Here is a 576,716-nt window from a genome sequence, read left to right as displayed (position 1 = left end):
TACAACTGTCAAAAAAGCTACTGTCCTGGGTAGGACGATGGCAAAAGGAATTTTCCAGAAAAGGACATCCAAGGTAAAAAATACACAGATGAGATAAACAATTATATTTATCTTTCTCCTGAAAATGACTTATTTTTAATGCTGCTCATCCAATATTCGGGTATCCGAACTACCCAGATAATCCAAACTTTTTCCACTATCCAAACTTTGAATTGGATTCCAGATATCTTTCTAAATCTGAATAGCACTATCCAAGCAAAGTCGGATTTTCCATGTGAAATCCGAAATCCGGGTGGATAGTTTTTCAGGATATCCGAGCAGAGGCCTTCAAAGGCAAAAATCCCTTTCGGTGGCATTCAGTCCTAGGGAGAGAGAGAAAGAGAGATTTAACCTTCAAAAACGTTTTGGAAGCATTTTAAAGGCCACTTCCAGTTTTCTATCCGGATATCCGAATCCGACCGGATATTGGGTTTGGATATCCGATTCTACTCGGATACCCAAAAGTTCGGATTCGGATATCCAATTCGGATCCGGATATCTGGGTATCCGGATCCAAATTCAATTTGGATTTTGAAAAGGGGTATTCGAGCAGCACTACTTATTTTTTTAAGATTTTTTTAAATCTACTTTTTAAGCTTTTACTGTTTTGTTGTCTCTGCTCAATGACACATCCATTGAAGTACGCCAGAGCTAAAATCTATGAACTATTGACAGTCATTTTATCTCTTACCTTCTCTCAGAAGCCATTTACTGTCAGGAAAGTGTTTTACAGCTGTAATTCATTATTCGTGAGGGTTATGATGTAGTCCAACCCTATCCCTACCAGGACAGAAATTGTCACTTGCATACCTGATGTTTAACTCTTTCAGACAGAGAAAGAAAAAAATGGAACACAGCCTAGTTATTTGCATGCTTGGCACTGTGCACATACACATGTTTATCTCATCATGTCACAAGTCACCTCAGATGTCCTTTAACCGTTGCATTGCCATTGCCCACAATCGTCGTACTAAAACTTCTCTCATCATTGCAGCCACACTTTAAACCTTGCCAAGGTTCATTCATTTTGCAATTTCTTCTCCATAAAAATAGCAGACTATATGCTGGAAGAAAGCTATTCTTTCTGACTCCCCAGGATTCACTATTCAATTTACACAGTAAAACCCTTTGTCACATCGATTCAAACTTGGCATCAACAATAGAAATTTATACAAGACGTGCTATAATTCCGCCTATAAATTTTACTCTATCCAGAGAAGAAAGAAATGAGAGAGTACATGAATTGTCTGGCATCAGAATTATATTAAAAGTGCATTTACTTTTTTATGAGATGCTTATTACAGCCATAGTAAAAGTCATTTTTTTTCTTCCTTATTGCTATACTGTGGATTTTCACAAAACACAGCTTACAGTGCTCATGCAGCTCCGATTATATGCAGCATTCTATCGGATCGAGGGGCGAAGCACTCTGTAAGAGGAAATACATACTACAATTGCAGAATCAATGAAAAAGTCTCGACTTGGTTTTATGATAAATAAGATTTTACAAAAAACTTTGTAAAGATAACCTAAGACATTTCACAATTTCTTTTTAGAGCTTTTGTTGAACACATGAAATAGAATGTAAGATATTTTCTAAGCAGTGGTGTAACTAAGGAATAGGGCACAGGTTGCAACCATGTTGAACGGAGAAAGGGGGACGGCGGGGAATATGGAACATCAGTAGTTTGGATGTGCATCACCTTCCCAATTTGGGTGTAAGTCCTGAACTTTATTTGTGAAAACAAAAAAATTCAACAACGGGATCCTGAGGACTCAACGGTGTATGCAAAAATGACAAACTTTATTGGCCAATATATGAATGCGGGACCAACTATACAATACAAACAATGTAGCTAAAAAGCAACAGCGCTGTTGTCATTAAAACCTGGCTGTCAAACATACCACATTGACACACACCACCAATCACACATCCCAAGGTTGGGGTACCCCACTAACAGCACGAACCAGTCCACCTGTGGAGAAAGGATGCAACAATAGAATGGGGGGCACGGAAACAAATTTCTGCATGTCCAGGATCATCTGAATAGACGTATATTAAGTCTCATTCAAGCAAAATCCGGCATGCCTTTAAATCTTAATATCTCCTTGCTCAATGCTCTATACTCACGACCTCCGATAATGTCCATCGATGGCCAACAAGGAGGAGCTTGACCTGGCTATGTTGCTCCAGCCGCACAGGCAGGTTGTATGCGTTGTAATCCAATGGGAGCCCCCTTGGTGTGAACCGGCATGTTGTCCAGAGACGCGCTGGCAGCCACACACATGCACTGCTGGACAGCTGGTATCTCGCGTGTGCGTGGTTTGGATCTACCGCAACTCATCCGGTCAGTCCCTGCCGAACAACAGGCTCACCAAACAGAGTCCATCAACAAGCGCTGCCTTCTTGTGCAAGGCCAACTCCGGATAGCCGAGACACTTTGGCGCTTGACGCCAGACTTCACATGCTTCCACGTGGTCTCCAGCGCGTCACCGCCGGGTGGATGGGTGGTCAGTGGGCTGGATGGCAGCAGGCTGCAACCACACTGGGGTCTCCACAGCTGGATTTATGGTACGGCCACAAAGGCCCTGGTCTTGGGCAACTGCAACCCAAGATACATTTAAACATGAAAGAGGGGTTTGTACATATGAAAGAGGAGGCTGAAAATGGAGAGCAACACATGAAAAGGGAAAACTGATGTCCAAGGAAGCGGTTTGTGAAAGAGTACATGGATGATACACATGAAAGGCCATGCACAACATACTCAGCCTAGGCAGGGGAGGACTGTCCAGGGGGGAAGGGGGGAGATTTCCCCCCAGGCTGCCTCTCATTTAATAATTTAGGGCTGGTGCATGGCCTGCTGCATTCAGGTTATTGCATAAGGCAATATGAACCACTAGGTTGGCTGAGGGAAATAAAAGCCCAATTAGCAATTAGAGGGTGGGAAAGTAAATATGCACAGTATGATGCAGAGCAGAGGCTTGCCTGGAGGGTCCATGGGAAAAAACTCTGCTCTCTTACCATCAAGGCTCCCAACTTTCCCTTTTTTGAAGGGACAGTCCCTCTTTGGATATACAGTAAGTGTGTGTGGGTGGACCATTTGGGCTGAGGCTGCCATGAACATGGGCCTCTAGTTTGTGTTTTCCCCCAGGTCAAAAGGTCCCAGTCCTCCCCTGAGCCTAGGGATTAAAAAAGTTTAAATCCGGCTTTGAGGGTCCCTGGACCAGAGGGTCCTTCTTCGACCACTGCATTAGCTCTTCATTGATGCTGTGCTAGTGATGATTAGAGATGGTCCGAACATCAAATTTTGGGTTCGCGAACATGTGAACTGCCATAGACTTAGGCAGGTGAATTTTAAAACCTACAAAGACTGTTTCTGGCCAAAAAAGTGATGGAAAAGTTATTTCAAGGCTCTACACCAGGACTGTGGCATGCCGGAGGAGGATCCATACCAAATTCCCACCGAAAATTACAGAGTTGACGCAGTCTTGTTTTAATCGCTAAAGGGCAGAAATCACATTACATTCCTGCAAATAATGCACTGGAGTGGTACTCTGTGCCTGCAACTTAATGTGGCAACAAATAGCAGTAGTGTGCACAGCTCTGGGTGTCAGTGGGCCAGTGAATACTGGTAATCCTTAATAAACTGTCCCCCTCCCCTACTAAGGGCCTATTTCCATTGGGAGGCACAACTGTTTCCGATTTGGCTGCAGCTCCCATTCTGCTGCATAGCCACAGTCCAAACCGATAAGCCTTGAAATGCACAGGTAAGGCATTCAGCTGCGTGCTGCAGAAATCTGCAGCATGTCGTCCAGATACGCCCTAAAGTGCGATATGGACGTCAAATTACTATGTAGATAGGCAGCTTGTCCCCATGCAGCTCGCAAGCAGGGAAACGTTGCGTATCTTGAAGTAGTGGAAATGGGCCCTTACTCTTGTCTGACACTGTCAAAATGATTTGGTACTCCATATCAATTGTTTTGTATGGACATCTTAAGGGGGCCCTTTGTAAACTTTGCACTGGGGCACAGAGCTCTTTAGCTAAAACACTGCTTAATTATTTTAACCTCAACTAGAAGGAGTGCTAATTAGAGATAAACAGATAAGTTGCTGCTACTGCACAGGCATGGCTTAATTCATATGGGTGCAGCATGGCCTTGCCCATTCATGGCTAGGTGTATGTGCGCAATCTTCAGGAGGATCCAGAGGCGTTCCTCTTCTTAGATAAGTATCTAATTTTTTGCCCTATAAATTCCTAGTTTTGGAAACAGGTGGTTCTGCAACAGAAGTCATGCTGGACCAAGGTGCAATGGAAAGAGAGTGAGCATAGATTCTGTGGAGGAGACCACAGCTGGGGTTATCAGGAAGGGGGGAATCTGGGCAACAGCAGCTAATAGACGATTTAGGCTCCCCATAAGCGCTATTGAAAATATCCTTAATACCGCGCCCAAAGCAGAAATGTGGGTGCCCGATAAATATTGTTTTCAACATTAGAACATTAACGTTTTTGAAATATGTTATCATTTTGAAACTTGCAACGTTATAGTTTTTGTCATATTATTTTTTTTGTATATACAAATTTTACATTGTCACACATGTTTTCATTCCTACATTTGTAAAGGTGTTTGTGCAGGGGGTGGTTAGGGTTAGGCACCAACTGGGGGTTCTTAGGGTTTGGCATCACTAGGGGGTCTCAGGGTTTGGCATCACTAGGGGGTCTTAGGGTTAGGCACTACATGGGGGTAGGTCTTAGGGTTGGGCACCATCCCCTGGGGGGGTGGTCTTAGGTGTAGGCACCATCAGGGGGGTCTTAAGATTAGGCACCACTGGGGGGTCTTAGGGGTTGGCACTACTGGAGGGTCTCAGGGTTAGGCACTACAAGGGGGGTGGTTCTTAGGGTTCAGCCCCACCAGGGGAGGATCTTAGGGTTAAGCACCACCTTGGGGGTCTTAGGGTTAGGCACCACTAGGTAAGGGTTCTCTATGAGAGTAGGGTTAGGTTAAAGTGAACCAGAGACGAAGCACCCTCATGTATTTTACCATAAATATCAGTGGGAACATTAAAGTAAACACCTACCCTGCTCTCTGTTTTATCCTTCACTGCTTAGCCTGCTAGTTATCAGCCCTGATAAAATCCCCGACTGAGCATTCAGTCTGGTTTTGCACAGGAATCATTATAGCCGAGTCATTATAGCAGAGCCAGAAGGGGGTAGGCTTGTGCTTGAAAAGACATCAGAGAAGACAGACTCAGCTATAATGATTCCTGAGCAAAGCCAGACTGAATGCTCAGTCGGGGATTTTATCAGGGCTGATAACAAGCAGGTTGAGCAGTGAAGAATGAAACAGAAAGCAGGGTAGGTGTTTTCTCTAATGTTCCCACTGATATATATGGTAAAATAAATGAGGGTGCTTTGTCTCTGGTTCACTCTAAGCTGTACACACACTCAGTGACAAGCAGCAAATGTACTTGTGTCATCGCCAAACACACAGCTAATATGTTCAATTTAGCCCATAAAAAAAAAATAGATTTTGCCTTCAAGCAACTCCTGCAGAATTTCTTGCGGCATGTCAGCGTGAATCTGTTCACAGCATGCACCCGTGCCTATAGGAAGCCAGGAAGCTGTATTTCAGAGCCCTTCTATTTATATACTCCGTATGTGTGTTATGTGTCTATTGTAAATGTTGATGCAACTTTATAGAAGTTCATGAGGTTACCATGGTTATGGGACTCATGGGAAAATATATATTCATTGCTTTCTATTTGCTCTGCTTTTTACATTCTAGTTTATCAGCCCTGAGAATACAAAAAATCAATGAATAAAGGCTAAATAAAATTAGACATATTGTGCCCCGAATGTAAAGACTTTCCTGCATGAAACTGGAAAGCAGAACTTTGCGGTAACACGACAGATCAAAGATTTTCAAAGAAAAAAAATGGTAAAGTCTTTTTCTTTGCATTTATTTATATAGTAATGATCAATGGCAAATACATCTTTCTTTCTTTTTTTTTAAATCAACACCTTGGTTTGTTTCAGAGGGTGCCAAAGAGAGAGGTGTTAGCTAAACATATCCCAGCTCAACCGATGACCTGGTAACCTTGGAGACATCAAAATGATCTTAGGCTTCAGCAACACATGCCCTGTTCTGTTCATTGTTTATTATCTATTCCTCTTCAATGAAAAAGAGGAATTAAGTCAACTGATTGCCTTATCTTTACCGAAAATTTAGTAATGAGGTGCTGGAGTTCTGATTAAGGACAGCTTGTTTCTGTGGTTTTCTGTCCTATGTGCACCTGGAACTGGAGCTAAAGATCAGAAGAAGTAGAAGGTTAACATAATTTCCTGATGCCTCCATTACCATCTGTTGTCCCACCATTTGAAGCCCTATTTAAACTCAACTTACAATATCAAGAAACAATGAGCTGTTCTTAAGATATCTCAACAAACTATGATTAAAGAGGAGCTGTTAGGTATAGGGTCTCAGAGAAAATAAACACATATATCAGTAGCTAAAGATTGGCTGTACTTACATTACATATGCATTTCACTGTCCACGTTTGGATTTCACAGAATTTGTATATAGTATATGCAGAGATAGATGCTCCTGACAGCTCATGGCAGGCTCCATGTTTGTGAAGCCAAATGTGTCGTCATGTCCTGCCTGCTTCTGATCACAGATAAGCTCGTTCTTGAACAACACGGTGTGCAGTGAATATTAATGAGCCATGTGGCTAGGAACAATAGCTGAGTCCTGCAGTGTACTCTGCCCCGAGATTTATCAGTGCTTCGCGCTGGACTGATTAGAAGCTCCTGTACCGTCTCATTAGCAGCCGAGGGGAGGGCCCCAGAATGCTTTGCAGTTTAGCTGCGGCTTGCGTCTTTATGGGTCTATAACAGACTTTAAGATAAGCACACATCAAAGGTAACTGAAATGTTTATCTTCACTAATGGCTTTTGAGCTTCCTTCTAAACTGTTTAACACAGGAGAATAGAGGTTTAAATTAGCTTCTGCAGCCTGACAGTTACTCTTTAAGGACCCAGGTCTGTGGGTCTTTAAAGTAAGTGGTAGCTAGAGATTTTGCTTGTTGGACTGGTGCAGATTATTCTTCTATTTGTGACCATGATTTTATAAGTCGCCCACATGGCACTTTGCCGACCGGTCACTTTGGTGCAGGGTGAGCCAAATGACAGCAGAACTCACCCTGCTGCCGGTGAGATTCTGGGCAGCAATACTTACTATTCCTCTCTGAGTCGTAGCAACTCTGAGGGAGAAGTAGTTCAGGGCCAGGCAATCGTTGCCTCCCCAAGTGACCTGTGCACGGACTATAGCTGTTCCAAACTCAGGTGCTGCGTGGCACATGTTATACACCAAGAAGCCCTGCCTCGGTGTACGTCTGTTTATTAAGCACAGTCCATTGTTCTCAAGCGGGGTTTGAGCTGTGTCATTGCATTCCACCCTATCTTATATGCACCTGGAACGTAAGCTAAAGATCATAAGTGAAAGGTAACATAGTTAACCTGTATCTCAATTGTCATCTGTTGTCTCACCATTTGAAACTCAAATAAAAAACTAAACTTACAATATAAAGAAGCAATGAGTTGTTCTCGAGGTATCTCAAAGCACAGAAAATCCAAGCATCATTTCAGGTGTAGTAAGTTAGGTAAATTAACTTTCAGGACAATATAAATGGCTACTCAAATCAGAGGTCACCTGACAAGCAACCAGTCACAAGGCCAGTGTGGAATACAAGCCTGTGCCCACTCGGGTCTGGGACAGCTCTACAAGGTGAAGGTAAGAAATGAGGGTAAAAAACAATCTTCCACTAACTGGTGAGAAGCTGAATAAATCTAGTGGAAGGAACCAATAATATTTGTAAAACACTTTCAAAAAGTTTAAGGAGGAAAATGGTGGCTCTATCTCTAATTGGGCAAACCAGTAGTAATACAATAGGTCAGAATATATGAGAACTCAAGTATGAGCATTGATTGTTATTTACAGTAGCATCTCTCTGCGGCACTCCATTCTAGACCTGAAGACGCAGGCTATATAACCAGCAAAACGCACTGTTTCTGAGTTCCAATAAAAATTCCATCTATCAACAGTGGTCTGTCCAGTTAGAGGTAAGTACACCACTATCCTCTTTGAAAAAGTTTTGTTCAATGATTTAATATCATTTTTGGTGCCTCTTGCTAGACATAATACATCGTGAAATGTACATTATTAGTCTCTATAGCTTTCTTTCTTTGTAGCACAAGAGTCCCCCCCCCCCCCCCCGCTAGTAACCACCCCCAAATTTGTGTGGATTTGTTATGGGCACTCCAGTACTCCAGTTTCCTCCCACATCTCAAAAACATACAGATAAATGAATTGGTTCTCTCAGAAAAATTGACCTTATACCTCAATAGGGACAAAAGACTATGACTATGACAGGGATTAGATTATGAGCTCTGTGTAGATAATATCCAGGCCAAGATTAAAACCTGGGATTGTACCGTAGTACTGCAAAGCAAGCAAGATAACGACTAGTGTTGGTGTGCAATATTTTTTTTTTCATTTTCAAGAGAATGGATTGTTTTCACTTACTTGTGCTTCATGGCGCATTTCACATGACTCAGGTACTTCCTCCTTTCGGCCTTGCAAGGAGGAAGTGTATGGACTCTATGGAGTCATGTAAAATGTGCCAAGAAGTAAAAGGAAGTAAACTCCAACTCCCCCTGACCCTGTCCATAGGTTCGGTGCTGAATGGTGCTGAAGTGCGGTGTTCAGGGGCATAACTACAAATCAAGGGGCCCTTAATGTTCACAACCCTTCCTTTGACTCTTCTTGGTGACCCTCCCTTTTGACTCTTCTGGGGTCCATAATACAAGGGTCATAAAACAAGTGTGGCCATCAGGATCTTCACACCTATAACATGTAGCCACAAAAACACCTGATCTGGAGTATCAGAGAAAGGGAAGGTTAGTAGTTTTGGGCCCCCCACACCTCTGGGCCTCCCTGCAGTCGCAGGGGCTGCTCCCCCCCCCCGGCCCCTAGTTACACCCCCGGTGGTGTTAAGGTGAATTTGGAACGATTTTCAGAATTTGAACACCAGGACCTTGATTTACTAAAGGGTCGCCAGTGAAAAGGCACTTAGGACGCGAAAACGGCCGCTCCACACGCTAATATGCACGCAAGTGTTCCGGCACGCAAAGTTTACCGCTGCACGGTGCTCTCGAAACGTCACACGGTGCGCGCGAAAGGTTGCACCGTCCGCGTGCAAACTAGCCTGAACAGCTTTTTTGCATGTGAACGGTGCAACCTTTCTTGCGCACCATGCGACGTTTCGGGCGCACCGGATAGTGCGCGATCAGTAACAGCTTTGCCCGTGCAAACTACTTAGCACCCTAGTTTGCACGTCTAAAGCCTTAAAGGGGAACTGAAGTAAGAGGTATACGGCGGCTGCCATATTTATTTCCTTTTAATCAATACCAGTTGCCTGGCAGCCCTGCTGGTCTATTTCTCTGCAGTAATATCTGAATAACACCAGAAACAAGCATGCAGCTAGTCTTGTCAGATCTGACTTTAAAGTCTGAAACACCTGATCTGCTGCATGCTTGTTCAGGGGCTATGACTAATAGTATTAGAGGCAGAGGATCAGCAGGGCTGCCAGGCAACTGGTATTGCTTAAAAGGAAATAAACATGGTAGCTTCCATATACTCTCTTCAGTTCCCCTTTAAGACGTGCTAACTGAGTTAGCATTGGTTAGTGAATCGAGGCCCAACACTACTAACTACTATGTAATGACGAAAAACACAATCCATTCTCTTAAAGTGCATTAAAAAATGTGTCTTTTTGCTTTGATACAAAAAAAAAGTATTTTTTCCAGTACATCTATTAAGCATATTGTCTGTGTTTTGTAGGCTTCAATGAGAACAAAGATCACACAGAACTTTTAATTAAATAACTAAATATAGTATTCAGTAAATGCTTTGAAACTTCATCCAGTTTTTAAAATGAGATGCAGGCCTGTGGACGACACACCACTGCCAATCCACCGTGGTGGGCATCCATCCTGATAGCCAGCCATGCTGCAGACAACCTCTCGACTTTCGGCTCTGGTCGTACATATTTTTCAGGCTCAGATGTCTTTACAGAGGTTCATCTTCTACACATTCAAGAGAGATGTGCCAGATGTTAGCACATGGTGGGGACTCCAGAATCAGGATTAATTCAGGTCTGAGTAAACATTTGGACAGGAGACCCTCATTAATCTATTCACAAAGCAGTCATTTCCAAAAGCTGTGCTGGCCGTAGCCAGGCTACTGTGAACAATGTGTGTTCATGCAGTGCATGTGAAAGAGATTTGTTGAGAAGGATAAGAAGGATGGATTTGGGTTAGGCTATAGGAGATACACAAAGCATAAACCCATCTGCTTAAGCTATGGATAGACAGTCAAGAAGTCTTTTTGAAAATGAACAAACTAGAAAGGTGTTGAGAGAAGAAAGCCAGGCCTCACGATGAACATGACATTGGGCCTGGGTCTCCAGGGATTTCCAAACATCTCAAGCTGATATAGAGACGTGATCCATGAGATGCTAATTTTTCAATGTTGTTGCAAATAGGCTACAACTTGAAACTGGCCCAATCAAAATCAGTAGCTGCTGATCAGTGTTTTCGCGAAAGTCATTTTCGATTTTGAGAAGATTTTCACAAAAATAGCTTGTATTTTCCCATTCTCTGATCTGGATTTAATAACATCTGTGATTCATCCAATCTCTAGTAAAAAGTAATGACTAATGAGGGGGAAAAAATCCTTATATACTAATTTTCAGTGATTCTGGGAGGGTATACGATTTAAGCTGTAAAAAATAAGCTGCTGGTTGCATAACCAACTGTGCTTAAAAGATCAGCAGCTGATGACTTTGATAGGTAGTAGAATTTTTTGCTCATCCCTCTCTATGTAACTTTGACTAATAAACTATACTATGAAGTCTATTTATAAAACTGGTAATTTTTGGTACTCCCCATTTTGAAATCTGATTGTGAATTTTAAACAACTATTCTTATAAAAATACCATCATATTTATTATAGTGACGGTCGGAGCTTTGATTGAAGTACCGTAATTGACCAAAACTGATGATCCACAACTCCATTCATTTGAAAGGCATAAGAGCTATTTCACACTATGGGCAATGCTCAGTTATGACGCACAGTACCTAAAGCATTTCCACGAGCTGCAGTGTAATGTGCCCAGGAACACGTTATATCCCACGATGCACCACGCAATTACCAGTTCTGCGGATTACTGATTCTGATTTCGAGTCTTTTCATGGGTTTTTTTTTTTGTGGATTCTCAGATTGGCCAAATACTTTCAAGTTGACTTGCTTTCTCTAATTGGTTCAATGCTTCCGAGTTCTGTGATTGGGCTAAAATGAGCAAGATATTTCATAGTTACATAGTTACATAGTTATTTTGGTTGAAAAAAGACATACGTCCATCGAGTTCAACCAGTATCCGCGAGTTCTGATCGGAAATGTCGATTTCCAATCGGAAATATGGAAACGTCTGTCCCACAGAATCCGAATAAGCTTTCGTATATCACAGCAAAATGGCAATGACAGATAGCTGGCAAACTCTTATAAAGGTATGGATTTTTTAACGTGACATACATATATATATATATATATATATATATATATATATATATATTTATAATGCTATTTTTCTAGCAAACTGCCAAAGAACAGTGGGTTTGCACCACTCACCTGTGCAGTTTAATGCTATGCATAGACGAGTCGACCCGGCGGCTCGATTAGCTGCCAGATCGACTCCCGCCGTGCCCCCGCTCATCCCCGCGGGCGGCCGGATCGATTCCCGCTCATCCCCCCGGGCGCTTCCTTATCTTTTGCTCAATTCCCCACTATTGTCCGCCCGCGGGGATCGAGCGGGGAATCTATCCGGCGGGTCATCGGACCTGTCGGATATTATCAATCGAGCCATCAGCGGCTTGATTGATAAGGAAGAATCCTACCATGTATGCCCAGCATAACATTTAGCATGTGAGGTATAATGCTATGCATAGACGAGTCGACCCGGTGGCTCGATTAGCCGCCGGATCGACTCCCGTCATGTCCTCATGCGTCCCCGCGGGCTGCCGGATCAATTCCCGCTCATCCCCGTGGGCGCTCCTTATCTTCCGCTCGATTCCCTGCTATTGTTCGCCCGCGGGGATCGAGCGGGGAATCTATCCGGCGGGTCATCGGACTAGTGTTGGGCGAACATCTAGATGTTCGGGTTCGGGCCGAACAGGCCGAACATGGCCGCGATGTTCGGGTGTTCGACCCGAACTCCGAACATAATGGAAGTCAATGGGGACCCGAACTTTTGTGCTTTGTAAAGCCTCCTTACATGCTACATACCCCAAATTTACAGGGTATGTGCACCTTGGGAGTGGGTACAAGAGGGAAAAAAATTTAGCAAAAAGAGCTTATAGTTTTTGAGAAAATTGATTGTAAAGTTTCAAAGGAAAAATTGTCTTTTAAATGCTGAAAATGTCATGTTTCTTTGCACAGGTAACATGGTTTTTACCGCCAGGCAGTCATAAATGTAATAAAGAGAAGAGGTTCCATAAACAGGGACCGGTAACGCTAACCCAGCAGCAGCAGCAGCACACGTGATGGAACAGGAGGAGGCGCAGGAGGAGAAGGCCACGCTTTTTGAGACACAACAACCCAGGCCTTGCATGAGGACAAGAAGCGTGCGGATAGCATGCTTTTTACCGCCATGCAGTCATAAATGTAATAAAGATAAGAGGTTCAATAAACAGGGACCGGTAACGCTAACCCAGCAGCAGCAGCAGCACACGTGATGGAACAGGAGGAGGCGCAGGAGGAGAAGGCCACGCTTTTTGAGACACAACAACCCAGGCCTTGCATGAGGACAAGAAGCGTGCGGATATAGCAGCAATGCTTTTTGCCGCCATGCAGTCATAAATGTAATAAAGAGAAGAGGCTCAATAAACAGGGACCGGTAACGCTAACCCAGCAGCAGCAGCAGCACAGAGCACACGTGACGGAACAGGAGGAGGCGCAGGAGGAGAAGGCCACGCTTTGAGACACAACAACCCAGGCCTTGCATGAGGACAAGAAGCGTGCAGATAGCATGCTTTTTACCGCCATGCAGTCATAAATGTAATAAAGATAAGAGGTTCAATAAACAGGGACCGGTAACGCTAACCCAGCAGCAGCAGCAGCAGCACAGAGCACACATGATGGAACAGGAGGAGGCGCAGGAGGAGAAGGCTACGCTTTGAGACACAACAACCCAGGCCTTGCATGAGGACAAGAAGCGTGCGGATATAGCAATGCTTTTTGCCGCCATGCAGTCATAAATGTAATACAGATGAGAGGTTCAATAAACAGGGACCGGTAACGCTAACCCAGCAGCAGCAGCAGCACAGAGCACACGTGATGGAACAGGAGGAGGCGCAGGAGGAGAAGGCCACGCTTTTTGAGACGCAACCCAGGCCTTGCATGAGGACAAAAAGCGTGCGGATATAGCAATGCTTTTTGCCGCCATGCAGTCATAAATGTAATACAGATGAGAGGTTCAATAAACAGGGACCGGTAACGCTAACCCAGCAGCAGCAGCAGCACAGAGCACACGTGATGGAACAGGAGGAGGCGCAGGAGGAGAAGGCCACGCTTTTTGAGACGCAACCCAGGCCTTGCATGAGGACAAAAAGCGTGCGGATATAGCAATGCTTTTTGCCGCCATGCAGTCATAAATGTAATACAGATGAGAGGTTCCATAAACAGGGACCGGAAACGCTAACCCAGCAGCAGCAGCACACGTGATGGAACAGGAGCAGGCGCAGGAGGAGAAGGCCATGCTTTTTGAGACACAACAACCCAGGCCTTGCATGAGGACAAAAAGCGTGCGGATATAGCAGCAATGCTTTTTGCCGCCATGCAGTCATAAATGTAATACAGATGAGAGGTTCAATGAACAGGGACCGGAAACGCTAAACCATCCCAGATGTTCATTGGTCATGTTACTTGGTTGGGGTCCTGGAGTGTTGCGTAGTCATTTCCAATCCAGGATTGATTCATTTTAATTTGAGTCAGACGGTCTGCATTTTCTGTGGAGAGGCGGATACGTGAACCTTGCAGGCAACGGCATTCTTCAAGCTTCGGGTTATTTTGCTGACCACGTGCTCATGCAACTCAGGCACTGCAGAGCGCGCAAAGTGGTAGCGGCTGGGAACCACGTAACGTGGGATGGCCACTGACATCATGCCCTTGAAGCTGTTTGTCTCCACCACTCGATATGGCAGCATTTCGCAGGCCAGAAGCTTGGCTATGCTGGCTCTTACTGCCACGGCCCGGGGGTCATTTGCTGGCAATTTCCTCTTGCGCTCAAACATCTCCGAGACAGACAACTGAACCGTAGGGCTGCACAACGAAGGGCTGTTGGTTGTTGTGTTTGATGAACACTGGGAGACCTCAAGAGCACTACTCCGGAAAGTGACAGTGTCAGCGTCATCTGATTTTTTGGAATGTTTTGAACCACGCAATGGCTGGGCTACTGCTGCTGCTGAGGCGGGTCTGGTGGTGAGTCTGGTGAACCCAAGGGAGGCAGTGTTGCTGGTGGTACCCTGTCCTGCCGCGTTTGCCCACAGAGTGGGATGTTTGGATAGCATGTGGCGGCTCATGCTGGTGGTGGAGAGGTTGTTAATACTTTTCCCCCTGCTCAGGCGGGTCTTGCACACCTTGCAAATCGCCATGGTAACATCCTCAGTGCAGTCTTCAAAGAAAGCCCAGAATTTGGAGCACCTGCCTTGCTGGCGATTTCTGTTTGCGCCTCTTTTGCCTCTCACTTGAACTTCCACGCTTGTGGTGCCTGAAATTGCGCGCCGCCTACCTTGTGGCACAAGGCGAACTCGTGCAGCAGTGGGTTCTTCAACAGACTCATCTGTGCTGCTGCTACGACGGCGATGTTCTCGTTCACAAACAAAATCTGGGTCTATGTCCACATTGTCCATACCCTCCTCTTCCATCTCCTCAAACTCGTCATATGTCATTGTGGGGGGCCGCCGCCGTGGAGTACAGCTCCCCAGCACAACCGTCAGGGGAAACACCTCTTCCCTTGCCCCTCCCTCTTTCACCGGATTTCTTCCTCATTTCACTTATCCTTACAGTACACGCTGACTGGCAGCAGTACAGTGGCAGTACAGAAATGCTATACAGTGGTGGGTGAGCGGTGTACCACTATTGCCAGCAGCGACACAGAGCACAATGCTATACAGTGGCGGGTGAGCGGTGTACTACTGTTCCCAGCAGACAAAGAGTGGCAGTAAACACAATGCTATATAGTGTGGCTGAGCCGTGTACACAGAGTGGCAGTAAACACAATGCTATATAGTCTGCTATATAGTCACCCCGAACGGGGTGATGTTCTGCAGCACCCGAACAGTGGCGAACACTGTTCGCCCAACACTACTGGGAACGCAGATTTTAGTACCTAAACACACGATACAACATGTTTTCCGGGGTCGGACTCTGAGGCACATACAGATGGTCCCGATCATCATCCTCATCATACAACTCTTCTCCTGAGTCTGACCCACCCACCACCTCTGCCACCCCAACATCCCCAGACACAGTCACAGACCCCTCATCGTCCTCAACATTAACTTGGGATGCTGGCCTGAGCCCGACCTCCTCCTCCACATCAGGCCCCATCATCCCCTCAATGGCAGCCCTCATTAATCGCTCTGGCGCCGGACCGATGGACACAACGTTCTCCTCCGGGGAGGGCTGCTGCTGACCACTGGCTGCTGGGGTGGATGTTATAGCTTGCGTGGGGCGTTGGCTGTTGCTGTTGTTGGGAGTGCTGCTCACAGCGGAGGTCTCTGAGGAACTCATGGTGAGCTCATATAGTGGTTGACGGTGAGTGGAGTATTACTGATCCCAGCAATATACACACTGACTGGCAGAGTACGCAATGCTATATAGTCTGGCTGAGCCGTGTACACAGAGTGGCAGTGAACAATGCTATATAGTCTGGCTGAGCGGTGTACACAGAGTGGCAGTACACACAATGCTATATAGTCTGGCTGAGCCATGTACACAGAGTGGCAGTAAACAATGGTATATAGTCTGGCTGAGCGGTGTACACAGAGTGTCAGTAAACAATGGTATATAGTCTGGCTGAGCGGTGTACACAGAGTGTCAGTAAACAATGGTATATAGTCTGGCTGAGCGGTGTACACAGAGTGTCAGTAAACAATGGTATATAGTCTGGCTGAGCGGTGTACACCGAGTGTCAGTAAACAATGGTATATAGTCTGGCTGAGCGGTGTACACAGAGTGTCAGTAAACAATGGTATATAGTCTGGCTGAGCGGTGTACACAGAGTGTCAGTAAACAATGGTATATAGTCTGGCTGAGCGGTGTACACAGAGTGTCAGTAAACAATGGTATATAGTCTGGCTGAGCGGTGTACACAGAGTGTCAGTAAACAATGGTATATAGTCTGGCTGAGCGGTGTACACAGAGTGTCAGTAAACAATGGTATATAGTCTGGCTGAGCGGTGTACACCGAGTGTCAGTAAACAATGGTATATAGTCTGGCTGAGCGGTGTACACAGAGTGTCAGTAAACAATGGTATATAGTCTGGCTGAGCGGTGTACACAGAGTGTCAGTAAACAATGGTATATAGTCTGGCTGAGCGGTGTACACAGAGTGTCAGTAAACAATGGTATATAGTCTGGCTGAGCGGTGTACACAGAGTGTCAGTAAACAATGGTATATAGTCTGGCTGAGCGGTGTACACAGAGTGTCAGTAAACAATGGTATATAGTCTGGCTGAGCGGTGTACACAGAGTGGCAGTACACACAATGCTATATAGTCTGGCTGAGCGGTGTACACAGAGTGGCAGTACACACAATGCTATAGAGTCTGGCTGAGCGGTGTACACAGAGTGGCAGTACACACAATGCTATGTAGTCTGGCTGAGCGGTGTACACAGAGTGGCAGTAAACACAATGCTATATATAGCGTGGCTGAGCGAGGTGCACAGTGGCAGTACACACAATGCTATATAGTCAGGCTGAGCCGTGTACACAGAGTGGCAGTACACACAATGCTATATAGTGTGGCTGAGCGAGCGGTGTACTACTATTCCCAGCAGACACAGAACAGTAAACACAATGCTATATAGTGTGGGTGAGCGAGCGGTGTACCACTATTCCCAGCAGACACAGAACAGTAAACAGAATGCTATATAGTGTGGCTGAACGAGCGGTGTACCACTATTCCCAGCAGACACAGAACAGTAAACAGAATGCTATATAGTGTGGCTGAGCGAGCGGTGTACCACTATTCCCAGCAGACACAGAACAGTGAACAGAATGCTATATAGTGTGGCTGAGCGAGCGGTGTACTACTATTCCCAGCAGACACAGAACAGTAAACAGAATGCTATATAGTGTGGCTGAGCGAGGTACACAGAGTGGCAGTAAACAGAATGCTATATAGTGTGGCTGAGCGAGCGGTGTACTACTGTTCCCAGCAGCGACACACAATGACTGGGGGGGACCCTGGCTAGCGTGGCTGGAGAGCGAACTACCCTGCCTGCCTACCCAAAGCTAAACCCACAGAGAAATGGCGGAGATATGACGTGGTTCGGGTATTTATTTACCCGAACCACGTGACCGTTCGGCCAATCAGAGCGCGTTCGGGCCCGAACCACGTGACCCGTTCGGCCAATCACAGCGCTAGCCGAACGTTCGGGGAACGTTCGGCCATGCGCTCTTAGTTCGGCCATGTGGCCGAACGGTTTGGCCGAGCACCGTCAGGTGTTCGGCCGAACTCGAACATCACCCGAACAGGGTGATGTTCTGCAGAACCCGAACAGTGGCGAACACTGTTCGCCCATCACTACATCGGACCTGTCAGATATTATCAATCAAGCCATCAGTGGCTCGATTGATAAGGAAGAATCCTACCATGTATGCCCAGCATTAGATAAAAAAAAAATTAACAAAGGAAGTGAGATAAAAGATAGATTCAGTTCAAACTTGGGCTATAAATTGACAGTGTAATTACATACATTCTATAAATGGGGCTTCCAGATCATCATTACTGACCGGAATCTCCATTTGCTCTGCAGCATCAGATGAAGCAGTACATATGTGCAAAACATGTGAGGTTTGGGGCTGGGGGCTCTAGTCACCCAGGATTAAGTGCAGCCACTAGACACCAGGGTAAGCTCCATTTATATTGTATGTTGATGCATGTTAGAAGATATGTATCTTTACCCTGGTGTGTCTGACTCATACAGCTGTGCAGGGATTGTGTTCTATCTATTTATGAAGTATCCAACATGATTGTGTTTTGTAGAGGGATTATACTTATTGTACAATCGTCTTTGGATTTACTTTGTATGGTTTATTTTGGGCTAGCTTTGTGTACTGTGTATCTAATCTTTTAAACATGTATTTAGATAGGCACCTATGCACTTAAGTGGTTGGTAAATTATTTCTCCAGCATGATATCACTGTATTATCACGATTATTTTTCCATGTTTATATAATGCTGACATCTTCTGCAGCACTTTTACTCAGTGTATATAGTCATGTCACTAACTGTCCCTCAGAGGAGCTTACAATCGAATTCCTACCATAGCCAGTTATTGTCTTGTGTTCCTATTACAGTCTAAAGGTACGTAGACACCATTTACTGATGTTGCCCATCGGGGATTGGGACCCGATCCCCTGGATGACATCTCTGGGCTGGGCTGTACAGATGCGGTGTCAGCTGTGTGGCTAACAATGTGTTCTGTTGTTATGCAGGGGCGGAGTGATGACAGAGCTGTGCGTTCGTGATGTAACGAGTTGGGTGAGGGAGGGGTGTGCACCAAGTCATCCTCCAGGCGGATCACTTGCCGAATGTCCGTCACTGATCAAGGGCCTCTGTATAAATGCCTGTCTATTAACTGAGGCAGTCGTTATCGGCCGCCTCTCCCGAATTTAGTCATGCGTGTGTATGAGGCTTAAAGCCAATTTCTGGGGGGAATCAGTATGTTTTTGGGATGTGGGTGGAGTGCCCAAAGGAAACCCTTGCAATCATGGGGAGAGTGTACAAATATGGTATTAGGATATGACTGACTGTACATTTTTTATCTACTTTTTGTATAGAGCAGAGTCCTGAGTATCCGGCACAGGCGAGGATCGTCCGATTCCAGAGTCCAGATACATGTGCTTGCCAATTGCTAGAGCAACCGACCTAAGATGCACAAAACCTCCCCCACAAATATTTAGGGCTTTGTCACATCTACCAACGCGTGTAGGAGCCGTAATCCTGCACGTTTCGAATAGCCTGCGGCATGTTGTCGGAATTCTGTGGTGCAACGCAATCAGCGGTGGTAGTAATTAATTAACCCAAGGGGAAAAAATGCCGGCTCCCGACGAATAAAAGCTCACGTGTGTATCGTACCGCAACGCATCGAAACGCAACGTCGGGTGTAAAAGGTAAAATGAAAGTCTATGGACTTTCATTTTACCTTGGTTAACGCAAAGTTTCGACTTTGCGTTACACCACACAAAACAGGCTCTGGTGTGAAAGAGCCCTTACAGAGCTTCCAGTGATGTCTAGCTGCCTTTCTGAATCATCTAGCGGGCTCCTAGCAGCTTTTCGGCTTCCCCAGTGCACAGAGGCCGGAGTGTCAGTGTGTGACCCAAAACAGGTCACATGACAGGCCAACTTACAAGCACAGACTCTAGGAGCCCGCTAAGTGATTCAGAAGGGCTGCAAGACATCATTGGAGGCTCCGTTAGTATTAACCTCCCTGGCGTTATGATTATTTGTGGCACACGGCCGCGGGAGGGGTTTTTTTGCCTAATTTTTTTTTTTTTACATGTAGCTAGCCTAGCGCTAGCTACATGCTTCCCCCCTCCCTGCGGCATCCGCCCAGCCCCTCCGATCACCGCCGCCGCATAATCCCAACAGGAAATCCCTATGGATTTCCCCCGTCGCTATGGCGACGATCGCGAAGACGTCATCGACGTCAGGGAGAGTCCCGATCCTCCCCATAGCGCAGCCTGGCCGTGATTGGCCAGGCTGCGCAAGGGGTCTGCGGGGGGGGCCTCTTTCGCAGCGGGCAGCGGCGGATCGGCGGCGAGTGGCGGCAATCGGAACAAACACGCAGCTAGCAAAGTGCTAGCTGCGTGTTTGAAAAAAAATTGATGCAAATCAGCCCACCAGGGCCTGAGCAATCCTCCGCGGCGGCATAGCCCGAGCTCAGCTCGGGATTACCGCCAGGGAGGTTAAAAAAGCCTCGAAACCAGCCAAAAGCAAAGTCCCCGTTATCACTCAGGCATGCCGGTTACTTGAGACTTCCGGTTGCCTAAGTTCTGGATAATGGGGACTTTGCTGCGTTTCACTCTTTACATATGAAAAAAACTATAATTCCACACATTATAACAGCTATGAAGGTGCATTTCCTCTACTCACATGTAACTGTGTTTTAAATGTTTTTAATTTGAAGGAGGGGTGTACATCCTTTAATAAAACATAGTTATTATCTGTACATTTTATTGCCCAACTACGGACTGGATCTGTCCTCTTCTATTCTTTCTTTGGTTGTTATTTTTCTATTTACATCTGATTGAAATATTTACAAGTTAGTTACCTCCATTTATCTAGTAAACCACCATCTTAGTTGTAGGTTTTGGGTTTTTAACCCATTGCTTCCCCTACAGCACAGATGTCGAACTCCAGTCCTCAAGGGTTACAGTGTTTAGGATGGAGCGAGAAATGGAGAAATGTTTTCTGCTTGATGAACCACGCCTTCCCTGATTCTGTCCCATCAATTAATTTGAGTGGTACCTGAGTGCGGACAGGTTCATGATCCACATCTGCCTTTTTGATTGGTCGTCTCGCAGGCAGTGCAACATTGTGAGCATTAATCTGATTTGATTGCCCTTACTGTGCCTGACATACTTCACCATAAGAGGCTCTCTGTGTTTATCTTTTGAGTGTCACTGAAGTATCTTCATCTGTATAAATGAGTCCTACCTCACTGCATTACACATATGATGGGGACTAATGGTCATCATTCCAGAAATCTCAGAATGTTACATAAGGTGAAAAAATGGTGATTTGTAAGGTTCTATTGTTATAAGTGCAGTATATATATATATACTTTTTTGTTATGTTTACACAATTACTGTCTAAACAGCTCCCTGCAGTCACATGGACATGCAGGGAGGTATTAGCCTGCCAGCTGAAGCCACGCCTCTCTGTTGGCTTATCATGGCACCAGGGCCATTTCTAGACTATTTGCCATCTGAAGCAATACAATGTGAAGACGCAACACCCCAGAATCTGATATCCAGAATGCCAGGTATGTGCTGCACCGAATCTGCATCACTCACCCGGTCTCAGAAGATTAGCGATAAGATCATCAGTCCTGCTTCCTCTCTGACTACAGCGGCGCCTCATGCGACCCGGCAGCGCGTAACAGGTCACATGAGGCACTGCTGTAGCCCTGGATACATGCAGATGGAGGTCCCATCACTGGGACGCTGAGAGCAGGTCAGTGAATCAGAGCCATGCATCTAGGGCAGGGGAAACCGTGAGTGCAAGGAGCGGGACATTTGGGGAGGGGGCCGCCTCTTGCCACCCTCTTATTGTTGCCGCCCTGAAACAGTGCTTAACGTTGCTTCATGGAAGAAACGCCCCCTGATGGTATCACTCTGACTGGAAGTGGGAGGGGCAGCTGGAGATTGCTAAGGAGGAGCTATAATTTGTTGCAACAAATATATTCCTTTTGTTACATTTCAGAAACTGCTACATTTTTACATAACCTTCTTTTCGATTAAATGTGCATAGAAAATCTAAGCCTAAACTTGTGCTTTACAATATAAAAAATATGTAAATGAAATCCTATGGTAATCCAATGTGATAACTAGCTAGTAGAAATATTTACATAGTTCCAAAGATTTCCCCCGAGTAATAAATATTTGCTATGAACCTGTGGAGTCAAATGAAAAGGAAAGGCAGGGAGATCATTTGGAGTTATGCGAGGAAAGATCAAAGACTATCTTCACGTTATTTTGCTTGCAATAAACTATTCGGAAGGCATCTGTATGCCTCGTGATATCGCCCGTAACATGAGATTAAACGGCTGCGCTAAGCACATCCCTTCATTGAGAAATCAATCCGGGACATTCCCCAGGTAATTGCCTTCCCATTCATACACAAAGCCACCGCATTTCTCTTTTCTTAAGCTATTTAAGAAATATAAAATAGCCAACATCATTCTGCAAGAGGGCTGATTGCTTTCCGGTGACGGTAACTAGGTGGTGATAGGTTGCACTAATCATTTTTTAAAGAAGTTGAGGATGTTCGAGAAAGACTGTGCATAAAATGAAACAGCAGGACTGAAGTTCTGCTCCAGGCACTATGGCCTAGTGCACACCAAGCGTTTTTGGTAGCGTTTTCAAAAACGCTGCCGTTTGTGAAAATGCTTGGCTAATGTATCTCAATGGGATGGTGCACACCAGCGGTTTGAGGTTTTTAGCAAACAGCAAACGTGGCTCCTGCAGCATTTTTGCGGTTTGCAGATGCGTTTCTGCCTCAATGTAAAGTATAGGAAAAAATGCTAGATCAGAGAGGTTTTCCAGGCGTTTTTGTTACATTAGCTGTTTAGTAACAGCTTTACTGTAACAATATTTGAAATCTTCTACACAAAAACGCTCCAAAAAATGCTAGGCATGTTTAGAAGACTTCTCTGAAGCCCAGGTCAGGTTTTCTAAACATGCCTAGCGTTTTTGGGAGCGTTTTTGTGTAGCAGATTTCATATATTGTTACAGTAAAGCTGTTACTGAACAGCTACTGTAACAAAAACACCAGGAAAACTGCTCTGATCTAGCGTTTTTCAGATCGGTTTTCCACTTTCCTATACTTTAACGTTGAGGCAGAAACACATCTGCAAACCACAAAAATGCTGCAGGAGCCAAGTTTGTGGTTTGCTAAAAACCTGAAACCACTGGTGTGCACCATCCCATTGAGATACATTAGCCAAGCGTTTTCACAAGCGGCATCGTTTTTGAAAACGCTACCAAAAACGCTTGATGGGCACTGGGCCTAAACATGCCTAGAATCGCTCTGAAATCTGCTTCAAAAACCACTAGCGTTTTGTGTATCTGCTAGAGGTTTTTGTTGTGCACTGGGCCTCAATCAAGATTTAACAAAATTTATTTTTTTACTTTTGTATACAGTGAAAATGGGTTAGGTGACACATTGGGCGATTTTTTTGTGTGCCTTCTGCATCTTCACTAGGAAGATTTCTGATCACTTCCTGTCTCTGGGACTGCTGCTGATACTCATGGCTTTAATATGGAGCAGAGTGGTCTCAAGCAGGACGCATTGCGTAATTGCTATTACATTACGTGCAGCATACTACATTTGTAAATCATAATTATGCCTGTAACTATGCAATTATGCATAATTCGTGTTCTATGCGTAAAAATATTTGCATCAATTTGCCAGTTACTGCACATGCGCAGCTATTAATCAAGTATTCAACGCGAAAAATCTGTTCGTATGCGAAAAAAATTACGCTCACCAGCTAGTATACTACGCATGCGGGGCTGTTATTTAAATATTTAATTTTAAAAAATCAGTTTGTATGTGTAAAACCGGCCACCTCTGAAATTACGTGTACATTACGTTAACATGAGTAATTTTTTATGCGTAATCCGCAAATTTCACATTATGTTTATGATGTGTAATCGCAAATTACAATGCGTAATTATGCATAGCCTAGGTGTCATTTTTTCCCACCATGACTACAGCTTAGAAGCCCTTGCAGCCGCAGAAGGGATTAGAGCTAGAAGGGGGCCCCAACTGATTACTACTTTGCTTCTCTAAAGGGGTCCATCTGTCAGATCAGATGATTTTGTGGCTACATTTGTTATAGGTGTGAAGATTACGATACCCACACTTGTTTTATTACCCTTGCAAGGTGAGCCCCCCCCCGGCTGTGAGGGTTACCAGGGGTAGGCAAGGTAAAGGGTGTGAGTGTTGGGAGCCCCATCAACGTTTTGCTGGGGGGAGGGGACATAATTTATAGTTACTCCCCTAAAGGGAAAAAATGATGGCAATGGAAACATTTACAGGTTTTAAAACCCTTGTAATTGTAACAAAGAAGAAAAAAAACTCAGTACTGACTAGAGTTGACTAGTTCAGTACTGACCCATATTTCTTATCACACGTCTCACTTGGGTTTGTCTTCCCCACCAGTCTGTATTTACCCCTTACCCCCAGCTGCTAAGACTACATAGCCTCTATTTCTTGTAAACCCCCACTGTCAGGTATAGCGCAATTATCTCAGCGGCAGAAAGCAGCGCGGCCGCCGCTTCTACAGCTGACGTCATGGCGGCGGCTGTCGCGTCTCCTCAGGCGTCTTGTGTAGTTCCCGGCAGGACAGATCTCTCAATGGCACATCAGCTTAGGTCAGCACGCTCGCGCGCGGAGCGGCAGGACCTTTATGGGCTTAGGAGACGGGTCAGCTGACATCGGACCGCTGTTCTCACTGCCGATTGGTCAAGCGGTTCTGGGCGGGAGCTTTGGAATTGCCTGTCTGTATTTAAGGATGGGGATGTCAGTGGCTCGTTGTCTGTTGTTGCTGAAACCTCGCAGTGAAAGCTCTCAGACCTTAGTCAGATCCGTGTGTGCTTTGATCCTGCAGGACCCCTGGGATTTCACACTAGATTAGGATTATATTATTGTATTGATTATTTGTTGTGACTCTTTGCCTGTCTCTGACCCTCCGTTTGTCTATCGATTCTGTACTTCTGCCAATCTGATCCGTTGCCGACTTCTGCCTGAATACTCACTCTGTTTTTGCCTAACGATTCTGTACTTCTGCCAATCTGATCTGTTGCCGACTTCTGCCTGAATACTCACTCTGATTCTGCCTAACGATTCTGTACTTCTGTTAATCTGATCTGCTTCCGACCTTGCTTGTACGACCACTCTCCTATTAGTAAGGTCCTAGGGCCATCACTATTGTGTGTTCCTGAATATTACTGTGCACCCAATCACGAGTGTTTTACAACTGAATAAAGTACTGACTATTGTGCTGATAGAGCTACTACTGATCAATTTATGCATCACTTATCGTTACACCCACATATAGAGCATCAAACCACATGTTCAAATAAATGCAAATTGAATCACTTGTTGGAGCTCCAATACAATGTACGTTTCCTAGGTTTGGTAGATAAGGTCTGATCTTTTTATTATTATTATTATTATTATTATTATTATTATTATTATTACTATTACTACTACTACTTTAGCCTTCCCAATTTGAATGCATATAATATTGAATTTGAATGAATTAAGAATGCACATTATGCAGTGCATTGCATACATGTTTTGTAATAATTCAAATTATTTCCACAAATTTAAAACTGATTATCAATGAAATATTACAATTGTTATCATAATCACATGCTTCTCCATGAGTTCTACTAGACATTGAAGATCACTAGTCATGGGTAAATATCCACATGATGTGATCACATATGATCATGTTGGGAGACGTTTGTCCAAAGCATTTAGTTAGCTCAAGGCAGTAGCATTGGATTGGTGGCCCTTTTGAGGAACAGGCAGTAATAGGAATTGTTCAGTTCTTGCCACTTTACTAGCAGGCTTTCTTTTAAGAGACCCTGACCAGGAAGACTTATGTTCTCCCATGATCTGCAGCTCAGGAGAACCATAGTAAATCAGGGCCTTGGTGTTTAATCCAGCAGCCAAACGTCTTCCCCGAATCATTTTCTCGTGCAGGTTATAAAATAAAAGATCTATCCAGCTGCTAGCTGAAACCAACATGATTCTTCCAGCAGTTATCATCAACCCCACTGTTCATTTCACATGGTATTTTGACAGCACTTGCACTCGAGTTGTATTTATTTTGCTGCGTAAATATTTACACTGGTCCCCTCTACATCTTTGACGAACACGTTTGTTCATTTAGATCTTTAGATCTTTTCAGTTTCCTTCCAGGTATTAGTCTTTCAGATGTTACAGCTCCAACTAACAGCTTTCATGGGGGGAAAGAGTGTAGAACTTAAAACAATCTGTTTAGCATACAAAATCATTAGGAATTCCTAGAGAAAGAGAAGACAGGAGATGTGGAAGAAGGCAGCGCACATCAATGGGCTGTCAATCTCTCTCGAAGAATGGTTCTAATCCTTGACTCCAGAGAGGCAATGAATCCTTTCTCTTTTACTCCAGATACAGGAGCAGAGGATCCATTTGCCTTTCATGTCTGAAATGAACAGTTAACTGGCGAGAGATGAAAGTGAAATGGAACTCCCTACCTCTCCATAGATAGAAGCTTGGGGTCATCAATGACCTTACACCAGCAAGGCTCACCTTGCACATTAGTGTCAGCGCCGGGTCAGGAATAAACTAGACCTTATCCTTCACTGTTAAATTGTCCCTGAGCAAGCATGGATAAGTGGACACCTTCAGCGGAGATAAAAGACGAAAAAAAAGTCACTTAATAAATCTGTCTGTCTCGTGGGAAATAAGAGGAAATAATGATATGTAAAGAAAAAAAAGATAAAATATGCATGGAGGAGTATTTGACCTGAGGAGTATGGTAAATTATTACAGTAAAAGAAACTATAATCAGAGTAATAAAAATCAATTCAGAGGTAGAATTAGTTCATAGCGAGAAGTTTAAAAACTCATTTGCAAAAAAATCAGAAGAATTTTAATTTGTAACAGCTCTTCTTATGCACCAGCTAAGAAGAGCTTTGACACGGTTTCGAGACTATTCAAAATGCTATTAAAGTTAAAAAGCAAAAAGGATTAGCACTTGGCTAGTAAGGATTATTTCAGAGCCAGACCATTTTCTCCTAACCTACATAGTGGTGATGAGGCCATATCCTCATGTCTCTAAAAGCTGGTACAGAGGTAAAGAGGGTAGCAGGAAAAAAGGGCGCCAGCGGCTAGTGGACGAAAAGGGCACCGCCATAGAATCTAATGCAATTATCGTTAAAGGGAGCCAGAGACGAATGGCCAGCTAAAATAGAAAAAGATTTTATACATACCTAGGGCTTCTTCCAGCCCCATAAGCCTGGATCGCTCCCACGCCGCCATCCTCCGCTTCCTGGATCCGCCGATACCGGGCCCGTCACTTCTGGCGGACGCGGCCAATTGTCCGCATCACAGGGGTTCCCTCCATACCCGTACGCATGCGGCTGCGCAGTAGGCAGCCACATACGTAACTGTATGGAGGGAGCACCCTGTGATGCGGAGAATTGGCCGCGTCCACCGGCCGACTGGCGGTAATGACGGGACCCGGTATCGGCGGATCCAGGCAGCGGAGGACGGCGGCGTGGGAGTGATCCATGCGTATGGGGCTGGAGGAAGCCCCAGGTATGTATAATTCATCCTCTCTGGTTCCCTTTAATACGGGAAAAAAAAGCTGAAAAAAGGAAAAAGGGCGCCTGATAAATATTGTTAAAAACATTAGAACATTAAAGTTTTTGAAGTATGTTATAGTTTTAGAAGCTTGCAATGTTATAGTTTTTGTTATATTATTTTGTTTGTATGTACAGACTTTACGTTATCAAAGATATTATCGTTTCTATGTGTAAAAGGCTGTTTCTGCAGGGGGGTTTGCTAGGGTTTGGCACCACCAGGGGGAGTGATTAGGGTTAGGCACCACCCGGGGGGCAGTTAGGGTTAGATACCACCAGGGAGGTTAGGGTTAGGCACCACCGAGGGGTGGCTAGGTTTAGGCACCATGGGGAGTGATTAGGGTTAGGTGCCACCAGAGGAGTGGTTAGTTTTAGGCACCCCCAGGGGAGGGTTCTGTGTGAGAGTAGGGTTGGGTTAAGCTGTAGTGTTGAATTACGTTATGATTTGTATTGGTAATATCTTTTCGTTTTTATCTCCCGTTTGTCTGTTTTTGAAATGGTATTTATTGTTAACCAAGTTCAACAACAATGTTTATCGTTATTAAGATTTCATTTTTGTTATAAAGCCAGGCCCTTTTTTCCTGGACTGGCGCCCTTTTTTCAAGCCCACACAGATCAGGTGTTTCTGAAACTACTGTCCGATCTGGCAAGATTAGCTGCATGCTTGTTTCTAGTGTTATTCAGGCACTACTACAGCCAAATAGATCACCAGGGCTGCAAGGTAACTGGTATTGCTTAAAAGGAAATAAATATGGCATCCTCCATATACTTCTCACTTAAGTTGTCCTTTTAAAATGTAAGCTCCCAGATGTGCATGTCACTGTTAACCACACTACCATTCACCCTACCTCTCAAGCCCGCTGTCTGGGTGTCACCTGGACTCCACACTCTCCTTCACTCCCCACATCCAACACCTCACAAAGTCCTGCAACTTTCACCTTCGTAACATCTGTAAAATTAACCCTTTCCTGGCCACCACCAAACTCCTCATCCATGCCCTCATAATTTCCCGCCTTAACTACTGCAATGCCCTGCTGTCTGGTCTACCTATGACACGAACAGCCCCACTGCAGTCCGTCATGAATGTGGCAGCCATAATTATCCACTGCTCCCATCGCTCCACCACGGCGTATCCCCTCCTAGAATCCCTCCACTGGCTTCCTATCCAGTCCAGAATCAAATTCAAGATACTGTGTCTGACCTACAAATCTGTCCACAAAACCTGTCCAACCTACATTTCCGATCTAACTGAGGTACTCACCTAGCTGCTCACTCCGCTCTTCCAATGAACTTCGCCTAACCGCCCCCCGCATCACCCAGTCCCATGCACGCCTCCAGGACTTCTCAAGAGCTGCTCCAACACTATGGAACTCCCTACCTCCATCCATTAGGGCAGCCCCCTCCTTCAACATCTTCAAGAAAGCCCTCAAAGAAAGCCCTCAAAACTCACCTTTTCACTCTGGCCTACTACCCCTCACAAGTGCTCTAAACCCACAGCTGAACTCTGGTCCCCTACCTTTCGTGTCCCTACCTCTTCCTCTAGATTGTAAGCCTGTGGGCAGGGTCCTCCTCCTTTTGTGTCCTACCTGATCATGCACCTCCATCACTGTGAACCCATGCTATGCATCTGAGTGAACCTAACTTGCCTAATCTCCATGCTCCCCTCCAGCGTTTTGATATGCGTTGCACTGCAGTGAGTGTGCGTTTTTAATCCGTTTTCAATGCGTTACAGCACATAGAAAAACGCAGGTAATTTTTTTTTCTTTAAGGGCTCTTTCACATTAGGGCAGATTTTCTGCGTTTCAACGCAACGGGTAAAGTTTGCGTTACCCAAGGTGAAATGAAAGTCCATAGACTTTCATTTTAGCTTTCACATATAACGCAGCCTTTTTGTGCGTTGCGTTACACTGCACCCAGGCGCAGTTTTTCGGCCAACGCAAGCTTTATGCGTTACAATGTTAGTCAATGTAAAACGCACACTGTGCACGTTTTTAATCCGTTAACGCAGGCAATCAGTCCCAGAATGCAACAGAGGAACAATGTAGAAAGTTGAAAACTAAAAGAAAAAAAAATTACCTGCGTTTTCCTATGTGCTGTAACGCATTGAAAACGGATTAAAAACGCACACTCACTGCAGTGCAACGCATATCAAAACGCAGTAAAAGGCATACAACAAAACGTATGCTTTGAGCGTTCTCCAACGCAAGCTCTGATGTGAAAGAGCCCTTAGTTTTCAACTTTCTACATTGTTCCTCTGTTGCATTCTGGGACTGATTGCCTGCGTTAACGGATTAAAAACGCACATAGTGTGCGTTTTACATTGACTAACATTGTAACGCATAAAGCTAGCGTTGGCCAAAAAACTGCGCCTGGGTGCAGTGTAACGCAACGCACAAAAAGGCTGTGTTATATGTGAAAGCTAAAATGAAAGTCTATGGACTTTCATTTCACCTTAGATAACGCAAACTTTACCCGTTGCGTTGAAACGCAGAAAATCTGCCCTAATGTGAAAGAGCCCTAAGCATTACCTTGTACTCATACTGTGCTGCATGATCTGGTCTTTATTGCATTCCTGTATTGTCATATTGCTGTCTTTCACCCCTAAATATTGTCTGTAACCTAAACTAATGTCCAGCGCTGCGTAATATGTTGGCGCTTTATAAGTACAATAAATAATAAATAAGCTCATTTCATTCATATGTTGCAACGGACAAATTGGGCTTTCCCATTTTTCTTTTGAATCCTGTTTGATCACTTTGATGAAATCAAAGTTAGATTTTCTTTCAATGCTAAAGTGAAAGTAACAGTGCAGGGGAGCGTTTCCTTCCTACAGGTGATGAAGTTGTTGGCTGATGGAAATGACACTGAAACCCGTCCCCATTTGTTAATGACAAGTTCTATCCTTCCCTGGGCAATATGTTTCCCTGAACAAAGCCTGAGACAAGCATCCGCGGTGATCTCTGTATCATTACTAATGCTCCTAGCGAGCCTCCACATTAGGCAGATTGTTTCCTGTTTGCTCCAAAAACACTCTATAAATTATTTAGTTTGCAAAAATGCCACTCTGAGCCGGTTCAGCTAATTGAATGGAATAATTTATGGTAAAAGCCACCAAAAAAAGGACCAATGCAGATGGCACTGGGAAACAGCGGCATTTCAGGGAGGACAATCTGATTGCTGTCCCTCATTATAATAACATTGAAGAGGGAAGGCAGGAGCGTTGCTTGAAAAGAATCAATATTTGATGAACGCGAAGGCGAGGAATTTTAACTGGAGGTGGAACAAAGGTGGAAACACTGCTAAATAATTAATTGCACTTCAAACGCAGAGCAAAAAGTGTTTTGTGTATGTCTAATTGCTGCTGTCATTTGTTCAGTTACCTGACTAAAATATTGGGGTTTTTTTGTGGGTTTTTTTTAAAGAAAAAGGAAAGTGTGTCCTTTTTCCTATGTTTCTATTTTCGTTGGTGATTCATTACTAGTATGTTGTTAGTATCCATGGGCGTCCGCAGAAAATTTTCCAGGAGAGGGCAAAAAGGCAAGGAAGAAGTGGTGCGAAGATTTTGAAGAATTTGTGCAAAAATATGAGGGCCGAAAAATGGGTGTGGTCATGGACCAGAATGTGGGTGTGGTCACGGGTGGAGACAAATTTACATGAACTTAGCAATGGTGGGACATTAGATTAGGACAGTGGTGGCGAACGTTTTAGAGGCCGAGTGCCCAAACTGCAACCCAAAAGTCACTTATCTATCGCAAAGTGGCAACAGCAATTTAAAGAGACTCTGTAACAAATTGTTTATCTTTATTTCTTCTATGCTATAAGTTCCTATGCCTTTTCTAATGTGGTCTGGCTTACTGCAGCTTTTCCTAATTGCACAGTAGCTGTGTTATCTCTGTTATATGATCTAATCTTCTCTCTATAGTCGGCACAGTCAGGCTGAGGCAGTCAGACTGGAATGTGCAGGGCTGCTTGTGATTAGCTAGAAGCTGTACACACCCCCTGCAGGCTCTGTGTGACTAACACACTCTGCTTAGCTGAGCCTATTAGAAGCTGGTTAGTTTGTTTGTAAACACTGCCTAAAACTGGCAATTACAAGCCAGGTTTGCAGCAGAGAATGGCAGAAACAGCACAGAGGGGACCAGGAGCACATAATGAATAGAATGGTATGCTTTTTATTGTAAGAATTTCAGAGTACAGATTCTCTTTAAACTAAATACAAACATTTTAACTCATACATGAACATTATGGAAAATCCAAGTTGAAAATAAACTGTGAAGATAAACAATTTTATCCATCCTACCCCCAGGTTAGGTAGCGACAGGGACTGCAGTTTAGGTAGTGACAGGGACCACCAGTTTAGGTAGTGACAGGAGCCCCCAGGTTAGGTAGCGACACTGAGTTAGATAAGACTCTGCTATGTGTACACTCTGCATTTGTAGGGTAAAGGAGGAAGGGAATAATGGGGTGCCCAGCAATGCTTTTGGGGACATATGCTGGACACCTAATCATATTGTGTGATGGGGGGGGGGGGATCTGGCAGCTAGCTTGGGAGTCCAGGATGGTGAATTTGCTGTGGGGAAGGGGGGAAGGCTGTGCTAGTGGGGCCCCCAAGTTACTTCTTCCCCGGGGCCTCATTGTATCTAGAACCGGCCCAGATTTGAAGAATGTGTATTAACCACTGTAACATTTTTTTCAACTTAAAGGAATACTATCGATACCCAAGTGTTCTAAAATGACAATGTACAAATAATGTCTAAGTAGCTGTGTAAACATTTTCCTACTTTTCATGTTAAATATCAGAGGCAAAAGCTGTAATTTATTGAGGGTAGGATTTTGCTATATTGGGACAAATCAATTGCAGAAGGGGTGTCTGCTTCAATGCACAGCCAGAGTTGCATATCAGACTACAGAAAGCAAATATCAAACATGCCAAACTCTAAAAGCAAAAACAATATGAAAAAGCTGTGACAATTAGTTACATTTCCTGTGCTCTTTTCAGACACTTCAGTCAGAAACAGAGCTCTCAACAGCTGCAGCTCCTGTGTCCTGTCTCTCTCTGTCACACACAGAGCTACACATAGAGTTAACTGATCAAGTGTGAGGGGAATTTCCCCTCTCCTCATGACTCAGTCAGCCGTCAGTTTTGGCGTCAGTAAACTTTGAATGTATTTTGCTAACAGTAAACAAAGAAGTTGCTACTAAAATGTATACACCAGTACTTAGCATCACTTCCCAAACAGTTCCTGTGTCAAATGAAAAAAATATGTGAATCAATAGTATTCCTTTAAATTTTCCAATGAAAACATTAAAGTTCTATGGCATTTTAATGCAAAAACAATTACTTTAAAGGGTATGTAACGTGAAGTGATGTTCCAATTTTTTGTTTAATTTTGTTGTTAATTTGAGTGACCTGAAAGTAGATTTATGTTAGTTTTGGGTTTTTTTTTTTTATGTAATCAGGAAACTATTAGGCTTCACACATGAAAATGTGCTGATGATAAATCCAACCTCTTTCTTAACCCCTATCCAGTGGCGTACCTCGGTGCTGATTACAAAATATTTGTTTTGAAGGGGGGGATTGAGGGGGTGACATGCAGGGGCGTAACTAGGAGCCACCAAGCCCCCCTGCAGAGATTCTGATGCCCAAGAACCAACCCCCCCCACCCCACCCCCGGTGCAGCTCAGGGCCATTTTGGGGGGCTGGAGGGGTCGCAACATGAGGACATGAGGGGGAAGGCGCCATGGCCACACATCGGCGGGGAGGGGGGAGGGCCTCAGGCTCTCTCCTCTGCACTTCCCTCCAGCTTCAATAAGTGTGTGTGCAGGCAGCGGCAGATATATATACCTTCCTGCGTTCCGCCATGGATGTTCATCGCTCTGGTGTCTGGCGCTACTTCCTGTTTATCCACTTATTGTGCAGGGGCTGCAGCCCCTTTTGTTACGCCCCTGGTAGCATGCCCCATGTGACATCCCTGGTCGGGACAGCGTCAGATTATAGTGTAACTCTTACTGATAATTAATTACAGCTATAAAACACTAAAGCCACTAAATGGCTTCTTAGAGCAGGAAAGAGATACAAAGGATTAATAGTTCATAGTCTAAAGCTCTGGCATACTGCAATGAAGGTGTCATTGAGCAGAGACAATGAAACCATAAAAAGGTGAAAACTAGATTTAAATATAAAATAAAACTGTGAGATATCTAAAAAAGTCATTTTCAGGAGAAGGAGGATAGATACAATTGTTTATCTCATCACTTTATTTTCACCTGGGATGTCCTTTAAGGACAGATGGAATGGTTTAGGTGATGCTCTTTATAGCGTGACAATGGAAGGAACACTTGTAGCAGTAACATCAGCAGCAGCAGCCATTGAAGAATTACTGTGTGACTGGATTCTCTTCATACAGCAGGTTGCTCTTATCATTTTGCTTCTTGGACCGGTTAATGGAATAAGGCTGTGTACATACATAGAATATCTTGTCAATAACATATGATTTGTAGGTTGGCGTCGTTTAGGCTTCACAATAATGGAAAAGGTAAAATTGTTCTGTTGTAATTTAAGATGCACTTTCAGGAAGAGGCTCATCATTTATTTCAGACCAGGCTGACCACTTGATCCTCTTGAGAGCCATTTACAATCTTAGTGATGCTGATGTATATGAAGCCATCACATTTTGCACTTCGACTTGACAATAGCATGAGTGATTTCCTTATTCTTTAACTGCACGTTGATTGATGGCTTTTGGAACTGATGCTACTGACTTCATCCCCAAAGACAGATTCCTTTGTGTAACCTCATCTCTATTTGAATAGTCACTTAAGGTACTGAGGTATCTTGTCATCTCGAAGAGCTTTAGTTTGGATTTTGGCATAACATTACAACAGAATTGACCCTTTTGGATGCCTAAAGTATATCCAAAGTCTTGAGACATAATTGAGTAGATAAAGAAATGTTAATTTTCAAGTTTTACCTAACGTATATACTGGCATATAAGCCTACCCGCGTATAAGCCGAGGTACGCACTTTTCCCTCAGAAACCAAGAAAAAGTGATTGACTCATGTATAAGCCTCCTCCCCGGTATAGCCCCCTTCACAGTGGCCAGATGTGCCCCCAGTACAAGTCATGCCCTCTCTCCATAGCCAGTTGTGCTCCAAGGATCAAACAGCTGTGTTGAAAGACACCTTAGATGGCATCATAGATATGAGACACAGAGATTGACACACAGGAAGAATCCCTGATCATTGCACTGCTGAGCTGTTGCTTGCATGCTTCACTCTACAAGTCAGGGGACACAGGTAGTCTTGAGCAATGCACTCTACACACCATGTTGCAGGGGATGGGCGACACAAACACAGCAGGAAGCCAGCTGGAAGAGATCACTAGTGTAAAATCATTATGCTCCCCTGCCAGTAACATAACCTGCTCCACCATCTGTTCTGCTCCAATAGTTCACATATAAGCCAAGGGGGTAACTTTTCAGCACATTTTCTGTCCTGAAAAATTAGGCTTATATGCAAGTATGTAAGGTATTACTACTTCGACTGCATCTTAGACGTGAAAAACCTAGAGGATGAAGCAGGTAAATTGGGCGCATAGACCCAACAAATTAGGTGCTGCCGTAGACCACAATTTTATTGGCAGCTGAGCAATTTAAAGTAAACCTGTAATGAAAAAAAAACAGCCCCTGGGGAATATTTACCTCAGAAGGGGGATGTCTCTGGATCATAATAAGGCTTTACACGTCCTCCTCTGTCCCAGCACTGTTACAGTGCTGGAAGCCCAAGAATGGCGGAGAGGTAAATATTTACGTACTGCCATCCAGCGCAGGTGCAAGTTGCCAGCGCAGTAGAGCAGACTCAACCAGGCTCGTTTTTTTCTGCCTGAGCCCAAGCTGGATCGCGCTAGGTAAATATTGCCGCTCCTGCGCAGTGCTTGTTGGCGCTTGTCAGGGGAGCCAGAGCTGGATCCCCGAGGCTACAGAGGATGGGGGAAGCCTCATTAGGGTCCTGAGGATTCTCCCTCCTGAGGTCAGTACCCCACAGGCCAGGGGCACTTTTTGTTGTTACAGGTGTATGTTAAACAGGAACTGTAGTAAAAATAACATCATAAATAAAATTGTTTATTTTCTACAATGTTCATTTATAGATTATGTAGTAGTCGGTGTTTGCCCATTGTAAACTCTTTTACCTTTCTCTGATTTACATTCTGAAACGTATTACTGGTGGTGACATCTTTAGTTCTTCCAGGTGATCTGTACGGAATGTTCGTTACTGAGAGATCTAAGCACAGAGGGAGGTATTGCTTGCTTGGTAGTGGGAAAAAGCCATTAGTTCCCACAACGCAATGAGGTTCACAGACAGGAAACTGTCAGGATCATAGTCATGGCATCACACTATGGGAGGGGTTTCACCACAATATCAATCATACAGGTCCCTACCGATGATCTATTCGAGAAAATGTAAAGATTTCTCATGGGGAATGGGGGTATCGGCAACTGATTGGAATGAAGTTCAATCCTTGGTTAAAGTTTCTCTTTAAGAGCTGGGTTTTGGCTATTGTATAGTTGAATTCTAGGGGTTGGCAGAGGCAGCTACTGGGGTCAGAATGCGATGAGTGGAGTTTGGCTATCTTGTACCCAAACTCTGAATAGCGGTGGCAGGGTTAGCAAGCCACGCCCGAGGATTTGCTATCATCATGTCACAAACTCCAGATTATGGCAGTAATATTGATGGGAGTGAGTCAGTGAGGATTGGCTTTTAACTATCTGCAATACTTAACTGGATGATCCAGCGCCTTAGTCACCAAGTACCTCTTTTCCATGTACACCTCTGTGGACCACTCTGAATCTAGGCATACATGGGTTAATAACGATCTCATCCTGCAAGCATTTTATCAGTGCCCAATCAGAAATTCATGGATCGAATTAAAAAAAAACCCGATTTGCCATTTTGCTACAGTGTGTCACGGGCAGAAGTAGCTGTATGGCCTGGTGCACACCAAAAACCGCTAGCAGATCCGCAAAATGCTAGCAGATTTTGAAACGCTTTTTCTTATTTTTCTGCAGCGTTTCAGCTAGCGTTTTGCGGTTTTGTGTAGCGTTTTTGGTGTAGTAGATTTCATGTATTGTTACAGTAAAGCTGTTACTGAACAGCTACTGTAACAAAAAACGCCTGGCAAACCGCTCTGAAGTGCCGTTTTTCAGAGCGGTTTGCGTTTTTCCTATACTTAACATTGAGGCAGAAACGCATCCGCAATCCAAAATCTGCTGCAGCCCGGGAGTATGCGTTTCTGAAAAACGCCACCCGCTCTGGTGTGCACCACCCCATTGAAATGCATTACCCTAGCAGATCCGCACCCGCAAGCAGATCGCAAACCGCAGCGGAAACGCTCCGGTGTGCACTAGGCCTATGTGGCCACAAGTTCATAAGCCATGTACTAGAACTTTTTCTGGTGACAACTAACGGTAAAGAGTGGTGATCAGTTACTCAGTGCAAGAAAACACAGTTTCTGATCACCAGGTTAGCGCACTTTTGGCATGCTGTTTGTAGCTTACCTTATCCATTTACTACCAGGGAACAAAATCAACTGTCCATGAAGAGACAAATAACTTCCCTCCCCATTTAAGGGAGTAACCAAGCAGCTCGGGGGGGACCCAAAACCACAAGGAAAGTATAGGGGACTAAAAGAGACCAAAAAGTACTCCTACTAAAAAGTAATACTTAATGTGATTTGCCTTCTCAAAACATAAGGTATTTGTGATAATTCAGCTTTAAAGGAGTTATCAGGCAAAAAAAAAAAATGAGTTTTACTTACCTGGGGCTTCTACCAGCCCCATGCAGCCAACCTGTGCCCTCGTAGTCACTCGCTGCTGCTCTGGTCTCCCTCCGTCAGTTAGTTTAGTTTTTGCCGACATCAGGGTCGGCAGGCCGCATTGCGTACATTTTTATGCATTCCCGCTGGTGCAGGAACATTAACACATACATTTTTACACGTTAGTGGTTTAATGCGTAAAAATTTAACATCTGTGGTTACCCACAATGCAGATCTCTTTATGCCCTTGAAGCCAGACTTACATCCAGAACCACTGGTGTATAGCAAGCATGTGGTTACCCACATGCAGAAAACTTGTTTCCCATTTAAAGGATACTCGAAGTAACATGTGACATGATGAGATAGACATGTATATGTACAGTGCCTAGCACACAAATAACTATGCTGTGTCCCTTTTTTTCTTTTTCTGTCTGAAAGAGTTAAATATCAGGTATGTAAGTGGCTGACTCAGTCCTGACTCAGACAGGAAGTAACTACAGTGTGACCCTCACTGATTCCAATTTGAAATTCCAACTATAAAACACTTTCCTAGCAGAAAATGGCTTCTGATAGCAAGAAAGAGATAAAAAGGGAAATTTCTTATTAGTGAGGGTCACACTGTAGTCACTTCCTGTCTGAGTCAGGACTGAGTCAGCCACTTACATACCTGATTTCTAACTCTTTCAGGCAGAGTAAGAAAAAAAGGAACACAGCATAGTTATTTGTGTGCTAGGCACTGTACATACCCATGTCTACCTCATCATGTCACACGTCACTTCAAGTATCCTTTAAAGCAGAGGTCTCAAACTCGCGGCCCGCGGGCCATTTGCAGCCCTCGATACAATATTTTGTGGCCCTCGCCGGCAAAAGCTTCCTCATAGTTCATTTCAGTGCTCCCAAGTAATCCGCCGCATCCCCGCCGCTAAACGAGGGCTGCAGAGCCCCCAAATCACCCGGGGGGCAATCCGCTGGTATTTCCTGGAAGGGGCAGAGCTTTCAACTTCAGCTCTGCCCCTCCTGGCATCAATCGCCGCATGGATCGCTGCCTCTTCCCGCCCCTCTCTGTGAAGGAAGAGTGAGAGGGGCGGGCAGAGGCGGCGATGTGCCGCGATTGTGAAATTCCTTATGCGGCCCAGCCTCATCCTCACTTTGCCTCCTGCGGGTTTGAGACCCCTGCTTTAAAGGGACTCAGAGCTGACATTATTAAAGAGATTTTATACATACCTGGGGCTTCCTCCAGCCCCATCTGTCTGGATCGATCCTGCACCGCTGTCCTCCGCTGCCCGCAGCTACGAGAACCGGGTCCCGTCACTGACGTCATCTGAGCCAGCCTACACAGGAGAAGTGCGCCCTCTACGTATCTCTCCAGTGGCTGCTGGAGAGATTTGCAAACAACACATTTCTCTTATGCTAAACTGGCTCCGACTGACGGAAGTGCAGGGACCCGGTTCTCATAGCTGCGGGCAGCGGAGGACAGCGGCATGGGATCGATCCAGGTGGCTGGAGGAAGCCCCAGGTATGTATAAGATCTTTTTAATTTTCAGCTCTGGTACACTTTAAGTGACACAAACAGATTCCTTTTAGCTACTGTTAAGCCGTGATGGCTCCTATGATATGAAGCAAGAAAGGCGCTTGAGATTCAGCCCCCCAAAAATATAGCTATAAAAGTTAAAGAATTTCAAACTGCAGAAAACAGCATTTCTCTCAAACTTCAAATGTGTTTTAAATCTTTGGATCTGGGTTTGCTCAAAGGAGAAAAACTCTTTGAATTTGCCTGATCCAAGAGATTTTGATACTTTTGTATACCTGACATGACAATCCCCTTATCTGGTTTGAAAACTTTCTTTGTAATCCCCAGCTTGTGCTACTTTAATGTCTTTACTTTGTAATGTCTGTTGTTGGAAATACTGAAGAATGTGGTAGACTGAGAGCAAAAATAATACCAGCCAAGGGCTATTTACAAGTGATGGGCTATATGGGACCGAATACAGCTTCATCTCACTAATACAAAATGAGACATAAAAATGATAAGTATGTGATTCCAGGCGACGTAAAGCTGACCTGAACTCTTACACAGACCACAATGAAAAGTCTTTAGTCCACATATAGTTACTGAAGAAATTCACTGCTCTGTGTTCTTTGTTTGTTTAGCCAGGTGAAAGTGCTTAATTCGTTCTTATGAGTAGCTGTGAGCAGCATTGTGGCATAGCACTGAGCGCTGGTTACCTGGTTCAAATCCCAGCCAGGTCACCGTCTGCATGGAGTTTGTATGTTCTCCCTGTGTCTGCATGGGTTTCCTCCGGGCACTCTGATTTCCTCCTACATCCCAAAAACATACAGAGAAGTTAATTTGCTTCCTACTAAAATTAGCCCAAGGCTATGATAGACATATGACTATGGAGGGGTTTGGTTGTGAGCTCCTCTGTTCTGTTCAACTGAGGTGAAAATATACTGATGAGAGAAACAATTGTATCTCTCCTCCTTCTCCTAAATATGACTTTTTAAGATATCCCACAGTTTTATTTTATATTTTAATCTAGTTTTTAAGTTTTTACAGTTTCATTGTCTCTGCTCATTGAAGCATGCTAGAGCTCAAATCTATGAATTATTGACCTTTTTATCTCTTTTCTGCTCTCAGAAGCCATTTACTGACAGGAACGTGTTTTATGGCTGTGAATGAAGGTTATGCTATAGTCTGACCCGGTCCTGACCCAGACAGAAACACTTGCATGTCACCTCGGTTGTCCTTTAAGTGACACGACTATACACTTTGTGCAGTGCGGCTGAAAATGGGTAAACTATGATAATAATAATAATAGACTGCAGGAGCTCTGCTACCTCCTCATGCAGTTACACGGAGGCCTAAAGTGTACCTGAGATGAGTAAAGTAAAGAATCAATACTTATCTGGGGCTTCCTCATAGGGGCACGAGTGCAGCTCAACCGTTCATGCGCAGAGCGGCCTGACTGGTGCAACTGAAGCACTGCTATTACCAGGAGCTATTCCTGAGGAATGGAGCCACCAGGGAGGGCGGCGAGGTAGGCAACAGAGTTCATGGGGTTGGAAGAAGCTCAAGGTGAGTATCGATTCTTTACTTTACTTTACTCATCTCATGTTCACTTTAACCATTTCAGTGCCTCCTGGAAAGTGAATCCAAGCTAAAACTACAGGTTTTGTTAGGATTTCCATAAACTGTAATGAAGAAATTTTTACCTAGAGATTATCATGCTGTGGCTAATCTTTTACGAGCAGAGAGGAAGTTCAAATGTGGAGTCACTCCTCAAACAAATCCTGAACTTAAAATAAACATATGAAATAATTAATTGAATGTGTAGTACCTAATGGTGAATTCAACATTAGCAACATATTTTTATTTTCAGTGTAACGGCTCAATGTATTTACTTCATTCAGCTGCAAATTAGACAGACGTAATGGCTCTGAACTTTTAATCTATAAAATGTTATCAGCACTGTTTCCTCAGCTAGATAAAAGTGTTTTGGCTTCTAATTGGTTTTCAGGACAATGGTATGTATTCAGGGCCGTTTTTAGGTATAGGTAAGCTAGGCAGATGCATGGGGTTGACATCTACAGAGGCACTACATGGCTATTTTGAACACACTGTATTTTGTGAAATTCTTATACACAGCTGCCAGTACCATTAAGAAAGGGATGAAATGTAGTTTTAACATCTAAATGAGCACTGCTGATTAGCATAACAAAGGAGGCCTGAATAGCATAAGAATGATATGGCAAGTGTTGTTATTGTGCTAATTCAGCTGTAATTGTCTTAAGGGGCCCATACACCTAACGATTTTCCCGCCGATATACAGCAGATTCAATCACTGTGATCGAATCTGCTGTGAAATCGTTGCGCAAACGCTGACAGAACGATCGATTTCCGTCCAAAATCAATCGTTCCTGTTGATTCCCATCGATCTGTCTGTGCGGAAGATTTTGCTCGATCGCCGGCGTGTTGGGAGTGCGTCAATAGCGGTGTTCAAATGCCCGATGACCGACGCTAGTTGCAATACATTACCTGTTCCGCCAGCGCGTGTCCCCACTCTCTCCGCTGTCTTCTTCTCCGCGCTGGGCTCCGAGTCCGAATGGCTTCACTGAACTTCCTGTCCCGGCAGGAAGTTTAAACAGTAGAGCGCCCTCTACTGTTCCCCGGACAGGAAGTTCAGTGAAGCCAGCAGGACTCGGAGCCCAGCGTGGAGAAGAAGACAGCGGAGACAGGGGGACTCGCGCCGGCGGAGCAGGTAAAGTATAGCTGGCGGGGGGGGGTTGCAGCTGCAGCTTCACAGATGGTGAATCGATTTCATGCTGAAATCGATTCACAATCTGTTTGCAGTAAAGGCAGTCATACGATCCCTCTCTGATCAGATTCGATCAGAGAGGGATCTATCTGTTGGTCGATCTGATTGCAAATCGGCCAGTGTATGGCTACCTGTAGATTTGATCTGTATTGATTGTTGCAGTTCTTCTAAATTTCCAAGACAGTGTTAAGGGGGCCATAAACTAGCCGACCAACCAACCAATCGACCATCCAGTTCGATTACTGTAATCGAATTGGATTAAAATTTGTGCTGCCAAGTGCATGCCCGACCGACAAAGCGACCAATTTCAGGACAGAAATTGGTCGCACAGTCAATCACGCATGCTGGAAAATTTTGGGCCGAAGTTGGTTGGTCAGGTGCGCGGCGATACGGCAGCCGAATTGTGATTAGCGACGAGACAACGAAACCCCCGCCACTGCAATGTATAAATGTATGTAGTGTAGTGCATTTATACATTACCTGTCCGATGTCAGCCTCCACTCGGTTTCCGTCCATCTCGCCGGGTAAGCCGCATACACGCCGGCGGCGCTATGTCTGACGTCACTAAGGTGCATAGCGTCTGACGTCAGCATGTATGCGGCTTACCCGGCGAGATGGATGGACACAGTGCAGAAGCTGCTACAGGACAGGTAATGTATAAATGCACACTACACACATATATACATTTTGGGGGCATCGGCAGGGCGGACGCGTCGGCTCAGCCGAATCCCTGATGAATTTCATGCTGAAATTGGACGGGAATCGGCCTGTAGTGTATGGGCAGATTCGATGCTTTAGTGAATCGAGCCCCAGGTGTTTTTGAGGAGCAAAGCAATGAATGTCTTATACCGTTTGCTGAACTGACACCCGGTGATTGTCCTATCATAAAAAAAAGCTTTCTTTGGACTGACATTTCTTTGAAGTGGGATTGTCTGCCACAAAATCAAATTCCAATTAATGGGGCACTATGGCGAAAAATTGTAAAATTTAAAATATGTGCAAACATAGACAAATAAGAAGTACGTTTTTTACAGAGTAAAATGAGCCATAAATTACGTTTCTCCTATGTTGCTGCCTGCCACTTACAGTAGGTAGTAGAAATCTGACAGAAGCGACAGGTTTTGGACAAGTCCATCTCTTCATATGGTATTCTTTTCTCCAATTGTTAGTATAATAAAAAGAAGATAAACTGTACAAAACGGGAGAAGGGATTTCTTCTAAAGTAGGCCATTCCCAGGCTACCAGTGTCTACCAGTTTGACATTTCCAGCCCAGAGCTAACTTGTGATGGTAGCTCCCTCCCTTTCTTCACTTTGAGGTTGAAGTGCTATTGAACACATTTATTAAACCTACAAAGAAAATGCCTGTAGGACATTCTGATGGAAACTTGGTGGTAGAGTTATTATTTTCATAGCAAATGCGACAAGTATTGACATGACATTCAATATCCTTGATAGGTCATTTCCTGGTGTGGAGAACGCTACATAGACCTTTCATGTTTCCATCTTATCTCCATATGACTTCCCCCCACCCGGTCTCATTTAATGAAACGTTCCACCAAGACGCTAGACCTGTGGAAGGCCTCATTTGCATAGCGTGCCATCACCCTTGCGTGTCACATCAAAAGGGTTCCTCACTCTATCAAAGATGGGTATCTACAGAATGGAATTAAGTGGTGGAATGAGCAGATCGCTGAAACCTTTGAATTGTCAATACAAAAGGTTGTTCAGAATGCGTGAAAATGATTAATTCTACATCGCTTTTTGGATTCACGCTATACGGGAAATTCTCAGTAATCCATTTTAAATTATTGCAGTTAATGCTGTATTTTGACTGCCAAGGGATTTTTTTTGCCTATTTCACAGTTACAAAAATAATTGAAAAAAAAAAAAGAAAAAGAAAAGAAAGAAAAGCAATCACTTCAAGTTCATTTATATGCTGCATAATGGGAGACAACTTTGCATAAAGACGTTGATGTCAGCGAAACATTTGGATTCTGTGCTTGGCTGGTGATTGCTCTAAGAGTAAAGATAGCATGATCAAGTGAGCGTGCATGCTGATCTACAGAGGAGGAGATCTGTCACCAGGGCCCATGCAATTAACTTTTTCTCCTGAGTTTTCTCCTAGGAGATATTTTTAAACTTGTCAGTAAAATGCATTTGAGCCACCGGAAAGCAAGGAAGCACTCAAAATAATTTTGATAGTACTTTTTCAGTTACTTTTTCGGTTGAAAAGTACTGTAAAATTATTTTAAATAGAAGATGAAAAACAATCTCCTAGGAGAAACCTCAGGAGAAAAAGAGAATTGCATATGGCCCTATATGTCTAGAAATTCTCACATGCCAGAGAGTAGCCAGTGGAAGAGATACGTGTATAAAGCCACAGTGTGGGCAGGTAGCAGCTGTCGGCAGAGCTGGATCATCCTCAAGGTCAGTGGCGTAGCTAAAGAGCTGTGGGCCCCGATGCAAGTTTTACATTGCGGCCCCCAAGCACTCTATAAATAACAATTGATACGGCGCACCAAAACCTGCCAATGGCAATTACAGTGTCAGAGGTGCAAGGGGGGATGGGGAACAGCTTGTTAATGATTACCACTATTCAAAGTATCTACAGAAGTGATTATTATGAGCACAGGCCCAATAGAAAGCTAATACTGTGTTTGAGGGGTGGCCCAAGGCCCCCGAAGTGGTCGAAACCTCTGCACCCCCTATTGCTATGCCCCTGCTCAAGGTAACCTAAGCAGATTACTAGGGCCAAAAGCCTGATAGCAGCCTAGAGACCTGTCTGTCTACCACTTACTCTTCTCTCATTCCCCCAAACCTCCTCTATTGAGCTAAATACGCGGGGCGTAACAATAGACCCTGCAAGGAATGCAGCCGCAGGGGGGGCCCAGAAGCCACAGGGGGCCCCGTCCTGAGAGATTGACAGCTAATGGCAAGGAAAGGAAAAACTTTCTGCGCTATGCAGAATTGTTCTAATGACTGCATGTGCTCAGCCATTGATAACGATTAATGGAAAGTTTTGTAGATAAAGACATGTAGACAATTCATATTCAGTGTGTGGGGGGGGGGGGGCATCCAAAGTTATGCAGGGGGGCCCAGTGATTTCTAGTTACGCCCCTGTAAGTACGGTCGAATTATACCTCTGGCTGTTAGCAGGCATGGCCCACCCATGACGCCAAGTGAGGCATCTTCCTCGGGCGGCGGAAGTCTGGGGCGGCACCAGGCAGAAACAGGAAGTGTGCCTGGCCTACCACCTCCCGTCTTATTGCCACCTGCCTGGCTGTGGGGGGCTGTCATGAGCAGGACGGGGTAGCAGCGCAGGAAGTAGGAGCAGCGGGCGGTCCCCGCCCCTTTTACGCTCCCTGTCCCCAGTTATTACACCAGTGTCAGCAACGGGTAATGAATGACTCAACTTTTCCTTCCGTGTTCCAGAGGTCAGAGCACTGCGTGTCACAGGTCTTCTCCTTCCTCAATGCTGCCCACTGTACTTCCGCAAGTGCAGTGGGCTGCATTGAAGAATTTGAAGAAATTGTGGGACGCAGCGCTCTGATGCCTGGAGCGCAGTAGGAAGAGGTGAGTCATTCATTCCCTGCCCACTGCCGCTGACACTGCTGTAAAATCTGGAGGGCGAGCGTGGAAGGGGGGACCCAGGTGAGAGAGAGGTGCTCTGCCCTCTTCCCCACCGCTGTGTGCCCACTGCTCCTGTCCAGTGATGTCTAACCTCCTGTCATTTCTCAGCTCTCCCCCTAGGCTTGTCCTCCTGCATCATGTGGTTACAAGCGATGTGGGATGGAGATGGTGGGCATCTCCTTCCTGTGGAGAAATCCATGTTTGTGTCAGCATTTGTGGGCTTGCAACCCCATAAACCCTAGTTTTTGGGTTCACCAGTTTGCCTGCATAAAAGCAGTTGGCCCCATCAGTTTGACCTGGTGAACTGCACCAAGTTCACCCAACACTAACCAGCACATACAGACCTGTCCCTTGGCAACAGCTGAGATGCCTGTACTGTTGCTGTGGGGAGGGGAGAAGGAATATTGGCACAGCTCACAATAGAGTGTCTTTCAGTGGGAGGGGTATGGAGAAGAGCAATACGCTTGCTTGTCTGTGACTTAAAGTTCCATCATGCTGGATCTTTAACCAGGAACTGTAGCAAAAATAACATAATGAATGATTTGATTAAAGTGTACCAGAGACATTTTAAAATAAAAGTTTTTCACATACCTGGATCTTCCTTCAGCCCCATGCAAACGGATCGCTCCCACGCCGCCGTCCTTAGCCTTCTCCAGCCCCGGTACCAGGTCCCGTGACTTCCTCCAGTTGCAGCCAGTCTGTGCAAGAGATGTGCACCTCCTACATATCTCTCCGGCAGCCGCTGGGGAGATACGTAGAGGGCGCACTTCTCTTGCACAGACTGGTCGCGACTGGAGGAAGTTTCGGGACCCGGTACCGGCGATACAGAAGGCTGAGGATGGTGGCACGGGAGTGATCCGTGTACATGGGGCCGGAGGAAGCCCCAGGTATGGCTTCTTTTAAATACGTTATTTAATCTGTGTTTGCCAATTGTAAAATATTTCCTCGCCCTAATTTGCAGTCTGAAATGTATCACAGGTGGCAACATCTTTACTGCTGGCAGGTGTACCTCTATGCAATGTTTGTTTTTGAGATTTCCGTATCCAGTGTAAATAATGCCTGTCTTTCAGAACGCTCTGGCAGGAGAATTCCGTGTAGCTAAACAGCCTACGCTGGGCATTACTGGGAGGGTGGGGCCACATCCCAATATACAGCAATACATAGAGGACCCACTCTATAGGCACCCACTCTATAGGCACCAGAGCTGCAGCCACTAGGATGCGCTCTATAGGCACCAGAGGTGCAGCCACTAGGACGCGCTCTATAGGCACCAGAGCTGCAGCCACTAGGACCCACTCTATAGGCACCAGAGCTGCAGGCACTAGGACGTGCTCTGTAGGCACCAGAGCTGCAGGCACTAGGACCCACTCTATAGGCACCAGAGCTACAGGCACTAGGACGCGCTCTATAGGCACCAGAGCTGCAGCCACTAGGACGCGCTCTATAGGCACCAGAGGTGCAGCCACTAGGACGCGCTCTATAGGCACCAGAGCTGCAGCCACTAGGACGCACTCTATAGGCACCAGAGCTGCAGCCACTAGGACCCACTCTATAGGCACCAGAGCTGCAGGCACTAGGACGCGCTCTATAGGCACCAGAGCTGCAGCCACTAGGACCCACTCTATAGGCACCAGAGGTGCCGCCACTAGGAGGCGCTCTATAGGCACCAGAGCTGCAGCCACTAGGACCCACTCTATAGGCACCAGAGCTGCAGCCACTAGGACGTGCTCTATAGGCACCAAAGCTGCAGGCACTAGGACGCGCTCTATAGGCACCAGAGGTGCAGCCACTAGGAGGCGCTCTATAGGCACCAGAGCTGCAGCCACTAGGACCCGCTCTATAGGCACCAGAGGTGCAGCCACTAGGACGCGCTCTATAGGCACCAGAGCTGTGGCCACTAGGACCCACTCTACAGGCACCAGAGGTGCAGCCACTAGTACACGCTCTATAGGCACCAGAGCTGTGGCCACTAGGACCCACTCTATAGGCACCAGAGCTGCAGCCACTAGGACCCACTCTATAGGCACCAGAGCTACAGGCACTAGGACGCGCTCTATAGGCGCCAGAGCTGCAGCCACTAGGACGCACTCTATAGGCACCAGAGCTGCAGCCACTAGGACCCACTCTATAGGCACCAGAGCTGCAGGCACTAGGACGCGCTCTATAGGCACCAGAGCTGCAGGCCCTAGGACACGCTCTATAGGCACCAGAGCTGTAGCCACTAGGACGCGCTCTATAGGCACCAGAGCTGCAGCCACTAGGACCCACTCTATAGGCACCAGAGGTGCCGCCACTAGGAGGCACTCTATATGCACCAGAGCTGCAGCCACTAGGACCCACTCTATAGGCACCAGAGCTGCAGCCACAAGGACGTGCTCTATAGGCACCAGAGCTGCAGGCACTAGGACGCGCTCTATAGGCACCAGAGGTGCAGACACTAGGAGGCGCTCTATAGGCACCAGAGCTGCAGCCACTAGGACCCGCTCTATAGGCACCAGAGGTGCAGCCACTAGGACGCGCTCTATAGGCACCAGAGCTGTGGCCACTAGGACCCACTCTATAGGCACCAGAGCTGCAGCCACTAGGACCCACTCTATAGGCACCAGAGCTGCAGGCACTAGGACGTGCTCTGTAGGCACCAGAGCTGCAGGCACTAGGACCCACTCTATAGGCACCAGAGCTACAGGCACTAGGACACGCTCTATAGGCACCAGAGGTGCAGCCACTAGGAGGCGCTCTATAGGCACCAGAGCTGCAGCCACTAGGACCCGCTCTATAGGCACCAGAGGTGCAGCCACTTGGACGCGCTCTATAGGCACCAGAGCTGTGGCCACTAGGACCCACTCTATAGGCACCAGAGCTGCAGCCACTAGGACCCACTCTATAGGCACCAGAGCTGCAGGCACTAGGACGTGCTCTGTAGGCACCAGAGCTGCAGGCACTAGGACCCACTCTATAGGCACCAGAGCTACAGGCACTAGGACGCGCTCTATAGGCACCAGAGCTGCAGCCACTAGGACGCGCTCTATAGGCACCAGAGGTGCAGCCACTAGGACACGCTCTATAGGCACCAGAGCTGAAGCCACTAGGATGCACTCTATAGGCACCAGAGCTGCAGCCACTAGGACCCACTCTATAGGCACCAGAGCTGCAGGCACTAGGACGCGCTCTATAGGCACCAGAGCTGCAGCCACTAGGACCCACTCTATAGGCACCAGAGCTACAGGCACTAGGACATGCTCTATAGGCACCAGAGCTGCAGCCACTAGGACTCACTCTATAGGCACCAGAGCTGCAGCCACTAGGACCCACTCTATAGGCACCAGAGGTGCCGCCACTAGAAGGCGCTCTATAGGCACCAGAGCTGCAGCCACTAGGACCCACTCTATAGGCACCAGAGCTGCAGCGACTAGGACGTGCTCTATAGGCACCAGAACTGCAGGCACTAGGATGCGCTCTATAAGCACCAGAGGTGCAGCCACTAGGAGGCGCTCTATAGGCACCAGAGCTGCAGGCACTAGGACGCGCTCTATAGGCACCAGAGCTGCAGGCACTAGGACGTGCTCTGTAGGCACCAGAGCTGCGGCCACTAGGACCCACTCTATAGGCACCAGAGCTGCAGGCACTCTGACGTGCTCTGTAGGCACCAGAGCTGCAGGCACTAGGACGTGCTCTATAGGCACCAGAGTTGCAGCCGCTAGGACAAGCTCTATAGGCACTGGAGCTGCAGTCACTAGGATGTGCTCTATAGGCACCAGAGCTTTAGCCACTAGGACATGGTTTATAGGCACCAGAGCTGCAGCCACTAAGACCCACTCTATAGGCACCAGAGCTGCAGGCACTAGGACATGCTCTATAGGCACCAGAGCTGCAGGCACTAGGACGTGCTCTATAGGCACCAGAGCTGCAGGCACTAGGACGTGCTCTATAGGCACCAGAGCTGCAGGCACTAGGACGTGCTCTATTGGCACCAGAGCTGCAGGCACTAGGACGTGCTCTATAGGCACCAGAGCTGCAGGCATTAGGACGTGCTCTATAGGCACCAGAGTTGCAGCCACTATGACAAGCTCTATAGTCACCAGAGCTGCAGCCACTAGGATGCGCTGTATAGTCACCAGAGTTGCAGCCACTAGGAAGCGCTCTATAGGCACCAGACCTGCAGCCACTAGGATGTACTCTATAGGCACCAGAGCTGCAGCCACTAGGACGCACTCTTTAGGCACCAGAGCTGCAGCCACTAGGACCCACTCTATAGGCACCAGAGCTGCAGCCACTAGGACGTGCTCTCTAGGCACCAGAGCTGCAGCCACTAGGACGCGCTCTATAGGCACCAGAGCTGCAGCCACTAGGACGTGCTTTCTAGGCACCAGAGCTGCAGCCACTAGGACGTGCTCTATAGGCACCAGAGCTGTGGCCACTAGGACCCACTCTACAGGCACCAGAGGTGCAGCCACTAGTACACGCTCTATAGGCACCAGAGCTGTGGCCACTAGGACCCACTCTATAGGCACCAGAGCTGCAGCCACTAGGACCCACTCTATAGGCACCAGAGCTGCAGGCACTAGGACGTGCTTTCTAGGCACCAGAGCTGCAGCCACTAGGACGTGCTCTCTAGGCACCAGAGCTGCAGCCACTAGGACACGCTCTATAGGCACCAGAGCTGCAGCCACTAGGAAGCAATCTATAGGCACCAGAGCTGCAGCCACTAGGACACGCTCTATAGGCACCAGAGCTGCAGCCACTAGGAAGCGATCTATAGGCACCAGAGCTGCAGCCACTAGGATGTACTCTATAGGCACCAGAGCTGCTGCCACAAGGATGCGCTCTATAGGCACCAGAGCTGCAGCCACTAGGACGCGCTCTATAGGCACCAGAGCTGCAGCCACTAGGACGCGCTCTATAGGCACCAGAGCTGCAGCCACTAGGACCCACTCTCTAGGCACCAGACCTGCAGCCACTAGGACGTGCTCTATAGGCACCAGAGCTGCAGCCACTAGGAAGCGCTCTATAGGCACCAGAGCTGCAGCCACTAGGACGCGCTCTCTAGGCACCAGAGCTGCAGCCACTAGGACACGCTCTATAGGCACCAGAGCTGCAGCCACTAGGAAGCGCTCTATAGGCACCAGAGCTGCAGCCACTAGGATGTACTCTATAGGCACCAGGGCTGCTGCCACAAGGATGCGCTCTATAGGTACCAGAGCTGCAGCCACTAGGACGCACTCTATAGGCACCAGAGCTGCAGCCACTAGGAAGCGCTCTATAGGCACCAGAGCTGCAGGCACTAGGACGTGCTCTCTAGGCACCAGAGCTGCAGCCACTAGGACGTGCTCTATAGGCACCAGAGCTGCAGCCACTAGGACGCGCTCTATAGGTACCAGAGTGCAGCCACTAGGAAGCGCTCTATAGGCACCAGAGCTGCAGCCACTAGGACCCACTCTATAGGCACCAGAGATGCAGCCACTAGGACACACTCTATAGGCAGGGAGTCTTGCCCAAGGTCTTCTAGTGAATAGGCGCTGGCTTACTGAACAGGCAGAGCCAAGATGTGAACCCAAGTCGTCTTTGCCAGAGGCAGAGCCCTTAACTATCCCGCCACATTGTCTGCATCTGTATGCCCAGTGCATGTTATTTAGACATAATGTGCCGGACACACAGAAGATGCAGGCTGGCAGTTTGGCTGAAGCCGGAGATTGGAAAGGAGCAGCCGTCGGGACAGGTGAGTTGTCACAAGGTAGCTACGGAACATATGGAGACGGGGAACACAGGAGCAGTGAGTTAGCAGGAGATCACTAAGGGGGTCCAGCGCCGTGGGGGACCCTGGAGTGGTCGGGGCCCTGAGGCAATTGCCCCCATTGGAAGCACCGGCCCTGGCAACAGCCTACTTGGCCTAGGGGCACAAAAAGTATAAATCCAGCCTTGAATCCCAGTGTACTTTTTCAACACTTTAAAAGTTTGCTTTCGTGCAATTCATAAATTGAAGTTATAAAGCCATACTCTGTAAATCTAGAACTGCAAAAAGCTTATGAAAAAAAAAGAATACATTTTAACATGGTAACAGAAATAAGTGACCTTTGTATGTAATCTTGCATAGTTTGTGATGCGTGACCTTCAACTCTGCAATATACGACCTTCAACTTAGACAACCTGCGGCCGCATTTCCAGCCCTCCGGTCTCCAGCCCTATTCGACTTTGTGTCATATCTGGAACCACAACCTAGCGTGTTTCCGAGATATTGGTGTTCACATAGGTCAAAAGTCCCCTGATTGTATTTACAGATGTAATCCCATGCTTTTTATTTCTCTAGGAACACAAAATGAGAAAAAGAATGAGACGAAGTCGTTCAGTTTATTTTTTATTTTTTTTTACAAAACCATTTTTAGACCTGTGTAACCAGGAGTCTACAAAATGACTTGTCACCCAATCTCTCATTTAATCTTTTAACCTTTAACCACTACGGCAGCCTTGAGGACAAACTGTGTTTTTTTGTTTGTTTTTATTTTCCTTATGATGAAAAGTTTAGTTTTATATGACAAAATGTGTTTCTAAGAATGATACTAGGTGCACACATAGCAGAAACGCTAGCGTTGTGGAAAACGCAGCGTTTTTGCCACTAATGGAAGTCTATGGGCCACAGGAAAAACCGCATATAAAAACCGCATATGCGTTTTATGTGTGCGTTTTTAAAAACATTGGTTTTGTTGCATAATGTGGAAAACGCATAAAAAATGCACATAATGAAAGTCAATGGGAACGCAATGGTATGCGTTTTTCATGCATTTTCCGTGCGTTTTTATATGCAGTTTTTTTTTCCCCAAAAATGTTTGGGGATGTATTTCCGCTTCCTGTTGTCTTCCATTAATGCAAATATAAAAACACATACAAAACGCATATGAGTTTTGCATATGCGAACCGCAAAAGCATTAAAACTTTGAAAAATGCATCTACGGCAAAAAAAAATGCAAACGTACCAAAAACACGGTAGAAACACAGTAAAAATGCACAAAAAATGTACACAAAATAAAATGAAAATATGACATAAATCACAGCCTTTCATGTTATGTTATGTTATGTGTGTACCCAGCCTTGATTAAGTAACATAAAAGTCAATGGAAATCACCTGCAAGCCACAGCAGCTAATGTGAGGAAAGGAGCTAAAATGCTCCCTATTCTCCTCCATCACCTATCCATTGCCAGCTAAATAACCCCCCCCCCCCTCCTCCCCAAGCAGCCTCTTCCGGGTCGGGCCAGGTCCAGCATTTGTGTGCAGGCGCTGGCCCGTCTCTGCCCATCCTCCATCCTACAGGACAGCTCCCCTTATATGACTGCTCCCCCCATTTCTCCTACTCTTTTAAGCCCTTGTATCCTTTAAAAGCTAGCCCATGAGGGAAAAAAATAATACTTACCTGCGTAGTGGGATGCTCCAGAGGCCTCTCAGATCCTACTGGCTGCAGCGTCTGGTAAAATGGGTGCCACATAGACCGAAATGTAAATTGCGGCAATAGTGGCACCCAATAACTATCCTTTCTAGACATCGCGAATATCAGCGCAGGGGGGTTTAGCAGCCAGGGCAGCACAGATATCGACAGATATTGCGGGATGGGGTTGGTTAGGGTAAAGCATAGATAGAGGGGTTCAAGTAAGAAAAGGCTTAGTGAGCGTAAAATATCAGTAAAAATTACAGATATTCTACTATCGTGTTACCCATTGCCCAATAGTAGAATATCGGTAATTTTACCAATATTCTACTAGCAGCTATGCCTGGTGCCCATATTACCTTTTTACATGTAACCTCCTGGAGTAGGGATGCTCGTTCGGATCGCGTGAAATTGAAATTTCCACTTTTCCAATCACAAATTGGATTTCTGCTGAAAAACCGCATTATCGAAACGTTAGCCCAATCATAGAACTTGGAATCATTGGACCAATCAGAGAATGAAGAGTCAACTCAGAAGTATTTGGCTAATAGGGAGATGCAAGAAATTACTAAAAATAAGACTCCGGAAATCTGCCGAGGCATTGGTGGAAATTGGAATATCCACAGAATCGGGGACTATCACTTCCGACCATCCCTATACTGGAGCCCACTACTGTTGCCTTGCCTGGACTCTCTTCTTCACTGCCTCGCTCTCGTCCAAATACAAACTACTTCATATTGGACCAGTGGCATAGCTAAGGAGCTGGTGCAAGTTTTACATATTAATCCCAGTCACCCAGGCCAGTGACCAACTGTGCAAAGTTTGAGAACCCTGCCATAAACAGTTTAGGAATGGCCGCAGTTTACATTTTCCCAGTGAAATTTGTATTTGTCTCCACCCACTGATGACCCGGCATTACCGGGGTATGTATTTGGCTGGTGTTGGCTCCGCCCACTTTTTCTAACCCTAACACACAATTACTCAATGACCAAGTTTGTGAGCTGTGCGATCTTTGGCATCAATCATTTGCATTGAAATGAAATAAATCTGATTGGCTGTGGCTCCATGCCTTTTTCTAAATTTGAACCCCAGTCACCCAATGACCAACTGTACCAGGTTTGAGGCTTGTGCCCAGGGCCGGTTCAAGTAACAATTGGGCCCTAGGGCAAAATTAGCCTTGGGGCCCCCCAACAGCCACCCCCTGACCAAAAAGCATCATTAGAGGCCCTTTGTTGCAGCTAAATTTCCCTCCTGGGCCCCTGAGCTGGCTGCAGTGCTGACCCTCCTCCTATCACCTTCCAACTTAACAGACTCTGCAGAGTCCCTGGGGAGCAACAGTTAAGATGGGGGAGGGACAACTTTGGGGCCCCTACAGGCTCTGGGGTCCTGGGGCAATTGTCAATTTTTTCCTATGGTAGCTCCGGCCCTGCTTGTGCTATTAACAGTGCAAAAATGGCAGCAATTAAACATTCCCCTTGAAAATCAATAGGTGAATTTTGATTGGCTTTTGTAGGCTCCACCCACTTTTCTGAATATTAATCCCAGTCACCCAATGACCAACGGTGCAAAGTTTGAGAACCCTACCATTAACAGTGTAAGGCATCTTGCACACTATGGGCTTGATTCACTAAACCGTGATAACTCATATCACGGGCGATTTCGCGCACATTTTCACGTTTGCGCGCGATCACAAATTATCGCGCAGAATCGTGAATTTTCACGCAAAAAATCACACTTACCCGTGATAATTTGCAATCGCATACAAATGCGAAAATGTGCGCGAAAACGGCCGTGATATCAGTTATCACGGTGTAGTGAATCAAGCCCTACCTGTGATTCCGATTTCGATTTGTAATCGATTTTCACATGCAATTCCAATTTTCGATTTTTAATCATTGCGACGCCCTTTTTGTCCACTAGCCATGTTCGCCCTTTTTTACTGGCCCAGTAATCAGGTGTTGCTGCTCACAGTGAAGACTTGCTGCAGGTTTCTATTAAGAGTTATAACACAGAGTTACTGCTGCTTGGCCAGCAGGTGTATTTCCTCAGCTTTCCCACCTCTCAGTCCGACACTGGATCTAGACAAGTGTCCCGATAAGAACCCTACATACATTTAGCAATTTGCACATTGCAGGGGGTAGCCACATTTTTTACCGGGTCAAATGGAGAGAAAAGCCTGTTTGTCAGCTTGGCCTTCTCATCGTCACACTTTTGTGATCTTTGTGGTCTCTGAAACGGCTCGTGGGCAGCTGTTTTGGAGATGTGCACAGTAGTCTTCATATCACCCTGCACCACGGTAAGGCGACAGGGTCATATGCGTAGGCCCTGGCTAGTGATGTATTCCCTGCTGGGCAGGAAGTACGTCACTGAGATTCCTGTCGGTCTCCGCATGTGTGCAGCATCGCACTGCGTTCCCATTGCGCACGCTGCCTGTATCGACCATTGACTTGCACTGCATAATCCAAGGGGTAGGCACAGATCATGCATCGGGACTGCAGCGATTTTGCTACTTCTGGCAAACCGCATCGCATTGTGTGCAAGTCTCCATAGACTTGCATGGCTCTAGCAGTGGCGAAGTGTACCGTGGCACAACTCAAATGCGCAAGGGGCCTCAAGGGAACACTGTCAAAGTCATAAAAAGGATCCCTCATCCTACTGTGGCTAGCACAGTGGGATTTTTTGGCATGGGAGGGCTTTCTCTGAGTTCCCAAGGGGCCCGGGTTTCCTGGACTCCAAGTTTTCCAAACATGTGGTCCCTCATTCCTGGACCCCAGCATAACTAGACTTAATAGGGCCCACCTGCAAAAATTATAGCATAGGGCCCCCTTGGTCCCAGATCCCCATGCGGGTCATGTGATCGGGAGCTAGCAAATGGCAGCTGAGAGTTTTCCACTGTGAAGCAGGTCTGAAAGCAGGAAAAACTGATGCTCCCGCTACTTGTTACTCTGCATGGCAGGAGGAGGTAGCAGGATGTTTTTTGTGAGTGAACGGGGAGGTTGGGGAGAGGGAGGAGAAGGGGCCTCCAAAGCCTCAGGGCCCCTCTGCGATGGCAGGAGTCACAGGGGTTATTGTTGCACCCATTCCCGGAGCTGAAGTCTCTGCTACTTTTGGAAGTTTACTAATACAGAACATTGGCTTGTGTACAGTACTATTTAGCCTATATTTTTTAGACACCTGTGTAGCAGGGGCGTAGCAATAGAGGGTGCAGAGGTAGAAACCGCATCGGGGCCCTTGGGCGAAGGGCCCTTCCTCAACTATAGTATTAGCTCTCTATTGGTCCTGTGCTCATAATAATAACGTCTATAGATACTTTGAATAGTAGTAATTATTAACTAGCTGTTCCCCATCCCCTTCTTGCACCTCTGACACTGTAGTTGCCATTGGCGGTTTTGGTGCACAGTATCAATTGTTATGTATAGAGTGTTTGGGGGTCTCATTGTAAAACTTGCATCAGGGCCCACAGCTCCTTAGCTACGCCACTGCTGTGTAGCACAACTTTTGTCTCACGTTAATGGCAATCATACAGTAAAGTATAAATCACAGCACACAAGGTACACTATATATAAAATACATCATTTCTCATGGTGGAATATAATGTCAGAGCACAGTTCTGAAACCACAGCTGTGTTCAGAACACCGTAACCTCGGAGTAAGTGACATGCAAACATAAAGAACTGATTGACAACTGCATTATTTTAAATATGGCTTTCTGCAGCTCTTGGAAGACATTTTGATTATGACATTGTGCTATTGGCAAACTGACTTGTCAGTCACACGGGCAGAGGAACAAAGCATGAAATAAACACGCTGGCAGAGGAAATGCACTATACTCCAATTCCTGGTTAACCATTCAGAGGCTGGCTCTGTCGCAAGATGAAACAGAGACTATTTACATACATAGATTACATTCTCTATGTTGTTTTTCTCTCTAGCACAGACCCTCTTGTATTCACTGCTTGGATTTCTACTCTCTTAGACTGCCATAGTTTTGCTACATCCAATGCCACAGATTAATAGAGACTCAGCGTCCAAGTCTTTCTGTAAAATTAGTTTAGGGGGTATATGCATTACACTGCGTCAGGGCCTGGAGGTGCCATAGGTGCCTAAAATATTGGCATTAGGGTGTCCGCGGTGCCTGATATATAGTGGGCATATTGGCTAATTTAAAAGAATTTTAAAAGAAAAACAGTAAGCTTTCAGCTGGTGAGCCTTCTTCAGACTCTTTTCCTGTTGACTGACAATGTAAGAACATAAAATCAGAAGGAGGTGGAGAGATTTTTTTTGCAAATATAAATATCATCCAGATACAATAAAACCCAACATTTCTTATTTGCTGTAAAAAAAAACATATTTACAGCATATTATATACAACCAGCATTTTTTTTTACTAGACCAGCATTCAAAGGGTACACACAGGGCTGGAAAGTTCAGTGCAGAGAAATGTGGGCGCATCTGAAGTGTAGATTATGTTATCTTGTGTTTACTTAATTGTATCAAGTGAGGAATGTGACACATTCCCTGACTGTGGAGAAGCTCCTGGACACAGACAGAGACTCAAAGCCTTTCCGAATTCAATACATAATGAATAAAGCCAGTTTTTAATAAAATGCGAAGTCAGCTCACAAAGCAAAAAACTGTACTTTTGGGAACGTATAATGTCTAAATGAATAATAATACTTGTGCACAAATGCAAATATGATAACCGTATGGCAAATAAAAAGTAGGAAAACATGTTTTTATTGAATATTATGTCAAGGTTTGATACCGCTTAAATTTCAAGGGATCTTGCAAGGATTGTGAGGTATTTATGGCAAATAGATAAGAATCTTGGTTTACGTAACACCTTCATAAACTTTTTTCAGACCCTATCCTTTTCACTATATGCTGCTGGAGCCTGGAAACAGTTAACTGTATGTTACTGTTCTGCGTGGTACTCTCAGGGGGGAGGGCAGTGCCCCAGCATGCCCCAGTTTAGCGCCGCCCATGCTATCATGTGTACAAAGCTTTTTTCTTCCTTCCCAAAGCCCCATACAAATAGTAGATTAGTCCTGGCAAAGATAAAGTTTTTTATTTTTATTTATTTTTATGAAAACTGACCTTATTTGCCCTTATCACCTTTCTGCTGTCTGAATGTTATTTTGGAGTAATTGCTGCATTGTGCTGCATGATGATGTCCACATACAGTACAGCTGTGCCCCTTATTATCACAAGCCAAGAGATGTATTATTGAAACATTCACATTACAACCTGTTCAGTTACGTTCACAAACTGTTTCCTGAGTTAATGGAAAACTAATTATATGGAATGACACTGCAGAGCTGTTACCGTCAAAGGAAATTAAGAAGAAAAAAGAAAAAAAAAAAGGTTTAGATTCTCACAAAAATATATATATCTTGGGCCCAATCTTTCTGTAGTTTTAAATAAAGTCTCTAGTGTTTAAACTGCCTCATTTAAAATCCATTGTGCTGTGTGCGGAGTAATGTAATGCAGCGCTGGATGCCGGAGAAAATGAGGGGATGTTACAGGAAGCACTTACCGTTAAATGGATTCAAAGGCACAAGACTCGCTTTAAAGGGAAAATCAACATTTCATTGTATATTGAGTATATTAGACGGCTGCACCCAACTGAAAAATGTCTGCAAGCATTTTTTATTTTGTTTTTTTTGTTTATGTCTTTTATTTATTTTTATTTTTTACTCGGTTGGTCTAACATTAGCTAAAAAATAAAAAAGAAATAAAATCTGATAATAAAGGCAAAGGGCCAAGGGCAGAAATGCTTAAGAGTGCCCTCTATCACACCTTGAGGCTGGGTGCACATATAGTAGAAATGCTAGCGTTGCATAAAACGCTGCATTTTTGCAGATTATATAATAGAAGTCTATGGGCCGCAGGAAAAACCGCAAATAAAACGCATATGCGTTTTCAAACCTGCATTTTTAATAACGCTGGTTTTGCTGCATAACGCTACCAAAACGCATATAATGAAAGTCAATGGGAACGCAATGGTATGCCTTTTTCATGCGTTTTCCATGTGTTTTTATATGCCTATTTTTTTTTTTCAAAAAATAATATTTTGCTGTATTTATGCTCCCTGTTGTTCTCCTAGTGATTTGCCTAAATGGAAATGTAAAAACGCATGGAAAACGTATTAAAACGCTTGAAAAATGCATCGTAAACACACAAAAAACACAGTAAAAACGCACAAAAAACACACACAACATTGAAGGGGAACTGAAGATATATATGGAGGCTGCCATGTTTATTTCCTTTTAAGCAATACCAGTTTCCTGGCAGCCCTCCTGATCCTCTGCCTCTAATACTATTATCCATAGCCCCTGAACAAGCATGCAGCAGATCAGGTGTTTCAGACTTTAAAGTCAGATCTGACAAGACTAGCTGCATGCTTGTTTCTGGTGTTATTCAGATACTACTGCAGAGAAATAGACCAGCGGGGCTGCCAGGCAACAGGTATTGATTAAAAGGAAATAAATATGGCAGCCTCCGTATAACTCTTACTTTAGTTACCCTTTAACATAAACTTGACATAAAACGCAACTTTTCACACTATGTCATATGTGAACCCAGCCTAACTGTTTGCTCAGGCCTCAGGGGACACATAACTCCCTTTAACTGGAAGGAGAAAGTCTTCAGAGGCGGACAGAGGCCCGTGCAGCCAACCAGGGGCCCCATGTCCTCTAGGACCCATGCAGCAGCACCACAGTCAGGGCTGGATCATCCTCTAGGTTATTTTATGTGTTTTTCTGTGTTTTACACCGCCTTCCCATGTGGCTATCTCTTCCTCAACAACCCCCTACCTATCGACATTATTTGGATCCGCACATGATCTGTTATGGCCACGCCCACTCGCATGGGGCTCCATACATTTATTCTGCACAGGGGCTCACTGTTGTTTTTGTCTGCCACTGGAAGTATCATTCATAGTTTTAAGGGATACCTGAGGCAGATTATATATATCTAATGGGACACAATGGGATGTTATCTGCTTAAAGAGGAACTCTAGTGAAAATAATGTAATAAAAAAGTGCTTCATTTTTACAATAATGATGTATAAATGATTTAGTCAGTGTTTGCCCATTGTAAAATCTTTCCTCTCCCTGATTCACATTCTGACATTGACATTTATCACATTTTGTCTGCTGGTGGGTGATGTCAGTGGAAGGAGATGCTGCTTGCTTTTTTGGCAGTTGGAAACAGCTGTAAACAGATGTTATTTCCCACTATGCAACAAGGCTCCCACAGTGTGATGTCAGAACCATAGTCCTGACATCACACTGTGGCAGGGGTTTCACCACAATTTCAGCCATACAGAGCCCCCTGATGATCCGTTTGTGAAAAGGAAAAGATTCCTCATAAGAAAGGGGTTATCAGCTACTGAATGGGATGAAGTTCAACTCTTTGTTACGGTTTCTCTTTAATGACATGCCTCTGTGTCCTTCTGGCGCCGCTGTCTATACCCCCTAGCCTCTGCTATATCTCATCCCCCAAATCTACCAGCATGCAGCTTGTCAATAGCATAATGAGTGAAGGGGCATCCTAGCTAAGCTCACTCCGCTGCCTGCCTGAGTTTCCTATCAGGAGTCTCCTATCAGGACTGTGCCGTGCCTCGGGAAGTACTTCTTGGCCACAGAGAGCAGCGGAAAGCGGTGCCAAATCATCTCGGGGAGTCGGGAGCCGGTCCTGTGCAGCTAGTAAGTTTTATTTTACCATTCTGCTAGCCTCGGGTTCTCTGTAATGAAACACAACCGTCTTGCTGTTCCGGGCTGAAATAGTGCTTAATGCGTTTGGGTTCCCAATGTCACATTGCCGAATGCAAACACCAACACTACTCTAAAACCCACCCAATCATTTGCTCAGACTGTTAGCCCTTTGCAGCCCAGGGACCCTGAGCGGTGATCTAAAATGGCCAAATGAACTTACCTTGGGGCTTCCTCCAGCCCCTGCTAGACTGTGAGGTCCCTCCAGGATGCCTCCGTTCTCCCCCAAGCAGCTCCGTTAGAGTGGCGACTTCAGTCGAACTCAAGCAGCAGCTCCGCATACCCATCTCACTCGCGCACCCATTGGCGTGAGCATTCTGTGCTAGGTTCCTGAAAGAATGAACCCGTACGTGCACAGAACGCTCACACCGACGGGCGTGCGAGCAAGACGGGTACGTGGAGCAGCCATGTATACGCAGTTGCAAACGACTTGGCTGAAGTCGCCACTCTAACGCATGATGGAAGAACGGTGGGAGCTCGGTGGACACCGAGGGACCTCACCGACTATGAGGGGCTGGAGGAACCCCCAACTTCATTTGGCCATTTTAGTGTACTGCTCGGGGTCTCTTTCAGGGGGCTGAAAAAAGCCGCAGGTAAGTATAAATGCTAAGCTAGATTTCGTCAGGTTTCCTTTAAGGCATCCTGTGTTGTTCTCTTACATAACAGGTACACTTTAAGAAGGCGATGTCCTACACTGCTTTGTACACATCAAGACCATAAACTGTTGACTGATTAGTTGGCAGAGGCATAAATTACATCTATTAACCCTTTCTCCCATTAGAGGCAAGCAGGCTGTTTCTGTTGCTGAGAATGAGAACCTTATTAACAAAAACGAATGTCTAAAATATGCAAATTTAATCTCACTTCTCAAATGAAGCAGCTCAAGTTTTTGAGTGACTTTTTTGTAAGTTGTTTTCCAATGACAGATTACCAAACTCAGTACTAATGCAGACTGAATACATTTACATGGTAATGTGTTATATTCCAATAAATACACTGATTATTGCTGATGTTTACACCACCAATACATTCAGTAGGCTTGTGTAGAGAATAATAAATTATCCTTATATCAGTACCTGTTACCTGCACCTTAATGACAAGGGGTGGCATTCACGCAAGGATGTTACGTTTTACATTGTTCTGACAGCACGTGTAAAACCTCATACGCACGCCTGACTTAAGTCGGCTCAGGCGGCTGATAACGACCGTCTCAGCCAATAATCAGGCATGTGTATGACAGCCCCTCCCCGACCCTTAACCGTGGGCGATCGCCAGAAGGACCTACTCACCCCCAGTCAGGGCTGGATTTGTACTTTTTACCACCCAAGGCCACTGTCATCAGCTGCCCCTCTTCAGTATAGGTAGCGAGATGACCCTTCCCCCCTTGCCTCCAGTATAGATAGCCGGATGCCCCTCCTCCCTTCCCTCTAGTATAGGTAGCCTGACGACTCCTACCCCACCAGTATAGGTAGCCTGATGACACCCCCCAGTATAGGTAGCCTGATGACTCCCCCCCCCCAGTATAGGTAGCCTGATGACTCCCCCCCCCCCCCCAGTATAGGTAGCCTGATGACTCCCCCCCCCCCAGTATAGGTAGCCAGATTACCCCTCCCTTCTTTCCCTCTAGTATAGGTAGCCAGATGACTCCCTTAATCCTTCCTTTTCCCACCCCCACCCCTCTTTCAGTATAGGTAGCCAGCTCACCTTCACACAGCAGCAGCCATCAGTGTCACTCATTTCTCCGCTCGTCTCCAGTGCAGAAGCTTCCTCTTCCTTTCCGTCTTCAATGCCGCCCAAGTCCATAGCCGCCGGCCACAATGTAAACATGCACAAAGAGCAAGGTGGCTGCTGCACAGGTGGCTAGTAGGAGAGTACCGCAGTCAAGCACTAGCCTGATCTCCCTACATTGCAGCATTTGCAAGCTTGCAAATGCTGCACCAGTTTAGCCTGCTGCTTTGGTGCCCTTGCTCCTGTGGCCATGGCCTAGTTGGCTTTGGCCTAAATCCATCCCTGCCCCCAGTGACACCGATCCCCCGCAGACCCCATTGTCCACACCCCTCCTCCACTTACCACGTGGGTATGGGTATGCACCCAATGCATGCGTTGCTCCTTTTTTTTTAAACAGGAACAACAGGAACAACATCAGTCATATGAAAAAGTTTGGGAATCCCTCTTAAAGAGAACCCTCCTCTTCTGGCACTCGGGCGGCCATACCTGCACAGTAATCTGGCTTACTGGGCCCTGCCATATTTGCACATGCACAGTATGACCACACTCACGCGTGAAGAGAAACGCTAGAAATTGGATCGCTAGTGGCCTCCTTTACATCACTACACCACAACCATGGCCGGATATCAGGCAAGGCCCCATAGGCCATGGCCTAGGGCACCAGGAAAGCAAGGGGCGTCTGTGGGCAGCAATTTTTTTGTCAGTAATCTTTGGAGGGTCTGCACTTGGCGACAGGGGACTGCAAGGGAAGCTTCAATTCAGATCCAGAGGAATCCCTTTCCTTACTTAAAGTGGTATGAAACTCAGCATTTCTTCTTTACTCTAAAAGATTCTCTACAGCAAAAAAAACTACTACCAGAAAAAAACAGCATTCAGACAGTTAAACAAAGCACTTTCTTCGTTAGTGACAAGCTTAGCGCCATTGCCGACATGGGGAAGTGGTTACAATAGTAGTTGATAAAAAAAGAACAACATAATATACCGTATTTTTCAGACCATAAGACGCACCTAGGTTTTGAGGACAAAAATCAGGGAAAAAAAGATAAATAAACCTGGTGCATCTATGGTGCAGGGGCGTCTTATGGAACTTTTACCCCCCAAATTGTCAAAAGCTACACTGTACTAACCCCTGCTGCACCCTATCACTACACTACACACTAGACCAGTGGTCCTCAAACTAAGGCCTGGCCCGCAGGACGAATGCGGCCCGCTGAGGCTTTTGCGCTGGCCCCCCAAACACAAAATCTATAAATTATAGATGTGGCCCACTGTACCTTTTAAATACCGGTTGCCCACATATAGAATAGCAGTTCTGGCACACCACCCATCCACATACTATAGAAGCCAGCGAGCAGTCATTCGCTGGCTTCCAATCCAATTCTGCCTCAGGTGAAAATAAATGCTGTCCAAATGGTCACCTGTGTATGCTTCACTGTCTGGTGCACAAAGATGCTTTTCGGCACGAATGACTGAATGGCTGCTGTTGACTGTTCTCCTCCAGGCATGACTGGGGGGAAGCAATACCTAGATTCAATGTTTTTCAGCATCATTTTATAAATGCCCCCCCCCCCCCCCCCCCTGGCAGTCTGAAATAAGTTGACCCGGCCCTTGACCGAAAAAGTTTGGGGATCTCTGCACTAGACTATACACTACACTATACACTACACTACACTGCACTGCACTACACTACACTCTAGAGTACACTAACCCCCTCCTGCCCTTACAACTAAGCTACACTACAGTAACGGCACCTATCAGTTCTGCTCTCACCTGATTCTGCCTCCATGCTCTTCCCACCTCACTCTGGCTTGTTTATGTATCCCTCTTCTCCACCGGCATCTTCTTAAGCGCCTCTCTTCGTCTCCGGCATGAGTGACGTCTTCTGACATAGATGTACACAACGGCCGGTACAGCTCTGGGTCCCCCACCTGCGTGGCCTCCCTCTTCTTCCGCATTGGTCCGGGCAGCTGCACACCAGTTGTCCTTTCAGTTATAGCTGCCAGCAACTGATATAACTGATATATTTCAGTTCTGACAAAATCTTGTCAGAACTGGAAGGGATCACTGTAAGAAGAAAATGGTGAGCTTCTGAGAGGAACTGACGGTGAGGTTAGTATGTAATATTAATTTGCAGGTACGTCATGTGTTTATTTTAAATAATTTTACTAGGTTCACGTTTACCTTTAAACACTTTCTTTCTTACCTTTCCATCATTAATTTCAAGATCTGGGTGGCCGGAGAAATTAGACTAACACTCACTAAATTAGTCATCCACCAGCACCAAATGATATAAAATATAAAAGCTAATGCCCTGGGCCATTAACTTTATTCCCTTTACAAAAAAAAACATAGCAGTGGCGGTGTCCTAGTACCATGTACTGTTTAATTACAGCTCATAAATGTTCTGTAGTATAATGCGGACCCTGGATCTCTGGCTCAGCTGTCACTGAAGTGAGGAGCATTCTGTTAATTGGTAATGTCACCGCAAGACTTTTATGCTGAGCTCAAGGACAGAGTTGCGAGCAAAGCTACTGTGCAAGGCAAGGATAGGTCACCAAGACACAGCCAACAGAGCCAGCCACCGCTATTGTTCAATTACTGGAGGAAAAGAAGCAAGGACGATTAAAGTGGCACTCTACTGCTATCAAACTGGCTTATGGAAATCAAACAGTCTATTATTGTATGTAATTGTTAGTATTATTATTGATTTATGAAGCACCAACATATTCTGTGGAGATGAAGCAGGTTGTATCCCATGAAACATGTTGCACTTTTTGGGAGTTATTTGATTAAAGAATTTCATTATAGCGAATCAGTGTTGCCAACTCATCCCTTTAAAAGGGTTCTGGGGAGTGCTGAAATAAACAAAAACTGACAGTTACCTGGGATCAGCCCCCTATAGCTGTCATGTCCTGCACCATCCTCCTCCGATCACACGTTCCCAGCCGCCGGCACTGGTCAATTATTCGTCTAACACAGGGGTGCCCACACTTTTTCGGCTCGCGAGCTACTTTAAAATTCGCCGAGGCCAGGAGATCTACCAACATTTCAAATACTGAGCTTAGCATTAATAATGCTGGTATATTACTATACAAGTCTTGTATAGTCATATAACAACATTATAAATGCTAAGTTTAGCATGGGCCGACCACAAAATGCAATCTCATTGGCAGAAGATTTCCCCACACAGGCAATCTCATTGGCGGAGGATTTCCCCACACAGGCAATCTCATTGGTGGAGGATTTCCCCACACAGGCAATCTCATTGGCGGAGGATTTCCCCACACAGGCAATCTCATTGGCGGAGGATTTCCCCACACAGGCAATCTCATTGGCGGAGGATTTCCCCACACAGGCAATCTCATTGGCGGAGGATTTCCCCACACAGGCAATCTCATTGGCGGAGGATTTCCCCACACAGGCAATCTCATTGGCAGATGATTTTCCCACACAGGCAATCTCATTGGCAGAGGATTTCCCCACACAGGCAATCTCATTGGCGGAGGATTTCCCCACACAGGCAATCTCATTGGCAGATGATTTTCCCACACAGGCAATCTCATTGGCAGATGATTTTCCCACACAGGCAATCTCATTGTCAGATGATTTCCCCACACAGGCAATCCCATTGGCAGATGATTTCCCCACAAATGCAATCTCATTGGCAGATGATTTCCCCACAAATGCAATCTCATTGGCAGATGATTTCCCCACAAATGCAATCTCATTGGCAGATTTCCCAACAAGTGCAATCTCATTGGCAGATTTCCCCACAAGTGCAATCTCATTGGCAGATTTCCCCACAAATACAATCTCATTGGCAGATTTCCCCACAAATGTACCCCCACACAGTGACATTAACCGCCCTCCCCACCCCAGCATATTTGGCAGCTATCCTTCCCTCAACTAGGGGTGCCCACATTAAGCTCAGTTAAACCCCCTGCCACCCCCAGCCCTCCCTCCCCTCCCCCCGCATGGCTTCTATGAATAATAACTAAATCCCCTTCCCCCTGCAGCCCCACAGTAAACTAATTGGCCCCGACCTGCAGCGTGACCCGACCCGACCCACCAGCACCATAATTCTCTTCCCCACCTTGGCAGCAATGCAATTCCTCCGCTCTCCAGTCTCCAGTCCAGTCCTTCCAAAGATGAATGCGGTGGTAGAAGCCCGCGGGACAAGGGGGAGCCGTGGCCACAACGCTTGACCATCACAGAGGAGGGAGAGAAGACGCTCACAATTGGCTCCTCTCCCCCTCCAGCCACGCCTCTCCCATCAGCGCTGCTCAATTGGCTCCTCTTCCCCTCCAGCCACGCCTCTCCCATCAGCGCTGCTCAATTGGCTCCTCTCCCCCTCCAGCCACGCCTCTCCCATCAGCGCTGCTCAATTGGCTCCTCTCCCCCTCCAGCCACGCCTCTCTGTTTAGCCGCGCCTCTCCCATCAGCGCTGCTTCGCTCGGAAGCAGATTCTGACAGCCGCAGCACGACACAGAGAACACGCGCGGCTATATTTAACAAGACGCGGCCAAGAGGCCGCGATCTACCAAATAGGCGGTCGCGATCTACCGGTAGATCGCGATCGACCTATTGAGCACCCCTGGTCTAACAAGACGAATAGTGCGTGCTCCCGCTCGCGTCTCCGGGAGCTTACTGCAAAGGCGCAGCACGAGGTTTTCTTGTACTGCGCCTGTGCAGTAAGCTCCTGAAGATGCAAGCAGGAGCAAGCACCCGCACGGCGCGCAGCTGCAGACGCGTTAGATGCGTAATTAGACCGGGACCGGTAGCAGGGAACGAGTGATCGGAGGAGGACGGCGCGGAAAATGACAGCTAAAGGGGGCTGATAGAAGCCCTAGGTAAGTGTCAGTTTTTGTTTTTTTCAGCACTCCACAGAACCCCTTTAAGTACTAAAACATATGAATTATACAGGTCTTGTGGCTAGGTAGATACAGTTTATATACTGATTATGTATAAGAAGACCCTGAACCTGCATATCTTAGATGTGTCAGTATTTAAAGGGATGATTTGGCAACCCTGCAGTGAACTTGGACTGTTCAAGTCTGTTTTGAGGAGGTAAGTCCACCACTACCCTCCATTTTAACTGTTTTAAATTGTTTTATCCTCATCTGGTACCTCTGTTTATGCAATTATCCTAATGTACAAACTGACCAGAAATCAGGAATAGCCGTCTGTTCTCTTCTCTCTAAACTGGGGAATTGAATTGGTGGATGTTCAATAGAAATCATTGCTGCTTTCTTGTCTCCCGAGCTCAGTAGTGTGTCTGGACAGATATGTTCCTCACTATTTACAACATTGATATTAAATAGCTGACCTTTCTCCTGTTCTTGACCCGCCTGTCTGCCTGCCATTAACCGTGGTAGTCTGCTGACCCAGCACCCTTTACAAGTGTTGGCCATCTGGACAGGTTTCTAGACCTGCTCTGGCTTTCTTCCTGTTTGTCTATTGTCTTGACCCCACAAGAACTCTGCTTTAAATCAGGCTTTCACTTGGCTTTCACTTGTGATTAGAGTTACAGATTACCCAGCAAGCTCATGGTGAACCAGAACTCCTAGGAGTGTGTAAGGGGCTACAAAGGACCAAAAAGCCTTCTAACTAAAATGTTATGCAAAACTAAAGTGTGCCTTCTTAAAACAGAAGATATTTGTGATTATTCAGATTGGAGTGAGCATATGATGTCTCCCACAATGCATCACTGCTGAATATGTAAATTATCCTTTGTTATCCCGGTAAGCTAAACACACCTACAGAACCTGGAATGCATTGATGTGTCAGCTTTTTAATTGTACAGAGCCACAATAATCAAACATGCATACAAACTGTTTCAGACTGTTTGGTCTTCAGCAGTGCATGGCATTGATTAATGTGACTCTATGTTGTAGGACTTGAAACACCCAGAATTATAGATTGTCCAGCAAGCTCATGGTGAACCAGAACTTCAAGGAGTGAGTAACTATGTTTCAGTCAGTAAATGAAATCTGAAATCTAAGTAAGCAACTGAAATGGTTGCTCTGAACAAGTGCTCTACTTTTGCTTCAGTTTTTCTGCAACCTGACTTGATAAACCCACTATTTTTTTTTCAAGTAATTTTGTACCCTTTGGTGAAAAACTGCTAGACAGCAGGCCGCTCCTCTCCCCTCCCCCTTCTTTATAACCTGCCCCCCAACAATACACTTTCTACTTCTCTCCTAGGTTCTCCAAGTGCACAGTAAATATGGGCCTTAAGGTGGCCATTAATGAGTCAATCTTTTTCGTCCAATATTACCATTTCTATGTAATACAAGGAACTGCCTAAAGTATACATTCAATATATTCACTCAATTTATGCTTCTACTACATAGATTTGGTAAGATTGGATGAAAAAGCTTGGGCCATTAGTGGCCACCATCCAATTCTAGCGAAAAATCATTTGATCGATCAGAAATTCTGATTGGATTGGTTGTAAATAATGTCTGTTGATGGGCACAGTCAATTACGGATGATTATAAAAACAGTCTTCTGATTGGATTTTTGTCGAACCAAAATTTGGATTTACTTGTTGGTTGTGATAGATAGGAAGCAAAGACTGATTCGCTGATGGTGTAGTGAACAATTTCACTTCCGATTAGAATTATCTGATCACGAAAATGATTTTTCACTAGAAATTGGATCACTAGTGGCCTCCTTTACATCACTATACCACAACCATGGCCGGATTTCAGGTAAGGCCACATAGGCCATGGCCTAGGGCACCAGGAAAGCAAGGGGAGTCTGGGGCAGCATGGAGGCAGTAGCAGTTAGCCTGCCAAACATTTGTCTTGCTACAAAGAGTTTGCACATAACATTGCGTGGCTTCAAACAACTGGATCTGGCACTCAGGGGATGAAGGGGCAGTGAATGGGCACTTACAGTGATCTCTGAGCCGCCTGTCAATCACTAACTGACCTCAGAGGAGCCTACAATCGAATCCCTGCCATGTTGGGAGGAGGAGTGTTAGGATGCTGCTGGTCATGGGGCAGCTGCTGATAGTTGACCTTGGGCGGTAAAAAGTACAAATCCGGCCCTCACCACAACCCCAGATGATCTGTGCATAGATCCAGTCCTGGGACCATGAGAGGAACGGGAAGGCTCTTTAGGACCCAAAGCCTTCCCTATCCTTAGGTAAGTGTCTGTTTTTGTTGTTGTTGTTGTTTTGTTTGTTTTACAATTTACAATAGCTTTATTTACAACGGGTCTGATCCAAATAACTTTTTATTCTAAGTTTTCTGCTAGGAGATAATTTTTCATCTTCTGTTTAAAAAAACTTTTGCACTCTGAAGTTGAAACAGTACCAAAAAGTAGGTTAAAAGTACTGTCAAAATTATTCTCAGTATTTTCTTGCTGGCTGGTGGCTTAAAAAGCATTTTATTTATAATGTAAATATATCACCTAGGAGAAAACATGAATTGGATCGGGCCTAATGCCTCTTTTATTAAAAAAACAACCCTGCATAGGTCATCATATACATTTTTAAATTTCCCAAATCCAATACAAACCCCACTTGTCATACAACTAATCAAGCAGACTTGCTTTTCAAAGTTTAATCTCTGTCTAGAGACTTTCTGCTTTTAGTTAATCCCTCTCAAATATCCTCCAAGTTTTTACGATTTCAACAAGAAAAAAATCGTTATACCCTTTATGATTTTGCGCATGGTTTAACATTGGATGTCTCACGGCAAAGCTCTTTGTTATGTTGTTGCTCTTTTACGGTGCTGGTAAGGCTTCATGTGATTACAGACCATAAAGAAATTATTGATAACAAGGGGGGGAAGCTCCGTATAGATTCGGTTCATCGAGTTGTTTTTGTTTAAAGCTCGGTGATACGTTAGATCCGTCTTTGCCGCGCGATGAGTCACCAGCAGGAATCAATACGTATAATATTCGGGGCTGCTTTTAAACAGACTAATGCGATCAAGTATTAGTTCAGCAGTTTGAAAGTCACATCGGTAATAAGAGGATATTCCGAGAAGGATGAACGCGAGTTCAAATTTTTTTTCTTGATGTACGGAGGGATTTAAAATACGATAAACCTCCATTTCAAGCTTTTCGGAATGGAGGCTATGAATAGGTCCTGGCGCCGATGGATGTTCAACTAATGGCGCATAACAAAATAAAAAGGTTCCTTGAAAGCCAGGTAGGCAAATGGCCAAATACCAGCTGCCATTAGAGGGAGGGTGCTTAGCTATTAGGGAATGTGCTGTCTTATGTATATTACGAAACAATAAGGCATGTTGATAAGTATGTATTAAAGCACCACTGAGCCAATAAACTCAAAGTTACCTTAATGAGCTATTACAGGCATCAAATCAAAAAAGGTCAGTGAACTGTTGAAATGGAAGAGGACTCAAAGTGTTTATTGTTCTATACCTATCCTGTGTGGGCTCTATACCCCGAGGCAGGACTTTTTGGCGCACCTCGCATGCCACTTAGTGCCTAAACTGAACGTTTCTTTAAACACAATGCTATAGTGCGAAGCCTGCGTAGCCATAATTTCGGGGTAACAGTGATTGCTGGAACCCGAATTACTTACCTTCCGAGTTGCTACAATAGTAATTAACACCGACCGGAAATTCAGCAGGAGCAGAGTGAGCCATCATATAGCTCATCCTGCGCTGAAGTGACTGGGCTGCAAACTGACATGTACATTCTATACCCATCTTGTGTGGCCTACACGTACCTACTGTACAAACTGACATGTACATTCTATACCCATCTTGTGTGGCCTACACGTACCTACTGTACAAACTGACATGTACATTCTAGACCCATTTTGTGTGGCCAACACGTACCTACTGTACAAACTGACATGTACATTCTAGACCCATTTTGTGTGGCCTACACGTACCTACTGTGCAAACTGACATGTACGTTCTATACTCATCTTGTGTGGCCCACATGTACTGACTTTGCAAACTGACCTGTACGTTCTATACTAATCTTGTGTGGCCCTCACTTACCTACTGTGCAAACTGACATGTACGTTCTATACTCATCTTGTGTGGCCCTCACTTACCTACTGTGCAAACTGACATGTACGTTCTATACCCATCTTGTGTGGCTCTCACGTACCTACTGTGCAAACTGACATGTACATTCTAGACCCATCTTGTGTGGCCTACACTTACCTACTGTGCAAACTGACATGTATGTTCTATACCCATCTTGTGTGGCCCTCATGTACCTACTGTGCAAACTGACATGTATGTTCTATACCCATCTTGTGTGGCCCTCACGTACCTACTGTGCAAACTGACATGTACATTCAAAACCCATCTTGTGTGGCCCTCACGTACCCACTGTGCAAACTGACATGTACATTCTAGACCCATCTTGTGTGGCCCTCACGTACCTACTGTGCAAACTGACATGTATGTTCTATACCCATCTTGTGTGGCCCACTGATACCTACTGAGCAAACTGACATGTACATTCTATACCCATCTTGTGTGGCCTACTCGTACCTACTGAGCAAACTGACATGTACATTCTATACCCATCTTGTGTGGCCTACTCATACCTACTGAACAAACTGACATGTACGGTCTATACCCATCTTGTGTGGCCCACACATACCTACTGTATACACTGACATGTACGTTTTATACCCATCTTGTGTTACCCTCACATAACTACTGTATAAACTGACATGTACATTCTATACCCATCTTGTGTTACCCTCACATACCTAATAAGCAAACTAACATGTACATTCTGTACCCATCTTGTGTGGCCTACACTTACCTACTGTGCAAAATGACATGTACGTTCTATACCCATCCTGTGTGGCCCACACTTACCTACTGTGCAAAATGACATGCACGTTCTATACCCATCTTGTGTGGCCCACTCGTACCTACTGTGCAAACTGACATGTACGTTCTATACTCATCTCGTGTGGTCCACATGTACCTACTGTGCAAATTGACATGTACATTCTATACCCATCTTGTGTGGCCCTCACATACCTACTAAGCAAACTGATATATACATTCTATACCCATCTTGTGTGGCCTACACTTACCTACTGTGCAAACTGACATGAACGTTCTAGACCCATCTTGTGCTGCCCTCACGTACCTACTGTGCAAACTCACATGTACATTCTACACCCATCATGTGTGGCCCACATGTACCTACTGTGCAAACTGACCTGTATGTTCTACAAACATGCCCCCCATCCCATTTTATTTAATTTTATTAGAGCTGGAGCAAATAATCTTTTTTTTTTTTGTTTGTTTTTTGTTTTTTAATTTTCAATAAATATCTGATTGGATGCGTTAAAAATGAAGAGGATGGAAGAATGTTGAATTTTTTTAATCATTCTTTTAAAATTTTCTGAAAGATCGATGTGTATAGTATATTGGTTTGATTAATCAAATTATTCAATCAAGCAGAAAAATCTGATTTCTCTGGTCAAAGCCCGCCCAAAAAATTGAATCGTATGGCCTCCTTAATGGTCGCATACTACCAACACTGGGGGTGTGGGCTCTCTGGCTATCTATACTGGCAGAGTATCTTATACTGGGGTGCTACATCTGGCTATCTAATACTGGGGGCTCTTGTGGCTACCTATACTGGGGGGGCTGCAACCGACTACCTAATATTGGGGCCCCCCTGTGGCTATTTATGCTGGGGGGATGTATCTGGCTAACGAATACTGGGGGCTCTTGTGGGTACCTATACTGGGGGGGGGGGAAGGCTGCAACCGACTACCTAATATTGGGGCCCCCCTGTGGCTATTTATGCTGGGGGGATGTATCTGGCTAACGAATACTGGGGGCTCTTGTGGCTACCTATACTGGGGGGGGGAAGGCTGCAACCGACTACCTAATATTGGGGCCCCCCTGTGGCTATTTATGCTGGGGGGATGTATCTGGCTAACGAATACTGGGGGCTCTTGTGGCTACCTATTCTGGGGGGGGGGGGCTGCAACCGACTACCTAATATTGGGGCCCCCTGTGGCTATTTATGCTGGGGGGATTTATCTGGCTAACGAATACTGGGTGCTCTTGTGGCTACCTATACTGGGGGATGCATCCAACTACCTAATATTGGGGCCCCCCTGTGGCTATTTATGCTGGGGGGATGTATCTGGCTAACGAATACTGGGGGCTCTTGTGGCTACCTATTCTGGGGGGGGGGGGGCTGCAACCGACTACCTAATATTGGGGCCCCCCTGTGGCTATTTATGCTGGGGGGATTTATCTGGCTAACGAATACTGGGTGCTCTTGTGGCTACCTATACTGGGGGGGGGGGGGGCTGCAACCGACTACCTAATATTGGGGCCCCCTGTGGCTATTTATGCTGGGGGGATTTATCTGGCTAACGAATACTGGGTGCTCTTGTGGCTACCTATACTGGGGGATGCATCCAACTACCTAATATTGGGGCTAACAATCACTGGGGGTAACCTCTTGCTAGCTATAATTGGGGGCTACCTAATACTGGCGGCACCTATGGTTACCGAATCGCAATAGTGTTCCTGAGTCTATGGGGGGAGGGCACCATTTATACACCCTCGTCCTGGGAGCTTTACAGCCTAGAAACTGGCCTGCCCCAGAATCAGGAGTCTCATTAAAATGTTTCCATAGTGTTCCCTGATTTGTAGTTACCCCCTCTGAATGCTCTCCCTTTCATTTATCATTAAAACAAAATTGCATGCAAACTTCACAGCAACTCGATGTAGATACTAGGGGATGGTCGGAAATGCAGATTTCTGATTCCATGGAAAATCTGATTTCCGCCAATGCCGATTGCTGATTCCACAGATTTCCAATTTATGTTTTCCAATTTCTGAGGAGTCTTTCTTTGTCATTTTTTTACATTTTCTGATTGGCCAATACTTCTAAGTTGACTCTGCATTCTCTGATTGGTCCAATGCTTTCAAGTTCTGTTATTGGGCTAAAATTTTCGAGTTTCGTTAATGTGTTATTTTCACAGAAATCCAATTTCTGTTTTCCGAGTTCCGCTCAGAAATGGCGATTAGGGATGCTCATTCATATTTCGCAGAATTAAAATTTCGGATCGGAAAATGGAACTCGGAAATCGGATTTCGAAATTCGGTAATTTTAGCCCAATCACAGAACTCAAAGGCAATGGACCAACCAGAGACTGCAGAAACAACTTGGAAGTGTTTAGCCAATCAGAGAAAGCAAAAAATGACCAAAAAACCTAATCGGAAATCCGAACTCGAAAATCGGTTTTCTGCATTACCACAACTCGGTAATTTTAGCCCAATCACAGAACTCAGAAGTATTGGACCAATCAGAGAAGGAAGAGTCAACTCGAAAGTATTTGACCAATCAGAAAATGCAAAAAAATGACCCCCCAAAACATTACTCGGAAATCAGAAACCAAACGGAAATCTGTGGAATCAGTAATCGGCATTGGCGGAAATTGGAATATTTGTGAAATCGGAAATCAACATTTCTGACCATCCCTAATACTGCTTTGTGATGAAAAAAGTGCGCAGTGAAAAAAGGGCCCGACTTGATAACGAAAATGTCGCCGGATGTTAACAAAATATAATAACGATAAACATCGTTGTCAAGCTTGGTTAATGATAAATATCATAGCAATAAAAGACGGGAAATAATAACGAAGCGATATTAACGTTAAAAATCGTTACGTAACTCAACAATACAGCTTAACCCAACCCTACTCTCAGTCTCTCACACAGAACGCTCCCCTGGTGGTGCCTAAAACTAACCAATCCCCTGGTGGCGCCTAACCCCAACCACCCCACTGCTGGTGCCTAACCCCCCCCCCCCTGGTGTTGCCTAAAACTAACCGCCGCCTGGGTGAGGCCTAACCCTAACCACTCCCCTTGGTGGCGCCTAACCCCAACCACCCCACTGCTCTTGCCTAACCCTAACCACCCCCCTGGTGTTGCCTAAAACTAACCGCCGCCTGGGTGGTGCCTAACCCTAACCACTTTCCCTGGTGTTGTCTAACCCTAACCACTCCCTCTGCAGAAACACCCTTTTACACATAGAAACGATAATATCTTTGATAACGTAAAATCTGTACATATAAACAAAATAATATGACAAAAACTATAACATTGCAAGCTTCTAAAACGATAACTGCTTCAAAAACTGTACTGTTCTAATGTTGTTAACGATATTTTTCGTGGCACCCTTTTTTCTGCTTTTTTCGCCGTATTAACTATAATTGCATTAAAGTCTATGGCGGCACCCTTTTCGTCCACCCTCGTCCTGCCTGCGCCCCTTTTTCCTGCTACCGAAATTTCATTTTCGTAGAATCTGAATGAGCACCCCTAGTAGATGCGACAAGCTGCACTAACATCACCCTTGAAATACTGTTGTCTATTCTCCATTTCTCAGCTTCCCCATAAAGCAGGTGCGGCCTCTACAAGTGGCGGAGCTATCAATGTATTGAAAATCTATTCAGTGCGCATCACTCTGAGATACCGAGTCAATGTTCGCATTTCAATGTAATTCTGAACAAAAGAGAGAGGGGGGAGAAGAAAAAAAAAACTCCAACTGAATTTTTTGCCCATGGAAATAACTCAGGAGACCACTTAAATGTGAACACTTGCTCTAAACAAAGCACAAAGAAAATTAGATATTCCGGTGAATGGTAAGTTCCCCTGGAGAAAAACTGACACGCACGGTTTAAAAATCCCTCTAATCAGCGCAGGAATGGAGAGGCGCTATATAATTATTCCCATTAATTTCCCTATCTGTGAAAGTGATTCTGATCTCTTAAATCCGCATCATTTTCACACACCGAATCTCTGCCAAGGGTTTAGCATTCTTATCATGCGTTGTGTGTTTACTGCATGTTGTCAGGTTGTGGGGAGGTTAAGACGGGTTTATTTTTTATTTTTTATTTTTTTCTACCATCATACAGTCACATACAATAACCATAATAGATACAGCAGCAATAATAATGCAACAAAAATGTGCATTATAATAATACAAAATAAGTACACCTTGCTGACAGTACAAATAATACTATAAGAAAAACGTATGTAAAACAATAACAATAATATGAGGTTCATACTGAAATGATTTAGACAGAACCTGGTATTCTTAATCTCTAAGTGGCAGGTGAATAAGTTTGGTCTTATTAAAATCACCTCCTATTAGAGGACATTAAAATAGGTCACTGCTGCAATCTCCTTTCTACAAAATCCTAGATAACACTGTTAATTCATCTCTGAAGTGATAGAAAAGGATACAACGTTGAAAAGGAATAACAGCAACCCCTCCCCACTGGGAATTCAAAGGTAGGACTTAGAGTAAACATGTGTAAAATAAACATTGCAGGAGAAGAGAGAGGCAGCAGTGAGTAAAGTATAAAGTCAGTTCATTTGTGCTCATCATGTATCGAGAACATTTTCATGAACAGGAGAGACAGACATATAAAATGTGTGGGTGCAATGCACAATAGAATTGTTTCCATTAAAGGAAAAATGTAAAAAAAAAAAAAAAAAAGCCTCTGGATCCTAATAAGGCTTCCCCATCATCTTCACCCTCTGGGATCCAGTGCTGGCATCCCCCAAACATCGGCAATGTAAATATTTTACCTTCCCGTCTCCAGTTCAGGTGCAGTAGAGGCTTTCGGATCGGCTCTGGCGGAAATAGCTGAACCTGTTTGGACCGCTCCACTGCACAGGAACAGCGCCCGTCTAAGTGCACTGCCCATTGACTTCAAGGCATTTGGTGAAAAATCAGGATACATACACCGCTTGTTAAAAAAAAAGGGGGCACCAACTGTATTTAACAAAACAAATAGGTAAGAGCCTCCCATCGGTTGATAACTGCATGGCTAATGACTTAAAGGGACAGTGCAGAAACTATGGAAAGATGCATATCATTTTAAAACTCTCTTTCTCCTCTTTCCAATGATATATAAACCGCCGCCCTACGCCTTTTAGTTTTCGCTATTTTCGCGATTGAATTTGCCGCGGCCGCGATTTCAATCGCGAAAATAGAGAAAACTAAAAGGCGCAGGGTGACGATTTAGGTGTCGCCAGAAAGAGGGGAAAGAGAGCTTTAAAATGATATCCATCTTTCCATAGTTACTTGTATTACACAGGACGACACTTTCCCCAGTGTCAGCAGCTCCATTCAGCAGAAAAAGTCGGCCTGTGTAATACAATGTAACTATGGAAAGATGGATATCATTTTAAAGCTCTCTTTCTCCTCTTTCTGGCGACACCTAAATCGTCGCCCTATGCCTTTTAGTTTTCTCTATTTTTGCGATTGAAAACTAAAAGGCGTAGGGCGGCGGTTTATATATCATTGGAAAGAGGAGAAAGAGAGCTTTAAAATGATATGCATCTTTTCATAGTTTCTGCACTGCTCGGAATCCCTTTAAATGTCCAAATAATTAGGTCAGCTGACTACCAGAATATACTAAATTAAAAAGTTATTCAGTGGATGTCTTCTTCCCTGATGGGAGGGGCATATTCCAAGATGACAATGCCAGGATTTATCGAATTCCCTGAAAGAGGAGGAGCATGATGACATCATTTGCACACATGGATTGCCCACCACAGAGTCCAGACCTTAAGCCCAATGAAATCTTTGTGATGTTCTAAAGAAAGATTTACAGTATACAGCAGTCTGACTTTCCCATTATCTCTCATCTTGTCAAAAAATGAATGCAACAGCTCTGGATGGAAATAAATGTTGTGACTTTGCAGAAGCTCAGTAAAAAACTGTAAAAAACAGGACACCGAGAGCCAAATATAGTGTAGTAAATCTTAACAAATGATAAATGTTTAGAGTATATGCAGTATATTCACAAAGCAGGCTCACCACAAAGGTAACCGCTGTAACAGCAGGTGGGCTGTCCCCACTCAGGATTAAGAAGTCGCTCTCTGTAGATCAGAAGAAAGGGGTAACACCCCTCCACCAAGGGGGGTATATTGTATGAAGGAAACAGAGGCACCAAAAGAATAAAATGCACTAAAAATGTTTAAAAACATAAATAAAGAGGAGGTAGTAGTGGACAGAGGCGCTTACTGTTACACTGATCTGCAGCTGATGTATACTCTGTTTTTTACTACCTGATGAAGCGGGGTTATGCCTGTGAAACGCGTTGCACAATTTCTTGGAGTGTATAAATAAAACTTTTCACTGTTGAAATCAACAGTTTGTTTGTCTGCTTGAGGAGGTAAGTCCACCACTACTTCCTCTTTATTAATATTTTAAAACATTTTAATGGATTTTATTCTTTTGGAGCCTCTGTTCCCTTCATACAATATCAATAAAAAACTGTCCATGCCAAAATCAAAGCTAAAGGCCACCGAAATATCAGAAAGTGTGACTTTTTCTGGACAGACAGTTATTGTTTCCTCATATTCTCAGCTGTGTTAAAATCTGTTTTGGCATGCCCATAGACTTTAAATGCATTTGGAAAAACTGAGTTGTTTGCAGTCCACATGTTTTTGTAAAATTTGTTATCTGTACAAAAATGTGTTTTCTCGTGCTCACCAATGTTTGCAAATATTCTGATCTGTGCACAAATATGACATTTTTGGTTATGTTTGCTCATTAGTGCTCACTAGTGTTGGGCGAACATCTAGATGTTCGGGTTCGGGCCGAACAGGCCGAACATGGCCGCGATGTTCGGGTGTTCGACCCGAACTCCGAACATAATGGAAGTCAATGGGGACCCGAACTTTTGTGGTTTGTAAAGCCTCCTTACATGCTACATACCCCAAATTTGCAGGGTATGTGCACCTTGGGAGTGGGTACAAGAGGAAAAAAAAATTAGCAAAAAGAGCTTATAGTTTTTGAGAAAATCGATTTTAAAGTTTCAAAGGGAAAACTGTCTTTTAAATGCGGGAAATGTCTGTTTTCTTTGCACAGGTAACATGTTTTTTGTCGGCATGCAGTCATAAATGTAATACATATAAGAGGTTCCAGGAAAAGGGACCGGTAACGCTAACCCAGCAGCAGCACACGTGATGGAACAGGAGGAGGGTGGCGCAGGAGGAGAAGAAGGCCACGCTTTGTGAGACACAACAACCCCGGCCTTGCATGAGGGCAAGAAGCGTGCGGATAGCAGGCTTTGTACCGCCATGCAGTCATAAATGTAATAAAGATAAGTGGTTCAATAAACAGGGACCACGCGGCAACGCTAACCCAGCAGCAGCAGACGTGATGGAACAGGAGCAGGCGCAGGAGGAGAAGGCCACGCTTTGTGAGACACAACAACCCAGGCCTTGCATGAGGGCAAGAAGCGTGCGGATAGCAGGCTTTGTACCGCCATGCAGTCATAAATGTAATAAAGATAAGTGGTTCAATAAACAGGGACCACGCGGCAACGCTAACCCAGCAGCAGCAGACGTGATGGAACAGGAGCAGGCGCAGGAGGAGAAGGCCACGCTTTGTGAGACACAACAACCCAGGCCTTGCATGAGGGCAAGAAGCGTGCGGATAGCAGGCTTTGTACGGCCATGCAGTCATAAATGTAATAAAGATAAGTGGTTCAATAAACAGGGACCACGCGGCAACGCTAACCCAGCAGCAGCAGACGTGATGGAACAGGAGGAGGCGCAGGAGGAGAAGGCCACGCTTTGTGAGACACAACAACCCAGGCCTTGCATGAGGGCAAGAAGCGTGCGGATAGCATGCTTTGTACCGCCATGCAGTCATAAATGTAATAAAGATAAGTGGTTCAATAAACAGGGACCACGCGGCAACGCTAACCCAGCAGCAGCAGACGTGATGGAACAGGAGCAGGCGCAGGAGGAGAAGGCCACGCTTTGTGAGACACAACAACCCAGGCCTTGCATGTGGACAAAAAGCGTGCGGATATAGCAGCAATGCTTTTTGCCGCCATGCAGTCATAAATGTAATACAGATGAGAGGTTCAATAAACAGGGCCCGGAAACGCAACACCATCCCAGATGTTCATTGGTCATGTTACTTGGTTGGGGTCCTGGAGTGTTGCGTAGTCATTTCCAATCCAGGATTGATTCATTTTAATTTGAGTCAGACGGTCTGCATTGTCTGTAGAGAGGCGGATACGCCGATCTGTGACGATGCCTCCGGCAGCACTGAAACAGCGTTCCGACATAACGCTGGCTGCCGGGCAAGCCAGCACCTCTATTGCGTACATTGCCAGTTCGTGCCAGGTGTCTAGCTTCGATACCCAATAGTTGAAGGGTGCAGATGGATGGTTCGACACAGCTACGCCATCTGACATGTAGTCCTTGACCATCTTCTCCAGGCGATCGGTGTTGGAGGTGGATCTGCACGCTTGCTGTTCAGTGGGCTGCGGCTGCATGGGTGTCAGAAAATTTTCCCACTCCAAGGACACTGCCGATACCATTCCCTTTTGGGTACTAGCTGCGGCTTGCGTTGTTTGCTGCCCTCCTGGTCGTCCTGGGTTTGCGGAAGTCAGTCTGTCTGCGTACAACTGGCTAGAGGAGGGGGAGGATGTCAATCTCCTCTCTAAAGTCTCCACAAGGGCCTGCTGGTATTCTTCCATTTTGACCTGTCTGACTCTTTCTTCAAGCAGTTTTGGAACATTGTGTTTGTACCGTGGATCCAGAAGGGTATAAACCCAGTAATTGGTGTTGTCCAGAATGCGCACAATGCGTGGGTCACGTTCAATGCAGTCTAGCATGAATTGAGCCATGTGTGCCAGAGTCCTACCAGAATCCTCATCATCCTCTTGTGAGCGTTGTGATAGTTGTTGTGATGCATCATAGTCGTCACCTTCCTCCTGGTCTGCTTCTGCTGACCATTCGCGTTGAATTGTTGAAGTCCAACGTGCACCGCTCTGGCCCTCGTCAGTGGTGGCATGAAATTCCTGCTCCAACTCCAGCTGTTCCTCCTCCTCTTCTTCGTCATAGCTGCTGGGGCCAGCGTTCCCTGAGGCGGATGGCCTGATGTTGGTACCATCACGCTGATCGTTTTCTCCTTCAGATTCCCCCAGTTGCATCATGACAGCTGTTTCCTTGATTTTTAACATCGACCTCTTCAGTAAACACAGCAGTGGTATGGTAATGCTGACTGAAGAGTTGTCACTGCTCACAAGCAACGTGGATTGCTCAAAATTTTGGAGGACTTGGCAGAGGTCCAACATGTTGGCCCAATCGGATCCACAGAAGCTTGGCAGCTGGCCGGATGCGCCTCGGTACTGCGCCGTCATGTACTGGACCACTGCACTCTTCTGCTCGCAAAAGCGGGCTAGCATGTGCAGCGTAGAATTCCAGCGCGTAGGGACATCACACAGCAAGCGATGGTGGGGGAGATTGAAGCGCTCCTGCATCTTGGCGAGTGCCCCCGAAGCAGTACTGGAATTTCTACAATGTTTGGACACTCGACGCACCTTCAACAGCAGATCGGGCACGCCTGGGTATGTCCTCAGGAACCGCTGAACTACTAGGTTCATCACGTGCGCCAGGCAAGGGATGTGTGTCAGCTTAGCCAACCTTAAAGCGCGAATGAGATTACTCCCATTATCACACACAACCATGCCCGGTTTCAGGTCCAGCGGTGCCAGCCACAAATCCGTCTGTTCCTTTATTCCCCTCCAAATTTCCTCCCCTGTGTGCTGCTTATCCCCAAGGCAGATTAGCTTCAGCAACGCTTGCTGACGCATGCCAACAGCTGTGCTGCACTGCTTCCACGATCCTACTGCTGCTGGGTTAGCGTTTCCGGATGAGGTACAGCTTTGAGATGCGTTGGAGGAGAAGGAGTCAGAGAGGTAGGTGCTGCTGTTATCCAGTGGGAGGGACGGCGGTGCAGCTGTTTGTGGCGTGGGCAACACCCGTGCCGTAGCAGGTGAGGAATCGCTGCCAGGCTCCACAAGGTTCACCCAGTGCGCGGTAAGGGAGATGTATCGACCCTGGCCGAACGCACTCGTCCAGGTGTCAGTGGTGAGGTGAACCTTGCAGGCAACGGCATTCTTCAAGCTTCGGGTTATTTTGCTGACCACGTGCTCATGCAACTCAGGCACTGCAGAGCGTGCAAAGTGGTAGCGGCTGGGAACCACGTAACGTGGGATGGCCACTGACATCATGCCCTTGAAGCTGTTTGTCTCCACCAATCGATATGGCAGCATTTCGCAGGCCAGAAGCTTGGCTATGCTGGCTGTTACTGCCACGGCCCGGGGGTCATTTGCTGGCAATTTCCTCTTGCGCTCAAACATCTCCGACACAGACAACTGAACCGTAGCGCTGCACACGGAAGGGCTGTTGGTTGTTGTGTTTGATGAACACTGGGAGACCTCAAGAGCACTACTCCGGAAAGTGACAGTGTCAGCGTCGTCTGATGTTTGTGAATGTTGTGAACCACGCAATGGCTGGGCTACTGCTGCTGCTGAGGCGGGTCTGGTGAACCCAAGGGAGGCAGTGTTGTTTCTGGTACCCTGTCCTGACGCGTTTGCCCAAAGAGTGGGATGTTTGGATAGCATGTGACGGCTCATGCTGGTGGTGGAGAGGTTGTTAATATTTTTCCCCCTGCTCAGGCGGGTCTTGCACACCTTGCAAATCGCCATGGTAACATCCTCAGTGCAGTCTTCAAAGAAAGCCCAGACTTTGGAGCACCTGCCTCCTTGCTGGCGATTTCTGTTTGCTCCTCTTTTGCCTCTCACTTGAACTTCCACGCTTGTGGTGCCTGAAATTGCGCGCCGCCTACCTTGTGGCACAAGGCGAACTCGTGCAGCAGTGTGTTCTTCAACAGACTCATCTGTGCTGCTGCTACGACGGCGATGTTCTCGTTCACAAACAAAATCTGGGTCTCTGTCCACATTGTCCATACCCTCCTCTTCCATCTCCTCAAACTCGTCATATGTCATTGTGGGCCACCGCCGTGGAGTAGAGCTCCCCACAACAACCTCTGCGCAGCACACTCCAACGTCGTCTTCCAGATCTTGTCGGCCGACCTCCTGCAATTGCAACCCCTCCTGCCCAAATTGCTCTGGGATTTGGGTTTCCGAGTCCTCTTCGGACTCGCCTCGTATTTCAGTGCGCGGTACATTTCCCACAGTTAACGGTTGTGAATCCAGGCACAACATTTCTGGCTGTTCCTCCATTGACCTTTGAAAGGTGGAAGTTTGTTGGGCTGGGAATAGCTCCTGCGAATACCCCATTGTGTCCTGAGGTAATTCATCGGACTGGTTATCTGGCAGTTGTGTGCGTGGTGTCGCTGCCGGTTGTGTCAGCTTTGTGCCCACTGGCTCCTTGTAACTGGCTGAGGACTCGGACCTCGTGCGTGATGTGCTGGTGCTGCTTAACCCACTGCTGGACGCTTGAGAGGTCATCCAAGTAATTATCTGGTCCTGTTCTTTTGGATTTGTGAGGGTTGTTGTCCTGGACAACATGGGTGGTATTGAGTGGGTTTTCTTGGGTGCTCCCCTGTGGCCTGTACGTGAACCGTCAGGGGAAACACCTCTTCCCTTGCCCCTCCCTCTTTCACCGGATTTCTTCCTCATTTCACTTATCCTTACAGTACACGCTGACTGGCAGCAGTACAGTGGCAGTACAGAAATGCTATACAGTACCACTATTCCCAGCAGCGACACAGAGCACAATGCTATACAGTGACGGGTGAGCGGTGTACCACTATTCCCAGCAGACACAGAACAGTGAACAGAATGCTATATAGTGTGGCTGAGCGAGCGGTGTACCACTATTCCCAGCAGACACAGAACAGTGAACAGAATGCTATATAGTGTGGCTGAACGAGCGGTGTACTACTGTTCCCAGCAGACACAGAACAGTACACAGAATGCTATATAGTGTGGCTGAACGAGCGGTGTACTACTGTTCCCAGCAGACACAGAACAGTACACAGAATGCTATATAGTGTGGCTGAACGAGCGGTGTACTACTGTTCCCAGCAGACACAGAACAGTGAACAGAATGCTATATAGTGTGGCTGAGCGAGCGGTGTACCACTATTCCCAGCAGACACAGAACAGTGAACAGAATGCTATATAGTGTGGCTGAGCGAGCGGTGTACCACTATTCCCAGCAGACACAGAACAGTAAACAGAATGCTATATAGTGTGGCTGAGCGAGCGGTGTACCACTATTCCCAGCAGACACAGAACAGTGAACAGAATGCTATATAGTGTGGCTGAGCGAGCGGTGTACCACTATTCCCAGCAGACACAGAACAGTGAACAGAATGCTATATAGTGTGGCTGAGCGAGCGGTGTACCACTATTCCCAGCAGACACAGAACAGTGAACAGAATGCTATATAGTGTGGCTGAGCGAGCGGTGTACCACTATTCCCAGCAGACACAGAACAGTGAACAGAATGCTATATAGTGTGGCTGAGCGAGCGGTGTACTACTGTTCCCAGCAGACACAGAACAGTACACAGAATGCTATATAGTGTGGCTGAACGAGCGGTGTACTACTGTTCCCAGCAGACACAGAACAGTACACAGAATGCTATATAGTGTGGCTGAACGAGCGGTGTACCACTATTCCAAGCAGACACAGAACAGTGAACAGAATGCTATATAGTGTGGCTGAGCGAGCGGTGTACCACTATTCCCAGCAGACACAGAGTGGCAGTAAACAGAATGCTATATAGTGTGGCTGAGCGAGGTACACAGAGTGGCAGTAAACAGAATGCTATATAGTGTGGCTGTGCAAGCGGTGTACTACTATTCCCAGCAGACACAGAGTGGCAGTAAACAGAATGCTATATAGTGTGGCTGAGCGAGGTACACAGAGTGGCAGTAAACAGAATGCTGAGCGAGCGGTGTACTACTATTCCCAGCAGCGACACACAATGACTGGGGGGGACCCTGGCTAGCGTGGCTGGAGCGCGAACTACCCTGCCTGCCTACCCAAAGCTAAACCCACAGACAAATGGCGGAGATATGACGTGGTTCGGGTATTTATTTACCCGAACCACGTGACAGTTCGGCCAATCAGAGCGCGTTCGGGTCCGAACCACGTGACCCGTTCGGCCAATCACAGCGCTAGCCGAACGTTCGGGGAACGTTCGGCCATGCGCTCTTAGTTCGGCCATATGGCCGAACGGTTTGGCCGAGCACCGTCAGGTGTTCGGCCGAACTCGAACATCACCCGAACAGGGTGATGTTCTGCAGAACCCGAACAGTGGCGAACACTGTTCGCCCAACACTAGTGCTCACTAATGGACAGAGATAAGATGGGCTGTATGGTTCCTGTGCAAGGAAATAAATAATAGGTATTTAGTGGGTGACTGTGGTAATGGTTCCTTAATCATGTGCAACACTTTTTATCTGGGTTTATAGCTGTTGCCGCTTCGTCAGAGCCTCTGAGAAAGCGGCAAGGGCCGCGATACTAGTAAGGAGGATGGGCAGCATGCGGTAAAATATTGATTTTGGGGGACGTGTTTGAGTAATGAGAGGGGATAGAAGGGCATGGCCAGAAAAAAAATGCTGCCTATTCATTTTAATCCACTAATATGCTACCATAAACCCTTGTGGGAGGAGTCTCATCTTGGATGGCCAGGGAGGCTGGCCTTGCCTGGCAGCCAGGACAAAAAAAAGAGCACCTATCAATCATATGACCATGGATTCTGCACTCAAGGTTAAGTATTTTGCTGTCTTACTTTTAGTATGCTCTGCCTTCTTTAAATGCTGGGGCTGGATATCTGCTAAGCATTGAATTCATTTTATTAATCTCCATTGTCCCCCCAAGTATAACATTTTACCTTCTTTGCATCTAGATATATTATCTTTGTTTTAATTGCCTAACCCAGAAGTACAAGCCTAATTAACTTGGAAAGTTCCCACAGCTAAATAAGTAAACGTGAAAGCAGTATTCATTGAAATGTAATACCGGTAACTTTTTTTTTTTTTTTTTTTTTGCCTAAATAAGGATCCATATCAGTCTTCATAGCAATTGCCTGACCACCGGGGCCTTGTATGGTTTATCCGATGGAATCAGCAATTTTTAGCCAATTATCTGAAGACTTAAGGTCAGGAGTAGCTGTATTTGCTCTCCCACCCACTTGTTTCCAACTCTATTCCTAATTAATTGTGTGCTGCTTGTGTAGCCGCTAATATGCTTGGAATTAATAGGGCTCTTTCAATGCAAATTGAACAGTAATTACAACATGTTACTTAAGCTAATGTATACATTTATTTTAAGTGCTATGTGCAGGTTTAGTCCGGAGGAAATAAAGTATTTCTAGAAAACCTATTTTTAGGGTTTTTGTGATGTTGATGATGTATAGGAAAGAGCCATAGCAACCAGGGCATGATGCCACAAATAACTACTGTGGATGGACAACAGTATTAAATGAGAAGTTGAGAATCTCTCCATTGTCTGCTTTCCGAATTCACTCACTTTTTTTTCCGCAGTTGTTGGAGCAGAATAGAGCAAAGGTCAAGTTAGAGGACAACTGAAGCATGAGGGATATGGAGACTGCCATATTTATTTCCTTTTAAAGAATACCAGTTGCCAGGCTGTCCTGCTGATCCTCTGCCTCTAATACTTTTAGCCATAGACCCTGAACAAGCATGCAGCAGATCAGGTGTTTCTGACGTTATTGTCAGATCTTACAAGATTAGCTGCATGCTTGTGTCTGGTGTTATTCAGACATTACTGCAGCCAAATAGACCAGCAGGGCTGCCAGGCAACTGGTATTATTTAAAAGGAAATAAATTTGGCAGCCTCATATTCTTCCCACTTCAGTTGTCCTTGAACCACCTTATGACCGCCTAACGCCCATTGGCGGCTACACGGTGGCTCCTCCAGGACCGCCTTGTGCAGAAAGACCGATGCACGCGCATCCCTTCTTGAGTCTGCCGCTAGCAGACTGTTAGACGGCGAAACCGCCGTCTATTTACATTGTACAGAGCTGCAGTCTATGGCAGTGCTGTACTCGGGACAGCTCTGTCACTTGGCTGTCCTCTGAAGGTGAAAAACAAAGGATTGCTCTCATAAGCTGATGCCTATGAGAGACGATCCTGCTGATTGGCTGTCGGTTGGAGGGTAAAAATAAAAAAAAATTAAAAAAAGAAAGAAAGACATTTATTAAAGAAAAACAAAGCCCAGCAGCAGCGATCAGATCCCACCAACAAAAAGCTCTGTTCAGTTGGTGGGCAGAAAAGAGGAGGGTAGAAACCATTTGTGTGATAAGTTGTATGGCTCTGCAGCGAGCTATTAAAGCTGCAGAGCACTGAATTGTACAAAATAGCCTGGTCACTAGGTGGGTGTAAGCCTGTGGTCCTTAAGAGGTTAGGAGTATTGGAGTAAAAAAAAATGAGATGATGAAAAAAAAAGAGAGATTAACCAAAATAATGTTATTATTATTATTATTTAGTATTTATATAGCGCCGACATATTACGCAGCGCTGTACAGTGTATATATATATATCTTGTCACTAACTGTCCCTCAAAGGAGCTCACAATCTAATCCCTACCATTGCCATATGTCTATATTATGTAGTGTAAGTACTGTAGTCTAGGGCCAATTTTAGGGGGAGCCAATTAACTTATCCGTATGTTTTTGGACTGTGGGAGGAAACCGGAGTGCCCGGAGGAAACCCACACAGACACGGAGAGAACATACAAACTCTTTGCAGATAGTGCCCTGGCTGGAATTCAAACAGGGACCCAGCGCTGCAAGGCGAGAGAGCTAACCACTACGCCACCGTGCTGCCCGGTGTTCATATCTGGCAACTACTTTTAAAGGTTATACTCAGGGCCGGGCCGAGGCATAGGCTGGAGAGGCTCCAGCCTCAGGGCGCAGTGTAGGAGGGGGCGCACAATTCATTCAGCTATCATTCTTAATTGTGTTTGAAGCAGAAAGAAATAAGAAAAGGGGATACATAGCAGTGACTGCAAGTCAGATAACTAGAGATTAAGGTGTTGGGTAGGTTGTGGGCCCTGTGGCACCTCTTAGTCTAATAGCAATCAGTGTGTGACGGCTGGGGCGGCAGGGATGGAGGGGCGCACTTTGGTGTCTCAGCTTTGGGTGCTGGAGGACCTTGTCCCGCCTCTGGTTATACTCCTTCCCCTCCTACCCGTGGATAAATAGAGTAGAGCTAGGACAAATCCCAAATTTCCTTAAATCTGCCTACTGAGTGTACTTTAATGGCTGCCTCGCAGGTGACTTGAGTCTGAGAAAAGTGCTACTGCTATACAAATAATATCATAATTAATATCATAAGCCATGTACATACGCTAAGTGGAACTCAGCCGAGGCTGCTGTTCAGAGGCCATCTTGGCTTAGATACCAGCATGTGTACAGGCAGAGTTGGGACAAGGTCCTCCAAGGTCCAAGGCTGAGACATCAAAGTGCGCCCCTCCATCCCTCCCACCCCAGCTGTCAAACACTCATTAAATACAACAATATGCTGCGCCACCTGTATAATGATTGCACAAACCCAATGTCCACAATCGATTGTTAGCAATGTCCTGTTCTAGTGTGCTATGGTCGGTCCATTTGAATCTGTACAACACCACATCAATAATCCATTGCGCTCTCCCAGGACCCTGTAAAGATAGCTTCACATAGCGTAATACTGTTTCATCTCTCAGAGGGCCAACTTCACCAACACTTCCGTGCAGGTGACAAACGGTGCAATACTGTGTTCCCACCCCCTCATCAAACAAGAGGCTCACCAGATCCAAACCACCTGATGGCAATCGCGCTCAAATCGTGTGTCTCACCCCGCTCATCAGTAATCCACACTCAGCATCAACTTGTAAAATTAGGCCTTTTTAATAAAACAAATTAAAAAACTTAATTGCACAGTATATCCATACAATTCTAATATCTCAACTGCGCTTTTCGCGCACTCCAGCAACTTACAAGCTTAAAAGATGGATGATGTGCTACAGTGGTGGATCTCCCAGGCTTAGTGTCCAACACTCCCTATAGTATTCGCGGCGTCCCGCTCTCCCGGCCGTGTGCACCCACCTAGGTCCTTCCGCGTTCCACCTCAACTCTGTGACGTGCGTCAGGCGTACTGGCGGAGTTGAGATATCAGAATTGTATGGATATACTGCACAATTACGTTTTTTAATTTGTCAAACACTCATTTCTATTCGAGTAAGAGGCGCCCCGGGGCCCCCAACGTCCCCAACACCTTAATCTCTAGTTATCTTGCTTGCAGTCACTGCCATGTATCCCCTTTTCTTATTTCTTCAAACACAATAGGGGAAAGATAGCTGAGTGAGTTGTGCTCCCCTCCTACACTACGCCCTGACACTGGAGCCTCTCTCGCCTCTCCCTCGGTCCGGCCCTGTGCACAGGACAGTGTCCTAGGAGAATGCTTGAAGATCCGGTACACCGGATATTCACTTGCCTCCTGATATGCCCCACCCCTTTTTAGGTGCTGTTGTAATAATATAACCAATGTAATAGATTGACATCAGCTGTCAGTGGATTTAACACTTGAGGATGCTTGGTATATATGTAGCTGTTAACTGCGTAATCCCAGCGTATGTGTAACTGACATAATAAAGCATTCACAAGTAGAAAATGTGTTAAAAGTATTAAGATTCACAAGCACTGTAAAACTAAACACAGTGATGTCTAACAGGGTCTCTTCTGCGACCCAGAGAGAAGTATTTCGGGACCTCCATAATTAGCCAGGCAGGGATGGAATGTCTCTGATTCATTAGGTCAGCTTTAATGGATTCCTTATTAAAAGTTGTTCGTAGCAGTTAAGCTGACAGTCTGAACTTTAATAGCAGCTTACAAGGCCATCCATTACTGGGCCTTCTCTATCCAGAATGCCTGTATTTCCTGAAAAAAAAAAGATTTCTGAAATGAAAATTCTGCAGCCCAGGGCAACCCTGATTGACCGGAGACACTGACAATGGTGCTTACCGGCTTAATGGACGCCACATATATATTGCTTGAAAGGTCACCTGTGATTAGAGATGGTCAAAGTGCCATTAACAGATTCTGTGCTATTGTTCAGCCTTGCCTTCAGAATGCAATTGGGCAGCTTGTATGAGCTCTGTGCACACACACATCCGTACATAGGTCTCTAGAAAAACCTGCGCTGCAATTTAGCCTTTGTTATTGTGGGTAATACAGCAATACAAAGATATAATAGGGCAAGAGGGCTCTGGCCATGTGAGCTTACAGTCTAAGGAAAATTGTATAACTACTACTGAGGTCTAAAAGTGGATCCGAGATGAACTTTACTCATTGCATAATTGTGTTCCTTTCCTATTGTTTATAGGGCATTCCTCAAGCCAAATACTTTTTTTGTTTTTGTGTAAGGGCTCGTTTCCACTAGTGCGGTGTGCGTCTCATAGACGCACGCCGGCACTGAGCGGGTGTGGGCGAGATCGCAGGCAAATCCCATGAGCTGTGCCATGCACCGCTATGGGAATCGCAGCCTCCGCCGCAAATTCTGTAGGGGGTTCCGGCCGAATCGCTACTGCAAGCGATTCGGCCGGCGGCGCTGATATCCCCTATGGCAGAGTTTCCCCGTACGATTTGCCTGCGGGGAAACTCTGCGGCCCTTAGTACTCTAATTCCCTATAAACTAAACAAGCCACACCCACAGGTTTTCAGAGAGCCAAGGCACCTTCAGACAGTAGCAAGGGCTTATGGGAGCTCAGTCTGGGCAGGAGGTATTACTAGCCAGAGATTTCACAGGCAGAGGGGAGGGGGGATTAGGTTTTTTTTGCTCAAGACGCAGATAAGCCTGCTTCTGTGTAATGTTTACAAACAACAGGGCTGCTGTCATTGTATCACAGGAATAATCAATCATATTCTATTAAAGCTGTTTGCAGCTAGATTTGCTGTGTAAACTATCTAAACTTTAGGTAACATATATAGACAAGTTGCTTGTTATAGTTAGTTTTTCATCTCAGATCCGCTTTAAAGGGAACCTTAATTGTGGGGGGGAAAAAGTTCACTTACCTGGGGCTTTCCCAAGCCTCCTGCAGCCATCCTGTGCCCGGGCCGATCCTTTGGTGCCCTCCAGTCTCCCTCCGCGGCTAAGTTTCGTTTTCGGCTGACTGTCAGTCGTCCTCCGGCAAAGCGTCCTCTTCTTCCGCATTCCCCGTTGTAAAGAGCTGTAAAGTGCGTCCGCATGACACGTCTTGCTACACCATGGGTGGGTATAAATCAGCCAGTTGTGTATCTACTGATGTGCTAATAAAGAAAGTTTTATACCCACCCATGGTGTAGCGGGACATCCTTGTTTTGCCTGTATTTTTATCATAATTGGGGGAAAATTTAACATAGGTGTGTGGTACATTGGTCAGATTTTTGAAATGTTACAATCAGTAAGAAAAGTTGATTGCAATTCTTAAATTGAACAGATATTTAAAAAATTGTATGGTGTGTGGTCACTTTTAAAGGGAATCTTAAAGTGAACCAGAGACGAAGCACCCTCATGTATTTTAACAAATATATCAGTGGGAACATTAGAGAAAACACCCACCCTGCTCTCCGTTTCATCCTCACTGTTAAAAGTGTCTGTTACCAGCTGTGATAAGAATCCCCGACTGAGCATTCAGTCTGGCTTTGCCGGGAATGATTATAGCTGAGTCATTATAGCAGAGCCACAAGGGGGCAGGCTTGGGCATGAAAAGTGTGAGAAAACGCGGAAAAGCCGCCGCGAGTACTCAGAGTAAGGCGGCTGATTCCGCATTCAACTTGGCAGCTTGCGCGCATGGGCCTGCATCCACTAGCCTGACGGAGCACGGAGAAACCGCCGCATGCCCAGTGAACAAGGCAGCGGATTCCGCGTCCGACGCGGTGGTTTGCACGCATGGGCCTACCACTAGCAGTATGGCTGAACGCGGGGAAACCGCCACATGCTCTGACAGCGGTGCGGCTGGCCCCGCGTTCAAACCAGCAGATACATTACAACACATGTCTGGTGTGGCTGGGACTGATAGTCCACACAGGTTCAGAAGGACGCGCGCGCGCGCTGAGAGGCAGAGCCTTTATGACAGTCAGAAGGGTGTCAGCTGATCTAGCCGATCAGCTGACAATTCTATCAGGTTTCCTTGGTCCAGCACTTAGGGGAGGCGCTTTAGCTTTACCATCTAGTTATACTCAGACCAGTTCCAGGGTGTTGATGATCAAGGAGCTCACACCCAAGACTAGGCATTGTTGATTATTTGTTATGACCTTCTGCTTTCCTGACTACTCTTCTGATCTCTGATTAGGTACTTCGCTATATCTGATACTCTGTTGCCAAACTCTGCTTGTCTTAGGATTCCGCATCTGTCTCCTGTCTCTGTCCCTGATCTGTCTGTCTGTTGCCGACCCGGCTTGCCCGACCTCGAGAGCTATCTCCTCAGTCAAGAGATAGCTCACAGAACTGTGGGTGACATCCTTCCTTGGTGGCACTCACACTCTGCCCTTCCTACTCCTAGCCTGACCCCTCCCTCGGGAGAGTCTCATGCTTGCGGAAGGAACGTGTTATTGTGCAGTACTCCTTACTGCTGTGCACCTGCTTCTCAGGTGCAGTCCTCAAAGTATTACTGTTGCACTAAACACTCTTATTACCCAGGTGTCCAGAGGTTAGAGATATATCTGATTATCGGTGATACTGCAGATCATCAATAATCGGGTATATATCTGTATTCTCTGTGATACTGCAGATCACCGGTAATCAGACCCTCTCTGTGTTACACCGATCGTTACAAAAAGACACCAGAGAAGACAGACTCAGCTATAATCATTTCATAGCAAAGCCAGACTGAATGCTTAGTCAGGGATTCTTATCAGAGGTGATAACAGTCAGATTAAACAGAGAACAATGAAACAAAGAGCAGATTAGGTGTTTACTGTCATGTTCTCACTGATTTATAAGGTAAAATACATGAGGGTGCTTCGTCTCTGGTTCTCTTTAAGTCAGGTTGAAAAAATGCAGTTTTTACCTGGGGCTTCTATCAGCCCTCTGCAGTCAGCCTGTGCCAACACCGTAGGATGCTACGGATCCCCGCCGCGGCTCAGTTTTGCATTCAGCAATGACAGACCACTGCAGCTGTGCGGCCCTGGAGGCACGCATCCTCGTTCACACTCCCTTGCGCTGGGAGTGCAAATGAGGTAGCGCGTGTCCAGGGCCATGCAGGTGCAGTTGCCCACCTGTTACTAATCCCTGAAAGCGAAACTGAGCAGTGGGGGACCGGAGGATCCTAGAGTACCGGCGCGGGCACAGGCCGACTGCAGGGAGCCGGTAGAAGCCCCAGATAAGTAAAGCTGCATTATTCTGCCTGACTTACGTACCCCTTTAAAACATACTTGTGTCAAGGCAAAGCTACCTATGGTAAGCACAGAGGTATGTTCATGCTGGATCCACATGCCTCTGCGTTGTCCTTTCCTCCTTTCAGTCCTCTTGGTCGTTGTAATTACTACTTGAAGATTTTTTGACTTTTGGCTTAAAGTTTACCTGAGAGAAATGGGAGGAAATGATTTTTTTCTTACCTGGGGCTTTGTCCAGCGCCCTGTAGTCCATTGGTTCCCACTCCATCCTCTTGGTCCCATCGGCTGTGCCACTGTCAGCCCCATAAAGTCTGCAACTCAGCTGGGGGACTGTGCATGTAGTCGCTCCCATGGTCGGGAGCATGTGCAGTTCATTAACCACATAACGACCGCCCCCAGCCGATGGGCGGCGGCAAAGTCTGGGCCCAAACGACCGCAATACGCCCATCGGCGGGGGCGGCTGCGGGAGTGGCTATGCGGCGATCGCGTCATTCGTGACGCGATCAGCCGCCGGGGACTGGCTCCGCCCCCCGTTCGCCGTAACCCGCCGGCCGTTCGGAAGCGCCGGCGGGTTACTGGCATCCGGATCGCCGCTGCAACAGTGTATAATAGGCTTTGTAATGTATACAAAGCCTATTATACTGGCTGCCTCCTGCCCTGGTGGTCCCAGTGTCCGAGGGACCACCAGGGCAGGCTGCAGCCACCCTAGTCTGCACCCAAGCACACTGATTTCCCCCCCCCCTGCCCCCTGATCGCCCACAGCACCCCTCAGACCCCCCCCTGCCCACCCCCCAGACCACTGTTTGCACCCAGTCACCCTCCTAATCACCCATCAATCACTCCCTGTCACTATCTGTCAACGCTATTTTTTTTTTAAGTCCCTAATCTGCCCCCTACTCCCTCCTGATCACCCCCCCACCCCTCAGATTCTCCCCAGACCCCCCCCAGACCCCCCCCCCCCCCCCCCCCGTGTACTGTATGCATCTATCCCCCCTGATCACCTGTCAATCACCTGTCAATCACCTGTCAATCACCTGTCAATCACCCGTCAATCACCCCCTGTCACTGCCACCCATCAATCAGCCCCTGATCTGCCCCTTGCGGGCAATCTGATCACCCCCCCACACCAATAGATCGCCCGCAGATCCGACATCAGATCACCTCCCAAATCCATTGTTTACATCTATTCTCTCCTCTAAACACCCACTAATTACCCATCAATCACCCCCTATCACCACCTGTCACTGTTACCCATCAGATTAGACCCTAATCTGCCCCTTGCGGGCACCCAATCACCTGCCCACACGCTCAGATTGCCCTCAGACCCCCCCCTTATCAATTCGCCCGTGCAATATTTACATCTGTTCTCCCCTGTAATAACCCACTGATTACCTGTCAATCACCCATCAATCACCCCCTGTCACTGCCACCCATCAATCACCCCCTGTCACTGCCACCCATCAATCAGCCCCTAACCTGCCCCTTGCGGGCAATCTGATCACCCACCCACACCAATAGATCGCCCGCAGATCCGACATCAGATCACCTCCCAAATCCATTGTTTACATCTATTCTCTCCTCTAAACACCCACTAATTACCCATCAATCACCCCCTATCACCACCTGTCACTGTTACCCATCAGATTAGACCCTAATCTGCCCCTTGCGGGCACCCAATCACCTGCCCACACGCTCAGATTGCCCTCAGACCCCCCCCTTATCAATTCGCCCGTGCAATATTTACATCTGTTCTCCCCTGTAATAACCCACTGATTACCTGTCAATCACCCATCAATCACCCCCTGTCACTGCCACCCATCAATCACCCCCTGTCACTGCCACCCATCAATCAGCCCCTAACCTGCCCCTTGCGGGCAATCTGATCACCCACCCACACCAATAGATCGCCCGCAGATCCGACATCAGATCACCTCCCAAATCCATTGTTTACATCTATTCTCTCCTCTAAACACCCACTAATTACCCATCAATCACCCCCTATCACCACCTGTCACTGTTACCCATCAGATTAGACCCTAATCTGCCCCTTGCGGGCACCCAATCACCTGCCCACACGCTCAGATTGCCCTCAGACCCCCCCCTTATCAATTCGCCCGTGCAATATTTACATCTGTTCTCCCCTGTAATAACCCACTGATTACCTGTCAATCACCCATCAATCACCCCCTGTCACTGCCACCCATCAATCACCCCCTGTCACTGCCACCCATCAATCAGCCCCTAACCTGCCCCTTGCGGGCAATCTGATCACCCACCCACACCAATAGATCGCCCGCAGATCCGACATCAGATCACCTCCCAAATCCATTGTTTACATCTATTCTCTCCTCTAAACACCCACTAATTACCCATCAATCACCCCCTATCACCACCTGTCACTGTTACCCATCAGATTAGACCCTAATCTGCCCCTTGCGGGCACCCAATCACCCGCCCACACCTCAGAACGCCCTCAGACCCCAGCCCTGATCACCTCGCCAGTGCATTGCTTGCATCTATTTCCCCCCTCTAATCACACCTTGAGACACCCATCAATCACCTCCTGTCACCCCCTAGCACACCTACCCATCAGATCAGGCCCTAATTTGCCCCGTGTGGGCTCCTGATCACTCGGCCAAACCCTCAGATCCCCCTCAGACCCCCTTCCGATCACCTCCCCAGTGCATTGATTGCATCTATTTTCCCCTCTAACCGCCCCCTGAGACACCCATCAATCACCTCCTGTCACCCCCCTAGCACTCCTATCCATCAGATCAGGCCCAATACATCCTGTCATCTAAGAGGCCACCCTGCTTATGACCGATTCCACAAAATTTGCCCCCTCATAGACCACCTGTCATCAAAATTTGCAGATGCTTATACCCCTGAACAGTCATTTTGAGAAATTTGGTTTCCAGACTACTCACAGTTTTGGGCCCGTAAAATGCCAGGGCAGTATAGGAACCCCACAAGTGACCCCATTTTAGAAAGAAGACACCCCAAGGTATTCTGTTAGGTGTATGATGAGTTCATAGAATATTTTATTTTTTGTCAAAAGTTAGCGGAAATTGGATTGTTATTGTTTTTTTCACAAAGTGTCATTTTTCACTAACTTGTGAGAAAAAATAAAATCTTCTATGAACTCACCATACCCCTAACGGAATACCTTGGGGTGTCTTCTTTCTAAAATGGGGTCACTTGTGGGGTTCCTATACTGCCCTGGCATTTTAGGGGCCCTAAACCGTGAGGAGTAGTCTAGAAAACAAATGCCTCAAAATGACCTGTGAATAGGACGTTGGGCCCCTTAGCGCACCTAGGCTGCAAAAAAGTGTCACACATGTGGTATCGCCATACTCAGGAGAAGTAGTATAATGTGTTTTGTGGTGTATTTTTACACATACCCATGCTGGGTGGGAGAAATCTCTCTGTAAATGGACAATTGTGTGTAAAAAAAATCAAAAATGTGTCATTTACAGAGATATTTCTCCCACCCAGCATGGTTATATGTAAAAATACACCACAAAACACATTATACTACTTCTTCTGAGTACGGCGATACCACATGTGTGACACTTTTTTGCAGCCTAACTGTGCTAAGGGGCCCAAAGTCCAATGAGTACCTTTAGGATTTCACAGGTCATTTTGAGACATTTGGGTTCAAGACTACTCCTCACGGTTTAGGGCCCCTAAAATGCCAGGGCAGTATAGGAACCCCACAAGTGACCCCATTTTAGAAAGAAGACACCCCAAGGTATTCTTTTAGGTGTATGATGAGTTCATAGAAGATTTTATTTTTTGTCACAAGTTAGCGGAAATTGATATGTATTGTTTTTTTTTTCACAAAGTGTCATTTTCCGCTAACTTGTGACAAAAAAAAAATCTTCTATGAACTCACCATACTCCTAACAGAATACCTTGGGGTGTCTTCTTTCTAAAATGGGGTCACTTGTGGGGTTCCTATACTGCCCTGGCATTTTAGGGGCCCTAAACCGTGAGGAGTAGTCTAGAATCCAAATGCCTCAAAATGACCTGTGAATAGGACGTTAGGCCCCTTAGCGCACCTAGGTTGCAAAAAAGTGTCACACATGTGGTATCGCCGTACTCAGAAGAAGTAGTATAATGTGTTTTGGGGTGTATTTTTATACATACCCATGCTGGGTGGGAGAAATCTCTCTGTAAATGGACAATTGTGTGTAAAAAAAATCAAATAATTGTCATTTACAGAGATATTTCTCCCACCCAGCATGGGTATGTGTAAAAATACACCCCAAAACACATTATACTACTTCTCCTGAGTACGGCGGTACCACATGTGTGGCACTTTTTTGCACCCTAAGTGCGCTAAGGGGCCCAAAGTCCAATGAGTACCTTTAGGATTTCACAGGTCATTTTGCCACATTTGGTTTCAAGACTACTCCTCACGGTTTAGGGCCCCTAAAATGCCAGGGCAGTATAGGAACCCCACAAATGACTCCATTTTAGAAAGAAGACACCCCAAGGTATTCCGTTAGGAGAATGGCGAGTTCATAGAAGATTTTATTTTTTGTCACAAGTTAGCGGAAAATGACACTTTGTGAAAAAAAACAATTACAATCAATTTCCGCTAACTTGTGACAAAAAAAAAAAATCTTCTATGAACTCACCATACATCTAACGGAATACCTTGGGGTGTCTTCTTTCTAAAATGGGGTAATTTGTGGGGTTCCTATACTGTCCTGGCATTTTAGGGGCCCTAAACCGTGAGGAGTAGTCTTGAAACGAAATTTCTCAAAATGACCTGTGAAATCCTAAAGGTACTCATTGGACTTTGGGCCCCTTAGCGCAGTTAGGGTGCAAAAAAGTGCCACACATGTGGTATCGCCGTACTCAGGAGAAGTAGTATAATGTGTTTTGGGGTGTATTTTTCCACATACCCATGCTGAGTGGGAGAAATATCTCTATAAATAGACAATTGTGTGTAAAAAAAATAAAAAAATTGTCATTTACGGAGATATTTCTCCCACCCAGCATGTGTATGTGTAAAAATACACCCCAAAACACATTATACTACTTTTCCTGAGTACGGCAATACCACATGTGTGGCACTTTTTTGCGGCCTAACTGCGCTAAGGGGCCCAAAGTCCAATGAGCATCTTTAGGCTTTACAGGGGTGCTTACAATTAGGCACCCCCCAAATGCCAGGACAGTAAACACACCCCACAAATGACCCCATTCTGGAAAGTAGACACTTCAAGGTATTCAGAGAGGAGCATAGTGAGTCCGTGGCAGATTTCATTTTTTTTTGTCGCAAGTTAGAAGAAATGGAAACTTTTTTTTTTTTTTTTTTTTGTCACAAACTGTCATTTTCCGCTAACTTGTGACAAAAAATAAAATCTTCTATGAACTCACCATGCCTCTCACTGAATACTTTGGGATGTCTTCTTTCCAAAATGGGGTCATTTGGGGGGTATTTGTACTATCCTGGAATTTTAGCCCCTCATGAAACATGACAGGTGCGCAGAAAAGTCAGAGATGCTTGAAAATGGGAAAATTCACTTTTGGCACCATAGTTTGTAAACGCTATAACTTTTACCCAATCCAATAAATATACACTGAATGTTTTTTTTTTTATCAAAGACATGTAGCAGAATAACTTTCGCGCTCAAATGTATAGGAAATTTTACTTTATTTGAAAAATGTCAGCACAGAAAGTTAAAAAAGTCATTTTTTTGACAAAATTCATGTCTTTTTTGATGAATATAATAAAAAGTAAAACTCGCAGCAGCAATCAAATAGCATCAAAAGAAAGCTGTATTAGTGACAAGAAAAGGAGGTAAAATTCATTTAGGTGGTAGGTTTTATGACCGAGCAATAAACCGTGAAAGCTGCAGTGGTCTGAATGGAGAAAAAGGCTCTGGTCCTTAAGGGGCGAAAAGACTGTGGTCCCGAAGTGGTTAAGACTGTCTGTAACTTCACTTGCGCATAACGCTCAAGACAACAAGAGCATGATAGAAGAATGGTGCATGCACAATGGCCTGCAAACCAAATAGATTTCACAGTGGTACATCCGAGGGGACCGAAAGGACAACAAGGGAGTAGACAGACTACAGGGGGCTAAACACCTGACTGTTGTTGTGGCTAGAAGGTATTATGTCTGTATAACTGTGGCTGGCTGTCTACTGAACAGGATAACAGTGATGAGAGCTAATACTGTAGTTGAGGGAGGGCCCTTCGTTGGTGGCCCGATGCGGTCGCTACCTCTGCACCCCCTATTGCTACGTCCCTGCACATTGGTCTTGATTCACTAAACCGTGATGTCATATCACGTCTGTTTTCACGCGCATTTTCGTGTTTGCACGCGATCACTAATTTTTGTGCACAATTGCGTGTTTTTACACGCAAATGCGTTTTTCCACGTGGAAACGTGCAATTGCGCGCGTAAATTCGCGATCACGCGCAAACTCAAAAATGCACGTGAAAACGCCCGTGATATGCCTTATCACGTTTAGTGAATCAAGCCCATTGTGGCAAAGCATGTAGAAGCATCTGGAACTGGTACTATATGAAAACGCTCTGCTGTTTCAAGCTTACAACAGGAGGCAATCAATTTATTCTACATAAATTCCCTAGAGTGGAATACATTCAGAAGCACGTGATTGACTAATCAGGAGATTGATTTCTGAGCCTCAGATTGGTCGGTCCGCACCCTGTGCATCTCTGAAGGCCTGGCCCCAGTCATGTGATCCTGTGTCACTTTGGCTTCCTGGTTTTACCTACACAGGAAGCAGAAGTGAAACATGAACAGATGATCGTGACCAGCCAATCAGAGGCTCATTAATAAATCACTCAATGAAATCAGTCACATGCTTCTCAATGATTTCATATCCCTATGAAAGTTGGACTAACTAGGTGTACTATAAACCACGGACTGTATGCCTGTGTCACACAGGCAAAAAAGGCGCTATACAAATGTTCGGATTATTATTATTATTATTATTATTATTAAAACGGAATTAATTGCATGACCACACACCCTGCCCCAAAGTGATGCATTATGAATGGAGATGGCAGAAATGGTAGTTCACCATGGCATGGGTTCAGCATGGCGAACTTCTATCCCAGTGATGGCTAACCTTGGCACTCCAGCTATGGTGGAACTACAAGTCCCATGAGGCATTGCAATACTCTGACAGCTCTAAGCATAACTCTGGGAGGCAGAGGCAAGATGGGATTTGTAGTTTTGTCACAGCTGGGGTGCCAAGGTTAGCCATCAATGTTCTATCCCACAATGCTTAGCATGGCTTCTGACGTGAGATCAACTGGCCATTAGCATCAATGAACCAGCTCGCCCCAAAGTGACCCAAGGTTTCTGAATGAGGCCACCACAGCGAACTCCATCTATACTGGCCAGCTAATTTCAGGTCAGTCATGGCCCTTTAATACTTACTGTGTTGAAGTGTGTCACGGTACTCTCACCTGCCAGTCCCCCACCGCAGCTCGTCGCAGTGGCCGTTAGTTTGTATCAGAGTGGCCACACTATGGTGCGACACGCTGCAACGGACGTGCTTCAGATGACGCAGAGTCAGAATTGGCGCTACCACTCGAAACACAATTGCATCAGAGTCAATGCATCTGCAACCATCTATTTAGATTATCGTGGTAGCAGTGTGGCGCCTCTCATGACAGGCTCTGTCTTAATGATAGAGGAATGGGTTGTTTCCGGGTTAAATACTTAGTTGAACTTCCAGGCAGGTGATTGCTTTGCCCCCCTTGGAATTGCAGCCGTGGTTTTTTATTAAATCTCTGTTGAGTCTCTGGCTGTTTTCTACCATCCTACAAGTTCCTAAACCTATTCTAATGTGCTCTGGCTTACTGCAGCACTTTCTACTATCACCGTCTCTGTAATAAATCAACTTATCTTTCCCCTTTCGGATTTGTCGCCCTCTGTCTGGAAGGCTGCCAACTCTTCAGTGTTGTTGATCTGTTATGCATGCCCCCTCTATGCACACTCCCGTGTGTGTTATTTACATTAGGCAGCCTCTCTGCTCTCTTATCTTTTACAAGCTGGATAAATCATCCTATGTTAGGCTGTAAAAGGAGCTGGCTGCCTGGGATGTCACATGCTGAGGAATTACAGACACCGGGCAGAGCTGTCTGCAGAAAGAAACAATCAGCATGTCACTCTTCAGGGGATGAGAGCTGCAGGGGGTAAACACACAAATGATCTCTTGAGATTCAAAAGGAAGGCTGTATACAGCCTGCTTGTGTATGGATGTATTTTCTGTGTGGACATACTGTACATCAACCTACTTCCGGCTTTGGTGGCCATTTTGTTTGTTTATAAACAAACTTTTTAAAACTGTTTGTGACCACTTTTAATGCGGCGGGGAGCGGCGAAATTGTGGCAGAGGGGAATAGGAGATGTCCCCTAACGCACTGGTATGTTTACTTTTGTGCGATTTTAACAATACAGATTCTCTTTAAGCTATACCCTGCAAATCCTCTTAATTTTTTCAGCCATAGACCCTGAACAAGCGTGCAGCTGATCAGGTGTTTCTAACATTATTGTCAGATCTGACAAGATTAGCTGCATGTTTGTTCTGGTGTGATTCAGACACTACTGCAGCCAAATCGATCAGCAGGGCTGCCAGGCAAATTATATTGTTTAAGAGGAAATGGCAGCCTCCATATTCTTCTTACTTTAGTTGTCCTTCAAAACTGGAGCAAAACAAAAAAAAAAACATAAGATATAATGAATTGTATGTGTTAGTATGGATAATAAATAGAACATTAGTAGCAAAGAAAATTATCCTATTTTTATTTGCAGTTATACAGATATTTTTATAACATTGCATCAAACTGTCACAATTGTAGTTTTGAAACCACACTCTGTCTTTTAAGCTATAAAACAAAGCAGAAATAATGACCCTTTGAACGTCCCTGCAGTGAAACCTTATCTCAAGCTGTCTCTCGCTGTTTCTTGGCTGTTTAAGTGCTTCAGAAAACAGGACTGTAGTTGACCCAGTGGGTTGATTAGCTTTGAGACGCTCTTTTGCATGTACAACAACTTAAGTTTTTTAACTTTTCCTGTACTGGAAAACAATACAAGAGTGTAAGGCTTGGTGGTGTATTCTCCACAGTCAGCATGCAACGCATGAGCTGACGTGGAGGAGGTACACACACTAGCACAAGGAAACAGGCTATCCCTAGTATAGTGGAGGGGAGGACTGACTCCAATAGGAGATTGTGGCGCACAGAGCCGGTGCAGATCCGACAGCCACAAACAATACTTTCGCTATAACGTCTCAGCGCAAAGTAGCGCTGAGCGCATAAACCAGAACTGAGGAGATCAGGACAGGTAAACAGAATGAACGCTTGCTAGCTAGCCGCTACTTAGGGCCTGTTCATACTTGCTGCGTTTGTAGAACGCGTATAAATTCAAAGAAACGCAAGTTGAAAAACGCATGCGTTTTTCTTGCGTTTGAATGCGTTTTCTATTGCATTTTGTACACACACGTGACCCAGGGGAAAAAAAAGAATTATGGGAACCGCAGAGGAAAACGGACGCTAAAAACGCAATAGTACGCGTTTTTGATACGCGTCCATAGACTTTCATTGCGTCCGTTTCTATGCGTATCGCACAGAACTGCGTGCAGCAATGCGGATGAGAAACGTATGCGTCTCATACGCATACATGTGAACTAGCCCATTCAAAAGCATTAGGAGCCGTTTCTATGCGTTTTTGGTACCAGTACGCGTTCCCTGAAAACGGCTAGGAACGCATATAGTGTGAACAGGCCCTAGTGCCAGCAAGCGTCCACAACAAGACAGACTGGAATGAGGCAGCCAATGCGTTGCAGCGATGGCGTGCCTCACAAAGACAGGACAGGATAGTCAGGAAATAGCAGGATCGAGATAGATGAACGTAACACAGACAAAAATACAATAAGTATGTTTTCCTAGCGTATTACAATTACAGCTATCAGTGAAACTATTTGTAACGTCTGACTAACATATGTATATATCGGCAATGAACCGATATATGACATAAGCAGGAACTCTGACTAGGACAGGAGTAATACAAGGAACAGGACTCAGAAGGATTCGCTATCTCTTCGCAGAGATTAACGCAATCCACAAACGGTAACAGAACAGGATTCAGAAGGATTCGTTATCTCTTTGCAGAGATGAACGCAATCCACAAACGGTAACAGAACAGGATTCAGAAGGATTCGTTATCTCTTCGCAGAGATGAACGCAATCCACAAACAGTAACAGAACAGGAGCAGGGTAACTAACTCAGCACGGGTGATCACGATACGCGCAACCTACCAAAACGTGCTGGAAAGCTGACTAACTGCACACAGGATATAAACAGTTCGTGTACGTATACATCAGCGACACTGATGTATCAACGTAACACGAATACAAGGAAAATAATAAACGTGCTGGTATGCATATATATTGGCAATGAACCAATATATGATGCAAAGACCAGCAAAGTATCTTTAGAACAAGAAACACGATCGGGGGCTGAAGCAACAGCAAGACAGGCTTAAACTGAAGCTATGAAAACCCGAGGAGTCCTGCAGGAAGCAGATCTTTATACTGAGGTCATCCAATGGGAGCAGACATGCAGATTCCCACACAGGTGAATGATAATCAGTCACAAGCTGACAGCAGGGAAAGGCAGACAAAGCTATGCAGCTTGCATGGAAAGAGATCAGAACTGCCTGAGCTGCAGCACTACTACTTCCAGCAATACCTGCTGCAGCAGCGATCATGACAAAGAGACTTTTCTTTGCCACTAATGTTCTATTGGTAGCAGGAAAAAAGGGCATCAGCGGCTAGTGGAAGAAAAGGGCACCACCCCAGACTCTAATGGAATTATTGCTAATCAAATGAAAAAAAGCAGAAAAAAAGGTGCCTGATAAATATTGTTAACAACATTAGAACATTACAATTTTTAAAGTATGTTATCGTTTTAGAAGCTTGCAACGTTATAGTTTTTGTCATATTATTTCGTTTGTATCTACAGATTTTGCGTTACCAACGATATTATCATTTCTATGTGTAAAAGGGTGTTTACACCTCTTACACATAAACCGGGGGTGGTGGTTAGGGTTAGGCACCACCAGGGAGGGAGGGGGTCAGGATTAGGAACCACCCAGGGGGTTAGAGTTAGCCACCACTGGGGGGTGGTTATGGTTAGGCTCCACCCGGCGGTAGTTAGGGTTAGGCACCACCGGGGGGATGATTAGGGTTAGGCACCACCAGGGGGTGGTTAGTTTTAGGCACCACCAGGGGAGAGTTCTGTGTGAGAGTAGGGTTGGGTTAAGCTGTATTTTTGAATAACGTAATGATTTTTAACGTTAATATCTTTTCGTTATTATCTCCCGTCGGTTTTTAAAACAATATTTATCGTTAACCAAGTTCCATAATGATTTTTATTGGCATTAAGATTTCGTTATCTACCAGCACCATTTAGTTATTCACCCGGGCCCTTTTTTCCTGGCGCCCATTTTTCATGCACACGTTCTATTTTTTAGCCGTGCTACACATACAATTCATTATATCATAAGAATATTTTCCCTTCAGGTTTACTTTAAAGTTGGAGACTGAGCTCTATGTAGGAACTGACAAAACCACTGTGTGGGTGTTTAAGTGATGAACGTGAGGTCATTGTCATGTCCGTCAGCATGTTGCATGAAAAGCAACAAAGCAAAAGCAGTTGACACTTTTTTTTTCTTCCGTGGAAATAGATACAGTATTTTTGGAAAAAAAAGTCAGTCCCCGAGCCTGGCAGTGAAAAGCAGCCTGGGTAAGTCTAATTAGAGGATATTCCTCCATCAGCAACTTTGTGGAAAGAGTTACTGAAGACATTTCTTGGCCAGATCCTCTTGTGACGTACTGTCACATAACAAGCTACATTTCACAGGCAGAAACACATTTCCACTGGTGGAACTAATTATGGTTGTATAAAACAGACTCCAGGAATGGTTACATAACATGCTCCTCGCAGATCTATATTTATTCCCACTTTGAATTTGTTTCGCTGTCGTCGTGTTTCAGGGATTTCCTTCTAGCTCACATGTGTCGAACTCCAGGCCTGGAGGGCCAGATCCATGCCAGTGTTTAGGGTGGACTGAGAAAGAGAGAGAGGAAAGTGTTCTACCTGATGGACCACACCTTTGCTGATTCAGACCCATCAATTCATTTGAGCTGTATTAAAAATGTGTGAGGTTCTTGGCCTTCGTAGGACCGGTTTGACATACCTGCTCCAGCTAAACCTTTATTCCTGAAATTTGAATTGTTGTTAAAGTGGACCTGAACTCTTGCACAGGACACAAGAAAAACAGAGAGAAATGCACCCTTAGTGTTTTTGGAGAGAAGAGCCTGTCTATTTCCCCTCATCCTCTAGTAACCACAAGTGTAATTTGATCTCTCAGCTGTGTCAGCACAGAAATTTGACAGTCTCAGCAGACACAGCAAATATGTAAACAGATGTTAACCAAATGTCTGCCTCCATGAAAGCAAGAAGTAGACTCACAGCAGATTTATTGCAGGGGTTCTGTAAGCTGTAACAAATAAATGTTTTTCTGTAAAGGTTATTATGCTGTTGCTTATCTTTTAGAGCAGAGAGGAAGTTCCGCGTTCAGATCAGTTTTAAAAGAAAGATGCTGGAACTGGGGCTGGATTGGGGACTGCAGTGTCTAATGAAGTTAGGTTTGGTATAATGTGGCCAGTGGTAAAGACCTACAGTGATCTAGAGCCAAGCTTTTCAACCTTATCACTACTTTTATCAAGCACTACTAGTGTGTCTGCGCAGTAGATCGGACCCAATCAGGCTTGGCTGTCTCTGCCGGAGCCCGAGCAGAGAGTGGCTACTGCGCCTGCACTAACAACAATATGGATATCTTTGGGGGGTCCCAGCACTGGACTCCTTTACTAAGGAGGAAGGGGGAAGCCTCTTTAGGATCCAAAGGCTTCCCCCTCCTGAGGTAAGTACCTCCCAGGGGCACTTTTTTTTTACAGGTACACTTTAACCATTTCATTCCGTGGGGATTTTTCACCTTATGCATCAGAGCAATTTTCACCTCCCATTCATTCGCTAATAACTTAATCACTACTTATCACAATTTATTGATCTATATCTTGATTTTTCTGCCACTAATTAGGCTTTCTTTGGGTGGTACATTTTGCTAAGAATTATTTTTTTATAAATGCATTTTAACAGGAATATTAAGAAAAAATTGAAAAAAATCTTTTATTTCTCAGTTTTCGGCCATTATAGCTTTAAAATAATACATGCTACCATAATTAAAACCTATGTATTTTATTTGCCTGTTTGTCTCGGTTATTACACCATTTAAATTGTGTCCCTATCACAATGTATGGTGCCAATATTTTATTTGGAAATAAAGGTGCATTTTTTTCAGTTCTGCGTCCATCACTATTTACAAGCTTATAATTTAAAAATTGTTAGTAGTATACCCCCTTCACATGCATATTTAAAAAGTTCAAACCCTTAGGTAACTATTTATGATTTTTTTTATTGTAATTTTTTTTCATAAAAAAATTTATTTGGGTAATGTTTTGGTGTTGGGAAATAAACAGTTAATTTTTAATGCTATAATATATGTAAAATGATATGTAAAATGTTTGTAGATGTAGTTTTACTATTTGGCCACAAGATGATTTTTTATTTTGTCCTTGTGCTTCTCGCTAACCGGAAGCACAAGGAGGACGGGGAAACTTTTTTTTTGCAGAAAGACTGAAGCCTCTAGTAAGAGAGCTTTGGTTTTTCTGCTGGGGATATGGATAGGTGATCAGGAACCATGTTCCTGTTCATTGATCCCAGGGCTACCGGGGGACAGCACGGGGGCACGGAGCGCACCCGCGATCGCGCACGGGAGCACGCCGAGCAAGGCACCGCAGCAGAGCAGCCGCCTAGACGTGAGGAAGGATCACGTCTGGGCGGCTGAAATGGTTAATAAGGAGGTGAGGGAGTCATATGGGAGGGGAATAACAGGAGGCATTGGTAGGGAAAATAATTAAAATTAGATTGTTAGCCTACAGATTGCCATTATTAGCAATCTGTAGGTAGATTGCCAATATAGGTAGCCATTTCAGTTCCTCCCTCCTCTGCTTCAATATAGGTAGCCAAGCCCCACACCACCGTTAGAAAGCTGGGCAGTGATTCAACACAAAGTTTGGTCCCCCTTGCTCATTCCTCACTGTGCAGAATGTATACTTCAAATACAGGAAGCGAGCAGTGATGTCACTTCCTGTATTTGAAGTATACCCACTGTCACAGTGCACCATTCGCCTGGCTGTCTCCTCACTGCTGATCTGAGGTCTGAAGTATGCCACAGGGCAGCACATCGATGAGCAAGCAAGGGGTAGCCGAACTTTGTGGAGGCAGGACGTGACCAGGACAAGCGGAAGATGGGCAAATATGTGGCAGGCAAACCCAGAGTGTACCACTTGACCAATAGCAAAGTACAACCAGTTGTACGCATACCACAGGTTGAATCTGCCCTGATCTAGAGTACATTTGCATACCATGCGTCTCAGGAGAGGTGTGCCTCGCTGTTCTACACATCCTTCAAGTCAGGACCTAAACCACAACAATAACAACAACAACAACAACAATAACTGTATAATGCTGGATCCACACGGTGCGTTCGTGCACTCAATTTCCCGCTCGATTCCCGTCGAATCGTTTATTTCCAACATGTCCGATTTGGATTTCGATGGATCGTTAGGTCGATTTGGCATACTTTGCATGCGCATCGACCTAATGATCCATCGAAATCCAAATCGGACATGTTGGAAATAAACAACGACGGGAATCGACGGGAATCGAGCTGGAAATCGATGTGGATGTGGATCCAGCATAAGCCAGATAAGTTTTGTAAGTTGTAGGTCAGAGCTCCATGTTATGCAAATGTTAGTTAAAAACTGAGAGCGCTCCAGACTTAGGATGGTCATCAAAGTGAGCAGTACATAGTATTTCAGTGATGGCAATGTCGTTATTGACGGAGTTCAGTTTCAGATTGTCAGCAATCAAGATGCAGATTTTCTTGGCTATATAATGTATGGATCCCACAACTCCATTCATGCATACCTACCTCCACCTAGTCTAATACTAAGGTCAGCCTTGGTTCTGTACTCAATCCTACCTAATCCCCCCCTCCTTACCCCAGAGCCTACAGGTACATACACACATGCAATAATGATCATTTTATCCGATAATTGTTTTGTGTGTACAGAAGTCACAAATCATTCCTGTTTGGGCATTAGGGGTTGTTAAAGAGGAACTTCAGCCTAAACAAACATACTGTCATTAAGTTACATTAGTTATGTTAATTAAAATAGATAGGTAATATAATCTCTTACCCACCCTGTTTAAAAAGAACAGGCAAATGTTTGTGATTTCATGAGGGCAGCCATCTTTTTGGTTGAAAGGAGGTTACAGGGAGCATGAGACACAGTTCCAACTGTCCTGTGTCCTGATCACCTTTCCCAGTTGCTAGACAATGAGAACAACATCAGAAATCCCATTATGCTTTGCACAGCATCAGGGGAAAAAAAGCCCGGGCAGTTTTCTTTCATGGGGCGGAGCTTAGCTAAAAATACAGCTAAAAATGAGACTTCGGTAAGAAAAACAAAGTTCTGATGCTGTGAAACTGTTAAAGAAACACCAAGCCTTTCCAGTGCTGCTGAGTAGATTTTTAGTCTGAAGGTTCACTTTAAGGATCCGCCTTGCTGAATCCTTAATGACCCTGAAGCCCGAGCAGGACTAATCACAATGTTACTTCTGCTCCCCCCACCCACGGGAATCTGCTCTGTTGTTCACCAATCGTCGTCCCTCAGCCCCACCCCCTCCATAACAACAGAACGCATCCCTAGTCTTAAAGGCTATGATGTGTCGGTAAAGCATTGGCCCCAAATTGTTGCCCAAAGTATCATTTCCCGATTCCTGTGAGCAATAGCTATCACATGTGTGTATTTAGCTTAACACTGGCCTAATGATAATGCTAAACATATCTGTATGGAGAAATGTTAGGTCATTTTGATATGAGAACTTCCTAGTTTAGGACTACAACTAAAGAATTCTTGGCAGCTACACTCCCCACTATCCCTGTGGCTACTATACTACAACAAATATTAATATTATTTCAGCAGTGGCTGGATGGTGTAATGGGTAAGGGCTCTGCCTCTGATGTAGGAGACCAGGGTTCGAATCTCGGCTCTGCCTGTTCAGTAAGCCAGCACCTATTCAGTAGGAGACCTTAGGCAAGTCTCCCTAACATTGCTACTGCCTATAGAGCGCGTCCTAGTGGCTGCAGCTCTGGCGCTTTGAGTCCGCCAGGAGAAAAGCGTAATATAAATGTTATTTGTCTTGAAACAACAGAATCTTTCTGGTTAATAAGCAGTTTATTACACTCACAGACTTTCCCCATCTTTCCCCATCCCCAAGCTCTATATTTATAATAATCACATGCTAAAAACCACCAAAACCAGCTGTCCAAAGGACAGTCAATGGAGGATAGGTAGCAGAAAAGATTTGGTTTGTTACTGATAACCACTAGGGATGATCAATGAAAATGCTTCCCGAAATTATGCACATTTTTATGCAAATGTATGCAGTTTGAAAATGGCCCAATCGATTGGTCCATTTTCAAGCTGCATATATTTGCATAAAAAGTTGCATAAATTTGCATCAACACGGAAGAATTTGCATATCTCTGATCATCCCTGATAACCACTATTCAAAGCACATGTAGAAATGATCATTACTACTACAGAACCAATAAAATCCAATGCAGCAACTGTATGAGGGTCCCATGTGAGTGCCTCATGTCCCAGGGTCCTGGTGCCATCACAACCACTGAAGCAGTACATTTGGGCATATGCGGCAAGTAAACTAATTGGGCATTGCAATAAGCACCAATACATTTTATTGGTATTTGGGCGCCGGAGCGGAAATTCGGGGGTCCGTTATAAATCATACACCGCAGGCACCCAAAGCCAATATTTGTATAGGCGCCTATGTTTTTTTTTCTCTTTAGGTTAGGTGTCAGGTAGGTATATGGGGTTGGGGTGTTAAGGGTTAGGCGTCAGAGAGGTAGTTTTTGTGGGAGGGTTGGGTTAAGGGTTAGGCATTAGAGAGGTAGTTTGTGTGTGTGGGGGGTTGGTTGAAGGTTAGGCGTCAAGGAGGTAGTCTGTGTGGGAAGGGGGGTTAAGGGTTAGATGTCATGGAGGTCAGGGTAGTTTGTGTGAGGGGGGGTTAAGGGTTAGGCATCAGGGAAGTAGTTTTTAGGGGGTGGAGGTTAAGGGTTAGGCATCAGGGAGGTAGGTTTTTTTGGGGGGGATGGTGTTAAGGGGTAGGCGTCAGGGAGGTCGTTTTTTGAAGCAGAGTTTAAGGGTTAGGCGTCAGGGAGGTACTTTGTGTGATGGGGTTAAGGGTTAGGCATTAGGGAGGTAGGGTTTTTTTTTGGGGGGGGGGGTAACGGTTAGACATCAGGGAGGTAATTTTTGCGGGGGGTTGTTAAGGGCTAGGCATCAGGTAGGTAGTTTGTGCAGCTAGGGGGGTTTTAAGGGTTAGGTGTTCTGTATGAGAGTGGGGTTAGGTTTAGCTATAATAAATTATCGGTATTTAATACCGTTATTTTACACTTTGTAGTAAAATACTGGCATTAAATACCGATATTTTACTATCGGCATTATTGGGTGCCCAAATTTCTGCATGCCTTTATTTGATGGATGCCACAACCCCTGCATCCACCATTGCTACACACACTGCAAACTATTTAACTGACAATCTCAGTTTTGAAGCGGACTGATCCCTTAAAAGCAGTCAGCAATATTTTTTCCTCTGCCAAGTTTTACATAAATAGAGAAATAGACGACATAAAAGATACTTAATATATGTATAATATAACCTTGAACACTGTCACTGTTATTCAAGGTTTACAGGCTAGAAAATGAATCATCTGATAAAGATGGCAGTACGATCATGTCTCTGGCCTGATTTATTGCAGGGGGCTGGATAATATAGAGCTGGTGTGAAGGACTGCTTTGCATTTATGAATTGTAGAGCGGGTGACAATGTACTCACACTCTTCCATGAAGAACTAGAGACGTGGCAAAAGTTTTCCATGAATCAGGGTGTAATTGGGGTCATCATTAGTAATTCAATCTATGGAGGCATTGAGATGACACCTGCTAGAGAAGTATTTAAAGCTGAACTCCTGGAAGATTGAAATATTAGGCCATAAATCAACCCTCGTTTAGTCACAATCTGTATTTAAAATTTCAAGATGCTGCCAATACCGTACGAAGCTGTTAAAGTTAACCTAACATGATGCAGCTTGTCTGCTAGAGCAGAGTTCCCCAACCCTGTCCTCAAGGCCCACCAACAGTACATGTTTTGTAGAAAACCACACACATGCACAGGTGGGGTAATTAGTGTCTCAGCAGAGCTCATTAACTAGCTCTGTGGCTTTCCACAAAACATGCACTGTCGGTGGGCCTTGAGGACAGGGTTGGGGAACTCTGTGCTAGAGGACCCTTCTTGTAGGTGGAAGTTGGGCTGATGTGGTGACACTCGCTGCTAGGTTCCACATGGCCATAAGGGGTGTGTGGGGGTCATATCTGAAGAGCTTGAAGTGTTAGGGCCCTTTCAGACTATCTGTGTTGCTAAAAGGGAACCTGAAATGGCCATCAGGGGTGTATTTATACTTACCTGGGGCTTCCTCCAGCCCCATGAGGTTCGTCGGCTCCCTTGCCGTCCTCTCTGGCCACTTGGTATACTTGCTATCCCCCCCAATAATCTGTCTGGCGCATCCATGCGCACCCTGTGTCGCGCTCTTGCAGCCAGAGAATGTTCCCAAGCATGGGAGCGTGGCAGGGACACGCGTGCAGTTGGGCTGCGCATGCACAAAAGGGGGGGGGGGGGTTAGCAAGTGAAATGAGCGGCCCAAGATTATGGTGAGGGAGCCCATGAACTTTATGGGGCTGGAGAAAGCCCCAGATAAATATAAAAACACCCCTGATGGCCATCTCAGGTACACTTTAAAGGACAACTGACGTGAGAGGGATGTTCCTATCAAACTATGCACATTGCTTGCCTGTCTGCACTGCTAATCCTCTGCTTCCAATACGTTTAGCGACCAGAAGAACAGAATAGAGGTGTGTCAGGGTCATATCTGAAGAGCTTGAAGTGTTAGGGCCCTTTCAGAATATGGGCTTGATTCACAAAAGCGTGATAACTCAGTTATCACATGTAAAGGCTTTGCACGTGCAACGTTTCATTATCACGTGCTAAGTATCATTATCACGTGCTAAGTATCATTATCACGTGAAGTCACTGCAGATCACGCGAACAGAATGTAGATCATGAATTATTACTGTATACGTTACATAAAGCAGCACGCGTTAAACTTTGCGTGCGCCATATTACATTAACTCACATGTTAAGGTAAGCACATGTATACATTAATAATTCATGATCTACATTCTGTTCACGTGATCTGCAGTGACTTCACGTGATCATAATACTTAGCACGTGATAATGATACTTACCACGTGATAATGATACTTAGCACATGATATCACGTGCAAAGTGGCTTATCACTGTTGTGCTAAGTGTTAGCACGCTTTTGTGAATCGAGCCCTATCTGTCTTGCTTGAAGGGAACCTAGCTTCCCGTGATTTTAATTCCTGTTTTATGCATCCCAGAATTGATTTGCTTTAGCTGCTGCTGCTTGGTATTGAATATAAAAATGTCAAACAACCCAGTTGAAATTCTCTTTTTCTTTTTCCCACCACGTTTCAAAATTAAAAAATCTAATACTGGTAGAAATTAACTTCATGAGAAAACTCTTGAGTTTACAGTAAACAGATTATTTAGATTTCCCTCATGCAAAACTTGCCACTCAAAGCCTTTCCATATTTCTTGAAAAATATTTACCATCTTTATTGGGGAGCCACTTTCTTTAGATGGCCTCCATATCTTCTTTCTATTTACTGATTCAAATGCTTTTTCAATGTCTGTAAAATATATAATCCATTCTGTCATTTACTGCTCTCTTACAGCACCATCTGAAGTTTTCTAAATCCTACTTGTTCTTTCTGAATTTTCTTTTGACAGAGTCCTTAATATAATTTAGGATGACCATGGAGAAGCTCTTACTAGGCTCAGACAGAACCCTTCTCTAACTGTTACAACCCATCATATTTCCTTCTATTTATGTATTTTAACAATCGCATCCATCTGAAAATGGCGCCTGTGAAGAATGGCGCACAGTGTTGCCGCTAATCCGTTTGCCGCTTATCGCTATTTAACGTTAAAGCCTTATTGTTATTTAGCGTTAACACACAGAACCCTCTCTGTACCTATCCCTAACCCCTAAACCCCCCCGGTGGTGCCTAACCCTAAGACCCCCCCTGGTGGTGCCTAACCCTAAGACCCCCCCCTGGTGATGCCTAACCCTAACCACCCCCCTGGTGGTGCCTAACCCTAACCACCCCCCTGGTAGTGCCTAACCACCCCCCTGGTGGTGCCTAACCCTAAGAACCACCCCCAGTGGTGCCTAACCCTAACCACCCCCCTGGTGGTGCCTAACCCTAACCCCCCCCCTGGTGGTGCCTAACCCTAACCACCCCCCTGGTGGTGCCTAGCCCTAAGAACCACCCCCAGTGGTGCCTAACCCTAACCACCCCCCTGGTGGTGCCTAACCACCCCCCTGGTGGTGCCTAACCCTAAGAACCACCCCCAGTGGTGCCTAACCCTAACCACCCCCCTGGTGGTGCCTAACCCTAACTAGTGTTGGGCGAACATCTAGATGTTCGGGTTCGGGCCGAACAGGCCGAACATGGCCGCGATGTTCGGGTGTTCGACCCGAACTCCGAACATAATGGAAGTCAATGGGGACCCGAACTTTTGTGCTTTGTAAAGCCTCCTTATATGCTACATACCCCAAATTTACAGGGTATGTGCACCTTGGGAGTGGGTACAAGAGGAAAAAAAAATTTAGCAAAAAGAGCTTATAGTTTTTGAGAAAATCGATTTTAAAGTTTCAAAGGGAAAACTGTCTTTTAAATGCGGGAAATGTCTGTTTTCTTTGCACAGGTAACATGCTTTTTGTCGGCATGCAGTCATAAATGTAATACATATAAGAGGTTCCAGGAAAAGGGACCGGTAATGCTAACCCAGCAGCAGCACACGTGATGGAACAGGAGGAGGGTGGCGCAGGAGGAGAAGGCCACGCTTTGAGACACAACAACCCAGGCCTTGCATGAGGACAAGAAGCGTGCGGATAGCATGCTTTGTACCACCATGCAGTCATAAATGTAATAAAGATAAGTGGTTCAATAAACAGGGACCACGCGGCAACGCTAACCCAGCAGCAGCACACGTGATGGAACAGGAGGAGGCGCAGGAGGAGAAGGCCACGCTTTGTGAGACACAACAACCCAGGCCTTGCATGAGGACAAAAAGCGTGCGGATAGCATGCTTTGTACCGCCATGTAGTCATAAATGTAATAAAGATAAGAGGTTCAATAAACAGGGACCACGCGGCAACGCTAACCCAGCAGCAGCAGCAGCAGCAGCACACGTGATGGAACAGGAGGAGGCGCAGGAGGAGAAGGCCACGCTTTGTGAGACACAACAACCCAGGCCTTGCATGAGGACAAAAAGCGTGCGGATAGCATGCTTTGTACCGCCATGTAGTCATAAATGTAATAAAGATAAGAGGTTCAATAAACAGGGACCACGCGGCAACGCTAACCCAGCAGCAGCAGCAGCAGCAGCACACGTGATGGAACAGGAGGAGGCGCAGGAGGAGAAGGCCACGCTTTGTGAGACACAACAACCCAGGCCTTGCATGAGGACAAAAAGCGTGCGGATAGCATGCTTTGTACCGCCATGTAGTCATAAATGTAATAAAGATAAGAGGTTCAATAAACAGGGACCACGCGGCAACGGTAACCCAGCAGCAGCAGCAGCAGCACACGTGATGGAACAGGAGGAGGCGCAGGAGGAGAAGGCCACGCTTTGTGAGACACAACAACCCAGGCCTTGCCTGAGGACAAAAAGCGTGCGGATAGCATGCTTTGTACCGCCATGTAGTCATAAATGTAATAAAGATAAGAGGTTCAATAAACAGGGACCACGCGGCAACGGTAACCCAGCAGCAGCAGCAGCACACGTGATGGAACAGGAGGAGGCGCAGGAGGAGAAGGCCACGCTTTGTGAGACACAACAACCCAGGCCTTGCATGAGGACAAAAAGCGTGCGGATATAGCAGCAATGCTTTTTGCCGCCATGCAGTCATAAATGTAATACAGATGAGAGGTTCAATAAACAGGGACCGGAAACGCTAAACCATCCCAGATGTTCATCGGTCATGTTACTTGGTTGGGGTCCAGGAGTGTTGCGTAGTCGTTTCCAATCCAGGATTGATTCATTTTAATTTGAGTCAGACGGTCTGCATTTTCTGTGGAGAGGCGGATACGCCGATCTGTGATGATGCCTCCGGCAGCACTGAAACAGCGTTCCGACATAACGCTGGCTGCCGGGCAAGCCAGCACCTCTATTGCGTACATTGCCAGTTCGTGCCAGGTGTCTAGCTTCATGCCCGGTTTCAGGTCCAGCGGTGCCAGCCACAAATCCGTCTGTTCCTTTATTCCCCTCCAAATTTCCTCCCCTGTGTGCTGCTTATCCCCAAGGCAGATCAGCTTCAGCAACGCTTGCTGACGCATGCCAACAGCTGTGCTGCACTGCTTCCACGATCCTACTGCTGCTGGTGCTGGGTTAGCATTTCCGGATGAGGTACAGCTTTGAGATGCGTTGGAGGAGAAGGAGTCAGAGAGGTAGGTGCTGCTGTTGTTATCCAGCTGTTTGCGGCGTGGGCAACACCCGCGCCGTAGCAGGTGAGGAATCGCTGCCAGGCTCCACAAGGTTCACCCAGTGCGCGGTAAGGGAGATGTATCGACCCTGGCCGAACGCACTCGTCCAGGTGTCAGTGGTGAGGTGAACCTTGCAGGCAACGGCATTCTTCAAGCTTCGGGTTATTTAGCTGACCACGTGCTCATGCAACTCAGGCACTGCAGAGCGCGCAAAGTGGTAGCGGCTGGGAACCACGTAACGTGGGATGGCCACTGACATCATGCCCTTGAAGCTGTTTGTCTCCACCACTCGATATGGCAGCATTTCGCAGGCCAGAAGCTTGGCTATGCTGGCTGGCTGTTACTGCCACGGCCCGGGGGTCATTTGCTGGCAATTTCCTCTTGTGCTCAAACATCTCAGAAACAGACAACTCAACCGTAGCGCTGCACACCGAAGGGCTGTTGGTTGTTGTGTTTGATGAACACTGGGAGACCTCAAGAGCACTAGTCCGGAAAGTGACAGTGTCAGCATCGTCTGATGTTTGTGAATGTTGTGAACCACGCAATGGCTGGGCTACTGCTGCTGCTGAGGCGGGTCTGGTGGTGAGTCTGGTGAACCCAAGGGAGGCAGTGTTGCTGGTGGTACCCTGTCCTGCCGCGTTTGCCCACAGAGTGGGATGTTTGGATAGAATGTGGCGGCTCATGCTGGTGGTGGAGAGGTTGTTAATACTTTTCCCCCTGCTCAGGCGGGTCTTGCACACCTTGCAAATCGCCATGGTAACATCCTCAGTGCAGTCTTCAAAGAAAGCCCAGACTTTAACTGGCTGAGGACTCGGACCTCGTGCGTGATGTGCTGGTGCTGCTTAACCCACTGCTGGACGCTTGAGAGGTCATCCAAGTAATTATCTGGTCCTGTTCTTTTGGATCTGTGAGGGTTGTTGTCCTGGACAACATGGGCAGTATTGAGTGGGTTTTCTTGGGTGCTCCCCTGTGGCCTGTACGTGAACCGTCAGGGGAAACACCTCTTCCCTTGCCCCTCCCTCTTTCACCGGATTTCTTCCTCATTTCACTTATCCTTAAAGTACACGCTGACTGGCAGCAGTACAGTGGCAGTACAGAAATGCTATACAGTGGTGGGTGAGCGGTGTACCACTATTGTCAGCAGTGACACAGAGCACAATGCTATACAGTGGCGGGTGAGCGGTGTACTACTGTTCCCAGCAGACACAGAGTGGAAGTAAACACAATGCTATATAGTGTGGCTGAGCCGTGTACACAGAGTGGCATTAAACACAATGCTATATAGTCTGCTATATAGTCACCCCGAACAGGGTGATGTTCTGCAGAACCCGAACAGTGGCAAACACTGTTCGCCCAACACTACTGGGAGGGAACGCAGATTTTAGTACCTAAACACACGATACAACATGTTTTCCGGGGTCGGACTCTGAGGCACATACAGATGGTCCCGATCATCATCCTCATCATACAACTCTTCTCCTGAGTCTGACCCACCCACCACCTCTGCCACCCCAACATCCCCAGACACAGACCCCTCATCGTCCTCAACATTAACTTGGGATGCTGGCCTGAGCCAGACCTCCTCCTCCACATCAGGCCCCATCATCTCCTCAATGGCAGCCCTCATTAATCGCTCTGGCGACGGACTGATGGACACAACGTTCTCCTCCGGGGAGGGCTGCTGCTGACCACTGGCTGCTGGGGTGGATGTTATAGCTTGCGTGGGGCGTTGGCTGTTGCTGTTGTTGGGAGTGCTGCTCACAGCGGAGGTCTCTGGGGAACTCATGTTGAGCTCATATAGTGGTTGACGGTGAGTGGAGTATTACTGATCCCAGCAATATACACACTGACTGGCAGAGTACGCAATGCTATATAGTGTGGCTGAGCGGTGTACACAGAGTGGCAGTAAACACAATGCTATATAGTCTGGCTGAGCGAGCGGTGTACTACTGTTCCCAGCAGAATCAGAGTGGCAGTAAACAATGGTATATAGTCTGGCTGAGCGGTGTACATAGAGTGTCAGTAAACAATGGTATATAGTCTGGCTGAGCGAGCGGTGTACTACTGTTCCCAGCAGAATCAGAGTGGCAGTAAACAATGGTATATAGTCTGGCTGAGCGGTGTACACAGAGTGTCAGTAAACAATGGTATATAGTGTGGCTGAGTGGTGTACACAGAGTGTCAGTAAACAATGGTATATAGTCTGGCTGAGCGGTGTACACAGAGTGTCAGTAAACAATGGTATATAGTCTGGCTGAGCGAGCGGTGTACTACTGTTCCCAGCAGAATCAGAGTGGCAGTAAACAATGGTATATAGTCTGGCTGAGCGGTGTACACAGAGTGTCAGTAAACAATGGTATATAGTGTGGCTGAGTGGTGTACACAGAGTGTCAGTAAACAATGGTATATAGTCTGGCTGAGCGGTGTACACAGAGTGGCAGTAAACACAATGCTATATACTCTGGCTGAGCGAGCGGTGTACTACTGTTCCCAGCAGACACAGAACAGTAAACAGAATGCTATATAGTGTGGCTGAGCGAGCGGTGTACCACTATTCCCAGCAGACACAGAACAGTGAACAGAATGCTATATAGTGTGGCTGAGCGAGCGGTGTACCACTATTCCCAGCAGACACAGAACAGTGAACAGAATGCTATATAGTGTGGCTGAGCGAGCGGTGTACTACTGTTCCCAGCAGACACAGAACAGTACACAGAATGCTATATAGTGTGGCTGAACGAGCGGTGTACTACTGTTCCCAGCAGACACAGAACAGTACACAGAATGCTATATAGTGTGGCTGAACGAGCGGTGTACCACTATTCCAAGCAGACACAGAACAGTGAACAGAATGCTATATAGTGTGGCTGAGCGAGCGGTGTACCACTATTCCCAGCAGACACAGAGTGGCAGTAAACAGAATGCTATATAGTGTGGCTGAGCGAGGTACACAGAGTGGCAGTAAACAGAATGCTGAGCGAGCGGTGTACTACTATTCCCAGCAGCGACACACAATGACTGGGGGGGACCCTGGCTAGCGTGGCTGGAGCGCGAACTACCCTGCCTGCCTACCCAAAGCTAAACCCACAGACAAATGGCGGAGATATGACGTGGTTCGGGTATTTATTTACCCGAACCACGTGACAGTTCGGCCAATCAGAGCGCGTTCGGGTCCGAACCACGTGACCCGTTCGGCCAATCACAGCGCTAGCCGAACGTTCGGGGAACGTTCGGCCATGCGCTCTTAGTTCGGCCATATGGCCGAACGGTTTGGCCGAGCACCGTCAGGTGTTCGGCCGAACTCGAACATCACCCGAACAGGGTGATGTTCTGCAGAACCCGAACAGTGGCGAACACTGTTCGCCCAACACTAACCCTAACCACCCCCCTGGTGGTGCCTAGCCTTAAGAACCACCCCCAGTGGTGCCTAACCCTAAGACCCCCCTGGTGGTGCCTAGCCCTAACCTTGACAGTGTTACATTAAAACCATTCATCGTTTTGCAGTTAAATAACGTCTGCAGTTTGGCTTAAGTAGGGCGCTATTGATAAATAACGTTAGTGTGTGCCACTATTGATAAATAACGTTAGTGTGTGCCACTATTGATAAATAACGTTAGTGTGTGCCACTATTGATAATTAACGTTACTGTGTGCCGTTTTTTTTCTTTTTTCCCTGTGCGCCATTATTATGCAGTACTAACGATAAATAGCGATAAGCGTATCTTTTTAATGCGGCGCCATTTCTATGCATAGGCGCTGTGCGCCATTATTCACTGATCCCTTAACAATCACCCTTTTTTTCCCCCTTCAGCCAGCAACTTGTCTTCAAGACAGATATTTTCAACCTCATAGCTATTAGTTTTTCATATTAATTTTTGGGTTTATTTGGACTTTATCTGCTTTTAGCTCATCTTTATGATAGCAGTATGCTACGTGTGGAAGAACAAAATCTTCTAAATATTGGTTTAAAGGGAGCCTGAAGTGAAAAGAATATAAAAGCTGACATATTTATTTTTAACAAAGAAAAATACCATTTGCCTTGCTTTCCTACTGATCCCCTGCCTCTTATACTTTTAGCCAGAATACCAAACCAAGTATGCAGTTTAAATGCTTGGGATGAAAATCTGGCACAATTAGCTGCATATTTTTTTTCAGGTGTGTGATTCAGACACTTCTTATGCCACAGTGATCAGCAGGATTGCCAGACAACTGGTATTGTTTAACAGCAAATAAATATGCCAGCCTCCATATACCACTTGCTTCAGGCTCCCTTTAAGGCATACCTATGAAATAGCCGCCGGGAGATTTGGGCTCAGGGTAAGGCCGATATACGGCTAACCCTGCTCCTGCACAAGTTCCGATGATGCTAATTCCTATTCCCCTTCTAGGTCGCAGTGGACGGTGGGGAATGATCTAGCTTCCTGTTATTGATGGTGCCAAATTACTCACTGAGCACTACTATAGCCATAATTCCTATTACGGCCTATGGTGGCACCGGCTGCGCCCAAATCTGCACTGTGCTTACACATGCACAGTTACTGATGCCTGTAAAGATTGGAACTTGATCCTTACAGCTATAGTTTGGAACTGAGTTCTGTAAAGTTGTGACAATAGCCTATAGGCTAGCAATATCTTCTCTTGCTATGGAAGGGGGAGGAGGGATGACTGCATGGCACACTATGGTGCAGCTTCAAGTGGAAGGGGTTATCAGGAAAACAATGGATTTGGCCTGCACTCAGCCAAGACAATCCAGCACTCTGGATGTCTCGGCGATGCATTGCCAATTCTTTTCAGAGGGGGCCCTAACTAGTGCCCTTGGCCCTGAACCCTCTGACATGTGTATGAGACTTTAGAGCAAGTAGTTGAACAGTTTGTTCCAAAACTGTATTTATAGAAAACATGGAACTGTTTGCATCATCTTTCAAGATTTACTATAACTTAAAGAGCAACTCCAGTGAAAATAATGTAATAAAAAAGGGCTTAATTTTTACAATAATTATGTATAAATGATTTAGTGAGTGTTTGCCCAGTGTAAAATCGTTCATCTCCCTGATTTACATTATGACATTTATGACATGGTGACATTTTTACTGCTGGCAAGTGATGTCACTGGAAGGAGATGCTGCTTGCTTTTTTCTGTAATTTCCCACAATGCAACAAGGCTCCCACAGTGTGATGTCAGTCGCTCAGTGCTGTGAGGCACAGACATCATATGTGGGAGGAGTTATACCACAAAATCAGCCATACAGAGCTCCCTGATGATCCGTTTGAGAAAAGGAATGGATTTCTCATGGGAAAGGGGGTATCAGCTACTGATTGGGATGAAGTTCAACTCTTTACAGTTACAGTTTCTCTTTAAGGTCACAATGCAATTTTTCCTGCAACAGGCAACTTTTTTTCATTTGAGAATGATTGTTTTCACGATATTGTGTAACACTGTTTAACTGAAATTAGTTGAATGATGTTTAGTAAGGTGCGCGGATCACAATCGTTATGATCACTGAACAATGATTTTTCAGATCCCCATAGACCAGTGGTCTGCAAACTCATTTGTCAAAAAAGCCAAAGATCAGCAACACAACGATTAAGATTTCTTTTGAGAGACAAATTTCTTTTCAAGAACCATGCTTTTAGGAGTCGATTTAAACTAGCTACTAACATTAAATAAAACCAGATATCACAGTAATAATCGTATATCATGACCAAAAACAATAGTTCACATTAAAATAGAAATATGACAATACTAACATTTAATGTGAAGAATGACCTTGCATTTCCTTGAAATTTTGATAATGATTAGCGCGTACGTTAAAAAAGGGCGTCGGGAAAAAAGGGCGGTGGTTTAAACGATAAGCATGAATATCGTTTAAAAAAATATTGTGCTATATTTCATTAAAAAATAATGTTTTATAAAGTTTTAAATTATTAAATAATGTGTATGAAATCGGCAATTGTGAAAACGTTAATCTTCCCTGTTTCAAAAGTTAAACGTATAATAACGTTTTGTAAAATATTAGTAAGTATTACTAAAATTTTACTAAAACTATACCTAACCCTACTCTCACACAGAACCCTCCCTGTACGTACCCCTAACCCCTAGACCCTCTTGGTGGTGCCTAAACCTAAGACCCTCGTGGTGGTGCCTAAACCTAAGACCCCCCTGGTGGTGCCTAAACCTAAAACCCCCCTGGTGGTGCCTAAACCTAAGACCCCCCCTGCTGGTGCCTAAACCTAAGACCCCCCTGCTGGTGCCTAAACCTAAGACCCCCCTGGTGGTGCCTAAACCTAAGACCTCACTGGTGGTGCCTAAACCTAAGACCCCCCTGGTGGTGCCTAAACCTAAGACCCCCCTGCTGGTGCCTAAACCTAAGACCCCCCTGCTGGTGCCTAAACCTAAGACCCCCCTGGTGGTGCCTAAACCTAAGACCTCACTGGTGGTGCCTAAACCTAAGACCCCCCTGGTGGTGCCTAAACCTAAGACCCCCCTGGTGGTGCCTAAACCTAAGACCCCCCTTTGTGATCGCTTTATTGTGTGGAGAATAATGTTTTAAAAACAGTAAAGGATAAAATATATTACAATTTACGTTATGTACTGATCGCTTTATTTTGTGAATAATCATGTTTTACAAACAGTAAGGGATAAAATTTTAATATGTTAACGACAATGATCGTGGGGAAATGTGGAAAACATAAATGAGCAAAAATGTAATGATAAAACGTTATTTTACGCGGGCGCCCTTTTTTCCCGGTGGGCGCCCGTCAAAGGATAATTAATATGGCAGTCTTTTGTAGTGCCCTTTTTGTCCACTTGCCTCATGCGCCTGAAATTACTGTTTCCATGATTAGCCCCCAAAGGTATTGACACAACCTTGCATTAATAATGGTGGGTGACACTGGGGTGACTCACAGGGTGACACTGGGCCGATTCACAGGGTGACACTAGGCCCACTCATGGGGTAACATTGGGCCAACTCACAGGGTGATATTGGGCTGTTTTTAAACCTTTTAGCAGTGTACTAGTTAGGGAACATGAGGCCCCCTAGTAGTGCTCGGCCCGCCCACTTACATCCAACACATTAAGAGCTATAATAACAGGCAGCAGCAGCCCTGGTAGCATACTGTTACACAGGGGCATTGCTGGGATCCTAAGGGTGGCCATACATGGTACAATTTTTCATTTTTTTTCGATTTTAAAATTTAGTTCGATTATTCCGAAAGATCGAATATAAAGATTTTTCCAGTATGTCCGATCTGATTTTTCTCGAAAAAACGGGATAATCGTTCAAATTTCATGATCGAAAAAAAAATATTTTCAACTTTCATTCGATTCGATCATTTAGATCGAATAAACGGGATAATTGAACATTTTAATTGTACCATGTATGGCCACCATAAGAGATCCGGGGCACTTTTGGGCACTCCAGCTGGAAAATAGGTGTAGCCACACACCAGAATGTGGGTGTGGTCATGGGTGGAGCCAAATGTACATGATCTTAACAGCAGTCTGAGTAGGCCTGCCCAGCATATCACATAAATAGACAGTGTTACTTAAACATAACTAGCCAGAGCTACATGGGTTCTGTGCTGGCTGATCTGGCTTTCTGTTGGGTGGACTGGCCTGCTGCGAGGTTGTATGGCAGTCACCCCATAGTATTCTCTGACCTTCCAGTGGACCCTCTCCCATGCTCCCACTGACCTCCCATTAAGGCACAACAACTCCCAGTATTCCCCCGTAGTAGAATCACAGCTCCCAGCATGCCCCCATAAAGGCATCACAGCACCCAGCATGTGACCACAGCACCCAGTATGCCCACATAGAGGCACCACAGCACCCAGCATACCCCAGATTGATGCACCACAGCTCCCAACATGCCTGCCATTGAGGCACCACAGCTGACTCTGCCTGGGGACATCTGGAGCACTCCAGCATAGATTTAGGGCACGTGCCACTGATCTTTTGGGCTAGCAATGCCCCTGCTCTTACATTTCGCTGCTGGAGGTTCTGCTGGTGGTGACCAGAACTGGTCTAGTGGAAACTATGAACAAAGCTGCGCACTGCAAAGTCCGTGCAGTGCAGTACAGCCTGGGTCGCATTTAGGCGGTTACACACTCATGACGTCACACCTACAGTCACATGGCGCCATTGGGGAGAATAACAGAGGGGAGGAGATAGAAGGTTTTGCAGGGCTGGGCTGCACCAACTGGCAACTACATGAAGGGGGGGTGCAGAACATAACGGCAGGTTATCCCCAGCTGCTCTCAGAGCTGCACTAAAATGGCTACAGTGCCACATATGGCTCTAGAGCCACAGATTCAGAGCCCTGCCATAGACTCCCACAGTAGCTTGATTGCGGAATCAATTGTTTCCGTGATTGATCGTTTTTCGCCTCAAATTACACTTGAAGATCTGGCCAGATGGAACTGGTAAGGATCGTTTGTCGGCAGAGATCCCTTGATCTATTTGGCCATGTGTACTTAGCTTCACTCTTCTTCAGTGATGAGCGACAATTCTCTTTGCATTGATTTTCATGAAAATAATGTTTGTGAAGCAAAAATGCCATCGAAAATAGTTTTGTAATACATTTGTGATTGTTCGCATTTTTGGGAATGGTTTATACTAAAATAAAAGATTTTTTTGCGATTAGCAGTAAAAAAAATAATGACTTTTGACATTTTGGGGAATTTTCACCATATTGTGAAAATTTTCTTGAAATTGAAAATGCCATTTTCGATGCAAAAATGAATTTGGCAAAAAAGTGTGAGCAGCACTGCTCTTCTTTTAACGTCTATGAATTTACCACTTACCGATCGATGGTTTACACAACTTTCCTTTATGGAGGAGTAAGTGATCCTGCTTGTTTCTTTCTTCACATTATTCACTTGTGTGTAGCATTTTTAGGTACTCCTGTCCCTGAACTTGAACTGCCTAAAATATTAATAAAAACTGGAAAATAGAGGGTGTCCTTTCTGCTTTGAAAGTCAGCCTTCTGCCTTTCCTCGGTATTATCCACCACAATTTCTGCTGTGTAAGCAAGCAAGGCATAAGATGAAGCGTGTGTCAGGGTCACACAAATATCTCATGTTCCACAATGAGACCGTGAAATGGCCAGGCAGCACATCATGCCCATGCGTGTATAACTATATTTCATTCCTATTTTCCCAGTCCAAATATTTGTCCGACCGGCTGAGGTTCCCCAGATATCTCTCCCGACCAGATGAGTTCCTGATCCTTCCAGGTATCGCGGGTTAATGTCATGTAAATATTATACACTGATTTACGCCATGCTGAAGTGACCATGTATGGAGCGGGGTGATTTAGAGTCCAGTCAGATATAAACACTGCGTAAGGCATTGTCAGTAATACCCAAATATTTAAAACCATTAAATATGTGGGCCAGTGAAGGCTTAAAAAAAGAAGAGAATAAAACTTGCAATGACCGGGATTAGCCGACTTTGCTTATGTTTTGCAGAATTTGCCATATGAAATGTGTCCTTTTAGGAGAATCCGCTTGTGACTGGCATCATGCGAGAGAATAAAAAAGTTGCCACTGTTGCTAAGATACAGTCCTCACGTTTAATATTGCAATGTTTCTGTTGCAGATGATTTAATATACTGTAGATGTTTTTAAGAATAAATAGACACATAAGAACAAGATTCGACCTTCATGCAGGATCTTTTGTGGTAAATAAAAAAACATTTTTTTTTGTATAATACTGCACCTGTGTGGCTTGTTGTGTGGATGGAATAAAATAAACTTTAGTTACTTAAAGGACCACTATCACAAAACAGTTTAAAATTTAAAAGACACGAAAACACATAAACAAAAAGAACATTTCTCCCAGAGTAAAATGAGTTATAAATGATTTTTCTCCTATGTTGCTGTCACAGTAGGTAGTGGAAATCTGACAGAACTGACAGGTTTTGGACTAGCCCATTTCCTCATGGGGATTCTCAAGGTTTTCTTTATTGTTAAAAGCACTTAGTGAACAGTAGTTGCTCATTCCAACTGCCAGAATAATGTGCAAGCAGGTAGGGGCTGCCTGCATATTTATATAGATCCTTTTCAGGGAGTGCTTTTGTAATGAATAAAAGAAATACTGAGAATCCCCATGAAGAGATGGACTAGTCAAAAACCTGTCAGTTCTGTCAGATTTCTACTACCGTATTTTTCGGAATATAAGATGCTCTGCAATATAAGAGGGATCTAGGTTTACAGGGCAAAATCAGGGAACAAAATATATATATATATATATATATATATATATATATATATATATATATATATATATATATATACTAAACCATGTGCGTCCATGTTCTAGAAGCATCTTGTACATGTTCTCCCCCATTGTCCTCCTATGTTCACTATGTGTCCCCTCCTGTCTTCCTGTGTTTGTCCATGTGTCCCCTCCTGCCCCGTGTGGTCCTCCTGACCCCATGTGTCCCCTCCTGTCTTCCTGTGTTTGTGTCTGTGTCCCCTCCTGCCTCCCTTGTGTGTATCCGTGTCCCCTTCAGCCCCCCTTGTGGTCCTCCTGTCCCTTCCTTGCAGGAGAGATAAACAGACAAACCGAGAGCCCGGTATGGTGTAGTATGTATTGGAATGGGGAGGAACAAAATGACAAGTAAGTATTATACTCACAAACACGGGTTACCATTCAGGCAACCACTGTATAGGCAGGTGAGGAGATTAGACCTGTCCCCACTCAGGATTAAGATGTCGCTCTCTGCGAAAGAAGAAGAGGGTGTATCACCCTTCCACCAAGGGTGGAGAACTGGATAAATCGATGTACAGAGGCGCCAATAGGAGAAAACACGCTAAAAAGTTTAAAACATTCAGGTGGTGGTGGTGGACCAGCCAACCTAAAACAGACTCGATGCTGTCACTTGAGGTCAAAAACAATTTATTCACTTACTCCAAGACAAACTGCGACGCATTTCACGGGCAAAATCTCCTGTTGTTTAATGCCTGAAGAAGCGGGATTTTGCCAGTGAAACGCATCACAGTTTGTCTTGGAGTATGTGAATAAATTGTTTTTGACCTCAAGTGACAGCATCGAGTCTGTTTTAGGTTGGCTGGTCCACCACCACCACCTGAATGTTTTAAACATGTTAGCGTGTTTTATCCTATTGGCGCCTCTGTACATCGATTTATCCTGTCTCTTCCTGTCCTCCTCTCTGTGTCCGCTCCATTCCTCCTCCCCCCACATGTCTCCGCGCCCCCGAGTAACAATAAGGGCAGAGTGTCACAGAACAGCCGTGAGAGACGCCCAGTCGGCCAAAACACAATTGCGGTCGGTTTGCGACACAAATCGTTAAACCGAGATGTGATGTGTAATCTCCCTCTGACTAGGAACAGTTGGGAGGTTTGGTCTTAGCTGAGAGAATCCCTGTAACAGCCCTGGGGGGAGGTGTTAATTAGCTTGGACAATGCTTGTGTCCAAGAAGAATGTTTACTTTTAATTACCTCAGGGAGATGTCCATAGTCACCAAATGGTGAGCCTATTTAAAGAACTGCTTCCCTCACAGTTGGGGACCAGACTGGCTGGCACAGGTAAGGGCAGATTGGAATGCATGTGGTGGATGATTTCTTGTCTGGTATACGGAGACCGTATATCGCACAACTATAAAATTCATATAGTCGTATTCGTTAAAATCTGCCCAACTAGCTGGTATAAAATTCATCGCAATAGCCCGTGCAGTTGTTGAGGTATGACCCTTCTCAGGATCTGGAACCGCTGCCCTAGCCACGTATGATATCATATTAATCTGTATTTTCCGACAAGTATGAATCTGCTATCCACCTAAATATGACATGTATCGTTTATGAGTTACGGCATTTTATAAGTTTAAGCCTAAATCTCTTCCCAAGGACTTGAACTGTGGTTGGTTGGTAATTCAGAGGGGGTAGGCACGGCCACACCCCCGAGCCAGCTTCATCAAAAGCACATTGCCAGCAGGCGGACCTCAGTCCTCCAAATTCCATCTTATGAAAGCCTGTCTGCTGCTAGCCAGAGGACACGTGGTTAGCAGCCATCTTGTTTGGACTTTGCTCTGGAACAGAAGAACTTTGCTACTAACTGAACTGAATTGAAACTGAACTTTTCAAGTTTTCCCACAAAAGGACATCTTTCCACGAACCTAAGTATTTTTTCCTTTTCTTTTCATACTGTGCTACTAATGTCTCAATAATTGTTGATTTTAATGATTGTCTGTATATATTAATTATTTATATTGCTTTTCAATAAACCAACGCTAACGTCAGTTTGTTTATTCTGCTACCATATTATTCAGCCATACACAGAAACTGAACCCGAGTCTCTGAAGAGACGCTACTATTGTATTGTTGCTAGCTAGACAGAATAGAGTGTGTTTAACCGTTTTTATTTGTCAGTGAGTTCCTCTGTCTCAGGAAACAGAGGTGGTGGCAGTTATACCCTGAAATAGTGTGTAATTTGTAATTACTGTAACTCACAGGCTCCCATCTAGTCGGTCTGCTGTCAAGTTCCAGCGGTTTCTGCGCACCGATCGCGACCACAGCTTGCATGGTCTGTGTGCTGAAACCGATTGGAAGGCAATTTGTGTTCCAGCCACTAGGGGTCCTGTGACACAGAGCATCTCACCTTCCTATTGATTCAAGCAATGTGTGGTCCTCTCCGACTCCTGCATGTCAGCACTACCCCTGTAAAAGAATAATTAGCAGGCAGAGCGGCTCACCTTCCTCCAGCGGCTGAGATCTGCAGACATCTCATACTGCGCGGCTTCCCCTAGTGACGGCTCCTCTTAATGACTCATCAACAGGAGCCGTCACAAAGGAAAACCGCGCAGTACGCAAAATGTCTGCAGATCTCAGCCGCTGGAGGAAGGTGAGCCGCTCTGCTGCTAACTATTCTTTTACAGGGGTAGCCCTGACATGGTGGAGGCAGAGAGGACCACACAGCGCTGGAATCAATAGGAAGGTGAGTTGCTCTGCAGTTATTGTTACTCAGGGGAGCAGAGACAGGCGGGGATCACGCGGACCACACAGGGGGACAAGGCAGGGAGTTCCCGAAGTAGCGGCGTCTCGTATCGGCAGCCGTTTTTTAATTTGGGGGTTCCTTGTCTTTGGAATATAAGACGCAGGGACTTTTTTCCCCCATTTTTTGGGGGGAGAAAAAGTACATCTTATATTCCAAAAATACGGTAACTAATGTAAGTGACAGCAGCATAGGAAAAAACTAATTTATAGCCAATGTTACTCTGGAAGAAACATTCTTCTTATTTGTGTGTGTGTATAAGGTTTTTACATTTTAAATTTTTTCGCAATAGTGGTCCTTATACAAAGGACGATTCTAAAAGTTATGTACTAACCGTCCCTCATACTTAATAATAGCGGTTAATTTTGGCACTTGCTGTTGCTATTGTTTGAATACAGGTAATGAATTATTATCGTCTTCCATGAACCATACTTCACACTAACCTCCCTACCTATGCCTACACATTTAGAGCAAAACCTGAAGTAAAAATAAACTTATGAGATGAATTGTACGTGTATAACATGAAAAAAATATAACCTTAGTAACAAAGAAAAGAGTCTCATATTGTTTTCCAGTACAGGAATAACTTCAGTTATTATCTACGCAAAAGAGCTTCTCTGAGCTCTTTAAAGAGGAGCTGTCAGCCATACTATCTCAGAAAAAACCCACATATAAGTAGATAAAAACTTGCTCTACTTACATAACACATGTATTACACTGTCCACGTTTTGATTTTAGTGACTTTTCTACAGTAAACAAAAGAGAAAATCCTTCTTAGCATTTCCAATTTTAACTGTGGCTATTTTGAAGCCAATCCTGATGTAATTTCCTTCCTTTCTCTCCTCTGCCTGATTGTGTATGTATGCATTGCCCGCCCTCCACTATAGAAAGTGCATTGTCTTGGCCAATCAGAGAGAAACAGAGGTGTGGGAAGGGAAAACAGGAGGGAAAGAGGATTCAGCCAATCAGGCTGCATTAGTTAAGTCTGAGGGGAAAGTAGAGAAGCAAAAAAGAACAACCCAGCACGCCCTGCAACTTCCTTTGTGTGTACCAAATTTTGTGTGTACTAAATAAGTGTCAAGTAAACTGGGGAAGGATCATTTATCAACAAGAAAAGTAATAGTGATTTTAACTTTTGGATTGCCTGGTTAGCATCCTTATTACTTGTTTACCAGATAAAAATAAAGAATAGATTTTCGATTATATGCTAGACAGTTACTCTTTAACCACTTGGGTCAAAGGCAGTGCTGTTTTCTGAAGCACTTAAGAAACAATGAGAGACAGCCTGAGAGATAGTTTTGCTGCAAGGAAGTTCAAAGGGTCATTATTTCTGCTTTGTTTTATAGCTTAGAATACAGAGTGTGTTTTGTAACCTGCAAATATGACAGAATGATGCAATGTTATAAAAACAAAAGGCTATATAACTGAAAATAAAAATAGGAGATTATTTTCTTTGCTACTAATGTTCTATTCATTATCCATACTATACATACAATTCATTATATACGTTTTTTTTTATTATTATTATTACGGTTTGCTTTAAGCATCAGTTCACTAACACTATCATTTCTATAATTTAACATACATTCTAGTTATCCTTGGCTAGGCAAGATGGCTGTCAAGAGGGCTTTGTGTGATGGAGGCCAACGCTTCTCAGTAATTCTGGACTCTGTTGTGTATTCTTCTTCTTGCTCATATTTTTTCTTACCACACACATGCTACAAATCTGCCACAGGCAGTACACACTCTATATCATCCCTCCTCACACACAAAAACCCACTGAGTCAGCAACAAGCGGCAAGAATCACACAGGCCAAGCTATCAAAGCAGAGCTTCTGCAATGCACCAGATGCCGCCTGCAGAGCCAGAATCTGTTTATATGACCCAGAGGCAATAAATTTGATTGGTCTGCAGAGGGGCATAAATTTGTTCAATATTTATTCTTGTTGAAATAACTTTAACCAATGGCTTTTTGTAATTGGTTTCTTTCTTTCATCCAGGTCTTTTGTTGCTATTAAAAGCACCAGAGACTGAAATATTTAATCAATTGAATTTAATAATCTCGGGGAAAATAAGAACCATATTTATGTATACGACTTGGCAATAATTGCAAGTGCTGTGCAGTGATTACCGGCAAATAACTGAAAATTGAATAATCACAACATTAAAGTTTATGAGTATATATATTTTACAGAGCGGTTACTGCTGCCGAAACCGCTAACAAATGCAAGAAAAAGTCCCTTTGAAATTAATTTATTTTTGCTCTTTAATGAATTTAGTTGTCTGGTCTGGGCCGGCTGCCTCCCCCCCTCCTTGTGGTTTATTCCAGAAGGGAGAAAGATTTATAGACACTTCCTTAAAATGTTTAATACTAAAAATGTATCCTCAGTTCTTAAAACATTTTGGGTATCAGTTAAGTTTTGAGTTAAAAGAAGCACAATAAGCTTTATTGTTAATGTTTTTTATTGTGGTTTTGTTTCCCTTAAAGTGATCCTGAACCTGTGATCTTGAATAAATATTACATACTTACCTCACCAAAAGTTCTTCTCAGAAGCTCACTTTTTTCTTCTAACAATGATTCCTTCTACCATGATGTCACATGATGGGCGGGGCGAGCGGTGAGTACAAAGCTATAGGCTGGTGGAACACTGGTTGGGTGGCGGTTGGGGGCTGCCGTACACACGCCAGATTGCCTTAAAGTGAACCTCCGGACTAAAAATGTACTCAGCCGCACTGAAAAGGCTTGGTGTTTCTTTAAGGCTACTTGCACACCAAGACGTTGCGTTAGGTGCTACGTTAAGGTCGCATAACGTGCACCTAACGCAAGGCCTGGTGCTCTTCGATTTGGACGTCAGAGTGAGCCGCGTTGTGCAGCTCACTCTGGCGTACGTCATGCGTACTCTTGGATGCATGCGGCATCACGTGGTCCCGCCGGCCAATCGCCGCACAGAGCGGCCGCACCAGGAAGTAAACACTGCACGTCACAAACGTGCAGTGAATATTAATTAGCCATGTGCCTGGCCGCTCTCCGCTTCTCCCCAACATGACTGAGCATGTGCAAACAGTCTGACGCGGCTTAAGCCGCTGTAATGCTATAGTATGCTGCACTTTCGGAAGAACGTGCAGCGTTACATGTAACGCAACGTGGGCAGTGTGAACAGCCCACTTGTGTTACATTGCTGTGCGTTGGGGGAGCGTTACAGGCTGCACTAACGTGCGCCTGTACCGTCCCTGTGTGTAAGCAGCCTAACAGTTTCACAGCATCAGAACTTTGTTTTTCTTACCAAAGCATCATTTTTAGCTGCATTTTTAGCTAAGCTCCACCCATCAAAGAAAAACTGCCGGGCAGTTTTTCCCTGATGCTGTGCAAAGCATGATGGGATTTCCTATGTTGTTATTCACAATGCCTAGCAACTGGGAAGGGTGATCAGCACACAGGACAGTTGGGAACTGTGTCTCATGCTCCCTGTCACCTCCTTTCAAACAAAAAGATGGCTGCCATCATGAAATCAAACCTTAGCCTGTTCTTTTAAAACAGGGTGGGTAAGAGATTATATTACCTATCTATTTTAATTAACATAACTAATGTAACTTAATGACAGTATGTTTGTTTAGGCTGGAGTTCCTCTTTAAGTGGTCGTTATCTAGTGTGTGTACAGGGCTTTACATAAAAATTAAGTAAGGTAAGATAACGTAAGAGATTGGCTTTGGTGAGTCAGCCCCTTTGTGTATGCACATTGCTTAGAGACATCCTATCTTTCTCCAGGAATAATAAGCTGCAAGATTTTGTTAGCTCTATTTCAACATCTGGACTAATTTACTGATTGGCCATATCACAGAGGCTCATACACACTACCAACAAAGTGTGCAACCAACTCCTCAACATGACCAAGCAATTGCACGACTTGTATTTTCCACACACCAACCAACTGGACAACCAAATCATTTGCATGTAAGCAGAATGACAGACTGCACGATATGGCCGCATTCAAAACAAGTACAAGTCATTCAAATGACTTGTATACACAAGGCCAACTGCACAATATCAGCCTAATGGTGGTCATACATGGTACAATTTTTTCATCCAATCTTACCATTTCTATGTAGTATAAGGGTAAATTAAGTGAATATACTAAAAGGATAATTTAGGCAGTTCCCTTATATTACATAGAAATGGTAAGATTGGATGAAAAAATTGTACCATGTATGGCCAGCAGTCCATAACAGTCGTGTGAGTTGATCCACCCCTGGATCGGGTAAACCACCTGTTGTCAGTTGCTCGTCTAGTCGTTTGCCAGGTGTTCACATGCCCAACTATCGTCCAACAGACCAAGTTTGAACGTTAGTTGGATGCATACTTCTGCCTTACACGGGTGGCCCTATTTTAGCTAGCCCTCTCTCTCAAATTTGAAAGGCTCTATCATGCTGCCCAAGTACAGATAGCCAATGCAGTACCAACTCCATTGTATTGTTATTGTTTTATTACTGTAAATATTATTTATTTAGCACCAACATCCTCCATAGTGCAACAGAAACAGGAAACACTAGTGGGGCAAATAGAATACATGTAAATGTTTTTGTACTTGTGCTGCACACAGTGGCGTAGCTAAGGAGCTGTGGGCCCCGATGCAAGTTTTACAATGGGGCCCCCAAAGCACTTTTTACATCACAATTGATACGGCGCACCAAAACCTGCCAATGGCAACTACAGAGTCAGAGGTGCAAGCTGGGGATGGGGAACAGTTTGTTAATGATTATCACTATCGAAAGTATCTTTAGAAGTGATTATTCTGAGCACAGGATCAATAGAGAGTTAGTACTGTAGTTGAGGGAGAGCCATTCGGGGCCCCTCTGGCCCAAGGGCCCGGATGAGGTCGCTACCTCTGCCCCCCTACTGGCTGCTACGCCCCTGGCTGCACATTTACTATACTGTAGGTTGCTTCAACATACTGTACTTTATCAATGCCCCATAAGAACAGAGAGATCAGACTGAACTGGTTTTACCTCACCTCTCCCACCCTGAAATGCTAGGAGGGGGGAGGTAGCCAAGGACACACCCAGTCAGCTGATTCAAAGGAGTTTTGCCAACAAGCTCAAAGGCCAATAGAATATAATTTTAGGATCTGGAAAAAGGTACTTGGGCTTGATTTATTGCTAGAAATGTTTGAGGGGGTTATATATGCATTCATTATCCATAAGCTTGAAAAATGTCCATGTATCTTTAAAAAAAGAAGAATTGTTATTTCAGAAAGCAATGGGGAAGAATAACACAGATTGAGGAGCTCTATGTATTCAGTGGCTGTCAGTTCCCGGTGTCAGGATGAAATGGGTTTGACGTGTTATTACAGCTGAAATGCTGAACATAGAATGATAATGCCAGACCTGAATCTCTACAGTATATCACCATTTCAGTAACAGCTCAAAGGCTCATTGCCCCATTTGCATACATAAATATATACTGTATACGTGTGTGTCTATGTATATATATATATGTATATATATATATATATATATACATATATATATAGAGAGAGAGAGAGAGAATTTTTTAACTATATTTTTTATTTGAGCTTATAAAATTGACAACGCGTTTCGCAATCATGCTTGCTGCAAAGCCACAGCAGTTAAGGCACCTGTTTTTTCAATGACCTGATGAAGCGGACAAGCACCCACGAAACGCTTTGTCAATATTATGTGTCAAATAAAAAATACTTTTTTTCAATAAACTGGTCCAAATTCTTCAATAGAGATAAGATTACCTCTCTGTTTATAAGAGCAACTGCTTATTAGCCTATCTTTTATGCACTGGATGCCTCCACCCCTGTTTTAAGTTTCTTGTCATATCTCTTTAAAGGTCATAGTTTTTTTTAGTTTGTCCTAAAGAAAATTTGGAGTACAACCAACCAGTTCCTGTTACAGATCTGGAAAACCAAGTGGGGACGGTTAATTTCCCACCTGCTCTGACAGTGGTTGCACCCACCTTTTTGAGTATATACATCCTTAGCATTTTGTTTTTCTGAATCTTACACGATTTTGCACTATTAGGCTCCTGGTCTCCGTTTGTCTTTTTGATGACCCTGGTGTTGTTCCAATCACAGGAACCATCGACATAAGCTATCCAGCTGATTTTACGTGTTTTCCCTCTACCATTACAATTATACACTGGCCAAGAAAGGACCAGTCTATAATTGTAATGGTAGATTTATTGTAGATGTGAATGACAGAATAATAACAAAGAACCATGAAAAACCCAGTGCCCCAAAGTCAGGTCTCAATGTGCATTGTAATGAGTGAAAAAAGTATTTTACCTCGTATCAAAAGATGACTTAGAATTTGTTGGCAAAACCAGTGTTGGCAATCACACAGGTCAGAAGTTTCTTGTGGTTGGCCACCAGGATTGCACACATCTCATGAGGAATTTTGGCCCACTGTTCTCTGCAGATCCTCTCCAACTCAGTAAGGTTTCGAGGCTGATGTTTGGCATCTTGAACCTTCAGCTTCCTCCACAGATGACAAGGTGTGGAGACTTGGTTGCTAGGCCACTCCAGCCTTCAAGTGCTTCTTCTTCAGTTACTTCTTTGTTGCCTTGGCAGTGTGTTTTGGGTCATTGTCATGCCAGAATACTCATCTACAACCCATACTCATCAAAAACCCAGGGTTTTTGAGTGTTCTTTTGTTGCTATTCTGTCTTTCATAGCTAAAATAAACCAACCATTATATATATTACCATTAAAAAAAAATATATATATATATATATATATATATATATATATATATATATATATATATATATATATATATATATATTATTGTGCAAAAGTCCATTCATTTCAGTAATTCAATGTAACCACTTTAGGAACGCTCCAGGCCAAGTGCTCGGAGCAGCCTCCGTAGAAGCGCATCTGCGCGAAACGGCCGTAAGGCTCTCATCCCCCAGCACCCACCGCACAGCTTTACCAGCAAACCGGTATGTTACGTCTCAATATGCATACAATTGAATCCACGATGTTGCACCATGTGTTATGAATAAACAAGCAGTTTACAGCAGTGCCGGCATTTCTCATCCTTTTCTCTGCCTGCATAGGTTAGATAGGTATATGCCTTCAGTATAGGTTAGATAGGCATATGCCCCCAGAATAGGTTAGATAGGTATATGCCCCTTGTATAGATTAGGTAGGTATATGCCTTCAGTATAGGCTAGATAGATAAGCGCCCCCAGTATAGGTTAGATTGGAGGGTGTGCGCAGCGGCAGGGGGTGCGGGCAGAGAGAAGGTTCCACTTACCTGCCTTGGTCGATCCTGCACACAGCTTCTATCTTCAGCCTCTCCCAGCATGCGTTGCATCGGTAAGAGCTTCCCCTGTGATGACATGCAGTCACGTCATCACAGGGGGCGCTGTTACCATAGCGACAAAAGGGGACCTCTCTGGTCCTGAAACGATTGTAAGCATACGGTCAGATTATTGTACGTGTGTGATGGGACAATAAAGGTTTCACTGTTCCTGCATAAGTCTGTGTGCGGATCCATAGTTCTCTTCTGTGGGTTACCATAGCGACAGACGCCGAGACAGGAAGTAGATAGAAGCTGTGCAGGATCCAGGCAGGTAAGTGGAAACTTCTCTCTCCCCGCACCCCCTCCCTCTGCCGCTGCGTAAACCCTCCTGCCGCTCTGCCTGGACCCGCATGCAGCAGAGCAAGCCCCCCCCCCCCCCCCCCGCAGTGTGAGGCTCCAAGCGGGGGCGTGTCTCGCCTGTATTCTGGCGGCACCCCTGCACACAGCTCTGGGTGTCAGAGGGTTGTGGAGTGTCACATGCAAAAAAAACACAGGAGACTGATGAGCTAGCCCTCAATAGAGCTGTTTGAAGTGATTTCACAGCAAGTGAGGAACAAGTGAGGAACAAGAACACAGGCCTAGCTAATGCTTTCCCTACCTATCTGCAGCAAGTCTGTCCCTGCTCTCACTAACAGTCAGCAGCCAGCTAAGAGTTGATCCAATATGACCACCGCAACTGCTTTTTGATAGGGGGTTGGGATGTCCAGGAAGGGGTGCTAGCTGATTGGCTGCCATGTGTCTACTGACTGTGAGGTAAGGGGTCAAGGTTTAGCTCAATGATGATGTGTAGAGGGCAAATCGAACACTCCAAATATTCGCTGTTCGCCATGAATGCGAACAGCCAATGTTCGCAGAATACTGCTCGGTACACTGTTTTTGAGCTAGTCTGAAAACAGAGTTCGGAGATGTGTAGCTGAAAAAGTCTCTGACACATCTGTTTAGACACCTCTTATAACCAAACCCTTATTTAGGCCTGCAACCCAGCTGGATAGCCAACTTCCCAGGAGCACAACGGAAAGGACCAGGGAGGACGGCGAGAGAGCTGACAGAGTACAGTGGGCTTGAGGTAAGAATAAATCCTTTTGCTTTTTTTCATCTTAGGTGTACTCTATAACAAAAAAGAAACCCCTAGGGAATACTTACCTCAGCAATGGGAAGCCTCTGGATCCTAATGAGGCTTCCCCCATCATCTTCGCCCTCCGGTATCCAGCATTGGCAGCCCCCGAACACTGGTGAGGTAAATATTTACCTACTGCGATCCTGCACAGGTGCAGTAGCGGCCTCTCCGTTCACGCTCATGCAGAAATAGCTGAGCCTGATCGGGTCTGCTCTACATGCACAGGAGCAGGTGACTCACTCTTGCGCAGTTGAGTGGACCCAATCAGACTGTCACTTGGTCATTTCTGCCTGAACCCAATCGATTAAGTCAATATTATTGTACATGAAAGCATGAAGGTTCTGAACGTGATTTCGCCAAATTTATTAAAAGCTGTTTTGACCACTTAGAATTCTTTTTACACATTTCCCCTCCTTCTGAATTTCTAGCATCTGCACTATGCTAATCCATGATGGCTGCTGCTCTTGTTTGATTGGTTGTATTTTTTGTTGTACTATCATCTCGACATATGGCTTGATGGTGTATATTCAGTGCACACTACTATGTGGCATTATTGCTTATTGAGAGAGTTTATGTCGTTCTGAAATACAGTTATTACAAGCGTTCTCGCGCAGAATTGCTTTTGTGGCGCCCAGGTCTTCTACTTCTTTATTACAACTATCTAAAGTAGAATCTAAAATGAAGCCGGGGACAAAGCAGAATATTTTTTTCCCCTTCTGCGCTCTGCAGCGAAGATGAAATTCCTTTATATTGCTATACTTTAGATATGTGTATAATCTGGTTATCTGGGGGAAGGAGAGCTCCTCCGGAGTGCTCCCGCTTGTTTGTTTGGCCCTGAACCCGCCGTTCCATCACTGTTTTAATAAGAGAAACTCTATAGGCTGCTCCATTACTCATTAGATGGGCAAATATCTGGGCAAATGGGATTTGTAATCTTAGATTACATTTGGCTGTTCCCGTTATCATAAATCACTTTGAAGAATATGAAATGAATTAGTGTAAGGGATCTCTGTATATGTCCGTTCTGAGTTCACTGTACTCCATCTTACGGAAGAGAGGGGGTCTGCAAGAGATGAATCCTTGATATATATATAGTCCCTGGTATCCGGCATGATGTTGGAAAAGAAGCACAAACCTTCCCCGTGCAACAATAAATACTTACCGAGCCTCCAGCAACATCTTCTAACCTTCCTGTAGCCATAGTTCCCAACTGTCCCTCTTTTGGCGGGACAGTCTCTCTTTGGGAGCTCTGTCCCACTGTCCATCTTTCCTCCTCATTTGTCCCTCTTTCTATGTAAATATATATATATATTTGTACTAAAAATGTGTTTGACTCTAAACTTTATTCCCATCCTTTAAATTGATATATTACTCATTTTAAAATGTTACTATGAAGGATAATGACCCAGGATAGAAAGGACCAGTGTGGTTTGAATTATAAAGCAACCTATTTTTCTTATGAAATCTTCATCGTATGCGTGACTAGGGGTGTGATGGGGGCATGATCAGGGGTGTGGCAGTGGCGTGGCTTAAGTGCCCCTCTTTCTCATCTCAAAAAGTTGGGAGGTATGCTGTAGCTTCTGGCGTCTTTCTGGCATCTTAAGTTGGTACTTAACCTTGAGACCCTCTTGACGGTGCCTAAGCCTGAGACCCCCTAATATTAAGCCTAAGAGCCCCCCCATTGGTGCCTAATCCTAAAACCACACCCCTCCCTCCTGTGAAGCCTAACCCTAAGGACCCCTTGATGGTGCCTAACACTAAGACCCCCCCCCCCCCTGGGTGGTGCCTAATCTTTCTCCCCCCAATTCCTAACACTAAGGATCTCCCCCTCACTGATGCCTAACACGTAAGAAGCCCCACCCCCCTTTTCCTGACGATGGCTTATCTTATCTGCCAGCATCCTAGTGAAAATGGCACCTGATAAAATGGTGGCTACAAGTAGCTCTTTTCACCAGGACAGGTCTCATGCCCTTCTTTCGCATAGAAGGGGTGAAGTGGCAGCACAAAACAGATGGACTGCAGCAGGATAATTCTGTCATTGATGACTATCCTTCCTCTGGTTATGAAGGTGCAAACTTCCTCCAGTCATACAGGGGTTAAGCGAGAGATGCTGGTTACAGTGCCTCCTATATTAGTATTCTACTAGCTATGCCTCATTCTTGCTCCTCCGAACAACTCGTGTCCTCAAAGTACTCACTTGTGTGTCATGAGTGCATGGCAGAACGTCTCTGGCACCTAGGTGCGGAATGAGTATATCTTCCAGTTATTACATTGTCTCGGGATAATAATAACCTACTGGTAGTCCAGTAGATTACCTGGGTCACATGACAGCCCCGTCTCCTGCTCAGGGTCATGTTATTAAGCTGGATTGTCTGACGGTGCACTTTAGGCAGTGGTTATGTGCTAAAATGTGACACGTTACATTCACCCTTCCCATATATCTGGTGGTGACACGTTATTGTCCGTAACAGAATTACAATGTGTCATAAAGCTGTGAGTGAACATTTGTCCGTATTAGCCCCGGGGGGTGAAGAAGAACATAAGTGTTCTAAGACTTTTAGTGCCGTAATTAATTATGGAATTCCCTGGAGGCTGCTAATGCTTCCTCCAAAATTTTTGTGTTGTTGGTAGGCCTCTAAATGAAACCCTTTTCTTTACCCTATAGGAAAACTTGCCTTTCCTTTACCCTATAGGAAAAAAGACTCAAAAAAATCAACTGGAGCCCAAATAGCGTAGTATGTTGTGATAGGAGCAAGGAAATGTAAAAGGCAGAATGGTTACTCACAAAAGACCAATGAAGAAGGGTGGAGGTGCCGAAAAATAAATATGCCTCAGAGTACACGTTATGAAGCATCCCAGAAAAAATGAGTGTTTAGATCAGGTAAGGTTTATTTAACTACTTCACCACTGAGGGGTTTTACCCCCTGAGCACCAGAGCAATTTTCACCTTTCAGCGCTCCTTCCATTCATTCGTCTATAACTTTATTATTACTTATCGCAATGAAATGAACTATATCTTGTTTTTTTCGCCACCAATTAGGCTTTCTTTAGGTGGGACATTATGCCAAGAATTATTTTTTTCTAAATGTGTTTTAATGGGAAAATAGGAAAAATGTGGGGAAAAAAATAATTATTTTGCAGTTTTCGGCCATTATAGTTTTTAAATAATGCATGCTACTGTAATTAAAACCCATGAAACGTATTTGCCCTTTTGTCCCGGTTATAAAACCATTTAAATTATGTCCCTATCACAATGTTTGGCGCCAATATTTTATTTGGAAATAAAGGTGCATTTTTTTCAGTTTTGCGTCCATCCCTAATTACAAGCCCATAGTTTATAAAGTAACAGTGTTATACCCTCTTGACATAAATATTTAAAAAGTTCAGTCCCTAAGGTAACTATTTATGTATTTTTTTTAATTGTAAATTTTTTAATTTTTTTTTAATTACAAAAAAAAAAAAAAAATGGGGAGTGTGGGAGGTAATGAGTTAATTTTATGTGTAAAAGTCATTTATTTGTATGTGAAAAATGTGTAGGGTGTAGTTTACTATTTGGCCACAAGATGGCCACAGTAACTTTTTGTTTTAATGCGACCTCCAAGCTTCCTTCCGGAAGCTTGGAGGAAGAATAAGGAGGCTGGACACGTGAGTTTTTTCTCACAATGATCGCGCTGCCCATAGGAGAGCAGCTGATCATTGCGGGGCTTAGATCAACGAACGGGAATGGATTTTCCCGTTCATTGATCTCTGGGCGAGCGGGCGGCGGCGTGTTTACTAGCGGCGGGCGGCGTGTTTACGAGCGGGAGCGCGGGCAGCGTCGGGAACGCGGAAAGTACGTGTTTCTCCGTCCCTGGCTTTTAAAGGATGGAAAAAGGGGCGGAGAAATACGTACGCGCGGGGGTAAAGTGGTTAAGCACAATTTAAAAACACAGTGTGTGTCTTGGGTCTGTGCCCGCTTCCTCAGGTCAATAAAGTGCCTTAGAGAATTCAGTATTCAGCATGGGTGCCGCTGATGCTATCGGCTAATTGCAGCTCTGGCACATGTGTTGGCCTGAGGAAGTGGGCATTGGACCATGAAACGCATTGCCTGTGCTAAATAAATCTTTTCTTTCACAAGCTTGTCGTTATTGAGGTAAACCACCTCATTCTTTATTGTTTTAGTGGTTTTAACCTAGTTTTATCAATACCTGGGCACCTCTTTATCCCTTTCTGCTTTCCTTTATGCAGCTTTGAATTAGAAGGCACCAACATACACAGTGCTGTGCAATAAACAGGAACAACAAATTACAGAAGTATACAGACTAAAACTGCGTACAAATACACAACGGTTCTCGGCAGAGGAGGCTGAGAATCTATTGTGTGTACAGCAGCCCCTGTCTCCCTTGATGCACTGGTTGTCCATCTGCTAAGACAGATCAACTTGCCTGAAGGCATTCTTCTTACTCTCTCCCCACCCGCTCCGGCATGCACCACTCCATCAGTCCCCCTCCATAGCAACAGAATGTGTTGCTAGCTTACTGGCTAGTGACACATCTTTACAGAACTGTCACCTTAAGGATCAAGTTTCTGTATGTTTAAGAACGTGCTAAGCACAGAGAAAGGTACTGCTTGCTTGGCAGTTGGAAACAGACGTTATTTCCCACAATGCAACAAAGTTCACAGACAGGAAACTGTCAGGACCATGATCATGACATCACACTTTGGGGGGCTTTCACTACAATATCAACCATACAGATGTCCCATATGATCTATTTGAGAAAAGGTAAAGATTTTGTGTGGAAGAGGGAATATCGGCTTCTGATAGGGATGAAGTTTAATCCTGGGTTAAAGTTCCTCCTTAAAGAGTAACTGTCAGGCTGCAGAAGCTAATTTAAACCTCTATTCTCCTGTGTTAAACAGTTTAGAAGGAAGCCAAAAAGGCATTAGTGAAGATAAAAATCTCTCTTACCTTTGATGTGTGCTTATCATAAAAGCTGTTAGACCCAAGAGGACGCAAGCCGCATACTATACTGCAAAGCATTCTGGGGCCCTCCCCTCGGCTGCTAATGAGACGTTACAGCAGCTTGTAATCAGTCCAGCGCGTAGCACTGATAAATCTCCGGGCAGAGTACACTGCAGGAGTCAGCTATTGTTCCTAGCCACATGGCTCATTAATATTCACTGCACACTGTGTTATTCAGTACGAGCTTTTCTGTGATCAGGAAGCAGGCAGGACATGACGACACAATTGGCTTCATAGAAGACAGAAAAACATGGAACCTGCCATGAGCTGTCAGGAGCATCAATCTCTGCATATACTATATAAAAATTATGTGAAGTACAAACGTGGACAGTGAAATGTATATGTAATATAAGTACAGCCTATATTTAGCTACTGATATATGTGTTTATTTTCTCTGAGACCTTATACCTAACAGCTCCTCTTTAAAGGGACACTTAAGTCAAACAAAAAAAATGAGTTTTACTCACCTGGGGCTTCCAATAGCCCCCTGCAGCTGTCCGGTGCCCTCGCCGTCTCTCTCCGATCCTCCTGGCCCCGCCGGCAGCCACTTCCTGTTTCGGTGACAGGAGCTGACAGGCTGGAGACGCGAGTGATTCTTCGCGTTCCCAGACACATTAGCACCCTCTATGCTGCTATATGGTATATGATATATGCTATAGCAGCATAGATGGCGCTATTGTGGCCAGGAACGCGAAGAATCACTCGCGTCTCCAGCCTGTCAGCTCCTGTCACCGAAACAGGAAGTGGCTGCCGGCGGGGTCAGGAGGATCGAAGGGAGACGGCGAGGGCACCGGACAGCTGCAGGGGGCTATTGGAAGCCCCAGGCAGAGCAGGGACAAGGTCCTCCAGCACCCAAGGCTGAGACACCAAAGTGCGCCCCTCCATCCCTCCCACCCAGCCAGCACACACTGATTGCTATTCGACTAAGAGGGCCACAGGGCCCACAACCTCCCCAACACCTTAATATCTAGTTATCTGGCTTGCAGTCACTGCCATGTATCCCCTTTTCTTATTTCTTTCTGCTTCATACACAATTAGGAATTACAGCTGAATGAATTGTGCGCCCCCTCCTACTCTGCGCCCTGAGGCTGGAGCCTCTCCAGCCTATGCCTTGTCCCGGCCCTGGCCCCAGGTGAGTAAAACTCATTTTTTTTTACTTAAGTGTCCCTTTAAGGCTGGGAACACACTTTGCAGAAACACTAGCATTGCAGAAAACGCATCGTTTTTGCCTGCAATGGTAGTCAATGGGCCACATCAAAAAACACATATAAAAAACGCATATGCGTTTTGTATGCGTTTTTGTTGTATATTTTTCAAAAATGCACATAATAAAAGTCAGTGGTAACGCAATGTAATGCATTTTGTATGCGTGATTCGTGTGTTTTTATATGCACCTTTTTTATGTTTTCTGATGTATTTCCGCTTCCTGTTGTCTTCTTAGTCATTTTTATAAAACACAATAGAAAAATGCATGGAAAACATATGTATGTATGTATGTATTTTGTATATGCGAACCGCAAATGCATTAAAATGCACTCAAAACCAAGAAAACCGCATATGCGGGAAAAAACGCAAATGCACAAAAAACGCACTACAAACGGAAAAACGCATCACGCACTGACAAGTGTGCATCCAGCCTAATACAGATATCTTCATTCAGTTTTGCATTGCTGGAGGTTCCTGTGGTGTTATACCCGCCTCACACACCAAAGATAACATTGGCAAACACAGTGACATACATACACATTTTATTTTTACCACTTGCAGCCAGAACTTTTGAGCAAAAAAAAAATTAAACACGAGTCGACAAACTAGGTTTGCTGCTCTGAGGTTAGATCATGCAGACAGTTGAGTGACGGACACAAAGTTGATCAAGCTCTGTTTCACCTTTCCCTGTCAAGTGAATGAAATAACGCTTTATCTCCTTGTGTAAGTTAATGTTTAATAAAAAAAAACAAAAAATAGAAACATTGTTTAAATAAAAAAAAAAGTATGCTTCAATTATGACTGACTATTATATTTACATTCTGGATTACTGAGAAAAATGTGCTATTATTAACTTTTTGAAAATGCTACTAGCCCAGTTATTTTGCTAATCCTCTGATTCTAATCCCTTAAGTGTTACTTACCTAGAATAAGTATAAAAATTGGTTTAGAAATGTAAAATAAATCCAAAATGAGTGTAGGTTGCTTGGCTTGTCAGGGGAGAAGCACAAGGGGTACAGCAAAATAACAAGTGAAAGGGTCTATGGACAGATTACACAGCTGTCTCTGGCCCCTATTCATTTCTGTTTTTCTCCTGAGTTTTCTACTTGATGGTATTTACACTTTATCAATAAAATGCCTAGATTAGCCGCATGCTTGTTTCAGGTGTGTGATTTAGACCCTACTGACCAGAAAGATCAGCAGCTGCCGGGTAGAGTTGGGCCGAACGTTTCGCCTGCGAACGGTTCCATGCGAACTTCCGTGGTTCGCGTTCGCGTCCCGCAGGCGAACTTTTGCGGAAGTTCGGTTCGCCCCATAATGCACCATGAGGGTCAACTTTGACCCTCTACATCACAGTCAGCAGGCCCAGTGTAGCCAATTAGGCTACACTAGCCCCTGGAGCCACTCCCCCCCCCTACTAAAAGGCAGGCAGCGGCGACCATTACGGTCACTCGTGTGCCTGCATTAGTGAGAGTAGGGCGAGCTGCTGCACACTCTCTCTCATAGGGAAAGATTAGTTAGGCTTAGCTTGTCCCTGGCTGCATACCTGTTCTGTGAACCCACCACTGCATACCTGTACTGTGAACCCACCACTGCATACCTGTTCTGTGAACGCACCACTGCATACCTGTTCTGTGAACCCACCACTGCATACCTGTACTGTGAACCCACCACTGCATACCTGTTCTGTGAACCCACCACTGCATACCTGTTCTGTGAACCCACCACTGCATACCTGTTCTGTGAACCCACCACTGCATACCTGTTCTGTGAACCCACCACTGCATACCTGTTCTGTGAACCCACCACTGCATACCTGTTCTGTGAACCCACCACTGCATACCTGTTCAGTGAACCCACCACTGCATACCTGTTCAGTGAACCCACCACTGCATACCTGTTCTGTGAACCCACCACTGCATACCTGTTCTGTGAACCCACCACTGCATACCTGTACTGTGAACCCACCACTGCATACCTGTTCAGTGAACCTGCCACTGCATACCTGTACTGTTCAGTGAACCCGCCACTGCATACCTGTTCTGTTCAGTGAACCCGCCACTGTATACCTGTTCTGTTCAGTGAACCCGCCACTGCATACCTGTTCTGTTCAGTGAACCCGCCACTGTATACCTGTTCTGTTCAGTGAACCCGCCACTGCATACCTGTTCTGTTCAGTGAACCCGCCACTGTATACCTGTTCTGTTCAGTGAACCCGCCACTGCATACCTGTTCTGTTCAGTGAACCCGCCACTGTATACCTGTTCTGTTCAGTGTACCCGCCACTGCATACCTGTTCTGTTCAGTGAACCCGCCACTGTATACCTGTTCTGTTCAGTGAACCCGCCACTGTATACCTGTTCTGTTCAGTGAACAGTTTGGTGTGTCAGTGTGAAGCAGTACCTTAATTACACTACCTGATTGATGTATACACATGCAAGATGTTTTAAAGCACTTTAGGCCTGTCATTTAGCATTCAATATGATTTCTGCCCTTAAAACGCTGCTTTGCGTCAAATCCAGATTTTTCCCGGGGACTTTTGGCGTGTATCCCACTCCGCCATGCCCCCCTCCAGGTGTTAGACCCCTTGAAACATCTTTTCCATCACTTTTGTGGCCAGCATACATTTTTTTTTTTTCAAAGTTCGCATCCCCATTGAAGTCTATTGCGGTTCGCGAACTTTAAAGCGAACCGAACCTTCCGCGAAAGTTCGCGAACCCGGTTCGCGAACCTAAAATCGGAAGTTCGGCCCAACTCTACTGCCGGGCAGTAAATATAGCAGCTTCCTTAGGTATCTCACCTCGGGTTCCTTTTAAGCAGACAGCAAGAATAAAAATATTCAGAATAATTTTGATAGTACTGTTTTATATACTATTTCAATTGCAGAATGTTTAAAAGTTATTTTAAAGAGAAGTTGAAAAATTATCTCCATTGGAGAAAAAGTAAATTGAATTAGGCTAGGTCCACACTAGGCACGGTTGCAGGACGGACGCTGCAGTCCAGGATCAGGTGAAGTACCCCCAGACCGCAAACTGATCCGTTTTCATAAAAAGTGCATCAGTTTTGCATCAGTTTCCGTTCAGTTTTTTACCCCAAAAAACAGACAGAAAATGTCTCTATCATTAGGAAGGTAGTGGGAGGATTTTTTGGGCCAATAATAAAGTTCAGGCTATCTGTTTTTCATCAGTTTTTGGTGCTATTTTGCCTGTGGAGATGGAGTTGCGTTTTCCCATTGCTTTTCACTACCCATCCGTGTATCCGTGGTCCGTAAAAATGCAACAATTCCGGACCTTTCCTATCAGGTTTTGAAAACGGGTCCCTGCAAACGCAAACGCAAACGGATCCGTTTTTGTATTGGGTGAGGAAGGCTGCTATTTTTAACATCAGTATCTAGGACTCCGTTTTTCATCAGGGCTGAAAAACGCAGCCACGGATACGTTTCCGGACCTAGTGTGGACTAGCCCTAAGCCTTCTGTGTACTAAGATGTTGCCATTTTAAAATGACCGAGTGAGGAGAACATGTCAGAAGGAAGAGGCGGGGAAACAAAACACTTAAAAAACAATAAAAAGCAAAATTACAGAGAAGGCAGAGATAGGGATGATCAATGATACACAAATATTTCAGAGTGTATGCAAATGAATGCAAATAATTGTTATTCAAATACTGTTTAGGCAGTTTAAACATGGATATGCATTTTCAAATTGCATATATTTGCATAATAATTTGCATACATTTGCATACACTCAGACATATTTGCATAGCATTGATCATCCCTTCGCAGAGACGACACCGATTATGGAAAAAAGTAAAAGCTTATTTTCACAATGGCAACGAGTTTCATGAGCATGTTCTGCTCAAAAAGAGGATGGACCCGGACAATCCAGGAAACACAGAAGGGAAAAACAGGAGCCAGTAGTACAATATGTCCAAGCATCGGGTAATGATCTGTGTAAGGAGATTTTCTCACACTTTTCAGGTTGCAAGCAGATAACAACCGCCAATCTGGATTACAGTGAAATTCCCACCACCGCTTGGGTATGAGAAGGTCCTCACAGGTCTTACTCCAGGTCCCCCTGAGAAGAGACCGAGCTGAGAAAAACAACGAACTCTAATAAAGTTGTAAATTATTATGGGAAGAGGGAGGATGTGCACAACAGGCAGTGGTGAGACTCACCTCTCCTGAAGAAAGAAGCCAGTGGTGACTTGATTAAAACAAGACAAATTATTTATACCAAAAAACAAGGGTACAACAACATGTTTCGCGATCTTTACCCACTTCTTCAGGTCAATGATACCTGAAAGTAAGTACCCAATGGTTGAGTAGAAAATTATACGAGCGCCTCCAAGAGGTTGCCTCCATCCTCTTCCCATGTTCGACTGACTGTCTCAGGCTGAATTTCAGTGCCAGCTATTTTAAATAGTAGAAAAGGTGGTCACTGTGGGGATACCATGGTCACCTATATGTCAAGGAGAGACCAGGATGGTGCAGTGCAAATGGTGCAACATTGTGGGTATTAGTTAGATGTTATATTGTAGTATAAGAGTATTTATACTCACAAAGGTGAGTTGCAGTCCCTGCAACTACCGTATATAGCCTACGGGGAAAGAACCATCCCCACTCTGTATTCCAGGTCCTACTGGTACTGGATGGTCGCACTCCTAGTTGGTCCTTCTTGGTTGTAGATAACACCACACCCAGAACGTGAACACCTCCAACGGAAATGTAATGTATAGTACTGGGGGGTGGAGGCCCCAAAAAATAGGTAATGCAATGAAACAAACAATAATAAGGGGGAGGGAGGTGTCTTTACCACTCCAGATGTAAGAACCCAAACCACAGGGTAAAAGTAAAAAGATTAAATAATTTATTCAGCACAATTAAAATGACAAAGCATTTCACGGGTTTCAGCCAGCTTCTTCTGGTCAATATAAGTGCCTTTAAAATATGGCCGCAAGCATGGATGACAGAAATAATTAATTGGTCCCTCTTTCAGGCATGATGTGCAGATGTATGTAAATATATGAGTTTATATTTACTGTAAAATGTATTGCTAATGTAAAATTGTAATGGAATTTTTAATGTATTGTAAAATTGTATTCCCCTCCTTTTAATTAATACCTTTCTTAATTTCAAATATTAATATGAATTAATACTACTGTAAATGATAATAAAAAGGACTATTGTGGTTACAATTAAAAAACTATGTCTTTTGCTTTTAATTTCTTTGTTGTATGTGTGTCTAGGGTTGTTTCTTAAAGGGATACTGTAGGGGGTCGGGGGAAAATGAGCTGAACTTACCCGGGGCTTCTAATGGTCCCCCGCAGACATCCTGTGTTGGAGCAGCCACTCACCGATGCTCCGGCCCCGCCTCCAGTTCACTTCTGGAATTTCTGACTTTAAAGTCAGAAAACCACTGCGCCTGCGTTGCCGTGTCCTCGCTCCCGCCGATGTCACCAGGAGTGTATAGCAGAAGCCCAGTATGGTCTGTGTCTGCGCAGTATGCTCCTGGTGCCATCAGCGGGATCGAGGACACTGCAACGCAGGCGGAGTGGTTTTCTGACTTTAAAGTCAGAAATTCCAGAAGTGAACCGGAGGCGGGGCTGGAGCATCGGGGAGTGGCTGCGCCAACAAAGGATGTCTGCGGAGGACCATTAGAAGCCCTGGGTAAGTTCAGCTCATTTTCCCCCGACCCCCCTACAGTATCCCTTTAAGGCAAGCACAGAGTTATGCTAATGTTGGATCCGCTGTATAGTGTCTGTTCCTCTCCTTGTTCCCTGCAATCCCAGTAATAACTCCTTTAAAAATTTGACATCAAATTCGAAGTCAAACTTTTAGATAGGAAAAGGCAGGTAGGCTTGCAGGGATGTTCCTACCTAGCATCCTCCCAATGCCCCAGCTTACCCTGCTCCATTCACTCGCTTACAACAAGAAAACATCAAATCTTCCTCTTCCTGTCTGAAAATGTAATTTTAGCCAAAAGTCTAATTTTTGAAAGAGTGATTACAGGGACCGGGCCGGGAACAGACAAAGCACAGAGGTATGCGGATCGCATTTAGCATGAACATACAGTACCTCTGTGCTGATCTTAGCTAGCTTTGCCTCAGCTCTTTCTCATCTCAAAAAGTTGGGACGTATTCACACAGCCTACATACAGTACATCAAGGTTTTTCTGTAAATAATCTAAACAGTGAAAGCTCCACAACAGGTCAACTATAGCAACCAAAAAACTAATAGCTAATAGCTAATTTTTCTGAAGACTAATTCTCCACTTTCCAATCAATATCCTGATTGAGAAATATAGACCAATGTGCCACACAACCCTACAGATGGCAATCAGATTGCTGGCAGAAATCAGGTTGTAAACTATTGAAACCCCCACTATGCTGTGGTCTTGTACCAATGTAGAAGACAAAGATCCATTGCTGATCTCACCGGCGGTAGCTAAAACCCCAGTTTCTTGAAATCAGTGAAACACTGTTGATTATTGTTACAGGGAACAGATTACAGGGAAATTTGATCCAATTGACTGAATCTCCCTCTTACTAATCAGAAGCATCACAGCATCTGTGTTCAGGTTAATGCCAAACATAGATAAACAGTGAAAGATCAGATGGGTTTGGCACGGGGGGACTGGGCACTGACACTTGGGTACACCAAGGTCTTTGACAACTCAACTTAAGGTGAACCTCCAGACTAATAATCTACTCAGCAGCACTGAAAAGGCTTGGTGTTTCTTTAAAGTGACTCTGTAACAAAAATTACAACGTTTTTTCTACCATCCTACAAGTTCCTAAACCTATTCTAATGTGATCTGGCTTGCTGCAGCTCTTTCTACTATAACCATCTCTGTAATAAATCAATGTATCTTTCCCCTGTCAGACTTGTCGGCCTGTGTCTGGAAGGCTGCCAAGTTCTTCAGTGTTGAACTGTTCCTCTATGCACACTCCAGTGTGTGTTTTATTTACATAAGCCAGCAGCTTCTCTGCTATCTTATCAGTGATAGAAGAGAGCTGGATAAAAATCCTCCTCTGGAGGCTGTGAAAGGAGCTGGTCTGTCACATACTAAGGAATTAAAGACATAGGCAGGAAGCCTGTAATGTTCAGGCGTACGTTAAAAAGGGGCGCTGGGAAAAAAGGGCGCCGGGTTTTTAACGATAAGCATGGATAACGTTTAAAAATGTATTGTACTGTATTTCGTTTAAAATTATTTTTTTTTAAAGTTATAAATCATTAAATAATGTGCATTAAATCGGCAATTGTAAAAACATTAATCTTTCGTTTAAATACTGAAACGTATAATAACGTTAAAAAAAAGTATTACTAAGTAACCCTCCCTGTACCTACCCCTAACCCCTAGACCCCCCTGTTGATGCCTAAACCTAAGACCCCCCCTGTTGGTGCCTAAGTAACCCTCCCTGTACCTACCCCTAACCCCTAGACCCCCCTGTTAGTGCCTAAACCTAAGACCCCCCGGTTGGTGCCTAAACCTAAGACCCCCCTGTTGGTGCCTAAACCTAAGACCCCCCTGTTGGTGCCTAAACCTAAGACCCCCCTGTTGGTGCCTAAACCTAAGACCCCCCTGTTGGTGCCTAAACCTAAGACCCCCCTTTTGGTGCCTAAACCTAAGACCCCCTGTTGGTGCCTAAACCTAAGACCCCCCCTGTTGGTGCCTAAACCTAAGACCCCCCTGTTGGTGCCTAAACCTAAGACCCCCCTGTTGGTTTTTTCGTTTAAAAATAATGTAAAAAAAAATGTACTGTTTTTCGTTTAAAAATAATGTTTGAAAAAATATTGTACTGTTTTTCGTTTAAAAATAAAATTTTAAAATGTATAAATCATTCAATAATGTGTAATCATGAGAAGCAGTAATAAAACATTAAGTCTCCGGGCGCCGCTTTTAAAACGTTATTTTTCACCGGCGCCCTTTTTTCCTATCGGGCGCCCATTAAACGATATTTATTATAGGAGTGAATGGCGGCGCCCGATTTGTCCACTAGCCTCAGGCGCCCGAATTTACTGTTTCCAATGTTCAGTGCATGAGAGAAGCTGGGGACAGAAGGTAAACACACACAAGTGATCTCTTGAGATTCAGAAGTAAGGCTGTATACAGCCTGCTTGTGTATGGATGTATTTTCTATGTGTGGACATGCTGTACATCAACCTACTTCCTGTTTTGGTGGCCATTTTGTTTGTTTATAAACAAACTTTTTAAAACAGTTTTTGACTACTTTTAATGCGGCGGGGAGCGGTGAAATTGTGACAGAGGGTAATAGGAGATGTCCCCTAACGCACTGGTATGTTTACTTTTGTGCGATTTTAACAATACAGATTCTCTTTAAGTTTCATAGCATCAGAACTTTATTTTTCTTACCCAAGCCTCATTTTTAGCTGCACAGAAGCTAAGCTCCACCCCATCAAATAAAACTGCCAGGGCATTTTTCCCCTGATGCTGTGCAAAGCATGATGGGGTTTCTGATGTCGTTCTCGTTGCCTAGTGCGCACAGCTGGGAGGGGTGATCAGGACACAGAACAGTTGGAACTGTGTCTCATGCTCCCTCTCACCTGCTTTTAACCAAAAAGATGGCTGCCTCCATGAAATCACAAACATTTTCCTGTTCTTTTAAAACAGGGTGGATAAGAGATTATTGTTATAATTTTATGTAAAAGGCTTGTCCGCAGAGTATGCCTTTAAAATAAATAGAGTTTCTTGTGATGCAGGCAGAAACATCTCAGTGTCTGCATGAAGCAGATGATACACACAGATACTGAGAACATGTTCCTGAAAGAAGGCCACAGGCCTACACTGACCTCAACATGTACACCACAAGAACAATCAACATAGGCCATGTTTACCAAAATACCACATTCCAATAAGTAAGGGAAAAGTGACATTGAATATTAATCGAGTAGGTGGGTATTATGACACCACGAGGGGGCTAAGCCAATAGTCGGGTCTGGGGGATGGCGAAGATGAGGTCACATTTAACACTTTCCTAGTCGGTATTAAAGACCCGGGACGGGCAGACAGGGCTCACTCTGATTCCTGCTCTGCTTCCTACTTTCCCGCTATGCTGACTGGGACCTCTAAGTATTTCCATTCTATATGTAATCTGATATGATTTATGCTGTACATAGGTAGTCTAGTGTAACGTAGGTTAGAAAGAAGGTAACTGACTAACATTCAGGAGGAAGGTTAGTCAAGAGCTGTAACGCCAAGAACTTAAATAATGAAGACTTTGCTTTGCTAGGATGATACCATATCTGTATATCTGTTTCCTGAATAAACTCCTTAAATATTGAAGAAGCCTGAGAAAAGTCTATCTCCTGCTTGCTGTGTTGAGAGTCAAGTTATCTCACAGTCCGTGAGACGCAACTATAAGAAGTTGCTGGTGTCGAAGCAAATAGGTGATTTATAACAATTATATTACCTATCTATTTTAATTAACATAACTAATGTAACTTAATGACAGTATGTTTGTTTAGGCTGATGTTTAGGTGCCAGGACTAAGGTTTTTATTAGGAAGGGAAAATTAAATTAGACATCAACCTTCACACCTAACCTTAAGATCAATTTTGACTGGCCAATGACTGGCCAATTTTACCACCTACATGTTAGTTCAAGGGCCAATAGACTATGAACAATTTGTGTAGGTAACCTCCCATACTACATGGAGGTGGTAAAATTAGACAGTCATTGGCCAATCAAAATTGAAGGTGTGTACCAGACTTTAGGCTTGACATAAGCCTGTGGCAAAATGTGCAACAAATACCTCTGTCTTAAGCCTTATACACACCTCCAATTTTGATTGGACAATCATTGACCAATGAGTAGTATATATGTTTGCCTACACAATCTGCTCATAGCATTCAAAATCTGTTGTCCCTCATGCTACATGGAGGCAGAGGCGTAGCTAAGCTTTTCAGCGCCCGGGGACAAAGTTGCACCCCCCTCTGAACAAATTGGGCATGGCCACGCATCAGCATATGGGTGTGGTCATGGGTGGAGCCAAATGTACAAATGCTGTTTAGATAGCTAGATGTGCCCCCCCCCCCTTCCCCCCGCTCAGATTGCCAAATGTGCCCCCCTTTAGCCAGATGTGCCTCCCTTCCCCTCGTTTATATAGCCAAATGTACCCCCTATAGTTAGTTAGATAAGCCTCCCATTGCTCTGCTGCTGTTAACACTTCTGCACTCCTCTATAGAGGGAGGTAGATAAACAGGGGCACTTTGGGCAGCCAGCAAGCTGCCTCTCACTCACTGGGGTTGCGGTGGCCATGCTCTGCGCCCCCTTACAGTGCTGTGCCCGGGGACATGTGTCCCCCCTTGCCCACCCATAGCTACGCCTCTGCATGAAGATGGTAACATTGGCCAATTAAAATTGAAAGTGTGTGTGCTTTAGTTACAGTTTAAGTCAGGTACTCTTTGGTGTGAGTGAGCTGCAGATCTCCATTATGTACAGTGATACTTGACTAAAGCCACTATACTTTTCTTTTAAACTTTTCAGCTAAAGGCAAACTATTCTACCTAGAACTAAGAATTAAAAAAAAAAAAAGTCTTATATCGCTATGAAAAAGTGCTGCCTTTCTTCTTTATATGTGCAACACGTGTTCCATAGCCGTACCATTAGCGGGAATTACATTTGCAAACAACTTCCGCACCTGAACAATGATGAGCAAGACTCAGTCTTCCATTTAAGAATAAAATGTACTGGTGTGGACACAGAACTGCAGGACCTATTTAAATGTTAATGAGAGAGGCTTCTAGAGTGATAGGATTGCTAATGAAAGAGTCCCAAGAAAACCAGATATTCTCTATTCAAGACATTCGTGGCGCAGCAAAGGCAAGACGGCAGCATATGACCGCTTAGTCCGCTTCAATCTGTTTATTGCTCAGCGGACTCACAATGGGCTGCTCTGCATTCAGACCACAGCATGGCCCGGGGATGATTGTAGTATCTATCAGCTAACATTGTTTTTTATTGTAAATAATTTAAGAAAGTTGTCACGGCTGAGTTCATCGGGAGGGACATTCTTTTTACGTAAGAGGCATCCTGGGAGCTGTGCGGGGTTACCCACAATGCAAAGTGTGGAGCGCTTTATTGGTGTGCTAATAATCTACTTGCACATCTGGTTATGTGAAATAACTATGTGTTTATTTGTTTGTTTGCCCGGCAGAGTTGCTGTCTAAGCTTTTTTTTTTTTCTTTAACCTGCAGGATGGACTTCTCTTTGTTTAATACAAGGAACTGAAGAGTTTGCAGGTATGAAAGCATCCTCCTTACTCTCAGAGAACGCAAAGAAAGACACCTTCAACCCAGGGCCGATTCTAGACTTTTTGCCACCTGAAGCAATACATTGTGAGGACCCCACCTGATGTGTGTGTGCAAAGCCAGACCTGAGAAGAGAGACACATTGGGCTGTGCATTGCATACGCTGGCACTATGCTTACCTCCCTCTACTCCCACCAAGACAGCATCCCCTCCCTGCTGGCCTGCAGCATCTGATCACAATAAAACAGAAAAAGCTTGGGCTCCAGGTGTCAGCAAGGAATACAACATTTATTAAATATAAACCTGACATAAATTATCTCCAAGAACAATACTTATCAACTTATTGTTATTAACAAAACAGAAGGTTAAAAACAAGAGCACAGCAGATGGCTTCATACGTCAGCTGTTTGAAAAAATATATGCTTCAATTGCAATACGTTTATGGTGAAACCAAAATCACACATCCATCACTTGCCCGCTCATTCACCTCCAAGTGCACCGTGCCCAGTAACATGTCCAAAAGTTGGGGGGCCCCCTTTATCTTTCAGCAACAGGGACTTTACTCCAATCCCAGCAATGACTTGGATTTTGTGTTCGTGACAGTCACATCCCGTTTTTATTCCCCTACTGCACACTAGATTCAAGCTGTAACATGGGGAGATCTCACCAACATGGCCGCTTGTGTTACTCCATTTAGACCAGAAACGCCGCCTCACGTGGACCCAGCCGATCCTGAAGGTCCCGTCGCCCCTGCTCAATCGCAGCAGAGGGTCCACTTGTGATGATTCACCAGCGAAGAAAAGGTGCACACCGGGCTCAGAGCGGTGGCGAGCACACGCTGCTGTGAAGCGATCAGCTGACCGAAGCTCCGCCCACCGATGCGTTTCGAACCACCCAGGTTCTTTCTCAAGGTGTAGCATCTGATCCCCAGGATGCCGGGTAGGTGCTGCACCGGCACCACATCACTCATTCACTCTTAGCAGATTACTGATGGGATCACCAGCCACACATGAAGTCCTGCGTCCTCTCTGACTACAGCGGCGCCTCATGTGACCTGGCAGCATGTAACAGATCACATGTGGCACCATTGTAGCCATAGATACAGGACACTGGACGGGCAGATGGGGATACCATAACTGGAATGCTGAGAGAAGGTGAGTGAAGCGCATCTAGGGAGGGGGAGATGGTGAGTGCGAGGAGGGGGACATTTGGGGAGGGGAGCTGCCTCTACACCCCCCCCCCCCCATGTAATTTATGTTTCTAGTATTAGCCCCATACCTCAGTATTAGGTCCCCTCTCCCTTCCCAGTATAATAACCAATTCAGTTCTCATACAGTATTATAATATAATAGTCAGATATGTCTATATACAGTATTAGGCAGACATCAGCTGATGTTGAGGCTCAATTAAGTTGAAGTTCATTAGTTTATGTTTTATTTTGTTTATATGTATAGATAACCCACAATATATATAATAGATGGTTATCTCTCACAGTGTTATAATATGATTGTATCCCTCATTGTAGATGTTTATGTGGATTAGCATAAGCTCCAGCAGCATACAGTGAACAGGATAGGGCCTGTAAAAATCTCTCCTGTCAGCCTGTCTATATAGGTGTTTAAGAGACACTGAAGCAAAAAAAAATATGATATAATGATTGGTATGTGTAGTACAGCTAAGAAATAAAACATTAACAGCAGAGATATGAGTCTAATGCTGTTTCCAGTACAGGAAGAGTTAAGAAACTTCAGTTGTTATCTATGCAAAAAAAGCCATTGAGCTCCAACACTTTCAAAGTCGCTGGGAGTTTTGTCTTCTAAAGCTTATTATCTCAACTGTCAGTTATTGTATCTTCTTTTTCTCTGCAGAGAAGGGGTTCAAAAGTTCACTGCTGCTCTGTAAAATAATTTAGAATGCTGAGTAGTGTGTAAACTGCATATATTAGAGAATGATGTAATATTATTAAAAAGAACTTTATAACTGAAAATAAAAATATGATAATATTTTCTTTGCTTCTAATGTTCTAGTAATTATCTGTACTACACAACTAAATTCATTATATCGTTTGTTTGTTTTTTCGCTTCAGTATCTCTTTAAGTAAACCAAGGGTCTTATCTATTTGCCATAAATACCTCACAATCCTTGCAGGATCCCTTGTAATTAATGTATCTGGATGACACTTAAGCCTGGTACACACCATACAATTTCCCCTCAGATAGATGGATCTATAGATAATTTCCGACAGATCTGATCGGATTTCCGTTCTGATCACTTCTACGCAAATCGATCAGAAAAAAACGGAAATCAGATCGGACCTGTCGAATAGAATCTGAAGAATGCGTACTAGCTAAAAGCTTATTGTTTTTCTTTTTAAATTAGCCAATGCTAGTGTCAGGGACTTATCTTTTCGCTCCCACGATGAGGGCTCCCACGGTGACACTCAAGCAGATCCATCCTCTTCCGCATCTGCACACGCAGCCCCTAGCGACGCTGGCGTCCTTCCCGACAGGGCTGTGCGCACCGCTCCTGGCACTCTGCGTTCCAGCGCTGGTAGGGGACGGACGTTCTGGAGCAGATGTCCATCCTATTCACTTAGGAGACCTAAGACTTAGTGTCAGCTGACAGTTTTAGTCAGCTGACACATAGGTAGGCTGTGTCATTTTGGGTCAGCTTACACTCAGGCAGGACTGTGTGTGATTGGTTGCTGCATTGTATGGCAGGCCACTGATTGAATGCTGTCTGTATTTAAAGCCTGCTCTGACAGTTTGATGTTGCCCATGATAGCTTTGGATGTGTGCTTTTGCTGGGTGTGATTACTTGTATTGGATTATTCGTGTACCGACCTTCTGCCTGGAACCTGTTTACTCTCTGTCCGCTGCCTGTACCGACACTTTGCCTTGAATCTGACTACTTTCTGTCTGCTGCTTGTACCGACCCTCTACCTGGAATCTGACCACTCTCTGTCTGCCGCCTGAACCAACCCTCTGCCTGCAATCTGACCACCCTCTGTCTGCTGCCTGCATCGACCTTGGATTTCCTGACCCTGATATTGCCTGCTCCTAGTGTACCTCGATACTTCTGATATAACGTGTATGACCTCTGCTTGTTACTGGACTTTCGCTATCTCCTGTTAGGTTGTGGTGAGTTACATAGTTCATTCTACGTTCAGCTCCTATACCTTGCACCTACAAGGCCTGGGTGTAACTGAAGTCAGGCAGGTGTTCACCTCCCGTTCAAGTGGGGACGCGCCACATAGGGTGAAGCAGGTGGTGGTAGATTGAGGCATAGGAGCTGAGCTGTGAGCTGATAACTTGCCAAGCCTGACAACTAGAGCTTGTATTTCCAGCAATGCATAACTACTGACATAAGGAATTACGGCACACACACAGTGTCTCTTTCTCCTGCCTCTTTTCCCTCCCTTTACTTGTAGAATCGCGAGACACAGGTTGTGGGCTGGAATAACTTGTCTGTGAACTGTCCACACAGGAGCAGTTTGCTAGCAAGTAAGGATTAAAGCATGCCAGCAAACTAGCCAAGTACATCTGTAGGTATATTTTTTTTTTCAATAATAGCACCACCATTTGGACAATCTACTCTGCTCAAAAGCCTCTGATTTCTGTTTGTGATGTTTACATTACTGTTTGTGATGTGTACATTACAATTATATCACTTGAGTTAAGCAAAAACTAAAGCTCACCATACAAACAATGATTTTGATCACCCAAATGGGCCTCACCAGCCAGCCATCATGCCCCCTTTGTGCCCCCCAAAAATGTGAAAGTGGAGCTGCCACTGCCTGACCCATAGTGTACTATGCCTTGTAATATTATGTCTGATGCACTAAAGTACACCATGTCTTACCATGGAAACATGCACATTACCACGGTAACACCCATGGCGCTAATGGGTTAACGGGCAGTGCTGCACCAGCAGTAGTAACAGTCAAATTGCCATATGCTCCCCGCGCAAAGCAACTTTACGCAGTTTATTGCCTCCGGCCCAATATTAGCTATCCGGGTAAAGTGACACGGAAGCGAAAGAAAAAACCTCATGATATAATGAATTGTTTGTGTAGTACAGATGATTAATAGAACATCACTAGCAAAGAAAAGTCTCATATTTTTATTTTCAGTTATTTAGCTTTTTTTTTTTAACATTGCATTATTCTGTCATATTTGCAATTACAAACTACACTCTTACACAAGTACTTTACTTCCAGGTGGCGGCTTAGCTTCCGGTTGGAGGAAGCTAGCGGAGGCGGGGAGCGGCGGGGGGAGCCAGTAATGGAGCAGCAGTAATTGACAAGCGCAGGTAAATAGCAGGATAGCGACAAGCAGATTGTCGCTACCCTGGCGGTATTTTTCAGGTGACACAGCAGAGTCCAGGGAGGGGGGACTGGGGCCGGTGCAAAAGGACACAGAGGCATGTCATTGTCCACAGTGGCAGAACATGCCTCTGTGTACTACTAAGATTTAAAGAGAGCCTGAAGCGAGAATAAAACTCGCTTTTTACCTTATATTCAGCAGGGGCATGTTTGCCCCAGCTAAAACGCTGCTATCCCGCGGCAAAACGGGGGGGTCTTTACCCCCCAAATCCCCTCCGTGCTGTGCGCCTCCTCTCCGCCCCTCTCAGTCTTCCTTCACTGAGAGGGGCGGGGAGAGGTGGAGATCCGCTGCTGATAGATGCGCTGAGAGGCAGGGCTGCGGCCATTAGCTCTGCCTCCAGGAGCAGCAAAATCTACGACCAAGTTGGTAGTGGATTTTGCAGAGGGGATTTGGGGGGTAAAGACCGCGGGATAGCAGCGTTTTAGCTGGGGCAAACATGCCCCTGCTGAATATAAGGTAAAAAGCGAGTTTTATTCTCGCTTCAGAGTCTCTTTAATAAATCCGCCTCGGGTTTTCTTTAAACTAACTTTTCAGGATTTTACAATTGAAAAGTTCCCAAAAGCTGGTGAAAAAGTACTATCAAAATTATTTTGAGTATTTTCTTGCTTGTCAAGCTTAAAAAGCACTTTACAACAATCTGTGAAAACATCACCTAGGAGAAAACTCGGGAGAAAATGGGTGCCTCTGTATTTTAGACTATGAAACAGAGCAGAGCTAATGACTCTTTGAACTTCCTGGCAGTAAAACCTTATCTTAAGCTGTTTTTCACAGTTTCTTTCGTTTTTCAGAAAATAGAACTGTCTCTGACCCAAGTTGAGTCAGAGAGCTCAGAGAAGCTCTTTTGCATAGATAACAACTGAAGTTTTTTAATTATTTCTGTACTGGAAACAATATGAGACTCTTTCCTTAGTTACTAATGTTCTATTTCTTAGCTGTACTACACATACATTTCATTATCTCATAAGTTTATTTTCAATTCAGATTCCCTTTAAGGGACATTGCAATTTGTTGCTATGACTGAGCTGACTTTTTCATACTATTCCCTATGTCCTTTATATGTTTTAAATCATTTATGAAGTATCAGCCAAGCAATATGGCTGACTGTTCTTCCCATAATTCTTTGCTCATAGTGTGACAGGTTTCACAATGCATCCAATAAGGTGTGGATAGTTTCATGTGAACTTGCTCTGTCACACCAGGATACCAGTGAATGCGACAGGGATACTGATGGGAGTGACAGGTCCGACTATATATTGCAAAATCATAACACATGTATAATTTCATACATGAACAGCTCTGTCACTTACATTGTGTCCCAGGGGGGCGGCATCACTTATTTTCAGCATAGCTGGACTCAGAAGATGCAATGGAGTGTCACCCTCTAATGTCGACTATCTAGTTTGATGTTGTTTTTTGGTCAAAAGACTTTGAGTTTTGCTTATTCCCTAGGATGACAGTGATAAATGTGGCTAAATGACAGAGCATTCAAAAGCAGAAGCTTACCATTGCCGCCTGGTTGGACTTCAGCCTTGGAAGAACACATCCGTTCTCTGCAGTTGTGCATTCGGTCATGAGTGAGTCTAGTTTCTTCTGAACCTCCTGATCACAACCATCCAAAAGGGTCTGGATTACGGTGGCAACACACAATACAATAAACAGTTTGGTTTTTGTTTTTTAAAGGAGCACCATGGCGAAAAATTGTAATATTTTAAATATGTGCAAACATATACAAATAAGAAGTACATTTTTTTCCAGAGTAAAATGAGCCATAAATTACTTTTCTCCTATGTTGCTGTCACTTACAGTAGATAGTAGAGGTGACAGGTTTTGGACTAGTTCATGTCTTTATAGGGGATTCTCAGGGATTTATTTATTTTCAAAAGCTCTAAGTGAATGGCAGTTGCTCTGTCCAACTGCCAAAAAACTGTGTAGGGAGCAGGGAAGCTGGCCAGCATCATTGTTTAAATCCTTTTTTAGGAAATATCTATATAAAGAATAAAAGCCTTGCTGAGAATCCCCTATGAAGAGATGGGCTAGCCCAAAACCTGTCGCTCCTGTCAGATTTCTACTACCTACTGTAAGGCCCGGTGCACACCAAAACCCGCTAGCAGATCCGCAAAATGCTAGCAGATTTTTAAACGCTTTTTTTTATTTTTATGAGGCGTTTTGCTAGCATTTTGCGGATTGCTGCTGCGAATTTCAGCGCAGTACGTTTCATATATTTTTACAGTAAAGCTGTTACTGAACAGCTTCTGTAACAAAACCGCCTGGCAAACCGCTCTGATTTGCCGTTTTTCAGAGCGGTTTGCGTTTTCCTATACTTAACCAGTTAAGGACCGCCCCCAGCCGATGGGCGGTGGCAAAGTCCGGGCCCAAACGACCGCAATACGCCCATCTGCGGGGGCGGCTGCGGGAGTGGCTATGCGGCGATCGCATCATTCGTGACGCGATCAGCCGCCGGGGACTGGCTCCGCCCCCCGTTCGCTGTAACCCGCCGGCCGTTCGGAAGCACCGGCGGGTTACTAGCACCCGGATCGCCGCTGAAACAACGTATAATAGGCTTTGTAATGTATACAAAGCCTATTATACTGGCTGCCTCCTGCCCTGGTGGTCCCAGTGTCCGAGGGACCACCAGGGCAGGCTGCAGCCACCCTAGTCTGCACCCAAGCACACTGATTTCCCCCCCCCCTGCCCCCTGATCGCCCACAGCACCCCTCAGACCCCCCCCCCCTGCCCACCCCCCAGACCACTGTTTGCACCCAATCACCCCCCTAATCACCCATCAATCACTCCCTGTCACTATCTGTCAACGCTATTTTTTTTTTTAGTCCCTAATCTGCCCCCTACTCCCTCCTGATCACCCCCCACCCCTCAGATTCTCCCCAGACCCCCCCCCCGTGTACTGTATGCATCTATCCCCCCTGATCACCTGTCAATCACCTGTCAATCACCTGTCAATCACCCGTCAATCACCCGTCAATCACCCCCTGTCACTGTTACCCATCAATCAGCCCCTAACCTGCCCCTTGCGGGCAATCTGATCACCCACCCACACCAATAGATCGCCCGCAGATCCGACATCAGATCACCTCCCAAGTGCAGTGTTTACATTTCTTCTCTCCTCTAAACACCCACTAATTACCCATCAATCACCCATCAATCACCCCCTATCACCACCTGTCACTGTTACCCATCAGATTAGACCCTAATCTGCCCCTTGCGGGCACCCAATCACCCGCCCACACGCTCAGATTGCCCTCAGACCCCCCCTTATCAATTCGCCAGTGCAATATTTACATCTGTTATTCCCTGTAATAACTCACTGATCACCTGTCAATCACCCATCAATCATCCCCTGTCACTGCCACCCATCAATCACCCCCTGTCACTGCCACCCATCAATCAGCCCCTAACCTGCCCCTTGCGGGCAATCTGATCACCCACCCACACCAATAGATCGCCCGCAGGTCCGACATCAGATCACCTCCCAAGTGCAGTGTTTACATCTCTTCTCTCCTCTAAACACCCACTAATTACCCATCAATCACCCATCAATCACCCCCTATCACCACCTGTCACTGTTACCCATCAGATTAGACCCTAATCTGCCCCTTGCGGGCACCCAATCACCCGCCCACACGCTCAGATTGCCCTCAGACCCCCCCTTATCAATTCGCCAGTGCAATATTTACATCTGTTATTCCCTGTAATAACCCACTGATCACCTGTCAATCACCCATCAATCACCCCCTGTCACTGCCACCCATCAATCACCCCCTGTCACTGCCACCCATCAATCAGCCCCTAACCTGCCCCTTGCGGGCAATCTGATCACCCACCCACACCAATAGATCGCCCGCAGGTCCGACATCAGATCACCTCCCAAGTGCAGTGTTTACATCTCTTCCTCCTCTAAACACCCACTAATTACCCATCAATCACCCCCTATCACCACCTGTCACTGTTACCCATCAGATTAGACCCTAATCTGCCCCTAGGGCACCCAATCACCCGCCCACACCTCAGAACGCCCTCAGACCCCAGCCCTGATCACCTCGCCAGTGCATTGCTTGCATCTATTTCCCCCCTCTAATCACACCTTGAGACACCCATCAATCACCTCCTGTCACCCCCTAGCACACCTACCTATCAGATCAGGCCCTAATTTGCCCCGTGTGGGCTCCTGATCACTCGGCCAAACCCTCAGATCCCCCTCAGACCCCCTTCCGATCACCTCCCCAGTGCATTGATTGCATCTATTTTCCCCTCTAACCGCCCCCTGAGACACCCATCAATCACCTCCTGTCACCCCCCTAGCACTCCTATCCATCAGATCAGGCCCAATACATCCTGTCATCTAAGAGGACACCCTGCTTATGACCGGTTCCACAAAATGTGCCCCCTCATAGACCACCTGTCATCAAAATTTGCAGATGCTTATACCCCTGAACAGTCATTTTGAGAAGTTTGGTTTCCAGACTACTCACAGTTTTGGGCCCGTAAAATGCCAGGGCAGTATAGGAACCCCACAAGTGACCCCATTTTAGAAAGAAGACACCCCAAGGTATTCTGTTAGGTGTATGATGAGTTCATAGAAGATTTTATTTTTTGTCAAAAGTTAGCGGAAATTGGATTTTTATTGTTTTTTTCACAAAGTGTCATTTTTCACTAACTTGTGACAAAAAAATAAAATCTTCTATGAACTCACCATACCCTTAACGGAATACCTTGGGGTGTCTTCTTTCTAAAATGGGGTCACTTGTGGGGTTCCTATACTGCCCTGGCATTTTAGGGGCCCTAAACCGTGAGGAGTAGTCTAGAAAACAAATGCCTCAAAATGACCTGTGAATAGGACGTTGGGCCCCTTAGCGCACCTAGGCTGCAAAAAAGTGTCACACATGGGGTATCGCCATACTCAGGAGAAGTAGTATAATGTGTTTTGGGGTGTATTTTTATACATACCCATGCTGGGTGGGAGAAATCTCTCTGTAAATGGACAATTGTGTGTAATAAAAATCAAATAATTGTCATTTACAGAGATATTTCTCCCACCCAGCATCTGTATGTGTAAAAATACACCCCAAAACACATTATACTACTTCTCCTGAGTACGACAATACCACATGTGTGGCACTTTTTTGCACCCTAACTACGCTAAGGGGCCCAAAGTCCAATAAGTTCCTTTAGGATTTCACAGGTCATTTTGCAACATTTGGTTTCAAGACTACTCCTCACGGTTTAGGGCCCCTAAAATGCCAGGGCAGTATAGGAACCCCACAAATGACCCCATTTTAGAAAGAAGACACCCCAAGGTATTCCGTTAGGAGTACGGTGAGTTCATAGAAGATTTTATTTTTTGTCACAAGTTGGCGGAAAATGACACTTTGTGAAAAAAAACAATTAAAATCAATTTCCGCTAACTTGTGACAAAAAAATAAAATCTTCTATGAACTCACCATACTCCTTACGGAATACCTTGGGGTGTCTTCTTTCTAAAATGGGGTAATTTGTGGGGTTCCTATACTGTCCTGGCATTTTAGGGGCCCTAAACCGTGAGGAGTAGTCTTGAAACCAAATTTCTCAAAATGACCTGTGAAATCCTAAAGGTACTCATTGGACTTTGGGCCCCTTAGCGCAGTTAGGGTGCAAAAAAGTGCCACACATGTGGTATCGCCGTACTCAGGAGAAGTAGTATAATGTGTTTTGGGGTGTATTTTTCCACATACCCATGCTGAGTGGGAGAAATATCTCTATAAATAGACAATTGTGTGTAAAAAAATAAAAAAAAATTGTCATTTACGGAGATATTTCTCCCACCCAGCATGGGTATGTGTAAAAATACACCCCAAAACACATTATACTACTTCTCCTGAGTACGGCAATACCACATGTGTGGCACTTTTTTGCAGCCTAACTGCGCTAAGGGGCCCAAAGTCCAATGAGCATCTTTAGGCTTTACAGGGGTGCTTACAATTAGGCACCCCCAAAATGCCAGGACAGTGAACACACCCCACAAATTACCCCATTTTGGAAAGTAGACACTTCAAGGTATTCAGAGAGGAGCATAGTGAGTCCGTGGCAGATTTCATTTTTTTTTGTCGCAAGTTAGAAGAAATGGAAACTTTTTTTTTTTTGTCACAAAGTGTCATTTTCCGCTAACTTGTGACAAAAAATAAAATCTTCAATGAACTCACCATGCCTCTCACTGAATACTTTGGGATGTCTTCTTTCCAAAATGGGGTCATTTTGGGGGTATTTGTACTATCCTGGAATTTTAGCCCCTCATGAAACCTGACAGGTGCGCAGAAAAGTCAGAGATGCTTGAAAATGGGAAAATTCACTCTTGGCACCATAGTTTGTAAACGCTATAAATTTTACCCAATCCAATAAATATACACTGAATGTTTTTTTTTTTTATCAAAGATATGTAGCAGAATAACTTTCGCGCTCAAATGTATAGGAAATTTTACTTTATTTGAAAAATGTCAGCACAGAAAGTTAAAACAGTCATTTTTTTGACAAAATTCATGTCTTTTTTTATGAATATAATAAAAACTAAAACTCGCAGCTGCAATCAAATAGCACGAAAAGAAAGCTGTATTAGTGACAAGAAAAGGAGGTAAAATTCATTTAGGTGGTAGGTTGTATGAGGGAGCAATAAACCGTGAAAGCTGCAGTGGTCTGAATGGAGAAAAAGGCTCTGGTCCTTAAGGGGCAAAAAGACTGTGGTCCTCAAGTGGTTAACATTGAGGCAGAAACGTCTCCGCAATCCAAAAAATGCCTCACCCCGGGAGTATGCGTTTCAGCAAAACGCCTCCCGCTCTGGTGTGAACCAGCCCATTGAGATACATTGACCAAGCGTATTCTCAGCTGCAAGCGGCTGCAAAAACGCCAAAAAACCCGCTCGGTGCACACCAGCCCTAAGTGACAGCAACATAGGAGAAAATGTATGGCTCATTTTACTCTGGAAAAAAACGTACTTCTTATTTGTTTATGTTTGCACATATTTAAAATTTTAAAGTGTTTCACCATAGTGCCCCTTTAATACACTTACATTTTTATTAATACAAAAAAAAAAAATCAAGAATAACATATATCCAAAATATCCAAAACCTAATCAAACCGAAAAACAAAAACAAAACAAAAACAAAATAAACAAAATAATCAAGAACTACCTTCATCAGAGACCATTAACTCTTTATATTCGTCTGAATTCATGAACTCAAACCATCGCAACCATTTTGTGCAAAAATTCTCCAACCTAACTGCAAAGCAATCTGTTCTTCCGCATCTTTAATCATATTTACCCTATTTAATCCAATCAGAAAGTGATGGAGGATCTGGGCGCTTCCAACAAGCAGATATTATACTTTAAGCAGAAATAAGCAACTGAGGCAAAACAGAATTTTTATATCTAGAAATGGACACAGTACAACAATGCAACAGTACCCCTAAAGGAACATTCTTAATCTGATGCAGACTAATTTTATTAATATAGAATTAAACATTATCCCAAAATCAGGGGTGCTCGGAAACCACTTTTCAAAATCCGAATTGATCGGGATCCGGATCGGATATCCGAATCCGAAAGTTCAGATATCCGCGTTCTTGTGGATATCCGAGCGCATTATCCGGGCTATCCGGGCGAATTTGGATATATCCGGAGAGAAAAACTGGAAGTGTCCTTTCAATTGTTTAAAAACGTTTTTTGGGGGGGTAAATGAGGCATGTAGCATCATTATTTTTTAAAGGGGAACACTAATTGATGATGTGGGGACATAAAATCCCTCCCCCCCCCCAAATGCCTGTCAATTAACATCAGGACTAGGTTCCAGACAGCGGTCTTGCAGCCCACATTGTGTCCAAAGTCCAACCGCACATCTGGGACATGACAGTTTTCAGCCAAGACACCTCCAAAAAATTAAGCAGCAATTGTGTTTGGGTTAAATATAGGTGGCACCCTGGCCTGGCGGTGGGAGCTGCACAGGCAGCTGGAGCAGGGTAATGCAGCAGCAGCTGGTGTAACATGTGCCGGACGTGACACGTGGCAATTGGCAGTTAGCATGTGCCACGTGGCACTTGGCACATGACATATACGGTATATATATATATATATATATATATATATATATATATATATATATATATATATACCATATTTCTCAGAATGTAAGATGCACTTTTTCTCCCCAAATACAGGAGGTCCCTGACTTACGAACGCCCACTGATACAAACCACTGACCCAGACTGTCGGCAGGGCCGGCACTACAATGCAGGCAAGGGGGGCAATTGCCCCCAGGCCCTAGAGTCCATAGGGCACCCAGGCAAGTTAATTTGGTCAGCCGCAGGTATGCAGCAAGCATGTGTTGTGTGGGTAAGGGAGGTTAGGCAGCGACAGGCAGGGAAAGGAGGGAGGAGTACTGCACCACTGGAGGAGTCAGAGAAGAGACGCTGTGACTGTCTGAAGTGGAGAAGACTTTCTGGTCACCATGACACTGACAGGTGAGTAGTACCCTTGGTCCTTCTGTTGCGAAGCCCACCATACTACTGCATATGGGAGGAGGCCACATATTCATGGGGGACACATCTAGCTATCTATATTGGGGAAGGGGGGCTACGCTAACTAATCATACCCCCCCCCCCCCTGCGCAATGTAATTACAAGCAGCTTGTCTCTCCTGATCGGAAGGGGTCAGCAGCGATCAGCTGCATCTCCTCTCCCTCACTCTTCCCCTAGTGCTGGCTTGTGCTGATCGTGTCATTACACGCGTCCAGAAAATAGTTTGTTTGTTTTTTAACTGACAAGGTCTTTTTGAGAAATTATTTTTTTTTTTTGCCTTGTTCCCACTATTCCCCTCAACATGCATAGCAATTTGATGATAGCCTGTACGGGGGCTTTGCTATTAACCGCTAATTTCGGCATAAAATTATTTGAAATTGCAAAATTATCTTTCCTGATTAAGCGTACAAATAAAATTAATTTTGATTTTACCCAAAATTTACCATTACAATTTTACATCGTAATTGTGAATTCCAGTGCAAAATTATGGATTCTGCAGAATTTGTGCTCATCCCTAGTCAGCCTGGCTATACCAGTCTGCTAAAATTCTCTGTTTTTGCGGGGGACACATGTACAGCTACAATGCCAATAGGTTAGGATACATTATTATTATTTTTAGATTGTATTTATGTAGCCTTGTCACTAACTGTCCCTGAGAAGGGCTCACAATATAATCCCTACCACAATCTAATCCCTGCCATAGTCATATGTTCATCATAATTTAGAGCCAATTTAGGGAGAAGACAATTAACCTAACTGTATGTTTTGGCGATGTGGGAGGAAACCACAGTGCAAGGAGGAAACCCACGCAGACACATGGACAAAATACAAACACCGTGCAGATAGTGCCTTGGCTGCAATTCAAACCAGGCACCCAGCACTGCAAGGTGAGAGTGCTAAACAATACGCTACCGTGCTGTAATTTAACTGCATTTTGAAACAATGTTTTTCTATCGTAAAAAAATTCTCAAAAGCTGCAAGGCTTTTTTTCACGTTTTTACTTATTCCCACCATTCTTACTACCTAGCAAATGTAATGATAATTGCAAGTATAGGCGCTTTATCACTGACCACAGTAATTGACACCATTGACTTCAATGCAATATGTGCGAAAACAGATTTCTTAAAAATTGCAGAACAATTGGATGTTCAAGGTAATGTTTAATCTGTGATTATGTCTGAAATCAGTGACTACAGTAGTGCCCTGCGGCCCTGCCCTCTCTGGCTCTCCACAACTGGAAGTGGCAGCAGCCAGCAGTCATGTGAATTTACTATGGAGATGCTGAAAAGGATATTTCAGAGCATATTTTCCTATGATTAACTAGAGGACTTCCCGTGTTGAAGTAAAATTCTGTTTCAACCCAGTAGCAGCTTCAACAGAGTTATTTCATTTGAGATAAGTGCATTGCTTTTGGCCTTAGTCGGCAGAACTTGTTGTGCTGTAAATTCTTGAAATGCTTTGATCTCTCTCTACCAGCAGAAAATATAGAACCTGAAAGCCGTGTTTCACACTGCCCCCTAGTGACAAGTGGCAATAAATACACACTACAGCAGTACTAATTAGAAACAAGAAAATGTAACGAAGAAGAAATAAAACAATGTGCTAAAAAAATGGCCTGAAGCTCTTCTTGCAGGCCTCTATATAAATTGGCTGCTAAATGGTTAATGAATATGGAATTTGCCTATTCACAGTAAAAAATAAATATATGGGTGGATAAAAACAACGTAAACAGAAACCTTGTAATCTAGTCTGTTTGCAGTAAGCGTCGATCTAACACCTGTTGCACAAATTGGAATCTTCAAAGGAAGCTGTGTGACATATTTTACTTTCTTTCTGTAAGATGCGACCCATCTCCTCTGCAGCTCTGCAAATAAAAATAAACTTCTATATATAATACTGTAATGATGTCACTCAGATTATTGCTCTGTGAGATGCCTAGGCAGCTAACAAAGGTAGTGACTCACTCTGTGCCCTGGAGATATGGATGTATTTTATACCGTAGATGCCTGAGGAGGAAAAATATACCTTCACTGAGGCTCAGGGTTAAAATGATAGACATAGTACAGGAAAACATAAGGAATGTGCCTTTTATACCGAGTGCTGCCTTCATTACAAAGAAAAAGATCCTAGAACCTATATATAGCTATACAAGTCATTTTTAATCATTATGACGCTGCTGTTTTATGCTGCTTCTCACCTGCTGGCAGAGCTACTCACAAGAAAATATCAGGACTCTTCACCCCAGGAGGCCTATATGAATAGTAGTGGGGGTTAAAAGGGGCAGGTAAGCTGGGGCATAGCAATAGGTGATGCATGGTTTGGGACTGTGCCAGGAATATTGACATACCTCCCAACTTGGTAAGATAAGAAAGAGTGATAGCTTTAAGGCACGCCCATGCCACACCTCTAATCACACCCCTGCTGCCACACCTCTAATCACACCCCTGCTGCCACACCTCTAATCACACCCTCACCTCTCCTCTAGTTCCACCCCTGCCTCACCTCTAATCACACCTGAACCTCATCTTGAGTCACTTCCCTGCCCAATTCGAATCCCACCCCTACCCCACCTCTAGCCATTCCCTTGCCACACATTTAATAACACCCCCACCATTGCCACCACACCTCTAGTCACACCTCTGCCCCACCTCTAATCTCGCCCTCACCACACCTCTAGCCACACCCTTGCCCTGAAAGTTGTCCCTTACACTCTCACTTACAGTTTTTCTTTACCATTGCTGTGCTTCTTCCAGTATACTGCTATCATAAAACTTCCTTCATCATAGTACCTTCGTATTATGCCCCTTGTTATGGTGCCCCTTTCATTATAGTGCCCCCTGTTAGTTATGAGAAAAAGTTACATACTTTCCTCAGTAGAGAGAAGAATCTGCATCCTCCAGAGTTGTCCTACGTCCGACTCAAGACCACCGCTGGACGCAAAAACCCTCTGGAAGTTCACGGCTGTACTCCTGTCTATGACTGAGCGTGGCTGCTCTGCGAAGAAAGGAGCCTAGCCCCAAGTGGCACAGGCATGAGCTGTCCTGTCCAGTGTGGCCGAGGTCATTCACGGACAGGAGCGGGGCCACACTCCACAATGTTACTTGAATTTCAGCACTGTATCGGTGGAGGCTAGGGGCGGAAGAGGAAGTCTCTGGATTACCAGAGACTTACCTCTACAGAGGTAAGTACCCATTTGGGCCATTTTTTTTACCTTCAGGTACAATGCGGCATGGTTGTGGCACCAAAGCAGACTTCAGGGAGCAGAACTAGCGGTTATTTTAGCACCATCCAATTTTCAATATGCTTTATGGAAACACAACCAACAATACAAAAAGATGACTATAGAGGATAGACCAGACCAGTGGCCAAGTTTTGTACTCTTCCTTAGAGCTCACGAGTGTCTGTTCCCATGTTTGGTTACTTCTACACTACGTTGCTGAGGGTGCCAGTCCTGAATGCCAGTACAACTATATCCCGCTTTAGGTAACTTTATGTAAACATAGCTGGGATTTCAGAAGCTGTTTCTTGACGTGCCGGGAATAATAAAGTGGAAATGCCTTCCGTGGAGCAGCAGCCTGACTGTCTGCAGGAAGGATCTGGTGTGCAGAACGCATTCTCGCCATCTGTAAGGAGATCAATCATGCGGTAATCACACTATCAAAACAAATATGTTATCAGAAAAATCAAGATTCTCAGAGACCTTTCACGGCCTCCTAAAATCAGAAGCTACAGCTGAGATATTATCTGACTCCTGAGCAGCGGCCCCTCCCTAAAAAAAGGGGGCAAGTGACAAGCCTGGCCGCCAACTCCCCACTTCACAACTCATAAACAGACTATTTCAGAAGATGATAAAAAGTTGGCCATTCAGCGTGTCACTCTGCAATGCTGGGAATGACAAGCGGGGCAGCTGTGGCCTGTAGGATTCAGGAAGCTATTTATACCTTCAGTGAGGGATTTTCAATTCTACCTCAGAATCTCAAGTTGTTTTCAGTCAGTTTAAAGAAGTGAAAGTATCCTGCTGAAATGTCATAACAATAATATATATATTAAAGGATACCTTTGCGCTCTTGCAAATTTAAAAATGGGGGGAAAAGGCATGTGCAGGATGCTCTTCTCATGCCCACAGCCTCTGTTCTCCTCTGTTTAAACCTTCACATTTATTCATGAAAGATAGTAAATGGTCCCATGGTTCAATTAATCATAAGAGCATGAAAAACAGTCTCCAGTACATCTAACCACATCTAATAATTCCTTTGTTTGAGGATATATATATATATATATATATATATATATATATATATATATATATATATATATATATATATATATATATATATCAAAGTACAATATTGGAAAGGCAGAATATTCAGCCACTGCACCACCCAGAGTATTCCATAGACAATGAATACAAAACATGAGCTGTGCCTAGAATCCAAACAGGCTCTACGCATTTCGTGACTCAAGGTTCACTTCTTCAGGAGTTGGGGATTGGGATTAACCTTCTTGCCGGTTATCCTGAGCTCAGCTCGGGGTAACCTGCGCAGAAGGATTTCTCCGGCCCCGCTGGGCCGATTTTCAATTTTTTTTTTTACTGCACGCAGCTAGCACTTTGCTAGCTGCGTGCATATTCCGATCGCCACCGCTCCCTGACGTTTCTCCGCTACCTGCCGCGCCGCACCGCCCCCCCCCCCCCCCTCCAGACTCCTTGCGCAGCCTGGCCAATCAGTGTCAGGCAGCGCTGAGGGGTGGATCGGGATTCCCTCTGATGCCCCGACATCCATGACGTCGGTGACGTCATCCCGCCGCGTTGCCATGGCGACGGGGGAAGCCCAGCAGGAAATCCCGTTCAAAATGGGATTTCCTGCTTGCAAAGATCGCCGGCGGCAATCGAAGTGGGTAGGGGGATGCCGCTTGTCAGCGGCTATCATGTACATGATTTAGAAAAAAAAAAAAAATTTTAAAAGTGCTGCGCCGCCCCCTTGCCATCAGAATTGGAACGACAAAGGGGTTAAAGATTGATATAAGGTAAAGTTCACAAATTTGAATTGCAATCTGTTTGCAATTCAAAACAAGGTAAACTCTTGTTTGAGGGAAACAGATAATCACTGAGACGCCATATAAGACCCACATGACACTGTGTCTGTGTTGGTGTTTCAAGAATTGTATTTGTATTGTGTGTGATTTTGCATCACATAAAAGGAACTGTAAGTTTTTTGAATTTACATAATGTGATTCAAAGTTTGGTTTTATGGAACAGACTGTTATTATTCCAACCAAACCCCATTTGTAATACATAAACATTCATTATATGTCCAAACTGGGCATTAGGCTGTTGAGTAGTAACTAGTGGGGAGAGCTCCTTATATACGGTACATTGTAAGACAAATCAACTATTCTTGGTTATATTTGCAAGCTGTACTATTCACTGTGTTTCTAGTAAGTTTCAGCAAGTTGTAATGGAACCACATGTTCCCCAATTCAGTGCTTTTTTCAGTGTCACAGCTGCGAACTGCTAAATTACAGGCTGTCTGGTACAGCTGTAAAACGACATGGAGTCACACAATCTCCATTAACATCTGATCATGAAGAATCCCTCCTTAGGTGAAGGTTCATGTGTCCTTTACTAGGTCTGTTATACCCCTCTGAAAAAGAAAGTCATCCAGAACTACAAGATTACTCAGGGGAGGGTGGTGGCATATCGCTCATTACCTCTCTGACCACATTCACTAGATGTTCCTCTTGAAGATGGTTATTTTGGACTTGGGCATCATAAGTCCTGAGTAGCATGATGGCAGTTGGCAGAACACCCACTGCTTCTGTGGGCATCAGTTGCCAATGAGATCATAAAATGCACAACTGAGTGCACAACAACTAATTTCAAAGTGTAGTAAATGCCACCCCAGAAGAATCACATACCCTCAGAGCCATGGCAAGGACCCCCACCACCAGAGCCGGGACAAGGTCCTCCAGCACCCAAGGCTGAGACACCAAAGTGCGCCCCTCTATCCCTCCCACCCCAGCTGTCACACACTGATTGCTATTAGACTAAGAGGGCCACAGGGCCCACAACCTCCCCAACACCTTAATATCTAGTTATCTGGCTTGCAGACACTGTTATGTATCCCATTTTCTTATTTCTTTCTGCTTCATACACAATTAGGAATGACAGCTGAATGAATTGTGCGCCCCCTCCTACACTGCACCCTGAGGCTGGAGCCTCTCCAGCCTATGCCTCGGCCCGGCCCTGCCCACCACCCAAGGCCGAGACACCAAAGTGTACCCCTCCACCCCTCCCACCCCAGCCTTCACACATTGCTATTGGACTAAGATGCTGGGAGTGTTCTGCACAGGGGCAGAACACTCCCAGCCGCGGGAACAAGATGGGGAGCACACTTGGCTGCACTGCACCTGCGCCGACTGGCCACAGAGAACGGGGCTGTTACCTGGGGGGTCTAGGAGGCTTTGGACTGCGGTGAAGGAGCGGTCTGCGCTGAGGGGCCTGGAGGAAGCCCCAGGTATGTATAAAACTTTTCTTCCCCCTCCTCTCAGGTTCACTTTAAACCTAGTTTTGGGCCCAGAAATGTCTGGAAGCAGCCCACTGTTACGAGCCGTAAACAAAAATGCTAGTAATAATAATAAGATGGACTTCTCTATTTTCCAGAGAAGCCAGTCTCAGCCGAGGCTCATAACAAGCCTATTCAGTCATCCTTGTAAACAAAGCTCAATTAGTATTTCATGGAGCCATTTATAGATGACATCAAAACGGGTTAAATCAGGCGGCTGACTATAAAAATTCCATCCGTTCTGGCGGCGTAACAAATTTAGAGCAAATGCACTGCAAATGACAGGTAGACTAATTTCAATCATCGCCGTTCTTCCTGTGTGAGTGTCAGTGAGTGATTGGAGCTACAATTTCCTTCTATGTGTGACGATTGCTTTTTTGGTGAAGATTTACATTACCATTCCAGGCCCTGAGGGAAGAGGGTTCTGAAAATTGGTTTCGAAATGTTCCTTTCATTAAATTTTTTTCTCTTCCCTGAAATAAAAGACCAATTGTGCGCCACTGAACATCTGACTGACAAACTTGCGGAGGGGAGGGGATAAAAAAACACCACAGCAGATAAGGTTTTCTTTCTCTGAGAGAAAAGAAAAACATGTTGTGTTTTATATTGACCGGCTAAATTACCTCAGCGCTGAAAAATCTTTGTCAGTGTAAAGGAAGATAGAGGAGATGAGAAATAGATTTTGCGGGAAAGATTAATTTGGTGCTGAAAAGAATGATGTGGCACCTGAAGAAAGATGGAGGAAGGCGAGCCAGGCTTTAAGAAAATGCTAATGGCCCCGTGTTTAAAATTGTGCTGAATCTGCTGTCAGGGTAGATTTACATGGCTTGACGAGGCAACTTCATTTTTCGTTTGAACTTTAAATTTACGCAGCTTGAAAAAGAAAATTCATGAGCGTAAACGTGAGTTATGGCGAAAAGGAGGTAAATGACATCAATATATAGCGGTTGTTTTCTAGATAAGGCGAGGCAGATTATTTTTACAGTCTGTTGGACAGTTAGTAAATATATTAAAATGGAACTCTAGTCAAAACTAATTTTCTTGTCTGCTGATTTTTTGGGTGCTGTGTTTTTAGGTGTCAGAGCAGGATCATCTACAAGCAGGGGTGCTGCTAAGTTTTTTGTGGCCCCAAGCAGCACACTATTTTTGGCTCTCCCCCCAAGTTAGAGGCCCCTTCTCATAGGTAGCCAAAGGTGCCCCCCCCCCCCCCCCAAAAAAAGTAGCCCTCCCGCATAGGTAGGTAGCCACAGCTGCACCCGTCTTTCCCCCCAGTATGGGTAACCAAATTCAGTATAGGTAGCCAAGGTGTCTCAGAGTATAGATAGCCACCTCAGTACAGGTAGCCAAAGGTTTCTCCCCCCCTCCTTATGGGGCATTGGTGTCAGTGGCGGTATGTAGCGTTCTGCTGCCTCCCCATCCCCAGCACTCATAGACCTGCGGTGACGCAAAGGGAGTAGAGCAGCACACAGTAACAGTACGGCAAACTTTTGCCTTAGTAGTGTACTCAGTGGTCACTGCGCCCCTCTGTTTATGTTGCCGCTGCTCTGAGGTCTGTGAGGGATGGGGCGGCAGTGGGAAATCATATTGGTTGTACAGTGGCACTTAGGGTGAAAATATTTGGTCTAAAAAACATCTGCACTATTATATTCTGTTTATTTCGAGGTGTGGTTCACAACAAAGACTACAGACTGAAATCAGCAAGTGTCTTGGGATTGTGGAATTGAGCGCTACTGCAAGGGTATTTGAATCGACTTGTGGACAAGGTGGTCTAGACTAGAGCAGAGCGCTCCACCGGAAGTGGTTTGAATTTTATCTATTTAATTAATACTACAGGAGTACGTTCCCTATCGCTAACTTCACACCATGCCATTCATATTATGTGACCTAAGAGACAATTATTATTATTATTATTAATGTTATTATTGATTAATAAATTGCCAGCATATTCCATAAGTGGTGCCACGTTATGTCAGACCAGCTGGAACAGAAACATGCGCAATGCTTTGACCCCACTATGGTGGTCAACTGGTGGTGCAAAAGCTTGGTATGTTCTCCGATGCATGCAGGTTAGGAATATCCGTTAAAATGTTTTAATAGATATTACCTTATCTAGTGCAAATGGATTGTGTGAATGGGCCCATAGAAAAATGTAGCGAGGCAGACTTGATCGCTAGTGAATGTAATGGGGCCTCTTAGTGGTAACCGTCTCCAGTGGCACCCTGCCTCCCAAGATTATGCAGATACCAGCCTCAATGCAATATATGTATTCCCCACAGCCCAGCGTGATCTAATGGGGTAGAGTAAGCAATAGAAAATATAGAACTAATTAAACACCTGTTAACTCAGCAATATTATAACCGTAAAAGTGAAAGGAATTTGCTTCACACATTCAAAGTGCATAAGATGTGTATATCCAAAGTAGCAACCTCCTGCACCCCTCCAGTGTCACTTTAAAGAAGTGTACACTAGACTGGCGCAGAATGCCCCACTGTAGCAAAGAGGCAAACTTAAGAAAATGCAATCACCACAAGGTAGTAACCTCCTGTGCCCCTCCACTGTCACTTTAAAGAAATGCACACTACAATGGCACAGGACGCACAACCATAGCAAGGAGGAAAACTTAAGAAAATGCAATCAGCAGCACAACCTTATTTAACCCCTAACTGGCCAGTGGGCTATAATGCAGTTCTGCACTCGGGGTACCCCATTAAAGAACGTTATGTGCACAGTTGGGCACCTTGTGAGGAAAGCTGCAGCAGCAAGTAGACTCCTGATGCACTCAGCAACAACAGCATAGATGCCAGTGATGTGAGAGGGGACAGGTTAACCAGGCTACAGTTCTAAATGGCAGGCTAGGGCAAAACAGTCCTGACATACACTGTCCACAGTTCGATGTAAGAGGAGCAGTATGACTCCAAAAACCTCTCAGCCAGGTTAATGCCCATCTATCACTGCAAAGATAGTTCCTACCATGAGGTGCAGGGACCAATCCCTTATAACAGTCAGCAGGTGCAGAACTAGCAGGCCAGAAGTTCTGAGAAGAGCTACAGAGATTCACAATCTTTGTAATCTATCTGAAATGGTTCCTTCTGAAGTCCACTCGGCTTGTACAATCCAGACTCCACCAACCTCACAGGTTCACACAGTTCTGGCAGCTGTATCCTTTCACTAAGTTTCAGCACCAGCAGCAGCATTCAGCTCAGGGTGCAGAAATCTGTGTCATGGGATCCCTTCTTCACACTCAGCAATCAAATGTGTGCCAGTCTGATGGATTTAGGCCTGAAAAAACGTCAATAACTCCAGAACTCTCTGAGAGGCTTCAGACACACACACCAGTCACTCCTTAGCTCCTAGAAGCCTCTGCTCTCTCCAGCCTCTCTTCAAGAATTCTCTGCAGTCTTAAAGCAGTATAAAACCCTTACATAATATTCAATAAAAACATGTTTTCCTACTTTTTCTATGCCATACGTTTATCATATTTGCTTTTGTGCATAAGTATAAGTATTAATTTAGAAATTATACGTTCCCAAAGTACAATTTTTTTCTCTGAGAGCTGACTTTGCATTTTATGTATAACTGCTTTATTCATGTTCTAACAAGCAGAAATGCTTTCTAAATTGTCTGACTTTGTTCAGGAGATCCAGCAGTGTCAGAGAAGTGTTTATTTACATTCCTCACTTACTACAATTAAACACAAGATAACATTATCTACAACTTCAGATGCGTCCACATTTCTCTGCACTGAACCTTCAAGGCCTGTGTGTAACCTTTTGAATGCTGTTCTAGTAAAAAAAAAAGGCTGGTTGTATATAATATGCTGTAAATAATCTATTAGAGCAAAGAAGAAATGCTGGGTTTCATTCCGCTTTAAAGGAACGTTGCCCTCCAAAGGCAGCAGTATATAATAACAGCACATTATATGGTGTTACAAAAACACGGGTTCATTGTAGGCATCCATGAGTTCACTAAATGCTCGAAAACGGTCTGGCAACAGACCTAGGATGACCTGACTCTGGAAAGGCTGTTTCAGATCGATGGCTGGAGCAGGCCTGTTTAGTCAGTGCTAAATGCTTTTCAGTTACCACACAGAAGAGCGTTTGGTTGGTTCCTGTCATTCCATCATCACAATTTAAGCTCTTGGGGAGACACAGAACCACAAACGCAGCCAACGCTGGGCACTACACATAACGTCCAAGACAACAGGATCTACCGCAACATTTACACAAACTACGCCAAATTCTGTCACTGTCATTTAAAAACCGCTTAGGTTTGTTTGAATGGAATGGCGGTAAATCACTATTAAATCATGCTCCGCAAACTAAGAAAAAATTATGAGTGTGCTCAGACCAGCCCCATTCTAGAGGCTGGCCAGGCAGGCAAACACCCTGAGGGCCCTTTTACACTTAATCAGTTTCTCTCAGTTAAAACGGAAAGAAAACTCATTTTCAAAGTAATGCCCATGTTTTCCTATGGCATCTTTCACACTTAATGCGTTTTAACTGAAATCTTCTTCCCAATACACTGCTATGGAAAAAAACATGTACCAACACGCACACTAACGCATACCAACTGATTAAGTGTAAACTGGGCCTAAGCACTGTGAGGGAATGTGGGATGCAGAGGGGGGGAGCATGGAGGGAGGCACCAGGGAGAGGGAGGGAGAAGTCTGGCTCCCCTCCATGTGGCTGAGTCTCAGTGTGGCTGCAGCTCCCCCCTCCATCACCTATGGGGGGGCACCTATAGCTAGCTAACCTATACTAGCTGCACCTATACCCAGCTAACCTATACTGAAGGCACCTATACCTAGCTACCTATACTGAAGGCACCTATACCTAGCTACCTATACTGAAGGCACCTATTTTGAAGGCACTTATATCTAGCTAGCCTATACTGACTGCACCTATACCTAGCTACCTATACTGAAAGTACCTAGCTAACTTATACTGGTGGCACCTATACCTAGCTACCTATACTGAAGTAGCTCATTATAGGTATACTGAGCTACCTATACTGAAGGCACCTATACCTAGCTACCTATCTTGAAGGCACTTATATCTAGCTAACCTATACTGACTGCACCTATACCTTGCTACCTATATTGAAGGCACCTATACCTCGATACCTATCCTGAAGGCACTTATATCTAGCTAACCTATACTGGCTGCACCTCTACCTAGCTACCTATACTGAAGGCACCTAGCTAACTTATACTGGCGGCATCTATACCTAGCTAACATATACTGAAGGCACTTATACCTAGCTAACCTATACTGGATGCACCTATACCTAGCTACCTATACTGAAGGAACCTATACCTAGCTAACCTATACTGGCGGAACCTATACCTAGCTAACCAATACTGGCAGTACCTATACCTAGCTAACCTATACTGGTTGCACCTATATAGCTAGCTATCTATACTGGGGCACCTACAGCTTGCTACCTATACTGGGGACACCTTTGCCTAACTACCTATACTGGGCGCACCCATACCTGACTACCTATACTGGGGGTGTAGTATGGGTTCGCGAGTCCACGGGCACGGGAGGAGAAGGGGCACATTTTTTATACCCTTGCCCTGAGTGTAATTTAGCCTAGAAACTGCCCTGGCTCAGACCAGGTGTCACCTGACTTATATACTGGTTTCCTCATGTCTATTGACTAATTCAAATGGCATAGCATTTGCAAAATGCATCTGCTTGCCAGAATATGGAGGATCTAAAACAACCTCACTACTGTTACTTGCAGAAGTTGGCCCACGCAAAATACTTTGCACCTCAACAGGGGCACGACATGTAGTCCTCCAGTGTGAATCAGCACTTTGGAAGAGTCATTGCTCAATATACATAATATTAATATTAACAAATGCTAATATTTTCAATGGTAAATTGTTTTTTTTAAAAAACGTGTTAAAAAATTTGTTGTTAAGGAATGCAATTCGATTTTCATGTGCTCTCTTGGAACATGTATGTACGGTATACGTATGTATTCACAACAGCTTGTGTATAAGCTGCCAGCAATAAATGCTGAGACAGAATGGTGGAAGTGGACAAGCTGGCTGAATAGACTTGGAAATTATATGCAGACTCCATGGAAATCTCTCCAACAAGGATGACATTATGTGCTGAGCGAGCCTCTAACACAACATGACTAGCGCAGTAAATCTGTGTGCATGCGATTGCTTGCCCAGGCTCTCAACACAGGAAACTGGAAATAAAATGCACAGTTTAGAGCTGAAGTGCATCGTCAATGTACTTCCAGTCTTTTTATAGCCTAGCCTTAGACACATTAGGGTACTATCACAGTTTTATTATGCTAACTACCTCGGAACATGTGGTCTCCAGTCTAGACATTATTTCTGTGGAGATGGGGATCTCTGACAGGAAGAATGCAGGTGGGTCAGCAATAGTCCACTCACCACTGTGGCGCATCATCGATTCCAAGAGCTGATAAAAGAGGTTTCTGAGGAAGTTCATGTCAGGACGCAGAGCTTTTGTATGAGAAGTTTATTAGTAAAAAGGTTGAATTTGGGTTAGTCTAGGGTTATTAGGTAGAGTTAGCAAAATGATTACTTAAAGTGAACCTGAACCGAGTAAAAACATTTAAAATAAACTCTGGCGGTAGCTATACCTGGCTACCTACACTGGAGGCACTGGCTACCTATACTGGGGGCACCTATACCTGGCTACCTACACTGGAGGCACTGGCTACCTATACTGGGGACACCTATACCTGGCTACCTACACTGGAGGCACTGGCTACCTATACTGGGGCACCTATACCTGGCTACTACACTGGAGGCACTGGCTACCTATACTAGGGACACCTATACCCTATATCTGGCTACCTACACTGGAGGCACTGGCTACCTATACTGGGGCACCTATACCTGGCTACTTACACTGGAAGCAACTATACCTGGCTACCTAAACTGGAGGCAGCTATACCTGGCTACCTACACTGGAGGCAGCTATACCTGGCTACCTATACTGGGGGCACCTATACCAGGCTACCTATACTGGGAGCACCTATACATGGTTATGTATACTGGGTGTACCTATACCTAGCTACCTATACTGGGGCACCTAACCCTGGCTACCTATACTGGGAGCAACTAAACCAGGCTACCTATACTGGGGGCACCTATACCTGGCTACCTATACTGGAAGCACCTTAAGCTGGCTACTTATACTGGGGGCACCTATACCAGGCTACCTATATTGGGGGCACCTATACCAGGCTACCTATACTGGGGTTACCAATACCAGGCTACTTATACTGGGGACACCTCTACTAGTTTAACTATATGGGAGCACCAATACCAGGCCACAGAGCCGGGACAAGGTCCTCCAGCACCCAAGGCTGAGACACCAAAGTGCGCCCCTCCTTCCCTGCCACCCCAGCCATTACACACTGATTGCTATTAGACTAAGAGGCGCCACAGGGCCCACAACCTCCCCAACACCTTAATATGTAGTTATCTGGCTTGCAGTCACTGCCATGTATCCCCTTTTCTTATTTCTTTCTGCTTCAAACACAATTAGGAATGACAGCTGAATGAATTGTGCACCCCCTCTTACACTGCGCCCTGAGGCTGGAGCCTCTCCAGCCTATGCCTCGGCCCGGCCCTGCCAGGCTACCTATACTGGGGGCACCTACACCTGGCTACCTATATTGGGGGCATCTATACTTAGCTGCCTATACTGGGTCATATGAATAGCACCGCCCCCTTCAAACCCCTGCTGGACAGGAAGTACGTCACCTGGATTCTTGGTGCTTACCTGTCGTATTCACATCGTTTTGCATAACCCATTAACCTTCATTACTTCCATTGTGGTTGTGTGACAGTGGAAGTCCGACGGTAATGCGCTGTTGACTTTGCGGTGGGTCGGTGGCCGATCAGGAACTTCCAGCGCAACACAATGCGGTAAGTGTGCTAGGCCCCATTGCCTTGCATTGTCTTTGCATTACCCTATGGCAAAACACAACATACACTTGCTAGGCAAATGTAAAAGTGGCCTGAAGATGTACTTCCAATAAAAATGTATATGCATAAGAGAGCACAAGGGGTATGTCAGAAAACCTTACCTATGCCAGGAAGTACTTGATAAACACAGGCCTTAATGAAGTATAACATACAAAAAGAAGAAACCTGCTCTACACTGTGGTATTGTACAGACAGAGAAATCAGCAGCACAAGATGCAAGGGATTCTGGGAAACCACCAGTCAGCATTATCTGTGTCTTATCCCTCTCCCCCTGTATTGATGACCACTTCAATGCAAACAATCAGGGGTCCAGATCAATTCCTTCGCAAAGAAGCCGCACCTGAAGGAAGCATCGGACTAAATTGCCCTTGTCTGGGTAGCGAGCTGGAAAAATCCCTTGTGGTGAATTAACATTTTCGGTCCATTTCAGAGCAATTCTACAACACATTTCTGCTTATTGCTTGACTGCCTCTTTTAAATGTCCCACGGCATTAGAATATATCAAAATGATTCCCAATAACAGCAATGACTACATGTTTATCACATGCGTAACTGAAAGCTCCTGGTTGGTTTTAACTGTCTGTTACTTTGCGGTTCATTTTCCCAGAAGCCTTTGTTAAAGGACCACTATCTTGAAAATCATTAAATTTAAAACACATGTAGAGATATACAAATAAGAGGTACATTTCTTCCAAGGTAAAATGAGCCCTAAATTACTTTTCTCTTGTGACTTACATTAGGTAGTGGCAGGGGCGTGGCTTAAAGTGTTTCTTAAAGGACCACTATCACAAAAAATGGTAAAATGTTAAACACAAGTAAACACATACAAATAAGAAGTACGTTGCTTCCAGAATAAAATGAGCCATAAATTACCTTTTTCCTATGTTGCTGTCACTTACAGTAGGTAGTAGAAATTTCACAGAACCGACAAGTTGTGGACTAGTCATATCTCTTCGTGGGGGGTTCTCAGCATGGCCTTTATTGTTTATAAAGACACTCTCTGAAAATGATTTATACAAAGATGCTGGCCAGCCTCCCTGCTCACTGCACACTCTTTTGGCAATTAGACAGAGCAACTGCCATTCACTAAGTGCTTTTAAAATAAAGAAAACCCCGAGAACCCCCATGAGAAAATGGGCTAGTTCAAAACCTGTCACCCAATCAGGACAGCTCCATCCCTGGAAGCATTTAAGTCTAAACTGAAAACCTACCTCTTCAGTCTGGCATTCATGAACATCTGACTATCTCCTCTGTAACACAACCCAGCGTGCAACCCTGTATTGATCTGAGACACAACTATGCGCTTTGAGTCCTATGGGAGAAAAGCGCTTTACAAATGTTATTGTATTGTATTGGTTCTGTCAGATTTATACTCCCTACTGCAGGTGACAGCAACATGGGAGATAGGTAATTTATGGCTCATTTTACTCTGGAAGAAACATAATTCTTATCTGTATGTGTTTATATGTATTTCAATTTTTACAATTTTCGTGATAGTGGTCCTTTAAAGGAACACTATCGATTAACATGTTTTTTTTTAGCCTGGGATTGAGAGAGTTCCTGAAGTGCTGGTAAATAATGATGTATACATTTCACTTGCTTATCTCTTTTGTTTACTGTATCAAATTCCTTTCACCCTTAACTGATGGCAAGTCTGCTCAAATCTGATTGCAGAGAGAACTATGAGGGGAGGGGGATTCCCTTACAGTGCATCTGTTAACCCTGTGTGTGAGAGAAAGCTCTCAGCAGCTTCAGCTGCCTGTGTCAAGTGTATGACCAAACTGTCTGCAGAGAGCAACCAACCTGCAACCTGATTACCATCTGACTTTAGTCTGTTGGATGATAATCATGCGGTTTTATCAATCCGACTCTATGTTGGTCTGATATCATGCAGTTGGTATGCAGTTGGTGCGTGTTTTTAAGTTGTTTGAAAGACTTGTACTTGTTTTGAATGTGTAGTCCGTCAGTCCTCTTGCTTGCGCAGTATGTTAATTGAGTTGGTTAGTTAGCCATCTAGGCGTGTGTATGTAGGTCATGTGGTTCGTCAGGTTGTGTGGTTTGTCATGTTGGTCATGTGGTTGTGCGCATGTTGGACGTGTGTATGAGCCTTACCTGACCTGGGGCTTCTTGCAGCCCCGCAGTCATCCTGTGCCCATGCCGTCCTTCCGCGACCCTCCTAAAAGCAGCAGCGATCCCCTGAAATCTGGCCCGTCATGGCCAGTCTGAGGCTACTGCACATGCGTGGCCCAGAGCCGTGAACACCCTAATCACGCTGCCATTGCCAGGAGCATTCTGTGCATGCACAGTGGTGTTTTTCCCTGCGTACTGCGCAGAATGCTGCTTTGCACGGGGACGCGAGGAGGAGGCGCATGGCCAGCCAGCTTTTAGGGGGTCACCAAGGCTGGCTGGAGGGTCTTGGAAGGACGGCGCGGGCACAGAACGACTGCAGGGGAATGTAAGAAGCCCAGTCGCGTTCCTACCATAGGGCGACAAGGGGCGCCCCGCTGGGGGTGTCACCAAGGCCTACTACAGAGGCCTGTGTACTGCAGGAGGGGGAGGCAACACAGAAAGAAGGGGTGGCGGGGAAAGCGGCAGGTAGGGGGCCAGACCCCCCACCTCCCTCAACTGGGTCCCCTCCTTCTGGCGCTTCACCCCTCCTAATTAGTAGCGGCGGACAGAAGCGTGCGGAGAGGACTTACTCACCTACTTCCTGCGTTCCAGGCAATGGCGCACAGCGTCATCGTCACGTGACACTGGTCTCCGCCTTCTCCACCGCTCACTGTGCTACCTGATTAGCGGAAGCACAGTGAGCGACAGAGAAGTCGGAGACCAGTGTCACGTGAGGATAACGCTGTGTGCCATCGCCTGAAGCGCAGGAAGCAGGTGAGTAAATCCTCTCCGCCCGCTCCTGCCCGCTCTTAGCTGCTACTAATTAGGAGGGGGGAAGCGCCAGAAGGAGGGGACCCAGGTGAGGGAGGTGGGGGGTCTGGCCTAGTGTTGAGCCGAAATTTTCGAAATTTCGCGTTACTATAATTACGCATGCGAAATTTGCTATTATGATGCGAAATTATGGTAGCGTAATTGCCATTAAAATCGTAATTGAAAATACCGTAAGCGTAGTTGCTCACAAATTTTCGCCAAAGGCATTTTTGTCTGCATGGCGAATTTTGATGCGAAATATCACTACATGGCGAATTTTATATGCGAAATAGCATTCCGTAACGCGAAAACGACGCGAAAATTAACACTTACAGTAATATGAACTATCGCGAAATTACGTTATGTAACTACGCTTACAAACGGTTGCATGCAAGGCAAACGTAATTTCGCGATACCCACTGTAATGCGATAATTACGCGAAAATTACGCTTACGCGGAATTTCGCGAAATCCTTCTTCATAACGATTATGTACTTACGGCCATAATCGTAATTACACGAACTACGCGAAATTTCGCGAAATCGTAATTAAGTCATTACGCTCATCTCTAGTCTGGCCCCCTCCCTGCCACCCCTCCTTCCAAGCTTCCCCCAGACCTGGGGCAACTATACTATGCTACTGGGGCAACTATATTACCTACACTGTGGGCCTATACTGGGGGCAACTATACTAGCTTCATTGGGGCAACTATATTATTGGTTGTGATTGCGCTCTCAGCATAAAATTTCATTCATCCACCTCTCCCCCCTTCATGGACTCACTCACCAGATATTGCGGTCTTTTGAAAAAGACCAGACTGCGCCTCCGGGGTGTATGGCCCCCCGTCGCCTCACGAGCTCGCTTGTTCCCCTCCTTGGTAGATGCAAACCTAATCCGTGTCTGGTTAGGTCCTTAAGGTGTAGAACATGCAGGAAGAAAAAAAATAGGAAGACCAGCCTCCTATAGTGTAAATCCGATTTATTTAAAAATATAAAGTTCATAAAAAATGAGCCAGCATTGTCAGGTACACTTCAGGCTTTAAGTGGAGTCAGTTACAAGCGGCCGCCAATGACCCACATCACCCCTCAGTGCCCACCGTAAGCTGCTCAATCCGCCGAGATGCCAGTCCAGTTGCTAGCGCTCGCTCTGCTCTGCGTGTTGCATCACTGACGTGTGCGCCCTCATTTTAAAGCCTGTAGGGCCGCCAGCCAGGAAGTGACTCCTCCTTTACAATATTTCATATGAAATTGTGCAATTAAAACATTCCTCTCATATTCCCAATCTCTGTGGAAACTAAAATTAAAATTGGTTGCGTATATACATATGTGAAAAATTAACCATCAACCTAATAATTACTAATCCTGCCTAGCCACAACCAACATCGCCCTCTATTGGTGTGCAAAGCAATACAACTATATTACCTACACAGGGGGCAACTATATTACCTATACTGGGGCAACTATACTAACTATTCTGGGGGCAACTATACTAGCTATACTGGGGGCAACTATACTAGCTATACTGGGGGGCAACTATACTAGCTATACTGGGGCAACTATACTAGCTACACTGGGGGAAACTATATTACCTACACTGGGGGCAACTATATTACCTATACCTACACTGGGGGCAACTATACTAGCTATTCTGGGGGCAACTATACTAGCTATACTGGGGCAACTATACTAGCTATTCTGGGGGAAACTATACTAGCTACACTGGGGGCAACTATACTGTATTACCTACACTGAGGGCAACTATAATAGTTATATTGGGAGCAACTATACTAGCTATACTGGGGCAGTGGCAGTGTCAGGGGGGTGCTTTGGGTGTTGAAGCACCCCCCAGCGTGAACTGACTTTCAGCGTCTAATAGACGCTGTGTCAGTTCACTGACAGCGTGTCAGTTCATTGACAGCAGCAGCCCGCAGCTCCGACAGCGGCAGAGCAGGGCTACAGTAAAATGGCGTCCAAAGCCCTGCTCTGGAGACTTTGAGTCTGCAGTGCAGGGCTTCGGGCGCCATTTTCCCGTAGCCCTGCTCTCAGCGCGGGAGTTTCAGTTGCTGGCTGGCTACAGAGGATCGTGGGAGCTGCGCGCCGGACGGCGGCAGGGACAGGAGGTCTGCTGCTACTTCAGGTGAGTAAAAACATTTTTTAATTTATATTAGCAGGTGTATCGACTGTTCTGGCCAGGTCTGCTACATGATTGAAGTGTTTTCTGGCCAGGTCGGCCACATGATTGCATGTATTTTCTGGTCAAATCTTCCACATGATTGCATGTATTTTCTGGTCAGGTCTGCCACATGATTGCACGTATTTTCTGGCAAATCTTCCACATGATTGCACGTATTTTCTGGTCAAATCTTCCACATGATTGCATGTATTTTCTGGTCAAACCTTCCACATGATTGCATGTATTTTCTGGTCAAATCTTCCACATGATTGCATGTATTTTCTGGTCAAATCTTCCACATGATTGCATGTATTTTCTGATCAAATCTGCCGATATGATTGCATGTATTTTCTGCCCAGGTCTGCTACATGATTGCATGTATTTTCTGGTCAAATCTGCCGGCATGATTGCATGTATTTTCTGGCCAGGTCTGCTACATGATTGAAGTGTTTTCTGGCCAGGTCTGCCACATGATTGCATGTATTTTCTGGTCAAATCTTCCACATGATTGCATGTATTTTCTGGGCAAAGCTGCCGACATGATTGCACATATTTTCTGGGCAAAGCTGCCGACATGATTGCACATATTTTCTGGGCAAATCTACCGACATGATTGCACGTATTTTCTGGGCAAATCCGCCGACATGATCTGCCGACATGTATTTTTCTGGGCAAATCTGCCGACATGATTGCATGTATTTTCTGGGCAACGTGTTTTTTGGTCAAATTTGTCACATGATTGAATGTGTTTTTTGGTCAAATCTGCCACATGATTGCACGTGTTTTCTGGTCAAATCTGCCGACATGATTGAACGTAATTTCTGGGCAAATATGCTCACATTATGTGTATTTTCTTGAGAAAACCTGAACAATTATTTGAATTTTCTGGGGAAAGGCTCACCAAAACTTGGGCCCACTGTCCCGAGGTGAAAATAATATTGAGGCTGCCATATTTATCTCCTTTTAAGCAATACCAGTTTCCTGGCTGCCGTGCTGATCCTCTGCCTCTAATTCTTTCAACCATAGACCCTGAACAAGCATGCAGCGGGTCAGGGGTTTCTGACAATATTGTCAGAACTGACAAGATTAGCTGCATGCTTATTTCTGGTGTAATTCAGTTCTACTGCAGCCACATAGATCAGCAGGGCTGCCTATTGTTTAAAAGGAAATAAATATGGCAGCCTCCGTTCACTTTAAATTAGTTAGCTCCGCCCTCATCCGGTCATGGCCATGCCCATTTTTCGCCGCGGCGCGACGCAGGTCATAACCACACACATTTTTTGTTAGCTACCTAGACTGAGGCCAACTTTAGGGGGGGGGGAGCCTACACCTGGCAGTACCCGCCGTGTCGCATTTAGCATGCCACAGTCGCTTTTTTTTATGGGGGGGTGTCTTTTAATACCTAGCACCGGGTGTCAAATGCCTTAGGTACGCCACTGAAGAAGCCCCAGGTAAGTTAAACTAATTTTTCTTTTTAACTTTACATTTCCTTCCCTCTTTCTCATCTCAAACAGTTGGGAGGTATGAGGATGCCATCTTTATTGCCATTTAAACATATTGTATTTGTCGCCTGGATACCACATTGATGCTTTCCAACAAGTACTTTCTTAGTGCACTTGACAAAGGCCGTGAGACCGAAACATTGCACCTGTCACTTTAGTATTTATATACATTAAAGGACAACTGAAGTGAAAGGTATGTGGAGGCTGTCATGTTTATTTCCTTTTAAGCAATACCAGTTGCCTGGCTATCCTGCTGATCCTCTGCCACTAATACTTTTAGCGATAGACCCTGAAGAAGCATGCAGCAGATCAGATGTTTCTGACATTTTTGTTATTATCTGACAAGATTAGTGTATACTTGTTTCTGGTGTGATTCAGATCCTACTGCAGCGAAATGGATCAGCAGGGCTGCCAGGCAACTGGTATTGTTTAAAAGGAAATAAATATGGCATCCCTCTCGTTACAGTTGTCCTTTAAAGCCTGTGTCATTTAAATCTAGGTAGAGTCCTCGATCTTTCAACTGGTGCACGGACTTGCCCTTTAAGGTCCTGGATCTATTCTGAGCAACTCCCTGGTGCATTGAATTGTGGGGGTTGTAGTGTCTGTTGCACATTTACCTTTATATTCCAGATTCACATCAGGTTGCCTTTAAAATGGCAGGACAAATCATACTGCTCAGATACTGCCCTCATTATTAAACATTACCTTTTTTATTTTCATTAGTAGAGTAGAGAAATCTTGATAAGATATTGTGTGAGAGTAAAATTATCTGTGCTATGTAAAATCGATATTTTTTTTAAAAAAAGCACACAATTTGCTGTAGAAATATTGCTAGTTTGATGTAGTCATAATAGGTTTTTTTAATACTTGGGAGATAATTTATTAAAAAAAATGTATATTGTATTTCTTTTCTTCTTGTTGTTTTTTTCAATGGTTTTCTTTAAACTTTTCTTTAAAACCGTATTTTTACAAGTGAGATAAAGCTCTGTTTTTTCGTGAAAGTTTCTCAGATTCAGGGGGAAAACTGCAAAATATAAAAGGGTCGCTAGTTAAATGCGTTAGGCACTGAAATGTAAAACTTGCTCTAGTCATGAAAGCAGACCTACTTACAGAAATTAAACTTTGCATGAACCATTCAGGCACGTTTTGCATTTGTTATTGCACAGCAACGAAAAAAAAAATCTCATTCATATAACCCTGCAACAGAGTGAGCCAAAAGGGTCATATGCATAGGCCTGACACCCGCTAAGTAACGTACCCCCTGCTGGACAAGAAATACATCACTGGGATTTTTGAAATCTTAATTTTATGTATACCAGTGACGTGATTAGGCGTGGGGCAGGGATGTGGCTTAAGTGTTTCACTTTCTTATCTTAAAAAGTTGGGAAGTAAAGGCGGTAAAGTCTGTCAGCTATCCATTGGAAAGAGGCCTTAGTCAAAATGTGTTCATGTGAGCCGGCCAAAAGAAAGACCATTACAGTTCTTGACCCATCCATCTTGAGTCTGCCTGCGTCATCTCCATCAAAATGAAGAGTGGTGGACATAGTGCAAAGTGACCCTTAGCGTCCTCTTTTAGTCTGCATGGTGGCAATAACAGCTGTACAATTTCTATATGAAACATCTAGTGTCCCTCTGCACTGTGACACATGTATCATGTCCCCTAGAAGAGATCCAAGGAAATACCTCTGTGGCCGTCGTCAGCCAGTAGCAGTTAGTAGGACCATGCAGCATTAGGCTACCTTCGGACTTGTCCAGTTTCACAACACTGCAGAACGTACACCCTTCATTGCCTGCTCTGTAAGGCAGTGAATACATCCACTGGCCGGGTGCTTGTTAGCCCTCAGCATGGGCGGCGGACAGGCAGCTCCCCCATGGAGTTGCATCTGAGCACAGTGGTTGCCATCCTCAGACGCAACATGAGGCTTTTTTCGTTGCATGGTTACACTTGACACGCATGGGGCTTGATTCACAAAGCGGTGCTAACCTACTTAGCACGTCTAAAGTCTTTAGACGTGCTAACCAGGGTGCTAAGAGGGTAGCACCAGATTTCTCAATCAGATTGCGCACAAAGTTTTGTGTGCAAAGTCCTATGCGCGCGCAAAGTCCTATGCGCGTGCTAAGTCCCATAGGCTTTAATGGGCACTTCGCGCGGAGCGCCCTGCGCTCTGTGCAGTGCGCGCGTAAAGTTTTACGCGCATAAAGTTTTACGCGCGAAAAGCTCGTTTAGACGTGCTAAGGGGGTTTTCACAGGCGTGCTAACAGTTAGCACCGCTTTGTGAATCAAGCCCCTGATGTTAAAACTGCAGCTATTTAGATGCATTTAAATTGTGCCCAAATGACAATCGTGTGTGGCAAACATGTTATTAAACTACTTCAACAAAGGAGGTAGGATTTTGGGAAAGATTCTGGGTTAGTGATCAATTGGAGCAAATCTCTGCTATTGCCACTGGATCCCTATCCTCAAATGTCACCACCTTCCCACCCATTCCAGGTAGCGTCCACTATTCGATACCTCGGTGTTGATGTCTCTCCTAAAGTGCCAGACTTTTATGATTTAAATATTGACCCTATTCTGATACATACTCGGGAAAAATTGCAGGCTTGGGCAACACTTCCTCTTTCTTTAATAGGTCGCAGTAACCTCATCAAGAAGATGTGCATACTTCCTAATTTTTTATATATCTTTCGCAATACCCCTGTTCTTATTTCTGCCCGTACCTTCTCAGAGCTAGATAAAATTATTGGATCATTTATTTGGAACTCCTCAACTCCTCGCATTGCGTTGAGCAGCTTACATCTGCCTGTGGATAGGGGTGGGATTGCACTTCCCAAGCTTAAATTTTACTACTGGTCAGCTGCTCTAACAACGGTTTATTGGTGGATCGCACAATCAGATTACAACCCAGCCACAGTATTGGAAGCATCAATATTGGGATCATTTACGGCTCTCTCTAGCCTACCCTTTCGAGGGGCCAAAGCTCTACCTTCATTAACTATCCCTATGAAAACAACTGCAAAAATGTGGGCAATAGCAGGAACATAAATGGTACAAAAGGGGCAGTGGTCACCACACACACCTTTGTGGAATAATGTTAGACTTCAAGAATTGATTTCCATCCCTGACCCGAGTGTTTGGGCTATCAAGGGCATTCTTAAAATCCAAGGTATAGTTGAAGGTAACTGTCTTCGACAATTTGGGGATCTTAAACAACTGTACGATCTTCCAAATTCTATGTTCTCTAGATTTCTTCATTTAAGCCATGCTTTCAATGCCCAGTTTAGGGAAGCTGGCCTTCTAGTGCAATTCCACCCCTTAGAAGACCTCCTTTCACATTTAGGACTCACAGGAGTTACTTCCCAAGTATATGCACTTCTTATTGATAAAGAGGCTAGCCTAACTGACAAGCTGATGAACACTTGGCGAAAAGATATCCCTGATAACCTCCCTACCAAACTTGCTTGCGGATTTCGAACGGTTTAGTAAACTGTCCTTTTTTAAAATAAATTTGGACAAATGCGAGGCATATAATGTGAACTTGCCTGATGAACAAGTTAACACTATCCAGCAAAACTTCCCCTTTAAATGGAACCCTTCCTCCATTCGATACCTGGGGACTAATATCTCAAGATCTTTGAAAGAGACCTTTGAATTAAATTTCCCCCAAATCCTAGCGACAATAACAGCTGACTTACGAAAGTGGGACATGCCCCAACTTTCCTGGTTAGAAAGAATCGCCGTAGTGAAGATGAATGCGATGCCCAGGATCTTGTATCTATTCCAGACGCTCCCTATTGAGATTCCTCTCTCTTTCTTGAATAAGGTCCAAATGATCTTCAATAAATATATCTGGAGAGGAAAACCTCCATGCCTCAAACGAGAGATTTTATACTGCCCCAAACAAGAAGGGGGTCTTGCTCTGCCTAATGTTAGAAGATACTACTATGCTTCTGTGCTTACTAGAATAGTAGATTGGAACAGACATGTCACATATAAACAATGGGTTACACTAGAACAGGATCTCTCGTATTACTCCCTCACAGACCTTACTTGGATCTCACAGAAACCAGAGGTTAGACTACAACTTCCTCCACTATGTCATACGACCCTTCACGTCTTTCAGAGAGCAAATTCTTCTCTTTCACTAGCTCCTGTCCCATCTCCTTTACTCCCGCTCTCAAATAATCCCTTTATAGGTGTAGATGGATTGGACCGTACTAGACACAGATTTATAGACCCTAGGAAGCTGAGATTTGTAGACTTATGCATGGGAGGACACTGGGTGACATTGAGGGACATTAAACAAAAACCATCATGTGCAAACTGTGATGAAACGCGGAAAAGCCGCTGTCTCTCAAGGCGAGGCGGCTGTTTCCGCGTCCAGCATGGCGTCACAACGCGGAAAAAACGCCGCATGCCGCTTAGGCAGAGCGGCGGAATCCGCATTGGAGGCGGCTCCCGCACTCAGTTCACTGGATACATTGCAAGACAGTACTGGTGTGGCTGGGACTGATAGTCCACCAAGATTCAGACTTACACGCGCGCGAGCACAGAGGCAGAGTTTAAATAGCTGTTAGAAGGGAGTCGGCTGACCAGCTGGGTCAGCTGACAAATTCCACTGCTCCCATTGGACCAGCAATTAGGGAGGTCCTGGAAAGGTCCTAGAGTATATATATTGCTGGTTGTTCACTTGCTCTTTGTCTGGCGTGCGATCACACATGTGGGAGCACCCAGATCCGTAGTCAGATCCGCAAGTGTGCCGGGACCAGCTGGAGCTGTAATCCTACACTTAGCTAGATTCTGTTGATAGCTAAAGTACTAGTTTGATTGTGATTATCTGTTATGACTTTTGCCTGCCTCGACTACCCTTCTGAACTCTGATCTTGTACCTCGTTATTTCTGATACTCTGTTGCCGAACCCCGGCTCGCTCCTAGACTCTGTTTCTGCCTCCTGATTTTGTACCCCGATATTTCTGATACCCCGTTGCCGAACCCTGCCTGTACTTTGACCCTGCCTTTGTCTGCTGATCTTGTACTTTATCTGTCTGTGTGTTTACGACCTGGCTTGTCCGACCTCGAGAACCGACCTTACCGTTAGAGGCGGTTCCTCGCTCTGTTAGCGATCCTTCCTCCTGAGGGTCACTTTCAGATATACCTTCCTACTGTCAGTCTGACTCCTCCCGTCTTGGAGAGCTCAGGTCTGCGGAAGGAATCTGTGCAGTACTCCTTGCTGCATTGAGGCCTTGTCCTCTAAGTGTTACAGTTACACCAAACACTACACTCTACTCAGGTGAACAGAGGTTAGTTTGTATATCGGATTATCGGTGAGACTGCAGATCACTTATAATCTGGTATATATATCTGTATTTCCGGTGATACTGCAGATCACCGGTAATCAGATACTCTCTGCGCCCACCGATCGTTACAGAACGCCAGACCAAATACAAAATGGACGCAAACACTGATTGTCTGGGTGTACTTGCCACTTCGGTGGACAACATCAATCAAGTACTGGGCGCCCACATGACTCTTATTGATGCCCTATCAGGGTCTGTACAAATCCTCCAGACATCAGTGGATCATGTGCGATCCTCTCCTAGCTCTGACATACGTATGCCTGTACCTGAAAGCTTTTCCGGCCACAGATCTGACTTCCGGAATTTTAGGAGTAGAGTATTGTCCTATTTTGAGTTGAGACCCCAATCTTCGGGTACTGAGACCCAGAGGGTCACGTTTATAAAGACTTTGTTGTCCGCCGACTCCCAGTCTTGGGCATATAGCCTGCCCGCCGGAGACAAAGCTCTTACCTCTGTAGAGGATTTCTTTAAAGCTATGGCAGTAATTTACGACGATTCGGACCTTGCTTCGACTTCTGAGCGGAAGCTCAAGCTTTTGCGTCAAGGCGAAGGTCCGGTCGAAGATTACGCGGCCGAGTTTAGGAGGTGGTCAGTTACGGCCAGGTGGGACACTTATGCCCTATTAGATCGTTTCTTGTCAGGGCTGTCCGATGAGGTCTCTGATTTGATGTTAAGCCAGCCCGAGCCCAGAACAGTCGATGAGGCCATCTCAGCGGCCATCCGAATCGACCGCAGGCTGCGCTACCAAAAACAGACCAGGGGTAGTTCCCGTGTCAGAGGGGTATCTTACACTACGGTCCCAGTGACTCCACCTCCTACTATTGCACCTTCTCCCGTCTTGCCTCCATCCGAGCCAATACAGATTGCTCGGTCAAAATTGACCCAGGTAGAGCGAAGACGGAGAATGACCGAACAGCTGTGTCTGTACTGTGCTGAAGGGGGGCATATAGTACAAAACTGCCCTAACAAGCCGGGAAGATGCTACCGTTTAGGAGTGGTAGGGGGTAGCACCCTAGGTGCCCGGCTCATACCCTTAAATGAAAAACGTTTTCTCCTTCCCTGTATGATTACATGGGGGGACAAATCTGAAGCCACAGAAGCCTTTGTTGATTCAGGCTCCGCGGCTAACTTTATGAGTTCAGAGTTTGCAGAAAAGTTGGGCATTCCGCTCACCTCAGTAAAACCACCTATCCAGGTTACTGCTGTGGACGACTCCCCGCTGCAAAGGGACCGTCCGCTGTCTCAGACACCAGAGGTGGAAGTCACTATTGGGGTTCTGCATAATGAAAGTCTAAGTTTCTTTGTATTACACATGACCACCTCCACAATTGTTTTAGGAATGCCCTGGCTGCAGCTCCATTCGCCACAGATTAATTGGGCTACAGGACAATTAACTAGTTGGTCAGACTTCTGTTCCCAACAGTGTCTAGGGAAGGTGACTTTAGGTCAGACCAAGTTGCATGTGGAGGGGGTTCCCGAGCAATACTCCGAGTTCTCGGATGTATTCTGTCCCAAGGCTGCTGACAAGTTACCTCCTCATCGCCCTTTCGATTGCCCCATCGATCTCCGTGCCGGTTGTATGCCCCCTAGGGGTCACTTGTATAATTTGTCTGGACCAGAGAAAATAGCGATGCAGGAGTACATTCGTGACAATTTAGCCAAAGGGTTCATTCGCCCCTCCCGGTCGCCTGCAGGGGCCGGTTTCTTTTTTGTTAAGAAAAAAGACGGAGGGCTGCGACCATGCATCGACTACCGTGGCCTGAATAAAATCACGGTGAAGAATCGTTATCCATTACCATTGATAGACGATTTATTTACGCAAGTCACGAACGCTAAGATCTTTTCAAAATTAGATCTGAGGGGTGCATACAACCTGGTCCGCATTAGAAAGGGTGATGAATGGAAGACGGCCTTCAACACTCCCGACGGGCATTACGAGTACTTAGTGATGCCCTTCGGGTTGTGCAATGCGCCGGCCGTCTTTCAAGAATTAATCAACGAGGTATTCAGGGAGGTGTTGGGTAGATTTGTACTAGTATACCTTGACGATATACTAATCTATTCCAACAACCTCCCCGAGCACAGGGTCCACGTTAAATTCGTGTTGGACAAATTGAGGCAAAATATGCTGTATGCCAAGGTGGAGAAATGTATTTTCGAGGTGACCACTGTCACATTTTTAGGGTATGTGATCTCCACCTCAGGCCTGTCAATGGATCCTGCCAAGGTCACAGCTGTCCTGGAATGGCCACAGCCAGTGGGGTTAAAGCCCCTGCAAAGATTTTTAGGTTTTGCGAATTACTATAGGAGGTTCATAAAGGGATACTCCACGATAATTGCCCCTCTTACCAGTCTCACAAAAAAGGGGGCAGATACCAACCACTGGTCTCCTGAGGCTGTGGCAGCTTTTTCTCACTTGAAAAAATTGTTTTGCTCTGCACCTATATTGAGACACGTAGACACCTCTTACCCATTCATTGTGGAGGTTGATGCCTCAGAAGTTGGAGTAGGGGCTGTGCTGTCTCAACGCTCTGGGCTGCAGGGGAGGTTGCACCCGTGTGCCTATTTCTCTCGGAGGTTTTCACCGGCAGAGAAAAACTACGACATAGGCAACCGGGAACTTCTGGCCATTAAATTGGCATTTGAAGAATGGCGCCACTGGTTAGAAGGGGCAGAACACACGATCACGGTGTATACTGATCACAAGAATCTGGAATACATCGAGGGGGCTAAGAGACTAAGTCCCCGACAGGCCCGTTGGTCGTTATTCTTTACGAGGTTCAGATTTATTATCACATACACTCCAGGCAGCAAAAACATCAAGGCAGATGCCCTGTCCAGATGTTTCGAATTAGAGACAGCACAGCCCCCCGCTCCTGAGTCCATCATCCCGCAGAGGCTGGTGTTAGCAGCCACAGAGACCTGGGAGGATTGGACAAAGGTTTTGGGTCCCTTTCAGCAGGATGTCCCTGAGGGGAAACCGGAGGGGGTCTTGTTTATCCCACAGTTTTTTCGTCTACAGGTCTTACAAATGTTTCACGCCCATAAGAGTGCTGGTCACCCTGGTGCTGCCAGAACGCAGGATCTGATTGCCAGGTGTGCTTGGTGGCCTTCTTTGGCAACAGACTGCAAGGAATATGTCAGGGAATGTGCGGTATGTGCCAAAAGTAAACCCTCCCGGCAGGCACCTGTCGGTACCTTACAGCCTTTGCCCGCCCCGAGTGAACCATGGACCCACTTGTCCATGGATTTTGTGGGTGAGCTCCCCAGGTCTGAAGGCATGTCGGTCATTTGGGTGGTAGTCGACCGCTTCAGCAAAATGGCCCATTTCGTGCCTTTGAAAGGACTCCCCTCGGCCCAAGAATTGGCTGACCTATTCATTGTCCACATTTTCCGGCTGCACGGCATTCCGGAGAACATTGTGTCCGATCGGGGAGTCCAATTTATCTCTAAATTCTGGAGGGCATTCTGCCACCAAATGGGCATGAAGCTGTCTTTCTCGTCAGGCTACCACCCACAGACGAATGGACAGACTGAACAAATTAATCAGTCTTTAGAACAGTTTTTAAGATGTTACGTTGCGGAGGCACAGAATGACTGGGTGAAGTTTCTGGCTTTTGCAGAATTTGCGCAGAATAATTTAAAGAGTTCTTCTTCTGGTTTTTCCCCATTCCAGATTGTGACAGGGAGGTCGCCCAAGTTCTCCCCTTTGCCAGTTGCCTCTTCTCCATTCCCAGCGCTGGAGGATTGGCAGAGGTCACTCAGGGACAATTGGGGAATTGTTAGAGATAATTTGCAGAAAGCGTTTCAAAGTCAAAAGGGTCAAGCGGACAAGAGACGTTCCATGGAATGGAAGTTTCAGCCAGGGGATTTAGTCTGGGTGTCCACACGTCACTTGACCCTGAAGCAGCCTTCTGCCAAACTGGGCCCCAGGTTTGTGGGTCCGTTTTCTGTGACCAAAAAGATCAACAACGTCACTTATACCGTTGATCTCCCCGCCAGCATGCGTGGGGTGAGATCATTTCACGTATCCCTGCTCAAACCAGCAGTCCATGTGGGCCCTACTCCTCCTCCTCCTGTCCTGGTGGATAGTCATCCTGAGTTCGAAGTAGAGAAAATTTTGGACTCTCGCATTGTCCAGAACTCGGTACAGTATCTGGTACACTGGAAGGGATATGGCATTGAGGAGAGACAGTGGGTACCGGGGACTCGCATGCATGCGGATGAGTTGAGGAAAGAGTTTCATGCCTTACACCCCGAGAAGCCTGGTAGGAGTTGTCCGGAGTCCACTCCTCGGGAGGGGGGTACTGTGATGAAACGCGGAAAAGCCGCTGTCTCTCAAGGCGAGGCGGCTGTTTCCGCGTCCAGCATGGCGTCACAACGCGGAAAAAACGCCGCATGCCGCTTAGGCAGAGCGGCGGAATCCGCATTGGAGGCGGCTCCCGCACTCAGTTCACTGGATACATTGCAAGACAGTACTGGTGTGGCTGGGACTGATAGTCCACCAAGATTCAGACTTACACGCGCGCGAGCACAGAGGCAGAGTTTAAATAGCTGTTAGAAGGGAGTCGGCTGACCAGCTGGGTCAGCTGACAAATTCCACTGCTCCCATTGGACCAGCAATTAGGGAGGTCCTGGAAAGGTCCTAGAGTATATATATTGCTGGTTGTTCACTTGCTCTTTGTCTGGCGTGCGATCACACATGTGGGAGCACCCAGATCCGTAGTCAGATCCGCAAGTGTGCCGGGACCAGCTGGAGCTGTAATCCTACACTTAGCTAGATTCTGTTGATAGCTAAAGTACTAGTTTGATTGTGATTATCTGTTATGACTTTTGCCTGCCTCGACTACCCTTCTGAACTCTGATCTTGTACCTCGTTATTTCTGATACTCTGTTGCCGAACCCCGGCTCGCTCCTAGACTCTGTTTCTGCCTCCTGATTTTGTACCCCGATATTTCTGATACCCCGTTGCCGAACCCTGCCTGTACTTTGACCCTGCCTTTGTCTGCTGATCTTGTACTTTATCTGTCTGTGTGTTTACGACCTGGCTTGTCCGACCTCGAGAACCGACCTTACCGTTAGAGGCGGTTCCTCGCTCTGTTAGCGATCCTTCCTCCTGAGGGTCACTTTCAGATATACCTTCCTACTGTCAGTCTGACTCCTCCCGTCTTGGAGAGCTCAGGTCTGCGGAAGGAATCTGTGCAGTACTCCTTGCTGCATTGAGGCCTTGTCCTCTAAGTGTTACAGTTACACCAAACACTACACTCTACTCAGGTGAACAGAGGTTAGTTTGTATATCGGATTATCGGTGAGACTGCAGATCACTTATAATCTGGTATATATATCTGTATTTCCGGTGATACTGCAGATCACCGGTAATCAGATACTCTCTGCGCCCACCGATCGTTACACAAACACTAAATGGTGGGAATACCTACAATATAGACATTATCTGGCAACACGAGGCTTCTCTCCACAGATGCTTAGGCAAAGAACAGACTTCGAAAATCTATGTATATCACTAGGACCGACTAAAAAATCTATCTCAACAATCTATGAGATTTTGGCCTTATTGGCAATCCCGTCTCTCCCGTTCTTTCATATGTGGGAAGCTGAGCTCGGTAGAGCCTTCTCATCTCCTCAGAAAATGAGAATTTGCACCTTTGCACATAAGTCCTCAAGAGCAGCCAGAATGCAGGAAATTAATTATAAAATACTCACTCAATGGTATTACACACCCAATAAGCTGCATAAAATCTTCCCTGATATAGAGGATAAATGCTGGAGATGTGGAGAGAGGCCAGGCACCTTATTTCACATCCTATGGTCATGCGATAGATTGGCAGATTTTTGGAAGAGGATTGAGAGATTAGTTAAAGCTGTGACAGACAGAAATTCCCCATTTGTCCCGGAGTTCTACCTACTCCATTTAAATGATTGGTCAATGAAACAATACAAGAGATCAGTAGTACGCCATATACTTAATGCCGCTAAGAGAATTCTGATCAGACATTGGAAACAGGCTGATCCCCCAGAAGCTGAGGAGCTGGTGAAGGAAATAGACGAAATTCAATTCATGGAAGATCTTTCCCATACTGCATTAAACTGCACAGAGGCATATAGCAAAACCTGGTCCTTTTGGACATATTTCAGGCACTCTGAGGATTTTGAGGGGGTTCTACATGGCTCTGAATAAAAAATTTGGCACATCACGGTTTTCAGATGAGGAAAGACATTGGAGTTGAAAGGGTCTATACTTACCTTTTTGTATTTTCACACTTTAAAATACATTAGTAAATCGATCATACTGCTAATTTTGTCACACCTGGAGGAAAGGGGGGTGGGTTGTGGGTAAGGGAGTTAATAGGAAAATAATTGACATATGTCTGCTTACAATACTGTTAGTACATATTTTAGTTCTGTTGAACAATGTTAGTTGCTGGTTAGGCAATATTCAGATATGACTTAATGTATAGTCTGTATAGGATGACCAGTTTCAAATACCATCATTCAGTGTAGTCCTATTTTTGACACCTATGGTATATATAATGATGATTTATTGGGATGTATGCTTATAAGGGTCATATACTTATAACGTCTACATTATGTCATACTTATACTTCATTTATAAATATATGCTGTATGTGAATGATATGTTGGAATTTGCCAATAAAAAGATTTTGAAAAAAAAAAGAAAAGATATCCCTGATCTGACTCAAAAGGAATGGGGGGAAGCCATTGCCAATATGGTATCCACACCCATAGCTGCTAAACATAAATTGATTTCACTTAAATTCTTATATAGGACATATATTACCCCTTATAAACTCTTCAAAATGGGAAGGGGAGATACTGGGAAATGCTGGAGATGTGGAGAGGACAAGGCTGATTTTCTTCACATATTCTGGACATGTGCTAGAATACAGGATTTCTAAGCAAATGTACATAATATGCTTTCCTCCTTATTTCATAACTTAATACCCTACACTATTAAAGAGACTCTGAGGTCTCTAAAAAAACATATTTTTTTTCATTAATCTCTTTAATACATTAGTCCTAACTAAACCGCCGCATCCACCGCTCTAAACTATCTTAATTCCCCCAAACTCCCCCCTCCCTCTCTCCTGCAAAATCAACGACTTTCTTGGTCGTGGATTTTGCTGCCGCTGTACTCTTCCGTGTGAGGCAGGGCTATGAGCTGCAGGCCTGCCTCACCCGCGTCTGTCAGCAGCTGATCTCCGCCTCTCCCCCGCCCCTCTCAGTGAAGGAAGACTGAGAGGGGCGGGGGAGAGGCGGCGATGCGCCGCTGACAGACGCGTGTGAGGCAGGGCTGCAGCTCATAGCTCTGCCTCACACGGTAGAGCTCCCCGCAGTGTGACCAGGGGAGTTTGGGGGATTAAGATAGTTTAGAGCCACAGGAATGCGGCGGTTTAGTTAGGACTAATGTATTAAAGAGATTAATGAAAAAAAATACTTTTTTTAGAGACTTCAGAGTCTCTTTAAGGCATGTCTGCTGGGAATTTTTGGGGATAATGCACTCTCAGACAAAAAAAAAATTCCTAGCCCGCCTACCACTTATGTATGCTAAAAGAGCAATTGCTTTACAATAGAAAAAGTCATCTCCACCATCTTTGGCACATCTCAAAAGGGAAATTAATCTTGACATTCCTATATACAAATCTGTGTATGAAAATAGAGGATCCCTTAAAATTTTTTACCAAATCTGGAAATGTTGGTTGTCGCTCTGTAACATGGATATATAAATGTTTACCTACTTAGCTTATTTATCAGCATGTTCAATACTTGATGTTTTATGTATATATAACTACGCTGTGGGGGGTGGGGTCGGATGGGAGGTGAGGGAAGAAGGGAACCTGATTTGTTTGTATGTTTTTCTATGTTTAAAACCAATAAAATGTTTTACACAAAAAACAAACAAGCTAGAGAACAGAAGTGCCAGTAGGATATAATTATCTAAAATTCTTAAAACCCGGAGTGGCAGTAGTGGACTTACCTACTCTGAAGGACATCCAATAAACGTAGTGACGTTTAAACAGAAAACATTTATTTATATACTCCACAAAAGTTTACAATGCGTTTTGCAGGTGTGACCCCACTTAATCAGGCTAATAATACTTACTTAACCATTAGCTCCTTACCAATACATACTACACCATTTTGGGCTCACAATGTCCCTTGTGTTTCTGTTCTTGCTTACTCAACAAACGAGCAGGGCTGGATTTCTGAGACGGTCACAAAGGCCCGGGCCTTGGACGGCCTTTGTGACCATCTCAGAAATCCAGCCCTGCTCGTTTGTTGAGCAGTCCAGTATCCCGTTTGACGTGAAAGATGGACAGATGGACATGAAAGGGGGGATAGGGGGAGGGTTGCTGCATATGGAGGAGGAGGCTGCACACTAGGAACAACACATGGAAGAGGGGTACTGCTGCCAAAAATAGTTGTACATGAGGAAGAGGGGCTGCTGTTCATGGACTTTTAATATGGATGAGGGTGCTGCACCTCGAATGGGAAACACTGCTGTACATGTAAGTACTAAACAAGAAAATTGGCCTAGGGACGCTAAAAGTATAAATTCGGCCTTGCAAATGAGCAGTTCAGATGTCCATGGAGAAGAAGCCCAGCTGTAATGAGCTTGCATTTGTTAAGGATCAATCACACTTTAAAATCAGGTGAAGACCACATTAACCAGCATAACCTAATGGCTTATTTTACAAGCCCTTAACAAATGAAAGCTGTAATTACGACACACTTTTCAAATCTGCTTAGAGAAAAGCAAATAACGAAACAGGAATTAGGAAGTAAAATCTGATTGCATTTTTCTTATTAGTATTAACATCAATTTGTGCATCCTTTTGCATCTCGTTTATCAAGCAGCTTTGGGTAATTTATGCAAATGTACAGGTTACGTTATTTTGGCAGAGCAAAGAGCAGCGATAAAGAGCGGATTACATTTCGCAGTAGCGACCAAGGAGATTTTTCTGATCATTAATTTACACGGCATATGGAAATATGGTAGAGGACAACTAATTGGATAGTACAGGTAACTGTAATTGGGTAACATTGGTCTGTGATATAAATTATTATATTAACCACTTCACCACTGAGGGGTTTTTCCCTTTGAGGACCAGAGAAATGTACACATTTTAGTGCTCCTCCCATTTATTCACCAAAAACTTTATCACTACTTATCACACCTAAATGATCTATACATTGGTTATTTTTCACCATAATTTATTTTATTTATTTTTTGGTGATACTTTTTGCTGAGAATTATTTTATTTTATATGCATTTTAACAGAAATAATGAGAACAAAATCATTATTTCTCAGTTTTCAGCCATTATAGTTTTAAAATGAATTGTGTAACTGCAGATAAATCCCTCCCATTTTATTTTCTCATTTGACCCAGTCATTACAACATTTCAATGATGTCCCTAGTACAATGTATGGCGACAATATTCAGGGAACCAATAAGAATCCTCCCTGGGAGGGACAATTCACATTGGTCTCTTACAAACCAATTGTACCATGATGCTTCTTATAGGGCTCTGGCATCGGTATATTAGTGGTTCTGGTGTGCATGGACCCGAATATATGGTGGCAGAAGCACAGAGGACTTGAATGGACAGCCACAGGTGAGTGTTTTCCAAAATGTACATGGGGAGCTCACTATGAAAGTGGGACCGGTCCCCAGAGCTTTTGTAAGTAGTTTCTGTTGCATGCTAGTCTGAATCATTAAAAAAAAGAAAGAAAGAAAAGTACTAATACTGTAGCTCCCTCCGTGTCCTTCCGGTTGCTTGAGACTGCCGGTTGAAAGAGTCCCTGATAACCCAGACTCTACTGTATTAAAAATGTAAAATATAGTATCATCAGATACACAAGTTTGTTATTTTTTCCTGTATATGGAGAAATCTGGGATATCTTGTAGAAAAGAGGGGCTGCTACATAAGGGGCTAGGGGGGGGGGGGGACAAGTAGTACAAGATAATTTTCCAGTGGATCATAAATTAAAATTCTGGCCTTGCCCCATTAGTGGTAAAACTGGCTTTACAGTCTCAGGAGGCTACTATTCAGATTCCTGTTGCCCATGGGTACTGGGACTTGATCACTTGGGTGACAGTTTGGGGCCCAATGCTGTACAGACGCTATGGTAGCAGGAGGAGGGAGGACATGCAGGCAGGGGGAGTGGTTTCCAATGGGCAAGGTCAGTAAAGAACAATGCGCTTATGAGGCAGACGTTGCTAAAGATTGTGCATGCTGGATTTTTAGGCGATACTTGGGCGCTCTCATACACACGCTAGATTCTTGCTCAGATTAGATGAAACTCATGTGTGTATGGATATTTACTGTGGATCAAAACAACTGGAGCTAATCAGTGAAGATAGAAGTAATAGGCAAGTGTCTTTTTTGCAACCTATGTAACTCTGTACAATAGACAAAAATTCTCTATATTGTAACACCAGTTGGTCCCAACAAAATGTGGTACTTACTTATTATCCTGTCTGGAAAGTTCGGTAGCTTTTTGTTAAAGTTCTGTTTGATCCCCTAGCCAGATCTAACCATTTGTGGAAAACTGAAAGTCCCAGGCTTACCTTTGTACTGGGTCCCAAGTCAATGCGATGCCCCATTCCCAAGTTAGGGGGGTTTGGGGGACGGGTGTCCCCTGAACTTTTCTGCAGAGAGCACAGTGGAATTGAGTCTCTTGCCCATGCCAGTAAGACAGAGAGGAGATGAGGGTGCATAGCTGCGCTACTCCTTCATCTGTAATGAGAGACCCAGGGCACTTGACACAAGTTTTGAAGATACAGATTTATGCTGCGAAGGAAGAAGAAGATCTACCGGTTGTGCTGTTTATCATCATGTCGGTTTTGACCCGTACTTCTGTAATTGCACTTTCTGCAGCCAAGTTCAGGGGACACCCCTTCTTCAAAACCCCATAACTTGGGAACTGAACATCATACTGACACAGAACCCAGTGCAACAGAAACCCGGAACTTTCTGCTTTCCAAAAATGTTCAGATCTTCCTGGGAGAGCAAACAGAACTTTAACAAAAAGCTGCCAAACTTTCCAGATGGGCTAATAGGTAAGTACCCAAAATTTGATATGTGAAGAACAACAAATGGAGGCAGCCAGAGGAGATACAGAATAATTAAAATCTCAAAATCACTACACAGCAACGACAACAACGCGTTTCACAACCTAAAGCTGATTCTTCTGGGTCTAATAAGTGCCAAGTTGCCAACTGCAACATAATAACAAGCTCTGAGCACCTACACTTACCTTCCTTTTTAGAGGTTTTTACTTATTTTTTATCTCCTTTGGATGCCTCCATCTGTTGTTCTTCATATGTTTAGTCACCCCTGTTGAAGGGTTAGAATTGTATGCTATACTCATAAAGTTAGTTTTTTGGAGCCATGACCAGAATTTCAATACCAAGGCTGGGTGGGAACCGTACATCCCCACATGCAATAATGGTGGTTCCTGGTTTAAAATATACCAGAAGAGAAAAAAACACCCCAATTTGTGTACTTATCTTGGGAGCATGAAGCCTCTGGATCCCCCAGAGGCTTGCACTCCTCCTCTAGCCCGTCAACAAGGGCTTGTCAACGGAGCTTGCCCGCACTGCGCAGGTGCAGGCGGCTCAAACCTACACACTAGAATAGAGCCAAGCAGGCTCTGCCTTTTCTGCCAGACCTTAGCAGCTGCTCTGTGCTACTGCACAGGCAAAAGGGTTCTGCGCATGCACAGTGCGATCCCAGCGCTGGAATGGAGGGACAAGGGGGGCATAGTTCATTGGCTTCCCTCTCCCGAGTTAAGTATCTGCATTTTTGCCTTTACTTATACCCAGGCTAACTTTAAAGAGGAACCGTAACCAAGGATTGAACTTCATCCCAATTAGTAGCTGATACATCTTTTCCTATGAGAAAGCTTTACTTTTTCTTGAATAGATCATCAGGGAGGTCTGTACGGCTGATATTGCAGTGAAACCTCTCCCACAGTGTGATGTTAGAACCTAGGTCTTGACAATTTCCTGTCTGTGAGTCTTGTTGCATTGTGGGAAATAACAGCTGTTTCCAACTGCCAAGCAACCAGCATCTCCCTCTGTGCATATATGGTACATACTGTATCTATTAAAAAAAATTGTTTTAGCCTATAGCATTGTTAGGGGTTGTGGCAGTTGGTGCTGTCTGTATTTTTTCATGTTTGCCATAGTAAAGATGATTATATCCAAGCTAATTGTGGATCAAACAATATGAACAAATCACATGGCGAATATCATTGCTTGATCTGAGATCTCTCTTATATTTTTTAACATCTCACTTTGCAGTGTATTGATTTATCTTGTCCCCCTTTTCCCTAAAGTTCCTCTTGAAGCAAACCAGACTTGTGAGTATACGTGTACTAGACTGTGCAATAGTCCGAATACATACTAACACACTATACCGGTGCTCCCAGTGTTCTCTTTTTGTCTACCTTGTCTAAAATGTGATATGTTTTACGTGAGACTAGAAACAAGCATATTACATGGTTACTTCAGAATTTTTCCCGGTTGGCACCAAAGGTATGAGGTGACGGTGAAAGCGTTTGGAAGCAGGAGCCGTTCTATGTAGCTGTGTAAGCCTTTGTCATCTGGAATCGGAGAACGGAAGCCTTTTGTATTTGCTCCGGGCAGACTAGCGGCAACGAGCAATATTCTTAAGCCAAAACTCCATCCGTCCCTTCTAAAAGCCTTTTCCAAGTCACTGAAGTGGGACATGCTGACAGCAGCTTCGTAGCCAGCATCCAGCACCTAGCAGATGGCATCCGCTGGAATTCCACCGTGCTGGTCAATGAAATTTTACGGCGGGCCCACCAATATGAATAACGGTCCTCAGAACCACTAATTAAAATGCCTCTTTTTATTATCCAGGACCATCTGTTAAACCGTTGCATTTGTGGATTCTGAAAACCTCCGTCATTCTGTCGATAGAACTGTGGACATCTGAGCTCCCTTCCTTGCATCTGTAAAGGAAAGTTAGATTTGTGGAAATATTTATCTTTTCTACCGGTGGTGAGGTCGCCGGTAGCCCAAACATAAAATGTTTCATGGCGAGCTGTTCTACGCCAACAGGCTGATTGTGTAGGTAGACATCATACAGATCAACACAAGAACCTGGCAAACAGAATTCTACTCTCAATCACGATGATAAAAAAACAACAAATTCTGATTGGTTAATAAATGAATTACTGCCTTCTGCCCGATATTATATTACTCTGCTACGCAGCCGTAAAATGTTATTTGTGTCTGCCGCTTGGTCCAAGTTGTGAATAGTCAATTTATATAATATTCATAAAGGCAGTACAAAAAGAAGTGTAGTACTGGAACCCAGTTATGAAAGCAAGCCAGCCAATTCTGTAAATCTCTGTCACATGATATGTGGTTTTTCTGCATCAGTATTTCTATTTCTAATACTTGGAATTAAAAGACAACTGAAGTGAGAGGGATATGGACGCTGCCATGTTTTTTTTTCCTTTTAAGCAATACCAGTTGCCTGGCTGTCTTGCTGATCCCCTGCCTCTAATACTTTTAGCTATAGACCCTGAACAGAGAAGGGACAGAGCAAGGGTAAGAACCGTGGAGTCAGACTGCGTTCTGATACAATGATATCTCGTCAACAATGAGGGCCATCATACGCTCACTACATTCTCACCCGAGGCAGTATTTAGTGGCTGCCTAGGCCTGAGTTTAGCATATAACTTTCTCTCCTTTATTTGCTCACTAATAACTTAGTTTCAGTGAGGTGTAAATATGCATTCAGTCAGAATCAGTGCAGTCGTACAGTGTTTCTTGTAGTGTTTGATAATCATTTTTGCTGTGTTTAATGTATTAGAACAACAGTTTAATTTTCAGTGTAATCCCACTTTCAATAATCATTACGCCTGCCGCCCTTACTTTAATACTCTTATGTTAAACCTACACTTTACCTTAAAAAGTGTTGCCAGCCTCCTAGAAAATCTATCAACAATTTCTCAACTTTCCTTTAGTAAGATTCACTTTCATATCCCAGCGCCACAGAATATGTTGGTGCTTTCTAAATCAATAATAATATTTATAAATACATTCGGTTGTGAATAGGCAAAAAATTTGAACTCACAACAGCCTTCTTGGAGAAGTTATTGTTTTTTGTGCAAGGTGGAGGGGCAGTTAGGGTTAGGTGTTGGAAAGGGGATCTATGCAGGGAGAGTGGTTAGGGTTAGGTTTTAGGGTTAGGCACGGGGGGGTCTTAGGGTTAGGCACCACGAGGGGGGATCTTAGGGCTAGGCACCACCAGGGGGGATCTTAGGGTTAGGCACCACCAGGGTGGGTCTTATGGCCCATACTCACGGGCAACTTTTTGGCCTGTCGCCAGCACACGTGAGCGTGTGCGCGACAGGCCGGCGACAGCTCGTCGCCAGGCCCCTCCGCATACACACGGCGGAGGGACCTGGCAACTGATGCGGCGGAAGCTGTCGCTGTTGCTCCTTCCCCCGCCGGAAGCCCAATGTATTACTTATCTTGTTGCTGTCGCCAGTCCGCGTACTCACGCGGACTAGTGACAGTTGCGGCGGAGTTGCGGCGGCGACTGTCGCCAGGCGATTGAGCGGTTCAATCGTCCGGCGACATCAGCAACGAGCGACAGTTCGGGGTGCGTGCCCGTGCAACGCCGCATACTCACGGGCGACCTGTCGCTGCAACACGCGCGCGCCGCGTGTTGCGGCGACATTTGTAGCCCGTGAGTATGGGCCATTAGTGTTAGGCCCCACCAGGAGGTCTTAGGGTTAGGCACCACTGGGGGTGTGTCTTAGGGTTAGGCACCACCAGGGGGGATCTTAGTGGGGGGGGGGGGTCTTAGGATTAAGCACCACCAGGGGGTGTCTTGGGGTTAAGCACCACCAGAGGGGGTTTTAGGGTTAGGCACATGCACTGTGTTGAGATGCAGGAGGAGGACAAAGGGATGATGAGTGATGCGTCTTAGGGTTAGACATCAATAGTGAAGGGTTCTGTGTGAGAGTAGGGTTAAGTTTAGCTATAGTAAAATATCTGGAACAATTACCGATATTTTACTAACAAAAATGAACACTTTAAATAGTAGAGTATTGGTAAATGTACCAATATTCTACTATTGGCCCTGTTCCTGCACCCGATTTTCCATGGCGCCCCAAAATTCACATATGCCTATAAGCCTTACATGTTAGGGTGGAGGGAGGAAGGGGAAAAAGAAGAAAAACTGTGAAACTGTCACACTTTAAATAAGAGTTTGATGCATAGCGAAGTTTGTTTCAGCGCAATCCTGCCATTCAGTAATAAAATAACCTAAATTAGCTCACTATTCTTTTGCCGCTAAAGTTAAAACTGAATTCACACTGCAAGCAGAATACACGGGATTGTTAGTATAATACCCTTTCTCTGTTGCTCCCTTTGCAGCGAACGCGTTAAGACAACAATGCACAGCCTAAATACAGCGGATACAATTCCTCTTGGCTTAATTCCACACCCTAACGAGACACAATAATGCCAGTCAATTAAAATGGCTGCTTGCCAGGCGAAATGCAAATAGCGTCGACCTAGAACATTCAGGATAAACCACCAAAAGAAAGGAAAAGCCAAAACCTATTACGCCTTCACTCGCACAGCACTGAGGACAAACTTCACCTTTTGACCACACGTTAATTTGGTAAAACACTCAAGATTGGCCAGGCAGGAAGCAACACACAGCGAGCTCCTTCTTTCTATTACCGAATGTAAATATGTGTTCAGGAAGGATCTCGTTCTTAATCCCTGCCTCGGCTTGTTTGTTTTATCCGAAATGTTTTTACGTTTTTCAAAAGCTGGGCTGGAGCTGGACGGACAGCGTTTCCAGCCTCCTCTGAGAATGGACTTGTCAAGCCGCTGAGATGGTGACATTTACACTGTCAGAGGAAAGTGACGGAGGCACTAAAGCCGAAAAAAAGGAGGAAGGGGGGGGGGGGTGGGAACAAAACGCAAGATAAGTGGTGGTAGACTGAAGGTTACTTTAGAAGCCGTTTGTAAAAGCAAATAACCATTTTAGCTATTTGGTTGGTGGCAATGGGACAGGCCAACAATAGGGATGCAATAATGCAGCTATTATGAGACTCTCTCAAATAGTTTTTGCACAAAAAAAATTTCAAAAAGCATTGGGATTTTTTCAAAGCGCAGAAAGCCACGTGCTAAACTGTGGACCTGAACTCTTGCACAGGACATAAAAAACACAGAGAGAAATGCACCCTGTGTGTTTTTAGAGAGACCTTTGATCTCTGAGCTGTGTCAGCTCAGGAATCTCGTCTGCCACAGAGCAGCTCATTTGTAAACACAGGATGTTAACCCTATGTCTGCTTCGATGAAAGCAGGAAGTAGACACACTGCAGATTTATTGAAGGATTTGTATCAGCTGTAACAAAGACATTTTTCAGGTCCGCTTTAAATTAGAATACAATAACATTATTTATTTGTATTTATTAATTTTATTTTTGCATGGAGTGTTTCCAAAATTATATGCACATCCACTCCTTGTTCCTCAATGTCCAAATACTTGTTTTATTGCACCAAACCCGGATTCATAAAGGCAAATTATGTTGCTTTTTAGTAGGAGGGTTTTTCCCCTATACTATATTATATTAGTCCCCTATACTTTCCTAGTGGTTTTTGGGTCAGTAAGAGGTGGTGCAGAGTGGTGAGTACACACCAGTAAGCGGTGCAGAGTGGTGAGTACACACCAAGAGGCGGTGAAGAGTGGTGAGGACACACCAAGAGGCGGTGCAGAGTGGTGAGGACACACCAAAAGGCGGTGCAGAGTGGTGAGGACACACCAAGAGGCAGTGCAGAGTGGTGAGGACACACCAAGAGGCGGCGCAGAGTGGTGAGTAGTGAGTACACACCAAGAGGCGGTGCAGAGTGGTGATACACACCAAGAGGCGGTGCAGAGTGGTGAGTGCAGACCAAGAGGCGGTGCAGAGTGGTGAGTTCAAACCAAGAGGCTGTGCAGAGTGGTGAGGACACACCAAGAGGCGGCGCAGAGTGGTGAGTAGTGAGTACACACCAAGAGGCGGTGCAGAGTGGTGAGTGCAGACCAAGAGGCGGTGCAGAGTGGTGAGTACACACTAAGAGGCGGTGCAGAGTGGTGAGGACACACCAAGAGGCGGTGCAGAGTGGTGAGTGCAGACCAAGAGGCGGTGCAGAGTGGTGAGTTCAAACCAAGAGGCTGTGCAGAGTGGTGAGGACACACCAAGAGGCGGCGCAGAGTGGTGAGTAGTGAGTACACACCAAGAGGCGGTGCAGAGTGGTGAGTGCAGACCAAGAGGCGGTGCACAGTGGTGAGTACATACTGTACCACGAGGCGGCGCAGAGTGGTGAGTAGTGAGTACACACCAAGAGGCGGTGCAGAGTGGTGAGTGCAGACCAAGAGGCGGTGCAGAGTGGTGAGTACACACTAAGAGGCAGTGCAGAGTGGTGAGGACACACCAAGAGGCGGTGCAGAGTGGTGAGTACACACCAGTAAGCAGTGCAGAGTGTTGAGCAGTGGTGCTCAAATACCCCTTTTTAAAATTCGAGTTTGGTCGAATTCGAATAGTAAATTATTCGAGGTCAGTCGAATATTCGAGTCGAATAATTTTTACTATTCGATTCGACCTCGGACTTCGAGCTCACTAATCGAGTCGGTATTCGAGCTCATTATTCGAGCTGACTATTCGAATTGGCCTTAAATAGCTTCCAACACTTGTTTTGAGGGTGAATGATGCAAGAAACATCTTTTTTTCCAAGTAACAACAGTAAGTGATTATGTGGGGATGTTCCTTTAAAAAAAAAAAGGTGAAAAGAGAAGTTGTGTCCAGAATTTTGTTCAGTACTGTATATACTTCTTCTTCTTCTTCTTCTTCTTCTTTATCTTCTATCTTCTTCTTCTTCTATATCTTCTTCTTCTATATCTTCTTCTTCTATATCTTCTTCTATATCTTCTTCTTCTTCTATATTGTCTTCTTCTTCTTCTTCATCTTCTTCTTCTTCATCTTCTTCATCTTCTTCATCATCATCTTCTTCATCTTCTTCATCATCATCTTCTTCTTCTTCTTCTTCATCTTCTTCTTCTTCATCTTCTTCATCTTCTTCATCTTCTTCTTCTTCATCTTCTTCTTCTTCTTCTTCTTCATCTTCTTCTTCTTCATCTTCTTCTGCATCTTCTTCATCTTCTTCATCTTCTTCTTCTTCATCTTCTTCATCTTCTTCTTCATCTTCTTCTTCTTCTTCATCTTCTTCTTCTTCTCCTTCTTCTTCTTCTTCTTCATCTTCTTCTTCTTCATCTTCTTCATCTTCTTCTTCATTTTCTTCTTCTTCATCTTCTTCTCCTTCTTCTTCTTCTTCTTCTTCATCTTCTTCTTCTTCATCTTCTTCTTCTTCATCTTCTTCATCTTCTTCTATATCGTCTTCTTCTTCACTTATTTCTCTTTTCAATTTTTTTTTTTACAGAAATGCAGCTATTTTTGAGCGTAACAAATAGCTAGTGGCGCACGCATGTTGGAAGCGCCATTGTATGTGCTCCCTGGCAGTGGAAACACACAGACAGCAGGAGGTAAATTCAGCAGCAGGAGGAGGATGAGTGTGTGGCAGCAGGCAGTCAATGAGGCAGGCAGCGTGACATAATAGCCCTGGTACCTAGCGGTGATACCAGGGCTGTAAATAAACACAACAGGAGGTCCCAGACAGCGGTCGTTTAGCCCACATCGTGTCCAATACACAACTGGGACAACACAGTTTTCAACCCGGGCACCTCAGAAAAATTAAACCTTTTTTTTTTTTAATGTTTTTTTGGTTTTGTTTGTACAACCAATTACACAGATATATAGCTATTGTTTGACGTAATAGCTGGTGGCAGAGTGGCAGCAGAATGTAATTCTGTGTACCCTGGCAGTGGGAAACACAGACCGACAGCAGCAGCAGCAGGAGGAATGGAGGAGTAGTGTGAGTGTGGCAGCAGGCAGGCAGCGTGACATAATAGCCCTGGTACCTAGCGGTGATACCAGGGCTGTAAATAAACACAACAGGAGGTCCCAGACAGCGGTCGTGCAGCCCACATCATGTCCAATACACAACTGGGACAACACAGTTTTCAACCCGGGCACCTCAGAAAAATGAAACCATTTTTTTTTTTTAATGGTTTTTTGGTTTTGTTTGTACAACCAATTACACAGATATATAGCTATTGTTTGACGTAATAGCTGGTGGCAGAGTGGCAGCAGAATGTAATTCTGTGTACCCTGGCAGTGGGAAACACAGACCGACAGCAGCAGGAGGAATCGAGGAGTAATGTGAGCAGCTATTGTTTGACGTAATAGCTGGTGGCAGTGTGGCAGCAGAAGGTAATTCTGTGTACCCTGGCAGTGGGAAACACAGACAGACAGCAGCAGCAGGAGGAATGGAGGAGTAGTGTGAGTGTGGCAGCAGGCAGGCAGCGTGACATAATAGCCCTGGTACCTAGCGGTGATACCAGGGCTGTAAATAAACACAACAGGAGGTCCCAGACAGCGGTCGTGCAGCCCACATCGTGTCCAATACACAACTGGGACAACACAGTTTTCAACCCGGGCACCTCAGAAAAATTAAACCATTTTTTTTTTTTTTTAATGGTTTTTTGGTTTTGTTTGTACAACCAATTACACTGATATATAGCTATTGTTTGACGTAATAGCTGGTGGCAGAGTGGCAGCAGAATGTAATTCTGTGTACCCTGGCAGTGGGAAACACAGACCGACAGCAGCAGCAGCAGGAGGAATGGAGGAGTAATGTGAGCAGCTATTGTTTGACGTAATAGCTGGTGGCAGTGTGGCAGCAGAAGGTAATTCTGTGTACCCTGGCAGTGGGAAACACAGACAGACAGCAGCAGCAGGAGGAATGGAGGCGTAGTGTGAGTGTGGCAGCAGGCAGGCAGCGTGACATAATAGCCCTGGTACCTAGCGGTGATACCAGGGCTGTAAATAAACACAACAGGAGGTCCCAGACAGCGGTCGTGCAGCCCACATCGTGTCCAATACACAACTGGGACAACACAGTTTTCAACCCGGGCACCTCAGAAAAATTAAACCTTTTTTTTTTTTTTTTATGGTTTGTTGGTTTTGTTTCTACAACCAATTACACAGATATATAGCTATTGTTTGACGTAATAGCTGGTGGCAGAGTGGCAGCAGAATGTAATTCTGTGTACCCTGGCAGTGGGAAACACAGACAGACAGCAGAAGGGCAGTACACAGCAGCCCACTGTAGGTGTAAAATGTGTGGCTGCAGGCGACGTAATAGTCAAACTGAACCAGGCTGGCTTAGTGAGCAGGAGCCAGGAGGTGGTAAAGGGTGGTAAGGCACATTAACGATGGTTCTTAGCCAGTTCATGTCCCCCTCTCGCCGACAACAGGGGCCAGGAACTCGCCTTCCACCCACGCCTGGTTCATCTTGAGAAACGTCAGTCTGTCCACAGACTTGTGAGACAGACGTGAGCGTTTCTCGGTGACCACGCCACCAGCTGCACTGAAGCAGCGCTCGGACAGCACGCTGGAAGGGGGGCAGGACAGCACTTCCAGGGCGTACTGCGCCAGCTCGCTCCAGATCTCCAGGCGCTTGACCCAATACTCCATGGGATCAACAGGGGCATCGCTGTCAAGCCCGCTGTAGGACCCCATGTAGTCAGCCACCATGCGGGTCAGGCGCTGGCTGTGACCGGAGGAGGATGCTGCTGCATCATGCACCTCCTCTCTAGTCACTGCTGCCGGAGCCTCTACAGTCCTGTAGAGCTCGTGGCTGAGAGACAGCAGGTCTGTGGGGCGCTTGCTGCTGGATGCAGGCACCTGCTGCTGCCTCTGTGCTGGCTGCTGGACAGTGGGGGTGGAAGGCTGGGGGAAGGCTTCCTCCAAGCGCTCAACAAGGGCCTGCTGCAAGCTCCTTATTTGTTGCGCTGGGTCTCCTCCTGCAGGCGGCAGGAACTGGCTCAACTTCCCCTTGAGGCGTGGGTCCAACATCATGCTGATCCAGATGTCCTCCCTCTGCTTCATCTGGATCACCCTGGGGTCCTTGCACAGGCACGCCAGCATGTGCGCTGCCATTGGGAAGAGGCGGGCCACGTGTGCTGGCACATCGACGGCAGTGCTGTCCTCCTCATCCTCCTCCTCTGCCGCCTCATCCTCTCTCCACCCCCGCACCAACTCAGCTGCGCTGTGCTGATCCCCCTCATCAGCAGCAAGGTCAGGGACCTCCACCAAGTCCTCCTCCTCCTCCCCCTCAGAGGTGGACTGTGCAGCTGCTTGCCGCTCCTGCTGGTCCAAGGCTGCCGCTCCCTGTTCCAGCAAAGCATCGAGGGCCCTGTTCAGCAGACAAACCAGGGGCACCCACTCGCAGACCATAGCATAGTCCCTGCTCACCATGTTAGTGGCCTGCAGAAAGGGAGCCAGCACTAAGCACACCTGCTGCATGTGCCTCCAGTCATCATCGGGGACGATGGACGGGATGTTGCTGGTCTTGTCCCTTCTCCGAGCGGCGGAAACAGTGGCCAGGGCAAGGTACTGGTTGACAGCGTGCTTCTGTTCAACCAGACGCTCCAACATCGCCAGGGTGGAGTTCCAGCGAGTCGGAACGTCAAGGATCAGCCGATGGCGTGGCAGCTCCAGCTCCTTTTGCACGTCTTCCAGGCTGCAGCCGAGCGCCGGAAGTGACGCACAACGTTCCTTGCCGTTTCCAGCAGTTCGCCCATCCCCTGGTAGGTGCGCAAGAACTTTTGCACCACCAGGTTCAGCACGTGGGCAAGACAGGGGATGTGGGTCAGGTTTCCCCTGTCTATTGCGGCAACCAGATTGGCCCCATTGTCGGCCACCACCTCTCCGACTCTGAGGCCTCTGGGGGTCAGCCAAATCCTCTCCTGCTCCTGGAGTTTGGCCAACACATGGGTTGCCGTCAGCTTGGTCTTCCCAAGGCTGACCAAGTGCAGCAGCGCTTGGCAGTGGCGGGCCTTCACGCTGCTGCTGAGGCAGGGGGTTTGGCCAGGTGTGCCGGAGGATGGCAGAGGATCGGAGGAACCTGCTGCAGTTCCCCTGACCTTGCGGGGGGGCACCACCCACTGTGTTGCTGCTGCTGTGCCCGCTGCTGCTCTCCCATCCTCACCCCCTTCCACCAAGCTGACCCAGTGGACAGTGAAAGACAGGTAGCGGCCTGTCCCGAAGCGGCTGCTCCAGGAGTCCATGGTGACGTGGACCCTTTCACCAACCGCGTGCTCCAGCCCTCGCTCCACATTGGCCATCACAAAGCGGTGCAGTGCAGGAATGGCCTTGCGGGCAAAGAAGTGTCTGCTGGGGAGCTGCCAGTCTGGGGCTGCGCAAGCAAGCAGCGCACGCATGTCGCTCCCCTCCTGCACAAGCGTGTACGGCAGGAGTTGGGAGCACATGGCCCGTGCCAGCAAGCCGTTCAGCTGCCGCACGCGACGGCTGCTGGGAGGCAGAGCCCTAACCACCCCCTGGAAGGACTCGCTCAAAAGGCTCTGGCGTGGCCTTTTGCTGGCACGGGAATCAGCAGACACAGCAGAGGAGGCCACTGAGGACTGGCTGCCAGAACAGGCCTCAGTGTCGGCGGCAGGAGTTGCAGAGGGGGGAGGAGCAGTGCGTTTCCGCACTCCTGCTGGTGCTGCTGGAGGAGCAGGAGGGCGGGTGGCTGCTGTTGCTGCTGCTGCTGAAGGCTGTGCAGTGATGGGTGTGGTGCCACTGCCAGCACCAGATGCCTTCAGCCTCTGTAGCTCCTCATGCTGGTGGAAATGTTTCGCAGCAAGGTGGTTGATGAGCGAGCTGGTGCTGAACTTTAAGGGGTCTGCACCTCTGCTCAACTTCCGCTGACAGTGGTTGCAAGTGGCGTACTTGCTGTACACTGTGGGCATGGTGAAAAAACGCCAGATTGGTGACAAAAATGACCCCCTACGGCATGGAACCGCTGCTGCCTGTCTCCCTGTGGTGGTTGGGGGGGGGGGGGCTTGGGTGCGGCTGGTGGTGGTACTGGCAGATGCTGCTGCTGCTGCTGCTGAGCCTGAGACACCAGCAGGCTGTGGGACCTGCCTACTGCTGCCAATGCTTGCAATGATGCGCCTCCTTGCAAGGCCCACAAGCGCATCCTCCTCCTTCTCCTCAGAGCTGCTGAGGACGACATCCCCTGGAGGTGGTGGCACCCAGTCTCTGTCTGTCACCGTGTCATCATCAGCCTCCCCCTCCTGAAACATGTCCTGCTGGGATGATGACCCCCCAAACTCCTCTCCTGATGCATGGATGGGCTGCTTGACTGTCGCCACAGTCTTGCTGTCCAATCCCTCATCCCCCAAAGTGCCCATCAGCATCTCCTCCTCCAAATCGCCAACAACAGCAGACAATTGACGCATCATGCCTGGGCTCAAAAGAGTGCTGAGTGACAAGTCGGCGACTGACGGTGAACTGGCCTCCTCCCCAGGCCCTGCTGGGCGGCTGCTGCGAACAGGGGTGGTGGTGGTGGTGGTGAGGGTGGAGGCCTCGGATGCAGAGCTGATGGCGGGCTGCTCATACTCCGTCATCAGTTGCACCACAGTGTCTGCATCCTTTTCCTCAATGGGACGTTTCCGACCCGGCTGGAGGAAAATCGGAGCAGGTGCTACACGCTGCTGCTGCTGCTGTGTCTCTGCAGCGTGAGTTGCAGATGCTCCTGCTGGGCGGCGCCCAAGGCGTCCACGGCCAGTGGCTATGGGAGGAATGTTAGCCACTGACGCTGCTGCTGCTGCTGCGGAACTGTGCATGGTGGCGCGGCCGCGCCCGCGGCTTGCCACAATGCTGCTCCCTCTCCTCCTGATTCCCTTGCTGCCCTTCCCCTTGCCCAAACCGCGCTGGCTGCCACTTCCAGACATCTTCGATGTTTTGGGCGTAAACACAAACGTTTTTGAAAAGGGCGGGTGAAAAGTGGGGTACTTTAATGGAGTGGGTTGGTGGGTGAGGTGACTGAGTGAGTGTCCCGACTCCCTAGTACAGTAAGTAAGTAGTAACAGTCAGGAAGTACAACTAGCAGTTACAATAATCAGTAGTAATCACAAGGAAATAGAGTGTGTGTACAGTACACAGACAGTGAGTACACAGACAGTGAGTGCACACACACACGCAGGAGCTAGTAGCCTATGAACAGTGACAGTGAGTGTCCTAGTACAGTTACAGTATATAACTATTCAGAAGGAAATAGAGTGTGTGTACACAGACAGTGAGTGCAAGCACACGCAGGAGCTAGCCTATGAACAGTGACAGTCAGTGAGTGTCCTAGTACAGTTACAGTATATAACTATTCAGAAGGAAATAGAGTGTGTGTACAGGACACAGACAGTGAGTGCACACACACACGCAGGAGCTAGTAGCCTATGAACAGTGACAGTGAGTGTCCTAGTACAGTTACAGTATATAACTATTCAGAAGGAAATAGAGTGTGTGTACACAGACAGTGAGTGCAAGCACACGCAGGAGCTAGCCTATGAACAGTGACAGTCAGTGAGTGTCCTAGTACAGTTACAGTATATAACTATTCAGAAGGAAATAGAGTGTGTGTACAGTACACAGACAGTGAGTGCACACACACACGCAGGAGCTAGTAGCCTATGAACAGTGACAGTGAGTGTCCTAGTACAGTTACAGTATATAACTATTCAGAAGGAAATAGAGTGTGTGTACACAGACAGTGAGTGCAAGCACACGCAGGAGCTAGCCTATGAACAGTGACAGTCAGTGAGTGTCCTAGTACAGTTACAGTATATAACTATTCAGAAGGAAATAGAGTGTGTGTACACAGACAGTGAGTGCAAGCACACGCAGGAGCTAGCCTGTGAACAGTGACAGTCAGTGAGTGTCCTAGTACAGTTACAGTATATAACTACAATACAAAATACAATCACTAAGTAGTAAAGGACAGCAGAAATACTGTCTAATACTATCTAATACTGTCTAATACTGTCTAAATACTAATGAGAAATAAACTAACAGAGGACAGGAGGACAGCTGCCCACACAGGCAAGGCCCTGAGGCCTAAAGCTGTAAGCCTGCAGCAGCTGTCTGAGTCTCTCTCTATGTAGCACAAAAGCTACTAACTAAAATACAATGTCTATCTAACTAACAACAATATAGGTGTGTATAGGAGGTGTATGTGAGCAAAAACGCTAGGTAAATGACCACAATAGAGCTCTTGCTAAGCCAAAGCACAAAGGAGCAACTCTCTCTCTATACAAGTCTCAGGCAAGGACGGAGAAACGGAACATGGCGGCCGCTATTTATAGGGTAGGGGCTGGCCAGGGTTCCCCTCTGTGATTGGCTGCCGTCAGAGGGCCTGGGAGCCCTCTGATTGGCTCTAAGGACATCAATCTGGGCTATGACGCTATTCGAGCTCGGTATTCGAGCTCAAATAGCGCCGTTTGCTCGAATACCTCGAATAGTGAATGGGCTATTCGCGTTTACTCGAATAGCCCATTCGAATAGCTGCAGCTATTCGGAGCTCGAATACCGAGCTCGAATAGCTGGAAAAGAGCTCGAATATTCGAGCTACTCGAATATTCGAGCTCTGCTGAGCACCACTGGTGTTGAGTACATACCAAGAGGCGGTGCAGAGTGGTGAGTACACACCAAGAGGCGGTGCAGAGTGGTGAGTGCAGACCAAGAGGCGGTGCAGAATGGTGAGGACACACCAAGAGGCGGTGAAGAGTGGTGAGTACACACCAAGAGGCGGTGCAGAGTGGTGAATACACACCAAGAGGTAGTGCAGAGTGGTGAGTACACACCAAGAGGCGGTGCAGAGTGGTGAGTACACACCAAGTGGCGGTGCAGAGTGGTTAATACACACCAAGAGGCGGTGCAAAGTGGTGAGGACACACCAAGAGGCGGTGCAGAGTGGTGAGTACACACCAGTAAGCAGTGCAGAGTGTTGAGTACATACCAAGAGGCGGTGCAGAGTGTTGAGTACATACCAAGAGGCGGTGCAGAGTGGTGAGTACACACCAAGAGGCGGTGCAGAGTGGTGAGTGCAGACCAAGAGGCGGTGCAGAGTGGTGAGGACACACCAAGAGGCGGTGAAGAGTGGTGAGTACACACCAAGAGGCGGTGCAGAGTGGTGAGTACACACCAAGAGGCGGTGCAGAGTAGTGAATACACACCAAGAGGCGGTGCAGAGTGGTGAGTACACACCAAGAGGTGGTGTAGAGTGGTGAGTACACACCAAGAGGCGGTGCAGAGTGGTGAGTACACACCAAGAGGCGGTGCAGAGTGGTGAGTACACACCAAGAGGCGGTGCAGAGTGGTGAGTACACACCAAGAGGCGGTGCAGAGTGGTGAGTGCACACCAAGAGGCGGTGCAAAGTGGTGAGTACATACCAAGAGGCGGTGCAGAGTAGTGAGGACACACCAAGAGGCGGTGCAGAGTGGTGAGGACACACCAAGAGTCACTGCAGAGTGGTGAGTCCACACCAAGAGGTAGTGCAGAGTGGCGAGTTCACACCAAGAGGTGGTGCCGAGTGGTGAGTACACACCAGTAAGCAGTGCAGAGTGTTGAGTACAGACCAAGAGGCGGTGCAGAGTGGTGAGTACACACCAAGAGGTGGTGCAGAGTGGTGAGTACACACCAAGAGGCGGTGCAGAGTGGTGAGTACACACCAAGAAGCGATGCAGAGTGGTGAGTACACACCAAGAGGCAGTGCAGAGTGGTGAGTACACACCAAGAGGCGGTGCAGAGTGGTGAATACACACCAAGAGGCGGTGCAGAGTGGTGAGGACACACCAAGAGGCGGTGCAGAGTGGTGAGGACACACCAAGAGGTAGTGCAGAGTGGTGAGTTCACACCAAGAGGCAGTGCAGAGTGGTGAGTCTACACCAAGAGGTAGTGCAGAGTGGTGAGCACATACCAAGAGGCGGTGCTGAGTGGTGAGTAAACACCAAGAGGTAGTGCAGAGGGGTGAGTACACACCAAGAGGCGGTGCAGAGTGGTGAGTATACACCAAGAGGCAGGGGCACCACCAGCATACAGACGGGGCACGCCCCCCCCCCCCCCCCCCCGCTCACACTGCGGGGGGCCTCGCTCTGCTGCTGGCAGCGGGCGTGCAGGTGGGGGCGCCAGGCGGAGCGGCAGGAGGCTGTGCGCAGCGGCAAGGGAGCAGGAAGAGAGAAGTTTCCACTTACCTATTTAACCTTTACTGGGGACAACTATATGGGCTTCCTATACTGGGGGGGATCTATAGCTGGCTACCTATACTACAGGAACCTATACCTGTCTCCACGTTGGGGGCGCATTTTATGCCCTTGCCCTGGGTGCAATTTAGCCTAGAAACTGCTAGTATTTGGCTTCACCCACATCATGTTTGGCCACGCCCATTTTTCGCTGCAGCACCACATCTTTTTAATCGAGCCCTAAGAACGCTGCTTCTTACTCATTTGGAAGAGAAAATTATGAATACCTTCTATTTCAAGAAGAGAAAATTGTAACTTACAAGCTAATGTCTTGTTAAAGAGAACCCGAGGTGGGATTTAATTATGTTACTGGGGCACAGAGGCTGGTTGTGCACACTAACACCAGCCTCTGTTGCCCCATGGTGTGCCTCCAAGACCCCCCTGTGCGCCGCTATACCCCCGCAGTGCTGGCGGCACACAGCGTGTCGCCAGCACAATGTTTACCTAAGCGCTGTCTGTCAGCGCCGCTCCCCCGCCTCCTCCGCATCGGCGCTACCCGCCCGTGTCCCTTCCCTCCCGCTGATAGCTCCGATGCGGAGGAGGCGGGGGAGCGGTGCTGACTGACAGCGCATAGGTAAACATTGTGCTGGCGACGAGCTGCGTGTCGCCAGCACTGCGGGGGGTATAGCGGCGCGCAGGAGGGACATGGAGGCACACCATGGGGCAACGGAGGCTGGTCTTAGTGTGCACAACCAGCCTCTGTGCCCCAGTAACATAATTAAATCCCACCTCGGGTTCTCTTTAAGCTTCTGAGACTCACACAGTATATGTGGCTAAGGAAGCTCTTTAGGGCCTCAATGGATGAGTGCGGTGGGTGCCTTACAAGAGACACAAGTTGCTCTAATACACCCGCCTGGCTGAGCTTGTTGAGCATTCCAACATGTAATCTACAGATACCAGAGTTAAAAGGGCAGCTGTCTCCGCTCACTTAAACCACCAAACTTGCTTATATTATTCATGGTGTCACAGACAGCCAGTGCAAGCCAAGAATATGCACACACACAGTCTGCGCCCCCACGTTACAGCTTGCAGTACGTAAATCATGCAGTCAGGTCACCTACCATACAAAGCTTACATTGAGGACTACAGTTTCTTCATAAAAGCAAATGGAAATGTCAATGAAAACCAGAAGAACAAATATTTAAAAGCTGGTGCTTAATACAAAAACCCTATAGAAGCAGTGCGGAAGGAGAATGTCATCTGTACGGCGTTTGTGTTGGCCGGTGGGCCCTCTGTACAGCAAAATGTGCTGAAGGTCTCAGATCGCTGAACAAACACTCGGCACGCACGGCTTTTCTGCAGGACGGAAATTGGCTTTTACAGGAAAACGTCGGGTTTAAAGGCCCGCTTCCCTCCAAATGTGTATCTGTCATCTTTCAGTGAATGCTGGAGAGGTAAATATTCATGCAAAGCCTTGTCAAAAAGTGCCGAATGAGTTCATTTCATGATATAAAGCATAATAATTAGGAGCTGCCCACTGACCGCACCTCAGTGGGCAGCTCCGGTTCACACGTTCTTTAATAAGGGCGCGTTGTTTAGTGAACTGACATTCTCAATCAGGGCCAGATTTGTATCACCAAGCCCCTTCACACCCCCCCCCCCCCCCGAGCTTACCTGTGATTCACCTGCTATCCTCCTGACACCCCTCTTTGCCCCTGAAGTTCAGTGGTGTTGCAGGTGTACAGCTGGCTCACCTAGGCTTTCCGTTTGCTGCCATTGCTGCCACCGTCCGCCTGCCCGCTCGCATTCATTTAACTGTTTTGCAATTGCATTGCCTCCTCCTCCTTTAACTGTCATCCCTCTCGCTTGCTGCATAATCACACCTCAGATCAGCACTGACTCACAATGTTAGTGTAGATGTGCTGTGCAACAGGAAGTAACCAGCTATGAAACTTCCAGTATTTGGCACTCCATTCTCAGCACAGAACCCAACCAAGCGCTGATCTGAGGTGTGATTATGCAGCGAGTGAGGGGGGTTTACATTACAGGAGGAGGAGGCAACACCATTGCACATCAGTTAGGTGGATGCAAGCGGGACTGCGGACAGTGGCAGCGGCAAACAGACAGCACAGGTGAGCCAGCCATACACCTGAAAAATTGCCTCAGCCATGCCATCACCCTAGACACCGGCCTAGGTGGCCTTCCCACAAATCCGGCCCTGTTTACAATGATGATTGATGTTTTGTGATAAGTTTTCACTTGCCTTATTATCACTAGCATGATGTTAGTTAATTGTGACCATTAGCTTGAAATTTTATTGACAATAGTATTCAATACATAACAGCTGCTGATTGATTTTGGGGATCTTGCTATATCGATCAGTGAGCTGCCATTGTGTTATATTGTGTAATGAAGCCTGATGACAAATATGCATAAGCTACTGTATAAATGGAGAGAGGTTTTTCTAAATAAACCAGAGAAACATACATGCAAAAACGGTGCCGAGAAATTTGGGCACAGGGTGAAGCCTGCTTTTGCAAATTACCCGCTAATTACTATTTACCCTCCAGGCCGCCATGGACTCAGGGGGAAAGACATAATTCGGCTGCCAGCTATTGCTGACAATGGCCGAATGAAGCGGTTTTTAATGTAATTTGGGCTCCGTCTTTTGACAGCACCCAAATTACTGTCTGATATAGCCATAATTCACATTCTGCCTATTGTGGAACATTGTGTGCCCAAATTTCCAGATGACATTTTGTTCAGTTTGAACCAGAGAACCCCAACCAGCAGTATGGGAGGATGTGAGTGAAGTAGATAGTTGAAAGACTAGAAGGAGATGGGCAGTTCTTGATCTTTTGCTGCCTGAAACAAACTTTAACATGAACCCCCTTAATATCTGCCTCACCCAAAATTATAAACTATCAATAGCTTAAAGAGTTATTGAAGTCTTCAATACTGATCATACTGAGAAGAATTAATGTTAAAAATAGAGAAATCTGCAACAGGTAGAAAAGCCTTAGTAGGTTGTGCCAAAACACCAAATCAAACATAGAAACAATAGTTAGGAAAGGCGGGCTGGATTTCACTGAAGAGCCAAGAGTCACAGAAGACCTGGGGCCATATGCAATTCACTTTTTCACCTGAGTTATCTCCTAGGAGATAATTTTCCTACTTTTCTTTTAAGTATATTTTTAGCATTTTACGATTGAAAAACTACCCAAAAGTTGGTGAAAAGGACCTGTCAAAATTATTTTGAGTATTTTCTTGCTTGCTGGTGGTTTAAAAGGCATTTTATAACAAGGTATACAAATATCACCTAGGAGAAAACTTTGGAGAAAAAGTGCAAAAAAAATTGCATATGGGACCTGATGCCTAATGCCTGCAATTTCCCGTCCGAATGATGGGTCGAAATTATAATTTTGGACATGTCCCATCTGCTTCCGATGGATAATGGGATCACTACTGCACAAAATTGATCCTGATAGGAAATTATCGATTCGATCTGATGGGACATTGCATGGTGTTTACCTAGCATAAGGCTACTTTACCAGTGGGGCGTTGTGGTGCAATGCGTGGGACAATATGGTACAAAGTAGAGGGTGAACAGTCACCTTGGAACAAAAAAACACAGAGCCAACGGGAGCCCAAGTGGTGCAGTACGTCACAAATGCGAGAAGAATCAAAAAAATATAAACAGAGGGTAGTCACAATGGGAGGTTGCAAAGGGCCAACCAACCACTGCAGGCAGGTGGGGATCAATAAACCCAAATCCACTCGGGAGTCCAAGCTAGCCGGAGATGGACACACTTTTCGAGAAAAAGGCCTGTAAAAGAAATCCAAGGGTATCCCCTACCCTGAGCTGGGGGGGGGGGGGGGAAGCGGGAGGGAGAGGTATACAATGCACAACAGGATGAAAAGGTGCCCAGAGAATGATAAAATGAATTAAAAACACTAAAATAAATAAAGTTTGAGGTGGCTTACCTCAATGGAGACTAATTCATATAAAATGAACTTTAATAGCACTGGTGACGCGTTTCGTGCGACCCTTACTCAGGCCAAATCAAGTGCCTCACTGTTTTAAGAGCCAAGGTTTGAGCACCTTTCTCGCTCAAACCTTGGTCTGAGGAAGTGGGCAGGGACCCACGAAATGCGTTGCCAGTGCTATTAAAGTTCATTTTATATGCATTTGTCTCAATTGAGGTAAGCCACCTCAAACTTTATTTGTTTTATTGTTTTTAATTGATTTTATCATTCTCTGGGTGCCTTTTCATCCTGTTGCGCATTTTAATGGTATGTTCACATCAGCATGTTAGCAGTGATGTGTGACAGTACTATTGGCATAAGTCGGTGCATGCAAGAAATAAAGAGACAATATGCAATCTTGTTGCTCTCCTTTAGTAATTGGGAACCAGTCAGTTATTCCATACTCAGTTGTAACTGTTGATTCTTGGGTTCCATAAAAATTCCTCAGCAGGCAACTGACATGGGCTGGTATCCCCATTTCCATGAGAATCTGCGACAGGTTGTCATCATCAACACAGTAAAAAGCTTTTGAATAGTTAATAACGTTCATAATCTACTCCCAACCATAGTCTTTAAGCTAATCTTTAAAAATAAAAGATTCCCTTATGAGGTCCTAACCTCAGGAGGGGGAAGCCTCTGGATCTTAAAGAGGCTTACCCTGTCATCCTCTGACCTCTCGATCCTGTGCTGGGACCCCCGAAAAGCGACCTCCTTGTGCTTGTGCGCTAGCTCCGCCCCACTTGTCCTTTGGCAGAAATAGCTAGAGATGGCTCAAACCTCCAATTTTTGGTTCGCAAACCTCGAACGAAAACTTCCTCAAAAGTTTGGTTCGTGCGAACTTTCGCAGACCGCAATAGACTTCAAAGGGGAGGCGAACTTTGAAAACTAGAAACATTTATGCTAGCCAGAAAAGTGATGAAAAAGATGTTTCAAGGGGTCTAACATCTGAGTTTTTGCATGGATGAGTGGGATAGACGCCAAAAGTCCCGGGGAAAAATATGGATTTGATGCAAAGCAGAGTTTTAAGGGCAGAAATTACATTGAATGCTAAATTGCAGGCCTAAAGTGCTTTAAAACATCTTGCATGTGTATACATCAAACAGGGAATGTAATTAGAGTACTGCTTCACACTGACACACCAAGCTCACTGTGTAACGCACCGCAAACAGCTGTTTGTGTAGTGACGGCCGTGCTGGACTGGTGCGCACCATGGCGAGATTGCTCTTCCTCAGTGATATCAGGTACTGCCTGACTGCCTTATCATCTTTCGATGGTTCTTTCTCTACCATTGTTAAAGCTTACATCTATTTTTTTTTTATTACGGTACTTTTTCTGCTTGCTGTTCAGTACCTTCAACGAGAATCTATTATGGAGGGCAAGTCTGCCATTGTGACCACGGGTAATGGCCGGGGAATCAGGGTTCGATTCCGGTCCGGAGTGGGAGAAACTGCTACCACCACACATCCAAGGAAGGACTCATTTGCTGTATAAGTAATGCACCCGCCCTGACCGTGCTTTGCAGACCAGGCATCTGTGGTCAGATGGACCCTTGACCCAGCGCAAGACAAACCAAATCGAAAGCATTTGCCAAGAATGTGTTATGGAGGGCAAGTCTGCAATTCAATCAACTGTGTGAAACGTTCAATGGTACTTTCTCAGTACCATGGTGACCACAGGTAATGGTCTTGGTCTTTCCACGGCTCAATTGTTGGTGGCAGAGAGTACAGATGGCATTGCTCTCATCTGAGGCAGACACACCCAAAACATTTCCACACCGCTGAGCCCTGGGGGGGTGGCACTTTGGTGGTGGCGGCCAACTGAGTGTTAAGTGCGGTGCCAGAATAAGAGCAGGAGGAATAAGATATGTCACGCTTCCGTGCGGAAGCTGAGGAAGATACATTCTGACAATCTTGGGGGTTGATGGCACGCGCCTTCTGAACACTGTACTTTGGTCCAGGGCCGCACCAAATCACGACAGCACGACCTCGAACATACCTGCCGGGTGGCCTGCCTCTGGCGCTGGCTCTGCCTGTTTTGCCCATATTGGGGGGGATGAAGTGAAAGGTATGCACTGACTTGACTAATACAATGTGCAGTCACACAGGTGCAGTAAACAGGTATGCAGTGACTGGTATCAATACAATGTGCAGCTGTCACACACACACACAGGTACCGTGAACACAGTGACTGGTGGTATTAAATATCACACTGCGTGCGCTCATGTAGGTAGGAGGGTGCACTGAACAACAGGTATATGCAGTACTGCTGAATATTACAAATGTGCACCTGTCACACACACACAGGTACCGTGAACAGGTGCAATGACTGGTGGTATTAACAATGCGTGCGCTCACGTAGGTAGGTGCACTGAACAGTGAACAGGTGCAGTGATTGGGATTACAAATGAGCAGCTGCTTGTCATACACACAGGTAGTCACTCACTGAATGTGCTGGGCCTGGCAGTGGCACAGTAGGAATTACCACCAAGGGGCCAAAGGCCAGCTGACTGACTGACAGGGCTTTATATAATGCAAGTGGGACACAAAAAAAAAAATAGATCACAAGAACAAGATTAGCTCTCAAAAGAGCTGTTGAGGGGTGCTTTTTTAGCAATAAGAATCAGCAAGGAGCAAGCTAACAAGCCTACAAGAGCCTAACTAAGCTTTCCCTATGTGAGTCTGCAGCAGCTCTCCCTTCTCTAATTACTGCAGGCACATGAGTGAGTAAAATGCCTGACTCTGCCTGCCTTTTATAATGGGGGGATGGGGCTCCAGGAGGGAGTGTAGCCTGATTGGCTACAATATGCCTGCTGACTGTGATGTACAGGGTCAAAGTTGACCATAATGATGTAGTATAGGAGGTGGGTCGAACGGCCATAAAGTTTGCGTTCGTTCTTGAACGCGAACCACCGAAGTTCGCGCGAATAAGTTCGCGGTCGAACCGTTCAGACCATCCCTAGAAATAGCTGAGCCTTATCGGGTCTGTGCTACTAGCGCCTGTGTAGTGGCATAGACTCAATCCAGCCAAGAAAGACGGAGCTACTGCTCCTGCGCAAGCTGCCGACATGCGTCAACAAGCTCTTTTTCAGGGGTCCCAGCACTCGGCGAGTACCCCATAGGGGCACTTTTTTCTTACAGGCACACTTGAAGATACACGCACACACAAAGACTGTCGCCTACAGGGATTAGGACTTGTTCACCTGACCGACACTTTGGGACCAAGTTCTGCACAGACATGTCACTAGCCGAGAGGCTAGTGATGCCTATGTTGCTAGGAAGGTGGCAGGAGGGACAACAAGCCTCACACAATAGAACATCTTACGGGGATATTTATAGGGGTCGTCCCCCAACTCCCTGGCATCCTCAATACATTAGATAGGGAGTTATTCTTCTATTGTCATCTTCCTCATCAATTGTTAATAAGACATGTATACAATCATGCTTCACAGTATTATCAAGGTAAATATAGAAGAAAACGTAAAGTACTGAGGTCTGCAGAGGATGCCAGAGTGGTGGGCAAGGACCCATACAATGGTCCCAATGTGCCAATAAACCTATCGGCGGTCTCAGCTGAGGTTGAGTCTGACATATTGGGTGTGGTGGAGGCTATCCTATCACCGAGAATTCGTTATAAATATCTGATGGTGGATGTACCCTTCTGACCAAGACAGAACTTTGTTATTTTTTACATCCTAAGGCAAGAGTGCTAGCCACTTAACCACTGTGCTACTCCTCCTGAATTACTTCATGATCCTCTCAGCAGAGGTGTCAGAAGAATATTCCACGTATTCATACTTTTTTTGTAGTCTTTATTACTTACCTGATTGTTTCCAAAGCTGCCCAAACCATACGATTAAATTTTAATGCCTCAAAGAATTTATTATGAAAACAAACCTAGGCGTAATGATTTTACCTTCTGCATTGTTCCGCCATGGCAATACACAAGCAAAAGGCTAAACGAAGGGGAAAAAAACGTCCAACTCATTACAAGTGCCGTGAAGAGAATTAATGGACCAATGTTACAAAACAGTTGTATATTAGCGAGTCGCTTCTGCTAGTTGTCTTAAGAAAACAATGGCCGACACAGCTAAGCAGCCTTGTGCATTGTATTGATTTCCTGTGGAATAAGGAGGGGGAAAAAAAACAATCTACACTTTTTTTTCCCTCTCTCTCTCTCCAAATATAATGAAATATATGAAAGAGAATGAAAACCGTTGCAGTCTCCAGCCGTTCTTTTGTGTAGCCAGTGCCTGAGATGAAAGGATTAACAGTGGTAACCAATTACCTCATGAAATCCACATTAACATGAATTGTGAATGTAGCAGCATGAAGTGGAGTAGGCCGAGCTGCTCCTCTGAGATATCTGAATAGCTGAGGTACCCAGAGAAATAACCTCCAGACATGCATGTGTCAGGCACCCACCCGGCTATGTATCAAACAGTTGCATAGCAATGGGGGATGCTGAGGTAGCGACAACACCAGGGTTCTTGGACTACAGGGGCCCATAAGGGATCCTCCTTCGACTGTTGTATTAGCCCTTCATTGGTGTTATCCTGGTTATGATCACCTCTATATATGTCTGAAATAGTGCTATTCATTAATAAACTGTTATCCTTCCCTGCATACATCGTCCTGACACTGCAGCTGTTCTTGGCAGATCCATATTAATTGCTTGAGGAGGGCCCAAGAAATCGCTCTATGGCCCCTAGTTCCTCAGCTATACCACTGATATCAAACGCAATGTATACTACTATATAATATATGTTCTTTCTAATTCACAAAATCAATTATAACACCACTTTCATTGTTAAAAATGCACTCTGGTATACTTTTTGTCCAAAAATACTTTTATAATTTAATGTAGCTAAAAATTACCTTTCAGTTTCATTCTGGAGACTCCCTTAAAGAAAACCTGAACTGAAAATTAAAAGTCAAAATAAGCATACACAAGTCATACTTACCTTCCATGTAGTCTACTCCTCAGTGTCTTTCTCCTGTCCCGCGTCCTGTTTGTTCACTGTGATCAAGGGAATTTTCCGTCCTCCATTTTGAAAAAGGCCATTACCCCATAACAGCTTTCTGGTCAGCACACAGTTAAACTGTAACATCTCCCACATGAGCCATAGGGAAACATGGACATTACCTGGTACATCAGTTTTCCTCTCAGCTATAACTGACAGCAACTGATATTTTACTGACAGCAACTGATATGTTTCAGATCTGACAAAATATTGTCAGAACTGGACGGGATTATTGTCAGAAGAAAATAGTGAGCTTCTGAGAGGAACTGATGGCAAGGTAACTATGTAATGTTCATTTCAAGTTACCTCATGTGTTTATTTTAAATATTTCTGCTCAGTACAGGTTCTCTTTAAGGATTCCAAGGATGTTTCCTCGCAACCAGGCCCGGATTTTCTCACAGGAGCCTATAGGCACAGATGTTCTGGTACCCTAGACTTCGACCTCCATGAACCTGCAAACACCTGCCGAAGCACATTGCAAGTGTGCTAGCTGATCCAGCTGTCACTTCTCCCTTACTTCCCTTGCCTGTCAGGTAGCTACAGGTGCCCCTTAGTATTAGGTAAATAGAAGTACCGTCCCTCAATATGAAGTAGGTAGAGGCGCCCCCAAGTATTAGGTAGCTAGAGGTGCCCCAGACTAAAAACAGATCTCGTCAGTGGAATGCAGAAAGCAGGATGAGTAACCTCCCAATTACACTCTCAACAGGAGAGGTAAGGAGGCACTAGGGGAGGGGAGCGAGCCACCTTTCCATCATCAGGTGCCTGTAGGCATGTGCCTACAGTGCCTTATGGTAAATCCGGCCCTGCTCGCAACTATGGTAACTGTCCACTGTTTGCCAAACAGAATAATTCCATTTTATCATTCTTTGTGTAATTGGTGCAACAAATTATTCATAAATATTTTGTATCCCCAGTCTCTTGATAATTCACATAATTTGTGAAACTAGTTAAACAAAGAACCTTAGGTATTTATCATCAAGGCACTTTATTTGCAATGAGATCATCAGAGAACATAAAATAACTCAAATACAGCATTTAGATGTAAAATATACACTTACCTAAAGGATTATTAGGAACACCATACAATACGGTTTTGACCCCCATTCGCCTTCAGAACTGCCTTAATTCTACGTGACATTGATTCAACAAAGCATCTAAAGCATTATTTAGAAATGTTGGCCCATATTGGTAGGATAGCATCTTGCCGTTGATGGAGATTTGTAGGATGCACATCCAGGGCACGAAGCTCCCGTTCCATCATATCCCAAAGATGCTCTATTGGGTTGAGATCTGGTGACTAAGGGGTCCATTTTAGTACAGTGAACTCATTGTCATGTTCATGTTCAAACGAATTTGAAATTATTCGAGCTTTGTGACATGGTGCATTATCCTGCTGGAAGTAGCCATCAGAGGATGGGTACATGGTGGTCATGCGGGATGGACATGGTCAGAAACAATGCTCAGGTAGCCCATGGCATTTAAATGATGCCCAATTGGCACTAACAGGCCTAAAATGTGCCAAAAAACATCCCCCAAACCATTACACCACCACCAGCCTGCACAGTGGTAACAAGGCATGATGGATCCATGTTCTCCTTCTGTTTACGCCAAATTCTGACTATAGATACAATTGTTTATCTCATCAGTTTATTTTCACTTGAAGTATGCTTTAATTGAAAAAAAAAAATAGCCGTCAATAAAAACCAACAGTTTGTAATAATTAAAAAACAAAACAAAAACCTGCCAGTAAAGTGACCACAAATCAGCATACATTTCCCGCTGACAAACAGTTTATTTGTGAACAGATAAAACAGTCACGTCCCCGGGCTCTGTGACTGTAACCTTTCCTGAATAACTGGCGCTCCCCGCCTCCGTTCTGCCGCACACTGTGCCATCTGGAGAAGCCCCCAGGCAGGTTCCGTGGCATGATTACCAGCTGGGCAGGCATTTGCCAGGAAGCATGGGGTGAATGAGCCCACAGCCTGCGCTCTTCTATACCATTACATTCAAATTCAAGAATCCTGTAACCTTTCCAAGGCACGAAAAAAAAAAAGTTCTCACTTGTGAATTGCCAGTTCTGCTCATCATTCTGCTGTACGAGTTCCTAAAGATGGGCATTCCCATAAAGGCGCCACGCATGGGAAACATATATGTTTATCATTCTACAGAGCACTGGCAGGTCGTTGCCACTATGAGCTCCCGAAAGGTGCTAGTTTCAATATATTTTTAATAAAAAGGAGATTTATGCTGTCTTTTACTTCATTTCTAAAAAATAACTTTTTAACTAAGTAACATATTCTGTATAAGTACTATAGCATTATTTGGTGTATTTAACAGGTTAAAACTGAAGCCGAAACATTTTTTACAGGCCCCAGATTAGGGGCGTTGCTAGCCCCAGCTATCAGTGGCAAGTGCCCCGGATCTATTCTGGGGTGCCCCAAATTTCCCCCAGGCAGAGTTAGCTGTGGTGCCTCAATGGCAGGCATGCTTGGAGCTGTGGTGCACCAATTGAAGGTATGCAGGGTGCTATGGTGCCTCTTTGTAGGCATACTGGGTACTGTGTTGCCATGCTGGGCGCTGTGATGCCTTTATGGGGGCATGCTGGGAGTTGTGGTGCCTCAATGGGAGGCCCGTAGGAGCATGGGAGGGGTTCCACTAGAAGGTTAGGGAATGCTATGGGTTAACTGCCAGATAATCTGGCAGCAGGCCAGCCTGCCCAGCAGAAAGCCAGACCAGCCAGCACAGAAGCAAGGTAACTCTGCCTGTGTTATGTTTAAGTGACACTGTCTATCTATGGGATATGCTGCATTTTTAGAGGGTTTTTTCTTTTATATTAATGGAGAGGGGGCTTCATCCAACATTTTGCTGGGCAGGCCTACTTAGACAGCTGTAAAGTTCATGTAAATTTGGCTTCACCCATGACCACACCCACATTCTGTTACATGACCACACCCATTGTCCAGCAGGAGTGCCCAGAAGTGTCCCAGTTCTCTTAAGATCCTAGCAATGACACTGCCCCAGCTCATAGATAGGTTTTTATAAACACTTAGTAGGAGATCAGGTAATTTAAGGCATCCCATAGACTGCAATGTTAATTAGTGGCTATAGTGTGTCAAGTGGGTAATTTGGCTACCGCGATCTGTTTAAACAGGCACCAACATAGACCACAGTGGCTATGGTGCGCCAGGTTCTTCAGTTGGGAAGCAAGCAGCTTGGAGATGGAAATCAAGAGGCTAGATGACAGGAAGAGAGCAGCTAGGCAATTAGAAGTGAGCAGTTAGACAAGGGGAAGTGAGTAGGAGGGTTAGTGTTAGGGGTCCGGCGATAGGTTAGGAGTAGGATAAAGGTTATAGTTACGGAGACAAGGTTAGTGTTAGGCATAGGTAGAGGGGTTAAAGTGAGCTGTAGGTAGTTGGGAAGCTGTAATGTGAATCGTAGATATAAATGGGGTGGTTGTGTGAGGCAGGACTGTGGAGTCGAGGAGTCAGAGCAATTTTGGGTACCTGGAGTTGGAGTTGGATGATTTTTGAACTGAATCCATACCCTTTGTAAAAATTAGACTAAGGAATTCGAGGAGTCGGAGCAATTTTGATACCTGGAGTCTGTGGTTTCATAAACTGAGGAGTCGGAGTTGAGTGAGTGAGAAGCCGTTATGAACATTTTATCCGTTTTTAGATCCGTTGTTATGTCGCTACCCACTCAGTACCTGTCGCCACCGTCCCTCTGCCACTGCTGCCGCTGTCCATTTGGGTCTGTGACAGAAAAGGGTTCCGATGAAATGGTTTTCGCCCACCACTGATGATCACCTGGCTTTTTTTAGTAAGATTTGGTGGGGGCTAGCATTCCCTCTTGGCCCTAGGTTTGCCTTGTGGATGATCCTGCTCTGGTCCCTGCATTCTCATTCTATTGCAAAACAATTGTAGCTTGATGCTTCTGATTGGGCTCTGGGATAGGTATATCGCCATATCTGGTGTGCAGGAACCTGAATGGACGGCAGCGGCGAAGGACCCGAATGGATGGTAGCAGGTAAGTATTTTGATAGATGTATGTGCCAAGAAGCCTAGTGACAATGGACACCATCCGCTCTCATAGGCTACCATTGATTCATTGATTCTGTCAGCCTCAGTTGCCACCCACTTCATCCGGTTGATCTGGAAAAGTCTTACTGGACCCAAACTTCATACCAGTCAATGGAATGGACTGGACTGCTTTGCATGGGATACATTCAGATCTGTTCCATTCAGTTCCCATAATTAGAACATTTTTAATTCCAGCATGCACCCATCCTTATTGTGTAGGGGGGCAGGGGGCATGGCTATGCTTGTTTCTTGGGACAATGAATACTTGAGTTTATAGATTTTGCATTTTAAACGAGCTTGTATATACTTGTGGTTGACATTATTTTGAGTATACTGTACTGTATAGGGTACGTTGGGAGGATTGCTGGACATAGAGGGAAAAGCATTTTATATTGGGGCGGGGCATGGCTGGGGGAATGTAAAAATCATTGTCAGCTTTTGTTAACATCCGTGGTGCACTGCAGTAAGCTGAAACGACCTATGCCAAAAATAACGGTGCCAAGCTGACAGTGCCAAAATCAGTGGCTTAAATACGAATCATATCCCCCAGCAAAATTTTAATGGGGCCCCTTAAGGAGACTCTGTATTGAAAAAAAAATGCCCCTGCGGGTACTACCCTCGGGAGGGGTATCCTATCGAGGCTTCCCCATCTTCCTCCATCCAACGGTTGAACTCGATGGACGTATGTCTTTTTTCAACCCAAGTAACTATGTAACTATGTAACGGTGGTCTCGCTGCAGCCCACGGAATGCACAGCCGACAATTTGTCAGGCTGTGCAATATTTACCTTTCCCTGTTCCAGTGGGGGCGCTGTTGCAGCTCTCCGCTCGGAATTAGGAGCAATAGCCAATCTACCGGAGACTTGCGTCTGCGCAGTAGAGCGGACCCAACTGGGATCGGCTATTTCCACCTATTTCCCAGCCGAGTGCCGCTACGGCACCTGCACTGAAGCCAGGAAGGTAAATATTTACATCCCAGAATGGGGAGCTCTATCGCTGCCACATGGGATGGAGAAGGACGGGGGAAGCCTCGACAGGATCCAGAGGCTTTCCCCTCCCAAAGTGAGTACTCCTCAGGGGCATTTTTTTCCAATACAGATCCTCTTTAATGTTCACCACACCCCTTCCCTTGCCTACCCTTGGTAACCCTCACATTCTGGGAGTTCATTTTGCAAGGGTCATAAAACAAGTGTGGACACCATGATCACCCATAACATGTAGCCACAAAAAAACCCTTTATCGGAGGAAGTGACGTAGTAGTTGGGGGCACCCTTACTCAGTGGCGTAGCTAAGGAGCTATGGACCCCTGTGCAAGGTTTACATGGGGCTCCCCAAGCACTACATACATAACAATTGATACGGCGCACCAAAACCTGCCAAGGATTTCCAGTGTCAGAGGTGCAAGAAGGGGATGGGAAGCAGCTTGTTGATGATTAATACTATTTAAAGCATCTATAGAAGTGATTATTAACAGCACAGGACCAATAGAATGCTAATATTGTGCTTGAGGGAGGGCCCCTCTGACCAGTGGCATAACAATAGGCCCTGCAGCCCATGCTACCGTGGGGGGGCCCGCTCGGGGCCATTTTGTGGGGGCTGGAGGGGTGGCAGCATGAGGGGAAAGCCTTGCCCGCAGTCGGCGGGGAGAGGGGAAGTTCTCCCCCTCTCCCTCACCTCGGGCTCTCCCCTCTGTGCTCCCCTCCAGCTAGATACAGTGTGGGCAGTGGGCAGCGGTGGGCAGATACATACCTTCTTCCGTGCGAGACTCCTCGCTCTAGCGGCTGACGTCACTTCCGGAAGTGACGTCACTTCTGGAAGTGACATCAGCCGCTAGAGCGAGGAGGGGAACTCACGGAAGAAGGTATGTATCTGCCCGCCGCTGCCCACACTGTAACTAGCTGGAGGGGAGAGCCCCGAGGTGAGGGAGAGGGGGGAAACTTCCCCTCTCCCCGCCGACTGTGGCCAAGGCTTTTCCCTAATGCTGCCACCCCTCCAGTCCCCACAAAACAGCCACGAGCGGGCCCCAGGGAGGGGGGGGGGGCCCGCTCTGAAATTCTGCAGGGGGGCCCGGTTGGGCCTAGTTACGCCCCTGGCTCTGACCCAAGGGCCCCGATGTGGTCGCTACCCCTGCAACCCCTATTGCTACGCCACTGCCCTTACTTACTGCTATAGGCCCCCCCTGTGGTTGCAGGCTCTGTTCCCTTCTAGTTATGCACCTGTCCAAAATCACACATGTATCTCTTTGCTCAAAACAGCTTCTACTTCTGCTTACTCCATTTAAAGTAGAAAAAAATATAGATTTTGGTGGAATGGCACTTTAGAACTTATAAAACATGTTGAATTGTATACATGGATGTGTTTTGCAGTTCTACCCCTCATTGGTTATGTAATTCATCATACACAGTCTACCCTAATGCCGCAGTCCTGATTTCAGCACATTGAAAATGGTAGTTAAACCCCGTAACAGCATTCCCTTATGCCACAGAAGCAAGGTAATTAAACTTCGCTAAAACCGGTCTACCAAATGTCAGGCCAATATATTTAATTACCACGAGCGTAGAAATTTAATGCTCTGCTCTCCTTGCAGGTACACGCTTTACTATCTTACCTATTACCGCCACATAATTGATCCGCCAAATAGCAATGAAAGGACTGTAATTAAGATTGCTCAGATCTGTTCAATAAAATCCCTCTTTTTATACAAACGTAAATGCACAGTCACAGTAATGTATAAGATGTGCATCCCTAAATAGTCCTTGAAAGAAATGTGCATGTGTGCGCGGGTGTATATACATACCGTGTGTATATATATATGTTTATATATATTGTAAGCATTTTTGTGGACCGCTTGCAAGTTGGGCTTGCAAGCTGTCCGCAAGCACATGTACAGTATAAAAAAAGCACTTTTTTTTTACACTTAGAATATTTTTATATTGGAACCAGTACAGATGTTTGTATTGCAACCAAAACAAAACAAAAATTGAATTTGCCGCTCGATTTGATGAGGCTACTACAACTAAGAGATTGAAAACCTTGTAAAAAGATATGATAAATAAAGCGGACTATAACCCTGCATTTCAACTTTGCTCTAAAACATTATTTACAGCATATTATATGCAAAAAGCATTTTTTTTTTACTAGACCAGCATTGGAAGGGTTAAACACAGAGGTTTAAAGTTCCGTGGAGAGATATGCAGAAGTTCAGATTGTTACATTCTATTTAGTTATATGTATCTATTGAGAAATGTTACACACTCTTTGGCTGTCCTCCAAGCTCCTTCTCAGTCAGAGAGATGAGTCACATTCAACACTTAGATACATTTATGTAAACAAAATGTATCTATGTCAGCTTCGGATGCGTCTGCAGAAATCTCCAGGAACTTTAAAGCACTGTGTAACCCTTCCAATGCTGGTCTGGTAAAAAAAAATGCTGGGTTGCATATAATATACTGTAAATAATGTTTTAGAGCAAAGTTGAAATGCAGGGTTATATTCAGCGGAGGTGTGGACCAATAATCAGAAGATACAGTGGCCCTTATGCTATTCACTTTTTAAACCTGAGTTTTCTCCTAGGAGCTAATTTTTCCTTTTTTAAATTAAAATAACTTCCCAGCACTTTGCAACTAAAAAAGTACCAACAAGTAAAGGAAAAAGGACTATCACAATTATTTTGAGCATTTTCTTGCTTTCTGATGGCTTTAAATGCATTTTATTGACACATTTAAAAATATCACCTAGGAGAAAACTTAGGAGAAAAAGTTAATTGCATATGGCCCATGTGTCTAACATAAAATACGGTAAAAGTTCCCTTAATTGGATTGATTACCGTAATTGAAAACACTTGTTTTACAGATGAGATAGAGAGATAGATAGATAGATAGATAGATAGATAGATAGATGCTGGATATATCTCCACAAGACATATGAAGATTTTGTGTAGTATATGGGTATGTGCCAATTCAGTCTTAAAGAGGACCTCCAGTGAAAATAACGTAATGAAAAATGCACTCATATTTTACAATAATTATGTATAAATAATTTAATCAGTGTTGCTCATTGTAAAATCTTTCCTCTCCCTGATTTACATTCTGACATTTATCACATGGTGACATTTTTACTGCCGGCAGGTGATGCCTGTGGAAGGAGATGGTGCTGCTTGCTTTTTTGGCAGTTGGAAACAGCTGTTATTTCCCACAATGCAACAAAGCTCCCACAGTGTAATGTCAGTACCATGGTCCTGACATCACACTGTGGGAGGGGTTTCACCACAATATCAGCCATACAGAGCCCCCTGATGATCCGTTTGAGAAAAGGTAAAGATTTCTCATGGGAAAGGGAGTATCAGCTACTGATTGGGATGAAGGTCAATCTCTCTAAGCTAAGGACACACATGTAGCAATTGTCACTTGTTGGCGATTGGAAAACAATCCCTCAGGAAACAATTCAGAGCCCGGTGTTGTATAGATACATCGCTAGTCTTCAGGCTCTGTTGCTGCGGAGGTGGGCAGAGGGACAACGATCAGCACACAGCTGGGTGGATTCCTGCGGGTGGGGTGACGGTGCTTCAATGACTCCCAAAGCTCAAGCAGGACTGATCAGTGGGTGCTGTACAGACAGAACAGGACATTACGCGTTGACGAGTTCTAAAATTTGGCAACAAGACCTTTGCCTAATTCAGTTGTAGTTAGCACCCAGCTGGGAATAAAAAAGCTCACTTGGCCAATTTAATCCCCAAGCGAGTTCTTTTCACCCTATGCAGTTAGCGATGCTTCCCATCAAATATGAAGAGGAATGGGCAAGAACTTGGAGCAGGTGAAACCTCACTATCACCCGCTGACTTCTTTTGGCATCTGAAAGCCTTCTCTACTAATGAGACCCCAGATACCTGTCTTTTAAATACACTAAATGGTTTAAAGAGGCGCCCTGGTGGTATATAAAAGCGTTTAAAAGCAGTTTAAAACCGAGAAAGGTTGGAGGTTGCTTACCTCAAGGACGACAAATCTTTTTAGGGACAAAAGATTTTATTGGTAGCACAGGCAACGCGTTTCACGGGTCTGAGCCCGCTTCCTCAGGCCAATAGCAGTGCCAGGCCAATTGAAATAGCAAGCTAAGGGAGCCTCGCGAGTGACCTCCCCGAGTGGAGTCGGGTTAATTGTCTCCACCTGCTTCCTGTGGTCGGTTGCCCCCTTGCAACCCACTCTTGTGAGTAGATTCTTATCTTCTACATTGACAATTTTGACTAAACATATTACACTATTGGGCTCCCGTGTTTTTTGTTTCCTGTGCCCTTTCCCCAGAAGGTGTCCTGATGCCAATCATCCACTACTGTCTTTTAAATAGGTAAAGGTAGCCATTTTTGACCCTCTACCTGTTTAGTGTAAAAAAAAAAAACGTAGATAAAACGAAAAAACTTTTTCATTCTTTTTCATCTGTGACGTCTTTCATCTCTTACATCTTTCTTCTGTCTTCCTTCTCCTTTAATCTTGCTTGGCGTGTCACTCCCCAGACACCGGTCCCCAATGGACTACTGCTGCTGCTTGTTGCTACCCGATGCTCCTTTGCCGGTGCCCCCCGTCCCAGTGATCCTCATCCTTGCAACTTGGTCGAGCACCCTCTGCACTGTCATAACCACCCACCACTGTAAGTCCCAACTTTTTGAGATAAGAAAGAGGGACACTTACGTCACACCCCTGTCACACCTCTAACCACGCCCCCAGCACACCCTAGTCATGTATGCCATAAAGATTACATAACAAAATATTTTGTTTAATAATTCAAACCACACTGGCCCTTTGTATCCTGGTTCATTTTCCTACATATTGCCTGCACTGCGTAATATGTTGGCGCTTTATAAATACAATAAATAAATAAATATTGACATTTGAAAATAAGAAATAAATCAATTTAAAGTATGTGAATAAAGTTTAGAGGCAAACAAACACATTTTTCAGTAGAAGAATACATGAGTCCTGAAAGAGGGACACATGAAGAGGACAGGGTTCCCAAAGAGGGACTGTCCCTCCAAAAGAGTGACAGTTTGGAGCTATGCTCATTACACCACCACTACCCGCGGGGACAACCCTCACACTGCCGATCCTCGCAGGGACCCGCCACAATACTACGAAGGAAAGCCCAAGCAAAAGCATTGACCTCCCGCTGGGTTTCCCTATTGGTTCACAGTTTGAACCAATGAGAATCCTCCTTGAGGACAAGAGGGTCAAGCATGATATATATCTAGAGGGTAAAGGACAGGTATCTGTCTTCTTAATAATAGATAGTCACCTCCATAAGCCCCCCCCCCCCCCCATTCCTATCTCCACACTTGTGGGAAGAGTTACCCCTACATGTGTGGGGGCAGTATTTACCTCTACCTCTAACGAATAGAGGTGGGGATGAGCCCCTTGTACATGATATGGAAAATACTTTGTAGGAGAGGGGAAGACGTTGCTCTTGCAGACAGGGCCGGTTCTAGCTAGAATGGGACCCCGGGGCAAATGTAATCTGGGGGGGCCCTGGCCAAGGGTTGTGGTAGAAGGCGCCAGAATAATAACTTTTTAAGTTAATCAATTTCGAAAGGCAAAGCACTGTGAGTGGCTTGTCACTCATCTTCATTTTCCCTCCCTTAGGCCCCGTTCACATTACAAACGCAGATGGCCATGCGTGCGGAACGCAACGCATGCGAACGCACGCCATTCGCGTTTGTGTGCATTGCGTGGCTGATCCCATCACTGAAAAGTGAATGGGACAGCCACGTGTTTTTGCAAAAAATGCGTGCAGCATGCGTTCTCGGACCGCACAGGTCCGGAACGCATGCAGGGTGAACATCAGACAGTGCACTCTATGCACTGTCTGATGTCGTGCGTGCCGGTCTCCCGCACGCGTTTCCAAAAGGCGTCTGGAAACGCATGCAGTGTGAATGGGGCCTTAACAACAGCATCAGCGCCGGTTTACTGCAGCCTTCTCTGCAAGTAGCCCCCTGCACCCCTCTCCCTCCGCAGCGTTATAGTCAGTGGTGGGGACAGGCAACCCCCCTTGTAGATTCTGCTCTCCACTTCCTGCTTCTCTCATCGGGCACTAGAGCCCCAACAAAAGAAACAGGAAGTGGAGAGCAGAATCTACAAGGGAGACAGACGGAGCTGCAGCTCCTGGATTTCAGATGAGGGGGGTTGCCTGTCCCCACCACTGACTATAACGCTGCGGAGGGAGAGGGGCGTGCACGGGGGGAGGGGGGGAAGGGTCACCTCGCCTTAGACACAAAAATGTTATGATTCAGTGGGGTGGAGGGGACATTTGGGGGCCTCTATGGATGCTGGGGCCCTGGAGCAATTGCCCCCTTTGCCCCTATGATAGTGCCGGCCCTGCTTGCAGAGCCCCCCGCCCATATCGTGCTATAGCTTAGTATGGGTGAGAGGGGTAAATATAAAATGTTTGAAATAAATAAGACAAAGTAGCAACCATCATTATAGGTACAGTACATATGTAAAACATGCGATACGTACAATATCCCCCTGGGTAATTTCGTTGTGCAGGCTGTTGCTTTACGGAAGAGTAATGTCGAAAACAGGAGGCATAAAGTTGCAAAGGTGCTTTTAACTCATTTTTTTCTTTTCTGGAAATTCTGGTAGATATGCTCGGAGAACAGCAGGACCTTGATTGTTCCAAGTTCAGAATACTCACGCTTGAAGCAGAGAAATGTAATAGACAGAAGTGTTTGTTTCACAACAATATAAGCCACAACAACTTAAAGCAGAAATGAATTCATGAAACCAAAAAAATCAAAGCACAAGATGTCTGTGGAGGACGAGACTAGCATTTCTTTCCTTAAAGTGGACCTGAACTTAGAACTTCCTCTCTGCTCTAAAAGATATGCAACAGCATAATAACCTTTAACCTCCTGAACGGTATGCTGCTCAAGAGGTTTTGCTAACTTCAGGAGTCCCCCAGGATAAATCTATTTAGTGGTTGAATTAAATGTTAGCTAGCACTAGGCTAGCTAGTATAGGTGCCCCACACCCGCCCAATCACCCTGATCCAACCGCTATATACATTACCCAGCCTCTATCCAGCATTCACCGCAGCCTCCCCGCACAACTGACAAAAAGACAAATAACGTTTATATCACGCTTTTCTCCTGGCGGACTCGAAGCGCCAGAGCTGCAGCCACTAGGACACACTCTATAGGCAGTAGCAGTGTAAGGAAGACTTGCCTAAGGTCTCCTACTGAATAGGTGCTGGTTTACTGAACAGGCAGAGCCAAGATTTGAACCCTGGTCTCATGTATCAGAGGCAGAGCCCTAAACCATTACACCATCCAGCTACTGCTCCAGTCTGCTCTATGGGGAGGATCATACATGACGCCATGACGTCAGCGCCATGACATCATGTGCAGCAGTCCCGATCCTCCCCATAGAGAAGACCGGAGCTGTGCAGGAGGCTGTGCCGATTGCTGCATAGAGGCTTGGTATGTACATAGCGGCTGGATCTGGGGGGAATAGGGGCGATCAGTGGGCGGGAGGCTCCTATACTAGCTAGCCTAGTGCTAGCTAACATTTAATTCAGCCACTTATTTTAGTAGATTAATGCTGGGGGACTCCTGAGGCTAGCAAAACCTCTTGAGCGACATGCCCGACACAGTATCGGACATACCGCTCAGGAGGTTAAAGACAAACATGTCTTTGCTACAGCTGATACAAATTCTGCAATAAATCTGCAGTGTGTCTATTTCCTGCTTTCATGGCAGCAGACATATTGTTAACATCCTGTGTTTACAGATTAGCTCTCTGCTGTGGCAGGCAGCTGAGGGATCAAATTATAACTTGTGATAAGTCACAGATGAGTGGGAATTAGGCTGGCCTAAACTCTCTAAATACATACAGGGTGCATTTCTATAGTTTCCTTCTATCCTTTTCAAGAGTTCAGGTCCACTTTTAAGTGACCTTGTGGATTTGACTGTGAGCCCATTATTTCCTCCATCAGGATAATTTCATCAATTTAAACTGCCCTCTGAGCTAAACGGGGAAAATAGGGAGATTTTTTCCACACTAAATTCCTCGAACTGGCTCCCTATCCACTCCAGGATCACCTTCAAAATTCTGTTCCTAGCCTACAAATCTGTAGACAAGACCTGCCCAACCTACATCTCTAAACTCATCCACAGACATACACCCAACCTCCCCCGCCGGTCCTCCAATGACCTGCGCTTGACCACCCTGCACATCTCCCACGCGGAACGGCAGGACTTCTCAGGAGCTGCCCCCACTCTCTGGAACCCCCTTCCATCACCCATCAGGCTTGTCCCATCCTTCAACACCTTCAAATAATACCTCAAAACCCACCTCTTGAAGATCGCCTACCCACCGGCATCAAGGCCATAACTCGCTCTGCTGAGCACCTATTGGTACAAGTGTGTATCTACCATCCTACCCTCTCCACTTAAATTGTAAACTTCTGGCAGGGTTCTCCCCCCTAGTGTATCCAACTTGATCACGCGCCGCCTTTACTAGGTAACCTTCCTGTGGATTGACTTGAACTTGATCTATGTGATCTCTAAGACTTAAGGTGCGTACACACTGCTGACTTATATCGCCTGGGCACCATAGCTGGGCCAGCCTGTACAGAGGTTTGTCAGCTGTGTAGCTGACAACCCGTTCTGTTGCTATGTGTGTGTGTGGGGGGGGGGGGGGGGCAGAGCGACTATGCTGTTCAGGAAATGCTGTTGAAAACAAAGAAGACCCTGAGAATCCCTTATGAAGAGATGGACTGGCCCAAAACATGTCGGTTTTGTCAGATTTTAACTGCCTACTTTTTCACGATAGTGGTCCTTCAAGGAGGAACTATAGTGAAAATAACATAATGAATAAAATCATGTATTGTTTACAATATAAATGTACAGATTCTTTACTTGTGTTTGCCCATTGTAAAATCTTTCCTCTCTCTGATTTACATTCTGAAATTGATCGCTGGTGGTGGCATCTTTCATTCTTCCAGGTGATCTGTATGGATTGTTCGTTACTGAGAGTTCTATGCACAGAGGGAGATATTGCATGCTTGGCCATTGGAAAAAGCCACTCTTTCCCACAATGCAACAAGGTTCGCAGACAGCAAACTGTCAGGACCATGGTTATGACATCACACTGTGGGAGGGGTTTCACCACAATATCAGCCATACAGACTCCCCTGATGATCTATTCGAGAAAAGGTAAAGATTTCTCCTGGGAAAGGGGGTATCAGCTACTGATTGGAATGAAGTTCAATCGTTGGTTAAAGTTCCTCTTTAATTTGTTTTGTGTGGAGTTACGGTTTAAATGTTGCCTGTCCTAGTGTTGGAAGACAGCCTCTGCTTCATGAATATAAGTAGAATAGAAATTTTCTCAGCCTGTATAACCCGATATATGTGTAGATATAGATTACATAGAACTGCAATGCAGCAGGACATTTATGAAAATTCAACAGGAATAAAATAGCTCGAAAATTAGATTTGAACCGATTAAATACATTGCAGCTTTCTCTGTAATAAAATTATGATCTCATTCTCCCTGCACTATTAAATTTGTTTTGCAACTAAGAAGCTGTATTATATTATACATAGTAATGTATGATGTAGGGGGCTATGTGTATAGCGTCTGCATTTAATGCTTATTTCATCCTCTATGCACAGTATTCAGATTCCTTTGGGGATGCCAGTATCCACCACCATCAATAATGTGTCTTCAAAGGGTAACATAATTTTTCATGTTTTATTCATTGTGTTTGCTCAAAGATTAAACCAATGTGCAATATTACATATGAATGCTTAATTATTACAACTTGCAACCAGCAGGTGGAAAGTTCCATTCAAGAGCTGCTTGAGAAGTTGAGAACTGATTTCACAAATGCTTCGGACTGCTAACTTTCTCAAGAGAATCATGATTTTCTTTGTCTTTCCCAACAGAGTAAACCAGAGGCACTAGTCAGGTTTATCAAGCTAAGTGCAGAGTGGCTTTAGACATGCAGGTGGTACTAGGCTTTCCTAAAAAGTCCAGCATGCTTTTGTCCTGGCCATGTCCTAGCCACACCAGACCAAATTATTTTCAGCTTTTACAATACATACCAAACTAAATCCACAGCCTAAAAAATAATCTTAAAAGGCTAATGAGGAAAAAATGTGTGTGATGTGCAGTTGCCGGTTACACAAAGGACACAATTCAAAAGCCTGAAGGCAGTGGGGTAGCTGTTGTGGCCAGAACCAGAAGTCTGGCCACTTCAGGTACTGGCCGGTCAAAACTATAAGTGGCCATCTCACTGCGGCCAATGCCCGAATCCTGGCGGCTCCTTCTTCTCTCCCAGCTCTGGCTTTCACCCTGCCCCCCTCCTATTGAGTTCTCGGCAGCCGGGACACACGCGTCCCCGTCCCCCTACTCCAGAGTCGTTTGGCGCGCCAGGGAAGAAGAGTGGGAATGCTGCAGACATTGCTTCTGCCAGCAACTGCTCTGTAGGAACGAATGGCACAAATCCCTACTTTCCTGCCTTGACGAACCACCCTGGGTGCATGAGTGTGTCCCCGGCTGCCGAGAACTCAATAGGAGGGGGGCGGGGGGAGGAGCCAGAGCCATGGGAGAAAGAACAGAACCGCCAGGATTCAATCCATTTCGCGCATTGGCCACAGTGAGACGGCCACTTCTAGTTTTGACCGGCCAGAACCCGAAGTGGCCAGACTTCGGGTTCTGACTATAACATAGCTAAGGAACTTTGGGCCCCCCTTAAGCACTCTATACATAACAGTTGATATGGTGCACCAAAATCTGCCAAGGACAGCCACAGTGTCAGAGGTGCAAGAAGGGAATGGGGAACAGTTTGTTAATGATTATCACTATTCATAACATCTATAGAGGAGATATATACCAGCACAGGACCAATAAAGACACTCAAATTGAGAGAGGGCCTTTCGGGGCCCCTCTGGTCCAAGGGCCCCAGTGTGGTCGTAAGCTCTGCATCCTCTATTGCTACACCACTTCCTGAGGATCACCTACAAAGCACTTTACAACCTAGCTCCTTCTTATCTACATTAGCTTATTTTCAGATAACATCCTACATGCAATCTCCGCCCTACTAACAATGTTCTCCTGTCTTCCTCTTTGGACACCTCTTCTCACTCCCACTTACAAGACTTCTCTTGATCCTCTCCCCTCCTCTGGAAGACCCCACCTCAACTTATCCGTCACTCGCCCACACTTACCCTTTTTAGGCGCAACCTGAAAACACACCTCTTCAGGGAAGCATACAACCCTATCCGACTCTCTAAGGACACCCTGGCAACTGACCACGATTTTACCATCCCATACACAGCTTCCCTTCACCTGTTGTCCTATCCCTTAACCCTTTAGACTTTAAGACCAATTGGCCAGGGCTTTCTTTCCCTTTTGTCTCTTAATGCTGTGCAATGTGGATGCATATCTTCCACCTTTATGGAAGAATCAGTTATTGATGTGTTTACTGCATAAACTGTAATCCACAATGGTCTTGTACTGTTAACTGTCACTGTATTGTTTATATTGTATTGTTATACCTTGTAGTCTGTTGTACAGCCCCATGGAAGATGCTGGCACTATATACTGTAGTAAGAGGGCTTTTTGGTCCTTCTCAGCCCCTTACACACTCCTAGGAGTTCTGGTTCACCACGAGCTTACTGGGTAATCTGTAACTCTGGGTATTTCAAGTCCTACCCCATACAGCCATACTAATCCATGCCGTGCACTTATGAGGATCAACCAATCCGAAACAGTCTGTATGTATGTTGGATTATTGTGACTCTGTACAATTAACAAGCTGGCACATCATTGCATTCCAGCAGTTCTGAAGGCATGTTTAGCTATCAGGGACAACAAAGCGATGATTTGCATATTCAGCAGTGATGCATTGTGGGGCACCTCTTATGCACACTCCAACCTGAATAATTGCAATTACCTTCTGTTTTCAGAAGGCAAACTACTGTTACAATTGTTTTCGCTTTATAAGAGGCACCAAAAAAAACGCCCCTTTTCTATGCATTTGCGATCGTGAACACAAAACCGTGTATGTATATGCACATTTTTTGCATTCAATCCAAAAATAGGGATTGTCAGCCACAAAATCAAATTCCATTTAGCCACTGCTCTGTGTTTATTATGAATTCTGTAGCCTTATGGTGGCCATACATGGTACAATAAAAGCGTTTGATTATCCCGTTTATTCGATCTAAATGATCGAATCGAATGAAAGTTGAAAATATTTATTTTTTTTTATCAAGAAATTCGAATGATTATCCCGTTTTTTCGAGAAAAATCAGATCGGACATGCTGGAAAAATCTTTATATTTGATCTAACGGAATAATCGAACTAAATCATCTAATCGAAAAAAAAAAAAAATTGTACCATGTATGGCCACCTTTACCCTGCACTGCAAGCACTCCAATCTCATCAGAAATATTTCTGCTGTAATAAATCTTATCTGTCAGCCTGGCTCTACTTTGTACATTGCAGACGAGAAGGAAGCTTGTCATCACCCCTCCTGATTGGCTGAGGGCGGTTCAGTGTGAAGCTAGTGCTGAAATCTGCTCTTGCTGTGCGCACATGTTTACAAAGCAAGCAGCTACGGCAGTGCAGATTTTAGGAGGAAAAAAAAAGAGAACTGGGGGAAATTACATCAGAATTAGCTTCAGTCAGAGGGAATCAAAAAGGCAAATCTTTTTATTTACTATATAAAAATCACTGAGATCAGAACGTGGACAGTAATATACATCTGTTATGTAAGTATAACTAGTAGTTATCTACTTATATGTGTGTTTTTTTCTCCTGGCATAGTATGGTTGTCCCTGCTGCTTTAACATTTAGTGGTGCACATGCAGTAATAAAGTAAAAAAATATTTCCATCTACTGGATAAAATAGTGGGAGGAAACTTCACCGTTCGCACTTACCCCCGGCTGGTACACAAAAACTGCAGTGATTGTGTCATCAGCAACGCCACAGCCGTAATTCTTTCCAAAAGTCACATGATGATCACGGAAGCCCAGCCTGTGGCAACCCCCCCCCCACACACACACACACACACACCACACACACACACACACACACGCACACACACACACACACACACACACACACACACACACACACACCATACACACCACACACACACACACATCACACACATCACACCACACACACAACACACCACACACACAACACAACACACACACACACATCACACCACACACACACACACACACACACACACACCACACACACCACACACACCTACACACACACACACACACACACACACACACACACACCACACACACCTACACACACCTACACACGCACGCACGCACGCACACACACACACACACACACACACACACACACACACACACACACACACACACACACACACACCTACACACACCTACACACACCTACACACACACACACACACACCCACACACACACACACACACACACACACACACACACACACCTTCCATCATCACTACCTCCCTGCTGGTTCACTCCTGCCCACCTGGAGAAGTCACTGATATTATGAATAAACATGTTTACCTGTAGGGTCATTGTGGGTTAGTTAGTAGTGCTAAGTGCAGTGTAGTGCTGAAATCACCTGTCAGTAGTGTTTCTGTCTCCTGAAATCTGATAATTTATTTTACCGCTTGTCTGTTATATGCCTCAGGCCTCAAGCCAAATCTCTGACAGCCTTTGTATGCTTGTGCATCTCATCACAGAATGAATATGCTGCCACATAATCAGGTTCAGGCCTAAATCTTAAAAACGCTACTTGCTTGAATGTCATGCTGATCTTTTAAAGTGAAAAAAAAATATGATATAATGAATTGGTTGTGTAGTACGGATAATTACTAGAAGATTAGTAGCAAAGAAAATATTCTCATATTTTTATTTTCAGTTCTTTAGTGTTTTTTTTTTTTTTTTATAACATTGCATCATTCTCTAATGTTTGCAGTTTACACACTACTCAGCATTCTAAATGATTTAACAGAGCAAGCTAGTGAACTATTGACCTGTCCTCTGGAAAGAAAAAGAAGAAAAAGTCTGACACTGACAGTTGAGATAATAAGCTTTAGAAGACAGAGCTATCCACGACTTTGAAAGTGGCGGAGCTCAATGGATTTTTTTCATAGATAACAACTGGAGTTTCTTAAGACAGCATCTCCTCCCTGCTGGCCCGCAGCATCTGATGCTCAGGATGCCGGGTATGTGCTGAACCGACACCTCATCACTCACCTGCTCTCAGCAGATTACTGATGGGTTCACCAGCCACAAGTCCTGCTTCCTCTCTGACTACAGTGGGGCCTTATGTGACCTGGCAGCACATTACAGTTCACAGGAGACACCGCTGAAGCCATGGATACAGGACACTGGACAGGCGCATGGAGATCCTATCGCTAGAATGTTGACAGCAGGTGAGTGAATGCATCTACGCAGGGGGAGACGGGGAGTGCTAGGAGGGGGACATTTGTGGAGTGGAGCCGCCTCTTGCCGCCCCCTAATTGTTGCTGCCCTAAAGCATATGATTCACATTGCATCACGGTTCCCCCCTGCAATGCGTTACCGCAAACATGTGCATTAGCAGTTACAATGAAGCATACTTTTAATTGACTGTATGCTTTACTGTATGCGACGCAATGCGCGGATAACGTGGGGCTGCACTTTTCTGATCTGTTGCGTTCTTGTTGCCTGCATGAATGTAACGGCCACTGTGAATCTAGCCTTATGTCCGCTCTAAAATGCGTTTTTCATATAAACTAGCGTAAACATTTCAGTTATTTGAGCACACAGACACACACACACACACACACACACACACACACACACACACACACACACACACACACACACACACACACACACACACACACACACACACACACACACACACACACACACACACACACACACACACACACACACACACACACACACACACACACACACACACACACACACACACACACACACACTCTTCTGCTTCAATATGCATTTATTGCGTCTGATTAGTTTCAGGTACATCCAATTAGTAACAGATGTCTCCAAATAGCAGATCACAAGCGATTAAAAGAGATGTTAAAAGAACAATATATTGCCATTTCAATTACAAAGAGCGTTTCATTGGTCCACACTCCTAAAAATAAGGTATTGGTGCTGGAATAAGTGTCATGGGTATTGGCCAGAGAGCATACCCCCCCCTCCTCCCGATAATGGAACGGCCGGATGCAGAGAGGGAGGGGGCCGAGAACGACGCAGAGAATTTCATTCTGCCAACTCGGCAGAAATCCCGAGATTTAAAACCAGCTTTGGGAGGCAGACTTTCAACTTCAGAGAGTAAATATAACATCCAACAGACTATAAGAAAAACCAATTAAAGGGATTCATGTATGTACCGGGACATTTAAAGATCGCTCGCAGCCACAGTTAGAAAGACTCGCTCTTCTTTTATGACGGTCGGAAAAATGCTGGGCTAAGGAAATGCGGTTTTTCAATGGTAATCTGTCAATCATTTAAGAACCTCGGAGGATGTGTGCTTAGCATGGACATACGTTTTGAAACGGCTGCCCATAATGTATATGGAGCACATGGGAGCGCTTGGTATTCAGGGGGAAATCTCACTGGAAATAAAAACAACAAAGGCAGCTGATCAAAACAATTCATCTCTGTGCGAATAGACAATATATATACAGAGAAGGCGTAATGAACCGCAGAGGGATTTCATTTAAAGGGGAACTCTAAGATGTACAAAATACAAGAATCCCCCTAATGATAGGTTATTTCACTGGTAATTTCAATATCTATTTTCCCTTTTTGATTTATGATTCTCCTACCTGCTCACTCTCTCTTTCAGACTCATCCAAATAGTATGTGTCAGACAGCTGACCACAATGGGAAATGCGGAGATGTTAAAACTTTTAGGCTGCTTTCACAGTGGGACGTTACAGGCGCACGTTAGAGCAGCCTGTAACGCAGCCCAACTCACAGCAATGAAATATCAATGGGCTGTTCACAGTGCCCACGTTGCGTTGGAGTATAACGCAGCACGGTAAATGAAAGGGCAGCATGCTGTGCGTTATACTCATATGTGGCTGCGTTCGGATGTTTGCACATGCTCAGTACCAGGGCCAGGCCGAGGCGAGAGAGGCTCCAGCCTCAGGGCGTAGTGCAAGAGGGGGCGCACAACTCAATCAGCTATCATTCTCTTATTGTGTTTGAAGCAGATAGAAATAAGGAAATGGGATACATGGCAGTGACTTCAAGCCAACCAACTAGAGATGAAGGTGTTGTTGGGGGCCCTGGGGCGCCTCTTATGCTGGGTACACACAATGCGATTTTCTGCTCGATCAGCGGGATCGATTGATTATTTCCGACATGTTCGATCGGATTTCGATAGTCGTCGATTTTGCATGTTAAGTATGCAAAATCGACGGCTGTTTCGATCGAAACCCAACGGAACATGTCGGAAATAATTGATCGATCCCGCTGATCGAGTGGGAAATCGCATTGTGTGTACCCAGCAAAAGTCTAATAGCAATCAGTGTGTGACGGCTGGGGTGGGAGGGAGGGACGCACTTTGTTATCTCAGCCTTAGGTGCTGGAGGACCTTGTCCTGCTCAGTACTGTTGTTTTTTTTTTATTATTATTTTGCCGCATGCGCCGTTTTCGTCGGATAGTATGCGTCAAAAAGTACGCATCACGGACGCAAGAAGAGACGCATAACGCAATGCCACCTACCCCTACCCTATGGCATATGAGTTGACTGGGCAATGTGCACTCCTATCTATGCAGTTTACACTGAAAATAGTCTATGGGCATGGGAAAAGTAATAGTTAACACATCAATTACTGTTTTGGCCCCCTATACTCCTGGGCCCCTTAGCAGATACTATGGTTAGCAGATACTATGGTTGTGAGGGCTATTGCTACGCCCCTGCTGCCATAGCAACTATCCACCCCTCTTCCCCTCCCTATTATGACCACACACACAAACCACGTAAAATACTTTACAACATCTATGTTCTTGCAGTACTTCAATTATTTCCAAAGAGCTAGGACCCACTAGGCACGCCTTGGCCTTGCTTGCAATTGCCATCAATCAGTAAAATGCTTTTGCCAGTGGATCCCAATGGGGGTGGTTCCAACACAGCTTGCAGTAGTTCGGCAGCGATCCTGGAGCGATTGCATCAGTGGCTACAGTAGCTGAGTCGCCATCACTCCCGGAAATCGTAGTCTTTAATGCAATTCCCTTTTGATATTATATATACTATCTCTAATTCGTGTTATTGCAATTGCCATTCTAATGTAAACTACTGTTTGTTTACGGTGGGTTGTAAAGCCAGTAGAAAAAATCTGAAAAAACATCTCCCAGAATGCTGAAGCCTACTAGTACACATTTTCAGTTTTAATTGACCAATGATTGGCCAATGGTACCACCTCTATGTAGTATAAGGGTTGACAGATTTTGAATGCTATGAGAATATTGTGTAGGTAAAGTCTTATACTACATGAAGGTGGTAAAATTGGACAGTGACTGACCATTCAAAGTTGAAGTTGTAATACCAGGCTTAAAGAGAATCTGTATTGTTAAAATCGCACAAAAGTAAACATACCAGTGTGTTAGGGGACATCTCCTATTACCCTCTGTCACAATTTCGCCGCTTCCTGCCGCATTAAAAGTAGTCAAAAACAGTTTTAAAAAGTTTGTTTATAAACAAACAAAATGGCCACCAAAACAGGAAGTAGATTGATGTACAATATGTCCACACAGAGAAAATATATCCATACACAAGCAGGCTGTATACAGCTTTCCTTTTGAATCTCAAAAGATCATTTGTGTGTTTACCTTCTGTCCCCTTCTTCTCTCATGCACTGAACATTACAGGCTTCCTGCAGACAGCTCTGCCTGTGCCTGTGTTTGTAATTCCTCAGTATGTGTCAGCCAGCTACTTTCACAGCCTAACAGAGGAGGATTTTTATCCAGCTCTCTTCTATCACTGATAAGATAGCAGAGAAGCTGCTGGCTTATGTAAATAAAACACACACTGGAGTGTGCATAGAGGAACAGACCAGCACAGAAGAGTTGGCAGCCTTCCAGACACAGGCCGACAAGTCTGACAGGGGAAAGATACATTGATTTATTACAGAGACCGTGATAGTACAAAGTGCTGCAGTGAGCCAGAACAGATTAGAATAGGTTTAGGAACTTGTAGGATGGTAGAAAAAACGTTGTAATTTTTGTTACAGAGTCACTTTAAAGTGGAGCTGAACTCTTGCACAGGACAGAAGTAAAACATAGAGAAATGCATCCTGGATCTATTTAGAGAGTTGAGTCTGTCTAATTCCCCCTCATCTGTGACTAATCACAACTGTAATTGGGTCACTCAGCTGTGTCAGCTGCCTGCCACGGCAGAGGGTTAATTGGTAAACACTGGATGTTAACAATATGTCTGCTTCCTTGAAAGCAGGAAGTAGACACACTGCAGATTTACTGCATGATTTGTAGCAGCTGTAACAAAGATATGTTTTTCTTTACAGGGAATCTGAAGCGAAAATTAACTTAAGATATAATGATTTGTATGCGTAGTGCATCTAAGAAATAAAACATTTGCAGCAGAGATATCTAGAGTCTAATATTGTTTCCAGGACACGAAGAGTTAAGAAACTCCAGTTGTTATCTATGCTTCACTGTGCTCTCTGACTTGAAGAGCTTCACTGAACTCTCTGACTTTCAAAGCTGCAGAGAGCTCTGTCTTCTGAAGCTTATTATCTCTACCGTCTGTCACTGTATTTTTTTTCTGTAGAGGAAAGTTCAAAAGGTCATTAGCCTGCTTTGTAAAATCATTTAGGATGCTGAGTGAAGTGTGTAAACTGCAAATATTAGAGAATGACGCAATGTTATTAAAAAAAAACTACATAACTGAAAATAAAAATATGAGACTAATTTCTTTGCTACAAATGTTCTATTAAATATTTGTACTACACAACCAATTAATTATATCTTTTTTTTTTCTTCGCTTCAGTGTCACATCAAAGGTTATGATGCTGTTGCTTATCTTTTAGAGCAGAAAGGAAGTTCTTTACAGTGGACCTGAAGATACCTTAAAAAAATAAATGGTTTTACTTACCTGGGCCTTCTGCCAGCCCCCTGCAGCCGTCCTGTGCTCACGCATTCCTGGAATCATCCTCTGTTCCCCGGCGCGGCTCACTTTCTCTTTCGCAAATGTAAAAGTCGAAGTCCAGGCTGCGCACGTCCTCATTCGCACTCCCATTGCTGGGAGCGTTCTGGGCAGACGCAGTATGATAAAATCTCTACCGGCGACGGGAGCGCGAACGAGGACAGGTGCGGCCAGGGCCGTGCAGGCGCAGAGGACAGATAAAGAGAAAGTGAGCCATGGGACGGCCGCAGGGGCCTGGCAGAAGCCCCAGGTAAGTGAAACTTTTTTTAAGGTATCTACAGGTCCGCTTTCAAGTGACACGGAAGCGAAAAATTATGATATAATGAATTTGTTGTGCAGTACAGATAATTACTGGAACATTAGTAGCAAAGAAAATAGTCTCATATTTTTATTTTCAGTTATATAGTTTCTTTTTATAACATTGCATCAATATTTGCAGTTTACACACTACTCAGCATCCTAAATTATTTCACAGAGCAGGCTAGTGAACTTTTGAACTGTCCTCTGCAGAAAAAAAAAATACAGTGACAGACACTTGAGATAATAAGCTTCAGAAGACACACCTCTCTGCGACTTTGAAAGTCGGATAGATCAGTGGCTCTTTTGCATAGATAACAACTGGAGTTTCTTAACTCTACCTGTACTGGAAACAATATTAGACTCTAGATATCTCTGCTGCTAATGTTTTATTTCTTAGCTGTACTACACATGCACATCATTATATCATAAGTTTATTTTCACTTCAGATTCCCTTTAAGCCTCAGTGGGAGGGCATGGCTGCATACCAATATACAGCAATTTATAGCTATAGTAAGTGTTTCTGATGCTGAAACCAGGATAATCAACGTACTGTATAAGTGGGTATCCGCTTGTATAATATACTCCATTCTACTATATGTTGTTACGGTTCCTCTTTAACCACTTTACCCCCGCGCGTACGTATTTCTCCGCCCCTTTTTCCATCCTTTAAAAACCAGGGACGGAGAAACACGTACTTTCCGCGTTCCCAACGCTGCCCGCGCTCCCGCTCGTAAACACGCCGCCCGCCGCTAGTAAAACCGCCGCCGCCCGCTCGCCCAGAGATCAATGAACGGGAAAATCCATTCCCGTTCGTTGATCTAAGCCCCGCAATGATCAGCTGCTCTCCTATGGGCAGCGCGATCATTGTGAGAAAAAACTCACGTGTCCAGCCTCCTTATTCTTCCTCCAAGCTTCCGGAAGGAAGCTTGGAGGTCGCATTAAAACAAAAAGTTACTGTGGCCATCTTGTGGCCAAATAGTAAACTACACCCTACACATTTTTCACATACAAATAAATGACTTTTACACATAAAATTAACTCATTACCTCCCACTCTCCCCATTTTTTTTTTTTTTTTGTAATTAAAAAAAAATTAAAAAATTTACAATTAAAAAAAATACATAAATAGTTACCTTAGGGACTGAACTTTTTAAATATTTATGTCAAGAGGGTATAACACTGTTACTTTATAAACTATGGGCTTGTAATTAGGGATGGACGCAAAACTGAAAAAAATGCACCTTTATTTCCAAATAAAATATTGGCGCCAAACATTGTGATAGGGACATAATTTAAATGGTTTTATAACCGGGACAAAAGGGCAAATACGTTTCATGGGTTTTAATTACAGTAGCATGCATTATTTAAAAACTATAATGGCCGAAAACTGAAAAATAATTATTTTTTTCCCCACATTTTTCCTATTTTCCCATTAAAACACATTTAGAAAAAAATAATTCTTGGCATAATGTCCCACCTAAAGAAAGCCTAATTGGTGGCGAAAAAAACAAGATATAGTTCATTTCATTGCGATAAGTAATAATAAAGTTATAGACGAATGAATGGAAGGAGCGCTGAAAGGTGAAAATTGCTCTGGTGCTCAGGGGGTAAAACCCCTCAGTGGCGAAGTGGTTAAATATCCCCACATGGGCATGACCAGGAAATCCATTCTGATGACAGTTGTGCATTCTGTATCCAGTGTCTATTGGTATAGCAGAGCTACAGGCTGTACAGCAGAGCTGCACTTAATCCACAGCGAGCAGTGACCTGTAAAATGACACGTAACTTTACCGCTATGTCCTCACCTCTGCCCTTAGCATGATACACGGCTGCAAGCTGTTGGAAATCATGGCGCTGTATCAGAGATGTACTAGCAGCTGCGGCGGTGCCAGGAGAAGATAGCCGAGCCCAAGCTGGTCGTTTGTCATCGAGAGAAAAACAATATGCTTTGCCCATTTTTCTTGTAATGCAGCAACAAAACTGAGTAGATGCCCAATATGTGGCAGAGAGGTGCCTGACAAGGGCGATCCGTTATCCGAGCAGGAAGAGCCGGCTAGCGGACAATTTTGCATAGTTGATTTAGCAAATGTCAGGAGTTAGCGCTAGTGCTGTCATGGGCATAGATTACTTTTCCCTTCTTTGTATGTAAAAATATATGCAGTTTCACTCCCTGTCCACCAGTCCTTTATCAATCCTTTCTCTCCCTGCCGAGTAACTACTTCCCCTTCCAGCAGACTATCATCCATCTCTTTAATACAGAATACAGTAGCGCTTCGGTTATCCGGCTGCGACTGGGATTGGCGGTTGTCGGATAAGTGTGTAGTTTCTGGTCGCTTGAAAATTAATGTTAAAAAATAGGCACCATGGAAAGAAGGTGGTCGCCACAGACGGCAATGATAAAAGTCGCGATTGATGCTGAGGTATTCCTTGCAGCATGAGCTGGTGCATTGTCATGCATGATGATCATTTTGTCATGGAAAGCACAGGTCTTATTTTTCTACCATGGAAGAAGGTCGTTTTCACACTTTCAGGGACCCCAAAGGGGCCGACCAGCTCTCTCTCCATCATTCCATCCCAAAACATGACTCTGCCACCTTCTTGCTGAGGTTGTAGCCTTGTTGGAACATGATCAGCATCCACCACTCCATCTGGACCATGAAGAGTTGCACAGTACTTATCAGTAAACATGACTGATTGAAAATTAGTCTTCATGTAGTTGTGGAAAAATCAAAATGAGGATCGCACACCACCATGGAGGTGCTGGACCATTGTGAACTTCAAGTAAAAAATCGTGAAGGTCCGCACACTCAATCGATCCAAGATCAAGGTTTATTCAACCAATCGTGACACATATCCACTCCATAAATCCAACGACTCGTTTCGGGGCCCCGTGGGGTCCCCTTTGTCAAGGTAAAGCAATACAGAATGGTAACCATTTATGGAGATTTATGGAGTGGATATGTGTCACGATTGGTTGAATAAACCTTGATCTTGGATCGATTGAGTGTGCGGACCTTCACGATTTTTTTCATGTAGTTGTGGGCCCACTGCAGCCATGTCTGATTGTGAGCATTGGCAGTGGCGTAGCTTAGGAGCTATGGGCCCCGGTCAACCACAGAGTCAGAGTTGCAAGAAGGGGATGGGGAACAGTTTGTTAATGATCACTACTATTCAAAGCATCTATAAAAGTGAATATTATCAGCAAAGGACCAATAAAGAGGTGGTTTAGGGTGGGCTCCATGGGGCCCCTCTAGCCCAAGGGCCCCGATGCGGTCGCTACCTCTGCACCCCTTATTGCTACGCCACTGCACATTGGTTAGGGGTGGGTGGATAGAATGTTCATACATAACTGCAATCCTCTGAAGCAGAGGTATCAAACTTAATCACACAAGGGTCCAAAATCTAAAACAGTCTAAGTCGCAGGCTAAATTGTTTATGAACATTTATTGAGCACTCAGTCACAAAGGGGAGATACTCTAGTGACCATGGGGGAGCAGGGATCCCCGCTCCTCCCCCTTCTGCAGAGTAGCACACTCCTCTAATCATCCTGACACCCACATGCTCTGTGCTGCATACCACTGGCTCATGAAGCATGTCATCTGATCAGGAGAAGTAGGTATGGAAGCACACAGCATGCTACTTCAAGTAGGTGCTGGATCCCAGGAGGGGCCCCCATGATAAGTTATTTGCGGGCACCCTGGCTCAAACTGACAATGTTTCAACCAATGCTCCTCTGGACACTGGACAGAAAAGCAGTACGCAGTATTTCTTTTGCTGCTTACAGTGATGCACATTGGAAACTCTCAAGGATCGCATAAAATGGCAAGGAGGGTCGGATTCGGCCCGCGGGCCTTGAGTTTGAAACCTGTGCTCTAAAGGATCCTGCACCTCAATGTTCGCGGGACTCCTACCAGAAGCTTCAAATACCTGTTTGCTTCTTTGTAACCCACATGTGCTCTGAGGCTAGGTTCACAGTGGGACGTTGCGTTTAGGGGACGTTATAGGGCACATAACGTGCCAATAACGCAACGCCTGGGGCTCTCTGATGTGGACGTCAGAGTGAGCCGCGTTGTGCAGCTCACTCTGGCGTCCTTGATGCCGTGATGCGTACTCTTGGACGCATGCGGCATCACATGGTCCTGCCCAACCAATCGCCGCACAGAGCAGTGCTCCGGGAAGTAAACACTGCACGTCACACTGTGCAGTGAATATTAATTAGCCATGTGCCCGGCCGCTCTCCCCTCCTCCCCAACATGACTGAGCATGTGCAAACAGTCTAACGCGGCTTAGCCGCCTATAACGCACAGCATGCAGTACTTTCTCTTGACGTGGAGCGTACACTGTGAACAGCCCATTGATTTTTAATTACTGTGTGGTGGGGCTGCGTTACAGGCTGCTCTAACGTGCGCCTGTAACGTCTTACTGTGAACCTAGCCTGAGTCAGCCAGTACGATGATCACCCTTAAGTTTTCATGGTTTATCTAAGGTTTTCATACCTTGTCCAAGGCATTCAACTACTTCACGCTTTTCGGCAACAGAGATCCTTTTTCTTTCTCATATTGCTTGAAAATGGTTGTCTGCTTAATAATGTGGAACACCTTTTTGGGTTTTTTTGTAGTTTTTCCTTTGAGCTCACCAGGCAAACTAATTATCACAGGTGTCTGAGATTGATTAGTGATCAAAAGAGCCCAGAGACACAATACTGTCCAGGAATTTAATTGAAAACAAAATATTTAAAGGCAAAAAATAATAAAAAACAGATACTTACCTAAGGAGAGGGAAGGCTCAGGATCCTATAGAGCCTTCCTACTCCTCTCCTCATCCCGTCTGTTCTTTGCTGGCTTCCCGTTGTCATCCATAAGAGACTGCTCTCTTCCGCTGCGAATGGGCTTCTGAACTCTGGCTCCCAAAGATGGGCCGCACCATACTGCGCACACGCAAGTACCTCTCTTGCGCACTTGCACATGCGCAGTATGGAGCCGACCCGTCTGTGGCAGCACTCGGGCTCCCGCAGACTTCCGAATCCTCCCGTGGTGGTAAATTTGAACGGAGGAGCCTGCAGGGGAACGAGAGGATGAGGAGAGGAATGGGAAGGCTCTATTGGACCCAGAGCCTTCCCTCTCCTTTTGTAAGTATCTGGAGGTTTTTTTGCCTTCAGATTCACGTTAATCTTTATGACACTTACATACAATCTGCATTATAATCTGTAACGCGGTGTATAAAGATAAAAAACTCATTTTAATAATAACTTTCTTAAAATTCTTAGAACTCAGTTTTGGTTATGCATTTATTGACTATACATGACGATCCTTGAGTCTGCAATGTTTCTATGTTATCACTCAATCAGCTGGGTATCTAAACAGAACAGATGGAGAAGTGGTGAGGCAGAATGCCAGTGTTAGAATGGTGAACTGTTGTAAATGTTTATCAAAAATTGTGGCAGTGGCAAACAACACAGGCAGAGCATACACTCCCAAATAAACAAAAAAAGCATTTATTATTTTCCAAAACACGTATCAAAATTTATTATGCCAAAAATTATATTGAATCATAAAAAGTAAAAAATACACATGGGATGGCCACCCCGTCATGCTACAGCCGCCCAGAGCACCATTTACACCAAACACCCACACGCCGGCATCTAACCATCAACCTAGAAATTGCTGAAAAATGTCCACAGATTGTTGATCAGTGCGTGCACATTGGCTTGACTAGAAAGGAAATGCCATATATCATGTAGCCAAGGGGTTGGTCCCCTGAATGGATATAGCAAAGACAGAATTGCAGAAGCAGTCCAGCATTACAGCCAACAGCTTGGATGTTAAACGTTCAAGGTGCCAAGCAGCAGATAACTCAGACTTTATATGACAGCAAAGCAAAGCAAGCATAGGTATCACAGTTTTTAGCCGCCACACTTGTGCCTCAGCAGAGCTCACCTACACGGTCACTTGAACTCCATAAGGCAGATATAAGGAGCAGACTCTTGCATCAAAACATTTATGTATACACTGCGTAGGTAAGTTCGTCTCACCATGCTCCCAGGTAATGGTATGAGCTGTGTAGCGATTAGAGTTGGGCCGAACCTCCGATTTTAGGTTCGCGAACCGGGTTCGCGAACTTTCGCGGAAGGTTCGGTTCGCGTTAAAGTTCGCGAACCGCAATAGACTTCAATGGGGATGCGAACTTTGAAAAAAAAAAAAAATTATGCTGGCCACAAAAGTGATGGAAAAGATGTTTCAAGGGGTCTAACACCTGGAGGGGGGCATGGCGGAGTGGGATACACGCCAAAAGTCACCGGGAAAAATCTGGATTTGACGCAAAGCAGCGTTTTAAGGGCAGAAATCACATTGAATGCTAAATGACAGGCCTAAAGTGCTTTAAAACATCTTGCATGTGTATACATCAATCAGGGAGTGTAATTAAGGTACTGCTTCACACTGACACACCAAACTCCACTGAACAGAACAGGTATGCAGTGGCGGGTTCACTGAACAGAACAGGTATGCAGTGGCGGGTCCACTGAACAGGTATACAGTGGCGGGTCCACTGAACAGAACAGGTATGCAGTGGCGGGTTCACTAAACAGGTATACAGTGGCGGGTCCACTGAACAGAACAGGTATGCAGTGGTGGGTTCACAGAACAGGTATGCAGTGGCAGGATCAATGAACAGGTATGCAGTGGCAGGATCACTGAACAGGTATGCAGTGGCAGGATCAATGAACAGGTATGCAGTGGCAGGATCAATGAACAGGTATGCAGTGGCAGGATCAATGAACAGGTATGCAGTGGCAGGATCAATGAACAGGTATGCAGTGGCAGGATCAATGAACAGGTATGCAGTGGCAGGATCACTGAACAGGTATGCAGTGGCAGGATCAATGAACAGGTATGCAGTGGCAGGATCGATGAACAGGTATGCAGTGGCAGGATCAATGAACAGGTATGCAGTGGCAGGATCAATGAACAGGTATGCAGCCAGGGACAAGCTAAGGCTAACTAATCTTTCCCTATGAGAGACTGCAGTAGCTCGCCCTACTCTAACTAATGCAGGCACACGAGTGGCCACGGCCGCCGCTGCCTGCCTATATAAGGGGGGGTGGGGCTCCAGGGGCTAGTGTAGCCTAATTGGCTACACTGGGCCTGCTGACTGTGATGTAGAGGGTCAAAGTTGACCCTCAGTGCATTATGGGGCGAACCGCAATGGGGCGAACTTTTCCGCAATAAAGTTCGCGTGCGGTACCCGCACGCGAACCACCTAGGTTCGCGCGAACCAGGTTCGCCGGCGAACCGTTCGGCCCAACTCTAGTAGCGATCTGTGCTTACTGGTACTCATGACAATGTGTGGATCCACCTATGGCTTGTCAGGCAATATAGGGCATCAGTGAACGTAGGTCCCAGTGCTCATGCTGTCCCCATCTGGATAGAAGGTGTTGTGGCTTAGAGGAGGCTGATGATAGGAGCCAATCTAAGGTGCCTGGACGGAGAGAGCGGGACGGCGTGGCGTCCCATGCAGGCGGGTAGTTTCCCCGACGTTTCGCCGGCTTCCGGCTTTCTCAAGGGGCGTGTTGTAAATGTTTATGCAGTTATTGCTGTTCTAAGACACCAGGTACAATTTATTTTTGAAAGCAGAACCATAGTTGTAACATAACAATGGTATAAACCAACTGCTTATTTTCTATATAGTTATCCTACCTGCCTATATCGCATTGTAATGTCATATGAGATCATCACCATACCTCCTCCCCCCCCCCCCACCCCCATGTCACAGTGTCTGTACATCAAAGGAAAATCTGCACAGCGAGGAGAACTAAGTATATTGCAGTTTCAGTTCAACCACATGGTCCAGGGGAAAGTGAAAGTACGGTACCTTCTTGTAAACCATTTGTCTTGGGGGTGTAATGTGATGTGATCTGAAATTTGACTTAGCAGTTTACCTTGCTATACACAGAGTATTTCTCTCCCATGTTGAACAGGAACTTTGCACAGAAGTAATTAGATTCGGAAGGCTAATGATTAATACTTGCCAGCTTGACTTATTAATCAGCTGCCAGGTAATTCATCAATAGTTTTTGAATCTCATTAGCTTTGTGCACAGTTTCAACTCTACCCACGGAAATTCAACTTTCACTACAGGAAAAAACATACCTAAACTGTAATTTAAAGCTCACCCATAACTGGGGGTAATAAGACAACTGTCAGCACTGCCTGCTGGTATCTCGTCTGAGAAGTGGCCATAAAACCAAATTATGAATTTCTGCACAAGACCTTGGCTTATGTTTATATGGACCCTGTCTCTGTGTATTTGTCCTGTTGTCTGGTGTACCCGAGGCGACGTGACATGATGAGATAAACGTGTGTATGTTCAGTGCAAAACATATTAATAACCAGGCTGTTTTACTTGTTTCCTTTTCCTGCCTGAAAGAGTTAATGTTTAGGCATGGAAGTGACAACTTCTGTCTAGTTGGGAATATAGTAAACATCACTGATAAGCAAATTACCGCCATACAAGTTTTCCTGGTAGAATACAACCAGTGGCGTAGCTTAGTAGCTCTGGGCCCCGATGCAAGTTTTACAATGGGGCCTACCAAGCACTCTATACATAACCATTGATACGGCGCACCAAAATCTACCAATGGCAGCTACAGTGTCAGAGATGCAAGGATGGGATGGGGAGCAGTTTGTTAATGATTACCACTATGCCAAGTATCTATAGGAGTCATTATTATGAGCACAGGGCCAATAGAGAGCTAATACTGTAGTTGAGGGAGGCCCTGTGGGGCCCCTCTGGCCCAAGGGCCCTGATGCGGTCACCACCTCTGCACCCCCTATTGCTAAGCCCCTGAATACAACTTCTGAGAGCAGAGGGAGATAGGAAAAGGTCAATAGTTCAATTTTTTTCATTTAGGGACACTTAAAGCGGAATATAACCCTGCATTTCAACTTTACTCTAAAACATTATTTACAGTATATTATATACAACCAGCATTTTTTTTTACTAGACCAGCATTGGAAGGGTTACACAGAGCTTTAAAGTTTCTGGAGAGATATGCAGACGCATCCGAAGCTTACATAGATACATTTTGTTTACATAAATGTATCTAAGTGTGGCATGTGACTCACTGTCTCTGACTGAGAAGGAGCTGGAGGACAGCCAAAGAGTGTGTAACATTGATCACTTGTTACATTCTATTTAGTAAAATGTATCTATCTGAACTTCTGCATCTATCTCTCCACGGAACTTTAAACCTCTGTGTTTAACCCTTCCAATGCTGGTCTAGTAAAAAAAAAAATGCTGGTTGCATATAATATGCCGTAAATAATGTTTTAGAGCAAAGTTGAAATGCAGGGTTATATTCCGCTTTAATAGGCAGCCATTGAGCAGAGACAACAAAACATGAATCTACTTTCATTATGCCTCCATGTCAGCACAGTCAGGGGCGTAGCAATAGGGGGTGCAGAGGTAGCAACCGCATCGGGGCCCTTGGGCCAGAGGGGCCCCGAAGGGCCCTCCCTCAACTACAGTATTAGCTCTCTATTGGTCCTGTGCTCATAATAATCACTTCTATAGATACTTTGAATATTGGTAATCATTAACAAACTGTTCCCCATCCCCTTCTTACACCTCTGACACTGTAGTTGCCATTGGAAGGTTTTGGTGCACCGTATTAATTGCTATGTATAGAATGCTTGGAGGGCCCCATTGTAAAACTTGCATCGGGGCCCAGAGCTCCTTAGCTACGCCACTGAGCACAGTGGGTAGTAGTCCCACCCGCACTACCCCATACGACAACTGAACATTTAAATTAAAGGCTTACCTCAAGAACCGCATCTATTTTTCTTGTCCTCACCTCATAGGGAGGAATGGACAAGTTAGAGAAAAAAAACACCATTGTCTAATCGGTAAGGGCACATTCCGCGAGGAGTCTTGCTTCAAGTTGGGCAGCCTATTCCAAGGTTTCTGCCGCCAAGATTTGCCAGGCAGCAAACTGGACTTCAATTAATACATTTATCTCCCATTATCGGGTAGATGTCTCTGCCTCCACTTCTGTGGCATTCAGGTGAGCAGTTATCTCTTTGAGTGCCTCATTAAATTTGTCATAAATAAAATTGTTTTCAGTTCATATTTCTAGTTAGATCTTCTGTCCTGACACGGAGGCATAAGGAAAGCGGACAATTGTATACTTACCTACCGGTAAGTTTCCTTTCCTGATGTATCCATGTCAGGATAATGAAAGGATCCCACCCAATAATCTGTGAGTTCAGTCTTAATACAGATGGGCTCCTGACGTAAGCCTTTAATTTAAACATTCACCTGTCCTATGGGATAGTGGGGGCGGGACTACTACCTACTGTGCTGACATGGCTGCATCAGGAATGGAAAATTACCGGTAGGTAAGTATACCATTTTCCGTTTTGTAAATTTTTAAATATAAAAAAAAAAAACCATGGAATATCTAAAAAAAAGGTCATTTTTAGGAGTAGGAGGATACATACAAATATTTATCTAATCAGTTTATTTTCACCTCAGATTCCATTTATGTTTTATCGGGTGTAATCCCCATGGTTGTAAATGTCGAAGAAAAAAAATGATATCAAGCATATATTAATAAATGTATTTTTTATTCACAGATAAAGTTTAAGTAAGGTATCATACATTTATACAAAGGTTTTGTAAACCCCATATAAAAAACAAGATGATGCGAAAATATGACTCCATATGAAATGTAATAATACATACACACGTAAACCTTTTGCAAGTGTTTGGCAAATGGCGATCATACAGCAATCGGTGCTTAGCCATCCCGTACAAAACAGAAAAAATGCACGCGTCACATGCAGCATGTATAGGTCTAACCTGAGCTTTTTGCCTTCCATAGAAAAAACTGTAAAAAAACGTAATAAAAAATGCATAAACAGCTTCATTAGAAAAAAAGAAATAAAGTCCACATGCTATTTTTTTTTTTTTTCGGAGCAAACGGAGGTAAAAATATTTGGAGTACACTTCCATTTTCAATTCACTTTTCATTTTCATAAACCAGGAGGGTGCTTTAGTTAATTACTGACCGATAGAAAACAGGACTCCAGAAAAGGTTTGGATAGGTTTTAATACGGGTTTGTAAAAACTTTTTTTTTTTGTTAATTTTCTTTTTTATTATTATTTTGTTTTTCATCCAGGTAAATTATAATGCCATGTTGTGTTTGTTTGTTTTGTACTTCTCTGAAATCAGAAGGCAAATTCAGGTGTGGAAACATAATTTTTCAGTAATTATTGCTCCTGCTACAATGTTTTCTGTTTTGTCGTTTTACAAAGAAACTATACATATGCTGTACATATAGAAATGTTCATACATTTAATGGTTTGCTTAGGTTTGCTGGCTTAAAATTTAGCACCAAATAAAATAAGAAAAATTTGTATGAAAACAAGGCACTTTTTTATTTTAAATATAAAATACATGATGGTAATTTTTAACAATATCTCTAATCCTCTTGATGTCCAAGGGTACCGTTTTGCATTGCATTGGACTGACAAACTCTCCCTAATAGAGTCTTTTGAAAGGTTTCCCACCAAACTACAAAGCACCCAACAACCTCATGAAAATTAACCCTCCCAGTGGGGTAATCACTGCCTCCGGTTAACCTGGTGTTAAAAGTGCAGCCATACTACCTCCTCCCATCATTACCTTCACCCACGTCTTAGTCACATACTACTAGTGCCAACGTTGTCTACTTTCTAGCAAGCACTAATGGTTTCAGATATATCATCCCAAAGACATGCTCAAGATTTTTGTAAAGAAGATCTCAGAGCAAAGAACTTATATTCAGCTGTGGCAAGTATTCATGTACATAAAGCAAAGCATACTGTACATGTGCTAGTTTTAGCATCCCACCAGCTAAAGAATCAGTGTTACCCCAATCCCCTTATTTTCAGCTTAGCTCTTCTGAATGTGCAAAGTGAAAGTCAGATCAAAACATTCAGGTCAAACTGTTTTTCTCCATGGATAATGTGCAATTAATTTTTTTTCTTGAGTTTTCTCCTAAGTGATATTGTCACACCCTGTCAATAAAATACATTTTAAGCCACCAGCATTGAAGAAAATACTGAAAATAATTTCAATAGTACTTTTATACATACTTTTTGGTATTTCTTTCCATTTTTAAGTGCTGAAAAAGTTATATTAAAGAGAAGATGAAAAAAGAGAAAACTCAGGAGAAAAAAAAAGCTAATTGACAGTGAACCTGCATACTAATTATGTTGGCAGAGGTAAATTGACTCCACCTGTATTTGCATGTCTGTGTCCCTCCCACTTTACCCAGCACAGCTGCGCACAACATGGCCAGCCCTCCTGAGTAGAATGTTTGGGTCAACAACCTGACTTATTCAGAAGCTACAGGCTTAAACAAGGGAAGCAAGGAGATACGTTTAACTGTTTACTGTTAACATGTTTATGCATACTTTGCTGTACATACAATAACCCTTTCTGTTGTATGAATTGCTTTTTACCCAGCAATATATATGCAAGAAATGAAAAATAAAAAACAACAAAAACTTAGCAAAGCAGTGTTGTTGTTGTTTTTAAACTGTGCTTTAAGTGAAAATACATTTCTTGTAACACAAACTGTCTGAATATGCTTTAAAGCTCCCACCTTTTACAATAAGCCAATAGCTGTTATTACCTCCAGTGCGAATATGGGTGCAGGACAGGTAATCTCTGATTTGTTAAAAAAAAAAGGTCCTATAAATCAGAAGATGCTATAGAGCAGCCCATGAGAAGAGTTAATCTTGTGTAGTGGAACTCATGGACAGGCATGTGATCCCTTTCATCTGGTGCTACATTTGTAAGGTTGAGATTTGCTAGAATCTCTTCGGGCTGTGGTTTACACAGGAAATGGAAGTGAAGCGTGATCATAACCAGCCAATCAGAGCCTTACAAATCTATCAGCTGATCACATGCTTCTCTGCGATTTCTGCTAAAAAAAATAAATCAACTTTTTACAAGAAGGAAGGTTTTACAGGTAAACTGAGGTGAGAAGAATGTGGAGGCTGTCATCATTACTCCATTCTAAAAAATGCATACCTCCTGACTGGTTGTGCTGATATTCTGCCTCCAGCAGTGTCAAGGTCCCCATTAACAGTACAATTTTTTCACGAACGCTCTTAATTTCGAAAAAATAATTCAGATTGAAAGAAAAGATCGAGGCAAAAAGAAAATGCTTGCCTAAGGAGAGGAAAGCATCTGGATACTATAGGGGCTTCCCAGGTCCTCTTCGCTTATGATGCCACTTGCCGGAACCCTCGCTCCTCTCCTAGCATGAGCGCGGCCATGCTGCACACAGGCGAGTACGGCCACGCCTGCTAACAGTGCCACTTGAGCATCAATGACTCTGGCTTACTGCGCAGGCGTGGCCATACTCGCGCAGGTGCACTATGGCTATGCTTGTGCTTATAGAGGAGCGCGACCTCGATCAGATTTCCAAGAAGTAGTTGACAACGGGGGCCCGGAGGATGCTGTTGAAAGCCTCTATAAGATCCAGAGGCTTCCCTCTTCTTAGGCATGTATGAGCTTTCATACCCGAGGTTAACCTTTAATCGAGCCACACCACTAAAGGATCCAACTTGCGATCCTAGCTCCACCAGTTATGGTCATATCTATGAAAAATCCACCAAACGGATTGATAATTTCTTTAAGAAACAATAAATAATGTGATCGCTGAGGAGCAATTGGGTCCATAAACTGTCTTCATGCAATACAATGTTATATAAAATATGATTGTTCACTAAAAATTGTACCGTTAATGAGCACCTTTAGGTTGGTGCACCGCAAAAACCAGCCACTGTGCAGCAGCAGGGTCATATGCATAGCACCGCCCCCTTCTCAGGGACATACCCCCTGCTGGTCAGGAAGTAGGTTGCTGGGATTCCGTCAGTCGGCATCGCACCGCGCTCAAATCGTTTACACTTACTACATCACCCATTGACTTGCATTGCGGTTGGCACGCATCATGTGGCAATGTACTAAAGACCTGGTGTTGGGAATGAGGCAGTTTGGATACCTACGGCGCACCATGTCGTGGTAAGTGTGCAAATCTCCATAGACTTTCATTGCCCTTGTGGCAAGGGTGTGGAGGGGAAGCCTGACACTGGGCGACACAGCAGGTACGTGTAAACGGGGCCTAGAGCAGATTTCCCCAACCCTTTCTTCAAGGCCCACCAACAGTGCACGTATTGTGGAAATCCAGAGGCAGTTAATCGGCTCTGTTGAGACACTAATTACCTCACCTGTGAATGTTTGTGGTTTTCTGCAAAACATGTATTGTTGGTGGGCTTTGAGGACAGAGTTGGGGACTCTGGCCTAGAGTCACAAACCTGCAGCCACTGAAGTCAGAATGGTGTTAAAATACCTGATCCGCATCCTCATTCTTTGTCTGTGCCTCAGAAGGTAGTGAAAGCAACAGATCAGCATAACCACAAGATAAGTCGTATTTTTAATAGGAAGTCAGCAATGACACCTTCCATATTCCTTGTGCTCCAAGGATTTGGGTCTGTGATTTAGGTCCGCCATACATGGGTAAAGTTTATTGCACAACAGAAATGGTTTTGCCGCTGCTGTGCATTCACCTTCCCATTTAATGGCGTGTGAAGGATGATATCGGGAGACTTTAAAAGACTGACTAGTGTTCTGCATAGCTGGATTTTACTGTATCATTTTCTCTAAGGGATATTCATACCATTGTCAAGTTCATTATTGAATTGTAAAAAAAAACCTACTTGAGCATCGATATAAAGCACCTGCAGATGATTAAGTATATCTCAAGTACACTTTGTTGGTCATTCTTAGAAATGTGGTGATTCAGCAGCTCCAGGTGTCTTATGCCGTTGCTCAAATAGTCTTTTCATGGCGTGACTCAGGTTGCACAGAAGATCCCTAATAATGGGGGGATGTTATCTACTGTTTTGGGATACAATTTTAGCAAAATGTATAGACTTGCCCTCTTCTCTGGTGTCCTTTTGTGACAGGCTAAACCGGGGACAGAGACTATGTTGTTGTTTATGCAAAAGACTGTGGCAAGGCTTAATGGGTCTGGAAGGGTAGGCTGTGGGTGTTTAGGTGGGCCCCATGTTTCTTAAAGCCACCCCTGTTGTGCTATAGAATTCTGTAATAAGCTTGCATCTGGTGTTGGCATAGGTACTCAGTGGTCAGAAACTTACATTGGCAATCAGCATTTGAAGGTGAAAACCGTCTCCAACTCTAGTGGGGAGTTGAGCCAAGCTTCCAAAGACCTTCCAGTTGGCAACAAAGCTACGGGTCCTGTCTTGCTCCATCACAGAAGCCTAGGATTCAGTTTGGATCCAAAACCAAGTAGACAAAGTGGACTAAACCATGTTTAGAGGCACCTTATTCACTGATAAACATTACAATCCATCATCGGTTTCAATCCAACAACATTCTTTACAGCTTTACATTTTCACATTCGGGTGTACATTTGTGTAATTTCATTGCACGATGCAGGATCATCCCCAAAGTCATCATTCTCAAGTCCATTCATTTATCTTCTTCTGTGTCCATCTCCTTCAGACTTCCACTTCTTTTCCTCCGTCTTGCTGATCTGAGATCATCCCGATATCGAAACAGGTGACCATCATGACATGGGATTTGCATAAATTAACACAGAGCTCCAGGTCTTCTGTGACTTGTTCCAGTGCCTCTAGGTACTCCTGAGACTCTCGGTCCAGATCTGGGTCCACCTCAACTGGTAGGCAAAAGAACATTGCAGAGTAAGTTATTTCATGTAGATGGATGAAATATATTCAAAAGTATAATTTTTGAGGGTTTCTTTCAATTTGATTGTAATTTTATGTGAATTTAACAACAGTAAAGCATTGTACACACATCCAATTTTGATTAGCCAATGACTGGCCAATTTTATCACCACCACGTAGTATGAGGGCCAACAGATTGTCAATAATATGAACAGTTCTCATATTACATGGAAGTGGCACAATTGGCCAATCAAAATTGGATGAGTGTAACAAGCTTAAAGTGGACCTGAATCAAAAAAATGAATACCAAATATATACAACATGTGATAAATAGCAGGGCGCTAATGAAAATAAAGGAATACAAGTAGTATTTTACTTTTTGAATGTCGTCATTTGTATGTCTGCTGTCTGGTGGAGTGTACCTCCATATGGTGGTGGCATTTGTCAGTTGACAGACATCTCTTTCCTCCTGACCCTCCATCCTGGATATGCTTATTAGGTGACAGAGTGTACAGCTACATAAATGTGTGTCTCCCTGTGACACTGTGTGACTCTGTTATTATTAAATAAAAAAGGTAATAGAACTTAAAGAGGAACTCCAGTGAAAATAATGTAATAAAAAGTGCATCATTTTTACAATAATTATGTAAACATGATTTAGTCATTGTTTGCCCATTGTAAAATCTTTCCTCTCCCTGATTTACATTGTGACATTTATCACATGGTGATATATTTACTGCTGGCGGGTGATGTCAGTGGAAGGAGATGTTGCTTGCTTATTTGGCAGTTGGAAACATCTGTAAACAGCTGTTATTTCCCACAATGCAACAAGGCTCCCACAGTGTGATGTCAGAACCATGGTCCTGACATCACACTGTGGGAGGGGTTTCACCACAATATCAGCCATACAGAGCCCCCCTGATGATCCGTTTGTGAAAAGGAAAAGATTTTTCATGGGAAAGGGGATATCAGCTACTGATTGGGATGAAGTTCAATTCTTGGTTACAATTTCTCTTTAACTACACCCATAATTATAAATACCAATATGAGAGTGAATGTTAAAGGTACTTTCACTTTAAGGTTATATTAAGAGCCACCTTAAAGGTGCATAGATGCATCCAATTTTGATTGGCCAATTTCACCACCTCCATGTAGTATGAGATCTTGCCTACACCATCTGTTCACAATATTCAAATTCTGTTGGACAGGAAGCCTCCATGTTCCTATCACTTCTGGTCTGGTAGACATCTATCTACGATTATTTGTATGAAAAGCTGAGTAATTGCCAAGCCCTCTTCAAGCTACACAAATCCAATCCCAAATCCCAAGCTACTCACACTCTCCTCTCCACTTGTTTGGATCCATCATCAGGCGAGTCTTGGTCTCCTCCAGCTCTTCTTTTAGCAGCTCGTGTTTTGCCTTTAGATCTCTGATTCGCTGCTGCCGTCTTTCAGCGACTTTCAGTTTAGTGTTGAAGTACATCAGGCCCTTAAAAAACAATTGAATATTTAATTTTAGATGGCTTTCCCACATGAGGCCAATACAAAAAGACACTGAAGCAAATTATAAAAGTTATAACAAATAAATTACCCCCCCCCCAAAAAAAACTGCAATATGTTGTGTTTTGGGGGAGTGGCTTACAGTGGGCTGAATAGTCTCCAGGTACAAATGTTGATGTTAATGTTTAAAGCGGACCCAAAGAAAACATTTTTTTAATACAAAATATTTTGTTGCACCACTCTGACACATACAAAGATAAATAAACACTCCTTCAAACCTATAAGAATTTCAGTGCATGCTTTTCACCCTTCTCTTTTCAGAACTAGGGTTACACAGGAGGCAGCCATTACTAATTCCTCCTTTGCCAGACACCTGCTATCCCGCCAGTTTGACGGATTCTGTCCCGTCAATATGAAAGGAAGGGAGGGGTTCCTCCATTAAATGTAAAATATTTTATATTTGTCATCATGCAGCTGAAAAAAGGCTGCTATTTATTATTATAATTTAGAAAATAAATTTTATTTCTGAAATCTTATATTTTTAATTTGGGTCCACTTTAATGTTGATGTTGAGAGATTTCAGAGGCAGATGCAGAGGGGAGGAGGGAGGAGGAGAGGGGAGTGAAGTTTTCACAGGCGAAAGGGCTGGAGATACAGATCAGCTTGCCTGTGTGTAATATGACAAACAGGACATGGCCGCTCTCATTGAATCACAGGAATAAATAATCATAAACTGTTGAAGCTGTTTGCAGCTAGATTTGCTTTAGATAAGATTAGATTAGATTTAGATAAGTTACTTGCTATAGTTAGTTTTTCATCTCGGATCCGCGTTAAGATCTAGAGTTCTGCACTGTCCCTTCCTGCACTCCACAAACCAACACTCTTGACTTAAGTCAGCTGAGGTGGCCGATAACTAGACTTAATAAACTGAAAATGTCTCCATGCACATGGGTGCCTGTTCTCACAAATTTTTCGTCCTCTTAAAAGTGTAACCACAAAATAGGAGTGCTCTCTCCTTAGTTTTTAGTTAAATATTGAAGTTGTTTTCTTTATTTCCCTTTAAAAAAATGGAGGCTCCAATGATGATCACATTCTAAGCTACGCATCCGGAGCAAGAATGCAGCCAGTAGAGTCAAAGCAAAGTCAGATTAATATACTATCACGTGGGCACTATTTTTGACTAAAAGATCAACAAAGTTGCTCCTTTTATTGCCTGAAGAAGTGGGTTGATACCTGTGAAACGCGTTGCCTGTTTTGGAGCTTTTTGATTAAAGTCCGATTTATGCTGAATCTCGACTGTTTTGAGTCTATATTTGGGCGGGTAAGTCTACCACTACCTCCCTTTTTAAACTGTTTTCAGCCTATTTTATTCTATTTTGGCACCTCTGTTTCTAGATATCTAATTACCAGTAGTCTACACTTAGGCCCCTTTTACACTTAATAAGTTGGTATCTGTTATAACTGAAAGAAAACGGATTTTCAAAGTAATGCCCATGTTTTTTTTATGGCACAGTTCACACTTAACGCGTTTTAACTGAAATCTTCCCAATGCACTGCTATGGAAAAACCGCATAGCAACGCACACTAACTCATACCAACTGATTAAGAGTAAACGGGGCCTTAGTGTTACCCCTTTCATTGTTTTTCAATATCTACCGAGAGTGACATCTTAACCTCTTGAGGACTGCAGTGTTAAACCGCCCTAGTGACCAGGCCATTTTATGTAAAATGGGCCACTGCAGCTTTAAGGCCAAGCTGCAGGGCCGCACAACACAGCACACAAGTGATTCCACCCCCCTTTTCTCCCTTTCTTCCCACCAACAGAGCTCTCTGTTGGTGGGGTCTGATTGCAGTGCTGTACATGTAAATAGACGACGATCACGCAGTCTCCCGAGCGGCAGCAGCCTGCGCGCGATCTCCTGCAAACTGCTGCCCCAGGACTTTACGCCGATCGTCGTTAGGCGGTCCTGGGGTTGCCGCCGCGGCCACGCCCATCGGCGTGACGCGGTCAGCAAGCAGTTAACCTGAGTGAGGTTGAGTCTAATCTCCCCACCTGTCTAGACAGTAGTTACCTTGATGGTAACCCACTTTTTGAGAGTATTACTTTACTACATGTCACATTGGAGATTGTCATACTCAACATCCTCCACTATCAGGAGCTCTCGATTATCTCCCTTTGTGTCTTACAAGATCTTCGTACTTGTTCTGGATGCATTATAGAAGATATATTAGGCACAGAATCAGCCAGACATTGAAGTGAAAAAAATTATGATATAATGATTTATATGTGTAGTACAGCTCAGAAATAAAAAATTAGGAGCAGAGACATAAGTCTAATATTGTCTCCAGTACAGGAAGATTTAAGAAACTCCAGTTGTTATCTATGCAAAAAAGCAATTGAGCTCCATGACTTTCAGAGAACTCCGTTTTCTGACACTTGTTATCTCAACTGTCAGTCATTGTATTGTTTTTTGTTCTGCACAGGACAGGTCAATAGTTCCCTGGGCTGCTCTGTAAAATAATTTAGAATGCTGAGTAGTGTGTAAACTGCAAATATTAGAGAATATAACTATAAATAAAAATATGAGAATATTTTCTTTGCTACTATTGTTCTAGTAATTATCCATACTATACAACCAATTCATTACATCATCATTATTTTTTTTTCGCTTCAGTGTCTCTTTAAAGGGAATGAAGTTGACAGACTCCATATTCCCTGTGATTAAATATGTCCTTGAATGACTGATCCTGACAAGGGGAGTGGTGACTGACACAGCGCAGGTCTGATGTGAATCAAATGCATTGCTGTGCACAGTGTTGTAATGACAGAAACCTGCTGCTCCTCCATCAATGCGATTGGGATTATCCGCTGCTCCTCTCTGCAGCCCTGAATGATTTCGCCCTTGAAATTGATTAAGCACGGCTGATCTGTTTCAAAGGAATCCATAGATTTCAGGCAGATTATCGTCATTTTAATTGAATCTGCCCGGAAGTCAATCAGAACCGAGGCGAAGTGTGTGGCCGCCTCAAGTTTAATAAATCAGAAATTGATTTTTGAATTCTGTTAATGTCAGTCAAAAATTAATGACCGAATTCTTCATCTATTCCGATCTACTAATTAGCTGCAAAGGCAAATAAAAAAACTCACTAATTAAGAGCAAATAATGTCATTCAGAAATGAGGCTGTATAATTACAACTAAATGAAACGAGAATGGCTTAAATTGATTTGCTGTGAATTGCACTGCCCAGCTTGAACATCCACTTTAAAGCATGTACTTTACAAAAATTAAAGTGATATGAAACTTAGCATTTCCTTTTTTCTGTAAAAGATTATTTACAGCATAAAATGTAATGCAAAAAAAAAAAAAAAAAAAAAAAAAGTAGCAGGACAGCATTCAAACAGGTAAACACAATACTTTGTTCTTCAGTGGAAAGCTGCTGGCCACATCCAAAGACATGATGGCATTATATTTTGTTTACATTCCTTTGTCAGATACATTTAGGCCCGGTTCACATCTGCGTTTTGGGCCAAACCAGATCCGGTGAGCGGATCCGGTGTCCGCTTCACCGGATCCGGATGGCCCAGTCCGTGGCTGTTCACATAGTGAAAACAGACCCGTTTTCACTCAGCAAATACATACCTTATCTTGTGCAGCAGCCGGCGGCCACAGTAGTGGCACATGACGCGGAAGAAGACGGAAGCCTCTACCGCCGGCTGCTGCACAAGATTAGGTATGTATAAACCTTCCCTAGCCCACCCGCCTGGCTGCTGCACCCTCCCCTCACCCTCCCGTTGCTCAGGATCACGTCGGCCCATACCCCCATCCCCATGGAAAGGTCAGTTTCTTCACTAGTGTGAAGAAACGTTCCGTTTCCTATTGCCCGCAATGCTGCAGTATTTTTTTCCGGATCCGTTTCGCTAGGCAGAACGGTCCGGAAAACTAGGGCCTGCGGTATTTTTTGGATCTGGGGGCCGTAGCGTACGGTACGTACTCATACCAACGGACACATGTGAATGGATCCATAGGTTAACATTGGATCCATTCACATCCGTTCCATTTGTACAGTATACGTTCCGCTTACGTTCTGGAAAAAAACGCTGATGTGAACCAGGCCTTAGTAAACATTAGCAGCATGCTGAAACTGAGCTCTCGGTTTCCAGTACGTGTGCAGCTGAGAAGTGGTCACTAGATAGATGTTAATATTTAAATACAGCAGCTATGCAATAAAATGCAATGGCTGCTTTCATAGCAGATAAACTTTACTTTGGGAATTTGTAATTTGTAGACAGGCAATATTACTTGTGCACAAAAGCAAATATGATTACTGCATGGGTAATAAAAATTAGGAATACACTTTTTTATTGAATGTTATGTCAGAGTTTTACCCCACTGTAAAGGGGGGTCTCTGGGAATGTGTAAGATTACTTTACCCCATTCTCTGTGTCTTGGCTCAGAATCGCCAGCTGTGTTGATATGTACCTGAGCAGGATTAGATTAAAATGTGTTTGTACTGTACCAATTCGACTTACAACTTGCCTGTTGCCTCTTTTTCTTTCCACTGTGTTAATAAAACCAGGGATAGCAATGAACTGTGATTTTTCCCAATAACTAATTAGAGGTAAGAAAACGTTTGCGTGTGTGAAACAAACAGAAGACATTCAGCTGGTCTTGATTACTCTGTATGGGAGCTAAATAACCATGAAAAGCAATGGAATTAAAGTGTACCCAAGGCGACATGTGACATGATGAGATAAACAGGTGTATGAAGAGGGCAAAACATATTTTGCAGAGACAACAAAACAATCAATCTACTTTGTGAATGTTTAAATATAAAATAAAACCAATGGATATCTAAAGTCATTTTTAGGAGGCGGAGAATAAATACAATTGTTTATCTCATCAGTTTATGGTCACCTCGGGTTCACTTTAAGGTGAAATATCTCTAAAATGCATAAAAGCCCAAAACAGAACTGAATACAGTACTCCTCCAATAGCTTGAATTGTGCAACTTTGATTCTTACCTTTTCCATATCTTGGAATGGCTGAAATAAAACAAAAAGACACATTAGTCCAAAATAAACTGCAGCATATACAAGAAAGAAAAACTATTATAGCAGCAACCCCCCCCCCCCCCCAAACAACGATACAAAAGATAGTTATCTCAACACAAGGGGAATGGCTAGCAAAATATGCAACACAATAAGAAACAATTTGTAGCGCTATTCTAGTTCAAAGGGCCCAGCAGGAAATCTCAGATCAATGGCCATTCCCTGCTAGAGTTGTCCAATTTGTAAGAAATAAGGGACCCTGCAGGAAACACTTAGGGCTCGTTTCCATATAGCGCACTTTCATGCGTGCTTATGGAATCGCGGTCGCAAGGACAGCAGACTGAACTGTCTGCAGTTTCCATTCATGCACGGCGATTGAGCGCATGATTTGCTGCATTTCGGCGTGATTCAGCCTGCGATCCCATTGTACGGTAATTGCAAGTACCGCTTGAACCCAACCATCGGGAGTAAAGCGCCCTAAGTCTAAAATTGAACAACAGGAGTCTTGCCCACGGCCTTTGGGCATGCTGCTTGCTTCAGTTTCCGCCTCCGCTCGTGCAACTTTACTAAATCTATTTGGTTACTGGCGTGGATATTTGTTCCCGCTGGGGCCCTATTTCTTGAAAATTAGTGGTAGTAACCAAATTGCCATGAGCAGGGAGCGGCTGTTAGTCCATCAGGTTTCCCGCTGGGACCCCTCAACAAGACTAGAGCTCAATCGGTTGGGTGCGATGTTGCCCAGTTTCTTTCATCTCTGGTCTTTTGTCAGCTAGCAATAGTATCACAGCAGTGAAAATCCACCTGTGTCCACTTCCAAGATGGCCATCAGACCCGACCCTCTACGTTCTTAGGCCTTAATAAGAGGCGAAGCAACATTAATAGTGCAGTTTCACCTAACAACAGGGCTGTCTCACCTAGCTTTGTCCCCTAGCAACAGTGTCACTGTAGTGAAGATCTACCTGTGACCTCTTCCAAGAATGTCATCAGACCCCACCCTCTACATCCTTAGGACCTGATAAGAGGCGGAGCAACATTAATAGTGCCGTTTCACCTAACAGCAGGGCTGTCTCATCTAGCTTTGGCCCCTAGCAACAGTGTCACTGTAGTGAAGATCTACCTGTGACCTCTTACAAGAATGCCATCAGATCTGACCCTCTAAGTTCTTAGGCCTTGATAAGATGTGGAACAGCATTAAAAGGGCTGTTTCACTTAGCAACAGGGCTGTTTCACCTAGCTTTATCACCTAGCAACAGTGTCACTGCAGTGAAGATCTACCAGCGAACTCTTCCAAGATGGCCATCAGACAGCAACCTTCTAAGTTCTTAGGCCCTGATAAGAGGCGGGGCAGCATTAACAGGGCTGTTTCATCTAGCAACAGGGCTGTTTCACCTAGCTTGGTCACCTAGCAACAGAGTAACAGCAGTGAAAATCTACCGGTGGCCTCTTCCAAGATGGCCATCAGACCTGACCTAAGTTCTTAGGCCCTGATAAGAGGCGGGGCAGCATTAACAGGGCTGTTTCACACTTGGTAGAGCTGTGACCGAAAGGATCAGGATGGATGAACATCACTGGAAGAGGATATCCTGCAGAATTACGTACAGGGCAAAGTGATGGTAGCCCTGGAAACCAAAACGGTGAGAAATAGGAATAGATTGGGCCTTTCTAGCTAGTAGAGCATTGCCTTTTCTGCTCATATGAATTTAGAGGCTTTTCTGATACTAGGTCAGTGTCAGATGTTGGATTCTCTGGTGAATCAACACGGCTAAAACATCCCTACTGAGGAATCACCGGACTACAGCCACATCGTAAATTATAATAATAAATTACAGCTCTGCTCCATTTCCAGCAATCAGAGTCATTAGTTGTTCCCTTTCTGGCTGTTAAGTGTCCTCAGCATTTCTGCTGCAGATAGAGAGACAAATTGTTCTGCTCTGTAGTGATAGAAATCAATGCTATTAGCTATGATGTAGCTGCATGCTGGCAAAATCCCTTGCTAATAATGTCTGACTGCCTAGCAAAGGAATCACCACTGTATGACATCTGTCAGAGAGGCTCATGCAACATATTAAGAGGAACTTAAACCAAGAATTGAACTTCATCCCAGTCAGTAGCTGATACCCACGAGAAATCTTTACCTTTTCTCAAATATATCATCAGAGGAGTCTGTATGATTGATATTGTGGTGAAACCCCTCCCACAGTGTGATGTCATGATCGTGGTCCTGACAGTTTGCTGTCTGTGAACCTCATTGCATTGTGGGAAAGAATGGCTTTTTCCAACTGCCAAGCAAGTTGTATCTCCCTCTGTGCATAGAACTCTCAGTATTGAACATTCCATACAGATCACCTGGCAATACTAAAGATGTGGCCGTCTGTGATTACAGAACGTAAATCAAGGAGAGGAAATATTTTACAATGGGCAAACACTGACTAAATAATCTTTAAATGAATATTGTAAACAACTAGCGATTTTATTTATTATATTATTTTCGCTACAGTTCCTCTTTAACCTCCCTGCCGGTTATCCCGAGCTCAGCTGCTGGGCCGATTTGCATAATTTATTTTTTTTGTTACACGCAGCTAGCACTTTGCTAGCTGCGTGTAACTTACGATCGCCGCCGCTCCGTGCCGATTCGCCGCAACCCGCCGCATCAGAGGGTGCCCCCCCCGAGACCCGTGCGCTGCCTGGCCAATCAGTGCCAGGCAGCGTCGAGGGGTGGTTCGGGACTCCCTCTGACGTCACGACGTCGATGACGTCGGTGACGTCATCGCGCCCGTCGCCATGGCGAAGCCCTCCTGGAAATCCCGTTCAGAACGGGATTTCCGGATGGGTATATGCGCCGGCGGCGATCGGCGCATTTGGGGGGACGCCGCAGGGAGGGGGGAAGCATGTAGCTAGCGCTAGGCTAGCTACATGCTAAAAAAAAAAAATAATGCCAAAAAACACCCTCCCTGCCGTGCGCAGCAATTTTTTATAACGGCAGGGAGGTTAAAGAAGAGGTCAAGTGCCCTGAAAAATCAGTGACATTAAAGCGGAATATAACCCTGCATTTCAACTTTGCTCTAAAACATTATTTACAGCATATTATATGCAACCAGCATTTTTTACTAGACCAGCATTGGAAGGGTTACACACAGAGCTTTAAAGTTCAGTGGAGAGAACTGCTCCCTGCAGCCAAGTTTAGATAGATACATTTATGTAAACACAATGTAACAAGTGAGGAATGTTACACACTCTTTGGCTGTCCTCCAGCTCCTGCACAGTCAGAGAGAGTGAGTCACATTCCACAGTTGTTAAATTTTGTTTTGCTTAAATATCTAAACTTTGGCTGCTGGGGAGCAGTTCTCTCCAGGAACTTTAAAGCTCTGTGTGTAACCCTTCCAATGCTGGTCTAGTAAAAAAAAAAAATGCTGGTTGGATATAATATGCTGTAAATAATGTTTTAGAGCAAAGTTGAAATGCAGGGTTATATTCCGCTTTAAGGGAAAATGTAAAAGACAAAACCCCGGTTTCATCTGAAATGTCTGATTTAAGTCTTGCTTAGAGTTCTCCTTTAATGGTTGGGGAACAAAATGAAAATCGCTGGACTGTGATCTCATTACAACAAAATCAATCTAACAATATCTGATTTAATAGCACATTAACTGAAAAACCTGATCTGATCTGCATAAAGAGTTAATGATCCCAGTGCAGGAGAGTAATAAACGGGCGCGAAGCCGCCGTTCATTGATATTCCCGGCTCACATCACCCGTCACTTGCCACACAATTAATGGCACGGAGCAATTATTTTAATCTCCCTTGCTAAGTACACCCCAACATATGAATTACAAAGCCAGCAACTGTGAAACTCTCATTGCAGCTGGCTCCTGAAATCATCCCGGAAATTCCTGATCGCCGGTTAGAAGCCGATCCCCCATGTTTGATTTTATAAATACCATTTGTCGCGGTTTTTAACAATGCCTCTTTCCTAGTCTCAGAGCCATTCAAGGCAAACTCCATTTACAGCACCACTTCAGCTACCCAACTTCTAACGTCCGGCTATCCATGAGATTGCGCCACTTTGACCATCCTCCGCTTAGCTAATGTAGGAATGTAGACTATTTCAGTTGTGCAGTTATGGCAGAATTCTAAATCGGTAAAATTGTGCCTGCTGGGGCCATAGTATAGCTCAGCATGGCCGCATAGTCATTCCGGGAAGGGGAGAGTTGAAATCTGCACAATAAATGGTGTCCAAAGAGCTCTGAACCTGAACTCTACTTAAGCACGAGACGCACAGAGCAGACTGGAGTATAAAAGGTTACAGAGAAAAAAATAATTTCATTGGACACCAACTTTGGCAGGCGGTGCAATAAACCGTATTATAGCACTGCGCTATAAGGCGCTGAGGCAGTGATTTGGGTTGTTCTGCAAATAGTAACTTATCCGCTTCTTATCCAGATTTCACTAGCTGATCAGCTACCAGATCAGTTTGTTTAGGTTCCGGTGAATGGGTAACTGGAAGAGGAGGTTAGTGTTAGGCATTAGGAGGGGCCGGTGTAAGGTATTAGGAGAGGGCTAGTGTTAAGTATTAGGATAGGGGTTGGTGTTAAGCATTAGAAGGGGGGGTAGTGTAATGCATTAGCAGAGGAATTAGTGTAAGGAATGGGGGGGGGGGGGGGTTGGTGTGAGGCATTAGTAGAGGAATTAGAAGGTATGGGGGGGGGGGGGGGGCTTTGGTGTGAGGCATTAGTAGAGAAATTAGTGTAAGGAATTGGGGGGGGGGGATTGGTGTTAGTTATTAGTAGGGGGTTGATGTTAGGCATTAGTAGAGGAATCAGTGTAAGGTAATAGGAGGGGGTTTAGTGTTATGCATAAGTACGGGGTTGGTGTTGTGCATTAGTAGAGGAATTAGTGTAAGGTATGGGGGGGGGGGGGGCTTTGGTGTGAGGCATTAGTAGAGAAATTAGTGTAAGGAATTGGGGGGGGGGGGGGGGGATTGGTGTTAGTTATTAGTAGAGGGATGTTGTTAGGCATTAGTAGAGGAATCAGTGTAAGGTATTAGGAGGAGGGGTTAGGGTTAGGCATAAGTACGGGGTTGGTGTTGTGCATTAGTAGAGGAATTAGTGTAAGGTATTAGGAGGAGGGGTTAGTGTTAGGCATTAGTAGGGGGCTTAGTATAAGGTATTGCTGCACAGGATCAGCATCAGCCACCCACCCATCTATATAGAGCCCCAAGTACATAACATTAAACAAGGTTGCCTGCACTGGGCCTAGACTGGGAGGAGTATTGGCATGGCTGTTATGGTGATCGCTTGGCTTCAGTAGTGTCTCTCACACTGCAACCAGTCTTGTAGCCAGTGGAGTCAATGCAACAGATCTACATACTTACTCCAGGTCACTGATTTGTAAAGTATTTCAGACAGAGGATCAACACAACAGACGGCCAATAAACCAATGACCTCTTCGATTCCCCCCCCCCCCCCCCACTAGCATGCTGGGACACAGACAGGATGTACTCAATATCCTGATAATCCTGACAGCATGGAGTGATCACTGACCTCTGCCTCCTCGTGTCGGTGTCGCTGTAATCGCTCCACATCATCAATCTCGTAGACCTTTATTTCAAATGGTTCTTTTAAAGTGCCAGGTAAGGGAGGAAGATCAACCCACTGACCAGTGACATTGTTCTTTCTACCTGTCGTGGTGACCTCTGGGAGCGTAGGTGGTATTCTTCGCCGCTGGAGTCCTTTAAAGGAAATGGATATTATTAATATGTTTAAAGCTAAAGTGCAAGCAAAAACAAAAATCACTGATTCTAGTTACAGTGGACCAGCAGTCCAGCAAGCTAAATTGCAAAAACAGTACAACTGCTTTAGCAACATTTAACTTAGAGAGGTGCTCCGAGCTTTGAGGCTTTCTAACTGCGGCACTTTTATTAGCCTGATGAAGTGGGCTTCCTCCCACAAAATGTGTTGCTAGTGTTAACCTAATTTTATCATTCCTGGGCACCTCTTCCCCTTTGTTGTAACAACTTAACTAATCCATCTGGTTTCCCACCAACTCCATGAATTCTAGGAGGATTCCATTATTTCCTTCCACTTCCAGGTCATTCAAAGACAGGCATCTAAAAGCTTGCTTATGAAACCAGTAACGCAAGACGCTTTTTATCTACTTACAAAACTTGCCAGTCAGACCAGCAGAGGTGGCTCATCACAAACATCCATTAGTAATATTTCATGTGTTCCTAAAATGCATTTTTTTAGTGCTGAACAATAATTGTAACAAATATATTAAAATGCGCTATGCATTAATTTTTAAGTGATTATGCAGGAGAACAGAGGCGCCAAAAGGATAAAAGGAAGCTAAATGAGCTTAAAAACAAAATTCTTGGTAAATAAAGGAGGTAGTGGTGGACTTACCTCCTCCAAGTAGACACACAACGACTGTAGTAAAGACAGTCAATATATTTTATTTATGAACTCCAAATATGCAACGCGTTTTGCAGGTTTGATCCCGCTTCATCAGGCAATAAGAACGGAGCAATAGCATATGTGGTCAGTAGAAGAGCCAGGTACCTCTACTGACCACATATGCTATTGCTCCGTTGTTCTTGCCTGATGAAGCGGGATCAAACCTGCGAAACACGTTGCATATTTGGAGTTCATAAATAAAATATATTGACTGTCTTTACTACAGTCGTTGTGTGTCTACTTGGAGGAGGTAAGTCCACCACTACCTCCTCTATTTACCAAGAATTTGGTTTTTAAGCTCATTTAGCTTCCTTTTATTCTTTTGGCGCCTCTGTTCTGATGCATAATATTGAGTCCACCCTGGGTGGAGGGTTGAACCCCCTTTTTTCTCATCTACAGAGAGCGACTTCTTATTCCTGAGTGGGGTCAGGAAAATCTCCCCACCTGCCTTTACAGTGGTTGCCTAATGGTAACCCTGGTTTGTGAGTATTAATATTTACTCTATCTAGTAACCATTCACCAGTACATGTTACACTATTGGGGCTCTTGGTTTTCCTTGTTTTTATCATTTATAAGTGATGTTCAGGTTGTTTTATAATTATATTAATAATAAAGAACAGGGCTGCATAAGGTGCTATTGCTGCCTTTAAAATAAATGCAACTTTAAAGTGAGATACAATTCTGACATAACATTCAATAAAAATAAGTTTTTCTACTTTTTATTACCCATACAGTTAGTTACCATATTTGCATTTGCGCACAAGTAATATTGTCTGTTTGCAAATTACAAGTTCCCATTTAATCCGCTCTAAAAGCGGCCATTGCATTTTACTGCATTGCTTCTGTATTCATATATTATAATCTATCTAGTGATCACTTCTCAGCTATCTGCTTCTACAACAGAGAGCGCTCATTTTCAGCACAGCTAGGAATGTATACTATTTGTAGCAGAAAAAAGAATGCAAACAAAGAGATAAAGTTATCACCTCTTTGGATGCTTTCCATTGAAGAATAATGAGCTGTGTTTAACTGTTTTAACGGTTTGAATGCTGTTCTGCTACATTTTTTTTTTATCTGTGGTAGTAGATTTTATGCTGTTAATAGTGGCCTTTCCAGAATCCCTGCCCTACATGCTTGATTCTAGCCTGAGGTGGCGTCAGCTGAATGTCACCTAGCATGTGTACATAGCTTTAGGATCTCCCCCTGGTTGTAAATTGTCCCTCTGCCCTTTTTATCATCCCTGTGCAGACTGCTATCAGGACATCAGCAAAGACAGAGTACGGGATAGCTTTGAGTCATTCATGTATGGTAAATATTAAAAATGCCATCGTTATATTTTTAAAACCGGGCTTAAATCTATAACATAAGTATATTGCATTATTGATCTGCACACTATCGTTTTAATCCAGACCATTATCTCTATCATTATCGGGATCTGGTATGCAATTTTCACTCCTTGTAAATCTGCTTTCAAATATCCGATAATGCAGGAAAATCAGAAAAACAGCAAGTGACAAGGTCAAGTACATGAGTATGCTCCATACATGTCTGGGAATACTTTAAGCTTATATTTAAATGTCCAATATCACCAAAAGTTATAAAGTTCAAAATACAAATGTACATGAGATACATTTGTCACAGAGTAAAATGCACTATACTTTACTTTTTCTATATTCCTGTCACCTACAGTAGGTAGTAGAAATTTGACAAAACAGGCAAGTTTTGGACTAGTCCATCTCCTCAAGGGGGATTCTCAAGGATTTCTTGATTTTCAAAAGTACTTGCTGAAAGGCAGTTGCTCAGTCCAACTGTCAGCATGGTGTGCAAATGAGTTCTGAGACCAGCTAACATCTTTGCATAGATCATTTCCAGGAAGTGCTTTTGTTAAGAATAAAGGAAATACTGAGAATACCCTATGAGAAGATGGACTAGTCCAACACCATGTGAGATTTGGCAGATTTTTACTGCATACTATGAGTGGCAGTGACATAGGAGAAAAGTAATTGATAGTGCTTCTTAATCTGAGGGAAAAATTACTTCTTATAGGTATGTGTTTACATGTATTTAAAATGTTTCTGTTTTTGATATTATGGTCCATTAATCATTTATAATATTATGTATCTCAAAACAGAGTGGGCATATATATCCATCAACTGATTTCTATCAACCGATTTTCCAGAAGAACACATTATACTTACACCATGCTACAGGAAAAATACAAAATAATCATACTATCTAAAGACACAGGCCTCAGCTGAGGAGGTATGTATACAATTTGTTCAGTTACCTCTTTTCTTTGGGGATTTTAAGCTCCTCATACGTCCAGATGATGACATTCCACTCTCACTCATTGAGTCGTGGGCTGATGATGCACTTCCTGTGGCCTCACTATCCCGGATCATACTCTCGTAGCCACTGCTTCCACTGTGGTAAAAGAGGGCTGTCCTGCCCATTGCTGGGGGCAATTCACCACTCAGAACACTGCTATTGTCACTGCCATGGCCACTGCTGTACCTCTGCGGCCTCCTTGGTGCAGTGATCTTGCTATAAGGTGAGGGAAGAACAGGTGTTTGTGATTTCTCATCACTGAGGTTAACACCGCTATCATTTCCACTGTCAGAGTCAGCTGACCCCCGAAATGGCCCTATCTTCCCAGAACTGCCAGAAGCCAACTCGTTAACCCGGTTGTTGGCAGCCCTCAAGGCTTGTTTAGTCCCCATAATGGTTCCCCTGGCTGGCTTGCTGTTGATGCACTGCACAGATCGAGAACCTGCTTTCCCACTAGGAGGAATGCCAGTACTTTTTATGTTAGTCTGATTCAAGGATTTCACTGAAGAACTAAGCGATTTTGAGCCGTTGGTTGAAAGGCTGCGATTTTTGCTCAAGTTTGTTGTAGCTTTTTGGGTGAGAGAGCTTTTAGCCTGGTTGTTTTTGGTGGTGGAATTGCAGGAAGGTGGTGAGGTAACTATATTAGAGGCAGAGGGAACGCCAAGCCTTGGCACAGTTCGGTTTGTTTTGTTAATACTGCCTCCACCACTGTTATCACGAATCCCACTACTCCTTGAGCTCATGGATGCTACACTATCACATCTTTCTAGAGACATGTGGCTTCCATATCGCTGGACATACTCCGATTTATTGGATTTGCTCTTTAAGCTAGATACAGCTTTAGGTAACGAATGGTCATTCCTACTAGTTTTGTTGGCTTGTGTTTCACAATCCTCTTCTGAATTCAAGGCAGACCGGCTGCATTCTTCTAATCTACCAAGGCTATTTGAATGCAAAGGGTTATTTTTATTGTCTAGACTTGACTTCCGTACAGGGGGTGCTGGAGGTCCAATTCCACCAGGTCTTGGCAGCATACTAGCTTTTTGAGGCAAATTCTTCTTAGTCCCTGATGACTTTAAACTACCATCACAAAAAACGGAGTCAGACCCTACTTTGTTTCCATGTTCAGTTTGAGAGCTGTAGGTTGTTGTAACGCCTAAAGTTGTGGCACCTCTCTTAAGCTGGGGTACTTTAGTAAGAGGCTCAACCTTTTTAATGGATGGTTTAGGATCCACTTCGCAGCCATCTACTACTCGCTGTGAACATGCCAGCATTGTTTGCGACTTCAGAGCCTTAGGTGTACTAGCTTGTGCAAGTTTTGAAGTCAGTATAAATTGATTGTCTGCACCAGGAATGGAAGATTTAGAAGAAAGTGGCTGACTTTCAGTCCTTCCCTCTGAGGGATTATCCATCCGTGTTGTCCACGGGTCTTCAAACATGCTTTCCTTGCCATTCAAAGCACTAGGGTGTGTTGCGGATGAGGTAGATTTATTTTTCCGAGGAAGACTAGAGTGGATCGTGTCAAACGACAGTGTACCCCGGGGAGCTCTAGTCTGACAATTTGCTTGGTAAGCGGTTGGCATAGCTTTGGTTAGCTCAGAGGTTTTAAGGCTCTTCTCGTTGCTAATAAAAAACAGACCAGAACCAATACTATCATTGTCCATTTCAGAAAAGCAAAACCCGCTATCATTAAGGGAATTTTTTAGATTCTGGCCTGTCTGAATATTTGTGTCTTCTGAATCCAGGTTCAAACAATCTACAATCTCACTGCTTTTACGAGTTAAGTTAGGAACTAAAGTGTCATAGCTCTGTGCTCCATCGCTTTTAATTGTACAAATACTGACTTCGCTCAGCCACGAGCTAATGGATGAACGCCGGCTGCTGACGGCACATTGATCCTCTGCTAAGGGCACCACAATATCAATGTTGACACCAGCAGTGGTGATCTGCGATGTGTAGGCATCAAACTCATCATTAATACTGCTGATAATACTAACGGGCCTAGAGCCAGAAGCAAGGGCTTGCAACGAACAGTCACTGTTAAAGCTAATGATACTGGAAGGTCTACCATTGTCAAGAATATTACCAATGGACAACTCTTCTACAACGGTAAAAACAAGTTCATCTTCTCCATTGAGCTCAACAGGCTTCTGTACAGTCACTGTGGTTTTTAAGATATCACGATCAAAGCCCTTGCCTTTCACTGCTGAGCAAATTCTACGTACCTCAACTGGACCAGGCTGTTTGGGAGTGCTACTGTTAACTGGAAATGTGCTGCCTAATAAATTGTGCTTATCCTGGCCTCTTAATTTGCTCATGCCAACAGGAGGCGTTCTGACACTACTGCTCATAACAGGGCTCTCTTGGGAGTTCATTTGAGGAGGTGGAGGTGCAGGACTGGGTAGAGGTCTCCTCATAAGGAGGATTTTTTCTCTCACGGATGGATCAGCAGATGATTTTGGTTGTTCCTTACTTTTGCCAGCACTTGACAATGGATACTTCTGCCTTTCTGTGATTGTCAGCTGATCTCCATTTGAAACACAGTCCAAACGTGTACTTTCAGCTTTGGCATGTTGTGGAGACTGTTCAAACTTGAGATGAGGTGCACTTGTTTCCAGCCCTGAACAATTTTGCGTAAAAATACATGATGAAACATTACTGGCTTGTACTTTCTTGGGAGAATGTGAGGGCTTCTCCTGTACTGGCATAGGTTGTACATTTTCCATGGCTTTTGTAGGAAGAGTTACTGAGGCAGGTTCTTCAATAAAAAAACGTGCAGGATTCTCACTACCATCAATACACTCAAGTCTCTCTTGAAGCTCTGCAAATGTGTTGCATTTTAAGTGATCGTTATCGACAGTCCGGAGGCTTGCTAAGTTGTCTTTGCTTCTTCTCTTGAGCAGCGAAGGTATGATGGGAACAAACTCAGGAGGACCTTCATTGTCCGTTAATTCCTGATCAGACAAAACTGCTCCATTGGGACCAACGTAAATAACGGTGTCACATGACTGTTCACTGCTGGAGGAATAGTCCGGATCACTATGGATTCCTAGCCCAGGGAAGTCTGGATCAAGCACTACCGTCCTTGGATGGAAGGGCCTTAAGTGTGGGGGCCTTCGGGAACGGCCTTCTTCACAAGAGCTTTCTCCTCCAGAAGAACTTGAAGCATACTTGAACATGGAAAAGAAAGACAACACAGTTAGCATCGAACAATTAGACATTTTTCTCTAATACACTCTGCTTAAGCGTAGACTTAACTTCTTTAAAAAATCATTGCTGACTATCAGTAAATGATAAAAGTAGAGACTATGAGGTTTATTTTCAAAGGCTGGAGAGCAGTGGAGAACAGGAGGACACAAGAAAATACAAGTGAAACAAACCTCAAAACCTGGAGTGGAGTGTTGGAAAACTTTTAGGAAGCAAAAGTATATAACCCACACCAGGGTCATATCAGAATATGGCAAGGATAGCTGAAAGGTTAGTGAATTGAGAGTTTATGCTATAGCACTTGCATGCACACACCTTCAGAACTTTTAAAAAATAAACTGCATTAATAAAAAAAAAACATTCTTACTGCATTTTCTTATGTAACTGCAGCGGCACAAATAGTCATGGGCTAACCTTTCAGCCAACCTAGTATATTCTGATATGACCCAGGTAAGGGTTGCAAATATTCAACCCCTAATCGCAGTTTAGGTTTGTTCCATCACACACGTTCTTTTTTGGTTTCCACTCTTCTCCAAATCCTTTGTGTCAAGATTAATTTTAAGGCCATTTCAATTAACTTACATGCACGGGTAATGTTTATTGGATGTTTGAAATATTTATAATCAAATGTACAATCCTGGGGTAAAAGCCTTTTTTACTCAGACTTGTATCGCTCTCATTCATTTACGTGGCCTGAAGCTTCATGCCCACGTCACGATATTTCAATTTTTCTTGCAACTTGTGAGTTCTTTGCGCAACGAGTGATCGCTCCTGTGATATTGTAACCTGGATACATGTGCGCGATTAAGTGAACATCATTTTGCGATGTGTGGCCGATCGGTCAAATACTGCTCTGTGCTGCCGCAGGAGGCTTCGGAAGTCTTCTGGAGCCTAAGTGCTCTTGAAGACGGGTGGCTCCATACTGCGCCAGTGCTACTGCGCTTTATCGCGCACTCACGCATGCACAGTATGGAGCCACCTGTCTTCGGGAGCACTCGGGCTCTCGAAGACTTCCGAAGCCTCCCGTGGCAGATTCTAACAGTGGTGACAACGCTAGGTGAGAGGGGACCGTGAGAAGAACGGGAAGGCTTTATAGGACCCCGAGCCTTCCCTCTCCTAAGGTATGTATCTGGTTTTTTTTTTCAATTGACATTAGCTTTAAGATCCCAGATGAATCCTGTGCAAAGTGCCGCAATCGTTTGAACTCTTGTTCGCATCATCATGTGACATAGCGTGTTCCCACAGGTAGGTAGATGGATCGGGGAATGCTCCATTGTTAGATCGCATCGCTAAGGGTTCTCCTATCCATCTTCCAGTGGGTACGGGCCTTAAGACTAATGAGTGAGTGATAAGCTGTGTGGAAATTGCTTACTGGGCAGTAGGCCTATAATGCTCCCAGCCAGCTGGCTGGCTCCATCTGCCACAAGAAAAGGGTATATATCAGCCATATAGACCTGCTTTTCTGTGATAAACTCCTGGGGGCAAACACCAGCAGCAATTTTGCTACCAGGCTTTATTTCTGATTGAAGTCCCTCAAATCAGTCGAGAAACATTAATTTTTCTTGAGGAGCATTTGCAGAGAAGAATGTGATGGGCATGATCAGGCAGGTGACTGACTTGTAGCTCTCTGAATGGCTGTTTGCAATCATGTGATCATGACCGATTTCAGTTCGTTATAGACTACACAAGAAGCAGAAGGTATACATGATCCCAGTCAGCCATTCTGTGCCTCACAAATGCGTCACCTAATCAAACCAGTCCTACCCCTTTCCCTTATTCTTCTCTAGTATAATTCATGTAGAATGCATTCATCATATCCTCACAGCACTAAAACAAGACCTTGTAGCTCATACAACACGGGACAGTTAAACCACAAGGTGGCGCTGAAAATAATGTAAGGCCTTAATTTTTAATATTTTATGAATATTGTCAGATTAATAAATACAATAGAATTGTAATTTAGCAAAACAATGTTTTGAGCAATAAATAAAATTGTACTTTTATAGATAAATAAAACAATCTGGCAACAAACATAGTAAACACATAAAAAAAATCATTATGTTCCCTCTAAAAAATAAAATGCACAATGATGTTATGTATTATTCATACAGGGCCACGGTGTAGAAATTAACAGGGTTTTTTTATTCCCCTACACGCGGTACAAAGAGAGAACAAACTAACCTTGGATTTTTTCTTTCTCATTCGATGAATCCTTGAAGCGAGCTGAACAGTGGCGAGGGATTCTGGGTAATTTGCTGGAGAATCCGAGATGTGTGCAATCATGGTTGTTCGGCAGTTAATATTCCCCAGAGATTCCCTCAGGAGCATAGTTAATTTGCTGTCCCTATTTAACAAGGGAGAATGTGAATTAAAATTCTGCACTGGGCATTTGTTCCCGAGGAAAAAGACATTCCCTTTTTTTTGTTATTCCAATGCTGTAAGGGCATGCCAACAAGCAAGTAAAAGGATTACATTAAAAAAATACCAGCTGTTTGTAGAGCTATAAATGACAGCTTGCTGTAATTTAACCTGGCCAGACTGCCATAAACTTGAAGACAACTTGCTTAATTCCCTCCCTCGGCTACTAAGGGATTAATTATTTCCATTTTTGACACCAGATTTTGCAAACAATTCAAGGAATGAAGCAGTTAGTTACAGCTAATCATAATATTGATGGAAAGAAGATCCGCTTGGTCTTCTTTTCAACATCATCAGTATGTTTTCCTAACTGGAGCTTCTGCTGTGCCGTAAAGAACTGAAGTTAAAAACTAGATCTTGATTTTATATTTTAGAATATTGATATAATTGTCCTGAAGGCGTCTCTCCAGGTCAGAGATAAGCAAGGCATCCACAAATCTGGCCAGAATTTATTTAAAATAAAAAATAATAGTAATGTTCCCATAGTAAGCATGCAGACCCAACCCTTGAAGATGATGTGATGAATAGTGGAAAAGTGATCTCCGGCCTGGAGACTATATTAACTAAGCCGAGATGTTTCTTTCATGCTGTTCACTTAGAAGTTTTAATGTAATTTTTTTTAAACTAGGAATTTTAAAACTAAAGATTTTAAGGTAACCTTTATAAACTATTAATTTTATAGCTATCATTAAAAATATTGAATTGATCATTTCTATTGTTTTACAATAATTGAATGAAACTAATGATCAAGATTTTCCACCTCTATGATTTCATTAAAACAATTGCAATCGTCCAATGCTTTTCAGTTCAACTTTGCATTGAGGCAATCTTTTTACTGAATTGTAGGTGCTAAATGGTCATTATTGAAACATGTGTGGCCCTATAGTCCATGCCTCCACAGGTACACTAGATGTACATTTAATGTCTAGCTTGCCCATTTTAGCAGAACTAATGAACTTGACGGTCTTACCTATACGGGATGTGCTTGGCTCCATTCACCAGAGCCATTATGACGCTACCCAGTGCATTAAGTGATAAACAGAGTCCACCTCCACCATCACGACTTTTGCTCAACACTTTTTCACAGCTCCCAAGGTCAATAAGGTGCAAACGGCTTCGTCCCCCAGACACTGCCATAGAAAAGAGAAATCAAGTTGTAACAGTATTGTATCACAGTATTCCACAACACTGATATTTCAGAGGCTGCATGTAAATGCTCTACCAGCATTCAGCTGTTGTTGCCTGATCATAAGCGGCCAAGAGAAATTCTAAAGGCCCTTACCCACAACCTGATTTTTCCAACGGCCATCAATTTTTTTGAGCAAGGAGCGATCGTTTCCGTGTTCTCATGATGTGGTTACAGGCACACGATCACATAAATGACGTTTAGCAACACGCATTGATTGATTACAATTGTCGACTCCACGCAAAGCACCACGTTCGCTTGACTTCCCGTTTGCGCCCGTTGTTTGATGTCGCGTGTACCCACCGGCTGGAAGATGGTTTGTGGAACGCTTGACATCAGAGAGACGTCATTGGGGGTTCATCTTCCTCCGTTGGGTGGTGAGTATTTAACTTAAAACCTGCTATGCTTGACCATCTTTGGGAGTAAATAGCACATACTCAATGAAATTGTTTTCCTTCGTTTTCTCGTAGAAGATAGTGGCCAATGTATCTAAACCGGAACCACTGTACTTTTTTTTTCTAGTAGATTAAAAGGAACCTAAAAGCCATATACTGAAAAAACACAGCAAAATACAGCACTGATTCTCAAAAACATGGCATTACAGGTTATTAGTGCCACATTTCCAAAAAGCAAGGCCCACAATGTATCGCTTTCGGATGGAGTGCTATCAGCCAAAAATTTTAGATGCATGCGTAGCTCACAAGCATGTAAACAAAATATTTTGTCACCCACTATCTTGAAATAATGCATTATGGGTGTTGCTTTTTGGAGACATGGAAGTTTACTTTAGGCCACTAGAAAGATACATGGTGGTTCTGAATCTACATAACTGAAATGGGTGCTCCATAATCTGCATCACAATTTAAAAAAAAAAAAAAGTCTAACATGTAACCTATTGAAATATATACTCGGCTATAAGTCGCAAAATTTAGGACTGACCCAAAGTACAAAAGTGGGGGGGTCGACTTATAGTCGCATAGTCCTAAATTTTGCGACTTACAGACTGTGTGTGTGGGGTGGGGGGTTTGGATGTGGGGTGTGTGTGTGTGTGTGTGTGTGGAGGGGATATTCACCATCCATCGCTGGGCGCAGTGTCCTCTCTCTTCCTCTCTTCTACCTCACTCGCGTCTACCCCCTCCAGAGATGGTCCGGCTCCCGATGTCACATGACGTCGGGAGCGGAAGTTACAGCGCGAGTGGAGGAGAAGCGAGGAGAAGAGAGCAGACTGCGCCCAGCGGTGGATGTGGTAACGGACAGCTGCAGCGGCAGGGAGAGCAGGCAGTATGGAGGCAAACATCGCACCTTCCACAGCCTCTATCTTCCATCTACCACGCATCCCCTTGTGTTGATACCAGCGTCTCTCCTGTGATGATGTCATCACAGGAGACGCTGGTATCAGCGCATGGGATGCCTGGGAGAGGAAGTAGATGGAAGATAGGTGAGATGTTTGCCTCCATGCCCGCTCTTCCCACCGCTGCAGCCAATACATGGGGGCAACTGTACTGGATACCTTCCTATACTGGGGGCAACTATACCTGGCTGCCTAACAATGCTGGGGCATCTATACTGGCTACTTACGTATGCTAGGGGCAACTATACTGGCTACTTTCCTATACTGGGGGCAACTATACCTGGCTGCCTATCAATGCCTATCAATGCTGGGGCATCTATACTGGCTACCTACCTATGCTAGGGGCAACTATACTAGCTACCTACCTATGCTAGGGGCAACTATACTGGCTACCTTCCTATACTGGGGGGCAACTATACCTTGCTGCCTATCAATGCTGGGGCAGCTATACTGGCTACCTACCTATGCTAGGGGCAACTATACTGGCTACCTACCTATGCTAGGGGCAACTATACTGGCTACCTTCCTATACTGGGGACAACTATACCTGGCTGCCTACCTATGCTGGGGGCAACTATACTGGCTACCTACCTATACTGGGGGCAACTATACCTTGCTACATACACTGGATGCACCTACCTGCCTAGTCTATACTGGGGGTAACAATACTGGCTACCTATACTGGAGGCACATAACTGGCTGGCTTACATATAATTACATATAGACTTATACTTGAATAAGTGAAAAAATCCACGTTGTGAGGGTCAAATTTGGGGGGTCGACTTATACACGGGGTCGACTTGTATCCGAGTATATACGGTAAGCTATTTCTGTATGGCCAGCTTTAGACATATGGAAATAAATATCTGCAAATACCCACAGTTTTAAAAATTCAGAGCTGTATTTAAAGGACCACTATCCCGAAAATTTGTAAAATTTTAAATACAAGTTAACACCAGAGTAAAATTAGCAAAAATAAATTACTGTTCTCCTATGTTGCTGTCACTCACATTATTTAATAGAAATCAGACAGAACTGACAGGTTTTGGACTAGTCCAACGCTTCATGGTGGGGTTCTCAGCATTTCTATTATTCCTTATAAAGACACTCCTTAAAAAGGATTTATACAAAGATGCTGGCCAGGCTCCCTGCTTGCTACACACTATTTTACAAGTTGGAAGGAGCAACTGCCATTCACTAAGTGCTTCTTAAAATAAAGAAAACACCAAGAACCCCCATTGAGAGATGGGCTAGTCCAGAGCCTGTCAGGTATGTGAGATTTTTTGTACCTGTAAGCAGGGGTGCTCGGATACCCCTTTTTAAAATACGAATTGGTTCTGATTTTGGTTACCCAGATATCCGGATCCAAATCGGATATCCGAATCCGAACTTTTTGGTATCCGAGTAAACTCGGATATCCGAACCCAATAACCGTCTGGATTCAGATATCCGAATAGAAAACCAGAAGTGACCTTAAAATGACTTAAAATGCTTCCAAAAGTCTCTTCAAATGGCAAAAACCCCTTTCGGAGGTCTCTTTCTCTCTCTCTCTCTCTCTCTCTCCCTGTAAGTGACAGCAACAGAGGAGAAAAGTGATTTGTGTCTTATTACTCTGGAAGAAACATACTTCTTACTTGTATGTGTTTACATGTCTTTTACATTTTATGATTTTCACAGGCAGGTTTTGGCAGTTGTTCTACTCTGTTTTCATTGAGTTGTCTGGAATCGCTATTTAGATATATGCTGTCTTTCTTCCCTCCATGTTATTAAACTTCTTATGTTTGCAGCGACTGTGTTCCTAACACTCTATAGTAACAAACGTTTTCTATTCTTGATATCTCAAGAGGAAAATGAAGCGGTTGACCTCTCAGTACTTCACAACCTTTGCATTGCCCAGCCCAGCCATTATTTCATCCTACAGCCACTTCCTTCCATTTTGTATTCCCGCAGCACAAATCACCCTCCAGGAGACGACAATTCCACATTCAACAGTAGGAAACCCCATTGTTTCCCATGAACCTGCTAACAGCATCAGTCTGGAAGGTGCACCTGTAATACAACCGATGTGTTTCTGCTCACAGGAGAGATGACATTTGTGCCAGATTCAAAGATGCAGAGCTTTATTTAAATAACATTTCATCTCACACAAAAACAGGAAGGGGGAACGGTATGCAGCACTCCCAGACAAGTTTCTACTGCAGTGTGTGGCAATGGAATTTAATGTACTGTTCACTGATAGAACAAGGATAGTAAGTTTTATTTATCATATAGCAAGACTTGCAAGAAATCCATCTGTGGGCACACCTGCCCTGTACATGCGTAATGTTAATTTATTAATATTTAAATTTATGAGGCTGAAGCCTATGAATGAAAGTGAGGAAAGTGAAAACATTCAACTAACTGTAACGCTATGGTAACCAGTCCAAAGTCCTTTGCGTTTTCGGTCACTCTCTCCCTAAACTTGCCTGAGCCAACTATGGCCAACACTCTGCAGAGTGGTGCACAGGAAGTGAAGGTAGGTACAGGAAGTTGCTCAATAAGGTGGAGGAGGCAAATGCAGGGGTCGGAATCTCTGTGCTTCATTACATCTTGAATTTGTTTTTTGAATAGTGGGTTTCTTCATTTGGAAACCAGAATTATGACGTACACCACAGTTCAGCACCAAAGCTAATGGAGAGGGTTTTGAGTTGCAGTCCACATCATACTCAACTTGACTACGATTCAAATGAAGCGCAGAGTCATGTAAAGAGCAACATGGACCACGACACCATGACCCTCTCCACTAGCTTTGGTGCTGAACTGCAGTGTACGGCATAATCCAGGTTTCTGAATGAAGAAACCCGGATTCAAACACCAATGCTATTTACATCAGTCAGACATTTAAATCATAAATTACTCCCTCTACCAGCCACAAAAAAAAAGAAAACGTATAGCACGAACTCCTACTTCATCCCTTATGAAATTAGTACATCTCTAACTAATGAAAGTAATCATGAAGCAGATTCTGAAAAGGAAGTGTTAAATAAAAGCACACATCCTGTCTCTTACCCTGAAAATGTATTCTGTCATATCCAGCCATATGAAAACTACAGTTAAAATCGATTACTGGAGTAGCCAAGTTACAGCTCAACTTGCTCACTCCCATGTGACCACTCCTTTCTGATGACTTATGCTGTAAGAGTGTAGAATAGAGAAAGGACATCATAAGTCATCAGAAGGAAAAGGGTGAGGAGTGATCACTTGGAAGTCAGCAAGCAAGCTTGAGTGAGCTACAAGATTTTCCGTTTGGTTAGACGAGACAAAAAAAGCCCATTTACAAGCAATTTAATTTACGTCTAACACATACTTCCTCCTTTGCCACTCTTCTCCATCCGATATTGGTATATATGCAAAGTAAAAAGCATATGAGAATTCCTTCTATCTTCTTCATCACAGTCCGGCGTACTGGTACTCCTCGCCGCAAGGGCCGCATCCAGAAAATGAGCGGCTTTTTCTGCCGTGGGGGCTCTCAGCTCGCTCTGGTTTTGAAGCTGGAAACATGAAAAAAACAGAAAACACTTAATTAGGATAAGGGTGTTCTTTCTTCCTCAACTGGCCAAGTCTCTCGGGCAATCAAAAAAACAAATATGTATGCCCAGGGACTAGAACTCTGGCTTGTAGCCAAGCAACAGCTTCATGAAGTCCATAATGGCCAACAAAAAAAAAAAGAAAAAAAGGAAAAAAATACACACAAAAGAGATCTGAAAAGAAGAAACTATATAAATAATCTACGGGATGCTATTATACCTGAGTTCCGCATATAGGATCTTCTCGGAGATAAACTCCCGGAGATTGACCGTCTTGAAGGCTACCAGTGGCTACTTCAGCTAATAAGTCTTTAAGGTTCTCATCTTTACCATGGATTTCCACGGCAGATACCCGGATGGAGAAGCGAGTGCCAGTCTTTTCTCTGCGCTCGTTGATTAGCTTGAAAAGCCAAGAGATTGCACAAGGGATAATCCCAAGGCTCTGCGTGGAGGCATCTTTGCCAATCATGGTGTAGGTCTTACCTAGAAGAGAAGACTGTGCTGGATTCTGATTGTTTTCAGGACAATGGATTCATTTGTACAGATTATCAGACATTCAATTCCGTTCAAATCTCCAGGTGCAACACTGCAAATATGACAGCTGATCCCAAGTTTTACAGGAAAATTCTACTGAGTGCTGTCCATCTTAGAAGGTCACATAGCACATAGCCATTAAAGTATTATTGTACAGTCTACTTAAAGGACTGCTATACCAAAAAGGCGGGGGAGGAGGGGGGGGCATTGACATTCTCCTACCTTATAGGATATCACAAAATGGTTTTATTTCTTATAATTACTGTATAGCTAGTTTCATAGTCACAATCACAGAGGATGCTTTCCTTTGTAAAATACTTGCCTTTATTCTAAAAAAATCTCTCAGTTTTTATATGTAAAAACTCAAGGCTATGGAAATAACTTAGGTTGACTCATTATACAATTTTTTGTTGCCGTTTTTACATTTGAAAACAACAGAGCATTTGTTAAGATCTGTAATCAAAAGGACATTAATTAATAAATATGAATTAGTTAATACATTCTTTTGTTCTTAGACATCTTTACAAATGCTCTTTAAGGTCAGTAGCATGGCAAAATGCGTACTACTGCACTTTCTATTGAAGTCAATGGCCTGCTTGTAAGGTCAGTAGCATGGTGAAACACGTACTGCCGTGCTGGCTATTGAAGTCAATGGCCCAATTGTAAGGTCAGTGGCATGGAGAAACACGTACTGCCGCACTGGCTATTGAAGTCAATGGCCCAATTGTAAGGTCAGTGGCATGGAGAAAAGCATACTGCCGCGCTGGCTATTGAAGTCAATGGCTCACTCAGGGATTTAAATATTCTGAATTTATCTGCATTCCGTTCATGCACCTTCTCCATTTTTACAAATGACACTCGCACTTCCCAATTACAATGTACTTTGCCGGAATCCCAAAAATTGCTAATGAGTGTGGTACACATGAGCGCCAGAACCGGAAAATGCCTGAAAACATACAAATCAGAAATCAGCATTCTGCGGCAGAAATCGGTATTTTGATATCGGAGTGGGGAAATTGGCATACTGCAGAATTGGGGGGGGGGGGGGGGGAGGGGGGGAATGAGGCCAATCACAAGACTCGGCCAATCAGAGAATCAGTAATATACCGTGGAAGTCGGAATACCACAAAAATTTTAGGCCAATCTCAAGACTCGGAAGTATTGGGCCAAACAGAGAATTCTGTAGTATTAATTGCATACATCCGCAAAATATTGTGGATTCCACAAAATATATATATATATTTTTTTAAATTACCTAACTTAACAAAAATTGCAAAAAAAAAAGAAAAAAAAAACCCAGAGAAAGTCGGAAATTCAGATTTCCGTGGAATTCTGCAGACATCAGAAAGACACTTGTCGCAATGCAGAATTCTGTCGGAAACGGAAATCAGAATTTCCAACCATCCCAACTGGTAATAATCGTCAAGTGTGTGACTGCCTTTAGTGTGTTTTTATAACAGATCAGTGAAGCTCCCTTTAACCTATTAGCCGCTTCAGTAGAGTTATCTCGTTTGAGATAAGTGCACTGCTTTTGACCTCGGTCGTCAGAACTCGTTGTGCTGGAGATTTTTGGAATCCTTTGATCTCCCTCTAATAGCAGAACATATAGAAACTGAAAGTCCTCTGTTATTGTCTGACACTGCCCCCTAGTGACAAGTGGCCATAAATACACATTACAGCAGTACTAATTAGAAGCAAGAAAAAGTAACAAATAAAGAAAAAATGTGCTAAAACAAATTGGCCTAGAGCACTTGCAAGCTTCTAAATAAATTGGCTGCTATAGACAGCAAATACATCAGCATCTCCTAGTAAGAACAGAAGATAGGCTTTTCTTAGGAGACCGGAGCTATTCTCTGAAAGCCAGCCTGCTTCCCAGAAATCTGGCATCCTAATCTTTCCAATAACAATTTTTGCATAAAATCATGTTAGGAGGAAGTCAGAACATCCATCCATCATAATCACCATATCGGCTTCTTTGCTTTGTTTCTTTACCAATAAACAGCTAAGATATATCCATATAAAAATCAGGCACCTAACATAAAATGCTGTAATGATAAGACTCACAAGGTTAGGCTGGTGTATTTCAGAACTTTCCTGGAGGAATTAATCCAGGCAAGTTTTGCAACTAATTAAAAGCTATCATCTATTTGCATTCTGTGTGTTTGCTGAACCATTAAGTGACAGCATGTAATTAACAGACTGACATAGTAATTAACTGTAACAAATCTGGGAGCTTACCAAGCTTGATATGACCAAAGCAAAATATGCATCCATCTGCACCGTTTACGACAGACTGGAGGACGTCCGCCACAGTCCCAGAGCAAACTTCTGCCTGAAAACACAGGACAAGGCAAACGGTCACCGCTGGTTATCTCAATGCATGTTGCAGGAACAAAGCTTTAAATCTACAGTTTTATTACATAACAAGTACTCCCGGTTACTGGTTCAGGGTTGAGGAGATATAAGAGGCCTGATTTACTGTGGAGACCCTAAGTGACTCAAAGAGCCCACAATTTAATTGTCTCCACTAACAGAAACGGTAAGGAATCAGTGGTGTAACTACATTCATGGGGCTCCACAAGCAAAATGCTAATGCCCCCCCCCCCCCCCCCACACACACACACACGTTCACTCCCTTTCCCTCACCTCCCCTTGGTGCCCTTCACGGCCTTGGGGCCTATCTCACAACTATGATAAAATTAGTGTGGCCATCGTGATCTTCACACCTATAACAAGCGTAACCACCTGCGGTCTCCCCTCTAGTTATGCCCCTGTAAGTAAGCATTTAGGCAATGTGACTATCCTGTGACCACACCTCCCCAGTCCATTTACAGTTTCCTTTTTGGGTAAACCAGGTTTTGTTTCAGCGCAGTTCGATTGGACGTCAGGTATTGGCTTTGCATTTGTTGTTGGTTAGCTATGCCCCCCCTCCCACCACACACACACACACCATTTTTAGCATTTCTCCCTATCATTAATTTTTTTTTACTCTAACCGATACTCTTAATTAAGTCCTCACCCCCACCCTGACATCTAAGCTTAACTACTTCCTGATGCCTAACCTTAACCTTCTCACCTTAACTTCGATGTTTACTGATGACTTAACGTAGCCTTCAGTAGAAAAAGTAAAGGCCACTGCACCAATGGTGAAAAAATGATGTGCTGATATCACCTCTGGAGCCACAAGTGTCATGCAAAATACTCCATACGATACGCACCATCAAAAATAGTATCTTTATTTATAGCTTTAAAGGCAATTAAAATCCATATATGGGTTCGTACAAAATGGATGACGCACAGGCGTTTCGGGCCATCATAGGTCCTTTCTCAAATCATGACCAGCCCATTATGGGTTCGTACAAAATGGGTTCGTACAAAATGGATGACGCACAGGCGTTTCGGGCCATCATAGGTCCTTTCTCAAATCATGACCAGCCCATTATGGGCTGGTCATGATTTGAGAAAGGACCTATGATGGCCCGAAACGCCTGTGCGTCATCCATTTTGTACGAACCCATATATGGATTTTAATTGCCTTTAAAGCTATAAATAAAGATACTATTTTTGATGGTGCGGATCGTATGGAGTATTTAACGTAGCCTTCAAACACAAACAACTAAAGCTAACCTCCGTCTTCTCTATCCCCTGACACTCTTTTTGTACTCCTATCTGCATTGACACTTGCCTTTCATCATCCATTTTGGTTTAAACTCATTTCCAGTCCATTGTTCATTCACCAAAATCAGTTTTTTAGTGCTGGGTGCCTCAACTTTCATCCTCTGGCCAAGCACTGGCCCCCAACCCTCCTGCACAAAGACACACTGCTTTGCACAACATGAACCTGTCAATGAAGATGAGGAGGCACAATCAAGCAGAGAAGATAATTTATAGCAGGTACTGTAACCAGGTCCAGTTTTATCAATAGGCACTGCAACATAAAACGCTGTATTTTTCTAACCCCTGTTTTCACCACAGCAATGTAAATGGTCTTTTTTCTTGGTGGCCCTTGAGATAAATTATGTAGGCTTCTGAAATGACATTTGTATGCTCCACTGCTTCATCTTTAATAAAGGCACCAAAACTGCCCTGAAACCCTCGAATTTTAATCCACTGACTTGTCCAGTAAAGAACAAATCATTTTATTTGTAGCTTTCGATCTTCTGACAGTGGTTTACATAGTGCTGTAAACAGCTTTGGTGCACACTAGATCAGATCTTGAAGAATACATTAAAAATGGTATAAAGGATGTTATAATGTGTGCTCTAGGCATAGTGATAGGAGGGATAATCGAAAAAAAATTCAACCGTTGACTTGCTAGTTAGTTACGGCTGAAACGATAGTGTAGATGCTGCTATGCACAGGATGTATATATGCAGTGAATGCTGGGCTTCTTGGATAAAGCCTGAGATGATGTCACCCACCTGAGAAGCATCTTGAGGGAACACAGAATCAAAGGCAAACATCTTTGGGACAGCGACCATGGCTCTTCTGTGGCCAGACATGGTGGGGCCACACGTTGATGGGTCATAAAGGGTGATCTGTTTTTTTCGAGGGTCCACTTTTAAAAAAGACATGGATTCCGATGTGTCATGAATCCCTTGAGATGGAGAGATCCTCAGCATTACCTTCACCTGAAATGAATATCAAGCTTTAATAACTGATACATTACAAACTAAAACAATTAAAATCAAGTTTCACAAATGTACCCAGTGAAAAGAAAAGAGATCCTTAAACTATTTCCAGCTCGGGTCTATCTCCAGAGTTCCAAACAAGAGCATGACGTTACTGCAATTTTGCCAAGTGGGACAATGAACAATTCCCCGAGCATCATCGTGGATCATTTGTTTGTCGTTCACTTAAGACATTCAAACAAGATCAGATCGATGAGTCATTAATCGTTCCTTCCTAGCATTTTTTTCTCCCTGTGTACCAGGATATAGTCAAATGTCCACTATAGTCTAAAGCCAATTTCTGAATGGAAGCCAACTTATCTGTATGTTTTTGGGATGTGGAAGGAAACCAAAGTGCCTGGAGGAAGCCCACACCAACATCTTGCAGATAATGTCCTGGTCCAGATTGCAACCAGAGTCTATGCAACTTGTGGCACGCGGAATGGATGTGCCCCCCTCAACACACACACGCACTTGCCCAGATTTTATTTGTCATGCCCCTACCCTACCCCTGAAGCCAGGACATTGATGCTCTGCCCCCTCCAGTCAAAACATACGGTGCTAGACACGCCCCAAGCCCATGAAGTTGGACAGCACTGCACTATACCACCATGCTGCTCAATCAGCTATATTATATGAAGCCACGCCCCACAGCACAAGGTGTGGTTGGTACCTAGTGGTGTGCATTGTTAGGCCCTACTTCCTCTGTGAATAGCCACTCCCTCAGAACCAGCTGGCACGAAGTACAAGAGTTTGAGTACAATTGCAAGATCAAATGAAAACAAATGCAGCTGTAACAGGTTACTGGCCATCAGTCTGACCGCTATATTAGCTATGGCGTCTCATTTATAGTAACTAGAGTTACACTTTAAAAATACGGTAAGCTGCTTTTTCATTGGTGGCTGTAGCTCAATGTCCTTTGCAAGAAGTTATTAAAAGAAGAAGAGGAACATTCAGGTCATCTTCATAAGAAATTCCACCACTTAAATCAGCCAGAGCTATAAAAATAGATTTTAATATATACTGCAGTTAACAACCCCCATTTTCATTTTACCATATTCGTCATTACAGAAACTGGAATCTATTAGGTCAAACCTCTTTAGCATCTCATCTCCTCTGAGTAGCCTGAGGCTGAAGTGCTGAATTCTATAGGTTATAAAAAAAAAGACAACCTGAATAGATTTTATAAGGTGGGAGGGAGGGGTTCCTGACTCTGCATGCTGCATGTGGCCTGGAGATTGAACGAACCAAAACTCTCCAGCGTATATTAAGAACACTGCTCCAGCCGAAGAAGGATCCTTATCTGATTTGCATCTGCTGGGGAATCATTTTCTACAGCACTCATGACTAAGTAGCCAATTACATACACGCTTCTATCGGCACATTGCTAAAGACGGCTATAAGAACTGAATTACATGAAAAAAATACATAGATATACACTTCTAAACACTTTATTTAAAGTGAACCTCCGGACTAAAAATCTACTTAGCAGAACTGAAAAGGCTTGGTGTTTCTTTAACAGTTTCACAGCATCAGAACTTTGTTTTTCTTACCAAAGCATCATTTTTAGCTGCATTTTTAGCTAAGCTCCACGGGGTGGGTAAGAGATTATATTACCCATCTATTAAATTTAACATAACTAATGTAACTTAATGACAGTATTTTTGTTTAGGCTGAAGTACCTCTTTAAGTACAATGAGACATTGCATTTGAGGAAAAAAAGGTTTCTGAGGCATTTTTTAAAAGGGAACCTAAAGTGAGAGGGATAGGGAGGCTGACATATTTATTTTTATTTTTTTTAAAGATGCTTTATTTTTAAACAAGAATTTTCAATAAAACAGACAATAAAGTAGAAAGTACCAAAGCAAATTTTGTCTAGTAATCACATAAAGCCACAATAAAAGAGCAGCGATCCAGTGCTGCCATGGCATAAGAAAAAACAGCAATGCAGTGAGGAGCTCTGTACACTAGAGGTGAAAGAAGAGCAAAATTGCCACAAACACCTATTGGCACATAATGAAAAGTCACATGGCTGCCCCCATGTGATCTCCTGAGAGTCTCAAATCACCCATCTTATCGTGTATCAAAGGGATGGAATTTATTTAGTTTTAAACAATGAAGATTGCCTGACTGTCCTGCTGATCCTGGGATGCACCAGCTAGGAGACGTTCACAGTGCGGTGGGTGCGGTATAACGGTGTGTGGAATGTTACCACACTGCAGCTATCTGATTCTAGGAGACACCTTTGGCTATCCAATCGGGGGAGGAGGGGGGGACATGTCTGACAACCTAATACTGGGGGGGCAATTCTAGACCCCTAATACTGGGGAGGACCCCTCTGACTACTAATTACTGAGGGGGATACCTCTGGCTACCTATTACTGGGGGGCGGGGAGTGACTCTATTAGCTAAACATCCTGAAAGCAAACCTGGAGTGTTTTTAAAATAAACAAAAACAGATACTTACCTAAAGAGGGGGAAGACTCTGGGTCCTATTGAGCCTTCCTGTTCCTCTCACGGTCTCCTTGTTCCAGTGCTGTCTAACCCATTCAAATCTCCAGCTGCAGAAGGCTCCGGAAGTCTTCGTAGGCCTGAGTGCTCCCAGAAACGGGTGGCTCTGTACTGCGCATGCGTGAGAGAGCGCACTTGCGCATGTGCACTACGTCTTCAGGAGCATTCAAGCTCCCAAAGTCTTCTAAAGCGGCAGTCTGCTAACAGGGGTAACAGCACTGGAACGAGGAGACCAGGAGAGGAACGGGAGGGCTCTATAAGACCCAGAACCTTCCTCCTCCTAAGGTACCGTGAGTAAGTTTTTAAAAAAAAAAACGCTTCAGGTTCACTTTAAAACTGCATATATTTAGCCACATCCACCTTCCACCGCGACTCGTTTAGCACTTGATTCATTCTGTTCTTCCCAGTGTGTCCCTCTTTCTCATTTTCAAATGTTGGGAGGTATGCTATAACTAACTATAAATAGACTGTATAGCGTAATCTTTAGGCCGCCCTGTACCGTCTGCAGCACCGGTTTGGCTGGATCCATGGGTAGAGCAGGGGCGCTCTGTCTGCATCCTCCTTGCCTGGGGGCATCACCTCTGGCTACACAGCAAATGAGAGAGGAAAAAGGAAGTGCTGGAGAGATAGGACAAAGCAAACAAAGAATAACTAGGCAGTGATTATCTATAATGGTTATTGCCTGGGTGTGAATGCTTTATTGTGTCTGTTTTAATTGCACCGCTGTTTAACTCCTGCAGGGCCGACGGGACCTCCTTGCGTAAAAATATCTAGAATATAGATCTGGAGTATGTTCATGTAGGATATTGCTGCATGGCTTCTACATCAATCAAAAAGAAAAGCTCTGCCTTGTCGCCGGGGAAGGAGGGAGATGGGGAGGGGGGACTCTAATTAACAACGTACATATACAAAATATTATATATGCTAATTTTTCTTGGCTACTATACACCAGAGACCGTATTCTCATATCTCTTGCATTTTATGACTTGGATGCGCAGACACCAAATCCATCTCGTCCTCAAGTATCTTCTGTAGACATATAATTACATAGTTTTTACATGGTGACTAGTGAGCCCCCCTTCCACTCCCTCCCTGACACCCAATCTTACAGCCCAGCTGCCACCTGATAATAAAGGCAAGATTAACCTTCGAAACTGCTCAGGCATTTCCTAAAGAAGAGTACTAAAGGCCCATACCTACTAAACGATTTTTACGCAAACAATATTGCATAAGTAGACCAGGGTTAAAATCTCAGTTCTGCCTGTTCAGTAAGCCAGCACCGATTCAGTAGGAGACCTTGGGCAAGACTCCCTAACACTGCTACTGCCTATAGAGCGCGTCCTAGTGGCTGCAGCTCTAGCATTTGAGTCCGTCAGGAGAAAAGCGCAATATAAATGTTCTGTGTCTGTCTGTCTGCTTAACAAACGATTTTCTGCAATATCGCACAAATGTTTGTGAAATGATGTTCAAAGATGGTCAATTGCGTGTGATAATAGTTTGCTTTGAACGACTGCCATGACGGATCCCATTGTGGACGGTTGTTCCATTCGCCATTGATCCCCACGTTAATTACCGTGATCGTTCAATACAACATGTTTGCACCCGTCGTTTGTTCCTATGTTTGCAATTGCGGAAGATGGCTCGGGGAACGATCGTTCGTCAGATTGTTCGTCATACCCCCTGATCCATCTTTCGTGGTCCTGTGGTGAGTATGTGACTTAAAAGGGCGCTATGGCGAAAATGTTTAAAATTTAAAATATGTGCAAACATTGACAAATAAGAAGTACGTTCTTTCCAGAGTAAAATGAGCCATAAATTACTTTTCTCCTATGTTGCTGGCACTTACAGTAGGTAGTAGAAATCTGACAGAGGCGACAGGTTTTGGACTAGTCCATCTCTCAATAGGGGATTCTCAGCAAGGCCTTTATTCTTTATAAAGAAATTCCCTAAAAAGCATTTAAACAATGATGTTGGTCAGCTTACCTGCTCGCTACACAGTTTTTTGGCTGTTGGACAGAGCAACTGCCATTCACTAAGTGCTTTTGAAAATAAATAAATCCCTGATAATCCCCTATGAAGAGATGGACTAGCCCAAAACCTGTCACTTCTGTCAGATTTCTACTACCTACTGTAAGTGACAGCAACATAGGAGAAAAGTAATTTATGGCTCATTTTACTCTGGAAAGAATGTACTTCTTATTTGTCTCTGTTTGCACAAATTTTAAATTTTATAATTTTTCGCCATAGTGCCCCTTTAATAGAGAGCAGATAGACTGGTGGAATCGATTATTTCTGACAGGCTCGATCTGATTTCTGGCCCTGATTGATTTTGTATTGAAGTGATTGGAAAATCAATCAGAAAAACGATTGAAAATCCGATTGTACCTGTCAGAAATAATCTATTTGACCCATCTATCTGATGGGAAATGACATGGTGTGTACCAGGCACAAAGGTAGACTTCACCAAAGGAACCCATTAACGATCCAATATTCTGACTGATCAATTGTCCGATCCGATTGCTGCGATTGATTGGAAATAATCGTTCAGGACCAACAACAGAGGGGAAAATGAAAAGCAGTTTGATCAGACTAAAAGAATCGTTCCTAGATTCAGATCAATGAAATGCTTCATAGAACGATTGTTCATCATTTATCAGCACCATTAACTGTGCCCGATCCGATTGATTGTACGTACGTTGATCTTTTGGGATCATTAAAGGGAGCCAGTCCAATCACAAAACATGACCAAACTATAAATATTATTGAAGCCATGCCAGGGCCAGATGTCTGTAAGGGCCACAGAGGCCATAGTGTAGGGCGATTGCTGTACTTAGGGGAGTGGCCACACATAGAAGAAGGAACAGAGCAAGGGACAACTGAAAGGATAAATGTGGAAAATGTCACATACCAAATCATTACCAGACTATAAATACTATAAATACTGCTGAAGTTACAGATCTGATGTCAGGGCCAGATGTCTGTGAAGGCCACATAGGCCGTAGTCTAGCTATTTAAGGACCACACTAATTGAAATCTACGTTCTGTTTTGATGCTGCTCTGGCTGCCAGGGCGTAAATTTCAATACAGCGCCGCAGCGGGCATTTGCCGTTCTCGCCGCTCCTGACGATCTCGTCACTGTCTCCCATTGCAGCTCACTCGCCCTGTCAGTCTCTATGACTGCAGAGCCCTGTGAGACGGTCAGGAGCCAATTTCATTTCACATGACTCTGCTGTCATAGAGGCAGTTAAGTGGATGTCCTGAGGATCCTGGCGTGCGGCGTGGATGGCGGTTGCAGTGGGTATGTGCGGCGTTTCGTCGGTATTCCGTCGTTATTGTACGAGCAGTCTCTGGTTCTTAAGGGAGCAGAGACCGCTGGTACTTAAGTGGCTAGGGTGGATGCTGCACTTGGTAAAGGCCACACATGGTAAAAGAGACAGTTGTAAGGATGTGGAAAATGTCACATTACAAATCATTACCAGACTACTAATGCTTCTAAGTTTGAAGATCCCACACTAGGGCTGGATTTCCATACAGGCCACATAGGCCGTAAACTAGGGTGGCCGCTGCACATAGGGGTGAAGCTGCATGCACACGGTGTCACAGAGTGTATGTCCAGATTTAGGAAGACATTTGTGTCTGAAGTTACACTTTAAGAATAATACTTTAAAGAAGATGTTCACTTTACTCCGGATAGCTCAGCACAGTGTCTCACACGCTAAAATTATTCTGAGAACAATGCCGCGTTTCATCTGTTAAAGTCTGATTAACACATGGTACAACCGGAGCTTCGGGGAAGCAGCCTAGAGCTATTTAACTGGTTTTAGAAACAGTCGTCAAACAGAACGAAGGAAGCAGCTTGTTCTATAAAGTTCTATATTTATACAGCCTCAAAGACAAGCCAGATCCTATAAAATGAGAAGAAAAATTGCAGAGACCTCCCTGTAGCAGTCTATGGCCTCTATTCACAAAGGCGTGCTAACTTAGTTAGCATGCCTAAAGGCTTTGGACGTGCAAACTAGGGTGCTAAGTAGTTTGCACGTCTAAAGCTGTTACTGATCACGCACAAAGTTTAACGCTGCGCGATGCATGCAAAACGTTGCACCGGGTGCACTGAAATCGTCGCACCTGGGGCGCCCAAACCGTCGCATTGGGTGCGCACGAAACAGTGCACCGATGCGACGTTTCGGAAGCACCCCATGCGACTATTTCAGCACATCCGGTGCAACGTTTCGCGCTCACTGAACAGCGCTAAACTTTGCGCGCGAGCGCATATTAACGTGCGCATATTAACGTGCGCTAACTACCTTTAGGCGTGATAAGGGGCTTTTCACAGGCGAGCTAACACTTAGCACCCTTTTGTGAATCAAGCCCTATGGGCCATATGCAATTAATTTTTTCACCTGAGTTTTCTCCTAGGTGATATTTTTAAACTTGTCAATAAAATGCCTTTTAAGCCCCCAGAAGGCAAGAACATGCTCAAAATAATTTTCATAGTACTTTTTAAGCAACTTTTTGGTACTTTTTTAGTTGAAAAGTACTGGAAAGTTATTTAAAATCAAAGTTGAAAAATTATCTCCTAGGAGAAAACTCAAGTGAAAAAGAGAATTGCATATGGGCCTATGTCTCATGGTCCGTGACTCAAGCAAGCAAGACCTCGCTTGGATGGGCATTTTTTACTTTGGAAATGACATACAGCATTTGTATACAGTTTTTCAAGCTATCAGTTGACACTTTATATGTAGCATTTATCCTCCAACACCTCCAGTTCATACAGGAACACTGGTATTAATGGCGATTGCACAAGAGAGTATTTTAGGGCGTAAGTGTGACTCTGGGAAACCATCAGTGTAATTGAGTCATAGTGGCAGCGCCAACTACAGCCCAACCAGTTCAGATTGAATTTGAGAACTTAACTGTAAGCCTTGTACACTGGCTAGATGGTTCTCGGGCCAAGGTGGCTGGTTGGGGCTGCCTCTGCCAAAAATCTATTGTGTGTATAGCAGCCCCTGCTCCCCCTCCATGCCTCTGCGAGCAATCAGCCACATAGTTCTCACTCACTCCACATCATACTCTCTTACTCCATTGTGCACAGTGTTGTCAGCCAATGTACATAGCAACAGAACAAATCGAAAGCCTGCAGGCTAGTAACACACCTGTACAGATTCGGCCTCGAGCGAGGGATCCCGTCCCAATCACTAACAGGCCATAGTTGGTGTACATATGTATAAAGCTTTCAGTTCTAGTGAGGCCTTCTATTGCTTTAAAATGATATGACATCAAGTTTGCATTAACTGGAGATGCACAATGTTTTGTGCATTGCACATGTGTACTTTTTGCAATAAATGTATTAAAACGACTTTCTTGTACGTCTTTTATAATGCCATTTCCTTTTAAGAGGACAGTATGATTTTACTACAGAGTCTTCTCCCCCTATTTCATCATCACCCATCTATCAGGACCTGACCCAGCCCACCTCTGTTTGCGGCCAGCACTGCAGCTCAGCAGAACCTCATAATGAGATCTGCTGTAGCTACAGTACTGTTTATAAAGAGTTGTTCTGTAAGGTGAGAAGGCGGGGTGAAAAGGCGGATCCTAGCCAGGGAACACCCACTCTCTCATATTTGAGAACGGATCCTGCATCGCATCATTTAATTTTCCAAAAGAGACTTCTTTAGAATGAGCCACATAAAAAACTGTTCTTGCCAATTCAGGACCAGTGACTTAAAGTATTAGAGGCAGTGCATCACCAAAGAAGTCATGTAACTGGCATTTTTTTTTATTAGAGAATAATAGTTTCCTTTCACTTCAGGTTCCCTTTAAATGTGCTCTAATATTTGGACCTGTTGAAAATGAACATACAGAATTTTTATTGAACATAACCAGTGAGTATATCCTTATCATAAAACGCCCAGATTATAAGGCCAAAGCCAGAAGAGATGATATTGCTCCAGCTTATTTCAGGGTCACTTTAATGGATGCTGTACATAAGCACTGTAATAGCACCCATACATCTTTTGACAGAGGCTGCGCTCGCTGCATCCTGAGCAGCAACTGTTAATAGGGTTCATTCAACCCCATTATGTAATGTTACAATGGAATACACCTGTGTTTCTGAATGCTGCATGCAGTGGCTGATTAGAGCATGCCCTATTCTGTAGCTTGGCATCTTGCTTGGAAACACGGGCATACACCTTTATAGCTTGTCCTAATAGAGTTCAATGAACCCTATTAACAGCTTCTGCTCAGGCTATGGCAATTCCGGCAGCCTCTGTCAGAAGGTACACGGGCAGTGCTCTGACGCTCCTGTGTACAGCTTCCTCTCAGCCAAACTCCAGGAAATCATTTTACCTCGTTTCTGATCATGTGGAAAGGGATTGGAACTTTTTTGAGTTTATGCTGTTGTCTGTATGCCCTGCTGAAGGGGTTTTCTCTACGCTTACGACCTCTCCTTTTCTTTTAACCACTTCAGGACCAAATTAATTTTCACATATCAGCACTGCTCCCGTTCATTCCCCAATAACTTTATTACTACTAATCACACCTAAATGATCTATATTGTTTTTTTTTCAGTGTGTGTGATAATTTGGTTTAGTAATTACCTTATTTTCAATGCATTTTAAAGGGAAACGTAAAGAAAAAAAAACTGAGAAACACACTATTTCTCCATTTACATCCATTATAGCATTACAATAAACAGTGCTAACTATAAGTTAAACCCACTAATTTTATTTGCTTATTCATCCTGGTTATAACAACATTTAGACTATGTTCCTAGCACAATGTATGGTGACAATATTGCATTTGTAAATAATGGTGTCTTTTTTCTGTATTTCGTTTTTGTTTTCTCATTGTACACTATTGATGATTATGAGACCTTATTTGCAAAAATAATAGTAATATACCCTCATGGCATACATATTTAAAAACGACATGTAACTGTAGAAAAAGAAAGATAAATTCCGGGCACCTTCCGTCCAGTGTTATTTATTGTAGCAAGTAGTGACAGACATCCATGTGGATACCACAAACAATGACTACCTCATCCTGGTGATGTTCAAAGGTGATGGTCCGGTGGAGGTGGGGAAGCCAGGGCACAGGGTGGGACAGGCGACGACCGTTTCGCGTCTATACAGACGCTTGGTCACGCTGCGTACCACTTTTGGTACGGCCGTTTCGCGTCTATACAGACGCTTGGTCACGCTGCGTACCACTTTTGGTACGCAGCGTGACCAAGCGTCTGTATAGACGCGAAACGGCCGTCGCCTGTCCCACCCTGTGCCCTGGCTTCCCCACCTCCACCGGACCATCACCTTTGAACATTACCAGGATGAGGTAGTCATTGTTTGTGGTATCCACATGGATGTCTGTCACTACTTGTTACAATAAATAACACTGGACGGAAGGTGCCCGGAATTTATCTTTCTTTTTCTACAGTTACATGTCGTATTGGTGCTTTTTTCTTTTCAACACCGTAGAGCACACGTCCCAGCAATTGACAGAGGCGACCACAGATGGTATGGTGAGATTTTAGTGCTTTTTTATTCACTCACACAACCCTGCTCATGTAATAGGGAGTGCCACTCCTGGGTCCTCTTTTGCTCTCTTTACACGAACATTGCTTTCTTGTTTCTTAGAGTAGAGCACCCCTATAATGCTCTCGCAGGCTGAGACAGCGGCGGAAGAAATCAATGAGCTATCTACAAGCGATAATGAGATCGATTCAATCGATATTGATCAATTATTATGTGTGAGTGATAAAGTTGCGGTAGGAAGAGAAGACTTGACCAACTTCTTTTCAAATGCTGCAGCCTCCACAAAAGCCAATAAAGAGGTGGGAGCCAGGGTTAAAGAAAAAATAAAAGTGGTACGCAGCGTGACCAAGCGTCTGTATAGACGCGAAACGGCCGTCGCCTGTCCCACCCTGTGCCCTGGCTTCCCCACCTCCACCGGACCATCACCTTTGAACATCACCAGGATGAGGTAGTCATTGTTTGTGGTATCCACATGGATGTCTGTCACTACAATAAATAACACTGGACGGAAGGTGCCCGGAATTTATCTTTCTTTTTCTACAGTTACATGTCGTATTGGTGCTTTTTTCTTTTCAACACCGTAGAGCACACGTCCCAGCAATTGACAGAGGCGACCACAGATGGTATGGTGAGATTTTAGTGCTTTTTTTATTCACTCACACAACCCTGCTCATGTAATAGGGAGTGCCACTCCTGGGTCCTCTTTTGCTCTCTTTACACATACATATTTAAAAAGCCAAGTTTCAAAGGTAACATATATATTGTTTCTTTCATATTCTGTCACTTTGTTTTAATTTTACTTTATTTTGGTGCAGCATATGCAAAAATTTAATTGCCTTTGATTCAGTTTGCAACTAAAAACAATACACAAGAAATGGGCCTCAACCCTAAAACTTTCTCAACTCTATTCTACTACTTATCACGGTTAAAATGTTACTACATATGTCTCTTGTAGTTTTGCTAAAACTTTTCCACATTTGATTATAATTTAGAAAATGACTTTTGTTTTATGTTGGATTGAGTTTGTCCTTACCTATTTTTTAGGTGATGCGTGTCCAAGCTTTAAAACACAACAAAATGTATTCTACAAGTCGTCTCGGTTACAAATGATACCATATGTGCCTCATTTAGTAACAAACTGATGGTGTACTTTCCACAAATACACACATAAACATTCAGCTGTCATTAAGTGGTAAAAGATATAACTAGTGGTCTCAGTAAAAGGAACTGAAGAATGGCAATACAAACTTCATGGGGGTGCTAACTCTTCCTTACAATACACAAATGCTTTAATTTGTGGTTGTGCCTGTTTTGGTTTTATTTTTTTGGCAGATATGTGCACTTCTGTGAGGACAGGAATTGAAGGACATTCTCTAAGCAAGGGCACAGACTGCTCTAGGCCGCCTGTGGTTACAGGGGTGCTCCACAGCTCCCATCCTTCCCTTTTTCAGAGGGATAGTCCATTTTTGAGAACTAAATCCCTCTCCCCCTCATTATGTCCCTCTTTAAGGACTCATGTACCAGAATCTAGGGGCGTAACTACATGGGAGCAGCCCTTGCAACTGCATGGGGTACTATAGCTGTAAGGGGTTCCAAACTACTACTTTACTCCCTCCGATAAAGGGGTCCATCCCTCAGATCAGGTGCTTTTGTGGCTACACTTATTATGAATGGGATAACTATGATATCCACACTTCTTTTATGACCCTTGCAAGATGGGCACCCAGGCTTTGAGGGTCAACAGGAGTAGGCAAGGGAAAATTTGGGATACCCCATCAAAGTTTTGCCGTGGGGCATTATAATTTGTAGTTACGCCATTGCACAGGCCTATGTAAATATATGTATTTTTCTATTGAAAAATGTGTTTTATCTACTCTAAATGTTATTTCTATCACCTAAATTGATATTGTTCTTGTTTTTAAATGTCAAAATGAAAGAGAACTAATAATAATAGACATGGCCGGTTATAGTAACAATAGGGCCCCCGGGCAAAATTAACCCCGGGGCCACCCAATATACCCCTCCCCCCAATCAAAGATCGGCAGTAGGGACCATTTGTTGCAGCCAAATTTTCACCCGAGGACCCTAAGGCAGGGGCTGACACCACCTGGCTCACCTGAAGACTCTGCAGGGGCACCGGGGAACAACAGTTAAGTTGGGGGGAGACACCTTAGGGGCCCCTACAGGCTCTGGGGCCCAAAGGCAATTGCCCCCTTTGCCTCTATGGTAGTGCTGGCCACGATAATAGAGAGGACCGGCGTGGTCTGAATTAAAAAACTGTGTATTTTGCTTCTCAGTTCTTTCTGGTATCAGTGACTAGCGGTATGGCAGGGGTGTGATAAAGGGTGTGGCAGGGGTGTGGCATGGGGTGTGTCTTAAAGTCTCCCTATTTCTTATCTCAAAAAGTTGAGAGGTCCTATAGATACACACATGAAGCTAAAGATGGAGGCTTCTGTAGCACTCTAATGTGCGTGTATTTTTCCTAAAACAGTTTCAGTAAGGCAAAACATAGCTGTAAACTGCCATATACCACAGCAACAAGTCAGCGCCCCCTTGTCATTCCCTCCACAGAACTGATTGCACTGAAATCTGATTGGTTGCCCTGGATGGTGTAGTTCATCGTTATAATGTTTTTCAGCATAGCTCGTCCTTATTTGGAAAAATAAACAACACCAACCCCTTGTTGCTTCCTAAGAAAATGGGCAGCTTCCTCACCGCACTGTGCAACAGCCATTTGTGAACACAATAATAGCAATAAAAACACACTCAGAGGGGAAAAAAATAGATCAGTGCTTATTTCTGCGTCTAGAAGAATAACGATTTAGACGGCGCGTCTAATAAGGCTTTTTTTCCCCCTCCATCAGCGGCACATTATAAAAGCTTTCATAAAAAGTCGCATTAGTTGTTCGGGGAGCGACGCCACAGCCGAACAGACTGCCTAATAGAGTACAATGCTCTCTTCCCGGTCGCCGCGGTGATATGAATTGGAGAAGGCAGTCCTAGCAACTAAGTGAGCCTTAAAATAAATGAAATTGCTGCTTCAAAACTCTCTGTGCATTGTGGGTGACAGATTCAAGGCTGAGCGTCTGTGAAAGCTGCGTGAAGCTCTTCTGGGTCACCCCTTTTTCCGCTACTCAAAATGCTTTTTTTTTTTTAACCTTGAAATATTCCAGTTCGAAATCATTCGCAGTCAGCGTTGAAAATGGCTAATTAAAACCAATCTTCTCCGGGCTTTGTGCGCCGGAGAGGGCTGTCGGTTTCATTCAGTATGTGTTCACTAAGTGTGCGTTTGAAGCAAAACTATCACTCGAAATGAATGTGAAAAAGTACCCATTTCCGTTGTGAAATAAAAAAATGCCCATTTATTTTAAGGCCATTTATTGTTATTGACAGAAACAGATACAGGCAGTCTCAAGGTTACATTGGGATAGAGGGTGTAGGTTTACTCTTAAAGGGCCACGACAGCAAAAAAAAGTAAGCAGTTAAAATCTGACAGAATGTACAGGTTTTGGACTAGTCCATCTCCTCATGGGGGATTCTCAGGGTTTTCTTTTGTTTTCAATAGCATTTCCTGAACGGCAGTTGCTAAGTCAAACTGACAAAAGAGTGTGCAAGTGTGTAGGGAGGCTGACTGGTATCTAACGATTTTGGAAGTAAAACTGCCATTCAGAAAATGCTTCTGAAATCAAAGAAAAGCCTCCCTCATGAGGAGATGAACTAGTCCAAAACCCTGTCGGTACTGTCAGATTTTAACTGCTTACTTTTTTCGCTGGAGTGGTCCTTTAAGTTGGATTTGTATGTAAGTTGGAAAGGGTGCATTCACCTATCACTGTGCCCCTAATTAATTACATACAACCCAGTCTGTGCTTCTTGTTCCCTTTTTGTGTCTATTGTGCTTCCCTTTTGTGGATCGGACGTAATTTGTCAAAAGCAAGGCCACCTTGTGATTTATTAGAAATTGCAATCATGAAGATTGGGTGCCGCCATAGGCACCCCCGTGCCCTGCTATGCACCCAAATTTTCCTTAGTAAATCATATTAGTATAAGCAGCTAACGTCAGCAACACCTGACATTTTTGTGTTTTTTTTGTGGTGGGATTGCTGTGTGGGAGAGGATGGTTAAAGTTGGGCTAGGTTGGGGTGGATTTTAAGGTTAGGCATTGTGGGGAGGTGGGCCCTGGCTTATCAATAGGGGATGCGACCCCTGTCCCCCCCCCCCCTCCCTCACCTCGGGGCTCTAACCTCTGTGCTCCCCTTCAGCTTAATAAGTGTGCGGGCAGCGGCTGATACATACCTTCCTTCCCTCTTCCGTGTTATACAGGAAGTCGCGTCAGAGACTAGAGTGAGGAACGCACGCTGGACCGCACGGAAGAGGGAAGGAAGGTATGTATCAGCCGCTGCCCGCACACTTATTAAGCTGGAGGGGAGCGCAGAGGCGAGAGCCCCGAGGTGAGGCAGGGGGGGACCTTCCCCCCCTCCCTGCCGACTGTGGGCATGGCTTTCCCCTCATGCAGTGACCCCTCCAGCCCCCCAAAACGGCCCTGAGCGGGCCCGGGGGGCCCGCTCAGAATTTTTGCAGGGGGGGCCCGCTGGGGCCTAGTTAGGCCCCTGAAGGTGGGTGAATGTTTTTTAAAGTTAAGCACCTGAGTAGGTGAGGTTGGTTAGGGTTAGGCATGGAGTCGGGGGGAAGAGTAGGGATAGGCATTGAAGGGGAGAGGGGTGGTTAGGATTAGGTAATGGGGGAGGGGGGAATGGTTATGGTTAGGCATCAGGGGGAGGGGTGGTTAGGGTTAGACATCGGTAGAGGGAGAGTTCTATGTGAGAATAGCATTAGGTTTAGCTATACTTAAATATGGGTATCCTTTACTGATATTTTACTATTGGAATGTGCACTGCAAAATCGTAGAATATTGATACATTTACCGACATTCTACTACCAGAGGATATTTGAGACGCCCAAATTTCCGGTCACCCTTTTTAGCATGTTCGCTTTGCAGCCAGAGAAGAATTACCCAAACTGACAGTCAGGGCCGGCGCTTCCATTAAGGCAAGGGGGGCAATTGACCCAGAGCCCCGAGCACTGCTGGGGCCTCAGCTTCCTCCTGCCTCAACATTAGTGTGGTCACACTGCCGCCCCCTTCACCCACGCGGGCAGAACCCCGACCTCCCTGCTAATTGATCTGCGCTAACAAATATACCCTCTAGCGGGGCCCCAGCACGAGAGCAGCATTTGTACTTTGCCTGTCTCGGCTGCTGTGCTGGAGCCGCTTGCCCGTCTTCATCCTACTTCCTGTGTGACCCAGCGATGTTACACATGTTATTATGCGCCAAGTCACACAGGAAGTAGAATGAAGACAGGCAAGTGGCTCCAGCACAGCAGCCGAGACAGGTAAAGTACACATGCTGCTCTCGTGCTGGGGCCCCGCTAGAGGGTATATTTGTTACCGCAGATCAATTAGCAGGGAGGTTGGGGTTCTGCCCGCAAAGGGAGGCGGGAGGGGGCGCAGGGGTCTTATCATCTGGCCAGTGGCTGTAATTTTTCTGGTAGAGGGGGGGACCCAGGATTACCTTTACCCCGGGGTCCCATCGGGGGTTAAACCGGCCCTGCTGACAGCAAACTCACATTGCACTTCTTTGCAGCCATGGCAACAGCGCTCAGTTAAAAACAAACATTTTGTATAAACGCGCGCCATATTGTGGTGTTTTAATGTTTTGGCTGATCCGTATATGGCATACAGTAACACTAAGCACATCAGGAGTCATTGTCGCAAATACTGCAAGGCACTCCAACCGTCCAGACAGTCTATTTTTTCTGAAGATATTATGAACATAATTGCACCATTCTAAGTGGAATAATGCTAACGCCCGACAGATAAATGGTCCCATCTCCTCGCCTTTCTTTGCTCTCACGCCTATTATTAGATTACCGCCACACAGACAAGGAGAAAAGGGATTCTGTATTGATCCCGACCTTTACTCATCACCGTTTCCATCAGCTGGCCAGCCGGTCGCCTCCAATCCCACCGAACGTTCGCAGCATCACCAAACACACGCCATTCTCTGCCCATCTCGGTAATATTGGCTTTTCAGATGTCTGCAGGAAGCACAGACTCGCCAGGTAATGTAACTCTGAAATGGCACCCACAATGCTCCAAGGTCACTTGCATTAGGCTAACAAGAGCTTTCAAGGGAAGAAAAATCGGAAGCTTTCACGGCTGCTTTTAACTGCGTGACCGCCTGGGCCTGCCGGACCATTATTTTCCCCCAGGTATAAAGGATTTAAAGTGGCCCTACGACTAAGACAAACATTTGGTGTCTTGGCTCTGTATTCACTGTACTGATGTTTGCAACTCAGTTACATCTAAAAAAAAAAAAAAACATTCTCAAAAGTGTCAAAAAAAAACCAAATGTTATTCATATCCATGTTTTATGTCAGCTGTGTCACGGCTGCTCTCTGTGTCAGTCACAGAGTTGGTCTTATTTCCCTCATGAAGGACAGAGCCAAATGGTCCAATAGCCACTCTTCTTCAGCATCTCCCACCAGGGATGATGGACTTTACAAATACGTCTCCAAGGTGACACCCTACAGGTGTGACTGAGCGAGCAACAGCTGACTGAACCACTGGGAAAGACAGGCGATTGGATTTCCACACAAACACAGGGATATCATACAAACTCAATGCAGGTAGCGTATTGGCCAAGATATGAACCAGAGACCAGTTTTTGTTTTTGATTCCGGGTGCCTTTTCAAGCCATATTAAATACAGTTAAAATTAAGTTCTGCCTTTATAAAGTTTATTGTAATACTCAGCTGAGCAGCATTCAGACTGTGATGGTGAACTACCATTGTCCATTTACTATTGTAGCTGGATTACAGGAGGTGGAAGCAGAGTGATATAGGGTTTTTTTCTTCGGTGATTCTTGTAAGGCCCAAGAATACCTAGGTGAGAAGTAGGGAGAGATCAGGAGCCCAATGGTGCAGTATCGTCAGGTATAGGGAGGATAAACTTATATAGATTTATACTCACAAAGGTGGGTTGCAGTTCCTGCAACCACCATATAGACCTGCAGGGTATTAACCATCCCTGCTCGGTACTCCAGGTCCTGCTGGATGCTGGATGGTCGCTCTCCTGTAGTACGATAGACTTTCCAGTAAAAAACTGCAAAGCTATTACCTCCAAAGGAGGTCTGACAGGTAGTGGGTAGCATGGAGGAGACCAATGTGTGTTCTATTTTAGTATTTTATAATACAAATAAAAAAATATATAATAAAAAGAGAGGTAATTGTTTACCTTACCAGAAGATATAGACACCAGTTCAACTGGAAAAAAGTTTTCATTCAAAAAGCAATCTGACAACGCATTTCACGGGCCATGGCCCGCTTCCTCAGGTCAATGCAAAATGCCTTGATAGCATAGGGGATAGAGTGTAGATTAGATTAGAGACGCCTACACTCTATCTCCTATGCTATCAAGGCATTTTGTATTGACCGGTGGAAGCAGGCCATGATCCGTGAAACACGTTGTCAGATTGCTTTTTGAATAAAAACTTTTTTCCAGTTGGACTGGTGTCTATATCTTCTGGAGAGGTAAGCAATTACTTCTCTTTTTATTATATAATTTTTTATTTGTATTGTAAAATACTAAAATAGAACACACATTGGTTGCCTCCATCCTACCCATTACGAAGCAGAATGATGACTCATGTGCTACAGCTCTTCACCGTCCAATCAGCAGACAGAGATTTGTGCCCAGGCTGTGCTGAGTAACTGCAGAGAATGCAAAAAGAGGCCACTGAGTTAAAAACATGATCTCTGCTGTGCGGCTCGGCTATCTAAATCACAGAACTGGCTGAACAGCATTAAGACTCCCTATGGCCAGCTAAGACAGCGTCTTATACTGTATCTCAGCCGTGTACTTAGCTGTATGCCTGGATCCCAGCTTTAGTGCAGCCTCTGATTCACCGCACTGTAAAAAGCCGTCTTACACTCGTATATCCCATTCCCCCAATGAGCATCCTTCATTACTTTGCTGCAGCTTCAATCTAATTAGGGAATGTCTGATGCTCGCTGCCAATATGTCACTTTCCATGTAATTTAAACTGACAGATCTGCATAACCCTTACAAAATTGGTTTACGAAAGATATTGCGAGCAAACTGTTTATTTGCTTGCGTGACCCCCGCAGCTGGCAGTCACGCCAGCCAAGCCACAGGCTGTTTTTATTGCACTTGCTCCTTCGGAGAGAGAGAGAGAGAGCTGGGCACCTCCGGATTCCGCCACGTAACTCAATAACACTTCCGCAGCGCTGGGAATAGGAGTCTCACAAACACCCGAGACCCGGTTTCATATTTACTACATGGAATAACAGTTGGCCCGTGCTAAGCAGAGACGGACGTGAATCTTTGCTCCCCGCAGAGGGCAATGCCAATCTGTTACTATGATAGCGGAATATTTTATACAACGCACGTTCCACATTAAAGTCTAGCTGAACGCACCGGTGATCTGCGCCGCTTCCGTTACACACCTCTAGTTTTATTTTTTATTGTTTTTCTCTCTCTCTCTCTCTCTCTCTCTCGTCTTGCAGAATGCTGATTCTGCTGAACATAAGGAAGGCAAATGGCAGCCAATTAGAATGAAGAATAATGTAAGTTTGGTATCAAAGGAGGAAAAAAAAAAGTCGCTTAGACGGGATTATTAGGAATGTCAAGCATGGTTCGGTTGTAGCTTCAATTTTGTAATCTTCTTAGAAACACTGTTAGTAACTTATATGAAAACACATCTCAGAATGATTTGTTCTTTGAAGTGTGACTTACAGAGGGATTCTAGACAAATGGTAAAAAAACAGTAATCATATGTGAACTTAAAGGGAACATGAAACAAGAAGTATATGGAGGCTGCCATATTTATTTCCTTTCAGCCTTCAGTCGTTTTCACTTTATGCATCTGAGCAATTATCACCTCCCATTCATTAGCCTATAACTTTATCACTACTTATCACAATGAACTGATCTATATCTTGTTTTTTCCACCATAAATTAGGCTTTCTTTGGGTGGTACATTTTGCTAAGAGCCACTTTACTGTAAATGCATTTTAACAGAAGGAATAAGAAAAAACTGAAAAAATGCATTATTTCTCAGTTTTCGGCCATTATAGTTTTCAAATAATACATGCCTCCATAATTAAAACCCACGTATTGTATTTGCCTAATAGTCCTGGGTATTGCACCATTTAAATTATGTCCCTATCACAATGTATGGCGACAATATTTTATTTGGAAATAAAAGTGCATTTTTTTTCCGTTTTGCATTCATCACTATTTACAAGCCTATAATAAAAAAATTGAAATAATTCATCTTTACATTGATATTTAAAAAGTTTAGACCCTTATGTAAATATTTATGTTTTTTTTTTTAATTGTAATGGTTTTTTTTTTATTTTTGTTTTTTAATTAAACATTTTATTTGGGTATTTTTGGGAGGGTGGGATGTAAATAGTAATTTTTTTATGTAAATATGTGATTATTTTTTATTTTTTTTACATGTAGATGTAGTTTTACGTTTTGGCCACAAGATGGCAACCTTGAGTTTGTTTACATGACGTCACTCTAAGCGTAACATGTACGCTTAGAGGGACGTAGGGGGACGTAAGAGGCAGAAAAAGCAAGGCTTCCGAGAGAAGCAGTCGCTTTTTCTGCCGGGGAGAGGAATCAATCATCGGGCACCATGTCCCGATTGATTGATTCCTGGGCTAACGATCTGCGGCCTGGAGCGCACGTGCACGCGCGCGATTGGCGGCGGGAGCGCGCGGGCGTGCACATGGCCTACTGGACATAGCTTCTACATCCAGAAGGCTTAAATGGTTAAAGGAAAACCGAGGAAACGTGACGTAATTAGATAGACATGTGTATGTACAGTGCCAAGCACACAAATGACTGTGCTGTGTTTCTTTTTTTTTTCTTTCTGTGCTTGAAAGAGTTAAATATCAGGTATGCAAGTGACAGTTTCTGTCCGGGTCAGACTTGGTCGGACTATAGCGTAACCCTCACTGATAAGGAATAACAGTCATAAAACACTTTCCTGTCTGTAAATGGCTTCTGAGAGCAGGAAAGAGATAAAAAGGGTCAATAGTTCATAGATTTGAGCTCTGGCACACTTCAATGCATGTGTCATTGAGCAGAGACAATGAAACAATAAAAATGTAAAAACTAGATTTAAATATAAAATTAAACTGCGGCATATTTCTAAAAAAAAGTCATTTTAGGAGAAGGAGGATAGATACAATTGTTGATCTCATCTGTTTATTTTCACCTCAGATGTCCTTTAAACAATACCAGTTCCCTGGCAGTCCTGCTGATCAGATGATCTGAGCACACAAAAAAAGATTTGCTGTTGTCCCCTTCCAGCTCCTTCCTGGCTGCCTTATGTGGGTGACGGAAGGGTGGGATGGAGGCCCCCAAAACATATGGATGTTAAAAGGTTGAGGCCAGTTTCAGACTATAAACCGGCGTCAGCAATGCAGTACGCACCACAACGCACTGTCAAAAACAGGCCTTCAGCACTATTGCATTTGTGGCCACTTCCTGCTTTTGCTATGCGGCAGTGCACGGAAGCGTATTGTTAAAATACGCTTCCGCACATGCGGGCCCCGTGTCATTGCTCACTGTTTGTTTAGAAATCCACGCGTCGCCATAGACTATCATGACTTCCGGGCTGACACAACTCGCTGCAGAATCTGCGCGGTAACGTAGTTCTAGCCCTTCGTTATAGATGCGTCGAAAACGTCACTTCCCTCGCATCATGTCGCAACATGGCAGTATGAAAGTCTCCATAGACTTTCATTGCACGGCGGTTGGGTGTAGTAAAAATACCGCAGCGCCTCAGTGTGAAAGGGCCCTGAAACATAGCGTGTAAACAAGAGGTAATCGCTTACATCTCCAGACGATACAGACACCCTTTCAATTGGAAAAATATTTATTCAAAAAATTGGCAATGGGTTTTGCGGCCATGGTCTGCTTCCTCAGGTCAATACAAAAATGCCTTAGCAGCATAAGGAGTAGAGTGTAGGCGCCTCTATATGTGGGTGATGATGGGATATGAGGAGGGGTGTTTTGACATCTGCCTCTCCAATAAGATTGCATTTTCATCTCCTCAGAAATGGTCCCAGAGGAGAAAGCTAGATGTGATATGCAAAAATGTTTTGCATCACTAATTAATGCAAATTTAACACCATTTGCGGTTTCAAAAATTGAATTAGGCAGGGGCGTTTCTAGGGTCCTTGGAGATCGGGGGCACCTGTGGGCACCAGGTGGGGAGGTATATGCGCGCGCCGCATAGAAAAATGGGTGGGCCATGGACGAGAATGTAGGTGTGGTAACGGGTGGAGACAAATTTACATGAACCTAGCAATGGTGGGACATTAGATTAGGACAGTGGTGGCGAACCTTTTGGAGGCCGAGTGCCCAAACTGCAAACCAAAAGTCACTTATCTATCGCAAGGTGGCAACAGCAATTTAAACTAAATACTGTACAAACGTTTTAACTCATACATGAACATTATGGAAAATCCAAGTTGAAAATAAACTGTGAAGATAAACAATTTCATCCATCCTACTCCTGAAAAATGTATTCAATTTTTTAGAACCTCCCAGTTTTATTTTCTGTTTTAAAAAGCTAAAAAAGTAGGTTTAATGCTATTGTCTCATATGATAAGGATTCAGCTTTTCCCATAGTCTCGCAGTTAGCAATCATGTGACCCCCAACAAGACAAATTCAGCAATCATGAGGCCCCCGACAAGACAAATTCAGCAATCGTGAGGCCCCCGAGATGACAAATTCAGCAATCGTGAGGCTCCCGCTATGACAAATTCAGCAATCGTGAGGCCCCCGACATGACAAATTCAGCAATCGTAACGCCCCCGACATGACAAATTCAGCAATCTAGACGCCCCCGACATGACAAATTCAGCAATCGTGACGCCCCCAACAAATCATGAGGCCCCCAACAAGACAAATTCAGCAATCATGAGGCCTCCAACAAATCATGGCAGCGGCGGCCAGGGAGGCAGCGGCGGCCAGGAGGGGACAGCGGGCAGTGCCGGGCACCCCTGGGGAGGAGATCCGTGGCACCCCAGGACAGATTGGGGGCACGTGCCCCCCCAAAATAGGGCTAGCGACGCCCTGGAATTAGGGCTTTAGTAGGAAAAGCTGAACTAAACAGAACCCAACACTGCAGCGCTGCTGAGGCTGCCATAAAAAAAAAAAACTTGTTTGCATCCTCTTTGCTAACATTTACTTCAAGGTTCTCTCCATTTATAGAATTCCAAGCGAATGACAAGCACTTAATACATCTGCCTTTAAGTGTTACCTATATAAAGCTGACTACAGATTACACCATTAGGTGGGAGGGGAAGAAAAAAAAAAGAAAGGGAAAAGAAAAACTTTATATATAAATGTGACGCATACATTCCTTCGCCTGCTGCAAAGCAGTCAGGAAATGGCAAATTAAGATGCCGTTCGCCCATTCTCTGTGAAAAGATGTCTTTTTAATGCCAGTGGATGATAAATTACCTTAAGTAGCACATTAATGTCAGAGATTGAGTATAATCCAACTGCTTGCCAGTGTCATCGTAAAATGGCTTTCAGACATCATTTGTACTATTCCAACATTAAATTTAATAACTTCCAGAGAGACTGCGGCAAGAAGGGGGGGAGGGGGGTGCAGAGGAAAAAAGAGGCGCTCTACATTGGCTCATTGCTTTTAAAGCGTGAGTTTATCTAACTGGATGGAACTGTCTGACGTTTCCGACACATTAATATACAGAGTGGATCATTTCACCTATTATGTTTATCAATGGTAGGAGGATTGTGCGGGGTATGCAAAGATAGGGTGAGAGCTAAGGAGGAGATCATAAGCAGGGGGGTATAAATCTATATATGGATGCTTAGGTCAACAGTTTATGTAGGTAGGTATTATTGCTGCTTTCAGACAACATGAAAAGGCGATAAAGCAAATAGGATCTATTAGGGAATTGGGGAGAGGTTTATAGCTTACAAGTAGCATCTGAGACACAGAATTGCAAGTGGTGGCGCCATTCAAAGGGACTTGAAGGGATCCAAGCAGCTTTTATTTTCTGCAGTTTCTCCTGGTTTCTAATAGCTGTAGAAGCTGCCCTTTCCCCCCTCCCATTCTAGCTGCCCATTATTTATGCAGGGGAAGGTGTGAATGTAATCAAGTGTGACTCTCTAAGCTGTTTGAAATACAGTGTACTATCTCCCCAACCCGCCCTGCTTATAAAAGCTTTTGCTTGCTCATTGCTACTGCTAATTACAGCAAGCCTTATCGGTCTGATCTTTCTGAGGATGGCAGGCAACAGAAGTAGAGCACTACAAACCTCTAACAAACATTTAAATGTAAAAAAAGAAGAGGTAGAATGGATTTTTTTAGTAATGAGCCACATTGTTAGTATGCATTTTAATGTGCTACTGAGATGCCCTGGGTGCTAAAAATGGTGCTCGGTTCACTTTAAAGGATTCCTGAACTGACCGAAGCCAGTAACTTGGGCTTCAAAGTCACTGCCATAGTCGCTCATGATAATAGCCACGATTAGTGGCTATAACTGGAAATATGAGCAGCAGGCGCCAAGGCCGACCACTATACAAACTGCAGCTACAAATATTAAAGTACTCTTTTGGAGTGAGTTTAAATTGACTTTCAGACTATAGTTTATGTACTTCTATGTTAGCTGTGTTAACAGTGACCATCAGGCAAAGAGCTACTTCTATTGACTTTAGGCATAGCACAATTATATATATAGTTGTACAATAGAGTCTCGGTTATCCAGCACCAATGGGGATAGGCTGATTCTAGATAATAAGTGTGCTTTCTGGTTGCTTGAGACTCAATGTTAAAAATATCCCTAGCTAATATGGCACTATAACCCACTCTATATACATGCCATGAACTCTGTATTCAAGGTTAAATTACAGTAACTAAAAGTATATGAGCCTTGGTGGAGCCAAAAGCAGAGCCCAAAAAAAGCCTAAGAAGTTGGCCTTCACCACTGCGAGTACGGCCGGCGATTTGTGCTGGTTGGTTGAGAATGCTGGTAAGTTGAGTTCTGGATAACCGGGACTCTACGGGACTCTACGCCCGGCGGATCGCTCAAGACCAGTCTTATCACCCAAACGACAGTCTGTACACACGCCCGATTTAGCGTGCGGACGACTGAACGACGGGACGTTCAAACGACCCGTCGTTCGCAAAAGTCCGACGTGTGTATGGGCCTTAAGCCTCTTTCCTTCCCGTTTTCCCCTCCCACACCTCTGTTCCTCTCTGATTGGCCAATACTTCTCAATGCACTTTCTACTGCAGACCTGGGTAGGAGTGTCTGATGATTGGGAGGTGGTCGGGCAATGATACACAGAGTAAGGGAGGAAATGATGTCAGAATTGGCTTCAAGATAGACACAGACAAAATAGAAAATCCTAAGAAGGATTTTTTTTTTTACTATAGACAAATCACTAAAATCAAAATGTGGACAGTATAATACATATGTTATGTTAGTGGAGAAAGTATTTACCGGTATCTACTTATAAATGTTGTTGTTTTTTTTCTGAGATAGTATGGCTGACAGCTCCTCTTTAAAGGATACCACAACTGAAATGTGACATGATGAGATAGACATGTGTATGCACAGTGCCTAGCACACAGATAACTATGCTGTGTTCTTTTTTTTCTTTCTCTGCCTGAAAGAGTTAAATATCAGGTATGTAAGTGGCTGACTCAGTCCTGACTCAGACAGGAAGTGACTACAGTGTGACCCTCACTGATAACAAATTCCCCTTTTTTACCTCTTTCTTGCTGTCAGAAGCCATTTTCTGCTAGGAAAGTGTTTTATAGTTGGAATTTCTTATCAGTGAGGGTCACACTGTAGTCACTTCCTGTCTGAGTCAGGACTGAGTCAGCCACTTACATACCTGATTTTTATCTCTTTCAGGCAGAGAAAGAAAAAAAGGAACACAGCATAGTTATGTGTGTGCTAGGCACTGTACATACACATGTCTATCTCATTATGTCACATTTCAGTTGGGGTATCCTTTAACATGAGCTATCCAAATAGAATTAATTTTTTTTTTAGCTGAGAACAAACTTTTTTTTTCTTTTTTGGGGAGAAAAGAGGGGTGGTTGCTAATTGTTCTTGCAGCAGTCAGCAGCCTGCCAAACTATCAAACAATCATCTCTATAGGCACATTGAGGTATGGTGGCGTGCTGAGATGTTTGTAATGAACACACGATGATCTCATCTACAGGCACAACAGATATCCAGGACTTATACAAGGAAAAGACCAATCAGACGAACTGTAACCCCTGTTTAATTAACCTACTCAAGAAGGTATTTTACTGCAGTCCCTCCTTACTGCTGGCCAGTAGCATTAGCATAAGTGCTTGCATGAACCATTTCTGTATGAAACACAACACTGTAACTAATAACATTTATTCATGTGCAAAAGACAAAAAGGAAACCAAGAGCCCGCAATAGTGTAGTATGCTAGAGAATAGGAGATAAATTATTTAGGCAAATAAATGAATACAAACAAGGGACACCACTGAGGCAACCACTGTTAAGGCAGGTGGGGAGATTAGACCTGGCCCCACATTTGAGTATAAGAAGTCACTCTCTGTAGACAGGAAGGAAAAAGGGGTAACACCCCTCCATGAAGGGTGGACTTCACAATAAACTGACTGTTTGAACAGAAGCGTCAACACAAGAATAACTTTAGCTAAAAACATTTAAAGAGAGTCTGAAGCGAGAATAAATCTCGCTTCAGACCTCATAGATAAACCGCCGCTATCCCGCGGCTTTACGAGGGTCCCTGTCCCCCCAAATCCCCTCCGTAATGCGGGGGAGCGCTTCCTGGTTGGGGCAGGGCTAACCGCCGCAGCCCTGCCCCACTCGCGTCTGTCAGCGCGTATCTCCGCCTCTCCCCCGCCCCTCTCTGTCTTCCTTCACTGAGAGGGGCGGGGGAGAGGCGGCGATGCGCGGCTGATAGACGCGAATGGAGGCATGGCTGCAGCCGTTAGCCCTGCCTCCAGGAGCGACCTAGCCTGGGGGGTTTGGGGGTGAAGGGACCCCCGTTTAGCGGCGCGTATGCGGCGGTTTAGCAGGGGCACACGTGCCCCTGCTAACTATGAGCTCTGAAGCCAGATTTATTCTCGCTTCAGAGTCTCTATAAAAAGGGAGTTAGTGGTGGACTTACCTCCCCTATCAGTAGACATGAAACTCTTGATTTTGGTCAACAATTCTCTTTATTTGAACACTCCACAATACAATGCGTTTGTAGGTGTAATCCTGCTTCATCTGGCAAATATCGGAGTAACTAAAGTATGTCCTAGTAACAGCCAAGCGCCTCTGTAACAGGCAAGGGGCAGTAGTAAGTAATAAAGAGAATTGTGGACCAAAATCAACAGGTTGGTTTCTACTGATTTGGGAGGCAAGTCCACCACTACCGCCTTTTTAAAAGGAAACCTGAGATGAACGCTTTGGCACAAAATAAACAGTTACCCCGATAGATTTTACAAAATAAATACTATACCTGGTATTTTCGCTGCTCTGGAGTGCCTTTTTTGTGTTTTTTTTTTTTTACTAAAAAATGTAAAACATAGTTCTTCAAAAAAACATAGTTCTTCAGGAAAGCATATTATTTAGTGGGCAGTGTGCACAATGAAATCACTATTTCTAAAAACCTCTTATGACTAACAAAAATAGATAAAAAAAAACTTTTTCAATATACCCTTACATTAGCAGCTCCTCCAATCTCATTACAACTCTCTGTGATGCTGTGAATGTACAGAACAGGAAAGCACAGCCAGCAGGGGGCAGGCTTGGGCTTGAAAAGACATCAGAGAAGACAAACTCAGCTATAATGATTCCTGAGCAAAGCCAGACTGAATGCTCAGTAGGGGATTTTATCAGGGCTGTTAACAAGCAGGCTGAGCAGTGAAGAATGAAACAGAGAACAGGGTAGGTGTTTTCTCTAATGTCCCCACTGATATTTATGGTGAAATACATGAGGGTGCTTCGTCTCTGGTTTAGTTTAAACATTTTTTAGCTAATTTTATTCTTGTATTGGCGCCTCTGTTCAAACAATCTGTTTACTTGACATGTATTCATGGTTATCTTCACTTAATTTACATTTAACTTGTTGAAAAAAAAAAAGAAAAAATCATGCAACCTCAGATACCGCCCACTGTTATTTTTTTAGTACCAAAAACTCACCTTTCCCATGCCAGGGTTGTCCTTCATTTTTGTCACAGCCCTCATCAAACATGGTGGAGCCGGCGGCGGGCAAAGCTGAAGAATGCCGCAGAAGTTGGTGAGGAAGGAGGAGTACTCTCTGGAGTGCGGGAGAGGGGGATGGTACTTCTTGCGCTTGGAGGACAGGTTGAGCTTTTGCGCCGCTCTGCAAACAAAGTAACAAGAGAGAAAGTCTTAGCACAAACCACCAGGCAATTTGGGCCATCAAAACAGATGTTCATTGTCATCTCTTGCCTGTTTAACAAATCAAGCCACTGCATCCTAATCACATTTCATAAGAACCCATCGCCAGGAGACCCATAGATGGAGATTCGGTGCCGAGCTGCCGGCAGCAAGTTACCAACTTAATCTGTCCCCCAGCAGAATTTCAATTATTGCATAACTTTTTATCCAACAGCTTGACAGCTGAGTCCAAGTCTTCTGAAATCTCATTGACATCGTAAAAAAGGGCTAAATGGTCCCCAAGCCACTGCCAGCGCCAGATGGGTTCCGCCGAGCCGGCAGTTAAGACGATATTGCGTGCTACTCGAACATCTTATCAGCGCCATAAAACGACATTCCCATACATATTACCGAGGCGCCGCCGCGCCGGAGCAAATGAAGTCTTCGGCACTTGTATTTTTCATTTGTTAAACCAATTTGTGGCGTCAGAGAAAAGCTTTTATATTATTACCCGGCGCTGAAATGCCAGCGCTTCGGGTAAAGACCTTATCAGTAATATATAAACGCTACATATGTATAATCCACAGGGATCTGCTAAAACACTCTGATGCGTCTCTGAACATTCACACCAATTACTGGAGATGTGCTCTTTTTTTCCTTTGGCACCATTGAGAAAATACATACCAACAGTTGCAGCACCGCGGCTTCATGGTATAAGGAAAACAAAAAATAACACATGCTTACGCGTTAATTAAATAAGGGATTTGTTTACATTAGAATTGCAGTTACCCTTTTCGGCTTTATTCAGATGGACGGTTCTAGCTACCATGGGGCCCAGGGGGAAAAGTAACTTGGGAGCCCCCCATCACCCCCCCTCCCCCTCCCAGTATAGTAGGAGGTGCCCCTAAAGTCCCCCTCCCCCCCAGCATTACAGAGGCAGGGGTGACAGGCAGACTCTCTCCTCCTCTGAGTTCCAGGCCCTGGAAGTCCTGTCTGTCTTCTCTGTAGTGTTCTGTCTGCACTTCAGAGCGCCAACACTACAGAGAAGACAAACAGACCTGCAATGCCTGGAATGTGGAGGAGGCAAGTGGGTGCCTGTCACTAGCAGACACTTGGGGGCCCCTATGGATGCTGGGTACCTGGGGCAATTGCCCCCTTTGCCCTATATGGTAGCGAACCTCTGGTGTAAAAATAAAATAAACACTATCAGCACAGGCAGATGTTATATCAGAGTAGCAGGAAGTGATAACTAAAAACTGACTACTTGTGCCATAAAATGCAGGTTTTGTTGGTTAGCCACGCCTCTTTCTGAAATACTGCCATGGCAGTTTTCTACCTTTGTGAATACTGCTATGAGATTGTGTCATCTATGGGTGGGAGGAGCCTCATGGTGTAGCTTGAGGCACGCTCTGCTTCTACCTGTGCCACTGAGCCAGCCTATCACAGAGAGGAGAGGTGGAGAAAAGTAGTGCAGTGCCAGCCACACTAGGAGGCCTTCCAGAACTGCCACAATGCTTCCCTGCTTCTTAATGAAGTAGTCTGCATTGGGTAAAAATAAAGTGGGAACAGTCATAGTAACTGTCACTCTGTCTCTTTTTCACTTTAGAATTTACAGCAGAAGTCCACTTTCATTAGTATCATAGACAAGAAGAAAGATGGACAACATTTCCCAAACTTTTGTTCATACATACAATAGCTAGGTCTATTGTAACGATTGGGGAATTATTTCCCTGGTCAGCGCTGACTGCGGAAATCCTCCACAGGCGTTTAAAATAGCAGAACCCAGCTTTGGTGCAGAGCACCTGTAGAGAGAAAGTGAGCACAGAGACAGAATGCATGTGTGTCCACCAATCTAGTCGCCACCTGGCGACGGTGAACACACAACAGCGGAAACCAAGTATGAAAGCAATCGCAAGAATGGCGATTGCCAACAGTGACACAAGACCGAGCAAGACAGAGCACGAGAGTAGTAAGAAAGGCTCAGCAAATAACAATAACAGAACGTCAAGGAAAATAACAAACGCTAGCTAAACGCGAACTCCGCATTCATTTGCAACAGCGAAAGCGTTAAAGACATTAGGCGCCCAGTGATAAGCGTGCCACCCTAACTAACCAAAGCAACACAAACACGAATAGAGAACGCGTACGCTTGCTAAACGGTTACCTCACCGAGCCGACAGCAAGCGTTCGTACCAGACAAGACAAAGAGAAGGAGTAGCCAGCAGCAACCGCAGCTCTGGCCTATACTCCCAGACAGAGCACAGAAGGAACCACCGCTACTACCGCTAGAGCGGATGCGATCCAGACAGACAAACAGATGAATCAACCAGTAGCTCTGGCTAGCACCCCTAAGACGGGGTACAGGCAGAACGATTTCCTGTTGACCGCTGCTGGCGACAAGACAATCGCAACAGATAGACAGTACAAGGCAAAACAGATAATACAACCTGACTGCACTAGAAGGGATGCCTATTGCAGTCCCAAGGAATTACTGTAAGATAATCTTAGTAAAACAATAGCAAAGGCTGATACTCCAGGTGAGTTAGCAGGAAAAAACCATCATGACCAGCAAGGGATTCTGGGAGGAAATGGTATTTATACTGCAAGCCATCAAAGGAAGCAGCTAAGCAATTTGCATGACAAGTAGATGCAAATTCCTCCCCAGAACAGCAACTCTGCAGCTTGCAGAGTGGAGACAGGTCTCTTTTCCAGGGACTTGCAGCACTCAGATTTACAAAAGGGTCAAACAGCTGTCTGCCTGTGCAGACAGCAGAGCAGATCATTACAACTATACAGGAAAACATGATCTGACATGGCAGAAGGGTTATTATTTAAAGTTGGTGATGTACCACAATCAGAAACAAAAACCTGAAAAATGCACTAGGAATAGAAGTATGCACATGTACTGTATGCCCTTTTCCCCTAGTCCTCTCAATGGAGCTGATCGCAGCCTCAGATCCAGCCTGGGGATCGCAGCCGCACTAAGCTTAGAGATGACAAACTGCAATCCCTTAGCTTAATAAATCAGGCTGTCAACTGTGCTATAATCAAAGTGTTCAATATGCACCAGAAACTAAATAAAACAACAATATATAGTACAGTCCCTGTATAGTAAACTTCAAGCGATCTGGCCAAGTAATTTACTATGTCAGAAGTTTACCATATGAGATTTGGTCATACATTGTACAGCAAAGTCCCTGAATTAAGGCAACTGGAAGTCTCAACTAACCGGCATGCGTGAGTGGATAACAGGGACTGTGCTTTGGGGGTTGGGGGGTGTTTGAGGGTGCAGGGCATAAAATATTTACCAAGCCTCTAGGAGGCGTCTTCTAACCTTCCCATAACTCCCAGCGGTTTTCCGTCATCCATGCATGGCTTATGGCATGCCACGTGACCCGACGTGGGTAAGGTGACAGGCCAGGAGCCGTACACGGACGGATGCCAAACAGCCAATGGGAACTACAGGATGGGTAGAAGACGTTGGGAGGCTCGGTAAGTATTTTATGCTGCATAGGGTGGGGGGGTTGTGCTTTTTAAGCCAGTTGCTCAAACAACCGGAAAGCACCTGTCTCTGGCATCAGGCGGTCCCCGCCATTGTCGGATACCGGAGACTTTGTTGTTTATCCATACAGGTGCATGGTCGGGACCTGAGGACTGAGTTTTCTATAGCCAGACGTTTGCTATATCCAGGGCTGGTCCTAGACTTTCTGCTGCCTGAGGCAAACTTGTGAGGATGACACCCCTCCCCCCCCCCCCCCCCCGCACCCGACAATTTACTCTGATTCATTTAATTCAAATGAAACACTGCTGCTCTCCAGAACCCCCCCCCCCCTCCCCCACTCACTGTCAGACTCCTCAGACAGCACAACAAGCTGCTTTTCCCCAATGATGACCTCTTCACCTGGCTCACAATACAAAAATGCTGCCCCTGTAATCTCTGCGTCTGATGCAAGTGTTTCACCTTGCTTCATGAGAGAACCGGCCCTGGCTATATCAGAGTTTAGTATAACGAAATTCTACTGTAATAAAAAAAAGTAACATTTTCTGAGATATTTTTAAGTTAATAACTGACTGAACTGATGTACTCTCATGATTGTGCTGCTAAATATTTTATATTTAATGATCCAATTAGTGGTTTCTGCCTACCGTTCCATCTGATCAATGATTGGTTGTCTACCCTGAGCTATAGAATCTATATATATTTATCCCGATGCCTATATGTACACCAGCCACAAAATCAATTACTATGGCTTGTGTGTCATCCCTGCACATAATGTGAAGACTCCGCTCTTCTCTGTCCTTGGAAAGATGTCAGGAAATAGAACATCCTCCTCCATAGACAATCAGGGAAACAGAGAGCAGAGGGGACTGATGAGATAATTACATCTCTAAGAGAAACAGACTAGAAATTCCCCAGCGGAAACTTGCAAAAGGGGGGGAAGAAAAAATGCAATTCGATAATCTCAATGTTCCGGTAGACAGAACTCATCATTAATGAGAATATCGCATTGGCTGGTATGTGCAAGTTTTATTTCCATATTCTTATTAAACGATGGAAACAACTTTATAGGGATTCATCTTGTGCTATTACACTGGCATTGCAGTTAACCCTACATTATGTTAACAAATGGTCAATAGTAAAGTCAGGGAAACCATTATGGTGGTCAAGGCCGGATTCACCATAAGGCACTGGAGGCACGGGCCTATAGGCACTTGATGATGAAAAGGTGGCTCACTACCCTCCCCAAGTGACTCACTCCCTCTTTTCCTATGCAGAGTCCTGATGAGAGGGTAAATGAGAGATTACTCACCCTGTTCTCTGTATTCCACTAGCGAGATCTCCCTTCATTCAGGAACACCTCTAGCTACTGAGGTTCCTCTAGCTACCCAATACTTAGGGGCACCTCTAGCTACCTAATTTTGAGGCAACGTCTAACTAATACTAAAGGGCACCTGTAGCCACCTATAATGGGCAAGGGAAATAAGGGAGAAGTGACAGCTGGGCCAGCCAGCACTCTTGCGGTTCAGTTTGGCAGGTGTTTGTAGGTTCATGGAGGGCGAAATGTATCGTGCCATGACTTCAGTGCCTATAGGCTCCTGTAAGGGAAATCTTTTAGAAAAAGAAGTCAGATACTCCTTTGGAGGCTACAGGCCTAACCCATGCCTAGCCCTGACCTCTTTCCCAATGTTAACCCTTTTGTGACACCCATCTCTAGCCCCCACTGCATGATTGACATCTTCCTGGTGCCTAACCTAAACCTTCTAATATTAATATCTAAACCTAAGCTCCCTCTACTTTATCACTGACAATAACTCTCTTAAATGTTGCCGATACATAAACAATAATAACTTTTGTTATGTTTACCCCAGCACCAAATCCAAGCACCAGGTTCCAAAATCTTCAAACCTGTGCTTTTCCATTATAACTGCCAAATGCTGGCACCGAAAGGCATACCCTATAGCCAAACTAACACAGATCACTATGGTGCCAGAGAAATGAACAATGCAATTATTTCATTACCCTATACTGGAGTATCAGCAGTCCTCGGAGGTCAGGAAGTTTAGGGCAGGTTAGCGGAGATAGCGCAGCCTACAACTGCAAGCTGACAGTAGAGCTCAGTATGCCATGGATTCCCTCCAAACAACCTCTGTTATTCTGTTGTCAGACATCTGACATGTAGGCATTCCAACCAATTAGCCATACTTTTGCCAGACTTCTGACATGCAGCTATTCCATCCAACCAGCCTCTGCCTTTCTGTTGCCACACTTCAGAGATGTAGGCATTCCATCCAATCAACTTCTTCCTTTATATTGCCAGACTTCTGACATGCATGCATTCCATCCAATCAGCCTCTGACATTCTGATGCCAGACTTCTGACATGCAGACTTTAACCCAATCAGCTTCCGCCTTTCTGATGCCAGACTTCTGACATGTAGACATTCCATCCAATCAGCCTCTGCCATTCTCTTGCCAGACTTCTGACATGCAGGCATTCCATCCAATCAACCTCTGCCATTCTATTGCCAGATTGACCCAGATATGAAAACGTGGCATGGAAGATGAGCCAAAAATTATATCAAGAGAGAGAAGGGGAATTGAGAAAACAGATATGGACACCACATACTGCTTGTCTCAAGAGTGGACAATAGAGACTGGGAAGAGTGTTGAAACCCATTTGATTGATAACCCACTCCAAGACAATTGCTTGTATCACCCATACATGAGCTCAACAGACAATCAGCAGAATGCACCCAGGTCGAGCAATTGTCACCACGTATTTGAGTACCTTTAAAGAGGAATCGCAGTGAAAATAACATAATAAATAAAATTGCTTATTTTTTTTACAATATTAATTTAGAGATTATTTAGTCAGAATTTTCCCATTGTAAAAAATATTTCCTCTCCGTGATTTACATTCTGAAATTTATCACAGATGGCGACATCTTTAGTTCTGCCAGGTGATCTGTACGGAGTATTCGTTACTGAGAACTCTATGCAGAGGGAGATAGTGCTTGCTTGGCAGTAGTTTCCCACAATGCAACGTATGTTCACAGACAGCAAGCTGTCAGGACCATGGTCATGAGTCATGACATCACACTGTGGGAGGGGATTCTCCAACAATATCAGCCATACAGACTCCCCTGATGATCTATTTGATAAAAGTTAAAGATTTCTCATGGGAAAGGGGGTAACAGCTACTGATTGGAATGAAGTTCAATCCTTGGTTAAAGTTCCTCGTTAACATCAGACTAAAACATCCACTTTGTCTGGAAACCTAACAGCTTGCCGATGTAACAAATATGGCAGCCACCATGTAGATCACATGCGTAGTATGAGAATACCAGAGTGTAGCAATATTTACAATACAATAATGATCAGTATCTCCAAATACAGTCAGCAATATCGGTAGTAAGGAGCAATTTAGCTGTATGAAAATGATAATGTTTATATAGTATATGCACACATAATACAGGAAAAGCCTAACATAGTTAGACAGTTTCCCATTAGGAGGGACGGAGTGGATATTAGCGCATCCTATCTGGATCATCTACTCTCAGCCAGACAAAATTAGTCGAGATATTAAGCACATAACAAGCTTTCTAATGCATTAGTAGGAAGCAACATTAAATCGACACTTTATGGTGCTCTAAAAATCCTCAGGCTAGTTAAAATAGAGTAAAAAATAAACATTTTACACTCAGCAGAACGCTAAATTTAACAGCAAATTAAAGGGACTACCCAACTGCAATGCCTGAAGACTCGTCGATTATTCCTTCCTAAACATTCCCAGCTCTCTGCATGTGTGTGAGCGCCCCAAAGAGCGACACAATCTGGAGGGAAATCTATTGAAATTTTTGGCCAGCAAGATGCCTCTCTTCTGTAGGACGTTTGCTGAAGGCTCACTTTGGGTATAGCAGCTGCCAGCGTACCGCGGTGCAGTCTGCTTCTAGCAAAAACTGACCAATAGAGGTGCTGTATAAACCAGTTGGGTTATTGACTCTGGCAAGGACCTGAAGAAGTGGTGAATTCAATTAAAAGCATTGCCGGAGTGCTTAAGTAATATCATTCAGACCTCTGAGGATGCAAGTGCACGAAACCGGTCAGGCTGGAGACAGGCAGCAACTTTTGTTGGATCTTAAAGAGACTCTGTAACAAATTTTTTAGCCTTAGTTCTTCTATCCTATAAGTTCCTATGCCTGTTCTAATGTGCTCTGGCTTACTGCAGCCTTTCCTAATTGCACTGTCTCTGTAATAAATCTTATCTCCTTTCCTCTGTCGTGTTTGTCGGGCTAAGGCTTGAATGTGTGGAATGTGCAGGGCTGCTTGTGATTGGATAGAAGCGATACACACCCTCTGCAGGCCCCCTGCACACTCTGTACGACTCACACACTCTATTTATGTGAGCCTATCACAAGCTGGTTAGTTTGTTTGTAAACACTGCCTAAAACTGTTAATTACAAGCCAGGATTGCAGCAGAGAGTGGCAGAAACAGCACAGAGGGGCACAGGAGAAAATAAGGAATAGAATGGTATGCTTTTTAGTGTAAGAATATTAGAGTACAGATTCTCTTTAAAGAAAATCTGTATTAAGAAAAAACACCCCTGGGGGGTACTCACCTCGGTAGGGGAAAGCCTTTGGATCCTATTGAGGCTTCCCCCGTCCTCCTCTGTGTCACGGTGGCGGCGATAATAATTGCAGTATTTGTATCGCGCCTTTCTCCTGTCGGACTCAAAGTGCTTGCGAGGCAGCCACTAGAGCGCACTCAGTAGGCAGTAGCAGTGTTAGGGATACTTGCCCAAGAAACTCCTTACTGAATAGGTGCTGGCTTACTGAACAGGCAGAGCCGAGATTTGAACCCAGGTCTCCTGTGTCAGAGGCAGAGCCCTTAACCATTACAACTATCCAGCCACTAAAGCACCCCGAACGGCAGGGATGTAAAATATTTACCTTCCGGGCTCCAGCAGGAGGCGCAGTAGTGGCTCTCGGCTCCACAATAGGCGGAAATAGCTGATCCAAGTCGGGTGCGCTCTACTGCGCAGACGCAACTGGGATCGGCTATTTCCATCTATTTCCGAGCGGAGGGCCGCAACAGCGACACTCGCTGGAGCCAGGGAAGGTAAATATTGAACAACCTGACAAATTGTGGGCTGTGGCTTCAGAGGGGCAGACAGAGCCCACCGTGGGACGGAGGAGGATGGGGAAGCCTCGATAGGATCCTGATGTGAGTACCCCCAGGGTATTTTTTTTTTTAATACAGAGTCTCTTTAAAGTGAACCCGAAGTGAAAATAAACTGATGAGATAAACAATTATATTTATCCTCCTACTCTGGGATACTTTTTAAGTATCCCAGGGTTTACTTTTACTGTATATTTAAACATTCACAAAGTAGGTAGTTTTGCTGTCTCGAATCAGTGGCAGCCAATTAAGTGTCCCAGAGTTAGAAAAAGGGCAATAGTTCATGTATTTTATCTCACCCTGTCCTCAGAACTTGTAGTCTACCAGGAAAACTTTTATGGCTGTAATCTGCTGATCAGTGATGTGTACTATATTCCCGACAAGGTGCCAACAAGACAGAAGCTGTCACATCCATGCCTAGAAAGGAACTCTTGCAGCCTGGTTATTAATATGTTGTGTACTGTACATACACAAGTTAATCTCATCATGTCACATATCGCCTCGTGTACACTTTAACACTGGGTGTATTTTAACCGTGGGGTACCCTATGATAAGGGACAATGTGTGTAAGTTTTATTTTTCTGATGTGCATGATATTTGGTGTTACAGTGTTTTTATCCTCTGGAGATGTGCTTATCCTTTGAGAAATTGTTCTTTATATTTTCAAATTGATGTGGTCATTTAGAGATAATCACTTTCCTCCCTCTAAACCATCTTTATTCATTTTATATCTTGAGGCACCTCCGACGTTTTATACAGTATTATCTCGGTATAGTAACCTCTGATATAGTAAGCATTCGAGTATAGTAAAATAAGTGTCCAAGTCCCGGTCAAGCAACATATAAGTACAGTACAGGTAGTCCCTGGTTAACAAACGAGATAGGGACTGTAGGTTCGTTCTTAACCTGAATCCATTCTTAAGTCGGAACATTGTGTCATCTTTGTCCCCTGTACCTCCTCTGTGCCCCCCTGTGCCTCCAGTGTCCCCCTCTGTGTCACCTCTGCCCTCTATACCTGCTTATACAAGTTTAAAAGCCATTTTTTCTTTGAATTTTTAAAAATCGATTTTCTCAAAAACTACAAGTCCAATTTGAAAAAAAAAATTTGGTTTGTTCCCATGGAAACACAGAATCCATGCCGTTCGTATCGGCGGGTCGTTCCTAAGTCTACCTGTATATGGGAGTTATGCCTGGTATAGTAAACCCTGATATAATATAACTTTCTGTTGTAATAAACCTGTTGTTTTTTTTGGCCCTTTGGTATTCTGTATCCAGCTATAGTGGAAAATGGGTGGGCGCATACGTCAGTCAGAGACCTATGAGCCATGGTTAGTGGGAGGGCTGGCAGCCACTTGTAGCCTGCTTGTTATCTTCACTATATTCTGGGCCTGCATTGATTAACTCAAATAAACCAGCCGGTGAGACCTAAGCTTCCTGTGTAAGCTGCTACAGAGGTAATTGCCTATCATCTATGACTTGATTGTGCATGGATGCAACACTACAGTATCACCCAGGCTGCACAGACATGTGAACAGAGGAGCACACTATCAGTATTGTACCTGCATGAACAGCTGAGACATAAGGCCCGTACACACGCCTTACTGCAGGCAATGACGGGTCCGTCGTCACCTCCCGCTGGGCGGGCATTCGAGCGACAGTCCGGTGTGTGTACAGTCTGTCGGCAGACTGATGAGGCTGTTTCTGAGCGATCCGCCCGGTGGATCGCTCAGAAACAGCCTTATCAGTCCGCCGACAGACTGTACACACGCCCGACTGTCTGCTGAAAACCCGCCCAGCGGGAGGTGATGACGGACCCGTCGTTGCCTGCAGTCAGGCGTGTGTACGGCCTTTAGGTTTCTGTTGTGTGATTATTGCATGCAAAGCCCTGCATACTGAGCACAGTACATTTTGATCTAGATTTGACAATGTCTGTGCTCGCTTGCTGAAGCATTGAAAAGAAAAATTACTCCAAATTATTGACTAAATTAAGATCCGATACTATGGTATACTTTATGTGCTTGAGTATGACCATTTTTTATATAGTACACTTCTAATATAGTAAACCACTTTTCCTGGTCCCTTGGAGTTTACTGTAAGGGGATTCTACTGTTTATCAACATACGTCATCCTCTAATCATCAAACAAAAGTAATGATGCTAAATAGACATTGCTAGACCACTGGACATAGTAAGACAATGGCTAGACAGGAATGCATGAATATCAATTAGAAGGAGCGCAACCACCTCTGAAGGGTGTAACCTTTAGCTAGTGTATATCCTGATTTAGACAATTCTAGCACATTTCCTCCATTTCCATGATTTTACCCTTTCACTGAACATAAAGCAGTGATTGTGTTCGACACTTAAGGGATTAGGTCTGCAAATTTCCTGCCTCCTCAACCGATCTGCTGCCTGGACAGAGAAAGAGATAACTTCTGCCCCATTCTCCGCCATATTAGATCAGGCTGCATTGTGCTTCCTTTGTTGGTATTCAACAGACAGATTAACTCTAATCCAGTCGAATTTGTGGTTCTCTGAACCTGAAATGACCAAACACAGGCTCCTCCGTGCTTCCTTTGTCCTCCCTTCTTCCTAAACGTCAGCTCGAAAAATAGGCTTCATTACCCTCCGAACAATTGAGTTTTGCCCAGTTTGTTCAACCGAAAAGCCAAAGTGAGGGATGACGAAGTTCGGAACACCACTCCGCACCATAGTTCTTTGTAACGAGCACTTGTCTTTTTGCTAATCTGCTCTAAAACACAAGGCTCCTGGGCACGGGCTCAAGGAACGCCAGCTTTATATAGAAATCAAGGAGATTAGTTACCAGGGAACTTTCATCTTCATCCAGCTATATTTCCAGAATCTCTCTTAGCTTTGACAAAAACGTAAGGAAAATCTACAACAAAATTCGCATGTATGAAAAAAAAGGCGCCTGAAAAAAGGGTGCAGGGAAGGGAGTTGTCGCTGGTACAATGTTGCTAAAATTTGCAATATTCTACTACTGTTTTCTGTTTAGTAATAGTAAAATATCAGTAATATTTACAGATATTTTACTATGGCTAATCTTACCCTACTCACACTGAACCCTCCCTGTTCCAGTGCCTAACCCTAAGACCCCCTTCCTTCTGACGGCTAACCCTAAGACCCCCCTGGTGGTGCCTAACCTAAAGACCCCTCCTGGTGGTGCCTAATCATAAGACTCCCACTAGTGGTGCCTAACCCTAAGACCTCCCCCCCCCCATGGTGCCTAAACCTAACCCCCCCTGGTGGTGCCTTACCCTAAGACTCCCCGGTACTGCCTAACCCTAAGGCCCCCCTGGTGGTGCCTAACCCTAATACCCTCCTGGTGGTGCCTAACCCTAAACCCCCCCTGGTGGTCCCTAAATCTAACCCCTTCCCTGGTGGCACCTAATCCTATTCCACACCCTAAACCGTAACCCCCCCCCCCCCCCCCTCTGCCGCAGAGCCACGTTATGCGGCAAAGAAGGTACATTTCGGTGCCATGGGGCTTGTGTAAATGCAAATTGTGGCACTGCATAATCAGGCACTTCCTTAAAGTGGACCCAAACTAAAAATACAAGATTTCAGAAATAAAATCTGTTTTCTAAATTATAATAATAAATAACAGCGTTTTTCAGCTGCATGATGACAAATATAAAATATTTTCCATTTATTGGAGAAACCCCTCCCTTCCTTTCATATTGGCAGCAAATAATCCGGCAAACTGGTGGAGTAGATGGTGTCCAGCAAAGGAGGAATTGCTAATGGCTGCCACCTGTATAACCCTAGTTATGCAAAGAGAAGGGTGAAAAGCATGCACTGAAATGCTCATAGGCTTGAAGGAGTGTTTATTTATCTTTGTATGTGTCAGAGTGGTGTAACTAAATATTTTGAATTAAAAAAAATGATTGGTTTGGGTCCGCTTTAAGCTAAATTTTACCTTCTTTTCCGCATATCGTAGCCATTATAAAAGCTGTGATTTACGGCAAAGGAGGTAAATTTCGGCACTCGGAGGCGCCCGATAGTGGCCAGCGCCATGGGCCCAAATTTCTGTTGCTTGCCGCAAAATGTGGCTTTTACAATAGGCACTTATGACGGCACCATTTTTTCCAACAGCGCTCCTGCACCCTTTTTTTTCGTGCTTTGCCAAAATGTATATGGTATTGTAGTAAAACACATTATATAGTAATCAACACAAAATAAGAGTAGCAAGAAAAGTGTTCATAAAAATTACCAGCAAACGTGTCCTCGCTGGGGTTCAGCCAGGATTGGCATAGACCTGTAGGAGAGAAATCTCTAGTGGGGCCCAGGCAGTGAGCTGTCAATCAGTTGGCTGAACCCTTTTGGATGGTGGAGCTAGCAACATGAGACTTTTTAGTCGCTTAATTGTGCTACTAAAACTGCTTGCGATTAATCATGGATGACCTGTGATTGGTCGCTAAGTGCCGGAGCAATGGGCTCCCTACAGTGTACATGGCACGGCAGTCTATAGTGGTGACCATTCAGGCACAACTGCAGCATTGTACGATCATGCTCCAGCAATAATTGCTACAAGCTCCTGAGCAGCTCAGAAGACTGGAAACCCATTATTGATCAATCAAGGGCCTCCGGTAATTAATCTCAAGTCATTCCAGTAGCAGAGTGAAGAAAATGAACGAATGTCTCTGTCACTGGGCATGAGAGCTGGTTGCCTTTGTTGGATATAAGAGCCAGCACAGCTTCTGGTGTACTCTACATACTGGCCATGACTTTTCTAACACTGAGCTAAGCCACATTCTTTCCCGCCAAAAATTGTTCCTTCAAAAGCCAAGCAGTCCACTACCGGACTTTGGTGCCCGGCGGACACTCTCCCATTCAGAGATCCATAACTTTGTTTAGATGAAGCAAGGAGTGGGGCTCACACGAAAACTAGGGCATTCCAAGCCTACTCGTTCAGGGTGATTCAAGTAAGCCAGATGCTGAAGTCTGACAGCATTATTAGTTTGTCACATTAATATTAAAAAAAAATTTCATCAAAAGCGCGGCCTGGGTCAAAATAGTCATCAGGCTGAATGAGGCTCCCACCACCTACTGTCTACAGCATGCCGGTACGTCTTATTCATGTTAGATAATCCTTGAAGGATCTATTATGCTGGATACACACGTTGCGTTTCCGCGTTCGATGCGGCAGTCGATACGCGTCGATTCGATTATTTCCGAACATTTCCGAACGAATTTCGATGATTTTTAGGTCGAATGCCATGTAAAGTATGGCAAATCGACCTAACGATCCATCGAACCTTCAATCGGACATGTCGGAAATAATCGAATCGACGCGTATCGACGGCCGCATCGAACGCGGAAACGCAACGTGTGTATCCAGCATTAGAAAGGAGTGTATGTAACAGACCCTGGATCACCTTTCCTCGTTTTTATTTGTGTAGCTCACAGTTGTCCCTCTTTTTGAAGTAAATCTCCCTGTCCTTATTACACCCTCGATTGTCTTCTTTCTGGCCAATAGAAAAGACCTGTATAAATAAATGTACAGCAAAGTCCCCAGTTTCCAGCACCAGTGGGGATTGCCTGGTGCTGGATACAGGTGCTTGCCGGGTGCTTGAGTAACCGGCCTAAAAAGTACAAACCTCCCCTTCCTGTGTAGCATTAAATACTTCCCGAGTGTCCAGTGCAGTCTTCTAACCATTCTATAGCTCCTAGGGCTTTCCGGCATCCTCTGTGGGATTCCTGGTGTGTCACTTAACTCGCGTCGGGTCATGTGACACGCCAGGAGCTGTGCACAGAAGCTGTTAAGCTGTTAAGCTACATGTTAGAAGACAGTGCTGGAAACTCGGTAAGTATTTAATACCCAGCAAAACCCCATAAGTCCCAGTTCTCCAGTCAGGCATGCCGGTTAGTAGAGACTTTTGTTGCCTGAGTTCTGGATAATGGGAACTTTGCTGTATTTATCTTACAAACTCATGACTATGCAGATAAGATGTCTTGACTTTGGTCTCACTCTGCTTAAAGGGAAGGTCCAGGCAAAAAAATAAACAAAAATCAACTTACTTTGGACTTCCTCCAGCCCCTCTGAGTCGATGACTCAGCGCTGCAAGGCGAGAGTGCAAACCACTACGCCATGGTGCTGCCCAAATTCTACATTTTGTAAACCTTTAAAAGGATAATGCAAGGAACATGAAGTGAAAGGGATATTAAGGCTACCAAATTTATTTATAGGATACATCCAGGCTAAAAAATAAACAAATATCCACTTACCTCAGGCTTCCTCCAGCCCCTTGCAGCCGTCCTGTGCCTTCGCTGCAGCTCTGGTGGCTCCCGGTCTCCGGTGCAGATGCCAACCTCGGCATGTTGGCATCTGCCTGCGTTCCAATGTGCGGCTCATGAAGTCGCTCTGACATCATCCGGATTGTACTTCGCAGATGCAGAACTACTGTGCCTGCGCAGTACAGTACAGATGACGTCAGCGCGACTACATGAGACGCACAGTGGAGCGCAATTAGGCTTCTGAGACCAGAGGGGAGCTCGAGCCACTGGCGGGGAGCAGAGCTGCGGCAAGGGCTCAGGACGGCTGCCAGGGGCTGGAGGAAGCCTGAGGTAAGTAGATTTTTGTTTATTTTTTAGCCTGGATGTATCCTTAAAATAAATATGGTAGCCTCAATATCCCTTTCAGGTTCCCTTTAATTCCTTGCATTATCCTTTTGAAGGTTTACAAAAATGTAGAATTTGGACAGCACCATGGCGTAGTGGTTTTCACTCTCGACTTGCAGCGCTGAGTCCTCGATTCAAATCTCAGCCAGGACACTATCTGCACAGAGTTTGGATGTTCTCCCCGTGTCTGTGTGGGTTTCCTGCAGGCACCCCAGTTTCCTCCCACATTCCAAAAATATACACAAAAGTTGATTGGCTACCATGTAAAATTGGCCATAGGCTAGGATGGACATATGACTGGTAGGGATTAGATTGCGAGCTCCTCTGAGGGACAGTTCGTGAGAAGACTATATACTCTGTACAGCACTGCTGAATATGTCGCTCTATATAAATACAAAATAATAATAATAATTTCATTTGGCTACTGGACCTTCATGTGGCCAGCAAGATGCCTCATAATGCACAGTGGACCATCTTTCCCATAATGCCTTGCAGCGTGTCTGGCCTGCATACCTTTTTATCTTGATTGCATGGGAAGTTTGTCCCATATGGGAAGACAAAACACACACAAAGAATGACGTATGTGAAGCATTTGATACCCGTGTTTATATTCCCTCTCAGTAAGAGGCCACTCGTATAACATCAACACGCTGGCTGAGTAATGGACGGGGCCACCGCACAAATATGTGAGAATTTTGAGAAAAGAGCCGAGCCCACATTTACACAGCCACACAGCAGAATTCCTTTCCAACTTTAAAGTTAAACTTGGCGTGGCCCTTTGAAGCGAAAGGTCATTAGACCACCCCGCTAATGGGGATTTGTTGAAAGAGATTGTAAACACTCCCATCCATACAGTCAAGACACCCAATTTTAGTAAATACATATATTTTTAATGACAAAAGAACACTAATAATCTGGAAACAGTGTGGGCAGTCCTTTTGCAGATGCAGACTGGGGTGTCTTGTTGTGAGCAGACATTAAAGAGGAATTGTAACTAAGGATTGAACTTTATCCCAATCAGTAGCCGATACCCCCGGCCCTTTCCCATAAGGATTCTTTACTTTTTCTCAAATAAATAATAGTCTGTATGGCTGATATTGTGGTGAAACCCCTCCCAGAGTGTGATGTCAGGACCTAGGTCCTGAGAGATTCCTTTCTGTGAACAGTGTTGCATTGTGGGAAATAACGTCTGTTTCCAACTGCCAATCGACCAGTATCTCCCTCAGTGCATATGTATATCTATAAAAGCACAACCCATTGTTAGCGAGTGTGGTTATATAATGGCAGTTGGTGCAGTCTGTTTTTTTCCATGTCTGCCAGTAGTAAAGATGATGATGTGTAGGCTCACTCGATCAAACAACATGAGCAAATTACAGGGCGAATATCAATATTTCTTTCTTCTATTTTTTACTTTCTCACTTTGTAATGTATAGATTGATTTTTTCCCCCCTTTTTCACTACAGTTCCACTTTAAAAGCTTGACAACTGAAACGTTCGTTAGTGACTGGTTTGCCAAATGCAAACTGCAGGTCTCAGTAGTGCAACTACATCTTACAGGGCCCTCAAGAGAAACAAAATCTGTCCCTCTTCCGAAATTCAAATACACACCCCTTACCCCCATGCCCTTCCTCTACCTATGAGATAGGCTAAAAGGTTGTTTTGTTTTATAACTATACACATGCACAAAGGTAGAGACTGGTTCCTTGGCAGATGGAAACTGCTGTTATTTCCCACAATGCAACGAGGCTCACAGACAGGAAACTGTCAGTACCAAAAACCTGACATCACACTGTGGGAGGGGTCTTCACCTCAATTATCAGCCATACAGATGTCCCTAATGATCTATTCGAGAAAAGTTAAAGAGTTCAAGTGGGAAAGGAGAAATCAGGATGTATTAGCTACTGATTGGACTGAAGTTCAATCATCAGTTACATTTCGTCTTTAAGTTTGCCAAGAGGGAGGCAGGACATCTCAGCGTGCATTGTGGCACTGTCCATTCTACTGCCTAGCACCCCCTGTTGGCTACGTCTGGTAAATGTAAGAAAATACCACTACTTTTAGACGACCATACTAAATAAATTAGATAAAAATAAATTATAGGCTCCCTTAATGAACTTTATACCAGCATGAATTGTCCACTTGAAATAAAAGGAATTCACATTTGTAGCCACAATCAGCAATTATCAATTTGCAGAGTGATAATTATTACAGGTCAGCTCTAGAGAAGTCATGCACGCAACTGTGTAACCGCTTATTATAAACGATAATTGAATTAAGTTCATTATTTCTCTGACGTCCAGTGAAATATCCGAATGAGAAGCTCTAATGACTTTGGACGGGTATCTTTCTCTTCAATATATACATATTAAGTCAGGCATACTTTCTTCTGTGTCTCCTTATCTTTTTAAATATATTGAAAATGCATTTTAAATAGGAAAGTCGCTTTATTAGATGTTGGTAATGGAATCAAATGAATAAGGATTTAGCTAAAATTGAAATGATTGGGGGAAGAGAGAGGAATATTATTGGTGCCTTGCAGGCAGAGCCGGTACTAGACTTTTTGCCACCCTAAGTATGATGAGGTTCATGAAAATTTACTGTAATTCAATAAAAATGATAGCCAAACGTTTCCAAAATGCTAGCTAAGCAAATACCACAAAAAACACTGGTGCTTTTCAAGTAGTCTATCAGCTGAGTTGGCAAACTGTAGTCAAGTGTAAATAAGTTCAAATAGCAGTCGCTCAGCCTTCTCTGAAAAGAAAGGGGTCATTCAGACACCTGCAACATTGAGGTGGTCACTAAACTAGCCGTAAATCTTCGAATATACTGTCAACCCCACAATTTGACCCTCTTAAAGAAAACCTGTAACGAGAAAAAATTTCCCTGGGGGGTACTCACCTCGGGTGGGGGAAGCCTCCAGCTCCTATCGAGGCTTCCCCCATCCTCCTGTGTCCCACGGCGGTCTCGCCGTGCACCTCCGAACAGCGGGGATGTAAATATTTACCTTCACGGCTCCATCCCAGGCGCAGTATCGGCTCTCCGCTCGGAGATAGGTGGAAATAGCCGATCGCTGTCGGACCTCTCTACTGCGCAGGCAGTAGCAGAGCAGGCCCGACAGATATCGGCTATTTCCATGCTGAGACCCGCAACAGCGCCACCCGCTGGAGCCAGGGAAGGTACATAAATTTAGCTTGTCAGGCTTGTCGAGCCAGGATCGCCGGAGACTTCGGGGGAGCCAGCGCTGGACTGCCTGCAGCTACAGCGGAGGGGGAAGCTTCATTGGGACCCTAAGGCTTCCCCCTCCCAAGGTAAGTACCTCCCAGGGGACGTTTTTTTCAGTACAGGGTCTCTTTAAGCAATTTTTTTTTTACTATTCACTGAAGTATAGGTCTACCCAGCAAAATGTATGGCTACACTTAGTGACCAAGAGGAATTAACTGCTGCACTTGGGGGTTAATGACTGCATTGCATAAATGATTGCAGCCATTGGAGTCGATGAACGTGAACAGCGCGAGTTGTGTGCATGCTACACACGATAGTGCATTGTAGCATGTGCTGGCAAATTATGTGCGTTCCTTTTAATTAACAGCCACTCCACTGATCCCACCCTGAGCCCCATCAGGTCCAGTGGATTTATAAGACGTGATCCCCGCACTTTGATTGGCTCAATAGGCTGCCTGTCAAGTGACAGACAGCCTAATGGGCCAATCAAAGTGTAGGGATCACGTCCTATGAAGCCACTGGACCCTACAGGGCGGGATCAGTGGAGCAGCCGTTATGTGAATGGGGCGCACGTAAGTTAGCAGCGCACGCTACACAGCACTACCGCATTTAGCATGCGCACAACTCGCGCTGCTCACATTAAACTGCACGGCCCTTTCATGTTAATCGTTGTGGCCATACAGGGCTGGCACTTCCATTAAGGCAAAGGGGGCAATTGCCCGCGGGTCACAGAGTCCATAGGGGCATCCCTTTAAAAATTAAATGTACGGTGCTGTGGCCGCTGGGTACCGAGGCTTGTGGCAGGGAGGCATATATTTTACCTGATTCCACGCCGGCCCTGTTGCCATGGTCTCCTCTGCCTCACCTTCCTCCTTTCTACTTGGTGGTGAAACGCATGCCCTGCATGAATGGGGGGAAGGGGGTCAGCTAAAGCTTATAGTCGAGTACACCTAGTCCATGTAATATGCCAGCGGTCACTCAGTCACCTCTCTCACTGCACACAGTAGGCTGGATATAACAATAAAAATATAGCCAAATAATCAATATTGCAAAAACTTCCCCCCCCCCCCCCCTCTCGTACAGCAAAGATAGTCAAACCTGTTCTAGGTGGGACCAAAAACCTTGTTTGACTTTCAAGGCACAAATCTTTAACCTGAGATATTTCTGCTAGAAGAATATGCTGCTGTTCAGATGGCTACGCCGAGAAAAATACATCCAGATAGTAAATAATATTCACAGTGCTACTGCGATAACAGCGATAAAGATGTGGGCTGGTTGAGAGATATCCAAGGGGCGGTAAAACACATTCCTACTTTTAAAATTGGAAAGCAATAAAACCAAACTACATATCTGAGAGCATTTCTGAAGGCTTGGAGGAAGCCGAAGGCTTTTATAATGCTGTTAACAATGTCCATTCACTTTTATGACTCTTCGGAGTATGTGCACAGCCACGTTCCGCAAAAGCAATTAATTTATCCTAAATACCCGTCTGCTCTGTAAAAACAACAGTCAGCTTTCCCAGAAAAAGGGGGCAAGGCTGATCTGAAATATGTGCTAGAACAATGCAACTTCAGATGGCACTATTAACATCATATCAATCCCTGACATGCACTGAGGAGGGCCAAAAGTCTGAAAGTTGGGTTGATGTGGCTCTGTAAAATGTAAAGCTATAGGCTTGCTAGACACCAGCAGTTCTGTGTGCAAGCCTGGCTTCAGGGGCATAAAGAGATCATTTGCATATTCAGTTGTGGTGCTTTATGGGTAAACAAAGATGTTCACTTGAAGCTAAATTATCGCAAATTCCTTCTGTTTTAAGAAGGAAAACCACACAAAGCATTTCTTTTTAGTAGGAGGGCTTTTTGGTCCCTTTTAGTCCCCTGCACTTTCCTTGTGGTTTTGGTCCTCCCAGGCCAGCTTGGTTACTCAACTCATTTTCCCCCGACTCCCCTACAGAAGTCCTTTAAAAGAACATGCTAAAAGCTGTGGTACACTAGAGCGCTTTTAGCCACTCTGAAAACGCAAGCACTAAAATAAAATCGATTAAAAAAGTCGCAAAAATGCTACGCAATTAGGATCCCTTTGGTGGTAATGATGAACAATAGCTGTAATGTATACAAGTCATTTCCGTCCAACATAAAAGACCAAAGACAAGCAGTGCACTGCAACCTGAGAAGCAACAATGAGCGCCATTCAAAGCTGGCCTCCCTCATAGAACTGCATCTGATACTTCCACAGGGCACAGACTGGATATGGTTTCAGCAAGTGCAGTCAAGTGGGGTCAGAGGCGTCTGCAGTCTTCTCTGCATCAGATCCAGTCAGTGTAACAAATTCAGTAGCCCCTCCCCTCACGTAGTGTGCACTAAAAGAAGATGGTTATTTGGGATTTATGAGCGACTTGATGAGAGATCATAAACTTATGCGATTCCCTCATCCCAATTAATGGCTCTGCAGAAGGCCCAGTTTCCCTACGGCTTGATGACGGGCAGACTTATTTTATTTAACTCTTTCCCCTTTAATAAAAGCTGTCTTTTAAAGCACCCGCGAGAGTTCCCTTGTTGCAGCTCCGGTGTCAGGGCAAGGCATAAAACAAGCGTACGGCTTTATCTGTCCCCTGACACACAGCAGCATAGAGTCACACAGGACAGTCTTTAAAGGGAAGCTGCTTAAAGAGGAACTTTAACGAATGTAAATTTAAGAGGAACTCCAATGAAAATAATGTCATAAAAAAAGTGCTTAATTTTTACAATAATTCTGTATAAATGATTTAGTCAGTGTTTGCCTGTTGTCACTTTGAGTCCGCCAGGAGAAGAGCGCAATATAAATGTTATTTGTCTTGTAAAATCTTTCCTCTCCCTGATTTACATTCTGACATTTATCACATGGTGACATTTTTTACTGCTGGCAGGTGATGTCAGTGGAGGTAGCTGCTGCTCGCTTTTCTGGCAGTTGGAAAAAGCTGTAAACAGTTATTTCCCACAATGCAACAAGGTTCACAGACAGGAAACTGCCAGGACCATGGTCCTCACAGTTTCCTGTGCGAGGGGTTTCACCACAATATCAGCCATACAGAGCCCCCTGATGATCTTTTTGTGAAAAGGAATAGATTTCTTATGTAAAAGGGGGTATCAGGTACTGATTGGGATGAAGTTCAATTCTTGGTTACGGTTTCTCGTTAAGGGTTAACATTGCTTATATTTTACAACCTTCATTTATTTAAAAATTATTCAGAGTGCTCCCCTCTTTGGTTTACCGCAGCCACATGCTGAACTTGTTTTAATGTGATTCTTCAAGCAACAAGTTGAGTACAGCATAGTCTTATACCTCTGTGTCATGCCTGGAAGCTATGCCTGCCACCAAGAAATCATCAGGTTCTGTCACCATACAGAACCATTAATGGCCTGTGTGTCAGCACACCTGTAGCAACTGCTATCTGAGTTCTAAAGTCCTCTGGCTTGACTTGGCACACTAACCAGCAAAGTGGATTATGGAAATGAAGATGCAATCCTCTGGACCTCATTAAACAATCCAGAGTAGGCTGAACCCAGCCCAGCAGCCCCTCCCCCTACACTCTCTCCTTCTGTGACAGATTGCCTGTAGACGAGAAGGAGAAATCTCCACTTTCTCTTCTCAGCACGATCTGCTTTGTTGTTAAATTGATGCTAATGTAAGGGCAACACCCGCCACCATGCAAGCAATGCAAGGCATTAGCAGCAAACCTTTAATTCTGGGTTGCAATCCCCATGCCCATTCCCTCTTCTATGTCCACCTTTAAATGATCTCGTTTGTATCTGCCAATGGGGGGGGGGGGACCGGCAATCCAGGAGTTGCTGAACTCTGGCCAGCAGCTTCTCCTCAATCAGGCCCCCTTTTCCTCCTTCCTTGTCTGACTTCCTATGGAAGCTGAGAAGAGGAAGACACAAAGAAACAAGCCTCCCGCAGGCAGCATTGTTCACTTTTACCAGTGGGTGCAATGCATTATGGGACACTGGGGTGATCTTACAGTTAGTGGGGGCAACTTGATAGCTATTTCAGCTGTCATCTGGATCCTTGCAGAATAGGGCCGGAAAACAAAAGTCTATTTCCATCGGATGTAAGGCCTTAAATTCAATTTTCCCCTCATTAAGCATCACTCAATATCCTGTATAAAAAGAGCAAGCTAAAAACTGCCTTAAGAGCAATTTTTGCAATGTTTTTCCCTCCTGTTAGCTTTCCTGAATACAATACCTTTTCCCGCTAGCTAGAAATGCCAGAACCATGTTGATACCTTTTCTTCAGAGTATACACAAGTGGATGAAATGTTGCTTAGATTTCAAGTCTGCAGAAGGACTCCAAAATTTCCGCTAAGAACTTGATCGACCGGTGGGGAAAGGAGTTCCCTTACCCGCTGCATCAGCACATCACTGACCAAATACCTGTATTATTGGCTAAAACGGAGCCAGTGGAGATTAATATGGTCTGTTCAGAAGATACGACTCCATAGAATATACAGGCTATTCTGCAAATGGTAAGAGCCCATTCCCACTGCAGTCTTTAGTTTTATGGGCTTGATTCACTAAACCGTGATAACTCAAATATCCCACCTTATCAAAGTTCACACCTTATGAAAAGATATCACATCTTATCAAAGAAATCACACCTTATCAAAGTTAGCACGCCTTATCAGAGTAGCATAGTGAGCACTATGAACTCATGCCTGCTAATTGGCAATGGCACTCGTCCTGTCCGGAGCCCCTGCGGGTTCGTAGCTCTCGATATGCTACTCTGATAAGGCGTGTTAACTTTGATAAGGTGTGATATCTTTTCATAAGGTGTGAGATTTGTCTTATCACGGTTTAGTAAATCAAGCCCTATGTGTGAAAAAATTCACATGCAAATTTTTACACGGAGAGAAAGAAAAATGTGCACATTTTCGTATGCAACAACTTCCTTCTCCTCTGCTTTCCTTTTTTGCATTTCATATGCGGAGCCATTGAGAATTCAGATGCAAACTTGTGAAAACTGCAGAAGGTCGTTCTATTTTTGTTTTGTTTTGTTTTGTATCGGAATTGACTCAAAAAACGGTCCCATGGAAACTGCATTGGTGTCAGTTCCTATGCGAATTTTCACTATGCGAATGTGCATGTGGTTTATTTCAGAGGAAACGGGCCCTAAATCAGCCATTGGTGAAGGACAACTGTAACGAAAGGAATATGGAGGCTGCCATATTTATTTCCTTATAAGCAATACCAGTTGCCTGCCTATCTTGCTGATCCTCTGCCTCTAATACTTTCAGCCATAGTCCCACAACAAGCATGCAGCAGATCAGGTGTTTCTGATATTGTCAGATCTGACAAGATTAGCTGCATGCTTGTTTCTGGTGTTATTCAGACACTGCTGCAGCCAAACAGACTAGTAGGGTTGCCAGGCAACTAGTATTGTTTAAAAGAAAATAAATATGGCAGCCTCCATATCCCTCTCGCTTCAATGGTCCTTTCTTTACAAGACGTTGTTTATGCCCAGGATATTGATTATGAGGAAGGGTATACAAAGTTTAGCAAAAGATTATTTTGTTCTTATCGTGGTGGATCACGTTTGAGAGTTTAGAGTGCATGCACACATGCAATTTTATTTGGGCAATCACTGACCAATTGACCAATTTTACCACCTCCATGTAGTTTAACCACTTTGTCCTCCTTGACGTATAAAAACGTCAAGGAGGACAGGCGCGCTCCCGCGGCCGATCGCGCGCGTGCACGCGCACTCCCGGCCGCGGAGTCGGTAGCCACGGAATCAATGTATCGGGCTGGGGAGCCCGATCATTGATTCCTCTCCCCCGCTGAAAAAGCGACAGAAGCTTCGCTCTTTCTGAAGCTGTGTCCCTCTAAGCGTACATTGTACGCTTAGAGTGACGTCATGTAAAAAAAATCGAGATTGCCATCTTGTGGCCAAAATGTAAAACTACATGTAAATGCCCAAAAACATTACAATACACCAATATTTCCCCAAATAAAACACTTTTAAAACCCACCCTCCCAAAAATGCCCACATAAAATGTTTAATAAAAAAAAACAAAAAAAACATTACTATAAAAAAAAAAAACACATAAATATTTACCTAAGGGTCTAAACTTTTTAAATATCTATGTAAAGATGAAATATTTCTCTCTATTTTTTTTATAAGCTTGTAAATAGTGATGTATGCAAAACGGAAAAAATGCTCTTTTATTTCCAAATAAAATATTGTCGCGATACATTGTGATAGGGACATAATTTAAATGGTGAAATAACCGTGACAAATGGGCAATAACAATACGTGGGTTTTAATTATGGAGGCATGTATTATTTTAAAACTATAATGGCCGAAAACTGACAAATAATGATTTTTTTCATTTTTTTTCTTATTCTTCCTGTTAAAATGCATTTACAGTAAAGTGGCTCTTAGCAAAATGTACCCCCCAAAGAAAGCCTAATTGGTGGCGGAAAAAACAAGATATAGATCAGTTCATTGTGATAAGTAGTGATAAAGTTATAGGCTAATGAATGGGAGGTGAACATTGCTCGGATGCATAAGCTGAAAACGACTGAGATGTTAAGTGGATAAGGACCAACAAATTTTGAATACTATGATCAGATTGCGTAGGTAAGCTCTTATACTACATGGTAGTGGTAAAACTGGCCAATCGATGGGGAAAAAGAATTGTGATGTGTGTGCCAGCTTTTGCAATGGCAGCTACTGCTGCTTGAATTGCATCCACCTGCCATTCAAACTTTAGGGGAGGAGGCACAGACTAAACTCTCTTATTAGATTTCAGCATATATTAATGACAGTCTGTGGTACAGGACGTGGTTACGGCTACAGGAAGTGGTCAGGGTCTGGACTCCTAGTACTCTAGCTATCTGGAGTGGGGCTTTAAATTGAAAGTCTATGGCTTCCCTTGTTGGGCAGAAACAAAAAGTGTCTCTTTCCAATCAGCTGTTCTGCCAAGTGAGGTTTGCCAGCAGCGACTGGTGGCTCCCAGGAGCATGACATCGCCGTTCAATACAGCCGGATCACCAGACAATCATCTCCTGTCTCCGGGTACCTCGAGCTTTATTTTGCTGGGATTATTTTTATTCATGGCGGAGTCTGTATGAGTAGAAAGGAGGTAATTAATCACTGTGAGCATACAGGCCTTGTCCCTCCCATTAATCATCCTGTGTTGGGTGATGGCACCCGGTGATTGTTTGTTTATGCGGCTAGTCAGGCATTCCCAGGGACCTCAGAAGCCTCCTAGCAGCAGCTTTACGCTCTCTTCAAACCCTCGGTTTGTTCTCCTTGTCACGGCAGGAAAAAAAAACGCTCGCTTGACGTCTTTATCATGGCCGCATAATTACCCAGAGAGGGAGATTTGAACTCGGTGACATATTGCCACTGAGTGAGATGCGCTATATTAAGACATACGGAACGCTATGGAAAAAAAAAACATATAAAACAAAGTTACTTCACATTTCCAGAAGTTGCCCACACATCAAATCAATCAGTGTTCCGCGCCCGTGAGGCCTGACAGGTACCGCCTGGCTCAGCATTTCCAATGTAGCGGATCATTCAGCCATGTAACAGCCTCTGTACTGAAAATCACAACACGCTTCTTGTGCTGCAAAACCCGCTTTCTTCCCGCACAGAATAGAAGAAAGATGTTACCTAATGAGGAGAATGCCAACTTGTTCTGGATGTACTAGCCTACTTTTACACTTTTCCTTGCTTTAAATATATCCCTGACACAAATGCATTTTTCTTTTTTTTTTTGCTTTTGCCAATTCACGTGGGGCCTAGCTAGAAAGAATAGGGCCAGGAGCAAGAGAAAAAAAGGAGAGCGGAGGCCCACCTCATGATAGGGTAGACGACTCCAGCACTCACAGGGTTAAGGTGAATGGGTGGAGCTGGGTTCCTGGGCTTTGGTTGAGGACGGGTGGGGGCGGAGGATAGTTTATTTAAGGAAGAGGCGGGGCTAGTGGCCTGCAGAGACCCAGAGGAGAAAGCTCCCTCCCCCACTCTTCCTTGTTTTGTTGTTTTTCTATAGGTTGTAATTTTTTCTTGTCATTGCAGCCGGAGGGGTAGGGGCTCCGGAGGTTGGTATTATTTGTGGGGGATTTGCCGCAGGCCAAATTCCAACGTGTGACGAATCATCGGGAGTGGCGATTTGGTGGTCATGCAGTTGTCCCCGAGCTGGCGAACGCGGGTGGGGGCCGGTTATAAGGCTGCATGCCAGGTATATGGTCTTTTTGGTGTTCAGGCGGTACCTCTGGACCCCTTGCCTCAGCTCTCTGAGATTTTTGTACGGTTGATGTGTTCTGTAATAAAATGTGTTCTTTGGTTTTAAATAAAATGGGCTGCTTTGGCCTACATAATTAATCCAACGCCAAGTAGTCCATGTGATCTTCTGGTTATGTTAAGGTTAATTGGTGGGTATAGGGTTTTATGAGGAATGGGGAATAGGCTCTACCACTATCAACATTGGCATTGTAACATTTTGTTTTTCACTTTACAGATCCAGATTGCATAGCTCCTAATTGTACCTCTTTTGAAGGGACAGTCCCTCTTTGGGAACCCAGCCCCCCCCCCCCCCCCCTGTCCCTCTTTCTTCCTCATTTGTCCCTCTTTCAGGAGTCATGCACAGATGTATGAAAATAGGTGTATTTTTGTACTGAAAAAAATGTTTTTTGCATACTCTAAATGTTATTTATATCCTTTAAATTGATATATTTCTTATTTTCAAATGTTACTATGAAGAAGGAAAATGAACCAGGATAGACAGGACCAGTGTGGTTTCAATTATACAACTTATTTTTCCAATACAATCTTTATGGTTTGCATGACGTGTGTCGGGGGTGTGATTAGGGGTGTGGCAAAGGTGTGGCCTAAGTATCCCTCTTTCTTCTCTCAAAATGTTTGGAGGTGTGAGATTGTCACTTTTAAAGCAACCCTAAAGCGAAAATAAACTTATGATATAATGAATTGTATGTGTAGTACAGCTAAGAAATAGAACGTTAGTAGTCTCATACTGTTTTCCAGTCCAGGAAATGTTAAAAAAAAAACTTTAAATGTTATCTATGCAAAAGAGCTTCTCTGAGCCCTTACACTGGGTCGAATACAGTCCTTTTTTCTGAAGCACTTAAACAGCAAAGAAACTGTAAGTGACAGCTTGCGATAAGGTTTTACTACAGGAAAGTTCAAAGGGTCATCATTTCTGCCCCTAAAAGTGGCATACCATGACCTTACATACTTTCATTTCAAATGTGGCAAACAAAAAATGGCTGGGAAGGAGGGGGTAGGTGCTAGGTGTCTTTGCATGGAACCCCAGTGATCTACTCTCGGGAAACCTTGTCACTCTAGTTTGTTAAAGTGGAACTAGACTTTGACACTGGACAGGAGGAAAATATAGAGAAATGCACCCTGCACGTATTTAGAGAGTTTAGCCTAATTCCCCCTCATCTGTGACTAATCAAAACTGTAATTTGATCTCTCAGCTGTGTCAGCGCAGGAAGGCTTGGCAGAGCAGCCTATTTGAACACACAGGATATTAGCCTTATGTTCGCTTCCATGAAAGCAGGAAGTAGCCACACTGCAGATTTATTGCAGGATTTCTATCAGCTGTAACAAAGAAATGTTTTTTTCTTTAAAGGTTATTATGCTGTTGATTATTTTTTAGAGCAGAAAGGAAGTTCTGAGTTCAAGTCGCTTTAAAGAGGAACTGTAACGACAAAACGGCCCCTGGGGGGTACTCACCTCGGGTGGGGGAAGCCTCCGGATCCTAATGAGGCTTCCCACGCCGTCCTCCATCCATCAGGGGTCTCGCTGCAGCCCTCTGTGCAGCGGTGACGTAATATTTACCTTCCTGGCTCCTGCGCAGGCGCTCTGACGGCTGTCGGCGCCGAAGTAGGCGGAAATACCCGATCGCCGTCGGGTCTGCTCTACTGCGCAGGCGCAAGTTTCCGGCACCTGCGCAGTAGAGCGGACCCGACGAAGATCGGGTATTTCCGTCTATTTCCGTGCCGAAAGTCGCCACAGCGCCCCCGCTGGAGCCAGCAAAGGTAAATATTGAACTGACAGTCGGCACAGTCGCCGGCTGTTCGGAGGGCTGCAGCGAGACCCCCGTGGGACAGAGGACGGCGTGGGAAGCCTCATTAGGATCCGGAGGCTTCCCCCACCCGAGGTGAGTACCCCCCAGGGGATCTTTTTAATGTTACAGAGTCTCTTTAAGGACTACCACTATGTAATGCACATAAATAATTGTTAAAGGATACCCGAAGTGACATGTGACATGATGAGATAGACATGTGTATGTACAGTGCCTAGCACACAAATAACTATTCTGTGTTCCTTTTTTTCTTTCTCTGTCTGAAAGAGTTAAATATCAGGTATGTAAGTGGCTGACTCAGTCCTGACTCAGACAGGAAGTGACTACATTGTGACCCTCACTGATAAGAAATTCCAACTATAAAACACTTTCCTAGCAGAAAATGGCTTCTGAGAGCAAGAAAGAGATAAAAAGGGGAATGTCTTATCAGTGAGGGTCACACTGTAGTCACTTCCTGTCTGAGTCAGGACTGAGTCAGCCACTTACATACCTGATATTTAACTCTTTCAGGCAGAGAAAGAAAAAAAGGAACACAGCCTAGGTATTTGTGTGCTAGGAACTGTACATACACATGTCTATCTCATCATGTCACATGTCACTTCGGGTATCCTTTAATTTCCAGCATAGCACCAATAAAAAGCTAATAAGATGGATGACGGAGGGCCTCTAGTGGGTCCCTCTGGTTCAGGGGTCCCAGTGTGGTCGCAACCTCTGCATCCCCATAGCTACGCCACTGTGTGCAATGTGTATATAACAGGAGTTGCGCTATGTGTGCAAAGCATCTTACATCGCTTGCCTAAACACTGGAAAAACTGCAATGCGTTGGGTGCACACAGAAATTTTACTGTAATTTAGTGAATCAGGGCCTATGTGGGAATATTTAAAATATACATTATACTCATAAGTTATATGAAAGAAACAGTTGTTCCTCCACGTGTCTGTTATCAGTTGTACTTGGTTTTACTAGCTGTTATAAAAAATGAATTTATTTGGGGGACAACAGGAGAGTGTTACGAACATTCTACTCCTCCCTTTACCATGGCCAGCGGAACTACAAGCAATATAGGATTGTCAGCCAGGTATTAACTATTAACAGTCACCCTAGGGATCATGGGAGGTGTAGTCCAGTGTCCAATTTGGCACAGCAGTCAGCATCAATCCCTCCATTGTCCAGCTGTTCGTATAGCAAATGCACTGGAATGGGAATGGTCGCCACCACGCTTCCGTTAGCCCTTTATTCAAATGTGAGATATAAATATCACCAGGATGACAACATTGAATGGCTGTTAATTCAGCAGCATAATGACACAAAATGAGAGTGACTGTGAGTTACACAGCTTGAAGAAAAGGTGTAACCTAAAACAGCAGGCTGCTGCTGAGTTTGCAGTTGCCTTTATTTTAAACTATTATGCTGCTGAATTAAAGCGGATCTAATCTCAGAACTTCCTCATTGCTCTAAAAGATAAGCAATAGCATAATAACCTTTAAAGGAAAAAAATGTCTTTGTTACAGCTTACAGAACTCCTACAATATATCTGCAGTGTCCACTTCTTGGTTTCATGGGAGCACAGAAAGAGTTCACTTCCCGCGTTTACATATTAGTACGTAACTCAGCATAGCCATGGCACAGATCAGGCAGAGCTGACATCTCAAATTACACTTGCAATTACTTGCTGAGAAAGGAGAATCAGACAGGCTGTATAAACACACACAGGATGGACCCCCCCCCCCCCCCAGTGCTACATGGGGGAGGGTGGGAGGCCACTATACCACCAGAGAAGCAATACGAATTGTTAAAAGTAGAGGCTGGGTTTCTATCCTAGGTTTATTCTTGAGTCAAACAATTCTTCTTGTTTATTCGAGTATATGCGGTAAGAGTGTATCTCAGTCTCAATCCCTCGACACACCTTTATCAGCGAGGTTTATGGACTCGCCGCCCGAAGCTAGATCCAGTAGTTATTTTCTATTGAGTGACGATGGTGGCTGCTGAGTAAGTAAATAATGAAATGCAAGCGCATCTCCCAGCAAAGGAGCGCAACAAAACCTTCCTAAGAAACACGATTAAAAAAAATAAACACTTCTGTTCCATCAGATCAAATGCCATCTGCTTGGTACAGAACTCAGCCTCCAACAGCCGTCTAGCAAGTGAAGAGAGTGAGCTTCTCAGTCACATATGGTTTGTGCGGTTTATGCTTCCTACCAATTACTCCAGCAGTAAATCTGAGAATTTGGAGTGAGCCTCCCCCCAATCTGGCCGCTTCCGTGACTTTAACCTTATGCAGCAGAAGGCGTATTAGCAGAGAGAAAGAGTAAAAAAATAATTACGCATCAGTGCTCCCCGCGGCACTCCGGCGCTCAGAGGCAGCAGAGTTTCCATTTGGTTTTACAAATGCGGTCTTATTTTACTTCTGGACGGCGTTACAAAGAAGCTGCCAAAATATCAGACAACTTAATTAAAACCGCAAGGGTGAGTTTTGAGAGGCGAACACTGAATTGTTTTGCTAATATTTCTTCATCTTAAGGGCCTACGGCAGAGCGCACAACAAAAAAGGACATCCTCAGGCCCGTACCCACTATGCGATTTTTGCGGCAATTTTTCAGATGACCATCACAACGGATCAGATCTTTAAGATCCTCGATGACTCTCGCGCTAAGTGCTGAGATCATCTGAGCGCTTTATTCGTGCCCATTGTGTGCAGGTAGTTGAGCCAGGGAACCTCAATTGTTGGGAGGCGTCACCATTAGTTTCCCGATCCATCGTCAGGTGATTACTGAGCTTTATGCATACAGCGTAAAAGGAAGTGGCTGACAAATAACTGGACAGATTTAGCCAGATAAAGAAACAAAGCAGGTAGCCATGACGACACCTGCTTCCCTGAACAACTTCACATATGGAGGGGGTACATGGCTAAATAGGGGGCACGGAGTTTCTTGGCATCGCAAACTTATACAGGGAGTGACTGGCCCTCCTGGGGGGACACAAGGTAATATTTTGGGGCCATGCATATACTTGGATGTAATACTGCCCAAATCTGTTGTTATATGACCCGTAGCAAATGAGCTACCTGGCCATGGGGGCCACCATGGTTTGGAAACCCCGTCAACATTTTTCTGGGAGACTCCTTGACTCTGATCTTCATGCAAGCTCAGGGTCTATGGCTAGAGGTTTTAAAGGCAGAAGATCAGCAGGATATCCAGACAGTTTGCATTGTTTAACCAGCTGAGCGGTCTGGACGAGCTCAGCTCGTCCAACACCGCCAGCGGCTGCCGCTCAGGCCCTGCTGGGCCGATTTTAATGAAATAAAAAGCAGCACACGCAGCCGGCACTTTGCCAGCCGCGTGTGCTGCCTGATCGCCGCCGCTCTGCGGCGATTCGCCGCGAGCAGCGGCGAAAGAGGGTCCCCCCAGCCGCCGGAGCCCAGCGTAGCCGGAACAAAAAGTTCCGGCCAGCGCTAAGGGCTGGATCGGAGGCGGCTGACGTCAGGACGTCGGCTGACGTCGATGACGTCACTCCGCTCGTCGCTATGGCAACGATATAAGCAAAACAAGGAAGGCCGCTCATTGCGGCCTTCCTTGTTTATTCTGGGCGCCGGAGGCGATCGGAAGATCGCCTCCGGAGCGCCCTCTAGTGGGCTTTCATGCAGCCAACTTTCAGTTGGCTGCATGAAATAGTTTTTTTTTTATTTAAAAAAAACCCTCCCGCAGCCACCCTGGCGATTTAATCAGAACGCCAGGGTGGTTAAAATGAAATAAATATGGCAGCCTCCATACCACTCTCACTTCAGGTGATCTTTAAAGCAGATAATTCCCTTTAAATGTACACCTAAAGCACTCCTTAAAGTGGACCCAAATTAAAAATACAAGATTTCAGAAATAAAATCTGTTTTCTAAATTATAACAATAAATAGCAGCCTTTTTTCAGCTGCATGATGATAAATATAAAATATTTTACATTTATTGGAGGAACCCCTCCCTTCCTTTTCATATTGCCGGGACAGAATCCGGCAAACTGGTGAATAGAAGGTTTCCGGCAAAGGAGGAATTGCTAATGGCTGCCACCTGTAAAACCCTAGTTATGAAAAGAGAAGGGTGAAAAGCAGGCACTGAAATGCTCATAGGCTTGAAGGAGTGTTTATCTTTCTTTGTATGTGTCAGAGTGGTGCAACTAAATATTTTGAATTAAAAAAATGTTTGGTTTGGGCCCGCTTTAATCTCAGAAAAAGCCTTTTTTGGCAAGTTTTATGCACGAGCCTCCTTTTCCTATAAAGAAATACAGACTGTAGAGGGAAACACTGTAGAAAGTCTTTGTCCCGTAGTTTCCCACCGGACAGAAGAGCTTCCCCATTTTTTTCCAGACAACCTGTCCCCTCCCAGCTGACAGCGAAGCATTTAATTGGCCGCCATCTATCTTCCAACATCTGGTTTCAATGCCACAGTTCCAGCATTCGGCTCTTGCACAATCTTTATTATTCATGATTCATTCTATATCCCGGTAGTTCTCCAGTGATTCACGTGTAGGGTTTCTTTTTTCTGCTGTGAACATCTGGAGTCTTTGAGGATTCGTGAGGCGGCTGTCAGGTTACAGGAATTTTAGTCCGCCGCAAAGGTTACGTCCCCATTCCTCCTCGCCAGGTGCGTCATCTTAAGAAGCGCGGCGAACGCTTGCTATTCATTTGGGTAACCTCTTCCTTTGTCAGATGGACTTTGGTCTAATTATTTTAAGTGCTTTACAGTGGCAATAAAGTTCTTCCCTATTAATTGCAGCAGCGCAGGCTGGTCTGGGTCGGAGCAGATGAGAGCACACTGCAATAAAACCGCCTTTCCTGCCTCTAACCATCATCTTCTTGTTCTCTAATCTGTTTAGAGCAGCTGCGAAAAAATCGCTAAGGGACTACAATTCCCAGCATGCCTTGTTATTTATATAGGGCCAGAATTTTTTGCAGCCCTGTACAGAGTATATAGTCTTGTCTTTTCACTTTATGGTCCCTTAGAGGGGCTCACAATCTAATCCCTACCTTAGTCCTGGGTAGGGGGGGGGGGGGAGGGAGTTCTCAGCCTGCTTCCCCAGGTAAACACAAGAGCACCTAAGTATGGTCAAAAGCATGGACGCCAGAAACCAAAAAGGACCAACCAGGAATGCAACCATCCAGTTCCAGCAGGACCTGGAATACCGAGCTGGGACGGTGGTTTACCTGTTGGTGATATACACGGTAGTTGCAGGGACTGCAGCCCACCTTTGTGAGTATGAATACTCATACTACAATTTAACATCTAATACCCCACAATGCTGCACCGTTCGACTCCTGGTCTCTCCTTGTCGTACAATCTCTACCTTAGTTATATGTACATCATTATCTAGTTCCAATTTTAGTGGGAAGCCAATTACCTTATCTGTATATTTGGGATGTGGGAGGAAACCCACACAGACAAGGGGAGTACATACAAACTCCTTGCAGATGTTGACCTGGCTGGGATTTGAACGCTTCAAGGCGAGAGCGCTAACCACTACGCCACCGCACCACATGAGAACATACAAACTCTGTGCAGATAGGGCCCTGGTGGACAGAGACAGGCAGAGAGTGGACAGAGAAGGGAGGAGGGACGAGCAGAGAGCAGAAATGTTTGTTTGTAGACAATACCCACATGCTGCAATCATATGCTTTACATATATTTCACCTATATGTTCATCTGTATACTTTGAATTCAAACGTTGCACAGTGAAAGAAAGCATTCCCAGAAGTGAAGTGCAGCTGTTTAGAGCAGTGCAGGAGGATCATATTGCACAGCAATCACAGTGCCTGCCCTTCTAGCCCAGCACGCTGTCTACAAAGTTACTAAGCTGTGCTTCTGAGCCAAGTTTCCCATTTGTTCACTGTGCAGCACTACGGAACAGACAGCCTAAAATGAGCAGCACATTGCAGCCAGTACGTGTGCTCTACACATATCTGGCAGTGGCACCCATGTCCCCTCTCTCATCTACCTGTCCCTGCAAGGCTGGCTCCCCTCCAACTGAGCGATCCATCTCTGCTCTGCTTCCAGGACCCCCCTGCCCGCTGAGAAGGGGGCGTGTCGCTCCTGGCCCCGCCCCCTTTGTGATCCAAATCACTCATTTTGATGATTCGGATCACAAAAGAGATTCATGATCCGGACAACACTACTGGCTTCAGGGGCATAAAGAGATAATTTGCATATTCAGTGGTGGTGTATTGTGGGTAAACAGATGTTCACTTTAAGAGAATCTGTATTGTTCAAATCGCACAAAAGTAAACATACCAGTGTGTTAGGGGACATCTCCTATTACCCTCTGTCACAATTTCGCCGCTCCCCGCCGCATTAAAAGTAGTCAAAAACAGTTTTAAAAAGTTTGTTTATAAACAAACAAAATGGCCACCAAAACAGGAAGTAGATTGATGTACAATATGTCCACACATAGAAAATACATCCATACACAAGCAGGCTGTATACAGCTTTCCTTTTGAATCTCAAAAGATCATTTGTGTGTTTACCTTCTGTCCCCTTCTTCTCTCATGCACTGAACATTACAGGCTTCCTGCAGACAGCTCTGCCTGTGCCTGTGTTTGTAATTCCTCAGTATGTGTCAGCCAGCTACTTTCACAGCCTAACAGGGGAGGATTTTTATCCAGCACTCTTCTATCACTGATAAGATAGCAGAGAAGCTGCTGGCTTATGTAAATAAAACACACACTGGAGTGTGCATAGAGGAACAGACCAGCACGGAAGAGTTGGCAGCCTTCCAGACACAGGCCGACAAGTCTGACAGGGGAAAGATACATTGATTTATTACAGAGACCGTGATAGTACAAAGTGCTGCAGTGAGCCAGAACAGATTAGAATAGGTTTAGGAACTTGTAGGATGGTAGAAAAAACGTTGTAATTTTTGTTACAGAGTCACTTTAAAGCTGAATTATCGCATGTACCTTCTGTTTTAAGAAGGCAAACTACACCGAGGAATGTTTGAACCTGTGGCCGGTGTGCTCCACTGGATGGAAAGGCGGTGTGCTGTCTTTCTTTTGCTGCTCACAATGATGGTCACTGTTACAGAGTATCCAGCAAGCTCATGGTGAACCAGAACTCCCAGGAGTGTGTAAGGGGCTACAAAGGACCAAAAAGCCTTCTGTTTTAAGAAGGCAAACTTTTGGACATTTGAAGCTCTTGAGGGTCGCATGAAATGGCAAGGGGGGCCACATTCGGCCCGCGGGCCTTGCGTTTGACACCTATGTTATAAAGGGTCGCTGTCGGTTCTGATCCAGCTGTGTTAAATCTTCCATGTTGGATGCAATGGCGATGGTGATATTTTTTTTCTCCCCTTGCTAGTTCTTCCACAAGAAAAGTAACAAGAGAAAACTAAAACATAATGCCCTAAGCAGTGGAGCTGCCTCATAATTTGTACTTGTCTGACTAGCTTATAATGCACAATTTAAGCGTATTTGCAAGTTTACGGTTTTGCGGGCCTGAAAATTACAAATGCTTCCTTTACCGTCTGTTGCCATGGAAACCCCCAAGGTCATCAGACAAAAGTCTAAAAAGACTCGTATTGGTGAGAGAGACAATGGCTGGCCGTAATTCCTCTTAACAAATAAAAGAAAACCTTTGGAAATGAGTGTCTAAAAGGACCTCGATTCAATTAATTATAAGAACGGAAATTGGATATGAACAGGGTCGTGTGACACGGCGGAGCTCAGCGACAGGAACACGCATTGTCTGGAGAGAGAGTGCAGCACATCCATTTAAAGCACCACTCCGGCACCTGTGTTTCCTGTGCAGCATTCACCCACTGCCTGCTTTGTGCAGCATTCACCCACCGAGCATGCTGTATGCAGCATTCACCCACCGAGCCTGCTGTGTGCCGCATTCACCCACCGAGTCTGCTTCCTGCAGCATTCACCCACCGAGCCTGCTTTCTGCAGCATTCACCCACCGAGCCTGCTTTCTGCAGCATTCACCCACCGAGCCTGCTTTCTGCAGCATTCGCCCACCGAGCCTGCTTTCTGCAGCATTCACCCACCGAGCCTGCTGTGTGCAGCATTCACCCACCGAGCCTGCTTTCTGCAGCATTCACCCACCGAGCCTGCTCTGTGCAGCATTTACCCACTAAGCCTGCTTTCTGCAGCATTCACCCACTGAGCCTGTTTTGTGCAGCATTCACCCACCGATCCTGCTCTGTGCAGCATTCACCCAGCGAGCATGCTCTGTGCAGCATTCATCCACCTAGCCTGATTTGTGTAGCATTCACCCACCGATTCTGCTTTGAGCAGCATTCACCCACTGAGCCTGATTTGTGTAGCATTCCCCCACCGAGCCAGATTTGTGCAGCATTTACCCACGAGCCTGCTCTGTGCAGCATTCACCCACCGAGCCTGCTCTGTGCAGCATTCACCCACCGAGTCTGCTGTGTGCAGCATTCACCCACCGAGTCTGCTGTGTGCAGCATTCACCCACCAAGCCTACTTTGTGCAGCATTCACCCACCAAGCCTGCTGTGTGAAGCATTCACCCACTGAGCCTGCTGTGTGCAGCATTCACCCACCAAGTCTGCTTTCTGCAGCATTCACCCACCGAGCCTGCTTTGCGCAGCATTCACTCACTGAGCCTGCTTTGTGCAGCATTCACCTACCGAGCCTGGTTTCTGCAACATTCACCCACCGAGCCTGATTTCTGCAGCATTCACCCACCGAGGCTGCTGGAGAATTCAACTGCTGGGCCTGCTTTCTGCAGCATTCACCCACCGAGCCTGCTTTCTGCAGCATTCACCCACCGAGCCTGCTTTCTGCAGCATTCACCCACCAAGCCTGCTTTGTACAGCATTCACCCACCGAGCCTGCTGTGTGCAACATTCACCTGCTGGGCCTGCTTTATGCAACATTCACCCGCCGAGCCTGCTTTGTGCAGCATTCACCCACCGAGCCTGCTGTGTCCAGCAGCTAGTATTTAAAGGGAAGGTTCAGGGAGGGAGGTAAAAAAATAAAAATCGATATCCGCTTACCTGGGGCTTCCTCCAGCCCGTGGCAGGCAGGAGGTGCCCTCGCCGCCGCTCCGCAGGCTCCCGGTGGTCTCCGGTGGCCGACCAGACCTGGCCAGGCCGGCTGCCAGGTCGGGCTCTTCTGCGCTCCAAGGCCTGGCACTTCTACGTCCCACGCGGGCGCGCTGACGTCATCGGACGTCCGAGGGGCTCTACTGCGCAGGCGCAGAACTACTTTGTAAGTATTTAGATCTACGCCTATTTTTCGTCTTGGAATTTTTATTCTTGTAGACCTTGTTTTACAAGCATCAAAAGAATGCCCCAAAAGTTTTCAGGTTCTCATAAATGCACAATATCCAGCGAAATTTGCTTAACCAAGTTAGGCCTGTAATGAAGGGATCCAGCCACAATTTATTGGAACTAATTGAAGCCAGCCATGCACCGAACAAAACGCATTAGTCACTTGGAGGCTTTACTAATACCGCTGCATATATCTGTGTGTTTCATTACAGGCGTATTGGCTCAATACCTTAATCATATGCTCAGTCACAACACGATCAGTATAGGGAAAAAAATATCAAGCTGTTTCTCCGGGCCTGGAGCAGATAAGGTGCCTGTTTCATGAATAACCTTAATTACCGAATCTATTTTATGGCCTGATATAATGACCAAAAAATGCCTAGTGGTGAAACCATCCGGAGGCCGTGATAGGAGAGGGACCCATAGATTATGGAGAACATTATAGTTCATTAGTCAATAATGAGATGCTTTAATCCACAGCCCGTTAGAGAGTAAATGTAAGGCTGTCATATTCATATTGAGATGTATGCCTCAATTGTGGAGGATGAGCTGCAGCCTGCAGCATACCAAACCTTCGGGGGGGGGGGGGGGGGGGGTGAAGTTTAAGGTAATCCGTCAGGGGAAAGAGAAAAAAATAAACAGTTGATGAGTAGCGTGAGGAGAACATTAACCAGCTACGTTAGGCATTTTTATGAACAACATTGTATTAGTCCCTGGTTTGACCTTTCTTAGCAGGGCGCTACACAGGAAGTCGAGAGGAAATATGGCCGAACTCACGTCAACCCGTCTTACAGCCAGTATTTTTGAAAGGAAACCCAAAGTAAAGGGACTATGCAAGGTGTCAAAAATGCTGCTTTCCTGCATGTTGTGATGATCACTTATGTGGAAGAAACGAGCAATCTCCTTCAGATTTTAAAGGGAACCTGGAGTGAGAGGGCTATGGAAGTTGTCATATTTATTTCCTTTTAAACAACACTAGTTGCCTGGCACTCTTGATGACCTCTTTGGGTGCAGTAAAGTCTGAATCACACAACTGAAACAAGCATGCAGCTCATCTTCTCAGATTTTTGTTAGAAGCATCTTATCTGCATGCTTGTTAAGGGTCTATGGCTAAAAGTATTAGTGGCAGAGGATCAACAAGACAGTCAAACAAGTGGTGATGTTTAAAATGTAAATAAATATGTCAGCCTCCATATTCCTCTCACTTCAGGTTCCCTTTAAGAAAGCAAAATGTTACTCTGCCTCAATACATTCTGGACCAAGAAGCCAAAGTCCATACTAGTATCCAAGGAAGGATACAGTTAATGTGACTTGACATAGGGGAACCTGCGTGGCTCTGAAACGATCGTCGGTTTTATGATCGATTGTGTGTATATGGTGATGGAGCAATAAAAATGTCCTATTAAAGTTGTGTGCGGACCTTTCTTAGATACTTGGCTCTGGTCATTGTGGTTCGGCCAAAAGATCTGCACAACAATATGGCAACCTGCGTATTTCTTTGACTTCAAGTTCCTTTCAAAGCTAATCTCCAGGCAGACAGCTAAACCCACAAATGAGATAGAGAGTATCTCCAAACACAATAGCAATTCTGCCCTGTTCCATCTCCAGGGTGCACTGTTACAAGGAGATGGAGGGCATTACAAGGAGATGGAACGCAAGAACAGGAAGGAGGAAGAAGTAAGTAGTACATGCGCAGGACCCCGGCGAAGTGAGTATATGTTTACCCTGCCTTTGTTCGTGCGCCCACCGCTGTTCATGCGCCGCATCCCCAGCGCTGCATCGCCCCGCCACCCTGCCCCCATGGAAACTAGTCATTTAGGATTGTGCATGGTAGGATTACTATGCACAATCAAACCGCGGTATACTGCGGCAACCCTACTTGCAAGAGCTCAAGTCCAATTTATTTTAAAACAATGTTTATTTATTTGTTACATTTTCTTGCTTTTAATAAGTACTACTGTAATGTTTATTTCATGGCCCCTTGTCACTAGGGGGCAGTGTGAAAGAATAACAGAGGACTTCTGCTTTCAGTTTCTATATTTTCTGCTAGAAAGAGGGATCAAAGCATTCTAAGAATTTACAGCACTAGTTCTGCCGACTGAGGTCAAAAACAGTGCACTTATCTCAAACACGATAGCTCTATTGAAGCAGCTAATGGGTTCATATCTGTAGACATCAGACATCAGTCCATATAAAATGCATTAAGATCATTCTTAAAGGATGAAATCCATTATACCTGATGAAGAATGAAGCAGCAGCCGATGTCCCAGAATTCATTGCAGTTGGATGCATCCATTGCTGAGGCCTTCCTGCTATGGTCTGCTCGTTGATGTTAGGCCCTGAAGTAGACTCCGCACTGTTACACTCCCTTCCCCCTTCTCCATGGATAGAGTCCGTCTAAAACAAACAAAAAAGAAGAAAAATATACAGATGAAACAAGTGGAAGCCATCTGTCTGCCTGCATTTCCTAGCAGAGGCTTCTAAAGTCCTGTTGAGGGCATGGACAATTGGACATATAATGAGGAAGGACAGGCAGACTTTGTTGGGCCCTATCACAGGCACAGCCAGAAACTGCAGACGACAAGCACAGAGGCGCAAGCACCTTTTATTACGGCCGCTGTGTGGTGACACATTGTGACAAGCAAGGAGAACAACGGGAAGCGATTTTGTGGCTCATGTAATTCTTAATCTGGTCCAGTTGAGAACGTCAGAAATGTTCCTCCCGAACACAGAAACATATATGGAGCTGATTTCTCCTGCTCGGCTATACATGCCTCTGCAATGAGATGCTTTTCACTTCAGTCTATTTTAAACCTTTTCTTCTCAAAGAAGGAAATAAACTGCAGCACAATGCCAGGCCTTTTATCTCAGCGACTAATATAAATACATCCAGCTCTTCAAACACAAAGTGTCACCTCCGACGGGCTTAGTACGTTTTTCCTTCAATATACTCTCATGTGTTTCCAGATGAATGGATGGTCTAATCTAAATGGCCCAATGTCAACATGTGTAATGGATATATAAAACAGACGCAGATATTTGAAATGTCTCGGTCAGTTTCATGAGTGGGTGAATTCCTCCTTATTAATTCTTACCACCAGTGGCGGTGCAATGGGGATGTAGAGGTTGTGGCCGCACCGGGGCCCAGGGACCAAAGGGGTCTACAAGGGACCCTCTTTTATCCCTCTTATGAGCTTTGCATTAGTGCTATGCTGGTTATGAAAACTTCTATACGTGCATTCAACTGTAGTCATCCTTTTTTTTTCTCTGACCTGGGAGTCAAACTCATGACCTCATGCTTCACAGTCAGGGGCAGTACCTCTGGATCTTCTCATAATACTTAACCAACTGTTTTCTTACTCTCATTACACCTCTCTGACACTGCAGCGGTCCTTAGTAAGTTTTGAGGCTCCATATCAATGGGGCCCCAAGCTCCTTAGTTATGCCACTGCTTACCGCCACCCAATAGAGAATCCATTTCTAGTGAGGTATAAAGATCTGTTTTAGTTAAGTCTCCTTTCACACTGGGTCTATTGCATGCCATCATAAAGGACATTGAAATTGCATCACAATACGATGCAATTATATTTATATGGTGCCTTATATGATATGTATATGGATCATATCGCAATGCAATGTGTATAGTGTGAAAGTAACCTTAAAGATTACTTATTTTTATTGGGAAGTCCTCTTCAGCAATAAGACCATAGCTGAAATGCCACATCCTGAAGCAGAACGAGGTATTTATGCCCCCCAAAATCCCTGGGGCAAAATTCCACCACTTTCCAGGTCGTGGATTTCGCTGCCTGGGGGAGGCAGAGATTTGCTCTGTTGTTCTGCCTCTGCTCGCGTCAATCTCTGCCGATCTCTGCCTCCTCTCAGAAGACTGAGAGGGGCGAGAGGAGGCGGAGATCGACAGAGATTGACGTGAGCAGAGGCAGAGCTACTGCACAAAGCTCTGCCTCTACCCAGAAGGAGCCCTGAATTTTTCCCAGTGATTTCGGGGGTATTAATTGATCATTCTGCCGCGGGAATGCGGCGTTTCAGCTATGGTCTTATTGCTGAAGAGGACTGCCCAGTAAAAAGAGGGTTGTTTTTAGGCTTCAGACTCTCTTTCAGGAAACATGACCTGAAGCAAAGGTACCAAGGTATGTTCATGCTGGATCCACATATGGTTGTGTTTTCCTCTCCTTGTTACCCCTGGTCTCCATGATCACTCGTTGGCAAATTTGACTTTTGGCTACAGTTTAATAGTCAGACAGGAAAAGGTGTGCTTTCTGGGATGTTACTTCCTATACTATGGCATACAGGGGGCTGGAGGAAGACCCAGGTAAGTATAAATGCTTGTGCTTCAATCATCTCAGGTTTCCTTTAAATTAAAACAAAAAAAAAATTCAAATAGCCGTTATTTTAACTCTAGCCAAGGGGTAACGTTAAAATAACAAATACTCATATGTGAGGTGGCTGTGAAGGAGTTTGGAGCATGGAACCATTTGAAAAGAAAGTCGTTAAAGGGAATCTGAAGTGAAAATAAACTTATGATATAATGATTTGCATGTGTAGTACAGCTAAGAAATAAAACAATAGCAGCAGAGATATGAGTCTAATACAGTTTCCAGGACAGGAAGAGTTAAAAAACTCCAGTTATCTATGCAAAAGAGCTTATCTGAGCTCCACCACTTTCAAAGTTTCCTCTGAAGCTTATTATCTCAAGTGTCTGTCACTGTATTTTGTTTTTTTTTCTGCAGAGGAAAGTTCAAAAGGTCATTAGCCTGCTCTGTGAAATCATTTAGAATGCTGAGTGTAGGGTATGCACTGCAAATATTAGAGCATGATGCAATGTTATAAAAAAAAAAACCTATATAACTGAAAATAAAAATATGAGACTATTTTCGTTGCTACTAACGCTCTATTGATTATCCGTACTACACAACCAATTCATTATATCATCATTTTTTTTCACTTCATTGTCACTTTAAGAGACCATGAAGCTAAGAAACTGGCTGCATTGACTAATTCCTTTTCAGGAGTGATCTTTCTGTAGCTATACTTTCCCCAATATCCAGTTTGAAAAATGGCCATGACATGGGGGTTTAACAGCATGTCTTAATGAAAGCTACAACCAAACACAATGGTCTCCTTCATTTGTATCGCGCCCATCCCCTCACATTAACCTTGTCTACTCCCCTCACAAAAATACACACAGGGTTCCACCCAAACACAGGAGAGAACCTAGTGACAAACTAATGAGCGCAAGCATTCGGCTGTAATTTGTGGGGGCATAAAAGATGGATGAAAGAAGAGGCAGCCAGGTTAAGAAACGCACTTCAATAATGCACTTAAAGAAAATCCATACATTCCATTGTGTTTTCAAATGACTTCATTAGTGATGCATGGCTAAGTTAGTGAAGAGGAGTCTTCCACTGTCGTTTAGGAAGTGTTTCTGGGCAATGGTTAACTTGTGAAGATGAACAACTAAAGATAAACCTGACTGGAAACAGTCCTTTCTCTTTCAGAGCATCACTTTGGGAAACAAATATGGCCGCTGTCAGGTCACTTGGTTGCATACGAGAAAAGCACTGGTTCGATTGGGAGCTGGTTGATCCCAAGCTTTAAAACATTAACAATGGCCATAATTCACTAAGATCATACTAAATTACCTTCTGCATAAATTAGTAAAAAATAAAACAGACAGCTCCGAATGCTTCACTTTACCTTGCACTCCACTTATCGACAGCTCAGACCAGGTGATAGTTCCTCACACATTTTACAGTTGTTATCACTTGCATTCCTCTCTGTGAATGAACATCCTGTCTGTAACTTTGGAATTCTGTTGATATTTTAAGGATTGAAACCTTACCTTTAGAAAATCACTCCTTAAATTAAGGATAGAATCCTTATTTTAAGGTCTGCCTGAGGTAAATTGCTTAGTGAATACTAAGGGCTCTATTCATAAAAAACTTGTGGCGTAAATACTCGTAGAGGTAAAATACCGCAGCGGTATTTTACACTTCTGGGTGGTCATTCAAAAAAATCTTGCCAGCTGCGATACAAGAGCGGAGATCTCCCGCTGAAAGCTGGCGGTAAGCTGTCGGAAGGCATGCGGAAACACTTCAGCCGGCAAAGTCCCTCCGTGCACTGCTCTCTCTGGGAGGTCTGTCCCTTTCACTTGTATGTAATCTGCAAAATCAGAGGAAGCGGTATTTCCCGTCCACATACCGCTTCCTCTAAACTTTATGAATGGCCATTTTGTTACTTTTTTCTAGATAAATCTAGAAAAACACTGGAGAAGGCGGAAATTTCTCGCTCTGCTGGGGGATTTTAGATTTTCATGCGGGAACAGCTTTTATGAATGCCCACTTTGCTAAATGGACAGGAAAATCCGCTGTTTTGAGCGGAAAACTTGCGGTAACCTTTTATGAATAGAGCCCTTCATGCTTTATCACCATGGTGATAAAAGTGAAAACAGCTTAGAATCGTTATTAAAGACAGGAGAAGAGCTTAGTGAATTGTGGCCAATATTCTATTATCGGCTGTGAAATGAAATCCAGTGGATGGCAAGATGCGGCAAAAACTCAGACAAGAACACTGTTTCAAAGCCGATAATAGAATATTGGCCACAATTCACTAAGCTCTTCTCCTGTCTTTAACCTCCTGGGCGATAATCCCGAGCTGAGCTCGGGGTATGTTGCGCAGGAGGAGTTCTCAGGCCCTGGTGGGCCGATTTGCATAATTTTTTTTTTTTGTTACTCGCAGCTAGCACTTTGCTAGCTGCGTGTAACTTCTGATCGCCGCTGCTCGCTGCCGCTCTGCCGCTACCCGCCGTGCCGCGCAGCCCCCCCCCCTCCCCGACCCCTTGCGCAGCCTGGCCAATCAGTGCCAGGCAGCACTGAGGGGTGGATCGGGACTCCCTCTGACGTCACGACGTCCATGACGTCAGTGACGTCATCCCGCCCCGTCGCCATGGCGACCAGGGAAGCCCAGCAGGAAATCCCATTCTGAACGGGATTTCCTGCTTAGTCTGATCGCCAAAGGCGATTGGAGTGGGTGGGGGGATGCCGCTGCGCAGCGGCTATCATGTAGTGAGCCCAGGGCTCGCTACATGATTTAAAAAATTAAAAATTAAAAGTGCTGCAGCCCCTCCTGGGCGATGTAATTGTATCGCCCAGAGGGTTAATAACAATTCTGAGCTGTTTTCACTTGTATCACCATGGTGATAGAGCATGTAGTATTCACTAAGCAATTTACCTCAGGCAAACCTTAAAATAAGGATACCCCTGACCTCCCCTCGACGTGTATTCCTTCCGGACACTGAATCCTGGCCAGCCTCCTAACTCTATTAAATCTAACCTCCTCCAACCAAACCGATAACACGGACACTCGTAAAATAGTTCATAACAAACCTGGAACATTTGGGCATCAGTTATTTATCGCCAGCGCTATAACCAATTGCTACAAATCAGGTTGATCAAGACTGCCAAAGAATGCTTTGCAAGCGATTGTACATCTATTACCCACAAAAACATGTAAACCCTAGGTAGACCAGCAAATAACATTTATATCGCGCTTTTCTCCTGGCGGACTCAAAGCGCCAGAGCTGCAGCCACAAGGACGCGCTCTATAGGCAGTAGCAGTGTTAAGCTACATACACACGGCGGACCTTTGTGGCTAGTCGCTAGCGCATAGGGGATGCGCATGCAACAGCCCTGCCCGTGCGACAGCTGTCTACACTCTACACATCTCTGCCCAAAGAGACACAGCGGAAGCTATCGCCGAAGGTACCTCCCACCGCCAGAAGCTCCATACATTGTGTATGGAGTTGCTGTCGCTAGTCTGCATACACACGGCGGACTAGCGACAGTTGCGGCGACAGCTGTTGCCGGCGATTGAACAAGTCAATGCTCGGAGTAGCGACGGTTCGAGGCGCGCGCGTCATACACACGGGTGACCTGTCGCCACAACATGCGGGTGCCACGTGGTTGCGGCGACAGCCGTACCCCGTGTGTGTGAGCCATTAGGGAGACTTGCCTAAGGTGTCCTACTAAATAGGTGCTGGCTTACTGAACAGGCAGAGCCGAGATTCGAACCCTGGTCTCCTGTGTCAGAGGCAGAGCCCTTAACCAGTACTCTACCCAGCCACGGTAGGCCATCAATTCAATATTGCTGTAACAATCCTAAATAATAATACAGTAAATTCTTTTTTTTTTTTCCACTTTTTATAGTGCTTCTCTTCTGTTGGACTCAAAGCGATTGAGATGCAGCCACTAAGGCACACTCAGTACAGAAAGTAATAGTAGTGCTAGGGAGCCTTGCCCGAGAACTCCTTACTGAATAGGTGCTGGCTTACTGAAATAGAAAGAGCCACGTGGTCTAATTGAATAATTTTCTGCGACTCCCAGTATTTCACAACTATGCTTTGAACAGCCCTCCCTGTACCAGATGAACTTCATACTGTGTGATTATGATCCTGAACATCAGCCATTATTTGTAGCTTCTCTTCTTTTGAATTTTCTTCTTCACCCATGACCTGACCAGTTTTACCCAACTCTACCGCCCTTTCCCCACTTGTTCCTTAACCCCCTCCCCACACAACACAAGTCCCCATATTAACAGGGAACCTACTATCCCTCCCCTCCAAAAAAATTAAAAAAGCAGGTGTTCCATAACTTTTTATAGTATATAGACTTAGAGCTCGTATCCTAATGAGTGAAGGAGATGCCCTGTGGGTAGTGGCCAGTGAATGATCCTGGGGCCCTCAGCAGCATCCTCCACCCTGTGTAGTGGCCAGTGAATTAAGTACATTAGTCCCAATCACCCCAGGCAGAGTTAGTGCAGTGTGCTAATACTGTCTGCTGGCCAGGTGGGTAGAGGTGGAGAGTGGTGGGGAGAGGTGGTGTCTCTCAGGGCTATCGTTATGCCCCTGACTACAGAAGTCACTAAGTAACAACAACAAATCTTCTGGAACTTAAAACGGTGTCTTCTTGAACCCACTTTTTTTGGATATGCATGACCTGGCTGAATGGGAACTGTCACAGAAATATCTCAATTCTCTAAATCCTCTAATCCTCTAGATTGTAAGCCTTTGGGCAGGGTCCTCCTCCTTTTGTGTCCTACCTGATCTGGCACCTCCATTACTGTGAACCCATGCTATGCATCTGAGTGAACATAACTTGCCTATTCTCCATGCTTCATCCAGTGACTGACTAAGCATTACCTTGTACTAATACTGTGCTGTGTGATCTGGTTTTCTTGTATTCCTGTATTGGCATATTGCTGTATGTCACCCCTAAATATTGTCTGTAACCTAAATTAATGTTCAGCGTTGCGTAATATGTTGGCGCTTTATAAATACAATAAATAAAATAAATAAATAATAATAAAATAATTCTCAGACCCTTTGTTTGCACATCTGTAAAACTGCCCAGGGTTTGGTGTCTACATTGCCTGCCCAGCCTCCCTCCAGACAGCTGCTTCCTCTGTCAGTCCCACCTATGGTGACCTCTGCCATCTCCATGCACACATTTTCTGCTGACGGATAAAATAGCTTATGAAATAAGTAGACATTCCCTTTAAGGAAGACATCAGTTACGCCAGGGAAACCAACTCCCGGATGGACGATATCCAGTTTATCAATGAAATACAGCTGAGCGTCATAACGCTATCTGGACACCAGCAGAACATATGGACGCCTTATTACATAGCACACAAACCAAGAATTTCCTTCCCATCAAACACATTCCGGCTGCTTGGCGGTGGTCTTCTATACATCATCATCATGGATGGACTGATTGCGAAACAATGCCGGACTACAGCTGGGGAACAGAGATGTAACGCAGCCCGAAACCCCTACAGCACTGCTGGAAGAGCTTAAAGGAAACCTGTGTTTATATGTGTTTAATAAGCAGAATGCCTGTAAGGATATAACAGGCCATAATAGGGATTTGCCTGCTATCTGCTTTCTTATTTGTGGCCTGTGGATTTTCAAATTCATGTTTTTAATCTCTCAGTGGTTAACATGAATCCAGGAAGCCTGAGCCTGCCTTACTCAGCATATGTGAGCATGACTTTAAGTAACCCCTTTACAGTACTGATTTGTGACTGCAACAAGAAATGTGACAAGTTGCTATGGATGACAAGCACAGGTACTGGGGGGTAATACTAGGCACCACAACCTCTGCAATCAGTAAGGGGGTCCGGGGGCTGTGAGGACCCACTCCTCCTACTTCTCCCCACCTGCATGCAGAGTGGAGCAGTGGGTGTTGTAATAACTTACCTGATTCAGCGCTGCAGATCTCTTCCATGCAGCACAGCTGTCCACTCTCTGCTGCCATTCCCCCGGTTTCCTATCACATGACCGATAAGAGTCATGTCATCAGGATCCAGGGCATGGCAGCAGGGATTGTGTGGCTGTGATGCATGGAGGAGACCTGCAGCAGTAGAAGCAGGTAAATATTACTCCACTCCCTGTGCTACTCTGCAATGTCAGGGAAAAGTGTGTGCCTAGGGGGATCAGGTATGGTGGGGAAGAGTTTGGATCCCAGTGGGCCCCATGACAGCTTTACAGGAAGGCCCCCAGGGTTGTTGTTACATCCCACACATAAGACCTTAGGTTATAGTTTTATCAGTCTCACGAGAGCTATACTAGATGGTACTTATGAATCATATCACCAATATTGCATGACTAGAGGTGATGACAACTGGCCAATGAGAACGGCTTAATAAAAGAGGAAGGGGTGGGTGCAATTTATGACACAGGCAGAATTTATACTTGAATAAAGGGCAAATATGATCAAAGAAAAACTGCACTGAAGTCAGACATGGAGCATTTACAGCAGAAAACAAGCTCTGTAACGTTTACAGCTGAAAACAAGCTCTGTAACGTTTTCACATTACTTCAATGGATTTGTACAAAGGATCACTTTAAAGGAAAAAACCTGTTCACACTTAGGGGGGACATTGCTTTAAATGTGAATAGGCTGAATACAATCCATGGCACCCCTTGCAGCCACACAGATTACACATATCAAAGGTTGGTCTTGTGTGTGACATCACATACAGCACATCAGTTCCATGACATCAGCAAACAGATTTCAGAGAGCACTGAAGGAAACCTGTAGTGCAGATAACAGATGACAGGTATGTAAGTAGCGGCCGAACCACCCTGTCTAATGGCCACACACACACACACACACACCTACCAAACTGGCTCACTGGAGTGCACTAGTGAGGTTAAACAGCTTTGTAAACAGATACATCAATCAATGCCATGGAGAGAGATTGAACACAGCATGAACACTGGTCGACAGCAGTTTCGCACCCACACATCCCGGATGCTTCGTCAGGACCCTCCTGATGAAGCACCCGCGTGTGAGTGCGAAACAGCTGTCGACAGCTGTTCATGCTGTGTTCCCTCCTCACTCCATGGTGAACTCTACTATTAATTGATGCAATTTTAATAATTTTTTTATTAAATTTGAATTTTTTTACTGGATCTGCGCTGCCGCTATATCTTTTTACAAAAATGTGAACTGACCAGTGTTCTATGCATTTCCTTTCACATTACTAAGGGAAACCTTATTTGCGAACAATAGATATGGGAGTTAAAGAGAACCCGAGGTGGGTTTGAAGAATATTATCTGCATACAGAGGCTGGATCTGCCTATACAGCCCAGCCTCTGTTGCTATCCCAAACCCCCCTAAGGTCCCCCTGCACTCTGCAATCCCTCATAAATCACAGCCACGCTGCTGACAAACAGCTTGTCAGAGCTGGCTGTGTTTATCTCTATAGTGTCAGTCTGCTGCTCTCCCCGCCTCCTGCAGAACTCCAGTCCCCGCCTGCATCCCTTCCCTCCCTGCTGATTGGAGGAAAGGGACAGGGGCAGGGATCGGAGCTCTGCAGGAGGCGGGGGAGCAGCTGAGACTGACACTACAGATGTAAACACAGCCTCACAGCATGGCTGTGATTTATGAGGGATTGCAGAGTGCAGGGGGACCTTAGTGGGGTTTGGGATAGCAACAGAGGCTGGGCTGTATAGGCAGATCCAGCCTCTGTATGCAGATAACATTCTTTAAACACACCTCGGGTTCTCTTTAAGTACACATATCTGACATCTTGGGGAATGATTCCATACAGACACATCTCTAGCCTTGAGGCTAGCAATGTGTTCTGTTGCTATGGATGCGGGCAGAGGGACAACGATCGGCGGACGACGGAAAAGCTTCTATTGGTCATGGGGAGAGGGGTTGTAGCATTATCAGTAATGCTCAGGCATTGGGGGTCATTAAGGATTCAAAAGGACAAATCCTTAACGACGCCCAATGCCAGAGCATAATCAATCGTTGGGGGCTGTACACACAACGATCATCGGCTGAAACAGTTGTTTTTGGCTGTCGGTTATAAAAGTTGTGTACATACCTTATTGCTGTCACACAGTCATGTGGGGGTGGCAGGATAGCTAGGCAAATTACATTGTTTATAAGTAAAATAAATATGGCAGTCGATATATATCCCTCCCAGTTCAGCGGTACTTTAAACAACAGGTTGATCAGCATGGCGGATATTTCCATAGATATGATAGCAACCGGTTATGATATTGGGAATAGTTTGGATTGTTTGATGGTCACGCGCATGACCTATAGCTTTCAAGTTTGGACACCTTACAATCTGTGTTTTTTTGGAGAAAGATGAAGAGATTTATATGAAGAAACTGCATAAATATTTCTTAATTGTCACTTGTTGTTTTACTGACCTGGTAAAGCGAGCAGAGACCCGTGAAAGGTCTTGTATTTTTATGTAATCATGCTTGAGTAAATCCTATCCCAAAAAAAACAAAACCTTTTTTGTCATTTTGTCATTTGGAGAGTTAAGATACCTCTTTTTATTTTTTTATATATATATTTTGCACACTTAATTTGAATTTTTGGGAACCTCCATCTTTCCCCTGTCTAACATGAAGAACATTCCCATATTTCCTTTTTGTATAAAATGGACAACTAGTTTGGTTTCTCTTTAAGAAGCTGGTATAGAGGGTGATCTAAGAGCACTCTGAAGGGAAAAAACACAGAAACAATGGGAGCCCTGATTGTGCAGTATTTACAGAGAGTAGTGATTGGTAAAAAAAACTCACTGTGGTACTCACAAACGGAGGTTTCAGATGGGCAACCAACCACTGCAGGCAGGTGGAAATGAACAAACCTAACTCCACACTGGTATCGAGGCCGGCTGGATGCGTTTGCATTTTTAGGAAATATAATAGACAGAGGCACCTTAGACACTGGCACTCTATTTGGCCTGAGGAAGTGGCCATAGGCCCACGAAACTCGTCACCAGTGCATATTGAAATTCATCAATTACATGAACTTGTCTTCATTGAGGTAAGCTACCTCAAATTTTTCTATTTATTTTTTTTTTTTTTTTACGTAATATCATGATACTCTGGGCACCTCTTTTCCCCTTTGTGTCTTTAAAGAGGAACTTCAGCCTAAACAAACATACTGACATTAAGATACATTCGTTATGTTAATTAAAACAGATAGGTAATATAATCTCTTATCCACCCTGTTTTAAGAGAACAAGCAAATGTTTGTGATATCATGCTGGCAGCCATCTTTTTAATTGAAAGGAGGTGACAGGCAGCATAATACAAGGTTCCAACTGTACTGTGTCCTGATCACCCCTCCTAGCTGTGCGCGCTAGGCAACAAGAACAACATCATCAGAAATACTACCATGCTTCGCACAGCATCAGGGGAAAAATGCCCGGGCAGATTTCTTTGATGGGGCGGGGCTTAGCTTCTGTGCAGCTAAAAATGAGGCTTGGTGAAGAAAAACAAAGTTCTGATGCTGTGAAACCGTTAAAGAAACACCAAGCCTTTTCAGTTCTACTGAGTAGATTTTTAGTCTGGAGGTTCACTTTAAGAAGATGGACGTCATAGAGCTCCCGTCAGAGTGCAGCCTAGTCCAAAGTCAAGACACACACGAGGGAGAAGATGTGCGTCTGCTGGGTAGAAGATTCTCCCTTTGCTGACGGGCCGACTAAAGGAATGTTCAATGAACAGGCGATCGGATAATTGATTTTTATCTTTTTCTTCTCTTCCTTCTGTTTCTCTATAAAAGTGATTTCTGTTATCTGACTGAATTGCTTAAAATAACAGTTTGCATAGCTCCCATCCTGCGCTCTTGATTTAAATTTTAAAGCCAAGTCATAAATTATTTATGTGCTATTATGTTCGGCTGTGGTTGGCTCTCAAGGAAAAGAGGGGAAAAAATGATTCTTGCAGGAAAAAAATAAATAAAGACACACCGAGGCTTTTAATCTTCACTAATGGATGGGAGTTAATTACTTCAGGTTCCTGCGAGTGGCTTCAGCAGCATCTCTGGCTTCTGAGCCACAAAGAAAATAAAATATCAAAAACGCTTCTGCTGATTGAGTTTCATTAATTATTTAAAGTCCCACCCCAACGGGAGTCTGTGAGGAAGGGCAAATATTCAACGTGGTGAATTGTAGTCACAGGAAGTCAACGCAGGATAGAAGCTCAGCCGTTAAAGTGAACCCGAGGTGAGAGGGATATGGAGGCTGCCATATTTATTTCCTTTTAACCTTTTCGGGACTATGTGAATGAGATCCTACGCCGCACTTGTGGCTGTTCTAGCCTGATGCGGCGTAGGATCTACGCCGGCCCGCAATTTCCGCTCCCGACGCGATCGTGCGCACCCGGAGGGGGAGATTAAGCTGTCATATGACAGCCGACATCTCCCCCGAGTGATCAGCAGCCATCGCGTATGGCTGCTGATCACACGATCACTACGATCGCCATCGGATCGTAGTGATCTGTTTGACAGCTGCGGCGGCAGGGGGGGAAAGAAGAGGATCCACTCACCTCCCTGCCGTTCCAGCGACGATCGGCGCCCCCCTCCGCTCTGGCCGGCATCTCCGCTTCATCTGACGTTAGCGCCGGGTCCCGGCTTGATGATGTCATCAAGCCGCGACCCGGAACTGCTCGTCAGACAGAACGGAGATGCCGGCCAGAGAAGAGGGTCCCGTGCGGCTCATCGCTGGAGCCTGGAAGGTAAGTGAAGGCTGCGGGCAGAAGGGGGAGGCACAGGCCACCATGGGGGACACCACTCTAGCCAGCCACACACGGGATCCGGCCGCCTGACCCCCCCAAACGCGCGCACCCCCTTCCCGCGCAAAATGCCTGGTCCTTAAGGGGGGGTAGGTGGCCGGTCCCGAAAAGGTTAAACAATACCAGTTGCCTGGCAGCCCTGCTGATCTATTTGGCTGCAGTAGTGTCTGAATAACATCAGAAACAAGCATGTGGCTAATCTTGTCAGTTCTGATAATATTGTCAGAAACACCTGACCTGCATATGCTTGTTCAGGGTCTATGGCTGAAAATGGTAGAGGCAGAGGATCGGCAGAACGGCCATGCAACTGGTATTGCTTAAAAGTAAATAAATATGGCTGCTTTCATATCACTCTCACCTCGGGTTCACCTTTAGAGCAGGGGTCGCTGAAAGCCTCCTTAGATACAAAAATGGCCTGTGGGAAGTACAGTTACCAGCACTAGTCTAGTTGAGGAGGCCCACAGCCGCTTCCTGCTGGTGGCCATTATGTCACAACCACTAATTTGTAAGAAATAGGGGACCCGGTTGAAAAACACTTTCCATGCCACATACTGAATAGGATTAGTGAAGTTGCGAGAGTGGAGGTCGCAGCCGAAGCAAGCACTGTGCCCAAAGCCCAGAGGCTGAAGGCCACGGACGAGGGTGCTAGTGTGCAATTGTAGCGTTAGTGTTTCCCACTGGGTCCCCTATTTCTTAGACATGACCAAATTGCAGTGAGCAGGGACTAGCTGTGGATTTATGAGGTTTCATGCTGGGTTCCCTCAACTAGACTAGCACCCAGCTAGCTGTTTGTCCTCCAATGTGCATCACAAAAGTAACGTGGACTGCTAGTTACACGGGTGGTTGCCACTCACCGCCTAATCTCATGACTGCATTCGAGAACAGTCATGCCATCGACTATCATCCTAAAGAAGCTAGGAAACAGTCAGGAGGTAGGGCTTCTGACAGTCAGGGTGGCGCTTTCAACATCACAGTCAAGAGGGGTAATATCACCGTGGTAATATCACACCTAGGGGTTTATTCACAAAGCCGTGCTAATGCATAGCACGACCGTGCTATAGCATGCAACGTGACACGTGCAAAGATTGTGCAGTAATGCACGAACTTTGACGAGTTAGCTTGTGCACGTAAATCTTTACGCGTGCAAACCTTTGCGTGCGTCACATTGCATGCTAAATGCATAGCACGACCGTACTATGCATTTAGCACACAATGTGACGCGCGCAAAGGTTTATACGCATAAAGATTTACGTGCGCGAGCTAACTCGTCAAAGTTTGTGCATTACCGCACGGAATCTTTACGCGGTCAAACCTTTGCGTGTGTCACGTTGCATGCTAAATGCATTAGCGCGGCTTTGTGAATCAACCCCCTAGTTTTAAAAATTGCGCTTTTAAGAACAAAAACAAAAATTAAGTGGGGAGAGAATTATAAGCCATGTATGGGAGGAAGGAGGACTTAGAAAAATGTATTTATGAAATTATACTTAAACAAATACTGTACTTACCTAAGGAGAGGGAAGCCTGGATCTTAATGAGGCGTCCCACGGTGTCCTCTGCCCCTGGACCCTCCAGCTGTTCGGGGCTGCACTCCTCTTCTGGCATTAGTGCAGCTGTGCTGCAGCTGCACGGCAACACCGGCGCAGTAGCATGGTTCCAGCTTCAGGCATGAGCATACTCGCTCAGACTCCAGCTTACTGCTCAGGCATGAGCATACTCGCTCAGACTCCAGCTTACTGCTCAGGCATGGGCATACTCGCGCAGACTCTTACTGTACAGGTACGGCTGTACTCACACAGACGCAGTACCGCCAAATTCGTACTTGAAGAGGAGAGCTACCCTGATCAGATTGCCAACAAGCCCTTGTCACTAATCTTTGGACGGTCCGCGAGCAGCATTTGGGGACCAGAGGACAGTGTAGGAAACCTCATATCCAGAGTCTTTCCTCTTCTTAGGTTAGTATCTGATTTAGTACCTGACCCACAGCTTGGGTACACTTTAAAGTTATTTTATTAAGGTGTGAAAGTATCTCCTTGGAGAAAAGTTAATTGAATATGGCCCCCCTGCGTCTAAACTTCAGCTTTAATGCAGTGCTTGGTAAACATACCGGTTCAGAGTTATGAGACTATTGAAGAGACTGAAAGCAGCAGAAACAAAATAAGTAGATCAATTCTATGGAATTCCCAGAGATGTGAAATGTGATGAAAGAAGCTAAGGATTAGGCACAGATTATTCAAGAAATAAAAATACAGGCGAGTGCCTGAGGGCAACCAGCAATTAGAGGTGATGGAACAGCAGAAAACGTGATGTTAGAAGCTGGTCAAGTTTCCAGCCTTGGCACCAGCTCAGATCCCCGATATCCAAGGTCACACACATGACGGGATTTCTGGACATCTCTGAAGGCCGCGGAGAATTTGTGCCTAAAGTGGGACTTATAGGTAAATCCAGCTTTGCCAGAGGTGTGAAACTTTGTCTGCAGCAGACAATGGCCAGAGCTTATACTTGTCAAAAGGAATTAAGGCTCTGCTATTACAACTCCCTTTTAACAGGAGGGTGATATATGAAGTGCTAAACCTCAGGCCATGGCAAAAGACTATTTTCTCTCTGTCAAATACCAGTATAGCTCCTTCTCTTGTGACGTTTAAGACAAGACTAATGCTTTTAAAATGTAGAAATACAATAGAAGAGACTTTCCACCTTTAGTGGACTTAGAGGCCCATTTCCAGGCAGAGATCTAAAACCACCTTAGTGATTAAAGTGCTCAGATGCTACCTTTTTGTGGTCAAAGAAGGTTTTTCTCAGCTAAAAATCACATCTTAAAAATGTGATCGCAAAACCAGTATCAGCTGACTTGAGGGAGTTTGTATCAGGTTTGGTGGGCGGGGCCGTGGCATGGATTGAGTTATCCTGCTGTTTAGACTGCAAAGGGGGCAGGACGCAGACTGATCTCTCTGAAGGTTTACAGCTGTAGTTTCTTCTGCAGGAAGTGGTTGTCAACTAGGCTTCTAAAGTTTCTCCTGCAGGAAGTGGTTGTCGGCTAGGCTTCTTCTGAGTTCTGACCAATGTCCCTGGGAGTCCTTCACTCCTTTGTTATAAGGTCTAATAAATTGGTGCTTTAAAGAGCTGTGGGCAGATGGCGCCACCAAATCTCAAACAATGTTCAAAAACAGCTGGCACGCCTTATAGTTCTCAAAGGATATTACTGCCCACTGTATTTAGACATGAAAGGGGTTCCTGGCTGGGCACTTTAAACATAATTTATCCACCAGAATATCCATAGCAGTCAAATGGCTATTGGAAGAAATCGACTGTAATTCAATCATAGCAAAAATTAACTACATATGTCTAAACGAATATTTGACTAGTTATCTTCTTGATGACATTGACTCCTTCAAGGAAATGTGGTATGGCTGCCGGTTAAACTCCCCCTGGGTACCCACCTTTGGTCTCAATTTCCTAGAAAGATTAGACACTAGACATTCAGCTCTCCAGTTTTTGTATGGTAATTTATTCTTCTCTTTTGAGAGTGATTACCTATGATGACCTCCTATCCTCTAAAACCTGTGTTCATTGGTCCTTTTTACTAAATGGTACAATAAGGGCTGTGGAGTCGGTACAAAAATCATCCGACTCCAACTCCGACTCCTCAGTTTATGAAACAACCGACTCCGACTCCAACTCCGACTCCAAGTACTCAAAATGGCTCCGACTCCGACTACTTTGTCTAATTCTTTCCAGAATCGTGGATTTGGTACAAAAATCATCAGACTCCAACTCCTCTGTTTATGAAACAACTGACTCTGACTCCAAATCCGACTCCAGGTACCCAAAATTGCTAGACTCCTCGACTCCAACTCCAATTCCGACTCCACAGCCCTGGGAACAACACAACTTGTACTCTTTTTCACTTTTTTTCTAATTATCAAGACAATTCTGTTTATGGTCTGTTGTAACTTTTATGATGTATTTCATTGATATGGAAAGTTTTCCTTTGATTGTTCTAATAAAATCTTTGAAAGCAAAAAAAATAAATAAATAAATAAATAATTTATGTGACATCAGCTAATCAAAGAGATGCTAAACAACTATAAACAATCCCTGACGGTGAGGGTCTGCATAGTACTAGAGGTGGAGCTTTAAAGGAGAGAGAGACAAAATAGGGCCCAAGGCAAGGTGTTAGCTTTGGCTCCCCATGATAGATTTTCTGGTAAGGTGAGGTGGGAGATGAGTCAAGGAACGTGGCAGCTAGGCCCCCTGGCACAAACTAGGCCCTAGGCTCCTGTGTTGGTTGCCTTGTGGATGATCCTCCTATCCCTCCATCCTCCACATAAGGATACATGGGCCAGATGAAATAAACTGCATAAAGTTGCCATGCGCATGCCAATTTTACCTTTACTACCACCTGTGAAACACTGCCCGTTTAAGCCAATGGCGTTAACGCGCATGATGCTATGGTAACGAGCAGTCTGACTTTACGCAGTTTATTGCATATGGCCCCATATAGCTTATCTACAGATCTAACAATGTTTTTAAGTCATTCCAAATTGCCATGACAAATAACTCAAGCTAGGAATGCACACAATGGATTCTGATTGGCCAAAAAGACGGTTTGTGGTCGTTTTGGTGATCTCCCAACACATGTTTAGGTCTTTCCTGATGTCAGTGGCTTCCTCTTGACATTTACCCAGTGGGTGACATTTACCCAGTATGCACATGTAGCTTTCAGCTGGGTACACAACATGCAATTTTAACTTCATAATCTATTTCTGATCAAGAAAATTACCAGTTTGGACAAAAAAAAAAAAATTAAAATATATACAGCCTACTAACTGCCAGTGACCGATCCCAGCTTAAAATCGATCTCTTTCTTGATTGAACATACTGAAAAATATAGATCAAAATACTGGCTATCATTCCATGTGTGTGTCCATTTAATTCATTTTCGATCGATATCCATTCAGAAATATGATCAGAAACATGAATGTAATTTGAAAATAATTGCATATGTGTGCATGCTAGCTTTCTTCGATATCCAATAGATATCAGATCTGAATATCGATCTGATCACTCGCTCAAATTGGATATGGAGTGAAAATTGCATGGTGTGTCCACACCATTAGACCCTTATCTTCTCTAGTTTCATAGTACCAATCCACTGCTTTCATTGATTGCCTGTTTGATAATCAATAACATGTTAACATTATGTAAGTATTTATCATTCACAGCTGATAATGCTCGGATTATTAGTTAATGTTTGGATTATTATTTGTAATGGCTGGATAGTGTACTGGTTAAGGGCACCGCCTTTGACATGGGAGACCAGAGTTCAAATCCTGGATAGGGTCAGTAACTATTTGGTAAGAAATTCAAGGCAAGACTCCCTAACACCAGGGCCAGAGCTACCATAGGAAAAAATGGTCAATTGCCCCAGGGCCCTAGAGCCTGTAGGGGCCCCCAAAGTGCCCCCCCCCCCCCATCTTAACTGTTGCTCCCCAGGGACTCTGCAGAGTCTGTTAAGTTGGGAGGTGATTAGGGGAGGGTCAGGGGCCCAGGAGGGAGATTTGGCTGCAACAAAGGGCCTCTAATGATGCTTTTTGGTAGGGGGTGTCTGTTGCGGGGCCCCCAGGCTAATCTTTCCCTAGGGCCCAATTGTTACTTGAACCAGCCCTGCCTAAGGCTAGGGCCACACTAGCTCCGGGTGCGGGACGCATCCGCGGTCCGGGCTCCGATTTTCAAAACCCGGAACGCAAACGGATCCGTGCTGCCTTTTTTGCAGCACACGTTTTGGATCCGCTTGCGTGTTTTTTGTTTTTTTTTGCTAGAGGGGGTAGCAGCCAGGACGGGGGGCTGCGGGCAAAGCGGCGGCCAGGGGGGGTCACATCCCCCCCCCCCTTGCTCACCTGGGTGCCCCCCGTCCCCGCTCCCCCTCCAGCTCGCATATAATGTAATAATTTGTACCTAAGGAAGTTCGGCGAGCCGGGCACTTCCGCCCACACCGCTCGCCGTCACTTCCTGCAATGTCGCCCTCTGTATTTCAGTGGGCGGCATCGCAGGAAGTGACGGCGAGCGGTGTGGGCGGAAGTGCCCGGATCGCCGAACTTTCTTAGGTACAAATTATTACATTATATGCGAGCTGGAGGGGGCGCGGGGACGGGGGGCACCCAGGTGAGCAAGGGGGGGGATGTGACCCCCCCTGGCCGCCGCTTTGCCCGCAGCCCCCTGTCCTGGCTGCTACCCCCTCCAGCATGGCGGCCCCCTCCTTCACCATGGGACACTGGAAACTGATCCGTTTCCAGTGTCCCAAAATGTCAGTGAAGAGGGAGGCCCGTTTCCCCATTGATTTTCACTACCCATACGTGTATACGGGTCCGTGAAAAATGCTGCAAGTCCGGACTCAGCGTTCCGGGTTTAAAAACGTATTCCGCGGATCGCACGCGGATACGTTTTTAACTTGAGTGTGTACTGTTCCTATTTTTAACATTGGTATCCGTGGCTACGTTTTTCGTCCGGGACAAAAAACGTAGCTACGGATACGTTTTTAAATCAAGTGTGAACTAGCCCTAACACTGTAGGGTGGCCTCTTGAGCGCGTCCCAGTGGCTGCAGCTCTTGAGCGATTTGAGTTCGACAGGAGAAAAGCGCTATACAAATGTTTGGATCATTATTATTAAAGTGTAAAGAGAGATATTTAGACAAGAGAAAACACTCACTGGTGAATCCGAAGAAGCATTGCTCAGACTCTGCTCCAATAGACGGGTACAGAAACAGGAACCGGAGACAGATGGAACTTACGGAAGGAGGGAGGAGACCAGGGGCGTAACTAAAAATCATGGGGTCCCCCATTGTTCACACCTTTTCCCCTGGTGGCCCTCAAAGCTTGGGAGCCCTTCTTGCAAGGGTCATAAAACAAGTGTGGACATCATAATCGTCACACCGACAACAAATATAACCACAAAAACACCTGATCTAAAGAATGAACCCCTTTATCAGAGGACGTGAACCAGTAGTTGCCCCCCCCCCCCTTACAGCTCAGGACCCCCCCCCCCCCCCATGCTGGTCCCCTGTAGTTATGCCCCTGGGGGAGACTCATATGACATCTTGACCATTTACGCACAGTTTTTCAATAGATATGATCGTTATTGAAACAGTCTTTTCATGTAACGATTGTCTCATACTGTCAGTAATAACATCTCTGTTTGAGCAATACAGAATTTTACATATAAGTAAGAAAACAGCCCTTGTGAGGCACACAGATGCTGTATGAAAATTACCATAAAGCTATCAGGTCTCACATATGATTTAACATAATCAATAGGCAAGTGATCAATAAAGCTTTTCCACTCCAGTCAAGAATGTAAATAGCAGCCCACCGACGGCAGATCTAATCCTGGCTGACTTCACACATCGATTCTCAATAACGTGGCTGAACCTCACCCTAAATCCTCCCGCATTCACTTACATGGCTAATAATCTGACTATTGTTTATTGTGGCAACCCACTAATTACAGATTCATTGTAAGAGCCGCAGTGAGATGAAATCAATTCTCTACATAAATGGGAGAAGGCTGGAGTTATGCACATCTCCATTCTGTGTCAATACATCCTCCCCACGTGGGCCGTAAATTCTTTTTTAAAAAGCAGATTTCCTTTTATCGGCCAGAGTCACACTGCATATGTTACAGGTGGCAAAACATGATGGAAGCAAATGTGGGCATTGGGGCAGCGCCATACAGTGCCATTCTTAAGTATAGGCATTCCTGGCCATTGCCTTGAGTGCCATTAGTCCTAGGAGGGCACCATGCCCCTTATTAAGCCCCACCCTGAACGAAGCGGGGCTTAAAGGGATCCTAAAGCCAAGTAAAGAAAAAGAGTTTTGCTTACCAAGTGTTTCTACAAGCCCCCCGCAGCCGTCCTGTGCCCGTGCCGGTCCTCAACAATCTTTCATTCCCCGGCGCAGCTTAGTTTTGTTTTTGCCGACTGGCCACACGCATCCTTGTTCGTGTTCCCGTCAACAAGAACATCCTGGGCAGGCGCAGTGCAAGCCTCATACTGCGCCTGCACAGGATGCTATTGTGGATTGGAATGCAAACAAGGATGCACGTGACAGCAACCCCACTCTCCTGGGGCATGGGGCTGGGGGGGGAGAAGGGGCCCCCGCCTGCTCTGGGACCCTGGGGCTATTGCCCCCCTTTGCCTCTATGGAAGTGCCGGTTCTGCTCCCACCCCCTTCATGCCAGGAAAATGACGGAAGATGCAGAAATATGCTCTATCCGGCCAGCAAACTCAGACCCAGGCTTCGGAATATTCATGTATAAATACTGCTACACATATATTTATAAGCTGCTCCTCGCTTAAGAATCAAAGTGCACAATCACAGCCGTATAATACTCCCGTTATCCAAATATCCTTCTACAGAGTGCCGCATCAGTGACAGTAATATCCATATTGTTCCTCCACGGTCCCATTCAAGAGAATATTAGCATTGTTATTATTGCTGTGTCGTTAACGCACCAACCCGACAATGCAAACTCCGCTCCCAAAACGATTCTTTATTTTCACGCTGATGTTTTTTGTTATGTTCCGTGATGTTTACATGAGGTCATTTTCCAGAATATACGGCGGATTAACCCGGGAGAAGCTCCCCATTATTTTTCATTACGCTCAATTTTATTCCCAGTTTCCCCTTTGGTAGAGAATACATTTACGCGTTTGTACGCCAAAGACGGCAGTTCTGGGTGGCACCTGGTTTGAATTATGTCTTTTGTATTACAATAACGCTTATTTGTTCATTCATCTATTTTTGTCATGTGAATTGTTTAAAGGGTACTTGGGGGGGGGGGGGGGGGGGAGGGGTGTTTTGTAACCCTAAAATAAAAGACACAGAGACAATGGGAGCCCAGATAGCGCAGTAAGTACGTTTGTAATAAAATGGATGTGAGATAGGCCCGGTTCACATTAGCGTTCGCTATCCGGATTTTCCAGATCTGATCCGGACCGCATACTGTACAAACGGAACGTACGTTCCGCATAGCAATGTAAAGTCTATGCGGACGTTTACACGCGTCCGTTCCGTACAGTACGGAGCCGGATCGGATCCGGACTCTTTTCCAACATGCACTATTTTTTGGGTCCGGATCTCCGGCCCACGCACCCGGACCGGAGCCGGACCTGAGGCTGACAGCACCATCAGGAACACAGAAACCAATGGGGAACGGAAGGCACAGAACACACTGCCTACAAAAACCTGACGTTCTACCCCACTTCCTATGCGTATGCAAGCGGCCATTTCGGATGGGGACACATGGGCCAAGCATGTCTGGAGTGGAGCAGCAGTGACAGACGTGCTGGAGCTGTTTTGCAGAATGTCGGAGGTGGAGGTGAGGCCTACAGCGGAGGAACCTGATTCTACACGTGCACCAGGTGCACCTTCTGCTGACCCCAACATTTTTTTTTTCAAATTTCGCTATTTTTTGCCCACGGATCCGGATGGCAGCCTGATGCATGCCTGATACAAACGGACCGGATCCGGATTGGAACCGTACGGTTCTGATCAGGATCAGGTCAGGATCCGATCAGGATCCGGTCGTTTTTTTGCCAAAACGCAAGTGTGAACGGGGCTACTCACAAAGGTGGGGCAACCAACCACTTCTTGCAGGAGAAGACAATAAACCCGACTGGCAGATTCCACTCGGGGTGTCCAGGCCAAACTGGATGCGGTTGCTCTCCTTGGTAAAAGGAATTGGTTGTCACAGTGGTGTGAGCCACATGACACCAAATGGGTCCCCTCCAAACTCTAAGGGATCGGGGGCTAATAGCACAATAGAGGTAAAAAGGTGCCCAGATTTGGATAACACTAGGTTAAAATCCATAAAACCGAAAAAAGTGAGGTGGCTTACCTCAATAATGACAGTCTCATAAGACAACAAAATTTATTTCACACAGGCGAATAAGAAGAGGCATTCAATACTATCCGGCTAAAGTTATTCGGCACTTGTATTGCCCTGAGGAAGCGGGCTCAGACACGTGAAACGCGTTGCCTGTGCGAAATAAACCTTGTCTTATGAGGCTGTCCTTATTGAGGTAAGCTACCTCACTTTTCTTTGTTTTTATTGATTTTAATCAGTTTTATCCAAATCTGGATGCCTCTTTACCGCTATTGTGTTTAAAGAGTAACTCTGGTCTCATAAAAGGGCCCAAAATGATTCCAGTGCGTTGAGGTTGAAGTCAAGCTAGCAAATCTAACTGTTTTCATTCAACCCTTCAATTATTTTCTGAAAACTGGGATGGAGGCGCCCCAAAGATTGTGTAAAATAATTAAAACAGTTTAAAAGACAAACTTACCCCAAAACGAGGACTGACATAAAATACAAATGCACTGAACAACGCGTTTCATGAGAATCCACCCTCTTCCTCGAGTCAATGAAACAGTATTTCGAAGGTAAGAGTGAATTGGCTCGGAGCAACACGGTTTTATTGACCTAAGGAAGCAGGTGAATTAAACTGTTTTTTATCATTTCAAGCATTCTTTGAGGCACCTCCCTCCCAGTATTACACCTCCGAACTCCCATGGAGGTCGGATTTTAGCTTGGGCAATTTTGCTTTTTGCATTCTCCCATCTACTATCCCTTTTTTTGTGGGAGTGTGACATAACCACACCAAAGTAAGTCAACCATCTCCGACCGGTGACACCAATTTCAGGTGAAAATCCATGGTTGCCGTTCTGTAACTCGGTTTTATGAGGACCCTATTTGTTTTCTTTTTGTATTACTTTAGATACTACACCATAAAGGGCTCTCAATTCTCTCCTGTTTGTTTATTATCTCCTGCTGGAAAAACAACAGGAACACCAGACGCCCATCATTTTATGAAATCCTCTGTAACCTAAATAGTGTTTCCATAGATTCTACATAATAATAATGTTAACATTTAATGTTTTTGTTTATGTAGCTGATATACCTGGCACACGTTAGTCTGGGGAGATTGATTATATAATAAGCAAACGCCATGAACCAAACTAAAGTGCCAGTTGTGAGATAATCAGACCTGGTGCTTGAATGGGTGTTGGGGAGAGGAAACAGCAGGTGAGTTAGTGTCAGTCAGGATTAACAATAACAATTAGGTAAGAAGGGGAGGATGTAGGCATTAAGATAGGGTAAAGTTTAAGGTAAAGTTTGGGGTTGAGGTGTCAAGGAGAGGTTAACGTATGGTAGAAATTTAGGATTAGGAGTCGGGCAGAGTCATAAAGAGTGAGATTAGGATTATGTGTCAGAAAAGGGTTACCACTAAAGGGAGAGGTTAGGGTTAAGTGATGGGAGGTCCATACCAATAACTGGAATCATAATGGCCAAAAAAAAACGAGAAAAGAAAGCAAAACCTGACCCAACCGCAGCAAATCCATTTTTTTTTTATTTTCCTTATCAACTGAATACACTGATTACAAACAGCTGGCCTCATGTCACGTGGCCAGATTTTTTGGTTTAAATAGAAACAGGTACTACTGCTTTATTAAAGATAACAAATAGGTGTCCTCTTTGGGTGTCAGGGGGCAACTGGACAAACAATTTTGGAAATTTGGAAATTTATAAACTTAAAATGGGAACTCCATGAAGCTTCATTGGATGGCAGGGAATGCCCTTTTATAACATCCTCCTTCCTGCATGAATAAATAGTTTTACAAAGCAGCATGTTGCGGTACGCTGCGCTGGAAGTACCCTATCTAACGTGCTTCAGTACATGCGGCGACCTGCGGCAGACCGGAATTCATGTGAATCTATGGTAATGCGCGTACTTCTAAAAATCCCGCCGCTGTTATTAGTGCTGCGCATGCGCGGAAGTGTATTTTAGAGATACGCTTCCACGTACGTCTCCGATTGCCAAACAGGAAGTGAGCATCACTTCCTGTTTGGCCGAATGCCAGAAGGGGATTACCACTTACTAATGCGGTAATCCCTGAAGGCCTGTTTTTGGCGGTGCGGCAGCTGCACCGCACCACCAATCTGCTGTGTGCAGCCGGCCTGAACTTTGACAGATAAACCATGCTCAGTTTTCCAGATAAACCTCAGATAGGATATCTAAAAAAATATTTACCAAAAATTGTCTTTTTGTTTGTTTGTTTTTTTTCTACGAAGGTGTTGTTGTTTACAACAAGGTCAGAGCAAGCACAGCAGTAATGTCTGAACTGGAGGTCAGCAATAGCCAATTACAATGCCAGATGCTGAGGGTTTCTGCTTTCAGTCTTATAGCTCTCTGCCAGAGTACGGAAAGGAAAAAGTCAATGCAGTCATTGTATGTCAAAGACAATGTTATTAAATGTAATTCCAGGCCTCTGCCTTCCTGTATCCAATTCTTACTTCGCAATTTTCAATTTTACAAACTTCCTCCGCTCATCCAATTAAGATGTGAAATCTCCGCCGTGGTTTGTTCCAGTGCTGCTAAATGATTCATGGCTGCGTTAAGCACGGTATGTCAATTTTTATGAATATTTTTCTTCTGTCTTTTTAGGAAGAGAATCCGTTTTTATTTTTTTGCAAACTCTTATGTACAGCTACATTTGATTGCAGGTAATTATCATCCCAGGCCATTGCTTTAAAAATGAAGCTTTCTTTCACATAATAAAGTATGACTCAGATTCTGAATTATGACAACAACAAAACATTTGTAAACCACTTTTCTCCCATAGGGCCTGATTCACAAAGCGGTGCTAACAGTTAGCACATTGGTGAAAAGCCCTTTATCATGCCTAAACTTAGTTTAGGCATGATAAGTTTAGGTGTGATAAGTTTAGGTGTGATAAGTTTAGGCATGATAAGTTTAGGCATGATAAGTTTAAGCACCAACTGCGTTAGCACCGCAGTGCACAGCTGATCAAAAGTTTTGCGCTAGCAAAGTCTGGTGCACTTCGCATAGAGTTTAATGGCGCTGCTTTGCGTGCGGGACTTTGCACGCTATCTACACTTATCTAATCTTAGCATGCCTAAACTTATCACACCTAAACTTATCACACCTAAACTTATTACGCCTAAACTGGCTTTTCACCAGCGTGGTGCAATGGTTATCACGCCTAAAGTCTAACTGGGTTAGCACCGCTTTGTGAATCGAGCCCATAGGACCCAAAGTGCAAACGCTTGTCTCAGATCAGTACATAGTGATGTGTACAGGGGAAAAAGTTATAAGATCATAAATGCCAGAGTAAAGAAGCTTTTCAGTTTTGATATAAAGGTCTCCGAGGTTGGAACTGTCCTTATTGGGTGTGGTAAGGCATTCCAAAGGGTAGGGACAGCATGACTGCGGTGAGTGGCAATTAGTAAAACTATATATTTTCCCATGGTGCTAAAATGCAAAGGTTATTTCACAGACAGGGACGCCAACTACATCACAACACACACACATGAATTGTGAATACTCACATGGCATGAGGAAGGAAGGAAGCTATTGACCCGTGATATGCTCCACATTCCCTCTAGGTACTGCTGGGCCTGTATGGTCACTGAACTCAGAGCCCCACCAAGGCCACCGGGGCCCACCGTCACTTGCACACTGGAGCTGGGGAAACTTCCCTGCCCTTGGGGCCATCCAAGTCCTTTCTTTTTCTCTGTCCCCGAGAAAACATTCGATTTTCCAGACTGTCTACCCACCTGTCCTGCAATCATCAGGAACTCCTTCTGCGAGGACACAGTCACCATATTCTGGGGCGAGAGCCTAGGGAGCACAGTGGCCACCGGCACTGAACTTTGGGGCCGATCGAGAAGATCTGGTGGGCAACCGGCCTGATGGATGGTTTGGATCATCTGGACGGCTTCTTGCTTGAGCTGATTCAGGTGAGTAGCACAGATATCACACCGACTCTCCCCTTCATTCCTGCTTTTCTGCAGATAGTCAGGCACTTGGAGCTTGTCGAAAATTAAAGCTGAAAACTGGGCATTCTGAAAGCGGGAGATAAACATTTATTAGCTTCAAGAAACAGAAAAGGAGAAAAGTACAACAGTAGTTCTGTCGGGCAAATACAGTGCTTCAGGTTTGGGATTGTCAGCCACAAAATCAAATTCCATTTACCCACTGTTCTGTATTTATTATGCAGCTTGGAACCTCACCCTGCAGTGCAAGCACTCCAATCTATTCAGAAATGTTTCTGCTGTAATAAATCTTATCTTAGTCTGGCTGTATTTTTGCCATTGCCAACAAGAAGGAAGCTGGTCATTACCCCTCCCCCATTCCTGCTCCTCACTGATTGGCAGTTCAGGGCTGTGGGATTGGCTTAGAGCACAAAAAAAAGTAAGGGAGGAAATAACATTAGGACTGGCTTCAGTTAAAGGGAATCAAGATTGCAAATGGCAGGAACAGAATTGTCTTTACTTACTATATAAAATCCACTGAAATCAAAATGTGGACAGTACAATACATGTTATGTAATTAGAACAAGCAGTTATCTACTTATAATAATATTTTTTTTCCCTGGAATAGTATGAGACAGATTAGTTAATTGGCTTCCCCCTAAAAAATTTTTTCCCTATAGTACGATAATACAATACATACATAGACATATGACTATGGTGGGGATTAGATTGTGAGCACCTCTGAGAGACAGTTAAGTGACAAGACAATATACTCTGTACAGTGCTGCAGAAGATGTTGGCTCTATATAAAAACTGAATAATAATAATCATTCATATATTTAAAAGCACACATTTTTATTAGATAAAATAAAATAGGCGCAGTATAACTAGGTTCAATCAGTCAAAGTTGCTTTTAGTTTCGCTTTTTCAAACATTATTATTTATTAGTTACATAGCTTGTGTACTGGGCAACGCAAGGGATGCATGTATATAGCGAGTTACGCAAGTTTGTAGTTTGAAAATATATAATATATATTAACCTCTATGATTCCTAGCTGGAGATTATTGGGTCTGTATGTGAACCTACAAAACTGGCCTAGATTTATATATAAAAAAAATAATCTTTTGTTCAGCAGTAGGGACTCGCAACTAAATTTTTCGAATTCTGCGATATACCATTTTCCGTATTTCCAATCGGAAATCAGCTTTCGGAAAAGGGAGAGCAGAAATCAAAATTGCTGAGGAAATCCGTATCTCCAAGAGAGGTATTCCAGGTTCCAAGAACCTGAATTTTTAAGCCAATCACAAGACTCCAAATACTTAAATCCAATCAGAGAATTTGGAAGTGTACCCAGTGTTGGCATTCGGAACTGCGGATATAGCGGAATTACTCAGAATTTTGGAAATCAACAAAACCAGAACAGTGGAATTGGAGTAATTTTTTGGTAACTGGAGTCAGTGGTTTCATAAACTGAGGAGTCGGATGATTTTTGTTCCAATTCCACAGCCCAGGTAAGTATTAGACTAAGGAGTCAGAGAAATGTTGGGTACCTGGAGTCGGAATCGGTGATTTCATAAACTGAGGAATTGGATAATTTTTGTACCGACTTCATAGCCCTGAACAAAACAAGTATTTTTTCTTGAATTAAAAAACTTTACTAACAACAATAACAAAAATGTCCACAGAATTTGGAAGTTCCTATTTTTGCAGAATCTGTTGGAACTCGGAACGTTACATGTTGGAATGCAGACTTCTGTCGGATTAGAGAAGTGGCAATTCAGACCATCCCTACTTGCAACCCATGCCAGAGTCACGACAGTACAAGATAAGGGTTGCTGTTGCAGTTGTTGAATGTTGGTCTTGTGGATGCAGTGATGATCTCCAGCTCAGACATTATTAAGTAAGTCACGCCTTAAGGTTGATCCAAAGACCTGAATTGAGCAGTTGTGCAAATGTTGCGGTCAGACTTGGATCCACCTGTTACTCCATCTGTTCTGACAGGCACACAATCACCCTTGTTGTAATACAGACAACCTTTGACACCTATGAGGCAGATAACCTGCTGGTCACCTAATCCTCCACTGTGAGGGGGAAGAAGAGGTGTTTTAGGAGCAGCTTGGGTGACAAAGGTTACACTTAAAGGCAACAACTTCAACCTCTGGTCAGTCTCTTGATTTAAAGCCACTGTCCAGAAAGCGGAACACAGTATAAAGACTAAGAAAAAGGCTTGTAAGGACTGGACTGCCCAATGACCTCACAATGACTTGCAATCTACCGGCTGACAGCAAACACAAACTACATGTTATTTACAAGGAATCTGTGTGGACAGCAAGAAGCAAGTGGCCATACTTTTTTAACCGTTTGAATGCCAGCTCCAGGGCTGAGCTATATCTCTGTTTAACAAATCACAGCATCGAGCCTTCTTAGTTTTTTCTGGCAGCTGTACATTCTATGCTGTATACTTCGTGTTTTTTCCAATCAAGTGACAAGCATCGATTCGGAAGTCTGGGCAATGCACACATAGAGCGCATGGCTGCCGGGAAGGATGGAGACCTGATGCAGTGCTGGAGCAGATAAGTATAATGCTTACTGCAAATCTGCATCATGTGGTGGGAGTGCCCAGAGATCGAAGGAGGGGCAGAAAGTGGAGGGGACTGAGGAGGAAAATGTTTTCCTGAACACACTTTTGTGAAGTAGGGGCAGTTTTATAACTTAGGGCGTGGTTGGGTGAGTACTATGGAGGGAGCACTATGCCATTCCACCAGGTAAAGTCCAAAACATTTCTCTATTTTCTTTTCTTCACACAAGGCTTTTGTAGCTTCTGAACTGGTTTAAAAACAGTTTTAAAAATGAGGTCATATGTCCAGTCGCACCTCTGCTGAAGGAGTTAACAGAAGGCTCTGTGGGTATGGCAGCTGCTGCTGCTTAGCTGTGCATTATTTATCCTTTGAGACTGTATGGGGGGGGGGGGGGCACAGACAAAGCTGTCTGATAATATCATCATCTACAGCTATGGTAGTCTACACCAGTGTTTCTCAACATTATTACTGCATGTATCCCTTTATGAAAGACAGGGTTTGCTGGGCTGTGGAGTGCAAAAATCATCCGGCTCCAACTCCGACTCCTCAGTTTATGAAATCACCGACTTACTCCAGGTACCCAAAATTGCTCCGACTCCTTGACTCCAATTTCTTAAGGTGGCCATACACTCGTTAGATTAGCAGCAGATAGATCACCCGATAGATTTCTGATCTATCTGATGTGTTTAGGAACATTTTTTACTAGGAACAGATTTCCAATAGGTATGAAATCTATTGAAAATCGATCTAATGGCATTTATTTTTTTGCCATCAGATTTCCATTAGGTCCAATATAAAATGATAAGCAATCTCAACAGATCGACCTAGATTTTCCAGCATGTCAGATTGATTGAAATCGATCAAAATCTATCGAAATCGGCCGCAAATCGATCGATCTGTCAATCGATTTGCGATTGATCAGCCACTAATCGGCTCAGTGTATGGGCCCCTTAAGCCTAATTCTTACCAGTGCTGTGGAGTTGGAACAAAAATCATCTGACTCCAACTCCTCAGTTTATTGAAACCACCACTCCGACTTCAGGTACCCGAAATTGCTCTGACTCTTCGACTCTGACTCCACAGCCCTGTCTGAGTACCCCATATTGTGAATAACAACATCCCAGAGCTTTGGGAGGCCACAACTACTAATCTCTCCTTCCTCTGATACTGGAGGCTATACTTCAGATCAGGTGTTTTTGTGGCTACACTTGTAATGGGATTGAGGATCATGATGGCCATACTTTTTTTATTACACTTGTGAGATGGAGCCCAAGGTTGTGAAGGGCATCAAGGGGAGGAAAGGGAAGGGATGTGAATATTAAGGGGGGCATCAAAGTTTTGCTGGGGGGGACTATCGAAACCTTTGTGGGGCTGTAACACTTTTCATTGTTGGACTGTACAATACCAGCTTATCATGCATGTACTATTGTTGCCAACCTCGGAAAAAAAAATGTACTCACAAAGCTCAAAAAATTTACTGAAAGAACATTTTATTTACTGACATCTAATATTACTGAAATTAAATTACAGATGTGCCCCATGTGCAATACACCCGCAATGAGGCGCAAATGAGGATGAGGAGTGCAGAGACAGCGGGGGACCTTGGACAGGTAAAGTATTAATGCATGAGCACTGATGGGGGGTGGGTGGTACATCTACATTTGAGTGGACACGACTGGGGGTTTTCATTGCGTTCTACGTAGTCTATTATCGCACGCTGTTATCGCAGCGCACCCGATTAGCATGTCGGCTCAAGATTTTCAAGCATGTCTAATCGATACTTACGACCAAATTTGGCCCGAAATTGCTCAAAGTGTCGATTGTGCATGCTCATGGCGGCACCAATTTTCATCAGATGATTATCGAATCTGATGGTTGATCGGATTCGATAATGATGTATGGCCACCTTTAGCTAGCTACATTCCAGATCGTAATCGACTAGGGAAGAGAGAGGTTATTTTACTGACACCACAAAGTTATCACGGACTTTACTGACAGCCCAGAGTTGTTTACTTTTTTACTGACAGCCAGTAAATTTACTGATGGTTAGCAACACTGACTATTACGGAGCTGATGTTCATTATTACATTGCGGTATAACTCATGAATAATGTGAGATCTGACCTAGATAACGCTTTCCAAGCGCAGCTTCTCATCCATATGTAACATAGCTCAGAAGTGGCATCCATAGCCATATACAGTATATATTTATTTTATTTATATAGCGCCAACATATTACGCAGCGCTGTACAGAGTATATACTGTAGTCTTGTCACTATTGTCCTCAGAGGGGCTCACAATCTAATCCCTACCATAGTCACATGTCTACGTATGTATCGTAGTCTTGGGCCAATTTAGGGGGAAGCCAATTAACTTATCTGTATGTTTTTGGGATGAGGAAAGAATACGGAGTGCCCTGAGGAAACCCACACAGACAAGGGGAGAACATACAAACTCCTTGCAGATGTTGTTCTGGCTGGGATTTGTACCGGGGATCCAGCGCTGCAAGGTGGGAGCGCTAACCACTACGCCACCGTGCTGCCTTGATATATCTATCTGGGCCCTCCGCTCCCCTTACAGGACACAATATAGCTTCGGACTCCGATACTTACAGGTCACACATACCAGGAAAACAATTTAAAACCATTCCTCTATACATTAATAGCCTGGACCTTTACAGGCGGAGATCTATGTGTGGCATTAACATGCGAATATCCCAGCTTGGCTCCTTTGATCTCCTGGCCGGGTGCAGTCAGTGTTTTACAGTCATCCTAAAATACTCCAGCACCGAGAGTCGGATCGTGTGCGCAAGAATTTTGATTGGCTGGTTTGCGAAAAAGGTATTTAAATCAGCAAAGCATCTTTTCTAAGAATGTTTTTTCTCCTTCTGTAGTAGCATTCCAGGGCTGATGGAGCAGCTGTGTGTGTATTAGGCACCCTGTGCCTCAGCACCTGGCCGGCAACCGGGTGTGAAGGTTAAACTAAAACTCTCAGAGGGTCGTCCCACTGCAAGCCACTTGCCAGGCTTTAAAAGGCCGACCTTCTCCGATAAAAACAGTTTTATGATCGTGCAGAAGAGTTTTTCCTCCACGCGGACCCCTCCTAGGGGGAACAAAGATTACCGGAGAGGAAATATTTTTGCCACGAGGAAGGATGTAAAGCATAAAGGCAAGGCTGCCTTCACACATTATAAATCCCCCCCAAATCCTGGAGGGGAGCGTATAATATTCACTCAGTGCATAGAGAGCTCTCTAGCTGCTTGTACTGGGCATCTGCAGAACTGAGAATGAAGGCTGGAGGAGTAGAGGGATTATGCACTACACAGATGTGCGTCCGCACACAAGACCAGAGTTATACTTTTTATGGCGTACGAGAGAGAACGGCGCCGGAGACTTGGGCGCAGGACACAGCCAGTATATGGCTGATCCTGCTGCCGCACAAGTCCGGGCCGTGTTAATTACTATTCCCCCTCCAGGCCGACATGGATAGTGAGGAATGAAATAATTCGGCTTCCAGCAATTGCTGGAAGCCGAATTATTGTTTTAAAAGCAACTTCAGATCCGTCTTCTGACGGCGCTGAAGTTACTCCCTGTGCCTGCGATAGCCGTAGTTCCTATTACGGCCTATGGTGGCGCCGGCTGCGCCCAAGTCTCCTGCGCTGCTGCGCCCAAGTGTCCAGCGCTGGATTTACCGTGTTCGTTTTTATGTCCCTAAGGCAAGTATGTTGTGGCTCCCGTTCCAAGTGCAGCAGCACCCTCCCGTTCCATGTGCAGCCCCCTCTTCCTTGTGTATCATCCATGTGCTGCAGCCCCTTTCTTTCATGCACAGCTCCCTTGGACATCTGCTTCGCTCTTTCATGCGTTTCTCCCCATTTGCAGCCTCCTTTTACATATGCAGCAACTCCTATTACATTTCCAGGTGCCCCTTGGGTTGCTGCCACCCAGGGCCTTTGCGGCCTTTACAGACAACCGTCCCTGTCCGCACAACACAGTACTGCACGTCAGCAGTTTTTTTTTTTTACTGTATGTAAGTCAGGTACAAAATGTGTACTTGTATCATTGTGAGACGGATTCCTGAGCCCTGCAATTGTGTTTTACATAGCTCTGATTACGAGCGATTTTTGTGTTCATTCGAAATTTGAAGATTGTGGCAAAATACATGGAAATTAGAAGTGCAAGTGATTTGTGAAAAAAAGCAGAAGGTCGACCCATTTTTAAATGTAAAATATGAACTCCCGAGCGGACCATTCCCTGCAATGACCACTGCAACAGTATGCGTTTTGCCACCTATGGCAAAGCGGCCATCCCTTATTACCTATACAGTCTCTTCATAGTGTTCAAAGTCTGTTATCCCTAATATTATACAGAAGTGATAGTATTGAGCAAAATTGGATATGTGTATGCCAAGCAGATGTGTGCTCCATGCCATAAGCCTGGTACATACCTTCAATTCTGATTGGCCGTTCCTTGACCGTTTTTACCACTTCCATGTAGTATGTGAGCTTATCCACACAATCTGTTCATAGTATTCAAAATCTGATGACCCTCATACTACATAGAGGAGGTAAAATTGGCCAGTCAAAATTGAAGGTGTGTTCCAGGCTTCAGGCCTTGCACACTCAAGCAAGATCACAAGAAACCTTTAATGCAATTACTTATTACGATTGGGAGTTTTCATTTCTGCCTAAATTCCCAATGGGGAGATTTCCCCTCTCATCCTGTCACAAGAACATCTATGGCAATTTGTGACCTTAATATGAAATTTGAAACAACATGAAGAGAACATACGCCAACTCCATGCAGATAGTGCACTCCGGGCCCAGATCTGAAGCAAGTACCCCAGTGCTGCAAGATGATAGTGCATTTCCACTACACCATGGTGCCACCATTACCATATTAATAAACACAGACGCCTTGCAAAATAAAGCATTTCTGTTTATCAGGGTGCCGGCGGAAACAATGGCTTGAAGGTCTGACCATTGCTGAAATCTATGACCATCTAGTCTGTACATTGTGACATGCGTTGCTGTCTGGTACGCAGGCTCCTCCACCAGTAACAGATATAAACTACAGAGGGCCATAAGATCAGCGGAGAGAGTCATCAGTAAATCCCTCCCTCCACTTGACTTCCTCTTAACCTCCAGACTGCACTCCAGAGTTTTGAGGATCACCAACGATCCCCCTCACCTAGGCCACAGCTACTTCCGTAGATTCCCACCAGACCACACGTTTTGGGCCACCTCCACCAAGACCTCATGGCACAGGAACTCTTTTTTTTTCCCCATCTGCTGTCAACCTCTTGAATTCTCTGCACGCCAATCCCCCCCTCCCCCCTCCCTTGAGCCGTAGCCATAAAATGTCAGCTATTATTGATTGACTGATGGACATTCTAGCTCATTCATGTCAAATTCCGGGCCATGCAAATTCTGGCCCTCAGAGCCATTATATTTGGCTTTCAAGTGGTGTCCCTACTTTGCATTATGTTTGGCCCACTCTAGATCACCAGGGAAGCTATATTGAAGGTGAAGCCCTAGATCACCATGGAAGCCATATGGGGAAGGGAAGGGGAAAGCACTAAGCACTAAGCCACTAGACAGCGGTGAAATGTATTTGGGAGGGAGGACCACTAGGCACCAGGGAACTGAATAGGGGAAGGAAGAGGACTACTAGACACTGGGGAACTATATAGGGGTTGGAGTGAGGCCATTAGAAACCAGGGAATTTTATAAGGGAGAAAGGTGGCCAGTAGACATTGAGATTGGCCCGCGACTTGGTCGAATTGTTCAATTCAGCCCACTTTATATTTGAGTTTGACACCCTTGATTGAGTGGAACTCTGCTGTTTATGCACCCTATTGTTGTTTGCTGCTTTTCACTACACCTTATTGTTGATTGCTGGGATTTTTTTTGTTGGGGGGGGGGGGGGTGTGCTGCTTTGTACTGTACTTTTATTATATTGTTTGCTGTTTTTACTGCATCTTTATTATTGATTTCTCATCGATTATGCTGGGTACACATTATACAATGCCAGATCAACTATTTCCAACAGGTCCGATCTGATTTCCGATCGAGTTTCACTTCTATGGAAAATTGATTGGATTAGAAAATCGGTCGGAAATCAGATGGAACCTGTTGGCAATAGTTGATCTGGCAAGTGAATCTGCCAGAAAATTGTATTGTGTGTACCTAGCATTACTCTACTCTGATCTGAGCCACACGTGCTAAAACCAATTCCGGGCTCGGCCCTGTCATGCTTGGCCAATAAAACAAATCTTATTTTAATTCAGATTTTTCAGTGATGGCTTTGCTGTGTAGAATGAAGTTTACCTTTCCCAGTAGTCTATAGTCTATTGCCTTTTCTTGATGGGCAGTGAAAAGACTTGGCTGAACAAGAGGAGCCACTAAAAAGATAGCCATAGGCTAATGAACACCAAGGGGGGGGGGGGGGGGGGCTGGGAGGTTGAGGGCAGCAGGATGTTGACAGATAGGAACAAGGCTGCCCTGTGTTTGGATAAGGCCTGTGGCCTTTGTTTACAAGGACTTACAAGTGACCATTACATTTATAGGAAGAGTCTATCAGAGGAATGTCTGAAATGACAAGTAGCTAATAAATATGTCACAGTTGTAGGTTCTCTGGTCTTCCTTTTACTCTCTCTACTTAGTAAAGGTCCTGTTCAAAGAGTCCAGCTAAAAATAAGGGTGTTTGTGCAGCCACCATAAAGTCACAGGGCAAATGTTGTTTTTCCAAGCTGATGTAGGCTTGCTTTTCATCTGAGATCAAAGTCGGCCTGGATCCAACAGCGACTGCCAACAAAACACATTCAAAATGGAATTGTACTTTTGTTTGAAAAAAAATGCTGCGCTACAAACATGCTAGACATTCCGTAATTGCTAAAAAGTATCTATTTGTGTTATTTTGCACGCGGTTATGGGTGTCTAAGCTAGGTTTACACTTGTCTTTGTGTTATTATTAATACTTCTATAGCACTGACATCTTCCATAACGCTGTACAAAGTATGTAGTCTTGTCACTGACTGTTCCTCAGAGGGGCTCACAATCTAATCCTTACTACAGTCATATGTCCATCATACTCTAGTGTAGTCTACTCTAGTCTTTAGATTGTAAGCCTTTGGCAGAGTCTCTCGCTACCCCCCAATACTCCCCTAGTCACGCATACTATAAAGCAGGGGCATAGCAAAAGGAGTTGCAGAGGTTGCGACCGCATAGAGGCCCTTGGGCCAAAGGGCCCCCGAAGGGCCCTCCCTCAACTACACTATTAGCTCTCTATTGGGCCTGTGCTCATAATAATCACTTCTATAGATGCTTTGAATATTGGTAATCATTAACAAGCTGTTCCCCATCCCCTTCTTGCACCTCAGACACTGTAGTTGCCATTGGCAGGTTTTAATGCGCCGTATCAATTGTTATGTATAGAGTGCTTGGGGGGCCCCATTGTAAAACTTGCATCGGGGCCCACGGCTCCTTAGTTACGCCACTGCTATAAATATTTCATAAGAAAAATATGTTGTTTTATAATTCAAACCACACTGGTCCTTTCTATCCTGGTTCATTTCCTTCATATTCACATTTTAAAATTAGTAATATATCAATTTAAAAGATGGGAATAAAGTTTAGAGTCAATCAACATTTTTTAGTAGAGAAATATATATTTACATAGAAAGAGGGACAAAGCCCTTAAAGAGGGACAAATGAGGAGAAAAGAGGGACAGAGGGACGGGGCTCCCAAAGAGAGACTGTCCCTCCAAAAAAGGGACAGTTGGGAGCTATGATATAGTTATACCACTGCTGATCACTTTCACACATAAATAGAAATGTAGTAACATAAGGTCTCCAATAAAAAGTATTGTTGTCCTAGTCATGTGTGATGGCGTGTCATGTGACTTGGGCCTGGGCTGCTCAGCAACATGCATACCTTCTGCCTCATAGATTCTGCATGCAGACCATTCATAACACAGATGTCATGTTATGCAGATGCAACTTATCAATCACCACTAGGTACAGGACCAATTAACATATCAATGATCCCAACGTTCATTCCTGCCTGCTAAGTAACTCAACCCTGCTTCATGTTAGCATTGTTTTACGAGCCGTGGTAAGCCAATGTGTCTCCCCTGGTGTAAAGCTAGACAAAACAAAAAACTGCCCTGTGGAGAACGAATGACAGGAAGTCATAGAAGAAGCCCTGTTACCAGTGCCACACACGGCAAACGCATTATCCCCCCCCCCTCCCAGACCTCACCGCGGGAGAGCTGGGCTACCAACAGCCACAAAAGGTTAGGAAATCCGCTAACGGAAGTGGAGTAAAATTTATACGGCATTCTTGTAAAAAATATACATTACACACACATAAAACTTGTGAAGCAACCACCTTGTAGCCATAGCTAAAAACCAGGGATGAGCCAGATCAGGTTCACGAAAAAAGCGAAACTGTCTCCGAGTGTTCTGTGGCGCAGAGTGGTGAACTTACCTAGGCCCTGGATACCTGAAGGAATTATTGCAACTGCGTCACATGACCCACAAACTCAGATCAAAAGGATCCAATAACTTAACCACCCCCAGAGTCCAACTAAAAACCTTTTGAGCTGAGCCAGAGCTTTCTGTCATGCTGCCCCTACCCTGCAGAATCCTTACCAAACCTAATAAAGTCAGCTCCAACCCTGGACACGTTTAAATAAAAACTTATAGGTCACCTGCTGAGTCTGGCATTTATGATCACATAACTTTTTCCCCTGTGCATATCACTATGTACTGATCTAAGACAAGCTTATGTGCTTTGGATACTAAGCACTTTACAAATGTTTTGTTGTTGTTGTACCCATGTTGCCACCATTCGCCGCTGCAATGCATGCTGCAGTCTGTCTTCCTGACTTTTGGCTGTGAAGGCGGAAGTGTTGAGAAGATGGGCAGCAGCACAAATCGCAGCAGCAAGTGTTGGGAACATGGATAAGTTAAGGTGCCCATACACTCGTCAGATTGGCAGCAGATAGATAAGAAATGCATCTGATGATCTATCTGATGCGTTTTTAAAACATTTTTTACCAGGATAGAATTCCAATAGATTTCAGTTTGAAATCTATTGAAATTCGATCTGATGGCATTTTTTGCCATCAGATTTCCATTAAGGCCAATGCAAACTGATAAGCAATCTCTTCAGATCGACCTAAATTTTCCACCCTGCCAGTTCGATGGAAATCCATCGAAATCCATTGAAATCGGCCATCGATCGGTCGATTGGCCAACCGATTTGCAATCGATCGGGATCGATCAGTAGACCAGAAAATCGGCTGAGTGTATGGGCCCCTTTAACCATCTCTGCCATGGCACATGCCCCTCATACACACTGGGACAGTTTTACTTTTCGTGAAACTCTCCTCGTTCATCCCTACTACAAACATAACTTGTAAGGGTCTCCATTTTGAAGGTCTAGTACCTATTTTACAACCTAATCCCTCTTTCTGCCTTAGTTGTACCTCTTTTAGGTCCCATGTAAAGATGGTGGAACTACAGCCAAATATTTACCCCTTCTCCAATTCTGAGAATTACCTGTAAAAAAAATGCCTCAAAGGGTTAATAGATTTGCTTTCATTTTCTCCTGGGAATCTTGTTAAGGTGGCCATACACTTATAGATTTACAGCAGATTCAAAAATCAGATAGATATCTGTCAGTGCCCGTCAAGTCTAATCTGACAGGAATCTATCTGATGTGTGCTACACACTAGGAACAGATTTCCAATAGATTTTTGAATGAAATCTATTGGAAATCTATTGAGAAATCGATCGAAATGCATTATTGGACCATTATGCTGGGAATACATGGCTCGATTTTGAGCCATTACGATGGCTCGATAGATAATTTCGGACATGTCCAATTTCCCACCCAATTGTTTCGCCGCTTGATTCCGGATTTAAGTTAATGGAAAAAGATAAGAAAAATGAGCGGAAGATAAGAGAATTGACTGCAAAATCGAGCGGCAAAACAATCAAGCGGGAGAATCGAGCGGCAAAATCGAGCCGTATATTCCCAGCATTAGATCCAATGCAACTCTATGGACCATCGATCTGCTGCCAGCAGCAGATCGACCTAGATCTTCCATCCTGTCAGATAGATCAAATCGATCGAAATTGGCCGCAAATCGATCGATCGGCCAATTGATCGACAATCGATTTCCAATCAATCGAAGGCTGAAATCGACCAGTGTATGGGCCCCTTTAGTGTGTTGCAAACAGGTGCAACACACTAAAGGTAGGTTTATCTCTGACTGCAAGCTGAATGCTTGTTTATGCAGCACATTTTATCAAGTACATGAAGATTAAAGCCTAATACTATATGGAATCTGCATGGACCCATTGTGCATAGTTATATCCAGCCTATGCATAAAGCATCACTGAAACCTATGAACACCAAGCATGTTTCCACTACAAATTCAGGTAGAGGTACAGAACATCAAATGTATCAAAGTTGCTGCCCAAGTACAGTTTTTTATATAAATCTAAAAGAACAGGATTTTTGATCAATTATTAATAATATTATTTTGTAAAAATACCTCCAAAAAAACGAACAAACCTTAGCTCATCCTAGGTGACTCACAGCTGCTTGCTCCCTCATAATCAGTCTGAACCACTCCCACTGTAGTCACATGGTCATCTGTTTGCTGAAGCCACGCCCCCTGCATATGATGACCTATTAATAGTTTCAGTCTGTTTGAGTATTCATTTAAAATGGTGTTCTTTTAATTAAATGCATTTAAAATATGCAAAACTGTGCCGGGCTCCAAACAATGCCTTGTCCTTGGTGATAGTATCAGTTGCTGTTGTTAATGTTTATTGCTGACCCCTTTTACACCTTACTAGCCCAGGTCAAACGGCAGTGAAAACAGATGTTTCTGCAATGACATGCTCTTTTGCAGGAAAATACCTTTTATTGGCTATCTGGCTTAAATACAATTGCAAGCTTTCAAGACAGATCAGGTCTCCGACAGAAATACCCACACAAGACACCTGAGCTGTTTAGGGTGCTTGCAGTCGTAATCTATTCAGGTAGCCAATAAAAGTTGTCACTCAACAATTTCCTGCTACTAAAAATGGCTAGAACAGGATACAACTCTAAAACCAAGACGTCTACAGTAGACTGTTTAGAGATGGTATTCATGGTTTTATATAACAACAACAAAATAACATTTGTAAAGCGCTTTTGTCCTGTAGGACTCAAAGCACATAAGTATGGCTCAGACCAGTAACTGGTTGATTGGTAAATTGTGGTACAGAGGAAGAATTCTATAAGTCTGCAAATGACACCCTAAACAAGTGGCTTTTCAGTCTGGATTTTAATAACTCCAGGATTGGGGCTGTCTTTACTGGGTGTGGTAGGGAATTCCAAAGGCTAGGGGCAGCATGGCAGAAAGCTTTGGATCCAAAGAATTTGAGGTGCACTCTTGGAGTGATCAAGTCTATGGAACCTGCTGATCTGAGGTTGTGAGAGAGGTGTGGTGCAGTTTAGCAAGTCCTTCATATATCCAGGGCCACATTGTGGAGGGCTTTGAATGTCATCAGTCATATAAGCACAGACTATGATAGTATGAGGTCTGTACAGGCACCCCCTGTCTTCTACATGCATCATATCTTCTGTGAATAACAAGTGACTAGGTTGCCTGTTTTCAGCTGCTTTGTTCTTATTTGCAGATTTTCAGCCAATTACTTTGCTACCAACTGTCCTCCCACTGCAGCACATGTAGCTTGGCCAAGGAAAGTGTGCATGACTTTCGCAGGCTGATGAGTAGACGGTCACCGGGGACAAGCGCACGCATTTCGCGTGATTCCCAATCCCCATTTTGGCATCGGAATTTAGCAATTTCGAGTTGAAATCCGGAATGCACGTCATTTCCAAAATGAATTCCCTTTGAATGTTCCCATTTTTTGCTTAGGCCTTCCTTCCACGAGCATCTGACAGGCAGTGAATTCACCACCAGTCAGCTGCTCCTGTCCACCGGCTGGCGGTTGCAAGGGCTCGGCACGGGCGGCAGACAGGTACCCCCATGGAGTTGCATTTGAGTGCAGTGAAAGGCATGCAGGGAGGCGGCATGATGCATATGACCCCTTCGGCGCAATCGACTGCATCACACCGCAAACACACTGGCCAGGTATAAAGGTGGCCTTATGGTTACTGAAAAAAAATATTCTCACTAAATTACAACATCGTATTTTCACTATGCAAACTCGGAATCCGAGAGTTTTATGAGACATGATTTTGATCCGACACAGAATCAATGATTAGTTTCAGAGCATGGAGGCACAACATCACCCAGCTCGATTTGCCAAGGAGATCCGCATAGGATCTTGCCTGCAGTGTGTGGGCCACTAGTCAATTGACATTCAATCCCCACTGTTGTTGATCGCCCAATAAATGTGTTTGTTTAATAGCTTAGTCAAAATCAAGTAATGTATGAGCACCTTAAAGCAGGATACCAGAGCCGAAAAAATTGGAAAAAAACGGAGGGAGCAGGTATGTATGGGAAGCTGCTCTGATGCTCACCACTCCCCCCGTTTAACTCTGTCCCTCCTCCTTTGTTACCTAAATGCCCCCCTGCAGCCTGTTGCGGGTCAGTGAGTGGCGCTGACTTGGCTGCACGAATCCTAGTTTGCGCAACTGTGGCCGGGAGCGCTCTGTGCATGCGCAGGTACACTCCTGGCCATGTGATCTAGGACACATACAGCTGGGCCAGTGCACAACTTGAAACCTAGAAGAGGCTGCAAGGGGGCATTTAGGTAAAAAAGGAGGGGGGCTGAGGGAGCGGCGGGAGTGGTGAGCATCAGGACAGCTTCATATACATGCCTGCTCCCAACATTTTTCCAATTGTTTTCAGCTCTGATAGTCTTAGTATATGGCCACTTTTCCCCACTTCTCTTCTGTACAGTCTCTGCAGTTGTGTGGGTTTAGCTGTCAGCACATTTCTGTAGGAATGAGGACATGCTGCTGCTTCTAAATCCATTTTACTGCCTCTCAGAAGTGGGAGACTGCTAATAGCATGGTGCAGACACCCTGCTGTGACCGCATGACTCTATCAGCTCCTGTTCTCAGTCACGCCAATGCAATCTGAAACACAGCCAAGATCTGATGACGCTACATGAATCCAGTGCAGCCTGCTTACACCATACAACCTGCGATCTGCTGCAGATTGCACTGACGTAATTGTATCGTCCCCTGCCGGTCACCCATCTACATCCAAAAGCTCCATCCATAGCCAACGACAGAAGAGCTGTGTCTGCATCACAGAACAGACCAAGGGACAGAATTGGTACTTAAAACTGACCTGAACTCAGAACTTCCTCTCTGCTCTAAAAGATACGCAACAGCATAATAATATTTAAAGAAAAACATTTCTTTGTTACAGCTGATACAAATCCTGCAATAAATCTGCAGTGTGTCTACTCCCTGCTTTCAGAACAGCAGTCAGCTGACACAGGTGAGAGATCAAACTGCAACTTATGATTAGACACGGATGAGGGGGAATTAGACAGGATAAACACTCTAAACACATACAGGGTGCATTTCTCTATGTTTTCGTTCTGTCCTGTGCAAGAGTTCAGGTCCATTTTAAAGGGGACATGACGTGAGAGTTATATAGAGGCTGCTATATTTATTTTCTTTTAAATAATACCAATAATGCTGATCATTCCAGAATCATCAGTAGTGTTAATCACACAGATAAAACAAGCATGCAGCTAAGCTAGTCAGATTTTTCTGTCAGAAATATCTGGTCTATGACTAAAAGTATTAGAGGCAGAGGATCAGCAGGACAGCCAGACAACTGGTATAGTTTAAAAGGAAATAAATATGGCAGCCTCATATCCCTGTCAGTTCAGGTGCCCCATAACCCTTCACAAATCACATCCAATCAGACGGAAAGAAAATTTCTTCCCAAACTGGCTCTCTTGTAAGTCTGATCATTTATACCGACATCTAGACATTCCCAATGCTTACTTATGGCTTGCATGCAAATGTAATGCAAATTGTATGCGGTTTGCAACCGGGCCAATCAAAACAAACAGGAAGTGCATTTCGTTGATTAATTTCAAAGCTGCATTCTGACCCATTTGCATTTCTACCAGCCTCCTCACTTTAAAGGCTCGTACACATATGCAACTTTTCCGCACAACCAACCCAATGATATGAACGACCGCATGACCAAGCAATTGCACGACTTGTATTTTCCATCCACCAACCAAACGACTAACTCGTTTGCATACTGTGCACACAAGCAGAACGACGGACTGCACAATATGGCCGCATTCAAAACAAGTACAAGTTGTTCGGATGACTTTTACACACGTGGCCAACTGCATGATATCAGCCCAACAGTCATTTTGGGTGGTAGTCTACTTTAGGGGACCCAGCAGAAAACCTCATAGGGAACAGTTCTCCAATCACAGCACCCTCTACAGCACAAAGCCTTGTGATTGGCCGAATAGTGTGGGCGTAGTTTACTACAATGTATTGGGAACTTGGAAGTTCAGGAGGGTGCTGTCCACCCTATCACGTTAGCTGAATTTCCCTATGAGGTTTCCTGCTGGGTCCTCTAAAGTAGTGCCCAATTGTGCGAGTCAATCCGCCTGTTGGATCAAGCAAACCGCCTTTTCACAGTCGTTCGTCTAGTCGTTTGTTACACGTTCACACGCCCAACTGTCATCCAACAGGCCACGTTTGGACAATACTTGGGCGTAAAATTTGTACACGTGTGTAGGAGCCTTTAGTGTCAAGAAAACGTTCTTACCTTAGGTAAACTTTGAGGAGTGAAACCATTGTGTTTACAGATGTGATGAAGGAAAGTTCTCCTCCTATGAGTTAATCCTTTAAGAAATGAGTAAGTGTGAATAAAAAGCATCCTACAGCCCTCAACCTTTGTTTTGATGCTGAAAATTACTCGCCTAGCATAATTATCTAATTTATAAGGCAGAAAGGAAGAGTCTCTCCTTCCTTATTTCTTTGAATTACAGATTACCCAGCAAGCTCCTGGTGAACCAGAACTCCTAGGAGGGTGTAAGGGGCAGGGCCCATTCACATTATAAGTCGCAAAACAGTGGCGCTTAGCACTACCTCTTGCGCCGGTGATTTTACCGTGATTAGCACAGTAAAATCACTGCTCACACTTCCGCGATTCAGAGCGATCACGGTCAGCGCTTTATAAGCACTGTACCGCGATTGCTCCAGAATGAAAAATGCTTCATGTAATGCATTTTGTGGTTGGCGCTAATCGCAAAACGCCCAGGATCGCCAATCGCAGCAGTGAGATCCTGCCATAGGGTCAAATAGCACTAGTGCTTTAGAAAGTGCTAGCACTCTGGCGATTAACGGGAATCACCCGCTAATCGCTGTAGTGTGAACAGGCCATAAAGGGCTACATCTTGCTAGAATTTCTGGTTCACCATAAGCTTGCTGGGTAGTCTGTAACTCTGGGTGCTTCAAGTCCTACCCTATATAGGGCCATATTAATCCCTGCCATGCACTGATGAGGATCAACCAATCCGAAACAGTCTGTATGCATGTTGGATTATTGTGGCTCTGTAATATTAACAAGCTGACACATCATTGTATTCCAGCGGATCTGGAGGTGTGGTTATCAATCCCTGCCATGCACTGAGGAGGATCAAAAGTCCAAAACAGGCTGTCTGCATGTGGGGTTGGTGTGGCTGTGCAAAATGTAAAGCTCTAGGCTGGCTATACACCAGCGGTCCTGGATGCTAGCCTGGCTACAGGGGCATGAAAAGATAATTTGCATATTCAGTAGTGGTGCATTGTGGGTAACCACAGATATTCACTTAAATCTGAATTATTGCAAGTACCTTCAGTTTTAAGAAGGCAAATCATACTAAGCATTGCTATTTAGTAGGAGGGCTTTTTGGCCTCTTTTAGTCCCCTACACTTTACTAGTGGTTTTGGGTTTTGGGTTTTGGGTTTTGGGTTTTGGGTCCCCCCCCCCCCCCCAATCTGCTTGGTTACTTGGTTACCTTACAGGGACAACAAAGGATGATTTGCAAATACAGCAGTGATGCATCGTGGGAAACATGATATGCTCACTCCCACCTGAATAATTGCAAATACCTTCTGTTTTAAGAAGGCAAACTTTATTTTACTTTTTTCCTTCTGACTGGGAGAACACACAGCTATAGAGAGACAACAATCCCCTGTTGATGACAACATAAGGCGTAAGTGAAACAAATTTCCACTTTGTCAATCTCTCCTATGAGACTGGCTCCAAATCTGACAGGATTTAATACCATCAGCAATGTTACAGTTACTGGTGCATAAAGAACAAGAAATTGCCCTGCTCGCTATGTAAAAGAAATTAAGCAACCAACATTCCTTGAATAAACACCTCCTAATCAGACAACTGAAGGAAAACTGTTTTTGTTAAAAAAAAAAAACTGTCACAACGATAAAAAGAGTCAAACTTTCTTCACTAAAGGATTGTTTAAGAAGAAGCTGGCTGGGATCTCTTACCTAGAAAGCAGGCGTCTGAGGTGTTGGGGAAACTGGAAACTCCTCTGATTAGACATCTAAGAACATCTGCTTTGTTCAGAAGAAGCTCTGAAATGAGGCATACCTTTGTAACCTTATCCTCCAGGACAAACTCTGTCCACTGGGTGTGAAGGTATAATGAAAGCTAAATGTCTAGCCATCACACTCTCTAATTATCTACTCCAACCACGCCTATCCTGTAATTCTGGACTTCCGAATGACACTTTTTAATTAAAATTAAGATAAAAAGAAGAAAAAAACTGCCAGGGATTGGATACGCAAGTAAGGGTTAAACTGCAGAGGGCTTATTTTCAAAAAGAAAAAAAACTTATTCCCTGGAGCAGTGTTGGACAGAAGCCAATCAAAATTTACATTCCAACAATTTAACCATGGAGAGAGATTTCTAGGTCAGTTCATTTTGGCACAGGGTGAGTGTGACATGGGCACTTGGCCATCAGATAGCCATCACCGTTTTAAGTAGTTGTGGTAGACTTTTGCAGAGGAGATCAATTGTTATATTGCACAGCACACTTTTTGGGTTTAGGGAGTTGGGCCTGGAATACACATCCAATTTTGATTGGCCAATTTTTACCATTTCCATTTAGTATCAAAGCTTACCTAAACAATATTTTCATAGTATTCAAAATCTGTTGGCTTTGGTTTAGTTCAATAAACTGTCCACATTGGTGGTTGAATAGTATAATGGTTAAGGGCTCTGCCTCTGACACAGGAGACCTTGGTTTGAATCTGGGCTCTTCCTGTTCAGTAAGCCAACACTTATTCCGCAAGGAGTCCTTGGGCTAGACTACTTAACACTTTTATTGCCTATAGAGCCTGCCCTTGTGGCTACAGCTCAAACGGTTTGAGTCCGCCAGGAGAAAAGCACAATATAAATCTTGTCTTGATACATCAATCAAAAGTTCATACATCTGTTACAAATGGGATTGATGCTATAAGAAATATTGACTAGTGTATGGCCTTCGTAAGGCCCCTTTCATGAAGAGGCTGAAAGCCGATCTGTCGTACACTGTACACTCATCCCTCCTTCTTTCCCTTTTATTGCAGCAGAACGTTGCGGGCTTCTACAGCACTTGCTCCGAGTGATTGAGTCCCAATCCCTATGGGTGACCTTCTTTAGGAAATGATTGTGATGAACCAATCAAAGATGTATAACTTGAGCACATGATCAAAGGGAACATGCGCTCCACCATAAATTCTCAACAACATTCATTGTAGCAGAAACCAATCATCAGACTTCAGCTCATGTCTCTAGAAAGTGACGCACACACACCACTAATTAACTGTTTCAAAGAAAAACATGTTCAAGAGGAACTTTAGCGAAAAGGGGAAAAAAATAACTCAATACATTGCAAAGTGAGAAGTTAAAAAATAGAGCAAAGATCAAGAAATGATTGACATTCGCCATGTAATTTATTCAAATTTTTTTGATCCACAATCAGCCTGCATGTCATCTTGTTTACTACTGGCAGTCATGAAACAACAGACAGCATCAACTTCCATTATCTATAACCCCACCCCCTAACAATGCAATAGGCTAAAAGGTTTTTTTTTTTTTTAAATATGCATATTCACAGAGGTTATTTCCCACAATGCAATGCAAACCTAGGTCCTGACATCACAATGTGGGAGGGGTTGCACCACAACATCAGCAATATAGACGTCCATGATGATCAATTTGAAGAAAGGTAAAGATTTCTTGTGGGAAAAGGAGTATCAGCTAATGATAGAGATGAAATTCAATCCTTTGTAACAGTTCCTCTTTAACACCCCCCCCCCCCTTCCTTTTTTTATTCTGGGACTAAAACAACTTTCAAAGGCCTTTTTTATGGAGGTAATAAGCCCGTGTTTTGCGAGTTCACCCCTCAGTGCTGGTTTTGGGAGGATGATGGAGAGAAGTGGTGTTTGGAGACCAGACAGTGGGAGTTGAGATGTTCGGGGATTAAGAGTAGATAGACTCTCTGCATTATGTCACACTGAGCTGCCAGGAGCCCTGTGATGTCTCTGCTCCCTGCTATTTCTAGCCAGATAGAAGTGCTTCTTCTGACTGGGACTGCAGATAAAGTAAGTGAATGATCTAATCTCGCCTAGCCATTCCAAACCAAACCGCAGAAACAAAAGAACCCTGTGTCGCTCTATATGAAAGAGGCAGAACGTAGCATAAACAACTCATTGAAGCCCAAATCCAGCCAAAACATGTATTTCCGATACAGGCGTTAATGCGGTAGGGAAAGGATTTTTAGGGAGCGATGGGATGGGCGTCTCACTCTGCAATTCAGCCATCCAGCAAACGTTGAACCACTGAATACATATGGATAACCATAGATTAACCAAATAGCTCATGGTAACCCATAGTGATGGTCATGTCTAGAAGAACTCATGGAGAAGCATGTGATTTGTTTGATCAGCTGATCAGTGGTGCTCATCACGAGCTCGTGATCACGAGTAACTCGTGATCATGAGCCGTTTTTTTCGAGCACGAGGTCGTAATCGGCATTAGTGTTCAGCTCGTTACCAGACTCGTGATCACGAGTTACTCGTGATCACTAGTCGGTATTCGTGATGAAAAACCCGCCGAATTTAGCGGGTAATAGCAAAGCCCCCTTACATGCCAGAAACACCAAATCTGCCAGAAATGTTAAGAAGAACGGTGGGAACCAGAGGAAAACAATTTTTTTTTCAAAAAGGACCTTATAGTTTTTGAGAAAATTGATTTTAAAATTTCAAAAGAAAAAAGTATACTTTTAAATGCAGTAAATACAGTTAATGTACTCATCTACCGCATTTAACTGTATACTTTTTTCCTTTGAAATTTTAAAATCAATTTTTAAAAAACTATGTGTTTCTAGCATGTAAGGGGGCTAAGCTATTAACGCTATAAAGTCAGCGGGCTTTTGATCACGAATCACGACTCGTGATTACACGCGGTTATTAGAGGTTATTCGACTCAAACAGATATCCGTTTCTACTCGTGATCGTGATCACAAGTCAATTTGTAAGTGTGATTTGTGATCACCCGAATACGTGATTGGGTGTATCCGAGCACCTCTGCAGCTGATAAATTTGTCAAGATTTCTTTGCAAAATTTGGAAACTATAAGTTAGTTCTTCAAGCATGTTTCAGAACTGGATCAGAACCATACAAAGTATTGTCCCACACAGATGCTTTATATATGATGTAGGGTATACTGCAGTCTGACCTCATGTTCAGTCTTCCTATTTTATTGAAGTGTAATGCTGGGCATACACAGAGTTTCTTTTCCTTATCAATCGAGCCGCTGATGGCTCGATTGATAATATCTGACAAGTCCGATGACCTGCCGGATAGATTCCCCGCTCGATCCCCGCCGGCAGACAATAGCGGGGAATTGAGCGGCTGATAAGGAGAGCCAGGAGCGCCAGCGGGGACGAGCAGGAATCGATCCTCGCGTACGAGCGGGGATGCACCGGCATCGAGCTAGCGGCTCGATCCGGCGCATAATTGCATCCCTGTATGCCCAGCATTAAGGATCTCATCAGAGCTTAGATCTATTCACTCTAAAGGCTCTTTACAATAGGTAGACACACACACACACCCTACACAATCATATATAAAGCCTCTGGGTGTGACAATACTTTGTATGGTTATGATCCATTTCTGAAACATGCCTGAAGAAGTAACTTAAAGTTTTCAAAATTTGCAAAGAAATCTTGTACAGTTAGTCATTAAAGGTATCACCTATACAACTTTTGTTTTTATGTCTTCGGATTCTCTCCATGAGTAATACTGGACCAAAAGCAATTTGTTGTGATCACATCCTGCTTTTTAGCACATGACTATGACCAGTAAATCAGAAAGTTACATATCTATCACCTGCCCACTGGTCACATGCTTCTCCATGAGTTCTCCTGGACATGACCATCACTAGTAACCAAGAACCACTAGGAAAGTATAAGGGGCTAAAAGAGAAAGAAAGGTGCTCTTCCTAACAAGCAACACTGAATGTAACTTTGCCTTCTTAAATTATGTGGTCAGTGGTTGCCTTGCGGTCAGGAAATGTACAGTAAAGTAGCGCATGATGTGGCTGATGGGCAATGAGGGAAATTGATATGACAATGTATAATCACCAAACCACCACTAGCTCCAGCCACCTGCCAAATACCAACCAACGCTTGAGCGCTTTCAGCAGTGTTTTGGAACTGCCAGTGGTTCCAAAAGTGCTAGGTTAATAAAAGTCAATGGACATGATCCCATATCAGCAATCTGAAATCACAATTGTGGTGTCTGCAGCATTTCTGCTTCAATATAAAGTACAGGATAGAAGCAAAATAACTTTTATATTGCTGTACAAAGCGATTTTGTAGCACTTTTACTACCCAAAATCACTTGTGGTACCCATAAAGCTTTTGACTAAGAAAATCACAATCGCTCTAGAAAATCGTTAGCACTAAATAAAAATAAAAAAAGCTTTAAAATTGCCAGATTTCACTCTGGAAAATGCTGTAAAAAAAAAAAAAAAAAAAAAAATCACACAGCCATCTGTCTGAACGTCCTTATTCCATTCCGTGTGGAGAAAATTGAGCAGTGATTGACTAATAAATAAACTTTTCATTATAGTAACCTCAGATTGTGTATTTTATGATCATATGCACAGCTTGACATATACAGTACATTGTCCAACTTTAGCTTAGGACTACATTAAAGTGGACCTAAACTCTTGCACAGGACACGAGGAAAACCAAGAGAAATGCACCCTGTATGTATTTAAAGAGTATAACCTGTCTAATTCCCCCTCATCTGTAAGGGCTGGAACCCACAGGAGCGCTTTTGGCAGCGTTTTGGCAGCACTGCGATACGCTAGCAGTTTGCCAAAACGCTGGTGCTAATGTTAATGGATGGGGCAACTTCCACAGGAGCGTTTGCGTTGCCCAGAAACGCAAACGCAGGACCTGCAGCATTTTGGGAGCGTTAGCGCTTCAATGTAAAGTATTGAACCGCTAGCAGAAACGCTCAGCAAAACCTAAACTGAGCGGTTTTGCTAGCGTTTTGCGGTTCAGCACACTGTAACAAAATGAAAAATAATTCACAGGACCAATCAGGATAAAAACGCAAAACGCAAAACGCTACGCACCCGCTGGGCAAAAAAATACAATGTTGCAAAACACAACCAAAAACGCGCATAAATCCGCTTGCAAACCGCTCAGACAAAACGCTAGCTGTTGCGTTTTGCGTTTGCTGATTTCAGTGGGTTCCAGGCCTGAGAAAGTACTAGTGTAATTTGATCCTTTAGCTGTGTCAACACAGAAAACTGGCAGTCTTTGGCAGTCACAGCTAATATGTAAACACAGGATCTTAACCCTTTGTCTGCTTCCATGAAAGTAGACACACTGCATTATTTATTGCAGGAGTTCTGTAAGCTGTAACAAAGACATGTATATCTTTAAAGGTTATGTTGCTATTGCTTATCTCTTAGCGCAGAGAGGAAGTTCTGAGTTCAGGTCCGCTTTAAACAGCAAGTAATAGAAGTTGAATATAAAGCATTGTATGAAGTGCTTGTCTGATGCGCTTGTTGTACGTGGTGACGGAACATTTTCCAGCGATTTGTAATGGAAAGGTTCAGAAGCCCTTGTGTTTCAGCCACAATCAGTCTACAGCCAGCAAATGCCTGGAGGACAATGTGGTCATGACTTTGCCTATACAAACAGGCCATTGACCTCAACCCCCCCTGGAGCTCATAACATTTTTGTTCCCCTTTACAGCCATGGAAGTGCCTGTAGCACTTGAGCAGTTGTGGGGCCATAAAAGTGGACAGTTGATTTTTACACTCAGCCACCAATAAAGGCTTTGTAACAAGTCTGACAAGTTACTGCTAGCCGTGTCCCATAAAACCAGCCTCTATTCAATGGAGACCCTCATGCCTGGCTCCTATTCTTGAGCACGCCGCGTTTAATGCGGATGTCGGGGCCGATGTGGTGAAGATGAATCTTGTCAGTGGAATGCATAATGTAGCAGACGCAGGAAACAGCAGCCATTCATTTTATTTACACTTCACACTTTGTCAGCACTATCCCCCCCCCCCCCCCCCAGCTCCATCCATTCTGCTTACAACTTCCTTCCCTCCTTATCTCCATCTATAGCCCCCCTGTGGTGTGCAGGGCACCAGGCCCTCTGCTAATATTCTCCATTTAGAATGGGCTTCATGCCCCTATGTAGATCACAGGCAACTGGCCAAAGCCATCAGAGGAGAAATTATACAAGAAGCTACACTGCGCACATCCAGAAGATCAGAATATTGCTTTTTTGATGTACAGTAAGCAGTTTATTATTACTTTTTTAGTGTTTACCATATACAATATAGTGCTGACATCCTTCATAATAGAGGTAGATTTACTAAAGATAATGCACTTAAGCAGCACAGGTTAAACCAGCGAGTGCACACTACCTGCGGTCCTGTCAGCGTAGTGCGTGCTCTTAAAGTGACTCCGAGCTCAGACTAAAAATAAAATTTGAACTTACCCGGGGCTTTCTCCATCCCAGCCCTGGTCAGGACGTCCCACGCCGGCCTCCTGGCTCTTCTCCCGGCGGCTGTCCGCATAGCGCGTACAGGCCGGTCCCCCGGGCGACACTGGCTGGTGTCGGGCCTTCTCCTTCCTTATACGTCATGAATGACGTCACACGCCGGCCGCCGCACGTCATGACGGCGGCCGGCGTGACAGCACGGCGCATACGCGGTTTAATCGCACATGCGCCGTGCTGTCAGCCGGCCGCCGTCATGACGCGCGCGGCCGGCGTGTGACGTCATTCGTGACGTATAAGGAAGGAGAAGGCCCGACACTCGCCAGTGTCGCCCGGGGGACCGGCCTGTACGCGCTATGCGGACAGCCGCCGGGAGAAGAGCCAGGAGGCCGGCGTGGGACGTCCCGACCAGGGCTGGGATGGAGAAAGCCCCGGGTAAGTTCAAATTTTATTTTTAGTCTGAGCTCGGAGTCCCTTTAAAGCGGTATAAAACCCTGACATAATATTCAATAAAAACATGTTTTCCTACTTTTTATATGCCATACGGTTATCATATTTGCTTTTGTGCACAAGTATTATTATTCATTTAGAAATTACAAGTTCCCAAAGTACACTTTTTTTCTCTGAGAGCTGACTTTGCATTTTATTTATAACTGCTTTATTCATGTTCTAACGTAAGCAGAAATGCTTTCTGATTGTCTGACTTTGTTCAGCAGAGCCTGCAGTGTCAGATAAGTGTTTCTTTACATTCTTCACTTGATACAATTAAATACAAGATAACATTATCTAAAGTTCAGATGCATCCAGCTTTGCTGGCAGGAAACTTCTAAGTCCTGTGTGTAACCCTTTGAATGTTGTTCTAGTAAAAAAAAATGCTGGTTGTATATAATATGCTGTAAATCTATTACAGCAAAGAAGAAATGCTGTGTTTCATTCCGCTTTAAGTTATGTGCGAACCTTTGAAGTACCGCTGGATGTGATAGTAGCACGACCGCGATCACTAGTGCGGCCACTACTACTTTAATTAATGTATTTGTAAAACAAAAGTTTTTGCGATAATTCAGGTTGGAGTGAGCTCCGAGATGTCTCCCAGTGCATCACTGCTGAATATAGTGTATAGTCAGATCAATAACTGTTAGATCAAAGGAGGGGTCCACACACAGACTTAATCAGGAACAGTGTACTGCTTATTGTCCCATCACACACATATCACACATGTATAAGCATAATTTCAGAGCCAAAATCGGTCCCTTTTATCAAAGCTAGGACAGACATGTCACTAACTGTCTCTCAGAGGGGCTCACAATCGAAATTCTACCATAGTCATAGTCTAGTGTCCTTACCATAGTCATATGTTCATTGTAACTTAACAATTAACATATCTGCATGTAAAACTGGGTTGTTGATTTTTAAAGGCATACTTAAAAAGAGTCTGAAGCCTCCCAAAAACACTGTTTCTACTTCACAGTCCTTTTTAGCATTAATGCCCTACCTGAAACGCTGCATACCTGCGGCTGAACTCTCAATTAATCCTCCCAAAATCCCTGGGGGAAGATTTGGGGCTCCTTCCAGGTAGAGGCAGAGCTTTGCGCAGTAGCTCTGCCTCTACTCACATCAATCTGCGCTGATCGCCGCCTCTCCCAGCCCCTTTCAGTCTTCTTTCACTGAGAGGCGGGGAGAGGTGACGATCAGCGTAGATTGATTGGACTGGAGGCAGAGCTACAGCCTAAAGCTATGCCTCCCCCGAGCAGCAAAATCCACAACTTGGAAAGTTGTGCCCGGGATTTTGGGGGTTTTAATTGAGTGGTCAGCTGCGGGGATGAGGCGTTTCAGCTAGTGCATTATTTCTAAAAAGGACTGTGAAGTAAAAACAGGGTTTTTGGGAGGCTTAAGAGTCTCTTTAAGCGCAGGCGCAGGACGCTATTGCGGACGGGAACACAAAGAAGGCTACGTGTGGACAGGCCTGTCAGCGAAAACAAAACTAACTGGTGGTGGGGAACTGGAGGATCTGTGGGTGACTGTGAGGGCATGGGACGGCTGCAGAGGGCTAGTAGAAGCCCCAGGTAAATAAAACTGATTTTTTTATACTGGCTCAAGTATCCTTTTAAGGGGCAACCGGTATAAATTTGTAAAGAATTTGTATTAAATAAAAAAGAGGCATCATACCTCTTGAGATGCATTACATCAATATGGTGGAAAATATTTTTATAAAAAACAATTATACTGTTGGCGCCGCGTTTCATGGGTCTCTGCCTGCTTCCTCAGGTCAATAATCACAGATAAAAACTTTGTCTTACAATCTGGAGTGTGGGTGCCTTTATAGTGGCTTCCAGTTCTCCCCACCTATATAAATAAAGATCCAAGTCCGTCTTTGCGGATACATATGTTTGGGGCTCCTTCCACAGAGGGAGATACTGGTTGCTTGGCAGTTGAAATCAGCCATTATTTCCCACAATGCAACAAGGATCACAGACAGGAAACGGTCAGGACCTAGGTACTGACATCACCATAATATCAACCATACAGAGCCCCGATGATCTATTCGAGAAAAGGTAAAGATTTCTCAATGGAAAACGGGTATCAGCTACTGATTGTGATGAAGGTCAATCCTTGGTTACAGTTCCTCTTTAAGAAGGTTAAAATACTCACCCTACTCATTGACTAAACTCTTGTTTCCTGCTTATTCCTTTAGATTGAAAGCTTGTAAAGATACGGCTCTCCCTTCCTCTTGTTTCTTGTAATATGTTGTACATTATGTTAGTCACAATGTATTAGTCACTGTGACACTTACGGTCTACCAAATCTGTATTCTGTGCCAATGTTTGTATTTTTATGTGCCTATGTTCGCTTCTTACTATGTACAGTGCCTTGGAAGATAATGGGATTATATAAAATAATAATAATACCCTAAAATATTATGTTGACTGAATTACCCATTTTCCTAAATGCTGGAGATTTTTCTCATTTAAACTGCAGAATACCCAGACAGCACATGGTGATCCAGAACCATTAGGAAATTATAGGTGGCAAAAAGTAACTGAAAAGCCCTCCTACACTGAGCAAAGTCAACAAGTCCATGTGGAAACTTTTGTAAAAGTTTAAAAGAGGAGAGAATTATTTTTCTTTGGCTATGAGAACCTTTATAGACAGTTCCTCCATTGGTTGGATCTTGTGTGCAATTCTCACCATCATCTCAGAGCTTTGGCCACCTGAAGGACAGGAGGTGCAAACTGTCTAAAGCCTTTTATTGCACAGATTAAGGACACCTAAATCAATGATTACAAAGTAATTGTCTTGCTTCATTTAACTTTTTGAGTCTTCTGAAAGAGGGGGAAGGGGTGACCTACTGCAGTGGCTGGATAGCGTACTGGTGGTCAAGGGCTCTGCCTCAGACACAGGAGACCTAGGTTCAAATCTCGGTTTTACCTGTCCAGTAAGCTAGCATCTATTCAATGATGAGGCCTTGGGCAAAACTCTCTAACACTGCTACCACCAGTGACGTAACTACAAATCCTGCCCCCCCTCCCCAAGGGAAACTTTAATGGGGCCCCTTCCCTTGCCTCCCCTTGTTGCCCTTCACGGCCTTAGGGCCCATCTCACAAGGGTCATCAAACAAGTGTGGCCATCATGATCTTCACACCCAAAACAAATGTAGCCACAAAAACACCTGATCTGAAGGATGGTCTCCTGTATTAGAGGAAGGGAAGATTAGTAGTTGGGTGCCCCCCACAGTGATTCGCCCCTTGCAATAACTGGGGCTGCTTCCCTCTAGTTACACCCCTGACTACTGCCTACACAGTGGGCCTTAGTGTTTGCAGCTCTGGCACTTTGAGTCCTCCAGGAGAAAAGCACGATATAAGTGTTTGGTGTCTTTCCTTGTCTACACATCCCCACCAGGGACATAGCAATAGCCATAGCAGCTGCTATGAGGCCCTGGAGCATAGAGGGCCCAGGTGGTACTTAATATATTCACTATAAACTTTCTTGTGTTCCTCCACCCTCTGACTTTGTCTCATTGCCCATGGACTATATGCAGTGTTGATCGGATGAAAATGTAAATTGCCCAGTTAACTCATATCCATAGTGTAGGAGCAAGTCGCATTGCTTAAAGAGAACCCGAGGTGTGTTTGAAGAATGTTATCTGCATACAGAGGCTGGATCTACCTATACAGCCCAGCCTCTGTTGCTATCCCAAACCCCCCTAAGGTCCCCCTGCACTCTGCAATCCCTCCATAAATCACAGCCACGCTGCTGACAAGCAGCTTGTCAGAGCTGGCTGTGTTTATCTCTATAGTGTCAGTCTGCTGCTCTCTCCGCCTCCTGCAGAACTCCAGTCCCCGCCTGCATCCCTTCCCTCCCTGCTGATTGGAGGGAAGGGATGGGGGCAGGGACCGGAGCTCTGCAGGAGGCGGGGGAGCAGCTGAGACTGACACTACAGATGTAAACACAGCCTCACAGCACGGCTGTTATTTATGAGGGATTGCAGAGTGCAGGGGGACCTTAGTGGGGTTTGGGATTGCAACAGAGGCTGGGCTGTATAGGCAGATCCAGCCTCTGTATGCAGATAGCATTCTTCAAACACACCTCGGGTTCTCTTTAAGAGTGCCTACATCTGAGGGCTCCATGAAAGTTTTGCTATGGGACCCCATGAACTCCAGCTACGCCACTGGTCCCCACCTCCTCCACCACTGATGCGGCCTTCTTGGTCTGCTTCTTGCTTTTGCAGCTTTCCTGACAACAGGAAAATAGCAAGAACAATTCACTCTCACCGAAACTTTGTAAGCTTCTAGCTGCACCAATTCACAGTACCCAGACTTCAAACTGTTCTACTGATTGCAATGGTGATGATGATCATTAGGGGGTTATATACCAATTATCTCTTATCTATGGCTGGCTTTATGGATGCCACAAAGCACTAAACATTCTGCCTGCTCTGAACCTGTGTCTTAACACGCTTTTATCACCTTTTTAAGATGCTGGAGGGATCCACCTGTTTCTAAACAAATGGTCGTTTGAGAGACATAAAGCAGTCTTAATCTTTTTGGCGGGTACAGTGCCATCCATTGTGCTGCTAAAAGCTCCATCCATGAGGCCGTTAGCTCTCCAGGTAGCCCATCTCCCCAAACTATATTCTACATCCCAATTAGTATGACACAGCTTCTGTTTAATTGCCAATGCTGAAATGCAAGGCTTGGAGAATGTGTTCTGAGCCTGTCTTTCACCTCCAGAGGAGTCAGAACTGTAACATCTGTTTCTCAGGCTTCCCACCAAACTGGCTTTCTCTGGGAAGGTGTCATTTCAGCTCCTATCCTCTAATTACCAGGAAAGAGTGTCTAGGAAAAGAAAATCTAAGGGGGGGGGGGGGGTCCTCACTACTCCCAACTCTACAGCCCCCAGGTTCAAGGTATTTACAGTGCATTTAATGCCTCCTTCCCTTTTCACACCCTCTTATTCCCTGAGGGTGTCTGGTTTCCCAGAGTGAATATATTTGCTCAGTCTTGAAAGGACAGAGGGTCTCTTGCTAAAGGGGGTCGGAGCTCAAGTGCAGACAGCTGTCTCTAGATGTAAAAGGCGGAACATTTGCAAGGTGGGGGTAATGGTGACACAAGATGTGTTTGTCATTAATAACAACAGAATACCAAAGCAGCTCGGGGTGACCCAAAACTACTAGGAAAGTATAGGGAACTAAAAAAAAGAGACCGAAAAAAAAAGCCCTCCTACTAAAAAGCCAAGACTTTAGTTTGCCTTTTTAAACAGAAATTATTTTCGATAATTCAGCTTTAAAGTGAACCTCCGGACTAAAAATCGACTCAGCAGCACTGAAAAGGCTTTATGTTTCTTTAACAGTTTCACAGCATCAAAACTTTGTTTCTCTTATACAAGCCTCATTTTTAGCTGCACAGAAGAAAACTGCCCGGGCTTTTTTCCCCTGATGCTGTGCCAAGCATGATGGGATTTCTGATGTTGTTGTTCTTGTTCTGTTGTTTTGGTGCAATTTTTTTTTTTACATTTTGAATTTGACATTTGAAGCCTAGGGTGTGCAGCTGGGAGGGGTGATCAGCACACAGGACAGTTGGAACTGTGTTTCCTGCTCCTTGTCACCTCCTTTCAACCAAAAAGATGGCTGCCCCCATGACAAAGATGGCAGCCCCCATGAATCACAAACATTTGCCTGTTCTTTTAAAACACGGTGAGTAAGATTATATTACCTATGTATTCTAATTAATAAAACTAATGTAACTTGATGACAGTATGTTTGTTTAGGCTGAAGTTCCCCTTTAAGTAAACGACTGTGGTCTCCCATAATGCATCACTCTTCTGGGTCAAAAAGAGATCATTTTCATATTCAGTAGTGATGTATTGTGGGAGACCACAGTCATTAACTTAGCGCTGATTTATCGCAAATACCTTCTGTTTTAAGAAGTCAAACTACACTCATTAATAACTAAATCTACAACGATAGGTAACATACAATGCATAAAAGTTAACAGATCAATAGATTTGTACTCTTAAAGAGGAATTATGGTGAGAATAACATAATTAATAAAATTGCTTATTGTTTACAATATTATTTTATAGATTTAGTCAGTGTTTGCCCATTGTAAAATCTTTCCTCTACCTGATATACATTCTGAAATTTATCACAGGTGGTGACGTCTTTAGCTCTGCCAGGTGATCTGTACGGAATGTTCGTTACTGAGAGTTCTACTGCGCAGAGGGAGATACTGCTGGCTTGGCAGTTGGAAAAAGCCATTATTTTCCACAATGCAATGAGGTTCACAAACAAGAAAGTCTCAGGACCATGGTCATGACATCACATTGTGGGAAGGGTTTCACAACAATATCAGCCATACAGATCCCCCCCTGATGATCTATTCCAGAAAAGGTTAAGATTTCTTGTGGGAAATGGTGTTCTATTGATCATTCCATCTATCCTAATTTTGGAATGATTTGTTAAGTCTGATCAGATTGGTTATCATTTTTCCCTCCGTTGGTGGGCCAGAATGATCATTTCCTATCAATCACTACGATCTGCTGGTCGATTGTTCAGGAAATTGGATTGTTGGTAACTTTTTTTCCCTTACAGGTTCACATTAAAGCAAACCTGTAGTGAAAAGAAGGCTAAGAAATAGAACATTAGTAGCAAAGAAAAGAGTCTCATGTTGTTTTCCAGTACAGGAAGGGTTAAAAAAACGTCAGTTGTTATCTATGCAAAAGAGCTTCTCTGAGCTCTTCAACTTACTGAGTTGAATACAAACCTGTTTTCTGAAGCACTTAAAGAGAGTCTGAAGTGAGTTGAAAAATGGCTTTTTACCTTATATTCAGCAGGGGCATGTTTGCCCCAGCTAAAACGCTGCTATTCCGCGACAGAACAAAGAGTCTTTACCCCCCAAATACCCTCTGTGGTGTCCGGGGATCGCTTCCTATTGAGGCAGGGCTAATGGCCGCAGCCCTGCCTATCAGCGCATCTATCAGCGCTGATCGCCGCCTCTCCCCCGCCCCTCTGTCTTCCTTCACTGAGAGGGGCGGGGAGAGGCGGAGATCCGCCGCTAATAGTCGCGCATGGAGGCAGTGCTACAGCCGAAAGCTCTGCCTCCATGAGCAGCAAAATTCACGCCCAAGTTGGTCGTGGATTTTGCAGGGGGGATTTGGGGGGTAAAGACTGCCGCGGGATAGCGGCGTTTTAGCTGGGGCAAACATGCCCCTACTGAATATAAGCTAAAAAGCCACTTTTCAACTCACTTCAGAGTCTCTTTAAACAGCCAAGAAACAGTGAGAGACAGCTTGAGATAAGGTTTTACAGCAGGAAAGTTCAAAGGGTCACTATTTCTGCTCTGTTTTATACCTTAACAGACAGAGTGTGCTTTTCAAACTGCAACTGTGACAGAATGATGCAATATTATAAAAAAGCTATATAACTGCGAATTAATGTTCTACTCTACTACACATACAATTCATTATATCATAAATTGTTTTGTTTTTTGCTTCAGGGTTGCTTCTAGAGTAACTGGCTCAGGCTGGACAGGAACTGTCGCCTGTTCTACATCAAGGCAATGACCACCTAATCTCTGTGTGTACGTTTCCTCCTTTGCTATTCAGTGAGTTTTTACAAAAACTGAATCATCATCATCGTTACTCTGAGAATTTCAGTCAAAGCAAACAACCTCCCGCTGCGTCTGTCTATCTGTATGTACTCCACGGGCAGGCCGCTTCCAAACCGATAACATCACTCATTTTCAAGCAGATTTATTTACACACGTGCTCACAGCAACACGACCTCCAACAACAGTTTGGCGTGGTCCCTAATGGGTTATTCTATTTCAAATGAGCAACGATCTGGGTGTAGCTGGTGACCTACTGTTTTTCCTGAGTGAACAACAGATCCAGGAAGGAGAAGTATGGCCTAAACAGATACTGTGGCTGCCAAAACACAAATTAAACAGAGGCTGGATAGGAAACTGGGGTTAAGCACTGAGGGATATACTGAACTTCAACCTGTCCAGAGGACTTCCTCCAGGCCGGGATTTTCCTTTACCTCATGAATGGAAAAAAGTGTGTGGCGTTGATTAAAATAGGCACACTCTCTCTCCACATACAAACAAGCTTCGGAGCGTGGCTGCTATCCTGTGCCGAGGCCAAACCTGCACGCCTGAGGGCAAGGCTGAGATTTACATTTAAGCCAACTTTCTTGCGCCTCCCATTCCATGTGCAGCCCCCCTCCTAATCCTTGTGCAGCACCATCTTCCATGTCTAACCTCCAAGTACAGCAGCCCCCTTCAGTTACATACAGATCCCTTGGGCAGCATCTCTCTATTTCCATGTGTTAACTTGCACCTTGTTTTCAACCTCTATATTCCATTTGCAGCCTCTTTTTGCATATGCAGCAATTCCACTTCCATGTCCAGCCGCCCCATAGCCACCTGTTGCCAAAGGCCCAGGCCCTTGCGGCCTTTCCAGAACTCCAGCCCTGCATGCAGGATACAGGGCAGAGGGAGACCCCAATCCCATTCAGAAAAAAATGTAGCAGAAGCATCGCTAAAGATATGAACATCTCTAAAGATAAGGCAGAGACGTAAATCTGAATACGACTGTCAAATCTCCATCCTTGCTTATGATGCAGTCCCGGTATCTAAGCTATGGCTATTGACATGAACCGAACAAGAGTCAGCAGTGGCTGGATGGTGTAATGGTTAAAGAGACACTGAAGCGAAAAAAAAAATATGATATAGTGAATTGGTTGTGTACTATGAATAATTACTAGAAGATTAGCAGCAAAGAAAATATTCTCATACTTTTACTTTCAGGTATATAGTGTTTTTTCTAACATTGCATCATTCTATAATATGTGCAGATTACACAACACTCAGCATTCAAAATGAGTCTTTCAGAGCAGTCTGTGAAGTAATGACCTCTCCTCTAGCAGAGGAAAAGTAAATAGTCCAGGAACAGTTGAGATAATAAAAGTCAGATAACAGCCCTCTCCACGACTAACTTAGTCGGAGAGCTTAATGGCTTGTTTGCATAGAGATAACAACTGGAGTTTCTCAACTCTTCCTGTACTGGAAACAATTACACTGATGTATCTGATCTTAATGTTCTATTTCTTAGCTGTGCTACACATACAAATCATAATATCATCATTTTTTTTTCGCTTCAGTGTCTCTTTAAGGGCTCTGCCTCTGACATAGGAGACCTGGGTTCAAATCTCGGCTCTGTCTGTTCAGTAAGCCAGCACCTATTCAGTAGGAGACCTTAGGCAAGTCTCCCTAACACTGCTACTGCCTATAGAGCGCGTCCTAGTGGCTGCAGCTCTGGCGCTTTGAGTCCGCCAGGAGAAAAGCGCGATATAAATGTTATTTGTCTTGTGTCTTTAAAGAGAAACCATGACCAAGAATTGAACTTCATCCCAATCAGTAGCTGATACCCCCTTTTACATGAGAAATCTATTCCTTTTCACAAACGGAACATCAGGGGGCTCAGTATGGCTGATATTGTGGTGAAACCCCTCCCATAGGCAAACACAGGGGGGGATTACAGCTGCCCAGAATCCCCCCTCAGATGAGGGCCAGTGCAGTGTTTGGGGACAGGCACAAGTTGAGACACCAGAATATCTGCAGGTATCCTGCAGCTCACAGCACTGCCCCCTTTATTTCCCTGCTACAGTTGACTTTGGATGTAGCAGCAGCGTGTGTACAGAGCATGGAGCAGCTCTGGAGAACTTAACAGAGTCAGGTATGAGCACAGCCCTGTGCCCTGCTGGGTGAATACTTCACTTTCCCCTTCATTACCAATGTCAGCTGTCCTCATTATTATCTGCATCCAAACTGCTTCTGATCGATCCCATTGTCGATCGGGAGCAAAACAGACATTTAGGAAATAATTGTCAGATCCTGTTAGTCAGAGGGGAAATTGCATTATGTGTACCCAGCATGATGTCCTACCATATTATTATACTGTATAGTGCGTGGCTGAGGGAAACCTTTCAGGAGCCCCCCCCCCCTTGAAAATCCTGGGTTTGCCCCTGCCTCCCACAAGAAACTCTGAGGACCATGGTACTCCTGGCAGTTTCCTGTCTGTGAACCTTGTTGCATTGTGGGAAATAGCTGTTTACAGCTGTTTCCAACTGCCAAAACAGCAAGCAGCAGCTACATGACCTTCCAGCAGTAAAAATGTCACCGTGGGTTAAATGTCAGAATGTAAATCAGGGATTTAAAAGATTTTACAATGGGCAAACACTGACTAAATCATTTATACATAATTATTGTAAAAATGAAGCACTTTTTTATTACATTATTTTCACTGGAGTTCCTCTTTAACAATAGTCCAATGGTGGCCATACACAATTCAATATTTACAGCAGATCCAATCACATTCCTCTGCCAGAGAACTGTGACCCCACATATACACACCCCTGTGTGTTCCTGCCAGCATCAATCAGGCAAAGAATAGCAAATCAGAACAATATTTGCTTGAAATCTGGTGAAGATTGACTAGGGTAAAGTGACAAGACAATACAAATAACCCTTATATTGCACTTTTCTTGAAAGCAAAGCTCTCTATAGGCAGTAGCAGTGTTAGGGAAACTAGCCCGAGGGCTCCTTGCTGGCTTAAAGGGAACCTTAACTGTAAAAAAAGGAGTTTTTCTTACCTGGGGCATCTACCAGCCTCCTGCAGCCATCTTGTGCCCTCGCAGTCACTCATGGCTCCTCTGGTCCCGCGCTGCCAGCTAGTTTCGTTTTTGCCGACTGGGAGTCGGCCGGCGCCATGCTATTGCAGACATCAAGTACATTTTACGTGTTACGGTTGTAATACGTAAAATTTTACGCATTATACCCGTAACGCGTAAAAATGTACTTGTTGATGTCTGCAATTGTTTCCTACACCAGCAGGAATGCGTAAAAATGTACGCATGGCGGCCGGCCGACTCCCAGTCGGCAAAAACGAAACTAGCTGGCAGCAGGGGCCCAGAGGATCCATGAGTGACTGTGAGGGCACAGGATGGCTGCAGGGGGCTGGTTGATGCCCCAGGTAAGTAAAACTCCTTTATTTTTTTACAGTTAAGGTTCCCTTTAATGAACATGAAGAGCAGAGATTTGAACCCAGGTCTGCTGTGTCAAAAGTCAGAACCCTTGAAGGGAATCCTTAAAAGTTTCTAATAGCTATAGAAGCTACCATCATTCATCCAGGGGAAGGTGTTAAGATAGCATCTGTGACTTCTGTAAACCCTTTGAAGCACAGTGTCCAATATCTCCCCAACACAACACAACCCCAAGCTTTTGTTTACTCTCTGCTAATATGTGCAATAAAATAGCTGGACAGGCCATGGAAGTAGGAGGAAGTAGGATAATAAAGGCATCTGCTAAACTTTTAATAATGAGCAACATTGTTGGCTTGTATGTTTAACCTGGGTGCTAAAAATGGTGCTTAGTTCAATTTAGCTAGTATGGAATCTTGCATGGCTAGTCTACTTTTGGTTAATTATATGTCAGAAAGTGACAGGTTTACTTCAAGAAAACAGAACAGTTTCAGGGCAGTTTTCTTTGTTTACTTCTATATAAAGTAATCTGAATAATTTAACTTTGTTAGAATTTCACAGGAAACTCAGGCGTGCTCAGTTTTCCAATAGGAAAGCCAAACGCTGCCTCCATGCTCGAAGGCACACTAAAGTAAAAGGAATGGAAGTCTGTTTAATGTACTTGGCTCGGACACAGCAGAGAGGATTGTGTCAGTCCTGCGTGAGTCACTGAGCAGAATATATAACTGATGTGGAAGGAGAAAGATGGTAAACTGAGGATTGCTGCTGACTGATGCTCCAGAGCTCCATCTGCTGGTAGTGGGTTGTACAAGCAAAATATTCAAAAGTGACATTTCATGATGAATAGATTAAAAATAAAAAATGTTCTAATTTATAATACTGAATCTAAAAAATAAATACAGTATATGTTCTCATATTATAGGACAGGGAGGAGTAGGATAGTCTAGAGAAAGTCTGGAGTTTTGTCGATTGACAGCAGTATGCTACACGCTCACTTTTTTCAGGTTTGCAAGGGAGACGTGGGTGATCCAAAAATGTATGCAGCGGCAGAGATCTGGGGGGGTCTACTCTCTACTTCCGTGCTCTAGAGCTAGGAGGTGCCTAGAGCAAGGAGGGAGTAAGTAGAAGGATTTACAGAGGGGAGTTGTGGAGGCATTATGTACCTAACAATGCAGAGTGGACTACTGAGTGCACCCCTAGTGGCTGGAGTTCGCAAGTGCTTTGAGTCCGACAGGAGAGGCGCTATACAAAGGTTGCTATTATTAAAGGAATACTGTAGGGGGGTCGGGGGAAAATGAGTTGAACTTACCCGGGGCTTCTAATGGTCCCCCGCAGACATTCTGTGCCCGCGCAGCCACTCACCGATGCTCAGGCCCCGCAGGCAGGCTCAGTATGGTCTGTGCCTGCGCAGTACGCTCCTGGTGTCATCAGCGGGAGCAAGGACACGGCAACGCAGGCGCAGTGGTTTTCAGACTTTAAAGTCTGAAATTCCAGAAGTGAAGCGGAGGCGGGGCCGGAGCATCGGTAAGTGGCTGCGCGGGTGCAGGATGTCTGCGGGGGTCAATTAGTAGTAAGTTCAACTATTATTCCCCTGACCCCCCTACTGTATTCTTTAATTATATACTGGTACAGGTTATCTGAAGACACATCTGTTCATCTTCAGAGAGTCAAGCTATTGCCAAGAAAGTTTGACCACAAAGTTTTACCAAATCAAAAATAATTTTTCTGGGAAAAGATGAGAAAGGAATTACTAAGAACCACACTGACATTATCTAAAGGTGCGTACACACCCTTGATGGATGTCAACCATCAGGGATCGGGACCTAGTCACCTTGGGTGACCTCGCTGGGCTGGGCTGCACAGACGTGTCTCAGCTGTGCAGCTGATGACATGCTGAGTTGCTATGCGGGGGGGGGGGGGGCCTACTACAGCGCGGCGCGCGCATGACCTCACACAATGGGCGGGGGAGCAACATGAACAATCCAAGCGGCCATCGCTGGAGGTGAGTTGATCCGCCAGGCAGATCGCTTGCAGGATGGGAATTGGGGACCACTGTTCACACGTCTGATTATCAACTGAGTAGTAGGCAGTTCTTATCGGCCACCTCAGCCGACTTTAGTGAGGGCTGTGTACAAGCCTTTATGCTCAGAATAATCAATGAGATGCAAATATTTCCGAGTCCGTGCATATTTATGTCGATTTTTATGCAGCTTGAAAATGGACCAATCAATTTAAACCTGAGAGAGACTTGATTGGTCTATTTTCAAACTGCAAATATTTGCATAAAAATGTACATAAATCTGCATCTCATTGATCATTTCTACTCTAAACCTATACTCAGATACTCAGCTTGGTTTATAGGATAATTACAGTCCAGGATGCGTATGACACAGGAACACCGCTAGCGTGTGAACCAGAGTCTGGAACATAAATTCGTCTTGTTGTGATGCGATAGCCCCCTTTGAACATAGATTTCATGAGCTGTATAGAGTTCCGCTGGGACACTTTCCCAAGTTTTTATCTCCAGGTCCACTGCGCAGACCACACTGGAATTTTTACTGCAAAGAAGCCAGGAGATAATGTCTTCTCCAGTGATTGGATCCAGACATGTGATCTGGATCTGTGAACTGGACACTCACCAAGAACATGTGACCCACTTAGAAAGCTGGGCCGCATTTAGCCAAATATTTGTGAGCCGGGAGGTCTCTGTTGGGCAGCATCAGCAGTTTTAATGCAATGGCAGGATAAATGGAATCATCTGTCTGGCAGCCATGGGCAATAAAAACGTCTTTCCTGTAGACACATAAGGCCTAGTTAACTTTTCAATGACTCGTTTTACATTTTCATAAATTGATCGAAGAAGTCCAGTCAGTTAAATGGAAAAGAAAACTCAAAGCCAAATTAAACCCTATAGCAGACAAGGCAAATTCTAACAGCAATCAGGATAAGTGAGGCTAAACAATTTTTATCGTACATTAACATAGTGCAATCTTCTGCAGCGCTTTACAAATGACATAGTCAAGTCACGAAACGCACAGTTTATCCTGTATCCTCTGATGCATACTCACAGCAGCTCACAATCAAATAATTGCCGCAATCTTCGTTCACAGACTACATGGTTCTCTGCTGAGGCGTCCATATTGGTCCGCCTCTGTGAAGAATCTACTGTGTGTACAGCGCATACACAAGAAGTTAACTTTAATAGGAGGAGGAGAAAATATAAAACTTAACTTTTAATAAATACAGGATAAAAATTAGGTTTACATTTTTGTACAACAGGAGGAAATTGGCAGCGCTTCCAAATGCAGGCTGCATCCGAATTGACCAGCTGCAGAGCAGAGCCCACACAAGTGCAGATTACACAACTTGCATTCAAAACAGATGCAGCAAATGGAAGACGTTAGCTACAGAAACAGTTTACGCGCAGATTGTTCAGTACTAGACTCTTCCACAACATTGAAGTGCCCTCACAGAAGAGACCTAACCACTAGCTGACAATTAAAAAATAGTTTAAACCTGTGGCTGCTAGCCACAAATGGTCTACACATTTTCTAAAGAACAGCAAAAAATTGTCAGCACTCCTAACCAGACTGCAACTGAAATGAAACCAACAGAGACGTGAACCGCTCCCCAGGGACTTAATTTACACAACTTGAATACAAATCAGATGCAAACTATGCACTAAACCCTAATCTAGATAAATTGAATGCAAACTGATACACATGGATGCAGCTAGCCACAAGTAGGCTGCACCTCTAAAACCAATTTGTGAATAAGTCAGCAATGGGTTGGGGTGTGGTTCCTATTAGAATTAAGCAGCAGCTGCTTAAGCCGACAAGCTGTCATTTTGTGATTTGAAATGTTGAATGCTATGTAGATTATTTGCACCTTAGCACTAGGCACTCTGGCACTGAGCACTTTTCTTTACCCCTGACGAAACCCCCTTTGAGGGGATGAAACATGTAGGGGTTTTTCATGTAGGGTGGTGTGTTGTCATTTACATAGCAGTGTGAGTTGCGGATGACCCCACTCATTAATTTCATTTGGGTATTCTAATAGGAATCACAACCACACCCATTGCTGACTTATTCACAAATTGATTTTAGAGGCGCAACCTAATTTTTATCCTGTATATATTAAGTTACTTTTTTTTAGTTTCTCCTCCTCTTATTGAGGTTATTTTCTTGTGTATTCATAGACATCAGGTGTGTGTATAGTGTGTACAGCGGCAGATGCATTCGCCAGAAATCAAGCCTGTCTGATCATCTCTGCTGAGTGCAGGCCAAAGATATTGTTCTTCTCCTTACTTCTCTCATTCTGTTGTGCGCCAAGCCGTCTCTCTGCAGGCGACACTCCTCTTACATGTGTACGAGGCTTAAAGGAAAGATGCAGGCTAATTTTATTTTTTTTTTATGTACTTACTCAAGGCTTCCTCCAGCCACTGGCAGCCGTCCTGTTCCTTCGCCACAGCTCCACATCCAGCCAATGGCCTGGGGTCTCTTCCATTGCGGATGCCGACGGCCATCTACTGCGCCTGCATGAGAGCCGCTTGCGGTCACGCTGACGTGGTCTGGAGTGTTCTGCGTAGGTGCAGTAGTTCTGCGCCTGTGCAGTACACTCCAGACCACGTCAGCGCGACCCCAAGCTGTGCTACCCAGGCACAGTAGATGCCGACCTGTCGAGGTCGGCATCTGCACCGGAGGAGACCCTGGGCCACCGGTTGGATGCAGAACTGCGGTGAGGGCACAGGACGGCTGGCAACTTTTTCATGCTCTGTAAATTGCTTCAGGAAATATATAAATGTACATACATTTGTTGTTTTATCCTATACATCACAACAGTTTGAGGTAGCAAAGATGGATACCTTGAAGCCACGCCCCTGCCACACACTAGCCACCCCCACTACGCTCCAAGTTAGGCATACCAAAAATAATTCATGAGCAAAAGATGGAATTTTATCATTCAAATTGCACTGGTCCTTTTATCACGACTGCTTTTCCTTCATATTAGCATTTGAAAATAAGAAATAAATCAATTTAACAGACACAGACAGACACAGAACACATATATATCGCTTTTCTCCTGGCGGACTCAAAGCGCCAAAGCTGCAGCCACTAGGACGCGCTCTATAGGCAGTAGCAGTGTTAGGGAAGAAAGAGGGATGAATAAAGGAAGAAAGAGGGACAGAGGGATTGGGTTGCAAAAGAGGGGCTGTTCCTTCAAAACAGGGACAGTTGGGTCGCTGAATGTATAATAATAAGGCCAATGAACGGTTTTCTTCACTCCTCTAATCAGGTCTGTTTACTTCTGCTTCTTTGTAGATCTGCCGAGTGTCACCAGAAAAACACTAGATACCCTGGGACAGCTGGAAGCCTCACATTTGATGATTAATTGCATTCAGTTGTGTTTTCAATGCCCAACATGTAGGAAATCTAATGTTTCCACAAGTGCGCTCTTTTCCTGGATAGACAAAAGCAGTGGGAGCTACAAGCTTTCATGTTTCTTATACAGAACTTAAGAGGAATGTACTATGGAAGAAACTGACAATGGCTACAAACAACAAACTACAAAACTTTAAAGTGACCCTGTCAGCACTTTAATTTGGTCAAACTGGTAACAGGACTCTTAAAGTGGCATTATACCGAAATATCATCTAAGTGTAACGATCGGTGTAACACAGAGAGGGTCTGATTACCGGTGATCTGCAGTATCACCGAGAATGCAGATATATACCCGATTATTGATGATCTGCAGTATCACCGATAATTAGATATATCTCTAACCTCTGGACACCTGAGTGAAGAGAGTGTTTAGATGCAACAGTAATGCTTTGAGAACCGCACCTGAAGATCAGGTGCTAGAGCAATAAGGAGTACTGCTCCGGAGCAGGTTCCTTCCGTCAGTCTGAACTCTACGCAGGGAGGAGTCAGGCTGAGAGTGAGAAGGACAGAACGTGAGTGACACCAATGAGGGAGTGTCACTGACAGATCTGTGAACTATCTCTTAACAGGAGAGATCGTTCTCAAGGTCGGGCAGGCCAGGTCGTTAACACACGGACAGATAAAGTACAGAGACAGGAGACAGATGCAGAATCCAATGGCTAGCAGAGTTTGGCAACAGAGTATCAGAATGACAAAGGTACAAAATCAGAGATCAGAAGAATGGTCAGGAAAGCAGAAGGTCATAACAAATAATCAACAATTCCTAGACTAAGGTGTGAGTTCCTTGATCATCAACACCTAGGAAACTGGTCTAGATAATAACACAGATAATAACAGAATTCCTAGACTAAGGTGTGAGTTCCTTGATCGTCAACACCTAGGAAACTGGTCTAATATAACACAGATACTGACAAGGTCTGAGTGCTACCACGTAGTGATCGCAACGCCAGACACCAGAGGAATGACCAGCACCCAGTATATATACACCAGCGCTCCCCTGCGCCTCCCCTAAGTGCTGGACCAATGAAAACTGAAAGAATTGTCAGCTGACCGGCCTGGTCAGCTGACACCCTTCTGGCTGTCATAAATGCTCTGCCTCTCCGTGCGCGCGCGCATCCTTCTGAACCTGTGTGAACTATCAGTCCCAGCCACACCAGACATGTGTAGTAATGCCTCTGCTGTTTTGGATGCGGAATCCGCCGCAACGCTGTCCGAGCGTGCGGAGTTTTCTCCCTGTTCAGCAGTACTAACAGAAGTAAGCCTATGCGTGCAAACCGCCGCGTCGGGCGCGGAATCCGCCGCCCTGTTCTCTGGGCATGTGGCGGTTTCTCCGCGCTCCGTCAGGCTAGTGAATGCAGGTCTCTGCGCGCAAGCTGCAGCGGAATCAGCCGCCTTACTCTGAGTACTTGCGGCGACTTTTCCGCGTTTTCTCACACTAAGGTCTAAAGCAGGGGTGTAAGACTAAATCACTTAAGGGGCCAAAATATAAAACATAGTGTAAGTCAAGGGCCAAATAGTTAATTAAGATTTAACATTTATCTCAAACTAAGTGGCGTAACTAACAGAGGACTCCTCTGATCGTCCTGACAGCCACATGCTCTATGCTGCATACCTCTGGCTCTGAATGCATGTCACATGATCATAAACTGGGGTTGTGCAAGCACAGGCTGCTGGGAGGATCATAAGAGGCTGAAGCATCGCTGGAGCAGGTAAATGCTCCACTGTGCTACTCTGCAATGTGGGGGGGAGGGTGTTGTGGAATGGAAGTTGTGTAGGTGTGTGGTTTTACCAGCCACACAGGGGAGGGGGGGGTTGGATCCCAGGAGGGGGCTCCATGCTAATTTCACTGGGGGAGGGGGGGTCCCATGGGTTGTTGTTGCTGCACCCAGGCTTAAATTGACAATGTTTTAACCAGAAACCCTGTCACCAGTGTGATCCTCTGGATCTCTGGATGGAAAGGCAACTTTCGCTCCTTTATTTTCTCACTAATTACTTAATTAGAAGTCAATCTGATAGTTTGTCCTGTAGCTGGTAATGACATCAGTTATTCCGTTCACATGCCGGAATGCAGGCAACGACGGGTCCGTCGTCACCTCCCGCTGGGTGGGCGTTCCAGCGACATTCCGGCGTGTGTACAGTCTGTCTGCAGACTGATACGGCTGTTTCTGATCGCTCAGAGACAGCCGTATCAGTCCGCCGACAGACTGTACACACGCCGGACTGTCTGCTGAAAACCCGCCCAGCGGGAGGTGACGACAGACCCGTCGTTGCCTGCAGTCCGGCGTGTGTACGGACCTTTCGTTTCAGTGAGTTGTAAATATGCATTCAAAAGACATCAGAGTAGTCTTATGGTGTTTCATATTCATTTTTATTGTGTTTATTGCATTAAAGCATAAAGTAAAGGTAGCCATACACTGGTCGCTTTGCCATCAGATTCGACCAACAGATTGATCCCTCTCTGATCGAATTTGATCAGAGAGGGATCGTATGGCTGCCTTTACTGCAAACAGATTGTGAATCGATTTCAGCCTGAAACCGATTCACCATCTGCTGAGCTGCCACTGTCCCGAAGCTGCCCCCCCACCCCACCCCCAATACATTACCTGAAACCTGGTCCCAGGCATCTTCTCCGCATCACAGCATCCGCGTATAAGTTTCTGTCACTCCAGTGACAGCGGAAGTTCAAATAGAGTGCCCTCTATTTGTACTTCCGCTGTCACTGCAGTGACACAGGAAGTTATACACAGATGCCGGATGTCGTGATGCGGAAGGTGATGCGGAGACAATGACAGCCGGGAGCCGGGAGGTGATGCGGAGAAGATGCCACCCAGGAGTCGGGAGGTGATGTGGAGAAGATGCCGGGAGCCAGCTTCAGGTAAAGTATACCTGCGTCGATCATACGCCGCTAGCGATGCGCTCCCTACCCGCGGGCAATCGACGGTAATTTCCCGCACGGAGCAATCGACGGGACCGATCTATTTCTGGACGAAATCGATCGAAATTTAGCGTTTAGCGTAAACGATTTGACAGCAGATTCAATCCCAGTGATCGAATCTGCTGTCGATCGGCGGGTAATCGGCCTAGTGTATGGCCAGCTTAAGCTTTGACCCTGTTGGCAGGAACTCACACAGATTATGGCTCATTTGGGACATGAGGGGGGGTTCCAAAGTCCAGCTCACTGTGCTACAGCTGCTCAGCACTGATTTAGGCTTCTCCTAGAGCATACATGTAAAACACTGGCGCAGAGCCACCAAATTTGGCCCGCAAGTTGTTTACCCAACCTGCATTATTAAACCATTTGGATTGAGGGAGGGAAAAGCACTAGACACCAGGGAACAGTGTAGGGGAGGGGGGGGGCACTTAGACACCAGGGAACTGTATATGGGAAGGAGGGAGGACCACTAGACACCAGGGAACTGTATAGGGAGAGGCTTTAGACACAAGGGAACTGCAGAGGGGAGGGAAGGGTGGCACCAGACACCAGGGAACTATATAGGTAAGGGTGGCACTAGACACCTTGAAACTATGTATATAAAGGAGGGAAATGGCGATAAGTCATTGAGATTGACTGGGTACTGTATAGGGGAAGGAGGGAGGACCACTAGACACCAGGGAACTGTATAGGGGAGGGAGGGGGCACTAGACACCAGGGAACTTTATAAAGGAAGGGGGTTAAAACAAGTCATTGAGATTGACTTGCGACTTGGTCCCAGTGTTCAGTTTTGGCCCACAGATACTATTTTCCCAAAAAAACAGGCTTAATTTCCTAAAAAAACTCACATCTCCTACACAAAGCTTATTTAAAACTGGTATTCGGAGTTCTCCTTTAGCTCTCCAGGACCTGCCAAAAGCTAACATACTCGTTTTAGCTAAACTGACCCTTTAAACTCTTCAGCAATGTTGAGAACAATCACAAAGTGTGAAACAATAGGCACACTTCTGGGCCGCGATAATCTCTGGACAGACAAGAAGCGAGTCAATTGTGAGAAACAGGACACAATGCTCGGGGCACCCAGACTGATATAAACTGTGGCCTACACACAGCAATTCCTATCATTTCACCTAGCTCCACTGCTGCTGCTCCATGCAAAAACCGGGCTCTCATAAAGATCTCCTCACAATGATTAGCTGTGGGAAAGCAAGAATACCTCAGGCAGGAAGGAACTCCCTGAAAAGCCGCCTCACAATAGTAAACACAATACAGCATGGGAACCTCGGGCCTCGCCATCACAATAGAGCCAGGGTATTGCACCGCAGCCACTTGGCCTGTCGACAATATTAAAATGAGCTTCTGGGAAGTATTTCCCACCGAGTCCTCACAGGCAAGTGAATGAAGCAGAAGAGTGAGGGAAACGCAACAAAACACCAAAAATAAGTAACTTTCACTTTTTTTTTTCAGTCACCTGTGTTAGTCTGCAAACAAATGGTTTCTATAGCTACCTACAGAACTGCGACAAGCACTGTAAAACCACCCATAGGCCACTTGCAGCATCCTAGAAAGAAGGTCTGTACTCACCTAAAAGATACCAGAGCTGAAAGGAGTAGGAAAAATAGGGGGAGCAGCATGTAAGGGAAGCTGTCTCCATTCTCCTCTGTCCCACTCCTTTTCTACCTAAATACCTAATCCCCCGACCGCAGACTCTTCAGGGTGCGGATGTCCTACACTGTGCTCAAGCGCAGAGCGCTCCCGATGTAGGACACATGCAGCCGGGCCAGCACCTGCGCACTAATGCCCAACCAGGCCCACCCGGATGAGGCTACCAGGTCTATTTAGGTAGCAAAAGAAGGGGGACGGAGGAGGAGCAGTGGGCATCAGGACAGCTTCCTGTACATGTCTCCCCCCTCGTTTTTCCTATTCACTTCAGCTCTGGTATCCTTTAAGGGGAACCTGAGGTGAGTGGGATATGGAGGCTGCCATATTTATTTCCTTGTGAACAATACCAGTTGCCTGGCAGTCCTGTTGATCTTCTGGCATACGTAGTCTGAGTCAAGACCCTGGAGCAAGCATATGACTAATCCAATAGAATCTGAGTAAGCTGCTTCAGAGCACCTGATCTGCATATGCTTATTCGGGGTCTATGGCTAAAAGTATTAGAAGATGTGCAAGGTTTTACACAGTATTCCAGTGGTTTGTGCGTGTGTGTGGGGGGGGGGGGGGGGGAGCATTGCAGGGAGAGTCATGGTTAAGCCAGTGAAGAGGTGTCTTGGTTGCCGTTCATTGCATACAGGCTGCTTCTGAGAAATACTTGAAAATAATATGCAGCCAGAGAGTCCTATCTCTCCAGTGGAGGCATAATCAGTCATGCATCATAATTGTATTAGTGCAATATGGGGCTGATTTAATATATTGGTTATAAGTAAATTTGTCCTGTGACTGAAAGTTGGCTTTTACCGCATCAGTGATGAGTCTGCAAAATGATACAAGAAGCGCAAGTCCAGGGTTTGAAAGATGTTATGGAACAGAATCTCCCCATTCATTTCATGCTAGGGGAACAGCCTTGCACACTATCGGCTCACACCGGCCTTCTGTTCCTACTAAAGTTTGCCAAATTCCTTTCAGAGCATGAAGAAATGAGCAAGAAACAGCCCGAGTTACCCTGAGCTCACGCCACTGGGGAGCAGATCAGCTCGCCACGCTGCTGCCAGTAAGGCTGTTTGCATTTACTGGAATGATGACCGCGATGTATGCAGTCATATTAGAATGTGTTCAACAGGTCACAAAGAGACGGCAAAAAGCAGACTAGACTCTTTACTTATTCACAGGCGAACTGTCTGCACGTCTACTGCGATCAACGAGACGCGTTCCATGCCCTGTACGGCTAAAACAAGCAACACAAAATAATGCTTCCAAGTGGACCTGTCACCTAGACACAACAGCAGCATTCAAAGTATTTTATAGAGTATATAAGCAGCTTAAGGGGAACTTCTACTATTGTGGTGGAGAAAGAAGCAATCCTCTCCACACCAGCTCAGAACATTTTAAGGATTTTAGCAAACATTATTGCCGACTCTTACATTGTTCCTACGTGCATTAAATAGAAGAAGCTATACAAGTATTTATTGTTTTCTTTTCGTAATAAAGAATGTTGTATAGGTATCTCATCATGCTGTAATAAGCCACAACCCACAGACCCCTGCACTGCCCACCCTGAAGCCACACCCCTTTACAGCAATATAGCGGGGAGAGAGGTTACTGGCCACACCTCCCTCTCAATCTCAAGATGTCAAACATCTACCCAGAGGACCCAGGAAAACATCGCTAAAACTACCCCTACCTACTCCTAACACTCCCCCACCTGCTTCTTACACTAACCCTCCCCTACCTACTCCTAACACTAACCCTTCCCCTACCTACGTCTAACACTAACCCTCTCCCACCTACTCCTAACACTAACCCTCCCCTACCTACGTCTAAACACTAACCCTCCCCCACCTACTCCTAATACTTACCCTTACCATACTTACCCCTAACACTATGCCTCCCCTTACCTACTCCCAACACTAAACCTCCCCCTCTACCTACTCCGAACACTAAACCTCCCCCTACCTACTCCTAACATTAACCTTGCCACCTCTGCTCACAACACTAACCTTTCCCCTACTTACTCTTAACACTAATCCTCCCCCGCCTACTCCTAACACTTACCCTCCCCCTACCTAGGCCTAACACAAACCCTTCCCCTAACTACTCGTATAACATTAACCCCCCACCTACTCCTAACACTAATCCTCCTCCTACCTACACGTAACACTAACCATCATCCTACCTACACCTAACACTAACCCTTCCCCACCTACTCCTAACACTAACCATCACCCTACCTACACCTAATGCTAACCATCCCCCTGCCTACTCCTAACACCAACCCTCCCCCCACCTACTCCTAACACTAACCCTCCCCCTTCCTAGTCCTAACCCGCGATCATTCCCTCCTCCCAACGGCTATAAGCCTGGCATTTATACTACACAATGGGCACCGCTATAGCCGCAATTAACAATCCCAGTCTATTTCTGCAACAAAATTACCATTGCATAAACTATGCATTGCATAAACTACCAGCCTCTATGTACAAAAACAATATGGCTGCCCCATCATAAAAAGTTCATAAATGTAAGCAGTTCATTTAGCTTTCTCCAGACCTTGTCATACTTTGTTTTATGGATGAATATGTGAAGTTTAGCTGTTTAGCTGGGTCTTGTTAACAAATCTGATTTTAAGGCTTGTTTAATGCTGCATAAATCCACTTTAATGTAACAAGAGCGAAGGCAGATTGTTTTTGTCCCTTTAAATATTCCTGACCCCGGGGATGAGCGATTGGAAACTTTCTGGCACGCCTCCGAACAGAGCCGGCGAGATCTCCGAATCACCCTGAATCACCCTGCTCTGCAATGTGACATAAGGCAGAGGAATAAAAACAGGAACATGTTTAAACAATTATAAAGAGTGATGAAATCCGTAGCGCACTGTGTCAGGAAGGGCGCATTACAGAAACGCAGAGAAAAGGCCCATTCCATCTCTCTACAGACCTCTGCCAATTCTCTGCCATGCGAACATCTTGCAAAATTTAAAATGGACCTGAACTCTTGCACAGGACAACAGAGAGAAATCCCTAATTCCCCCTCAGTCACAACTGTAATTTGATCCCTCACCTGTGTCAGCCCAGGAATCTCGGCAGAGCAGCTAATTTGTACGAAACAAGAACTGTGCATGTGCAGAAAGCTCACGGCGACGGGCCTTTGAGTGAGACAGGCGAACATGAACAGTTGTGCACGACTCCTGGTGATTTGCGTGGCTAATGGAGCTGCCAGCAGAACAGAGGAAGTCCAGAAAACACCGACGACCTCATGGACTATGGGGGGCTGGGGGAAGCCGAAGGTAAGTTCTTATTTCATTTTTAAAGGGACCCTGAGCGGTTTATAAAATCAGAATTTTCACTTACCTGGGGCTTCCTCCAGCCCACCATAGCCCGCGAGGTCCCTCGGCGTCCTCCTGGCTGCTTCCCTGGTCCCGGCTCCGGTTACACGATGACTTCGGTCTGAAGTCGTCAGGTCTGCTTCTCTCTGCGGGCGATCGCGTCATCACGCCGGCCAGCGTGAGAGTCCTGTGCATGCGCAGTTCTCTAAGATTGAACCGCACATGAGCAGGACTCTCACGCCGGCTGGCGAGATGACGCGTAGCGGGCCGGCATGAGGACACGTTCGTCCGCAGCGGGAAGCAGAACTGACGACTTCAGGCCGAAGTCATCGTGTAACCGGAGCCAGGACCAGGGAAGGAGCCAGGGGGACACCGGGGACCTTGCGGCCTACTGTGAGGCAAGTGTAAGTTCTGGTTTTTTTTTCACCTGTTTAGGGTCCCTTTAAGCTGTGTTCAGAGTCCCTTTAAGGGACAGACCTGCTTAATACCAAGGAGGTTAAATGACAAGTTACTGAAAAAAACTGCTTCACAGATTAAACTGCTCCTCCAAACTGCTGTAGGCCAGATATCGTTATTTGTTGACAGACCCTTTAAGCCTTTATGTCTTAGTGAAAAACAAAACACTCACACTCGCACAGACAAAAAGAAATACTATAAAACAAATAAACTGCCATCTGTCTACGAAATATTAAATATTGCTTTAAAAGTTCAAATGTAATTAATACTCCGTATAATATAGATGTCAGAAGAGGAGTCGGAAATCCCAGAGCTCTATAAAACATTTTTGGTAAAATTACAGGGTAATTAAAAAATATAAATCTCTCCAACTAAAATAAATATGAAGCGTCTCTTTGCCGCCATCTCTGAGCGGTGGATTATTCCACTCCTGAAATATTACCAGTATCAAAAAATGAATAAAATATGGAAGATTCAACATTTTACAACTAATTGCTAAGAGACTAATAATATTTTCATGCTTGCCTTCAGCATGCTGCAAATGACTTTAATTGCAGATTTGCATGTCAATTCTGTGGTGGTTTGTTAAGAGAGAGTCAGTGGAAAGAAATATATATATATTTCTAAATATTGTATTAGAGCTAGACAGATGTTGCCTTGAAAGATGGAACTCTATCCTATCAGCAGGGCTGGATTTACCATAAGGCACTATAGGCACGTGCCTACAGGGGCCTGATGATGGAGAGGCAGCTCACTCTCCTCCCCTAGTGCCTCCCTCCCTCCTTCCCTATGCAGAGCCCTGAGTAGAGTGTAAATAAGAGGTTACTCACCTGGCTCTTGGCATTCCACTGACCAGATCTTCCTTCAGCCGGGGGCACCACAAGCTTCTTAATATTGAGGGTACTTCTGGCTACCTAATACTAAGGGGCACCTGCAGCTAACTATGACAGGCAAGGGAAGTATGGGAGAAGTGATGGCTTGGACAGCCAGCACATTTCCAGTGCAGTTTGGCGGGGTTTGTAGGTTCATGGAGGGCGATGTCTAGGGTGCCATGACATCTTTGCCTATAGGCGCCTGAGATGTAAATCTGGGCATGCCAATCAGTAAAATACAAAACTGTCCAGCCAATCCTGATTCACACAGTTCAGCACCACAGAATGGTCAGCATATGCAGCACCGTGCCCTCAATATTCAGCAATCTGCAGCTGAGTAACACAGCCAGGACAAAGCCCCGCCATCAGCCTGATAGCTGGACAATGCAAGTCAGCAGTTGGCTGGTGCGCATCTTCAGGCGTTTTTCCGTGATCTCCCAGTGTCACAGGATAACAAACTTGTACTAAATGCAGCAAAAACTGGAACTGACCATGGAGTTCAGAAGGAATCCACCAGCACTCAGCCTGGTCTCCATTGATGGCACTAAGGTCTGCAGGGTATTCAGCGCTCGGTTCCTAGGTAATACCATCACACTTGATTTGAGATAGGGTGTGAACACAGCAATAACCCAAAAGAAGGCCCGGCAGAGACTGTTCTTCCTGAGGCAACTGGGGAAGTTTAGAATGCCGTGAGAACTACTGACCAGTTTCTACACTGCCAATAAAAAATAATGTCAGAAACACCTGATATGCTGCATACTTGTTCAGGGTCAATGGCTAAAAGTATTAGATGCAGAGGATCAGCAGGACTGCCAGGTAACTGGCATTGCTTAAAGGTGACATGTGACATGATGAGATAGACATGCACACAAATAACTAGGCTGTGTTCCTTTTTTTCCTTCTCTGTCTGAAAAAGTTAAACATCAGGTATGGAAGTGACAGTCTCTGTCCGGGTCAGGACCAAGTCATACTGGGTCAGACTATAACATAGCCCTCACTGATAAGTAATTACAGCCATAAAACACTTTCCAGTCAGTAAATGGCTTCGGAGAGCAGGGAAGAGATAAAAAGGGTCAATAATTCATAGATTCGAGCTCTGACATACTTCCATAGCAGAGACAATGAAACAGTAAAAACTTAAAAAAACAGATTTTAATATAAAATAAAACTGTGAGATATCAAAAAAAAAGTCCTTTTTAGGAAAAGGAAAATAGATTCAATGGCTTTTCTCATCAGTTTATTTTCACCTTGGATGTCCTTTAAAAAGAAATAAATATGGCAACCTCCACATACCTCTCTCTTTCGTTGACCTTAAAAGTATATTGACAACAATAAACAAAACAAAAACAAAAACAAAACAAACAAAAAAAACTTCAGAACAGCCTTGCAAAGTTTTCACTTAATTTATGTTAATATTAAGTTGAATAATAGCCTTCTCCCCTTCCTTGAAATATCATTTCATGACAATTAGTGGCGAAAGCATTCCAACAGAGGTGCCCTGTGTAATATTTATCCCCGGTGGTCATCGCCCTTTATAGCCCGGACACAATGTGGCGTTCTGTGTCCGTAACCCTACCCCCCGAACGAACCTGTCAGAGGGTTAGCGCACAATGACATGACACTGGTACCCGCACAAAGACAGATGTAACGGAGAAGGGGCTCATTAGGCAATCATCAAGCCCTCTCTCCAGGCTTATCAATGAGGTTTCTCTTTGGGAGACAAATAATTGGGACCACACAGGCGTGTCCTTATAGAACAGGTGCTGTCACCTGTGCACCTGGGCTTCAGCCAGGTCTTAGGGTTACAAGCGGTATATGTTCCCAGGGCCAGGAGCCGTGCCACCCACCATGACATAGGTCAATTACCGCCACTGACACAGGAAGAATCAGTCCATTGTGACTACGGATGCACCTCCCATAGTCTACTCTAAAAGCTCATCAACCTGAGACCAAGGCAAGCTTTAGAGCAGACCTGAACTCAGAACTTCCTCTCTGCTCTAAAAGATTAGCAAAAGCATAATAACCTTTAGAGAAAAACATTTCTTTGTTACAGCTGATACAAAGCCTGTAATAAATCTGCAGTGTGTCTACTTCCTGCTGTCATGGAAGCAGGCATAGCGTTAACAACTTGAGTATACAAATTAGCTGCTCTGCTGAAGCAGCCAGCTGACACAGCTGAGAGATAAAATTACAACTTGTGATGAGGGGAAATTAGACAGGCTAAACGCTAAATACATGCAGGGTGCATTTCTCTCTGTTTTCCTTCTGTCCTGTGCAAGAGTTCAGGTCCACTTTAACCACTTCACCACTGAGGGGTTTTACCCCCTGACCACCAGAGCAATTTTCACCTTTCAGCGCTCCTTCCATTCATTCGTCTATAACTTTATCATTACTTATCGCAATGAAATGAACTATATCTTGTTTTTTCCGCCACCAATTAGGCTTTCTTTAGGTGGGACATTATGCCAAGAATTATTTTTTTCTAAATGTGTTTTAATGGGAAAATAGGAAAAATGTGGGGAAAAAAAAAATTATTTTTCAGTTTTCGGCCATTATAGTTTTTAAATAATGCATGCTACTGTAATTAAAACCCATGAAATTTATGTGCCCTTTTGTCCCGGTTATAAAACCGTTTAAATTATGTCCCTATCACAATGTTTGGCGCCAATATTTCATTTGGAAATAAAGGTGCATTTTTTTCAGTTTTGCGTCCATCCCTAATTACAAGCCCATAGTTTATAAAGTAACAGTGTTATACCCTCTTGACTTAAATATTTAAAAAGTTCAGTCCCTAAGGTAACTAATTATGTATTTTTTTTAATTGTAAATTTTTGAATTTTTTTTTAATTACAAAAAAAAAAAAAAATGGGGAGTGTGGGAGGTAATGAGTTAATTTTTTGTGTAAAAGTCATTTATTTGTATGTGAAAAATGTGTAGGGTGTAGTTTACTATTTGGCCACAAGATGGCCACAGTAACTTTTTGCTTTATTGCGACCTCCAAGCCTCCTTCCGGAAGCTTGGAGGAAGAATAAGGAGGCTGGACACGTGAGTTTCTTCTCACAATGATCGCGCTGCCCATAGGAGAGCAGCGGGTCATTGTGGGGCTTAGATCAACGAACGGGAATGGATTTTCCCGTTCATTGATCTCCGGGCGAGCGGGCGGCGGCGGTTTTACTAGCGGCGGGCGGCGTGTTTACGAGCGGGAGCGCGGACAGCGTCGGGAACGCGGAAAGTACGTGTTTCTCCGTCCCTGGTTTTTAAAGGATGGAAAAAGGGGCGGAGAAATACGTACGCGCGGGGGTAAAGTGGTTAAGATACCCATTAATCATACAAACATGATTGTACAATCTTATGAAATCTATTCGGTATAAGGATAAACTGAGTGAGTACACTTTAAGCAGATACTTCAAACAACCATGTTAATAGCCCTGATTTGTGTGGATGGCCTGACAGCCATTTCGTGGGTATCACCCGCTTCGTCAGAGGCTACAGATCTGTGGCCTCCGAGGAAGCGGGTGACACCTAAGAAACGTCGGTCAGGCCATCCACACTGCTATATCTCTATGTTGTTGGAGAAGAAAAAGACTTGTTTAGCTTTTGAAGGTGGTTTGGTGGCCGGATCTACATGCTACCTGTCATATGGCATCACATGATCAGCATCAAAGCACGGCAGGTATGTCTGAGCAATAAAGTTTGTTAAAACACTTGCAATTTAAATAAAACTAATCTTCTGAGTATTTTTTTGAAATAAAAGTGGAGTTATCATTTAAAGCGGACCTGAATTTAGAACGTCCTCTCTGCTCTAAAAGATATGCAACAGCATAATAACCTTTAAAGAAAAAATGTATTTGTTACTGTAACAAATCTTACAATAAATCTGCAGTGTGTCTACTTCCTGCTTTCATGGCAGCAGACATATTGTTAAAGGGGCACTACAGCGAAAAATTATAACATTTAAAATATGTGCAAACATTTACAAATAAGAAGTACACTTTTTCCAGAGTAAAATGAGCCATACATTACTTTTCTCCTATGTTGCTGTCACTTACAGTAGGCAGTAGAAATCTGACAGACGTGACAGGTTTTGGACTAGTCCATCTCTTCATAGGGGTTTCTCAGCAAGGCTTTTATTCTTTATAAAGATATTCCCTAAAAAGGATTTAAAGGGGAACTGAAGAGAGAGGTATATGGAGGCTGTCATGTTTATTTCCTTTTAGACAATACCAGTTGCCTGGCAGCCCTGCTGATCCTCTGCCTCTAATACTATTAGCCATAGCCCCTGAACAAGCATGCAGCAGATCAGGGGTTTCAGTGGTTCAGACTTATAAGTCTGATCTGACAAGACTAGCTGCATGCTTGTTTCTGGTTTTAATCAGATACTACTGCAGAGATATAGACCAGCAGGGCTGCCAGACAACTGGTATTGATTAAAAGGAAATAAACATGACAGCCTCCATATACCTCTCTCTTCAGTTCCCCTTTAAACAATGATGCTGGCCAGCCTCCCTACTCCCTACACAGTTTTTTGGCAGTTTGAAAGAGAAGCTGCTATTCACCAAGTGCTTTTGAAAATAAATACAGTATATCCCTGAGAATCCCCTATAAAGAGATGGACTAGTCCAAAACCTGTCACTTCTGTCAGATTTCTACTACCTACTGTAATGACAGCAACATAGGAGAAATGTAATTTATGGTTCATTTTACTCTGGAAAAAAGTGTACTTCTTATTTGTATATGTTTGCACATATTTTAAATTTTATAATTTTTCGCTGTAGTGCCCCTTTAACATCCTGTGTTATCATATTCACTTATCTACCGTGGCAGTCAGGTGACACAGGGGAGAGGTCAACTTCCAGCAAATGAGGGGGAATTAGACAGGCTAAACTCTTTAAATACATACAGGGTACATTTCTCTGTGCTTTCCTTATGTCCTGTGCAAGAGTTCAGGTCCACTTTAACCATGGAACATTAGATATCAAACAATATTTTATTTGTTGAGCAGGAAATATTTGAATTGAAATGAAGGTCATGGAAGGTGGCTTCCTCCATAGACTGTGGTTTCTCCCATGCCATTGTAGCAGGAAAAATGACATTGTTTCTTCAGACAATGTTGCTTATAACACAGAAATATGCCGAAACAATATAATCCCCAACAACTGCCGAGATCCCTCATAAGAAAAGGAGATGTCCTGATTTATAACAGGAAACTGGAAGGTGTCATTAAGTAGTTTGCGACAGAACTGTTATGGTTTGTATAAATCATAACAAGATGGAGATACAGATAAAGGCAGAGAATTCAAGTTTAGGGAAGCACAAACACTATTTTGATAAGTATGCTCATTAAAATGGTATAAAAATCAGCATTTCCTCTTTGTTCTAAAAGATTATTTACAGCATGAAATCTACTACCACCAAAAAATTGCAGCAGAACAGCATTCAAACAGTTAAACACAGCACTTTGTTCTTCAAGGAAAGCTCCTTGCTTTAGTGAGCAACTTCTGGTTGCATCCGAAAAGGTGATAACATTATCTTTTGTATACATTCCTTTGTCAGATACCTATAATAAACATTAGCAAAGCGCTGAAACTGAGCTGTACGGAGCTGAGGAGCAGGAATAGCTGAGACATGATCACTCGATAGATTTTATATAAATACAGCAGCTGTGCAATAAAATGCAATGGCAGCTTTCAGAGCAGATAAACTGTACTTCGGAAATTTGTAAACAGCCAATATTACCTGGTAACTGTGTGAGTAATAAAAAGTAGCAAAACACATTTTTATTGAATGTTATGTCAGAGTTTTATCCTGCTTTAGGGCCTGTTCAGACTATGCGCGTTCCTGGACGTTTTCAGGGAACGTGTCTGGGTACCAAAAACGCATAGGAATGGCTCCTAATGCTTTTGAATGGGCTAGTTCACATGTATGCGTATGAGACGCATACGTTTCTCATCCGCATTGCTGCATGCAGTTCTGTGCGATACGCATAGAAACGGACGCAATGAAAGTCAATGGACGCGTATCAAAAATTACGTTTTTAGCGTCCGTTTTCCTCTGCGGTTCCCATAATTTTTTTTTTTCCCCTGGGTCACGTGTGTGTGCAAAACGCAATAGAATACGCATTAGAACGCAAGAAAAACGCATGCGTTTTTCACCTTGCGTTTCTTTGATTTTAAACGCATTCTTCATACGCAGATAGTCTGAACAGGCCCTTAATATAATGGAAAACATGCACAGATTGGTCAGCTCCTGTGGTAGGCAAAGTATTTGGAAGCTGCCATCTTTATTTCTTTCAGGCTGGGTTCACATGTGACATAGTGTGAAAAAGTAGCGTTTTATGCAGGAGCGTTGTTTGCAATTTTATTTTGCATCTGCAAATCGCAGGTGCGATTTGACTGCGTTTGTTTGCATTTGTGTTTCGCTGTTGCAAATCGCAGATACGTTTGTGTGCGTTTTCTTGTGTTTTTATTTGGGAAGGGGGGGTGTATTACCTTTTTGGCACTTGCGCAAAGTATAAAAGAGTGCTCTTGCAGCATTTCTCTTGTGGGTTTTTGATGAAGAGGTTCAAAGTGAGGTGCTGTGCGTTTTTGGTGCGTTTGCGGTCCGCTAATTGAAAACGCATTTGTGTTTTGTATGCGTTTTATGCAAAATAACCAGGAAGTGAAGATGAAGCGGAAATACATCATAAAAATTTAAATACCCCCCAAAATACCCAGAAAAAACGCTTGTAAACACATTAAACCGCTATGCATATTTCATTATGTGTGTTTTGGCAGCCATCCTGCATAATATGCAACAAAACCAGCGTTCGCGATACACACACTGTAAATCGCAGATCTCCGCATCTTTTTCTGCGTCCCATTGACTAACATTGCTGCATAAAACGCAGCGTTTTACGCAACGCTAGCGTTTCTGCTGTGTGTGCACCCAGCCTTAACAAAAAATGCCACTGTAATGTGTGCCTTTTATACTTTCTGGATCACAGAACCAGCCAGAATGACTATGCACCATTCTAACCTCACTTAACCTCACTACGTGCGTTTTGAAGTGTACCCATCCCAAGGGAAAACGAAGGGTGAAAAGCAGATAGATACTCACCAAAGACGATAGGAGCCTCTGAATCCTGCAGAGGCTTCCAAACTTCCTGCTGTCCCCCACTGTTGCCGCATGTGCAGACGCCTGAAAGAAGGCCGACAAGAGCTTGTTGGATTGCTGATCGTGACCGCGCACCTCTTTGCACACTGCGCCTGCATGTACAGCCGCTCCGGAGCAGTAAACCAGAGCCTAAGTTGTCTTGCAGATAACCTGCCTCTGGAGCAGCCCGAGATTACACAGCTAAATGTGTAATATTGGTGCAGGCCACTGAACAGTGCATGTGGGTTGCATTTGATCTACTTGGTGCGACTGTGTGTTTGGTTTGTACGTACCCCAACAGGCGAAACATTGACTCTGTTCATGTCTTTACCCATAATTCTTTGAGGTAGGAATTCAGTTCTGAAGCCTAGGCAAGGTAGACGTTCATAAGAGGGAATTTTTTTGCCATTTTTTACATGATGATTGTTACCAAACAGCTCCTGAATTTTCTCCTGACTGCCGCCCCCATCATCACACGGCCTGTATAATAACCATATGAGCAGTAATATAAACAGTGTAATTAGGCAGTATAAACAATTCTTTATATGGCACAGGCATAGCCACAGACGCCTATAAGATAAGGGAGACACAAATGGTGAGGTAAGCTCCCTGGAATGAGGACTGTTTATGTAAAGACACTTCCTACCATAACTCTGCATTATGAGGATTTTATGACAAGCACTAGCGGTGCACTTAGCTAAATCCTGGACATCTATTAGGATTCCAATGTGCTGCAGTCAGGGCATGTCACTGTTTTCTGTCCCCACCTGTTGAGAAGCGAGATGGAACATGCCGGCTGCAGCCCAACATGGTGCTGCACATGGCTGGAGGAATCCTGTGAGGAACGTCTCTGCAGGGCTGGGGTCCTTTACAATGGTTCGCAGGGTTGACCACCTGTTCCAGGCTTCTTTGCTGCCATCTATTTCCTGGAGACCTACTGTTCAGTTTCAGGGAGGGGGTGCACGTTTATTTTTAAGACTGAAATTTGGGACTTATCACGGAAACCGAACAGAAGGACAATCAAATGTGAACCGCGAAGGTAACGTATATTTGTGTTTATTTAGCTAATACGCTGTTCATGCTTTGCCATTAATCCTTACAATGCATAAAGTCAAAATCAATGAATAGTGTTTTTCTTAGGAAAAGTGATGTATACTTAAAGGGATACTGTAGGGTGGTCGGGGGAAAATGAGTTGAATTTACCCAGGGCTTCTAATGGCCCCCCGCAGACATCCTGTACCCACGGAGCCACTCACCGATGCTCCGGTCCCGCCTCCGGTTCACTTCTGGAATTTCAGACTTTAAAGTCTGAAAACCACTGCGCCTGCGCAGCTGCATCCTCGCTCCTGCTGATGTCACCAGGAGAGTATTGCACAAGCCCAGTATGGTCTTTGGTCTGCGCAGTATGCTCCTGGTGCCATCAGCGGGAGCGAGGACACGGCAATGCAGGCGCAGTGGTTTTCTGACTTTAAAGTCAGAAATTCCAGAAGTGAACTGGAGGCGGGGCCGGAGCATCGGTGAGTGGCTGCGCAGGCACAGGATGTCTGTGGGGGGCCATTAGAAGCCCCGGGTAACTTCAACTCATTTTCCCCCGACCCCGTACAGTATCCCTTTAAAGTGTGAAAAATGTTAGAATTCGCAGTAGTGGGAGGCCTATGGCTGATCCCCAGGCTTCACTGATTGCTCCTAAAGCCCACCATTCAAGTGCAGGGTCCTTCGATGGAAGCAGGAAGTTTGGGCGCCGCCACAGGTGCCATTGAAATGGTGATAATGAGGGGAAAATAGCAGGAGCCGGCTAAGATGAGGTGTGAAAGGATTAAGGTTAGACACCAGGTAGGGTATTTGGGGGGGGGAGGGGGGGGGTTAGGGTTAGGTATCAGGTAATATATTTGTGTGTGGGGGGGGGGGGGGTTAGGCCTCATGCAGGGTGTGTGGAGGGGGTAGTTAGGGTTAGGCGTTAGGTAGGGTGTTCGAGTGTGTTTGGGGGGGTAGTTAGGGTTTTACTGATATAAAAAATGGCAGCCTATATCCCTCTCATCTCAGGTCCCCTTTAATGTTTACTAAATGGTTACAAGCACCCTTCAGTAGAGAAGCAGCTTCGACCCTCCCGGTAGTTCCGCTGGTAGGATAGTGCAGTGCAGCTAGGATGAGGTCATCACAACATTCACATCTATTTTAACCCATTCAGGTTCCGTCGTTTTCACGTGAAAAATGTTCACCTCCCATTCATTAGCCTATAACTTTATCACTACTTATCACAATGCACTGATCTATATCTTGTTTTTTACGCCACCAATTAGGCTTTCTTTGGGGGGTACATTTTGCTAAGAGCCACTTTACTGTAAATGCATTTTAACAGGAAGAATAAGAAAAAAATGGAAAAATTCATTATTTCTCAGTTTTTAGCCATTATAGTTTTAAAATAATACATGCCTCCATAATTAAAACTCACGTATTGTATTTGCCCATATGTCCCGGTTATTACACCGTTAAAATTATGTCCCTATCACAATGTATGGCGACAATATTTTATTTGGAAATAAAGGTGCATTTTTTCCATTTTGCATCTATCACTATTTACAAGTTTAAAATAAAAGAAATATAGAAATATTTCATCTTTACATTGATATTTAAAAAGTTTAGACCCTTAGGTAAATATTTACATGTTTTTTTATTTTTTTTTATTGTAATGTTTTTGTTTTTTTTATAGTAAACATTTTATTTGGGTAGTTTTGGGAGGGTGGGAGGTAAACAATAGATTTATAATGTAAATGTGTGTTAATTTGTATTTTTTTTCTTACAGGTGTAGTATTACTTTTTGGCCACAAGATGGCGGCCATGAGTTTGTTTACATGACGTCACTCTAAGCGTAACACACGCTTAGAGTGACGCATCGGGGAGGGAACGGCCAGAAAAGGCGCAGCTTCTGAGAGAAGCTGTCGCTTTTTCAGCGGGGGAGAGGAATCAATGATCAGGCACCATAGCCCGATACATTGATTCCCTGGCTACCGAATCCTCGGCCGGGAGTGCGCGTGCACGCGCGCGATCGGTCGCGGGAGCGCGCGGCAGCGCGCATGTTTCCTGGACGTAGAAACTACGTCCAGGAACCAAAATAGGTTAAAGAGAATCTGAACTCTAAAATTCTTGCAATAAAAAGCATACCATTCTATTCATTATGTTCTCCTGGGCCCCTCTGTGCTGTTTCTGCCACTCCCTGTTGCAATCCTGGCTTGTAATTGCCAGTTTTATGCAGTGTTTACAAACAAAAGACATAGCAAGTGATAGGCTGAGAGGAGCTCAGTGTATGAGTCATACAGAGTGTGCAGGGGTACTAGATGTAGTAGAATACAGTCATACAGAGTGTGCAGGGGTACTAGATGTAGTAGAATACAGTCATGCAGAGTGTGCAGGGGGCCTGGAGAGGGTGTGTATAGCTTCTATCCAATCACAAGCAGCACATTCCAGCCTGACTGCCTGAACCCGACAGAGGAGAGAAGATTAGATCATATAACAGAGGTAATACAGCCACTGTGCAACTAGGAAAGGCTGCAGTAAGACAGAGCACATTAGAACAGGTATAGGAACTTATAGGATAGAAGAAATAAGGCTCAACATTGTTACAGAGTCTCTTTAAGAAATTTTATTTAAAAATATATATATAGATATTAAAGTGATTTTCTATCAGAGAAGAGCCAGGCATGTCAATGGGGGCTTTTCTAGGAATCCGAAGCCCCTCTCTAATATTCCATTTTGCCAGCCTGAAACAATTGCTTAGAAGAAATTTCTCCCCCTTTAAGACATGAAAACTGCGAAGCTTTATTGTCGCAGATCCCTCCCATGTCACAGGGAGAGGCTGGTTTCCTTCCTGAGCCAAGATCACACAGCGCTGCTTTGGGTCACCCTGTCATTAATTGTCACAGCAGTCTTCCTTCTCACAAACATTAAAAAGCACCAGATCCAGGGAGGAATTTGTTCAGGCAGCTTAGAATTATTGCACATTCTGCAGCCCTGGAGAAGGCTTGCCCGTCTATCTGAGCACCAGATGTTGGCTGGAAGGTTGGAACAATTACAGCTCACTAAGGCTTCCTCGGAAAAGGAGGGAGGAGGGGGGCAGCAATGTGGCGAACGTTACAAGCCAATCAGCAACTCACACCAACTTCAATGGTCAAAATCAATATGCGCAAAACAATCCACTCCACGCTTTCATGTTTTCATGGGGCAGTCACGCAGCCTGCAATTTTCTAGCTGAGTTCACATTGCCCATCCAACCTCTACACAGCATGTAAAATTCTCTTTGGTATCTCCCCGGATTCAAAGGCAAAAGCCAGGAAACTTTATGTAAAGTTTATCAAAGTTTCTACTTTGCGGACTGAGGATTTTTTGGGGGAAGATTTAAAAATGTAAACTTAAAGAGAACCTGATCTGTAGCACATCACACAACAAAAGTTTTTATTTCACATATGGTTGCTGAATAAATTCTCTAGACTGTGCTTGTTTAGCTAGATCAGGGTGTCTTATCAGCAGCTGTACATCAGAGCTGTGAGTTGTATGTGCCTTGTGCCATGTAAAGACAGGATTAACCCTTTCAATGCTTCTAATGAAGTGAAACCAAGTAAAAAACTTAGCCTTTTTTTAGGATTTCAATACATTCTAGTGAATATTTTCTTTCCCAAAATGTTCTCATGCTGTGGCTAATTAGAGCAGAGAATCAGAGAAAGTTCAGAATTTAGTTCCACCTTAAGCATTGCCTGGAACAACCGGGTGCAGTTAGACCCTCTATACATAGTGCAATATTGGATATGTATGTATAAATTACTTACTGATGCTTGAGTAGTCAAAGGCAGACAACTTATATTGAAGGTCACAGGTTAGCCCAAATGTTTAGATGCCCTTCCCACTCACCGCCCATCTACCAGAATACTAGCAATAGTATTGTAAAGGACTTAGCATTGATGTGATCAGCAGCAGTAGCTCAGAAAGTTAAAAATTCTGGGGCCACTTTGATGTACTGCCTTCTGGGTCAGGAAGCATGACTGCTGCTCACAGCCCCTTCTTATTAGAACACAGGAGGGGGCGTGGCCACTCAAATCCCCACCCCCCACCTACTATTATTACTTTAGAAGTAAGTGCTCACATCAAAATGTAGTTATTTTTTTAGTATTACACTATGGGCATCCAGTCAATAAGATATTTTCCCAAATGGGTTTAACAGTTTTCCTTGTTCATTTAAAGTTTTAAAATAAGAAAAACAGAGTGCACAGGTAGGGGGAATATCTAACCAAGGTTATTGGCCTCTTCACGTTCATTAAATTAACCCAGGACAGGATGATGACTTCCCTCAGTGTGCAAAGAAATTATTTGAATCCACTTTAAATGATTTCAGATGATAAGCTGAGACAACACACAATGCGTCAGGCTACAACATGCTGTGCATTTTCAGTGTTTTGTGCATAGTACTGATATCACCGGCAGGGCAGCCATCAGGGGGTACAAGAGGGACAGTAGTATGGGGCCCAAACAGTGGAAGTGCCACTCAAGCCTCTGCTGGCAATTCTACTGTGGCATAACAGGAGTTGTGTGGTCATCTCCCTCTTCCCTTCTGCGTGATTGGTGAACACGCATCAATGCAGGGGGTGGGGGGTGTGATGGGCGAAAGGCAAGTTGCTTTGACTCTACCCCACATACCGTGGCTCTGCCCCCACACAATCTACCTATCAGACTGTTTTTTGGCGTGAGGGGGGCCTTGTAGGTTTGCCAAGTGTGGGGCCCAGAAAATTCTGACGGCGGCCCTGATCACCGGCAAGATGGCTCCGAAATAAGCTGTTGGCATAAGCTAACAATAAAAGCACTTTTTGAGATGAGAAAGAGGGACACTTAAGCCCCGCCCCCGGCACACCCCTAGTCACGCATACCATATAGATTTCATGGGAAAAACATGCTGTTTTATAATTCAAACACACTGGTCCTTTCTATCCTGGTGCATTTTCCTTCACATTAACATTTGAAAATAAGAAATATCAATATCAATTTAAAAGATGGGAATAAAGTTTCGAGCCAATTACACACATTTCTCAGTAGAGAAGTACATATATTTACATAGAAAGAGGGACAAAGTCCTGAAAGAGGGACAAATGAAATGAAGAGGAAAGAGGCACAGAGGGACTGGGCTCCCAAAGAGGGACTGTCCCTCCAAAAAGGGGGTCAGTTAGGAGCTATGCTATTGCTCCAAGAAACAGTTAATGTCACAAGTATTTAGAATACAGTAACTGAGATAGTATAGGCCAGATCAAGCCGAAACCTCCCCACTCCACATCACAATTATATTTTTTCAGTGATTTTGTCTTCCTGAAGAAAAAAATGCTAGTTTTGGATAGTACAGTAATGAGGTTGGAAAATTATTAGAATTTTTTTGCTGATGTACTTTTCCTGTCCAAAAGTGAAGAGGTGATGGCTCTCCAAGAATAACAGAGACAGAAACACATACAACATATCTAGCAGACTGTAGAAGAATTGACTATATTTTTTTCTGGCCCTTATTTTCTGTCCACAGGACTACCCGTCTTCCTAATAAAGCAACAAAACTCTAAGGAGGTCACAGGAACAGGAAGTTAGAGGAAATGCCTCCAATGAGGGTACCGCAGTGTAAAAAATTCCCCAAATTTAAAGCACACCTGAAGTGAGAGGGATATAGAGGCTGACATATTTATTACCATTTAAACAATGCACATTGTCTGGCTGTCTTGCTGACCCTCTGCCTCTAATTCTTTTAGCCATAGCCCCTGAACAAGCATGCATATGAGATGTTTCTGACTGAAGTCTGACTGGATTATGTGCATGCTTGTTTCAGGTATTTGATTCAGACACTGCAGCAAAAGAGGTCAGCTAGATGCCAGGCAACTGGTATTGTTTAAAAGGAAATAAGTATGGCAGCCTCCACATTCCTTTCAGTTCAGGTGCACTTTAAAATTGTCTGCACTATTCAATATGAATACATGTATTTTTTTCCCTGAAATTGGCCTTTAAATGAAATTAGACTCTTCTTCAAACACAAATGAAACAGTCAAACCACCAGGTGGAGTGATAAATAAACATAAACATGTATAAATACCTGTAACAGTTTATTTGGAATATTTAATGTTTCTAGTAGATGCAACACTTGGTCCACAGGATTTGGCCCTATGTGTACCCAAAACATCCTAAAATACAGACTAAAAAGTTACTTTAATTAGTTAAATACAAAAGCGACAAGAGCGAATGGCGGTGGTATTGGCCTTAGCACTCACACACAACATCGAGGTGTTCTTTGCTAGTCCCCCCACGCATGCTATCATTTTTGCAGGGGGGCCCTATTAAGTCTAGTTACGCCCCTGCCCACAAAAACTGTTACACATTCACAAAAGAGACGCGATACAACAAGGGGTGCACTGTATACAAAGTGTATCTATCGCAACATGTTTCAGCCAAATTGAGCTTCGTCAGGAGTATAACAGACAACAGTGCTAATGTATGGAAATGAATAAAAAACTCAGCTCTGACTTGGGTATTTTGGACTGTTTTGGATATACAAAAGGCAAAGCCCTGTGGTCCAAGTGTTGCGTGTTCTATTCCCTAGTACCAATCATTCGGATTATGTGGCATCATGTTTCTAGTAGAAATTATATTTCAGGGCTAAACACAAGAAAGAGATAAACAAGTACTCTATGGGGCCCATTTACAGATACCGTAAGTGATAATCTGCTAGCAGATCGGCACATCTTGGTTCGCCACTTTCGAAAAAAAACAATCACTGCTTTTAGAATGCCTTATTTATAAAGAAAGGCGGTCAGATTTTGTATGGTGGTATTCGTCAATTTTGTACTGTAATTAACCAAAAGTGGTGATCCGCAGCTCCATGCGCTTGAATGATGTAGCAGATCACCAGCCACTACCAATTTTTCTACCTATCAAAAGCAGCAGTGAGCAGTGGGTAAACTGGCGTGGTGAGTGCCACGCACTAGCACAGACAATGAATACAGGCAACTATATGCCACTTACCATGGTGGAGCCAGGGGCAGCTAACTTGAGGGCCTGCTTCTTCAGCTCTGCCAGCTTGGCTTGGCAGTATGGGCACCATTCTCCGATCCCAGGCCCCTCCGTGTGTCCCAGCTCCGACACAGAGGCTGCCCCAGCCCCCTCCGGAGGGGGGCGACTGCCCTGCAGAGCTTCATCCGCAGACTGCAATCTTTTCCGAGGTGCTGGTACCTCTCTGCCTGGGAACCGGTCTGCAACCTGCAGGAGAGAAACAGCTAGTTAGTCCGATAGACCATTTCACCAATAACAAATAGACAGAGGCGGACCATTCCACCAAGAAGAAATAGACAGAGGCACTCCGAGTATTTTGGCTACACAGCAGAGACACTTTTATTGGCCTGAGACGGTGGGCTTACATCTAAAAAACGCATTGCCTGTGCAAAAAAACTTTATCTTGTTAGTGTCCAGTGGCGTAGCTAAGGAGCCATGGGCCCCGATGCAAGTTTGAAAATGGGGCCCCCAAGCAGTCTATACATAACAATTGATAGGCGCACCAAAACCTGCCAATGGCAACTACAGTGTCAGAGGTGCAAGAAGGGGATGGGAAACAGCTTGTTAATGGTTACTACTATTCAAAGCATCTATAGAAGTGATTATTATGAGCACAGGACCAGTAGAGACCTAATACTGCAGTTGAGGGAGGGCCCTTCAGGGCCCCTCTGGCCCAAGGGCCCCGATGCGATCGCAACCTCTGCAACCCCTATTGCTACGCCCCTGTTAGTGTCATTGGACAGGTAAGGCACCTCCACTTTTTCTATTTTATCTTGTTTTTAACAAAAATGTTATCCATCTTGGGTGCATCTTCATCCTTGCCAATAAGACTGGCATATAAACCTGTATATAGCCTGTTCCAATGACCAGCCCCAATACTATATATAGATTATTATTATTATTTATATAGTGCCGACATCTTCCACAACACTTTACAGAATATATACATATATATATATTCTTGTCACTAACTGTCCCTTAGAGGAGCTCACAATCTAATTCCTACCGCAGTCATATGTCTAATGTAGTCTAGGGGTAATTTTAGGGGAAATCGAAGTAAGTTATCTGTATGTGTTTGGGATGAGGGAATAAACTGGAGTGCCCGGAGGAAACCCACACAGACACAGGGAGAACATACAAACTCTGTGCAGATAGTACCCTGGCTGAGAGTCAACCAGCACTGCAAGGCAAAAGTGCTATTTTGGAGTTGAGAGGATACCGGGGTGCCTGGAGAAAGCCCACGCAGACACGGGAAGAACATACAAACTCCATGCAGATAGTGCCCTGGCTGGAAATTGAACCAGGGACCCAGCGCTGCAAGGCCAGAGTGCTAACCACTACACCACCATACCGAAAGGTAGAAGTTTCAGCAAAGCTAGCAGGGAATACTGGTGGACTGCAGAACTAACCTGCGTTTGTACAGGGTTAGCCGTTATAGTTTATATACAGAGCACCCCCATACACTGGTGTCACTGGTTGCCAGTCCCTTAGATTGTAGAACGTGGCACCATGCTAGCTTTGTAGGAGCAGTAAAATATGGAGTTATAGGATACCTTTTACTGTCTCTGCTGGAATTGATTGCAGTTGGAAGTTTTAGAGACAGCTCAAGTCTCATGTCGATTACATCAAGAAAAGACGTGAGCTGTCTGGAAAGCTTGCAACCGTAATCTATTCACGTAACCAGTAAAAGGTATCATTTAACTGTACATTTCACTGGGTTTCAAAGCAAGGGAAAGACAAAAAAAACTACAGCCCTTTCTACATTAACCCTTCCAGTCTGAGTTACAGAGAAGCAAGATTGTAAAGATGCAGACACATGCAGGAAAGGAGATACAGCACATGGAATATGATATTGTGTTGTTTTCTTGCCATTCTTCTCTGCTGCGCTTGGCCAGTTAGACATTAATAGTATCCCCAGGAGTTTACTCTCTGCAGCACAATGCCAAGTGGTTAGCACGTTTGCCCTACAGAGATGAAGTCCTGAGTTAGATCTCCATGGGGGTCTATCTGCATGGAGTTTGTATGTCCTTCCTATGTTTGCGCAGTTTTCATCCTACATAAAGAAAACATACCATACGGACAGCACGGTGGTATAGTGGTTAGTGCTCTCGCCTTGCAGCACAGGATCCCTGGTTTGAATCCCAACCTGGGCACTATCTGCAAGGAGTTTGTATGTTCTCCCTGACAAGACAATATACTCTGTACAGCACTGCAAGAGATGTTGGTGCTATGTAAATATTAAAGAATAATAATAAAAATACCATCATTAGCTCCCCATAGTTGTCTGGAAACTGGTAGGAATGTTATTACTAAACTTTATTTATAAAACACAACATACTACACAGCGATGTACAGCAGATAGAGGAGACACTATTACAAGATTAAACAATGTTACACAGGAGCAAAATAGTAACAATGTAGACATAAAGATGACATTAGATTATAATATCCTGTGACGCAGTGAGTTGCCCAAACTGTGGTGCCCCCACCCATATAAATTTGAGGAAAATAAAACAAATAAATGTGTTTTTATTAACTTACCAAAGAAGCTTACAATTAGAACAGAACAGCCTACACACCTTGTATATGATCATTTATTATCAATAGAATTATGCAATTAAGTGGCACCAACTCATTTTTTTGGCAGCATTTTCGCAGATATAATCAAGTCACGTCACTAACTGTCCTTTATGGCTGGTACACACCATGCAATCTCCCGATCAGATTTTCAATCAGTTTTTCTGAACGATTTTGTATAGTAGTGATCGGAAAATCGACCAGAATAATGATCGGCAATGAAATCGGACCTGTCAGAAATAATCGATTCGACATATCTATCTGACCGCCATTACAGTCCTGACTTACTGGAAAATGACCAGCAACAAAAATCCCGTCTTTAGTGATGCAGGTATTCACTAGCAACTCACATCTAACTGGTAACCACTACAGATAAAATGTCCAGCAACAAAAATCCTGTCTAGTGATGCAGGTATTCACTAGCAACTCACATCGAACTGGTAACCACTACAGATAAAATGACCAGCGACACAAACCTGTCTTTAGTGATGCAGGTATTCACTAGCAACTCACATCGAACTGGTAACCACTACAGATAAAATGACCAGCGACACAAACCTGTCTTTAGTGATGCAGGCATTCACTAGCGACACACATCGAACTATCACTACAGATAAGTGCTGACTTTTTTGACCCTCGGTAACTGAAATAAGCTGGGCTAAACTGAAACTCAAGTACACTGTTTAGGGAAGTCAGTGATTAATTAACTGACAGCTTCATCAGTTAAAACAGTCACTAGCCTTCTGAATTCTGAATATTCCCATGCAAATTTCAGGATCAGAACACACTCATTCCAGCAATTGCTGATGCAATAAAAAAAAAAAGTCAGATTTAAGATCCTCTCTCGAGTTCAGAAAAGTGGTAGGTAACTAAGTCATTATAACAGGTTCTAAATACACTACAGCAGTAACCAAGCGTATACATCATCACAGCTGTACAAGTGACAAAGTTCTGTAGCTCTCGCCTCGAAGAGAAAAAGTTGAGAAGTAAAGTTGAGAAGTAAAGTTGAGAAGTAAAGTTCTCCATCTTACCAGCCCCGAGTGGTTGGCACAAGCCCTTCTGTCCAGCACAGGAATCATAGCAGCGCAATCCTTGTGCGTGCTGAACTAGTCTCTGTGGATCAGTCCATGTACAGGAATACAAAGCTCAGACCACATAACCAGATCTCTCAGGACCTCTCTAAACCGTGGCGCTGCTGTTTACAATGTGCCCTGCATGTTCTAAGTGATCTCCCCATCCATGATCTCTCTTTTCAGGAGGGGTAAAAAAAACTTCACAAATTGTAGGTATGAGCGAGAGGGTCGGGGGAAGGTGGAGCCTCCTCTGTGGACAGGGCAGACTAATCAGTCAGGAAGGAGGCTGTGAAACCCTATCAGCAGCAGTAGAGAGAGAGGGGAAAGGGAGGGAGGGGGCAGCAGATCCTATGCTATGATATTTCACTTTCCCACAGTAATGGAGGTCCAGACCAGCAAAGGGTCCCTATGTGCTGGAGACACTGCAGGTCCAGCAGAGGACCAGCAAAGGGTCCCTATGTGCTGGAGACACTGCAGGTCCAGCAGAGGACCAGCAAAGGGGCCCTGTGTGCTGGAGACACCGCAGGTCCAGCAGAGGACCAGCAAAGGGTCCTTGTGTGCTGGAGACACCTCAGGTCCAGCAGAGGACCAGCAAAGGGTCCCTGTGTGCTGGAGACAGTGCAGGTCCAGCAGAGGACCAGCAAAGGGTCCCTATGTGCTGGAGACACTGCAGGTCCAGCAGAGGACCAGCAAAGGGGCCCTGTGTGCTGGAGACACCGCAGGTCCAGCAGAGGACCAGCAAAGGGTCCTTGTGTGCTGGAGACACCGCAGGTCCCTGTGTGCTGGAGACAGCGCAGGTCAAGCAGAGGACAAGCAAAGGGTCCCTGTGTGCTGGAGACACCGCAGGTCTAGCAGAGGACCAGCAAAGGGTCCCTATGTGCTGGAGACACTGCAGGTCCAGCAGAGGACCAGCAAAGGGGCCCTGTGTGCTGGAGACACCGCAGGTCCAGCAGAGGACCAGCATAGGGTCCTTGTGTGCTGGAGACACCTCAGGTCCAGCAGAGGACCAGCAAAGGGTCCCTGTGTGCTGGAGACACCGCAGGTCCAGCAGAGGACCAGCAAAGGGTCCCTGTGCGCTGGAGACACCGCAGGTCCAGCATGGGACCAGCAAAGGGATCCTGTGTGCTGGAGACACCGCAGGTCCAGCAGAGGACAAGCAAAGGGTCCCTGTGTGCTGGAGACACTGCAGGTTCAGCAGAGGACCAGCAAAGGGTCCCTGTGTGCTGGAGACACCGCAGGTCTAGCAGAGGACCAGCAAAGGGTCCCTGTGTGCTGGAGACACCGCAGGTCCAGCAGAGGACCAGCAAAGGGTCCCTGTGTGCTGGAGACAGTGCAGGTCCAGCAGAGGACCAGCAAAGGGTCCCTGTGTGCTGGAGACACTGCAGGTCCAGCAGAGGACCAGCAAAGGGTCCCTGTGTGCTGGAGACACTGCAGGTCCAGCAGAGGACCAGCAAAGGGTCCCTGTGTGCTGGAGACACCGCACGTTCAGCAGAAGACCAGCAAAGGGTCCCTGTGTGCTGGAGACACCGCAGGTTCAGCAGAAGACCAGCAAAGGGATCCTGTGTGCTGGAGACAGCGCAGGTCCAGCAGAGGACAAGCAAAGGGTCCCTGTGTGCTGGAGACAGCGCAGGTCCAGCAGAGGACCAGCAAAGGGTCCCTGTGTGCTGGAGACACCGCAGGTCCAGCAGAGGACCAGCAAAGGGTCCCTGTGTGCTGGAGACAGTGCAGGTCCAGCAGAGGACCAGCAAAGGGTCCCTGTGTGCTGGAGACACTGCAGGTACAGCAGAGGACCAGCAAAGGGTCCCTGTGTGCTGGAGACACTGCAGGTCCAGCAGAGGACCAGCAAAGGGTCCCTGTGTGCTGGAGACACCGCAGGTCCAGCAGAGGACCAGCAAAGGGTCCTTGTGTGCTGGAGACAGTGCAGGTCCAGCAGAGGACCAGCAAAGGGTCCCTGTGTGCTGGAGACAGCGCAGGTCCAGCAGAGGACAAGCAAAGGGTCCCTGTGTGCTGGAGACAGCCCAGGTCCAGCAGAGGACCAGCAAAGGGTCCCTGTGTGCTGGAGACACCGCAGGTCTAGCAGAGGACCAGCAAAGGGTCTCTGTGTGCTGGAGACACCGCAGGTCCAGCAGAGGACCAGCAAAGGGTCCCTGTGTGCTGGAGACAGTGCAGGTCCAGCAGAGGACGAGCAAAGGGTCCCTGTGTGCTGGAGACACTGCAGGTCCAGCAGAGGACCAGCAAAGGGTCCCTGTGTGCTGGAGACACTGCAGGTCCAGCAGAGGACCAGCAAAGGGTCCCTGTGTGCTGGAGACACCTCAGGTCCAGCAGAGGACCAGCAAAGGGTTCCTGTGTGCTGGAGACATCGCGGGTCCAGTGTGCTGGAGACACCGTAGGTGCAGCAGAAGACCAGCAAAGGGTCCCTGTGTGCTGGAGACACCCTTCTCCTGTCCAAGGACTACGTAAAATAAAAGAATACAATAACATTTGTTAAAGGGACACTTAAGTCAAAAACAAATAAATTAGTTTTACTCACCTGGGGCTTCCAATAGCCCCCTGCAGCTGTCCGGTGCCCTCGCCGTCTCCCTCCGATCCTCCTGGCCCCGCCGGCAGCCACTTCCTGTTTCGATGACAGGAGCTGACAGGCTGGGGACGCGAGTGATTCTTCACGTTCCTGGCCACAATAGTGCCATCTAAGCTGCTATAGCATATATCATATACCATATAGCAGCATAGAGGGTGCTAATGTGTCTGGGAACGCAAAGAATCACTCGCGTCCCCAGCCTGTCAGCTCCTGTCACCGAAACAGGAAGTGGCTGCCGGCGGGGCCAGGAGGATCGGAGGTAGACGGCGAGGGTAGCGGATAGCTGCTGGGGGCTATTGGAAGCCCCAGGTGAGTAAGACTCATTTTTTTTGTTTGACTTAAGTGTCCCTTTAAGTGGTTTTCTCCCATAGGACTTAAAGTGCATAGATGTGTCTCAACACAGGGATGCAGGATGTACTGTGTAACAGAGGAAATAGTCAGGTGTTCATAAATACCAGACTAAACAGGTGGCTTTTCAGTGTGGACGTAAATGCTTCTAGGGATAGAGATGTCCTGATTGGGTGGGGCAGGGAGATCCAAAGTGTAGGGGCAGCACGACAGAAGGTTCTTACTCCAAAGGCTTTGAGATGGACTCTGACCGCTAGGCTACTTTAGGGAACCCAGCAGGAACCTCATAGGAAACAGTACTCCTCCAATCGCAGTACCCTCTTACAGCACAAAGCACTGTGATTGTCAAAATGGTGTGGCGGGAGTTTACTACAACCTACTGGAACCCTAGCACTTTGAGAGGATGCCATGCACCCAATCACGTTAGCAGATTTTCCTTATGAAGTTTCCTGCTGGGTGCCCTAAAGTAGACCAGCGCCAGACTTTGCGGGTGACCAAGTTATTAGATCCTTGTGGTCTAAGATTGAGGTGGGGTGTGATGCAGTTGCAACAAGTCCATCAGGTATCTGCGCCCAAACTGTGCAAGGATTTGAATGTCAATAAGCCAATCTTCAATAGAATTCTCCATTTTATGGGTAGTCAATCAAATGAGTGAAGGATCTGTGTTATGTGGAAATAACAGGGTTGGGTTGTCAACAGCCTTGCAGCGGCAATAGAAGACCACGTGCCCAGGGCCCAGCCAGTAATGGCTTGACTTGGTATAGCTGATGTTTTAACACTTCTCATGCACAATATAGGCTGTGGTGTTCAATAGATAATGAAATTATCAGTTTGTCAGATCAACTATCATTCCACTAGCTGTGCAGGCTTCTTCGGACAAATCTATTGACCACTGCCATGGAACACACCACAAAGAATCAACTGAAACCATGCAATTACTAGAGGAGCAGCATCTGCAGCCACTGCAGGGTCCAGGGCCCCCCTCCCACTCTCCCCCAATAACTGATGGTTGTCCCATCCTATTGCAAAGTAGCACTGTGAGAGCAAGCTTTGTATATTGCCAGTTCCAGCATCACACAACCTCTTCAGTGCAGGTTCCTGCTCACTCTTACCTGTCCTGGTCTCCACAAGACATGTGGGAGGCCCCGGCCAGTAACAGAACGTGGAGCCGCCCAATAACAGAACGTGGTAGAGTCCACTGCAGCAGACACCCATAAGCTGGAACAGGTAATATACCAACTCTACTCAATGTGCTACCCTGCATGGAAGAGAGGTAGAGGCGAGGCAATCTTGCTGGTCGCATATGTTATGCGGTGGCAGCCTTGCAACACAAAAACTCCAGAATCAGATTCTGGCTAGATCTCTACATGGATAGATTTCTTGATTTCCAATGAAAAGTGGCCCTAGACTGGGGAAGGGACATTAGATTACAGGATGTTCTGACGGACAGTTGTATGATTCTATATTCTCTGCAGAAGTGCTTTGGAAAATGTGTCAGCGATATATAAATGTCTAATAACAATAATAATGCTCATGATGGTGATAATTTAGTGTGTATAGTGGCAGCAGTCTGTTATGGAAAAAGATGAATCAGACAAGCTAGAGGACTTTTTCTAATCACTATACTCCACACACCAGATAAGCAGTGCTGGCCTGGGTTGGACTAGTTATTTTTCCCTCTCCTTTTCCACCCCATTCAATAAACACATACACACTGGCCATGCAGATGCTCCTAACACCAGCTTTACCATGGGGAAAAATACCAATCAGCCATAAAAAACTGAAAAATCCTTTCCAAGAATATCTATTTTCATCATCAACTTGAGTTGTCAAATGACTTGTACACATGTGGCCAACTGTACAATATCAGCCCAGGTGAATTAATCCGCCGGTTGCATCGGGCAAACCGCCTGTTATCAGTCGCTTATCTGGTCGTTTGTCACGCGTACACATGCCCAACTGTCGTCCGACAGACCAAGTTTGGACAATAGCTGGGCCAAATAGTTGCATGTGTGTACGAGCCTTTAAGCTCTGGTTTACACCTGATGCAGTATAAAAAAATAGATATGAGGGAAGCCTCTGGATCCTGTAGAGTGTACATGTCAAACTCTGGCCCGCGGGCCAAATCTGGTCCTTTGAGCCATTCAATTTAGCCCTCAAGGGGTTTTCCTACTTTGCATTATGCTTGGCCCACTCTAGATCACCAGGGAAGCTATATTGGAAGTCAAGCCCTGGAACACTAGGGAAGCAATATGGGGGAATGGGAAAAATAATTAAACACGAATGAACTGTATGGGAGGGGGGGGGGGGCACTGGGCACCAGGAAACTGTATAGGAGCTGAAAGGGGGCCATTAGACCCCTGGTAACTTTATAAGGCAGAAAGGTGGCCAGTAGACTTTGAGGTTGGTCCATGACTAGGTCTCAGTGTACAATTTCTTCCCACTTAGTATTTGAGTTTGACACCCCTGCTGTAGAGGCTTCCCATGTCCTCCTGGGCCCCACCAACAAGAGCTTGTCGGTTATGTTTACGTGGCCAGTTTACCAACCATGTATGAGCACGGCTGCCATGCGCATGCGCCAGTATGGCCGTGCCTGCCCATAAAGCTGAAGCCGCTTGTTTACGAGATGCTCTGTGCTACTGTGCAGGAACCTTGTGCAGAGGAGCGTGGACACAAACTTTGAGAGGGTCCTGGGGAGCAGCGGTTGTCAGGAGGAGGACGTGGGATGCTTCTAGAAGATCCAGAGACTTTCCTCTTCTTAGGTGAGTATCTTTTTTTTATTTATTTCATGCTGCTTTTTGGGTTCTCTTTAAAACAACAAGAATTATATAGTATATGGTTATCATCAATTGCATTTGCAGTCATTTCCAACATATGCCAAAGGGCAAAAACTACTAAGGCTTTCTAAGGTGCTAAGACCGTCTCCTAAAGTTTCTAACGGCAAAGCTAATAAATTGCCATATAAAATATATTAATGATTTAGGGCTGCATTAATTTGATGTGTCAATTGCTTAAAAAACAAAGACAAAACAACAATCGTATAGCAATACATACGCCAACAATACATACACTGCTCATTCCACACAGATCTATGGTGTACAGCCCTGGCTTCCAACAATTGCAGCATTCCTGTTAGTGCCGAAAAGATAGGCGCAAGTTCAATTTATAAAGCAATGAAAATAGAAAAAGAATTTCAGGAAGTTGCCACAGAAACCAATAGATGACCTATTACATTTTATCTTCCTACTTATGGTAAAATCAAGCAAGAATTCTGATAAGCTGGCATGGATAAAATTCTCAATGTGCATACCCACTTTTTTTTTCAAATTGAGCCCTTAAAGTAAGACTAAGGTGAGAAAAAAACTTTACTGACTTAGGGCTTCTTCCAGCCCCCTGAAGTCTATCCGGTCCCATGCTAACGGTGGCTCGCCTGCATGCGCAGAAGCTCACGACCTGGCCTCAGTCTATGAACTTCTGAAACTAAAATCAGCTTGCTAGATGAGAATGGAGCCTCATTGTGGGACCTGAGAGATTTCAAGGAGCTTAAAGAGACTCGGAGACGAAGTAATGTAAAGCTCTGATACTTACCCGGGGTTTCCTCCTGCCCCATAAACACGTCTAAGTCCTACGCCGTCCTCCCGCTATCTGCCGTTCAGCCGCGGTGACCCCCGGTAACAGGTTCAGTCGATGCCAGTCTGGATCTACTGCACACGTGCAGACCTCCCATGCTTGCGCAGTAGACAGTGTCGGACTGGGAGGTGGAAAAACTGAGGAAATCCACCTGCTGGCCAAGCAGCAGAAACCCTGTGTTATCACTTCCAATTGAAACCTGCAGCAAGTCTTCACTGGGAGCAGCAACACATGATTACTGCTGCTTGGCCAGCAAGTGGATTTCATCAGCTTTACCACCTCTCAGTCCAATACTTGCAGTAGACCAGGACTGACGTCACTGAGCCTGTTAATGGGACCCACCGCGGCTGAACGGCAGACCGTGAGAGGACGGCGTGGGACTTAGATGTGTTTATGGGGCGGGAGGAAGCCCCGGGTAAGTAGCAGAGCTTTTCATTACTTCGTCTCTTTAACCTATTTTGGTTTCTACGTAGTTTCTACGTCCAGGAACCATGCACGCTACCGCGCACTCCCGGCCGCGGATTCGGTAGCCAGGGAATCAATGTATCGGGCTACGGTGCCCGATCATTGATTCCTCTCCCCCGCTGAAAAAGCGACAGCTTCTCTCAGAAGCTGCGCCTTTTCTGGACGTTCCCTTCCCGATGCGTCACTGTAAGCGTATGTTACGCTTAGAGTGACGTCATGTAAACAAACTCATGGCCGCCATCTTGTGGCCAAAAAGTAATACTACACCTGTCAAAAAAAATATTTAAAATTAACACACATTTACATTATAAATCTATTGTTTACCTCCCACCCTCCCAAAACTACCCAAATAAAATGTTTACAATAAAAATAAAAACCATTACAATAAAAAAAAAAAAACATGTAAATATTTACCTAAGGGTCTAAACTTTTTAAATATCAATGTAAAGATGAAATATTTCTATGTTTTTTTTATTTTAAACTTGTAAATTGTGATAGATGCAAAACGGAAAAAATGCACCTTTATTTCCAAATAAAATATTGTCGCCATACATTGTGATAGGGACATAATTTTAACAGTGTTATAACCGGGACATATGGGCAAATACAATACGTGCGTTTTAATTATGGAGGCATGTATTATTTTAAAACTATAATGGCTGAAAACTGAGAAATAATGAATTTTTTCCGTTTTTTTCTTATTCTTCCTGTTAAAATGCATTTACAGTAAAGTGGCTCTTAGCAAAATGTACCCCCCAAAGAAAGCCTAATTGGTGGCGGAAAAAACAAGATATAGATCAGTGCATTGTGATAAGTAGTGATAAAGTTATAGGCTAATGAATGGGAGGTGAACATTTCTCACATGAAAACGACGGAACCTGAATGGGTTAAAGAAGTCTTTTTTTTTTCTCACCTCAGAATTCCTTTAAGACAGTCATATATGTGAAACTCTGGCCTGCGGGCTATCAAATTTGGCCTTCAAGTGGTTCCCCCACTTTGCATTTTGTCCAGTGAGAACCTGAGCTAGATTAATCTTATATGGCTAAGTGCTGAAACTATGAAGCCACATGGTGAAAGGATAGGGGCTACTAGACACAAGGGAACTATATGGGGGGAGGGAGGGGGGCCACTAGACACCAGGGAACTGTATAGGGAAGGAGGGGGCCACTAGACACCAGGGAACTGTATAAGGAAGGGCGTTGGCCACTAGACATCGAGGTTGGCCTGCGACTTGGTCCCAGTTTTCAATTTCGGCCCACAGTGTATTTGAGTTTGATACCCCTGCCTTAAGGGATTAACTGGTATAATTTATTTGTATAGAGCTATACAAAAGACTTAAAGAGGCACAGTGAATAACCAAGGGGACATCCAGCCCACACGCCAAGGCTCTACAATCAAAATATATAGAAAAATAGAAGAGCTTTTGTTAACAGAATATCGTTTGACTATAAATATTGCGGATTGTATGACTGGACATCCTATACACCCCTCCCCCTATACATTAGCCCTCTGCTCCTCGCTGGCCTCTAGAATTTCACCATTATGCATTTAAGAGGGAGATATTTCAGCAGCTACTCCTGTCCTGATGGGGAGGGTTTACAGAGAGGGGGGCATCTGGGATTTTTAAGATAAAGCAACTGAGCCAGGCAACAGCTGAGGCCAGCTGAGCAATATGGACATCTTGGAGCCTGTGCAGCAGCCCATGCCACTCAGCATTAGTGTGTGCTGTCTGTCTTCGGCCTCAGCCTGTCTCTGGCCTCTCATCCTGGCAAAACCAATGTGTAATTCTCAAGCCATAGACCAGTTAGAGCGAGGGAGCCTGGCTGTCAAACACTGGGAGCGACTGATTACCTCGCTAATCCCTGGGAAGATGAGATGTGAGCCTGTTTGAAAAGCTTGAAGATTTACTGGACAGGAGCTAAACCTGGGCAGTAAACAGGCAGTTACACTGTTTGACTTCTCTAAATTGTATCCTTATAGTGTTTACTTAGCTGGAGAAATATAGGACCTTAAAGCCTAGTCCCAGACACAGAGGTTTACCCTTGAGGCCGGTTTCATATCAGCAACCAGCGTTTTCAATAGTGCATTGGTCACATCGGCAACCAACGCATTGCAGAAAAAAAAAATTCTTTGTAGACACCTGCGTTAATGAGCGTTAGGCTAGGTTTCCATTTATGCGAAAACGGGCTAATTCCTCGGCCACAAATTCCGATGGAATTTGGCAGCCTATAGAATTCTAGGCAGAGCATCCGAATTCGTGGCCGGGGAAAAATCTGAGGCCCTGCAGCATAATGCTCATGTCACCCGTCCGAATCCCATATCCATGCATAGCACGTCTAGAGGCATTCGGCGGCAAGACACGTCACAGCTGTGCCGGCATCGCGTCCTGCAAGACGCATGCCGCGCACAAGTGGAAACGGGGCCTTAATGAAATTCTTGCTGTCAAAACACACCATAAATGATGCTCTCTACTGCTCACTTCCTGTGGCGGAAATAGGTATTGCAAGCAATATGTTGCAGAGAATTTATAGAATTATAAAATTTGTGCTGCGGATTGTACAGTTACAGATGAGCCTGTACTTTGCTTATAAGACCATCTATATCAAAGTCGCATTCTTTGTCCGCCATGACTGCACATCAGCCATGACTGCACACATGCCATACTATAGTTATGACTGAACATACCCCATACTAAAGTTATGACTGCACATGCGCCATACTATAGTTATGACTGCACACGCGCCATACTATAGTTATGACTGCACATACCCCATACTAAAGTTATGACTGCACACATGCCATACTATAGTTATGACTGCACACGTGCCATACTATAGTTATGACTGCACACGCGCCATACTATAGTTATGACTGCACACGCGCCATACTATAGTTATGACTGCACATACCCCATACTATAGTTATGACTGCACATACCCCATACTAAAGTTATGACTGCACACATGCCATACTATAGTTATGACTGCACACGTGCCATACTATAGTTATGACTGCACACGCGCCATACTATAGTTATGACTGCGCATGCCCCATACTATAGTTATGACTGCGCATGCCCCATACTATAGTTTGAAAAATGGCGCCTTTACAGCTAGCAAACAGGATGCATGTCACAAGAAAATTGGCATACGCGCATGTGCAACGCTAACGCCAGACAATTTAAAATATATCACAGTTGACTTACATGACTTCCGGTCAATGTGCGTCACTACAGATGCTGTCCCATAACGCGCTGTTGACCTAGAGTCTAATCGCCTTCTTCCAGCACTTCGCATCTGATTCGGTATGAAATGTGTCCTATAGACTGTCACTGCTTTAGCGTCACCTTGTGTTAAAATTGTATAACGCAACACTCTGAAAACACGCCAGTGCGAGAGGGGCCTGATGCCTGAATGAAGCTGCAAGAGCAATCCTCCTCACCAGTGTTTCCTAACCCTGTCCTCAGGGCCCACCAACAGTGCATGTTTTGTAGAAATCCACAGAGGTAGTTAATCAGCTCTGCTGAGACACTAATTACCTCACCTGTGAATGTTTGTGATTTTCTGCAAAACATGTACTATTGGTGAGCCTTGAGGCCAGGGTTGGGGAACGCGGCTCCTCACACAGCCTGCGGTTTTCTCCTTCAGACAGCCTGCTTCAAGTCATGCAACTAAGCTCATATAACAGGATTTGTATCGGAAAAAAAGCCTCATTTGACATAAAAAAAGGTTGCATATAGCCACCTGACTTACCCAGCTCTTAAAGTGAACCTGAACCCAGTAAAATTATTTAAAATAACACCTGATTTACCTACAATTTGATATTACATACTTACCTCACCGTCAGTTCCTCACCATTTTCTTCTTACAACGATTCCGTCCAGTTCTGACAAGATTTAGGATGCAGACTCTTACAAGATAGTCCCTGGAGTCACAGAATCCCTCAGTGCTAAACTAACACTAGCCCAGCAATGTCAGGGTGGCACTGTGGATGGCAGAAGCGAATGAGGAATATTAGGCCATAACCATCACTAGTGTTGGGCGAACAGTGTTCGCCACTGTTCGGGTTCTGCAGAACATCACCCTGTTCGGGTGATGTTCGAGTTCGGCCGAACACCTGACGGTGCTCGGCCAAACCGTTCGGCCATATGGCCGAACTAAGAGCGCATGGCCGAACGTTCCCCGAACGTTCGGCTAGCGCTGTGATTGGCCGAACGGGTCACGTGGTTCGGACCCGAACGCGCTCTGATTGGCCGAACGGTCACGTGGTTCGGGTAAATAAATACCCGAACCACGTCATATCTCCGCCATTTGTCTGTGGGTTTAGCTTTGGGTAGGCAGGCAGGGTAGTTCGCGCTCCAGCCACGCTAGCCAGGGTCCCCCCTGTCATTGTGTCACTGCTGGGAACAGTAGTACACCGCTTGCTCAGCCACACTATATAGCATTCTGTTTACTGCCACTCTGTGTACCTCGCTCAGCCACACTATATAGCATTCTGTTTACTGCCACTCTGTGTCTGCTGGGAATAGTAGTACACCGCTTGCTCAGCCACACTATATAGCATTCTGTTTACTGCCACTCTGTGTACCTCGCTCAGCCACACTATATAGCATTCTGTTTACTGCCACTCTGTGTCTGCTGGGAATAGTGGTACACCGCTCGCTCAGCCACACTATATAGCATTCTGTTCACTGTTCTGTGTCTGCTTGGAATAGTGGTACACCGCTCGCTCAGCCACACTATATAGCATTCTGTTTACTGTTCTGTGTCTGCTGGGAATAGTGGTACACCGCTCGCTCAGCCACACTATATAGCATTCTGTTTACTGTTCTGTGTCTGCTGGGAATAGTGGTACACCGCTCGCTCAGCCACACTATATAGCATTCTGTGCACTGTTCTGTGTCTGCTGGGAATAGTGGTACACCGCTCGCTCAGCCACACTATATAGCATTCTGTTCACTGTTCTGTGTCTGCTGGGAATAGTGGTACACCGCTCGCTCAGCCACACTATATAGCATTCTGTTTACTGTTCTGTGTCTGCTGGGAATAGTGGTACACCGCTCGCTCATCCACACTATATAGCATTCTGTTCACTGTTCTGTGTCTGCTGGGAATAGTGGTACACCGCCCGCTCAGCCACACTATATAGCATTCTGTTCACTGTTCTGTGTCTGCTGGGAATAGTGGTACACCGCTCGCTCAGCCACACTATATAGCATTCTGTTCACTGTTCTGTGTCTGCTGGGAACAGTAGTACACCGCTCGCTCAGCCAGAGTATATAGCATTGTGTTTACTGCCACTCTGTGTACACCGCTCAGCCAGACTATATACCATTGTTTACTGACACTCTGTGTACACCGCTCAGCCAGACTATATACCATTGTTTACTGACACTCTGTGTACACCGCTCAGCCAGACTATATACCATTGTTTACTGCCACTCTGATTCTGCTGGGAACAGTAGTACACCGCTCGCTCAGCCAGACTATATAGCATTGTGTTTACTGCCACTCTGTGTACACCGCTCAGCCAGACTATATACCATTGTTTACTGACACTCTGTGTACACCGCTCAGCCAGACTATATACCATTGTTTACTGAAACTCTGTGTACACCGCTCAGCCAGACTATATACCATTGTTTACTGCCACTCTGATTCTGCTGGGAACAGTAGTACACCGCTCGCTCAGCCAGACTATATACCATTGTTTACTGACACTCTGTGTACACCGCTCAGCCAGACTATATACCATTGTTTACTGCCACTCTGATTCTGCTGGGAACAGTAGTACACCGCTCGCTCAGCCAGACTATATACCATTGTTTACTGACACTATATAGCAGACTATATAGCATTGTGTGTACACCGCTCAGCCAGACTATATACCATTGTTTACTGACACTCTGTGTACACCGCTCAGCCAGACTATATACCATTGTTTACTGCCACTCTGATTCTGCTGGGAACAGTAGTACACCGCTCGCTCAGCCAGACTATATACCATTGTTTACTGACACTCTGTGTACACCGCTCAGCCAGACTATATACCATTGTTTACTGCCACTCTGATTCTGCTGGGAACAGTAGTACACCGCTCGCTCAGCCAGACTATATACCATTGTTTACTGACACTCTGTGTACACCGCTCAGCCAGACTATATACCATTGTTTACTGCCACTCTGATTCTGCTGGGAACAGTAGTACACCGCTCGCTCAGCCAGACTATATACCATTGTTTACTGACACTATATAGCAGACTATATAGCATTGTGTGTACACCGCTCAGCCAGACTATATACCATTGTTTACTGACACTCTGTGTACACCGCTCAGCCAGACTATATACCATTGTTTACTGCCACTCTGATTCTGCTGGGAACAGTAGTACACCGCTCGCTCAGCCAGACTATATACCATTGTTTACTGACACTCTGTGTACACCGCTCAGCCAGACTATATACCATTGTTTACTGCCACTCTGATTCTGCTGGGAACAGTAGTACACCGCTCGCTCAGCCAGACTATATAGCATTGTGTTTACTGCCACTCTGTGTACACCGCTCAGCCACACTATATAGCATTGCGTACTCTGCCAGTCAGTGTGTATATTGCTGGGATCAGTAATACTCCACTCACCGTCAACCACTATATGAGCTCAACATGAGTTCCCCAGAGACCTCCGCTGTGAGCAGCACTCCCAACAACAGCAACAGCCAACGCCCCACGCAAGCTATAACATCCACCCCAGCAGCCAGTGGTCAGCAGCAGCCCTCCCCGGAGGAGAACATTGTGTCCATCAGTCCGTCGCCAGAGCGATTAATGAGGGCTGCCATTGAGGAGATGATGGGGCCTGATGTGGAGGAGGAGGTCTGGCTCAGGCCAGCATCCCAAGTTAATGTTGAGGACGATGAGGGGTCTGTGTCTGGGGATGTTGGGGTGGCAGAGGTGGTGGGTGGGTCAGACTCAGGAGAAGAGTTGTATGATGAGGATGATGATCGGGACCATCTGTATGTGCCTCAGAGTCCGACCCCGGAAAACATGTTGTATCGTGTGTTTAGGTACTAAAATCTGCGTTCCCTCCCAGTAGTGTTGGGCGAACAGTGTTTGCCACTGTTCGGGTTCTGCAGAACATCACCCTGTTCGGGGTGACTATATAGCAGACTATATAGCATTGTGTTTAATGCCACTCTGTGTACACGGCTCAGCCACACTATATAGCATTGTGTTTACTTCCACTCTGTGTCTGCTGGGAACAGTAGTACACCGCTCACCCGCCACTGTATAGCATTGTGCTCTGTGTCACTGCTGACAATAGTGGTACACCGCTCACCCACCACTGTATAGCATTTCTGTACTGCCACTGTACTGCTGCCAGTCAGCGTGTACTTTAAGGATAAGTGAAATGAGGAAGAAATCCGGTGAAAGAGGGAGGGGCAAGGGAAGAGGTGTTTCCCCTGACGGTTCACGTACAGGCCACAGGGGAGCACCCAAGAAAACCCACTCAATACTGCCCATGTTGTCCAGGACAACAACCCTCACAGATCCAAAAGAACAGGACCAGATAATTACTTGGATGACCTCTCAAGCGTCCAGCAGTGGGTTAAGCAGCACCAGCACATCACGCACGAGGTCCGAGTCCTCAGCCAGTTAAAGTCTGGGCTTTCTTTGAAGACTGCACTGAGGATGTTACCATGGCGATTTGCAAGGTGTGCAAGACCCGCCTGAGCAGGGGGAAAAGTATTAACAACCTCTCCACCACCAGCATGAGCCGCCACATTCTATCCAAACATCCCACTCTGTGGGCAAACGCGGCAGGACAGGGTACCACCAGCAACACTGCCTCCCTTGGGTTCACCAGACTCACCACCAGACCCGCCTCAGCAGCAGCAGTAGCCCAGCCATTGCGTGGTTCACAACATTCACAAACATCAGACGATGCTGACACTGTCACTTTCCGGACTAGTGCTCTTGAGGTCTCCCAGTGTTCATCAAACACAACAACCAACAGCCCTTCGGTGTGCAGCGCTACGGTTGAGTTGTCTGTCTCCGAGATGTTTGAGCACAAGAGGAAATTGCCAGCAAATGACCCCCGGGCCGTGGCAGTAACAGCCAGCCAGCATAGCCAAGCTTCTGGCCTGCGAAATGCTGCCATATCGAGTGGTGGAGACAAACAGCTTCAAGGGCATGATGTCAGTGGCCATCCCACGTTACGTTGTTCCCAGCCGCTACCACTTTGCGCGCTCTGCAGTGCCTGAGTTGCATGAGCACGTGGTCAGCTAAATAACCCGAAGCTTGAAGAATGCCGTTGCCTGCAAGGTTCACCTCACCACTGACACCTGGACGAGTGCGTTCGGACAGGGTCGATACATCTCCCTTACCGCGCACTGGGTGAACCTTGTGGAGCCTGGCAGCGATTCCTCACCTGCTACGGCGCGGGTGTTGCCCACGCCGCAAACAGCTGGATAACAACAGCAGCACCTACCTCTCTGACTCCTTCTCCTCCAACGCATCTCAAAGCTGTACCTCATCCGGAAATGCTAACCCAGCACCAGCAGCAGTAGGATCGTGGAAGCAGTGCAGCACAGCTGTTGGCATGCGTCAGCAAGCGTTGCTGAAGCTGATCTGCCTTGGGGATAAGCAGCACACAGGGGAGGAAATTTGGAGGGGAATAAAGGAACAGACGGATTTGTGGCTGGCACCGCTGGACCTGAAACCGGGCATGAAGCTAGACACCTGGCACGAACTGGCAATGTACGCAATAGAGGTGCTGGCTTGCCCGGCAGCCAGCGTTATGTCGGAACGCTGTTTCAGTGCTGCCGGAGGCATCATCACAGATCGGCGTATCCGCCTCTCCACAGAAAATGCAGACCGTCTGACTCAAATTAAAATGAATCAATCCTGGATTGGAAACGACTACGCAACACTCCTGGACCCCAACCAAGTAACATGACCGATGAACATCTGGGATGGTTTAGCGTTTCCGGTCCCTGTTTATTGAACCTCTCATCTGTATTACATTTATGACTGCATGGCGGCAAAAAGCATTGCTGCTATATCCGCACGCTTTTTGTCCTCATGCAAGGCCTGGGTTGTTGTGTCTCACAAAGCGTGGCCTTCTCCTCCTGCGCCTCCTCCTGTTCCATCACGTGTGCTGCTGCTGCTGCTGCTGCTGCTGCTGCTGGGTTACCGTTGCCGGTCCCTGTTTATGGAACCTCTTATCTTTATTACATTTATGACTACATGGCGGTACAAAGCATGCTATCCGCACGCTTTTTGTCCACATGCAAGGCCTGGGTTGTTGTGTCTCACAAAGCGTGGCCTTCTCCTCCTGCGCCTCCTCCTGTTCCATCACGTGTGCTGCTGCTGCTGCTGCTGCTGCTGGGTTACCGTTGCCGCGTGGTCCCTGTTTATGGAACCTCTTATCTTTATTACATTTATGACTACATGGCGGTACAAAGCATGCTATCCGCACGCTTTTTGTCCTCATGCAAGGCCTGGGTTGTTGTGTCTCACAAAGCGTGGCCTTCTCCTCCTGCGCCTCCTCCTGTTCCATCACGTGTGCTGCTGCTGCTGCTGCTGCTGCTGGGTTACCGTTGCCGCGTGGTCCCTGTTTATTGAACCTCTTATCTTTATTACATTTATGACTACATGGCGGTACAAAGCATGCTATCCGCACGCTTTTTGTCCTCATGCAAGGCCTGGGTTGTTGTGTCTCACAAAGCGTGGCCTTCTCCTCCTGCGCCTCCTCCTGTTCCATCACGTGTGCTGCTGCTGCTGCTGCTGCTGGGTTACCGTTGCCGGTCCCTGTTTATGGAACCTCTTATCTTTATTACATTTATGACTACATGGCGGTACAAAGCATGCTATCCGCACGCTTTTTGTCCTCATGCAAGGCCTGGGTTGTTGTGTCTCACAAAGCGTGGCCTTCTCCTCCTGCGCCTCCTCCTGTTCCATCACGTGTGCTGCTGCTGGGTTAGCGTTGCCGCGTGGTCCCTGTTTATTGAACCACTTATCTTTATTACATTTATGACTGCATGGTGGTACAAAGCATGCTATCCGCACGCTTCTTGTCCTCATGCAAGGCCTGGGTTGTTGTGTCTCAAAGCGTGGCCTTCTCCTCCTGCGCCACCCTCCTCCTGTTCCATCACGTGTGCTGCTGCTGGGTTAGCATTACCGGTCCCTTTTCCTGGAACCTCTTATATGTATTACATTTATGACTGCATGCCGACAAAAAGCATGTTACCTGTGCAAAGAAAACAGACATTTCCCGCATTTAAAAGACAGTTTTCCCTTTGAAACTTTAAAATCGATTTTCTCAAAAACTATAAGCTCTTTTTGCTAAATTTTTTTTTCCTCTTGTACCCACTCCCAAGGTGCACATACCCTGTAAATTTGGGGTATGTAGCATGTAAGGAGGCTTTACAAACCACAAAAGTTCGGGTCCCCATTGACTTCCATTATGTTCGGAGTTCGGGTCGAACACCCGAACATCGCGGCCATGTTCGGCCTGTTCGGCCCGAACCCGAACATCTAGATGTTCGCCCAACACTAACCATCACCATGCCAACAATAACTTGAAATGCCAGTCCAGCATCAACCAAGGCCAGTACCATTGTACCCAGGCAAGCCAATTTATCATGAGCATTTCTCATTTTGTCATAGTGTGTCACAACTTGAACAAGGTTGAGAACCAATGCCCCAAAGCCTGATAAACTTAAGATTACCCCCATGCATACATCAAATAAGGGCGCCAGGAAAAAAGGGCACAGGATATAGCCGAAATTTTAGGATATTGTCTATAACCATATTTGTTATCGTCTATAATCGCAAAATATCGTTTATAGCAATGAAAATGAAAATATATTTACAGTCGTAATAAGTATAGTAAAACATATATTTTACTACAACTAAACCTAACCCTACTCTCTCACAGAACCCTCCCCTTACCGAAGGCCTAACCCTAAGACCCCTTTCCTGACGCCTAACCCTAAGGTACAGTGACCAGATTTTTCTTGGCTCAACCTGGGACAGAGCCTCAGGGAGGGGGGTGTTAGTGCGGCGTGGGAAAATGGGTGTGCCCATGACATGGTGTGGGCGGAGCAAACTGTAATGTAACTCTGAGGCAGTGGGCCAGAGTTTCCTGCCAAAACACAGATAGGCAAAGTGACCCTAAAGGTAATTAGGCAATGTTACCCAAACACATACTGTAAGACAGCAGTGTTCCCTCAATAATGTGGTGAAATGGGATATTTGCATCACGAATGTTAGTCCATGACACGACTATGTACTCTGTAAAGTGCTGCCGAAGATGCAAGTGCTACATAAATACATATTAATGTTATGGTGGAATTAGACTTTGACTATGGCCGGGATTAGATATTGAGCTCTGCCAAGGACATGACTACATTCTCTGTAAAGTGCTGCCTTAGATGCCAGTGCTATATAAATACATAATATCATAGGACATTAGACCATGACTATGGTGGGAGTAGATTGTCTGCGAAATCTGCAGAAACTGATGATGCTACAGTATTAGAATACCATTTAATAATCACGAGCCCCCAAAATTTTAAATGCAGCCTCGTCAAATAATAACTGCAGCAACCATTACCTCTGACACATGAATTGCAATAACCGTTACCTCCGACAAATGAAATGCAACTACCTTTACCTCTGACACATGAAATGCAGCAGAAAATGATTACTCCGACTCCACAAACGGTAAATGAGGCAAACATTACCTCATGCGGCCACAGAATCTCACACCTGGGACACCCAGCAGCCAAAAGTGGGACATAATCTGGGACACATTGCAGCCTGGGACAGGGGACCCTGAACCTGGGAAGTGTCCCAGGTAAAATGGGACATCTCTTCAGGGTACCTAAGGGCCCATTTACACTTAATCAGTTGGTACATGTTAGTGTTCATTAGTACGCGTTAGTATGCGTTTTTTCCATAGCAGTGCATTGTGAAAAAGATTTCAGTTAAAACGCATCAAGTGTGAAAGGTGACATAGGAAAACATGGGCATTACTTTGAAAATCAGTTTTCTTTCAGTTATAACTGAGAGCAACTGATTAAATGTAAAAGGGCCCTAAAACCCCCTTTCTCTGCTGCAAATAACGTTAATACAGAAACGATACATTTATAAGATTATTTAATTATAATTCTCAAAACAATATAACAATATTTTTGAAAACACGAATTCTCAAAACGAAAAATTTTGATTGGGCGGGCCCAGCGCCCGCTATTTATTGGGCGCCCCAATTTCTTCTTTGATGCCCAATAGACGATATTTTGCATTAGAAGCCCCCAAATAATGCATTAGCCCCTGGCGCCCACATTTCTTGATTCCTACCCCCATATCCAACATTCACCTCTGGCACCCACCTCTTATGACTCAATATGAGTGAGAAAGCAAATCTCCCCAGCCCCGGGCGGAAGGAAATCTGAACTTTGTCACTGTAGTAAAAGGTAATCCCTTCTATGCTATAAACTGCGGTAGAGCCTAGAACTGAGCTATCAGCGCTTTACAATATAAGTGCGGTAATCCTTTAATACAGTCCAGTAAATTGACAGAATTATCACTTGAGAAATAACATCCCTGCATATACAGAAGACACAGAGAACAAACCTTCAACCATCAGTATCACCTCGCCCAGTGACAACCAATGAACCATCACTATCCAGGGACAATGAGGTTGATTCACAAAACCTTACTTATTTTTCACTTTAAGGACCACTATCACGAAAAAAAAGCAGGCCGTTAAAATCTGACAGAACCGACAGGTTTTTGGCCAGTCCATCTCCTCATGGGGGATTCTTAAAGGGAACCTGTAGCGAGTAAAATTATTTAAAATAAACACATGACGTAGCTGCAAATGAATATTACATACTAACATCACTGTCAGTTCCTCTCAGAAGCTCACCATTTTCTTCTTACAGTGTTCCCTTACAGTTCTGACAATATTTTGTCAGAACTGAAATATACCAGTAACTATCAGTTATATGTCAGCAGCTGTCAGTTACAACTGAATGTGCAAGGTAATGTCCATGTTTCCCTATGGCTCAAGTGGGTGATATTACAGTTTAACAGTGTGCTGACCAGAATGCGGTTATGGGGTAATGGCCATTTTTAAAATAGAGGACACAGAATTCCATTGATCACAGAGGACAAATGGGACGCAGGAGAGAAGAAAGAGATTGAGGAGTAAACTACACAGGAGGTAAGTATGACATGTGTATGGTTATTTTGACTTTTTATTTTCAGTTCAGGTTCTCTTTAAAGAGGAACTCCAGTAAAAATAATGTAATAAAAAAAGTACTTCACTTTTACAATAATTATGTATAATTGATTTAGACAGTGTTTGCCCATTGTAAAATATTTTAAATCCCTGATTTACATTCTGACATTTATTACGTGGTGACATTTTACTGTTGGAAGGTAATGTAGCTGCTGCATGCTTTTTTGACAGTTGGAAACAGCTGTAAACAGCTATTTCCCACAATGCAACAAGGTTCACAGACAGAAAACCGCCAGGAGTGCCATGGTCCTCAGAGTTTCTTGTGGGAGGGGTTTCACCACAATATCAGTCATACAGCGCCCCTGATGGTCTGTTTGTGAAAAGGAAGTAAGTTAAGTTATAGTATAGGAAAACCGCAAACCGCTCTGAAAAACGCCTGTTCAGAGCGGTTTTGCCGGCGTTTTTGTTACAGAAGCTGTTCAGTAACAGCTTTACTGTAACAATATATGAAATCTACTACACCAAAACCGCTACACAAAACCGCAAAATGCTAGCTGAAACGCTACAGAAAAAGAAGAAAAAGCGTTTCAAAATCTGCTAGCATTTTGCGGATCTGCTAGCGGGTTTTGGTGTGCACCAGGCCTAAAAGGGGGTATCGACTACTGATTGCAAAGTATAACTGACAAATTAGTGTGCAAGTCATTAGGGAGGCCGGCTGGTATCTTACTATTTTGGCAGTTAAACTGCTGTTCAGGAAATGCTGTTGAAAACAAGGAAAACCCTGAGAACCCCCCATGAGCAGATGGACTGGCCCAAAACCTGTCGCTTCTGTCAGATTTTAACTGCCTACTTTTTTGAGATAGTGGTCCTTGAACTGTAAAGGTGGCCATACATCTTGTGATTTTGCGGCCCAATAGTCTATCCTACGGATCCATACTGGATAATTTTATCGATTATTGAATCAGATGAAAATCGGTGCCACAACAGGCATGCCAATCAATAATTCGACTGATTTTGGTCCAAATTTGATCAAATGTATTGATCGAGCAAGCTGTAAAATCTCGGTATTATGTCCCTGCAATGATGCCCGTGCATTCAGTGGTGTAGCTAAGGCGCTATGGGCCCCGGTGCGAGTTTTACATTGCCCCCCCCCCCCCCCCAGTACTCTATATGTAACAATTGATACGGCGCAGCAAAACCTGCCAAGGTCATCCACAGTATTATGAGGTGCAAAAAGGGGATGGGGAACAGTTTGTTAATGATTACTGCTATTCAAAGCATCTATAGAAGTGATTATTACCAGCATGGGACCAAAAAACAGCTCATACTTTGGTTTAGGAAGGGCCCCATTGGGCCCCTCTGGCCCAAGGGCCTCAATGCGGTCCTGACCTCTGCAACCCCTAATGCTACGCCACTGCGTGCATTGTAAATCTCACCTGCTCCCGGGCTCCTGTGCTGTCTCTGCCAAGTGCCATGGGGTAGGGACATTAACATTTGAAAGGGGGCAGGAGGACGAAATTGGCAGGATCAAGTCGATCCGAGTGCACAGCGCGGTAACAGCGTGCGATAATTGCAAGCAATGAACGCAATGGAAATCCACAGTTGCTGTCCCTCCTAATGGTTTAAGGTGCCCATAGCCCTACTCTGCCCCCGCCCCCCTGGCAGCTTTACTTTACCTATCCGCCATCTGCACTGATTGTCCATGCTCTATTTCCACATCCGGGCTCCATGTGACTACCAGCATATAGCATGTGTAGCGTGTATGTGACATGCTATAATGCCTCCAACCACATACAATGAGAACGCACAACATGGATGGCGGACAGGTAAAGTATAACTGGGGGAGAGAGGCATAAAATATTAGGGGAATAACGGCCAGGGGCGGCGAGGCGGAGTGGCAGAGAGACGGCGTCACAAGGCCGATTCCCAAAAAATGTCATGCTGAAATTTATCGGGAATTGGCCTGCGGTTTATGGCAGCCAACACATCTCTCTCAGATCAGATTTGATCAGAGAGAGAGAGAGAGAGAGAGAGAGATATCGGTCTCTTGTTCAATTGGCTGCCAGAACCTCTAGATGTACAGCCACCTTGAAGCTGCTTACACATATCCAATTTTGATTGGGAGTCCAATTCATTGAGCGTTAACGCCACTCCCTTTCACATAATCTGCTTTCAAAACTTGCTAAAAAACAGTCATTTCTCCTTTGTTTTATGTTCTCTGTATTCATGGATAAACAGAGCTTGCTTTCTCAGGACTTTACCTTTTCTTTGTCAGTTGTTATATTCAGAGCTGTTAATCAAGCATTTTGGCAAAGCACTCGTTCTCACAGCATAACGCTGGCCACACACATTTCAACTATGATCAATCCATGGCACTTTCAATTCAATAAAACCATTGCAGGCCGTAGGCATACGAACTAGAGCCGCCAAGATAACACCAACTGATTAACTGAGATTACTTTCCTTCAAATGCAATCATTTTTTTTTTCAAATGTATAAGCCAGATCTACTTGTAGAATTTTAGTTTTAAAACTGATACTTTAAAAACATTGCATCAAAACATGTATATACTTGGACTTTGCAAAGGCCTTCGACACTGTTCCCCACAAAAGTCTGGTGCAAAAGTTGAGGATGCAAGGACTGGGGAAGAGTCTGTGTTCATGGATAGGGAACTGGCTAATGGACAGAAAACAAAGAGTTGTGGTCAATGGATCGTACTCAAAATGGGAGACTGTTAGCAGTGGGGTCCCACAGGGGTCTGTTCTGGGTCCAGTGCTCTTCAATTTATTTATTAATGACCTAGTCCTAGTAGATGCAGTAGTGAGCAATGTTGCTATTTTTGCAGATGATACAAAATTGTGCAGAATCATCAACTCTCAGGAAGATAGTGTCATATTGCAACAGGATCTGGATAGGATGGCTATATGGGCACATACATGGCAGATGAAATTCAATGTTGACAAATGTAAAGTCATGCATTTTGGACGTACTAATGGTCTAGCACCATACAAAATAAATGGGATACAGTTGGGGACATCAAACTTGGAGAAGGACTTAGGAGTACTCATTGACAACAAGTTAAATAATCGTACTCAATGCCAAGCCGCTGCAGCTAAAGCTAACAAAATTTTGGGATGCATTAAAAGGGAAATAAAAACTCGAGATGCTAGCATAATATTGCCCCTGTTTAACTCTCTAGTAAGGCCACATCTGGAATATGGAATTCAGTTCTCGGCACCACATTACAAAAAAGATATTGCAGTTTTAGAGCAGGTGCAGAGACGAGCAACAAAATTGATACGTGGGATGGAAGGTCTCACTTATCAAGAAAGGTTAGATAAACTGGGTTTATTTAGTCTAGAGAAAAGACGCCTTAGAGGGGATCTAATTAACATGTATAAATACATCAGAGGGCAATATAATAGCTTGGCGGATGAGCTTTTTGTTCCTAGGCCTTCTCAAAGGACTAGAGGACATGATCTGCGCATGGAGGAAAAACGTTTTAGCCATTTATTTAGGAAAGGGTTCTTTACAGTTAGAGTGATTAAGATGTGGAATGCATTGCCACAGGAAGTCGTTATGGCAAACTCTATACCTGCATTTAAAGGGGGCTTAGATGCTTTCCTTGCGTTGAAAGACATCCATGGCTACAATTACTAGGTAATGCCTAATGATGTTGATCCAGGGATTTTATCTGATTGCCATCTGGAGTCGGGAAGGAATTTTTCCCTTTAGTGGCTAATTGGACCATGCCTTGTAATAGTTTTTTCGCCTTCCTCTGGATCAACAGGGATCTGTGAGGGAGCAGGCTAGTGTTGTACTTTATACTGGTTGAACTCGATGGACGTATGTCTTTTTTCAACCAAAATAACTATGTAACTATATATATTTGGCAACAAACAGAATGAGTTTACTATTCAGAAACAGTGGAGAATATTAGAAATGTATGTTAACTCTCAAAAGGAAGAAAAAAATACATAGTTTACCGTAGCCCGCGAGGTCCGCGACATCCTCCTGTCCCCTCCGCGCTCCCGATGGCGGCTCCAGCGACGCGCCGACTTTGGGTGAAGTCACGCATGCTTTCTCCCGCTGCGTAGCCATCACATCATCACACTGAACGCTGTAAGAGTCCTGCGCATTCACGGTTCTCTGAAGACTGAACCACGCATCTGCAGGACTTCTAGGTCGGCCAGCATGATGATGCGATGGGTACGCAGTGCGGACGAGCACGGGCAACTTCACCCAAAGTCGACTTGTTACCGGAGCCGCCAGCAGTAACACGGAGGGGGCCAGGAGGATGCAGGGGGACCTTGCCGGCTACGTTGGGCTGGAGGGAGCCCCAGGTAAGTCCGGTTTTCTATTTAATTACACAGCTCAGGGTCCCTTTAAGGCCTGCACACACACCAGACGACACTCGTATGAATTGGCTGATAACAACCACCTCTGCCAAGTATCCAGCGTGTGTATGGTAGCCCCTGATGCCCCCCTACCGCTCGGCCAGTGATTTGTCCTGGCGGATCTCTTCAGCCAAGTGATTGGAGATACCATGATTCCCCACCACTTACCCCACCTGCCATGCAACGTCACTCTCGCGCCCCCCCATAGAGCAGAACAGGTTGTTCCCTTGCAAGCAAGGGACAGCCTCGGCCTGACTGCACAGCCTCGGTCCTGTAATGTTGCCTGATAGATCAGGTTCCAATCCCCATCAGGTGACATTAACTGAGCGTATAAACAGACCTTTACTTAACTACTTAAAGAGACTCTGAAGCGAGTCTAAATTCACTATTTTAACATGCAGCCATGTAAAGAACTGTAACCCATGCTAAAACGCCGCTATCCCGCGGCAAAACGAGGGGTTAATACCCCCCAAATCCCCCCTGCAAAATCCACGAATTTCTTGGGCGTGGATTTTGCTGCTCCTGGAGGCAGAGCTTTCAGCTGTAGCTCTGCCTCCATGCACGTCAATCGCCGCGCTGATCTCCGCCTCTCCCCCACCCCTCTCTGTGAAGGAAGATTGAGAAAGGCGGGGAGAGGCGGCGATCAGCGGGGATTGACGCGCTAAGAGGCAGAGCTACAGCCATAAGCTCTGCCTCATCAGGAAGCGCTCCCCGGAGGTAGGAGAAGGGATTTTTTAATAGGAGAAAAGTAATGTATGGTTCATGTTACTCTGGAAGAAATGTACTTCGTATTTGTATGGGTTTTAAATTTTAGGACTTTCACAACAGTTCCTCTTTAAGGTTAGGCTTGAGGTTAAAAGGACACTCAAATTTCCAGGCAACAAATGAGAATCTTGCCACTAAAAATCCTGTTTTAGGGTCCATTCACACTTGAGCAGGAATTGCGCGATTCCCGCTCAAAGCAAACCTCTAGCACATGTAACACTATGGCAGTGTTCTCACTGTTGCGTTTGTGGTTAGCGTTAACCGCAAATGTGTTACATACGGCAGTTTGCCGGCGATTCCGGAGAGATCGTGATTAGCATGTATAGAACCGCTAATCTCGATCGCACCCAAACCGCTACAGTGTCCAGTGATTTTTTTCCGCGTTAATCGTGGAAAAAATCACTCCCGCAAAACGCTAGCGGTAATCGCAGTGTTGCAGTTTTAGGTGTGAATGGACCCTTACAATTCTGTCAGGGCTGGTTCACATTTGGCGATTTCTCAGGGCTTTGCTGATCGCCGACGATCAGCAAATCACAGCTATTAATGTATCCCTATGGACACATTCACACTGCAGCGTTTGTGATTTCGACCAGTCGTAAACGCACTGCATGCAGCGTTTCAGGGCGATTGCGTTGTGATTCTCGTTCTATTGAGCGGGGATCACAAGAGCAAATCACGCTGATTCGTGAGATTTGGTCTGCTAATCGCTATCGCGGAGCCAAATGCAATCACAGGCAAGCGACGCTCCAAGCACAGCGTGTGAACTTGCCCTGAAAATGACCTGAATCAAACCTGCTGAAGGAGCAAGAGGACCTGTAGCGAAAAGCACATCATGAATAAAATTGCTTATTGTTTTACAATATTCATTTATAGATTATCTGGTCAGTGTTTGCCCATTGGAAAAATCTTTCCTCTCCCTGATTTACATTCTAAAATGTTTCACTGGTGGTGAAATCTTAGTTCTGCCATGTGATCTGTACAGAATGTTCATTATGGTTCATTAATATTATAGGATTAGGATTACTAAGAGGTCTATGCACAGGGGGAGATATTGCTTGCTTGGCAGTTGGAAAAAGCCGTTATTTCCCACAACGCAATGAGGTTCACAGACAGGAAACTGTCAGGACCATGGTCATGACCTCACACTGTGGGAGGGGTTTCACCACAATATCAGCCATACAGATGTCCCTGATATTCTCTTTGAGAAAAAGAAAAGATTTCTCGTGGGAAAGGGGGTATCAGCCATTGATTGGGATTAAGTTCAACCCTTGCTTAAAGTTCGTCTTTTAGACCCATACCCACTACGCAATTTTTCCAAACATCTGTTTTCAAAAAATGATTTTTTCATGATATTGCACAACAGCGTTTAGTGAAAATTAATTAAACAATGTTTAATAATGCACAGCACCCGCAGAGATCGTTCGTTTTTGAATGAACGATGTGTCCAATTAAATTGTAGAGGATCTTTCCGATCTTCATTGACTTTCCTGGGTTTTGACACGGTTGTGAAAACTATTGTTTACACGAACGTTATGTATGCCAGTGCAAACGATGCTTTCAGTTTCGGCCATACGGACCGGGGAACGATCGTTCGTCGGCGATGATCCCAAATCCATCTGCCCGTGATCTGCCTGTGGGTACTTAGCTTTAGGGCCCGTTTCCACTATCGTGAATCTGCATGCGTTTTCTGCATGCAGATTCGCACAGCCAATACAAGTGGATGGGCCTGTTTCCACTTGTCAGTTTTCCTGAGCGTTTTTCTGTGCAGGATTTTTCTGCACGGCAGAGCCCTCAGAATTCGCCTGCGTGTGGAATGCATGCGAATCGCCGCTAATGTATTTAATAGGGAAATCGCCTGCGGCTTTGGTATGCGAATTTTCATGCAAATTCGCATGGAAATCAATGAAAAAGCACACCGGCGCTGCCATGGTTAAATTCGCACACGAAAGGTCCACAGCACCACGTCAGTAATATATAGCTCTTTTATTGTTTAAAAAGACAAAGAGATAGCCATGACAGCTGTTATGGCTATCTCTTTGTCTTTTTAAACAATAAAAGAGCTATATATTACTGACGTGGTGCTGTGGACTTTTCGTGTTGGACTTTACTTGACCCATTCAGGGCTACTGGGTCTATCCACTCTAGCACACGTCTGTCCCCATTTGGGTGCTGGTCTACCTGGTTCCATGGTTAAATTCGCATACAGCGTCATCCATGCGAATTTGCACGAAAATTTGCGTACAACCGCATGCGAAATTCGCATCCGCATGCAAATTTTTACCGCGGCGATTCGCACCGCACAAGTGGAAACGGGCCCTCAGCAGAAGCCTTTGCTGCTTGGTTCAGCACCAAACTGCATGTTAAAGGAACCTAAACTGAGAAGGATATGGATTTTTCCTTTTAAAGTAATACCAGTTGCCTGACTCTCCTGCTGATCCTGTGTCTCTGATACATTTTGCCACAGCCCCTCAACAAGCATGCAGATCAGGTGCTCTGACTGAAGTCAGACTGGATTAGCTGCATGCTTGTTTCAGGTGTGCTATTTAACCACTTCTGCAGCCAAAGAGATCAGCAGGACTGCCAGGCAACTGGTATTGTTTAAAAGGAAACATCCATATCCCTCTCAGTTAAAGTGACTCTGTAACAAAATGTTCAGCCTTATTTCTTCTATCCCATAAGTTCATATACATGTTCTAATGTGGTCAGTCTTACTGCAGCCTTTCCTAGTTGCGCAGTGGCTGTGTTATCTCTGTTATATAATCTAATCTTCTTTCCTCTGACGGCTTTGTCACGCTCAGGCAAGGATGTGCTGCTCTACTTCTGATAGGATAGAAGCTATACACACCCTCTCCACGCCCCCTGCAGTCTCTGTGTGAGTCACAGACTGAGCTACTCTCAGCCTATCACAAGCTGGTTAGAAGCCATGTCTTTTGTTTATAAACACTGCCTAAAACTGGCAATTACCAGCCAGGATCGCAGCAGGGAGTGGCAGAAAAAGCACAGAGGGGCCCAGGAGAACATAATGAATAGAATGGTATGCTTTTTATTGTAAGAATTTTAGAGTACAGATTCTCTTTAAGGTTCCCTTTAACAAGAGTCACTAAAAAGCCCCTGCATCCATTTCCACCTTTAAGTATCCAGCTGGATTTACGGACATGCCCTGAGGAGTCATGTGATGACTTCAGTGATGGATTGTATGTAAAGGCCAGCTCCCAGCACAGATATTTTCCCAGTCCGCTGTAACAATCTGTGGCAGAGCTTGGTTTTATCTATCTGCAAACTACTGATCTGGCTAGAAGATAAATCACTTTTAAATGATCTAGTCAGGGGTGGAGAAGGTTATGGAAATGCAAATAATTCTGACTTGCATGCAAATTACATGCAGCCTAGAAAATTATTATTTAATATTTATATAACGCCAACATCTTCCGTAGCGATGTACAGAGTATAACTAACTTCCTCTTAGATGGGGGCTCATAATCTAATCTAATCTAGTCATGTGTCCATTGTAGTCTAAGGCCAAGCCAATCAACTAATCTTTATGTATTTGGGATATGGGAGGAAACCGAAGTGCCCGGAGTAAATTCATGCAGGCATGTGTGCCCTGTCCCCTTGTAGTCTGACCAGCAAGAGTGTGCCAGCTTACAGAGCCACACTGACTGTACATGGATCTGTCTGTGTGTGCCCCACCTTTGTAGTCTGAACAGCAGGAGAATGCCAACTCACAGAACCACGCGCTGTATGCTTTCTGTAGGTATGTGGCCTCCATATACCTTTTGGCTCCTCAGGCAAGGCACCTTTTGGCTCCCCTGAGCGTGAAAAGGAAGATTGTATCCTATATACTGTAATTAGTTTTGCCACCACCGATGACCAGTTGATAGGTATACAGAAATTATGTTGTAGGCAGAACTCGTGCTGTAAATTCTTGGAATGCTTTGATCTCCCTCTACAAGCAGAAAATATAGAAAGTAAAAGCAGAAGTCCTGTTATTGTCTCACACTGCCCCCTAGTGACAAGTGGCCATAAACACACAATGTAGCAGTACTAATTAGAAGCAAGGAAATGTAAGAAATAAGAAATGAAAAAAAAATGTACAAAAAATAAATTGGCTTGGAGCGCTTGCAATCCTCTAAATAAATTGGCTGCTAAAGGGTTAAATAGCTCTTTATTTATAGAGGAAAAAAACACTACTAATAAGTCCTCTGAGCTTGATGCCCATTAGTATCAAATGCATCCCTAGCAGTTACTCAACTTGGTCTTGGTGCTGTAGCATAGCTAAGGAGCTTTGTGCCCCAGTGCAAGGTTTTACATTGTTTACATTGCCCCCTTCCCCCCTCCCCCCTCCTTCCCAAGCACTCTATACATAACAATTGATATGGTGCACCAAAAACTTGCCAAGGACAGGACAGCTACAATATTAGAGGTGCAAGCAGAGGATAGGGAGCAGTACCACTTTTCAAAGCATCCATAGAAGTGATGATTACCATCACAAGACCAATAAAGAATACTTCTGTTGTGGGAGGGGCCCTCTGGCCCAAGGGCCCCAGTGTGGCCGCAACCTCTGCCTCTCCTATTGTTACGCCACTGTCTTCATAGCTCCCAACTGTCCCTCTTTTGGAGAGACAGTCCCTCTTTGGGAGTCCTGTCCCTCTTTCCTCCTCATTTGTCCCTCTTTCAGGACTTTGTCCCTCTTTCTATGTAAATATATATATTTCTCTACTAAAAAATGTGTGTTTGATTGACTCTAAACGGTATTCCCATCCTTTAAAGTGATATATTGCTAATTTTAAAATGTTAATATGGAGGAAAATGAACCAGGATAGAAAGGACCAGTGTGGTCTGAATGATAAAACAACATATTTTTCTTATGAAATCTTTATGGTATGTGTGACTAGGGGGTGTGACAGGGGTGTGGTGGGGGCGTGGCTTACGTGTCCCTCTTTCTCATCTGAAAACGTTGGGAGGTATGCTGTCTTGGTGAGATAACATATTAATTTAAGATACTATATTCCTCATTATACAGTCTCCTAAATAATGGGAATTTCATAACAGCACATTCAATAACAGATCACAACTTTTTCAACACCTCCATTAGATACACATATTTTTAAATACTCTTATTTCACATTGTTGCGTTGGATTTGGTAAGTACAGTATTGGAAGAGCTTCCTTTATTCTCTGCGACGATCATGGCATCGTTTCTGGACTATTAGCGCCATCTACTGGTCATAGGTAGGAATGCCATCAGTATTCCCTCTGGTACTCCTGGAAGTTGTTATGCCCTGTGATTTTGTCTTAAGCTAACAGAGGATGACAGCCTGCAGTATCACCCGAGGGAGAACTGTCTTTTCATGGTGCACTTTACAGCAGAATCCCACTCATTCACTCAATGTGGATTCAATTAAAAGGCATGCCATGAGTATATATCATGTATGAGTATATTGGACCTGCGTTAAAAAAAAAAAAAAAATCAACAACAAGCTCGCAAAACTTGTCCAACAGGTACACTGTGAAAATCAAACTTAAAGTACTGTAAGCTTCAATGTTCTCTAGCAATATATATTTTTCATATATTTCATATTAATAAAACTGGGAACAATTGTCAAGAGAACACAGAACATCAGAGCAGGATCATACACCACATAGGCAAACGCAGGGGGGGATTACAGCTGCCCAGAATCCCCCCTCAGACCAGTGCCGGTGCAGTGTCTGGGGACAGGCACAAGTTGAGACACCAGAATATCTGCAAGCATCCTGCAGCTCACAGCCCCGCCCCCTTTCTTTCCCTGCTACAGTTGACTTTGGATGTAGCAGCACCGTGTGTACAGAGCATGGAGCAGCTCTAGGGAACTTAGAGTCAGGTATGAGCACAGCCCTGTGCCCTGCTGTGTGAATGCTGCACTATCCCCTTCATTAGCAATGTCGGCTGTCCTCATTATTATCTGTATCCAAACTGCTCTTGATCGATCCCATTGTCGGTACGGTAAATTACATTGTGTACCCAGCATGATGTCCTACGATATTATTATACTGTATTGTGCGTGGTTGAGGGAGAACTTTTCAGGAATCCCCCCCCCCCCCTCCCTTGAAAATCCTGGGTTTGCCCCTGCACCAGGCAACATAGGCAGGTGCCTGAGGCCTAGTGAGTATCAAGGGGCTGCGACCTTCACTGACCCCAGCTTATAAATAAAAAAACACAAGGGGCCCCCAAATTTACTACCTTGCCTAGGGCTCCATTACTTCTTAATCCACTCTGCAGAACATCGATATAGCACTTTTCTCCTGGCAGACTCAAAGCACCAGAGCCTCAGCCACTAGGGTGCACTCTATAGGGAGCAGCACTGTTAGGGAGTCTCGCCCAAGGACTCCTTACTGAATAGGTGCTGGCTTACTGAACAGGAACAGCTGAGATTCAAACCCAGGTTTCCTGTGTCAATGGCAGAGCCCTTAAAGCGGACCTGAGCTCAGAACTTCCTCTCTGCTCTAAAAGATAAGCAAAAGCATAATAACATTTAAAGAAAAACGTTTCTTTGTTACAGCTGGTACAAAACCCTACAATAAATCCGCAGTGTTTCTACTTCCTGCTTTCATGGCAGCAGACATATTGTTAAAATCCTGTGCTTTCATATTAGCTTATCTGCCATGACAGCCCCACGGGGTAGAGACCAAATTACAATTTGTGATAAGTCACAGATGAGGGGGAATTAGACAGGCTAAACCAGGCATGGGCACACTTGGCCCTCCAGCTGTTAAGGAACTACAAGTCCCACAATGCATTGCAGGAGTCTTACAGCCACAGTCATGACTCATAAAGGCAAATGCATTGTGGGACTTGTAGTTCCTTAACAGCTGGAGGGCCAAGTTTGCCCATGTCTGGGCTAAACTCTCTAAATATATACAGGGTGCATTTCTCTGTTTTCCTTCTGTCCTGTGCAAGAATTCAGGGCCACTGTAACATTACATTATCCAGCCACTAGTTATCATAGGTATCATATTACTCATCAGCTAAGTAAGCTGCACTCTCATCAACAGCGTTGGGGAAATAATTAGGTTCAAATGAATGTATAGAAGCATAATTAAAGCGCCTGTTTCAGATATCCATAAAAATCTACCATATGCCGCAGTGTTAATTATTTAACCGTGTCACCTGTTTTTATAGTAGATGGCATTTATGATTGTTGTTTGGGAACCGAATAGCTCTATTATCTTTTTGGTCTGGACGCCGTTGGCGGTTTCATTATTAATGCTTGGATTTACAGCCTAAAAAAAATAAAACTGCTGCAGAATGAGAGTAGGAGTGGTCAATGCAATGTAACTACTGCTGGATTGTATGCATGTTGTAGGCAGGCACTGGAAATCGGCCAATCAAAAGTGACAGGAAGTGCATTCGATTGGCCGAATTCCAAGCTGCATATAATATGCATGCAAGTGGATTCTTGTGCATCTCGGATCGTTCAGAAACAGCCTTATCAGTCCGCCGACAGACTGTACACACGCTGTACTGTCTGCTGAAAACCCGCCCGGCGGGAGGTGCCGACGGACCCGTCGTTGGCTTCAGTCAGACGTGTGTACGAGCCTTAAGCAATCAATGGCAGAGTTTACTTTTGTTTCTTTCCAAGCTCCTTGATCAGCTGATATCAGTAAATCACTTTTAAATTGTTCCCTGCAGCACTGACTGTCACCACTGTAGGCTACAATCTTCTCAAAGGGATTCAGTCTCTAGTCTGCAGTCAGAACTGTGGGATGATGCAATCTGAGCAGAAGCAACAGCTCCACCCACAAAGCCTAAAGCCTTGAACACACTTGAGACTAACGTTGCCTGGCAGGGATAGGAGCAGGCTGTTCTATTACTATGGGGGCGGGGGCAGTCGATGAATCTTCCAGGCAATAAAATGCTAATTTTCTCAGTTGATGCAAATTTTGTTCCAAATTGCATTGTCTGCAGTTGTCGGGTCCACTTTCAAGCTGCTTGAACCCAGCAACAAAATTTGCATCAACTTAGAAAATTAGCATCTGAGTCATCATCTCAACCGAGAAGAATAGATCGCACCCCCTATAAGTTAGTGATGACCAATGAGATTGTAGGAGATGAAGTTGATGTAAACTGTATGCAAATGTATGCAGCTTGGAATCAGACCAACTACAATCATTAGCTACTGCCTTTGATCCTTCCCCTTTGCAAACATTTTCATAAAATTGATGTGAAATTTGTCTGAACTGAACATGATTAACCCATCATTGACCATCTTTATTTACAACATAGGATCAGCATGACAGTCAAGAAGCTAGGATTTCCTAGACAAGGTTAGCCACGGCAGCCTCCATATTTTTCTTCTGACGAATGTACTTTGCAAAGTCCAGAAACCTACAGCAGGGGACTACTTGCACCACTGATGAGTTCCTGCATCCAGAAGTTCTCAGTAAAGTGTGTTTGCAAACTTTAGGACATGTCCATTTGGTCATATCAAATAATGTCCAAAATATGTTTTATGAATAAAGTTTATCCTGCTGTCTTTAAGAGGAATGATTGGAAAGGCCACACCCACCATCCTGGAGTGATGCATTATAGGTCTTACTTTTCTGACATGTAGAAGTAGTAACTTGCATGACTTTTACGTTTTAAGAAGACTATATTGTATTGAAAGTATCTATGTCATAGGAGACAGATGAAGGCTGCCATTGTTCCTCTCCTAAAATATTCGGGTCTTCTGGCAATAACTCTGGTCCTCCTGCTAATAGTTTCTAAAACACTCACTTTGAAGGAAAGCACTGCTTAGGTGGTCTGATGATTTTCTAATCTATGCGCCCCAGCATAGCGCTGCCATTAGCAATGGCCCACATAACCAAAAAAGGAAGGTGCGAAGGACTATGTTGGGATTCGGGTAAAGTCTTCTGCAAGGAGGCCTTTGACAGGCAGGGGAAAATAATAGGGTGTGGCGACCTCCTTTGGACCTGGTTGCATTTGCCGCAGACACAAAACCATCATGCCTTTCCAAAAAGACAAGTAAACTTTGATATGGACCTAGTTTTGGTACACAACAAGGGCAAAGAGTTGCCCAGGATGAAATAAAAGTTAAAAACTGTTAAAATTGAAAATAGTAGAGGTGAGAAAGATAAAGTTTTATTTGCACTGGCAACGCATTTCGTGGGTACACACCAACTTCATCAGGCCAATAACAGTGTCGCAGTTATATAAGCCACAAAGCTGGGAGCGCCTCTCTAGTTTTGGTACAGTTTCAATGCTCCAGCATCTAATTTGAAGCTCCTGGTTATCTATTATGTTATTTTCCTACTAGAGGTTTTGCTAGTGTAACTTGACATGTTGTTTTCTTCAGTGAAATAGTTTCCCATGAAATGCGTCAGTATGCCCTTCATACACTATTGTCAACGTCACATACTGATAATAGCACAGTCATTCCACGCTGTTTCTAATAGGAACCGAAATATGGGTGTGTCCAACTTGGATGCTGACCAATGGATTCATACCAAAAATGAGTAACAATGGCTCCTGCTCCCTGCAGCTCATTACTCCTGCAACAAGGTTGGAGTTTAAGGACAGTTGGTTTTCCAAGCGGAACACCACCGCCATGATTTCAAACAAATGCAATGGGAGCTCGCTGACAAGTTTTGGAAGTGCTTACCAGGCTGCAGATTGAAACTTTTAGGAACACTGAATTACTAAAAGATTTAAAGGACAACTGATGTGAGAGGGATATGGAGGCTGCCATATTTATTTCATGTTAAACAATGCCAGTTGCCTGGTAGCCCTCCTGATCTATTTGTCTTCAGTAGTGTCTGAACAACACCAGAAACAAGCATGCAGCTAATCCTATCAGATCTGACAATGTCAGAAACACCTGATCTGCTGCATACTTGTTCAGGGTCTATGACTAAAGAGGCAGAAGATCAGCATGGCTGCCAGGTAACTGATATTGCTTAAAAGCACATAAATATGGCAGCCTCCGTATTCCTCGCTTCAGTTGTCCTTCAAAGAGGAACTCCTGTGAAAATAATGTAATAAAAAAGTGCTTAATTTTTACAATAATTATGTATAAATGATGTAGTCAGTGTTTTCCCATTGTAACACCTTTCCTCTCCCTGATTTACATTCTGACATTTACCACTTGGTGACATTTTTACTGCTGGCAAGTGATGTCAGTGGAAGTAGCTGCTGCTTGCTATTTTGGCAGTTGGACCCAGCTGCAAACAGCTATTATTTCCCAAAATGCAATGAGGTTCACAGACTGGAAACTGTCCTGACATCACACTGTGGGAGGGGTTTCACCACAATATCAGCCATACAGACCCCCTGATGATCCATTTGTGAAAAGGAATAGATTTCTCATGTAAAAGGGGTATCAGCTACTGATTGGGATGAAGTTAAATTCGTGGTCACCTTTCTCTTTAAGTAGCGCAGATCTAAGTTTATGGGTGTGAAGTAAACGTGGAATTTCTAACTTTTAGCACTTTTTTTAGCATGTTCCACCATGATATTAAAACGCCTTTCAGGCCGTGACATGTTGTAATCTGCTCTGGTCACGCCACAATTAAGCAGCCCAGCATGGGCGCTGTACGGCGTGCGCCGCTGCAAGGCCCGAAGCCCATAGACCCCAATGAAGATTTGTCATAGAGATTAAATCCAACTCAGCAGGGCAGCGATGGCTCCACACATTACATGGTCTGTTGGAGCCATTACATTTGGCTCCCCCCACCCCCCTTGACACTTTCACTATAAATAATACACCTGTGCTGTCTTAAAGTGGCATCGTCTGTCCCTTTGTGCGCAAGTTTTGATTAGCATGCATTATTCAGGGACACGGCTTCCTCTGGGGGCTTCCAGGAATGTGGATCTGTCATTTCTGGAAGGAGGGGGGTGAGGGAAGTGATTATCCATACTGTGAAGGGGGAACAAAAATCTGGCTTGTATTAAGAGAATGAGAGGACATGTGCTCCGGCGGCCCTTGTGCCATGCTGAATACTGAGCGCGCACGCTCCCCGATGGTCAACCTTGGGGCAGATGCTTCGGCCCTGCTGTCGCTCTCTGTGGGATCTCCGCGTACCTCTCTGCTTTAAAGAGAGAGAGATAATAAGACTCTGCAGCGTTGCTCTGGCAATGCCCTGAAGGCTGGAGCAGCACTGAAGGGGTTAGCCAGAGCTATTAAAATTTAATCTGTTCTACATTTAATACATCTCTTCTTCTGCTTGGCTTCTCCTGTGCTGAGTGCATGCATGAGGTGCCAGCGCAGCAGCGTGAAGCCACAGCGTCCCCGGTGGACGGTTAAACACTCGCAGCCTCAGGCTGCTATCAGAGGCAGCCTATAGCCATAGAAGCTTATCATGAGAGTAGGTAGGATGGGCCGTCAGTCTTATGGCACCCCAGTGGCATGTACAATGTATTCTCTGCGCTACCCTACTGTACAATACATCCACCTAGAGTGACCAATCAGATTTCAGTGTACTGCCCTCCTGGCTCAGCTAATGATACTCCAGTAGCATGTACAGCCTATTCATCTGCCTGTGCTGTCCTATAGCAGTTTGAGCCGGATCAACCACAAGCCAACCTAGGCGAATGCTTAGGGCTGGAGGATGCCCAGAGTTGCCTGGCTGCCATCTCCCCAGCCCCTGTCTGGACTTACCAGATGGCACTGGGCAGTCTAAACTACTCTCTCACCTGGGGCTTCATATTGCCTTCAGTTTGCCTCTGTAGAGCAACAAATCAGATTTCACTTTACTGCACTCACATCAGTGTAAAAGATGGGCATTGATTACTTACACACACACACACACACACACACACAAAAGATGGGCATTGGTTACACACACACACACAAAAGATGGGCATTGGTTACTTACACACACACACACACACACAAAAGATGGGCATTGGTTACACACACACACACAAAAGATGGGCATTGGTTACACACACACACACAAAAGATGGGCATTGGTTACACACACACACACAAAAGATGGGCATTGATTACTTACACACACACACACACACACACAAAAGATGGGCATTGGTTACACACACACACACAAAAGATGGGCATTGGTTACACACACACACACACAAAAGATGGGCATTGGTCACACACACACCACACACACACACACCACACACACACCATACGCACCACACACACCACACACACACACACACACACACACACACACACACACACACACACCTTCCGCAGTGGGAAGGCTGCTAGTCTACCTTCACCATCACAAATATTCCATGTAGAGCAGAATCATCCACAATCCACGAGGTAATTCTAGGCAGTTGCCTAGGGCCTGGAGAGAGTCTAGGGGCCTGGTAGATGCTGTTAGCCCCCACCAAATCTTACTAAACAAAAATCCAGGTGATCATCAGCGGTGAGCAAAAACTGCTATCTTGTCTAGGGCCCCATTTCATCTTTAGCCATTTGTGATTGCATGCATGCATCGTGACAACAGTAAATGACTAACTTCATATATAGGATTGTCTTTTTAACTCAACAGTGATTAATTGATCATGATCGATCTACAAATCTAGTAGTTAGTTCCTTGGGAGGGTTGGGCACATGGAAATCTTCCCTTTGTGCAGTGGCGTAGCTAAGGAGCTGTGGGCCCCGATGCAAGTTTTACAATGGGGCCCCCAAGCACTCTATATATAGCAATTGATACGGAGCACCAAAACCTGCCAATGGCAACTACAGTGTCAGAGGTGCAAGAAGGGGATGGGGAACAGTTTGTTAATAATGACTACTATTCAAAGTATCTATAGAAGTGATTATTATGAGCACAGGACCAATAGAGAGCTAATACAGTAGTTGAGAGAGGGCCCTTCGGGGGCCGGCCCTCTGGCCCAATGGCCCTGATGTGGTGGCTACCTCTGCAACCCCTATTGCTACGCCCCTGCCTTTGTGTCCACATGTGCATCCAGAACTGTTGCTTTACAGCACACACATAAAACCTATAGAGCTCTACAGTGGTGTAAGTACAATCCATGCTCCCCAGCAATACTTCAATAGCCCCCCCCATATTCTCACCAGTGGCGTAGCATCTTACAAGGGTCATAGGTCATAAAACAAGTGTGACCATCAGGATGGTGCAGCCACAAACACAAGTGATCAGAAGGATGGTCCCCTATATGGGTGGAAGGTAAGGTTAGTAGTAGAGGGACCCCACAGCTCTGGGCATCCCTGTGGTTGCAGAGGCTGCACCCCTATAGTTATGCCCCTGGAGCCATAGCTCTCCATCCCGCCTATAGTGGGAGTGGCAGCTCCTCAGTACTCATCAGTGATGTGGACATGATGACAGTGTTATATCTGAGATCATCCTCACTGTGTTCCCTGCAATATTAACAAGTGCTGCTCTACAGCAGCCCCTAGCATGCCCCGCAGAAAGCAAGACTTGAGAGCGTGGCTGATAGCGTGGGGGGGGGGGGGGGGTCAGCCCTGGCCATCTCCCTGTGGGGTATCTGCTGTCAGAGTTTCAAAGTCCACATTCTTATTAACTCTTGGCAGGTGTGAGCCTATCAAGGCTCCCCAGAGCCCGAGTTGTGCGCTCTGCTTGCCACATCAGCCTGGAACAACTTCTTTAAATATTTTATATCATTGAGTAATGCTGGAGTGAGATCACCCTTCATCAGGTATAATGCAAGTCAGTACATTAACACAGAGATAGCTACAGCTGCCTCCCTGTACAGCTATACCCCTCACTATATACCCCCTCCCCGGGCAATAGTGCATCCTTACAATGTCAATTCATCCAAGCAAGGAATATAATATGGGGGGGGGGGGGGGGGGGGGTAGATGTTGGTCAGCTGATTCTAAATCACACATTGCCCTCTCATATCCCTTGGAGGACCCTCTGACTAGATAGCTGTTCTTGACTTCCTAGATACGCCCACCAGCTATATAAAGAGGTCCTTTCTGTAGCGCTTTGTCAGACTATGCAGCAGAGGGCGTGAGGTTCCACATACTGCAGCAGTCAGAGTGAGACTCCCAGGTGGTTAAACTAGAACAAGATCTGACAAGTGGATAAACTTGCTGCCTGAATAGGCAAATCACATAATGGTTTATTACTAGTGGGTGAGTCAGTCCACCAGGACCCACCCATAATCCAGATATCATTTTTTTTTATTGGGGGGGGGGGGGGTGCAAACACACACACACATTTATAATTTTAAATCTAGACACATTTTCCTCACTTCTATACTTGGAAGACCCCACATAACTTCTGTGCTTTGGCAAAGTTGGGATTTGTAGTTCCACTGCCACACCTAGTGCTCCTTTTGTACTAAGCGACTACCTATGTAAGATTCACTTTATGTGATCCAGTTTCCTAGCACACATGGTACACTGCTCAGAATCCTATACTGGCCACCAAGACACATATAAACCACTGCCAGACAGCAGTATATTCAGCACAGAGGCTGCTGCTCTACTATAACCTATTAATCTATTGTGTAAGCTTACCAGCCGGCCACATTCACGTGTATTGATACATCATACTCCAAAAATCCTTTGTTGAAACAATGTTGCAGTTTGCAGTTCCACAGTGGTGCTGAAATCATACTGAAACTAGCAGTGCATAAAAAAGAGAGAGAATGGAATATTCTGTGAACTGTATAATGCAGCAGGTGTTCAGAGGCACAAGTACAGAACATATGCAGAGAATCTGTCAGAAGCAGCAACAAAGGGAGCCTCATGTGAACCTGGAGCTGCCGGCTGGGCTGAGGGGGAATAAGGGGACAGTGCAGGGGAGCAGCGCTGGGATCAGGCAGAGCACGTTTATTATAGGCTGGGAGTTCCCTGTGCTGCTGTCCGCGGTGCTGAAAGCTATCAGCAGCGACTCGCTACACCCGGGCTTCCCCACCCAGTGTGCGATATGGTTGCTGCACAGCCTGCGGAGGGATTTAAAGGGGGGGGGGGGGGGGGGGGGGGGGCATATAAGTTATGCCTGTTCCGTGGCTGCTTTTACATAATCAGTGCCATAACTGCATCTAATTAGCACCAAGACCTGTATAATTAATTAGTGCTAGTAATAAAACAACACTGCTAGGGGTTCCATTCGCTCTAAGCTGCGGGACACTAGACCACCAGTAATCCAGAAAACACGTCCTGCTTATCCAATGTCTGCTTATGCGTACATTGCCTGGGTCATAATGGAACATAACGGTGCGACCACCTACAGGTCAACTGTGTGGCTGTAGCAACGTGCAATAAACAAATATAGCCTGACCAAGATTAACTGAAGATCAGTTGCACTAACAGTATGTATACTTCACTAACTTAAGACCCCCAAAAACCCACACCACCACCATCAATCCAACATGACCCAAGTGGGTGCTGCAAACTTTGCCCCCCCCCCCCCCCCCTAACATCAGACCGTTCTATAGAGAATGCAGGCCAGGTGTGCAGGATGCCCTCTGTGCTCCTGGCCACTCCGGGGACTCACCTTGCCTCGCCTCCGCAGGAGATGACTGGTAAATCCAAATATGATGTCGGAGTCCAGGCACAGAGCCCCCAGCTCCAGCAGGCTGGGGTTCTTCCTCTCCGGGGCGCCCGATTCGGAGGAATTCTCGCAAGCCATAGTTAGGGGTGAGATAATCCAGCTCCCTGAGCGGTACGATATAACGCGGTTATCCCTTCATCCTGATGAGGTTGCGCTGTCAGCAGGCAATTCTGAGATCTCTCCTCTCTGCGTTTATTCTGTCCAACGCAGGATTCAAAAGAAAAAAGGTCAAAGAAAGCAAAGCAATGCAAGGTTTCGGGGACTCAGAAGGGCACCTTTTGCAGGGAACTCAGCGTCTGGGCACCACTCCCCTCAGTGTCCCATCACGGCTGCAGTCTGATACCCAACCGGACTGACTGCTGCCTAGGCAGATCCATCAGTAGCAGCGAGAGCAGCAGAGACGAGGACGTGCAAATGCCATTTTCCATGTGATCTTCCCATCATCAACTCATGACAGCTCCACTCCTTGCATAGAGGATGCATGCCATGTGCTGCTGGAGGTGCCCAGAGTAGCATGGAGGCAGGCAGGCACTGACACACCTGAGGAACACTGGAGGAGAAGCTATAGCAGGTGCTCCATGGAGGAAGCAGGGTCACTGGGATGATGGGGACACCGGCTTGCACACGTGTGCCCGCTGATCTGTAAAGGGGACAGGCTAAAGTGGCTGAGGCTGTGCTGTGAGTCTGCTTGCAGTGAGCTTGTGCCGATGTCTCCCCTGCATAGTGTGCTGCTGCTGCCTTGCCTGCTCACTGATGTGCTGGGACTCCCAGGCTCAGGACAGCTCTGCTGCTGCACGACTGGTAATTGCTGCCTGTCAGTGCTCAGCTGAAGAGCCAATCCCAGCGGGGCTGTCCTGAGGGCCTGACGTCACCGTCACTCTAGCTAAGCCCCCAGCAGTTACTTATTGGTTTGTCTCCCACCTCTGAAACGCAGATCCTTATTGGAGAGAGCCCCCATCTATTCCCCCCTTTTGTTGTTTCTTACGACACATTCTCTGCATATGCTTTGCACTTGGGTGTATGAGCACCTGCTGCACCACACGCTGTACAGTCACATCTCATCCTCCCATTAATCCACAGTAATAACTTCTCTTCTGCTGCTAGTTCAAGAGAACCAACTATTAGTAATAGGTTACTTATCTTTTCCTTGAACGCCATTTTTTCAAAATTAGTTTGCTTTATTTGGAAAAGGTTGATCTGAATATTGTTCAGTGTTTTGCTTACCTACTGTAATTACCCTAAAATGGGTATCCAAATGGATTCTTCACCTAAAAGAAGTGGCAGTGTGTGCGTGCGTGCGTGTGTGCGTGCGTGCGCGCATGCGGTGCCAACACTTTGTTTGGTTGGGGTCCCCCTACAGTATCTGATTAACCTCACCATACCCTATCCTCTACCACTAAAGTTGCCCATACATCAGACGATGTGTGGGTAGATCGACCAAGAGACAGATCTCTCTCTGATCGTAGAGAGATCTGTTGGCTGCCCGCACACCACAGGCCAATTCCTGATTGATTTCAGCATCAAATCTCCTGGGAATTGGCTTTGTGCCCAGTGCAGTATACTCTACCTGTCGGTGTCTCCATGCTCCGACCTTCATGCACATACACACGCCCTACGTGGTTGCTGATGTACTGTCATGTCACACATGCGCCCACATATACGGGGCACGTGTATCTGCAGAGAAAACAGAGCGTGGAGCCAGGGCGGATGCCATAAGGTAAAGTATACTACACGGGGCACTGGAAGGGCACATTTTACGCACGCCCTGGTAACGCACCGCCACGCACCCGATCACCTTGCAGCATGTCCGATCGATATATGCAACCAAATTTGGTCCGAAATCAGTCGCATCGTCGATTTTGGCGGGACCAATTTTCATCAGATTATAATAATCAAATCTGATGGTCGATCGGCCGCCAAGTGGCCTGATGTATGGCCACCTTAACCCTCCCACCATACACCGAACACCAACCGACCTAACACTAATCAATATATCTAACACCACTATGTCTAACACTCACCCTGTTACTGATACGCTTAACACTAACTTTCATACAGCTGTGTAGCCCCGTTTCTAGGGGGAGGTGGGGGGGGGGGCTGTCCGCACGGGGTGCAGAGAGGGAGGGGGGTGAAGTGAAGGAGGGGAAGCAGTGGCACAATGGGACTCAGCCGCGGGCAGAGGGGCTTAACTTCTCCCTCCTTCTTCTGGGGCCCCCTTCGTGCTCCCCCCTCCATTGAAGAAATGTGGGGCAGTGGGTAATAACTCACCTTCCGGGCTCCAGGCATGTTCACGCACCGCCGGGCAGCTCTGTGTACAGCGTTGATCACAGGAAGTAGTTTACCTACTAACTAACCTATGGATGGCTAAACTATACTGGAGCACCTATGACTGGAAAACCTATACTGGGGAACCTGTAGCTGGCTAACCTATGCTGGGGCACCTGTATCTGGCTAAACTATACTGGGGCACCTATGGTTGGCTAACCTATACAGGGGAACAGTTGGCTGGCTAACCTATACTGGGGCACCCATGGCTGGCTAATCTACACTGAGACACCTGTAGCTGGCTAAACTATACTGGGGCACCCATGGATGGCTAACCTATACTGAGGCACCTGTAGCTGGCTAAACTGTAGTGGAGCACCTATGGCTGGCTAACCTATACTGGGGAACCTGTGGCTGGCTAACCTACACTGGGAATAGCTATACATAAATAACAATCTCAAGCCCACAGGGGAAGGGGGACAATTTTTACACCTTTACCCTGGGAGAAATTTAGCCCAGAAACTGCCCTGCAACTGTGCCTAGCGCTAACCCTTATAGGGGTACTTTTATACCAAAATGGCTAAAAGTGATGGTTATATTGATTGTTCTGTCGATTTGAATTTTAGATTCTATTAGTCTGATTGGATTGCTTATTATTTTTTACTCCATTGGTGGTCCAGAATGACCGTCTCTGATTGGATTGGACAGTCAATCACTCAGGAGATTGTATTGTTAATAGGCACCTTAACGGGAGAGTGTACGGTTAATGGCTATCTTAACAGTAACTAAACTCTCCCTGCTGCTAGATGAACGTCCTTCCCCATACACCTAACACTATCCTACAGGCGAAACTGCTGCTGACCACTAACCCAGCCTCAACAGACCAACAGAACCTGCTCAGTGCCAATTCCTAAAAGTGATAGTGAACCTAAACCAAAGCTCGGGTAAAAAAAAAATGCTGGTTGTACTTGTATATAATATGCTGTAAATAATCTATTAGAGCAAAGGAGAAATGCTGGGTTTCATTCCGCTTTAATAAAAAAGCCTCCTTGCCTCTCCATAGCCATAATTGACTTTGCGGTCTATAGGATAGCCAATAAGTGCCCATTGCTTCAGCTCCAAAATTAAGTTCCTTAGACCGCAGACCAATGACTTGACTAGCAGCTACTAATCACCACTTTTCATTTACCTAGTTTACCCCACTTTAACTAACCTAGGGCTTCTTCTAGCCCCTTATAGTTCTCCTGGTCCTCCCTGTTATTCTGCACTGCTCTCCCTTCTGCTGCTGTTCCCAGGGGCATAACTAGAGGGAGCAGCACCTGCGTTCGCAGAGGGCCCATAGCTGTGGGGGCCCTAACTACTAACCTTCCCTTCCTCCGATACAGGGGACTATACTTCAGATCAGGTGTTTTTGTGGCTACGCTTGTTATAGGTATGAAGATCCTGATGTCCCTACACTTGTTTTATGACTGTTGTGAGATAGGGCGGCACACCACTGACTGTAAAAAGTTGCTTGTATTGCATGCATGCAAAATTATGTGAATCAACAAACTGCATTAAATGCACACAAGTCCATGGACAGTCAATGGCACTCCACTAGGCTATCAACTAATACAAAACGCATAACTGACCGTGATTCTGGGCACTCCTAAATAGGCTACCACACAGCAATCTGTAAGCTAAAATTGACTGCACTGATAAATAATTACCCTGGAACAACATGGTCCAGGGTAATTATCAGTGCAATCATTTAATGCAGTTTGTTGATTTACATAATTTTGCATTCATGTGTTTTGCTCTAAGGGTGGACATTGTGATGGGTGGCGCAGTTGTTCAGCCCAGGTGGGGCAGTGCACTGGCCACCTACATCTGCATTGATTTTGTGTCATGTCGCTGTTACACACATGATGAAGGTCCTGCGTGTCCATAACATGTAGCAACTTTTTGCAGCCACTGGTGTGCCGCCTCCTCTCTTACTTTGGTTGTACCTGGACCATTAGAGCAATCCAGCCAAGGCTTGGCACCGGCCTATACCCAGAAACGCATTATCTGGGAGCTGTTTTCCATGGAACCTGTATCTGTATGCCTTGTGAGATGGGCCTGAAGGTCTTGAAGGGCACCAAGGGGAGGCAAGAGAAGGGGTGTGAACATTGGGGAGGCCCCATTAAAGTTTTGCTGGGGGACCTCTAGATTTGTAGTTACGCCATTGACTGTACCCCTCAGAAAGCTGGCCAACTCAGCCAGTCGACCAGCCACTAGTGTTGGGCGAACACCTGGATGTTCGGGCTCGGGCCGAACAGGCCGAACATGGGCCAGATGTTCGGCATGTTCGGCCCGAACCCCGAACTCAATGGAAGTCAATGGGACCCCCCAACATGCCCATTTTGGGGGCCCTATGGGGTCGCAGGCATAAGGGGGGAGCATGCCCCGATCGCGGGGGGGGGGTCGGAAATTCCCCCCAACCCCTCCGCTAGCGCTCCCCCCTCTGCCCGCTTCCCCATAAAAAAAGGTTTAATGCAAGTTAAATAGTACCGGTGGCTGGCAGTGGAGTGAGGAGGAGGAGTCCGAGTAGGAGAGTGACGCGTTGAGGCCGGGCAGCGGGCGGTTCAGCGGTAGTACCCTTGTGGTACTTCCGCCCTTTCTCTGACCTCACGTCCTCTGCATACGAGGGTACGCGTCACGCGTACCCTCGTATGCGTCATCACGTAGTGGACGTGAGGTCAGAGAAAGGGCGGAAGTACCACAAGGGTACTACCGCTGAACCGCCCGCTGCCCGGCCTCAACGCGTCACTCTCCTACTCGGACTCCTCCTCCTCACTCCACTGCCAGCCACCGGTACTATTTAACTTGCATTAAACTTTTTTTGTGGGGAAGCGGGCAGAGGGGGGAGCGCTAGCGGAGGGGGTGGGGGGAATTTCCGACCCCCCCCGCGATCGGGGCATGCTCCCCCCTTATGCCTGCGACCCCATAGGCGGGCCGTATTCGGCCGAACAGGGCCATGTTCGGCCGAACAGGGGCCCTGTTCAGCCGGCCATTGAGCAGTTCGGGCGAACCCGAACAGTTTGGCCGAACACCATTAGGTGTTCGGCCGAACTCGAACATCACCTGAACAGGGTGATGTTCTGCAGAACCCGAACAGTGGCGAACATTGTTCGCCCAACACTACCAGCCACTGTGCATGCATGGCCACAGACGTGCATCTCTTCATGAGCAGTTACAATTTTTACGAACTGTGCAAGCGGCATGCATGTAAACTGATCATCACTTCACTTGTTATAAATTATTGTACGAAAAGTGCCATTATTTCTGCAGGATATCTGGAATTCTTCTGGCGATCACGATTGCCGCGTTTGCAAAATAGGCTTTCAAAATGTATGCTTTGTCCAGGTTGTAACACTACAGGCAGTTTTAATGTTTTTGGTGCTCTACCAGGAATTGTACAAAATTAAGCTGCAGCCACGATTAAATAAAGGATTTGTCGGTATTAGTGAAATACAGCAACTGTTAATAAGGCCGGTAACCTGACCCAGTCTGGCTCTGTGCCATCAGCATCCAACAATAGATTCAAAGAAGTTCCTTTAATGAGGGTAGGGAGGGATTTACCACCTGCCAGCCATAGCTTCTATGTGTGCGGCGCTTGCAGGTGTGGCAGGTGGCGCTGTACCTTCCCGTAGAGAGTTTAGAAGTGGTACACTTATTGCTTCCAACTATTTAGGAAAGGTGCAGTTTTGCACTACACACTATGTCACAGCATGCCACAGACTGAGGAGAGCATAAATTAACTATAAACTTAAAAATGTCCACAGACTTCTCACCTATTATACATCTCCCTTAACCTACAGGGCAGTGGCATACCTAGGGCATTTGACACCTGGTGCTGGGTATTAAAAGACCCCCCCCCCCCCCCCCCAAAAAAAAAGGAAAGGAGCGAGTGTGGCATGCTAAGCGCGCCATGGCGGGTAATGCCAGGTATAGTTGCCCCAGTATAGGTAGCATAGTTGCCCCCGTAAAGTTGGCCTAAATAGGTAGTAAAGTTGCCCCCAGTTTAGGTAGCTACTATAGTTGCCCCCAGTATAGGCATTATAGTTGCCCCAAGTGTAGGTGGTATAGTTGCCCCCGATGTAGGTGGTATAGTGGCCCTCGGTGTAGGTAGTATAGTTGTCCCCAGTATAGATAGTATAGTTGCCCCCAGTGTAGCTAGTATAGTTGTCCCCAGTGTAGGTAGTGTAGTTGTCCCCAGTATAGCTAGTATAGTTGTCCCCAGTATAGCTAGTATAGTTGTCCCCAGTATAGCTAGTATAGTTGTCCCCAGTAAAGCTAGTATAGTTGTCCCCAGTATAGCTAGTATAGTTGTCCCCAGTATAGCTAGTATAGTTGTCCCCAGTATAGCTAGTATAGTTGTCCCCAGTATAGCTAGTATAGTTGTCCCCAGTATAGCTAGTATAGTTGCCCCCAGTGTAGGTAGGTAGTGTAGTTGCCTCCAGTATAGGTAGTATAGTTGTCCCCAGTATAGCTAGTATTGTTGTTCCCAGTATAGCTAGTATAGTTGTCCCCAGGATAGCTAGCATAGTTGTCCCCAGTATAGATAGTATAGTTGCCCCCAGTGTAGCTAGTATAGTTGTCCCCAGTGTAGATAGTGTAGTTGCCCCCAGTATACATAGTATAGTTGTCCCCAGTATAGCTAGTATAGTTGTCCCCAGTATAGCTAGTATAGTTGTCCCCAGTATAGCTAGTATAGTTGTCCTTGTCCCCAGTATAGCTAGTATAGTTGTCCCCAGTATAGCTAGTATAGTTGCCCCCAGTGTAGGTAGGTAGTGTAGTTGCCTCCAGTATAGGTAGTATAGTTGTCCCCAGTATAGCTAGTATTGTTGTCCCCAGTATAGCTAGTATTGTTGTCCCCAGTATAGCTAGTATTGTTGTCCCCAGTATAGCTAGTATTGTTGTCCCCAGTATAGCTAGTATTGTTGTCCCCAGTATAGCTAGTATTGTTGTCCCCAGTATAGCTAGTATAGTTGCCCCCAGTATTGCTAGTATAGTTGTCCCCGGTATGGGGAAAGCTTGGAAGGAGGGGCAGCAGGGAGAGGGGACAGACCCCCCACCTCCCTCACATAGGCCCCTTCCTTCCTGTGCTTCACCCTCCAGATTATCGGCGGCAAATATGAGTGGGCAGGAGTGGGCGGAGGGGAATGACTCACCTGCTTCCAGTGTTCCAGGCGATGGCGCGCAGCGTTATCGACCAGTGTCATCGTCACATGACAGTGGTCGATGACGCTTCGCGCCATCACCTGGAACGCAGGAAGCAGGTGAGTCATTCCTCTCCTCCTGCCTGCTCATATTTGCCACTGATAATCTGGAGGGAGAAGCGCAGGAAGGAGGGGACCTAGGTAAGGGAGGTGGGGGTCTGGCCTCCCTCCCCGCCTCTGTCCCCGCTGCCCCTCCTTCTTTGCTGCTTTCCCCGTCCTGCAACATGGCCTCTGTGGGAGGCCTTGGTGGCACCCCCTGGGATGTCTATCACCCGGAGAGCTCCGCCCTCCTGCGCCCAATGGTAGGAACGCCCCTGCTCCAGGAGCAAACCCAGGATTTTCAAGGGGGGGGGATTCCTGAAAAGGTCTCCCTCAACCACGCACAATACAGTATACATGCTGGGTGCACAATGTAATTTCCTGTTCGACCGACCGACAGCGGAATCGATCAAGAGCAGTTTGGATACAGATAATAATGAGGACAGCCGACATTGCTAATGAAGGGGATAGTTCAGCATTCACACAGCAGGGCACAGGGCTGTGCTTATACCTGACTAAGTTTCCCAGAGCTGCTCCATGCTCTGTACACACGGTGCTGCTACATCCAAAGTCAGCTGTAGCAGGGAAAGAAAGGGGGCAGTGCTGTGAGCTGCAGGATGCCTGCAGATATTCTGGTGTCTCAACTTGTGCCTGTCCCCAGACACTGCAAAGTCCCTGGTCTGAGGGGGGATTCTGGGCAGCTGTAATCCCTCCCTGCATTTGCCTATGACTACCCCCCGGGATTCACCCCCTTTCATGTCTCCCATTTCTCCCTGCTGTGGCAATGCATGTATTTACACTCACCTAAAGGATTATTAGGAACACCTGTTCAATTTCTCATTAATGCAATTATCTGATCATCCAATCATATGGCAGTTGCTTCAATGCATTTAAGGGTGTGGTCCTGGTCAAAACAATCTCCTGAACTCCAACCTGAATGTCAGAATGGGAAAGAAAGGTGATTTAAGCAATTTTGAGTGTGGCATGGTTGTTGGTGCCAGATGGGCAGGTCTGAGTATTTCACAATCTGCTCAGTTACTAGGATTTTCACACACAACCATTTCTAGGGTTTACAAAGAATTGTGTGAAAAGGGAAAAACATCCAGTATGTGGCAGGCCTGTGGGTGAAAATGCCTTGTTGATACTAGAGGTCAGAGGAGAATGGGCCGACGGATTCAAGCTGATAGAAGAGCAACGTTGACTGAAATAACCACTCGTTACAACCGCAAAGCATTTGTGAAGCCACAACACGCACAACATTGAGACGGATGGGCTACAACAGCAGAAGACCACACCGGGTAACACTCATCTCCACTAGAAATAGGAAAAAAGGCTCCAATTTGCATGAGCTCACCAAAATTGGACAGTTGAAGAGTGGAAAAATGTTGCCTGGTCTGATGGGTCTCGAATCGATAGAGTTAGAATTTGGCATAAACAGAATGAGAACATGGATCCATCATGCCTTGTTACCACTGTGCAGGCTGGTGGTGTAATGGTGTGGGGGATGTTTTCTTGTCACACTTTAGGCCCCTTAGTGCCGATTGGGCATTGTTTAAATGCCACGGGCTACCTGAGCATTGTTTCTGACCATGTCCATCCCTTCATGACCACCATGTACCCATCCTCTGATGGCTACATGAGACAGAGGATGGCAAGGAAAGAGGGAGACTAGAGAGCAAGAGAGAAAAAAAAGGGGGGGGGGGTGATAGAGAGAGAGGGGGGTAGAGAGAGACATAGAGACATAGAGAGGCTGTTGTAGCACAAGCATTTCCTGTGTGCGTGGAATCACTTGCATTATACCTGATGCTAGCAGTTGAAGGGTGATCTCACTCCAGCATTACTCAGTGATATGAAATATTTAAAGAAGTTGTTCTAAGCTTCTAGGCTGATGTGGCAAATAGAGCGCACAGTTCTGGCTCCGCTGGGGGCTTATGCTGCTGCTGAACCCAGCAAATAAGCTCACACCTGCCAAGAGTTAATAATGTGGACTTTGAAACTCTGACAGCAGATACCCCACAGGGAGGCGGCCAGCGCTGATCTTCCCACCATCAATGGGCAGCAGCCATTCTCTCAACTCTACTCCTTGCAGGGTATCCTAGGGGGAAATGTAGAACAGCATCTGTTAATATTGCAGGAGACCTGGATGTGTGGTTGTTGGCGGGTGGGGAGGGGGGGGGGGGGGCCTGGACTGGTTAAAGTGCAAATATAATTCTATGGTTTCTATATCTTGCGTTCATATGTAATAAAGAACTTCATATGACCACATGTAAATTGGATAAATGGCTCTTTATTTCACAATGTACAGTATTTAGGCTCCAGGTCCGGGTGCACAGATGGCCACATGGGCTTAATGAGATTTTTCATGGTCCCACCCTCAAATCCACGGGAGAAGCAATGTGTTTTCTGGATTTGAACACAAATCATAATATGCAGACAACTTTAAAGGGAATCGGAAGTGAAAATAAACTTATGATATAATGAATTGTATGTGTAGTACAGCTAAGAAATAGAACATTAGCAGCAAAGAAAAGAGTCTCATATTGTTTCCAGTACAGGAAGAGTTGAAAAAACCTCAGCTGTTATCTATGCAAAAGAGTTTTTCTGAGCTCTCCAGGTCAGAGATAGTCCTATTTTCTGAAGCATTTATATATCAAAGAAACAGTGAAAGACAACTTCAGATAAAGTCGTAATAACCCCAGTATAGGTAGGATGTATCCCCAGCATTAGGTAATCTGTACCCCCAGCATTAGGTAGCCTGTCCCCATAGTATAGGTAATCTGTCCCCCCAGTATAGGTAGGCTGTACCCCCAGCATTAGGTAATATGTACCCCAGCATTAGGTAGCCTGTCCCCATAGTATAGGTAATCTGTACCCCCAGCATAAGGTAGCCTGTCCCCTCAGTATAGGTAGACTGTACCCCAGCATTAGGTAATATGTACCCCAGCATTAGGTAGCCTGTCCCCATAGTATAGGTAATCTGTACCCCCAGCATAAGGTAGCCTGTCCCCCAGGGCTGTATTTAGGGTTTGGGCTCCCCTAGGCACCCCAAACCTATGGCGCCCCCCCCCCGAGGGCGTTGGCGGCACGCAGAGCGTGCCGCGGCGAACAATGGGCGTGGCCACATAATACAGTGGGCGTGTCCATAACATACAGTGGGTGTGACCAATTAAAACTTCCTAGTAAGAGTGCAGCCCAAAGTCAAAGGCCATGTTTTCTCCCCGGGTATGAGTAAAGTGACTAGGGTTGCAACGGTATGAAATTCCACGGTATGATAACCGTCAAAAAAAATACCACAGTATGACGGTATACGGTATTATGCAATTTTTTGGACCAGGGCCCCACCTCCTTCCATTACATTTTGTGCCCCTCCACCCCAGTGTGGGGTGCCCCACTCCCTCGGGAACTGTAAAAAGGCTCACCCTATTCCTGCAAAAGTCCTGATGGCGTGATAGGTGTAGCTAGTAATAGGTGGTCACAGCATAGGTAGCTAGGGATAGGTGAAGCCAGGGATAAGTGTGGCCAGAAATAGGTGGCCGCTGTATAGGTAGCCAGGAATAGATGTAGCCAGTAGTTGGTGGCCGCTGTATAGGTAGCCAGGGATAGGTGTGGCCAGAAATAGGTGGCCGCTGTATAGGTAGCCAGGGATAGGTGTAGCCAGTAGTTGGTGGCCGCTGTATAGGTAGCCAGGAATAGATGTAGCCAGTAGTTGGTGGCCGCTGTATAGGTAGCCAGGGATAGGTGTGGCCAGAAATAGGTGGCCGCTGTATAGGTAGCCAGGGATAGGTGTAGCCAGTAGTTGGTGGCCGCTGTATAGGTAGCCAGGAATAGATGTAGCCAGTAGTTGGTGGCCGCTGTATAGGTAGCCAGGGATAGGTGTGGCCAGAAATAGGTGGCCGCTGTATAGGTAGCCAGGGATAGATGAAGCCAGTAGTAGGTGGTCGCAGTATAGGTAGCCAGGGATAGGTGTAGCCAGAAATAGGTGGCCGCTGTATAGGTAGCCAGGGATAGGTGTAGCCAGTAGTAGGTGGCCGCAGTATAGGTAGCCAGGGATAGGTGTAGCCAGTAGTAGGTGGCCGCTGTATAGGTAGCCAGGGATAGATGTAGCCAGTAGTAGGTGGCCATAGTATAGGTAGCCAGGGATAGGTGTAGCCAGTAGTAGGTGGCTGCAGCATAGGTAGCCAGGGATGGGTGTAGCCAGTAGTAGGTGGCCATAGTATAGGTAGCCAGGGATAGGTGTAGCCAGTAGTAGGTGGCCGCTGTATAGGTAGCCAGGGATAGATGTAGCCAGTAGTAGGTGGCCACAGTATAGGTAGCCAGGGATAGGTGTAGCCAGTAGTAGGTGGCCGCAGTATAGGTAGCCAGGGATAGGTGTAGCCAGTAGTAGGTTGCCACAGTATAGGTAGCCAGGGATAGGTTTAGCCAGAAATAGGTGGCCGCAGTACAGGTAGCCAGGGATAGGTGTAGCCAGAAATAGGTGGCCGCAGTATAGGTAGCCAGGGATAGGTGTAGCCAGAAATAGGTGGCCGCAGTATAGGTAGCCAGGGAATTGTTCTAATGACTGCATCTGCTCAGATACTGATAAAGAATCGTACAAGGATTTGTAGACAGTCCCTATTCAGTATATGGCAGGCTCTTGTGTACAGCGCCCAGCCACCAACCTCTACCCCTCCCCAAGTGTTCTGTACTGTAGTGATGCTGGAGGAGTCTGCAGAGCCAGTTCTGCTCCATCAGAGATGGACAGCGTGAGTGTAATAAGCTGAGGCTGGGAGCACACTGTATGTCCGTTTTCTGTACGTGTTTTCTGCACACCATGTGTGTCTGTATGTGTGAAAACATGCAATTTTTATCACAGGAGCTAATGTAATTGATCGAGAAAATGTGTGCAGTGGTTTGCTGCGGTCTGTTCTGATCTGCATGGGGAAAACACATTCAAGTGTGCACTAGCCAATTGATTAACATTGGTTCTCCGGTTACCTGTGCAGAAAGTGAAGGGGGTAGGGGGGCCCCATCCAAAGTTTCGCAGGGGGGCCCAGTGACTTCTAGTTACGCCCCTGCTGGGCCCCCTTGCAAAAATTTGGATGGGGTCCCCCCCATAGGTGCCAAATAATCGTAATGGGGCAGCGTTTCACTATAAAATAATCGTAATGCGGCAATGTTTCACCATAAAATAATCGCAATGTGGGCAACATTTCAGCAGAGAATAACCGCAATGAGGGCAACATTTCACCAGAGAATAATCGCAATGAGGGCAACATTTCAGCAGAGAATAATCGCAATGAGGGCAACATTTCAGCAGAGAATAATCGCAATGAGGGCAACATTTCACCAGAGAATAATCGCAATGAGGGCAACATTTCACCAGAGAATAATCGCAATGAGGGCAACATTTCACCAGAGAATAATCGCAATGAGGGCAACATTTCACCAGAGAATAATCGCAATGAGGGCAACATTTCACCAGAGAATAATCGCAGTGAGGGCAACATTTCACCAGAGAATAATCGCAGTGAGGGCAACATTTCACCAGAGAATAATCGCAGTGAGGGCAACATTTCACCAGAGAATAATCGCAGTGAGGGCAACATTTCACCAGAGAATAATCGCAGTGAGGGCAACATTTCACCAGAGAATAATCGCAGTGAGTGCAACATTTCACTAGCGAATAATCCCAATGAGTGCAACATTTCACTAGCGAATAATCCCAATGAGTGCAACATTTCAGCAGAGAATAATCACAACGTGGGCAGTTTTTCAGCAGAAAATGTCCCCAGTTTAGGTAGTAGGTTTATAGGTGTCCCCAGTTAGATTGTAGCTAGGTATATAGGTGTCCCCAGTTAGATAGTAGGTACATAGGTGTCCCCAGTTAGATAGTAGGTACATAGGTGTCCCCAGTTAGACAGTAGGTACATAGGTGTCCCCAGTTAGACAGTAGGTACATAGGTGTCCCCAGTTAGACAGTAGGTACATAGGTGTCCCCAGTTAGACAGTAGGTACATAGGTGTCCCCAGTTAGACAGTAGGTACATAGGTGTCCCCAGTTAGACAGTAGGTACATAGGTGTCCCCAGTTAGACAGTAGGTACATAGGTGTCCCCAGTTAGACAGTAGGTACATAGGTGTCCCCAGTTAGACAGTAGGTACATAGGTGTCCCCAGTTAGATAGTAGGTATATAGGTGTCCCCAGTTAGATAGTAGGTAGGTATATAGGTGTCCCCAGTTAGATAGTAGGTAGGTATATAGGTGTCCCCAGTTAGATAGTAGGTAGGTATATAGGTGTCCCCAGTTAGATAGTAGGTAGGTATATAGGTGTCCCCAGTTAGACAGTAGGTATATAGGTGTCCCCAGTTAGACAGTAGGTATATAGGTGTCCCCAGTTAGACAGTAGGTATTTAGGTGTCCCCAGTTAGACAGTAGGTATTTAGGTGTCCCCAGTTTAGGTATAGGTAGTAGGTATATAGGTGTCCCCAGTTAGATAGTAGCTAGGTATATAGGTGTCCCCAGTTAGATAGTAGGTATATAGGTGTCTCCAGTTTAGGTAGTAGGTATATAGGTGTCCCCAGTTAGACAGTAGGTATATAGGTGTCCCCAGTTTAGGTATAGGTAGTAGGTATATAGGTGTCCCCAGTTAGATAGTAGGTAGGTATATAGGTGTCCCCAGTTTAGGTAGTAGGTATATAGGTGTCCCCAGTTAGATAGTAGGTATATAGCAGTCCACAGTTAGATAGTAGGTATATAGCAGTCCCCAGTTAGATAGTAGGTATATAGGTGTCCCCAGTTAGATAGTAGGTATATAGGTGTCCCCAGTTAGATAGTAGCTAGGTATATAGGTGTCCCCAGTTAGATAGTAGGTATATAGGTGTCCCCAGTTTAGGTAATAGGTATATAGGTGTCCCCAGTTAGATAATAGGTATATAGGTGTCCCCAGTTAGATAGTAGGTATATAGGTGTCCCCAGTTTAGGTAGTAGTATCAGTGCTGCAGCTAGCTAAATCAGCTTACACCAGCAGTGAAAGGGTTACACACTAGAGACAGAGAGATGCTGGACTGTGTGATCAGGGCTGACATGTGACAGGCAGATAAGGCAAATTAAGTTGAGAGGAGGTGTCGTCTTACCATGGAGAGTGCCCGTGATGTTTGTGCAGCCAGTGTCCCTCTCCCCTTGAGCTTGATGAGGCAGGAGGCTGGGATTGAGGGAGAAAACCTGACGCTGCGCAGAAAAGCTGCAGACATCAGGCAAGACAGGGACCCTTGCAGAGTCATTTTAGACGAGCTGCCTGCTAAGCTGTCAGGAAATGAATTATGCAGCTTCAGGTCGCACTTCCGACCCTGCCCGCCTGCAGTTCATTGGCCAGTGGTTTGCTCTGTCACACACTCACAGGCTCAGCCCCGCTGAAGAGGAGGTCGGGACTAAACCACTGCCAGGCATGGATGGGGAGGGCAGGTGCCAGCTGCAGCTACCCTGGGCTGGACCAGACACGCCCCCAACCCCCCCCCCTCCCCCCCTCCCTTAAAAAAAAAATAATAATCCAGAGGTCCACTCCAGAGGACCAGAGGAAAAATTTTAAATACATTAAATAACACACCATATAGGAGGCCGCCCCCCCCTGAGGGGCCGCCCATGGCACCGGCCCACGGGTGCCTCTTAAGAGATACGGCCCTGCTGTCCCCCCAGTATAGGTAGACTGTACCCCAGCATTAGGTAATATGTACCCCAGCATTAGGTAGCCTGTACCTCCAGTATAGGTAGGCTGTATCCTCAGCATTAGGTAATTTGTATTCTGTACCCCAGCATTAGGTAGCCTGTCCCCCCAGTATAGGTAGGCTGTACCCCCATCATTAGGTAATCTGTACCCCCAGCATTAGGTAGCCTGTCCCCCCCAGTATAGGTAGGCTGTACCCGCAGCATTAGGTACCCTGCCCCCCCCCCCCCCAGTATAGGTAATCTGTACCCCCAGCATTAGGTAGCCTGTCCCCCCAGTATAGGTAGGCTCTATCCCCAGCATTAGGTAATCTGTACCCCCAGCATTAGGTAGCCTGTCCCCCCAGTATAGGTAGGCTCTATCCCCAGCATTAGGTAATATGTACCCCAAGCATTAGGTAATCTGTCCCCCCAGTATAGGTAATCTGTACCCCAGCATTAGGAAATCTGTATGCCCAGCATTAGGTAATCTGTACCCCCAGAATTAGGAAGCCTGTCCCCCAGTATTAGGCAGCCAGCCTGTCTCCCAGTATTAGGTACCCCTCTCCACCCCTCTACCCTCCACCAGCCGATGATTGTTCACTTGCTCTGCCTCAGACGGCCCCCTACTCCACAGTCTGGATCCCCCTGGCTGCACTGCCTGGTGCAGCAGCATACTTCAGACCTCAGATCAGCAATGACCCGCTGTGAAGAGACAGGAGAGCAGTGCCCCTAGTAGCAGTGCGTATACAGGAAGTGACATCACTGATTACTTCCTGTACATGCGTTGTTACTAGAGGCACCACTCTCCTGTCTCTTCACTGCCTGTGGGTCACCGCTGATCTAAAGGGCCGAAGTACGCATTACTGCAGCGCCAGGCAGAGCAGGGGGGCGCCCGAGGCAGAGCAGGCTAACGAGCAGCAGTTGGGGAAAGATGGGTGCGTGAACTGGAATGGTGGGCGGTTAACCTGGTGGCACTTCCTATTTATGCCCAGTGTCGCCTCCTCGAAGAAGCCTCCTGAAGCATATGGTTCAGGCTGCATCTTACCCACTCCTGGGTACAGTGAAGTATAGAGTCAATAAAAGTGTGCTTCACCCCTACTGTTACCGCATGCGTTTACCAAGTGCATTTCCATACTGCAAGTTGTTATAAAACAACGCTCCCGCTGCACTGTGAACGTCACTATAGGTGGTGCATTGCAGTCCGGTGAGCTGCGTTACATAGCAGCTGCTACACCGCAATGCTTCACTGTGAATGTGGCCTTAAGGGAAGCTTCACTGAATGTGCTAAAAATGAAAAAGTGAGGAATAGTGGAATATCAGCTAACAAAAGAGGCCGCTGACATTGAAGAGTCTAAAATGAGATGAATGTCAAAATTAAGGGACAAGTGTCCGAGACATTCTCTCCCTCGCTTTACTATGATGTTCGCTACAATCAAAGCAATGTATAAAAATCTCATTTTTTTTGCTACAAAAATGTACAAAAATTAATTAGTAGAGAATTACATAGAAATGACGATGTGTAGACATATTCAGTATGGTAATGAGCCAATATGCAGCACATGTACAGAAATAAATATAATCTATCTACTTTCTAGCTATGGCACAAGTCCACTTAATAAGATTCGGCACAAAACATCTCCTCTATACAGAATGTTCTTTCCCCGCAGCTCCGCAGTGATGGTACAGAGGGGCGAAAGGATGACGGTTTCTCCAGTGTTCAGTTTATGAGTGGACGGGTGCCACTAACTCTTAAATAAACAGTAGAAAACCTGCTAGGCCCATGTACATCCATCTGTTCCACTTCTGTGTTGTTAAATGGGTTGTTAATTTGTGCCTAATGAATCCTTTTAACTCACCATATCTCTATAAAAGTAGCATAAAACACCTTATTAATGATGCAAAGAAAAAAAACTGTTGTCATGTAAAGACATTTACAAGGTCACTTAGGCTTTACTTAAAGCAGGCCTGAACTCAGAACTTCCTCTCTGCTCTAAAAGATATGCAATAGCATAATAACCTTCAAAGAAAAAACATTTCTTTGTTCCTGCTGATACAAATCCTGCAATAAATCTGCAGTGTGCCTACTTCCTGCTTTCATGGAAGCAGGCATATTGTTAACATCCTGTGTTTACAATTTACCTGCTCTGCAATGGCAGAGGAGATTCCTGAGCTGATACAGCTGAGAGATTAAATTATGGGGGGGATTAGTCACAGTTGAGGGGGAATTAGACAGGCTAAACTCTCTAAATACATGCAGAGTGCATTTATCTCATTTTTTTTTATGTCCAGTCCTGTGCAAGAGCAGTGGCGTAGCAATAGGGGGTGCAGAGGTAGCGACTGCATTGGGGTCCTTGGGCCAGCGTGGGCCCTCAGGGGCCCTCTCTCAAGCACAATATTAGCTCTCTATTGGTCCTGTTCTGGTAATAATCACTTCTATAGATGTTTTAAATAGTAGTAACCATTAACAAGCTGCTCCCCATCCCCTTCCTGCACCTCTAACACTGTGGAAATCCTTGGCAGGTTTTGGTGCGCCGTATCAATTGTTATGTATAGACTGCTTGGGGGGGCCCATGTAAAACTTGCACCGGGGCCCACAGCTCCTTAGCTACGCCACTGTACAAGAGTTCAGGTCCACTTTAATGAATGCTGCACAAAAGGTCAATAACACACAACAGCCAATAAGAATCTATCTGCTAGTGATGAACACGAATTTTGGAAAATGTAATTTCACATTATAATTCACAATTACGATGCAAAATTGTAGTGCGAAAAGTCAAGAAAATTTAATTAATTTTGTATGTAAACTTAAAGAGACTCTGTAACAAAAATGCATTTCATCCGGTTTTCTACCATCCTACAAGTTCCTAAACCTGTTCTAATGTACTCTGGCTTACTGCAGCACTTTCTACTATCACCATCTCTGTAATAAATCAGCATATCTTTCCCCTGTCGGACTTGTCGCCCTGTGTCTGGAAGGCTGCCAACTTCAGTGTTGTGGATCTGTGATGCACGCCCCCCTCCAGGCCCCTCTATGTACACTCCCGTGTGTGTGTGTGTGTTATTTACATTAGCCAGCTTTTTTCTGCTCTTTTATCTTTTACAATCTGGATAAATCTTCCTCTGTTGTGAAAGGAGTCATATACTGAGGAATTACAGACACCGGGCAGAGCTGTCTGCAGGAAGAAACAATCTGTAACTCTTCAGTGGATAAGAGCTGCAAGGGGAAATAAACACACAAATGATCTCTTGAGATTCAAAAGGAAGGCTGTATACAGCCTGCTTGTGTATGGATGTATTTTCTATGTGTGGACATTCTGTACATCAACCTACTTCTGGTTTTGGTGGCCATTTTGTTTGTTTTACAAACAAACTTTTTAAAACTGTTTGACTACTTTTAATGCAGCGGGGAGCGGCGAAATTGTGACAGAGGGGAATAGGAGATGTTCCCTAACGCACTGGTATGTTTACTTTTGTGCGATATTAACAATACAGATTCTCTTTAATCAGGAACTGTAATTCTGCGTACTTTTGACGTAATTTCACGCCGACTTTAGGAGTTAATAGCAAAGCCTCTGTACATGATATCATCACCATTTGCTACGTATGTTAAGGGGAATAGTGGGAAGATAAACTCTAAAAGTTGGAAGATCGTGCAAAAGTCCATTTATTTCAGTAATTCATCTTAAAAGGTGAAACTAATACATGAAATAGACTCATTACATGCAAAGCGATATATTTCAAGCCTATTTGTTATAAGGTTGATGATTGTGGCTTACAGTATATGAAAACCCCAAAATCAAAATCTCAAACCATTAGAATATTGTGAAAATGTTCAGTATTCTAGGCTCAAAGTGTCAGACTCTAATCAGCTAATGAATCCAAAACACCTGCAAATTGTTCCCATTTCATATATCAGTTTCACCTTGTAAGTTGAATTACTGAAATGAATGGACTTTTGCACATTATTCTTATCTTTCAACTTTCACCTGTAAGTCAAAAAATATATTTTTCAAAAAGACCTTGTAGTTCTTGAGATTATCCATTTTGAAAATGCAAAGGAAAATATGTTTTTAAGATATCATTTTTCTGAATTTAACCACTCCAGCCCACATGCCATTTTACCCTTACCACCAAGAACCATTTTCACCTGTCAGCACTCCTCCCATTCATTTGGCCATAACTTTATCACAGCTTCTCACACCTAAATGATCTATTTCTTGTTTTGGGTTTTTTTTTCCACCAATTAGGCTTTTTGTGGGTGATACTTGCGTTCAGTAATTGCTTTATTTTCTATACATTTTATAGGGAAAAAAAAGAAAAAAATAAAGAAAAAAAATACACCATTTCTTCAATTCCATCCCCTATAGTTTTATTATAAGCAATGCTACTATAAATAAAACCAACACATTTTATTTGCCCTTTAGGCCCAGCTATCACAACATTTAAATTATGTTCCTAGTACAATATATTATTTGGAAATAATGGTGTATTTTTTCAGTTGTTTTTTTATCCAGTCAAAAATTACTAAATAATTACAAGCCCTTATTTACTAAAACAATAGTAATATACCCTCATGACATACATATTAAAAAAAGCTGCGTCCCTAAGGCAACTATTTATGTTTTTTTATTTTTTTAAAAACAAAACAAGCGTATGTAACGGAGGGGGGGGGGGTTGATTTTATTAATCTTTATTAATTTATTACCTAAAAATGTATGCCTACTGTAATTCTTTTTTTCTCCACACACCCAGGAAGTGTTCACATTTTTTTCCACTTTTTTAATTTTCAATATTATGAATGGGCATAGCCCCTAATCGGGGTCATGTCCATTCATTCCTGGCACTGTGATTGGCTTGGGGAACATGCATCTCATAAATGCTGCTGAGAATGAGCGGCAATTACGCGGGCATGCGTACACACTTGCCGTGGAAACTCTGGATGAGAATATAAGTCCAGATAGCCCAGAGTGGCTCCTATCTTGATGACTGTAGTCCTCCAGATGGAACTAAGTATTTAAAAAACATTTTTAAAATCAATTTTCTCTACAAGGTTTTTTTGAAAAAAAATGTTTGACTTATTCCCACTATTCCTCTTAACATACATAGCTATTTTGGCTATAATAGCCTGTATGGGGACTTTGCTACTGACTGCTAAATTGTAATTACATATGGCTTTAATTGTGGAAAATGACATGAAATTTTGCATAATCGTAATCGGCAGATTACATTCATCACTAGTATCTGGAAAGAATTTCACTCCTCTGTGTTAAATAAATATGAAAGTTGTTTGGCTGACCTGTAAGTGTTATTTGTGCAGCATCACTTCCTCTTGGTACTATACTATTGTGAAATATGAATGGCAAATAGGTGCCCATTGGGCAGAGCACAGCCAATACGTAGATTAAAGGGCTAAAAGAGAGATGTTTGGGAAGTGGGAGCATATCAGGTAATTTGGGTGCCTCCAAATTACAGATTATATAGCTATTTTATTGGGAACTTCTAATCGTGGCTATTAGCATTGGTGTCTATGGAGGCGCCCAAACAACTGCGGTGGATATTTAGTAGCAAATTGGTTGGGATTGCGGGAGGGGTATACGGTTAGGGTTAGCCATTGGTTGGGGGGGGGTCATTAAGGTTAGACATTTTACGGTGGGGGATTGGTTAAGGTTAGGCCTTAGTTAGGGTTGAGTATTTTGCGATGGGGGATCGGTGAAGGTTAGGCCTCGGTTAGTGGGTTAGTGGGTTGGTTAGGGTTAGGCATTTTGCAGTGGAGGATTAGTTCGGGTTAGGAATCGGTAGAGTGAGGGCTCATGTGAGAACAGTGTCTTAGTAAAGTATTGGTTGAAATTACCAATATATTACAACTGGAATTAAAGGACAACTGTAATAAGAGGGATATGGAGGCTGCCATATTTATTTCCATTTAAACAATACCAGTTGTCAGACCATCCTGCTAATCCTCTTCCTCTAATACTTTTAGCCATAGACCCTGAACAAGCATTCAGCAGATCAGGCGTTTCTGACATCATTGTCAAATCTGGCAAGATTATCTGCATACTTGTTTCTGGTGTGATTCAGACATTACTGCAGCCAAAGTGATCAGCAGGGCTGCCAGGCAACTGATATTGTTTAAAATGAAATAAATATGGCAGCCTCCATATCACTCTCATTACAGTTATCCTTTAAGTAGTGGAATATCTGTCATTTTACAAATATTCTACTTGCGGCTTTCTCCGGCACCCAAATGACCGCAGCATCCTTTTTGAATGTACACAGTGGGAGTATGTGTGGGGTGTTTAGGGAAAACAGTAGCATGATACCATTCTAATGAATGGCATTTTAACGGCACCCAAATTATTGAGCGCTCCTATAGCCATAATTCCCATTACGGCCTATGGCGGCAACTAGTGCGGCCAAGTTTCCAGTACTGTTTTTGCCTGACTCAAGTCTACTAGCCTCATTGGGTGCCCAAATCATCACTTGAGTGCCCGATTACCAATAAATGACCCAGGTGTCTACTAGATGCCTGTAGATCACGTTGCCTAATTGACCTGATCCAAAATTTGCAAGTTCTTAGTTATTGTCTATGTCTATAGCAAGACATTGGAGTCTGTCTTAAAATCATCCAACTCCAACTCCTCTCGTCTGAGTCCAACTCGGACTCCTCAGCTTATGAAACCACCGACTCAGACTTCAGGTAGCCAAAATTGCTCCAACTCCTCGACTCCGACTTCTTAGTCTAATCCTTACCAGGGCTGTAGAGCCGGTACAAAAATCAACCGACTCCAACTCCTCTCGGTCGAGTCCAACTCGGACTCCTCAGTTTATGAAACCACCCACTCAGACTCCAGGTACCCAAAATTGCTCCGACTCCTTGACGCTGACGTCTAATCCATACCAGGGCTGTGGAATTGGTACAAAAACTGACTCTGACTCCTCAGTTTATTGAAACCACCGACTCCAGGTACCCAAAATTGCTCCGACTCCTCGACTGACTCCACAGCCCTGGTCTATAGCAACTTCTTTATTAGTAGTAGAAATGAAGAAGAAGAAAAAAAAGATGGGACCCTTACAAAATAGGCCTCTTTAATAATGAATTAAAAAAACGTCATGAACTCTGGCTTTTCATAGCCTTGTTGTGTAAATTATAATGATATAATGAAATATTTGGAGGGCTCCATGCATTCTCCACATATATAAATGTCTTTTTTTTTTCAACCAAATAAATGCATTTTCTATTCTATTGGTTTTAATGATATATTTTTCTTCTTTGTATCTTTTTTCCTCCTAATTAAAACCCTGAGCCTTTCCTGCTGAGGTATAGTTATATATAGCAGATGTATGAGAAGAGTCACAAATGAATTCGCAGAGGCTGCTTATATAGCATGATAATTATGCACCATCATTTGCCGCGCTGTGTCTGCGTTGTCAGAACAATGGAAGCCGTACCCTGCAGCAATTTGTAAATGATAAATAAACTTAAATGAGAAAGTAGAGAACGCGCACCATTGGTAACATTAAAATGGTAAGCGTCGTTCCATTTAGACAAAACTTTGCAACTTGTTGAGCTCTTGATGTTTGAGCATTAAGGTCAGCTGTAGGTTATTTACTAGCGGGAGGTAACTTGGAATCCAACAAAGCACATCCCACATGGTAATTGTTGGCTTATTTAAGGGTTCATTTAAAGGTTCTTAAAGTGGGATTGTCAGCCACAAAATCAAATTCCATTTACCCACTGCTATGTGTTTATTATGAAGCCTGGAACCTTACCCTGCAGTGCAAGCACTCCAATCTTATTAGAAATATTTCTGCTGTAATAAATCGTATCTCAGCAGCAAAGACAGAATGACTGAGTCTCCACCTGGATTTGTATCTAAAGGGGCCCATACACTCAGCCGATTTTCTGGCCGACTGATCGATCCCGATCGATCGATTGATCGTTTGCAAATCGGTTGGCCAATCGACCGATCGATGGCCGATTTCGATCGAACTGGCAGGGTGGAAAATTTAGGTCAATCTGATGAGATTGCTTATCAGTTTGCATTGGCCTTAATGGAAATCTGATGGCAAAAAAATGCCATCAGATCGAATTTCAATAGGTTTCAACGACGAGAAGGAAGCTTGTCATCTCCCCTCCCACACTACCGCTCCCGGCTGATTGGCTGAGGGCAGTTCAGTGAGCTGTTGAAATACGATCTATGCTGTGCTCACATGTGTATGCAAAGCAAGCTAGCTATGACACTGCAGTTTCTATGTGAAAAAAAAGTAAGGGAGGAAAAGACATCAGGATGGGCTTCAGTCAGAAGAGGGAAAATGCCTGGAACAGTTTTCTCTTTATTTACTACTTAAAATTCACTAAAATCAAAATGTAGACAGTACATATGGTATGCAAGTAGAGCAAGTACTTATCTACTTATATATGTGTTTTTTCCCATGGGATAGTATGGCTGTCCCTGCTGCTTTAAAGTGGTATGAAGGGGTTTCTTCTTTGCGATAAAAGGTTATTTACAGCATAAAATTTACCACAAAAAATGTTGTAGCTGAACAGAATTCAAACAGGTAAACACAGCACTTAGTTTTTCAGAGGAAAGCTCCTTGCTTCAGTGGAAAGCTTCTGGTCCCATCTGAAGAGGTGATAACATTATTTTTTGTTTATATTGCTTTGTCCGCTACAATCCTAGCTGAAAATGAGCTCTCTCTGCTGTAGAAGCAGAAAGAGCTGAGAAGAGATCACTAGATAGATTTTAATATATAAATACAGCAGCTATGCTATTTAATGGCAGCTTTCAGAGCAGATAAACTGTACTTTTGGAGCTTGTAATTTGTAGACAGATAATATTACTTGTGCACAAAAAGCAAAAATAGTAATTGTATGTGTATTAAAAGGTAGGAAAACACCTTTTTATTGAATGTTATGTCAGAGTTTTAGCCTACTATAATAAACATTGCGGTGCACCAAGTTCCATTAAATGTATCATCGAGGAAGGGAAATTTAAAGGGGAACTTTATCCTAAACAAACATACTGTCATTAAGTTACATTAGTTATGTTAATTAAAATTAATAGGTAATATAATCTCTTACCCACCCAGTTTAAAAAGAACAGGCAAATGTTTGTGATTTCATGGGGGCAACCATCATTTTGGTTGAAAAGAGGTGACAGGAAGCATAAGACATAGTTCCAACTGCCCTGTGTCCCGATCACTCCTCACAGCTGTGCGCGCTAGGCTTCAAATCTCAAATTAAAAAAAAAAAATGCTTTGCACAGCACCAGGGGAAAAATGCCCGGGCAGTTTTCTTCTGTGCAGCTAAAAATGAGGCTTGGGTAAGAAAAACAAAGTTTTGATGCTGTGAAACTGTTAAAGAAACACCAGGCCTTTTCAGTGCTGCTGAGTAGATTTTTAGTCTGGAGGTTCACTTGAGGTGCCCTACGGCCCCGAATCACAATCTTTAAGGGGCGCTCAACAGGGTCGGTTTTGTACTCTTTACCGCCCTAGGTCACTGTCACCAGCCGACCCCTTTCAGTATAGGTAGAGAGTTGACCCTCCCCCTTTCCCTCCAGTATAGGTAGCCAGATGACCCCTCCCCCTTTCCCTCCAGTATACATAGCCAGATGACTCCCTTAATCCCTCCTTTCCCGCCCCCCCACCCCTTCAGTATAGGTAGCCAGCTCATCTTCACACCACAGCAGCCATCCGTGTCACTCATTTCTCCTCTCGTCTCCAGTGCAAAAGCTTTCTTTTCCTCTCCAATGCTACCCAAGTCAATAGCCGCCGGCCACAATGCAAACGTGCACAGAGAGCAAGGTGGCTGCTGCACAGGCAGCAGAGTACTACGGTCAGGCGCTCGCCTGATCTCCCTGCATTGCTGCATTTGCAAGCCTGCAAATGCTGCACCAGTTTAGCCTGCTGCTTTGGTGCCCTTCCTGCTGTGGAGCCCTGGGCCATGGCCTAGTCGGCCTTTGCCTAAATCTGGCCTTGGCAACAAATTTTGCTCTCCTTGCCGATACATTTAAAGGAATCCTATGGCGGCGCCCAAACCTGCTTGCCCCTTCTTAGGTTCCCACACCCACCTAGTTAGTGCAGCACCCCTATAATCAGACCCAGCCTTAGGTTTCACAACACCCTGAGCAAAACTAGACTTTGGTGCCACCCTGGATATCAGCCACCTCTGGCCAGCCAAAGGGCACAATGCCGCGGCTGAGAGCACTGCGTTCTCAGTAGAGGTAGACGTGTGTTAGGTAGCCAGGTATGGCCCTACATATTAGTATTAGATAGTCATATGTGCCCCCAATATTATTAGTTAGCCAGATGTGCCCCGAGGATTAGGTAGCCCCCTCAGTATAGATAGCAGATGTGTCCCAATATAGGTAGCCAGATGTTCCCGAAGTATTAAGTAGCACCCTACCCCAGTATACGTAGCAGATGTGCTCCCAATATTAGACAGTTCCTCCATGGTATAGATAGTCAAATGTACCCCCAGTATTAATATGGCTACAGAAATGCGTCTCATGGGTCCCGCCAGAATGCGCCAGTGGGTCGCATAAAAAGTGGCGCAGCTGTGGCCACTGACATGGGGCACTGGACACAACGCTGATCAAGGGCTCCTGTTACTGGAATAATGGAAGATGAGCAACCTCTTGCCGTGGCCTGGGAAAGGGAAGGGCGGGGGGGAGGGAACACTGGGGGGGGGGGGGCTTCCTGCCAGCACCCTTGAACATGTGGCGTCCTAAGTGATAACTCAGGTTGCTCAGGTCAAAGGCCACCTCTGAATGTACCACCAAGTGTAGTGCCCCTCCCTCACTGTCCCCATAGCAAGTGCAGCCCCCTACAACATTCCTCTTTCCAGCATGTGACCTCCCTAGCAACCCCTTTTCAGATGGCACTGGGTCAGGTCTCTCCTCCTCTCTACTGCCGCATGGCATCATAATGCACACCTTCATATGGCAACGGGACAGGACCAATACGCCGCAGATATGCAGCACAGCAGTGGCTGCACTAAACAGAAGACACAGTACGGGATGCAGGTAAGTGTACACTTCTCTGTGGCTCTACTCTGCAAAGTGAGGGGGAGCATTGTAGGTGGGAAAGAGGAGTGTGCCCCCCCCCCCCCCCCCCCCCCCAGGAGTGGGGGTCTATCAATACACGCATGAAGACACATCTTTGCACATACTCATAGACTACCAACCCTATGACTTGATTGGTAGCAGGGGCATAGCAATAGGGGGTGCAGAGGTTGCGGCCGCATCGGGGCCCTTGGGCCAGAGGGGCCCCGTAGGGCCCTCCCCGAACTTCAATATTAGCTTTCTATTGGTCCTGTGTTCATAATGATCCCTTCAATAGATACTTTGAATAGTGGTAATCATTAACAAGCTGTTCACCATTCCCTTCTTGCACCTCTGACACTGTAGTTGCCATTGGCAGGTTTTGGTGCGCTGTAACAATTGTTATGTTTTAGAGTGCTTGGGGGAGGGGGGGAAATGTAAAACTTGCATTGGGGCCCACAGTTGCTAAGCTACGCCACTGGTAGTGGGAGCCTTGCCCAAAGATTCCAAGCTGTTTTGAGCCAGGATTTAAACCCTGGTCAAAGGCTCAAATCCTACACCAAAGGCAGCAGCCTTACCAGTACGCTATCCAGCTGACAGGTGATTCTAACTCAACACTAAATCTTAAGAACCTGTTTTTTAGCCAAGAAAGTCGGTTGCTGAGGCAATGAAAGATTTTATAGCAGCAGATGGTTGCCCATTTCTAACAAAGTGTCATGTCTGTAGTGGTTAACTTTATTATATAGTGATTCCAAGTAGTCAGCATTTATCTGTATTTATCAGCCTGCCTTGAGCTTGGACAACTATTAACCTATGAAGCTTCCTCAGGGGCGTAACTAAGACCCACCGGGCCCCCTGCAGAAATTTTCAGCTGGCCCCCTTACGACCCCCCCCGAATCCGGATACTGTAACCATGGAGATGACGTCCATGACGTCATTGAGCCAATCAGAGGGCTCCCAGCCTAAGCCCAAGCAACCAATCAGCCAGCCCCTCCTGACCTCACTGAGCCACTCAGAGGGCTCCCAGCCTAAGGCCCCATACACACATCAGACCATAGTCTTTTGAAAATGAAAGATCACAGACCAATCTTACCACCCTTCATGTAGTATAAGAGCCATACTCTACACAGTCTATTCTATGGAGCTGAACTCCACATCAGGGAAAAATCTTTGCAAGATGCTGCACACACAGATGCTGTACAGACACAGAAGATCAGTATCTGCAAAAGATCTGTTCCTGCCAAAAATCCATTCCTGCAAATTGCAATGATAGTCTATGAGATCTGCAGATCATCATACACACACGATTTAGCTGACATTCATCTGCAGATCAGATCCACCAGGATGGATTTTCAGATCTGCGGATGATTGCTTGATCTGCAGATGACTGTCAGTTAAATCATGTGTGTATGATGATCTGCAGATCTCATAGACAATCATTGCAATTTGCAGGAATGGATTTTTGGCAGGAACGGATCTTTTGCAGATACTGATCTTTTGTGTCTGTACAGCATCTGTGTGTGCAGCATCTTGCAAAGATTTTTTTCTGATGTGGAGTTCAGCTCTATAGAAAAGACTGTGTAGAGTATGGCTCTTATACTACATGGAAGGGTGGTAAGATTGGTCTGTGATCTTTCATTTTCCAAAGACTATGGTCTGATGTGTGTATGGGGCCTAAGCCCTAGCACCCAATCACAGAAGGGAACACTGGCCAACCCCCTCTGTATATAAGGAGGGGTGCCATGATGAGAAATCTCATCCTTGCTTGTGTGACTGCTCACGGAGAGACATGCTCCAGTGCTGCTGCCAGGCCAAGCAAGTGCTGTATACAGTGATAAACCTAAAGCTTTTCAGTGATTAACACCTTCACTACACTATTGTTCTATTGTTTATTAGTTAGCTAGCTTGATCTTTCATTTTCCAAAGACTATGGTCTGATGTGTGTATGGGGCCTAAGCCCTAGCACCCAATCACAGAAGGGAACACTGGCCAACCCCCTCTGTATATAAGGAGGGGTGCCATGATGAGAAATCTCATCCTTGCTTGTGTGACTGCTCACGGAGAGACATGCTCCAGTGCTGCTGCCAGGCCAAGCAAGTGCTGTATACAGTGATAAACCTAAAGCTTTTCAGTGATTAACACCTTCACTACACTATTGTTCTATTGTTTATTAGTTAGCTAGCTTGATTTCATTCAGTGACAGTCAGAGTTTGTGCTGCAGCAGCTGCTATTAGGTCCTGTGTCTGTGTGTGCTGTGCACAGAGACCAGGGGCCTGATTCACAAAGCGGTGATAACCAAGTTATCACACCTAAAAGACTTTAGGCGTGATAACCTTTGCACCGCTGAGTTAGCACCGTTTTGTGCTGGTGATCGCGCGCAAAGTCCCGCGCGCATCGCCCATAGGGTTTAATGGGCGTGCCGCGTGCATCGCGCTGTGCAATTGCGCGCGGGAATTTCGCGCGAGTTTCTTCTTATCACGCCTAAACTGAGTTTAGGCGTGATAAAGGGCTTTTCACTGGTGTGCAAACAGTTTGCACCGCTTTGTGAATCAGGCCCTAGGCCTGCTGCTGGCCTGCTATTAGCCACAGTATAGGTTAGGGAATAGGAGGATTACTGTGTTATTGTGTAATTATTACTGCAGTGCTAGTTAGTTGTTAGAGTAGTACTACTGTATTAGCTTACTACAGATTATTGCAGTGCTGCTGTGCTGAGCAGTGTCAGTGTGACAGTTAGACAGCTAGTGTGCACTGTCTTCTCCTCTGCTGTCTGTCACTCTGTGCTGATTTGCTTTAAAGTCCAACACCGATTTTAATAAAGTACAAGTACCCCACATCATCTGGCTGAAGCAAGCTGGGGCTGGCAGTGGTCAGACTCGGAGCACCAGAACCCCCTCTGCCACTCCTGCCTGTTCTGGCAGCCAGTCCTCAGTGGCCTCCTCTGCTCCCTACACCACTTCCCGTGCAAGGAAAAAACTGCCAGACCCTTTTTGGCAAGTCTTTCCCTGTTGTTGGCAAGAGGGGGACATGAAGTGGCTGGGAATCAATATGCCTGCCTTAACACCCTTTATCACCACCACCACCACAACCTCCTGGCTCCTCCTGATTAATTATTAATAACTAAGCCACCTGGTTCACAATTTTTTTACAGTTGTGGTACCACCAACACTACGTGCCATGTACATGTGCCACAGGCCACGTACACGTGCCACATCCGGCATGCTCCTGGCACACGTTACACCTGCTGCTGCTGCAGTGTCCTGCTCCTGCTGCCTGTGCTGCTCCCACCACCTGGGTGTCACAGGCCACTGCTGCTGTGTCGATACCACCTATATTTAATCCAAAACACAATTGCTGCATAATTTTTTGGAGGTGTCTGGGCTGAAAACTGTGATGTCCCAGTTGTGCGGTTGGGCTTTGGACACAATGTGAGCTGCACGACCGCTGTCTGGAACCTAGTCCTGCTGTTAACTTACTGCCATTTTTTTTGGAGGGGGGGGGGGGGGGGGGAGGGGAATTTTAAGGGCCCACATAATCAATTAGTGTTTCCCTCATTTACCCTAAAAAAAACGTTTTGGAAGCAATTTAAAGGCCACTTCCGGTTTTCTATCCGGATATCCGAATCCGGGCGGTTTCCTATCCCGATATCCGAATCTGGGCGGATATCCCGGATAATGCGTTCGGATATCCGTGTGTACGCGGACACCGCAAAGTTTGGATTCGGATATCCGATTCGGATCCGGATATCTGGATCAATTCGGATTTTAAAAAGGGGTATCCGAGCACCCCTATTGGATTGGTCAACTCTCCCTCTCCATAAGTGGATTGGTCAGCTCTCCTGGTCTACCTGTTTATCAGAGCGGTATGGAAGAATAGATCATGCTGTGCCCATAAAACACGCCTCTTTCACCTGTCTGGCCCATCCTTGTATCCTATTTACCTTCTTCTCTGCCTCTCAGATCTTGCACATGTGCACCTGTGCCGCTTCACTACAGTCCTCAGCAGCGAGATCTGAGAGGCGGTAACAGGATAGGGCGTATCACACGGCATCAATGACACCTGGTGTATAAGACGACCTGTGACTTTTTAGAAGATTTTCAAGGGTTAAAAAGTAGTCTTGTACGGCAGAATATACAGTACTAGTAGAAGAGTATAGACATAGCATCCATTGAGTCTAAGCTACAGTGGACAACCTGGTTGCATTGAGGGATGTATCCTGGGAGGCATTCTCCCGATGTCCACCATCCCCTGCACTAGTGAAGCCCCTGTAGAACCTGTATCCTGGGTACAGTCAGGTGATCCACTACCTGCACCTATAGAGAAGTTCTCACAGTGTGTGGCTATTTTAAATGGCTGCCCAAGTGAAGAGGTCTTACCTGAATTGGTGGGCTGTTTGCTCGGAAACAGCCGTTGTTCGCTTGTAACTTAGAAGTTAGGGATGAGCTTGGCAGTCAGGTTGCAGGAAGTGTTGTCCTGTATGATGGCAATGTCCTCAAATCGGTGTTTCCTGCTGCATTTGCACTCCTGGGCTTGCAGTATAAGCGTGTGTGCTTGTAGGGTTAATGTTTCAACCTAGTATATGATGCATTTCGCAGGGGTGCTCCTCCACTTCATCAGACAACTACCTGCACTTAGGTATATGAACTATTACCAGTAATTGCACATTACCATCATCAAAGCCATAGTAAGCAGTAACATACATCGAGAAACAGCCCGCAATGCGTTTCCATCTAATTCTCCTGCTACTGAGTACAATCCTGCTTTACATATACTTATGCAAGTAATATTTATAGATCTGCCATTGAAATATTTTTGTCCGTCGCTAGTTTCAATTATTTTTACTAGTTTCTTTCCTTGAACGGGTTTTTTTTCTTTCCCCCATAACATTAATTGGGGTTTAATTGCAGCTATTGTCTTTAATTTTTAAGGATGTTGGAAGAGTGTAATTATGTACGGAGGGGCTGGCACCGCTCTGTGTTTTTTACGCTTCTGCTGTGGCGGGCTGCCAACAAACATGACTTAACATGGGCTGGTTTCCAATCGCCAGGCACGGAGCGGCTGCTCACATTGCACAGCACACAGCCAGGATTGTGAGAGGTGTCAATGGCTGCCATGCACTGCAACGGTCACCGCAATGCTCCCGCACAATAGCCATTCACACAATATTGTGTCAATAATTAATACAGGGCATTATTCCTTCAATATTTTCAGCTATGCTGATTGTCCTGGTACGAAGCCATTGAATAGGAACAATGAAACCAGCCTTTTATTGTGGAAGACAAATACTAAAAATGAACAATCGGTGGGTGAGTCATTTTGCTGCAAAGTCAGAACTTGCAGAGAGCCGATCACTGGACAAATATAGTTTTAATTAAAGTGGGTCAGAGATGAACTTTTACTCATTGCATAATTGTGTTCCTTTCCTATTGTTTATAGGGCATTCCTCAAGCCAAATCCTTTTTTGTTTTTGTTTTAATGCTCTAATTCCCTATAAACTAAAGAAGCCACGCCCACAGGTTTTCAGAGAGCCAAGGCACTTTCAGACAGTAGCAAGGGCTCATGGGAGCTCAGTCTGGGCAGGAGGAGGAGGAGGTATTACTAGCCAGAGATTTCAGAGGCAGAGGGGAGGAGGGAGGGGGAGGGGGATTAGGTTTTTTTGCTCAAGATGCAGATAAGCCTGCTTCTGTGTAATGTTTACAAACAACATGGCTGCTGTCATTGTATCACAGGAATAATCAATCATATTCTATTAAAGCTGTTTGCAGCTAGATTTGCTGTGTAAACTTTAGATAAGATATATAGACAAGTTACTTGTTATAGTTAGTTTTTCATCTTGGATCCGCTAAAAAAAAAAAAAAGGGTATCCCGTATCTAATGAACCCCAAAATTCCTCTCTGCAAAAATGCCCATCTCTAAGAAGACTTAAATTGGACCGGAACTCAGAACTCCTCTCTGCTCTAAAAGATACATAACAGCAAAATAACCTTTAAACTAAAACATTTCTTGGTTACACCTGATACAAATCGTGCAATAAATCTGTGTAGTTTCTACTTCCTGATTCATGGAAGCAGACATATTGTTTACAGCCTGTGCTTTCAAATTGGCTTATCTGACATAGGCAGTCATGTGACTCAGGGGGGAGATCAAATTACAACTAGTGATTAGACACAAATGAGGGGGAATTACACAGGGTGCAATTCTAAATACATACAGTGTGCATTTCTGTTATGTTTTACTTGTGTCCTGTGCAAGAGTTCAGGTCCACTTTAAGGAAAACCTGTGTTAGAATTCTGGGACTTTGCCATCGTTTTTTTTAGCAATAAAAATTAGTGTAGCAGCTGCAAATTGTAGTTGAAAGCAGGGGCATAATCACAGAGGGGCCTGGGGGCCAACTCCTTTGCCCCATCCCAGGCCCCCCCCCTTCTGTGCTCAGGGTCGGTTCTAGTAACACTGGGGCCCATGACAGACCCCCCCCCCCCCCTTGCTCCTTCCCTAAAGTGGTACCGCAAAGGCCAACTTGATGAAGAGGAAAATGCCTGAGAAACGTGTTGTCTGATCCTACCTTTCTGCAATAATGGCTTGAACATATTTGCTGCATTGGCTTAACATAGCTCCCAACTGTCCCTCTTTTGGATGGACAGTAACTCTTTGGGAACCAGTTTTAGGGCAGCATGGTGGCATAGTGGTTAGCGCTCTTTCCTTGCAGCGCTGGGTCCCCAGTTCAAATCCCAGCCAGGTCAACATCTGCAAGGAGTTTGTATGTTCTCCCCGTGTCTGCGTGGGTTTCCTCTGGGCACTCCGGTTTCCTCCCACATCACAAAAACACAGATAAATTAATTGGCTTCCCCCTAAATTGACCCTAGACTATGATACATGCACCACACGATGCATACATAGACCTAGGACTATGGTAGGGAGTAGGGACTAGATTGTGAGCCTGTCTGAGGGACAGTTAGTGAGTGACAAGACAATATATACTCTGTACAGCTGGAGGAACTGCAGGTATGTGCTCATTACACCCTACAGTGCTGCAATGAATTTTACGACAACTGTTCGGTTGTGGTATCCTTTAAAACTTTATTCCCATCCTTTAAATGGATATATTTCTTAATTTGAAAATGAACCAGGATTGAAAGGACCAGTGTGTTTTGAATTATAATACAACATATTTTTCCTTTGAAGTCTTTATGGTATGCGTGACTACGGGTGTGCCAAGGGCGTGATCAGGGGCGTGGCTTAAGTGTCCATCTTTCTAATCTCAAAAAGTTGGGAGGTATGGCTTTATGATCTGTGGGACAGGTAAGCAAACTAGTCCTCTCCTTTTTAAACAGTTGTTAACTATTTTCTGCACAGACCTAGCAAATATTTGTGCCTAAAATAGGACTGTAATGATCTGCTTAGCTGCCAGTGCAGGCAGGCAGCTTTTTGACCATTGTTTAGGTTTGCATGCTGCAGGACTCTGGAAAGAAGAGCTTCTGTCAGTTTTGCGGCTTGTGCTTGCTGAGAAATTTGCATACGTTGTCATGCAAATTGCCTGGCCACATTCATTGGAGGCGTGTACTATAAGTACTATGTGTTTCCCACAATGCTGGGCTGTTCATAAGGATTTAGTCGTGTGTAACACTCCTGGAGAGAGTGTCAGCCATGCTACTTCTTGTTGAAGTTATCTTAGAGTAATTCCTGGAAAACTGCACTAGGCAGGTTTCCTTAGTGCAGTTAGGATTGCTTATCTGTTTGTTTGTTCTGTTGCTATTGTCCTGTCCCAGCGGTGGTCGACAGGAAATGGTTCTGATCTCTGTTCTTGGAGTATAGCTGGTGCAGCGGTTGCTACCAGCTATCTCTTCTGATCTGTCTCACTTGGATCGCGCTAGCATCTTGCGCTAGCGCTGTGGATCCTTCTGTTCTGTCTCCTTGGATCGCGCTAGCTACTTTCCGCTAGTGCTGTGGATCCTTCTGTTCTGCTACTCTGTACCTGGATCGCGCTAGCCACTTTCTCTAGTGCTGTGGATCCTTCTGTTCTGCTACTCTGTCTGCCTGGATCGCACTCGCCTAGCGCTAGTGCTGTGGATCCTTCTGTTCTGTCTTCCTGGATCGCGCTAGCCACTTTCGCTAGTGCTGTGGATCCTATCTCTCGCTTGTCCCTGTTTTCGTGTGTCTGTCTTGTCTGCTACGAACGCTTGCTGGAGGCTCGGTGAGGTAACCGTTAAGCAAGTGCTCGCGTCCTCTGTTACATGTTTGTCTTGTCTGGGTTAGTTAGGCGTGCTTGTCTCTATTGTGCTTATCACGTGGAGACCGTGCACTAACGCGTGCACTGTTGCGAATGAGTGCGGTGTTCGCGTTCAGTTAGCGTTTGTTATTTTCCTTGTTATTCTCATTGTACTATTTGCTGTGCCTTTGCTAACCTCGTATTCTGTTCTGATCTGCCTTGTGTCACGTCTGGCGATCGCACCTCTCGCGATCGTGTTCCTATTTCATATCTGCTGTTGTGTGTGCACTGTCGCGGGGTGGCGACTAGGTTGGCGCACACACATACAACCTGTCCCTTTGCTCGTTCTCATTCGCAATCGCCTATCTTGCGATTGCGTTCTGCGCTTCGTACAATTCCTGTCTGGCATTTGTGGAGGTACAGAGGATTGGTTCCTCTGCACTCCCCAGCGCCATCTGCCGACAGGAATTTCCCTCTACGGGTGCGTAGCACCTTTTGCTGGGTGCCTGCAAATATACGCTTGTGGAGGATTTCCGCCGTATCAGCGCACGCGTTGTGCGCTGATCACGGAGAAAGTTCCACAATCGTTACAAGGACTTTGGGGAATCCAGGATACCCAGAATAGTTGAAAAGGTTCTCACTGCCAGGAGCAAACCCAGGATTTTCAAGGGGGGGGGGGGGGGGGGGGATTCCTGAAGGGTCTCCCTCAGCCACGCACAATATAGTATAATAATATGGTAGGACATCATGCTGGGTACACATAGTGCAATTTCCTGACTGACCAACAACAGGATCGATCAGAAGCAGTTTGGATACAGATAATAATACAATACAATACAATACAATAGCATTTCTATAGCGCTTTTCTCCCATAGGACTCAAAGCGCTTAGGCTCTCTCAGATTCAGTAATTGGTAGTAGGATGAAGTATTCACACAACAAAAGTTATATTTCTGCCAATGCCAAACTGAACAGGTGGGTTTTCAGTCTGGATTTAAACACGTCCAGGGATGGAGCTGTCCTGATCTGTTGAGGTAAGGAGTTCCAAAACGTAGGGGCAGCATGACAGAAGGCTCTGGGACCAAAAGATTTCAAGTGGACTCTGGGTATGACTAGATTATTAGAACCTGTGGATCTGAGGACAGCCGACATTGGTAATGATGAAGGGGAAAGTGAAGCATTCACAAACCAGAGATGCTCCATGCTCTGTACACATGCTGCTGCTCCTTCTAAAGTCAACTGCAGCAGATATTTTGGTGTCTCAACTTGTGCCAGTTCCCGGACACTGCACTGGTCTGAGGGGGGGATTCTGGGCAGCTGTAATCCCCCCCTGCGTTTGCCTATGACTGCAGTCGCAGCACATAAACTGCTAATTTTCAAGGTTGTTTTCACCTTATAGACGAGAGGAATTTTCACATTTCAGCGCTTTTCCCTTTCATTCCCCAATAACTTTGTCACTACTTATCACAAAAATGATTTATACCTTTTTTTTCCGCCACCATCAGGCTTTTTTTGGGTTGTACATTATGCTAAGAATCATTTTATTCTAAATGCATTTTAATAGAAATAATAAGGAATGTGGATAAAAGCCACACATTTTATTTGTCCCGGGTTATTGCAACATTTAAGTTATATCCCTAGTACAATGTATGGTGACAATATTTTATTTGGAAATAAAGGTGCATTTTTTCAGTTTTATGTCCATCACTAACTACAGTACAAGCCCAAAATGTAATAATAATATACCCTCTTGACATACATATTTTAAAAAAGAAAAATGATTTCCCAATGTATGTAGGTGTAATATTACTATTTGGCCATTAACTCCATCAGATTAGCACCATCTAAAATAGGTTTTTATTTAGTGATCTTCAGATAAAATACATCAGATTAATATCCACATGTGGGTATGCCTACGATGACGCACAGGCGTTTCGGGCCGTTCTCAGTCCTTTCTCAAATCATGGCAGGCCCACAATGATCACAAACTACTCCTCACACACCTATAAGGTCCACAGGAGGACCACATAGAAGACTGCTAATTAGCACACATACATATTCATAAGTAACACAAAAGCACCAATTGCATCATGTTACATAAAAATGGTTATAACCAACCCACAAGTGAAATCCAGATCTCATATGATAGTACAAATTGCATACATGTAAGTTGGCTGCATGAGACACTCACCAAAATTCCCCTCATGTATAAAAACAGAATAGGGATATATGTATACACGGATCACCGTGTCTCCATATCAGTTTGCACAGTTAAATCCGCAACAGCCAATCAAAATAGAGCCTACTGCGTCCGCATGTAAGACTCCTAGAGAGGCGACCAATCACCAGTCGCATTACAGATCTCCAGTATCCTGCACGGAAAAAGTATCCAATCCAGTGCCAGGGCTCGTATCGCCCTATGCAAGACGCGGAGGAGAAACGGTTACCCTATAGGGAACCAATCACCACCAGGGGAAGTTTCATAGGGACACACAAGATTACAGTGTGGGCTACGTGTATCGGTGGTAGAGGGGGCCAGGAGAAGGCTATGCTAGGCGCCCCAGACCAATGAAACCAAAAAACCCCAGGAAGAATCCTAAACCCCGGATACCAAAAGAAGGGGAAGAACAGTCGTCAGATTTTTTTTAGCATCAACGGACGACCTGTCCGGTCATTTCGACAGCACAAGCGGCGGGGAGGAAAAAGGTACCAAAGGAGGAAACAGAGGGAAACAGAAAGGGGATTATCGGATGCAACTCAGGAGAGGCAGATAACCCCGGTGGACCTAGTGGTAAACATCTCAACATACATGTTAAATGAGGCTGAACATCAAGTTCTTAATCGAGGACTTTCATTTTGTCCTACGAACTTTCCAGATTTTTTTACATTGGATTTGGAGTTGACGAAATTTTTCAGGACCCTTAAGCTCAAATATTTTTTCAGCAAAGGTTTTTTTAATAACCCTCAATACAATCAGGGGGCTGAGACAGAGTGTCTAAGACTCAAAGAATGGGGATTGAGGAATGTGAGCTCTTTCACCCCATCCTCTCATGGAGTGATCAACTCGTATATAGAAAAAGTTAATGATGATATAAAGTTATTGCGAGCAGATTTTGAATGTAAAAAAGTTAAGAACATCACTAATAACCTTTCTTTACAGGAACGGAGGGCTATTATGTCTCTGTCGTCCAATAAATTAATCACTATAAGAGCAGCTGATAAGGGTGGTGCCGTGGTCATTATGGATACAGTGCAATATAGACAAGAAATTCTTAGACAACTAAATGATGAACAGGTGTACACTAAGATCACTTATGACCCTACTGCCAACATTAAATCCCAAATAAGTAAGATCTTAGATAGTGCAGAAAGTCAGGGAACCATTGATAGGGATCTTAAAAAGTTTTTGGGTAAAGATTTCCCACGGATTCCGATCCTTTACATTCTCCCAAAAATCCACAAGGATTTGCATAACCCCCCTGGTCGCCCGATCGTATCGGGCATAGACTCGATTTTTACTAACATTTCGATTTTTCTTGACAGGATCCTGAGGCCAATGGTGGTCATTTTGGAGTCCTATTTGAAAGACACACAGGAGTTTCTAACGGCTATCTCGAAAGTCGAGAACCTGGGGGACACATCACTGCTGGTCACCATGGACGTGAGTAGTCTGTATACCGTGATTCCCCATGATGGGGGATTGGAAGCGGTTGATTTTTTTCTAATGACCTGTTCAGATTTTGATCATAAGCAAAAACGTTTTGTGTTACAGTTGCTTGAGTTGATTTTAAAAAGCAACTATTTTTTGTTTGAGTCCACATTCTACATGCAGCGGAGGGGCACGGCGATGGGCACGAACGTGGCCCCCTCATATGCTAACCTGTATATGGGTTTATATGAAGAGGCTTTTGTTTATTCTGATGTATTATTTTGTAAACATGCCGTAATGTGGAAACGGTATATTGATGACATTTTTTTGATTTGGGAGGGGCCACGTTCGAGCCTAGATGCCTTTGTGTCCACGCTGCATGGGAAATGTCCGGCTATTGAACTCACGGTCCATGTTGACCAGCAGAGAATACATTTTTTGGATACCTGGGTGATAAGGAAGGGGGACAGACTGGTGACGGACTTGTATGTGAAGGAGACGGATAGGAACTCCGTCCTTCATTTTACAAGTTTTCATCCCCCACATATCAAATTTAATATACCCAAAGGGCAATTCAAAAGGATAGAGAGGATTGTTGGGGATCCAGACATGAGAGCATTACGTCTAAAAGAAATGAGACACAAATTTTTACAGAGAGGATATCCTCCGAACTGTCTACAGGCAGATTTCAGGTTTAAATTGGGGGCCACTTTTGGTAGGAGTAGGGGTAGTGTTAGATTAGGGGTGACAGAGAGAATACCATGCGTTACCACTTATAATGTGTTATCGGATAAAATCGGGCACATTATAAATAAACATTGGCCTATGTTAAAACAAGGATTACCCACAGTAAAAGAATTTCATGATCTGCCCTTATTGTCCTATAAAAAGGCACCATCTCTTAGAGATAAAATAGTGAGGAATGATTTGGGCCCTGAAAGAGCTAACTCCATTAAGAGAAACGGACTGTTCCCATGTCTGGGTTGCCACTTATGCAGCTATGTGGTGAAGGGGGATACCTTTACCCACCCCAGCCGGGGGACAAAATACACTATCAAAGGCAGCTTCAGCTGCGATTCAAGGTTTGTGGTGTATCTACTTAAATGCCCATGTGGGCTGGGTTATGTGGGTAAAACCACCCAGCCCCTTAGAGACCGTGTGGCTTCACACAAATCCAATATTAGGAATAAAAATCGGGAACTTTCTGTTTCTGATCATTTTTGTACGAAACAACACTCTTTATCACAATTAAGGGTACAGGTGATTGAGGGGATCCCAATCCCGCGTAGGGGGGGGGGGGGGACAGGAATAAAATTTTAGCATTAAGGGAAAACTATTGGATTAGCAAGCTTGATACTCTTGTACCCAAGGGTCTCAATAGAGACTACGATGGGGGCGTGGCTTGACGCTCAACCGTGATGGCTGCTTAAACCAGAGCTCCTGATCCACACCCGCCTTCAGCTTATATTTCAGCGTGATATAACCACTCCACGATGAGCCAAAGATCCACCAGGAAACAACAAAACAACGGGGCAGAGACCAAGGCTTCAAACACCTTAATCGGCAAGACAGTCCCCGAGATATTCAAACCGCAGAAGCAGGGAACGCAGACTCCCAAGATGGCGCCGACTGCAGAACGGGCTGCCTCCCATCCTCCCTCCCCGGAATCAGATCCACGCTCAGGTACCCAAAAGACGGGCTCTCCATGTCAATCCCCGTCCCTTGCGACCCTCGCAGACATGAAAGCCATGGCCGAGGATATCAAACACTCCTTTCAGACAGCCATAGCAGACGTAAGAGCAGACATGGCGTCTTTCCACTCCAGGCTTAAGGCCCTAGAGACCGCAGAATCTAAGAGAGATACACAGATCGCGGCGATACAAAAATCTTCCAAACAACATGACATGAGACTTACCGAGCATGCAAGGCACCTAGAGGACCTCGATAACCGAGGCAGGCGCTGCAATATCCGGATCAAGGGTCTCCCAGAGACTGTCGGATCTGACCAGATCACGCAGGCCTTGGCGGCCATCTTTAACAACTTACTACAGCGCCCGGCAGATACACAAATCACCTTCGTCCGAGCCCACAGAGCCCTTAAACCCAGAGGCTCCGACCTGGACCAAATCAGAGATGTGATATGCTGCCTGGAATCATTTAAGCTCAAAGAGGACATAATGCGGATGGCGAGAACACAGGACGAAATCAAGTTTAATGATAATACGATCCAACTGTTCCAGGACCTCTCATTAATCACCCTCACCAAGCGAAGAGTTCTGAAGCCATTACTGCAGGCTATACGAACAAAAGGCCTCACTTATAGATGGCGCTTCCCGTTCGCACTCACTGTAACTACAAATGGGAAACTTTTCTCTCTACGATCGTATGATGGACTCTCGGGTTTCTGCACTGATCTAGACTTGGACCAAATTGATGTTCCAAACTGGGATTTCGTATCACCAAACGCAAAATTGGATTCTCTCCCCGCTAAACAGATCCGGGGCGACACAATGAGCTCCCGTACGCGTCACAGATCCAATAGCAAAGACAGCAACAGAGAAAGCAGGAAGAAATCCTCTCCTAACCCGGCAGACACGGACTCATCTGGAGAAGAGTGATGGTGATGTATTAGCAGACCAACTGTTGTTTCTTGCTCCCTCTCTCTACGTGCTCGATAACCCCTACATTACCTATGTCAATGAGACTGAACTTGCCTCTTTAAGCGGATTTAGACTTCCCTTCCTTGATTTTTACTAGCACACCTGTAATACACTTTGATCCCATGGTGCCCCCCCCCCCCCCCCCCCCCCCCCCCGGAGATGTGCCTCTCTCACCCTCACCAGGTGACATTAGCTACCCTCTACATCCTGGAACATATACACAGCTCTGGTGGCACCTACGGCTACACGGCAAATCCATCTAATGCTATGCCACTACCTAAGCTTTGGTATTTCCTTGTCGTTTATACTGTTGTTCTCATGATATATGCTGTTTTTGATATATTATTGTTTTTCTAGATAGATAAGAATCGTTATATATATTGCTAAGATATTACTAATGGAATACAAAACTCTTATCTGTACCAGAGTTACGGGGGGGGTGCTGGTGGGGGGGGGGAGGGGGGGGGAGAGAGAAGCAAAACTTGTTTGAGCCACCTGGGGGACAGCAGACTCCTAGACCCTATATATCACATTGTGGGGGTGGCTTGGCGTGGACCTGCTAGAACATTGTCTCGGCGGATCCGCGGGAAGCCCCTCCATACATTCCTTACCCCTAAATTTTAACTAGGTCCTGGACTCGCTGCAACCCTACGTGATCCAACTGTAGGGAGGAAAGGCTATAACTATAATGAATAATAATACATATAGAGGGCCAAAAATTACACTTTAGGCTACACAATTTCAAACTAGATACTCGTCTAGTCACTTAAAGATTAAATTGGTTATACACTAATTTCTGTTACTCAATGGCGGGTGTTGGACCGCAACCTCTCTGGCTAAATATATCTTTTTACATTCTCTCTCTGCAAGCTATCCGGCTTATCGGAGATAGAATTGATTGCACTATCAGGACTAGCAATCAGGTTGGTCGTTGTCCTATCCCCACACAGTGTTTCTTTTATAAACACTGACCTCAGATCCCACGACAGTGTTAGGTGTGACTTTATAAGCCTCACCTACGTAGGGAATTTTCTCTATTCCTAGATAAACTTTTGGAGTTCACTACAGATCTGACCAACCACCCCGATCGAGATTACCCACTCGAGGAGACCGCACGACACAAACGTAAACTCACCTCTTCTTGACAGAATACTGATCTGGACATACAGTACATCCATCTGTACCCCGAATCTCACTTATGTCCTATTTAATATTGATAAACTTCTTCCTATACATATTACTTCGATACATATCTACTTCTCTACTTACTTGGCCTCTTGAAGGAGAGACTGTCCTCGAAGTAAACGACAAAATGTCTGACGCTACAAACACAAACCAAAGTCAGCTAACTTGGAAATTCCTATCTCTTAATGTTAATGGATTAAATACTCCACACAAAAGGACGTTGGTTTTTGACTTTCTTAAAAAAGAAAAAACTCAATTTGCATTTCTGCAAGAGACCCACTTCAGAGAGTCCCATACACCGAAATACTTTGGTAAGGAATACCCGACTGCATATCATGCCACCGCACCCTCCTCCAAAACTAAAGGTGTTTCCTTATTCATCCACAGAACTATCCCTTTTGAGGCAGAAGAAACTCTCAGTGACCCTGAAGGGAGATTTCTGTTTGTAAGGGGGAAAGCAAACAATAGCCTCCTCACACTAGCTTCCATCTATGCCCCAAACAGGCAGCAGCCTTCATTCATCGCCACCACCTTACACAAATTATCACTCTTCTCCTCGGGTATACTAATTCTGGGAGGGGACTTCAACATCCCACTTCATCCCCTAACAGACTGCTCCAATGGAACTTCCACACTATCCTATAGAGCTTTGAAATCTATTAAAACCAGTCTACAAAAACTGACACTCATGGATCCCTGGCGGATACAACATCCGAAAGAAAAAGATTTTACTTTTTTCTCGCCCCTACACCAGAAATATTCACGCATTGATTACTTTTTCATAGCGCAAAGAGATTTGACACTGGTCTCCGATGCAACGATAGGAAACAAGACCATTTCAGACCACTCTCCCATCTCCCTAACATTGACATTTCCAGAAAGAATAACTAAAACATGGTGTTGGAGACTAAATCCATACCTACTTGCAGACAAATCTAGATTGGCAAAAATTTCGTCAAATCTAGAAACCTTTTTCACCGATCATACTAACTCTGACACTTCTAAACTGACAATCTGGGAAGCACACAAACCTGTCATAAGAGGCCAGTTAATACAAATGGGAGCTAAATTAAAAAGAGAGAAAGAAGAGGGTATCATTAAACTATCCAACGAGATTAATAAACTAGAAAAAACACATAAACTCACGCTGGCCTCCCAAACCCTAGTAGAACTTACTAACTGCAGATCCAATCTGGCTAAACTCCTATCTGTTGAAGCTAAAAGAAAAGTAATGGCTAGCAAGAAGATATTTTACGAAATGGGGAACAAGAGTGGGAAATATCTAGCGAGGTCCCCGAGACAAAAAACGCTTCAATCCCACATATCCTCCATTATTGACACCAAAAAGCAACCTCTCTACAGATCGGAGGATATAGTAGAGGAATTCCGCACTTTCTACCACTCCCTATATAACCTCCAAAACACCCACCCAGATAAAAGACCTCACCCCAAAAGATCAGCCAAAATAATAGACTATCTTACAACACACTCCACACCACTTCCCCTATCTGAAGATGATCTTAAAGAATTGGAAGCTCCCATCACTACAGATGAATTCCTCACTGCAGTCAGATCATTAAAACCAGGCAAGGCACCTGGGCCAGATGGGTTTACTGCCCAATACTACAAGGCCTTTGCTCCCATTTTGGCACCTGCCTTCACAGAAGCCTTCAACTCACTGGCTCCTTCGACTACTCCCTCCCCCCAATTCCTCGAGGCACACATCACTGTGATCCCCAAGCCTGGGAAGGATGCCAAGTCTTGCTCAAATTACAGACCGATCTCCTTGCTGAATGTGGACGCCAAACTGCTGGCAAAAATTCTGTCGCTTAGACTGCTGCCTTTCATTGCAGACTACATTAAACCAGACCAAACAGGCTTTGTTCCTGGGCGAGAAGCTAAGGATAACGTGATGAGGGCAGTAGGAGTGATAGCCCTAGCTAGAAAACGTGCTATCAAAACCTTTTTCCTATCAACAGATGCCGAAAAGGCGTTTGACAGGGTGGCCTGGGATTTCTCCCAGGCCGCCCTGTCCCGCCTGGGACTAGGCCCTAAAATCAGGAACTGGATAGACTTACTATACTCAAACCCCTCAGCAAGAGTAAAAGCTAACGGCGTACTCTCATCTCCATTCACCATTTCCAACGGCACCAGGCAGGGGTGCCCCCTATCACCCTTGATATACATCATCACCCTAGAACCTTTTCTAAATGCAATAAGAGCTGACCCCTCTATCAAGGGTATACAGACAGGCCACACAAACCATGTAGTTGCAGCATTTGCTGACGACCTACTCTTCTTCCTACAAAACCCCCTCATCTCCCTCCCTAATCTGATGAAACAATTCGAGGAATTTGGTGACCTCTCCAACCTCAAAATAAACTTCCACAAATCTAGAGCACTTAATATATCCTTAGACCCCAAAATAGTAGAACACTGCCAAGCCCAATTCGCTTTCTCCTGGTCTACAAAATCTCTCAAATATCTAGGTGTTGAAATTCCTCAGAATCTGCAAGAGATTTTCAACATTAACTACACTCCATTGGGGGCAAACATAACAGCGGAACTCAACACCTGGGGTCTTAAGAAACATCTTCTGTGGTTTGGAAGAATAGCCTCAGTCAAAATGACTCTGCTCCCTAAATTTCTATACTTGAGCCAATGTCTACCAATTGCGCTCCCTAAACTGTTTATCAAGAAGATTCAATCTGAGATCACCAAATTTATCTGGGGACATAAACCACCTCGTATTAAACATGCAACCCTTATTCTCCCCAAGGAATTGGGTGGAATGGGCTTACCAGATCTACAAACATATCATTTAGCATCACAACTCTGCAGAGTTATTGAATGGTCTAATCCAAATACTACTAAACTATGGGTTCATTTAGAACAAGATCTCTTAGGAGCCCCATCTGCAACTTTGGGATGGGCAGATACCCAACCCAAAACAGAGAAACAAATCGATCACCCCTTAATAGAGGCATCCATTCTAGCAATGAGAAGAGCACTCCCAAAGAGGGGCTTGGCATCCTTCCCTGGAAAACTCACCCCACTCACGAACAATCCCAACTTCACACCATCTCAAAACATACCATTTCTACATAACTGGCCTGACACTGACTGTCCTAGAACTCTTGAATTTTTTTCTGGAGGAACAATTAAAACTAGAGAGGAAATGAATTGCATGAGACCTGATAGCCAGTTATCCCACTGGCAATACTTACAAATTCGCCACTTCCTCCAATCCTTGAGTAGCAAAATAGACTGGTCCAAACAGCTATCCCACTTTGAACGATTGGTGCTCTCTGCGGGCCCCCACCGCCACATGGTCTCCCAACTATACCAAATACTGCTTACGGAACCTCAACCCCAGAGATGTAGGTTTAGGGAGGAATGGGAGAGAGATCTAGGAGGCGAATTCACTGAAGAGCAATGGCAGAAAATCCTTGCTATGAATCATAAGGGATCCATGAGTGTCAACACCCAAGAAACAGGGTACAAATTGGTAACCAGATGGTATAGAACCCCCAAAAGACTGCACAGGATGTTTCCCAATACCTCACCTTGCTGCTGGAGATGCGGATCTTCCGATGGTTCAATGCTACACATCTTCTGGTCATGCCATATGATCCAGAATTTCTGGTTGCAGGTTAATAACCTGATCGGAAAAATTACCACTGCTAAACTGCCCATGACTCCTGGAACCTTTCTTCTACATGACACCACAGACTCGATCAAAACATATAAAAAATCCTTATCTCTTCACCTCATTAACGCAGCCAGATCTCTGATCCCGGCCTTCTGGAAAAAAACTGAGGTCCCATCTATTAGGGACTGGATTAGGAAAGTTGAGTCGGTGGAGTCATTGGAAGAACTGGTCGCCATTTCACATGACAAAATGGAACGGCACATGTTCGTGTGGTCTCTTTGGGTGGAATTTCAATGCTCAGATGCATACAAGGCTATAATGATTTAATACTTGTTCAGAAAGCCACTGAGACACCCCCAATATATGGGAATTCGAGAGTTAGATAAAAAGCTCCTCTAAGACAGATCTCTTCCTAAGTAGGTCCTGAAAGATATGCTCTCCCGGGGGGATAGAATTGCACAAACATAGCTACGCTTAAATTGTGAACTCCAAACTTTCAACTTTCTACTAAAACATAATGTTGTCTCCCACACATTATTCTAAATTCAAGCTAAATAAATCCAATACTGATCAAAGATCTCATCTTTCCTACAATAAGCCTATGGAATTTTTTTCAGGTGACAACATTGTGCTGATGTTAATGTTAATATAATCATTGTTTTATGTATCCTGCAAATAGATGTATGTAATGTGATATTCAACAGATGTAAATCCTGTCTATACTTATATCTTATGTAATCATCTTTGATACGCATTTCTTGTTATATGACTTGAACTTTAATAAAAATTAATAGTGAAAAAAAAAATAGAGACTACGATTTGGCTACACTGATATGAATTAGATTGTAGTGGTTTCCGCTTATTGGTGTTATCTTTTTCTCACAGATAGCTGTTTCTTTTATGAGGGGAGGGGCAATCCGGTGGGGTGAGAGTCTTTTGCCCTTTATTGTTATGGAGACTTTATATGTCTTATTACACCTACCGCATTGTCACTGTCTTTGATGAAGAAACAAATAGGGGTGGCGATATCTGGTGGCTGAGGATCTCCGGCATGCCTGCATGGATAATTTACATATGGGCGGTGACTACTGTGTGTGTCCTGGCAATGGCTGATGTACACCCATGTGATGTTTACATCGCATGGGGTACGCATCATGCCGTTCTTCCGGGTGCTCTTTGGCGGACGTGGTCGGCGTGTCCATTATTGGCTAAGGGATGGTCACATGCTTCAGTGCGTATGACGCGTCCATTAAGGCGTATCCGCTGTGGTGTTAGATGCGGACGCTGTCGGCGCTTTAGGGATTGGTCCATGTGAACAGGTGGGTGTGATTGTGCGCAGAGACGCTCCTCCCAGACCTGTTGGACCAGCGGACGTCGTCGGCCTGGTGGTGATTGGTTCCCTATAGGGTAACCGTTTCTCCTCCGCGTCTTGCATAGGGCGATACGAGCCCTGGCACTGGATTGGATACTTTTTCCGTGCAGGATACTGGAGATCTGTAATGCGACTGGTGATTGGTCGCCTCTCTAGGAGTCTTACATGCGGACGCAGTAGGCTCTATTTTGATTGGCTGTTGCGGATTTAACTGTGCAAACTGATATGGAGACACGGTGATCCGTGTATACATATATCCCTATTCTGTTTTTATACATGAGGGGAATTTTGGTGAGTGTCTCATGCAGCCAACTTACATGTATGCAATTTGTACTATCATATGAGATCTGGATTTCACTTGTGGGTTGGTTATAACCATTTTTATGTAACATGATGCAATTGGTGCTTTTGTGTTACTTATGAATATGTATGTGTGCTAATTAGCAGTCTTCTATGTGGTCCTCCTGTGGACCTTATAGGTGTGTGAGGAGTAGTTTGTGATCATTGTGGGCCTGCCATGATTTGAGAAAGGACTGAGAATGGCCCGAAACGCCTGTGCGTCATCGTAGGCATACCCACATGTGAATTTTAATCTGATGTATTTTATCTGAAGATCACTAAATAAAAACCTATTTTAGATGGTGCTAATCTGATGGAGTTAATGGACTTGTAACTTGTGACTCCAAAGCTGATTCAAGCACATCGACTGACCATTGGTGCTGTTACAATTACGTTCAAATATTACTATTTGGCAACAAGATGTCCTCGCGCATTATTTCCTATAAGCGTACAATAAATTCGCTAAATAGGAAGTAATGCGTGGCTGTATTACTGCGGAAGTGATGCAGGCATCTCATTGATACCTGCGATCACGGGGACCTGAGGGTAGGTGAATAATGCAACGGACAGCGGCGCAAACGAGCGAGCAGGAGCAAGTGCGGCGGCACCAATTGCGAACGATTACTGCTTTTGAACAGAAACAGTTATCATTCTTGGCGGACAAGCACTGATTGGCTCTGTCCCCTGCCACCAATCCCCCGTCGCCGGGACAATCACGATTGCGGGATTCCACTGGCATGATCGCGTGCACTGCCTCGCAAACTGCATGGACCTGTGTCTCATGTCCCTGCTGCAGCAGCAGCACCTGCCGTGGACGTGAGGTTCAGACCTGTGTGGCAGAAATGGTTAATAACCTTTCGAGGTGCCCATTAACGGTATAATATTTTCTTAAAAAGGAACTTCAGCCTAAACAAACATACTGTCATTAAGTTACATTAGTTATGTTAATTAAAATAGATAGGTAATATAATCTCTTACCCACACTGTTTTAAAAGAACAGGCAAGTGTTTGTGATTTCATATTTTTGGTTGAAAGGAGGTGACAGCGAGCATGAGACACAGTTCCAATTATCCTGTGTCCTGATCACTCTTCCCAGCTGCTAAGCAACAAGAACAACAACATCAGAAATCCCATCATGCTTTGCACAGCATCAGGGGAAAAGTGCCCGAGCAGTTTTCTTTGATGGGCCGGAGCTTAGCTTCTGTGCAGCTAAAAATGAGGCTTGGGTAAGAAAAACAAAGTTCTGATGCTGTGAAACTGTTAAAGAAACACAAAGCGTTTTCAGTACTGTGGAGTAGATTTTTAGTCTGGAGGTTCACTTTAAGTTACCCTGGTGCCACCTATAGCTGATGCAGTTCACTCGCATTCCACATCATTCCCATGCTTCCTCCTTCAACCTGGAAGTAGTAAGCATGAGAGTGTGCAAAACATCACAGGGATATTTGGGCGCACCATGCGACGTCATAGGCCATAATGTGAAGTAGCAATTAGTAGCCGCGCTCAAACAGTAATTTGGGCTCCAACTGGTCGAATACTGCTCTGTGCCGTTGCGGCAAACTTTGGACGTCTTAGGGAGCCTGAGTGTTCCAGAAGACAGGCAGCTACGTAATGCACCTGCGCTAGCACGCCCTCTCGCGCACCCACGTGGCTGGTGCAGTATGGAGTCACTCATCTTCAGGAGCACTCAGGGCTCTCAAAGACTTCCAAAGCCTCCTGTGGTGGCAGACTGAAACGAGGTAACAGCTCTGGAACGAGGGGACTGTGAGAAGAACAGGAAGGCTCTATAGGACCCAGAGATTCCCCCTCCTTCAGTAAGTATCTGTTTTGCTTTTTATTTTTTTCATTACAGTTGACATCAACTTTAAAAAACGCAGTCCGGGTTTGCTACATGACATCTGTTCTTTAGTGTTGTCCTCTGTTCTACAGCCATAGTAAACAACCTCATTGCTTTGACATGTAGAGTGCTGTTAAACCAAGCTAAAATGTCACTTTGCCTCAATACTTTACACCATGTGAAAAAGTGACAAGGTCAAAGTCACAACAATTTACCGAGCTTCACATAACACAGCCTTAGTAAGTGGGCCACACACCACTTCCTGCTCATATCCAGTCTGCAGGTGCTGCAGGAGAGGGTTCTCTGGATCTCACTACAGGACCCAACTGACCCCACAGAGGTGATCTCTGCAGCCATCGCCATATTACATAAAACATAGTGATTTATGACAATGGATGCCAGCCTCATATTGGGGTCACCTTGGCATTTTTTTTTTAAATAGCAACCTTAATTAGCAATCCAGTCGTCTCCTGGGCTAGACAACATATGACACGTGCCTGCACAGAAAGTCACCCAGCCAATTCTTCTAGGGCAGATGACCACAGCCAGTTTTATTACTAATCTGGAGAAAAGAACCTAAGTCTGGTCTGGCCGGCTCTGAGGGCAAAGGAACATGGGTAATTTGTAGCACCTACAATGTTTTCTTGTTTTGTTGATTTATAGTTGGCTATAGAGTAGTTGCTGGAAGGCTTTATTCACATCTAAAATCGCAATCGCTGAGGACAGCGTTTTGACATTTTATGAGTGATTTCCCCCCCGGCGCTTACCTTCGCCCTACGATTTTTTGTGAAGCGCTTTTCAAAGCACTTTTGCAGAGCAATTTGTTTTTATACTTCCTGACGCAAGTCAGGAAGTAAACTCTTTGACCTGGAAAATATTACATACAATGGCCTTGATTCATAAAGCATTACCGCATGCGTTATCACCCAAGCGGTAAATTACCGCATGGTATGTTGTTGATAGTGGATTCATAAAATTTAACGCATGTTTTATGCATGTTTTACCGCATGGGGATAGTAGTGCGGTAATGAAAACGTTGTTTGTGTCGGTAAACTGAATGAAATGTATTCATGAAACAAAAGGGGGAGGAAGGAAGCGATAAATAACATGTTGTTATCGCCAGCAAAGACCTGGCGAGTTTGCTCTACACAGTAGCATTTTAGGTGACAAATGGCGCCCTTTCAACTTAACCCATTCAGGTTCCGTGGTTTTCACGTGAGAAATGTTCACCTCCCATTCATTAGCCTATACCTTTATCACTACTTATCACAATGAACTGATCTATATCTTGTTTTTTCCGCCACCAATTAGGCTTTCTTTGGGGGGGTACATTTTGCTAAGAGCCACTTTACTGTAAACGCATTTTAACATGAAGAATAAGAAAAAAATGGAAAAATTCATTATTTCTCAGTTTTCAGCCATTATACTTTTAAAATAATACATGCCTCCAAACTCATGTATTGTATTTGCCCATATGTTCCGGTTATTACACCGTTAAAATTATGTCCCTATCACAATGTATGGCGACAATATTTTATTTGGCAATAAAGGTGCATTTTTTCCATTTTGCATCTATCACTATTAACAAGTTTAAAATAAAAAAAAAATAGAAATATTTCATCTTTACATTGATATTTAAAAAGTTTAGACCCTTAGGTAAATATTTACATTTTTTTTTTTTATTGTAATGGGTTTTTTTTTTTTTTTTTATAGTAAACATTTTATTTGGGTAGTTTTGGGAGGGTGGGAGGTAAACAATAGATTTATAATGTAAATGTGTGTTCATTTTAATTTATTTCATTTTTTCAGTTGTAGTATTACTTTTTGGCCACAAGTTTGTTTACATGACGTCACTCTAAGCGTAACTCACGCTTAGAGTGACGCATCGGGGAGGGAACGGCCAGAAAAGGCGCAGCTTCCGAGAGAAGCTGTCGCTTTTTCAGCGGGGGAGAGGAATCAGTGATCGGGCACCGTAGCCCGATACATTGATTCCCTGGCTACCGAATCCGTGGCCGGGAGCGCGCGTGCACGATCGGCCGCGGGAGCGAGCGGTAGCGCGCATGGTTCCTGGACGTAGTTTCTACGTCCAGGAACCAAAATAGGTTAATGTTATGGACAAGTAAGTCACATGCATGTGTCTAAAACTGCCCACTTCTACCCAGCATGCACCTTGTCATTAGGAAGTCAGCGGCAAACTAGCGCACTCAGCAAATTATACCGACAGCTTTCCGCACCACACCGCACACTTACCAACTGTTATCGCAATCACCTTGCATTTTTTTTGTGAATTCACTGCGAAAACCCTCATTTACCACTAGCGGTAATTTCCCGCCCATCGCGGAACTACCGCACTCACTTTTATGAATCGAGGACAATGTATTTGTTCTTCAAAGAGTGAATGCAATTGCAGCATACAGCGATTTTGTGAGTGTTTCGTGTATTTTTCTTATACTTTCCATTGTAGCAAAATTGCCCTAAGAATGGTATAGGCAACGTTTTGCTGAGCGGAAAGCAGACGAAACGCGCTGATATGAACTGTCCGATAAGGATTTATTGCACAAGCGATTTTAGGGCTTTTTTTTTTTTTATCGTCTTTGGACACTTCGGGAGAAAGTCTGCCAATGTATTGCAGGCTTAGAAGGCACTGTCCAAGGTCTCTGTAGCCACATTTATTGACAGCACTTTTCTTATTATTTATGTTGACTAAAAAGCACTTTTCCAAAGTGTGTTTGTGGACCACCCTTTGGGCAGTGTCTTCTGGACCTGGCATCTAGGATCTGCAACATGGCATGGTTTGGCCTTGACACTTTTTTTCAGATCATGTACATCCTAGTTATTTGCATTGTGTGCTTGGCTAAGTCATGCTTTGTTTCCCTTCTTCCTGGAGGACAGGTTTAAAAGACGCTGTCCAAGGTCTCAGTTGCGTGCATGAAAAAAGGGCGGCGTGAAAAAAGGGCCCGACTTATTAACGAAAGTATTAACAAAATTTGCTAACAAGAACCATCGTTGTCAAGCTTTACTAACGATAATTACTGTTGCAAAAAACAAACGAGAAATAATAATGAATAAATATTACCGTTAAATGTTGTTACGTTTTTCGTCAATACTGCTTAACCCAACCCTACCCTCACGCAGAACCCTCCCCTGGTGGTGCCTAACCCTAACCACCACCCCCGTGGTGCCTAACTCTAACCACCCCCCAGGGGTGCCTAATCCTAACCCCCCCCCCCCCCCTTCCTGGTGTTGCCTAAAACTAACCTCCGCCTAGGTGGTGCCTAACCCTAACCACTCCCCTTGGTGGTGCCTAACCCTAACCACTCCCTCTGCAGAAACACCCTTTTACATATATTAAACGATAATACAGTTGAAAACGTAAAATCTGTACTTATTAACAAAATAATAGGACAAAAACTATACCGTTGTAAACTTCTAAAACGATAACTACCTCAAAAACTATAATGTTGCAATGTTATTAACAATTTTTTACGGTGCCCTTTTTTCTGCTTTTTTGCCGTATTAACGATAATTGCATTAAAGTCTATGGCGGCGCCCTTTTTGTCCACCCTCAGCCGGCGCCCTTTTATTCCTGCTACCTCTCAGTGTCTTAATTTATGACTAGCACTCACTGTCACAGGCCCCCTTGTGGCCAGACTGCTCAATGCCTCCCAATCTGTTTCAATGCACAGACAATCCAATATCATGGATGCAATAGATGCGCTGAAACCAATGGAATTGGGCAACAGACAGGCCAGGAGGGGGCATGCGAGCAACACAGACACTTTAATACACAATGTTTCAGGTACAAGGCTGCCACCATCCCATTTATCCAGGAAAAGGGAAACCCGCTCTGACTATTTTAAAACTAAAATTGTTAAAGCACTCTAGTGTGGCTGAAATAATACAATACTTCAGGTAGCGAATCTTCGGAAAGGGTAGGATTCTTTCTGGGATGCTCAAACCAAGTATGTAGCCGAAAAAATGACCTTAAGTCTTTCCTTTTAAATGCAATATAAATAATATATCCAGCAAATTATTAAAAGAAACAATTATGGAGACGGTAGCCACAGGTAAAATAAAAGGTAAAAACAAAGTAAATGGATACTTAAAGTTTGGTGGAGGACGGTTATCTTATTTCAGTCCTTTGCCAATATAGCTCTTGAGGGTGAAACTTAGAGCCAGCCCCTGGGCTGGGGCGTTCCTTTATTTTGAAGGGAACCTTGAATCCCAAATATGTGACATTTTTATATATCGTGCCACATTCATTGCACACAAATAATAATAGCAAATTCACAATCCCCAAAGAATATGGGTCATATTAATACCAGACATGAGTAGTGTGTGACATTTCTTGCTTGAGAGATTTAATAATGGGGCTGTGGCTTACCCTATCTTAACCCTTAAAAGGGATATGGAAACATGTGGCTGGACGTTAGCAGTAAAATGACCCACTTTTCATACAGGTCACAAGTACAATAGCTCTAAAAAGGCAAAATAATAAACTATAGCTATGAAATATAGCCAGGACTTCTTGGCTCCTAGCTGTGCTCAGGCTTCCTCTGCCAGCAAAAGGACCCTAGCTGCTAGTTGGGGGATGGTTGCTTTGGTTGCTTTGGTCCCAGGCAATTAAAAGACACACTGTCATCTACACATAAAGGTAGCCATACACTGGTCGATTTGCCATTAGATCGACCAGCTGACAGATACCTATCTGATCGAATCTGATCAGAGAGGGATCGTATGGCTGCCTTTACTGCAAACAGATTGTGAATCGATTTCAGCCTGAAACCGATCACAATTAGAGGTGTACCGAACGGTTCGCTGGCGAACGGTTCCAGGCGAACATTGGGGGTTCGCGTTCGCCTGCGCCAGGCGAACTTTTCCGGAAGTTCGATTCGCCCCATAATGCACTATGAGGGTCAACTTTGACCCTCTGCATCACAGTCAGCAGGCACATTGTAGCCATTCAGGCTACAGTAAGCCCTGGAGCCCCACCCCCCCCCCCCCCCTTATATAAGGCAGCCTCCGGCGGCCATTACAGTCACTCGTGTGCCTGCTAGAGAGAGGAAAGGGACAGCTGCTGCAGACTTTTTCTCTTAGGGACAGATTAGTTAGGTTCTAGGCTGCTTTGCTTGTTCCTGACTGATTAATATTGCTTTTAAAGCACCCAGCAACAGCTCTTTTCAGAGCTCAACCTGTACATTTTTTTTTTCTGACACTTTTGTTGCATGCACAGCCTTGCTAATTGATAGTGTGTGTGCCACTGCCAGCAGCCCAGCACATTCAGTGACTGACTGCCTGTGTGTGTGACAGGGAGCTGCACATTGTACTACCCAGTACTGCATATACCCCAGTACCTGTTGTGTTTACTTAACCCACCTCATCACTGCATATACCTAGCTTTGTGTTGAGTGAACCCAGCTCACTGCATCTAACTACCCACTACCCAGTACCTGTTGTGTTTACTTAACCCACCTCATCACTGCATATACCTAGCGTTGTGTTGAGTGAACCCAGCTCACTGCATCTAAGTCTAACTACCTGTTGTGTTGAGTGAGAACCCACCTCACTGCATCTTAAGTACCTTTACTGTATACTGTTCAGTGAACCCAGCTCACTGCATCTAACTACCCAGTACCTGTTGTGTTTACTTAACCCACATCATCACTGCATATACCTAGCGTGGTGTTGAATGAACCCAGCTCACTGCATCTAACTACCTGTTGTGTTGAGTGTGAACCCACCTGGCCACCTCACTGCATCTAACTACCTGTTGTGTTGAGTGAGAACCCACCTCACTGCATCTTAAGTACCTTTACTGTTGAGTGAACCCACCTCACTGCATCTAACTACCCAGTACCTGTTGTGTTTACTTAACCAACCTCATCACTGCATATACCTAGCCTTGTGTTGAGTGAACCCAGCTCACTGCATCTAATTACCTGTTGTGTTGAGTGTGAACCCACCTGGCCACCTCACTGCATCTAACTACCTGTTGTGTTGAGTGAGAACCCACCTCACTGCATCTTAAGTACCTTTACTGTTGAGTGAACCCAGCTCACTGCATCTAACTACCTGTTGTGTTGAGTGAGAACCCACCTCACTGCATATAGCTAGCATACCCCCGAGATGGACAAAATGGACAAACCAGGTAGAGGAAGAGGTAGAGGCAGACCCAGAGGAAGGCCACCAGGCACCGGCAGGTCTGTGGCTGTGCGAGGTGGTGTTGCTGTGATTTCATGCGGACCTGCCCCAAAATACAGTGCTCAGAAGAAGGCACGTGCCATCACTTCCCAAAATCGTGAGTAGGTGATTGAGTATTTAACACAGAACACCTCATCTCCCGCATCCACCAGCGCTACAACAAGCACCACATCCGCTGCATTTGACACTTCGCAGGAGTTATTTGGTGGTGGTGGTGAAATCACTGATTCCCAGCCACTACTGCAACAACAACAAGAAGGCGCAGGTACACCACCTCATACGTCTGAGTTAGGTGGCGATAGTATGGACGTAACGTGTGTGGATGGGGATGATGGTGGACCACCTGAAGTTGGTGCACTTGAGGAGGTGTCTGAGGAAAGCGCAGCTGGCCAGGAGGATTATGATGACGATTATACGGATACCACATATGTTCCCGGTAGAGGAGATGACCAGGGGGACAGTTCAGAGGAGGAGTCAGAGAGGAGTAGGAGGAGACGACTCCATGATAGAAGCAGAGGGAGCTCGTCCTCAGAAACAGCTGGGGGCAGTGTCCGGTGCCATGTATCGCCAGCTATGGCCAGGGAGCACACATGCCCTTCAACGTCAGCTGCTGCTGATGCCACCGTAGCGCCATCACCCCAGGGGGCCTCAGCGGTTTGGAAATTTTTTCACGTGTGTGTCTCAGATCGGAGCAAAGCCTTCTGTTGTCTCTGCCAGCAAAAATTGAGCCGTGGAAAGGCCAACTCTCACGTAGGGACAAGTGCCTTACGAAGGCACCTGGAGAGAAGGCACAAACAGCTATGGCAAGAACACCTGAGTAAAAGCAGCACTCCTCAAAAGACAAGCCAAACTCCTTCTCCTCTTCCTCCTTCAGGTGCATCGTCTTTATCCACTTTCTCCCTTGCACCTTCACAGCCACCCTCCTCCACACCGCCTCTTCCCTTGAGCGGTTCCTTCTCCTCTGCCCACAGCAGTACCCAGCTGTCCGTGAAGGAAGTATTTGAGCGGAAGAAGCAAAAGTCTGCCAGTCACCCTCTTGCCCGGCGTCTGACAGCTGGCGTGGCGGAACTATTAGCTCGCCAGCTATTACCATACAAGCTGGTGGAGTCGGAGGCTTTCCGTAAGTTTGTGGCCATTGGTACACCGCAGTGGAAGATACCAGGCCGCAATTATTTTTCTCAAAAGGCCATACCCAAACTGTACCGTGCAGTTGAGAGGCAAGTGGTGTCATCTCTGGCACACAGCATTGGGTCAAGGGTCCACCTGACCACGGATGCCTGGTCTGCCAAGCACGGGCAGGGCCACTACATTACATACACAGCCCATTGGGTCAACCTGGTGACCGATGGCAGCAAGCAGGGAGTACGTGGCTGCGCAGATGACCGACTTGTCACACCTCCACGGCTTGCAGGCAGGCCTCCAGCCACCTCCTCTCCACCTGCTATCACCGCTTCGCTGTCGTCATCCTCCTCCTCCTTGGCTGGTGCCGCCATCTCCTCCCCAGCTACACAGCCCCAGCACCCCAGGGCCTATGCTGCATGCCAGGTGCGACGGTGTCATGCAGTGTTAGACATGTCTTGCCTGAAAGCGGAGAGTCACACTGGAGCAGCTCTCCTGGCTGCTCTTAACAAGCAGGTGGAGCAATGGCTGACCCCGCACAAGCTTGAGATCGGCAACGTGGTGTGTGACAACGGCAGCAATCTCATTGCTGCGTTGAATTTGGGAAAGCTGACACACATACCCTGCATGGCACATGTGCTTAATCTGGTCGTGCAAAGATTTGTGTCCAAGTACCCAGGCTTAGAGGACGTCCTGAAGCAGGCCAGGAAGTTGTGTGGGCATTTCAGGCGCTCTTACAAGGCCATGGCACGCTTTGCAGAGATTCAGCGTAGAAACAACTTGCCGGTGAGACGCCTGATTTGCGATAGCCCGACTCGCTGGAATTCCACCCTGCTGATGTTCTCTCGCCTGCTAGACCAGGAGAAAGCCGTCACCCACTACCTGTATCATTACAGTACAAGGACACAATCTGGGAGGATGGGGATGTTGTGGCCCAACAACTGGACACTGATGCGAAATGCATGCAGGGTCATGGAGCCCTTTGAGGAGGTGACCAAACTGGTGAGTCGCGATGAGGGCACCATCAGCGACTTGATCCCCTACGCCTACTTCCTGGAGCGTGCCGTGCGTAGAGTGGTGGATACAGCTGTGGAGGAGCGTGAACAAGAAGAGTTAGGGCAGCAGGATTCATTGGAGCCATTTACACACGAACCCAATGTTTCCACAACACCGGCGGCAGCACAGAGGGGGGAGGAGGAGGAAGAAGAGGAGTCGTGTGGGGAAGGAGAGGAGTCAGACTCTAATGATGGTGATGATGAGGAAGGTGTTTCTGTGGAGGAGGAAGAGGCGGCGGAAGGAGAACAACCGCGGCAGCCATCACAGGGGGCTTCTGCTGCTCCACGTTCCCGTGGTATTGTTCGTGGCTGGGGGGAGGAAGAGGAGTTGCGTCCCGTCACTGAGGAAGAGCATGAGGAGATGGAGAGTACCTCTGCATCCAGCTTTGTGCAGATGTCCTCTTTCATGTTGTCCAGCCTGTTGAGGGACCCCCGTATCAAAAAACTCAAGACGAATGACCTGTACTGGGTGGCCACGCTACTAGACCCTCGGTACAGGCACAAAGTGGCGGACCTCTTACCAACTCAACAAAAGGCGGAAAGGATGCAGCACTTGCAGAACAAGCTGTCGATGATGCTTTACAATGCGTTTATGGGTGATGTGGCTGCACAACGCAATCAAGGTACCACTGGCAGCAACCCTCCTCCTCCCAAGTCCACGCAGGCAAGAACAGGACGCTCCAGCGATCTCAGGGTGATGTCGGACATGCGGACGTTCTTTAGTCCAACTCCTCGCCATAGTCCTTCCGGATCCACCCTCCACCAACGCCTGGACCGGCAGGTAGCCGACTACCTGGCCTTGAGTGTGGATGTAGACTCTGCGAAAAGCGACGATGAACCCTTGGACTACTGGTTGCGCAGGCTTGACCTGTGGCCAGAGCTGTCCCAATTTGCCATACAACTCCTCTCTTGCCCTGCCGCAAGCGTCCTGTCAGAAAGGACCTTCAGTGCAGCTGGAGGCATAGTTACTGAGAAGAGAAGTCGCCTAAGTCACGACAGTGTTCAGTACCTGACCTTTATCAAAATGAATGAGGAATGGATCACGGAGGGCTACTGCACGACCGAAGACTAAGTCAGTCCACTCCCCACACACAGCATCTCTGCCTGCAGGCCGCTTGACTGCCTTCTCCGCCACTACCAACAGGGTCCAGGACTCTAGGCGGATTCCTGAATTTTTAAGGCCGCTGCTAGCAGCGGCCGCTACACTAATTTTTCTGGTGCGTGTACATGTGCCCATCCCCCTTCGTGATCATTACCTTGCCGCGGTGAAGGGGCTTGCGCATCACAATGAAGCAATGACCGCCGGCTATTTGAGTGTCTCGGGTGGGGGTGGCACACAAAAGATATTAAGGTCGTTGCTTCATTGTGGTCAGACCAAATTTGATCAGCTGGAAAGTCACTGTTCTGTCATTCAGCTACATCAGCCGGGCAAGCATATGGGCTGAAAAGCCACCATCACCTGCACTCTCGTCACGGTGCGCACCAGTCCAGCACGGCCGTCACTACACAAACGGCTGTTTGCAGTCACTGCATACCTTTCACTGCATCTGTGACTGCACATTATACCTGGCAGTCAGTGCATAACTTGCACTTGAATGGATACACTTTCAAACAATTTAAAAATACAACCATCTAAACTTTCAAACAATTTAAAAATACAACCATCTAAACTTTCAAACAATTTAAAAATACAACCATCTATCATTTTCAAAAAATTTAAAAAAAGGGCAAAAAAACTTGCCCTCCGTAAAACATTCCTGGCAAATGCTTTCGACTTGGTTTGTCTTCCGCTGGCTCAAGGGTCCATCTGACCACAGATGCCTGTTCGGCAAAGCACGGTCAGGGCAGCTACAGCATGGGTCTCAGCAGGCTCCCACTTCTGGCCGGAATCCAATCCTCATTCCCCGCGGTGACAATGGCAGACTTGCCCTCCATAACGGATTCCCGTTAAAGGATTTAAAGTTAGTTCATTTCAATTAGGGCCGCAAAAGGTCCTCCTGAGTCCTGTATTGTTATTTTTGGTCACTACCTCGGGGCGGGCGTGCATGCCTGCCTGCTTCCCTCCTTGCCTGGATGTGTGGTGGTAGACGTTGATCAGGCTCCAACTCCGGAACGCAATACAAGAGGGAGCTCGTCCTCAGAATCAGCTGGGGGCAGTGTCCGGCGCCATGTATCGCCAGCTATGGCCAGACAGCCAACATGCCCTTCAACGTCAGCTGCTGATGCCACCGTAGCGCCATCAGCCCAGGGGGGCTCAGCGGTTTGGAAATTTTTTCACGTGTGTATCTCAGATCGGAGCAAAGCCATCTGTTGTCTCTGCCAGCAAAAATTGAGCCGTGGAAAGGCCAACTGTCACGTAGGGACAAGTGCTTTACGAAGGCACCTGGAGAGAAGGCACAAACAGCTATGGCAAGAACACCTGAGGAAAAGAAGCACCCCTCAAAAGACAAGCAGCGGAGAACAACCGTGGCAGCCGTCACAGGTGGCTTCTGCTGCTCCACGTTCCCATGGTATTGTTCGTGGCTGGGGGGGAGGAAGAATGGATACACTTTTAAACAATTTAAAAATACAACCATCTAAACTTTCAAACAATTTAAAAATACAACCACCTAAACTTTCAAACAATTTAAAAATACAACCATCTATCATTTTCAAAAAATTTAAAAAAAAACTTGCCCTCCGTAAAACATTCTTGGCAAATGCTTTCGACTTGGTTTGTCTTCCGCTGGCTCAAGGGTCCATCTGACCACAGATGCCTGGTCTGCAAAGCACGGTCAGGGCAGCTACAGCATGGGTCTCAGCAGGCTCCCACTTCGGGCCGCAATCCAACCTTCATTCCCCGCGGTGACAATGGCAGACTTGCCCGCCATAACAGGTTCTCGTTAAAGGATTTAAAGTACATTCATTTCAAATACACAGCAGGGCCTCGAAAGTCCGCCTCCTGTATTGTTATTTTTGGTCACTACCTCGGGGCGGGCGTGCATGCCTACCTGCTGCCCTCCTTGGATGTGTGGTGGTAGCCGTTTCTCAGGCTCCACACCGGATTCCATCCCTCATTCCCCGGCCATTACCCGGGGTCACAAATGACAGACTTGCCAGCCTCCATATGATTCTCGTGAAAGGAATGTGGTGTCATCTTTGCCCGCCATAACTGGTTCTCGTTAAAGGATTTAAAGTACATTCATTTCAAATACACAGCAGGGCCTCGAAAGTCCTCCTCCTGTATTGTTATTTTTGGTCACTACCTCGGGGCGGGCGGGCGTGCATGCCTGCCCGCTGCCCTCCTTGGATGTGTAGTGGTAGCCGTTGCTCAGGCTCCACACCGGATTCAAACCTCTCATTCCCCGGCCATTACCCGGGGTCACAATGGCAGACTTGCCCGCCTCCACAGGATTCTCATTGTAGCGGTACTGAACAAGTACACAGCAAGTAGAAAATGTAAATTAAAAACAAAACGTAAGCTTTTTAACAATGCCATGGAAAGTTGAGAAGGAAGTCACACATTACCTGACATCACTGAGTGAGGAAGAGCAATCACGCCATGTTGCGCAGTAGTCCAGCATGGCCGTCACTACACAAACAGCTGTTTGCGGTGCGTTACACAGTGAGTTTGGTGTGTCAGTGTGAAGCAGTACTCTAATTACACTCCCTGTTTGATGTATACACATGCAAGATGTTTGAAAGCACGTTAGGCCTGCAATTTAGCATTCAATGTGATTTCTGCCCTTAAAACGCTGCTTTGCGTCACATGACATCCAGATTTTTCACCGGGACTTTTGGCATGTATCCCACTCCGCCATGCCCCCCTCCAGGTGTTAGACCCCTTGAAACATCTTTTCCATCACTTTTGTGGCCAGCATAATTTTTTCTATTTTTCAAAGTTCGCCTCCCCATTGAAGTCTATTGCGGTTCGCGAATTTTTCCGCGAACCGAACCTTCTGCGGAAGTTCGCGAACCCGGTTCGCGAACCGAAATTGGAGGTTCGCGACATCTCTAATCACAATCTGTTGAGCTGCTCCTGCCGCCTGTGCCCCCCCCCGTATACATTACCTGACGCTGGCTCCCGGGCATCTTCTCCATGCTGCACCGCACCGCTCTGTTCCGGCTCCATCCCGACGCTTCCTGTGTCATTCCGTGACCAGGAAGTTAAAATAGAGCGCCCTCTATTTGAACTTCCTGGTCACTGCAGTGACACAGGAAGCGCCGGGATGGAGCCGGAACAGAGCGGTGCAGCGCGTAAAAGACGCCCGGGAGCCAGCGTCAGGTAATGTATACCTGATCGGATCGGCCGCCGCTAGCGACGCGCACCCTACCCGCGGGCGATCGAGGGTAATTTCCCGCACGGCGCGATCGACGGACCGATCCGATTTTGGGAGGAAATCGGATCGGCGGGTGCGTTTAGCGTGAACGATTGGCAGCAGATTCGATCCCAGGATCGAATCTGCTGTCGAAACGGCCACGAATCGGGCCAGTGTATGGCCACCTTAAGGCTCTTTATGAAGTAACCCTAGGAGTTATACACTCTGCTACTCCTAGACATGCAATCTGGATTGTACCGTGAATCACAGTTAGAAAGCCGAATTATGGTGTTTTTTCACTGTTCGTCTGACATTCACTACTGTTGTTGAAGCACTGGATTCTGTGTTTTTGGACCTCTACTTGTGCAGTGTCTTCCTGACCTCCAGGATCTGCAACATGATGTGCTGTATTTCCTTTCTATGAGGACAGGTTTAGAAAGCAACCTAGACCTTGAATTTCCCTTTCAATAGCAAATTCCGAGAAATATTCTATCTGCTTTCTACTTTGCACGTTTAACTTCCATGTTGGAAGGTTTCTTTTTTTTTCCCCATTATGGCTTCTACGTTAGAAAACTGTGGCCACAATATCCACTATTTGTATTCAATACATTATTATTTGGTTTCCATAAATGTTTTGATTTCGTGTGTACATTTCCTCCTAAAAAAACACTGTGATGTGGGTATACAAATTTAGAAACTAGGCTGGTAGGGAGATTTAAGGGGTATATAGAATAACTTAAAGGACACTCGAGGCAAAAATAAACTAATCAAATAAACAATTGTATCTATCTTCCTTCTCCTAAAAATGACTTAAGATATTCCACAGTTTTATTTTATGTTTAAATCTACTTTTTAAGTTTTAACTGTTTTACTGTTTTTGCTCAATGACATATTCATTGAAGTATGCCAGAGCTAAAATCTATGAACTATTGACCCTTTTTATAGCTTTCCTGCCAGGAAAATGTTTTATAGTTGGAATTTCTTATCAATAAGGGTCACACTGTAGTCACTTCCTGTCAGGACTGAGTCAGCCACTTACATACCTGATATTTAACTCTTTCAGACAGAGAAAGAAAAAAAGGAACACAGCATAGTTATTTGTGTGCTGGGCACTGTACATACCCATGTCTAACTCATCATGCCACATGTCACCTCTGGTATCCTTTAATTTGTAGATGGACTGGTTTGAAACATGAGACCGTTTGAAAACACAGCGATCAGAAGCTGTTCTGGCATGACAGCTTTACGGAACTTAGTGTCCTTCTTCAGGTCATCCTTCAGGATATCTAGGAGGTGAACAAACTTACAACATGGGGTTGCATGGAGATAGGATTGGGTGAATATTAACCAGGGCAGTTTTTAGGCTATATTGGACCAAGGACAAGGGTGTAAAAATTGTGCCTTCCTATTCAGTAAAGAGTTCTTGGGCAAGATTCCCTAAGACTGCTACTGCCTACTGAATGCAGTCTAGTGGCTGTTTCACAAGAGCTTTGAGTCTGACAGGAGAAAAGTGCTATACAAATATAGGAATTACTATTATTAATTACCGGGGGGGGGGAATAAAACTGTCAGACTGGGTCTGATACTTTGATCCACATAAAGTGACACCATGCCGGACTACACCTGGCTCGGTGCCCCTGGCGAAGCACCCTAATGTGCCCGGGACCGGCGGCCAAAGTGTTTTTTCCTTTAACTTACGGTACCTCATGCAAAGTATCCTAACACAATGCAGGGCCTCATCTCCACCACTCGCTACCCCAGTGATCTGCAAACTTGGCTCTCCATCTGTTAAAAAACTACAAGTCTCACAATGCATTGCAGGAGTCTTGAAAGCCACAGTCATGATTCATAAAGGAAAATGCATTGTGGGACTTGTAGTTCCGTAACAGCTGGAGAGCCAAGTTTGCAGATCACTGCCCTACCCCTCATGTTACTTATCAGGGTATTCCTTCAGAGTGAGCTCAGTTTTGCAAGAAGTGCAACTTTACCTGAGGCGGTCGTGGCAGAGAGGGTTAAATAACCCGCATTGCTCCATCCTCCCAAACACTTCCTCCTTCACAACCAGAACTTTTTGAAGGAAGAAGTTTCAGAAAGGTTGGAGCGCCGCAGCATGAGGCAATCATGCAGGTAAAGTAACCCTCTCTGCCGCAAGCCACTCCTCGGACACAAGCAGGTACAGGTTCTCTTCTCATGAAACTGTACTCACTCACCCCTATTCCAGAGCAGCTCAGTAAAATCATGGATGGCACTGAGATCAGGTCTTCCTTGTGTATCGCCGGCGTGTCCGTTAAATAAAGGCGCCTGGAAATTTGGGTGCCCAGTAATGCCGATAATAAAATATCACTATTAAATATCTATATTTTACTATGGACAAATCTAACCCTTCTCTCACACAACAGCCCCCCCATCCCTAATCCTCAAGCCCCCTCCCCCCCCCCCGTTGCCTAACCCATAAACCCCCCAAAGTAGCAAACTAGCTACCTAACGCTTTACCCTTAAACCCCCCAACCCCCGGCACAAGTCACCTAAAAATATTAACATTTGAGCACCTGCGGTGCCTGATATTTCCACTACGGCGCCCACTTCCTGATATTTCACATTGGCACCTATGGCCGCGCCCAATTAGTCCACTTGCCGCATGTGCCCTTTTTACTGCTTCTACCGCTGGCATCCTTTTACAATCATAAAAACAATGTCACCAGCACCCCCATCCCCTCATGCTCCTACTATTTCCCTCTGCTTTTCAGGTTTTTACTGAATTCACATCACGCTTTGAATCTGGATCGAGTTTCATGCAGAGGACGCTGTAGGAGAGTGTTCCATACAGGAGTATTCCGTCATCAGGCTATAATCTAATCTCCTCCTATACTGATAAATATAGAGGCTGTGCTGCCATTATGAAAGTACATCTCATGATTTTATTACTTCTGATGTTTCTTCTCATCACCTCACCAAATGTATCCATTTGTAATCCATTCCACACCACTCACTGAAAAAATACATGTATAAAATTCCTTATTTATGAGGTAACGCACTTAATCACATTAGGTTGGTATAAATCTGCTAATCTAATGCCCAAGCAAGTCCAAAGTGCTTTTAATGCAGGTCGTCAATAGAGCCATCCTCTACCCAATACCACATATACATGCATTTGTCAGGCAATGCCTTCCCTGCATTATCCTCTCACCAAATTCTGAGGATAGCAGCGGCTATAGAGTAGCAAGGACAGCTGAAGTGAGAATATTTAGGGCTCGTTCACAATAGGGGCGTTTTTTTAAATCGCCCACAAAATGCTTGTGCAATGAATCTCTATGAGAAGATTCATATCAGCACGGTTCGTGCGCTGTGCATTCAGGAAAGCGGTGCCTGGACCATTTTTGAGGTGATTTTGCCTCATTGGAAGGTATAGGAAAAACGCAAAACGCTCACAAAATCACTTTGCGTGAGCATTTTGTAAGAATAAATAACTGTATTTATTCTTTTCCGGGTCTAAGAGTTCACTAAATTACAAAAACACTCTGGAAAAGCGCTTAGAAAGGTGCTTTTACCAGAAACGCAGCCGCAGTGGAGCACCAGGAGGGGGGGGGGGAAGCGCACAAAAATGCAAAACGCTTGTGTTTTCGATTTTGGGTGTGAATGAGGCCGGAGGCTGCCATAATTGTTTCCTTTTAAACAATACCAGTTGCCTGGCAGCCTTGCTGGTCTATTTGGCAGCAGTAGTGTCTGAATCACACTAGAAACAAGCATGCAGCCAATCTAGTCAGTGTTATAATTTAAGTAGGCCTCAGTTACTTGGCCTGAGTTTTATGTAAAAGGCTTGTCCGCAGTGTATGCCTTTAAAATCAATAGAGGTTTTGTGATGCAGGCAGAGGCATCTCAGGGTCTGCATGTAGCAGAGGATACACGCAGATACTGAGAACATGTTCCTGAAAGAAGGCCATCGGCCTACTCTGACCTCCACGTACACCACAGGAACAGTAAACATCGGCCATATTTACTAAACATCCACGTTCCTGCATTTAGGTCAAATGCCTCATTGATTATTAATCAAGTAGGTGGGTATGATGACACCACGAGTGGGTCCACCAATAATCTGATCTAGGGGGTGGCGAAGATGATGTCATATTTAACTCTTTCCTAGTCGGTATTAAACCCGGAGGGAGCGATGGAGAGAGCATTCTGCTTCTTCCTTCCGCACTAGCTCGCAAGGCCGACTGGGACCTCTAAGCATGTTCTTCCTTTCTGTAATCTGATATAATGTATGCTGTACATAGGTAGTTTAGTGTAACGTAGTTAGGAAGAAGGTACCTGATTGACTTCAGCAGGGAGTCTCAGGGCCGGCCCTAGACTTTTTGCCGCCTGAGGCAAATTTTGAAAAAAATATTGCTGCCGCCCATGGGGGTGGGGGGGCGCCGCCAGGCTGGAGGGGTAGTGGGCAGGACAGGGGTATTGGGCCTAGCGGCAGGGAGGGGGGTCGGAACCCCCCTCCCTCACCTGGGTCCCCCGATCTGCACTCCCCTCCAGTCTTAAATAGATCAGAAGCAGCCGCTACTTGTAAGAGGACTCACCTCTTCCTCGTTCCAGGCCAGCGTGCGCTCCACTGACGTCACTTCCTTCAACGCCGCCCTCTGTATTGTAAGTGGACGGCGTTGCAGGAAATGACGTCAGTGGAGCGCATGCTGGAACGAGGAAGAGATGAGTCCTCCCCGCCCGTGCCTCTTACGAGTAGCGGCTGCTTCTGAACTATTTAAGGCTGGAGGGGAGCGCAGATTGGGGGACCCAAGCGAGGGAGAGGGGGGCCGACCCCCCCTCCCCGCCGCTAGGCCCAATACCCCCGTTCTGCCCGCTACCCCTCCAGCTCAGCGGCCGGCTCCCCGCACCTACCGACGGGCGGATGCCGCCCCTAGAAATGTGCCGCCTGAGGCAAAAGTTTCACCCCGCCTCATGAGCGGGCCGGCCCTGGGGAGTCTAATCACGAGCTTGTAACGCAACATGAAGAGTGGCATGGCTAGGATATGATGAATGTATCTATCTGTATTCCTGTTTCCTGAATAAATAACGTAGACATTGAAGAAGCCTGAGAAAGTCTATCTCCTGCTTGCTGTGTGGAGAGTCAAGTGATCTCCCAGTCTGTGAGACGTAACTGTAAGAAGTTACTGGTGTAGAAGCAAGGTGATATAAGAACAGTTTATAATGTCAGAAACACCTGACCTTCATATGCTTGCTTGTTTAGGGGCTATGGCTAAGGCCGGTTTCACACTGGAAACCAGCGTGGATGATCGCATCACACCCCAACTCTAAAAATAGCTTTTGGGGATTTCTGTGTTAATA

The 576,716-nt window shown here is 44.9% G+C and overlaps 1 protein-coding gene and 1 long non-coding RNA gene across 4 annotated transcripts; both read right to left on the bottom strand.

Moving 5' to 3' along the window:
* Positions 1 to 33,927: 33,927 nt before the first annotated feature.
* LOC137531967 (uncharacterized) lies at positions 33,928 to 64,132 on the bottom strand. The gene is made up of 3 exons (XR_011023821.1): positions 63,980 to 64,132; positions 39,571 to 39,663; positions 33,928 to 33,987 (listed from the first exon to the last, which is right to left on the bottom strand). It is a non-coding gene; the product is annotated as an uncharacterized lncRNA (long non-coding RNA).
* Positions 64,133 to 266,152: 202,020 nt separating this feature from the next.
* On the bottom strand, positions 266,153 to 510,243 carry KIF26A (kinesin family member 26A). 3 transcript variants are annotated; one of them, XM_068254227.1, is made up of 16 exons: positions 509,496 to 510,243; positions 464,940 to 465,173; positions 397,504 to 398,019; positions 371,213 to 371,373; positions 330,859 to 331,042; positions 303,292 to 303,501; positions 301,109 to 301,202; positions 298,557 to 298,819; positions 298,117 to 298,300; positions 293,204 to 293,363; positions 291,997 to 292,159; positions 286,568 to 289,778; positions 283,369 to 283,556; positions 277,804 to 277,824; positions 272,618 to 272,768; positions 266,153 to 271,270 (listed from the first exon to the last, which is right to left on the bottom strand). In XM_068254227.1, exons 1-16 carry the CDS (start codon positions 509,628 to 509,630, stop codon positions 271,092 to 271,094), a joined length of 6,054 nt encoding a protein of 2,017 aa, XP_068110328.1. In that variant the 5' UTR covers positions 509,631 to 510,243; the 3' UTR covers positions 266,153 to 271,091. The 3 variants fall into 3 exon arrangements, with proteins under 3 accessions (XP_068110328.1, XP_068110330.1, XP_068110329.1); XM_068254229.1 differs by having other exon boundaries at positions 397,732 to 398,019; XM_068254228.1 differs by lacking the exon at positions 509,496 to 510,243 and adding an exon at positions 468,575 to 468,847.
* Between the last annotated feature and the right edge of the window lie 66,473 nt (positions 510,244 to 576,716).

Source organism: Hyperolius riggenbachi, chromosome 9, assembly GCF_040937935.1.
Source record: "Hyperolius riggenbachi isolate aHypRig1 chromosome 9, aHypRig1.pri, whole genome shotgun sequence".
Taxonomy (NCBI): domain Eukaryota; kingdom Metazoa; phylum Chordata; class Amphibia; order Anura; family Hyperoliidae; genus Hyperolius; species Hyperolius riggenbachi.
This window is presented reverse-complemented; position numbering and strand designations above follow the sequence as displayed.

Bases quoted from the DNA above. Each gene is read 5' to 3' on its own strand.
- KIF26A (XM_068254227.1), bottom strand. From the start codon at position 509,630: ATGGCTTGCGAGAATTCCTCCGAATCGGGCGCCCCGGAGAGGAAGAAC. The intron at 465,174-509,495 runs GTGAGTCCCCGG...TCTCTCCTGCAG, and splicing joins TCCTGCGGAGGCGAGGCAAG to GTTGCAGACCGGTTCCCAGG. The intron at 371,374-397,503 runs GTGAGTATTCAC...TGTTTGTTTTAG, and splicing joins TCCTTCCTTCCTCATGCCAT to ACGGACTCTATCCATGGAGA.